This window comes from Aquila chrysaetos, chromosome 15 (assembly GCF_900496995.4).
Source record: "Aquila chrysaetos chrysaetos chromosome 15, bAquChr1.4, whole genome shotgun sequence".
In the NCBI taxonomy this organism is placed as follows: Eukaryota; Metazoa; Chordata; class Aves; order Accipitriformes; family Accipitridae; genus Aquila; species Aquila chrysaetos.
The window spans coordinates 4,110,783-4,642,500 of record NC_044018.1 but is presented as its reverse complement, the minus strand read 5'-3'; the positions used below and the strand labels follow the sequence as shown (position 1 = coordinate 4,642,500).

At 41.9% G+C, this 531,718-nt stretch overlaps 3 protein-coding genes across 3 annotated transcripts; 1 reads left to right on the top strand and 2 right to left on the bottom strand.

Annotated features, from left to right (window-relative positions):
• Positions 1-200,925: 200,925 nt before the first annotated feature.
• On the bottom strand, positions 200,926-467,965 carry PKHD1 (PKHD1 ciliary IPT domain containing fibrocystin/polyductin). The gene is made up of 67 exons (XM_030037971.2): positions 467,907-467,965; positions 466,930-467,069; positions 463,342-463,512; positions 462,168-462,245; positions 460,079-460,223; positions 459,010-459,109; positions 455,768-455,825; positions 454,322-454,400; positions 452,052-452,126; positions 450,732-450,796; positions 449,676-449,715; positions 449,036-449,106; positions 447,005-447,106; positions 446,602-446,697; positions 445,367-445,502; positions 444,402-444,516; positions 443,266-443,541; positions 442,405-442,494; positions 441,564-441,657; positions 439,285-439,427; positions 438,230-438,360; positions 437,024-437,208; positions 436,510-436,648; positions 433,729-433,883; positions 432,036-432,220; positions 430,868-430,990; positions 429,150-429,255; positions 428,383-428,661; positions 425,138-425,268; positions 424,228-424,363; positions 421,060-421,255; positions 419,823-419,890; positions 415,607-417,220; positions 415,294-415,437; positions 407,338-407,551; positions 402,684-402,834; positions 377,504-377,654; positions 364,757-364,969; positions 346,232-346,439; positions 345,134-345,291; positions 343,336-343,530; positions 342,137-342,262; positions 339,305-339,438; positions 334,267-334,379; positions 332,806-332,905; positions 331,337-331,471; positions 327,993-328,128; positions 326,059-326,305; positions 313,961-314,138; positions 313,255-313,450; positions 305,098-305,163; positions 303,284-303,403; positions 294,582-294,719; positions 285,938-286,051; positions 283,917-284,004; positions 280,381-280,535; positions 278,295-278,447; positions 277,047-277,925; positions 275,714-275,876; positions 271,590-271,750; positions 229,798-230,803; positions 216,905-217,040; positions 215,049-215,136; positions 211,381-211,488; positions 207,385-207,540; positions 206,063-206,197; positions 200,926-202,020 (listed from the first exon to the last, which is right to left on the bottom strand). Exons 3-67 carry the CDS (start codon positions 463,391-463,393, stop codon positions 201,668-201,670), a joined length of 12,081 nt encoding a protein of 4,026 aa, XP_029893831.1. The 5' UTR covers positions 463,394-463,512; positions 466,930-467,069; positions 467,907-467,965; the 3' UTR covers positions 200,926-201,667.
• A 45,127-nt stretch (positions 467,966-513,092) lies between these two features.
• On the top strand, positions 513,093-514,935 carry IL17A (interleukin 17A). The gene is made up of 3 exons (XM_030037634.1): positions 513,093-513,120; positions 513,690-513,934; positions 514,675-514,935. Exons 1-3 carry the CDS (start codon positions 513,094-513,096, stop codon positions 514,910-514,912), a joined length of 510 nt encoding a protein of 169 aa, XP_029893494.1. The 5' UTR covers position 513,093; the 3' UTR covers positions 514,913-514,935.
• A 7,185-nt stretch (positions 514,936-522,120) lies between these two features.
• Positions 522,121-524,180, bottom strand: LOC115351206 (interleukin-17F-like). The gene is made up of 3 exons (XM_030037716.2): positions 524,154-524,180; positions 523,037-523,281; positions 522,121-522,426 (listed from the first exon to the last, which is right to left on the bottom strand). The coding sequence occupies exons 1-3, from the start codon at positions 524,178-524,180 to the stop codon at positions 522,189-522,191; spliced, it is 510 nt and encodes a 169-aa protein (XP_029893576.1). The 3' UTR covers positions 522,121-522,188.
• Between the last annotated feature and the right edge of the window lie 7,538 nt (positions 524,181-531,718).

Genomic DNA, 531,718 nt, shown 5'->3' with positions numbered 1-531,718 from the left:
GCAAGGACTTATCTCTGACAACGTACCTATGCAACACTTGCGTCGCCAAGTCAAAGGAAGCTACTGCAATTTTACCTCCCATCCCTGGCTCCCTGCCATCGGTTAACATGCCAGTCATCTTCAGAAGTAACTCAGGTTATGTTCAAATGACTAAATGAAATGGGGCAAGGAGCCTTCCCGGGCTCTGCGAGCAAAAGGTGTGTTGCAGATCACATTCATATGGCTCAACCGTCTTCCCTCCCAAATGATGAGTGTCTTCAACGTGCTTGTTAGAAAAGCCTTTCCTGAATATTGCATGTTACAATGCCAGCAGTCTGGAATTGTGCCATCCAAAGAATTAAGCAATAGGGATTATTGCTATGCACTATTCACGCTTGTTTTATTTACTGTCGTAACCTCAGTGAGTGCTCTGGAGCCCAGAAGCAATGAAAATGGAAGGAGGTATTTTAAAGTTTTCCAGACCCTTTTACTGTTCAGGAGCTGAATAGGTGACTAGAAGAGCAAACAAATGAACTGATTAGGAAACCAAGAAAATGCAGCAACCGCAAGCCTTCCTATCTGATATCACCACTGATAACTTTTGCAATACCTGTGATAAAATGAACGAGCAGGAGCCTGTCATTCAGTTGGCAAAGCTTTACCAGCTGATATAGAGTCAGAAATCATAGCTGTTTGCTATCCAGAGAGAGATTCAGGAGGAGTACTCACCACCAAACATTGAAAGGGATAACTACAGTAAAATGAAGTGAATTAAAGTGCTATAGTAACAGCATTGACACCTGGGAGCTGTTGGTTGAACTGCTTTCTTGAAATAGATCTAATCCAGTGAAATTTCGTAGGATCATAATATCCTCTCCATTGCCAAAAAGGCAAATGTTATACCTTTTCATCTGGTATAAATCTTGATGAACACCATGGAAATCAATGGAGATAATCCTGATTTAGGCCAATTGCTGAAAGCAGAAGGTGGCCCCATCTGTAGATACTAAAAGTAGCTTTGATTTTTTCCTCATGGCCAATGATGTCCAGCATCCCCTAGGGATTCTTAATCACAATGGCAGTGTGTTACCTTACAACTAATCAGTTCCCCATGAATCCTGGAAACATATTAATTTGACTCATCTTTCAAGCACCATGAGGCCAGAATAATGTCTTACACTGTTATGAAGGAAGTGAACATGTACAGCAGCAATGAATGAATGCTCAGTTAATGAACAGAAGGAATTGAAACGTGCAAATACAAATTGACAAAAAGAATAATGACACCTTTATGTATAGGTTATTGATTATACCAGGAGCTGTATGAAAATTGCAAAAGCAGCTTTAACTATCATTCATTCAAATTCCAAACAATTAATGAGTTAAAAAAATGTTTAATAAATGGTTTCATGAAAAGAAATTTTGGGGGAGCAATGGGTTTCACATTAGAAATTCTCAGGTAGACAAGTATAGTCACAGATGAACAATACTATACATAATTTTATATCTTATTTGGTTACCTCACCACACACCAGTTTAGAAGTTTAATATCAAGTCTGAAATTCAAACACTGGAAGAGAAGTGGAATAGTTTTGCTGTCCAAGTTCTGGCCTAATCATTGAGAAGGATGAGGTCTTTTTGGAGTAATCTAGAATAAAACCACAAATATTTTTAAATCAAAATGGACATGGGCACTTAAGGACTATTTACAAATGGATCTTACTGTCTCTGTGCAGCATTATGCCAGCATTTAACCCTATTCCCCCTTTTTAATATGTTTTAGCTGTCATCTTCTGAGATGGTGAGGTGATCGTGGGACTCATTTCACCTACAGTTAGGCTCCTAAAGGTGAGATATCTCATCCAAGCTGTTCTCAGGCTCCCTTTTTCTGCAAAAGCACATCTACAGACTGACTTCTTCCATTTAAGAGAGATGAGAAGTTTTCTGACAGAGCCTAGTTGGTGAAAAAAAGACAGACTAGGTAATATATTTCTAGAAGGTAATCATTAGGTGAGATCACTTCCATTTTTATATATTTAGCACCATGGAGTACTGGTGTCACCAGGGGCCTGTAAGTGCAATTTCAATGTAATAATAATAATAGTAATAATAACAACCAAAATATCAGGAATTTACTTCCCTGCATAAATGATGTTTTTGCTTTTTATTTGCAAAAAAGATAAATGTATTCTAAATAACGAAATAGTTTCTGATGTGAAAAAAAGTTTCTAAATTCCTTGTGTAATTTATAAGATATAATCCAGACAGTTATAAATAGATTCTGTTGCCTAGCAAGTTCTTTACTAGATCGTGTTGACATCAAACTTATAATTTTCCCTCCAGTGAAGCTGATTCAAACTGTAACAAAGATATGTAAGGCCAAACCACCAGCTGCGGCAAAGTGGCTTGATTGTTTAAAGTGAAGGAGCTAAGTTGATTTGCACCACCTAAGGTTTAGGCTCTTGTGATATAATGTTGTTTGATTTTTCTATTCTATGGTTCATAGGAAAAATCAAGCAATGTCAAAATGATTAACTGTAAATGGTCTTGCGTTTGATCATCTTTGTGCTTCAATTATAATTACAGAGTCAAGCCTAACAATAGTCTCTCTATAATTTCTTTATTGGCATGCAAAGTTTGCACAGTAAATATTTCTTCTCATCGCATTTTTTCCCTTTTCCAACAAGCTCTCAAAGCAACCATTCCAAACTAAATAGCAATTGAACTGGACTGTTATTATTCTGTACATACTAATTCTGCTCCCAGCTATTTTTTTTTAAAGCATGAAATTCACAGATTACAAAGCCTACTGAATCATGTGAACTCATCTTTGAAATAAGTCCGAACCATAGATTTCAAAGCCCAAACTGACTTGAAACTGCACTTCCTCATCAAAGATAAATGTTTAGGGCTAGTGTTCTTGTTTGATCCAAGAGATAAGTCCTAGGTCTCAGTCTTCTAGAGTGAAATCTTGATTTCATTCAAGCCAGTAGCAAAATTCCTATTGTTTGTTAACAAGGTCAGGACTCCAGCACCAGATTTCAGGTCCCTGAAGTTCGGGTGCAGAGGGAGTTCTGAATCCACCACTCTAATTCAGATGCCGTGTTTGTCGAAAGGAAAGAATAAAGTGAGTTCATAAAAAGCACTCTTCAAAGTAGGGCTTACACAACCTTTGGTGCCGATTTATATGTCTGAAACTTGTAGTTACTGGAAAGAGCCCTGCTGAATATAAGAGGCTTTGGATTACATCCTGTGACCACAGATCTACAAATTGCACAAGAAAATTAATCACACATAACGCATCCCATTACATAATTTAGAGTATCTTTTTGCAGCTTTGATTTCATAAAAGTATAGTGTCCTGTACATATCACTGACATCTTTTTCCAGTCCCATTGAAGAGACACACGTCCATGGAGAAGTACAAATCTGCCAGCTATTTTGAAATCAGTCAATGAACATGAGTTTGCATCGTTCTCTCCCCAGAGAGTTTAGAATCCTAAACCAAACTTCGGTTCTCAAGAGTATTGCAATTTTATTATTTCCTTTGTTAAAAAAAGGTAAAGGGGGGTGTGGTTCCTCCCCACCCCCAAAGTTTTCTGAAAATACCGATGTGACAACAGACTGATGCTATTTAACATAACACATCAGAACACATTGGTGACTGCATCAAGCAAACATGAAACTGTAGCTGCAACAAGAAATTTTAAAAGATACTAACTTGTTTCATCTCACATCTTGAAAGAGGAAAGGACTAAAAAATCCTGAAAGAAAACCATCACAGCTTGAGGTGGAGAGAGTTAGATTTTTTTTGTAGTGGTTGCTGGTTTTGTTGCTGTTGACGTTATTCTTGTAACTATTCTTATTTTACCCATACATTACTGTAATATTACAAACCTGTTAGGGATCAGATCAATAAAGGGAATGCAGGTATTTCATATGCCTTGTGTAGACACAAGAAAAGCTCATTAGCTATCCCCTTATTATGACTGTTTTGTGATGTATTGGTGGACATTTTATCATACATGAGCATCAACAATGTTCACACAATTTCTCATCTTCAGTGTAGAAATGAGATACATTTTCAGAAAACAAACAAACAAACAAAAAAAACCCTTATGCTAATTTAACTTTCTTTTGAGGTTTCAAAATTTTGGCCACCTATTTTCCCCTGCACTTACTAGAAACAGATTTTTAATATTTTGGGGTTTTATTTCTTTTTTCTTAAATCCATCTATACTATCACATAGAAGCTCTTAGGTATTGTAACAACAATGAGTTTGGGTATATTGCTAAAGTCAACAGAAGGAAATGGTAATGATAAAATGTTGTCAGTACAGTTTCACAGAACTTTCACCTATTTGGTAACATTTGAAAGGGCATGCAAAGAGAAATTCCTGATGATCAGCTTTAATTAATCACTTTTTGGTAATGCTAAAAAATTATACAGTAAAATTACCAAATGTACTAAGCCAAAAGGGAAAAAAATTGAATACAAATATTAAACTAACCACAGAACCTATGGTGTGACAGATGTGGAATTACCTGTCACAGTCTATAAATATTATGCATTCTTTATATTCAACTGAACGTTACAAAGCACTGTTCCAAATAAGTAATGGAAGAGCCATGATTTCAGTCCTGTTCTGCTCTACTGATTGATTCCCTGAGTCTCTCTCTCCAAATGTCAGTTGTTGCATCACTCAGATCAAGGCAACTATACTTGGAAAAAAAAAAAAAAAATTTAAAGTGTAAGTGTAGCTCTGGAACACATTCAAATTGGTGGACAAAGCACATCTAGTTTCATGTATCAAAGCAATTGCCTTCAATGAAATAGGAAAACTAGTCTGGCACTCCAAGGAAAACCATGTTAGCAACTCCAGCCGTTATATTGATTCCCCAGTAAAATCAGAATAAGAATGATACTCAAAGAGAAATGGTGTACTGCTAGGCGTGTTTCATTTTTCCTTTTTCAACTATCCAAACTGGATAATACAAAATACTAAGTCTGAGCTTCATTCTGGCTCAACTCCACCACCAAAATATTATACAATTATAGCAGGCTAGGTGCCTTATTTTCTTCTGTAGTCAATGAAAAGAAATAGGTAAGCCATCCCATTCTTTTAGCTATTTCTCACATGACAGTGTGCAGTGGAAAAGGGACTTGGGAACAGTGGTGCTTTTGATAATTATTTCCACTAAGAATTCTTCTTTCATTTTGTCTTGGGGACATAGAGTTCCTGCAGACACTGAAACAACAGTTAAGGTCAGGAAAAGATATTAAACTATTGCAGACCGGACAGGATCATAGGTCATCCTCTGGTAAGCTAGTTATAAAATATCACCTCCTATATCAAAGAAATCTCCAGTGAACAAAATAAAACTGCACAAAGTAATGGTTGGAGCTGGAGACCTATAGGTCCCAAGTGAAATTGCTTGTTCGGTTACTCAGCTGAATGGTGGACTTAATTTAAGGAGAGCTTAACAGTTGCAGGAGTTACCTGTAAAGAAAGTTACTGTCTGATTTTCAAGGTAGTTTCACTAACAAGGTGAGAACTGTGTGCCCCAACTCCAGCATCCGAGTGAATCGGCCCAGTATTGTCAGCAATGTCAAAACCCAGGAAGAGGAGAAGAAACACCTCCTCGGTCTAAAATGTAAACTCGCACTTATGCACGGGAAATGCCTCAGCATTTTGGGTCGAGGTAAAATAGTCCTCTGTGCAAGTTTTAATAGAATAGACATGTATAAGCCTTTATTGGTTTCATGGGTTTCTTTGTTTGTTTTGGTCTTATGCTGTGATTTTCTTCTATGTTAAAATAAAAAATACGTTTGTTCTAAGTGTTGCTTTTGAGCCACTGTCATCTTCCACTTCATCTTCTACTAAACTTGGTAGCTACAATTTCAATGGATAAAATCAGATGAGGTGATTCTTCCTCTTCCCATCTAAGTCAGATGGGATGAACCTCCTTTCAGATTCGTCTGTCTGTTTCTCCGTCTGTAGGCTGTAATAAAATGACTGTCTGACTTTCAGATACCTCAACCAAGGAAAGATAAATCCCACTCCAAAAATACTAGGGAGATGAGTCAGAGACACTGCTCATTTTCTAATATCACCCTTAACAAATGTGAAAGTATGTACTCATTCTCTGCACAGGGAAGCTTTGGATCGCATGTCAGACATGAATTACTGATAGAATTTGGGAGGAGGGAGGTTTAGAGTAACACAGGCATGAATGGGCAGCCCTTTGTGGATGAAGGCTATATCTTTTTTTTTTTGTGATAAATAACAACAGTTTTCTCTCAGATGTTCTTTAAAACTCAGTGTCTTTGTGACCATGTCCACCCATTTTCTCTTCTTTATGCTAGTGTGGATAAGGACCAGCTTGCATTTGTCTGTGTTATATTTGTACAGCCTCTATCCACATACAATCTTAGACCATTTCCTTAAAATCCTGTGTGACACCATGCTAAAAAGGCAAGGAATTCCATAGGTAAAGGAAAACTATGGGATTTCTGTGTCTGAGCTGAATTCTCTGCTACCTATGAGAACAAAACCACTGACCTACTGCTTTGCAAAGTTTGGCCAATATATGTATGGGTATTTATAGCATCCAACAAAAGAGAGTTACTTTCCATATAGACTTTGGCTGAGAGGACTCTGATACATGCACTTGGTAAACCAAGATGAGATGCATATGATTTAATGTAAATGTCTTTCAACGCAGATGTCTATGTTGCCCTTGGTTCCATAAGTAGTCAATGTAGATTGACAGGTATTTCTAGGTCCTACTCCATTCTAAGACAAATTACTAAAGTTAGATGAAACATGCTTAAAAGCAACTATTTATTTTAATTGACTAAAAAGGGAGTTCAGATGTAGGCATCAGATGTAGACAACCAGATATCTACATCTGACCAGAAAAATTCCACCTTTTTTTTTAAGAGGAACATTCCTAATCATCTAAAGCTTGAAGTTTTGGAAAGACCTCTTCCTAGGAAAAGTAAGGGTTAAACTCCTAGTTGTATTTAACAAGTGGATTGAAAACTGCATGAATAATATTATATCAAATAGATGTCATCCAGTAGAAGGCATATAAACTGAACGGTCTTTCATAAACATACATTAACCATCATCACCCAGGCTGTATAAGAATAACTTCACTAGGCATTCTGTCATTGATTTATTTTTCCTTTATGCTTCTTTTGAACAGTTTTAGCATAGCTGAAAATTGTGTCTCTTTCTTTTGGACCAGCTCTATTTAGAACATGCAAACAATGGTTCACGTTGCAGCTCTACATAATAGTTTGAGATAACCCTTTTTAAGCTGAGAATGCTGTTGGCAGTCCTGCATGAAACTCAGCTGTTCTGGGCTGGGAGTTATGAGACCATTTCCTTTGGCTTCAGGCTTTTTCAGCTTGTATGCTTGTGCAGAATGTGGAGTCCAAGGTCTGGACAAACCCGAAACTTCACAATGAACTTCAATCAAAAGCACAGTCCCACTAGGTTTCGAATCAAGATCACAGGAATCCAGGTGTTCTGGACAGCTTCCACAAACTATTAGGCCTTTAGCAATGATTTGTTTCAAAAATGGGTCCAGAATGGTTCAAAGCTCCTCTCCCTGCCCCCCAAAAACCAAACAAAAAATCTATTTCTTTTTTATCTGACTCAGAAGTGGTAGCAGTTATGAAATACTTGGGGAAAGACAGGTGAACTGCACTAAGGCCATAAAGTATAATTACATTCAAAAACTTGAAGCTGGAATTGTATATTTTGAGGGTCAGAGGACCATATTGATCATGGCTGAAGTAATGTGAAAACCTCCCCTTCCCTTTTCAGAATGAAGGCACATGGTCAGTTGGATACTGAAAGGGCTAAGGTTAGTACTCATTCCAGAAACACCTCATTAAACACCAACAATAATGGGTAACAATTCTGTCTCCTTATTTTCCCCAAATTGCATACGATACTGGTAATGTAGTCCATGACCCATAAAATATAGAGGGTGTATACAATATGATGTTGCTAGTAGTGCCTCTATGGTGAGAGTTTCCACTAAATACAGTAAGTCAATTTATAAAAGACGTGTAAACCGATAAAAGTTTATGTTAAATCTCAGCTCTACTTATGCAATCTATGCTAGATGTGGAAAAGAGCAGTGGGGTCTGAACTGATGTACCTCAAAGGCAGATGAGTGCTCAGCAACTAGGTCTGCAAAGTCCTGGTGCTGGCGCTTACATCCTACTCTTGGATCTACGTCAAAGCAAGACCTGACAGACCGAGTCATCTTTCGCGCTGGACTAAAGCACGCACATTTGCTGGAGTAAAACCTGAGTGTAGTTGGTACTCTTGCTCATGATCCAAGAACAGAGATGAAATACTTTTGCTGGAATTATTCCAGAAGAAAACATGCAGAATTAAAATATAAGGTTTAAAAATAAATAAATATTTTATTATTGCTATCTATCAGCATAATTAGAAAAAGGGCACAGGCACTGCAACAACTCAGAATAAAACTTGTGCTATCACTAAAATTGCTCCCACACAGACACAATTTTTATGAGCAGGAGCTGAAAACAAAAATGAGTAATTATGTCTTATTATGACAATGTCTATTTCTATATTTATACCATGCCAGATATTCCTTAACACATGTGCACATACAGCTGTAAATAGACGTGTGTGTGGGTGTGCGCATGTGTTTGTGACTACAGATGGAATAACTTAAAAAATGTCCAAGGTAATTTTATTTTTAAAAAATAGTAAAAAAAAAAAAATCACTAGCATTCCTAGTTCCAGCCTGAAGCACATTTTTACAGCTGAAAATAGGGGCTTATAATGAAAATGCTGACACAACCTTAACTATAGAGGTGCTAGCAGGCAATGTTATAATAAATAATGTGGGAAATATTTTACACTTCAAGGCAATTACATGTTCAGCCATCTTTAGGATTTCTGGGCCATGAAGGGTAGGGATTAGGTGTACTTGACAAGTGTAAAAGACCCATGACTCATGACTGCTAGAAGGCACAAATGAATTACAAAAGCTGAGAGAAAGCTTTGTAATCACGTAGCATAGGTAAAATATTTTTTATTTGGGAGTAGATAAAGATCAGGTAAATGTAAAGATACACACTCCAGATTCCATTTAGTTTGCTTTTTGAAGAATGGTGAAGGTTGAGTTAAATCTATTGTCCTAACTTGTCTGCCATCCATTTGTGTATTTCTTTATCCCATACAAATATGACTTTAATATACTTTGAAATGAAAGTTCATATTTGTAGGAGAACAGGACTGGGTAGGACCAACTAGGTCATTGAGTAGGCGCTTACTGTTGCAGAAATTTCTGCAGGAGATTTTAGGAGAGTTTAGGTTTACAAAGACCCCTAAGAGCAGCTTCTTCAACCTTCACCCACCAGAAACACCCCAGTGCCCACAACAGTCTTTTTGTTCTGTTAAGTGATGACTAAAGGCCTTGGGTTTGGATTGTGAATCATTAGATTCTTCTTTCTGCTTTGGGTTTCTTGATTAATTATCTTGGATTTGTGACTGTCTCTTACAGGGTTTGGGATTTGTTTTACTGTCCCTTGCGCAGTGCCTAGCAGAAATGGGTTCTCATCTGATGTGGCCAGACACTGCACCAGGAGCAGCCTTTAAAACCATGGATCCCCTCGCACTGGTATTATACACAAGTAGAAGATGATGTTCCAGGTCTGAAAAATAACTCAAGTGGAAAACGTTGCATTGTCTCCAGTCCTGAACTTTGAATAAATTGCTGAAGAGAGTTTTAACAGGCATACAGACTCGAAATAGTGGAACAGATAATTTTGAACACCTTAAAGGTGAACATCCAAGACAGAGCTAGCCATAATCACTTTCTGGTCACTGGGGAAAAATACACACCATAAGGAGAAAATACCTTTGCCCTTAGATGTTGTTTTCCAGTGAGACAAAATACCTTGTGGAGGTGCCTGTTTCTCGCTGCTTATTAGAAAGGAAGGTGGTGGTCACACTTTGAACCTGTAGATGCCTAAAATCCAATGGGTGAACCACTCACCCAGTCTCTTGGTTCTTCTGTGCTAGGCTCTAGCTGGTCAACTAATTGGGTGTTACAGTCATTTTCACGGCATTTGTCAAACAAGCTCCGGCTTTGCAGTCTAAATCCCACAGCAAACCGTACTTACCTGTGTAGTAATGATGTTGATAGTCTCCACAGGGAGACCAGAGGAAGGAGGAACTGTCCTGCTCTGTCATTTACAGCAGGTCCCTCCAGAACACCTTTCTAGAGAGAGGGATGAGGGAGATAACATGGTTATTTCTCGTGCCTGCTCCTGTCCAACCTCTCCCAGGTGTTTTAAAAAGCTTTTTATTATGGTGTCCAAGAATCTGTGCTGGTGTACAGGGTGTGTTTTTTCAGAGCTGTTTATCTCACATCTGCCTTTCAGAAAGAGACACAACAATTCCTCATCCTGAGCAAAACCCAAAACAAAACATCATCCTCCTACCCATTTTGTCTTAAACTGCTACCAAATCTTTAAAACTTGTCTAAGTCTTAGGCCAAGTGTTCCTAAGATGGTGCATGAGTTCACCTGGAGCTTTATTTCAAATATACACCACACTGAGTCTGGCAGGATATAAACTCCCCCACCCCCTTCTTATCTGTTTCGACTGTCTTATTTCTTACTTTCATCAGTCTTGGCTATAAGAAATGTGGTAGATCATGAGGAACAAACATCAAGCAAGCAAGGAGACTTCTAATAAACTAAGTTTGGTTGCCTTTTCCACAGAAAAGACATGAGAAGTTTCACAGCCTGTTGTTTAGGGAACTCCCACAATGAAGGAGACAATGAGGGAGTACTGAAGGTTTGACTAGAGTAAAACAGTCCTTGGTCTCTGAAAGTCAACAAGAACAGTATCATTGAATACAATGTGTCCAGAATTTTACTCAAGTGTTTTATTCTCTCCAATTTCTGTGATATTTGGGGAATCCTACTGCCATTCAAATTTTTTTAACCTTACTACTTTCAGTTCTAAATGATGTAAAGCTCCTTCACTCTCACAATAGAACAGCTACAGTGCAAAATGATGAATATTCAACTTCCATGTCAGAGGTCAGTATGAGTACTGAGATAGATACATACTTTTCAGTATATGTCAGGGTTAGGTATAATAGCACGATAGCTTAAGACAGTTAAAATAACGTGACACCAATTTATTACCATTAGAAATAAAGCCTTTGGAAAAGACCCTAAGCATTATGTTAGCATTGATATGTCAATCCTTTATTTGAAGGATGGCAAGTCTGAATCCCAGCACAGCCTTAATTAACAGAAAATAATTAGCATCATTTTCCCAGCTGTGAATTTGAGATTTTTTTTTCCAACAGAATCCATTGATTGATAATTAAGGAGGAGTTAGTTGTAATAAAACTCCCAGTATTGCAATTTCTAATTGGCCTTTAAGGACATTTTACAGTTACAGTTACTTTGTTCCAGGCATTTTCTGGCTTTTTTTTTTTTTTTTTTTTTTTACCAGCTTTAATAAGGAATCCTTTCTCAGTGAGGTGAAAAGGATGCAGATGAATAGAAAAAGCCACTGTAACGTTACATCTATGAATTTAAAACTTCACATATGATACAGTCCATTTGATTTGTTTGTGTAATAATTGGTGCTAAGTGAACGTAAAAAGCTTTGAAGTTTGCTTTGAATAACCTAAGATTTATCCAAGCACTTGAGTCTTCGATTAAACTACATTATCACAGAGATTTATGTAAATGCTTAACTTGATGAACAGTAAATGCTCCTGTTGGCTTCAGTGGGATGGAGCATCATATGTATAGTTAAGCAGATATATGTATATCCTTCAAGGAATGCTGCCCTAGGCTGGAAATCTTATAGGAATGGATTCAGTTCAGGACATGTCTGCTTGTTTCATATTTCCAGCCAGTCCTCAAATACTGCTAGTACAGTGTCCCCCAAGGCACTAAAATTTTCTTTTAGTAATTCTTCTAAATAGAATTTATTTAAAAGCATATATTTAATATTTTTGTAATATTTGTACATTGACATAATTTTGAGGTCTTTTCCTGAGCTATCTGAAAATTTCAAAAGTTGGATGAAATCTCTATGAAGCCTTTTAACATTTTCTCCATTTCTTTCCTTTTCCTCATTTCTGTTCATTCTCCTGCTTGCAAAGAAAGCTGGAACAAGTGACAAAAAAAAAAAAAAAAAAAAAAAAAGGAAAAAAAGATAATCTTACATATCTAAATAGAAAACAATTAGAAAAAATATTTTACATATATTTCCTTTCATACAAAGATGATTTTCCAGGAAAAATATTTGTGAATAAAAAGTGTCAAAGATTTTTATGTACCAGAAAATCAGTAAGTTCAATTGAACATGCAAACACAATACTCTTCCTAAAAAGAAAATTTCATATGTGACAACAAAGTGGAGATCAAAACTAGTCCCTAATGTTGTGAAAGATATGAATAATCAGACCTGGACCTGCATTGGTGTAATTAGTGGCCACTACACAATGATTTAAGCTTGCCCAGGCTCGGAGAAATAATTAATGGTTCGTTAAAGTTTGCTATTATTACTGGCAAGAAAGCCGCATGATAAGGACTTTTGCTGTTGTTTCCACTGGTTATTGCCTGTCTCTTTCTTGCCCTGCTAATGTGTGATTTTTCTGTACATCTGTGGCAGCGAAGAAATGTTTCTGTGTGATCAAAGTGTCCTGACTATCTTTAGAAAAAGAGATCAGCTCAGTTTCTCCATCTTGGGAATGCTATAAGGCTGCGTTTCTGCCTCTCTGAGGAGGATGTCAGATCGCTTAGCTGTGACTGCCTTACATCTTGGCTGGACTAATGTAGCTTTCTCTCTTTGGAGATCATCCAGCGAAGCTATAACGCTGCTTACAAATTTATTCAAAGTGCCTCCACCGCATTTTGTTAACATGAGTTGAAATGTCCCCTCTCATTTCAATCACACTGAGGTCACTGGACTGATTTTCAGTGCAAAACAACCTGGAGAGTTTGACCCTGTTACTACTTGTGTTCAAGACAACTCGGTTCTCCCTATCTCACTATACTTAAGCATCACTTCAGCCACCAAGAGCACAAGAGCTACCGAAAATCCATGGGCTACCTTCGCCAGCACTCAAGCTGCTATACTTGCTGACATCAGATAATTCAAAATGACAGCGTATATAGACGTGAAAACCACAACGTATGTTTACAGATCATCTGCATATCTATATTAGGGACATTTATCCCCAGCACTTTCATGATTCCCTAAAACTGGAAAGATTCTACCTCTTATGGGGTTTTGTTTCAGGACTGAGATGGTCTTCTTTATCTGTTATATACTTGAGTGCCTAGGCCGGCAGACCGCTGGGAACAGCAAAACCCCACGCTCCTCATCCTATTTTGGGCAGCGGCACCGTCCTGGAAAACCTGGCTGACTGCTGCCGCCGCAGAGGGAGGGATGAGGGAGCAGGAGGCTGTAGCTAGTGCTTACAGAGTGGGCTCACACCGAAACAGCAGTCACCACCTTCCTTCTCCCACTCCCTGGAGGCAACGCGGGCATCAGCTGAAGGCATATGTACATTTGCATTCACATGCATGCATTGTCTGGGCACACAGCTGGGATAAATCAGTGTATCGCTATGGATGGTAATAGAGCGTGGCTGTCTTTTGCTGCTAAAGAGATGGAGCTGTAAGTATCACAGAGGAATTCTGGTGGGTATTTTAGGAGAGAAGTCATCTCAGTTGAGCTCAGCCTTCTAAGAGAGAGCTGTCAGGTCTAAGCTAGCCTCCACTCCTCGAGTCAAAGTGGGAGCTGAGCATGCCAGAGAGCTATTTGTTTTACTTATTTTAAAGCTATAAATCAATACTGAATGCCTTAACAAATTGGATGACAAGTTTTCAAACTTTATCCCAATTTTCCAAGCTAATTTTTTTCCTCCACATTGGAAAATCATTTGAAAATAATTTCAGTGCTGTCTCAGAATTGCTTTCTTCAGTGGATTTAACATTCTATTAGAGAATTTACTGTTTCCTCAAAACATTTATCCTTTCTCTAACCTTAACCAAAACACCATTAGCCTCCCATCAAATCCATCTTCAAATAAGAGGCCATATTAAATCCTGTGGTGGGGGAAACTTAGACCTGCCTGCCAACAGCTCTAAGCATCGCTTTTATAAGTCTGACGATGATTTCTGTTCAGTGTAGAAATACTTTCTTCTTCAAATGTATATTTTCAGAGAAATCAAGGTAGGAGGAAATTTCAGCACATCGCTTAGCATTCCCTTGCCCCAGAATGGGATCAGCTACAGTTAAATGATTCCTGTTAGATGCTCATCTAGTTTGTTCTTAAAAACTTGTTAAGCTTCAGCAATCCCTCCAGACAATCTGTTTCAGGCCCTATTGATGCTGCAGTTAGCACATTTTACCTGAGACCTCTCCTGAATCTCCCTGGCTGTGTTTTAAGTCTCTTAGTTCTTCACTCCCCAGAAAATACAGAGAACAGTTCATTTCCCTCCTTTGCAGCAATCCTTTTACATCTTCAAAGACAGTTGCTATGTCTCTACATAAATTTTTAGTCCATTTTAGACTAAATAAATCCAATGAAAAACTTCCCATAAAAGAACAGCACTGCCTGCACTGGAGAGATTGATAAGGAATGAACAAGCAGAAGTGTGTACAAGGTGCTGCATACCAAAAGAGAAGAGCCGTTTAGGACCCAAAACACATACTAGCTGGGGTGACCTTATTGATTTTGAAAACACAACAACAGCTTTTACAGGGAGCTGCTCAGAAGAAGGAGTAAGATCTTGGATACTTTTGATACAGTGTTTGGAAAATGTCTGTATCAATATATTGCATTTTCACATTTTGTCCATTCCAGTGGATTTCATATTGAGGGGGGTAGGGGGCGAAAGTATAAAAATCTACTACAGGAAAACGGATGTATTAGAATAAGGTACAATTAAAATTCTGAAGCTTTAATCTAAATGACATTTCTCAAAATGTGGATCAAGATTTACAAGTATAGGTGCCAAAAATCAAGCGCCGTTGTTAATATTTAGACAATAAATACGAGGCCTGACTTCTGAAAGAGGGAATTTTTTGACAGTTCCATTTAAATGAGGTGAGCATCATTTCTAAAAGCAGTCCATAGGCTAGGGAACACAAATATGGACTGAAATGCTAGATCCTACTTTTAGGAATCTCGTCTTAGAGCAGAAGACCATGTGCTGCCTAAATGGAAGTATGTATGTGACCCTTGCCAGCAGCACCCTTCCAAGGGATTTAAGTACCAGGTTTTATTATGCATTTTTTTTCTTACTTAAACCACATTGAAAAAATGGAGTATAAGTAGGTATATTCAGGAATTTTTTCTTCTTTATATATAATTCTTTTTCATGTTGTTCAATGGAAATGGCTGAGTGAAATCAGATGAAATCTCACAGGTTTGAGCAGTGTCCCATTCCTCCACTGTGTTCTTTTATTTTCATGTGATGTTCTTCTATTCTTCTATGTTCTTCTATTTTCATGCCAGTGATGCTCTCTTAAACTGAAGTCACATACGCGAGCAGAGGGCTAGATGTCAGAGTGTTAGCTCAGAGACATTTCACCTGACCGTGTAGTGTTACGGCATGTACCATTCATCCAGCAGTTGCATGTGGTTCTGAGAAACTCCAGGAATTTGAAAATAAGGAGCTTCAGCTCTGTAGGATGAGGGAGTAATGAATCTGACCTGAGGTCACTGCTCTACTGGAACCCAGAGTAAGTTCAAACCACAATTGATCAGAATGAACCAAAGCACATCACAGAGCAAGGAAAGAGAAAGGTTCACAAGAGCAACAGGGTTTTGCAAGTGATGACTTTCTAACAGAATCAGTTGGAAACTCAAAGCCTGATAAAAATGGCACATTTGCTGATTCTGTGATTTTTGGCATGTGGAGGAAAATTTGCTAGCTGAACCACTAGCACTAAAATGAGGGATGGACTATAGCCCTCTTATCTCATTTACTTCCATGCCTGGATTTTACTAAGTAGCATTGTTTAAAATCCTTGGGAAAATCCTGATGTCAAAAGCAAATTTTCTGTTGACCTCAGGCTTCTTGGGATTTTTAAAACAGATTTTTTTTTTCCCCTTACAGAAATACTTACTGTTTGCTGGCCAGCTGTACAGGAGATCATGATTTCAAATCCTGCCTGATCACAGGATCCTGGGGGTAAGTCAAAGTACCTTTGTTTTTCGGATAATTTCTTCCCCACAAAGGGTTCCTCTGATATGGGGTTATGCAGTTTGTGAGCCCTTCAGTTGCTGCAGAGATGAGGTCCATGTAGAAAGATAAAGCTCCCTTGACCAAGGCAGATGTCGCTGGAGCAGAAAATATGATGATTCATTTAGGTTTATTGCTGCATGGTGGCTCAGATTTAGTAATGATGCTGTGAAATGCAAAGATAGGTAGCAAAGGATAATGGGTTGTTATATGACCTTACTGAGATGAGTGACACGAAAATCCATAAGAACCAAAGCCCCAAAATTTGTCTTCAGCAAATATGCTGTTTTATAGCCATCAAGGAATTGAACCTTTTTTTAAATATATTCATCACATGAACCCACACAAATAATTTGTATTAAAAAAGGGAGTGAACTTGCGTATGCTGGACCCTTAGACGCTGATTAATTGTAATGATTAGGTCTGAATCTGTTGCCAAAATAAAAAGGTTCAGGTGCAATTTTGGAGGAGCTTAAAAGATTTTTATTAATGGTTCCCTCACTGCTTACCCTTTAGGTTTCCAACAGCAATTTCTTTTAATCATTGGACTTAATATACTCCAAGGTGCTGAATTCTGTGTCAGCTGTAAACATGCAGCAAAACATTTACATGTAGGCTTCCTTCAGCTCCTCACATTCAATTCAAGGAGTGAACAATGAAGCAGCGCTGCTGTGCAAGATCCAAATTGTGCTGCTGGCAAGAAGATTCTCAAATAACCGTGGATCTCCTGGGAGAAGGAATATTATACTATGGAATAGAGAGTATTTGCCATAGAGCAAGCTGGTCTGTAGGCTTTTTTCGCTCTTCTTTCATTCTGTTTATTTATTTGTTTGTACTGTCACCGATGTCATCTGAAGCCAAGAAATGCAATAAGGTTAAATCTATTGCAGGAAATTATTTTGATCCGCCAATTAAATGAACAAGTTCACCTTGCCTATGATATGCCATCAAACATCGGTATGAGCATTTGGTGCAATCAATCTATTACACATCAATTTTATGGCTGTATAATGAGGTTTAATTGCTGCTTTATTAGTCTGACTAATATTAAGTGTCAGTAATTGCTTTGCATTCAACTTGGCTTTCTCATTTAAATTACACATCCAATATTTAACCATAAATGTAGACCTTCTTTTTATCTAATGAATTTTTGCTTTCATCCTTGTGGTACAAGAAAAGCCTATTTGGGGTGATTTTCCTCTTTTGTACAAGTTCTCTGGCCCTGAGGAACAGAGGCTGGAAAAGCTAAATGTTGTTCTTGGTAAATGCACAGGCTTTTGGCATTTAGAAAGTGAACTTCAAATTTCCTTTTGACAGAAATATAATATGGGTTTTGTGTACTAATGAGTGAATTGCTAAGGTGTGTAAACACATTTGTAGTCCCACTGAAGTCTACGGGACGACTCATACACTTTAAGTTATGCATATCCTTGGGTGTATGGTAGGGCTGATGCTTGCTACCCTGGAGCACACATGAAAAACAAGCCTGGCAGGATGCAGGATGCATTTTGACTGGCAAGCCACCGACCGAATGCTATTGCCAGTCGGGATTTTAGTGCACTGTTAAAGTCATAGGCTCAGATGCTCAGACACAGAGCTTTAGGAGGCAAGGACTGAGGTTCAATACATTACTTGGTACAAGCAATGAGGAAACCTTTTGCAGAGCCAGCCTGGTTCCATGGCTTCCTTACATTCACAAGGACTACATTCAGGTGATGAATTGCTGGATTGTTCAAGTCAGTAGCAGTTTTGCCATTTCCCTTGGCTTCTTCTGACTTCCTTTTTTTGTTTGAAATAGACTCCATCTGATTTTGCAGGGATGAGCTCAGCTCGCTGAATAGACATGCCAGTTGCCATTAATATCATCTCATCCTCCAGTGACAGCTGGCTAGTATGACCCTGCAAGCACCTCATGAGCTAAAATCAAGCTGTATTTTGGGAAAAGAGGCCTAGTGCTGGGGTGTGTCACGCGTCTGGTTTGTATGACATTGGACTACTGAAATTCTGATCAGGAAAAAGTAGTGATTGAATCAATAATATTTTATTGCACTTCATTGCAATTCTCCTCCTGGATCCATGAAAGAGTTAATATAGCTAGAGACCCTGTGAGAGTCAAATATCCATCACTGGATATCTACTGGACTGCAAACCAATTACGGAAAAAATGTAAGTGTCTTGCTGTTTATTCTTTGGTGGTGGTGGGAGTTCCTTCCCCCTCCACCCCCCCCTTTTTTCTTTTTTTTCTTTCTTCTCAAGAACAAACATTTTGGAGGTAATAAAAAAAACTTACCTAACACAACATAAGTTTTAGGAGAGATTGCTTTCTGGAAGATACTTCACTCATGTTGTCTATCCAGTTTTCCTTGGGTAATATATTCATTTTACAGTAGCAAGAGGTAAGAACATGTGGACCCAGAGCCTTCTGAAGCTCGGACTTGAATCTGCCAGCTACCTGGCAGAAATCCAGGCCACAGCCTTTCAACACCATTAATACTAGTGTCAACCTTCAGCTGAACACATGAGGTCAGAAGTGTTTATTCTGTGAAAAAAGAAGCCAACAAAACCTCTCAGACCTTGTCATCACCCAGGCCCTGAGCACCAACTAGCCTTTATATCAAAGAAGACACTTACTCCATAACGATGGGGCCACCCTCGTTTGCCATGGTAGCGTAATATTTTACAGTATGCACTGAAGAAGCAAGAGACCTGGGCTTCAGGACAGCTGTAGCCTGAATGGTTGGAAACCATCTATTTGCGCATCCCAAGAGGATATTGTAACCACCGTCTTACAGGGCATTCTGGGTGAGAGCACAGCCAGGAATGTAAGATCATGGGACCAGGTAGACGTCACGCAAGAGGCAACCTGCCTTGTCTAGAGCATTTGGTGAAGGGACAGGACACCTGGTGTTTTCATCCCCAGTCCCAAAACTGTTTCTGTTTCTCATCCAAGGATTGATCTAAGGTAAAACACATCCACATTCTAGAAAGCAGGTGGGACCTTGTGTGTGAGATCTGATAGGTGAAGAAACTGCAGGCTGAGAAGGGCCCAGGACTTTGGTCTTGTACCAAGGAGAATCCTCTAACCGCTAGGTCTTGGTGCTAAAAGTGATGGACACTGCCATCACAATATTTTTTTTTTTTTAATTTGTTTTAAATTGCAAGTTCTTTCTCATTAGACATGTTTCTGAGAAGGCAAGATCTTGAGCAGCCATTGGTACCTCCTCACTTCTACTGGCTTCCTATGCAGTCATCACAGACATGGTTATCTTAAGCCTTGAAGTTTTCCAGGGTTTCAGAGACTTTCCTCTCCTCAGCTGGCTTCATAAAAAGCATAGACACTTAGCCCTGCATTCCCTTCCTTTCCCTCTCCCTCCCATCCATGAGTGGAAATTGCAATTACTGTACCCTAGATTTGACATTGTGCTCCCCTACACCAGCAGCCTTGAGAGCAGTGTTTGAGAAACCAAGTGGGACTATTTGCACCATTTTGAGCTCTGCTACCTAACCCAGAAAGGCTTCACCACAACAATGAACTTCAGTGTACAGCTCAGTTGACGTGAAAGTTAAAGAATAGTGTTTCAACAGGGCTGACAGAAGTAAAATCTTCCTCCTGCATTTTTCATATTATTTTTGAGTGCTAGGGCAGTGGCTCAGGCCCAGGCAGCTGATCTGCTGAGTGAGAAAGTGCCATTTTTACACATCACTGTTCAGAGCAGAACTGCATTTTTAAGTGTAGCTGTCAGTCTTTTCACTGTCACGTTAAATCCTTACCCATGGTCATTCTTGCTCATCCGCACCGACTGTCAGCGCTGAGGTCAGGAGTGAGCTTCCCCACCCCGTGGCAAGTTGGCAGGGTGTTTATGTGCAAGGGACTAATCCACCTTCCTTGGAAGCAGTGAGCTGAGGTTCTCGGTTGGGAGCAAAAGGCCAGAACAAAGGTCTGAGATTACAGATGGACAAACATTTGCAGCCCTCTGTTGCTTCCTGTTGCTGTTTTAATTTTCTTTGACAGGCATTGCCAGACCATTGTAGTCCAGCCCAGGCCAGCTCTGTTTCTGAGAGGCAGAAGAGAAATGGTAAGGATCCCTTGGCAGGCAGGTAGGAACCTGCATCCGCCTTAGATCTCAGCTGCACCTTGGACTTCGGACCTCAGACCTCAACTATTTTCTTCAGGGTTAAACTCTGCTCATACATCCCTCTCAAATTAACCAGGATGATTTTTCTCTTTCACAAATGCAGATTATTATCTCTCCAGAAACCCCCAGCTATCAGTAAATAAACCCTTGACGAAGAAGAATCCCTCAACTATCTTCCAAAGATCCCCCCTTACAATCCCCTGCGATGTGCATCACACGAAGCCTAAGTCTGCAACAAAAGAGCTGTGGCAGGGCTGAAAGGCAGATTATGCTGGAGACCATGTCAAAACCTGCATTTGTCATAGACTAAGGAAAAGATCTTTGTATATAAAAGGGGGCTTATAAGAAAGATGGAGAAAGACTTTTTACCAAGGTCTGTAGCGAAAGGACAAGGGGCAATGGTTTTAAACTGAAAGAGGGTAGATTTACATTAGATGTAAGGAAGAAATTTTTTACAATGAGCGTGGTGAGACACTGGAACAGGTTGCCCAGAGAAGTTGTGAGTGCCCCATCCCTGGAAACATTCAAGGTCAGATTGGACAGGGCTTTGAGCAATCTGATCTAGTTGAAGATGTCCCTGCTCATGTCAGGGGAGTTGGACTAGATGACCTTTAAGGGTCCTTTCGAACCCAAACCATTCTATGTTTGTATGATTTAGGGGAGTTAAAGGTCCTGACATGCTTAAATTCAGACATGAAGGACCCATATTGTCAGTGTGTATATATATATATATATATTTCATCTTGTTCTAGATGTTTAAGCAATGCCTAAATTAGTGAATTACCCAGAGCCAGGGCACAGACCTTGGCTTTGGAGCTCATTCTTCCAAACTTCTCCGTTCCCAGCCAAGTCTTCAGCCCAGACCAATTAGCACTTTCCCAAACAGTTCCCAGGCATGGTCTGGGAGCTAACAAGGGCCAGGGACCATTCCCATAAATGAATTTGGATGTGAACAGCTTGTTTTGGAAGCTAACAGGACTATGGAAGTGGTCAAACCACGTCAGGTGGATTTAGTTCCAGACAACAGGCCCCTGCAGTGATTCTTTTAGCAACAAAGACGTGATTGTAGGAAAAAGGAAGTATTAACTATCTTTGAAATCCAGAGAGGAAAAGCTTCCCAGGGCCAGATTCTTAGATGGTGTAGATCAGTATCAGAGCTGTGTTGGTTTACAACAGCCGAGCAATTACCCTGCATCCTTAAAAACAAACAACTGGACAAATATGGAGCTGCTTATTGTTTTCTTCAAGAGTCATTTCACCCCTCCCTTTCTTCTTCCCCTTCCCTCCATGTCTGAAAGTCTTTACCACTGCACAGTGAAAGCAAATAAACAAGGAAGGTTAAAATCGAAAACCACTCATCCAAGTTAATTAAGTTCAGCCAGCCTCAACTACATCATCTGGTAAGATCTGGCAAGTCGTGTGCGTGTATATGTGTGTACATGCATGCCTGTGTATCTCTTCCTCTATCCAGGAAGAATCCTCCAAAAGTGCACCTACTTTATAATACGTTATTTCCATGCCTGGCTGTGAGTTTTTTTGATATTTTTTTTTCCCTTGTCTGTTTCTGTTGTTACAGCTGCTTTCATATTTTTCTCCAACTTCCCATTATTACATTTTCCTCCTTTTATTTATGATGCCTGATTCCCAGTGTACATTATTGCTGCTCTGTTGGTACTTTATTAAATACGATACAGATACTAGAGTGAGAGTGAGGTTTTATGTCCCACACATGGTGTGTCGTAATTGTGGCATTTTTACTTTCCATTAAGAAGTATCTCCAGGAGGGGAGGATGGGGGACTCAGTTCATTACTTCTATAAACCAAAGAAGAAACCCCAGACAAGCTTGATGAGTTGTTAAGTAGTCTTTAAAGAAGTCTTTAAATCAAGATTAGATGTCTTTCCTAAAGAGACTCCCTAGTTCAACCAGAAGTTACAGGCCTGATAAAGGGATCACTGGTTAAATCCCATGTCTTGCAGCATGGAAAAAGTCAAACTATATTAAAATAATGGTTCTTCTGGCCTTCAAATTTATGAGAGCATAACTAGAAGATAGTGGGTTTAGCTAGCCAGACAAAGAGAGTCTAAAACTATAAACATCTCCATGATGAAAAGATAAATTTATTTATTGAAACCTTGGTCTAAAAGAAAGGACAAAGGAGTCAGGACAAAGTGAGCACAGGCTAAGCATAAGAAATATTTTTCTAGACCTGTAGCCTTTCCTCCTAGAATCCGTCTGAGACCTTTCTAAGAACCCCTTCTTTTATGCCACCTTTGAGTACTTTGACATTTTAATGTATTTTATGTCCACAGTCCCCCTGCCAGGGAAAGATTGCTTGCATAGCCCACCCCTACTGTTCATTTATGGACATTGCTGTGCAGTGTCACTCTGCTCAGCCCCTCAGAGTCTAAGCACTGAGCAGGGCTCAGAGGCTTTCAGCTACATCAGTGTTGGTGTCCTGACATTACTAGAAAACAAGGAACGATAATAAAATGCGGCGATTCTTCCCTGGGTATTCATTTTCCCATGATGAGCACCAGACCTGGTCAAAGGCAGATGGGTGCCAGGAGAGCAGACTGCTTCAGGCCATGGAATGGCCATCACCCTGATTATTTCATGTATGCCAGAGCCCTGGCAAGGCAGAGCCTCTGCTGGGAAGCAGCTTCTCACTGAATTTTGTCCACTGCCTCTGCTTGCCTTCCCTCAGGACCAGTTTGCATCTGAGGATTTTTCCCTGGGTCTCTGCCCAGGTCTGTATTTTCCTCTGTCTCTCTCCCTTCTGCCACACAAAAGATCCAGCTTTGGCCTGAGCCCAGTTCTCCTTCCTGCCTAAAATTCTGAGAAGGCTTGAATGCTGATGGCATTCATGGCAGGAATCAATACCTATGTCTTCTTGCCATGGTGGGACAGGCCACTCTCTCCTGCAAACCCCCAAACCACAACTCCAGACAGATATGAAATATTAATATGGAGCTTGGGATACACACATAAAACCAAAGTGAAAGAGGCAATAAAAATACTGAGCAATCAGGATGACCTTTCTGGCTCCAGTGACACCAAATCGATCTGCAAGAAGAAGAGTGGTACCAGTTGAACAACTTGTTTAATTTATTTACATTTCTTTCACATTTATAGAGCCTTCCCTGTAAGTACTGTTGTCGGTGTGTGTGTGAACCAAGGAAAGAAGGCAGGAAAAGACAATAACAATCATATATTTATCTGCTGCCCCTTTTTGCTCACCCTTTGTTGTGTGACACCTCTTCATTTAGAGAGGGACAGATCCACATCTAGAGGAAAGTAATATTGGAGGGAAAACTGACAAGCACACATGCAAAAAAAGGATCAGAAATAAGGGCTCAAAACATTGATCTCTAGAGACCAGCTTAGTCTGTCATGGAGTATCAACACAATAGCTAAGGCAGGATGATGGACATTTGTGTTTGTGGGTATAGACTGGGTTTGCTTGAAACAACTGAGGTGCTTTGAAGTTCTTGAAGTCATTATAGTTTAACAATGTGACTTTCTATCCCTCATTTCACAGCTGGAACAACAAGATGACGTTTTCTACTTTCTTGTAGCAGATTATAATTTTGATTGGTTTACTGGTATCTCCAAATTTTACCCACCTGGCCTGAAGGAAAAAAGGAAGGAAACTTAACTTTGGTATTCCCAAAACAACTCAAAGAGAGAGACAGATCCTAACGTTGCACTGAGAAGGGTCAGAAGCCAATATGCAATTGCTAAGTCCAATCGATTTCAAGACCCAGATACCTCTGATGATCTCCACTGGCTCCCAGTTCTATGTGCCAGAATACAATTTCAACTATGCTGTATTTAGCCTATCAAACTCAGTCATTTCTTTTTGAATCATTTCAGTTATCCTTAGGTAACATTGTGCAACTGACTGTAGAATCTCTCTTCTTCCTTTCTTTTTTTTTTCTCCTTCGGTCTCCCCTCTCCCCATAGATACATTCCCTCCAAGTGGAATTCAGGCTTTAAACACTTTAAATACCTTAGAAGGTCTCTTTCTAAGCCCTGTATCCAAACAAAGGACTTCTGTGAATCAGCAGGGATAACTGGAGCAGGGAAGGCCACCGCCACCACCATTTCAGTGAAAAAACACCACTATTTGCCAACTCATACCTTCTTGCAACTTGTGTGCTTTTGATAGAGAAGCACCTGTGTTTGATGCATTCCCAAAGCTGCGGGTCTGATAACTGACTCCTTTTCTGAAAGCCGTGATCAGGCATTTGCTCAAATAGGACAAAATGAAGTTTTAGATGCAGGGTCAAGAGCTAAGGTTTGTGATTTAAGCAAAAATCTACCAAGGACCCCAAAGCAGACAGGAACGCAAGCTCCAGAGCCCACTGAAACGATGGAGAATGAATCCAATCCCAGTACAAGTCTGCAAACTACTTAGAGGTGGTGGTAATATTTGCTATATTGTTGTCAGCCCCTTCACCAGTTATCAGCAGCAGAACTGCAGCTGTCTGCTGAATAACACATTTGTTTATACAGTAGATTGAGAATACTTGTGTGCGCAGCAAACTCCTTGGGGGTATAAACAATGTGTTTCTGAAGAGGCCCAGTGTCATTAGAATAATCAAGACTTGTAGTATGATAAACAGAGTCACAAACAGAAAGTACTACATAGACTCTCGAGTGGGGTATCGCATTCGGTGTCAAGTCCCGAGGATGATCTATTCAAACAGCTTTTCCTGTGGCGCAGACACAGGTTGCTGCATGCTTTACAGAGGAACCAAGGGAGAGACATGGTCATGGTGCATTTTTGATGAGACCTCGTGAGTAGCATGCTGACACGTAGTAGAAATCTCCTTTTCATTTCAAAAGGCCCAAATCCTTTCATCTGTGCAAACCATGTGAAATCTATCAGAGTGGAAGAATGTCCACTTTCTTTACCAAGGAGACCAGACCAAGGCCAAATTCCTATTGTGGTATATTTATATTTTCCTCATAGTCAGTATCAAGGATACTGTCCTCTCTCATCTACTTTATATGACTTAATTGTGTCTACAGTGGTCAAGACTGTGACCATCTAATGTGGGCCAGCCACACACACTGCAGAGTGCTTGGCCTGGGTATGTGCAGCATCCCAAATGCTGTTTCTGTGGTCCTGTGATAGTTATTAGTTTTGTGAGTTTCCTTTTGAGTACAAAGGGTGCAAAATAGCGAGAGGGATGTGTTGCAGCTCTGTGCAGTGGTGCTCTTTCATACCGCAGTTTAGCACCACGAAAAGGCATTGCAGGATACTGAGCTTGTCCTGAGGGCATGTGGAAGTGTTTGAGAGTGAAAATCCTTGGGGTATGGTGTTGGGAAAACTCTCCTGGGTAGGAGTAAAAAAGCAATAGTTTCTGGAGTGGACCCTGGAAAGCACTGTCTTGTCATCTGTGGGCTTACTGTGGTTTGCTTAAGAAAGGGAGCCTAGGAGTGAACAGACATGAATGCAATGAAGACAGTCAGGTGTTGGCCCAATGTAACAGTGTAGGCAAACTCTTAAAGACTTTCCTTAGAAAATCAAGTTGTATAGACTTCCCTTGGAGTTGGAGTATGGATTATATGATGAAATTAGGCACATCTTCAGAAATGGCTAAATGGGATTTAGCCCCGATCTCCCTGTCTCATGAAAAGTCGAACATATATAGAAATTCCAACGAAAAAATGGTCTTCTTTCAAGAAAGTGCATGGAATCCTAAGTTGGCTCATGAGCAAATAGAGTGAAACAATGGGAAAAGGAGAGTTACAGTGATCAGAAGGTAGTAAAGTTCTGGTAGAAGAGCAGATTCTGTGCTTTGGTGACAGCCACAAATGTGAGTAGTGCACCAATTTCAGTCCTATTCTTTCAATACCACAGAGCAAATATTGCCTCCTGCTTCACCAACTATATCAAGTGACATTAATTGTTCACACACTGTCATGAAATAGTTGCTATGAGAACAGTGAACTGAAAAGGTTCATTATGACAGTCTAATTTTATTATTTTTCAAATAGTAAGACCCCAGGTGTGTAGCATAAACTAAATATCTGCATTTTACACATGCATTTCTTTGGTGCTGATAACTTGGTGAGCTGTTAAGATTAATGTAGCCACAATGAGTTGGTCAAGAAGGAAGAAAGGAAGAAAATCAGACACAAAATTAGTAAAAACATGCCTAGGGCTTTTGACTTCTTGACTTCAGTCTCCTTCTTACAGCACTGTGATGAGTGACAGAAGTCCTCTGAAGCCTGTTCATTTTGTTTTATTCCTTCTGTCCTGTTTTTCCACTTCACCGAACTCAGGTTCTTCCTCTGAAGGTTAAAGATCTCTCCTTAAGTGTATTGCATCTGTTCACTTGTAGAAACACCATGTTCTCAAAATTCACGAGCAGCTAATTAACTTTTCTCTGTCTCCTGCTCCTAGTCTCTTACTCTCTTCCTTTACCCCTCTCCCATTCTTCCCATTGCCCATCCAGAAAACAATCAAAAGGCAGCTATCAAAGACTGTAGAAATTCTGGCACGAAAGAGTTCAGATGAATGGGTGTGCTGGTGTCCTGATTTTGGCTGGGATAGAGTTAATTTTCTTTCTAGTAGCTTGTACAGTATTATGTTTTGGGTTCAGTATGAGAAGAATGTTGATAACACACTGATGTTTTCAGTTGTTGCTGAGTAGTGTTTCAACTAAGTCAAGGATTTTTCAGCTTCTCACGCCCAGCCAGCAAGAAGGCTGGAGGGGCACAAGGAGTTGGGAGGGGACACAGCCAGGACAACTGAGCCAAACTGGCCAAAGGGGTATTCCATACCATGTGAAGTCATGCCCAGTATATAAACTGGGGGAGTCGGACTAGGGGGGATGCATCACTGCTCGGGAACTACCTGGACATTGGTCGGTGAGTGGTGAGCAACTGCATTGTGCATCACTTGTTTTGTATATTCCAATTCTTTTATTACTATTATTGTCATTTTACTATTGTTATTATTATCATTACTAGTTTCTTCCTTTCTGTTCAATTAAACTGTTCTTTTTTCAACCCATGAGTTTCACTTTTTTTTCCTGATTCTCTCCCCCATCCCACTGGGTGGGGGGGAGTGAGTGAGCGGCTGGGTGGGCCTGAGTTGCTGGCTGGGGTTAAACCACAACAGTGGGGTAATTGGTCTGCTGTCTTCAGTAAGAGCTATATCCGTACAAAATAAAATTAAAATTTAATCTAATCCAAGGTTCCTTTTCCAACACCCTCCAAAAGCTGACACCCGGATAAAAGCATCTAATATTTGCAAATCCTACTATCCGCCTGCTTATATTGCCTAAATTACATTTGGTTTCTCCTTCACATTTCTAACACTTGACATACTTCAGACCTATTCTCCTTGCTCAGCATGATATCTTTTCAATCCTTAGATCTAAACCATCTAATCCTTATGATTCAACCTCCTCCCACAAGTTTCCTTCTCTGGGCCTACGAGCAGCTCTCCTAGCCCTGCTGTAGTGTCGGGTCCCTTCTCAAACGGCCCATCACATCACCTTTGTGGAGCTGATGCCTTTAACCACATGGAGGCAAGGTGGAGGGGTTACAGAAGAGACATCTACAATTTGTAGGTGTCCTCATTTTTTCTATTAAGTTGCTGTGCAAATTAGTCAAACTATTTCTGTAACAGCTCTGTTCACCATACAAGCTTATGAAATGGTAAGGACTGGTGTGTACCATGGCCAGCAAACATTGGTTCACAGTTCAGGAAAGTGCTGCTGCCTTTTCCTTGGTGGCTGAAATAATCTGAGTATATTGTCTCTCCCAATCTCTGTATCATGTGTGTCTGCAAGAGCAGAGGCATGCAGACAAAAATAACCTTGCAAATTTGAGATGTTATCCCACTGAACTGCTGCTTCACCTATTTCCAGTGGGGCATGTAGGCTTTGAACCTGCACCAACTGGATGTGGAATATGACCAGAAATGAGCCAGCTCCTGTCCACAACTTCAACAACAGATGGATTCCAGCATGACTCTTTAGGATGGTCTGGCTGCAGTTAAACTAAAATAACAGCTCCAGGGTACATTTCTGAGTTTTGACCCTCAATCATACACACAGGTAAATTGTTAACACAGTCTCTGCTATGATTTTAACTTCTACTAATTCAGACAAATGAAATTGTTTCTTATTCTTCAAATCTGCAGGTACATGAAATCAAAAATAACCACCTAATTTGACTTCCCAAAATAGGTAGCCTGGGGAATTTCACCCAGTATTTCCCAAAGGGAATTCATCTTGTCGGAAGATGTTTCATTTGAATCTTTGCTCTGCCTGAGTAACAGAGTTGCCCAAAATAATGGATAAAATAAGAGTTGATGTGAAGGCATGAGGGGTTGGGGAGTTTTTTCCTATCCTGTTTATCAACTAGCTTTGTTCTGGACAAAACATATCATCCTGTGCCTTAGATTCCACGTCTCTTAGAAGGATACAATACTCATCTGGTTTAAAGTACTCATATCCTCCCCAGATTGCTGTTATGTATGTACAGAGTAGGAAACACGTGTGAGCAAACTCTTATAAAAAGTAAACAATAAAACAGAGAAGGAATTTTGGAGTGGAGAATGGGGAAAAGGGGGAAAGTTTGGATCCCTCTTGTTCACATTGGCCAGTGGTAAAACAGCTGCACAGTCATTTCAATTAGACAGCTGCTGCATCAGCTCCTGTGTATAAAAGCTGTATAGCCAAATAAGTTTGTGCTGACCTAAATTCCCCTTGTGCTGTCACCAGCTCCCTGTATTATCAACACAAGATGGTTCTTCTGCTTTCCTCAACTTCTGTCTTTCCATCCTTCCATTACTGGTGGTATGTCATTTGCTGCACAGATGTTTCTCCCAAGCCATTGCAAGGTTATTTTTCAAGTGACTTCTTCCAGCAGATGTTCCCCAGATCCCAGGTGTATGTGTTGTCCTCTCCACTGAGCCGAAACTCAGCGATGCGCTTGACATATTGCAGTGCTGCTGTGGCTTTTGAGCTGGAGGGTCTGCACCATTGCGCATCACTGACATCTCTGCTCCTGCCAGGCTGCTTGGTGACGGTTTCCTTCAGCAACAGGCCTCCCTGCTCCTCTCCTTGCTGGTTCTTCAGGTTACAAACTCACTGTCTGGGCTGCACAAAGCAGCTTTCTGTGGTGCCTGAAATGAACTTACATAATTGCCGTGCAGTGTCTGCCCAAAAGAAGAATTAACTTCACCTATTATACAGGCAGCCGAGTCCTATTTCCCTGTAGAGTCAGAGGAAAGCCAGATGCCATAGCTAAACAACATCTATAAAGTAGTGTTTTCAGTACAAGATCTTTTTCTTCCCATTACCTGGGGAGTCAAGGTCATGTAACCAGCTACAGTAGGAAAGCTGTACAAACCACTGAGCTCTTCCCTCAGAGCCCATAATCTAAGTCCACCTTAGGTCCTGTGGTAGATGACTGAATACAAGTATTTGTCCTTGTCTGCCTCTGCAATCTCTGTTTTCCTGTACAGTTCAGATGCTTTCCTAGCTTTCATCTTTTGGCATTAATTTAACTTTTTTTTTTTTTTTTTAAACATCGCAGGGGTGCAGACTGGTTCGCAATGACAGCCCTGTTTGGTTCAGCTAATATCTGGGCTAGCTTTAGCCTCAGGCTATGGAACAAATCCTTGCAAGCCTTCTGTGAGACAAAATGATAAGTAGAATCTTTAATTATTATTATTTTTAAATGGATACCATATATTGAACTCGAAGAAACAGCAACCTGTATTCAATTAGAGAGAGAAGAAAACCTGAGAAGAAATTTCCTCTCTCCACCCCTTCCTCTCATTTCTCCCATCTGAATCCTTTCCCCAGAGTCTCTCATTCAGGTGGCCATGGACGGAAAAAAGATGGAGCCAAAACCTCAAAATGACTCTCTATAGATAGACAATCTTGGGCCATAATAGGAACAGGACTGTAGCTAATGGGTGCTGCCTATTAGCACTCAGCTGAAGTAGGTAACAATATTAACATAGTTTTGCTGCTAATTGTATTTATGTCAGGAAAGACAAACTGATTCCTGCAGACGCGTAACGGCAAAGAGCCTGTGTACTTGGAGTACCTCACCAAAAAGCAAAGGTTGCATCTCCTGTCCCCACCATCCTGCTGGCTTCAGCAGGGACAGCGAGCTCTTTCTTGCAGCTCTGTCTCAGATTGGCCCCTTCATTTCATTTCTTCCCTTCACGTTGAAGGCATAGCTCTCTGCTCATCCTTGGATTAACAAAATTCAGTATTTTAGCTCCTCACTGCTGAGCCACAGCAGAGAAGAAAGGAACTGGCGTGTTTACTGCCAGGCAAGCTTGCAGAAGTGGGACCAAGACAAATCTCCTGCCAGACATGTTGGCTACATCTCTGCTAGTAAGCTAAGCGGTGTCAGGACCAGTTCTCTGTTCCTGAGGCCAGCTGGCACAATCTGGCCATTTCCTTAGTATTAAACAACCTTACCTCCAAAACAAAATAGCCAATTCCAACTTGCCTACCAGGGACAGTGCCTGGCACATGTTGGCTCCTGAGCTGTGCCTGGGAATTGTCTGGGACAGTGCTAGCTAGCCTGGATCAACAACATGCCAGGGACCATCTGACCAGTCACAGAGACTGTCGAATTCCAATTGCTTCTGTGCAATGGTACTGGTTTGTTTACAGGGACAGACAAAGGCCGTGCAGATATGCACGATACACAGATACATATGTGCATGCATGTATGCATCAGTGGGTAGGCACATGGTATTTACTTAGCAAGTACCTCGATAGCCTCATCCCCTTCCCACCAGCTTGTTGAAGCCATGCTGCTTGAACGTGGGTGAGCAGTTGCTTTTATAAGCAGATTTTGCATATTGTTGATTAGTTGATTTCATTGTTGCTGATTTTTCCCTTGTAATTCACAATGTTGGTGCCTACTGTTTTACACAGGTCCATTTTACACCTTTAAGAACCGTTATGAGGGCTAGAAGAATGAACGAGTTTTGGAAGTTAAGCAACTTCCAAACCAAGAACTAGGATAGCCTGAAAGCCAGCACTCCACCATGAACTATGACTTGATCTCTCTCAAGCAAATGCAGGTGAGAAAAGATAATTAATGCCTGTGTAGATAGGTGCAGACAGATGCAAGCTTGCTTTTTAAACTGGTTAAACATAAACCAGCTGCTGCCTACAGCCTGATATCAGATCATGTTTGTGTCTGATGGACACCTACATAATCTGAGATTACATTTCCATGGCAGCCTAAGCCAGTCTGGCTATATCTATACTAAAAAAAGCCAAACTGAGTTGAGTACAAGCACATGTCTTTGTCCCTTATCATCTGTATTGGTACACTTAGCACAGCTGGCATGGTTTTGATCCAAGTCAACCAGCACACTCATTGCCTGGTCATGGTTCAAGGCTAGCATGAAAGAGGGATTTACACCAGTAAACTATTCTTTTTTGGTGTGGTAAGACACGGGTGCAAGCAGTGTCATGTCATCTGGCTTCAGAATAACTAAAGAATGGTTCTACCTATTCATTAGCGTAGACATTCCTTAAACACAGGTTTGTGTGGTTTTGTTTGGATCTCCCAGTCACATGTTCCCATCCATGTTGAGTCAACTAATCCAACTGTGTGGTTGGGTGGTCTGGCTGAAAACTAGTCCAAGGCAAGTAATGTATCAACTTCTATCAACTCATGACACTTGTTCACTTCCTTTTTTCAGTGGAAGAGGAGAGTAGGTCTGCACACACAGCACTAGGGGAGAGAAAAGCGTAGCATCACTCTGGACTTGGATTAGTTTAATCTTTCCTGGAGCTGGCACTTGGCTGGAAGAATGGAACAGCCACAAAGATGCCCTCAGAAGTTGTATTCACTGCATCAACCAGTGGTTTTATGAAGGATAAAACTTCCTTTGGACCTTCTCTATCAGGCCCAATAAAATCACATGCATTTGTATAGACAGATAAGCACAGTTCTAGGTTCTGGCTAAACTGCCTTGCCATTAAACAGGCTTCATTAACACAAGGGTTACATTGCTTCAAGGGTTCAAGATCTGGCTGTATATCTGTCTTCCAACTCTGCTGTGCATACAAACAGAGAGATATAAAAAATAGTAATTTTAGTAATGTATTCAATTTCTGCTATCACATACAAATACATCCAAACATGCACCAATTTTAACATCTTTTTGAAGTTATATTTATAAATGTAAATATATATCACATGCATTTAAAAAAACAGGACTGAAATCTTTCTTTAGGCAAACTGCCTCCCACTGAAAGGACACTAAGAGAATGATGGGGAAATGGGCATCATTTCAAAATGGAGGGTTTGAGTCCCTTGGTTTGTCATATTTGAATGGCAATAACATTAAAATCCAGCCAAATGAAAAGCTCCAGGTGTTCTAAGAAACCATTGTGCTCACAGGAAAAGAAGAAGGAGAAGGGAAATGAATAGAACAGATAACTGTGAGAAGCAAAAAATACTATTACTATTTTACTATTAATTACAAATCCTATTACTAATTAATAGCAAACATATACAAGTACAGAATTAAATCAGCCCAGTAAAAATATCAGAGCAGGAAAAACAGTGCTATTTTTAACCCATTACACAAATATATCTTTGGTGTCCCCACTTGTCCCCTTCCCCAGCCCTTTTAGAAATAAATAAATAAATAGATTCATATATTCATAGATTTTTAGGGCCAGAAGGGACCATTACAATCATCTTGGCTGAGCCTCTCCTGAAGACAGGCCTTATAATTTTATTCTTTATGTCTGGCCCATAACTTTTCTGAGCTACACTATACCTTTTCAAGTTGCATATAATTCTGATTTAAGCACTTCAAGCAACAGACAGTCCACTATATTCCTGGGTGTGTTGATTTGATAGTTAATTACTGTCACTGCTAAGTGTTTTAGTGTTGTTTCTAGTCTGAAATAATCTAAATCCAACTCCAGGACATGGGATTTTGGGTAGCCTTTTTCTGCCAAATCACAGAGCCCTCAGCCCTCTATAAATAAGTAATATTTGTCTCTAAAAGCTTTGGCTTTCTTTTCTAGTTCCTAAAATCACAATAATTTTGTCACCATGTTCAATCAGCCTCTTGATTTTACAACAGCAGCAGTCTTTAAGCAGTAAAGGAGTCAATATTCCAAAATATCTAGAAATCCACTACAACTCACCTGTACATTAGCCCCGAAAGCACGTGGCCTTCAACTTGTTCTCTGCCTACAAAGTTTGTTAAGCACTTTGAGAGCTTTGGATGAAAGCCATCTTATAAATGTACATTATTGCACTGTCATTATTATTGTGCTGTCATTCTGTCTTCGGCCTTTTAAAATTGTTTCAGCCTGCTGTAGCTCTTGCAGTTTAATTTCTTTTCTTTAAACTAACAGCCCCATTGAACAAAGGAAGTAAGTATGGGGACATTAAAAATAGACTGAGTTTTCTGTATTATTACTATTATTGCTGCAAGTTCACAGCTTACCCCATTATGACTCCAACTCATTACAATGAGTGCCGAGAATGTGCAGCAATAACAGCGGCATTTGTGTAAAACGGGACTTGCAATACCACTTGCTGAGCAAAAATATCCAAGAAAAAGCAGTTGTTAGGCAGTGGCTTGATCCTCCTGGGTGGTCTGTTGTACCTCACACTTTAACGGGCTTTGCTGCATGTGGGCTCGGGAAAGAGAAAGATCCCATCTTCAGCTCCTGTTGACCCCAGAGCTGTAAGGAATGGGGAGCAGAAGGTAGAGATATCCAAGGTGGATCCATAAGTGCTATCCTTGTAAGAACTGGATGCATGGAGGTTGGCACCACTGTGATTGCAAGGGCATGCCACAGGCCTGGGATCACGCTGGACAGGGTAAGCAGGGTCTAAAAGTTTTGGCTGGTGGCTCCAGCATGACTTCATGAGAAGCACCAAACTGTGCAAGCTCTAAGGCATGCCCTGCATTGCATGGTCTTTTCTTCTCTGGATGTTGTGAACTCAGATGTTGCATTGTATCTTGCTCTCACAGAAGGGGAAGGCAAGGCAGCAGTTTCCTACTCATGCATAGTCAGCTGAAGTGCAGACTCCCTGCCCCTGCTCCCCACCACACATTTCTGATACTTCTTTGGACCAGCAGTGTTGCTCATGATGCCAAGGTGAAAGATGGATGGAAGAACTGGTTTGGTTTCAAACCAGCCCTTCTCCAGGTTGACTCTGACCCAGTTGTCATATGTCAGAACAAGAGAAAAAAAATGGATGCGCATCCATGGCCATACAGTACAAGACAAACTATTTCATCACCAGTCCATAGTAAGGTCAGATCCATGAAAGCACAGGTCCAACATGAGAAGAAAAAGTACTTTTTTTCCAAAATGACCCGGAAAGCCAGTGACAGACATGAGAATAGCGCTTGCATTTTCTGAACCCTTGCTCAGCATACACAGACTACAGATAGAAAATGTTTAGATATTTTAAAAAAAGTTCTCTCTGAAGGCTTATATGGAGAGGGAAATTCCCTTTACCATCATTTCTTTCTCATCGTTCCCCTAAACTAAAAGGAAAGGAAAGGGTATGTAGCCAGTTTGAACCTAAGATTTGGGGATTTCATGGGAAAAATGGCTAGTTGTGTACTTTACTTTACTTGACACCCACTGAGAATAAATCAGCTTCGGAAGGACCATTCATACCACATGAATTAAAAAACATGTATACATTTTTGCAGAATGACAACTCTTGATACCAATTTCAACACATCTGTAAAATCCAGATACAAGTGCAATTAGTGATGAACAGATGCTTAGAGCTGCAACCTGGGCCTTATTTGGATGATCTGATTACATCTATACTAGTAAACATTTCCTAAGCATGCACCAAGACACTGAAATACACTATTTTACACCACTGAATCATAAATATGGCCCTTCCAGATCACCTAACTAATTCTCAAACAGTTCCCAAAGATTGTGAATTAATGTAGTTCAACAGCTTCATCTATTTCAAAGAACTTGTATCGTGGTCAGAGAACAGGATCTGACACGGTAACTGGTCAGTGTAGATGCTCCTTCTGGCCTTCATGTGTAAAAAATCCCCACCATTGCCACCACAGAGGGATTAATCTTCTCTAACTCCAGCAATTAAAATGTTCGATATTTCACTTAAGTCAGTCTTCTGGATATGAGGTGAACATCCTTACAGGATGTTTGCCCATCCTAAAATAAATTTCTGAAAGGGATAAGGTAAAACAGTCTCTGGAGAAAAATTTCTTTTACCTTTTCAGTAGTAGGAGCCTAATTAGAGAGTCTAATTTAGCCTAAATGGCTAAACTAGCAGAAATGAATCTCATATCCAACTGCATAGTCAATGGTGACTTAAATCTCCGTATTTGACCTCACCAAAGGCTGCAGATCAGGCTGAATTCATTCACTGGATGGGACCAGTAGTATTAATAATCATTAGTATTATTACATGTTATATAACAACAACAATAATAAGAACAATAGTTAATTATTAGGGAGACCATTGTTTGAAACTAGTGAAAAGAAGCATTAATAACAGAAAAAAATACAAGAGTTAAACTACAGAAGGAAAACCCAGCTGAAAAACAACTCAATGCAGCTGAACAAAGAATGCTTACAAGATTCAGGCTGGCCCCAGTGCAAATTATATGATAGCATCTTATGATTACTTTGTGTCTGACACAGTTTTAGCCTAGGATACAATCTGTCATGCTGGATTGCAACTGTGTGTTTTACACCAGGGAAAAATATATATCAGTAAAATTTACCATCTGTGTCATTATGTGACTACATAAATTTCAATCTCAGCATATTTGTTAGTTTTAATTCCCAGATATTTTTTTTTCTCACTAAAGCCGTTATTCATATTAGCTTTTATTGTTTAAACCTTACACTGTCTTTAGGGGTCTTCTTTGGATGTTGGAAAAAATCTGAAACCTATATTATTCATAAACTTCAGGTCAGGGAGTGCAATGCTTTTACCTTAATGCCTTTTTTTTAAGTCCATCCTTACAATTAAAATTGACACCTAAAGGTTAAGGATCACCAGCAGTTATGGTGGGTTAAAGCTTAGCTGCTAATCACTCACTCTCTCCCTCTCATTATGTCATGCTTTCTGTTGGGTTGCCACTCCATAAACATAATTTGATTAATCTTTACCCATGCTCTAACGCCTACCTGTGAAGAGATATAGGCTGCAACATGAGGAATGTGGAAAAGTCAGTGGAGGTTTAATTGGATTAATCTCTGTGTTCTACATATATACTGGCAACTTTCGTGACAGCTTAGCTAACACGATAATATGCAACAAAGGGATCTGGTATTCAGCAGGGTCCCACACCTTAGCTAGGGGGGATACACCTGGGGAAGCTTCAGTATGCAACAGAATAACAGGCAGCTGACAACAACCCTGCTCTGATATTGTCACAAGTTGCTGTATCTGAAGAGCATTTTTCGATGAAGCTCCTACCCCATTTTTAGCGGTTCAAAGGGATGGCTTTCAGCTACAAGCTCCTGCGAGACACCAGCTCTGCACAGCACCTCGTTTCTTTCCCTGGGAAAAGCAAAATCACACTAAGAGATGGTCTGAAGTTGTTGGTACAGTGTCTGTGAGAGGAAGAGGTGACAGAGGTAAGGAGCAATTCCGAGCAATGCCAGCATCGTTCAGGGAAAAACACCTGCCCCGCTGGTTCCCAGGGAGCAACACAGATGTGGCCACACTGGATGGAGGAGGGAATCCCACCATGGACTCAAGCTGGCCTTTGTCCCACACCCTCAGGCAGGATGAAGAGACCCTGGCACCTATAAATGATACAGACCAGTATTACTATAGACATGAGCTAGGTGGATGGGAAGCCTTTGTCACAAGAGCAGCCCTGTCCCATGGTGTGATGAGGAATGCACCTTACCCTGCTATGGACCTCTTAATCCTAGCTATATCCCTCCTTAAAACCAGCCCCTAATGAAGACATATCTATGCTGGTCATCTTGACCTTTGCAAAATCTCATGACAGCATACCTACACAGTACAGATTTTCTAAAGTCCTCTCCTTTCCTAAAGGCATGGGACTCAATTCCAGAGTAAGTCTGCCACTTGACTGACTTTACTTTTCTGCCCCTGATCCACCTAAATGGATTGGCTCATTTTACTTCAAAAAGCACTCACTCCATCTAAACATAGTGTCCAGTTTTATTGCAGTCCATTGCAGACCTACCTGAAGAGATTGGTAAAAGCTAAGCTGCCTAATATAAATGACCTGATCTCCTTGTCCCAGATGCATTATAGATTTCAGTTTCCCAGATTCTGCTGAAGTGCATATTTCTCTGTCTTGAAAAGATTCCCTAAATGATTTTGTCTTCTACTGGCACCAATGAATGGTTATAATGTACCCCACTCATCGAAGCCAGAGAGGGTGAGATTCATCTCACTTTTGGAAAGGGAAATGTTACATATATAAAGAGTAATTATGGTCTTTCTATATGGTCAACAACTGTTTGGATTAGAACATCTAATCCTTAGAACATCTGCTGGCAGCTATAGGATGGGACTATGGGAGACTTTATGCTTCTGGACCAGGAGCTGGAGGCCAGAAGTGGTATCACTTTCTAGAGGTACCTGTCCTCCTCCCTTGGTTATAGTCTAAGATGAATAGCTTGGACCAGGTGCCTAACTTTCTTTCCTTTCCTTTACCTTTTCTACCTGAATGAGGCAATTATCCCTTGATAATAGTTCCCACAACCTAGAAACATTGCCACCGGTAACAGTGGTTGCTACAGTGAAAGTAAAGCCTCCTATTTTAACTTCCAGTTCCATCAGTTCTGGTCGCCAGTGATCCAGGTAGTACCTATAAAAGGAGTTAAAATATGATTCATATCTAAGCACAGCCGTGTCTTTATGCAATTGTGCAAGCACTTGCTAAAAGATGAAAGAGGAAAAAACAAGACATTGAAATCAGATCTCTCTCCATTCCTGGATCTCGGTCCATGTTCCTCTCTGAGGGTCAATGAAACTGTTTGGGTACTTTAATGGCAAGTTAACTAATAAGTTAACCAGTGCCAGGACCAGTTTTTTGGCCCTGAATACATCTGCTAGCTCTTAGCCACATATACTGTTAGTTTCTCTTAAACTCCGAAAGAAGATGATCACAAAGATGAAAAGAGTCCCTTCCTTGTGTTAATTCCTAAATAGTGCCCAGGAATGGTTTAGAAGAAGGTCAATAGCATGGGCCAAAGCCAGAACAGGCACCATACTACCAGTTTAACAACAAGAATGATCAAGATACTTTTCCCATGTTTCTATATTAGCATCTTTTTACTTCCTAGTGTAGATGTGGCTGTATATTCACTATCACATCAAGACCCATTCATGACTACACAGCATGACTGCCTATAATTGCCAGCTCATGTAGGTCCCAACCTCATCAGAGCAGCTATGCCCATCATTATAACACTACTTATGAACAGGCTGTTGTGTTCTATAAGACAACTAAAATCCTCTAGCCTAGAAAAGACATCAAGCTTCTTTCAACTCTGGGGCCCTGCTACTTTCTTAGCTTTACTGAACCTCTCATGGTCTCTGGTCTCATGTCCTTTGGGACTTTCTTAATCTTTTCTCTAGCAGTTCTCCAGTTCCTGCCTCAGAGGTTTCTGTAATAACTTCTTACATGAAAGTGCTTGTTTTGTTGTTGTTGCTGTTGAACACAAAACAATATAGATTAAAACAGAAAGTTGTGCTATTAACTTAAAGCAGCCCGGGCAGAATATCAATCACAAATCCATAAGATAATTTAGATTAGAAGTAACTTCTGGATATCATATGGCCCAACCAACCATCAAAGCAAGTCCAACTAGTTTAGGCTGTTCCGGGTCATGTCCAGTCCTTGTGTCTCAGCTAGTTCTTTACCCAGACTAATTCTGATGGGTATCTTCTCTCCGCGTTCGAACACAAAGGCATGTGAGGCATTTGCCCCATGACAGGAATTTGTTGAAGAAGTTACTGAATTAGTAACACTGATCAACTTTGAAACAGAAGACAGCACTTGTTGACCAGGGAATGACAATTAGTTTGAGACTGCCTATTAGTCTTACATATGAATTTGAATACATGTGAATTCGAAGACTGCTTTACTGCACAGTGATTGGAGGCTGGACCCTCAATGGAAAAAGTGAAGGTGGTGTGTAAAAGATGGCTGGTAGCAGGTTTCAGTACGTGCGAGACAACCAGCTTCAGCACCTGCATTCCCAGGCTTGGATCTCTAATAACCCAAGGGTTTTGATCTTCAGAGCATGACAGGAGGTGTCCATTTTCACTCCTCCCCAGAAGAAAAGTGACTCAAGAGCACAGGTTTTATAGGGTTGAACGGGGTTTGTATTCTGCTGGTTTATTTGTTTGATTGACCTTTTAACCTGTACACTAATTGCAGGGGCAGGGCGGGGGGGAGAGAGAGATTTCATAGAAACATGAGTTTGAATAGAAATTCTGAACTAAACTATAGCAGTAGTAAGAAGTCTGAGTTTACAGACATCCAGAAATTATGAGCACATTGCACTTTTGGAAAATATATTACGTGTGGGATAGCTTGTGTCCCTAGGGTAAGTGTTCTGCTTCTTTCGTGACCCATAACTCAAGAGTGTGGCAGGCATTAGCACTTTACAAAACATCTTCATTCTTCATGGCTGAGACAGAACCCGTAGCATGCAGAGTATCTTACTTATTCAGCAGTGATTTGAGTCATTTTATTTTAAACACTAACTTTATGTGGTCAGTATCGCAGATAGATGAAGGGAAAAAAAAAAGAGAGGTAGTGGAAGTGTATCTAATTTTTTATTAAATATATCACTGTTGCAATCTGACTTGTTGTACTGTAATGGGAAATTACACACCATAAAACAGTAAGAAGAATGGATCTGATGCATAATACAGGAGCCTGTCTGGAGAGGAATGCATATCACATAGAACTGTAAATACATACATACAAATTCATACACGTACGCACATTGGGAAAACAGATAGATTTTTGTATCGTGTCTCTTGAATAAAAAAAAGGGAAATGCATTGATATGGCTTTCTATTTGCCCTAATCTCTCCTTTGCCAATATCAGAGGGCATCCCTTAGTCTTTTTTATCACAGTCACTAAAACATTAGAAAAGAAGAGAAGTGGCTTCTGCTGATACACAGGAACTGCCTGAAACTTCTCCCATTCCAGGGAAACAAGTAGGTTGGTTCTTAGCACCTAATGCTACTTCCCTGACCTTTCTGTTTTAGGCCAAGATGCCAGAAAAACAACAGCACTTCAAAGGAACCCCAGTATTAGTTTAAGTTCTGAGGGAAGGTAAGTCATTTTAGGTTCAAACATCAAACAGTCTTAGGATGATCTCTCTCTCTAAAACATACAACATACCTTTCCTCAGGATTTTCAGAATTGGATCCGGAGGAAAGTTTTTCATCAAAACTTCTTAGAAAAACATTAAGACTCTCAGTGAATAATGAAATCTTTCATACTTTTGTTTGTTTGTTTGTTTTGTGCACGTTGGTAAAGCAGAAACTATAAACTGAAAATATATGACCTTTTTTTTTTTAGAAGTCCCTTCAATTTAAAATGATAAAGAATTTATTTTTTCAAGTTTAAAATGAATGCAATTGGTCAGAAGTGAAATTAAAGTTTGCTTATTTGAGTTGAACAGTTCAGTTTGTTCAACTCTATGTAAAGAGCACCTTGTCTTTTTACTTTGCCAGTATATTATTTTCCTCAGACAATAACCTTTATACATATATCACCAAACTGCAAAAATCTACTGTCCAGCCCTAACTAACCTATTTGCCACTTTAGACTTTATATATGTGCTCTCCCACTTTTCAATACTTTTCAATTATTGAATTATTTATTGAATTATTTCAATTATTAACTTGAATTATTTTCAATTCTTTTCAATTATTGAATTGAAACCTGAACACTTGAAGATCCTGTGATTTCCCTGGCAGGACTAGGAATTGTAAAGTATTCAGTGTTTTGGTACTTAAAATGTCCTTTTGCATAGTTTACCTAGCAGATCAAGGTGTCACAGCTTGGTGTCAGCAATTAACACTGAGGTGTCAGCAATTAACAAAAAGCTGCCATTTTTTCCTTGTAAAATTTTTTTAAAAGGATTTTTACCTCTAAATGTACTCTCAAGTGTTGTCTGTTTTTAGATAGAAAACAAAACAAAACAAAGCAAAAACAACAAAACATAAACAACAAAACAAGCTTGTTTTGACAGTGGAGAAAACCACTTTTTTTTTATTCAATGAGATGAGTATTTTCCATAAACATTCTCACTTTGAACAGAGCCAATTTCCATTCAAAGCTCTTTAAAGGGAAAATGTTCAGAGCAGTTTAAGCAGCCTTAGGTGACTGCATTTCACTGATGGGTGAAGCGAATACTTAAGAGATGTCACATTCATAAAGCTTTACAGGATCCTTGGGAAAGGCAGCTGCTTGCTAAATATTAGGTGCTAATGTTTAATATTATTTTATCTTTGCCTTTTTCCTTTCCTTGAAATAAATCAGAGCCATATATAAGTAATGTACACATAAATTTGAAAACTGCTGGGTTTAATTCATGTTGGGACTGTGCAGAAATAGAATATCCCAATTTAGCTATTAAGAGATATCCATGAGCTGAATATATCAGTCATGACACTCTCATATCAACAACAATTGAGGGGCAGCAGGAGATAAAGGATCTTTAATTTTAAGTGATTAATTTTAATAGCATGCAGGGTCCCATTAATCTTCCTTATACTGCCTGTCTTCCCTGGCCTTAATCCCACAAGTACTAAAGTTCATACCTAGCTTTACTCACACAGGCGGAATAGCTGGGACTAGCTGCAGAGAGCACAGTCTCCTGCTCAGCAAAGTTTAGCAAAAGCTCAAATGCTCTGCTGAAAAAAAGCCAAACAGCCTTAGCCCTTTCAAGAAAATCAGCAATTTTTTTTCTGACACAGTCAGGATCAAACGTTACTGTTTTTTGTGATCCACACAGCAGTGATTTTCTGTCCTGGTAGAATAAAATTTGCTGGGCTATAGATTTTTAGAATCATTTCCTGGTCACAATGTCAACCTCCTGGACTCTACATTGATATCAATAGTAATAAATATGATTTTATTGCAGTGAAATTAACTGTATGGCATTGCAAAAGAGCAAGCTACAACAAGCTGTATGTAAGATGTAAATATAAAGTAAGAAATATGTTATCACACATTCTTCCCACTAATAGCTCTGGCTGGATGCATTATGCTGAACCTTATTAAAAGTCCAGTTTTCAAAACCTGAACTGAGAGAGTAAACCCACATTTTTTGCTCCTGTACTCTTCTTTAGCACCAGTTTCTGGACTGGCTTGTTTTACCAATGAACCATTTTGTCTGTCAGCTTAGATTAGGTCAAATTAGTTCTCATTTCAATAACTGACAAAGATCATCTTTGACAACATCAGTGACCTCACATGTCCTGACAAGGGCACATATTCAAAGTCTATAGAAGAGGAAGAAAAGTTTTATAAATTGTGTGCAAGAGGAATGTAAGTATTAAGCTAACACTTAGGTTCTTCTTTGGATATACAAACCCCTGAATGAGAGCTATGTGTTTTCAGCTGTACTTCATAACTGGTTTTGAAGATTAATAGATAGATAAATGGATAGACAGACAGACAGAAAAAGCAGGTAGGCAGGCAAGCCATGAAGTAAACAAGAAAACAAGTAATAAATTCATTAAGTGTTGTCTCAAATGTCCTATATGCCAAGGATTGTAACTACTTTAAAATTTGCTCTCACCACTACTAACAAAAAATTCAAGTGTATTATTTTCATGTGAAAATCTGTATAAAACCAGTTTAGGCACCTCCAATCTAAATCCCATCATATGATGGGACAAGACACAGTCTGGAAGTTATATATGCATATAGGTATTTTCCTCACTTGGCGGATTGATTATTTATATAATACACACCCTTTCGGTTGAGCACCTGAGTTTCTTTATTGAACCAGAACTGTGGGAAGTTTTTGCAAGGTGAAACCCACCCTCGTGTACAGAGGTGCCCTGCTGGGGAGTTCCAAAGAAGTTTGTGTCATGTCTGTGGTACAGGACCCCTTCACGAGGGGTAAATGTCATTTCCAATACAGTAAGTTGTTCAAGGAGGCAGGGGAATGCCTATCATTTCTGCTTCTCCTGACTAGACCTGACGTTCATCTGGTGGTGTCAGGGATGGTTTAAGGATAGTGAAATGCATCTTCTGTCCTCCCATCATTCAGACAAACAAAATGCCTGATAATCCTTTAACCGAGAAGATGCTTCATAGCAGACATGCTAGAAGCCTTTAAATAGGAAGATTTTAGACAAATGTATTCCTTATCTCTCTAATATAAATTCACGTTTGTTTGTTTTCACTACTGGAAGAACTTCTGTGATTCTATGATAACTTGTGTCTCCAAAATTTTTGACACCTGTTAACTGAATTCTTTATCTTTTTTTGCCGCTCTCCCCACTTATCCCATCTCATTGTTTAAGGATATATAAAGGCATTGCTACTTCCACCACCAAGACATGGCTATCTTGGGGTGTAATATGCCAGTTGTGTTCAATAGAGGACCAAATTCTTTAACATTACAAATCTGCCTGAGAAAGATGATATTATATCTAACAGAAGCTTCAGGATCAGTTATATATCAGTAAATTGTTTAGGAGTTATCTTCTCTTGCTTTTCTCTGAAATATGGAAACTGAACAATTAAAGATTTCTAATGTAGCTCAGAAATGTTGTTACATTTACTAAAGGTTAATTATTTTTAAAGGAGAATTAAAGATATGGATCTACTTGCACAAATGTATGCAAGCTTTATGGTAGTTTTGTATTATGCAGTGCATAATACAAAATGCAATGAAAATCCAGCATGGCTGCGGAGAGATTAGTCCACTTTGTGCAGAAGATCAGGTCTGCATGGGTTGATTTAGTAGTGCTTTTCTAATTTAATCATGTCACTTATTCCTGACACCCCAGACTACTAATCTTCTGTGTCTGATTTCTAGTTCACATATAATTGTCATATATCCAAGAATGCAGCTTGACAATTCTCTGCTCATGAGCTTGGATCTTTAATATTCCAGAACTGAATGTAGAAATATGTATTCTGCTCAGTATTTAGCATAGCTCAGACTGGTGGAGATCCAATTCCTCATAACTTTTGAACAGGCATGCAAGAAGAGGGTACAAGACGCTTCTACCACCTTACATGTGCCATTGCTTATTACAAGAATAATTCTGTAAAATCCCTGGGGAAGAAGTTGCAATGTACTGGGCTCCATGTTCTTTTTTTGTCTCTGCTCACTCCTCACTTCCACGGCACATGAGCACTGTCTTGCATCTGGAACACCAAATTGTGACTGTACACCCAGCCTAACTCGTAGTGAACACGTGAGAAGGACTGAGGAAGGGGTTAATAGAAAACCTATCATTGATTTCAGCTACATCGCAGCCATGATAGTGGTGCATGGGGTGGAAAATTTCACCCTGTATGCTTTCTGTCTATAGGTCAGCTATATGTCTAGTCTAGATTAGTTACATACTCTTCACCTAGAGCTGATGGAGAAAGATGGGTAACTCCTGGAGTGGTTAGTCCCACCTGTCTTAGATATTTATCAAAGAATGAGATGACTTACCCTCTGAAAGTGCAGATATTGATAGTAGAAGGATGATCAATCAACAACAGACACGTAAATGCTGAATGAGTACTGTAACGTCAGGTGAATCCTTTCTTCAAAATCATACTCCACGTCCCCAGCCCCAATATGGGTAGGACGGCACCACCCATTATGAATGTTCACAAGACAGCATTAGCAATTGCTTTAACAACAAACTCAGTATAATCTTCATGTGGAAAATGAAGCTAAGGTGTCGTGGTTTAACCCCAACCAGCAACTAAGCACCAGGCAGCCGCTCACTCACTCCCCCCACCCAGTGAAATGGGGGAGAGAATCGGGAAAAAAGAAAGTAAAACTCGTGGGTTGAGATAAGAACAGTTTAATAGAACAGAAAGGAAGAAACTAATAATGATAATAATCACCATAATAAAATTACAATAATAAAAGAATTGGAATATACAAAACAAGTGATGCACAATGCAATTGCTCACCACTCACCGACCAATGCCCAGGTAGTTCCTGAGCAGCGATCCCTATGCCCTGGCCAACTCCCCCAGTTTATATACTGGACATGACATCACATGGTATGGAATACCCCTTTGGCCAGTTTGGGTCAGCTGTCCTGGCTGTGTCCTCTCTCAACTCCTTGTGCCCCTCCAGCCTTCTTGCTGGCTGGGCGTGAGAAGCTGAAAAATCCTTGACTTAGTCTAAACACTACTGAGCAACAACTGAAAACATCAGTGTGTTATCAACATTCTTCTCCTACTGAATCCAAAACATAACACTGTACCAGCTACTAGGAAGACAATTAACTCTATCCCAGCTGAAACCAGGACATAAGGATAAACAAGCTATATTATGCTCTTCCAATTGCATTATTAGAAGTCACCATGTGAGGCTTAGCAGATGACAGTGGAAAACTGGAAGGAATGAATAACATTTGAGTTCAGTGTAAGTACCGAAAAAGGGTATTACACAGTTTGATTTCTGGTGTCACAGCTGTTCATTGGGTTTCTCAAATTCATATCTAAAATAAAACAAAACAGTCTTGATGAAAAACTTTCCAGTGATAAAGAATCCATCACAATGCCTGCTATGTTATTGCAGTGATTAATTACCTCATCTCTTAGCAGTGTAAGCTTTATGTTTACTGTGAATTTACCCAAGTTTGGCTTTTTATTATTTATACCTTTATCTTCCAAAAGTGCACGTGGCAAGTAGAAAAATGTTGTCTTGACATGTAAATTATTAATTAGGCTAAATCACTTATCAGGTTTTGATACATTTGAAGATTCATTTCCTTTCCCCAATTAACCCATTAACCCCTCAACTACCATTTCATTAAGTAAACGGGAGGGCTGTGTAAACCAGTTAATATTTATTAACAGTGTTATGCCAATTAGTAAGGAATATATTTTTCTTAGGCAAGGGCCAAACAGCCCTCCAGTCTTTTTTGTATACACTTGTTTTCTTTTAATTTGGCTAGTGAAAGTAGCAGGTGTTGAAGGCTAAATGTTGTATGCAATTTGAGGTTGTTCAAGTCTACTGATTAGGTGATCACTTTAAATGGAAATTCTCACTGGAAGGCAGGATTCCTTCATTTTGGTCAGTCTATAAAATGTCTCTTTGCTAGTAATATACTTGCTGAACTTTGCTGCAGAAATGCACATCAACAACATCTATTTATCCCACACTGGCACATTTTGAAACGATGATCTTCACAATAAAGGCATGTACACAAAATATTGCATAAAAGGGCTCGCTGCCTCTGACAAAGATCAAATAAAACTTGGTTGGTTGATCCGTCCATGCCTATAGGGTATTAGTGATTATAATATTGTGCTTTAATGGACTATGGACCCAATTTACATAACATTTACATGTCATCTACATACTCTTTATGGAATAAAAAAACAGTGATTCAGACACAAAAAATATCTAAGACATACAGATGCACTCTTCAAACTGATTTCTTTTTTGCTCTTCAGCTTGAAGCTTAAAGTTTTGACTTTCCCTGTTCCCACTGGACCCCAAAAGCAGAGCAGAGTGATCACTGCTGCACCACTGCCAGTACTAGCAGTGGAACAATGGCCATTTAATGCCCATTGAGCCAAATGAACATTTCATTTTCAAGGAAATTACTCTTTAAATAAAAATGTAAATGCATTAAAATGTTCCCTTTTTTTGAGGAATTTCTACTTTTCCATGTTTCCTACCTGGAGAATCCCTGGCACGGCCAGAAACAAAGGTTTTTAAACCTCTTCACGGTACTCCTGCACTTTTGCTCTGCATTTAGGGAAAATGGAGTGGGGAGGACGGAACTGTGGCTCAACCACAGTGCAAAATGGCAGGCTTTCTGCATGGTAGCTGCCAATCAAAGATAGTATTTAAGAATTTCTGTTCAAGAGAGTAATGTGAGGAAACCCTTTATTAAGTTCCTGGCATGTCTTTGTCGTTTAAAGCTTTGGGAAGAAATGGCCAGATCTTCTAAAATGCTGAGATGCTCAGTAATGTCCCAGTGATGGTCGAGGCGGCTGCCCTGGTCCCTGGAGGCCTGAGCCATGGGAGGAATCCACAGAAGCCACACAGAAGCTATGCAAGGCTATTGTGTCTCCTTTGAGCTAAAAATAAAATGGGTACCTCAGGGCAGTGACTGCTGTTTATGTTTTAATCAACTTGTGCATCCGTAATAGCTCTGATAATAACCAGAAAGTAAAATTGTCAAGGCCAAAGGGATACCATACTAACCAGGACACATCCTATGCCCAGGATGAAGGTTCATTTATTACACAATAAGCACAAAATCAAAATAATTTTAGAATTCAGACAGAAACTGAGAGATTTGGATTCTAGGCCTTCCTGGTCAGTGTTTGGGACTAGTACATTTTATAAACTACCTGAAGCACAGCATCCCTTCTGTTGAAAAAGGAACAAGAAAGAAGAAGGAAGGAGAAAGAAAAAAAAAAAAAAAAAAAAAGAAGAAAAAGGAAAAAAAAAGGAAAAAAAGAAAGAGGAAAAGAGGAAAAAAAGGGAAAAAAAAGAAAAAAGAAAAAATATGTTAGGACCAGTGGTTTGGACCTTCTGCTAGCCACGAACAGGAAGTTAAGGAAGACACTCAAAAGCACAACATATAAAGACTTCTTGCAAAAAAACCCTGAGGCACTTAAGTACAAGACAGCAGTTTCAGGCTCCAGCACAGATGTGCAACCCTGAAATTTGGCTCAGATGCATTTGGCTGGCTTAAACCTGAATGTCAGAAGTCACTCTAAGGTCTTTTTTTTTTCCATAATAATTAACTTCTTGCCCAACTCCGCTTTGTGACTTTCTATCCCAAGTCTGGGATAGCAGTAGTTTAATGCAAGCTGAAATCTGATTTTGTGCAATACACATTAGCAGAATCAAGACTAGGAAGGGATTGGGGCAAGCATGTTATGGGCCCTGAGAATGTAGCGGAGGTAGTACTCACTGGTCACCCTGTTCTTCTACTGTCCCTCACAGAAAAAAAAAAGAAAAAGGGCTAGATGGGCTTTTGGTGTGACCGTGTACAGCAGGTTTTTGTTCTGGTACTCTTATGACAAAATAAAGGAAGGAAGTCAAGCCAACACCTTGGATGTGAAGCCAAAGTCAACATTTGCGTGAGAGCTTTGGCCAGACATACTCTTCCCGTATTTTACAGCATTAGTTGGCACAGGATGTCTGTCCAATTCTACCCCCAAAGATGTGGTTTGTATGTTTAGTTTTTCTAGCTCTCACACTGAAAACTAAAGACAAACCTGGCATATTCTGCTGACTCAAGGTCACTAAAAGAGACTACTCCAATCCATCTGAAACTTCTGTGAAACTGCAGCAAACCTGCCTGCAAGTCAAGGCTCCCTTGTGAGCTGTCATGAAACCCAGGTTTCTATTGAAAAGTACTTTCACAAAGGAGGATGATATATGAAAAGTAATCCCAGTGATGTATTATACAGGTAAGAGTGCACTGCTATAGTCCATCCATCTACTATGGAACAAACCCTTTCTCCTCCACATATCTTTCCTGGTGGTGCCTGTAACAGTGTATGTCAGGGCAATAAAACACGGGGCCAAGCCTGAGAGCATGCAGCAGAGAGAAAGACCTGTTTCCCAAACCAAGCACGCAGGAATGTCTTTGAGGAGGCCCTTATGAGAGGAGCGGGAATATCTGAGGAGGTGGTACTACAAGTGGCACAGCTTCTTGGAAAAATGACAGCAGTGGCTTGGGAACGTGCTGGGATAGGGTTGGAACAAGGGGTCAGAAACTAGCTGTGGCTCTAGGAGCCAGGATCAGCCAAAGCAGCCTGGAACACCTCCAGCACAGCTATAGAAAAGAGGTGAAAATGGAGCAGGACAAAGATCAGCACCTCTTGTGTAAGCAAACAGGGGGACTGATTTCATTCCTTGTTATCAAGGCTTCATCTTGCAGTCTTCCAGAAGTGAAATGGGAGCATTTTATCTGTGTGATGGGACCAGCAGAGCAAAGGAGCCTGCAAGTCCACTACCAGGATAGCACCCAACATTTACACCTTGTGCAGCTGCCATGGGCATGATTCATGGTGGGACAAGAGTGGGTAGATCCCTGAGGCTTCTGAGAGTTTGGAGCTGGTATTTTATCTGGGAAGCCATGCTGTCAAGGAGAAGAATATACACAATGCTCTCTGCAAGTAAAAGCTTGGAAATGTAGGTACTTTGTCTGTAAAAAGATGACAAAAAGGTTGGATTTGGGCGAATCAACCTGGAAGACCCATATGACCTGCTTCTCTATGATGTGTGTCCTTGTATTGCAGGGATGTGTTTGTATCTCCTGCTCAGCTGAACACATTCATTAGGCTGTCCAATGACATGGATAGATAATCAGCATCACATCTACACCTTCCACAAACACATGGGTAGCAGAATAGGGCATCTATACAGGGTTGGTGTTGTAAGTATCAGTAGGACCTACAGATCTGTGCATTGACATAGCACGCAGATCTCTGCATGAATACAAATCCTTTCAAGTCAAGCCCGCTGCAAGGGTCTGCATTATTTGTATTCTGTGTTATATGTGGTGGAAGTTTATCTGCAGGCATAATGACAAAAAAAAAAAAAAAAAAAAAAAAGAAAATTCTGATCAAAGAAATAACCAGTCTTAAACGCTGGAAGTTAGTGCATTAGAATTATGACATTGCATACTAAACAGCCTGTGGGAGGGTCAAACAAGCTGCAAGCTGCCATGTGGTAGAATCTGTCTGAGCACAGCTAAAAGACATTCCTAACAGAGGAACGGGCTGACTTGGACCAAAGATAGAAAGAGTGAGCAGCTTTTGACTAGAGGAGTTCATAACCTGGGGATCATCACAAGGGGCATAAGGAGAGTGTCACTGAAAACTAAGAAATTTGAGGAAAATGGTCATACTTCACACTTTACAGTCAGGACAAAGAAGATGAATTGGTGACAGCTAGTGATACAACCTTGACCCAAACTAACACACAAAGTGTCAGTGACGAGAGAGATCTAGAAGCAGAAGCTGTAGGATATGTTGTCTTCCTTTAAGCATATTGACAAAAGGGTAGGGAGTCTTTTGCCCATAGACTTCATAGCTGAGAAGATCTGGGAATAAAGGTGCTACTGGATACAAAGATGAGGTGGGACAGGGCATGGTGGAAGACACAAAAAGATATGTGGGTAATTCAGGATGTTTTGATAACTACTAAACAAGAAGACTGCAAGAGCCTGTGTAGATGCTTGTAAAACTATGAAAAGAAGGGAAAAGAAGAGTCTCTTTGTTGGAAGAGTGAGTTGAAAATCAAGTTTTCCGAACAAAAGAACCATGGAAAGAAATGGCAGAAAAACAGGTGGAAAATAAAAAAAAAGAGAGAACAATTCTGTCTTACAAAGAGATTAAGAGACACTGGAGAAAATCCTAAAAAGAAATTAAGCCAGCGTGCAGCTGGTTGTGAGAGAACAGAACATGGAAAGTTCTGTGGACAGAAGGAGGAACAGAAGAGGCAAATTGTGGTTCACAGAGTTCATGGCAGCTCCATGAAGATGTGTGTTGCTGTGGACTTCTGTTGAGGACAACTGTAAGACCCATCACAAGAATGGGTAGACAGAACAAAAGACTGTGTCTTCTGCTAGGAGAATGCACACAAGGGACAAAAAATAAACTGTATGAGAAGAATACACCAGTTATCTCTTCCCAGTAAGTTCCTGGGCACTCTGCTTTTCCCAGCTGGGGAAAATGAGGCAAATAATAGATTAATTCATGTGTGGCTGGTCTTGCAGTAAATTAGAGACAGAAGTATGAGTAAAACAACGTCTGTCTAACTTTGGGCTAATAACTCTATTCGATGACCATTGAATAGACCATGCTTTCTCCAATGACAAAAGTTTGAGTTCTGTCATATTGTGAACACCGTTGCCAATACTCTGTTATTGCTATTAAGGTACGGTGGTGTTACTTTGACAACACAGTCACAGGTTGTTGACTCTGAAAGTCTGATTAACATATTAAGTTAAATCATTTGCACACTAATAAACCTTTGTACTTTTTTTGGAAGGAGAACATAAATTGTCCCCTGTATTGTGAGCAGCAGATCTGCAACAATGTTCACTGTCACCAACACACTTGCTTCCCTTTGCAAACCAGACCCCTTGAAGTAGATTTCAAAGAGCTTTTGTGTAAAATCCTGCTTGACCTTGTTGCATTGTCAACAGCAAACAACTTTTATGTACAATCTCTGGTGACTTTCTTTTCATTTTATTTTTTTTAAAACATCAACATGTAATGATACAAAAGGATTTCTGATAACATAATTTTTTGACTGGCAGCGAAATAGCTGCCACTTCACTCCACTGCCTATATTATTATGGGTTTATTTTCTTGTCATATTTTTCTTTTTTTTCCTCTTTACAGAAGGGGTTGTTTTTAATCTCCTTTTAACTGGAAAACATACTCAAGCCCTTTTTGCATTTGCTTAGCCTCCACTTATTAATTCTTCTGTTAGTAGGCAAGGAAGAGAGGAATAAAAAGGCTGCTATGGTTGTTCCTATAAAGAAAGAATGTGTGTTTTGTAGTCAGAGCAGGAATTGAAAAGAGTGGGCTCTTGGGCTCCAATCCATTCCACTGTGAGTTAGGGGACTTCTTTTCTTTCACTTTGGTTATGATTAAGGCTGTGCATTTGTATTTCTGTGATGACTGCAACAACACCAGCCCATTCAGGCTGCTGTCTTTCAAGTGAAATGAAATGCAATGCATAAATCAAATCCCTTGCTCCATCAGCGCTTAACGTATGGGTCTGTCGGGTACAGCAGTGACGTGCAGAGTATTTGAGCTGAACTAAGATCAGTGAAATTGCGAAAGTCTGGGACTCTGCCCTGGTGATTTACCCCACCACGTCTGATGCACATCTGTTCCTCTACCTTGTGCTACCATTGCAATTACCTGACTAAACCATCTGTCTCCTCTTTCCCCCTTCAAAGTGGGACAGATTCTCCTCTGTTCATTTCGTTACTGTGCTGCCTAGCCATAGCACACCTGCTTATTTACCTTCACCCAGCACTTCACTTTGGTGGTGCAAGTTTGGTAAATAACCCCACTGCATCTGAAGATGTCTGCTACCTCCTCACAAGAGACACAAAGAAGTCAGACAAAGAGGTGTTAAGTGCATCAAATTCCTCATATGGTGATTGTTCTTTATAACCAAATGGCCGTGTTAGTTCAGACTGAAGGTCCAGCCAACCCATTATCCTGCCTCTGAGAATAGCCAAAAATAAATGCCTGTGGAAGAATAATAAGAATGAGCATATCTGAGAATTCCTTCTCATATTTCCCTAGTTTCCAGCATGTCCAAGTCAGGCACTTCAAGAGTCAGCTGTAGTTTCCATATATTTAGCAATCTTCAATGCATTTGTTCTCCATAGGCATTTCTGATCTCCCCTTGTAGTTCCAGTGAGTTCAGATAAGCCCTGTCACCTGCTCCTCAAATGAGAAATTCTGGTGCAGTTCAGGTCCCAGGGGTCTGTGAAGAGCTCTTCTAGGAAATTTGCAGTTTTGGTTTGACCTGCCATCCTTCTCTAGAGGGTGCTGCACCCAGGAGTGGAAAAAATAGATGCAGAATCAATACTTCCAGCATTTCTCTCTCATGAATTTGTTGATTTCCCTTCCCTTCTTCACTGTCTTCTTGCCCAAGCCCTTTTTTCCAGTCAAGTGGCTTAACTTGTAGGGTAACTTATTACCCTTTTTTGGCCGTGATGGTTTGTTTCCTATAGTGCAGAGCAGTACTAAGACTCAATTTTCAAGCCTGTCCGTACCAGTGGCTTCTGTATTCCCCTGAAGAAGTGGAGAAAGATGGTTCAAAATTCCTCAGGCTATAAATGGCCAAAGGATTGAACCTAGATCTTGGTGTATCAGTTCCAAGGATTAAATTTCTCTGGTCATCCATTGAACAGAAGAACTAGACCCTCAACTGTAGCCCTTGCAGGGATGTGGAGAGCAGACAGTGATTTTGACCAAAAAGTCATGATTTGGCCTAGTGCAGAATGTCAGTGCGACTGCTTTCATCCTTTTCTTGTTTTTTCCCCAGATGAACAAATACTGCCCAGACAGAGATCCACCACTATAAGAATCTGCTGAAGGTCTGCAGCCTTTTCTTTTGTGCCATAAATGCTATTAAACATTTCCTTTTACATATTCCACACCTTCTAAAGCAACCCACCATTAAAACAATAAAATTTGGAGGGGAGGGGACAACTGACCCCAAATGATGAATCATTCTGTGTAGAAAGGGCCACAGTCCCGTTAATTCAACTGACATTTTGACAGTAGCATGCTGTCAGCCCAATGGTTTGACCTATACAACAACCTCTAATTATTACTAATTAAAGAATTAATTATTCATGGCAGCACGCGCTATTAGCATAGCAGAGATGTGTTGGAATATGAGTTATGCGCGGTTTATGAATCTTCAGAAAATAGATTCTTTAATAAATTAATAAAGGGGCTCTGGGGTTTCATTAAAAGGTGGCTGGAGGGGTTGCAAGCCAGTTTCCAAGGAGACCACAGGTGGTTTGCTTGGATTTTTTTTTTAGTTAAACTTGTTTGGGCCAGATGATTTCCCTTCCCCCCTCCCCCTCTCACCCTGTCCTCACTGCTCTTTCCTCAGGCAGAGAGGAGAACATTTTAATGAAACCCCTGTTGTCCTCATATCGCTTTGATCCCCGTGTGGTCTCCAACCTCCACGTTGGCCAGTTGGAGGATGGTGCAGTTGGTTTTTTTCTGTTCTTTTTTTTTTTTTTTTTCCCCTTCTTTTTTGATTGAAAGCTGCAACCGGCTCTGCCATGAATAAACAACAGAAATGATAAAAGCACACGGGTAAAGGAAAATAGAACAAACAAAGGAGAAAATAAAGGAAATTGCATAAATTCAAATGAGACCATCAGGATGGGAGCAGAGTTAATTACCCTGTTTTCTGTCTTAAGAGCAGATTTGGTGGTTGTTCTTATTACTATTTTTATATCCATGTTTTTTTCTAACATGATATTTCTTATTCTTTGGACTTTTTTATAGATTTTATTGTTATTAAAAAAAATAAGAGGGAGAAAATTCTTCCCTTTTTTATTCTTTTTTCATTTTGTCGTGACCAATGTTTCCCAACATTTATTTCACTCTAATAATGCAGAGGGTGATATTAATACCTTCCAGTACTGCTAACTAAACAGTGATATAAATAGCAATAACAACGTTTCCAAGCTTTTGCTCTAACTTCCAGATCACATTAAAATTCCATCCTTAGTTAAGGAAAACCTCAACAAAATAGGAGCTGCATTAAAAAAATAAAATTAAATGTCCCTGCCTCATTTTCGGAGGGCTTGTCTTCCAGCCAGTCTCACCAGTGAAGGGCAGAACCATGAAGTGGAGTGATCCTTGCTACTACACAAATCCCACCAAAATTAATGGTACTGCTGTCAGGGGCCGAGCACGTCCATGGTCTTGAAGGAATCAGGGCTCCTTAAGGATGATCGTGAGGGAGGATTCGTTTCCTCTGTTGCTGCTCACACCACTGTTAGGAGGAGGATATGCTGCTGGGGGTGATCCATCCCACCTATCCAAGATGTTAGGACAAGAGGAGTTACCTCCACAGGCTGCGGGGGGAGCTTGGTCTCAGGTACACAACTTTTCAACAAGATGCAAGACAAGTCTCCCACCTTGCACCTTCAGGTTCTTGCAGGAAGCCCATCACTTCTCATTCAGTTACAACACTACTTTCAGAAAGACACAGATATATTTGACTTTCAGATCTCACTTGACGACGAGTTTATTCAAATTCTTGGCGGGTTGTTTCAATGACTAGCTACTGTGGGTGTTATGTGTTCATGTATTAATTTCTGTTGATATATCTTTTGGGGCAGTGACCACATATTACTACATCTATATATTCAGTGCCTAAAGCAATAAAGTTTCAATCTCAGGTGAAGTTGTGGCTGCTCTGATCATACCAGTTATACATCTCTGTTGTCTTTATGATCATTTTTACGAATTTTATCACAACACTTAGAGGCTCTAATAAGGAATTGAGGCTCTGCTTTGCTATGTGTGGTATGTACATATAAATGGGATCACATTACAACGTTGCAGCAGTTGTATAAACTTGATCTCCTTGTGTCTGTTTTGCAAATCGACAAGCAGAGCCCATTCCTGTTGAAGACAGATCTTTCAAAGAGTGTGGGTGATCCCAAGCAGTTAACCTAGTAGGTCAGAAAAATGCCAGCTTCAAGAGCCTAAAAGCCTGGATAAAATGTTGTGCTTGGAAAAGGCCAGCTATCAAAGCTAAATTTCCCACAGAAATATATTATGTGTCATGCTACATATTTTGAGACAACTCCTCAAGTCTAGCAATGAGTTCTGTAGTCAAATTAAACAGTGAAAATGTATTCAAGTTATACCAGTACCCCAGTAATAATACCAGTATCAATAATACCAATATCTCAGTAATAATACCAATAACCCAAGTCAGCTGGGACATCCTGGTTTACTTGAATAAAAGCAAAAACATGCATCTGGCTCCCACTTCCCAGATGAGCATATGAAGCATTAGAGAAAGGAAGTGCCGCTTATTTTCTCCTGAGAAAAAGTAAAATACTTCTGGTTTCAAATGAAAACACATGCTGAAATTTCCATTTTAAAATATGTAGGATAATTCTTGTTTTCCTATATGGATTAAGTCCCTGTCCTGAACAAGATATCTGTCTGGGATGCTTTATAATAATTTTGCTCTTGGCAAGTTTAGAAATAAGCTCAGGACATAATTCAGAATTGAGTTCCTAATCCAAATTAGGATTTAAAATGTAAAACCAAAAAGTCTCACTTTAACCCAGACATGGAAGATGTCACTACACTGATCACCTAAAGTTTTAATGAAGTCTAAAGAACATTGACTCAGAAGATCCTCAGCTTCTCAGAAAACCTAGCAAATTTTATTTAAATACCTGAAAAATAATTTATATGCTTAACTTCAGGCACAAAGGTTTGAAAACCTAATTGGCTTAGCCAATATTGCATAGAAAATTAACATTACCCTTTTCTGTCTATAGCAGTTAACTAGAGCCAGAGCGCGGGCTGAGATATTTTTCCAAAATCTGCTATAGATTTTAATTGTTGGCTTGCTCTCTGCCAAGGTTTTGGACAGATCTGCCTAGCAATCACCAAAATAATGACGAGGCACAGTCTGAGAGCTCGCACAAGCCATGGCATTCCCAGCAGACGGCAAGGAACGCCCTGGGGAAGAAGCCAGTTGTGGCCCTTCAGGGCAGAGCGCCAGCCCTGGACTCCTTTGGTTCATTGACTTACCTCTCAACACAAAGACTTGGATGCTGCACGCTGATAAGAGAGTCCTACAACACCCTTACCCAATGTCAGTTTTCATCTTTATGTAAAGTGAAACAAATTAATTGAAACAAAAATTTTTGACTGTAGAAGATGGTTTGAAAATATTTCCTGCTTTTTTTGGGGGGAGGGGGGAGTGTTTCAAATGGTTCCAACTTTTTTTACGTTAATGAGGTATATAAAAAATTTCACAATTTTGCAAATATTTTTCCATAATAAATTATTTATAGGAAATATTTCTTTTATACCAAGCCTGAGAAGAAGTGGGGTTTAATTACATTAAAGTAATACACACACAGTTCTGCACTTCTGAGTAAATATACACACCAACAAATCTATAGACAGTTAGGGGATATAGGCATATGCATATGTGGATGTATACTCATATTTTGGCGCTTTAAGGAACAATATCAACATTTTTATTTTTGTCCTGAGTCACAGTGAAGCCTTTCAGTTGTTTCTGAACCACTGAATAATATTCCTTTCCTTCATTCAATTCTTCACCTGTCTTTGAGATACCTTTACCATCTGCCAAGGAAACTCTTACAAACTCTCGGGGATTAATTCCATGTTGCATGATGTTTGTTCTACTTCAGATGTTTCCTAACCTTTTCAACCTCTGTGCTGAAAAAGATTTCTGGGATTTTTCAGGGCAATATTTGGAAATTTCAGTGGTCCTTACTCCCTCAATATATTTTCCTCTTTCCTCCAGATTTGTGCCCTAGGAGTATTTCTTTCTGGTTTCATCAGATATTTTCAATCAAGCTTCTTTAATGGAGGAAGGTATTTCACTTGCTTCCTCATGCCTGTTATGCTTTGCTGATCAGTTTGTGGCTGGAGGTTTGTATATTGGGAACTTTTTTCCCTGTATTTTGAGCACCTTTCCCCTGAACTGGTGCTTTTTTTTTTTTTTTTATAAATGCTATTACAGCCTGATGAAAACTCTATTTTCATTTCCTGGAGAGATTTGATATTCTGAAATCTGGGTTCACTAGCCTCAAAATCTCAAATTTTTTTATGGAATTTTTCTCTGGCCAGTTCATCTGCCCCAAAAGCAAAGGTCTTGAGTGATCTGCAAGCTCAGCTGTGGGGCAGATAGAGATGAGCTATGTCTCAGCTTTAACTGAAAAACAATTGTCCAAACAGTTCTGTCAACACTATTATGGTGTTGCTCATTTAACAATGATCTGGACCGGAACATGAAATCAGGAGAAATAAATGGATAACCAAACACTCAAGTTAATTACTAACACAAATGGATGTTTACTAATATATATTGTAGGAGCAGTTTTCACTCTAGGAAAATATTATCAGACCCTATGGGCATCCATTCCCCACTTTTTTTTTTTAATGAGCTCAGGAAAGATTAAAGCCCTAATTAAACACATATTTTATTTCTGTATTTAGGGTTTTGTTTTGTTTTTTAAACTGCATCCTTTTAATGTAAAACCGACATTCTGGCATTGCTCATATGCCCAGAAGAATTAGATAATCAACAACAGTTTATAATAAGAGTGTGCCAGAACAGAGTATGAAGTTCAGTAAAGAGGGTGTGTTTTCCTTCACGTGGTTAGGAGAGATCAGATTTTCTTCTGAGTTTGAAGTTTATTCTGCAAGTCAGGCTCAGGACTGCAAATGTGCTACAGTTGGAATCCATTTATTTGAACTGCAGTCAAGTTGGGAGCTGTTGTGCCAGGAGGTGACAGACACAAATTAAAAAAAAAAAAAAAAAAAAAAAAATTAAAAAAAATTAAATGTCTCTAATCTGGATAGGATAGTGACACCATGCATAGACATCTATATTCAAACTTATCACTGAGATGGGACTCAACCCTCCTAACTCCAGACATCTATGCTGTTGGTGCCCACATGTGGGTATTTTAGAACCCAGTTTCAGTCTAAGAGTGAATTAATTCAGCCAATAGGGTGTGAAGAGTGACGCGATGAAACCTGAAGGAAGAATATACATTTGAACAGCTGAACTGCTCTCCAAAATCTCCACTGACAGGAGTAGGGCACCCAGTATGCATGGAAACACCTGTAGGTGATTAAAATTATGATGCTAGAAACCAACACCCACAGTGCAGAATTGCTGCTTGAAATAAGTTAAAAGGAGACTGCAGTAAACAGCTGAGACATAAAAGTCTATTTCTGTGGCTGATAGAGTTAGCTAAAGTTCATCCCACTCTTCCTGTCCCAAATACCAGCACATCCTATTTGCATGTGGGTGGAATAGACAACATCAGAAATTCATGGCATACTTATATCAGTAAAATTATGGATAAAAGTATTTGGACTATGTATAAGGAATAGAAAAGTTGCCTGCAGTGGCGAGGGAAGAACTTCTTAAGTGAAATAATCATGTTGTCACCAAAACAATACTGTTTACCCTGGTGATGTATAAGGAAAGTTTCTAAGCTTTGGTGGGGTGAGATCCTGGAGCAGCCTGACCTTCCACAGAAAACCAGTGGACCACGCTCATGGCAGTGCTGCCCACAGTAGCAGTGGATGAAACGTGATGAGCAGCATGGTCTCTTCTGATTGTGTGAGCCTAAATAAGAGCTATTTTATAGTGCTAATAATGTGCCCTGGGGTGAACTACTACTGTTTATTATGCATATTATTCCTAGTGTTGTGGTGACTAATCAAGAAGGGTTCCTTTTTGCTCCTTGCTACGTATAAAAGCAACAAAATAACCATAACTTCCCCATAGACTTTACAGCCTACGAAGTTTTTACTCTCATTATCCTATTTCACAGTGGATGACCTGTGTTCATTTTAAAAATCCCCAACAAGCTCTTTCTAAAAGTGCAGGCAGAGCACAGTAAATATTTTAAACATCAATGCATGGAAATTATTCACCTTGCAATTCAAATGTGGTAGCTGCTAGGAAGGTCTCAGAATTTCTGTAAGGAATTTCCAGATAGGTGGTAAGACCACACCTTTTCACAACCACAAAATTATTATGAAAGAATGTAAAACTTTTCCCCGCATAAAAATATACAGGAGAGATCCATGATGTTATCAAATAATTCTTCACTGGATTCCTTACTAGTACATTATGCATTTAATATCACAGGCAAGAGATCTAAAATATGAAAAGTACTTTTACTAAAATCCAAAGTTTTACTGAAGGATCCAAATATTAAAAGTCATCAGAAACATTTTCCCTATCTCTGCAAATAACTTAAACTGCTGTTAGTGGAAGCACCTCTGTCACTGAATCATGAGACCAGCTATATCACACAGCAACAATCCAGGCACAAAACTTGCATGTAAAGCACTAATACCACTGGGGATGCAGATCACCAGGCATAAATTAGGATTTCTCAGCTGACCCCAGTGCTGTGCATAGGTGACTCACACCAGGTGAGCATCCAGAGCCTTATACCTGATAATAAGGATCCGAGTCTGCTCTTGCTGACTTGACTGCAAATCCAGTCTAATTCAGCAAGGTTAAATCTAGATTAGCTCTGTGTAAAATGAGATCCAAATTGGCTACAGACGAGGGATTTACCTCATGTTCCAGTTGAGTTTGATTCTCCCACAATGCCTCTGTTTCTTAAGATATTAATGGAAATGAAAAGAACAGATTCTTGCTGTTCTTAACTGCAACCGCCAATGGTAACTGCTGTGTAGAGATGTGCCAGGACTGAGGGATAAAGCTTCTGTCATGTAACATGACAGTTATTTTTAATCTACTTAATATTTGTGGTTTATTCCTGTTGCTACAGGCCAGGGTCTAGGATGCATTTCCTTAGCACATCTGTACTGCATTTCCTTAGTGATAACCTCCTTCTCCAGGATACAAGTTAATTAATTCACTTGGATCACACTTACTGTCCTCAACAGACACAACACTGAATGGAAACTCACCTGAAAGTGGACATTGTGACTATCATTGCGCTGAGGGTACTATTTATACAAGAGGATTATCTGTCCATACATTTGTGTTTCCATCTGTATATTGTTTTTTTCCTAGCCAGAGAAATTTTCCTCAGGGCAACCCAAGCATGTGCTGCTCAGTGATGGTCAAAACTCCAAAAGGTCTTGACTTTCCGTAGTAAGGTTGAAAGGTATTGGTGATGCTCAGTCAAAAAAGGAATTTTAAGTCAAATTCTTTGCTTTTGTTTTTTTCCTTAAAGTAGAACCTGTAATCTGTTAGCTATCAGTTTCCCTATTAGATCCTACAAAGGAGATTCAGAGAGCTTGAAACAACAAAGGGTTTTTTTAATTTGTCTCTCTATGCCTACCTTTCACCTGACCCTAGCGAACTCTGCGGACAGACTCAGCACAGGAGCATGAGTGCTTGGCTGGGCATATGTGAAAGAAGTGTAAAAGGCAGAAAGACAAGGCCGAAGAGAAGAACAACATAGTGAGAAGGACAGAGGAATGTATACACAAAAGCAAACAGGTGGAATTTGCTTTGGTGGTGCCCACAAATCAACAAAAGATCTGACTGGAAAGACTAGACTGCTGTTGCCTTTGCTGTTAGCTGTGTGAAGGACCCTATGCAAATTGTGCCTCCGTTTCCTCATCTGGTAACTGAAGGTAATAATTACTTTTTTTTTATTTATTGTTTTTTAAATAAAGTGACTTTTAAGGCTACAGGTGTAAATCATTATTATTATTATTATTCCCATTAGTCAACTATGAGAAGACTCTGTTTAAGCCCCAGTCCCGGAGAATGTCCCTAGACACAAAGTGAGGCGACAGAGAGACACTTGCCCTGGTTCTTAGAGACCTTCCTTAGGTCTTGGAAATGGATGAGCTGCATTCTGACCAAGCTATTTATTTCAGCTGAAGAGCAGGAATATTTTTCTAGGCAGAGTAAAATGCTAACAGTGTGATGCTATTGGTAGTACCCGAATATGCTCCAGCAGATTCACAGGCTTTGTACTGTATGCACAGACTCCCATGGGAGTCAGATCAGAATTAATCTGAGTGTGGCACTTTTCTCTATTCCCTTCTTTGCCTTCACTCACTCTGCAGCTCTCTTCTGTTTAGGCTTAAAGGTCTTGACAGTAAATGTTTCTCACTTGAGCTAGTGAAATCATAGAATCATTTAAGCTGGAAAAGACCCTTAAGATCATTGAGTCCACATACTTAGATTTGTCTCGGAATTTTAGTTGCAAATACTGGTTACTCATAGTAATAATTATTATGATTTTCATTTACCCATCTCTGTTATTGTTATCACTAAGTTTTAGTTGATTTCTTTTATCTCCTGAGAAGCTTTTTCATGACCACCATTCATTTAACCAAGCAAGAAAAGGAAGGTGTGGTTAAGTGAAGAGATATTTTATAAGTAGAGTTGTTACAATTCTTTAGTAATTTAATGGGAAACTTCCCATTCCCTCCGAGGGAGTTCGATCAGATTCTCAAACCTGACCTGTCCCTGCATTTAATTTTACCTTCCTTCCATTGCCCCCGCACTAATCCTGGTGGCTGACCCCTCCTTTTGTCATGCTGCCATAGGTTTATGGAATCATCAGACATGCCCCAAATACTTCTCTCTCCCACCTTCCAACAATCTTAAACATTGATAGGATTTCACACAAGCTTTTCCAAGAGAAGTCTTCCAATGGTGCTGGATTTCAGACATGCTGTGAAGGCTTTTTCCTGCCTTTCAGGGTGGAACACACTCAATCCATCCTATTTTTTATGATGCTCTGTTGTCCTTTTCAAATCCTGCTGAAGGATCTCAATGCATGGCACAGCTCCCCTGAATGAGCCTGTTGTCTGAGGGGGAGAGACAATGGGTCTTATTTAATGAGATTAGTTACAATAGGAAAAACAGCTAAAAGAAAAAAAAAAAAAAAGAGGCAGTTATAGCAATTGGACTGACTGTTAAACCATTCTTTTATGCAAGTTTGGCACCAACCATACCTTTTCCTGGACCTTTGCCAACATCCTTCACAGTTTAGACTCAGTCGTTGATTTTTTTGTTACAATTTCCGCTCGACTTTACAGTTGCATGGCCTATGGTGTAATTCATTTCCGCTGTGAAAATGCTCCAGTATATTAACACTTCTGTCTGCTTGTAACTTGATCAAAGACAACGTATCTGCTTTAATTTACTCTTAAGGGTGATTTTTTTTTTAAAGTAATATAGATTTATTTCAAGCTGTGTCCCCATTGAAAATGGGAACCTTGTTTCAGCAGAAAACCAACAGCAATTTCACTTACAGAATATGTTCAGATATGGGAGAACAACCCCAAATGCAGCTGTCGCACATCACAAAAATATCGTGGTGCTCTCTTCAAGGACGCAAGCACCTTTTGGAAGGTGACTACTACATCTAAGCAGCTGTCTGTTACTGCTTGGATGGGTAAAGCAATATTTATACGTAGCATGGTCTGGGGATTGACATTGGGAGTGGTTGCAGCTAACTTTTTTCCTTTTCTTCAGTTTTCTTGGAGAAAACAGGCTACAGCTTTTAGGGCACTATGAGAAGCCCAGTAGTCAAGTGCTGCCTCCTCTTTGAAACTGGACATGGACACACTCAGAACCACGAGCAATAATTGCTGGGTTCACTTGGCACCTGAGGGTAGCAGATATTAAATTCAGCTAAAAAAAATAAACCAAACAAAGAATCTTCAAAGAATGCTAGATATGAAAATTCTGAATTTTAACAGTTCCAGGATGAAGGTTGTTTGCATATGTTTACTCCTTAAGATAGAGGTTTTAATGATATGGTAGCATGTTGGTTTCCACAGGACACAAGCCGAATTGTTTCTCAGGTCAGGTAATCACCTAAGGATTAAAACCTAGAAACAGGAACAAAATCTGACTCATATTGCTCCACCATATCATTCGTTAATGGACTTTGCAGTTTCTTTTTCCTTCCTCCTATCTATACTCTGCCAGTGTAAATCTATGAACAGGATTCAAACCTCAGCTCACATTGACAGAGGTAGCTAATAGCAAGAGTTGGCGGTTATTCTCTCCTACCACATCAAAAGCACCCCACTACGCTGCTCCTGAGGTTTTCCCCTGTCTCCATGCCCTTTGCAGACTGCCAGGCCCAGGCTGCCCAGCTCTGAGACCAAGAAGCTATGAAAGGTAGACAAGGATCCACAGTCTTCTAGGAGACGTGAGGGGCGGAATCATGCCGAGTTCAGACTAAACCGCTGGATAATTGCACTGTCTTATTACTGAGCAGTTTCCAAAAACTCATAGATTGGCCAAATCTGGGAAGGTTTTCGCATGAACTTTGTTTTAGGTGATTCCTCAAGCAGGACTAATGGTGTCTTGATGATTCTCTTGTTTTGTTCTTTGAAAAAGTAAGATCTTTTAGTAGAAACATTTCAAAGGACCAAAAAAAAATAGAATTAAAAAACCACTACCCCTAAAAAAAGACCCACCACAAAAAAACCCCACCAAAACAAACAAAAAACCCAAATGGCTGGATGTAAACTCTGGACAAAGAATTTTTCTAGCCAAATGGCTCAGCTTTGGCACAATTATAAAGAAGTAATAGTAGATTTTTATACTAGGAGGCAATCTGGTATGATTCCCACCTATGCCTATCCTAAAAAGTAAAAACTAATTCTCTGATTCTTATTCACACACATTAAGCTGTACCTCACTTTCAAGTATCGGTACAATTTGAGTGGAGGGGACAGTCAGAATTAGGTCTTACTCTAAACAAATCTGCCCCTAAACAAACAGGTTATCTTAAGCTAAGTCCTTTGGTCAATTAAGTTTTGTTACAGACCTTGGTATGTTGCTTTGTTCTTGCTTTTATGGGTGGCATCAAATTGTATGATCACTCTATAACTTGATAACAGCACAGTTTAAACTCATGAATAAAGACAAAATTCAGACATGTTATAACTGTGAGAATTAATTCAGAAAATAAAGAAAATGGTAATGTGAAGAATAATTCCCAAAACAGAAAGCCCTGAACGTGTCTGTAATCCAGCTATGATAACTACTGTCTGTGTTAAATAGGCTGCAGCTGATCCTCCAAGCCATATTGCTTTTACAATGTGTGATAGTAACTTAACAGATATATTAAAACATGGTATTTTCATTGGCATTAAACAGTATTATAGTAGCTAAGTTCAAGAGAGGGGCAAACAGTCAAGACTACTAGCTTGATACTAAACAAGTAGTAAGAGTCACAGTGCCTATTAGGCACCCACAGTATACATCACAACTACCTCTCTTCATTGACTCTATACAAATTGATTTCTGGCAGTCCCTGGTGGTTCATGAGCCAAATTCTTAACCTTCTTTCAAATGCAGGCACAGTAATAATGCCTGAATACTTGTCAGGTGCCCTGGTAGGCAGTCTAAATACAATATTATGTTCCTAACTCGCTGAGACTGTTCTAAAACCTCCAAATTCTAAAACATACTCATGGCCAATACCATTGGCAGATCTCCTCACTTCAGCAGTGGAGTGAAATTCACCTATAATGTAGACATAGAAGTTAACCAGAAGCCTGAGATAGCAGCAAATTTCTGCATTGAACTTAAATCACAGTAAGCCGTATTTGCACACTGCAAACTATGGGTTGAAATGTGCTGCAGCGGATAAAAGCATCGTGTTAACACAACTAGATCTGGTCTGATGCTGGGTAGTAATAGTATGTAGTGACTGAGGGGAAAAGGTAGGATGAGTGGGATCTAAATATTAAAGAAGGAATTGAGACTTAGGTCAAGGACACAAAACCTACATTGCTTAAGATTTGTGTTAAGGGCTGAAATGACTTCAAGAAATAATCAAGGGGACTTCTGAGGAGAAACAACTCACAAGAGTTGGTTGTGGAGTATATATAATCAAACTCAGGGCTGAAAAGGACAAATGTTTCACTTACATTGTGTGTGAAATACTGTAATATATTTTGGCAGGTTTGGATATAAGGCTTCTAAAACCAAAAATCTCAAAATTCTTTGTTCAAAAAGCACGCTTCTGAAATGACCTTCAGGATCAGACTCCCCAGGCTTTTGCATTAAAGATCAGTCACAGTGGCATCAACAGTTAAGATGCCTCTTAATGCAGTTTGGCTAGTGTATATGAATAAACAGACCATATTATTGTTATTCATCTAAGCAGAGATGATGAATCCAGATTTCTTATTGGAAATGGTTCTGGGCCTTGTTAAGCCAAAAAGCACATGGAAATCTTTGGAAGAGTGCTAGGTGATCGATCCATGACCCAAACCAGACATGGCTTCGTCCTATAGACAGTTGAATTCCATAGCATAGGACTTACTCTGCTGCTGCCTAGTGTATTAGTAAAGTTGTAGTCTTGGGGAACTAGTAGGTGTCATCCACAAACTGCTCATCTGCAAGACAACCGTATGGCTGCAAAGCAGGTGGGGCACTGGGTGTAAATAAAACCTACCTGTATTTCTCTGCAGTCACCGTGTAAATATGATAAAGGGGCGTTAATGTGATAGTGCCATAAGGACATTAATTCTGCATAGTAAAATTGTTCCATGGCATTGTTATTTTTATTTTATATCTCCCTTTATTGTTTCATTGCATTTTTTGTTGGCAGCTTTAGAAAGCACCCATCAAAGAGAAGTTCTCATTACAGAAAGAGCCACTCTTGTCTTTGATGCAAATAAAGAACTTGCACACACAAAAAGGAAGGTTTAATCAGTGCATCATCATAAGAAATGTACATTTCTCAGCTTGCCCCTGAATCTCACTTAGCTCCAGGGGGCAGCAATTTTGGTTTGCTTCAGGGAGATGGGGAGACAATTGTTTTTCCCACTGCTGTTAAGCATCTGCCTGCGGTCAGGCAAAAGGGAAGAGCATGAATTTACGCTTCCGGTTCATTTCAACAGAAATAATCAAACTGTCAACAAGTAATGAAAATGGAGGAATTCTGAGCAGGGCTATTTGTTCTCATCAAACCTTGCCTCTTTATTCAGTCAGTAAAGGAAGAACTGATAGAAAAAGAAGAATATACTTTGAGAGTATATAAAGGTATATGAGTGAATACCAATATATAGTGCATTTAGAAATCAAACCTGTGACTACATCAAAAACGTACACAAAGTTTGACTTGCAGTGCCTGTTTTCCTCTGTTGTATATTTGGCAATTACCCTAATATATTTTCACTTACTTTCTGTTAATAATTATAACATAAATAATCCTTTCCATAATTTTATTGAGGGCCTAGCATAGTTCTCCTGATCTTCCATTTATCATTTTTATATATTAACACAGCAAGCTTTTTCTTCAGTCATTTGCCTATTGTGTCTAAAATTAACTGTGAGCCTCTATAAATTTTTTGCTGACCTCTTTTTTTTCATTTCTTTCATACTTTTGGGTACAAGGTAACCCAGCTTTCAATTTGGTTATTGGGCCCTATCTTTCATTCCTAGTATATTAAACCTGGATTTTCGCTGTCCTTAACTTTACTCAGTTCCTTAAGTAATTTACTGTCTTTTTCTAATTGCCAGTCTGTAGTTATTTTCCATTTTCCATTTATTAAATTCTTATTTTAACACCTCAGCACATATTTTACTGCATACCCATTTGCTGACCCTGGTTTTAGGAAAAGTAATGAAAGACCCAAAAGCTATGCACCTGCATAAACGTACACAAGATTGCTCTCTACACAAGATTTTTTGAAACTCAATAATTATCTGAATTAGATGATGAGTTTTCCATCTGTGATTTTTTTCACTGGATCTTGTTAGCATGTTTTTAATGAGTTCTGAACACATTCCTTCTCATTTCATATCTAGGTTTTAAGAGAAATCTGAGAGGTTGTTTTGTTGTAATGCTGAGTCACTGGAGGGAAAACTGAGAACTACTGGAAAAGTATGCACCTTTCTGAACAACACCCAATTTTGATATAAAGACTTTCAGGGACTCAAGTCAATAACAATAAGAGTCTTTTCAATGGGATCTGAGTGAAGCCCTGAGTGTTTCCTTTTTTCCCCAGGGCTAAAACCTCACATTTTAATTCCAAAGCCCTACTTACTCCTTGGCTTTACTTATGCCATTAATCACTTCTCAGATTCTTTTCCTTTAGAAGGTCTCATGTTTTCTGGGTTCCTTGAAAAAGAACATGTTTTCAAATTTATTTGTTCAGAGGCTGCAAAACAAAACAAGAGAAGACACTCTAAAAAAAGAAACCCGAACCAAACCAGAATCTTTACATTGTGGAGTTAGACATTGCAATGCTGTGCGCTTTTTTCCAGTATAACTGTCTGAGTTTTAAAGAGCTAAAATGCTGAATCTTCCATTTTTGCCAAGAATGAAGAACATTTTGAAGCTAAGGCAGGACAGTGGCAGTCATGTTTGCTGCCAGTGCCATGAGTCTGTGCCTGAAAACCCATTATGGAAATCAGTCCAATAAATTATTTGCTTTGACTTTTCCCATCTCATAAAAAGTAACTGTTCATTGTCCAACTAATAAAAGAGAGAGAGATTTAGAAAGCCCTTAATAACCAGTAATTAGCTTTCTATTTCCTGTTATAAAAATTGAACACACTAAAGAACTGAGTCATTTGTATCATTTTCAAGGAAGGAATTGTCATTTCTGTCATAGATCCTCCCACAAAGTTGTGCTTAATTTTAGCATCCAGATTCTAACTGATGGCCAGGATTGTCATCATCATGGAAATGAAGAGGATGTAGGAAATGGGACAAGGAAATAAAAATGCTTCCAGTTTTGTTTGGAATGATGAGTTTCACGCAGACAAAAAAAAAAAAAAAAAAAAGAGAAAAAGAAAAAAAAAAGAAAAAAAAAGAAAAGTCTAAGTAAAACATGGAAACAAGATAGTTCCTCCAAGAGGCAGCTATCCACCTTCAACATCGGCAGGCAAGGAAATCATTAATAACAACAACAAGGGAGCATTCATTGTTGTACAGCAATGTAGCTTAGTGGCTCTGTGCTGTGTGGAAAGAGAGACTAATGTTGAAAAAAGCACAAAACACTTCTAATATTTCCCTCCTCCATAGTGGAAAACATCTGAAATTAATGAGTCTTATTAATGTAAATTGCACCACACTGTCAGACATAAATATCCCAATACCAAAGGGGCCCATTACCATTAACATCAGAAATGATCAACAAATAAAACTGTTAATGCCACAATATTTACTGGACAAATTGACTACACTCCAAGATAGGCTTATGATCGTGTCTTGCTGTTCGATTTCATTTCCCTGCAAGATGCACTAATGTGTGTTGTTATGTGCAGCTGTGGCTGCTTTCCATAAAAAATATCTATTTTCTATTGGGAGGTGCAGAGCTCAACTTAATCACTATTATTTTCTCCCCCTTGTGAAAAGTAAGCATTTTGGTCTCTTTGAAACTGATACAGAAAATCTTAGATTTTTATTAGAAAGGATAGAAACAAGCTTGAAAATTGGTTCTCAAGAGAAAAAACAAAAACAAAACAAAACACCAGACTAATGATTTAAGTCAATCACAAACAGATGTTCTCCTAGAGAGCTAATAAATTTTTTTTCTGATTTTTTTTTCCATCAGAAATGCAAAACACAGCAGCCTTTGAGTAAAATATCAGATTTTTCAGCTGACATTTTCTCAAACTTTGAATTTTTAAAAGACACTAGATTTGCAACAAGAAAGCTCCAGTTTATCATCAGTAAAAAACACAGAAATATTTTTTTCAAATACAGCATGAATGAATGAAGATTAAAAAGCTTATACAAATACGTTCTGATTTCTATGAAAATAATAAAGGCACCAACTTTAAATTTTAAAAGTTTTGCACAACTTTTTCTCTGCTTTTCAAGCAGCTGAATTTGACTATTTAGAATTTATTTCAGAAGTCGAGGATATAGTTCTAACAAGAATTTTGTGTAAGAGTAGGGCCTGTTTCTCTCTTCAATGTGTGTACAGCACTTAGTTATGTGGAGTCCTGATTTATGTCTGAAGACTTTAAACTCTCCTACTGTTAATATGTTAAGGGAGTTCTCAGAAGTAACACTGTAATCTGTGTGAGCTATTATAGAGGTGATATGGTAGAAATTAAGGAATGAAGAGGAAAAAAAAAAAAATTTGTGTGTTCTAGTTAATTCTAAAAAACCCCTAAGATCCACTCCTGTACAGCAGCCAAGCAGAAAGCCCGTGATTTTCTGATCTTCGTGTCAGTACATCCTTTTTGTGTTCATTCTACATTCAAGACCCTTAATTTTCAGCAAGACTTGTCTGCGTAAAGGGTAAATAGATACCATAGAGGTACACTGGACTTTCCTCAGCCTCACAGACTACATATTTAAACTGAGCCAGGGACAAATCTGGGACTCACACTACCTGGCACAGCAGTGTTTATATCCATACAGCCATTCCCCATCACCCTCAAATCCAAACTGCCAGTTGGGGAGTGTTCCAATGCTGTTGCCCAAATCAGTCGTGTGAGTTTTCTGTGAAAATATAGCTAGGCACAATCCAGTGGCTATACTAACAATTTAATGGTAGGAACTACATTGTGCCACTGACCTGCTGTTCCAGGTTTACTAGTTCAAAGACAGCCGCAGAGTCTAAAGCAACATCAAACGACTCATCTGTAGCAGCAGAATCAAGGAAGCCTTGACACAGTTATTAACACAGTGATCCACAGCCAGAGGTGAAAGGATTGCTTGACAGAGCCTTGCCAGCACAACAGAGTGTTCCTAGGCATCATCCTATCCATGTTTGATTGCACACTACAAATATTGCCTTTTCCAGCCTATGGGCCTTACTGAAATTCATACTACTACTAATAATTGTATTTTTCTGGTGTTTTATCCACCTCATTTTAAACAACTTAGTCACTCCACTTGTGTGCCTGCTGTACGGTGCAATTACTGAAGGTCACAGCAAAAGCCTGAAGCAGAAGAAACAGCTAACTCAACTGGTGGGGCCCCCAATTGACATCAGTTGACCTACTTTTCTTGAAGTCAATGAAGCCAGCAACAGTTGAGGGTTTAGCTCATTTTTCCTAATTATTTCTGCTTTAATCACAACTCTATCCTCCTTTAAGGACCACCACAGCTGGAAGCTGCACAAGAAATAACAATAACCTCTCCAAATAAAGGTTGCAGCAAAATAGTTCGTACCTGCTCTGCTGATTTATAAGAAGATTTTATACTGACACTGCATTGACTCGGTCTGGCAGGGCTGGGTAGCAGGCAGGCATGAAATGCTACACGCTGTCCTGAATTTAGCCAGCAGAGTAGAAGTACTGGCTTTGCCCAGATCATTCATCCAATCAATGTTGATTGCACGAAAGAGGATCAGTACACAAGGCAGATAATTATGTATGGAAGTTCACGACAACATGGCCATTGAGGCCAAAAACATAAACGCTTTCAAAAAACAACTGGAAAAACTGATGAAAGAGCAGTTAATTCAGGCTTATGAAAAATAAAGACACAGGTTGAACTTCTGTCTTGTAAAGTCTTTAAGACTTACGTTCCTGGAAGATGGGAAGATATACTCAGAAAATACATAGAATTTGAGCTTTTTCCTGTTTTGTAATCTTCACCTGAGGATCCATTGCAGGTCACTCCCGAAATGAGTGTGCTGTCAGTGGACATTTAGCTCTAACTCAGTTATTATCATTCTTAGTAAAGCACTCTTTACCCTTAACAGTGAGAGCACTGTCTGTGCTTTCTGGCTGGCTCGCATATCTCCAGTTGAACAAGCTCTTTTTGGGGGGATTTTGGTTTTGGTTTTTTTTGTTTGGTTGGTTGGGGTTTTTTTTTGGGGGGTGGGTGCTTTTTTCCCCCAGAAATACCCATATTCCCCTCATCTTTACTTTTGTTAGATCCTGTTTTCTAGTAAGAAACTAGATATGGAATGCCATGTATATGCACATATATATGTGTGTGTGCATACTTATATACATATATATACTGTGCTTAATTATTTGCAATTAAGCTTGGTGATAATTGTTTTTGTGCATTAGTCATAATCACTTTTTAAGCAGCAAAGCCTATTATTGCTGTAGTGTGTGTTTCAGATGCCCTGCAGATTTGAGTAATTTTGGGTAATGCAGCTGTGTGTGGTAAAAAGATTTTACAATGCCTATAAAATTTTGCCTCATGACATGTTCAGCAAGTGAATCTGTGGCACCGTGTAGCAGTTTCAGTACCTTTATTAAATACTGGGTACCATCACATTATGCAGTTTTTAAACAAGACCCATCCTTAGAGACAGAGGTTAAAAGGTTAGAGTCTGGGGTGAGAGCTCATGAGGAGCATATGGGTTCTGCCCAGCTAATCTAGCCTGTTCGCTTTACCATTTTCCTAGGTTTTAGATGTGTGAAGTTGGCTCATCTCCCCTTAAATGCCTTGTGTGTGGCTGAATACAAAATATTAATGTTGCACAAGTACCATAGCATTGCACAATGAAGCACTAGAAAGGATATTTGCAAAAATGGTTCGTTTATCATACAAATATACGTCACTGCAAAATTAAAGGAGAGAGATCTGTTCCACTGGAGCCTAGGACTCATCTTCTGTCATGAGACAGGGTTAAAGCATTCAAATGTCTTTCTTCTTATCTTATTTAGGTGTCTAAATATTATTTGCCTGAGTCTCAGCTAGGCGACCAAGGGTATTTCACAGTCAGTAAAAAGAAATCCTTTGAGGCAGTGACTTGTCTCTTCCTAACATAGGTCTCTACAGTGAGACGGGTAAAGAGCTCTCAGGAAGTACTGTTTTCTATCTACTGGTACAAAATCATCAAACCTGAAAACGCTAGATCTAGGCATCCAATAGTTAGCTGTCTAACATGAAAAGGAGACGAATTCCACCATTTTCAATCCTAATCTGAGTCAGCTGGACCAAGCAATAAAGACAGTTATATCACAGCTGTTCTTATCTGTCACACTCCTATTTCCCCCAAAGAGGTCTTTTAAGTAGGTTGGAAAACTGGCCAATATTCAGTTTCTTCACATGTTATTCCTGCAGAAGCCTAGGGGGCTAAAGGGCACCAGCAACTGCTTTTGTAGCCGTATTCAGAACCGTCGTTTAATACACTTTTAACATGTGAGGTTGGGTTTGGTTTTTTTTTTTTCAGTTTTCATGCAGGGCTTCAGTAACAGGGTTATACAGTTCCTAGATCAATGCTGAGTAACATCACACCAACGCAAGGACTGAACTTAGAGATTTTGCTTTTGTCTGCAAAAAAGTGACATAAGCCTGCCCTCATTCAGCTAATCACAACAAAAACACTATTCACATCCTGATCTTTTGTGCAAAAACCCTAGAGGCAAAGGCAGTTGTTTCTTTTGCTAAAATACCTGTTGCCTAAACAACAAATGAAAATCATGATCTACCCACACAATGTCTCTAAGGAAAAGGGGAAGCTAAACTACCTGGATGCATTTTTTGGCATGATTTTCTCCGTCACTTTGAATTGCCGTGGTGCAAAACACCACGTTGCAGCTGTGAGCGTGCATCACTTTTATAGAATCAAAATAACTTTCCTTCTGTTCCCTCCCTATTTGCAACTCATAGCCAAGACAAGTGTATGATATAAAGGCAGGTTGTGCAATAGCAAGAGTTTCAAGTGATTTACAATTGATTAAGATGGGAAGAGTGCATGGTTCTTATTAAATCTCTTATCCCTTGGTGAAGGCGAGAGATGGCTAACACAAGCACGCTGTGATCATATCAGATGTCACGAGGACTGTGCCTTTAGACATCATTCAACTTTAGGTCCTAAATAAACCCACGGGCACAATTACTGGAAAGAAATGTGTTGCAATCACACTTAATTAGTTTCAGTTAAACTGGGCTAGAAACATCTTCTGCAACGAACTTTAACCTTCACAAGCCACTTCTACTTTCTTCTTCAGATCACATTCCCTTTGAATATCCTTCTCCACCCCTCACCCCCAACCAGAAGGACCCTTTCTTCTGAAAAGCCACTCTTCCATTGTATCTCTGCAAGCACTTGGGAGGACATAGCTCAGAGATCAGAAAAACTCTTCATTTCCTTCTTTCCTGAGAGTTTATAATGCCTTGCTACCTTCTGCAAAAGAGTGAAAACTGACCCAACACCTCCCCCTCCTAAATTCAGACCAATTTTCCCTAAAAGAAATAACCAATTTTCAAAAGAGACACATTTTGACATTAGTTTTCATGAAACATTTGATAAAAAGCAGGCAAGTTTCCACTGGAAAACTCCTTGGTTTCTTGCCAGTTGACCTGGCTATCCTTGGTCTTTTTCTCCTGTAATAACATACATGGCAGGTGTAGAGGAATCTACCTAAAGAGTCTAACTCCATGTGCAGCATCCTGCATGGAACCTTAATAAGCCCAAGGAGAAGAAATCCTGGGAACAAGTCCTTCTTGTTTTTTTTCCCCAAAATATCTCTCATTTTTTCTTTCCTTTCTGTCTTCCTAAAGATTTAATTTTTTTAATTGACTTGCTTTCAGAACAGATAAACTAATTTCCAGCCAGCTCCACTAACTGTTATTTCAAGAGCGAGCATGTCAAAATTAATCTCATTTCTAGTTTTTAAGTATTTTATTTTAACATCTTCAAAATTATTCATTTTCATTTCGACTATTTCAGAATTGTGTTGGATAGATGGATGGAGGGATGGATGGATAGATAGATAGATAGATAGATAGTACATGCACACACTATGGTTCTCAAGTTGATTTAAATCAGGACACTAGACTTTTTCATCCTGGGAAACAACAAGACCACATTCTTGAATAATTTAAAAACATTGTTCAGAATTTTCATAGGTGAGAAAAATGTTAAAAATAATCTTTTCTTTGTGACAGTTTAAGCTTTGATGAATCTATACTCTGCAATGAAACAGATCACATTAAAAAATTCCCATTCACCACCCATTTCTGCTTTACCCTAATTTAGATCCCCTGGAGTTTTATGAAAGTATAAAAAACACTGACTACAAGCTCTGATTCTTCTTGCTCTCAACATATCCTTTCCCTTTTCTGGCTCAGTGCTGTTCCTGATGCTAAGATCTCTGAAAAAGAAACAGGATTAATTGTAAGTCTAATATCCAGGTCTCATAGACCCATCCTCTCTCCATCCCATTGAATGACCCCACGGCTCCCTCCTGCCACCCTCGAGGATGGGTGACACGAAATGAGGAAAATTCTCATTCCTGACCTCACTGCTAAGACACCGAGGCTTGTTTTAAGGCTCCACCAGTAGCCAACCAGCAGTGCTGTTCAGCAAAGTTTGCAGACCACTGCTTTGCTGGTGAATTAAAAGAAACAACACCATGTGCAGTGCTGTCAACACCTTGGCAATATCAGCCTTTCCTCAATTACTTTTGCTTACAAATTACTCCTAATTTTGTTCTTTAAAGCTAGTTAAGAACAAGTGCTGGTAGGATTGATGGGGAACTAACTGCATGATTAAGTAATTACATTTTCAAAGCTTGCCTTACACTACGACTAATGATTTGTCACACAGTAGCAGAAACCCAAGATAATGAATGAGAAATGTTTACATGTAGTTAGTTTCTTCCAAGTCTTTTATCATACCATGGCTGGTGCCATATATGCATATGATTCTTAAAGAAAGAAAATCTATCATATAATCTCAACATTTCTGAGCAATTTGTTAGACTCTTGATTACATGTACCATTTATTATGTGATTTGTCCTATGACCAAAATTCATTTGTGTTAGAAAAGACTGAATTGGTTTTGAATAAAATAGTTTTCTGTCAGAAAATGGTGGTCTCACTAATTTCTACCATGCTGTTTACACAGGACTCAACAAAACTCAGCACACCAAGAATAAATTGAAACATTCTCTTTCAACAGTTTCAAACTTCATAATTTTCTTTGTTTTACTTCAATATGTCATTCACCTGAAAGAAGGCTTTTCAGGCTGTGTATATCTGAAGTTTCAATACGGTTGTTTTAATTTTTCTGAAAGGAAATGGTTCAGTAATTCCACTTTCTAAGACATTTCTGAAATTTTGGCTTTTTTCCACCTCAACTGAAACAAATGAAGATAAAGAAACAGTGTTTAGAAACCAATATTCCAGGTTTTGATCAGCTCTAATCATGATCTGATTTGATAGCCAGCTGAATTAATTTGATGAGATGTTAACTATTATTTACAATGTGGGAGCATTTGGAGGCTTCAAATGCAATTGTGCCACAACTGAACAAGGGCTGCACAATTGCTGATGGGCTGATTGAGAGCCCTGAGAAATCGAGGGAAATATTCCTTGAAATACTTTGAATCTGACTCACAAGGAGAGTGGATCTCTGCCTCAAGCATTTGGTATACAGTGAAAGCAGGTGGAGGAAGAAAAAGGGACTTGCCCAAGGTCAGAGAAAACAACTTCTGGTTACTATTCCAATTCTGTCCTCATTCAAAAATATGAATTCTAATAGTATCTGCTCTTTTATTATATGAACCAGACCTAATTCAAGTTGTTTGATTTTTTTGTTTTGTTTTGTTTTGTTTTTGTTTGTTTTCTAAACCACATCAAATCAGATACTGTAACTAAGCCAACGGAATAACTGATTTACCATTTAGGGCTCTCTCCAGTCTATACTTTCACTCATCAACTGCAGAATTTGTCCTAGGGGTTGTCTGCTTGCTCAGAAAAGCAACAATAAATAGTTATTCTTGAACTGAAAGAAGAATATGGGATTGGATCTACTTCAGGGCGCTCCGGTCACAGAGAAAGGAAAGATTTCAGAATCCACTTTGCTTTAGAGCTTAAAGAAATGTATTTGGTGCTCTAGTTAAAACCTGAAGCATGGGAGAAGTGGGAGCCCTGTTTTCTGCCTCAAGGACTGCCCGTCATGCCCCTCACATCTCACTACCTTCACGTCAATCCTGTCATCCAACCTGGCACGGGCAGAGGCAGTAGTAAGATCGTGATTCGTCTGCTCTGTCCAACATCACCACTCCTGGTCATGCTCGCTGCTGAATAATTCATGACAATGTGAAGAGTTTTATATATTTATTGTAACCTCAACGTGGTAAACCCATTTCTACTCTACACTTAGGCTATTTTCATAAAACACAGACTGAAGATGCCTTTTTTAGATGGGATTTGATTGCACTTAGAGTAGTGCAAGGAAGAGATTGCTACGGACCCAGGGAGTTGATGAGCTACACAAAAGCATGTCAGGAGGGGTAATGGATACGAAGTGATGGTGCAATGCAGAAAGTCTGTAACACGATGCGACACAAATCTCAGATGTCTTAGTACATAGTTTTATTTTTTATCCTCAGACAATTATGCCTTGAAAATATTCACTCCTTGCTGTGAAAAGGTAACTGACTGTTCATCCTTGTAGAAGTAGGATTAATTAACTGATAGCAGCGGTCATAACCGGTCTTCTTTGGTGTTGTCAGTAGACTAAATAAGATCTCAGTCTTAAAATAGTTTATGCAAACCTACCATTCTAGCCAGAAGAAAGCATGCCAAACCCCCAAGAAATAGAATTGCCTACATTAATAATACTGCAAGAACACATAAAAACTGCTTTGGATATTAAGCTGAAATGGATGTACATGTGGGGTTTTTGTTGTTTTTTTTTTCTCCTGTGTGCTTTTAAAATTTTCCCCTTCCTAGCAGTTACTCTTCCAAACACAAAGGACAACTAAACTGACATCAAGTAAAGTTAGTATTCTCCTGTCATTTCTCTGGACATCATCTGTGACAGTTGCGCTTGCGGTGATTCAGTCCCTCACACGTCACTGTTTTCATGTCAGCTCTCCGTTTCACGTTGCAGAAATCCCTTCTGTCAGCTCCCATTCAGTTTGATAGGTCATGCTTACACCTGCAAGCTGGGACAGTGCCTCTCTGACAGGATCTGTCACAGCACAGCAGTCAGCACGCTCAGCCAAACAGCAACTTCACTCAGCAGCAAGTTTGTTATGATGACTTTTGGGATTTGAGGTTTTCTCTTTTTTTAATTTTTTTTTTTTTTCCCCTTTCGCTCTGCCTCCTCTCTGCCAGTGACACACACTGGGAACTACAGGAGAAATGACAACTTTCATCAATGGGGAGAAACCAGAGACTTTTCTGGCAAAGTCAGGCCAAGCTGATGGCTTGTTTTTCCTGCCTTGGTCTGCGCCAAGCCTATTACAGGATGTCATGACAGCTAAAGCATTCCTTTGGTGTGCGAAGCTCATGAATCATTTAAATACTTGTCCCTGTATTTCTAAACTATGCAGCTCAAGGAATCATTAAAATTAAAGATGGCAAAAGCCTCTGAGGTCATCTGCTCCTTCCACTCCTCACAACTCAGGATTGCTCTCTCTAGGCACTGAATGGGTATGTCCTCCGGTCCTCTGTCCGCTCACATTTAACTGCATGTAGGATGCCACTGGGTTTTCAATTACTCCTACAGATCTCACCCTTGGAAAGTCTCTGTCATTATTCAACCTCTATTTTTTATTTTATCCCGCAACAGGTCTTGGTAAGTTCTTGGACCAGCGGAAGCTACACAAATTCAAGGAGATGGAAGAGGCCTGAGCTCCAGGACTTGTGTGCTCTTCTGTTGCGTGACTTTCCATAACCCACTTGGCCTTTTCACCTTTGTCTACATAGAGCCATTTTATTAAGGCAAAGAATTTGTCTCTTGGTATGTCGTGCATTGTGACTAGCACATAGTTATTAATTACTGACCCTTTATGGAGTTATATCTTGTTTATTTTACCACAAATAAATATACATTTCAGGTTTTCACTGTCAAATGACTAACTTCAGTGTGGTCATAGACAACCCAATAAACCTTGGTTGTTGGACATTGCTTGTGCAGGTTATGATCTTAGTTTACGGAGTGGAAGAGTCCCTGCTCTTTGCGCTCAATGTACTTGCAGGTATCTTCAGAAAACGGAATCCCTAGAAACAAAGGTGAAGAGTCTACAGCTTTATTCCCATCATACTAGAAAAAGTGGCTCAGTAGAAAGGAGTCGCATGAGATCATGAGGACAATATGACTGTGGTATCACAGTTTCATATACAGTGTGAAGGCAACCATGGAATATGTGGGTTCAGCTATTCAGAATGTATCTGCAAAGTACATCATTAAAATTAAGGGGCATAAAACTCCTTCTGTACCATGGACATCCAAGGTCAATATATGGTACAAAACCACACACCCCATGAATTTGCACAGCAATATAATATTTGCTGATTTTTGCTCTCAAGTAAGATACGGGACACAAAAAAAAGAAACTTATCTAGGACTGTTTTCTCTCTATGCCTAGCATTAATATTTAACATGTGCCCAACTTAAATGAAGGAACAGTGTTTCAACTCCAGAAATGAATTTGAAGCTTTGAGATGGGTTTTTGTGGAATAAAGTAGAGTTTCTTCTTGTCTTCTCTGGCAGGACAAATTCAGGTGATCTAAACTTGGGCAAAACAGGTGTTGAAACTAGAAAGCAGATGGAGACAGGTTGAAGATTTAGAGTTGCAGTTAGTGAGAAAGTTATGGGTTGTCTCTAGAAGCTTAAAGACAGCAGCACTTTTGTAGTAAAGGGTTGTGCTTTAAGGTCTCATACTGTATTAAATGTGGGAAATAGTTGATGACCAGATAAAAAAGTTTATCAAGGCACTATAGCCTATATGATGCAGAGAAAACTAGTTTTGTGCTGAGGATACTTGTCTGATAATTTGAGATGAACTTTCACTGGCAGTGCTGTAATAAACTCTTGCATTAAGGTCAAGCAAATCACTAGAAATACGATCACATCCCATGGGGTAGAACATTCAGATGAATACGAGAAGACACCAGAATAGTCTGCTTCTAGAATCAGTAACAGTATGGTCTTGATATCATAGAGCTGAACCTAGAATAATTGGCTATGGGGGACACACACTGGTGAGTGAATGTTGTATTTCTAGAGTCAAGGTTAATAATTCTGCATAACCATCACTGTGCTCTTATTCAAAGCAAGTGTCGCCCTGTCCTCATTCCATACATACCTGTATCACAGGACCTTGATCCAGTCAAGCATATTTAAATATAAAAGGATTTAAATGGTTTATGCCTTGGAATTATTATTTTTTTTAAATATCTGTCATAGACAGATATCTGTTCCTGCCCTGGCATGGGTCACCCTTGGGCTACAGTCCCCTCAGAGCTGCACCTCCTCTTCCATGAAGCAGCTTCTTCCAAGAGTGCCTCTCCAGTTGTGTCCCCAGTAATGTCTTCTTCCACATCTCCTCCATTTCACCCCATGTTTCTCCAAACACATTTCCTCATCTGTCTCCTCCCATCTCCTCTGCACCTCTCTGCATATTCATTTTGTTCCCTCTTCCTGTTTGTTTCTGGATTGTGAATTATTTGGGGCAAAGTTTTTCCCTTTCCTTATAACTTCACTGCAGAGATAACTGGAAGAGGTGGTGCGAAGTCTGAACACCCCTGTGCCCTGCGTGCTATGAGCAGCCATAACTTGTCATTGCATCCTCCTACCCCAATTGCAAAGACTTCTGGATCAAATCCCTGTTTTCTATGTATGTGTGCATTTGTAATTCTGCAGCTAACATATCTTTTTCCAGTGGCTTCCAGGGAATTTGTCTCTTTTGCAAACACTCTCCAGTCTACCACAGCATCCTCAGTGCAAAGATTAGCAATACCAACCTGAACGAAAGTATGTCTTAAATTTTATTCTAGTGTCCTTGCTTAAAACAGACAAAAAAAGTCAGGGAGAATCAATTACATGTGGGAGATAAGGTAACGTTAAAAACCTGAGCTGAGTTTAACCTCAGTTAACTCCGCACAATGAAGACATAGCTTTTCTGTACGTCTCGACATTGCTTGGCAGACTGTGAAGCCACACTTCATAGGGGAATCCTAGCATTGAAGTATTATAAAAATACGGACACACTTACCAGCTAAACACCTCAAGAAGCAATGCACAATGAGGGGGAAATAGCATTTGCCTTTCACTGGGAATGTTAGCTTCCAGAAAAGAAATAATTCTTTGGGCTTTTACCAAGTGAATTTTCCATTTCAGTGTATAATTTCTTTATTTAGCATTACACCGATTATCCATACTTAGACTAATGATCAAATAGCTCTCAAGTCCAAGATATTTGGCTAAGGCAGCCTGCAGGATTTTTCTTTTCCTTTTCAGTCCTTTTTTTCCCCTTTTATTCCAAATTTTTAGGGTGATTATAGGGTGTGTAAGATCGTTAAAGGATTGGCAGCATGCACAAAACTCAAATCCTTTATCCAGAGGCTAGAGGAAATGTGAGTTGCCAACATGCAATTCCTTCATTGTCCCACCAATGTCCTGAATTAATGGAGGAACCACACTTTCGCTCCACTGAGGGAAGGAAATAGGCTTCTCTGCTTCCCAAGGACCCGGCTGAACAAAATGCTTAAGCAGACATCTCCCACTCTTAGGATGAGAAAGATTAAGCATACATTGAACTCAAAACATTTGATTAATATATATCAAGCTTAAGGTTGGAAAAGCAGAAAGCTACAGTAAGAAGAGGCTTTGGTGGTTTTTTTGGAATAGGTGTAGTTATTCCTCATATCCAGGCTAATCTGGAAAGAAGGCTGCTACTTAATCATCTGAGAAGTTGCTGAGCTTCAAGTCAAAAGACCAAACAAGATCCTGTTTTCTAATAAGAGGTGATGCTGGGACAGAGCAGAAGAACCACCTAGAAATTTAGGATTTCTTATTCCTTTCCCCTTAAGACCATGTTCACATTCAAAGTTTATGAGCAAAAGGAGTCAGGATGACAGACTGGATTCACTAATGATGCTTAAATAAATATAGCTTGAACAGCTGAAAAACAACCTTCCTAGAGCCATCATGGGAGTGGATCCCACCATCCATTGTCTGGAGACCAGGGAGTGATTTAGTCTCCAGATCTCCTCAGTCTTTTGTCTGCTGGCCACCAAGACATCTGATTAACAATAGGTTTTATTTTTAACATATTTTTTAACTCTTACAAGGTTACAGGTCATTTTTTGTTTTGTTTTTTTACTTAAATTTAAATAGAAGTGAAAAGTAAGGAGAAAGCCCTAACTGAATAAAGACCACAGATATACCTTTGGTGTAACAGCAGAACTATTGCTTTGTACTCGCTACTTTTTGAGGTCTTCCTTCTTTCATTAATACAGCCATAAAAGACTCTAAAAGACTGAAAAAACCCCTTAAACCGGGGAACTCCTGGGTTTAGGTCTTTACTCTTCTGTGGATTTTCCATGGCACTTATAATCTCATTCCTGCTGCTCAGAAGACATTTACAGCCAGTTTAGCACTCCAGCCACCTAGACAGATCCTTAACTGCTCTCTTGAAACACTTTTAGTCATATCCCCAAAAAGGGAAGCCTGGATGGATCTGTAAGTAGCTCCAAATTGCTTCTCATAAAATGTAAAGTTTTGTATTTACGACTGAAGGGTCTGAAAATTCAAACTCATGAATACTAAAGGACAGAAAACAAAGCAGTATCTGTAGTATCAGTGGGAAACTATTTGTGCTGTTGCCAAAGCCAAAATATGAGCCATGGTGTCTCATAGGAAATGATCTACATTTGAGAGCTTACTGTGGCCCAGTTCTGCACCTTTTCCTGGCAAAGGTCCATGCAGGTGTCCAAGGAAATCCTACCTGTACAGAAAGCACAAGACATGCCTGTTATCCAGTTAGAGGAATCAGGCAAATGTTTCAAAACACATTTTTGTCCGCCTATCTTTTTTTTTTAATACAGGCAACTTCCTTCTCTCCCATCTTTGAGTTTTTCTGTTGTTTTGATCAAATAGGAGTACGACTCATTTTGTCTCAGTGGGTTTCCACTTTTTTTTTTCTTTCTTTTTCTTTTTTTCTTCTCTGTATACTTGTTTCCTGGGAGTATGAAGAAAGGGTCATACGGTGGGTATTTCTGGTTTATCCATTTTCTTTTCCTATCATGTTCTATGTTTTCCCCATTTTCAGTTTGAGTGATAACTGAAAGAGAAGCATAGACAAAAAAAGGCAAAAAATCAGACAAAAATGAAAATTTTTAGCTAACAGATAAAGAAAGGCATTGAACCTCTCTAGGGGAACCTAAAGATCATATCAGAATTAATGTTAAGAATTTCTACCAACAGCCAACTCTCCTGGGTCCTCTGCTGTGCTCTGACCCCATAAAGCAGTCTAAGCAGGTGGACTAAATTTTAAGTTGCTATTTATTGATGTTTTCAGACCCACACGCCTTTTCCAAAGTTCATCTGAACTTATACTCATGTAGATGCAAGGTACCACATGTTAGAATATGTCTCTTCTGGAGAGGAAAGAGATTTAAAAAGAAACGGAAGAAAAAAGAGGTTTGTTTTTAAATTAAAACCAAATACTCTAGAGTCATCATTACACTTCAGGCTCCTGCATCACCTAACTCAGCAGAGTTGTTGGTCTCTAGGTCTAAAGTGACTAAGGATGACTCATGGGCTACTTACTGTGAGCCGTCTGGAAACAGCACTTACTCCAATGCAACCCTAAGCAATTTGTCTCAGATGTCTATTCCAAAGCAGAGAAATTAGTTCCTCATACCTAAGCTAACGCCCTAAACTGTCTAGGAATTGGTGTCTCTTGCTCTGTCTCACAGGAGTGTTATTTTCCTTTTCAGTTATTAGATACATGTGTTTTTTTAAAGCATCCCATGTTCTTTTGAGGGCAAAGTTGCAACGCCAGCAGTTTCCCTGGCAGTCCCCGAACTCCGTGCCTTCCTCCCCTAACCTGCATTGGCCTTTGGTGCGATGGTGTCAACTGGTGTGTTGGTGTGGAAGGAGGCAGGTGGTGCCAGCGCTGATGCAGGGGAGCGCCTTCCTGTAGAGCTCCTGCTGCTCCGCTTAAAAACCCGTCATTGCCTGAAACCCACCCCCTCCAGCGAGGGTCTGATTCCACTTGCGAGCAGGAACCGTGCCATTCTAACAGATGGGCTCCAGCGCAAACAGCCAAGAAAACATGTATATTCATAAAAAAAAAAAAAAAAAAAAAAAGGGTACTGAGGGCATGAATACTAGCCAAAAACATCAACATCTCTCCGTGTCTTCTCTTGAGCGTACAAATCCATGGTTAAGGGGATGTGTGGGCGCTGAACTGAATTCATTAAAAAAATTAAAACAAAGTGCCTGGCCACGTAGAAAGAGATTTCAGGGCATCAGGAAATGGGCAAGGTGCCCTGAGAGAGAGGAAAAGTGAAAGAGAAAAGTAATATTCTGGAATAGCTGAGCCAGAAAAACGCATGGGGTCTGTCTGGTAATTCCCACAGCCTGTGACTTGTCTGGGTGCTCAGTTCATGCATGAGGTTTGGGGGCTGGGAAGAGGGGTAGGTACAATGCTCTGTCTCCTGGACTTTTTTTTTCAATTCAAGCTATTTCTCTTTCAGTAAGCCGAAATTAAAACAAAAAAACCCAAAACATCCAAAACCAAGAATTTTAGGCTGATCTAACATTTAGGAGTCACTGAGGTATGTCATGTACACAGCACAGTTGTGTCCTTCAGGTCCTAGGGACATGAGCCCTGGTGGGGTTTAGGCAGAGAACTGTGAGAGGTCACAAGGCAGAAGATGAACAGATGGGGTTGAACTGAGAACATTAGAAAAGGGCTTGTGAACGCAGGTAGGGAATCCATCTCGTCTGGAAGACCTGATTGGAAGCCTTTCCTAGCACCAAGTGGCCACAGCAGACCAGCCAAGGCCAGGTCCAGGCATGAGAAAAACCAGAAGGTCCTGAGGCTACTGGCACGGAAGGCAACCAGAGGAATATTTTGCTTAAGGCACAATCCTTGAAAACCAGGTTGATTGCTGAGATGGAGGAAGGGTCTGCTTAAGTGAAAACTCATTAATTTCTCTTGTACATCCCGTCCTTACTGGCAGCAGAAGTAGAATGAGCCTACTCCTCTCCTTCCCCTGCCAGTAACACATCAAGAGTAGGAAACTCTAAACTGGGTTTTAGTCAGCCCTTTATCCCCCCGAGGGGGTAAAACCTCTCAGAGGAGTGATACACCCCTCATAACCAGCAGACAGAGGTCTCACCTCTGCCTGTTTTGGAGCTTGGAACTGCACCCAGATTTTCTGCTTCCTTGAAGACTTCCCTGTTCCTGGAACAACGAGGTAGTGCGAGACGGGCCTCTGCTTTTGAAGCTGTTCCAGTTCATAAAAAACAGTTAACAAAGGAAGGTCTGCAAGCCAGATCTCTCATAGGACCGTGCTAACGTAAGAGCTATGGACTTATATTCCTTAGATTAATTCATATTTCATTGCTTTATGAAAAGCTGAACAGCCTCACCCTGAAATAGGAGGGAAGTCTTAATTACAAGACACCATGGGCCAATTTAGAAAGCGGTAGGATCTAAACGTTCATCCTTTACCTTTATCACCATGTGGTTTTCAAAGGAAACTGGGAGTCAACAAGAAAGTTAGAGGAACATGAGGTAGTGCATTGAGCTCATAAGGGTACTAAAAATACAAATATTTTCTCAGTAAGATTTTCAAGTTCCTATGAGCTTAAATCAAACAGCGCTAGAACCTATGTTCTCTTGAAAATACTACAAGATACTAACACATATCTACAAACATACTAATACCTCTAAAAAATCTCATTCTAAGTAACTTGCATAAGGCCATATTTGAAATCTTCATGAAATTACAATAGAGTATTATGAGTGTAGGCTAATGTTCTAGCCACTTTGGTTTTAAAATCCACTCATAGAATACTTATAGCATTTAGTATAACATACCTTTTCTGTAGTGCTCTGAAACCATTATAAAAATTAATATGGAAGGCTATGTAAGGCCACAGTACCCCACCATTTAGCACTGATGATTATTTGTCACAACCAAGTGACAGTACTGATACTGCTTTGTGTACCTGTCAAAGCATCAGAAAACCTCATCCAAAGTATATTAAGGTGATAGTCTGTCAAGACGAATTTGATCAGGCATTAAGCGTTCAGTGGTAATGAATATCAACCAAACCCATGTGGATATCAACCAAAAATGCCAGCCTACTGTAAAACCTCTAACTTTTTTGTAGCCACAATCTCTTCCCATGATGTTATATGTTATGTTAAATCTATCCAGCAATTTTGGCACCTGTCCAGCTGTTAGGTAAATCACACTTCCAAAACTTGGTGAGAACCTGTGCATCCACACCTAATCAGCCAGGAGATGCTTTGATGCAGAGAGCAGTAACAGATGAGGCAGGTGGTGGAAAAGAGGTAGAAAAGGGACTATTGGTACTGAAATCTTCTCAGTGCTCTGTGGAGGTTCTGAGCTGTCAAAGCTCCTGTGTGTTCAGCAAAAATCTGTTAACTTCTTCAAGTATTTGATCTTTAACCTGTGTACAGCCACATCAGTGCAAATCTTTGGTTTTGTTCTTTCAATGAGCCCAAAATTTACTATCATTCATGGTGCCAGAAGTTAATGTTCTCTCCCTGCTGTGCAACAGCTATTATTATTTATTATTATTATTATTATTATTATTATTAATCCTCCTCACACCTTTTCCCACCCTACCCTCTCACTTCTTAATAATAATAATAATAATAATAATAATAATAATAATAATAATAATAATAATAATAATTCAAAATTTGGATTCTGCCCCTTCTAATTACAAATCACCACCTGTGGTAAAATTATTGAAAAACAGATGAGCATTTCATTCCAGCAATAGCCTTAAAACAAGCAGCAGTTCCAACTGCCAGTGTGATGTATAGACACAGCGCAGGGCAGATGAGGGATTAATTAGGTCTGTCCCTGCACATTGCCAGGGGAGCACTTCTGTTGAGGTGATTGAAAACTAGAAAGAGTGGCATTAGTCTTCATTGTTGGTTAAAGGCAACAAAAATAAAGATGCAATTGAGTTGACAAAGCTTCCAGGTATGTGGCTGAGTCATTTGGAGGTGTCAAAATGATCAAACCATAATTAATTAGCTAAAGTGCTATATTTAATTCCTCAACTTTAATGAAGATTTCTGCAGCCGAAAACAAACGGCGACACCATTTGTTTCTGAAGGGGAGGGGTGGAGTGCACTAAGGGGATGACGCCAAAGTTTAATGGCGCCTTTATAATCAAGCCCATGTTCTTAATCTTATTGTCATTTTCTGTACAGACATAGAAATCCAGTGCTGTTGTATGCATTCATATTAGGACTGCAATTATGAGCCCAGAAGTGACTGGGAAACCAAATGCTTATTATTTTCAAGGAATAAAACAGAATACAGTCAAGAAACCTTTAAAATTTCCTAATATAGGTCTCCAGGGTTGACACTGTAAAGACACAGAAGACCTCAGCAGCAAGTACTCTAAATCTGTATCTCAGGAATTTAATACAGCTTGCTCCAAAGGAAAGAAATTTGAGATTTATGAGTAAAGAATTGAAAGAGTAAAATGTGAGTTTTGCTCCCAGTTCTGCCACAGTCTGTGAGACTGGACAATCCCCATCTTGGGATTTAGACTGAGGGAAGCTCTGCCTGAAACACCCAGGCAGCTCTTCCTGAGTACCTGCCTGTCCTGGACTGCGAGACTTTTCTTTCTCTTTAGCTTTATCATCTTCCACCACCATCTATAACACACCCCAGTCCTACCATGTACTTGGACCTGCAGAGACTCCCCCCAAAATGTTCCATGACATACGTCCCACGCCACCACATCAGAGTGGACACCAAGAGCTCTGGAATAGGCATTCTCCCATCCCATGCACATTCAAACACATCCACACAAACATGTTGATGCACCTATGCCTTTCTCAAACTGAAAGACACTTTTTCGAAGTGTCGTGGTTTAAGCCCAGCTGGCAAGAAAGCACCACGCAGCCGCTCACTCAATCCTCCCCCGCGGCCCCGGTGGGATGGGGAGAAAAATATAAAGAAAAGCTTGTGGATTGAGACAAGGACACGGAGGGATCACTCCCCACTTGTGGTCATGGGCCAAAAACATTCTCAACTTGGGGAAAAAACAAAATCAGTTAAATTTACTACAAATCAAATCAAAACAAGAATAATGAGAAGTAAACCCAAATCTTAAAACACCTTCCCCTGCCTCCTCCTTCCTGGCTCAACTCCACTCCTGATTTTCTCCACCTCCTCCTGCCTCCTGCTACCAAAACCCCACCACACAAACCCAAACCACTAAGATACTGTATGCTTCACACGCAGGTTTTATGCAGGAATGGCTATTCTCCAATGAGTTTACATTGAAACACGCCTTCTGTTTGCCCCTTTTGTAAACCAGGGATATGTCTTGGGTAATCTCGTGTATGTAGGTGGCAAGTCTTTCAAAATGGTGCCTGCCTATGTAATAGGCATCCACACAGCACCGCACTTTGCATGAACGGTTACCAGCAGCTTCTGTAACAACATTGATAGAATCAGAAATAAGAGCTGAAGAAGCCTTGTGCTCGGTGCGTATATGATAATAGTACAAATGGCTTTAATCAGTAACAAGCATCACCTAAAGATGAATATTATGCACAAGGGCAAAATATGTGTGAATATGTGCATGCATGCTGATGTGTGCATGTAAAATCTCTGCTTTCTGCAAACAAACGGTCGAGTTTAGCAATGTTTTACACTCCATTCACAGTGGTGTTGATAGCTACACAAGGAGCGTGGCACATGGGGAGCAGGACCAAGGTACTCCCATCACTGCGTTAGGCATTACAGGGTATTTTAAAATGTCTCCTCTCCAACAGTCTGTGCCTGGGATAAACTGTATTACACAATCTGCACAACATCACGATTTTCAACAACTCATTTCTGCTGCTGGCATCCCCAACCTTGTATAAACCAGACGGGTGAGAAGATGCTTTCTCCCACAGAGGAATTTACTGGATTAGCTGATAGTCGAGGTCTTAGCAGGAAGGCCGGCTAATGCATTGTTTCAGCTACAATGTAAAATGTAAGCAATGTTTTGCTCTTACTCGACAGCTGTTACCTCTACCATAAGCTGTTAAAACTCCCTCGTTATTCCATGCAGCTAGGCCAGGCCTATTTCCTGCACAGTTGTCATCTCCTTAATATATTACGACATTACAAACTTTATTAGTATGTTTGCAGTGCCTTTTTGTTTTTTATTAGCTAATGGGCTGCTTTCGTGCACCGTATTTTCTTAGTCTTTCAGAGCTCAGCCTATAAAATGGCCAAACGTGATCCCATCTGGAAGCCATTAAAGATCAATAGAGACGGAATCTGAAGAAGAAAGAATTAAAAAAAAAAAGGAAAAATCTACTATCAAAACAATTGTGAACAAAAACCTGTCAGCTTCTGTTTTCAAATCCGGGTATGCTAAAGCATATCACACTTCCAACGTGACAAAAAGCACCATGGTCTTGTTAACAACAGGAACAACTAATCTAGTTTAAAAGAATCATAAATATGATTAAAGCCCACAGTTTCCTTGGTTCTTTGGGAAAATGGAAATCCTTCTAGCACACATTGTATTCTTCTGAAGTGCTGGACTCTTTGTGGGGAAGCAGCTCAGAGGACAACTGCTTCTGTCCCAGAAATATGAGTTATCGTGATGTGCCCCACTGCAGCTTTCATGGCTATGTTAAAACATTTGCAGAGGTTAACATGGCAGGATTGTGCCCATAATCAGGAACCTTCGTTGTGAAATGCAGATTATGGCAGCCAGACTTGTAAAGCCCTATATGAGCTCAAAGAACATTAACTCCGTATCTTCAGTACTTAAATATTTTGGCAAACATAAAGGTCTGCAAAGATTTTGAAGTGCTCCTGCACCAGACAAGGTGCTTGGCTCCGCCGGCACCGCCGAGGCACTCGCCATACAGAAAGGGAGAGAGGATTTGAGGTTTTGCAGGAGCAAAAGGGATTGTGAACGCGAGTCGTCCGTGTGCTCATCCCTGCCCCAGTGCAAATATCGGCTCTGAGCGTGGCACCCAGCTGGGGAGATGTGCTCAAGGCTGGCACTTGCCTGTGGCATGGGCACCGAGCGTTTCACCCATCGCGACGAAGGCTACATTTGTTCTGGGTATGCCTCAATAGCTGGTGCCTGGGCACTTTAAACAGTGAAAACGGAGGCAACCGCACTTACCTGGGCTGTGCTCGTTCAGATGCCTACAGCGTAGACAGCTATGTCTGCTTTAATCACTTTACAGTCACAGAGAGAAGCAGACATATCCAGGGCTTGACCCATCTGACCTGCTTTAGAAACGCACCTCAGGATGAGAGGAACTGCATCCCAGAAGGACCTTTTTCCCTCCTGCGTCTCTGAAGGCAATTCAGATGGTTAGGTCAGATATAAATGCCTGCTCTGGTGACAGGTGACACCCACCCAGGACCCGTGTGGTCAGTGGTTACAGCTGTACTAGGAACCCAAACGCTGCTAGATCCTGAGCCAACGGTCACCATCTCGCTCTGATTACATGATTAAATTCTCTTAACCTCCAAAGGAGTGTGGCTTCTTCCAAACTACCTGCTAGGAGTGGTCTTTGGGCAAGAGCACATGCCTAAATCTGTCCCTAGCTAGTAGATTTTTGAGTCTGTGTTGGAGTTAAGAAGCTTGCCCAGAGTTTAGCACTCACCCTCTTGCAGGAATGCTTGTTCTAGAGAGTTTTCTCTTGGTGAGGACTGCAGGGAGACTGAGTAATTCATTTCAGCCTTGAGAAGAGGATGCTCTGGAGGATCTTATCTGTATATACACAATATGGGGGAATAAATCAGACAGAGCCAGACTCTTCTCAGAGGCATCCAGTGAAAGGACATGAGGCAATGGACACAAACTGTAATACAGAAAATTCTGCTTAAACATTAGAAAACCGCTTTTTACTGTCAGGGTGACCGAGCCCTGGAACAGGTTGCCCAGAGGGGTTGTGGAGCCTCCATCCTTGGAGATATTCAAAACCCAGTTGGACGTGGTCCCGGGCAACCTGGTTCTAGCTGATCCTGCTCTGAGCAGGGCAGTTGTCCTAGGTGATCTCCAGAGGCTCCTTCCCACTTCAAACTCTAATTTTGTGATTTTCTTCTGGAGTGACAGAAGGGATCCGACCCGCCAATGCTGTGCTTGAGGTATTGTGCTGTCTGAGGCAGCTTTCCCTCTGCTGTCACAGCTGGAGCACTTCAACTTCACAGGAGATATTGTTTTGGCCAAGCAGAGTGTGCAAATAACTCTATAGCTCAGTGTTTGAGGGATGCCCCTGAAAGACAGCTCCAGTCCCAGCACCCAGGAGTACTTAAGTACTTTTTACGAAACAAAGTAGACTTGGTGAAAGCTGTGGTCCCAGCATCTCCATGGTATATTCACTAGGGCATCTTGTTAAAGCTGAGAGATTTTGTTTACATCTCTGTTCTGACTTCATGAGAGGAGAAATCTGGATCTTGGACCGCAGCATCCTAAATGTATGTTGTAGCAAACAGAACAACAAGCAGATGATCTCTGATTTTTTAGTAGAAGCTCTCACGTTTCACTGGAAAATATTTAAAAAGAAATGCAAACAATTTTTTTAATTAGATCTGTGGAGGAAAAAAAGAAAAAAGAAAATTTAGCTTTAGATTGACTTGATACAAGTCTTTTTCTTTTTTTTTTCTCTTGGTTAGATGGCAAAGCTGAAAAATCAGATTTAAGAGAGCCCTACTCCTGAGTCCTAACCTTGTGCCTTGTCTATTGTGATATAATATGGAGGAATTTTGTGCTATTGCTGCTGCTATTCATATTGTTCCTCTTTTGATTGACAGCTCTGGGGACAGCTTTCAGCGGTGTTAGATCTACTTTGGGGAAAAAAAAATAAAACTAATAGAATGCAGCTCATCTTTTCCTCAGGCTTTTGATGCACCCACAAGTTTTAAAGAAAATTTCACTCTCACTAACTGAAGATCTGTGCTCTAAACATTATGCAAAATAATAATAACAATAATAACAACAACATTAATAATAATAGAAACCTAAAATGCTATACCTACAATTTAGTATTTACAAGAAAAGGATGTTTTCTGTTAGGCTATTGCTAGTTAAAAAAAGGAAAGAGAGGTCTAAATAACCACCCTGAACAACTCTTCGAGATTTGAGCTACAGCTAAAGAAAACCCTTCTCTGCACTATACACAGAAGCTAACTTAGAGTTAAGACATTTTGAAATGAATAGAAGAGACAGAATGTAGTCTGCATCAAAAATCATAATATCTGCCCAGTAAGACCAGGAATTCAAAGGAGCATGATGAGGCAGAATTTTATTCAGTAATGGGAAAGAAAAGCAGGAGAGTCATACGATAGTGCTTTGGTACCAAAGCAATGGACACTTTAGGCAGAAAAAGCAGATAACCATTAGATTTTGCAGCAGAGTGCTTGATAGCTGAGGTCACCCAACTGTCCAAGTAAAAGGAAGCATTTGAGAGCATTTGGGATTTGCCAGCACCAGGAGAAGCAATGCACAGTTTAAAAATACTGCCCCTCGATGGGAGAAAATGTATTTCTATTAAGGGACCAGAATTGCGCTACGCCTGTTGGAATTTTTGCTTGTGCACAGGAATTTAGCTCCAGGTTCATGTCTGTCACTAAAATTGACAACTGCCTATGGCTCTCTACAATTGAAACGTAGATCTTAAATTTCACATCATTATCCAAATAAAATATATCTGCCAAGGGGGACTGGTATTACACAGTTAGAGAACTGTGATACCAGTTGTCTGATTAACATATTGAGAGGAATATAAGAATTTCTCACCTATTTTCCAGAGGGAGACTAACTGGGGAGCTTGTGGTAAAGAGACTAATTGAACATCCTCCCTCTGCTAACTACATAGATGCCCAGAAATATGTCTGCTCTATGCAAGCAGGTTTTCCCTCTGCATATTACATTTGCTTTTTAGGACAGTCAGGAGGATAATCATTAAATCTTTTTTTTTGCGCTTCCTGTACTAAAAAAAGTTAGCCAAATTTTCAAGTTGAAAAGTGTATGAATTTCCATAGAAAGCTTTCTTATGGCTGCATAAAGTAACACATGCAAAATGACTGTGTCTTAAACAGAGAAGCTGCTTTTGGAGGCAAGAAGCTCTTTTTCAGTAGATATCAGTGAAGTAGAGATCAGAGAAAATCTGGCCCAGCTTCATTCAGACCCTGAAATATTAATAGCTGAGACAGATGTGAATTTACACATTACAGGCAGAGTCCAGTTCAGAACTGGATCCACATTTCATATGTGACTGAGGTCAGGATTTTGGATCAGTTCATCAAAGCAGCTGGCCACCGAGGATACTCAGAACCAAATCTGCATCTGACGTTCTTTCAGGGTTTGTGTCTGAAGTGTTCGTGACATATCAGAGAGATCCTCTTTCATCTCTTTTGTTTTGCCAGGGCTTAAGAAATACAAAACTGGGACTGAGGACTCAGACACAGAACAGAGTGTTGCTGTAAGTCAGCTGAGCCACAGTAGGAGTTTCTGTGCACATTCTTAGCCCATGACATATGTGAGCTAATGAGAATCATGTTACCTTCCAGTGAAATAAGTTTAAGCTGGCACAAATTACCTGCACAATTGCCACAGATGAAGAACATGCCCACAGACAGTTGACACCAATAAGTTGATGTGCCATCCCCTGTATCTCACCCTGCAGCCGAATGGACCCATTCCAAGTTTATTCTATCTATGACAGTAAATAGAATTTGACCCATACCCAGGTCTGTGCAGGTACAGCTCATCTACTTGCAGCCATCTAAAAAGAAGAGGCTGCCACAAAAACACTGCAGCTGGTAGGTCAAAAGAAGGGGTTATTTCCCACTGCTTGGCTCTCACAAGCTGCATCTGAATAGTCTGCCCAATTTGGGGCTTCTTTGTAGAAGAGAGAGACTGAAAACTGGAGAAAGTCCAAGAAAGGCTGCTAACGCTGTTGCAATCTCCCTGGTCTTCCTTTTGCTGCTTATGTGCTTGTAGAAGTTTTTCTTGTTGCACTTCACCTGTGAAATTGAACTCCAGGTGGGTTTTTGCTCTACTAGCCCTGTCCCTGCACTTGGACTGTGTCCCTTTACTTCTCCTGGGCCACCTGACCTTGCTTCCATCTCTTACATGCTTTCTTCTTGTGTGTGAGTCTTCTTAGGAGCTCCTTGTTCATCCAAGCAGGTCTCCTGCCACCTTTAGAGTAGAATGGATTATTTCAGTTGGGAGGGACCTACAATGTTCATCTAGTCCAACTGCCTGACCAATTCAGGGCTGACCAAAAGTTAAAGCACGTTAACGGCATCATCCAAATGCCTCTTAAACACTGACAGGCTTGGGGCATCCACCACCTCTCTAGAAAGCCTGTTCCAGCGTTTGACCACCCTCTTGGTGAAAAAGCGTTTCCTAATGTCCAGTCTGAACCTCCCCTGATTCAGCTTTGAACCATTCCCACAGGTCTCCTGTCACAGGGAGAAGAGCTCAGCACCTCCTTCTCCACAACCCCTCCTCAGGAAGCTGTAGAGAGCCATGAGGTCACCCCTCAGCCTCCTCTTCTCCAAACTAGACAAGCCCAAAGTCCTTAGCTGCTCCTCAGAGGACATTCCTTCCAGCCCTTTCACCAGCTTTGTGACACTTCCAAGGACGTTCATGTCATTCTTAAATTGTGGGGCCCAGAACTGCACGCAGTATTCAAGGCAAGGCTGCACCAATGCTGAATACAGCTGGGTAATCCCCTCTTTTGACCGGCTGGTCATGCTGTGTTTGATGCCCCCCAGGATGTGGTTTGCCCTCTTGGCTGCCAGGACACGCTGCTGACTCCTGCTGTGGACCAGCACCCCCAGATGCCTTTCTGCAGGGCTGCTCTCCAGCCACTCCTCTCCCAGTTTATATCTGTGCTCAGCATTGCTCCGTCCTAGGTGCAGAATCCAACATTTGGACTTGTTAAATTTCATCCCATTAATCATAGCTCTATGCTCCAATCTATCTAGATCCCTCTGCAAGGCCTCCTGTCCCTCAAGAGAGTCAACAGCACCTCCAAGTTTGGTATTATCAGCAAACTTGCTAAGTGTGCATTCAACTCCTGCATCCAGATCATTAATAAATATATTGAACAGAACTGTCTCTCTCTTTTTCAGGATCCTGAACTCCACCATTGCATGGCTGCTGCAGCCAAGGCTGCCTCCATCCTTCCCATCGCCTCACTTGCTAGTAAGTATGAGGTCCAGTATGAGGAGAGTGCCTCTCCTCATCAGCTCTTCAACCACCGGCGTCAGGAAATTATCCTCAATGCCCTCCAGAAACCTCCTGCACTGCTTATGCCCTGCAGTGTTGCGCTTCCAGCAGATATTTGAGTGGTTAAAGTCCCCTATTCATCCGACCCTAAGGCAGGTGTCAAGGAAAACAAAGATGCCTGACACTTTTTGAGGTATTTGCTTCTTCGCAGACCATAAAGAACACCTAAATGACTGATTTTTACTGATCAGTTAACATGTAGGCAATTAAAACTGGGTGAAGTAATACCACTCTGAAAGTCTATGTACCAGTGTACATGCACCTTCCAAGTCCCTACACTTACACATTACTAGGAAACCCTCATTTCAGCTTGTTTTGATAAAGACAAACTAAGTAAACATGGCATGAGGAGGGACAGACACTATATGTCAAAGATTCCCTGACTTGTTTGAACGATACTATTCAAAACAGAAAGGCTAAAAAAATAGTTAGGGATCACAAAAGAAAAAGCAGCTTGACGATAATGTTGACATTGTGCTATGTCAGGTAGGTTGAGTAACCTTTGGACAAGAAATCACAGGAACAGAGTGGACAATCAAGAACTAGTCTTGCCTTTGTGTACTGAATTGGTAAGACTAATACCAGTCCACCATGGTCCGCTTACGCTGTCTGCCTCTTAGAGGGATGTTACAAATTGGACATGGTTCAGAGAAAAGTCTTACACTGGGATAATTAAGAGGCTTATTTTGGCTAATTGTCCGCAAGGAAGATTGCAAGGATTTTGATGTAGAATCTGTGTTTCTTAAATACAATATCACGTATTAAGTAAACCTTTTATTTAACAGAGAAAAATACTAGAGGGGTCTGGTAGTAAGATGCTGAAGTCAGGCAAGGGAAAAACAAAAAGAGCACCAATGCTTAGCACAGCCAAGACATGACAGCAAACTTCAAAAAGGTGGCATGTATGCCTCCATTTTTGATATTTTCATATAAAGAAAGAATGGCTTACCAAGGGATATGGTTTAGCCAGAAACGGAAAATTAGCTAAAACAGATGTTAATAGGTAAAACTTTATCACCTGTTTTACACAGAAAATTAGATTCAACAATCAAATGGTTTTTTTCTGGCTATAAAAATATGTGATTACTTCCAGAGTCAGAGCATTGTTTATATAAGAGGGATTTCATGTTGTTTGCAAAGTAAAGATATTGGAAAATGAGCAGCCACAGGAAAACCTGCCATTAGAGAATCTCCAATAAAGAGTTACTCATGTCCTGCAGGAGGCTGTAAGTTAACTGGGAAAGGGAACGTCTCAATATATACCTAAGCAGGGCCTATCACCATGATTCCTGAGACCTTGCAAAGCTTGAAAATAAACACAATTCCTAATTTCTAGTGGTGCCAGAAGCCCTAGACAGGCCCTCGTGTTGTTCTAACTTGGTTACCTTCCACAGAAAGACTGGATTTCAGGCACACCATCCACACTCACGAGAAGATGAGAACACTGTGCAGAACTGCAGAAAGAGTTTAATACTGTGGTGCATTCTGCACATTAATATTAGAAAATACTGCTTTGCGATTTCTATTGGTAATTTGGGTCTCACTTTTTTAAACCCTTATTAGAAAAACAAAAGGACAAATGGGAGAAGAAAAAAAAAAAAAAGGGCAAAGAGAAGATGTTCTGTTATGCTGAGTCCCTTTTCATGATAATTTAGTCTCAGAAAGAGTAATTTCCAGTCACAGCAAATACTGAGTCACTATCAGATCTTGATTCACTGTCATTTATCTTCTGCACCAGAAGGAGACGGCTTTGGTTGGACATGCACAGTGTCAAAATGCTTAGCAAATTATTCTGATCTTCTTTATCTCTTCAACAGCTTTTTGGTCTTTCAACAGCTCATTCAGTAGAGAAGAATCAGGAATTTTTCCCATCTGTTGTAAAAGTGAAATGATTTTCAACCTGCAAATTATTTCAGACTTGGTAGAGACACAGAGACTGTGATGTGCTGTTAATGTGCCAATATTTGACATTCTCCCCCCATTCTTAGGGTACTTTACAGCAGACTTTTTTTTTTAAATACAGAATGGAGTCATTGAATATGGGCTTGCAAATATCAATAAATTTATAAAGTTTATAAAGCAGAGATCCATAGTGTATAGCATGTAACAAAAATGTGTAGTAGCATACAAACATCCATATCTTATAAAGGAGAAAAATGACATCCTGAAAAATGTGAATTCTGTGCTGCAGCACAGGCCAACAGCATGCCAAGACCAGAAAGTAAAAGGTCAGACATCTATTTTTAGGTATTTTCAGGTATCTCCAACGTAGATCGGCATCTTCTGCATATGAGTGAACCACCCAGATTCCCACTGTATTTAAAGGAGAAAACCAGATTGCAACAATACCTCACATGAAAGTAAATATCTAAAATAGGTATTTTTTTCATCCACTATCTTGCAGTCTTGTATGATCGTAGCTTCTTGAGCATGTGCAGAAATGCAGCATAGCAGGACATGAAGACTACAAATTGTATCTCCTAATGAATAAGCGAGCCTCACCAATATTCTGATCTGTGGCAAAAATGGAAACTCAGAAATGCCAGAATCAACACTTACATTTACCAGTATCAAAAAAAGAAGCCCCGATATGCTGCTATTCTGGCCCATTCCCCTCCACATCTGCCCTGTCTGAGGCATTGCTATGACATTTCAGCACAGAGCAGTGCATTGCGGGCATTGAACTTGCCCAGGAAAATAGGCAGCACCTCATTGCCCTTCATGGGCTCCCGTTAGGGGTTACTTGCAAAATATATGGCATTATGGCATGTACAGGTGAAAATTATTCCATACTTTAAAGTCCCACCGTTTATAGCCCCAGTGATTATTTTTCTGAGGGTTTTTAGCTCTGGCCTTGGAAAGATCAGTCAGCCAGGGTGGAGAAAAACTCCTGATGAATGACATGAGCGCTCATGCCAGTCAGAGCAAGCAGGCTCCAAATGATTCACAGGAAGAAAAGCATTTATTCCTTCTGGTTGGCAAATATTGAATGTTTTATTTTTATCTTTTTTGAGAAACCAGGATCAGTGTGTGAATGATGTGTGAGCAGCAATAAACCCACAGTGTTTTTCGCTTTGTCCTATTTCCCCTGTGTAATCCAGTCTTCTGGAAGTTGGCTCCCATTGAAATGCCAGGGGAAAAGTATCCTGCAACTCAGGATGCTGCACTATATTACCTTCACTTTAAAAAGAAAATTAATTTGCTGTTATGGGCCAAACTGCTTATCCCAGCTAGAGGACACTTTTTCTTAGAAGTTTTTCCTCTAAGCCAGGTCCTCAGCTGGTATAAATCTGAGCAGCTCTGTTTAAATTAATAGAGTTACACAGATTTACATGATCCAGCTGCTTGATTTCAGCTAAACGGCTCCTGTCAGAAGGCAATTTTTGGTATAGGGTATAAATCCTTGACCCACACTGTGTCAAGTAGAGAAAAATCAATAATGATCATTTTTCTTTTTTTTTTTTTTTTCATTTCATGTACCAGGAAGGGCAAAAAAAGACTCAAATGAGATCTGCAATTAAATATATATAGTCCACGAGGAGGTTTACAAAAAGAAATGAGTAAGATGGATAGGAAGAGAAACAGAGCACATATTGAAACAGTGTGCCCTATTTGCTGAATGCAGCCTTTGTGAAGACTGATGGATCAGAAAAAAACTGGAAGCTGCAGTGCTCTGTTTATCCAAAAATAAAATATTGCATAGGTCAAGCAAGCACAATACAATCCTCCCTCCCTTTCACTGTATCTCAGCCTTGACCTGAAAAGACAACTCTCTAATGTGCTGAAAGCCTTTCAGGTTCCCATTCCAGGCAGGGACTGACAGCTTTCCTGAGCTATGCCAGAAATAAGATAGATTTACAAAAATTAATCAAGATCCAATTTAGCAAGAGCTTGGCACACGTGTAACTCTTTTTACCCTTAAAGCTAGGCACTCACTTATATAGCTTACTAAATTAGTATGAATTAAAAAAAAAAAGAAAAAAAAATATCCCAAACTGAGAGAAATCCTGTGGGAGAAACTTGCTAGTTATGTTATGCAGAAATGTACCCAAAATTAATTTGAATCAGTTTTATCCTCTCACGTCCCTTTTATTCTATAAAAATTGATAAAGTTGCTCCTTCAGTAGTGGGAAAAAAAAATCAAACTGAAGTTTAAAGCCACTGACAATCAGCAGAATCCTCACTTTCATTAAGAAGGATGTATGTGTACATGTGTATTTAGTGAAAGATAGCAAATGTTGGAGCCAAACCAGGCCATTTTTAACTCATAACAAATTTCTGAGTAAATTATAACCTTCTGATGGCAAAAATCACATTGCTCAGGAAAGCTTGCTGAGACCATCATACTCATTTCTCTTAGATAAGTTTACAGTTATCTTGCCAGAACATATGGTTATTCATTCATTCTTGTCTGATCAAACTCAGTTTCAATCTGACCTTCGAAATAACAGGCTAATATCCCTTTCATTCAGAACCTTAAACCCCCTGATCTTTCTGAAAACTGGCAAGCAGAGAGAATACTACCAACAGGTGAATCTCAAAAGTTTCAGAACTTCTTTTGGGTAAGTGTTCAAAAATACATGATTCATATAAAATTAGGTACAAACCCACCGGTGAGTTCAACAGTGCCAATAGATCTACCAGTGTAGGGACTAACTGTGGGAAGAGGGACATCACTGAAATTATCCCAGCTATCCAAGCTGTTGTCTTGGATTTGAAAATTGGTCTATTGGGTCATAAAAGAGCCCGAGGTCTCACTAGTTTGTTGTACTCATGTATTTTCTGTTCTGATTTTGACAAGAAACAAGCATGAAAACATAAAGTACATGAAAATAACAAAAATAAATTAGTTTTATTTGCCTTGCACCGTATTTTATTTAAGAATATCGGCAAAAAGGCAGTGCTGTTGAAGCAATTCCTGTAATTTATTTAGTTTTCTTTGGACCAACTTTAAAAAGACCATACGTTTGTCTCAGTTCTGCCACTAAGCAAAGCTTAAACATCCTCACACAGACTGGAAAAAAAAACCTAAAACTAAAACTTTGACAAAGAAAAAAAGCCCAACTACTTGGTATTTTGGGTTTAATTGCATGGGATTACCCTTTTCTCTTTGGTAATGTGGGTGCCTCATCCAATGCATGCTATGGCTCTGGGGCACATTTGCACGTTCTTAATCTGTCAGTGTTTTACAACAGACTATTGCGATATGGTCAACGCTGCGGCTGGAGTAAAACTGGAGAGAAGCTAAGACACAGCACAACAACTAGGAGAGTGTGTGTTATGCCTCATTATTTCCCCACGCTGATGTTATGGGGCATGACTAGGAGGGTTAGGACCCGTTCATAGTGGTCCTCCACCCTTCTCTCCCCTCCGTTTCTTACCTGTTGTTTGATCTCTAACGGGACATGGTGACAGCAGCACTGGTCAATAAGAGACTTGTGGAAGCTGTAAACCATTGAGGAAACTGAGGAATATCAGTTTCAAAATCCAGTGCTAGTGTTTTGTTGGGAAAATTTATACCGCCTTGATTTTTCCTGTTGTTCTATTACAGCCAAGGTAATCTGTTGGGAAAAAAAAAAAAAAAAGGCAAAGAAAATAGAAAAATAGCATTAAAAGCAAATCATTACCAGGCATAAGTCCTTATGCTGTCACCGAAATCATACCAGTATTCATACTATTAAAGACTGATACCTTGATCCGGAGGCAATCATTGACACACAAAACTCTTCCGCTGAAAAGCAAATCGGGACAGAGAATTAACAGAGGGTGATGGATGCAATGTCAGAGGGGGCAGGTATTTTCCAAGCCTGCCACTGCTTTTTCCTGAGAAAGCTCCAGGTTTGGGGCTGTAGTTGAAAAACCTGCCCAGTGATCGGAAAGAGTGAAAGACTTGGGGGATATTGGTGCCAGGCATGGGAAAAGCTGGGCTCCGACTGCACAAACTGCCTTGCTCTATAGATTTCCAAAATCTGTATTCAGTAGTGAACCCCCAAACACATACCAGTGTTCAAACACCTTCCTAAGACGCACTTCTGTAATAACTGCAAGGAGAAAAACAAAGAAAAAAAGAGAGAAAGCTAAAAACCTGAGGAACATATAACCCTCATTTTATTTTCTCTCCAGAGCGTCCCAGCTTCTAGGCATGTCCAAATTTTCTGTTCCTTTGGACAGACGCTGCCTTTTTCTGCTGCCTCATGCCCTGCATCGATGGCTTTTAAAACCAGTAAAAAAATCCAGCGGCCAAACCACTTATTTAAATGCTCAAATTAATTACCATAAAATAGCAGATTAACATCTCTATGGGTGCCTGATCTTCAACAGAAAGGGTTTTTCCTCCTTGAGCTTGTGAATATGAAACTTGCATCCTGCAGCCGTGGAGAGTAGCCCGGAGACAGCTCTGCAGCAGGGCGAACGCACCACCCTTTGTTCCACAAACATTTAAAATGGGAATGATGTATCTACTTTTTTTTTCTTTTTCCTAGGATATGTAAGCAGAAATTACCAAGCAAACGAACCTCAGTACAGGGATAAAAAGAACATTTATGTAATAAAAAAACCCAAAAAAGGTTAAAACTTCATGGGCACAAAATGATGAATTCTAAGATCTCTCTAACACCTCCAACCGCCCCAGAAAGCAAAACGCAGAGCTGTGCACCCATGCACAAAGGCTGGAAACTCTTTGGATCTGGTCCCGCTCCTAATGACAGGAGTTTCTCTCCTCTGACCGCCCAGGATGGGGCCCCTTCATTATCTTTCGACCAGCCGATAATTAGCAACTTTCGTAACAATCATGTCAGATGAGCAGCCTGGGGAAGGGAAAGGAATCTATTATGCGGCCGGGGCCTTCTGTCTGCCCGATCTTTTAAGCAGATTGAAGTGGGGCGGCCGTCGCGCACAACCGCCCCAGGTAAGCCGGCGCGGGGCTCCTGGGGGTTATCAAACCGGCCAGGGCTTTCAGGCAGAGCAAAGCCTTCCGCCGGGGAAGGTCCTCCCAAGTGCTGGCACCGCATCTCCAGGATTATCCCCGCTGCACTAACATATCATCTGGCTTTAAACTTCACCCCCTCTGGCAAAGCATATACTCAAAATGCCGCTCCCCCCGCCGCCTCCTCCCCAGCCCTCCTTATCCTTTAGTCCCGTCTTCCCCCTGTTCCCCAGCAGCCACGGGCTGCGGCCGGCACCGCTGCCAAGCACCGGGCTGGATTAGCTGCGAGGCAATAGCTGGGGGTCAGGATTAAGAGGCCAGCATGCACTTTAATACAAGCTGCCTATAATTAATGGCATTATTAATAGCTTGACTGAAAAATTCATTAAAAAATCCATTAAAAATAAATACCCTTTTACAAAAGGCATTGCCTTGGGTAAGAAAAACAGAAAAAAAGATAAAGGAAAATTGATTGGTGGTTTTCAGTTCACAGAAAGACAGACCATAGTTCAAGCTGATTAAAATTGAACATTTTAGATTAAGCACCCTTGCCAAAATATTCTCTGTAGTTACCCAATATGAAAATATTATGAGATGTCACGTTTTACATTTTTTATATGTGAAGGTTTCGGCATAAGACACATCCACCACGCGCGCACGCACTCAGATGCGCATACGTATACCTGCCCATCCTCATACTTGTAGGTAACTTCTTTCCTGAGATATTTTTTCTCCCTCCGGAGCAGCAGGACTCCTCCTGCATCAGAGGTTAACTGTAAGCGATAAACTCTGAGACTCTACTGCAGAGAGTGTTGTCAAATGCTGCAGAGCTCCCTGCCAGCACGTATCTTCACCTCTCCCTTTCCAGGCCTAATTGTTGCATCTGAAAAAAAAAAAAAGGAAAAATAAAACCCAACATAAACTGGGTGTCCTTGCAGTGCAGATGTGGGCTTGTCTTCAGATTTCGCTTCCCAGTGCTCATCAGCATTTTGTGTACACAGACCAGGGAAGAAAAAAAGCAGATAAAACTGATTCTCATTTATACTGAGGCTTCTTGACACCTCTCTGGTAGTGCAAAAAGCCATTAGAGTGAGCAAAAGTATAATTTATCCCATTTTAAACTTGCCTTTACACTGCCTGAGTGGTGTAGATGCTAAATGAGGGATGGACCCAGAAGGGGCCTTGAACTTTGCTTCCAAATCCTCCTTCTCCAAAATTAATCTCATGAAGTTATGGGAGAGACTACAAAATAGCAGTAATCCTGCATTATTTTTCTTACCGCCAGCACTGAAACCTGAAATCTTGTACATAGTCTCAAGGCAGACACTAATTTAGAACTCAGTAAGTGAAGACCATGCTTGGACACGAACTTGGGCCATTTCTAACCGCCAGCTTCTCTGCCTTTTTATAACCTCCGTATCATTTACTCTGTTTAAACCAGCAGGATAACGTGAGAAGGATTATACCAGATTTAGGGTCCAAATAGTGATTGACAGTCACCAAAACCAGATGCTGGAGTGGAAGAGAAGCTCTGACAGAATGACTTCCTAAACCCCAAGAACTGCAGCTTTGTTTAAAATGGCCACATCATCACATGGTACAGCAGGATCCCCTTTTCTTCTCCCTAAACAGGAGCTGGGTAAGGATGTAAAACTCAATTATTCCTTCTTCTGCCAACCTTGCTGATTCTCCCAGCATCACCGCTCCGCAGTCAGCATTACCTCTGCCAGCTGATAACGCAAAAAGTTCACTTTCCATCACTGTTACGCTGAAGACACAGAGGGTGACTCATGTGTTAGTGTCTCGGTTGCTGTTGCTATCTGTTGGCCATCCAGTGTGGAGTATCAGTGAACTCTCTCACACTTCATCCCAGGAAGGCAGAAATATTACTCCTTGGCTCCACATTCCTTCTTGGCTCCTTGTGTTGCCAGCTGTTACGTTTAATGGCCATCAAACTGTTTGTGCCTCTGAATTAAAAGTCTCCTGGAGGCTATGTTAGATCCCGCCTTTTCTCTTGAGAAACAGTGATTCTGTGCTTAGATCGCCCTTGTGCTGTCTAATGAATATGGCTAAGTTGTTTTCGAGGCTGCAGCAGTGTTTTTTGCCCTTAACTACATGTAACAAGCAGTAAAAATTTCACTCCAGGACTAAACTTTCCCAGAAGATATTGTAACAGATAAATGTTGTAAGATCCCATAACTGGTCTACTGTTTGTTGTTGAGTCACTCTGGTTCTTTGATCAATGCTGTTATTTTACACTATTAGAGATGTGTGAGAACAGCATGGAGTGGGGACTGGCAAAACCCATGCCTTCCCCCCCTCCCACCCCAATTATATTTTAAAGATTATTAGGTGCGTTAGGTGGAACATTAGGTGGAACCTCTCAGAACTGGGTGCTCAGGACCTACGGACACAGTCCTCTCCCCTAAGCAAAAAAAGTCACAAAGCAGAATACTTTTCATGTTTGTGGATCTGCATGTTTTGCATGCAACTTTGCAGATTTGCAATCACAAGACTGTTTCATAAACTATTCATTAAAAAAAAGTTGAGGAAACCTACTGAAATCTAAATTTTTGATAAGAATGAATCTATTTATTTGAGAAGTTTGTTTTTTCAAAATAAAAAAAAATTCAAGTCAACTTTAAAATGATAAACATTAAAGCTTTTCACTTTCAATTTTCAATTTTCACTTCATAATTTCCAGTGAACTGAAATAGATGGTTTATTGGGATTTTTTCATCTAAATATTGGAAACTAAGCTATAATTTAGAATTTTCATCCCTTCTTTTTAAACACAAAGTGTTTCAACAACATGCCTATCCGTCATCTGCTATCATATTTGGTTTCCTTTAACACATTGGTCTCTCAGGTCACCTAGAAAGTAAATTTAACCTGACGATGAAATCTTCCTCCCTGCAATAGACCAGCATAAATCCTGTTCATTCCCAGTAGAAGGTGAGCAAGCTGATTTTGGTTTGGTAGTACAATCTAAACAAATCACTTCTGTTCTCAGTGAGGTAGTGGTAGAAATCCGCCACCTGCTAAAAGGCCATGACCACACCACACAGTTTTAGGGAAGAAAGAGAATACGGCACTTGGCAAAAGGACAGTCCTAATTTAAAGCTAGTTCTGTATACTGACATCAGTTAAAATCTGGCAGTGATTCTTCTATCCTAAAAAGGGATACTGGACATTTTCTAAACCACAAGGTTGCAGAGGTGACAGTCTGCCTAAAACCTACCCTTCAGAAATCATAAGCTCCTCATTCATTACCAGCGTATGAAGAAGAGTGTTTCCAGTGAGACGTGCTACACTGATGTATTCTCCTCTGTCATCCCAGTACCTCTGTGCTTCCAGGATCCAACCACATTTAAAACTAGCTCTGGTACACCTGCATGATGTTCAGATCTTCTGGATTTTCCCCCATAATATTTCATTCATTCTGGCAACCTTATTTTATCAGACATTAGAAGTTAGATTCATTTGACTGAAGGTAGATCTTTGCAATTTAAAATTCTGTACCAAGATTAGTCACAGAAAGCCCTCTCCACAGTTAAAAGGGGAAAAAAATACTCCAGGATTGTGAATTTTCTCATCCTGAAGTAGACATCTAAAATTACAAGGTGAATTACCTTTTGAAGGTGGCTATTCCTATCCATTAAATATAGCAAGATTTCAGAGTGATTAGCTTTGATCAGCTATATGCAATGCTGTGTCTCAAAGTTAAGTGAAATTAATCCAACATTACCTAAAAAAAAAATATCTGTGTTATGAAAATTAATCTGCAGTGTGATTTATGGTAGATTGTGTGGAGGAAAATATATAGTTACATATATACCTTTAGAAGGATATTTTTATAAACTATAACAAATCACTGATAGAAAACAAATGTCATTGGAAGGTTTGCCTTATAATTGCATTGAGCTTTGTGTTGTGTGATTCGAGATTAGGGGGGTAACACAGGTGCCAAGTCTAGGCCACTAGTTCTGTTAGCGGTCCAGTGCAGTATCTGCAACATCCACACAAGAACAGCAGATGTGATGTAGGATGTGCTAGAGACCTGAGTCTAGAAACGAGGTGGAACAGCCAAAGTGCCGAAACATCTCCGTACAGGCCTAAATATTATAATTCAGTTAGGAGTTGCATTAAAAAATGACTTTAACTCTCTCAAGGAAGTGAGATTCAGACAATGAAAACAAGTGGGCAGAATTCCAAGTTTGGGTAACTATCATATCCAGCACACCCCAGGCTGTGGGTGTCTGAAGAGTGATCACCTCACAGAAGGCACCACTAAAATTAGCCTCATTGGCAAAGGGATACATCATATACGCAACCTAAGGTGAAGCATTTGCTTCATTGCTGTTGGGGCCTGAGGGCACAATACAATAAAAAGTGTGTAACCGTGAAAAGCGTTAGGTACCGGAAGAGATTACTACTGATAGTATGGAAAGGAAATGAAAATCTAAGGTTTAAGACAGGATTTGAAAAGTTTTCAGGAAAGGTCATCTGACATGGCTAATCTCTACTGCAGCAGTCCAAACATGATGGCCAGGAAACTCTTCTCAGGTCTGTGTCCGTAATCTGAGGTCTTGAAATTATGTCTTGAAGTAGGAGGGATGAAGTTGATCTCCTTTGTTTATTATAAAGAAATTATTTGATAGAGATCTGTGAGCTCATACAAAGGGAAACGGGCCATGTTTCATCTGCAACCAGGGAGAAGAGCAAAATAAAAATTATACCTAAGGGAGATTGTTACCTACAAAGACTACATAAAGTGGAATTTAGCAAAATTATGCCAATGGGTGGAGCACCTGCTAGAGTGAGTTTCGGCTAAAGTTTCACACCTTTACATTTCTTTAGCAGTCTGTTTCTGGCTAAGCTGCCCTCTGATGTAGATATGAGAAAGGTCCCTCCAAACAAACTGGTGCTCATTTCTCTCTCTGGTGCTCCAGAGGGGAAGTACAACTGGCAGAAAGAAGCTGGAGAAAAGGGACCTGTTACAGATGAGGTCCGTGTCAGAGGAGGGAGTCAGGCTGTGGAGCTCAGCTACTCTTTCTAGCCCTATAGTACCTCTTGACTGCTTCCCAAGGTAGCTTCATCCCATGCTGTTACAGAGAGCATGACCCAGACAAAAGGATGTTCTTGGTCCTTTATCCAGCAGAAATCACTGGAAGAAATTCTGCAGCCTGTATAATGGACAGGCTGGTTAAGAACTTGGCATGATGTCTTGTCTCTTCTGACTTTAACATTTCATAAAATCTGTTATTTCAGTTCTTGTTCTCTGTGATCAAGGTCTGCTGTACATAAACTAAACCACCCTCATCCACAAAATGTCAGAAGAGATTCCAGTTTGGCTGCTTTTCAGGTGATTTTTCTCAAGACTCAGTATTATCCCCCAAATTAAATTTTTCATTTTTTTAGAAGAAAAGAGAAACATATTGACTGTTGTTAATACTTATTTTGACCCAGACAGGAACATTTCATTCCAGTCTTCTTTTTCTGCTTCGTTAATGTTTGTGAACTAAAAATCTTTTTTTTTTTCCCCTTTTCTTTTTAAATCTAGACATCAAATTGCTTCTCCAAATCTACATTTTTTGTTGCTTTGAATATATCAAAATCAAGTATACCTCCACTAAAATAATTACTCATTTACATGTGTATTCACAAATTGCTTCACTTAACACCAAACTGAACTTTTTCAGATTCTTGATCACCACAGAAAGTTCTAGCCATTATGAGCTGTCAATGTTCTTTACTGGATGCTATATGATGAGGAGTTAAAAAACCTCCTTTTAAGCAATGTTGCTGATATGTACCAATTTATATAGATATAATGTCCCATGCTTTCCACTTAAGCCAACTGTGATATGCATGTCCCTTCCCTCATCACCAAAGACCACTCTCAGACTGAGGCATCAAATTATTTTTTTAGTACTGGAAGCCAACTTATACTTTGTTCCCACTTCCTCCTCCTCCAACAAGCACATTTTGTGTCCTGCCCTTACAGGACACACCTAAGTGTTTGAGAAACATCACACTGAGCACAAGCCCAAGTGCACATCAACTCCTTCTCCTGGAGGACTTCAAGCCTAGAGATTTAATGAGTAGGGTGGGGACTCTCACAATGTTACCCACTGGCTAAATAATCCACTTTCAGTTTGCGCACACAAGTTTGACACTTTTCCAGAGTCAGATAGGATCTCAAAAAGATTTCTTTTATCTTTAACCTTGTTAAAACAAGATGTCTGGGTGGTAGCATTTCCGTTCTCTCTCAGCCCACAGACTCTGAACAATAATACACTTCACATGGGTTAATCGAACTGAGATAATCATGTCATAACTGAGCCAAAATTCTGGAAATCCCATGAATCAGCAAGAAGAACATCAGTTCATTGAAACTTTTCCTTTGCCAATGCAACAAGTACAACTTCAGTACATAACCATGCAGAGACTACGGGCAGGGTATTCTTTCAGGGAAGTGGTTCTCAGTTATTTTTATGATAACCAGCTTTTTTTTCTCCAAACAAGATACTATTCCCATGTACTGACATAACATGGACAACTTCATTAACCTGAACTTGAAAATTCCTGAGGTTTAAAATTCCCATTAACTGCAGCATTTACCGCTTCTGACTGGGAATTATTGCACAGCTGTATAGTTCTCCAATTAAATGCTATTTCAGCTCTTCAGCCTCACTTGTTATCCTACTGCATCTGAAGAAAGCTTCTTGTCAGTTCCTAAATACTCACTGTTCAAGCCTTGACATTTACACTCCTCAAATATTTGCATACAGTTATTATGCTTCTGTTAACCATCTATGAGCAAAGCTATATTTATTCTACCCTTGTACTCATTCCTAATAATTCAAACCTTCCCAGCTTTGATCTTTTTGTTCTTCTTCTTGGAATAATTCTTGCATATTGTCAGCATCTTTTTATTTTCATGATGTCAAGAATAAAAACTTATCCCAGGTGAAGTTACCAGAACTGATTTAGCGGTACTACCTTCCTGAACCGTGATATAACATGGTCCCGAATGCAAACTTGAGGACTGTATCAGATTCCCTGATCTTTCTCGGTCTTCCAGCCCGGTACAACTCTGGTTTGCAAAACAGAGAGCTTCTGCACAGGGCAGCTGAAGTAAGAGAAGGTTGCTCAGAGCTGGGACTAAATGCACGAATCCTGAGCCCATCACTCAGCTGGTTTTCCCATAAAATAGCAGGTCTGTGAATTCTGAAAATGTGAAGTTTCTTTACTAAACAAAAAGGAATGCAAGAAAAAAAAAGTGTAAGGCTGCTTATGGAGAAAACGATTCATTTAATCTGGTGGTGTTAGCAGAAATGCCTTTCGTGTTAAGACATTAGCTAAAACTAGGAAACTAAAGTCATGTCAATGCCTTATTATTCTACTACACAATATCCCTTGGACATTAAGAGGACACCTTACCACTTTACAGCTAGGTCTATGACATTTGAGGATTCCTATATGGCTATGCTACATTCATGACATTTCTAATTAGAACAACAGAAATTTAACTAAATGCAACATTATTCTACAAGTAACAAAATTTTTATTTTAAGATGAATATTCCTCTCAGCTATCTGCCCAACCACTCTGTAGTCTGCTCTATTCAGGCCTACATCAATATCTAAGACACATTAGTGTAACTGCATGTGTGCTATTCTGTATGCAAAAGATATCTATGAGTATTAACTAAATTTGCAAGAGGAATTAGGATCAGTAATAAATGCTTTAGCAAAGAGGCTTTTGGGAATAAAAAATATATCTTCAGGCAAAATTCTCATAAACTAGACATCATCTTTGATTTACAGTGTATAGTATTTTCTTCCCTGCGTCCAATATTCCCAGCTTCAGGGCTCCTGTTCTGTTTGTTGTGATTGACTGTGTAGGGTAGGAGGGCAGTTCTGTAGGCTAAAGTTAAGTCAATGCAATCATGAACTTAGGAAAATAAAGAACATGTTCAACTTCAGTTTATACAAGCCGGGTCACTCAGGCTGAAATCCCTTGGATTCACTCGCTGGTAAGGAGCTTCCTGTTCTTAATACACAAATATTGTGCTAACTATAACTGATTCAGTGGCAGAATCTAGTCATTTGGTTGAAAGAGCAAAATGTGGCCATGTGTACACAGAGTGAGGAGGAAAAGATGAATGTTTCTGGGATGCTCCCTTCTCGTTCCACATAAAAATAGCAGTCTGTCTCAGGCTCGATGGGAGTTTCACCTTAGTAACAATTTTGAGACCTCTCCTGAAGTTCTTGTCCATCTTTACTTTCATAGATCCATAGTGTATGAGGCCAGAAGGGACCATTATAATTCTCTTGTCTGACCTCCTGCATAATAAGTTGATTATTATAATCTCCTCTGTCCTTAAAGTCTTTAGATCACATTGTCCCATACCTTGGCTTTTGAAGAATTATCCCCAACAGGATTTTTTCCCTTTTTTTTTTCAATTTTAAATGACCCTATTAAGAGAGCTTCCACCAGTGACAGGCTTTTTAAAAGTTACTTTAGGACTCTTTTTTCCCTTCTGATAGTCAGCCTATATGTTCCTTTAGTTAATTTAATTCCATTGCTCATGGCAATGTCCACACCCTAAATAATTCTTCATCCTCCTTGGCATTTAAACCCTTCAAATGACTGTAGGCAATTTTCCTGTTTCTTTTTAGTCATTTCTTAGCCAAGCTACATGGATATTAGTTTTTCACATCTGTCCTTATAAGTCAGTCCTCCCCAGCCTCTTAATTATGTCTTAGCCTTGCTCTTCACTACTCCACTGGAAGAGCTTCAGTTCTCTTCCCACATTAACCCATCCAGACCAAACAGAGTGGAGGCAAAATCCCAAACTTGCCAAGTCCATAAAAACTGCCACTGACTTCACTAGATGTTGGATCAGGACTTCTAATATGTGTGGTTCCTTTTCATGAATGATACAGGGAAATGAGTTAGCAGCTCTGTAGCTGTGATGTTATCTCTGCAAAAAGATTTTATTTTCTATATGTCCTGACATAAGCACCTCATGATTATTTTGCAGACCACTTTTGTCTCAAGTAATTTTGCCTTCTGAGTCTCACTTTCCACACAATCTTTATGCATGAACTGATTTTTTTCTGGGTACTTTACCTTGAGATTTTCAGGTTGAATTTTATTTCACATTTCTTGCCAGTGCATTCTCTGTGTGTCCCTCTGTATTATTTCTCTTTCCCCTAAGGTGACTTCTCCTTTCCTGGTATGGTCTCACTAAGATGGGTTTTTATTGTGCTCCTCAGTTTTTAATGAAGTGTCTTCATTTCAAAGAGATATCAATTGAATATATTTTGCAAATGCAATTATAGCATGCTTTTTACAATAGCCTTCTGCCAGAGCATTAATGAGAACTTCCAACTTTTATTTTGCTACATGGTATAAGCAAGCAGATCTCACTGGGATAGCTATACAGTCCTCCACATTATTCAAAGAAGCTCTAGTTTTCATTAACTTCTTGCTGTGGTTTTTCATTACATTTTCAGTCCATGCAATAGTGTTATTAGTCAAGCCAGTGTAAATTAATGTGTTGAACTAGATTTTGAGTCTAACACTTTGCAATTATATATACTACACTGATACATAAAATACGTGTTATAGTCACATCAATATCTTTCTGTACCTTACCATCCATATAAGGCATACATATACCTGCATATAAAAATATATTATTCCCATCTTAGGAAATATACATATGTGTGTGTGCGTGTATGTGTGTGTAATGTTAAGCAGCTCTCTGTGTTTGGGTACATACACACAGAGTGGGACAGTAAGTACACCTGTAGAACAGTCAGTTGCCCAGAGAAAGTGTATAAAGAACTTCAACTTTAGTCATTCAATGCAAAAAGAAGATTAAAAATCAAGTTGGCAAATTCAAAACCAGTGAAAAGGTATATAATTAGATCACGGAGTTTATCTCCAAAAGAATTCTTAAAGCTAAAAACTTAACTACTTTAGAAAGGTAGTGACTGGATACAACATTGAGTATTCAAAGGTAAAATACTGATTGTGAACAGACTTTTGCAAGAGTAGAAAATTACGTCGGTCAGGGCTTAAACACTATCTCTGTAAAAATTAAGATATAGGAGAGACACGTGACTGTCACAGCCAGCTCATTATGAAGGACTTAATTTAGTAGCCTAAAAGTTTATAGATACTGTAATCTGAAATTCCCTGGGGTATCCAAGGCATTCTTGTGGGACTGGTAAATACAGAATCAAGGGAAACCCTATGTTCCTCTACAGTAACATAGCTCCTGCAATTGTAAGAATATATTTGATGTACTGGAATATGCGTCCCCAACATAACCTTTGTTATTACACCATCATAAGGCAAGATATTACCACCTCAGTTCCTTTATATTGGTTTCTTCAGATTGGTTTCCTTAGGAAACAAAGCACCTGTGAAACCTCTACCAATGTGTATTAAAATTCAAACTTTATCTAGGTACCTACCTGTCTGTCTGTGCCTTTCCTAATTACCCTAGCAAGATAGAAATCCTTAAAAGCAGACTTGACTGCCGTTGCTCACCACTTGTTTTTTGTAGATAAGGAGGCACTGTTGTACAGGATTAGCTAATTTGTCCAAAATCAGAGAGGAAGCCTGTGCTGGAGCTTGAAACATCTTGCAGGTCAAAAATGATTTTCTCTCCCTGCGTGGACAGAGCAAAATTAAGTTAGAGAGAAGAAAAACTATAGCAGTGCAGTAAAAGTAAGTTGAAATCAAACTTTAAACTTTGCTGCTTTTGGCTACTGATCACTAGACCAAGGCTAGGCATAGCTGCATTTCTTTGTGTTTTAATGAACATATGCAGAGAGTTGAGAGAATTGCGGGATGAACACTGTAATACATGCAAGAAGGATATTGCCAATTATGACTGCACATAAAGCTTCCTAAATAATCTTTGGTACTACCTATACTTTGACACACTCCAGACAGTTGTCTGGCACTGAGGCCAGCTGGTGTGGAAAACCTTACACCGAAAATATTTAATCCTCTGAAACAGGGTGACCACAACCAGAATTCCCACGGGAAGGGTCCATGACCAGTTCCACCTCCTGAGCCAGGGCCATTAATTTTAGGGCCAGTTCTAGATGTCCAGGAGCCACTCTAAACATTTAACAGTAGAGAATACTGAATTCTAGTGCCTGACAATGTTATTAAGTGTTTAATTTACCAGTGTAGCTCTAGTCTTCTGGGTCTGGTCAGACATTTGCTTGGTTGTTTTTTCCTAAACAGCAATCTTATTCACAACAGAAATTTTGATTATGTATTTTTTAAGGGAGTTATAATGGCTATAACTTACAATGTTGAAAGTGTCAAAACATGCTATTTTAATATTACTGAATCAAAATGTGTGTTTCACTGTTCTAAGCAAGTTTTCATGTTAAAGTGGACTTTATTTCATATAAAATACCAGACATTAATTTAAATATGAAATTGTTTGCATTTGCGAAAAACTGATTGTTCGGATTTGCTTTGATTTGATTGACTGCTGGTCTGATTTTTCTGCTGCGTTTTGTGAAAAACTAGGGGGAAACTGTCCTATAACATAAGTTAGTCCCCCCACCCCCCATCCTTTCTCCAAAATGCTTTTAGAACTCCATCATACGTAAAAAAATACCCCTGTAAGGAAACCAAATATTAGTTTAAATGATTGGGGAAATCAAGAACAAAGATGTGAAGGTGGGATTTGCAGAAGCACCTATGAGACTTGGGAGCAGAAGTCTCATAAAATCATGTGGTTTTATCTATCAAAGTGACTTTCCAAAAGTTACTCAACAGACTGGTGAAATATTAGGAGGACCCTTGTGTACATGTAGTTTCATATTTTCTTTAATCTGTCATTTGTCTGACCTCCTAATGTTCCTGTATAGGAGCTTTGTTCTTATTCAGGGAAATTCCAGTTTATTTAATGTTTCTGCATAATCTGATTGCCATCCACTGCAAACACATCACAGGCCACAGACTCCACACACCTGACCTGGCATTTACTCCAGCCCACAGATTCTTAGTGCAACCCATAAAGGACATTTGGCATTGCTCTGCCTTGCCAAATCCACCTCAGGGTTAAGCTTCATATGTTCTCTTTTGCATCAGTTCCTTTAAAGATGGTACTTTCTTTAATGAGCTGTCAGAGCTAAGCATTTCTCTGCAGTTAAATGGTACTACAGTTTCCTTGAATTTATTCGTGCTAATCATTACGGAACAGCTAGGCACACCACAACACTGTCCCCATCTGCAAGCTGTGAGTTAATGAAAGGTAAGGTGCATGGGAAGCGCAGAATATCAGAGCCATCAGGTCATCTTTAACGTGATCATTTAATGCAGAACACATAAAAGTGAGGATTTGTCATACCAGATTGAACCGATGACCCCTCGAGTACCGCTGGCAACATTTTGTTTCTGATCTTTAGGTAAAAGGCAAGGAAAGCCATAAAGATGTCCTACATGTTGACTACCCATATTAAGTTAGCATTGCTTTCATCCTTGCCCAAGGATATGGGAAAGGATACAGAGTTTTCCTTATATTCTTCTGTTGTTACTTTTATTATCTCAGTGAGGGTGAGACACAATTTTCAGAGCTTCCAAGAAAATTGGGATGCCTGTTGATGACCCAAGGTTCCTGCTTCAGTGGCCTTATTTCAGCTAGGCAAAATCCTATGCATCCAGTTGATTTTGAAACAAGTCAGGTTTTTTTTCAAGTGTGTACCACATAGAGTTTTGGGATTCCTTCAAACCAGAAATCCAGACCAGAAAGCAGGCTCTTAAGAAGGTGTCACTTCATTGTCCTGAATACTTCGCTTACCTAAAGGATTTGGTCTGAAAAGTGCAAAGACGTGTGACAGAAATAAGAATTGAAAAGAAGTTACAGAAAGAAACCCACACACTTTAAGCTGGTCTGGTGCTATGCTACTCTGTTCTGCAAAATTTCTGACTCCTCTGCTAAATTATAAAAAAAATAAAGTTTCTATTTTGTTTTTGTTCTTTTATCAGCCTTACAATTCAATTGTCACTGTGTTCTCTTACAGTTTTCTGGAAATATCAGTCCTCAAACACAAGCCAGATCTACCCTGCACAACTGGAAGTCTCTGGTTTGCTCTCAACAAAGGTAAAAGCAGAACTCAGAGATACCAATATCATTAGACAAAAAAACCCCAAACAAACCCAAATTATGCAATGGAGCTAACGGATTGATTTCTTTGGAAGCTCATTGTGCTTGTTTTTCTCTTAACGAAGGCGCTAACATCTCTTCTCTACCCTGCTGCTGGTTCTGATGAACCTTGTATAAACCTAGCTACCTTCAACTAGGTCTTTGCTCTTGAATAAAACCACCTGGGACTTGTTCTCTGTTGCACTGGCACCACATAGCGCATGTTGATACAGCGAAATTATCTTACCCTCACACAAAATGGATCGCCACATGCAAACTCCTCATTGGAAATGCTCCTTAGCGCTCCCTAACCCTCTAAGCTGTGCCCAGTAATTCTGTGACTTGTGATGGGTATCCCAGCTCTACACAAAGGGGAAATACTGGTCAAGGCCATGTCCTTGTCAGGGGGTCAAAAGGTTTAGAGTAGAAGAGGAGGGACTTACAGACAGAGGGATGAAGAGATAGTGCAATTACTTTAGCTTTGTTTCCTTAGGAAGCCAGAGCAGTAATTAACTTTTCCAAGTTAATGGAAGGAAGAAAATACACTTATAAAAAAGTCTAGACTCATATTCTTTTACCAGTGGCAGAAGGAATGGACACCAGATTATTCACAACTTTCTTTAACTGATAGCAGATATCCCTCAAGTTTTACCAAAGCATAAGATTTCTGAAAGTTTGAATTTAGTGAAAAGTTTGGAAATGTAGTAGGAGAGAAGGATGGCTTTGCAGTTAGCTCAGGCAATTCACAGCTTAGAGCTTAGGTTTGAAACATATCCCTATTATTGGCTTTTTCAAGTTCCCAAAGTGCTCACCATCAGGTAGGATCTTATTTGAGTAGGGTCTGGTGAGGCCAGAATCATAGGGAGCACACAGGAAAGCTGTAAGACCTGCTAGAACAAAAAAAACCAAAACCAAAACACCTTTTCTAAGATTTTATCCCAACTTCTCTTAACCCTGCTGCATTTTTTTTGGCTTCTAAATCAGGTTTCTGCCACTTAACTGCCTTCTTAAGACTGTCTCCAAGCACCTTTGTGGTTTTCCTTCCAGTGTGGGATCTCAAGGCTCCACAACAGGGATTTTGTACAAGTCACTTCATGTTTCTCTGTGCTCCAGTTACCTGTTATCCAAATACAAGCTTTTAATTGCTCATTGTAACTTTTTCTCTTCCCAAAAGGTACAGAAAAAAAGAACCCCTTAAAGTTGCTTTTCAATACGCAACACATTTCATAAAATATTCTGATAATACCTTCCATGAGGGTTTCAATAAGATTGCTATTACAAGTCAGCATTTTAAGAAGAAGGTAGCTTTTGATATCAAGGTTTGTTTATATTTCAGGAAAAAAAGAGAACCATCTCTAATCACACTTTATCTGCTTTTCCTTTTTAAGCTGCTGTCTTTTGGGTAGAGAGATCATTTTTACAAAGAGTTTTTACAGTGGACCCACTAGGCATTATTAGAATCAAACTGATGATATTCCTCCTTAGGGCTAAAGAAATGGAGATAAGAGAAGTAAATACAATATTCAAGGTAATTTTTAATAAAACTGAAAGTGAAAAAAAAAAAAGTCTGCTTTCTTCTAATTTAGATGATTCCCTTGATCCTGAGAATAAATGCAACAATTTGTCAACCACACTAATTTTCCAAAGAAGAGTGGGTAGAACCAGTAATTTTATAATATGATATGATTGCGAGTTTAACCACAAAGAAATAGCCATTTCCTTTTCATGCAGAAGTTGATATGAAAAGACGGTAGATAGTATGAATAATTATGGTTGGTTGAAGAATTTATTTTGAAAGTGCTTCAGAGTGAAGACTAGCTTTTTGACTAGGTGAACATTTTCCCAAAAAGTTTTTACTTTTTTCAGGGAAGCAGATGAATGTTGCAAAGTATCCTTATTTTATTTCATGTAATAATACAGTTATTTTCTTTTGCCCAAGTTGGGACTATATACATATACAAGTATGCACATGTATCTATTAAGATCTCAAAAATATTGACTAACACAAAAGTTGTAATAATTCAGTCCGCCTAATTGCTTTAATCCATAGATATAGTCCAGTTCCTGACTTGTCTGGTTATGGACCAAGACGTAGGCCAAATCTTTGCTTACATGTTCAGACAGCTAAATAAAATCATGAGTCTTCTAAACTAAAAACTCTAAAACTAACTGGGAAAAATAAAAATTCTAATGGAATTAGAATCCAGGAATGGGTGTGGATCAGTTAGTTGAACTTTTTCATTTTAATAACTTCATATTATTTCTTCTTTTCAGTCTTTCCTTTTACGTAAATTACTTCAAAAGCCAAAACTGAAAATCTCTGCTGACCAAAAAAAATTTTTTTTTTTTTTAAATAATGCCCAAGAGGGTTATTTTTGTACTTCCTGACATCTCTGATTTCTTTTCCTTTTTCTTTACTATTAAACTAGCTAAAATAAATTATTTCCTGAGAAAACCTGTAGGTTCAACAAACTGGCATTTTCTGGCCAACCCTTTCCAAATATTTTGTTGAAAAATTTCAAAACCCTTCTGTTTTTTCATTACGCTGCTATGCTAATGCCTTACTCCCCTGTAATCATGACACAGGGTCAGAGCTCAGTTTTTCTCAGTTTGGACACAAAGCCCATGGGAATGTGCACATGTTCGAGTTCTTGCAGCCTTTTAAGCTGCAAGTGGCACCATTAACCCCAATAAGACCATTCACAGGCATGTGCCACAGTGCCCGCTGCTTCTGGCCTCGGTTCCCAGCTGACATAAAAGGAAAATTTTGCTAATAACTTGACTTAAATGGGAGCCAATATCAGGTGTGACTTCTCCCCTAAAGTTTGTAATGTACATGCCAGGTGAATAGCCTGAGCTCACTGCTTCCCTTACCTTAAAAATCAACTGTGAGTGTGAGAGCTACCTCCCGAGGGCCATTCAGTCTGCTCCCTTATATACCTGTCTCTTCTGTGACTATGGAGAACAACTAGCTTGCTTTGGATGCTTAACTTCTGGCTAGCTAACACTGAAAGGATTAATCCCACGTTACTTCTTTAGCCTGGTTTTAGTCTGGACTCAAGCTTGGAGATGCCAACAGAGCTCTTCCACTGACACCCGCTGGCTTTACCTTGCATCTTTCCACCACAGTCACCATTAAAACAAAAGATCAATACTTAAAACCCTTCTTTATTTGCCACTGTCAGTTTAGATGCAGCTTTCCCCGTATAAGAAGAGGAAATGCCAAAAGTGTCACAGTAAATGTAATTACCAGGGTCTGGTAAATGTTTAGGGCTTGGGCTTTTTTGTTTGTTTGTTTTCTTCTTTGATGAGCAGCGCGCAGCTTTCACATCTATTTCTCCAGTGAAAGGTTTACGTATTAAAAAAATCATGAGTGAGAAGATCCCATAAAAAGGGATGATCTGACAATAAAGCAGAAGTTAAGTGACACCAAACTCTCCTTGTCTCGCACGCACATGCACACACGGAGTCCCATCTGCTCGGTCCCGATAACTCATTTGCACGGGGCACGACGAATGGCTCATTTTTGAGCAGTCAGAATCAGCTGCAGCACACGTGCCTCTTGCTCTCTAATTCTTTATTGTTATTCCATGAACTCCGGTGGCCCCAAGCAGCAGGAGACGGGGACACATGTAACAGCTCTCACCCTCTGGCCCAGATACCAACCCCCTTTTTTTTTTTTTTTTGCTAGGCTACAGACACTTCCCAGGACTCTCATTCACCACCACAGAGCTGTTCCGAGCATTCGACTGACGCTCGCGTGGAGCTCGTTTGCTGTCCCTTTTAGCTATGCCCCTGCTCAGGAGGATAAAACATTCACAGGGCATCCAGGCTTTCAATGAATAAACCTTTAGCAAAGCTCCACCAGAAAAAAAAAAAGTCTAGGAAATCTGTCTTTGTATCAGAGATGCAGAACAGGGAGCCAAGCAGGCATTTTTTCCCAAGTAACAAGGAGGTACTGCCCACACTTGGCTTATCTGTGCAGTGATTTGCATATATAACTCTCCGTGAAGAAGAGGTATCCGCTCTCTTTGACCTTAGTAAATCAAAAGCAGACAGGTCACAACTTTAACTTATTTCTTTGGATACCAATCCACCAACATACAGAATTGTATAAAACACATGCATAATACATAATACAGATCTAGTGCAAACCATCTGACTTGTTTTAACCCCCCCGGTTCTGTATTTTAATGGTACTGAATTTAGACCTGTCATTTCAGTTTCTTTTCGTGTCTGTTGAATATATTTGGCCAGAGTTTGTTCTCTGCATTTCCAATGAGGTCAGTAAGTAACTCAGTGTTTACACAGATGTTTTACAGAGTAGAATCTGTCGTTAATATTTAAATTGCATATGTGTGTCTGCTGCAGCGTGTATATATGTATAGCTGGGTAGGTATAGGTATATAGAGGTATATAGTTGTGTATGTATCTATATATACATAAAGACACACACAGGTACACAGATATACATGTAAGATTTGAGATAGGCAGGAAGGCATCCTTCTCCTTATCACGTATGGTTACTATTATGGAAGAGAGCAGGTTTTGGGTGTCAGCATTAGGAATCTGCTTTCTTGTCTGCCTGAAGTCAAGTGCAGCCTTGCACCAAGCAAATTTCATCTTTTTTTTTTTTTCTCTACATTATTTTTGCCCTGTTTGCCAAATCTCCAAACAGATCCACCTGGAGCACAGCTTAATCCAGCACTGATCAGCAGTCAGACTGCTCTTCAGAACAGGCTTTCTGCAACAGGGGTGCCTTGAAGATGGAGGAGCAATGGTGTGACTGAGTACGTCGCACCTTGCCTTTGCAATATGACGGCTTTGGAAAACCTGAAAGAAAAAAACTACATTTCTTTAACACAAATTGTTCAGGTTTTACCACTTTATTTTGGGATGACCCTGGAATCTCCAGTCCCCAGATATTTCAGAAGAAATGTGTCTAAAATATGAGAGAGGTAGAGTCACCCCACACCCCTGTGAAATGTAATTACCCTAAATTTACCAGAATAAAAGGTTAAAATGAAATATTTTAGCTTGAGATTTTCACACAGAAATCATGTTCTGAAGAGTTACACACCAGGGCTATGTCTATGCTAGTATATAAGCTAAGATAAGCGAGGATCTCATTTTGCCTGCCATGCCTGGATTGCATTCATGCAAAATGCTCTTACCCCCCTTTCCCCCTCACTCTGCCTCATTCCTCCCCTGAAAAAGTCCCCACAGGAGGGCATTATACATCTTGGCTATATAGCCCCTGGCCCATGCAATCCCACAATGACCTGTATCAAGAAAGTCCTTAGAGGTGAATCACACCTCATGCTTCAAAGGGAGGTACACTGCGAACAAACCACTTGCAGTTGCCAATTAAATCAGTAGCCAATACCTCAACTGTACTTATTTTTTTTTTCAAAGTTGTGCTACAGTAAGTGCTTCCTCCTTCAAACAGCAAGGAAAAGGTCTGTTCTCACTTTTATCTTGCTAACTCAGGAGTGCAGAGGGAAGACAAGGTTTAACCCCGGGGTTAGAACATTTTCAGCACGAAGGTCTTAGCTCCAGCCCTTGCTTCCAGCGTTGTTTCTCTGTTACATGAAATAACAGTTTAATGCAAAATAAAAAGTCCTTTGAACAGGGACTGGGGCCCACACCCACCTCATGCGAACGCTAACTGCTAAACTCATGAGTCACGTTGCTTCTTGCTCTTGCTCCTGCCTTCTCAGGGAACAGTTCATACTTCTCCGCGCGGAAGCCTGCAGTTTGTTATTTCTACCCTTCAGTACTACCATGAAGCTTTAACAAACCTAGTACGGGTGGATGATGCTGAATTGATTGCTGAACTAAAACTGATGGTTGCCTAGGTGCACATGGCCTCATGACCTAATTCTGCTTGTGATTTGCAAGCAGGAGGTACTCCTAGCTACTAATACATATACTGTCTGCTTGGAGAAAGACTAATTTCCCTAAGCTGAAACCAACCAGGAAAAAAACTGAGTGGGAGGGAGAAATGTAACCTCTTCCAGAAAGGAGTGATCTTCTGGCATCTCTTCGTGTTGTTTATTAAACACGCCACAAAATTAAGCATTCTCAAAGTCACAAAATAAAGGTTGTTCAGGTGAAAATAATAAATGAACTCTGGTTTAAATGCAAGAGAAGAATGGTTATCTTTAATATTTAAAGACAAGACACAAGGTAGAGTAAATGGAGATCTGGGAAAACCGTTAGCAGGGAGGGCAAACAAGCAGATGGGAAATTGCTTGTATCAGTACAGTAGCTATGGCCAATGGGACTAAAGACAATCACAATTATTTAAATTTATCAAGGACAAAATAAATAACCCAATCAATGAAAACCTTTGCTAATGAAGAAGTTGCTAAAATACGACTACTACCTACATAAAGACAGGGAGAGAGCGTAACCCTGCAAATTTGACCTGGCTACAAGAGTCCACAGCACTCCTTCATTTTCAGCTGAATGTTCAGGTTTGATCCTTGTCTCAGGGAAATTAGAGCAGAACAGAAAGGGTATGAACAGAGCAAACAAGCATGACTGCAAATAAAAAAAGGATAAAATTTAGTGTATAAGGGAAGTAAATTAGATGCCTATATTTACCTTTTACTTTTGAAGAAAAAAGTTGAGCTGAGACATTCTAATGGATTTTAAAGGCAAAACTGTTTTATTAACCAAAGAAGGCATTTTATATGTAATTAATCCATGGTATTTGATGTTGCATTCTATTACTACAGCAAAATACCTAGCAATACCTTAACATATGTAGGGATAATTTGAGGCTATTCGATATTAAATAGAAGCTCAAAAACTATTGAGATGCAGCCTAACTTCACTCACATGAACACTGCTTATGTCAAGTTTGTATTTATAACAATCCCAACAGCTGTAATCAGTTTTATTCACCAACAATTAGATTATTAGGATGTGTTCTTAATATTTACCTGGATATCACAATCCTATTTTTCTTTTTTTTCCCTTTGGGCCTGCCATATTAAAATTGTACACATCTCCTTGGTTTTGACTTGCAGGTTTTATTTTAAAGAAGTCACTTGCATGTTGTTCAGTGTGAAATAATCTCTGCAAAGTGCTCTGTGATGGTGTTCAAGCTAGACCTTCTGTGGCATCTCCTTCATTAAAGGCCCTTACAAACAGGTTAGAAGATCATCTCTGAGAAACAACATAGGTAGAGCTGATCCTGCCCTAGGGCTGGGCCATGGAAGAGGTGACCTTTTGAGGTCCCTTCCAGCCTTACGAGTCTATGTTTCATTATTCTGATGCAGCAAATTGCCGTGCCCCATTAAAATGAATACACCGATATAACACACTTTTATGGAGGTCCCAGAAGAGCTCATTAGAGTGAGGTGAGACTGTGTTTTAACCCTCTTTTTTTCAATGTAGAAACCAACCAAAAAGTAACATGCAACCAAGAGACAGAAACGCACAGATAAACAAATATCCCATACTTATTGGCATTAAATCACCTTAAAATCATCCACTTTGGGATCTCCTTCTGAAACTTTTTACTCTGGCTCCAGTTAGAGTCTGGCCATTAGAGAAGATGAACCTGATGTGGTTAAGCAATATATAAGTTTCTAACTGAGACTAGAGTTTTACTTCTACAACGTACAGTTCATTCTCTATTTCTGTAGGATCCAATTCCAAAAACCTAAGGTGTGTTCATAGTCTAAACTACCTGTTAAACTGCAAGTGAGCCAAGCCAGGCTATCATATTCTGAGTAGTTACTATACCTAGAAGGACTCGTGCAAAGTAATAGTAGAGCTGATCTTTGAGCATCCACAGAGAAGCTGGGGTTGAGCATGAGGGTAGGAAGGTAAGTAGAGAGAGGGTATGAGTCTACCACAGACTATGCAGACTGGGGAAATTAAAATTAGTGAAGTTCTACTATAATTTCACAGTTAGAGGCAAAAATAGAAATGCTTTATTATATTCGCTGTGTGGTTTTAGTCTCGGCAGGAGGCTGAAATGAGCCTTTCACTGTAAGAGCTGAGTTCAGTTACAAGCGCCCTTTGGAGTTTAAAGCCCATCATATTTTATAAACCGGTTTTTTTCCCCCAAGACACTGATAAAGACTATAGAGACCACATCTCCAGCACTGCTAGCTGTATAGCTAGTAGCTAGATACACACATAGATTAGGGAATGTGGGTCAAAAATCGAGAAAACAGTCCAGACTGACTGGACATGCACTGAGGAAGGCTCACTGCTGCAGGCAGTCACTGGTAAGAGGTTACAAGGGGAAGAAATATGAATTGATCATTTCCAGATTTTTCAGTTTGCAGCCAAATTCGTAGGGAAAGAACAGTATCTCTTCATGACTGGAAAAGAAAAAACTATATGTGAATATTTTGGGTAGGTAATGAAAAAATATTTAAAAGTTGCTGTCTAATTTAGAACTTCATACATATGTATGCATACGTGTACATATTTGTTTTATTTCTCAGGCCAAGCTCAGATCGACTAGCTTTTACCAGGTATAGGTGATGCTAATTTGATTCAATCTATTGCAGCTAATGGGACTGTTCATGTTACTAAGCTTCTCATCAACAGGTAAGGTCATATCTTCCAGCAGCCTCAGGCATGGCTAACCAGTAATAAGATACCTACTTTTCCCCAGTATTTTTATACATTCAAATGAATAAATGTTTAAATTACAAAATCCAGAATGACTTTTCCCTCACCTGCTAACAGTTATTTTCCCAGCCGTCAGTCTTCCTTTTTTTTTCCCCATGTTTGATTTTTTCCCACCGCACTAAAATTTAAATGGGATATTATAAGCGGACTTGCTTCTCTTCTGTTAGTGGTATCTAGCAGGTGATCTTTAAACCTTTGGGAATGAAGGACTGATTCTGGAAGATTCTGAAGGTAACATAGAAGATTTCACCTTCTGCTAATAGGTTCACTTTCACTGTGCAGGGATTGCATGTCCACCATAGAAATTTTAGGAGCCCACAAAGTTAAACAGAAATGCTGAAATCCTTCTCTTCACATCCACATTTAGCCATGGATGTTGCAGAGTTCACTTCTCCTCATGGAAATGCAACTTGTAAAGTAGCTTGCTCTTTATTATGGTCCCCAGATCTGCTATGATATACGAACATGCTTATCTTCCCACCTGGGTAGTTATTGTTTCTCATGACTTTGAAGTGAAAAAGGAAACATCTTCTTAAGTCATTGGATGATTATAGTTAAGAGGCAGAAAAGCAGGTGAAAGTATGAAGAAATGACATTCTCTTTTTTTGAAAGGGAAACTGAGGCACAAAGCGCTCATGGCACTTGCTTTATTCAGTGGCTTGAAAGCAAACAGAGAAAAGAGTACAGGCTTCTTAAGCCAATTATACTTTTTCTCCAGAATATCACTGACCTGCTCCTGCAGGTGCTATCTTGGGTTTTACACCTGAACTGCAGGATTACTGAAGTTGCTTGGGTGAAATCCCTACCAAACCATTAGTTACTCCATGAGAGAGCGTGTTCATCCACCCTGAGGCCACCTGGCATAATTTGACCACCTAATATTTTCTTTAATATTAGCCTTAGACTCCAAAAGAAGCCATGTGCAAGCTGCTTTTTGGGAATGGTTCCTGGCCTGGGATAGCTCTCAAATCACTACTGGGAATTTCCGAAAAGAGTATCAGCTCACCTGGGCCAAAATGGTACCAGGACCTAAATATATGACCTGGTACTGGTTAATTTAATGCTATAACCATAGCCACAGTTGCCTGGCAGCATTGCTCGCCGTATGTGCTGCCCTTTTCTCAGGGCAGGTTGCACAGATTAAAATTGGTCTGAACTATAATCAGTCTCAAAAATTAATACAAATGAAAGTTACAGTCTAGCCGTGGAATATTCTCCCATATTACCCCTGTCTTGGTGAATTCTTATACACTCATGGGTCACTGTATTTAAACACCAAATGAGCATTGCCAATGGCAGCTCTAAAATATTCTTTCAACCGTGCTTTACCCCTCCTGTCCCAGACCCCGCAGCTTCTCCACCCCATCCCCGGAGACCATCTGCTACCAGAAGCTGCCAACCCTTCAATCCCAGAGCTCTTCTTCACCCAGCCCTTTGACATCACAGGATCGTTCTCGGGTACCAAGGCTCAGCATTCACTGGCATCCCACCTCTTCCCAGACTTTGTGTTCCCTGCTCCGGAGAATCTGACACTTCTTTGTTCAGCAACAGTTGGGACACCGTACCCGCATAGTTACAAAGTATGTAGGATATTAGATGGCACATGGAGACTAAAGTTGGAAAATGATCAGGCTAAAGAGGCTAAAATTTGATATTTCTAGCTAAAGATAAGGGCCCAAACAACAAGACCCCAGAAGAACTATGATCTCTTAGGCAAGGTAGAGATCTTGGCTCTGCAACGGCTGGACCCAAGCACCAGTATCGTTTGTTTTCCTGGGACAGAGGAGTCTCAGCAACTGAGCAAACCTTAAAATTGTTCCTGACCTGAACACCAGCTCATTTTTACTGTGCCTTCATTCCTTGTCCCACTGCCTGAGACCTGGATACAAACCCAGCTCTCGGCTGCCAGAGCCCTCTGAGCAGCTTTGACTTCACCCTTTGATTAAAATATTGCTTCCCCAGTGGCAAAGTCCTTGTGAATGATGCACCCAGTACTTGGTGGGAAGGAAAGGAGAATGTGTTGGGGAAAATCTGGATAAAAGGGGTCTGATCAATTATGAATTTCTCGGTCACAAGAATCTCCTACTAATTATCTGCTACCCATTTTAATACACTAGAGAGGACAACGGTACTTTTGGGAAGCAATCCTAGCTGCTTACACAGATAGTGACCTGAAATCCTCAGCTACGTTACTGATCCTTCATGAGGATCATTTCTTCTGGTACTGACTACAAGGTCAGGCCCAAAATTAAGGAAATTGCAAAGCTAAAACTAGAAATGGAAGGTCAGAGTTGAAGAGCATAAGACAAAAGAGAATTACATTTAGATGATATGTGAAGCGAAACAAGAGAGTATTTGAGAAGAAAGAAGGACAAAGTGCTATCACAAGTAGAGACACTAAAGGAAAAAAAAATTCAAAGTGAGGATGGGGAGAAACTGGAGATGGAAAAATCAGAAAAATTTTCTCTGTTTTCAAATCCACTTCTTTTATTTGACAGAAGGACTTCTGATTTCCATTGGTGTAAAGGTATGCAAGAACAAAGCCTGGGATATTAATTCCATCTCATTACAAGCACAATTAGAAACCTCTCTCATATTACCACATATTTTCTATCCTCATGGACCGTTCCAGGCAGAGTTTATGCCATTCATACAGTACAATTAGAAATATGTCATTTGAATAATGGAGAGTCAAACTTACCTTTTAAGCATCTCCCATCATTTTGGAATAAGAATTCATAAGCATTGTAATTTCTCTTGGTAATATTATTCAGAACCTATTTTTGTTTTCTTATCAAAGCTATTTAAAATCATGAACTTCACTGTGTGATAATTTACTTCATAACACTTTTATTTCTCCTTTAAGGTTTTTATTATTAATGAGAATGCATTTTTTATAGCACAGAATGCTGATACCTTTACTTATAAAGACAGTAGGAAAGTGTCATTTGATCATCTAATGACCTCTGGTGGATGAATCTAATTGACTCACAAACACATAATGTTTCACACTGGTTTTAACTTGTATTGATTGCGTTACTACCGGGCTGTGCACAGACAGCTTCTCCATGCTGCAGAAATATTCAGACTTTTAAAATAATCCTATCCCAAACCAGGAAGAAAAGTCACATGTCTCAAAGTGTCTCAGGAGCTGAAACCAATAAAACCCTCTAATAATAAATACTCATCAGGTCCAACTTTGTCCAATTTTCTTCTTGTGATCCCAAAGGCTCTTTCTCTTGTGCATTTGGTACAACGCACACAAAAGACAGATACCTGCCCTATGCGGTTGGTCCTCTTTTCCTCCCATGCACGCCTCTCTAGCTGTATTTTTACACTACACACTAAGAATCTGATTACCTATCCACCCTCCTCTGCTAGAAACATTTTAAATACCTCGTTTCAAAATACAGTGAGCTGAATTTCACTCAAATGAAATGACGCTTTTCCTGCAAACTCTGGTTGCTCTCTGGTTCCCCTGGAAGGCAAAAACTTACGAAGCCAAGGGAAGGGTAGCTCAGCGATGTTAAAACTTCACGTGAAATGTTTTTAGAAGGCGAGATACATGGATGAGCAGTGAAGTAGTTAAAGGAACAAGTCTTAGCCTGCAGATCAGCATGCAGAATAAGGCCCTGTTTATGAGACATGCACTGGGACTGAGGTTTTAGAAACTAAACATTAGTGAGCATTAATGTTCTGCTGAGGGCATGTCTTCAGATCCTTTCACAGGCCTTTTCTATCTCTAATTTGGAGGGGACACATGATGTGATCGCCATTAAACCAGTGTAAATCTAGAGGAAAAACAGTGTGGATTTACACCAGTGTAGTGGGGATCACAGTCTGGCCCATGGTTCTGTGGTTGCTTACGTGCGAGCACAAGAGGGAGAGCAGGTTACTGGTGTGTATTGGTTACACCATGGGATAATAAGGAAACCCATGGAAAATATCCTTGCAAATCTACACTACAGAACATGTGAGCACCTATCACTACTCAACAGAAAGCAAATTAATGAAAAAAATAGTAAAGGAAGAAGAAATCCTTTCCAGTTACACTTTGTTTGCTAAGTATTTGAGGAGGCTGTAGAAGCTTTTTGATCCTCTCAGGTATTCCTAAAAAGTATTGCTATAAAGACTAAACAATAATAAAAAAAAAAAAAGCAAAACTGTGGTCCTGGTTTGTATTTATAGCAAGATTCCTTTATTTCATTCAGTCTGTATGAGTTCCTTGAAAAGGCTATAGAAATACATCACCAACTTTAATGCGTTTTTATTTTTACCTGTGAAAGCATGTAAAGTGAGACTGTACCCAGCTCTTCCAGTAGTCATGTTTTATTAATCTTTCTTCCCTTCTGTGTTTCTACCAAATACGTTTTGTTACCTGAATGTGGGTTATGCTTACAAGGGGTGTTGTTAAGGTGCAAATGCTGATAGATGCTGTGTACGTCTGCCGCTGGTGGTGTAACCTAGAGGGTAACAGCACAGATGGGCCTGAACAGCTTCTGTATCTTCTAGAGAGGTTCTTCACTTAATGCAGAGACCTTTTTGTCAAGGACTCCACGCAGGGCAATATCCCAACCCCCTGTAGAACAATCTGAAGGGTGGTTGCTTGTTCTTCTAGCTCTGCTGTTAAAGATCTCAGACGCAATTTCCACCTCCCTTTAATCCCCAGCATAAACCTTGAGTTATCAGACTGAACTGCAAAGGCAACGGAGGTTTTTATCCTGCCTGTGCTGCACTCTCCCCCTGTACTCTGTATTAGTTATAGCCATTCGACAAACTGAGATTCATGCTAGCTATATCTGTCTCAAAATAGACGGACATCCTGCACGGAGCAAATCTTTCCCTCATCTAAATTACTTGTCTCTGTTCCTTGTTTTTATTCCCACACGCAACCCTGGCACCAGCATAAGACTCTCTTGGACAGAAAACAAAATCCTTTAACAATTCCACCAACCTAGAAGCCTCGCTGGGGAGGAAATGGGAAACCTCTTCCCCTTCACTCTTGCTACCAGCAGCTGAATCAATGGAGGTCATTATGTTCCTTGCCCAAGAAGTCAAGGGGTCAGGAAAGAGCAGCTTTGTTGAGGAGTTGCTCCAGCCTGATATTATGGATTTGAACAATGAAAACAGAGCCGAATTGTGAGAACCCATGTGAGATTATTTAAGGCAAGATAAAGTCATTTTAATCATTGCTATTGCAAGTGGGCTTTGGATCATGAAGGGCACCCCTCTAGTTAGATCCCTGGATAGGATTAGTGTGCTGAGCAGGGCAGGAGGAGGGAGCAGAAGCCACGCTAAGACAGAGCTGCCAGAGCTCTGGGCGATGAAAATGCACCTCCAGGGTTGTAGATGGATCACCAGGTGACACCGTTCGGGTTCCCCCAAAAAACCCCTCATATCAAAGGGCAAGATTGATGAGAAAGAGGGACTTAACGATGATTTTTTTGCTGACTCCAGGAAACTTCTAACTTGTCCTGGGGAAATGGTGATCCCTCAGGCCAGGGCAGTCTCTTTTGGGGCATTAGGAGAGGAAGTAGCGGTTCCTTTTGTTCCTTTAATTACCTGCCTTGCTTTCCCAGGCTGAGGCACCAGCTACTCCAGCAAGCACAGACCTGCCTCTCTCAGAGATCCACCTCTGTCCTGGCACCGCTCCTGGACAACTGAATCACTTGAAAAGATTTTCTGCCTTTCTTTCCTTCTTTCTTTCTCTTTCCTTCTTTCCTTCTTTCCTTCTTTCCTTCCTTCCTTCCTTCCTTCCTTCCTTCCTTTCCTCCTTTCCTGCCTTCTTGCCTTCTTTTGTTAATTCTGTCTTCTGTTAAAATTAGAATCAACTTACATTCCAAGCCAGAACAATCACTTCAAGTAAAAGGGACATTTTTTCCCCCCCTTTTTAGAAGCCTCAGAACTGGAAATTTAGAACATTTTTGGGGTTTCGCAGATTGCAGCGGGAGAGGTGAGCATGTTGGAAGCAGTCTTCCCAGAAATAGCTCCAGTTTGAGTCACTGGCATTTTACAATAATAATAAAAATGAAAAACATTTCCTCAGTAATTCCCAGCTTCCTCTCATTGGGATTACTTTAACTTGCTTCCAAAGTTGGTGGGAAGTTTCGTGACCTTATGACAAAATATTTGAGCTTGGTGGTGCTTGGGTTTGTCTCTTCATCTGGCAAACAAGTGGATTTGCTCTCATAATTCTCTTTTGAAGTTTGTTGTGGAGGATGCAGAGGAAGACACGCCTGGATTCATCCCATATTTCTTTCAGTATCGAACAAAAGCAGCCTTCACCATGGAGCCCACGTTGGTGCCTCATCTCTCTCCATTTACTATCCTTTGAGTTGTTAAGTTTCCCTTTAATGTGTCCCACTAAGACGCCCAAAATTAGGTTATACATCCAAACCCAGGGCAGCAGGAAGGGTGCTCTTTCCTCCTTAGACACAGAGCAGCGGTTTGTGAGGTACGTGTATCCCAGCCGAACTTCGGTGTGTGACCACAACCTGGGGCGGATTTCGGTTTTCGGTTCCTGCCATTTAGCTGAAAAATGGGAATTTATTCGGCCACGGCAGGCCTGGTCATATGTCAAAGCCCTGTGTCAGCACGAAGCCAAATATTTTTGAGATCTAAGACATTTTCTACATGACTTAGAGGAAGTTGCCCTGATTTTGTTAAAATGGTTGCTAAACTCATGGGGTAAAGAACAAATTATGAAGGTGTTTGCCTGATGGTATCTTTCCACTATTCAGTTTTCTAAAGAGAGATTGTCCAGTACTTACACATCGTTAAAATTATTTGGAAGCTCTGGACAGATTTTTTTTCCAAGATATTCAGGCACCCAAAATCTGAAGTTAGGCACTGAGGTAGTTTTGAAAAATCCCACTAGATCTCTGATTTGTATCTTTAGGCATCTCATTACCTTTAAAAATGTTGTCCCTGATGCCAGTGAGAATTGGATCTTTTGCATATTAGGCTCTGTTCCACAAAATTTGCAAAAGTTACACGCATTTTGTTGTACTGAAGGGATAAAAAACGTAAAAGTTGAAAGATATCAGCTGTCAATTTAATCTCAATCACAAAAACACCACAATCACTGTTCTTTTGTTTCTTTGTTTCACTTTCTAAAATTCCTGTAATTATATGCAATTACCTATTATGCTGGAAATTGGTTCTCCTAGACAAAGAATCTGATTTTTTTCTTAACTGTACAAAATATGCAATTTAAAAAAGTGAACAGTTTGAGTGTGGAGAAAAATGAGGCTACAGCTGTAGGATTTTGTTATGCTTTTAGTATCAAATCACAAAACCCATTACATTATTTATCCTACAGGCAGGCCTTGTGCTGCAAACATTGAATACAATTGCATACCCTAGGAAAAGAAATGTGTGCTTTTTAATTGCCCCTGATTTAAACAACCCTTAATTTCATTAGTCTCTTTTTTTTTTTTTTTTAATATGGAAAATCAAAACAGTTCCTTTTAAAGCATGGATATGAACCACTGATTTTTTATAAAACCTAAAGACTGTGCATTACACTATATGTAAAAATTTACATATGCCTATGCATATGCATATACACAGATACACATAAAACAAAAGTGTGTAATTTATATTAGACACGTGCACATGCGCAGGCACACGTGCAAGTACACATGTGCACACGCAACCAGAAAAATACTTTTTTTCTTTTCTATTGCTGTAGAACCCAAAACTCAAAAAATAGGAGTCAGTATAGTTCAAGGGCTTTCAAAAAATAAATCCCAGTAAAATCATACTTCTGTCCTGTGTTTGAAATATCTTAGTTTTGTCATAGGCTATAATTCAAACTACTGAGTCGTAAAATTAATCTTTTTTTTGCAGTGATTTTTTTTTTAAATGCTGCTTTACTTCAGCTATTGGAAAACTCTGAACAAGCTGTAGGTGGGAGGATAAGTTTCAGTGTGCATCTGTTGGATGTAAGGGTGAGACTGTTTTTAAGAAGAGCACACATTTAATTCCCATTAACTCCAGGTTTATCACAAGAAAAAATCTTTTTATAATGGTATTATACCACGTTGCATATTCAGAACCCTTAAACCTGAACTGTATTTAGGAACAAACAGTCAAGCCAGGAAATAAATTCTTTAATTTGTGTATGGCTGTGTGTATACTACCGGTGTGTGGTTAGTGTGCCTTGCCTATAGTACGTGCGTAAGGATGCGTATAGGGTACCGTCGTCACTGTGCTTTTACACTCTGGTTGCACCTCCTTCGTGTTATCTACGAGTAAGCTTTAACCTGTATATCTTTGGGAAAGAGTACATGTTTTCACAGGCACGGACACTGAAACAGACAAAATCCCGAGGAAGAAAAGTCACTGATGATGGCTGTGAATGATTGATGACAACGGAATTATTGAGTTGATCTAAGCCACTTCAAGGTTTGATCCTGCACAAAGCAGCTTTGGCCCTTGCTTTCGGCTGAGCCTAAGTTAAGTGTCATATCAAAATCTGCTTATTTAAGCAGAGCTTTTCCCATAGCGTTGGGCCACTTCAGAATTTCCCTCCTTTGCAGACGATTCTCCTAATTTGAGGTCCCCTGTAGTCAAAACGTTAAATACCAGCGGCGCTTGTCAGAGCTGTACAATTCCTGTCGGTTTTGCAGCAAGCAAAAAAGCCAGGTGCTTAGATAACCGGGGAGTATTTTGTATGTTTTACCCTGATTTCATCTCTCTCAGATAATCCGACTCTCTCAGGATGTTTATTTTGTTTTCACACAACAGTGCATTTGTCCAGGATTCTAGGTAACACGGAAGCTATTGGCGGGGTAAAAATAGGTTTGCAACAGAGATGTGAGCTTTGTCCTTTGTCCTTTCAGAGGGTTAAAACTGGGGGGGGGGGGGGGGAAGAGAGAGGAAGAGAAAAAATAAAAGGTTAGTGTTTTCTGTCCATTAAAAGGAGTATTCTGCTCTGAAACCGAATTGGTCATGCATTCTTCCTGCGTTTCCTGGCAGAGAGGAGACTGACTGCAGCACCTGCCTTCCCCGAGCGCCCGTCCCGCTCCCTCGCTGCCCTCACCCCGCTGGATCTGTCACTTATTACCCCACTCACTTACGGGACCAAAGGAGCTTTGAGACGCCGATTTTCCTTAGTTAGCTCCATATGAAATTCCTCCTGGAGCATAGCTGGAAGTCGTTGGTCTTTTTTTTTTTCTTTTTTTTTCCCCCCATGTCTTTTTTTTTTTTTTTCCTTTTTTTTTTTTCTTTGCAGGACAAAACTGTGCTTGGTCTGAGCGAAGGGTCTGGATACCATACAATTTTTATGGGGGGGATGGACAATGCTCTGTTTTATTCTTCTCCTTCACGTTTTCCCTCTGGCAAATGCCATCAAAATTTGCAAAAAGAATTTTTTTCTTTTGCTGAAAAGGTACTTTCAAACTTTTTTTTTTTTAAATGCCATTAAAAAAATTTTCCTCACCAGTTCCTGTTTAACACTTTGGATTACCTGGTTTTCATGCTTCTTTCTCAGGTTTACTTCCAGTTTTAATCTCTTAGCTCAGCCATTGCATCTGGGCAGTGAAATGTTGACAAAACAATCCAATTGCTCACGTCAGGAGAAGACGCTTCCACTAAATATGATATTTCTCCACTTTGGTTTCAAATTTAGGGAGAAAAAAAAGATGGTTAACACCAAAAAATTCTGCCTGGTATATTAACTAAATGTCAGGAATATCTTTAAAAAGCCAATTATTTTCTCCAAAATAAAAGTACAAAAATCTTCCACTTGGAAATGGAAGTGTTTCCTTTTCTGTGAATTTCCTTACTGAATTGTGACCATCTGAGGAAGATTAAAAAAATGGACATTTCTAAAATAATTTCTAGAAAAGATCAGTTTATTTATGAACCCTTAAGTTTGTTTTATTCCCTTTCATGTGTCATACAGAAGCACTTCTTGAGACCGAGTCCATCTCCCAAGCATCTCTCCAGTGAAAGGTCCATATTCCATAGCCTGAACTCTCCCTCGCCCAGCAGAAGAAAGCCGAAAGGGCTCAGCCAGCAGTAAGTGTCCCATTCTTCCCATTCCACTACTCACTCTAGGACAGGTTTTTTGGGGGAAGCAGGCTGTAAGATCTGCAGGTGATATGGATTAGGTGATATAAGGTTTTCAAGACTAGAAAACCCAATCTGAGCCATCCTGGTGTGCTTGTGCCGTGCAGGTAGCCCTGTATGCTGGGCAGACCAAGAAGTGGGAATGGCTCTGAGCGATGATGCCAGCTCGGACAGAGAAAAATGATTACCAACAAACGCAGGTTGGGCTGACCTTGTCTCGTTTCCTACTCCTGCTGAAGAAACTCTCATCCCTTCTTTGCCCCAGTCTATGCCCATTGCAATAGGACAAGACTAATCTATCTCCTAGCAGAGGCAAGTGAGGTTATGCATGTTTACGGCCAACTTGTGGAAAAGAAAAATATCTGCCATTCCCTCTGAAGGATGAAAACTGTTTTGATTTCAATGGTCATGTAAAATTGAAAGGAAAGAAACCAGGAAAAGGCTCTGACCACATCAGTATTGATGGTACATTTTCATTTTGCTTTTTCTTTTTTAAAGTAGAAATAAAGGACATTTTGAAGTGTAGAAAACACAACTGTTTCACTTAAGCATGTCAGAAATTGTTTGCTTTTTCTTTATGACTGAAAGAAGTGGCTATGGAAAGCGTAGTAAATAAGACAATTTGGAGGGTGATGAATCCATATTTCTAATAAAAGATATGTGAGAAGACAAATTTATCCCATTCTTATGATATGTGTGACCTATTAGGGCTAGCAAAATGCTTTCAACACTGTTGGCTGAAAAGGACTGGAGGAGCATTGCTTGGTGTCTCCCTGGAAGAGGGCTGAAGGCTTTCAACTGTTTGTTTGCCAGGAGAAACAGGGGAACGGAAAGCTGGCTGCAGGTGGATCTTATTAACCATGTAATAACACATGTCAACAAGCAGCGATTCTGAGAAATTTGAAAAGATTTACCCAGTGTCTCAGCTGCATTTTTCCATTTTGCACTGAATACATGTGCTGTGGCTGTATCTCCTGGACAATGTAAGCAGCTTAGGAGAGGCGTTCTCTCTATATCCAGGTGCCACATCCTCTTCTACCACAAAATTGCCAGGTCTCTGGCAGGTTCATACTGGAGTGAAACAAAATAAAGAAGTTAAATCATTAATTAAAATTTTTCTCTTAAAAGGTGACTTAAGAGGAAAACATGCTTGCATTGTCCTCTGGAATAGACAGCTTCAGGGATCACCTATGGCCTTTCATCTGCATGTATTTTCTTGGCTCGTTTTTTCCAACAAAGTAGCGAGTGCACACACACCACCAACCCCACCAATGTTATTTAATTTTTGTACCCTTGAGGGGCACTTTCTCTGATGAGATCCAGTTGTGTCCATTTTGGTGCTGCCAAGCCTTTGGCAATCTGTTTAGATTAATGAAAGGTGCTCCTTGTAACCAAATCCTCTTTCCTGGGGGTAACCCATTCTCCACCTCCAGAACCATCCCCAGGAACACACTAGGCTGAAAGATAGATGGTTCTTAAATAATTTCATCCTTGCTGCTCAGATTGATATCTATGAACAGATGTTAATTATAAGGAAAGCAATAGTTGAAATGCAGATGGTATAGAAAATGTCTGTGCAGATTCAATCTGTGTTGCTTTTTATAATACTTAACACTGTTTTCATTGAAATGCTGGGTCTGTAGGAATATGTTGCAAGGTTTTAAACAGAACACCCCTACCCCCTTGTGGCATAATGGCATTTCTGGAATGGAAATAAACCTGTATGAAAATTGTTTTCTCTGGTTATCAAAAGCACCTTAAGCAGGTGATGAAGCAGCCCTGGCCAGCTGTCCCTTTCCCTGCTTGCACCGAGTTCTCTAGGGCACAGCCCAACTAATCATGCCGTGTCCCACAGTGAGAACTCAGACCTTTGCTAAAGAAATCAAACCAACAAAAACAATAGACCAGAGCTGAAGAGCTGGTATTTTTTTGGCTTACATCCACTTGTTTGTTTTCCTTTCTGTTGTGTTTTAAATGCCAATCTTTGCCACTGAACCAGCTCAGCTTTTGCCCATGTATTATGCAGAGGGTTATGGTGCATCATGTTTCCAGGGCATGGCATGTGATGGAAGGTTGGTTCAGGATGAATTCAGATGGGTGATATTTTCACACACAGCAAGGTCACAGTGAGCAATAAAAGTCATCTCAAACAGATTTCAGCACAGATGCCAAACTGGCCAGATTAGAGTATTCCTCCCTTTATGCAATGGCAGAGTTACTTTATCTGGTTGTAAGTGAAGCAGCACTATTACTCCAGTAATAGTTACATTGATAATCTAAATGCTGTGGAGTAAAGATACTATTGAACATGAACAGGTATCTCAACATCTGATCACAATTTTTAATTCTTAGCTGTTCCTTGACTACGTATATTGAATAAAGAAATTCACAGAGGAAATATTTTTTAAAGTTTAAAGCTAGTTAGAGTTATTTTTCTTGTAGCCACACAAAGAGTTGGGTATGTCCATTGCCAAGACTGAACTTTCAACAGTGACAACTAATTTAGGACACCTTTATGCCTTGTTTCTGATTTTACAGAGATCAGTTTTAACCTTCAGAGCAGTATAAATCCATATTTCGTCAGCTACAGGGGAAGCTGTGAACGGGTCCTCTGAACTTTTGGAAAAGATCACCCAAAACTCTCTAACTCTGAGCATTCAGATGCCCTTCTACAATATTTCCTTATCACAGAATTTAAGGCTTGTGTTTAATTTCTTTATTAGTTTTTTTGCTTTTTTAATTTTTATTTAAGCATCATCTATTATGTATCTGGTACTAAGGAAAACCTGGGAATAATCTCAAATGGTAATTAGATACTAGTCTTAGCAGCTCCGGTTCCTTTCCAGATTTCGTGCTATATGTGTCTTCTGAAATCTTCCTGTCCAAAGCATCATGGAAGCTCAGTTGTATTTTATAAGACTAAATTGTTTGGCTTTTTCATGTGCAGATAAAAGATTGAGGACATAATTTTTATATGGGCTACCCTAAAGGCTCAGAAACCAGAAGGCAAATAAAATGAACCTGGAATGTACTCCTTTATTAAGGATCATGTTTGCTAAAATAATCTCATGCTTTTTGAGGCCTGACTCATAAGAATGGTTGAACTTCAAGATATTCCAGTCTACCTGCCATCCTCAAGACCTTCTTTCAAGAAGGATGATCTTTGATTTTGCGTTGCATCTGTTTATACAAGTAACAGCAGCTGCGTATGTGGTCCTTTGCTTTAGTGCACATGGCTCAGAGGAATTGATATGAACAGCAACTCTAACTTCTTCATCTTTCTTTTTTTAATGTCCAGGAGTTAAGAATAAATGTAGGTCTCACTGGGAACAGTAATGTCCTTCTAGTCTCAGAGAATAAAGTATGTATCAAAACATTAGCTGAGACATTTTTCTTTCCTATCTTATTAACTAACCCATGACTGTCATTTTTGGACACTCGGTCACGCAATTAAAGCATTAGCTAGATATTCTTTACAAATTACCCAAAGAACACCCCATTCTTCCTTCTAAGAAACACTACCTGAAAATTGAATTAAAGAAAAAACAAATTTTCTGCTTAGGCAGGTCATGTTGAGATTGAAGTTCAGACAGGTAAATGCTGTTTTTTCCCCAAATATGGATAAAAAAATGACCACAGGTGGTGATCAGAGCAGTCTGATGGAATTTGCTGACACTGTTGCCAGTGCCATGTACTGCACACAGCTCTACGTGCAGTTGCAGCACACAAAGACTATTCTCCTGGGGGAAAAAAAAAAAACAATTGCACAGTTTTGGAGCCTGCACACCATGGAAGACAGAAATGGTGGTTTCCACATAAGGCAGAACTGGAATATCCTTTTCACCAGTCATTCATTCCTGATTTCTGGATGGCTGAAGTAGTTTTCCGGACTCTGGGTTAAGTCCCATCAGACACATTGCACTGGAAGAGTACTGTCAGCACCATCATATCCCAAACTTGGAGAACAAGTCTCTCTTAGTTTCGGATTAAACAGGACAGCATGAAAGAGAGAAGATGAAGCAGTGCAAGTTCTTGTAACATTCCTTCTTTTCGTATGCACATAGATAAAAATAACACACGGCAAGAGGCAGATGCATTCTCCTGAATGGGACATTAACAGTTGATAGCCTTTCAAAGACACTTCAAAGCACAAATTGTCCTATTTATGGGTCAAAAGTTATCTTTTAAATTGTGTCAGTCAGTGTGTTAAACCATGGGTTTGCTTTCTTGCCTAGACCTATAGCTTGGCTGGAGAGATAGAGGTATGAAGAGGCTTACTGTAATGACTTACAAAAATGCCTAAGCATATTTGTGGTGTCCTTCAGAGGGGAATTACTGAAAAATAAGCAAACTGTGTATGTGGTCGCCTCTCCGAGCTGGCTTTCCCACATCATCTTACCCGCTCTGTGCTGCTCTGTAACGCAGCTCATTGCCCTTCAACAGTGGAATCACTCTGACTTCTGCTGTGCCTGTGGCTGGACTTACCTGGTGGCTTTCAGATACATAAGTCACTATAAAAAATCCCTTCAAAGAGCAAATATTAACCCACAAGCCCTGTTTGTTAAGATCCCTAGCCTTGCCCATCTGATCCCTGAGATTTTCAGCATGTCACTCTTCTCAAAAACTGTTTCATCCCATTCAGGTAACTTCATTTGTCTGGTGTTCACTGCTCAGCATCTGAGCAGCCAAAATAGGTACCAAAGCCATGTGCTTGCAGCTTAGATGGACAATCTTATTTCCTAAATGCTCAATGAATGGTTAAAGGGAATAGCCTGAAGTTTGGCTATGCTACTCTTTAAATCCTCATGAAGCAGAAGCATGCAAGAGAAACCCAACTTTGTTATTCATTTTCAAAAAGAGAAAAGGGTTACTTTTATGCAATAATTTATTTGGATCTAGTTAACATGTCCCTGTTTGAAGCATTGCACTGCACTATTAAACAGCTGCTTCAGAGGTGACTGAATTGCACTGATGGATGACTTGATATTTTAATATATTGGGTAAAAAAGCTTTCCATTTCTTTTAGCATGAAAGATGGGATGGTAAAGTGGTATATTCTTCTCTGCTCCTTTACTCGGGAAACTGGTTCAGTGATAAGGATGCAGGTAAATCAAATATTTCTAACATTGTTTGAGAATATGTCTCCCATTGATTTAAAAAATGTCTCTAGGGGTAGTTTCTTAAATTAAACTTAATGATAGCATGCATCAGTTAAGATCTATTAGATCCAGAAGACACGCTAACATTTATTAAAATGATGGGTTTCATGCTCTCACTGTTTATAAAGTTTAAACATAATTTTTCCAATTAACCTGCCCCCCTTCTTAGCAACACAGAAGCATTTAATAACAAAGATAATGAGAAGTTCCTTTGAAGTAGTCACAGGAATGTTCACATCAGTTATTTTGACACGTAAATAGCACCTCCTGTTCCTCTTCACTCCCCGTGTGACCCATAGCCATGCTGTCTGGGGCTGTGGAGTTGTCATATCCACTGTTTTAACCCTGATGGGTGGAAAAGCCATGAGAAGAGACGTGAAAAGATTTCAGACAGCGCTCCTGCCTCCTCGTTTGCCGGGAAGGCTCTACCACTCCTTCATATAAGCAGCATTATGCTGGCAAGGGATGAACGTGTTAAATGAGTGTAAGCTGCTCATGGCAGGGCCTCACTTTCACCGTAGGTTGCTCAAACAGTGTTTGCTGTAAAGGAACCCAACCTTAGTCTGGGCTTCAGACTCTGTCAAAGAACAAAAACCAGCATGAGCCGAGATCCTTGGCACTTCTGACGAGCGGCGTGAGAAGCCAAACACCAGAACCCTGACCAAATTACAGCTGCTCATATAAACATCCTTCCACCCTCTGTGAGGTGGGAGAGTTGCCATTTTTATCACTGTCTTGGGCTCTGCATTTCCTAGCCAAGCCTTTAAGAGAAATCCCCTGGGCTCTCATGTCAGCGGTTCAGTAGCAAACAAGAGCTAGTTTGAAAAAACAAAACAAAACAAAACAAAACAAAACCCTGGAAAGCTTGAAAACCTTTTTGGGGCATAAATCAACTTCTAGTTCACTAGTTTTCAACCACTGAGGCACAGCAGTGAGAAAGGATACATATGGAAAGCATTGTTCACATAGCACTATGTATTTGTATATTTATATGCAATATATAGAATCAGAATAAATGCTAACATGGGCTCTAAACCATTAAGCTGGTGGTAGACGAAGGGATAGGTTTGAGGAGAGATGCAGGAGAAAGCAAAACATGGATGTTGAACGGGGAAGCAAAGATGCAGAAAGAAAGCTTGAAAAAGCAGAAAGCAAGCTGCAAGGTCTGGAGTAATGGGCAAACAAGAAGCTGACAACTGGGGAGCTGAGGATGAGGAGAAAACAGCAGTCGTTCAAGGAAGGAAAGTGTACTAGGCAGGAAAGGCAGCAGCAGTGATAAGGTATTGAGGCAGGGACATTGGGGTAGGAGATGGGGAAAAAGGTAGGGGCAGGTGGGGTTAGGGAATGCAAAGGGAGAGATGCAGGTGTGGAGAAAGCAGCAAGATCTGAGGAAGAGGAATAGTTCATGAAAGATAAGGAAGAAGGAAGGAGAAGCTGTAGAGATAGCAGCAGTGAGGATCCTTTTGGGAAAGATGGGACTCCTCATGCTGGCGGATCACAGTTTCATCTCTCTCCTTCTCTAAAAGGTCCAGTTTAGGCCCCAGCTGGGTAACAGAGAAGGCAGACTTTAGGATTATCCAGTATATCATAATTATAATCTTTGCAGAATCATAGCTGTATCTTCAAGCAAAACAATATCCAAGGAGTTTCTCATGTAATTCAAACATGGTGGTAAGGATGGCAATGAACAAAGAAGAATCTCAGGGGGAACCAAGACTGCAGTACCTAAAGCCAAGTCCAACTGCAGTTGGACTAGATGATCGTTGTAGGTTCCCTTCCAACTGAACTAAACTAAATTATTCTATTCTAAGTAAAATATGTGATTACATTATTAAGCATATTGTGTTTTTCTTTAAAAAGAAATAAATAGGTGCTTTCTTTTGTTTATTATAGATCAGCAAAGGAAAAAAATAGGCAGGATGAGCGTGCCCAGAGAAGGCAAAGAAGGAGGGCTGTGCAAAGCATGAGATATCAGAAAAGTGCTGATCAGAGGAAGGCAAAGGGGTAGCAATTGCACCAAGTTGGCAATAGAAAAAAAGTGTTTTAAAGGGTTTAAGAAGGGGTGCATTGCTCAGCAAGACTTTTAACATGTTTTAAGAAGGACAAGGCTTCATCATTCGTCTGCACACAGCAATGTGCCTTACACAGGTCACTCACACTCACCCAAGTCAAAAAATTTCAGATTCAAAGAAATGGAAAGGAGGTCACTGTAGCTAACAAGTAGAAAGGAAACTCTGACACATGTGAAGAGAAAGAAGAGCAGGACTGTAATAGTTTTACGTAAAAGCCTTTGAAGGAATAAGTTTACAGAGGACAGAAGAGAATAAGAAGGCAGAAGGGAGAAAAGCTTTTTAAACAAACGGACAAAGCTGGCAAAGGAACAACTGCTTACAAACAAGCGAACAATAATTTTAGGCTGGAAATTAGGTTTCCAACCACCAAAGAAATGAAACTCTGGAACAGCATTTCAGTAAGACCACTAGGACACAACAAATCTAGCTAGTTTAAAGATGGGACTTGATAAAGTTATAAAAGGCACCATATGATATGCTTGTCTGTGTTTAAAGGGTGACCTAGACTCAGTGATCCAAGCAATCCATTCCAACCCTATGTTCTTTTTATTTACACTTTTTCTGTCCTGACAGACAAAATAGCAGCTTGTGAATACATAGAATTTTATCAAAAGGAACTGAATGCTTAAGTCAAAGGAAACAAATGCATAAGTCAAAGTTGCCCTGAGGCAGTTTTAACTTGAGCAACTAACTTTTGAAGGGCCCAGCTCTTCTCTTGTGGTTGTGGAATTCTTGCTGACATCCTTAGGAGGCCCATGTGTGGACAGATTGCTGAATATGAAGTGGAAATTGGCAGAACGGATCAGAGAGGAGAATATAGCCCTCAGCAAATCTCTTTGCATCTTGCTGACCTTGGCAAATGTACAGCTATTTTTCCCAAGTAAGATAAGATGCTTTTTAACCATCTTCTCCAGTAAATAAGGCACGAAGATGGGAACATGTCTTCAGAGACTTCTCCTCATTGCTTGCACATATTTATAGAACATTTTCATTTAAGACAGCACAGAAAACAAAAAAAAATAGATTCTATTCTTGGCTCTGGGTGGCCTTGGGTAAGATATTTTGTGATGTAAATACTAGAAAGGACAACTAGGGTCAGTGCTCTGCTAGCCCTGCTGCTCATCAACAGGGAAGAACTGGTGGTGAATATGGCCATAGATGGTAGTTTGGACAGCAGTGACGCAGCCGAGCTGCAGGATCTGGAGGACGGCTTGGGAAGGTGGTTGCAGAGTCAGACCAGTGGACTTCTGGAGAGCAGACTAGGTCAGTGGAAACTGTTATGCAGAATCCCCTGAAAGCAGCCAGAAAAGGGAGAGCTGACATACTTTTAAAGAAAACTTACCAAAGAGCTCTGGAATAAATGCTCTGTTTGTGCAGAAAGAGCAAGAACTTCACCAGTCTGCTTGGCTAATCAAGAAACTTCTTGATGAACTAAAATGCTGAAAGGGAGCATCCAGGAAGTGAAAATAAGGAAAAGAAACAGAGGAGGAGCTTGGGCTTGGGCTTTTAGGGATGAAAGAAAAAGACCAAAGCCCAGCTAACACTGAGACAGAGAAGAATAATAGCAGGAAGAAGGGAATCCACAGGTGTGCCAGTAGCAGAAGGAAGGTCAGGGAAAATGCAGGTCCACTGCTGGATGGAGGAGACAACCTACTCATCAGCAATTTGGAAAAGGCTGAAGTGCACAATGCCTTCTCTGTATCAGTTTTCACAAGCAAAGACTGCTCCAGACCTCTGTGAGTATTGACATAGCTTGGTAGGGAGAGGGGCAGCCAAGAGTGAGGAAGGAACAGACAAGGCACCACTTAGAGGACCTCAATGCTATCAAATCCGCTGGACCAGATACGATACACTTGAGAATACTAAAAGTGTTAGCTAATGTGGCTGGGTGAGCCTCTGTCTATCATTTATGAAGAATTGTGGCTGTCAAGAGGAGATGTTGGTGACTGAAAAAGGCTAATGTTTTCCCCATCCTCAAGAAAGGCATGAAGAATGAGCTGAAGAACTGTGAGCCAGTCAGGCCGGTAGTTTCTGGAAAGGTCATGTAGCATTTCCAAATAATTTCCAAATACATAAAGGACAAGAAGGTATTCAGAATATTCAACATGGATTTACCAGAGGAAAATATTTGAACACTTCAATTACCTTCTTTAATGAAATGACAGGTTATACACAGTAAGAAAGAACAGAGCATATAACTTGTTCTAGTAAGTCTTTTGTCACATTCTCCCACAGCATCCTCATTTGGAAGTTGAGGAAATGCAGGCTGAAAAAACAGACTGTTGAATGAGTTGAAATATGAGTGAAACAGCAGGTTCAAAAGATTAGTAATCAGTATCTTAAGACACGGCTGTAGGCTGATAGGAAGCAGAATAACCTGAAGGTCAATACTAGGACTTATATTGCTCTCTACAACTTCCTAAGGAGGAGAAGTAGAGAGGGAGGTGCTGAGCTCTTCTCCCTGGGATCCAGTGATAGGATGCATGGGAAAGGTTCAAAGCTGTGCCAGGGGAGGTTTAGACTGGACAGTAGGAAGCATTTCTTTACCAAGAGGGTGGTCAAACACTGGAACAGGCTTCCTAGAGAGGTGGTGGATGCCCCCAAGCCTGTCAGTGTTTAAGAGGCATTTGGACAAGGCCCTTAACAATATGCTTTAACTTTTGGTCAGCCCTGAAGTGATCAAGCAGTTGGACTAGATGATCAGTGTAAGTCCCTTCCAATTGAAATATTCTATTCTATTCTATTCTATTCTATTCTATTCTATTCTATTCTATTCTATTCTATTCTCCATCAATGACTTGGCCCTCCACCTTAAACAAAGTGCACCCTTGACAAATTTGCAGATGTTATTAAGCTAAAAAGAGTGCTTGACACAGCTAATGACAGTGCTTCAATCCAGTGGAAACATGAGAAATTTAAGGACTGGGACAAAAGAAACTTTGTGAAGTTCAATAAGGAGAAGTGTAAAGTGATGCACCTGGGGTAGAATAACCCCATGGGAACTGACTGGCTGGGTTGTGCCTCCAATTAAAATGATGTGAAGATCACAGTAGTCATTAGGTTACATATGAGCTGGCAGTGTCCTGTCATCATGAATATAGCAAACCATACACTGGTCTCTACACTGTAGAGGAGTGTATCCAGCACAGGAGTGTATCCAGCACAGGAGTGTATCCAGCAGACTGAGGGAATTTATCACCTTCTGCTTAGAGCTGCTGAAGCCACACCTGGAATAATGTGTCCAGTTTGAGGCCCCAGTTCAAGAAGGACACAAAGAAACTGGAGAAGGTCCAGCAGGCAGCTACTAAATCATAAGGAGTTTAGAGCAAGTGACCTACAAGGAGAATTTGCAGGGGCAGGTCTTGTGTAGAACAGTAAAAAAGAGCCTAAGGGGCAATCTAATAACAACCCATAGGGACTTGGCATGTAGCTACAAACACAACAGACCAAAACATTTCTCAATTGTCTCTAGATACAACAGTCAAGGCCATGGCTTGCAGCTTGGAAGGTTCAGACTGGCTGTCAGCAAAACGTTTTCACTAGGAGGTTGTGCAGCACCAGAATTGGGGCCCATAGAGGCCATAAAACCTCCATCCTTGGAGGAATTCAAGACTTAGTTAGACAAAACCCTAGCTAAAGCTGGCCTAGTGTTTGCTATAGTCTGCTTCAGGTGAGAGGCTGCACCTTCAGACATCCCCTCCAGTCATGTTCTCTGTGATGCTGGGATCCCTCTGTGCCACAATTACCATGTCTCTAAAATGATGATGAAGATGCTGTTCTTCTTTGGAAAATAGTTCAATAGCTAATAATGAGAAAAGGCAAGTAGGTGGAAGATATTAATATTAAAATATCCAGCTGCATGTATCAATATAGCTAAACTCAATCCACCTTTTAATTCAATATATACTCATATGTTTTTTTACCATAAACCATATTTTTAATGAGAATGTTTCAGGCTGAAACTTGGAAATTTAAACTTTAAGGCTGGGAAACAGGATATTTTGGCAATTTTGACAATTTCAAGCCCAGCAAATTTTAAATAGGAAATTTGTCCAAAACTCCAAAATAAGAGCAATTTAAAGGGTTCAATCCTAAATTTCCTTTACAGTCAGTAAAGAAAGAGATTCTGCCAGGTTGTGATTCATCTAACCTATTTTAGGCATCTACTCTAAGATGAATCACTTCCACTAGTGCCAATTGCTTTACAATGACTATAAAAGGAGCCAAGGGTGACCAGCTTCTGTAGAAAAGTCTGCATTTAGCAGCTGCATACGTCTTACCCAAACAGAAACATTCTAACTCATTAATAACATGTATTTTCATTTAGGCTATTATATACAGCAAAGCATTGTTGAATTTTATGGGATATGATTCCTGACATTTGCTTTGTGACCCTCTGAAAACTGGACATTGTGCTGCTGCGAAAGCATTAAAGCATGCAACCACTGAGATTTAGGGATGCCTCAAGTAATCACCATCCACCATGCACACCACATGCTGAAGGAAAACAGGAATATTGGGACTGCCACGCTGATCTTACTTTGAGCAAAGTATTGGATCAGATGACTTCCAGAGGTCCTTTCCAATCTAGATTATTCATTATTCCATGACTCTGTGATTATCCTTCATGAATTTGGTTCGGGTTTTTTGTGGGGTTTTTTAAGTTATTTATACTTTAAGCTTCCAGAATATCTCAATGCAATCGCCTATGCAACGTGATTAGGTTTTATGAAAAGCAAACAAAAAACACAAAACAAACAAACAAACAAAAGAAGTGCAACCTTCTGTTTATTTTAAATCTGCTGTCTGAACATTTCATTGGACTCCTGCTCTCTGAGCTCTCTACTCCACCATGTCAAAAAACGAGGTAGGTTATACTGTACACATTAATGTTGCTGGCATTGACTGTGACGAGGAAAGTTAATTGGGAATAGTTTTCTTAACCAAGAAAAATATTTAGCTTTCTGAACTTTTCTTGCACTGCATTCACAGAAAAGGACAAAATCTCAACAGCAAGAACAATGACAACAAAATAAGAAAAAATAATTCCCCCAAACTGATTTGGATCAACCAGAGTATTTACTTCAATTTCACATTTTCTACAGTATACACCACTGTTTTAATGGATTTTTCCAAATGAAACCTGGAACACTGCTTTAAGGGACTTTGAAACAAGAGGAACTGGCAATCAGAAAAGTAGTATCAACAATTTTTGGAAATGGAAACTTTGTCAAAAGCAAAATGTTCTTATATTAAGGAATTTGTATTACATAATTGGAAAAAAACTGCCCAGAAATTGCCACTCAGCTCTAGTTGTTAGGTATAAAAAATCCAGCACACTTCATTAACAGATTGCTCCCTACTAAAGTCTTCATGCAGTTTAGATTCATTTTGAAGTGCAGAAAATCCATTTTTAAAAATACCTAAAAAAAAAAAAAAAAATCGCCTTATACAATAAAAAATGGAGGAAACAAAACCCTAATGAAGCTCTTATTACATTGAGAAAAGTCTTCTGGAGAAGCAGAGAGTGTCTGAGCAGGGAGCTGTGCAGCAGCCAGCTACCGAGAAACCAAATTAGCGCTAATTATATTACGGCTTGCTGTTGTGCGATCAGTGTGACTTCACCAAAGGAACTAGGCAGCGGTGTCACTAGGTGGCACAGTTCTGACACATTTACAGATCATTACCCAGCGCTAATGCCACTTCGCAGGGCGCGGGGTTGGGGGAACAAGGGGGTCTCTGAACATCACTCAGCTGTGTGTGATCTGTGAGTGGAAACTGCTTATCGGCTCCCGACGGGTACGAGATCCAAGCTGAGCTCTGTCAGCCGGGCTTGAAATTAACAGCAAGAAGTTGAGTGTTTCGCAGAAATGGTGTTTAAATCTAAACGCAGCTGGGAGATAAAGGGGGGAAAGGGGAGTAGGATTCAGCAAGCGCTTGCTGACTTTGTAAGTCCTCAATGGTCCTTCATGATCAGCTTGGGGGAGGTGGTCTGTCGGACCATTACAGCTCAGAAACGTCAATTTCTTTAGGTAGCAATAACCAGCAAAAGGATCCACCTCTTCCACCCATCTTGTAAATCCATTTGCCAAAGTCAACTTTTACACCTCAACCATCTTGTAACAACCAGTGAAGTGTGAGCTGCCCGACTCCATCACATACCCACCTCGTTAGTGCTACCACATCACCCAAACCCTCTCGCCAGATATGAAACAGAAGGATCGGAGATGGCCACTTCTGAAGGCTCCACCGCGGCTTCAAATTTCCTGACAGCCCTGCTTGAAAAACAGACTGAATACAGTTTCATTAGCTCGTAATTATTTACATCCATTCACGTCGAGCTTGCAATAACAAAACACTTCTTGCCCTCCTCCCCACATTTTCTTTGTTTGCTTGCTGGCCTTCCATACAGAATCAAGTCTCAAGAGCCTTAATTTTTTCACTTTTACAGCTTGAGCACAGCATATTCATTACCAGAATGAAGTCATAATAAATATGGTTTTTAAAGTTTGAAAAGGGATGGATAAAAATAACAGAACACTAACTTGGCTTTCCAGTCACCACACCTGATTTGTCAATCTGTTGGTCACTCTTTATGTAAAGGGATTGGATTCTCAAGATTTTATCAAAGGCTGATGAATGATTAATAGCAAGAATAAGTGTGCTATGGATGTAAGACTTCTGAATTATAAATGGCTATAAGCGCACTAATAGAGGATATTAGAAAGGATGGTATGCCCATTATTTACCCACTGGGCATGGCAAAAATGGGTTCATCTTTAATAGAGGTGATCTATTAATTAGCAGTGACCCTTTACAAAGGATGTGTCTTTGACATGAAGGTATTTTGACGGAAAACTGTGCAGTTACCTTCTAGAACCCTCTCACAAAACAAGGGGATATTTCTCCCAAGTACTGACACAGTTGTGGATAGCAATTTTTATTTCCAGCAGCAAGAAAACCATTGTAGTGCTTTGGCTCTCAGCCAAGACTGCCAGCAACAACAGGAACATTTTTTTTTTTTTCTTAAAGCTATATTTTTGTTGAACAACTTTCTGGGAGATGATTGGTAGATTTTAAGGGGCTGATGGCTCCAAGCTGCCAACTTACTTTTAAAGTTCCTTAATAACTAGTGCTTTGCCCAAGGCTGTTATCCAACTAACAGGAATTTATACTGAAGGTTTGCTATGTAATGACTATGCTCGCGGCCATTACATGGTATCAAAACAATGACCTCTAGACCTAAGGGCATAAGTGGATAAAACTTCAGGTTTTGATTCCAAAGGGATGACCAGGAGTGCCCAGTTTAGGGTTGTATATTCCCCGTACATTCAGTGGAGATGGGCAAATGCCTCCAAATGGCAAGCCAGAAAGCACATAAGCTTAGTGTGGGAGATGCTAACAGCAGGTGAAGGCAGGTTCTCTAGAGATGAGAGGCCAGTTCAGGCATGCATGTTAGATATCATCAACCTTTCTGGTCCAGGAACTTTGTACTCAAGGCAGAGACATTAATGAGCAAAGCTTGGGTTTGTCTTTTGGTAAGGAGACTACTCTGGTCAACTTCAGATTGGTATTATTCAAACCACATCTCCTGTGACTGTGCTGCAATCTGCAGGCTCTTGAATAATCTTTCTAGAGAATTCAAAACATCCCACTTATTGAAACTGGACCATAGCCAAAACACAGTGCACCATGGATGAAGTTAATCTGTCTACAGTTGAGCTCATTGCAGACAGATCTCTACATATCATCTGTGGAGAGGTGTGATACTTCTGGGGTACAGTCATCTGAAGAAGAAAGGGTCATCTGAAGAAGAAAGAACTGCACCTGAGAGCTAGCGGCTCATTTACAAAGGCAGTCCAGACAACTAGCTCAAATGCAGATGTCTTCTCTAAAGTTAGATATGATGACATTTATACAGAAACACAGTCAAATGTGATGATGCTCATACATGTTGTGTTAGTCCTAAGACTGCAAATAATTTGTGGGGCAGAACTAAAGGATTGTCCCTACAAGCTGAACGCTCTAACTATGGCCTGATAGTCTGGTGTTGATTGTGGGTGCCAGCCATAAATCACTCACGTGGCCTTAAGCTACTACACAGGTTCATTTCTCTAGTGCTGCTAATTCAGGGTTTGACAGTGAATGGGGAATATCTGGGTATTTTTTTAGCTCTGGGAGATCCATAACTAGATGAGAAAATCATGGCTCAGGAACGAAGCTTGGAAACAGTAATCTCAAAATTAACCCCCATCCCAAATCTCAGAAAGATTTTTTAATGAGATTTCATTATTACTTGTTAAATGTGTGCTTTATATACGTAACACATGCCACTTACTATGTGTGTGTATGCTTGCTCACACATATGCAGGTACGCACCTGTATACATTAAATACATAAAATTAATTTATATAAATACATATATAAATTTGAGGTCAGAACCATCTTTTTCATTAATGTCGATACAGCTCCAAGCACAACAGGGTTTCAGGCAGTTAGCACCTATATGCAATCACAGTACAAATATTAAATACCAGTAATGACTGAGTCTTTCAGAGACCTGAACAGTGCTAATATCAGAACCTGCTTTTATTTAAACATTCAAAGAAATTTTTGTTTTCATCCTTTATACACGCACAAGGATTTGTTTTAATTCAGCTTTCTCTTGTATCTGGCTGCCTCTTCACATTCTTCCCTACCTGTCTTTGAGTTGGGTTTTTTTTTTCCTCTCCTCTCTTAATCAAAATTAGAAAGAGATTGTGTGTGTCTGTTAAAAAAAGAGGAGTTTGGCTAAAAATAGTTCCCCAAGCCAGGATATATTACAGCAAACTGCTTTTGCCTCTGGATGTTAGTGGAGTTTCCTTTGTTGTCTTCTTTGATTGTTTCATTTATATGGCAGGTTAGACAACAGCAGACTCCTGTTATTGCCTTTTCTCAGCGGTGAATTTTTTTTTTTTTTTTTTTTTTTTTTTTTAAAAGGCTTGGAGCCCCTGAGGACAGTCACTCCCTAACCACAGCTGGTGACAGGAGGAGGGTTTTTGTGCGTTCGATACTTAGAGCTGAGAGCTGACTGGTGAGAAGATTAACAGCAACGCTATTAAGTGGGATACACTGTCTCCATTTTTAAATTGCCTAGGCCTTTAATAAAAGAAGGAGAGAGAGGGAAAGGGAGACAGAGAACTCTTAACAGTATAACATCTTCTGTATGTTCACAATCCATTTCACCAGATGCTAAATTACTTTCTTTCCCTTCCCCCCTCCATGCACCCACCCCACTTTCTCTGCGTCTGGTGTCTAATGCTGCGTCTCGTTGCTCGGAAAGGAGTCCTTGAATCAAATTGCAGAGGTACTCCGTTAAAAGGGAAGATTAGTGACCCAGGCTTCTGCTGTAGAGCTTGCCTACGTGAATCCAAATTTCTCAGTCCTTGGGCTGTTTTAGAAAGTCTTTTTTCCAGGAAACTTTGCATCATTAGCTGCTTTCTGGCCTCCAATTAGTCTTCTGGCTAATACTGTCAGAGCAGGAAATGAGGATGAGCAGATCTCTGAGATGGAAAGGAAGAATTTGAGAGACTAAAACTTTTTCAGGGCAGTCAAATAGATTACTCAGGAATATATATGGGAAGCTGGCTCCCAGGACTGAAGATAGAATATGGAAAGGATTGGAAAAGGTGACAGAGTAGTGATCCGTGCCCCTGAACACTGGACTTTCCTAAATCCAACATTTGCCTTTATGCATATGCTGGGTTGCATATTGCCTTTATGCATTCTGACAGGGTTATGCACTGTTTCTGAGCTGCTCAGATGCTTAGAAATCAGAAATGCTGGTGTTAAGGAAATTTGGGAAAGGAGGAGCTGGTTCCCTGCTCTGCCACAGGCTGTGTGAGTGACCTTAGAGGTTGAATAGCATGAGATACCCAACTCCTACCTTCTTACAGGGCATTTCTGGTTTTTAAACACTGAAAAACCATGGAGAATCTTCTGGCTACATTCATACTAAATGGTTCCTCAGCATGCTCCTGTACACTAGACCTTGGTCAGTTATATTGCTAAATTGTTATGCTTCCTCCAGCTAGCCGTGACCCCCAAAATGCTCAAGCACAGCTTAGGGATTATCACAAACCTGGGACTACTCCCAGAAGGCAGTCTGATGGTGGTCATCTTCCACCACTTCAGGCTCTCTAAATCTATGTCACTGCCTAAGAAATTAAGCTTTTACAATGTGGATCCTTACTGACTGCACAGGTGAAGCTAGTAGTGACGCTCAGATATCTGCAGCAAGACCCTAGGAATGACAATTTGCCTGGCACAGACTGTCAAGCACATCCAGAAATCAGCTTTTAGGTGAGAGGAAAAACCCAAGTCACATCTAACACCCATGGCTCCTTCTCTGTGTGGCAGTGTTGCATTAGAAGCAAGAACCAAGCTGTTGATTAGACTTAATAATGACAACAGCAATCCATAAAGCAATTTTGCCTATATTTTCCATCCTCTAATACTGTCCGGATTTGGATGTCTTGCTTTATTCTCCACCACTACAATGGAATTTTTCAAGCCCTACATAAGCCCTCTTAAGAAAAAAATAATTGATTGCATTTCAGATGCTCAGATCTGCAATTGCTGCCTCTCTGCATATCATCACTTAACATTTATTATTGATTAATGATAGAATCATAGAATAACAGGTTGGAAGGGATAGCAAGGATCACCTGGTCCAACCTTTCTTGGCAAAAACACGGTCTAGACAAGACGGCCCAGCACCCTGTCCAGCTGAATCTTAAAAGTGTCCAATGTTGGGTAATCCACCACTTCCCTGGGGAGATTATTGCAAAGGCTGATTGTTCTCATTGTGAAAATTTCCTCCTGTGTCCGGGCGGAATCTCCCCAGCAGTAAATTGTACCCATTAGCCCTCATCTTCTCCATGCGACTCCTTGTAAAAAGGCAGTATCCATCTTCTTCGTAGTTACCCTGTAAATAGTGGAATATGGTGGTAAGGTCTCCCCTAAGCCTTCTTTTCTCAAGGCTGAACAAACCCAGTTCTCTCAGCCTTTCTTCATATGGCAGGCTTCCCAGTCCTTTGATCATCTTTGTGGCCCTTCTCTGGACCGTCTCCACATCTTTTTTGTACAGCAGGGACCAAAACCAAACAGTGTTCCAGGTGTGGCCTGACAAGCACTGAGTACAGTGTGATAATGACTTCTTTATCTCTGGTGGTGATGCTCTTGTTGATGTGACCCAGCATCCTGTTGGCTTTCCTTGCCGCAGCAGCACATTGTTCACTCATACTGACCTTATTGTCCACCAGGACCCCCAGGTCTCTTTCCACAGAGCTGCTCCCCAGCCAGGTGGATCCCAGCCTGTGCTGCACTCCTGGATTATGTTTTCCCAGGTGCAAGACCTTACACTTGTCCTTGTTGAACTTCATAAGGTTCTTGTTCACCCACTCTTCCAGCCTATCCAGGTCTTCCTGCAGGGTGGCTCTCCCTTCTGAAGTGTCCTCTTCCCCGCTCAGTTTGGTGTCCTCAGCAAACTTCATCGGGGTACACTTGATCCCATTATCCAGACCACTTATGAAGATATTGAGCAGCGTTGGGCCCAATATCGATCCCTGGGGGACCCCATTTGTGACACGTTGCCAGTTTGAAAAGGAGCTACCTCTGGGTGCAGACTGTCAGCCAGTTCCCCATCCACCGCACGGACCACTCGTCTGGACCGTAACACAACAGTTTCTCTAGGAAGAGGCTGTGGGAAACCATATCAAAAGCCTTGGAGAAATCCAGGAAGACAATGTCCACTGCTCGCCCCACATCAACCGAGCAGGTTACTTTGTCGCAGAAGGCGATCAGGTTTGTCAAGCACAATTTGCCCTTGGTGAATCTGTGCTGGCTTTTCCCAATCACATGCTTCATTTCACTTGTGATTAGCCCCCAGGAGGATTCATTCCACAACTTTCCCAGGGACTGAAGTAAGACTGATGGGCCTATAATTTCCTGGATCCTTCTTTAAGCCCTTCCTGTAGATGGCGGTGACATTAGCCTTCTTCCAGTCTTCTAGGACGTGCCCTGATCTCCACGACTTCTCAGAGATTATGGAGAGCAGCCTCACAACAACATCAGCCAGCTCTCCTAACACCCCCGGGCAGATATTGTCAGGGCCCATCGATTTGTAGGGGTCAAGCTCCTCTAATAAGTCTTGACATAGTTACTGGCAACAATCCTGAGCATCTATTTAACCATCTACAGAACACAGTCATCAAAAAAAGGTTTGGAAAAGACTCCAAAATGGCAACTAGGCTTTCCCCTGACACAAGAAAGGTGTCCCCCCTCTCTCTCTCTCTCTCCAATTTCTTACTGTTCTGTAAGAAAGATTTTCAGTGATGGATATTCCACGGCTTCCCCGGGCACTCCTTTACAGTGTTTCATAGTTCTTACATTCAGAAAGACTTTGAGTTAATTTAGGGGGGATAAAAGGGGGGCACTGCTTAACCTAGATCTCCTTGCAAAAGTTTTAGTGCACAATTTCTTTCCCATGGGATAAACCAAACTACTCTTTAAAAATTACAGAGCTGGTAAAAAATATTTTCTACAGAAAATCTGTATTTTTGAAGGAAGCACATGGATTTTTCTTGGTGTTACTCCATTTCAGAATGTTTCCACCCTGGAAATTTGAATGAAAAGTACATTTATTTTGCTTTCCTCATCTTTGTTGTTTTAATGACAGTTGGAAAACGGAAAAAGAGACTCCTATACTTATTTATATACTGACATTTGCCCACAGGAAAAAAAAACAAACAACCCAGGATTTCTGAAGTTGAAATTTCAAAGGGGGGTATTCCAACAGAAACCCATTCCTCTTTTCTGCTGGCTTTACTACAAACCAATGTGCAGTCACACCCCAGCCCTGCAAGTACTGACACATATACCTGGTTTCAAAAAGGATGGAGATCTCGTGTCTTGAAAGGGGTGACTCTCAGGCACGCAATAAAGCACATTCAAAAGTCTGAGCAGGATCAAAAACCTGAGCAGTTACATCCTGGCATCCCTTTAGGACCAAATTTCATCATCCCCACTTCCATTTACTAAGTGCTTTGCTCAGCAAGAAATATTACAGGTATTCTAGTCAAGTCTAGTCTCATCACGGTGTATTTGAAATCTTTCCAGTACTCCTTAGTGCAATATGAATAACATCAATCAATTTTTGTTCTCTCAACACTCCTTTACTGGAAGAAGCATGAGTGTGGGGTGTGTTTTGTTTTGTAATTTTTCAAAAATACTACACACACGTGCATGTGCACATACCTGCAGGTTTGTGTTACAGAACATAAAGCAGAGACCTGTGCTGCTGATTTGAATGGAAGAAAGTGAAGTTTAGGGTGACCTTGGGTAACTTTGGGAGTTTAGTCCAGAGTTTGAGGGCTGCACCCTTAAAGCTCAGCTTCCACTAGATTAAATATAAAATTTAAAGAAAGAACAAAGGAAAGTTTTTATGGTTTAGTGGCTGATGTGATAGTAGAAGTAATTCAGCCGTTAGGTTCAAACTGCAACCCACGACTGTGCTGCTCCGTTTTTATGCTGCTGGACCATCACTTTGCTCAAAGGAGGGAACAGCAAGGAGCCTCACAAAAGATTTTGTAAAACACCACCACAGTATCAAGGAATGCCCTGTGAAGTATTATCAAAAATGGGCTGATTTAGATATACTATGGTGACCTTAATTTCAGTATTTCCTAGTTTGGGTGCCTCATTCTGCAGCCTGTAATGGTGATGTCTTATGTCTTTTTGTGTTCTCTTACGTGAGGAGGGGTTTGTATTCAGTACTGATGTGATTGTGTGTCTGTGCCTATTTAGAAGAGAAAGGAAGAGAGCAAAACAGTATCTAATTTTAAAAAGAAGCCTGTTTTCTCCTGAATCTGATCCTACATTTTCTGCAGGAAGAATTAAAAATGTCTCTACTCAGCTGCTCCTACTGGCAATAATGGCCAACACAAAGTATATTGCTGCTCAGGTCTTGGTCCAGGAGATGGATAATTGCCAAATTCTGTCCTGGATCAAGCAGCAGCCCAAGGTCTAATCAGATTCTACATACTGGGGAGCCAGCCTTGTCTGAAGACTAAGTTCAGAGAAAGGTTTCAACACATGGGGGAAATTAAAAGGGACCACCTAAGTCACTGAGTTCACTCCTTTGAAGCTACAGACAGCTACAAAGGGAGGATGGGAAGCCAAATGATCCACAAATTGTTCTTCCCACTTGACAGACAGAAAACACTTTACAGAAAGCCTGTAAGAATCTATAACTTTCTAAAGAAAAAAAGCAGAAGGCAAGTCATGGCTGATAGCCTGCAGTAGCAGCTCATTCCTTAGCTGAGATTTGAAGTGGCAGTGAGCTTGAGGGGAAGTTCTCCCAGGAGCAGGGACATATAAACACACGTATTCTCTCACAGAGATGGCCACATCCAATAGCCATGAGAAGACCTGGAGCCAAACTTCCCTTCAACATCATCATCATCCCATGAAGTTTTAAGACATGCAGGTGTACAGTCCGACTGCAGTTTGCTGGAATTTGGTGCTTGAGGATAAAATTCACACAGACTGCTGTGGAGGGCACTGCTAACATTGTGAAAACAGATGGAAAATTTGGAGCCTTCTCGGAATTATCTGGGTGACCTTTTGCATCCCTCAAAGAAATATCTAGGCATGGGTCCTGCTACTCTATGGTCAGTCTGCGATAGGGAGAAGAGCTCAAATCCCTGTGTGTCAGGAGCTGTAATAGAAAATATCATAGACTCATAGAATGGTTTGGGTTGGAAGGGACCTTAAAGGTCATCTAGTTCCAGCATGGACACAAGCAGGCCACTCCAGCCTAGGACAGTCCTGGTAGAGTGACCTAATGAAGGAGTGTTGGCTTGGCATCTGTATCCCAATATGAAAGGGGCAGCAGACCCCTTTTCCCACCATAGATGCAAAGATTGTCTGACAGAGAGAGGAAGACCTGCTCAGGTCTCCGAGGTAATTTCTAGGATATGTCGCTTCCTACGGTAGATGCTGGGATATCGCCCCTCAGCACCATCTTTTAGTCTATGCCTAAAGTTACAATCCGGACCATAACAGCACCACAACAAGTTTACATCTTTAAAGCATCGTGTATTGTTAGTGAAAAGAAGATCAACAGCATAGCTTTAAAAAACAAAGGAGAGAGGGAAAGGAGTCTCCTGACAGTCACTTCTCAGAGGACTCAGCAGAACCTGAGGAAGCCCAGCCTGCTTTAAATGACAAAAGTTGGGGGAGCTATCAGCCAGAAACACACTCCTCACACTGGCAGCCAGGTTCAAGCCTCTTTCCCCTCCCTCATTGCGGAGCCTTTGTCCTCTTGCCAGAAGCCTGCCTGCAGGCAACATCCAGCTTTCTAATAAAGCAGCTCCTTTGTCAATGACAGTAATGATTATCTCCTACAGCTGCCCGTGGTGTTGCATTTTGTAACACAATTTGGCCGCCTTTGGCCCCGGTTAGTTCTATTTAACGTACTGCAGGGGGTTCACTGTTTGATCTCTAATTGATATAATTGACTGGGAATAATCAGGGCAGCTTTATAGATTTTTATTGATAGCTAATTTTCCTTCATCCATTGTTTAATTTGATAAGACTATAACCTAATTTATTGCCACTCTGATAGGGATCCATTACCCTTTTGACAAATGCTTCTGGGGCCCACTTGTCAGCAACTGATTTGAAAGAGCTGTTAAGCCTACAGAGCCCATCATTAGTTAATGGCAGTTTAGAAAGCTAATGGCATTATAAATTAAGATCAATAAGTACATGGAAATTACAGTTGTTCAGCAAGACACCACTATATTATTAAACAAACATAATCCTGTACCTTTGGTTAATGCACACACAGGGAGCTTCCGAGTGAGTTTCAGAGCCGAATAAAGCCAGGTGATTAGCAAAGGAAGAGCCCTTCTCTGGTGCTGGAATTGCCAGACTAATTCCTAAAGGATCTTTGCAAGAAAAGAAAGAAGCCAGCACTGCTTTATTTTGCTGTATAAGCAACCCGAGGCCTCAAAACACCCTTGTGCAAAACAATACCCCTCTCGCTTCCTCGGGTTTTGATCTGCTCCAACAACACTTTCAAATGCATAATACAAAATCAGCAAAGGAGAGGCTCCTGGATTTATCCCAGGGATAAAGAAAAGCAAACATAATATCTCTCGATACTTTTACATAGCTTCCTCTTAATTCCTCAGAAGGCTTGATTGGCATTGAGTGATGTTTGATCACTTTGGGCCAAAGCAGGCTGATGTGCATGTTGAGATTTTTCCCAGCAAGGCACTGTGATCTAATGAATACAGCAAAGAACAGCATGTCAGAAAGCCCGGAGTCGGCTTTGGCTTCACCACTGACTAGGTATGGGACATGGAACAAGTGACTTTAATCTCCTATACCTCTTTGCAAGCTCACTCTCTCTCAGCTACCTAGATTGAGGGTTAGGCATTTGGGAGCAAGGCTGTCTTGTTCTGGCTTTAGTACAGATAAACTTCAACCTCAGCCATGTCTCTAGGCCTTGATGTAATATAACTAACTAGGGCTGAAGCAAGCGTGGAGCAGAAGAGATAAGATAGGTGGAATAAGAGTAAGAATCATAGATTCAAGTCCAGCAATAACCTAAGATCTGGGTGACTTGCAAAAGATACCTTCCCACGGACCATCTAGGATGTCTATGCCAAATGCATTGCCTGCTTACGTGAGTCACTGAAGTGAGCCGCTTAGGTGAGTCAGATACCTAAGGTTAGGTGGGATGAATGTGGTCATGTTTTTAGCATGGCCATCAGCTTAGCTGTAACAGTCTCCACGGGGCGAACCAGGGGTGCGCCAGCAGATAACCTAGCATTTAAGTCAGCTGGAGCTGAAGTTTTGCAAGAGAAGGGGAAAGCGTGTCAGTGCTGCTCAACCAAATCCAAGACCCTTGCTTGGATTTCATTTTGAACGCAAGACTAGTCTGAAGACAGGTCTGATGATAATTTAGGGGTCGCCGATACCTACCAGTCTTTGAAACATGACAGCAATGTGCCACAGTCACCCTGGCTATGATGACTGCAGAGGAGCTCCACCAGCAGTGGATTGGTCCGGTGACCTGCTGCTTGACTTTATGTCCTACTTTGGATGCGGTGGGCTTTTGTAAGCCTGAAATCTCTTTTTACCCTAGTTCAATTCTGATGAAAGTCTAAAGGCCTGGTTGGAACAACCCTCTAATTTACTTCAGAGTAGGTGAGGACAGAAACAGGATCTCTTGCTTCAGCACAGCCCTTGCCTTGATCACTGCCTCCCCTTCTGTCATCCCAGCTTCATTCAGACATGACTGGCAGGTAAATCTTAGAGATCCAGATACTAACTCCTGACATATTGAGGTCCTTCTGACTGTATAATTTCATTTTTAAGACAATCAAGATAAGACAAACTACTAAATTTGTCAACAGCTCATCCATATTGACAGCAAGTTTGGCTGATTTACACATAATCAGCTTATTGGGTAGAAAGACTATTGGGAATTTTAGTTGTTTCCTTAATGAAATAACGGCTCTTCAGTCAGAAGTTATTTACAGTGACCATACTCCTAGCAATAGGGATGTAATATTACAATTCTGTCTGTCCTACGATTGCCTTGCACAAGTTAACTTTGTGTTATGTCAAAGTTTTGACCCAGAAATAAAATTTATTTCCTAAATTGAGGTTCAGCTTACATTACTCAGGTATCTCAAAATTAAGAGTAAGCTCTAGGCAACTTTTTGAGGCAGAAGGAAAACATAGGCAGTATCTATGTTAGTATATAGTCTGGACAAATAGGATTGGATTTGTAGATTGAAGCAATCCATGCTGCAGTCCTAACATCCAAGCTGTAGTCATTTCAGAGGGATTTCACTTTGGTTGAATTTGTTCCCATTCCCATTCATAGTTAGAAAATATCAGGTTCAATTCTAGAGTTTATCTTCTGGTTTAACTTCATTTGAAAGTAATCCTGTTTGTGCACTCTGAGACCAAATGAACCAATGAATTGTGATGAACTGAAGTGCATTAAGTGGAGATGATCAAGAGAATCACAGCAAAAGGGCACTCCAAATTGCCAGAAAAAAAAAAAATACTGATAAATATTTTTATTTTAGGCACTGCCAGTTAGTCATCTGCTTCAAAATTAGCCTCTTAGAAAGGTCTATTTCTTCCCATTGACTATAGGAAGAGCTTAGATAACTAGATCAGGCTTAGGCATGTAATTCTTTGACACCTGTATTATAGCAGATAAACGTCCTTATTTATCTGGTAGCAATGATGGACCCAAATCCTCTCCAGAGTCTTATTGGCCAAAGCACCATAAAACACAGATAGTGAGATAAAGATGTGCCCTTGATGCTAAACATGCAAGGCAGAGCTGGAATAGGTGAGGAAAGGGGAAAATGAAATAACTCACTCACTGAATATACATGACAACACAGCAAATAAGCAGTGAGACTTCAGAACTGACAGCTGCTTTTGAAACACACTTCCCCCCTCCTCATGTTATAAACTGATACAGCTCCAGCGAATCTAAGAGATTTAAACACAACGAGGATCTCGCCACTGCTCCGGAAAGTTGCTTGGTGTAAAACTGGAACTTTGATATGTGAATTTGTTCCAGGTGGATCTCATAGGTACCAGCAGGTGAGTTTTCACTGCTGACTCTTGCTACCAGTGCAAAGCCATGGGAGCAGGGAAAGCAGACCTGATGGTCTGGAATTGGTTTGGCCCACCAGTGACAGAAGGAGCACCAGCCAAATTTACTCTCTAACAGCTGAGGAGCAAAAAGGACCAGATTCAGCATTAAGTGACTTGTATCTTGCAGCTGGCTTCAAGAGGAGCAATGGATGTAGACTGAGAAAAGTATTTATATTGCTGCTGAGTTAGACTGAAAAGCCATCTATATGTCTGGAAGAATAAAGCACAGTTCCTTCTGCAGATTGCTCAGATCCCCTCACTGAGGATTTATAAGAAGTAAATTGAACTCGGCAAAAAATGGGAAATTAATCCTAACCTCATTCTCCTCTTGCGCATTTGCAAATCAGGAGCAACTCTACCAAAGTCTTTGAGTTTGTTACAACTCTCTGCATAAATCTGAAGCTCATTGAAGTTGGTAGACCAGATTCTTCATGATGTGCAAATAGATGTATGGTCACTGACCTCAAGTCATTTACATCGCCTGCACGTCAGTGAAGTGCACCTTGAAAGCTGGTGCTTTGACCTAAAGGAGATATACAGTGCAAAATTATTTTGAAAGATATAAAAATGGAGTTGTCTCATTACTTCTTTATATAAATTTTTTCTTTGTCCGATGCTACTCACTGTAGCCCTGTGACTCTGCAATCAGCTTAGGAACTGGGTGTTCCTGTCCCACTAGTTTTGGTGTAAAAAATAAATTTAGGCTCCTAAAACTCATCTTGCACAGACTTTGCAGCTCAGAAAACTTTGACCAAGGTCTGGATACTTGCTTCTCCCAATCAGTGCCACAGCAGTAAAATACAAAGCCAAGGAACCTCCATCCTCTTACGCTTCCCCTGCACCCAAGGCAACAAAACTGGCCCTAAGACAGTAAAAATATGACTATTTATCCCCTAATGAAACAGAGCCAAGGCAAGAGCCACAGGGAGAAGCAGGGGATGGTGGTGGAGGGAAGAACTAAACTGCCTGTTCGCTTGAAATAAAGCAGGCAAGATTACGAGACTCACGTACAATTCTCCACGGTCCCTAAAGTCTCTTGCGAAAAGGTAGAAATGAACTAATTTATTAGTAAAATCACATCAGGGGCAGTAATTTCATGTTAGTGAATTTACATGTAATAACATTAGATTTCCAGCCCTCCATATCAGCACACTGTGGCCCTCTTGGATGATGAATGAGCTGCCTAAAGAAAGATGATGGTTTGATTGTTTTCACAGTGAACGGATCAGCATTTTAATTTCTTGCCTCTGTGTTTATTGCTTATTTGGCCCCTTGCTCAGCTTGTAAAAACTTGGCTAAATGGAAATGAATAAATGTAATTACTGTGGGTGACAGTGGTAATCTGTGTGGGTTTTTCATATTGCCTTTGCCAACGTTAATCTAATCACTAGAGAATATGTGTCACTGCACAAATACACTGACAGAAAGCAGAGTCCTCTGTCAGTGCCAAAGATATGGAGGCTGGAAGGAGTTCCTGCTGGTGGGCGTCTATTGCTGGGACAAGGCTTTAGTGCACTGGCCTATAGATGATGCATATCATCACCTTTATATACTATAAAACCTGCCCAGGAGAAACAGCAGTGATACAAACCAGTGCTGGAACTGAATGTAGGTTTTTCCCAAGCATTGTTGCCTTTCAGATCTCTCCAAGAGGCTTGACTGACAGTGGCTATGTGTGTTATGGTCACCCCTCAGATGATATCTGCTCCCTACTTCTCTGCCCCTAAGCTCTGTTCAGTATAAGCCTGTCTTATCCTATGTATGGGTGGCACAGGCTTTGATGGAGCCGTGGCTCTAGGACTGGGCCACTAGGGTTTTTTTTCACAATAACATGTAGAAAAATGTACATCAAAATAACAGACATGTTGCTTAAGGCTTTGCTCGGCAGTGCTCTGAGGAAACAGATCTGGTGCCTGACAAAGTGTGTAGATGTGAATTTGTGGAGATATAATCTCCATGTTATTAATGGGCAACAGAAATTCAGAAGGATTAATTGATTTTCCAAATATCACACAAGAAGTCGGATTCAGCTCTAGGTCCAAACACCTGCATTTAAATACATATGTTCTTGCATAGCTGTATAGATATTAACTATGTATTGAAGCTCCCATTCTAGTCAATGGAAATCACAGGGGGATTCAGCTGCCTACGTAGTTACTTATATAGGTACTTAGTGCCATTTAAAATGTCCAAGAGATATCTTCATGAGCCTGGCAGACATAACACAGGACTTAAGGAACACTTACACCCTTCTGATGAGACAGCTGGAAGCCTGGAAGGACAATCTCCACCTACACTTAGACAACAGACAACTGAGGGTTATTCAACTTCCCCAAAGTAGATGTCCGTTTTGGGATAAGCTTCATAGTTTGGTTCCCCATTGACTATAACGAGCGCATAGACACGTCAGTTGTCCCTTTATTAGGCCATTTGAGACACCTCAGGGTACTCCAGCTGGCCTCGAGCTGACAGTCCCAAAGAGTTGCAGGCTTTTAAAATTTCATTCCCATGTGGATATTCTGAGTATGCTGGGCAGTCTCAAATGGCACCAGATGTCTAGATTTGGGCAACTGTGTCCATCAGTGCTCCTATCAATGCTTTCATTTCAGGTACCTTCACTTAAGTTTGCATACCTGGATCTGAATCATGCCTAATAAATCTGGATTGGAACTGAGACACAAAACAAGATGTCCTGATTCCCAGAAATTAACTCTAACTGAATTAGGGTTAAACTTTATTGTCTTAGGAAGCTGGTTGCCAATATTCTTTATTCCTGAGCCTCCTGAGTTGATTGTACTTATTTTAGGTGGGGGCATAAACATAATAAACAGGAAACCTTTATTTAAGCTAAACCTAATAAGTCTGAAGATTTTGTTCATACGCTGCTGAAACTGCATCTGGAGACAATTCATATATGTAAAAAGTCACATTCAGGAGCACATGAGGACCCATGTACCTGAACATGCACAGGTTAACCTACAAATACACGCCAAGATCTGTGTGTTTCAATGGTTATTAAAGAGATCTCTAATTCCACAACTTAATAATTTTGCTGAAACTTTAGTACTAGCCCCCCCCCAAAAGGCAGTTGGGGGAGGCATTTGGATGGTAATTGGCACGTCTTTTAGGCATAATTTTCATCAGCTGACTGTAGCTGTTAGTTATTACTGGATGTTCAAGGCTACTCAGGGGAGTTATTACTGAGGGAGAAGACAAGCAAGAAGAGGAGAACACTAGGCCCATGGACCCTCCATAAATTGTTATTTTAGCTGTTCATATATTTTATTTATGTTGCAGAGGGGAAGTAAGGGAGACTGAAGACGATTCCACAGCAACTCATACCTCAATGGTAAAGGCTTAGCGAAGCCTTCATTGCCTGAAGGTTGAACTAGGATCCAGCATGGCTAAGAGGAGGAGTTGAACAGCTTGAGTTAATGTTTTGGTTTAACCTTGGTAGGCAGCTAAGCCCCACACAGCTGCTCACTCCCTCCCTCTCAGTGGGATGGGTAAAAGTGAGAAAAACTTGTGGGTTCAGATAAAGACAGTTAAAAGCAAGGCTGTGCTTGTAAGCAAAGCAAAATAAGGAATTCATTCACGACTTCCCATCTGCAGGCAGCTGTTTATCCATTTCCAGGAAAGGAGGGCTCCATCATACATAACCATTGCTTGGAAAGACAAACACCATAACTCTGAACATCCCCCTACCTTCCTCCTTCTTCCACCAGTTTTTATTGCTGAGCATGACATCACATGGTCTGGAATAAAATCTTGGTCAGTTGGGGTCAGCTGTCCCAGCTGTGTCCCCTCCCAACTTCTTTTGCACCCCCAGCCTGCTCGTGGTGGGGCAGTCTGAGAAGCAGAAAAGTCCTTGATGCTGTGTAAATGCTGCTTAGCATTAACGAAAACATCCCTGGGTTAGCAACACTGTTTTGGTCATAAATCCAAACCATAGCACCATACCAGCTACTATGAAGACAATTAACTCTAACCCAGCCAAAAACAGTAGAGCTAAGAAGCTATCCTCTCTGAGTACTAACAAACTCGTGTCAGTTCTATCTGTTATAGATCCATACGTGTCCTCAGTCACTTCGTTATCTGAGCATCTCTCACATGCATGATAAGCCATCTGAGAAGCTTTGGTTACCTGCCAGCTGTAGGAAGCAGCTGAATGTCCAAACAGTGAGTGCTTTCATCCGTGGTCATTTTTGAATGGACTTAGCACTGTGTGTGTCCAGTACAGAAGTAGATGGAAGGAAAATGACTTGCACGGGAAGCAGAAAGACCCAAATTATGTTCATGAGCATTTGCAATGTGCCGGCCAGAGGATTTATGGGGGTTGAACAGAAAAGAAACAGTATTTGTCATGTGAATGCAATCTCAAAACATCAAGAAGCATCAGGAAGTTTCATGCTGTGCATAATTCCTCTCTTTCCCATCATCACAAACACTGAGAATGTCTTCAGTGTTGTCCAAAAATTGTATAAAAACCGGGCATGTGCCCAGGGACATTATAATTAGAAAAGTCATGAAAAGAAAGAGAGAATGCTGGCACTTATTGCAAGTGTAATACCAATTCAAAACACAAGGGTGGTTTGGTGAAGCAGCTCTGGAAATTAATGATACATGATGCTGTTAATAACTTCTTCATCTTTTGCTTAACTCAAGCGAGATTAATAACACCCTACGAAAACTCATTCACAGGAACATGAAATGTGACTGGTTCTTCCTTTGGAGCAAGAGAGGACAGGGAGCCAAAATTAATGTAAAAGGTCGTTGACATCCCTAATATCTACAATCCAGTATCCCATCTCCTATTCCCTGAACTGTACACATGTACACAACACACATACAAAATAATACTCTATATTAGAGTTGGAGAACTGAGGCACAAAAGCCATAACTGTACTAGTAAATTAAACATTTCCAGGACACACTTTGCCCCAAAGCCATCCTGCATTCTCTGGATGTGGCTCTGCAATTAAACTCTCTTAGCCTCCAGAATAAGATAATCACGCCCTAACTGCCCACTGGGAATGGTCCATAGCTCATGCGAACTCCTAAAATACATTCAGGAATTGGCTAGGAAGGGGCTCAGTTCACTTGTCTAAGCTACACTGACAGAAGTTCCTGTACAACCATGCTGATGGCCACTGAAGATGCCCTGAGATAGGTGCATGGGATGATTTCTTCACTGCCAGATAAGAAGAATCAACAGCAGTTCTAGGATCTTGTCAAGGTTTAAGCCCAGCTGGCAACAAAGCACCATGAAGCTGCTCGCTCACTCCTCCTCCCCGGTGGGATGGGGAGGAGAAAGTATAAAGAAAAGCTCGTGGGTTGAGACAAGGACAGGGAGGGATCACTCACCACTTATGGTCACAGGCAAAAAACAGACTCAACTTGGGGAAAAACCAAAATCAAGTAAATTTACTATAAATCAAATCAAAACAAGGATAATAAGAAGTAAACCTAAATCTTAAAACACCTTCCCCCACCCCCTCCTTCTCGGCTCAAGTCCACTCCCGATTTTCTCCACCTCCTCCCCCCGGTGGTGTGGGAGGATGGGGGACGGGGAATGGGGTTTGGGGTCAGTTCATCACACGTTGTCTCTGCCAATCCTTCCTCCTCAGGGGGAGGACTCCTCACTCGTCCCCGGCTGCAGCACTGCGTCCCTTCCACAGGAGACAGTCCTTCATGAACTGCTCCAGTGTGGGTCCCTTCCACGGGCTGCAGTTCTTCATGAAATTCTCCAGCGTGGGTCCCTTCAATGGGCTGCAGTCCTTCAGGCACAGCCTGCTCCAGCGCGGGCTTTCCCACGGAGTCACGGCCATCTTGGGGGGCCTCCGCTCCCCCGCTCCCCTCCATGGGCTGGGGGGGACAGCCTGCCGCCTCACCACGGGCTGTGGGGGCATCAACCTCCTCCCCTCCTTCACTAACCTCAGTGTCTGCGTAGGGGTTCCTCTCACATCCCAATCCCCCTACTCACTGCAGGTTCCCCTTCCGAAATCCGCTCTCCCAGAGGTGTTACCGCCGTCGCTGAGGGGCTCGGCCTGGGCCAGCGGCGGGTCCAGCTTGGAGCCTGGGAAGCTTCGAGCAGCTTCTCACAGGAGCCGGCCCTGCGGCCCCTCTGCCGCTACCAAAACCCTGCCACACGAACCCAAACCGGATCTGAACTTTGACTGTTTAGGAATAGTTTCAGCTGTGAGGCTACCTCCTTGTACCAAAGTTCAGCCCTTCATAGCTCTTGTCTTTACCTCCTCTCTGTTGCACCTGATACCTGCAACTATGCATCTCTTAACCACCCTTCCTAAACAGCCTTTTATACACTTCTGCCACTCCATTAGTTTTCTGTAGGTCAGCACTGGCTGGATGAAGCACCAAGTACAGCAGCCAGCTTCCGTGCCACCACTTTGGACCTTTCTGAACATGCTTCTCAGATTTCCAGGCTCAGTCCCGCACCTCTCAGGGCTTTGAGGCCAACAGTCAGTGTGGGAAGAGACAGACGTTCACATCTTTGTCAGATCTACAGCTGTGCTCGGAATCACTCCACATAACCCCTAAATGTTTTGCTGCCTCTTAATCTCTTCCCCAACTCTTTCACTGTGCCTCTTATACTCAGTTGGATTTGTTTGACTTACTTAGACTCTTTTGTACTTACTTCTGGCTGTTCCACACACAGTTTATGCACCAATTTAACTAAATCAGTTTAGAAACCAATTTAGTTAAATCAGTACAAACCCCTTGGGTAGAACCAGATGGAGAATACCTTTAATTGATTTAATGTGAGTCAGGGTTTTTTTAGTTGATATGCCCTAGTTTCTTGTTGATGTGTATCAGGAATACCCCACCATCAACAGGAACATGGTGTCTCACATCTACGAAAGGGGGAATTTGCCCATGAGAAAATAGGTCCATTTATGTTCCCAAGGTATTTGAATAAGGCTTTTGTTTTTTCTTTTGCTCCTCCCACTCCTGGTGAGTAGCTGCCTTCTATGCTTAAAATAGTCCGCTTTTTTTTTTTAATATAATGATTCATTTGAAGAGGTGAGAGGAGCAGAAGGCTCTGGAGAATTGTAAGGGGGTGGAAAGGCAACTCTACAAATACAGTGCATGTCACTAGTGACTTGGAAGTTGTAACTATCCTTTGAATAACAAAGGCTTGAAAAATGAGTGCATTTAACACTTTCACATTTTATAAACCCTTACATTAGCCAGGCTGAGAAGAGACCGAATGTACAACAGGGCTGAGATGTCCTTCCTGCGGGTTCCTCCTGAGCAGAGGCTGAGAGAAACTGGAGTGGGAAAGGAATCCACCACACTGCCCGTGCCCCATCTACGGACAGAGATCTTTGTATCCCATGTTCTGTCCTTCACGGACATTACATTATTGTTTATGCAGGGACAGTCAGCAAAATAACTCCAAATTAATTGAAGGTGGGAATTTAAATTGCATTCAGCTGGACATAATTCTAAAGGAGCCTAAACTCTGTCTTGTTTCATCCAATGTTAAACTGAATGAAGCAAAACTGAATTAAAGCCACTTTAATTCTGAATGAGAGAGTCCACACGGTGTTTTAATTTAGTTGAACTAATCCACTTCAAAAATTAATTCAGATTAATTTTCCTCAGTATCCCTGAGCAGATCTGCAAAGCTGCCTGAGGGAGCTGGGAGCAATTTCCCTGTATATGGAAATTGAACGAAATCGGCCCCAGTCCAATGGCAACTCCACAATAGTGCCTTGTGTGAGCACTGTTGTTCCAGAATTAAATAAAGAATCATTTCAGATTATCTGTTGTGCTCTATGCCCTCATCCTGCCTGCCTTCACAATAATTTCCTTAATCCCAAAGACATGAGAATTGAACCATGAGGTATCCAAATCCCATACCTAATTCTCATCCACAAAATTAAATGACAACATGGAATAGCAATTTAGGTTCTAGTTATTTTTATGGGAAGCTTTCCTTCCAAAATGAAAATAAACATGCCTTCACTGCATTCTGAAGGGCTTTGAATTTCAATATATCTGGGGCTAATTGGAACCCTGCAAACCAGACAGAGTCAAACTGAAACTCTTCAGTTTAGCTTACATTTAACTAAATGTAGTGAGACAAGTATGTGTAAAAAAAAAAAAAAAAGAAATCAAACTGACTTTTAAAAGCTGCAATACTATGTGTTATATTAGTGCAAGAGAGAGATTGGATATATTCTCCAAAGAAGTAGTACATTGACGGTATGCATTTAAAGTCGCAATTGAGGCCAAGTTTTTATTTCAATTACATTTCTTCCTGATTTCTTAAACTTTTCTTTTTTCTTTTTTTTTTAGAGATAATGAATAGGAACTTCGGAAACTTCTGTGCCTTTTTTGCATCTCATTTTTATAGTGGAAAAAGGTTTTGGCTTTATTTTTCTCAGGATATAAAGAAATGGATTCTTTCTGAGAAAACTAAGCTATTTAAACTTTTTGAGATACAGTTAGACAATGGCCTATAAAAATACTAAAACATGGGAAAAACAATGTTCAGCATTTTGTACTAACACTGTACTGCAACTTGTGAACTCATGATAGCATTCTCACTTTGAGGCAGCCAGTTTCAGAAAATCAATAATCATGCAGTAGCTCTTGCAGAAGGACTTGCAGGCACAAAACAGACTTTTTTTTGCCACTGGGAAACAGATTTTACTGCTGAGCTTCTTCACTAAAAATAGTGACTTTAGGTCATAGTCATCAGTGAATCAGGTGAAAGTATTTCTTGCATTTTCTTCATTACTCCTTCCTCTTAGCATCTTTATTTTCCTTTGTGCATTGTATAAAATGGTCATATTTAAAATATACATGTTTCAGATCTCTCTTGCAATCTGGATGAGAAGAAACAGCATGTTCTGCTTAGCTCATCTGGAGGGATGGTTATGAGAGAGATTGTACAGAAGGGAGCTTGTTACAGCAAATAAACTGATATTAGAATGTAAATTCCTCTAATCTATTCATTATCTCTTTTTGAGACCTAGCTGTTAGAGCAGTGGGTGGAAAAAATGTCTTATTTTTGTTGAACGTCCTGTTGGTGGCAGCAGTTACAGTACATTCAATACGTAAGCGAAAGTAAGAGCCTGTTCTGGCCAGGTAGCTCCAACATGCTGTTTACAGGCAGAGAGGTGATCTCAGGTGATGCTCTTCCAAAAGCTGATGACTTTGCTGTGGCTTCAGCAGTTCAACTTACACAGAAAAAAACAAGGAAAGGAAGGGAAGAAAAAAAAAAAAACAAACCAAGAACTGGGTCCCAGGAGAACTGCAAGACAAAATTGTGTATGAGAGCAAGAGGTGGCAAAGCTGTGCAAATAAAAGACGAAGTTGAGAGCTCGGTCTGGTCTGCGTGGCAGGGGAAAGTGATGGGCAGTGAAAATGCGGAGGGAGAAAAGGAGGGTGGCAGGGATGGGGACAGGGATCACTGAGTTTAGTGATTAAGAAGGAGAGTTGAAAGCTTGGTATTGTCTAAGTCATTTGCTTGTATGCCTCATGAAGAGGAAGAGGAAGAGGACAGAGAAAACAGATTGGAGGAGGACAGGAACATCGGAGGAAGAGCGGCACAGTTTGCCAATCAGAACCAAATCATTAAATCCTCTTCTTTTCTCTCTCTTTCAAGCAGAAAAAAAGAACTCACAGAGTATAAGTAAAACCTCCTTTCCTCCACCCCTTTTTTCTTGAGAGATCAGATTTTATTGTGGGGGTAGTCTAGAAGCAGAATTTTTCATATTTTGCTGTTGATTTCAGGTGTTTCTGGTTTAGCTGCCCAACTGGGGTCACTCTCAAGAGTGGCTGCCTTGTTAAGGATTTGTTGTGGACACCCACTCTGGAAATGCAGCATCTTTAAGTTAGATGGGCATACAGTTATTGAAGCTGAGGAGGTTCCTGAAAATGATGGAGAGATGGAGAGAAACATTTTACCAGGGCCTGTAGTAATAGGACAAGGGGTAACGGTTTTAAACTGAAAGAGGGTAGGTTTAGATTGGACATAAAGAAGAAATTCTTCACTGTGAGGGTGGTGAGGCACTGGAACGGGTTGCCCAGAGAATTTGTGGCTGCCCCATCCCTGGAAGTGTCCAAGGCCAGGTTGGATGGGGCTTTGAGCAACCTGGTCTGGTGGAAGGTGTCCCTGCCCGTGGCGGGGGGGTTGGAACTAGTGATCTTTGAAGGTCCTTTCCAACCCAAACCATTCTGAGATTCTGTGATTCTATGATCTATAATACAGACATAATACAATTTGACTTAGAGGAAGCAATTAGTCACTGCATGTCTTTCCCACTAATTTAGACTCAGATATTTCACCATTTGCCTTTGATTTATTGGCCTCACTCATTTTAAAAGGAGACCAGTAGTCCAGTTACAAATTTTTCTAGCATAAAGGGTCTTTCATCAGCATGTCCTCTCTAAGGTCTGGTACTTTCCTGTCCAATGGAGAGACTGGAGGGATTATGGATAAAGAGGGAGTTTGGAGGAGCAGACAGAGAATCTTGTACTGCAGGTATAATTATGAGATAGTCTACACCTTTTTATGGATTAGGAGTGGATCCTGATGCTTTATTGCACTGCTGAGAAAACTTCCTGTAGATCTTTAAAAGTATTTCTAATGCCAGTTTCTGCCTTGTAGGCGTAAGACTTTGTACACTAAAGACAGTACTGGAGCTCTGGAAGAGAGGATGGGAAGGTATTTTGTACCTGTGAGTTGCAAATCCTTTTGTGGAGCAAGCACTCAGCACAAGCTGTGTAAACTCACTTTTCTCAAACAAACATTCCGGAAAGCAAAGCATTTTCAGCATTTTCAGGGAGCCCCCAAGCTCCCATTGCCAGCTAGCAAAGCTGGATTGTCTTCCTTACAGGCAGCCGTAAAGTTCCTTGGAAGAAAATGAGAAGAGAAGAAAACAAAACAGACAAACCTCAAAGTCCCCAAGGGAATGAGTAGAAATAAACACAGTCAATGTGGAAATCAGTGTTGATTCCTGCCATCAGATTCTCACTCAGCTTGACCTCAGGAACAGCACTGACACGTACCGGAGGGCAGGGAGTAGGAAAAAAAGGTAGGACACATGACTTGTGCAGCGGGCAAAACTGATGTGTTTTTAAGAAGCACTATGCCTTGAAGTTGTTAATATAAATGACCTCCTAGTAGTTATACTTAGCTACTATTTAGATAAGCAGTAGTAGCGGAATTTCTTCCAGTGCGTAAAGCCTTTGTTAAACCAAGAGCTTAAGGGACCATCCATGATTTTTCACTCAGTAACTTTAACTACACCCTGTTAAATTATTAGACATCTATGTCCCCAGGTTGCAGATCATTTCCCAACTTTGGTAAAACTAGCAAAGTAATGTAGTCAAACTTTGCCTGTCTTAAACTCAGGCATCTGTTCCAGGCTAGCTCCCAAAGAGTACAGAGATATCTCCAGTAGGCAATTTATGTCACCTGTGATTGACATTTGTCTCAGGAGAGGAAACTCGATACCAGAAGCAACTGTGGTTGCCATTATCGGGTTGTTACCTGGTTGCAGGGTGCTATTCTTGCCCGCCCCCCCCCCCCCCCAGCTATTTCTCTTTGTATAACCTCATTAATACATTAATATCCCTCACAGAATTCAGATTGCTCTCTCCTCCCCCTCTATCTCCATGCTGCATCTCCCACAACATTTGCTGATGATGAACTGTCATTTGCCACTTCTTTGCTTTTCCAGGAGAGGAGCTTGCAGTGCGTTCAGAGACGCAGCTAGCCCTGTAATAGCCAGAGAAAGAGAGGAAGAGAGAGCTAACTTAATTTTGAAAGGTAGCATGTGTGTATTTGCAAAGCGAAATACTTCAGTTTTCAAGCTTTGCTGAAAAATTGGTCTTTTCCAAAGGACAGGAAAAATACCTGTCCAGCTTTACCAAGAACACATATGAAAGTTTCAAATGCCAAAGTGTGGGTCAAGGCATATAAGCATTCTTGTGTCTTAAACAAGCAGCTAAATGGATGAACTGAGAAGAGGAGCATCATCTGTCCCATTAGCCATCAGCTGCTTATTGCCCAAGGCAAAGACAACATATTGGGGGACTTTGTTATATTTTCTTTTTCACTTGGCTAGTTCTGTTTGAGTCAGTGGTTCAGACTAATTACTGGAAAATAAATAATAAAATATGTAAGAGCCTCAGCAGGAGTGAATCTCTTTGCATACAGAAAGAACCAGTTCAGATCTCAGCAAACTCACCACAGAGCCAGGAAATTTAGCAATAAAATTAACACCAAGAACAACAAAAGTGTACTTAACTTTGTTCCATTTTTATTCACTTGATCAATGTCTGGACATCCTGACAGTTACCACCTTCAATTTCAAAGCACACAAGGTAGTGGTTGGTGTGCTGCCTTGGGCTTCCTTTCTTGTTTTTCCACAAGTGGTAGAACATTGCTGGTAGAAGAAGAACTAAAGATATTCAGACCTAAAGTATCCCCACTGAAGTGAGTGATGATATTAAACTTGGCTAGTTTTAGTTTGTGTTTAAAATTAGGATGTCAGACCAAATTTCTCCTCCAGCACCCCTTTGTGGTCAATGGAAAGGGACAGGCACTTTCTGAGAGCAATTTGTCTAACCTACCTTTGATACATATTTTAAAAGGGGATCAGTCACCCTCTCCAAGTACCTTTACTTCTCATTATTGATTTTAGAAGAAACCCCGGAGATTAAAATTTTAATTTAAACACCCCAATTACCCGGTTTTAAATTAGGTAAAGAAATCTGTGTGTCCAGAATTTAAGGAGGACAATGTTTTGAAGTAAGATTTTAATGCTTGAGGCATTGGCTCAAGCCTGAAACCCATTAGCATCTGAAACAACGGTGGGATTCACCTCCTGTCACTCTGTACTGTGGGCAGCTACGGCTGAGTGGGGCAGCCAAGGCTCTCCTCACACTCAGTGCAGAAAAATAAGTGTTTGTTCATCTGATGTATTTTAGAAGTACTTTAGTACAGAAGGAATTGCAAGCTCTTCCTTCTCTCCATTGACTCTCAAGGCAGTTGGGATACAGCTACAGACAGGCACAGATGTCCAATCTACAGAAACATACCTGTGGGCAGATGAATCCCACCTGATGGTACTGTTTATGACTTAACTGTTTCTTTCTACCTTAAAGCTCTTTGTGGAACTCCAGGAGTGTGAATTCAGGTTGAATTCAGGTTCATTCTTCTGTTCCCCACAAGAGGTTGGAAGGAATCTTGATTGCTGACTATGATGCACCCATAAAAGTATGATTCAAGCAGAAAAAACAGCTTCAGGAATCAAGAGTTTCTCTCTGTTGTTCCAACTACCTCCAGTTAAAACGTTATTTGAACTGCCTTTTTTTTCTTTTTTAATAGTTACCCTACTTGACCTGTATTGGAAATGTCATTAAATAAGATCCTCTTGGCACTATTACAGCAGCTTCAAAGATGCTGTCGTAAGAGCTCCTGAGGTTGTAAATCTCATAGGACAATGTCTCTCCATTTTTATCCCTGTTCCAACGTTTCTAGAAGTCTGTAATGAATAGGCAATGGAATAAATTCAGGCAAATGCTGGTTATTGAAGTTTCTGGAGAGGTTAGCAATGATGTTACAGAAAGTGTCAGAAATGAGAACTTTGGGAAATTTGCACTGAGACATACTTATCATTTGATGTGTGTGGAAAAGGAGCTTAATCTATATATTTATTGGACAGAATGGGACATATTTGGGACAAACTACAATTAAACAAATGTTCAGTAAATAATGGAGAAACTAATGTTACTTTTCTTTCACTTTATGTTGTTGGACTACATTCAGTTCCTGTCGGTTTTGTTGATGTCCTTGTTTTGGTGGACATTCAACATTGCCTAAGTAATGCAAGTAACTCTTTTCTTTGTGTCTGTGTTGCGGCTCTCAGCAGAATCTTATGCCTCTCCCCACTTACACTTGATTTCTAAACATGGAAGAGGTAGCTTATATTGCCATAGACTTCGGCTCTAGAGACTAAATTAAAAATTGAATGGTTGTGATGGCTCCTGACTCATTACCTACCTGATACAAGCCATAAATCCAATAAGAGTAGGCAGTATGCCAGTATGTAAAAATCATCATCATAAAAGCAGCAGGACTAAGAATAATAAGGAGGGTGTTGATTTGGGCATCTTGGCCAAGTGCCACCTGATTACAAGCCTCTGTTTTACTAAATGAGTTAGTACCAAGCTGCTTACCAACAACTGACTGATGTTGTTTTCAGCAGGAAAAATTATATGAAAGAAGATTAGCAGACATTTGAGGGAATTAACCAGATCATTGGAAATTAGGCATTAAATGAAACTGAGACATAGTAATGAAAGTTTGCTTTCCAGAACTTGCTTGTGAGGATGTCAACATTTTTCGGTTTTGTTAATGACTGTATTTAGCATCCCAGCATTCCTGTGAACTAGGACAATATTTTTATTTTCTTCAGTCATACCCAGGACAATATTCAGAAGACTGACAGGCTAATTTATTTCTTTTTTGCACAGTATTCATCCAATTACAAGTAGTTTGTTTGTTTGTTTTCAGAAATATAATTTAAGTGAAAAGTTTTTAAACACTCCTGCAAATCTCAATTATTCGTTTCGACACCCAGAAACACGGGGATTAAAAAAACCTGCAAACTGAGTTTCTAGCCTTGGAAAAAATTTGCATATGGCCTTAATGCCATGAACAGTATATAACTTGGGTCAAAAGAGCTGAAAAGACATGCAAACAAGTCTCTCTAGGACTGACACCTTAGTGTATGAATTAATCATCCAAAACTAAGACTGATTAGTCAGTCTTATCTGAATCAGAATTGTTTTCTTACTCAAATCTAATGGATTTCAGGTAGTGATGTTAACAGCTTCTAAAAATGTTTATGGAAGTCTCATGATACTTCAGTAAATGTATATTCTCAGTGATTTTTAAAGTCAATTTCATCTTGTTTCTTAACCTTATTTGTATGGTCCCAAATCAAAATTAGATCATATTTAGAGGATTAGAGACTAGCAAGTGTTGCCTTTACTAGAAGCTGCTTGGTAACAGACAACTGAAGTTTATTATATGTTATTTCCTTTAAAATATATCTTTCAGTGAAAAATGAAAATCTCCTTTAAGGTGTGTATTTATTTTCTTTAAGAATAAGGAAAGATTACTTGCAAAAATGACCAACACAGGTGAGAGACGGGGAGAAGGAAGCACAGAGAAGCGAACTTCCATGTTTAGATCATTCATTTTTTAAAATGGGTGATTCCACTTTTAACATCTTTTTAATCATCTCACTTGTGGTCTAATTTTCAGCCAAATCATTCAAATCTGGATTTATACATGAGAAGTCAATGCAATGAAGATGAGGATGATCGTAAAACTTGCAGGCCTTTGTATTTCTATTATGTGAAGCCATGAGTCATTAAAAAAAAAAAAAAAGTCTGATTTGCAAAGCTTTTGATCCATGTTTGGTACAAGGCAGTATCAAGTGGAGACAGGGAAGTAGCAAGAGACAATGAGACAGTTTGGGCCATTAAGGCTGCATTGCTACTAGTAAAGGAAACTTTAGGGGCTTGCCTGGTATCCCACATGGTCATCCTAGACCCAGTTACAATCACTGAGAAAAGTGCTGTCAGATAGCAATTTAGCCCGGGCTAGATGCGCACCACTCTCCGGAGAAGCCAATCTCTTTCCATGGATTACGGAGGGAGCCTAGGGCAACTATGCATCTAACACAGGAGCCGCAGTTAAGCTAAATGAATGAGGACCATGATAGCCTGCATGCCAGTAAGCTACAGTCTTTGAGGGCTTAGTCCTGCCACCGTCATCAGAATCAATTATATTCCTGAATAAATCAATTAAATGCTGGTTAACCCCAATAGAGAGAGAGAAAAAGGTCCTTTGTGAGAAGGAGACTGGAATTAAGTTTTTTCCGTAGGAAAATCATGGCTGGACTCCAAGACGTTTTATAAGTCTGATTTGTTTTTCCTTGCATATTCTTCTGGTACATTCATCTGCTTATTTGTTTAACGAATGTGGTGCTGGTGAGAGATGCTGGATTGATGCCTTGGGGAGAAAAATGTCTTTTACTTGTCCCCAGGCATGCTATACCCATGCTCTACAACCACGTGCCTTCCTTCTGACCTGAAAAGACCACCCTTAAGGGTGAAAAAGTAGTTTAGTTTCCTGGGCCTTTTTAAACTTGCCCTTTCCTTTAGATCTACCAGCAGGGGACAGAGGGTCATTAGCGCTTATTTTTATAGACAAGGGCACACTGTCAAGAGTTTCATTTCACATCCAAAGCTTGCTCATAAATTTTGTTGGCCTTGAAATCTGACAATATCAGGCTTTTTTTTTTTTCTAAGGCAACTGCTGGCTAGGCTAGCAGTACTGTTTCTCTCAGAGTCTTTTCTGACCCTATTTCAATTCGGGAAATTATAAAGGTCATGAAAATAATAATAATAAAAAAGATAAAATATTAATGGCAAGAACATTAAAACTCACTCCACAGCTCGCTTTAGATCTCATTTCCTCATACAACTGACTGCAGACCTCAGTTAAAAAATAATAGTATGCCATGCTTTGCTCTATCCAAACTTTCTTCTCTTTTATTTTTCTACACAGTTAACTCTCTTGAAGGTGGTTAGCTAAAGTTCCCCACTTCTGGGTGTTTCCCTTCATCCTCTCTATCAGTTGTGACAGTGGAAACCTCATGTAACATTCCTGGCCTTCAACAGATCATTTTTCAGGCAAAGATTAATATTTGATGACACCCCATCTTTCCCTACCAAGGCCTTGAAGAAGCTTCTGCATGAGAGAGTGAGAGAGCAAGGGTGGAGAAAGCAAAAGAAAGAAGGAGAAAGAGAGGAAGGAAGATAAACAATCTCCCCAAACCATCTTTGATGAATTTTAGGAAAAAAAATATTTTTTTAAATTTTCTTCATCATTGGCTAAAGATGGTTGAAACATGGAATATTGTATTAATCTGAAGTACCTACGGGTTAAAGCCCTTTTCTGAAAGTAGGTCCCAGGCTCTGCTTTGTAAGTTGGCTTGATAAATGGCTTTGATCCTGAGACTTTGAGTCCCCATTTCATGTGAAGGACAAAGTCCCAACAGTGGGAAGCAGGAGCAGAGTCATAAACGTTTTCTGTCTTGAATGAAAACAACCTATGCTCCACCGATGTGGATTACCCTCCTCTGGCATCTCTTCTTCAAAGGAGGGGAGGCTGCTTTGAAAACAATATCCTAAATCTCATGCTGGTTATGAGATAAACACGCTCGCTATGGGTCTTTTTCAGTAGTTTGGGTTTCTGAGGAACTTCTGATTTTAAACATGTGCTAGTTTCAGCTTTCTCAGTATGAACAGGTCTGAGGGTTTAGATATCCAGAGCTCCACGGGTAAATCTGTTGCAAGCAGTTTCTGCAATATCTCATTAATAAAACTGCAAATTCAGAGCTGCTGTGCTTTCCCCTTTTCACATACTTCTCTATTGAATGTGTCAGTAAGCATCTCCCATTTTAATATTTGATAAATATAAAAAGATAGGAGTGCTGCAAGATACTCACTACCACTCATTAAGAAATCTAGGGCATCCTCCTCAAATTATCACAGCGCACCCTTCTTCCACCTTTTCTCCCCCCCCCCCCCCAAAAAAAAAAACAAACCAGGAAATTTGTTAAAGGAAATTGCTGTTATTGCTGTTGTTATTATTATTGTTATTTCTTCCCCTCCCTCCACCCAATCAGGAGTCAAAAGCCAAAGGATGGTGAAGAGTAATTTTCCTGGAAAGACAACATTTAGGGTGTTCTGACACCGGCGCTGCATTTTTAATATACACCCCTCTGAAAGTGTTATCATTAAAACTTCATGGCTATCATTTTATTTATTTCTTTATTTCTTAGCAGCAACGCCACCTCTCCGCTCGGCAGCGCTTCCTGCCTTTCCGATTTCAGCAGCGCCTGACCCCATTTCAGTCAATTTTCCATATCCTGCCTGTCTCGTATCCGCCGAGGGAACACACTGATGCTGTGTTTATGCTAATTTTATGCTCTCTGAGTTGTGTCTGTTATTCAAAGCAGTTGAAGCAGTTATTGCCAGTAATCTTATTTCTGCGAGAGCCCCCGGGGCAGAGCAAGCCTCGGAGCCGGTCCTGCAGACCGCGTCAGAGCCATCACAGCCTGCTGGTAAATGGCAGCTCTTTCCTGCAGAATCTGATATCAGTTACTTCGCAAACACAGTAATAAAATGAAACAAATCAGATTTCCAAGTAAATAAACCAGACTTCAATGGCAACAACAATGGTCAGGACAACAGGATTTTAATAAGTGATGCTATACAGGGGAAAATATCGGAGTGCTGCGTCCCTTCTTCTTCTTGCTCTCCCCCTGCTCCAACCCAAAATTAGCTGCCTGAACCCCTTACAGACTGAAAGCAAAACAACAACAAAAAATACTGCCAGAATCGGGTCTGCTCTCCCGCTTGGTAAAAAGGGCTTTCACTGATGGCACGTATGGAAATTCCCCTGCAAAGGTGCTCTGAGCTATTGCGTTGGGCAACTGAAGAACATGAATAGTTATTCCTGTTTTTCTACATAATATCTGTCAGAAATTGCCTAGAACTTCTGCGTTAAGGGACAGGCAGATGGTACCTACCACGAAAAAGGTGTGGACCTTCTGTTCGGAAGAGCAGAGTCACGGTTTTACCACCATTTTCTTGGGCACCTTGGGCATGTAACTTAACGATAGGTCTTGAAGCGCCCATCACCTTGTCATTAAGGCTTTAAAGCAAACACTTCCTTGATGCTTTCCTAAAAGCCAAATATCCAGAAGACAGAAAAGGTGTTTTATTCTAAAATACTATTTAGAGAAAAACTAGAAATTCTGCATTTTCAGATAGCCAAGCCTCAGAAAGTATTTAAAATTTGGTCAGAAAGCCAATAGTTGGAAAAAAAAAAAATGAATTCTGGCCAATTTTCGGTTGCCAAAAATGCAAACCATTTTTCTCATAAGAAACATTTCCTATAGAAAACTCCAATTTAAGAAACATTTTTCAACAAGAAGACATTTCAAATGGAACATTTTCATGCTTTTCTACTGCCATCAACAGCACTCAGCTTTTATTGTGATGCTTAAGGCCATGTTTTCAGCATACTGTGCTCTTTAGAAACTTGCCCAGTTACATTGAGTCCTCTACAGCAGCAGGAGCTCCCATATATAAATTTATATATGTATATATATATATCTGTATACATAAATAAAATATAAAATCTTGGATTTAGTCTCTCTGTACTGTAGTTTCTCATCTGTCGAAACTGATTAATAATGTTTCTATTTCATTACTCAAATGATTTTTAAACTTTTCTGAAAGTCTCTGTCTTCTGTTCTGTATGCTAAATTTTCTGAACAGCAGAAATTGTACCGTGATATCACTTTCCTCATATTTTGTAAATCTGATATAAGGATCTGGCACTTTATTTTCTTCTTTGTAATCATACAAGACCAATGGAAACACCCAGATCACCCACGCCCTGCTCCTGGAGCAATCTTGGTGATACATCTAACGGTAAATTAAATATGCCCTGACCATTCACTGTCCCTGAAGCCAATTCATGATGTTTGGCCATATCCATTATAAGAGTTCTTGATACTTAAAACACTGTGTGACCCCACGCAAAATGCATGATGGAAATGATTCCTGGTCCAGAAATTGTTGCTATCTCTCCTGAGCCACAACCACTCTAACAATTTACTATTATCAGCAGTGGAGTTTCAAGGCTTGGGAATGTTTTCTGGAACTATTTCATTTTAGAGCACACACATAGCCTATGCTTTTTGGTCTTCTCTGACCCAAAGATGAGCAGTATTTGTGAGGGTATTTTTTTTCTGGTTTCAACTATATTTGGGTCAAATTCTTATGGAGGTAGTAGGCTTTAACAGCCTTCAATTGTGGCAGTGCAAACCAAAGTAAAAATCAAAAGAGTTACTCAAATCAGTGACACCGAGGGCAGATTTTGACTCATCTTCTGTAAAGTTTGAAACCTTGGCTTTTTTATCCAGTCCTTGAAGTGTACTTTTTAAATTTGTCTATGTTGCAGATTTAGCACTGCTCTAAATAGACCAGAAGAACACAAAAGACCTGGGTGTCGTGATTTAACCCCAGCCGGCAACTCAGCCCCATGCAGCGGCTCGCTCACTCCCCCCTCAGTGGGATGGGGGAGAGAATCAGAAGAGCAAAAGTGAGAAGACTCGTGGGCTGAGATAAAGACAGTTTAATAGGTAAAGCAAAAGCCACGCATGCAGGCAAAGCAAACCAAGGAATTCATCCACCACTTCCCATGGGCAGGCAGGTGTTCAGCCATCCCCAGGAGAGCAGGGCTCCAGCACGGGTAATGGTGACTTTTGGAAGACAAACGCTGTCACTCCAAAACGTCCCCCTTTCCTTCTTCTTCCTCCGGTTTTGTATGCTGAGCATGATGTCCTATGGTCTGGGATATCCCTTGGGCCAGTTGGGGTCAGCTGTACCAGCCGTGTCCCCTCCCAACTCCTTGTGCCCCCCCAGCCTGCTTGTGGTGGGGTGAGAAGCAGAACAGCCCTTGGCTCTGGGTAAGCACTGCTCAGCAGGAACGAAAACATCCCTGTGTTATCAGCACTGTTTTCAGCTCAAATCCAAACCAGAGACCCATACTAGCTACTATGGAGAAAATTAACTCTATCCCAGCCCAAACCAGCACACCAGGCTAGATGTCTAAAACAGGTGAGGTCCAGGAGAGCTTTTCCTTGACCTCCCAGGCCAGGATTTCACCACCACCCTCCTAATTTGGCTGTTCAGCTGCCTCTTGAGTCTGCCACCATTACCAATGCAGTACAGTCGCCTGGGCTAGAGACCCTGACAGATCCAATTCCTAATTAGGATCCTAATCCTAAATAGTTTCCTCCATCTAGGGGCAAGCCTAGTTTGTACAACGTGCCACAAAGAAGAGACGCCAAAACTAACACTGGAATTAAACACGGTGTAGCTGTTCACATCCTAAGGCAGATTGCAGGACCAAATGCATCCTACTAATGGAGCTGGACTATCTGCTAAAAAGCTGTAGTCTCTGCTAACTTGCACAACACTGATGCATTCAGGAGACAAAATATTTTTATCACTAACTGTTCCTAAACTACTGTAAATGGCAAATAAGTAACAGTAGCAATAAGAACATTTTTTACAGGGACTGAAATAAGTGGTGTTTTTTTTCCCCACTGATTTTTTTTCTCCACAGGCTTTCTATTTTTCTTCCACACACATTTTAGATATCTTCCAGTGGAAACCTGGGCACTCCAAAAAGAACAACATTCTATAGTGTGTTCAATTTTTTTTTTAAAACATGGCCATCATTTGAGTTTTATTCCTTAAGAACAAAAATGTTTAGAAAAATGGTCTTTTGAAAACATTTCCAAATGAAAACAATATAGATCCTTTAAGGTGAAAAGAGATGCAGACAGTATTCTGCCTACTTCTGGACAGATGTTCCTTGCAATAATTGCATTTGACATGGAGGTATTTCTGCATTCATGAAACAACTGTCAGTGGATTGGATTGTTCTATAGACTTCTTAGTTCAGAAAAATATTCAGAATCTATGTATGTGTATATAAATGTAGATTAAAACTAATTTGAGGGACTCCACCAATGCTATTCCTTCTGAAGTAAATAAAAAAGTTATCCTGACTTTGATAAGAGCAGAATCAGGCTACTTAAACTTAATGAAACTCTTTTTGTTTTTTTTTTTTTTTTTACATCAGTCTCCTTTACATCATTCTAGAAGGAAGTGATGTCTGAGAAGCATATATGTCTAAGGTCCTTCATCCAATATTACTTTTATATTTTGGTAATTCATACTATTCATAATGGAATGAAGAAAAAAAAAGCCTTCTGAATTTTCTGTTTTTTTTTCTTTAATAACATCTACATATGCAAATAAAAATATAAATACAAATACAGTCTAGGCATGTAAAGCTTTGACAGCATTTTCAAGTATCCTTTGGCAGGAAACAACTTTTTAATATTAATGGCAAATCGCTAGATTTATGATATCCAAAGAAACACAATTTTCTGTTTCTTTACATATTTGTTTTACATGTTTGGAAGCATTTTAGGCTAGGAAGATGAGTATGTATTGCATATTTGATCCATCAGGCAGCAGTTTCCAGGAGTGTGCGTCTTTCTCCTAACAATTCAAGCTAAGGGGTCCTGTTGGGCAGTGTTGAGGAAGATGGTCACCGGCCACCTGACAGGCAATACCAGTGCAAGTATTGGTTTTGGACACTTGGCACCTAAGCTAAGGGACATATCTCCAAACATCCAGCTAACTATATATGATATATGCTATATCACAAAGCTGCAGAATGGCACTGATTTTATTTTTTTTTTTTCTGCTAACAAAATGAACATAGTAGAGCTGGGCTTCGTTGAATTTTATTTGCTAGAAAGTGCAAATCCAAGACTGTGGAAAGTATCTGAGGATATGCGTTAAATCTACCAATTTTTTACAAACACTTAAAAAGGGGAAACCAGTATTCCACAGTGAAGTTTTTTGAAATTATTTTTTATTCTTATTTTTTTCCAGAATACATTTAGAGATTTAGGCATCATAAACAAAAGCAAAAGAAGGAAGTGATTTTTTTTTTTTTTTTTTACATGCCACTAATAGTCCATTCACCCAGAATTCGGTAGGACAAAACTGCAGTTGTGACACAAAGCTGGAAAAAGATCCACCTAACCTGGAAAAGTGCTCCAACCAGTGGGATAGAAGATCTCAGTGAACCTGGGTTAATTGAGCTGGAGCCAACAGCTGTCAGGATAGTCTCTGAACCATCAGGTTTATTCAGGATGTCTCTTTTCTTGTTCCAGACAATACTTAGCTTTTCTAACTAACTGAAGCAGCACCAGGAACAGAAAAGAAAGGATGAAGTCCTATTTAGAAGTTTCACATCCCTAAATTGCCTCTATAGCTGTTGGACAGAAGTAGGTGTCACTTGAGCTCCAGTGTAAAATGTGTGCCTAAGCTTGGTGGGGTAAGTAATCTTTTGCAGGCCTCCGGTATAGCATCTTCATGCTTCAACCCCAACTTGAGATGTAGAAGAATGTAATCTCTCCTCTGCCTGATGCTAACCCAAATCTCCCTTTTCCTTTCAAGACAAAAAATTAGCTTTGTCATTTCAAAGAAAAATAGGCTAATTTTCCTATTACTGCTCAGTTCCTTGTTGCATCAAAGATATTACCTTATTTTAAACAGAGGATTTAAATTACATATATTTTCCTTTTTTCATTTAGCTCCTTTTATTGTATTATTTATTTCCATGGCAGAAAGGAGGTTTTTGAATGTATCAGTTATTTCTCATTAGAGAGAATGATATGCTACATAACACAGTGACAGGCCAGCCAGCTTCACTACTTTCAAAAATTAGTCTCTTTAGAGTTCCTTGGGTTCCTTGTCCCAAAGATATTTAGGCCAATTTTCTTTAAAGAACTTTTTCTTCCATCCATTGCTCATGTGCCATCATAACCTAAGCTTTCACAATGGGAATACATACGTTGAATTGTGCCTCCAATACAGCCATTATTACAGTGAAACAAAGGAAAAAAATAATGCCCAGGTCTGGAATTTTATCTCATCTTTTCACATGGAATCTGGACAAATGTTCCTGGATTATTCCCAAGGACCTCAGTTCTTTCCATTGCACAGACATCAGCAGAAGTATTGCTTATTTCTTTATGAATGAACATGAGAGTCTTAAAAATCAACTCTTCACCTGATCTTTAGATCCAAATAGCTGCAGACCCTCATTCAGCAACAAGAAGAAAATAAAAAATGCAAAAGATGGGCAACCCACTCCTATAGTGGACTTTTGCTAATGTTAAGATATGCTAATAACTTAGGGAGAGTCAGAGATTTTCTTTTTATTGAACCTAATAAAGATACATCATTTCTCTCACTCTCTTCCTCTCCAAAGTGTTCGTTACTTGCCCTAGACTGAATGCTACTAGTTAGATGATTTTCAAATATTGTTTCCTTCCTGTTTCTCTTAATTTGGCTGGAGGTGCAATGATCCGAGTGAATTAGAGCACTGAATTCCTAAAAAGAAAGTACATCACTTCTTTCTCTCTGATGAGGCAGAGTACACACACGCACACACACATACACACATGCACACATGCACACAGACACACCATTTTAAGTCCCAAATATTGTGTTGAAGCATTTCTTCCTCACATATAGGCTTGGGAAGAATTTAGTGCTAAATAAATGCTGCCTCAAACCAGGCAAGATAAAACATAAATCATTGCATTAAAAACCTCTAACAAGTCTATCTGCTTTTTGAAATGACTGGGAGATGAAAGAGAGGAGTCTCATTTAAGAAGGCCCAGCGGAACAGTTCTGCATTTATATAGCTGTTATCAAAAGCAATTCATTTGGAGATCAAATAGACTGACAGATAGGACAAGCAGGGGATCACTACTGCCTTCAGGCAGCCAAAAGCAAGGATGGTTTCCCAGTACCATCACTAATATTGGGTCTAGTCAATGCTCATGTCTATTATGGCTCGCAGTAACAGCCAGCTGAATGTTAATATACACGTCTTAGACTTCAATTCAATGCCGATTTGTAGCTGAGGGAGTAAATAGTGCACATCCCTTTCTCTGACTTTTCTTCCTTTTCTTTTTCTTGTAGGAATTTATCCTTTTGTAATCATTGCGCGTCTAATTAGTATTTTCTTCTTAAAAAGGCAATGCCACTGAAGACAAAAGCAAGAGAAGAGACTGGACTTTCCAGGGTCCCATTAGCAATGTGCTGTGGCGTGTGCATCGACAGCACTTCTCTTCCTTGCGTGCTGGAGACATGCTGCTGCTTATTTACAGAAAAAGTTCAATCCTGTTTACTCCTTTCAAAATAAAAAGAAAAGCAATGCATCAGCCCAAGGCTGGCTGCAATTCCTCCAGTGCAATGATTCAGCACGCCCATAAGGAAAACTTATTTTTTCCTCTCCAGAAACATTATCTGCTACCACTGGGGTAAGCATAAAGACTTATTCTGATCTTAGCTGTCTAAAATATGTTTACAGTGCTAAGTAAGAAAGGGTGAAGGAGTGATCCCGGGTTTTGAGAGCAGGTAGCCCAGAAATGGCTTGTATTTACACAGTTTAGGACAAACCTCCTCAAAATGAAACTATCTAATCCACACTACATCACAGTTACAGCTTCTCAGGATCCCATGAGATGCCTCCATGGCCCTAAAACATACATATTATTTTCTGTGAGGTTTTTTGGGGGGGTGGTGTTTGTTTTTTTTTTTCCTAATGTGAGGTCTGCCTTATGGCCACAGTGATATTTTTATTGCATCACACTGAGAATATATGTTGCATGCCTTGGGGTGTAGTGTGAAAGGAATTTAGGATGCTGCAGAGTATAAATTCTGCTAAGGATACTGTTAGCAGAATCCTCCCAACCAAAAGTGACCATAATTATACCCCAACCATCTTATGGTATATCTGAACAAGGGATTTGGAAACCACATGGACTGGACTTCTTATTGCTTACAGAAATCAGTGCTCTACGAGATGCAATGACCTTGAAAAAGTGGGATTTCAACTTTCTGACTCAATAAAATAACAAGCCAGAATCAGCAGAAATGCAAAAATTTGCAAGATGATGTGTGAGTGAATAGAGCATATGGGGGGTGATGCTTGCAATCAACTTTGCTATATCTTATTATTATTTTTAAAAATTCTTTTCTTTTCTTTTCTTTTCTTTTCTTTTCTTTTCTTTTCTTTTCTTTTCTTTTCTTTTCTTTTCTTTTCTTTTCATTTTACATTGTCAGATACAGCCATCACTGTATGGAGAGAACTGGAGACTTGTTCAAGTGGTAATTCAATGGGTGCTGTAGGAGCAAAGCAAGAAACAGGTAAGCTAGATCATTTTTCCAGGACAAAAGGGTACTGGGAGTTGTGCAAGGAGAAGGAGACCAAGGAATCAAAAGTAAGAGAAAAAAGTGGGGTGGAAAATATGTGAAATAGAGTGCAACAGGTAAAAGTAGAAGATAATATACCAATTCAGGATTTAGAGTTTGATATTAAATATATACACATTCCTTATAGGCACTGAACCATCATTAAAAATTTGGCTCTTAAGTCCTACAGAATGTCCTGCTTCTAGTGCATAGTCCCCTTTTCTTCAGTGCAGAACTACGAATTGAGTAGATCAACTTAGACTGGAAAGGGATGTGCAGAGGGCAAAGAGGGAACAAGGTAGACAGGGAATGACCATTCACTCCTCCAGTAAAAGGACTAGGAAGTATAAAATAAATAGCTCAAGAGGCAGGTTTGAAACATTCAAAAGGACTATTTCTTCAGAGAATACATCAGTAAACTGATGCATTTATTGCTGTATGACGACAAGGTGATACTTAAAACTTACACGGGTTAAAAAAACAGTAGGACAAATAAACGGCAAGAAATCAACAAGGAATGTTAAATAGAAATGGGCTTCCTCTGAGCTGCAAGTCACAGGAGAGTAGGGGAATACGCCAGGGAAATATCAATCTTTGCTGTCCTGCTGCTTCTGTTACTCCTTTGGCACTCTGGTCACTATTACTCACTAGGCTAAATGGATCTTTGATGTGGACCAGCCAACTTATTCTTATGTCCCCATCACAAGACGTCTCTTTCTGGTTCTTTGCTGGCTCTTACTCTTTGCTCCACAGCCCAACTGCCCTGCAGATAGTTTTCCTGCAGAGTTCTTGATCTGCTGACCTGAGAAGCTATTCATGGGCTAGAAAAAAACCTCACTGTTGACAAAACAAAGCCATAGTCCTTCCAGTGCAGCCAGCTCCATCGTAAGGAAATACAGCGCAACACTTGGATGTCAAACAAGATGGGATGAAATACTAATTATGGTAAGACTTTACAAAAAAGGCTATCTGCCCCCGTGAGAGTCCAAGCCTCCAAGCTAGTCTCTCATGGAACAAAAGTAAGTTGTCAGATTTGAATAATTTCCCTGCATGTAGATAAATCCTCACATTTCTACATCTCCCCCCCTCCTCTTCTCCTCCCCCCTCTCTTCAGTTTTGCAAACAAGAAAAGAAACACTAGGAGCTATTTCACTGGATAACCATGCAAATGAAACAGGAGATTTAAATGTCTTAGCAAGGAGATCAGAGACACAGTTGGAAACAGCTGTAAGGGGCATTGGAATGATTATAAGGGAATAGGATGGGTGCATTATTTGGCTTGGTGACTTCATTAGTGATATTTGGCATCAGATGCTCAGCTGGTGTAAATCAGAAGAGCTCCTCTGTGCCTGCTTACCCCCTCTGAGGATTCACTTATTTGTCCTGAATATGGATTTCTACATTATTCTATTTTATTTTTCTCCACTGCACTGGTCTCCAGGCAGCATTTTGAGAATAGGAATTTAAGCCATGAGAAGATATTTTGTTAGACGGAACAAAACTCAGGGTATATCTGTTGCCTTGAAGATTTCTGAGGTCTTATTAGAGACAAAATCTTACGTTTTGATTCAGCTTGCCCAACAGTAAATGAAATGTAGGGATACGGGATCCTTACACAGCCTAAACCCCCAAATTCTCTCTCTTGTCATTCAAAATAACTGTTGAAAATGGATCAACTGTGGCTTTTTGTCCATACAGGAATATCAAATACCTGTGTAAAATTCATTAGAAATTGTCACTTATGAATTTCATGGTTTCTCTTAAATATTTCCTGAAATAAAATAAAAATGAGATAGGAGGTTTTCCTTCATTTTTATCTTTTTAGTTATTTTTACAACAGATATGGAAGTATTGCTCTGCCTCAGAAGTTCAAGACCTGTCTGTACTTTTACTGTTTTTAAAGTGGAAGAATCTTTAGCAAAAAGTAGAAATATTGTTCCTCTTGAAAGAAATTCTCCTTTGATACATTCTTTGTACAATTCACAATGTGCGCCTTGTTTTTAAATCTGTACCCTTCAGTCTTTCTTTTTTTTTTTCCATTTGAGGAAGATGGGGAGAAATAAGCAATGATTTGAGACATTCTGCCTGACAATGTATGTCCAAAAATTCAGCCATTTCTGTTGATGGAGGTGTATCTACAGATGGAATGGGTAAGGAAGAAAGACAAACCACTTTTTTTCATGTACCCAGTGGACACACAAACTTCAGACTAAGTAATGAAAGCAACTGCACCTGCATTCAGCAGACAAGGTGTCAGTGCAAAGACTCCTATCCATAACAGCGAACTTTTAACTACTTTGTAAAAGGAGATGTCCCCCCCCTTTCCCAGTCAAGCCAAGAGTGCATGTCCCAGACAATGCATAATCCATGGCTTCCCCTGCCTACCCATTTTGGTGGAAAGCTATCTAACACAGGCGAAGAATTTTTGCCTGTAAAGTGCTGGAAAACAGACAACTTTGGTCAATGTCCTCAAAAGATATCAGTATTCAGAGGATCATTGGAAGCTTGGGTTATTTGGTTTTCCAAAGAAAATTTTAAAACAAAGATGTTTGAGGAAGACAGACAGTCCCCGTGAAACTGTTAAAATTTAGCTAAATAATTAATTTTCCATCAAAAAAAAAGAAAGTTAAAAATTTGGGTCATCCTCATTTAGGGATGTAGCATGGAATATCAGTATCTTCCATAATAATTCTGGTTACCAGGGCAAAGTCAGAAAGGAAAGATCATAGAATCATAGAATCATTTAGGTTGGAACAGACTTTTAAGATCATTGAGTCCAACCGTTAACACTGCCAAGTCCACCACTAAACCATGTCCCTGAGCACCACATCTACACGTCTTTTAAATACCTCCAGGGATGGTGATTCCACCACTTCCCTGGGCAGCCTCTTCCAGTGCTTGACAACCCTTTCCGTGAAGAAATTTTTCCTAATATCCAATCTAAAGCTCCCCTGGCACAACTTGAGGCCATTTCCTCTTGTCCTACCGTGTGTTACTGTGGAAAAGAGACCGATACCCATCTCACTACAACCTCCTTTCTCAACCCCAGTTCCCTCAGCCACTCCTCATAAGACTTGGTCCGTAGACCCTTCACCATCTATATAGATAGATATATGACACTGCAAACCTTTCTCCCACAGGGAGATTTAAATAATGTGGATGCTAAGCAGGAAGACTGAAATTCTGGTTAATGCTCCAAAACCCGTAACTGCTGGTTTTTTGTGCCCTTCTTCCTTGTGCCTATGAGCAAACTGATGCACTTCATCTCTACTGGCATTGCTCACACCAAACCGTGGGACTGACTTCATTTGTATCTGTGAGATAATGTGGATATTCTTGCTGGAAAGCATATTAGAAAAGCAGAGTTGCACTGTCAGTGCTGAGAGACTGAACAGGGCAGCAATAAAGTTGCTCTTGACCAGCCGAGCTTGGTAGAGGCAGCAGAGGTTTTGGCTGTATGGGGTGAATGGGGCTTGTTCCTGATGAACTTTCAAAGTCGTTGGTTCATGGAGGTGCAAGTTCAAAAAGCATCATTGCAGAGGTTGATATAATTATACACCGAATGGCATAAATCCCTGATCAGAAGGTATAAGCAGAGGGTATCTAAAGCATGCAGTCCTCCGGATGATGGTGCTGTTAGAAGGTCCTTCATGGGTAAGGTCTAGGGACTCTTGTTAGTGCAAACTGAATCTGCATTCACCTCTGCAAAGTGCACAGGAACCTTTCATGCGGTGCCAGAAAGGCAAAATTTTATCTCTGTGAATACCTTGATAGGTCACCTTATGAGCAGGCACCGGCAAGTCCTTTTAATGTACCATGGCCCATTCTGTGTAAAGAAAATCTCAATGTTTTACACCCTCACTGCTTTTGTTTCACAAAACACTGTTCACAAGATAACTGCAGGCTGGAGCCATGAATCCATTTTGCCTTATTTACATGAATTTTCCACAGAGTCCTTCAGGAGGTATCATACTCAGCACTTCCCAAAGGAAATTATATGTATAAAATTCATGAGAAATCCTCCTTTCTCTAGAGTATTAGTAGACATCTCTCTATTATGCAACCCAGGAATATTATAAGCCAATAAATAAACCTTGAGATGAAGGATATTTGCCTCACTGAACCAAACATCCTGAGAGGTGAGGGTAGTATATGTGTAATGTTTTTAAAGGATAGTCTTGGGGTTTTTTTATTTCTGAAATATCCATGGTGATTAAGATCAGAGCAGTACTGTCTTAGCCTCTGCAGCAATCTCAATACAAGAATATGATTCTAATCTGTAATCATCCTTGTAATACGCCTATTTTATTAAGCAATATTAATGAACCTTATATATGTCATATCTTGGTAGAGCAGAGGAGGAATGTGATGGCTTAATGCAAGTGAGTCTTTCCAACTTTTCTACATTTGAACAGAGTAGGGCCAGAGCTCATCTGAAAAGCAATATTTTGTCTGAGCTTAGGCTTTCCAGTCTGCCCATTATAATGCTCAATGCAGAATACATAGTTTACAAAAGTGGAAAAACTTTACAAAAGTGGAAGGTTAGTTGAAGTAGCATTTTTGGAGTTACTAAACTGGGTTTGGCATCATAGTTTGTATTTCACAACTGTTTGTACTCCATGGATTTGGGAAGGAGCTAATCTAAAGGACGGCTTTGAAAGAGGGCTTGTATAAAAATAAGCAGTAAATTAACCACATTTACATTTTAGACCTTACCTAAGAATGGACCTCATGGACTTGGATGGGCTTTGGAGTCAGCCAAAAAGAAATACAGGTGGCTGCTGCTGCACCCATTACTTATCATTTCTTCAGAGACAGCATCTAGTACTTAACTCTAAACACCTCTCACACTGAGGGGAACCTTGTGAGGAGCAAGTCCTGAGATTCATAAGAAAAACACGCCTTAGCTTCCTGATAATGCAGTCAGAGCGTTCAAAGATTGCTTACCAAAGCTTTGCAGGATGACATAATCAGGCAGGAAAGACTTAATTGTATGGGATTTTTCCTAATACGAGAGGGTTGAAACAGCTCTGGATGAGTAAAGAGGGCTGCAAAGTGGTGTCAGAGGTGTTCCTTGCTGCCCTGCTTCCTTCCCTGGGCTCTCTCCTGCCTTCCCCGTCCTGCCGTGGGATGTGGCATTGCCACCCTCAGCGCGCTTCTCCCAGGAGGTCGCACGCAGCCTCTCTTCCCTCTTTCCTCTTCTTAGGTCCCCTACCACCCGTGTTGCAAAAGTGTCTTCCTTTTGTCCAGCAACACCTCCTGCTCTCCTGGGCTTTCCAGGGCTTTGGGAAAAGGAAGAGGAATGGGAAAAGGAGGCAGGGAGGGCCATCTTCCGAAAGAAAAAAGGAGATTGATGGGCCCGTCCAGGAGCCAGAGGAAATCCTCGGGGATCATGTTGTTCTCTTCTGTCCGCCGTCAAGGGTGATGGTGGGTGCAAAGGTGACTGCAGAGACCTTTGGCGAGTGTGCCCAAAGTGGGGAAGGAAGCATTCCAACAAAAACATTTAGTCATCTAGCCAAAACTGTGGCAAGGATCTCCCACAATCGACCCCTCCCTTACAAAACTATTTACTGATATCCTCACTCTTAACACCGTAGCAGTTCCACTCTGAATTTGCCTGGCTTATAGTGTTTTGTCTAGGCAATAAAAAAGCTCTTTATTTTCAAATTCTGTTTCACCTATGGGTATTTTTAGACTGTGACCATGTCATGAGATCAGCACTTTCAGAGGTGTTTTATTCCACTGTAAAGCTAAGATAAGAGATGCAAGGTGAGGCATCTTCTGCAGGTACCCGTTGCTGATTACAGAGAAAGCCTAAATGACCAATTTACACTGGGCGCTTAATTTTCAGCTGGTTTAAAATCCCTGCTTTTTTTGCTATGGAAAGTATTTTTCCCACCTACGTTTCATCTGTGAACCCTCCACAAAATTATAAACAACTTCTTGAACTGCAGACATCAAAACCAGAAGCAGTATCAGTCCTGGAATAAAAGCATCCTCTTCTTATTTAAAAGCTTTGTGTCTATGCAGCAAAATAACATTAGCTCCTTTGTAAGACCTTTATCCTGACAAAAATCATCTTTAGTTATTATCTATCATGATGACAAGCTGTTTTCAGTCACCAGCCATCAGAAACTCTGCCTGGTAAATACAGCCATATCCTTACGTATAATTTTTCTACCGTTATAGTGAAATGTACCTCATTTTATCTGAACATGGTTGATCCACTGACCACACAACATAAGGGATCTGTCCTCTTATTTTGTTCATTATCCCCTGTATCTCCACCTCAGTAGCCAATTGGCTGAATACCAACTTTTAGATTACTTTTATGTTTATAGATAAAACATTGCTAAAATAGCATCAGGACAAAACCTGATCCTTCTGTGACTAGACTAAAAACAGACCCCTTCAGCAGTAACTTCTATAAACACATTTTGAAGTTTTCAGCCTATTTTTAATCAATTTAAGGTGCACCATGTTAATTTCGTGTATTCTTTTCCTAGTTTTGCAATCAAAATGTCACGGTGTACCAATTCAAATACCTCACAGATGCCTATTGCTTGAGTACTGCTATCTTTATCGACCGAATTTGTAATCTCATCAGAAAAAGACCTATCAATTTAGTTTGACAGGACCTATTTTCCGTAAGCCCGTGTTGACTGGCATTCACTAGATGTCCCTTCTTTATTTCTGAGGATGGGGGACTCTAGGGTACTAGGGAAGAGGGTTTGCCACAGCATATACATCTGCAGCTTCAAATTCAAGCACCAATTGTCGGCTTGTCTCCTGGAGACTGCTGCAGTCTGAAATGGCCCTGAAGATATTTTATGCTTTGCTCTCTCCAAATCAAGACTGTCCTGTCTAGAAATCCAAGGAGGCCTTTCTCAGTCTCTATATAAATAATTCTTTCATACAGCCAACATTATTAGTCATAGTGTGCAATCGGTTCTGTATTAGAATAGTAAAGAAGCCCACTGGCAGTGTGAAATGACTGATCTCCGGTGTGGATGTATCTAGAGCGCCGAGTCCCAACAGCCGTCTACCTTGAGGCATGGGAGAATTTAAGTTGGTGAGGCGGAGGAGGGATTGGTGATATTAGGGAAGCTGACAATTTGTGTGACATGACAGCTCTTCTGCACGGACTGCACTTTTCTTTTCCTTTTTTTCTTTAACCCTCAGCACCTTGCAAGTGAAACCAGTTTAGGTGCACTTATTATTTCTATTTCTATTTCTATTTCTATTTCTACTTCTATTTCTATTTCTATTTCTATTTTCTATTTCTAATTCTCTGTATTTCTATTACTATCACTATTATTATTGTTATCACTATTACTCTTTTGTTTTAAGGGTGGTTTCAATGGCAGCTGGGATGCCAGGATTGAACTGCACTTGGAAAATAATTAATTAGAAACAGCCTCAGTGCTGAGGACCCTGAAGCCTGAGTGGGCAAAGTGGACTGAGGTATGGAGAAAAGCTGTATTAGCATTCTCATTTTGCACGTGAGGAGCTGAGGGGCAGAGACATTAAATGAGTGGCCTAAGGTCACAGAGGGGAATTGGTGGCAGGATGCAGACTTCAGCTGAGGACAGTCGATATCCAACCTAATGCACAAGCTGCAAGTCTTGCCCTGCATTACTTTTTCAGTGTTGCCTGTCTCCATTTTCCTCTCTGAAACGGGCTTAGATAACAAAAATGGTGTAGTGAATTTGTCTAAGGACAGATAGCCAAGGGAAACAGGTGCTTTTGCTGATTTCTTTTCCACTTGTTCCTAGTGCAAGCTTTAGTGAGTTGCTTAAGTCTTCCCTGCTTCATGTCATCTATCCCTGATTCATGGACAATGGCATAGCTTTTCCTCCAAAAGGGGTTAGGAAAAGCAGTGATTAGGGCTGGCAGGAGTCTACTATTTCTCTTTGAAGGGAAAACCTGAATTTAAAAAAGAATACCAGAGACATCACATTTTTTTTTTTAGGTTACAAAAACACTTTCTTTAGAATTATTACAAATTTTTTCCAGAGGTTTTGGGGACTGCATAGACCCTTAGCCTCCTTGAAGTGCTGTAGGCAACTCTTGCGGGACCTGCACGATGGGAACCTTGACTGACCCAGCAGTTAAATCCCTGGACCACGAGATGGCCAAAGCCCTGAATCCCCGTCACCTCTTAGGGGTGCCTCAGGTGGGGGAACTAGGCAATCCCAGGACCTCCACCTCCAAGGTAAGCTGGTACTGGATGAGTTACTGCTAAGAGGGTCATTTACAGAGCAGGGAACTATTTTCAGAGGAAAATAATTGCCACAAGTCATCTACTTGTGCAGTATTTGTGCACCCCACTGACTTTTCCCATCAGAAAATAACACCCGATGAGTTGGGAACTGATCAGTGCAAGACCCCACTGGAAGTAGGAAGTGCATATCCAAATTAAGGTGAAATGCCTGCTTGACAAGGCTAGAAGTCAGCCATCTCATCTAAGCTCTTCAGGTAAGAGCTGCAGAGACAGGCACTTCCACTGTCCCACACTAGCTGTGTGTGAAAAGCAAAGTGAAGGACCCTCCTGAGTGCATACCTGTCTATATTAACCACACACAAGGGAGAATTAGATTAGACTAGACACTTAACTTTTAATAATTAGGGGTAATGAGTGTAGATGAAAGGTGTGTGGTCTTGGTTTTGCTTGTCCCGTGAGCGTCTCAGAGAGCAATGGTCCAGTGCTTCCAGCATCACACACTAAGATGGAGGGTTGGTTAACCAGTGACTTGGATAAGAATATTCTCCAGTGCCACCTCTTGGGAGCAAAGGAAAATTTGTCTCATGTTCAGGGTTTCTTTCATACATGTATTGTCTCCATCCTAATTTTGACCTCTACACAGCCTGGATAAACAGATATAAATGTCTTCACACTGTTACCAAAAGAAACAAATTATTATATGCTCTGCCTGTGAATATCAAAGAATTCAAATCAACTACAGTTTTGCTCAGCAACAAGAAGCCTTGAATTAAAAGCTTCCTTTTGTGACAATTTAACCTCTCACAGTGGACCAAGACTCTCATCCTCAGAGAAATAAAGGTATTAGGACCCACAGCAAAGAACTTCTGATGCCGTTGACTTGGGAATAGTGTTTCAGACTTCAGTACATCATATAATTCACCATGCAATTTTAGATTAAACAAGCGGATACTGAATCATCTTTGGACTAGTAAGCTACTAAGCCCAGTGGTGGACATGAAGATAAAAAGTCCCGATGGGCAAGTCTTAAAAGGGAGTCGCAATTTATGCTTCAGCTAATCATCGTTGCTGTGTGTGAAAACAAGAAGAAAGCATGAGGCATAACAGAATGAAATGTAGCATCCTTCTCCCTGCAATGCACATCTTTTCTCTGGGATTAAAATAGGGTTTGCATTTTAAATTTTCATTTACTAAACAGAAAAATATTTTACTAGGAGGGAATGGTATTAAGGAGAAATGATTCTTTGTGTGCCCTCAGGCCTGGTGAAGACAGGATTTGATTTGCTGTGTTAGGCTGGAATCTGGATTGATACACAGAGATGAGAAGGTGTTTAATAAAATTTACATTTCATTTTCTCACTTGACACCAGTCTCCTGTCACTCACCGAATGAAGGGAATACGACAAATAACTTTTGTCAGCACCTAGACATGGAGAGACAGTGGCGGGGGGGAGGGAGAGCAAGGGTGGGATATTTTTAGCATCGTTCCCTTTGACGGCTGCGAGACTTGGCGTGTCTTGGGCACCGGCTTCATCTTTAATGTACTTCGGAACAGAGAGGTGTATCAGGAGCGAAAGCGCAAATTAATCCAACCCCACCTAACCCGTCCCTGGGGATGGACAAATGATCTACTGGAAAATGAATGAGATGACCTACACGCAAAGCAGCAGAGCATTTCTGCGCACACTCCATGCTCAGCTTGTGCGTAGCTCCTACCTCTGACCAACACAGTCCGATCCGGCTTGAGTCCATCTTCCACAGTGTTGCAGCACAGATCCTTTTCTGTGCCATTGCCTTGGCCGTGTCACCTGTTTCTGTTCTTCTTTTTTCCCTAGTGATACCAAATTAAAGTGGCTGGGTTTAGTATTAAACCCTTTCATCCCTGATTTTTTACGCCTGAATTTAGGTTTCTAATCGAGGACCAAAGATCAGGGTCCTAGTCAGCATGTACGTGCATTAAGTTACAACTGCACAAATCCAGAAGGAGGGAGGTCTTTTGCAGGAGGACTGAGTATATATTCTCCTTCTTTTCTTTTCCTGTGGGGTATTACCCTTTATCTGTTCAGCTGAATTTTAAGTCAGATCCCTGCATCCCACAGGACTCCCACAGAACTTCGAAAGCAATGAAGAATGTGCAGGACATCTGGAAAAGCAAGGTGAATAAGCATTGCTCCTTATTCGTCATGCAACAAGACCTGGAAACTATCAGGCACAACACTTAAAATAAAAGCAGAAATACTTTTTTTGCACGGGATGTAGATAATTTAGTGTAACATGATTCTAATGCTACACTTTCAGAAAATATTCAGGGACAATAAGTCCATCATCCAATGGCCATTAGGAGCAACCACCATTCCCAGAAGTCTCTTCTTGCTTAAAATAAAAGCCAGGGAAGGCTCATTTCATATTTGCCTTTTTCTTACATTCTTCCCCAAGTATCCAACACCAGCAGCCCTCAGTATGAGGGTCTGGTCTAATACAATATGGAAGCTCTTCAGAGGTTTACCTAGCTGGTGTGCAATCTTCTGCCATGGCCTTTGTTCATAACTGCAGATTGAGCCAGGTTCATCAGTAGTAGGGACAATTTTTCATTTAGCTTATAATGTGAGGAAAAAGCTTTGAATTGAAACATCTGAAGCAAAGTTGACAGCATGCTGGGAGTATTTTAAGAGAAAATCATTCACTGAGCTGGAGACCAAGAGAGATGAACAGAAGCTCAGATAGAGTCAGGTTTTTCTTTCACATTTTCTTCTGGTTTTGTTGTTTGCTTGGGTTTTTTTTTTCCAAAATGTTCACCTTGAGCAAAAAGCTAAGGACAAACTGAGCAATTTATAATATTTTGTTTTGCAATCAATTTGGGAGTATTGTGTCTTTTTTTTTTTTTCTTTCCTTCTTCCCTACTCTTTTTCTCCTCTCTGTTGGTCACAATGTGAAAGAAAAGAGGAAAGGAAAAAAAAAAAGAAAGCAAAAGGAGAGCATAAATACCTCCCCAAACGATCCTCCCTCAAAAGACATTTCAATATCCAATTTAAAAAATAAAACATTCTCTATGTCCTTCTATTCTCCTTTTTTGAAAACTCACTAATGGAATGATTACTCTAGTTACTTTTTGTTCTTTGAGAATTGAAAATTTTGAAATGCCTTGGTAAGAAAGTAGCAGATTGTTAGTAGCTTCTTGGCAGATCCAGACCTGCACACACACACACATACGCACAGAGGTTTGAGCCAGTGAAAAGCAACTATGGTATCTACCAAAGGTGCTTCCTAGGTTGACCTCATGCTCCCAGGAGCTTCACTATCCCTCCCTGCAACCTGTCATGTCACCTAGTATGTGAAATCTTGTATCTCAGGTAGCACCTACCTCCTGTCCCCATCCCTCAAAAGCACACTGCTTTTATGTACCATAGAAATCCCTGTGCAAAACTGCCTTTGCTGGTGTGTTCTGGAATCTTGGAATGATCCTATGGTGTATCTGGCTTTTGCTCTTGCAATCATCTTTATAATGTTGATCAACAAATCATCACCCAACATTTCCCACGTTTCAGTAAGTACAAAGCTGGAATAATTTCAAGTCCTGGCAAATGCATAGTGATTACAAAAAAGTAAATCTGAAAAACCTGTGAATCTGCATATTCAGTAAGCACCCATAATCACCCTTGGAGTGTTGCATCATGCAGCTTTCCTGATCCAATGAAGGTTTTCTCTCACAGTTCCTAGTCCACTGAAGATTTTTTTTTAACATAATTTCACTCTTAACAAGGCTATTCATTGCAGAATCAGAAGCTCAGAGAAAAGCCTTCTGACTGGACACTTGCCTCCTTTATTTGCCATTTATACCTCTGATCCTATAGAAATAAGTGCCATAATAAATGTCATAATAAATAGGGATTGGGAGTTATACCACATAGAGATGATGAAAGGGTTTATAATCTTATTGCTGTTATTTGGTTTTTCTTTCTTTTTTTTTTTTTAATTTTGTCTTAGGCACACAATTCCTTCAACCCAGACTGTAATTAATTTTACTACATCACCAGTTATCTCTGCTCCCTAACCAGGCTTGTCATTTTAATTTTTCACAGGCTTTCTTTTTTTCTATCCATGTGCCTGTTCCTGTATCTTCGTGAAGTCTCATCAACTCTGGCCCAAAGCCTTAGGCAAATTTGTCTGTAATGCACTCTTCTACTTCAGACATAAGAGGAAAAAATACCACTTCCACAAAATGGGAAAAAAAAAAAAAAGGAAGAAGAATAATTTTGACCATACATTGTCTAGGAATTCAGACAAGCCTGTAGAGCTTGGTTAAAAATAAGGCATCCTTTCAGCTACACTTTTATATGAATAAAGGAACTCAAGTGCTATTGGAGATGGGACTACAGAGAAAGGTTAGCAGGTGGAAACCCTAAACCCAGCAAACTTAATGAAATTTTTACCATTGGCTGCAGTGGAGCTGAACTTGTCAAATTTCACTGACATTTAATGTGACTGTCAAGAAAGACTTTGGGTCTGGGAGGATGGATCTGCACAGGGAGATGCAGAGACTTTTACATTCGTTTTGCCTGCACTTTGAAGGCTTCCTTGGTGTTCAGTGTGGGGAAGTTAGCACTTTGCTAAGCCTAAGTAGATTTGCTGAAAGGGCTTAGTGTCCCTTGCAGAGCTCTCCTGAATGTGGGCTGTGGTAGAGCATGAGTCTTTGACACAACATGCCTATAGGCTTCTTTGAAAAGCTGAGCTGAAATCCTGCTCCTGGTTTTTTTACGTGTCCTCCCAGAAGCTGGATTTTGACAGTATAAAAAAGTGAATCTTTTCAGCTGAATGTCCTGCAGCTGGGCCAGAAGTCTTTAATAACCTCAAGTCTATCAAGGCACCCCATCCCTCATGGGTAACCCACGTGTCACACTGTGGGTTCTTCCTCTGGCTCCTTCCACTCCATCCCTACCCTGCCCTGCCCTCACCCTGGCTTTTGGAATGTACAATGTCTTCCTATAGCGGAGTAGTTCAACACACAAATTTACCCATAAAACAACCATGCAAAGTTGGAAACCACCGTGGTCTTAATTATAGTGTAAGGATTAAGGAGAACTCAACAATACAAAGACTAAGGGTCCTGAGCAGCATCAGCAAAGGTCCTGATGGTAAGACACTACTGACATGCAGATGCCCCACAGGCCAAGCTCGTATTCAAACTATTGTAAAATAAAGCCTTTGGCCTGGGACACGAGATGTGTGTTCTCTTTCTTTGCCTTGCCCAGGACATTCTGGAGCAGCTTGGGTACGTCTGTTCATCTAACCATATGTTCCCTGTAGAGGGAGAGGCTGTTTTTTCCTTTGCATGTCTAGATGGAAAAAATTTCAAAATAAATCTGGATCTCCATCAGCCACAAAGCAGTAGGATCCCATTTCATCCAAGTACTGTTGCAGTCAGTCTAAAACCAATTATTTTTAGAAAAGATACCATCTCATGTGTAACCATGTTCTTCAACCACTAAGTCTCAGTCACATCTTCTTTCTCTCTGATCACTAGAATGATTTTTTTTCTGGTACACAACACAAGATCCCCTAAATTTCTTACTTGTTCAGGATTCACTTCATGTTTGCACTAATTTTTCATCATGTTTTGTTTCAATTCCTCCCCACTTCTTTCCCATGCTCTACCACAAACTCTGTTAATGCACAGCACTGTGGGAAATTAAGATCGATAATGGTGCAGTTAAAGACTTTTTAGCCCTGCTTATTCCATTAGAGGTCTAGACATGCAAGACATTACTTATTCTGTAAACAAAGTATGGATAAATGCAAGGATTATGAATTAAAGGATTAATTAAAGCCCTTAACTGTTTCCAATGTGTCTGATTTTTTTCCCAAAAAGAAGGCTCCATTGTATAATGTTTGCATATAATTTACATTCAATATTATTTGCACATTATTTGCATACATTCTGATATTTGCAATTATATATTATTTGCTTTCACAGTGCTTGGATGTGATAGAGTCACTTACTAGGAGTAGAACTACTGAAGGGGAGTGGAGTTCAGGGGATGGAGGAATTGTATTTCTGCAGAGGGGAAAGGATTTTCTACTACATGAAAGCATCTTAAATTAAGTATCAGCTGTGGAGGAAAGGGAGGGTCTCCAAATCATTTCACCAAACCTGGATGTCTCTGCAAGATATATGTTTTTATTTGGACCCTGAATCACAAGCCTTAGGGATTTACCATGTTGATTCACATAAAAGAATATTTTGGCCTCTGCAGAAAATACCTAAGAAATTGCTTTTCCATAGCATGGAAGAGGCCAGAAAAGCTGATCTATGGCACTTAATAAGGCCCTCATGTTCAACTGTCTTAAGCCAGAAAACCTCCTGTGCAGTCAGCCAGAAGCCTAGTTCAGCGTGGAATCAGTCTGATTTCACCTGAAAATGATGCTTATAAACACAATATAGCGCAGGAACCAATGCTGGTGAATCTATTTTTGTGCCTAGAGAACTGTGTAGCTTACTGACCAGCATCTGCACCTTACCTCCTTCAGCTTCTACTGAACCTATTTGTGGTTGGGTTTTGGGTTTTTTTTTTTTTTCAAATCAAGTTTTCTTACCTTCTCTTCCACTGCTGATCTGGCCAGAAACCTTATTTTCATGCTAAAGTATTTCATCTGCAGAGGAGTATAAATTTTATCTTGTGCCACCAGGACACCTTGCAACCAAGAATTTTATGGTACAGAGAGGGCATAATAAAGTTCCTCATCTTCCAGCTCAGTAAAGCAAAGCACAGAGGAATTCTCTGAGCAACCGAAGAACATCAGCATTATTATTATCAATCGTAAAGACTAGTGTTCATAACAAGCCAGTGATTTAAGGGTGTTAGAAAACAATGCCATGGTGAAGATTTAACTCCACAAAATAATTAAAAAAAAAAAACAAAACAAAACACACACTTAACTAGGGAGGAATGGGAGTACTTACTCAAGTGACAATGAAATGGAAGTTGAATACATGTTTGGTTTTTCTCAGAAAAAGGAAAAGATTTATGCACATACTGAGGTTCTTTAAATGAAACTAAAGGCATGATTGGAAGAAATGGGAAAATTCCTATATATTTGTATATATGCACACATACCAATCAGCATTGCTCTAGACACTAAGACTACATCAGTGCTAGTATATTAAAGTGTCAGAAAACCGATCATCTGCACTGTTGAATTGTTCTGCTAATCCCTGAATACTTTTGAATGTAATCTCAAAGGTGACCTAGCCAGCCATCTAGCACTCCCCCAGACAACTCTTGGAGAGAGTTTTAGAGGTGTCAGAAGGACTATTCTCAACAGGCAGTTTGGATGCACCCACCCTGTTTTGGAAGCTAAGAAAGGTCAAAGCCATAGACATGGCCAGAGTCTCCCAGCTGGCTGCAGATCCAGATAACAGATAATTTGGACACGTGCCGTGCGGCAGGCTGGTTCCCCATGCTAACGTGTGTGTGTTTTTCTCTGACCACGGAGACAAACACTCAGCTTCGCATTGACTGCAAGCCAGGCAAAGCTTGCTTTGTCGGTGGTCCACCACCTCACATCACTTCTCTTACACCTCTGCTGCTACCACAGCGACATGCTCTCTGACATCATTCTGATGTTTGGGCATCCTTTGGGACTTCTCTCTTTCCTTGTTGTAACCAGGCGAAGGCTGCGTGACATCCTTCTGGCTGGAGCATCCCGGGACAGGTAGCTGCTGAAGTTCCAGAGAGTCACCAGGAGATGTTCCTCCACGTAGCGGTTGGTGACTGTCACTTTTCCCAGCTGAAGAAAAGGTGTCTCTGTCACCTGTCTTACACTGGTCAGTGCTCATCTTTCTCCCTGACTTGGCTTCACAGGGCTGCGGGTTCAGCTCCTCCAGTTGTCCTGTAGCATGTGCCACTGCTCCAATTGCTTCCATATCTGTGAAAGCGTGACTTGTTAGTTCTTTACAATAATTGTAAGACCCTATCTTGATGTTCTTTACCCTTCTATGCCTTTACTACATCTTAAAGACATTGAAGAAAAAGGAGTTATTGTTGGGAAAATAATTTTAACTGGCCACAAAATTTAGTTTGGCAGAAATAAGTTGTTAAAACCAAATAAACATAACCTGTTTCCACAAATAAATATACAGCAGCTAAAACATCTGTTTTGTTCCTATTGATATACTAATACCTCCTAGAGCATCTTCCAATGGTTATCAAATTCTTCAATAAATGCTTAATAATAACGTATATAGAATACAGCTGGTTAATAAGCTAGGTATTGGTAAGACTGATAATCGTTTTAATACTACACATCTATAAAATACATCAACTTTCTATGAATCAGGCTGTAATATAAGGTAGAACTTTCCATTGCTGACATTTGAATCCCAGTCAAGGCAAAGCCTGTAACCTGCAATGCTGTTTAAAAAATGCCTTTGAAAAAAGCAGAAAAACCAAAATATATACTATACATTTTTCATGTGGAAATGAAAAATGTTTACATCTTAATAAAACAAACGGTTATCAACCACAGAGGCAGAATCACTTGTGGTGTTACAGCAGATGGCTTCTGAGTTGACAGGGTGTGCTGTCACTTCAGCGTGAGATTGGCAGCCTGCTTCATTTGGATGCTAAAAACATTTGTAAAATTCTTGCAATCCTCTCCCTTCCCCCCAAAAATAAAATTAAACCAGCCCAGACCCAAACCTTTTGTACTTGTTCCAAATCCAGAACTAGTCCTAGTCCACATATCTGACGTGTTAGTGGACAACACTGGCTTTTGCAGTCCGTTCATGGTCACATATTATATGTCCTTACCACAAATGATCCCAGAAAATGTATTGTTACCACTCCTTATTTTTCAGGTTTGTCCTTGAAGTTTAACCCTTAGCAGCCTGTGCCATTCAGCCCCATGGTTTCTCAGACCTGCTGTTCAGATTCTTTCTCTTCTCCCTTTTCTATAATTCATTAATTGGAACTCTATTTGCTGGAATAATTCTCCCCTCTCTTCATGTATTTTCTACAATTTCCCTATTTCTTCATGCTTATATTCACTTTTCCTGTTAAGGAGTGTTGGGTTTTTTTCAACTTGTACACTCATAGCTTTCAATTTCAGGATTGCACCTCTTGGAAATCCACAGGAAAGTTGTCAGTAAATTTTCAGTAGTCACACACGTTTCTGCATGTAACAGGTTTCCTTCTCAAGATTGCTTTATCATTAGGTAGTTGGCTGTTTTAAAGCACAAATTGCATACATCACTAGGTTCGGTTTTCTTCTTTATACACATAAACATGATGATCAGGTTATGATCCCCTATTCCAAAGCTTCATGTTATTTCTTGATAAGTATTGATGCCCTCTTCAATTTCAAAGGTGCAATTTTCAACTGTGAAAATAGATCTTTTCAAACGAGTTTGAATTAATGGAGGAGGCTAAAAGTTTTCCGGATACGAGCAGTTTCAGGTATGAAATACTGCCCTGAGATTTATATGACATAGTAATCTAAAATATCCTGATTTTTTTTTTTAATTAAATACAAACTATTCAATACCAATAAAGCACACGATTAACTGGATTAAGTACCAGCTAACAGACAGAGCTCAGGCAGTAATTATATATGGGAAATAATTCTCAGAGGTGGGGATGTGTGGCAGTACCAGACACTACCACTGAAATGGAAGATATTCAGTGTTTCCACCAGTGATTTGGAATTAAAATTAAAATTGATTCCTGTGAAATTTTGTAAAAGGTGGAAAAAATGGCAAACTGGTAGAAAAGAAAAAGGAGTTGATCTGAACAACCTAGGAGCAAGGGATGCAGACCCTATTTGCAGAGTGGGAGAACCTCTTCAGGAATACAACAGTGATTTCTGAGAGCTGGTGGCCAAATAGTTCAGGATAAGGGTCAAGAGGTACAATACCTGAAAGGACTGGAAATTGAAGCTAGGGAACGTAAGCTGTTATCGGATACAACCTTACAATGGTGAAGGTGATGAACCACCAGAATAACTGTAAAATTTGCAAAAAGAAACAATATGTTCCTCCACCTCCAGATGCTGCTCTGTTAAGAATGCATCAGTCGATCAAAAGTTATTTAATTCAAGAGAGAGATAATTATGTGAAGCTGAGGAGATTTTTTTGTTACGCCAAGGTCAGACAAGGTAGTATCTTGATCCCTTCTCCCCTGCACTACTACATATCTATGCATACAGTTTTCTTCCTCATTTCCATCCTCAGATCCTTCTTCTGGGACAACAACCAGGGCCCCTACCTCCAGCAGACTTTACACTGTATAACCACTTACCAAACAGAAAAACTCGGTCTTGCAAGACTTACCGTGGTGATTAATAATAAAGGCTCCAAACACTTAATTGTATTAGAAAGGTGGGATTTCTTATGGGGGGAACAGCTATAAAGCAGAAACTAAACAAAAAGACTGCAGCTTTGATTTCCTCCTCTCTCTCTCCAAAACCAACAGCACTTTAAATAAGGGGAAATCAAACATTAGACACTTCCAAGTCATATGTATTAAATTCACTTAAGATATTGTTATCCTTGTTTAGATTTGAACATATCGGGGAATCTTTTTGTCTTGCAACTATTCCTAAAAGACTTTAAGTGGCTGGATTGCCTTTTTCTGACAAAAAAATCTTTCCATGAATTATTTACACGATGGCTCCAATCAACGCTATACCTGTCAGCCTCCCCAGCCAAAATGAAAGTTCACTATGTAAAGGTGCCAAGGGAGAATGGCAGCCTCCCACTGCGAGTTTATAGACAGAACTAAGTCAGCACGCATTATGTGTCAGAGCCGACATCAGACAGAATCAGATCCTTTGATCTCAGACCTCCACAGGAAGCTTAGATCTCAGACAAATTAGATAAAAAATGAATTTATAGCAGATATGTATCCTAAGGCACACAGCTGAACGCTGTGTTTTGGAGGAGTACAGCAAATATCAAAACACATAAACTGCAGAATTTCCTCTCTCCTCTCTCTCCCTCTGCTTTTGTGATAGATGCTAATTAAAAGGAGATAAAACTCCAGCTCGGCTCTTCCTGCCTCTTATGTAATCCACAGGCTTCGGTACAGAGGAGGAAAAAGAAATTCCCAAAACAGAGTAAATGGGTGGTTCAGCAGGGTTATCCGAATGCCCTTAGATCTGCGCTGTTGGCAGGTGAGACAAAAAAAAAAAAAAAAAAAAAATTACTATAAGAAGATTTCACACTTGCAGAGAGGGAAGCCAGCGCTTTATGCTGCCAGCCACATGCCCCCGAGGCTGTCTGCTTTCCCGTGACCTCAGAAGAAGTCGTGTTTGATCAGCAGATGATGAAAAGACAAGTCTCGAGGAGGTGTGTGGAAGAGGGGTGTTTGTGGCAGGGACCCTGGGGAGTAAAGGGGGGGACGCACAGAGGAGTGGGTGGGAATGGAGCAGCTTTGGGGTGCTGGCTCGGACTCACTGCTCAGAAACCATGGCATGAAGGTCCTGTGAGTGGTGGAGGAAACAGAGACCGTGCAAATGAGCCCCGAGTGGGTTTTTCCTACCTCCAGTGTACCTCGCTGCAGTCCTCCACAGCCTGCAAACTTGTCCAGAGCTTTTTGAGCACTGTGCTGTTATTGCCACAGCGCTTGGAGACAGGGAGAAGCCCTGCTGTTCCAGGCATACTGGGGACACTGTGGGAATGTTGGTACCTACCCTACTCCAAAAACACTGGGTGAAATCATGGACTCGTTGAGCGTAAGGGTGGTTATGCTGCTGGCTTCAGTGGAGCTAGGATTTCACACAATATATAAAAAAGGAGATAAAATGACAAATAGAAAAATACTAGGGAGGAGAAGGAGGAGGTAATAAAGTGATAGACCTTCTGAGAAGAGGTGTGCCATTGATCATATACAAAACTATAGTTTGTTAAGAGACCCAAACCAACTCTTTTGATGTTCGACTGTTTATAATTATTGTCAAACTGCAGTCTCACCTCCTGCTACAGGCACACTACTTTTATCTTCTCCTTGACTGTAGCAAGGCTGGATGTGAGTTGCATGAGGCTGTGCTTGTTTACGGGGTCCCTTGGTACTGGCCTGTGGTACATCAGCCTGTTCAGTCCTCATTTCTGCAATGAAACATATAGTTACATCACTCTCAATCTATCCTCAGCTCAGCAGCAGTTATTAATTCAAGCAATGATATATTGCTGGTGAATTAACAGATAATCTAGAAGTGTTCTTTCTGCCCAAAAGTGGAGAGAGTTGTTTGATGCTCATACCATCTTATGTTTTGCCATTAGGGTTCCCACCTGTTCTCTTCAGTGGAACCCTTCCTTATGTTGTCACCACGTTCAATAATACTAGAAATTCAGACCTTATTGCAGCTAGTGCTAATGGTGCAGTTTAGGAGAAAGACTCTTTAGAAGTTACTTGAAAGCAAAAGTTTGGAGAAACTGTAAGAAGGTCTTGAAACTAGTGGGAGATGTCTTAATAACCGGGATGTGCATTTACTCCTCCGCTACGGGTTACCTGTACCTTTGGCAAGGTCACAACTTCAATTAGCGTATCTGAAAGGCCAAGTTATTGGTAACTTTCAACATATCCAGCAGTTTGAGGTGGCTGTTTAGCAATCAAGCCACCAAGAGTTACAGTCACATCCTTTTATTTTCAGCTCTTCTCTTACACAAATAGCCTTATGCCTTCTGCAGTGGGAAAGCCTCCTTGAGGTAGCTATATTTGTTTTAAGATCAATGCTAAAAAGAAAGCAACCTTAAGGTAAATTAGTAGAGGTGTGGATTTGCTTGGGGGAGAACTCCAGAGGAGCTGTAGCCCTCCCATTACCACCCTGACTCATATGATGCTGACAGCGTGATGTGAGCATGACTGTGCTGCTCCCTCTGTGGCATTCACACTGCAGCTGTGTCTGGTCCTTGGTCAGCATCAAGGCTTTACATATCCTCACCACAGCGTTATTTTGCTATGTCATCCTTCATCAGGAAAATGCGGTGGCTGAATGGATCATTGAAATCACAGCAAATATTTCTTCTGTTTCTCAATTCCTTGTCTACGCTATAGAAACTTCATTTTCATCATGTTTCACATACAGTTAAAACTTTTTCCAGCCAATACCCAGGCATCTGTTATAGGCACAAAACTGTATAACCTTGAACTACAAACTATACTGCTAATTACTAAACTTCTCAGAGCTTTCTCTGAGTGCCATTGTCTGAACCCTGCTGTGGCCACTCTGGGGATTTGTTAAACAAAATAGGGAGTCTGCAAGTATAAATTTTAGTGGGTATTTCCAACTTACTGTTGCTTTTGCTCTTCTTGAACCAGCAGAATGCAAGAGTGAGGATGAATGCAGATGCTGCTGAACTCAGTATGACAACAAGGATCATGCTGGCCTTCACTCCCATGGGGACAGGGAAGACGGTAAATGGCTGAGACAGCACAGTAAACTTGGCCCCTGAGAATTTAAAGCAGTCAGAGTTTATTACAAAAGTAAGAACACTGGTTTCACAGCTAAAGCACCAGGTTAGAGCCTTTCAACAGTGCTGCTGCTGTTAAAAATGCATGCAGGAACAAGCCAGAAGTCCGTCTATCTCCAGATACAACATTAGCCAACAATATCTATTTAGGTCTGAGTACCAGGACAAACCAAATATGTAACAATACTTCTTCAATGTAAGTGTCAAGCTTTCAGGGCTGCCTGAAGCAGAGGCAGCCTCTTTGTATTTAACAGTCCTTAACATTTCTTCCATGAATTTGTCTAGCTGACTCCCAAACCCAGAAAATATATTCCCAAAGTATCTATTTCTGAAGCCAAACAGATCAGGCCCAGAGAGAAAACATGCATATTCTGCCTAGCAAGACAAAGAAACTGGCTGCAATAAGAAAGCTGCCAAGTCATACTCAGTTTTTACAGGCTATATATGATTCATATCAATGTAACTTATGGGGAACCTGGAAACGTTCACTAGCATTAAGCTTAAGTCCATGATGCAGAAAACTCCCAGTGAACTTGTTAATATTTTCCACCATGTCAATAATGAGCATTATAAATAAAAAATGTCAGTGTCCTTGCTGTTAGCATGGTAAATATTTAGTCTCTTGAGGCACACAAGCTTTGGGTAATGCTCTTCACCCAGAGATCCTGAAGTTTTCTGTAAATGAAGTCAGAATCAAGCCAGCCACTACTCATACTTTCTGTGGTCAAGAGTTCATTGCATGTCAGCATCTGAGCTTCAAGGACTGGAAGATGCCTCATACTGCCCTTTTAAAAATCAGAAATATAGAAAATTTTTGGTTCCCTGAATCACCTCCAAAACACATTTTGAATGGAGATGTGCCTTGGAAGGACAGGAGTTTAACAAAACTGGCCCTGGCCCTCTCTATAGACTGATTTGAAGGATGTGGATTAGCACATCAACTCATTACCTGTCTTACTACCTGACTCATTATCGCTCCTAACCCCACAATTCTAATAATTTTGATGGATGGAAATTTCTTTTACTTGTTTGAGTTCCACTTTTAATAAAAACCTAAAAGCCTTTTTTTCATCAATTCATTAAAAAAAAAATCAGAAACACTGTCAGACGGAAGCTTGGAGACTAGGGTAAGTAGCTGTAAGTACTTTTATCTGAAACTAATTAGATTTGTGTCAATATTGTCCACTTGAACAAAGCAGAGCTTCATCAGAACAATGTGGGAAGCATGTTCCAATTGGGAAAAATTTGCCTGCAGGTACAAACACATATGAACTTCAGTTGAGAGGAGAGAAGTAATCTCACAGGTATCAAGGACTCTACACAGACAGGTGCTTAAAGGTGCTTTGCACTACTCTAATAGTTTGTGAGTAGACTGCTGTTGGTTTAAATGGAAAGCGGATGGATCAAGCCCATTGGGATCCATATCAGTTAAGTGAATATTACTGTAAAACAAGGAGCAAGACTATGCAGCAGTGCTATGAATAGTCTACTCTCCCCAGGAACTACCACTAAAACATTTGGAATTATTGCATTCAACATCAGCTGCATCTTCTGAGCTGTCTGCAAATAGCAAACTATGCCAGGGTACCCAAAGAAACCTGGTCAAGAAAATGTATCCCAAACATCTACTAATTGATTGTTTAATTTTTATTTGCTTATCTATCTCAAACAATAAGCAAATATCTTCAGTAAGAGTCTGGCAGTATAAAAGCCTTTATACTGTCTCCAGCATGGTTCCCAATTACAAAAAAGCAAAGGGGATTGCTGCTTTGGTGTGTACTTTTGCAATGCATATTAAAAGTGTACAATACTCTGATTTACACAGGTGACACCTACATAGATGTCTCAGCGGTTCACGTTGCTAGCTGTAAACATCTCTTTGCAATACTCTGATGGGCTAAATGTTTGATAAAAGGGATCTCCATTCGACCTTTGTTCAGAGGAAAGATTTTGTGACTTCCCTGAAATAGCTTTCAAAACACACTTCATTAAGCTGTTCTTCCCACTAAAGAGTCGGATCCTGTGAGGTGCTGACTTTCCATCTGCTCTCACTGAAGTGAAGGCAATGGGAGCTGCGGGTGTTTGGCAGCATACACCCTCAAAATAGACACGTGTCCCCCCATTAAAGGCCCACCTCCAGGTAATCCCTGCACCCCACTTCTCCCTTTGCAAAGCCATGGGCAACACTTGATGTTGATTAGTCACTTGTGACTAGGAGGAGCAAAGGTTTCTCATTTAAAAAAAATTCTGGACGTTCATTGAATCCCTGGATAAGAAGGGATTTCTTGGGTTACAAATCCTATCCCATGCTATTGTGTGTACCATGTTGTATAATATCATCCTTAAGTGTATTGACCTCCATCCAACAGCAGTTTGATCTGCTCTCACTATTCATACCTATTAAGATAGGCTGTTCAGAAAAATACAGTCTAAATGTTAATAACCTTCTTCTAATTTTTTAGCTCAGATTTTTTCATTAGCCACTTCCACTTGGCCACTTCACCGTTCTGTTGTATTTGCCCTCTCTGGTTTTTTTTTGGCTGAAAGAAGCCATGTTATCTTGGACTTTTCTCATTAAAAATGTTCAGTCTGTCCCTACTCCATTTTGAGATCATCTCTGAACATGCGTAAACAAAATTATGTTCAGTACTTCAAAGGAGCACTCATCGGGGCTTTATGCAGTGGCACACACACTGCCTTACCTCTCCTGGAAATATTTCTGCCTGTCCTTCCTAGGCTTCTTTCTGCCTGATGGGTCTTAGTTTATATATATATATGGAGATACATCTATATCTATATCTATATCTATCTATGTCTATATCTGTATCTATATCTGTATCTATCTATATCTATATCTATCTAGAGATATAGCCATACATATGATTATGTACGTTTGCAATATCAGAATAGACACTTCACACATGGTCTTACAACACCTGTATCTTTGGACTACACGCCACACAGCATGTTCCTGCTTCTCCATTGACTTGCCTCAGCAGCCATTCTGAGAGAAGAAACCAGCACTTTGACCCCTATATACCTTCAGAGCCAGATTTGTAGATAAATTCAGGCCCCCAAGCAGTTGGACCGATCTTGTGCAGATGCCCTGAGGCTTTTACAAGCCAGAGTTCGCGTGGTGCCTTATCCCCGAGGTGCCGATATTCCCCTCAGCTGGTATTTCTAAGGAGGCATTAAGCACACCTGCCTTTTCACCATTGCTGGGTTGCTCAGAGGCCTCGTGCAAACTGCACAATCCTGGAGGTCCCAACATCATCTCAGTAAACTCTCGGGATACCCTTAGCAGAGCCCAGTCCTGGAGGCATGCTCTGAATGTGCATAACCTGTTGCACCCATAAAGATGACCAGGTGCGGACAAACGGTTGGTGAAAAGCACTATGAAAATAATTGGGAGCACAGATGGAAAATTTCTGAACACAAAGAGGAAAAAAAGAAGGAATAAGAGGACTCAATTTATAGGAAAAAGCTCGCTCTGACAGCTTACCTGACCTTAAGTACCTGATTCCTACATGGGATACCTAGCTAGGGAATCCAGGGAGAAAGAGGCACCTCTTTTTGGCAATACTTCTCTATACTAACTCATCTGGATTTTGTGGATCTTGCGTGAATAGCACAGGAATCACTCAGCGCTCTTGCTGCCTGGGTAATGCCCCCTTGGACTTGTAACAGAAGTCAGGCTATTTAGAGGTTTGGCATTGCTCCACTGTGAATGAGCTTAACTCTCTTTTTACAAATCCAGACCACCTGTAGGTTTTTAGTTCAGTTACCAAAGCAAAAAACATGCAGAAAACGGAGCTTACCTGGAGGTGATGTGACAGTGAACACAAGTTTCCAGTTTGTGCCTGAACTGGAGACAGCCAGGCTGGAAAAGCTTGCACATCCATCTATGACCTGCACTTGGGTGAGCCCTGCAGAGTAAAAAAAAAAAAGCATTGCAATTAACAGCATCCAGATAAGTATCACCTAAGCCCCTCAAAGAGTCCTCGTGACTTTAAGGGGACTTCAGAAAGCTTAAATTCAGTGTCCTTCCTAATTATAAACTTTTTGTCTGATCCCAGAAATTTCACATAGGGTCAGGTCTTCAGACTTACTTGGACACTAAATTCCTGATGGACTGGAGAACCTTAGCTTCTGAATCTTGGTTGCTTGAGCTCATTGTGAAATGGCATTTACTGTACATATCTATATTGTGGGGGTGTAACAAGAATACAGATGTTAAGGGGATCAAGCAAAGGTAATGGGAGCTATATAGATGCACTGAAAAGTTCCAGATGCTCATCTTTTTGATTTAACTCATGTCTTGTGTGACCAAGTACGTCACCAAGGTTAGGAGAGTTTTAGTGAGAGACTGAGTATTTTCTGTCCTAAAGGGATGGTCTCAAGGAGCCAGCCACTGCAGCTAAGGGAAAAGAGCTGACTGTTTTAACCCTTTTCTGATTTGTAGGTGTTTCACCCCATCATTTGGGCATATTAGCTCCTGTCCTACTGTTAAATCATTTTGAATACTTCTCCAACCCTCTCAGACACTTTGAAAGTGATTTGGCCATGAAAAATGTCTGTGGTGACTGCCCTGTGATCGTACAGGAGCCACTTTCAGCTAGAAACCTGGCAGAGGAAAGCTCCATGGAGAGCATTAAAATGAAACCGGGGAGAGCCTGTTTCTCCATCACTTTACCTCTTGTTCTAAGCTATCAGGGAATGCATTCTGACCCAACATTTACACTTGCCATGGTTTTTATTTTTGTAGGCTCTTTTTAAAATTTATAATTTACTTTGTAACTGGATCTCCATTTTATTGTGTGTATCTTTGAGCAGCAGCCAAGTCCTGGCCTTTGAGCAATGCTGACCAGGTCTGGGCTTCATTCAGGCTCTTAGGGTGAGAGGGGTAAAATCCTAAAGACTGACAAATTTCAGAATGTTGGTTCAGGTGGGGGTGAGAAGTCAGAACTTCTTAGGATGCTGGACTTGCTCCAGTGATCACAAATACAGGCTTTTGCTTGCTCAAAGACAACATGTAATAACTATTTGCTTTATGAAGCAGGTGGTTTGACATTTTATTGCCGTTAAGCAGCACAGGTGAAGGTACGTAAAGCCTGAAAGTGAGAAGAACATTTATACTCTGCCATCTCTGTGTCCAGGGTATAAAAAAAAGTGGTGAAGTAGCAAACCTCTTTGTGAGACATCTTGCTATCACAGATGATAGGAAGTTTTCAGCAGGTGGAGACAAGGCTTTTGATGGTAGGCCAGACTGCAGGACAATTTCTCCGTGTTTTTATCCCATTTTTTGTGCCTACACCTCTAGGATACAAACAGTGCCAGGTTCTGTTCTTTGGCACTGAAGAACTGGTATGCCCTGGCCAAACCTCTCAAACTCTTACAGCCTCCAAACAGAGATGCTGCAGTGCAAACTGCCTACTGAGATTACTTCCTTGCTGCGTTGACTTCGGAACCATGGCCAGAAATTGCCTGAGACAAGGTTCTGGACAAAAGCATGCCACATTTTAATGATCTAGCAACAGAAGTGATAAAGTTTCCCCTCTCCGTGATCTGGTACTATTTAATTTACTAATATCCCAGTCAGTTTTGGCTACCTATATGTTTTTCTACTTTTGTATAGCATCTAGCACACCAAATACCCAATTTCATTGTGAGTCTCCAGGACCAGCTGTGATAAATAGGCAGTAATTTATACTGTGAATAGACTTGGTGGAGAGCCGGGAATCTAGATTTCTCTAATTGCTCCAGCCTGATCCTGGCTCATCTATTTATCCACTACACATATGATCCTCCTTAGGACAGTATCTGCCCAGACTACCAACACTTTTCTTGGCTCTGATACTCACTGTAACACTGCTTTTATGGAGGGTCTTGTCAGCTGCGTTCAAATACTTTATAATTGCCGTTTCTAGTCTATGATGAAGCCTGGAGTACTGTACTGTACTTCTCAACAGAGACTATCTCAGCTTTTGGGCACATATGCTTCAAAGCTCAGAATATTACAGATATATATGGGAGTCTTCACAAAGATCTCTCAGGCAAGCTGGTATTTAACATAGAAGCAAGCTAATTTGGAGCTAAACTACTTTCCATGAGGCAGTTTGGCTGCTGTCAGATGAAGCAGCCTCAGTGTGCTAGACGGGACCCATTTCGATTAAATGCTGCTTTCATATGCTTCAAAAGACGAGTGCAATAAGGACGTTTGTCAAAGGAAAAACTGCAGCAAACTATTACATGCAGAACATCTGTACTACGCAGTTCGTTCTTTGCTGGAGTTTATTGACTATTAATTTGATGCATGTATCTTTTAAAGAATGTGAAGTGCATTTCTCTTTGGTGACTTCCTTTCTTTTTTCCCCTTTTTTTCCTCCTTCTCCCTCTCTTTCTTTCCATCTTTCTTTCTTCTCTTTATTTTTGTCTTTCTTTTCTGTCTTTTTGTCTTCTTCTCTTTCTTTTCCCTTCCTTGACTCCTTCCTCCCCTCCTCCCTTTCTCCCTTCCTTTCTCCTGCTGTTAGCCAGTAGCTGATCCAATAACCTGTGGTTCATCTAGACCCATGTTTCTAAACCTGTCAGGTGTACCGCCCTGAAAAGGCATGAAAAACAGCAGAAAAGACTAAAGGATTTTTCTAACCTGTAAACCTGGAACTATGATGAGGTAGGAAGAATGTCTAATTAACAGAAACACGGACTGAAAGGGTGAGAAGCTCTGATCTACAGCACGAGTGCCACTTATCTTCTCCAAATGTGAACTTTTCAAGTCAAAGCTAACACACAAATGGCTTTACTGCAAATAAAATACTGTACCTGTAATAGGAAACCTCACCTTTCAATGTGTGCGCTGTTTGCTTACATTTAAAGATTTTAGCAATGAAATTAGGATGCTTTATAATCAGTATAATTTCCACTTTCTAGTGGACTCTATACCTAAGCATGTTCATAGCCTCAATAACCTCAAGGAAATACTCACATGCTTAGAGTTAGTCATGAGTTCAGGTCTTTCAATAAATGAGGATCAGAAGGGAAATATTTAGATCCCTCGTGAAAAACGTTTCCATATTAAAGTATGCTAATTACAAACAATAGGCAGTTGTTTCTGTCTCTACTTTGCCAGATCCTTTGTTGGGACAAACGGGTTGTCATTGACTCTAAGGAAATGTCCCATTTAACACTAGCTGAAAATCAAGTATTAGGATTTCTAATACTTCATTCTTTTCTTTTTTGATCTAAGATATCTCTTTTCAAGATAAACTACTGGATATACTCCCTCTAAGCTGCCACATCACAAAAATACTTTGTATAAACTTCTCTTTCTCTAGCACATGACTAGGCAGTTCACCAAACTCCTACTGCAACCTTCTTTTTTCAGCCCAAAGACTATCCAGTATTTCTCAGGGACAGCTCCTAAATTTATCACCATCATTCTGCACAGCTGCTTTGCCATAACCCTCGCTATAAGAAAACATATCCAAACCTTTTAGCACAGCCTCGGAGGAGCCCTTGAGATGAGCTGATACAACCCAGGGTTCTGAGGGAGGCCCCACTTTGTCAACTCTTTGACCCTGGGAGGAAGAACGAAAGAGAAGAATTAAAGTCTCATCTCCTCAACAAGAGGAAAGAAAGTTTTCATGGTTTTAACAATTGTAATAATTTTTTAATCTCCAGTGGGAGGGCAGTTTGCATCTACATGTCATATGTTACAAATGTCACAAAGCTCACCATAACCCTTTAAGATGAGCTTAGGGTCAGAGGAACCAGTTCTGGCAACTTCAGGTCTGTTTCAATAAAGTCTGGCAAGGTTTGCTGCTTCTCTTGAAGTATCTAGGTTCACATTCACATCGCCTATCAGAAGTAGGTAATTTTGACATTGTGGCTTCGATGGTGTCTAAGTTCATAGAATCAAGGTATGGTTGAGGTTGGAAGGGATCTCTGGAGGTCATTTGGTCCAACCCCTCTCCTGAAGCAGGGCCACATAGAAAGGGTTGCCCAGGACTGTGTTCAGGTGCCTTTTGAATATCTCCAAGGATGGTGACTCCACAAGTTCAAGGAAACTGTAGATTCAATCTGTCAATTTAGTCAGGCAGAAGATTTAAGTTCCCCATATGCTCGGTGAAAGAAACTCATTTTGATACCTAAATTACCCAGCCATAACAGGTGTGCAGGATCTAGATCCTATAGTCTATGTGTATATAAATATATTATCTTTCAGGTTTTTTATTTTTTTAGAGAGCTACTGCTTCTCAAGCCTAATAGAAAACCCAAAACACATCTGAAGAAGGGTATGAATCTCAAGGGAAGATTCAATTGCCTAGATGTAAGTTTTGTGTGTCATTTCAGGTAGCCAACAATGTTTACATCTAGCAGGGTTAGCTTGTGGAAAGGTCTTACTTTTCTACGGGAGCTGGAGGCCAAACAGCTTATTCCACAGCCTACAACACAACAAGATGCCTACATGTAGGAAACTGAAGTCAAACAGAAAGAAGCTGAAAGGTTTGTGTCTCACAGTTGTAAAATCAGTCTCATGACTAATGGATATACAGAGCTGGCTTTATTATAAAGTGACTTTGCATCCAGAAATAACGTCCACAAAGCTGTCCAAGCTTAGATTTGATACCAAGCTCCAGGGACAACACTAAAAATGTCATACCTGAGGCTAGTTATTCTGTGGCTATACTTTTGGGCTGTCCAGTAAAATGGGAATGATTCCATAATAGAAAATAGTTGGAAAACAGGAAAGAAGACATGAAAATACAAAGGAAATAGAAACATAACACAAAGCCATGTTATGCAGATTTCACATGTCTCTGGGACTGAACCTAGCGCATCCACATCTAATAACTCAGTGGACCTAGTCTGCTGCTTCCAGGACTTGTGTTAGCACCTCTGGCAGAGCTAAATCACATCACATAGACGTCCAAGCTTGTTTTAAACATGGTTATCTCTACTTACCACTGCTCTGCGTGGTGAGGACTTGCTTGGGCAGCTCAGGATACCCCATTATACCTGACATTGCCAGCCTTCATGATTGTGGTGGTGTTCCCACGTTCCTCAAAACTTGAGGAGCAGAAATCAGAAAACTGCACACAGTGAATTCTACAACATGAATCTAACCCTTGAGGAAAAAGCTGAAAAACGTGAACAAAGTCCATCCTGGAAGAAGTTCCCAGAATACCAATGACTGCTTATTTATAGAGCTATCCTTTGTCATATTTATTTATAGAACTGTCCTATACCATATTTAGGTCTGTCTCATAGCTTTTGGATTGCTTGGAAATGTCAAAATTGTATAGAATTAATAGAGGCATCCATCTACAAAGGATAAAATCCTACCTTCATGTCCAGGAAAATGATTTTTGGCTGCACAGGAAGTTGCTTCTCAATTTCTCCATCTGAGGGCTGCACTTGAACAGAGATGTTATAGGGCCTCACATACAGGGACGGTCCTGGGTGTTGTCTGCTTCCATTTCTTTCACATGCAAAGGAATGTTAAAAAAATAATTTTAAAAAAATTTCAAAAATTAATGCTATGAACACTCCCAATGCTAGTGCAGGAGTTAATTCACATCTTTCCTTGGAATGATATGTTACTTTGTGTTCATGGGATTTTCTGCCTTAGTAATGCAGGTGGAAATATTTAGTGTCTGTTATGAATAAGAAGGAGCACTATACCAAACAACTACTAATTTACCTTATCATGGCACTTTCATTCCTTGGATGAGAGCAACATGTATAGAAATATGGAACAGACATCACTTCCAAGGAGACAGCAGCACCAAAGTAATAAAAGACCCTTTTGTTTCAATCCCCAGTTTACAGATGGAAAACTGAGAAATTAACAAAATAAATTATTTCCCTGGTATCCCATTGGAAGTATGTGGCAGAGACAGGGATTTTTATGGATTCAGAAACCCAATGCTTTAGTCCCAAGTCTTCATTGCAGTGCACTGATAGCAGTGGAGGCTGCAAATGCTTCCTGTCCAGCAGAAAGATTTCCAGTGAACACCTTCAAACTCCTCTAAGAACAAAGTTTCAGTTCCTCTACACAAGCACAGCACTTACAGGGCTTTACTGCATTTCTTTATCCTGCCACACCTGTGTTCTCACCCTTCATTATCTGTGAAGTCTGCATACTGAAATATAGCAGTATACAGACACCCCATTGAAAGACATGGGTTTTTTCCAAGACTGAAATTTAAATCAGAGCATCCCAGGAGAGGGTTTTTGCATTTGAATAAAGAATCAACACTTTATTCTGAGCCTGTATCATTTCATTCCCTCTTCCAGTGCTTTGTGTCATTTAGTATCTCATATATATATATAATTTATATATATAAAAAAACCTCTAATCTGCAATTGCAGTGAAGCGGCTGGGGGTTTGGTATTGTCTTGAAATGAAAATAGAAAAGCTATTCATTCATCTCTAGTGTTTGCTTAAAGGTGTTTACAAACAGAAGATATATGAAGCATAAGTTTCCTTTGGTTTAACTCAGTTTTTTGGTTTGGGTTTTGGTTTGTGGGTTGTTTGTTTTGTTTTGTTTTGTTTTGTTTTGTTTTCAGAGTATTACTATGCATTACAAACTAGAAACTGTTTATATTGCAGCTGATGGGAAATACTAGAAGAGCTAGCTCAAGGATTTAAGTTTCAGTTCTACCTTGGTCCTTTTTCTTTTTTGTGAGTGGGAAAGTCTGAAAGGCAGCATTGTGTTTGAAATTCATATCAAAGGCACAAATGTGTTCATCATTGCTCTTAGCCACTTCCTTCCGTAAGCGTGCATGCAGCACTGTGACTGAAACTCACTGCAGGACCAATACACCAAGTCACTCCTGTTTTCAGGGCAGACAGCTGCAATTTCTGTGAGCTCCCTGACTCCAGCAGAGTCCAGGTGAGTCTTGGCATGGCTTCTGTAAGCCAAAAATTTTTTTTTTTTTCTCTCTCCAGCTTCTTTAAAACTTCCAACAAACAGAAAAAAATGTTGGCATGAAATGCCCTGCCTCCACACCCCAAGCCCTACACGGTAAAACTGTGCTCATCTCACACTTAAAGGAAGACTGCTGCAAAACGTGGTTGTAGGAAGTAGTTCCCACTCCCTAGGGTGAGTAATGGCAAAGAAAACAAAACAAAACAGAAATACACATGTATGCTTAAAAATTAAAGTCTTTTTTTTTTTTTTCCTCCTGAATCCAGCAAACACAGCACGGACCATGGTGTGTATATCCCACATGGTCCAACCTGACTCTTGCTGTGAGGGAGCCCCAGCCTTAGGGTGCAACTCTGCACGCAGTAAGTTACTTTCCTGCAAGTGAGCGTCAGTGTGGAGCAGGAGGAGAGAAGATCAGCCTGCTGCTGCCCTGATGATTTGGGCTGGAAGGAAAATAGGCTTTCCCGGCATAGCTTTGCCACTGGGAAGTGGGGACGGAGAAGCGTGCCTGTAGCCTGGCAAGGACCAGGGCCAGGAGACCTGCCTTCCTCCTGGTGGGCATGAGGAGCATGCTGTTCTGTCACTACCCTGAAGTCTCACGCTGGGAAGGAGCAGGCTGGTTTGCAATTCCCTGCTGACAGTGCTCAACGGGGAGCAGCTCCGTTGCTCGGTGCCTTGCAGCTCTTCTAAACGTGGGCACAGCAGGCGAGCAGGCGCTGCTTGTGATACCTTAGTCAGCAGGGACACCAGAGATCCCAGAACCTTTCACCGTCAGTGCCAAGACGTGTCTGCTGAACATGCTGAGGCTCCGCGGGAGAGCAAGTGTCTGCTCTTTAGTAGCAAAGAAGTTAGAGGTCTTAGAAAGTAGAGGGTCTACTGCAGGTATTGAGGTGTGATTGAGAAACTAGGTGGAGAGATTTGGGGCAGAGGGAAGGAAGTCTCCCTGAAATCAAGAAGAGCTTGTCATTTTAATTAGAATTACAATAATAACTATAATAATGACAACAGCAACAATAATAGCAGCTATTATTATCAGTTGACTTCAAGGGGAAAGAGATCAGACTGAGAACCTGGGTCAAGTGTCTATTAAAGTTGATGGATACCTCTATGCTAGAAAACTAAATAATGCCAAAGAACAAGCCTTGGCGCTGACACTTGATCACCTCTACTGTTAACCTGTCCGTCCATCACAAGCTGTGCTCCAGGCCCAATAGCAAAGTCCAGGACAACTCCCAAATGGTCTGGGAGCTAATACAGTCAGAAAATATTCTCACTTGGCAGTTTGGATGAGGCCACCCTGACACAGTGGGTGACAGAATTTAATTTTATGGACACAGGCTGATCCATATCAGCTGACCTTGGTGCCAGAGAACAGACCCTGGCATATTTAATTTCCTAATAAACATCAGACAATGAAACAAATTGAACAGTTACCTGGGTATGTCTGCCATGCTAGTGTTGTGGCATCAGTATATCCTTGGAAGGGGAAGGAGATTGGGAAGAATTTGCGCGATAAATAATATGTCAAAATGCATCATGGTCAAGCCAAAGAGATATTTTTTTTTTGTTCTTCAAAAGATGGTGATTGCTGGTGAAGAGAAGACAGGCTACAAGAAAGAAGATGTTGTAGTGAAGACAGGAGATAGGCAAGCTGAGGACTTGTGTAAGGCAAAGTAGGTACAGATTCACTGGAAGGGCTGTGAGGAATTTGGCATCTTTGGGTGAGAAGTGCGTTCTCACGTCATGGGGTGATGAAGTTAGCCAGACACCGGGTACCTGTGCCCTCTCAGCTGCACCGTTAGAACTTTGTCTCCGCCTGCAGATCTTATCATTAAGTAAAAGAAACAGGGAAAGAGAGACATGAGCATCCAGAAGACAGTGAGGAGTCTGAGGTCATTCCTACTTTAAGCAAAAAAGCTATCCGAAGGATGACTTTTATTTCCACTGATGCCCATGCTTTCCCATATTATAGAAAGAAATCAAAGCTAGAGGAGATAAACTCCAGTGGAAAGCAGGCTGCAGCTTCCCTTGACAACAGAGAAACAAAAAATACTTAATATTGATCATATCTCCTTATGAGGACTAAAATAATGGACTGAATGGGACCCATGGTGTCAGACATTACTGATATTGCCCTTCTTTCATGTAGGTTGAGTCAATAAGACCAAAATTAAAAAAACCTAGGCACCTAAATGCATATTCTAGCTCGCATCAGCAGGGAGCTTTGAACGAAGCCACGTGTCCACTGCCCTGGAGGTCAGATGCTGTGATGGCAGAAAGCTAACGAGAGAAGATCTAGTAGTGTGGAGAATTAGCAAGGGGGCCTACGTTGATGGTGAACTGGGATAAGAAACAAGTAAGTGAACTGCCTCTGTGGGCAAGGCTGGGCAAGAGGAGTATGCTTCTTATCTAATTATTGTGAGGGTTTCCTTTCATAAAGCAAAGATGCTTTAGTTAGAAGCTAGATATTTTGTGGCTGTTGAAAGCATCAGGTAAGTTGGTTAGACTGAAAAAGTTCTGAAAAAGAGGTCCAATGCATACTTTCTTGGAGTATATATTAATTAAAATACCCAGTCTTTTTGACCAGCTTTTTCTGATGTTAACTTTTTGGGGCACTACTACCATCAGATCTCCATTTCTCCATTTGCTACAGACTGTCCAAACTCCAAATGGCTCCTGATCTAGCATTCAGGAATTTTTTTCCCCCATTTTACAAATCAGTAAATATAGTCACAGAGCATGGACACAGTTGTCCAGGAACACAGAGACATGTCTCCCCCACAACTGCAGTCTTCTCCCCTTGCTCAGAAAACCTTCATTTAGCACTTTTCAATCCCAGTGGCACCAAGAGGTGAAGGCAAGCAGCTGCCTGGTGGATGCAGCTGGTGGAGTCCAGATTCCTGCAGTCTGGAGTGATAACACACCTTAAAAAAAGAAAAACAGAGAGTCTGGAAGGACTTAATGGATCCATTTAAGGGCAAGGTGGGATCACCAGGAGCCTTTAGAAGGAGAGGGACAGACCAGATGCATCAGATAGAGAGAAACATCCTCCAAATTCATTACTGACTTCCATTAATTGCTGTAGCTGAGTGGAAATACCCCTACCTACAAAGCCGCCTGCTAGTGGTGAGGAGCTAAGCCAGGCCTCCTCCATAACACACTCCCGAAGTTTACTGTCAGAGAAACGTCTTTTATTAAATGTAAACAGCATCCCGCCGGAGGTCAGAGCCTTGCCGCTGCTGTGTATCCCAAGGTAATACCACTTTAAGCTCCACATAAACTCTTAAACAGTTTCTATCCTAAAACCAGACCGTAGGTGGTACAGTTTTTTACGATATGTTATAATAGTGCAATAAATCTGTTAGCTTAAAATCGAATCTCCGTGGCCTTTTAGAGAAATCATCATTAAATGCAAGGCCCTGTTAATGATGCCATCCCAGTGAAATTGTTTAATCTGCTAGGGGGGTGAAAGGTCACCAAATGAATTTTTTATAATACATCAACTTGACACGCAATAGGGAAAACTGTAATAGATAAAAGCAAAGGAAAAGGGCACTGTCTTCTTCTGATAGGTCAATAGCAGCCAAGAGAGTCACTCATCCACTTTTCCTTCACTACCGTGCTCCTTTTCCATTTAATATGGACACCCAATTAATACCTCAGCACCATAGACAACCTCATTTTAGGTGAATTATAGCAATTTCTTCCCCCTTCTCCGAAATGAAAGTGATCACAATACATCATAGCATTGTGCGAATTAACGTTAATTGATTCGAGTTACCAAGCATTGATGGGCCACTTCTATAATCTGGTCCTTATTGGGAGCTGGAAGGGATGGAGGGAAGATTAGATTGCATCCTCCGTTGCTTTGACGACGGCGGTCACCTGATGGCTTGTTAGACAGTTGTACGCTTCTATTGCTGGCCCCAGTGGGGTCGTCAGTAAACTGGAGTGATGTCCAAACATCATTACACGCTGCTCCGATATTAAAGCAAAGGGATTAGCACCTTATTGCAAGCAACCTGGATTTGTCATTGTGCTGTCGTTATCCAATTTCCAGATGATAATGTGACTGTGGCCTGCGGGCGCGAGGTCCTACAGCCAAACCAAGGTGTGTGTGTGTGTATATATATATACACACACACGTATACATATATATACGTGCACACATCCCCACAAAGACCCAGCACCCCGAGCCATTTAACCCTTTGCTCGCCAGATTCCTGCTAACAAAGCATGTGGAAGAATTTTCCTCCCTTTCCCATCCGACGCACAGCAGCAGTCAAAAGCGCGATGCGACAGCGAAGCGGGCTGACCTGGGAGCCGACGCAGCCGTCACTCACTCAAATGTCACGCCAGACAAGCTCTGCTGATAGAGGTGACAGCGCTGACGTTTTAAATACGGCGGAGCGGGGAAAGGATCGGTCCCTCGGAGACACGGCTGGCAGCTCGTCTCTGCCGTGCGCACGTGTCATGTAAATCATCTCTTTCACTGCGGGTCCCGTTAATTGTTAAGGGGGAAACGGATCCATACGTGACATGAGCAAGGCAGGTTTTGTCTGACAGCACTGGGGTGCTGCTGGGACCAGATCTCTTTCCAGTCCCTGAGGAGGACAATGGGGACACTCCTGGCTCTCCTGCATGTGTCCAAACGTCCGTAACTTCTGGGAGTACACTGGGGCATTGGGAAAAGCTTCTCTTGAGCTGGTCCCCTTTATTTTTAATGGACATTTAATAACACAAACCCCTCCATTTCAAAGACCCACACTGGTGTGGGGAATATATGGTAATATATCCCTCCTTCCTCCCATAGCGACCCACAAAGTCTGCTAGCACTCCCCTTCCTGAGTCCCTTCTACCCTTCATCTTCCTCCTCCTCTGCTCTCTCCTGCACTCCTTTTACCTCTCCTACCTCCTCCTCCCTTCTTCCTGCAGAGGAACCACTTGGTTTTGGAAGCCTGTTGATGGAGCAAGCTGTGGTTTCCACCATGGTTACCATGGAGGTAATTGCCTGAACCTTGTAATTCACAAGTGTCACCTTCGAGTGGGATTGGCAAAATTTAGATAGGTTTATTATGTACAGTGGATACTAACAGAAAAGTAGCTTAAAAACAAGGCTCTGTATAAGAGGGGGAAGGTAGCTTGGGAGATTGGTAGTCACTGATAGACCCTTTAACACTTACACTGCCAGAGGGGTCCAGTCCAGGAGAGCAGTGGTGAAAAACTACTGTTTTCTGATTTGCGGTGGCAACATGAAGCTCCATGGCTGTTGTCTAGAAGGGTGTTTTGGAGATTTGTTTGAAAACTTGCAAGGGAAATACTGGCTTCACACAAGGATTGTATACAAAGAAGCAGACTACTTTGACTGTTTGGGGTTTTTTTCCCCCAAAGACAGACACTCAGGCTTGGGGAAGACATCACTGTAATTAACAGTAATCTATATTGTGGCACTACCTTCAACCTGCATGAACAATTCACGTACCTACTCTGCAAGGTATACTTTGTGCTTATTTAGGACAGTCCCTAAATGAAAAGAGTTTCAGTCTAAGCCGTAATTTAATTCCTCTACTAGCCATGGACAGGGGCCACCATATATCTCCTCAGTTTCCCCACTCTGATTTCAATTTGAAGAAAAATGCTAAAATAGCAGCCTTGGAGTCTACCATCTACATAGCCAAAGACCTCGCATGGCATCGTCATCCCTGGTACGACTGTGCCTTCCTGACACCACCAATATACTGACAGTTCAGTTTTGATGCCCATTCAGTTCCTGGATTTTCTGCTAAACGTGGCCCCAGAAGCAAAAAAATAGCAAAAGGCTTTGTGATAAAAAAACTTCACCTCTGGGATGCAGAATGACTTCCCTCAAACTCTTTTCACACACAAGCCTCCGTTGCTACCATCTTCCATGCAGAAGATCTGTCTGAGTCTCTGAGTTCTTGATGACCATCTACATCTTGTTGACAGATCCCACAACTACTCAATTTCCCAGTTTGAAAAGAATTATTAATTGAGAACAAAATAGTGCAAGTCATCCTGACTCCTTAAGTGCAATATGATCACACAGTTTTATATGACATAAACTGTTTATACATGTATTAGTCTCCACTTTATTCTCATGAAGTTTCTTATCCCATTGCTCCTATAAATAACCCATTACAGAATCCCACTCCTCTGATTAGAAACCTTCTAGGTTATTCATGTGTACTTTTCCACAGTTTTACTAGACTACTAAATGAGATGTTGGCCAAAAACGGGCCTCAGCTATTCCCAAACTATTAAAAAAAAGTCAGAATATACCTTTGGTCACGTGGGAAAAAAAGTTAGGAAAATAGAGTGGTGTTGAATGGGAAGCGGTCTTCTTCCAGTTCTATTGCAAGGTTCTTCCAGTTTATTCTCTGAGGAGGAACCTTCTTCCATTTTTAAATGTAAATTTACCTCTTGATACTTTACACCCATTTGTTCCTGTGCTGTCCTTATCCATTAGTGTCTAGAGCTTCCTCTCTGTCTTCCAACGTATTTTCACAAATAGGCTGGTATCTTCCCGCAGCCTTGCTTTGCCAAGTTAAACAAACCAAACTCTTTACTAAATGATTCTATGATTCTATTCCTTACATCTTAAAATAAACTCCATTTCTATGATCATCCTAAATGTCCTTCCCTGTATCTACTTGAACTTAGTTTGTCTTTTTTGTACATCAACAAGCAGAGTGACACATGCTAGTCAAGAATATGCCCTCTACAGTGTCCCTATGAATATCTGACTTAAAATTATGTAAGCTTAATTTTAAGGACATTTTAAGCTTACAATTTAAGCTCCTGAGTATCACCTTTTCCGCATCTTCACTTCAGGGGTATGTGGCAGATAAAACCTCGATAGAACCTCAAGTGCTGCAATAGCTGCAGCTCTGAGGTCACGATTTTTAGCATCCTGCCTTTGCCTAGCCACTGGCAGAAAAGTTGGATCCCTAGGCAGGAAAAAATTTGTCATCTCCCTTTTTTAAAACCCTGTGCAATTCCATACAGCAGCCTGCCTGAAACCTGCACAAAGGTTACCAAACCTGAGCACTTTGGGGTTAGGATGTGTCAGAATTAATCTAGTTTGGACCTCTAACCCTGCCTGCCTGGGTATATGCCGTGTGGCATCATAGGGAATTAGTAGTAATTTCTCATTTAGTCTTCTGCATGGGTATTGCTGTCTAAATGAGCAGTTCTTTGATGATTTGCTTCACTTTTATTGCTTGCTGTGAGTCTCAAACACTGTTATCTCCTGCACACACACTGTTTTTCACATGCTACCCCAAACCTAACTCTTAATAAAGAAAGATTAATTTCTGCAAATTTCAGTTTGCAGCAGGTTAAAGGTCCATCAAGAAGGAGCAAAAAGTATCTTGCTGTAGTGTGGGAATATGTACTAAATGGCTTCCGGACGACTGTCCAGCTTTATATTTTTGATTTCCTATAAAGGTACCAGCACAAACACACCCAATACATTCTCTGTTGTGCTCTCTCGTTCTTTCACTTTTATATTTATACTGATATTAGGCAAAATTTGCAAAACAGAGATTTCTATCTGTAAATACATTGCAATATGCATTAATACACAGGCATTCACAGAAAGATAAAACTATGTGATAATCATCTCTCTGATTCTCCAGCTGTGCAAGACTATAGCAGTCAATAGCAATCACCTCTGTCTTTCCTTGACAAACCAATGAGCCGTGCTTGAAATGACCCTAACAAAGGAGTTAAATTAAAATCACGTAAAAAAGCATTTCAAATCATAACGGACAAGTAATTTTTTTAAGGGCAATGTGATATACAGACTTACTGCCTATCTACCCGACCACAGCAAGGTTTCCAAGGCTCCCTTCAGCCTCACTGTCCTGGGCTGCAAAGACGAACACCCAGTCTCTGCTGATCAAAGATCTTTTTGTTGTTGTCTTGAAGCAAAAGGTTTCTCCCTGAAACCGCAGGGAGACTGGCCCGGCAGGAGTGCAGGTTCTGTGTATATCTGACAGCCTGATTGGATTTTGCACGTCTCAGGGGTGAAAATATTTCTCTTTTCCTTCCACAGAAAAATACACTGGAATACTTAGCCTGACTTGTAATCCCAGCCCCATTATCCTTGCCTGTGCTAGCATGTACTGCCTAAAGAGAGACAGATAGACAGTGGGGATACTACATGTCCCAACAGGAAAACCCTGATTTCATTTCACAAGTTATCTGTGGCCTTATTGCATCAGAAATGTCAGCCATGAGTAATTCCAGAAAAGCTATGACTGATGGGGAGCAATAAATAACATTGCGGAGGAGCCCAAGCAGCTAAGGGTGGATGAGCTCTGAGCTGGTCCTATGATCTGGTGATGTTAGTATTCTCTTCGGTATACATCCCCAGGCCTTCCCCTACTGAGATGCTGCATCTGTGCCTTTCAGCTAGCACTGCTCTTGTCCCTGTAATAAAACAGCCTCTCCTCATCCTTGCCGCTCGGACAGGTTTCACAGAGCACGCACAGATGTGGAGACAAAGCCCAGCTGGGAGAGCAGTCCCCAGTGTGGAGAAGACGTCATTTCTGCTTGAAAAAAGGCAGCCACAAGGTTTCTCCCCCAGCACACAGAAAAGGGTGGTCCTCTCTTTTAGGTGATCCCTGCTTCCCCCGCTTCGTGGTGTTACACTAACGCATTCAGGAACCTACAGGCATGTAATAGGGTTCTGGTGAACTTCTTTAAAAAATCTGTACCTTGTTTCTTTCCCACAGCGTAGCTATTGTTGCTCCTCTTGTTCTGATCACCAGTAATGGACACACCGAATGAGGGGTCTCGTACCTGTCACACTCTGCAGGTTATGGCATGCCTTGGGACGGCAGAAAGACAGAATAACATTTCCTATCACAGGCTGTAAAACTTCCTACAACATTTCTTTGCTGTCACATTTTGTAGTATCCTACATTGTAACACAAATACCCCCACTGACAATAGTGATGTTAGTTCTGCTAATAAAAAATATTGTATATCTTTGGAGTTTGGCCCTGATTTAAGATTTGATCTTGCAAATAATAATTTCCCACCGTGCTTAACGTAATACGACTTGAAAAAAAAAAAACCACCTCAAAACCAACAAAACAAAACCAAACATAAAACCAAACCAAACCAAAGATTCCTGTGGTCACAGACCAGTGTCCTTACTGTGGGTGCTTCACTACCGTAAGCCACACAGTGCCTAGTAGAAAAGTTAAGTGTGTGAATAGTAGTTTGTATCACTAGCAGCCAACAGACATCAGGATGGTACAGAGGTCAGTGGTAAATGTTAGAGGATATGGTATTAATTAGAGAAAGTAAGTCTTAGACAAATCCAATTTCTTTCTTGCATAGATGGAATATGCTTATACTTGGGTAAGACTCAGTAGCGCACAACATAAAAACTAATATTATGCAATATCAAGAGAATACACAATAAGGTTGCCAAACATCAAATCCCATGTCCCCTATTAAAAACAGATGGGATATTACCTTTTTCATATTTCCCATATGCTTTTATACAGATTCAGGATCTGAGGCTGAAATACACTGCTGTCTGCTCCCTTCCCAGCCCTGTATCTCACAGCCTTCTCTGCAGATAAGGGCTGCCATCTGGGACATGCAAATAGTGGCTTCAAGGGGCTGAAAAGAGCAAGATGGGGACACAGAAAGGAGGGACAGAAAGGGCTGTTTGTTGCTGTGGAGAAGAGGAAAAAAAATGACCTTCGAAAACTGAGTCTTGGTACAGAATATAAATAAAAAATTAGTATGTACAAAACTAACCATGAACTAGGTAACTGAGAGAGCTCAAAAGGTAGCTCCCATTAGGAAATTATTATAAAGTGAAGCAGTGTCCTGTGTTGTTCTGTCAAAATCAGCCACAGGCCTGATGCTATATCTGCATCGAGAAACAAACATAAAGCCGCTCCTGATAAAATGCACGGAAGGATGGGTGGACTGATAAATTACAGAGAGAGAAGCCAAACATGGGCACCTAGATCATGTGGTCTGTAGGATCCGGGCAAACAGAGTGGATTGGGTCCTGGAAAGCTAGAACTGAAAAGGAATTAGAGAATACAGTGAGCAAACAGATGACCATGAGCTATCCTATTTCCGAAGGAAAAATGGGCTAATGAGCTCATTGAGTTCTGCCAGTAGAAAATGGGATTTAATACCACTTTTGCACTTGGCACTGATATCATAGAATACCAGGTTAGAAGAGACCTCAAGGCTCACCTGATCCAACCTTTCTTTGCAAAAGCACAGCCTAGACAAGATGGCCCAGCAACCTGTCCAGCTGAATCTTAAAAGTGTCCAATGTTGGGGAATCTACCATAAAGGAAAACTGTTGGCTTTTCAGACATGTACACTTCAAAAAGGATTCAGAAAACAGAGACAGAGAAGGAAAGAAACACTCACAGGAACTCAAACCTTTCAATTTATTAAAAAGCAGACAGCTAAGTGATTTGATTACTCTGGAGGTATCTGGAGGAGGAGGAAGAGTCAATGCCCAGAAACTCGCTGATGTAACCGTGAAGGAAAGAACAAGAAACTCTCGTGGGAAGCTGGAGAGAAAGGCTGACAAGAGAAAGTGGGCAAGTACTTGTGACAAAAAAAACAGGGATAGCATCCAACATCTAGGCACACATTCAGGTAGTATTGGATGTGTCCAGCTCTTGTATCTTCAAGACCAGGTGGTTTTCTAGAATTTTAGCCAAAAAGAAAGGTCAATGCTGAGGTATCAAAGTGAACAGCAGTGGCCTGTATCATGCAGGAGATTGAAGTATAAGATTAAACAGTCTTTTCTGGCCTTAAATTTTAAAAGTACAGGAATCAAGGTTTAGATCTGCAAGCAGTTAAGGCAGCAACTCATCTTTAATAACGCATTTCTGGTGTTACATCAATTTATAAATATTCATAGATTAAATTGTTTAAAAGTTAAGAGCTATTATAGTCTGAACTTCTTTAGAAACATTGACTTTACCCAATACTTTATAGTTTCAAGGCAGACTTCCAGGAACTCTGTTCCTGGTTTAAAGCGTGATGGTCATATCTGCACTACAGAGATTCATGAGCACCAAGAGCATAACATGGTAAGTCACACTTGGGAGTCCAGCTAGTACTCGGGCATAGCTCTGTCATGGAAACTTTATAACATGTTTCAGCATGGTTAGTCATATTTCAATCAATGGAGAACTTACTCCCTATCTTAATAAGCAGATCAAGTGGTTAAATTGCCTCACTACACTTAAATCAGTATCTGCTGATACTGCCTCTGATACTTACCTGTTGTTAGCTTCTGCTGGAACCAGTAAGGCAGACTGAGTCACCATTAAGGTTTCAATCGGCAAGCCAAGGCCTCTCTGAAGGTCTCCAGTCTGATGAGTGTTGATAATTGTTCTGGCCAAACTCGTTAAGCCGTCACTTGTCAGCTCATTTCTTGGCTGGCCTGGTGGATCACTAAGTTCAATGATGAGCACTCTGGATGGACCAGCCATGTCAGATGGCTGCAGAGCTCTGGTGCTCACTGGTCTTCTCCCCACTTTCTGTGAGCCATACCTGCTGTGAAAGGCTGTGCAAAATGTCATGTTAGGGCAGTGATATTTCTTTTTGCTAGCATTGGCTGAGATTACTTTCAACATGCTTTCACCTCCCAGCACATGATGGACTACTCTGACTTGGTCGTGACCTACCTTCAAGAAATCAGCTAATCGACGTATTATACTTGCCTCACCCTCTTTCCCAACAGCCTCAGTTACAGTGAAAGCCACAAGAAGGGAAAGGCCAGCGACTATTTCTACAGGTTCCTTCTCATGGAGGAGAACATAGAGAAGATTGTCCTCAAAGCTAAAGTAATTGGCTCCTGCCCCTTCATTCAGTGAAAAAGACAATGGGGTGGGAGAGACATATTTCCCTTGAATGAAAACGCGAAGGCTGAGTGGTTCGTTGTAGAATATAGCTAGGGGCAGTCTGGTTGCGTTATGGCCACTGAGGAGGTAGAGTCTGAAAGACAGAGGTGCTAGGTCTGGGAAGCAAACCGTAGTGAGTTTGGTGGATGGCAACACAGAAAAGAAAGTAGAACGGTGCTCTGCAGGATAACACGATGTGTGCGAAGTCACATCGCTGAAGGTATCCATGAAGCTGCCAGTCATTGCTACCACTGGAAACAGTCTCTGGCTGACCATACTGGGGTCCAAGTTTTCTAGGATGACAAGTGCATGATCTGTCTGTTTGCAGAAGTAGCCTTGTACTGAGGGCTTGAAGGTGCACTTGCTGTCATCTCTGTAAATTCCTGGAAGAGAATAGAGGGAGATGAGCAAATAAAAAAAAAAAAAAAATAATTGTTTCAGACAACATCTCAACATTTGGTGGTATAGCTGCTTATTTTACCATTCAGTACTCAAGTCACTTTTGTTGGTGGTAAAATTTTACACAGTTTTAAGAGAAGCCTGGACATTAATGGATATTAAATAGGTAGAAACTGCACCTACCTCAAGATGTCCTTGAGCTGAAAATGGTTGAAGACTGTTAACAAATGACAGAGAAGCATCACATACACTTACCTTGTTCTTTCTAGATATCAAATTATGGCTACTGTTGAAAGAGCAAGCACGCGAGATGGACCTTTGGTCTGACCCAGCACTATGTCCCTATGTCCTTGTGTCTTTTACATTCTCCTGGTTCTAAGCCTGTATAAGGGTAACAAATCAGGGCGGGACTGCAATTCTTTGGAAATGTAATTGAACTCTACAGGAAGCTGTCTCATCCCACTCACAGGAATTGTATGTCAAACAAAAACCTAGAAAGGCCCAGAACGTCATTAAAGTACTCCAGCGGTGAACCACCTCACTGAGTCTTAGAGCTAAAAGAAAGCACCAGATTCAGAAACCTACAAATAGCAGAGACCCTTACATGTTCTCTGAGTGCCTAAACTCCTATTGCAGTCAGTGGAGAGCTGGAGTTTAAATCATTTGCCCACAGGCAGGCATCTAGTATCACGTGGGATGCCCTGAGGTTTCTAAGACATGTGACACAGGGTCACCCTAAAATACCTCTGTTTTGTCAGCTGGATCACCCTTTACTATCCTCTAACTTTACTGACCAGAGGTAGGATCCTGTCACTTAAACACAAATACATAATGTCGCCTGGACTTCTTTGGGTAGCTAAAACACCTATAGATATAACACACGATCCATGGGAGTGCAAAAGCCACTTTAGATAACACTTTAGGTATTCTTTCACTGAATATAACAGGAGCTGAGACGCTTCCATGTATGTCAGAATTTGCCACCAAATCCCATCCCAAGTGTCTGTGGAGACAAGTCATGAGGATCCTTTTATGGAAGGCTCTATACAGTCTTCTGAGTTAGGGTATGCTGCATCTGACCAAATATAGGTCTCTGCTTTAAGATGAGAGAAATTGTGCCTCAGGCTGTAATGATGAGATCATCACTGATTATAAAGAGAGAATAAAAGTAAATGAGTTCAGATATGGGCACCAAAACCATAAACATTTCTGCCTGGAGCATCTTAGGAAAAGATGTGTGTTTCTGTTTTTCCTTCCTCTCTTCAAAATAAAATCAAAGGAGGAATTTGCTGCTGTAGCCAGCTATAATCCCCCTTCCCTCACCAAGCCTGCTCCTTCCCTAGTTAGCTGTGCTCACGAGCGAATGTGTTTTAGGCAAACCATGGCCAATGTCTAAATTAACTCTGCACTCCTTGTTCAGCAGCTTTGGGGATGTGCATGCAGATCAGCAGTGCCTGGCGCTAATGATGAAAAGAAAGGGACAGCAATATCCTTGAGAGTCACAAACTTTTGGATTAATAAAAGGGCATTCCCCTTATCAAGGAAACATTATGTGAAACTCACTGCTAGAAGAAAATAAAAGACTCCTGGGAAAGAAACGAACTGTGAGAAGTCATTCTAGGCTCTGCTTATAGTTAGATCTCTATGCCTGGATCCTGTGGACACTTACCTATTATTTATTTCAAGGGGATTCCTCATGTGCAGACCGTGGTCTGTGAGTGTTTCCCAGAATGAGCTCTCGCTCTGCACGTCACCGAGGAAAGCAATGAAATTACATAAATATCAAGCTCTGTTCAGGGACAACGTCCAAGTGAGATAGGATCTGTGCAAAAGCCCCTATTTTTAGACACCAGCTTACCATTTTCTTTCCCTTTTTTCTCGCCTTTCCCTTTTTTTTTTGCTTTATCAGTGCAAGTATTTTGCTGTCGGCGTGTGCTGGGGGCAAAGGGGGAGAGAGAGACACAACTCCATTCAGAAGCAGAAGTGGAAATGCTGCACTCGGAGATATTCGGTATTGTCCTGGAGTGCTGGGAGGATGCACCCTGCAGCAGGCAGCCAGCCCACAAAGGCTGACAGATCTCATCGTCTGCTCTCCCGGAAACCTCCCATCTTCCCCCGGTGACATTTCTCTTGTCTACAAATGGGATTTGCTGATATTTTGTGATTTCCCAGGACTTTCCTATGCCCTGCCTGCCTTGCAAAGTGGGTTTGCTTCGTTTCCTGCACACACACACCCCCACACACGCACACACATCGTTTCTTGTCTCCTTCCAAATGGCCTTATCTGCCAGTCACAATTTCTGCAGCCTGCAATTTCGATCACTTTTAAATGAAACCCATGCTGGCCTTAGTAATCATAATGTCATTTACAATTTACCACAAAACACGTTTATTCAGTTAGTAGCACATTGGAGAAAGAGAACTCCATATGAACTCGCCGCTGAAGCCCTAATCTGATTATTTCCTCATGAAAATCCAAGCAGGGGTGCTTGTAAGAGGGGTCTGAGAGGAGAAGGAAAAAGTGAGTCCTGGCCACAGCTGACTCTCATAATCAATGCGAATAGATAAGTGACGCGGCGTGTCAGGGCCAGCAGCTAATCTGCCCCGGGGCTTTCCTCTAAAAAAGGCCAGAGTGGACAGGACTTAATAAATACTGAGTGACCACTGAATATTGAGCTGACATGTGCTATTTACATTGGCGATGAACAATAACAGTGATAAATTCCAGAAGCATCCCCCCACGATGGGTAAAATTCGATTAAACAGGTTATATTTGTATACGCGTGTGTGTTTGCGCACACACGTGTGTGAGAGGGAGAAAAAAAGTGGGGGAAAAAAAGAAAGAGAAACCTGGCGTGTGTGAGTCAACCGGAGACCTTACAAATGGAAGATGGAAAAGATGTTCATATCTGCAGCAATGCGTGCACGGGTGAGGCTGAACGTCACACCAGGAGCTGCACGCACCCAAGCAGAAGAAGAGGACGTGTGCGCGTTGGGTGCATGCGCGGGCAGGTGTGCCGTGTGTGTGTCCTGCTCGGTGCAAGAAAGAGGGAGAAATAATATGTGGAGCGTGCGTGCGTTCACCCTCTGCAGCTATTTCCTCAGCTTCCGAGAGCAGACTTTGCTTTCTGCAGATTCCCCTATCGTCAAGTCGAGTTTATTATTTAATTATATACATGCACGCACACACATAGACACACAAACATATATATCTATATGAGATTTTAGCACTCAGGTTGCTTCTAGGGCTCCTGACAAATATTAACTTTGTGTCAATATTTGTCCTTCCTGTCGTGAAATGAGGATTTTCCACCTCATTTCACATTTGAAAAGAAAAATGCGCCGAGGGGGTCCTCTTTGCTTAGGAAAAAAAACACCACCACCACCAACATATATCCTTTATTTAGAAAAATGGAGCAGGAGGTAAGGAGGGAAGAGTATTTTTAAAATAGATGTTTTGACTTAAAGGCACATAGAGTCCTGTGCAAGTCTCCTGCCTTCACCCTAGTTCACCAACGCCAAATAAATAAAATAAAATAAAATAAATTCTACATTTAAAATTGAATGAAATACATCAGCATTAATGATTTTCCCCTTCAGGTTAACACCACCATTTCCTTCAATAATTTTTACCCATTTCATGATAGATTTCACAATTCAGGTTACAAGGAAAAATATAGTCTTTTTTTTGACAAAAACAAAAGGCAATGTCAGTTTTTTATCAAAATAAAATAAATCTCACACAATTTTCTTTCCATCTGACTGGATTTGGCCGTCAGTTATTTCTAATTTAACTACAATTATAGTTACAAAAATATAAAAGCGAGTAGGGGAGGAAGGGGGAGGGGAGAGATAAATGGGATACTGTTTAGAAATTGCGATTCATTGGCCTTGGGCTGGCCAGCACATATCTTTGCTGAGGGGGAAATATTCATCAGCATTAACTGTTCCTTTTGACCTGCTGACATTCAAATGTGAAATAAAGAAAAAGGGCCCAGCAGTAGGACCTTAGAAATCTAGCAAAGGTAAATTATTCTGAGGTCAGTCGTTTTTTCTATACAAAAGGTTTTCTATGTTTCTCGAGTTCAGATGTTCCCTGTAAATAATTTTGACCCTGATTCTCCTGTCTAATCCCTGGCACAGGGTCCTTATGCCTACGCACTCGTCCTTTGAAAGCAATGGCTCTGCAGCTGCTGATCTTGTAAATCTTCATGTAGGTAAGTGAAAACAAGCCCATCAACTTCAGCGGATGCTGAAACAAGGCATCCCCCGTCGTTTTTAGAAATCCCACTGACTGTATGCATATTAGGGATATCACTCAATTGAGTTTAGCAGCATTCCCATGAGGGATAAACACACAGATATGCAATGTCAAGTAACTTATTTGGGGTGGGTTTCTCGCAAGGTGTGTGTTGGGAATACATGCGTAGGAATGCATGGTGGCATGTGTGCTTGCTTGTGTATTTGTGTACGTACATGCATGAGATACATAAATATATACTCAAAGCAGAAACCATGTAAATAAAAATGGAGTGATTGCTTTAGGCTGTTAATTCTTTCTTTTAAAGAAAATTATTTTAGAAGGAAATGAATCTCATAATATCACACTGTGGGGGTTTTATGCTTTCCTGTTTATCGTTCCTCCATAAAAAACTTTGAACCCCCTGGCCAATTTCAGTCACATTTGTGGACTCAGAGATACTATGTTCCTACAAGATTTGTAAAAGTAGGTGCCCAAGTAGAGAAAAGACAGTTATTAGAGCTTCCACTGAAAGAAAGTCCGTAGTATCAGCTCATTCTTATTATGCATCACAAGATCTGCATTGACGCTTCCCTTTCACATACAAATCCATTGAAAAAAAGGTGTAGTACGTGAAATATTTGTTCTTGCATTCATTGTTTGCATGCGTTGATATGGCCACACACGTTGCTAGCATTTATTCACTGTGAAATCAAGCATTATTTGCATCTTTCATATGGTTATATATTTTTATGCTAGCACCAACCCTTCAGAGCTCCCCCATGCTTAAGAGGTAAGGCACATATGTTATAAATGATAGTATATCTTTCCAAGTTATGAACAAAAAATTGCAGTTTTCCAGTTCCCAGAGACTATAGTAATAACTCCTTCCTGACCTTAAAGCATAAGTGCACAAGTAAAGTCTTAACAAGAGAGACCAGAAGCCCACTGAGGCGAGGATGCTCTCCAACAGCGATCAAAAAGAGTCATCTAGAAAGAGTATGGGAACAAAGCATGCATATAGCAATGTTCACCCAAAATGCTCCTCAAGCTTTCAATGTTTTACAGGTCAGGAACCTCTTGAGTCAGAGAGATCATCTTTGGTCTTTGTATTTGAGAGAAAATATCAAATCTGTCTCGCAAAACTGCAAAGAGCTGGGGAGGAGAATAACATAGCCAGGAGAATGTATCTTGAGCCCTCTCAAAGGAGGGCTTAGACAGCAAAGGGGTGGAAATAATGGCTTTTTGTACAGCAGCTAGCAAAATAGGACCCAGGGCCCTAACTGGAGCTTTTAGATGCTCTCATGAAGCAGATAATACAAACAAACTATTCCCACAAAGCTCTTGAAGTCATTAAGCATCATTCAAAGAGCCAATAGCTGGGTGTGACAGGGATCTTCTCTCCCACGAAAGATGGTTAAAAGAGACAAATGCAAAGAGAAACAGCTTTTGGTCCAAATTATTTCACCTTTGAAAAAACATGCTCTTCTGCAAGTATCAATTTGTTTCTCACGTCACTACCAAAGCTTTTCCCATTATGTTTCCCCTTAAGATAATCCTGGTTTCCTTTAGGCGTATTTAAAGCCCAGGAAGATTTTTCTCTCCTCCTGACCAGCAACCCCACCGACCGAAGCTTTAATGACACTGATACCCGGGGCTCAACAAAAAGGCGAAGGGCAGCAAATGGCAGAGCCTTTGCCGACGCGCTTCCAGTCACCGTCTCTCTGGCCAAGGAATGATAAAACTACCACCACCACCCGAAAGCAGAACAGCAATTTCATCGGATGCCAGACCTAAAAATGAATGTGGCCGTGCCATGCACTGCTCTGAGCCGTGGATATAATGAGTTTTGAATGGGAAGTCCCGGACACAATAAATCTGTGCCATATGTGACCATTTCCTGTGTCAGTTCCTTTCTCATAACCAGTGGAGGCTTCACCCTCCCCCTCACTTTCCCTTTCATGACCCCACACCAGGGCTCTGAAATCTTTCAGGGTTGCTTATGGGCCCCAGGCCTTTCCACAGCGGTTGCATAAATAAATGAGTTTGACAGCAAACATCATAACGGTTAGCGGTAATGTGTGCTCCACACAAGTGCTTGTGCTACTCACTGGAGAAATGGGGGAGGAAAGAGCTTGTTTTGTTACCGCAAACAAAAGTATGTTCTCTGACAAGTGGTGAAAGAATTAGTCAAATAAACTTGAACTCTATTAAGACCATCGCTGCCAGGTTTTGTTACGGACGGGAAGGTTCTCAGCTTCTCTTTCCCTCCTTGGCCTGCAGTCACTGCAAAGACAAATCATCCTTTTCTTCTGCAAAAATAAAGTTAGGGGATAAAATGAACTGCCTCAAAATAAAATTTACAGGGAACTCCACTTTACTATTATTATTATCATTTCTTCCCAATGAGAACAGTTCTTTGGTCCTGGGAACAGACTCACAAAGAGACAGAATGATTTTCCATTAGAAGTGGGACAGAAGGAAAACGCCAAATACCTGCAGATTTTGGAAGTATTCGCATTAGAATAAAGCTTAAAAATGGCAATTATTTTTGTAAGACATAGGTGAAGGAGAGGACAGAACAGAGCTCAGCATTTGCCCTAAAATTGTTTTCCCTTTTTTTGTTCATTAACAAATCAAACGTTTTGACTAAATAAGCAAAATTTTACTAAGTTTTCAGCTTTACCTGAGAAATTTTAAATTTTTTGGATGAGGTAAAATTTTTCTGTAAAACTATTTTACTGAAAAGCCTTTTTTGTCCCAGATATACCATTTAAACAAACATGTTACAAATATCCCAAGTTCAGCCCAGAAAGACTGCAGACATTTCATTAGTATATTAAAGAGTATAATTAGTTTATAGAAGCTTCATAGGAAGCTTCCGTCATAGCAAGGAAGGTAAATTGGCTTCTCATGTTCAGTGCAGAGAGAACAAAAAAAAAGTATTAATATTTTAACCAGGGAGATTTAGGTTAGAAATTAGAAAAACATCTTTCTAGTTTAAAAAAAAACCAAAACAGCAAAGCCTTGAAACCAAACGATTAGGAACCTGGTGGAACTAACACAACTGAAGAGGTTTTTTAGCATGTTATATTAATTTCTTTTTGGAGCACTGTAATTATAGATATCACTTCAGAGTAAATGGAAGGGTGAGGTGACTTCGTGAGCTCTCTGCCCATCCTGCCCAATGCCTCTGATACCTGTTTATCAGCAGCCTTGTCTTCATTTTCATTCTTTCTTTCTTTGCCCAGGTAAGTTATAAAAAATGTTAAAATCTTACTTGTACCTGCCTTGGCTGAAGGCGCAGTCCTAGAGCCTGTGCTCATGACAGAAAGGTTCGCAAGCCCAAGAGTCCCTGTGACATTATTAGGGTGATTTTCAGCAATATTAGTCCTGTATGGGCTATGGAGCTGAATCTTAAAGCAGAAGGATTTCATTATAGGTACAGACAGCTATATTATGCCATGGCATATTTATGACAATGAACAGTAATGGGAGGCAAGTATTTTAAGCCTTAGAAGATGAAATTAATCTGAAAGCATAGCGCAGAATCTGAACACCTATGAAAACATATTGAAGAGCTAAAATTTGAGATACAAAGGCTAGAGTCATTATCTGAGCACATAGAATGGGATTCATCACATTAATTTTAGCTGCCTAAATGTTAAGCATCTAGTCTAAGCTAATTGTCTAGTCTAAGCTTTTCATCTAGACAATAATCATTAGAGAGAGAGAGGAGAGAGACTTACGAGGGTCATTCATTCCTGCTTTCCCTTGGATGGATTGTATCACTTCTGGAGATATCTGTCTCTACTGGCTATATGGGAAACCTAGACAGCTAGTTTGGACTGAAGGCCTGCATTTGGACAGCTGAAGTTAGGTGAAATGAGCCCAACTCCTAATGATGTAGATAACGAGACTTGCAGAACAGCTAGGGTAATAGATGTTCCTATTCTGAAATAAGTGGGAAACGATAGCTCTGTACACACGTCTAAAGTAATCGTCTTCTCCAGTTATGAACAAGGGGAAAGACAGAAGGAAGGGAGATGAAGGCACTACCATGTTAATCTAGAAAATAAGAAAGTCCCCCAATGCCTAACAGAGATCTAAACAAGCTGCAAACAAATTTTTCAGAAAGATCCTGAAAAAGATCAAACTCTGCATTTGGCTTTTGTAGCTACGATGGATCCAGATACTCCCACCTGTGCCTGGTGCAGTCACCCTGCAGACCACGGCTTGCTCTGCTCCTGAGCAGTACAGCTCACATCATAGAAAACAGAGGTGGCACTGAGCAAAATGCCTTGGAAACCACAGAAATAGAGAATTTATTGCAAAAAAGACATCTGTGCAAACACAGCGAGAACCTAAAAAACTAATTTCTCACCTCTGGAACCAACATGGGTGCAGGGATGGAAGGAGACTGGTTTCAAACACCACTTACAAGAAAATCAAATGTGTCTGTAGGCATAGTCCTAAAATACCATGCCTACATCGAATCTTAGGAGAAAATAGGTCAGAAGAGATTTCTGGATGTCATTTATTTCAACCTCTTGCTCAGAGCAAGGCTAACTACACAGTTAGATCAGCCTTCTGAGGGCTTTATCACAAATCATAGTATATCTAAGTTTTAGGCTTCTATATGTTTACTAGGACAAGGTTCCCAGTTTATAGTATGTCCAGAGAAGCTGCCGGGCTTGAAAAGGACTTGAAGAAGATCTGTGATCCTAATGACATTTTCAAACATAACTACACACGCTTGCGAGATGGTTTGAAGAAGCTTTGAGGCTTACTTTTACAAATAGTTTTTATACTCGAGTGTGCTTGTTTTAGGTAGTCCAAGGCCTGTTCCTTGTCCCATTAAAATCTTCTGGACAGCTCCAACAGGGAAGGAGTAGGTTTGGAGCTGGAGCATCTCTTGTGCTTTACCAGATAGCGTTCTTCGTCTTCATCTAAACGTGAATGAGTCACACTGATCCTGGTTGTGTGGTATGGTGCCCATGGAGAAAAAGAATGACTACATTGGTGAAGCACTGCAAACATTTACCCGGTCCTGACTGTCCTGCTCTAACTAGTAGGCATCACTCCCTTTGCATTTTATTCCAGCCTTACCAGTAAGCCATTTGAAATTTCAGACAGCCCTTGGAGTTATTTTGGCCAGGGAGTATATTTAAAACTCATTGTGCCTAATGTTGTCTTTCTACAATTGAGAAGTAATCAGGAAAGACGTGAAAATAAATAGACAAGTGAGAGGCAAAATGAAATATGAAGTGGCTAGAAAGGAGTCTGCTCTCTAATGTATTTTTTCAGCTTATTATTGTAAAAGCCCAGAGCAAAAGAATAGCTTTGAAGAGTCTTTTGTTAATAGTGGAAAGGTTGCCTTTTTATTTTTCTTAACTTTTTATTTATTAACCATGCTGCACAGGGTACTTCCATAAATGATGGCCAGGGTTCAGGTTACAGGGACTTGTTTAGTCTGAAAACATCCCAGCCTGCAATGGGAAACAGAAAAGAGAAGTAACGGCCCATCATACGGTGCTTGAAGGGACTAAAACTGAAGCCCATTTGTTCTCTGCTTTTCCCTGTAATTTCTAGTGGTTGAGCTTGCAAAGGTTTGGATGTTTCTGTTTGGATGGTTAAAATGTATTCCCAGCAGGCCACTTCCTCAGGTGGTCTATTTGATGACAGCTTGATGCTTAGGCCAATATAAAACAGCTGATGTTTTGACCCTATCTGACAATAAAATTATAAAGCTGCATTCCTACATGGTGCAAAGATCTTATCCTCCAGATTGTTGTGAGAAAAAAAAAAAAAAATTTTTGAGGGTGCTTACCTTATGCTCAAGCCCTGAAACGTGACAGTCAATAACATTTTTGAGATTCTTAGCATTGGGGTACTATGTATTTATTTATCATTGCCCTGAGTATGTGGTTAAGCATACAAATATTCAATTGCTACAAAATTTCATTCAAAGCTATCATGTGGGAATACACTAGCTGTGCACAGGAAACCAGACAGGTGCATTAAGCAGTTTTCTTTCTTAGAGACTTTTTAGTGCTTCAGCACCGGTGGAAAAAAAGAGCACCGAAACAGAGTTAAGATAGGCAGAGCAATATAGGATTCCCAAAGGCCACTTAGCTCAGGCATCCTGCCGGTATTTAAAGGATGCCCTTTACACTTAATAGTCTATATTATTTAACTTTTATGAAAAGAATTGCCAGTGTGGACAATTTGGGGTCTGGTTTTTTGGTATAACACCGCATTGCCAGACGGGTACATGAGATGATCATAAGTGTGATTTTCACTTGTTTATTCCTTGGCATCAACAATATCAGAATATATTTCATTTTCCAGGCGTACCAACTGCAAAGTTTAGCTGGCAGACTCTCAGCAGGAACCCACATGGGCTTTTCTGCTGGTTTGGGCCATCAGAAAGCATCTCTCAGCTCCTGAAGTGCCATGAAGAGCCAAGCCAGTTTGAAGAGCCTACAAAGAGCCTGTCTGGCAGGGTTTGCTCAGTTTGCACATCGTCACCTGGCAATCATAAGGGACACCAGGCTGAAGCCTTGTAGGTCGTGTTTGTATCCCACTAGCATGGAAAGGCTCGTTCCAGAGTCAGAGTACACCAAGTACTGAGTACTGAGTGCTAAGCACTAAGTACTAAGACTTATCCAGCAGGTAGAAAATTGGTCCAACCCAGTTCTAAATTTGTGTTGCCTTATCAAGACATCTGGGCTATAACCACTCTCCATGAAAGCCACAGGAATTCTGTTTATGTATAATTTCCCTGGGGAAAAGCTATCAGCAGAAATCTCACTTTCCAATCCAAATCCTGCCCAAAAGGGTGGTACATTATGTCAAGCACATGTTGTCGGTTGTCAAAAACGAATTTACATTTTCTTGCACATTACGTTTCCCTGAGGTCCAAATAGGCAGTCTGTAACCTGAATACCCAACCAGAAGGATGTGCTGTGGAAAGGATCCCTGTGCTGCCAAGGACACTGAGGGGAGGAGGAACATAAGGGAATCTTGACTTTTTTTTCTTTTGCTCTCGGTGGCTTACATGGAACGGGAGCTCAGACATAGAGATCTCAGAAGTAGAGATCTGAATTTAATAAAGCTGTCCGGAGGGGAAGTGAGACAGCGAAAAGAAGATCATGGAGATAAGAGAGGCAGAGACAGGAAGAGAGGAAAAGAAAGGACATTATAGCTGACTGGTGATGGCTGTGCCCTTTCAGACTCAAGTGGGCAGAAGTGAAGTATTTGTTTAAGAGGTGGGACACCATTTCATTATGAAAAGAATAAGAAAGAAAAAAGAATATTTTATGGTTAGAACACATACTTCCATGTCACTGTAATGAGGATAGGCAAAAGGCAAGGAAAGGCGAGGATAATGGCAAGGCGTTGCAAGGCAATTAATATAGCTGCTTGATTTCATTGCAATTTTGGGGGGCATTGAAGTGACCCTTTAAATTCAGTACAGCTACACCTACAGTATGCAAGCAGAATTAGGCCCCTGCTTAGGAAAATAACTTCTTTCAAGGTAACAATAAATTCCACAGATTAGCAAAAGGAGAGGGTCTTTTTGCTTCACCACTTCTGCAAACTTTCTCCCATTTCTGCTTGGAGAGTAAAAGTTAATTGAGGGGCAGTAGGGAGGAGGAGGAGGTTCATCTAATCCCCACTGACATGGACAGCCCTCTCCGCCAAGGTACCGAGTTGACTTCTTTATAAAGAGCAAATGCACTGCCCAAGCTCCCATCTAGGGAAGTGTTTTTCTTTTCTTTTCTGTAAGACTCTGTTTGTTAGAAAAACCAAAAAGACACCAGAGGGAAAATAAATGCAGATACATTTTTAATGCGTACATTTCATTTTCAGAACATGGTGGGCACTTCAGTGCGGGTGCTGGAACTGCGAGGGGGAATTTATCTAATCAGTCCTCCGTGTCCCTGCTTCATTGACATAATGTGGTCCTGCCGATTAGAGCACTGGAATCATAGCTCTGCATTTTCCTTCTCTTTCACACTAAAATTATTGATGTGCTTTGTACAATGTGTAATTGCCATTATTGTATATGTGCCTAGAGCATGTGCAGAGCTGAAATTGAAATAAATAAGCAAACAAAAATCATACGATAGGAAGTCTCTGATGGTACGGTGGGGGTTGGTGCCATGGCATCACGAGCTGAAAATAGGATTTGATACTGCTGTGACTGGTTTTGATAGAGTGAGATTTGATAAGACTACAAGAAAGGCTGCTGCGATCCTCTAGTCTGAACTCCTCTTTTTATATAGCACAGACCCTCAGCAAACACCCAAATCAAAGACGTCTTTTAGCATCCCGGGTCCGAGCCTCGCCATCCAGGGACTTCACCAAAGCAGTCCCGATTTACATCACCTGAGGATCTTTCCCAGTATCATACATTCACTTTTGCTCTCTCTCTTTCTCTCTCTCTCATACACACGCAGTAGATTTGTTCTTTACATTTAATTTATGCAAGTGAGGCACAGAATACATTTCAGTAACGCCAATTAGATACGCACTAATTTCTTCTCTGTGAAATAGCAGTAAGTAATTAATCAGAATTTTGATCACAACTCAGTTGGCAATTCTAATTGCACTTACCATTTCCACAGCAAATACGGAATCATTATCTTTTTCTACTAGTCCTCTCTTCCTAATCATCCGGGGTGCTAGAAGCAAAACATTTCCAAGAACTAGATACTGTCTCTATCAACCAGCAGCCTTAATACCTTTGGACTGAGGGTTAGTGGGTTCAGTCCATGGCTGTGTTTTATTTCAAGCTTCATCATAATTTTAAAGCGAATAGCTAGTGGCAGGCTGGCTGCTTGCCTGGGGGAGGGGGGATTCTGCCTCATAAAATTATGAGAAAGGATAAAAGCTAGCAGCTCACTCCATTAAAAACCTTCTGGGAGAGCACTAAAGACGCCTGACCTTTGCACAAGCATCCAGCAGGCATCTAAGGGGCATATGGACGTTGATCAGATCTGTATCATCAAAGCCTGCACCACATCTCTGAGGCACCATAACCACGTTTTAAATCCAGGTGTTACCAGCCAGCTTGGTACCGAATAGGACGATCAGGGGAGATCAGTAACCCGTGTTTAACAGAAACAGTGTTTACACGACCATTTAGTGATCATTCTGCTGGTCTGCGCAAACTGACAGTGCTAGTCTGGAGCAAGAATGGCTTAAGATTATCTGCCTGGAAAGTGTTACGGCCAGGGGTCTATGGAGATAGGACTCTCCTTTGCTATGCTCCAAAAAAGCTGACAGTGAGATACTCCTTAGATGTCTTAGGGTAGAAAGAGAGCAGGAAGAAAAAGGAAGATTTACCATTTAGGAACTGAGCCCTACGGGGAGCTGAGGGTGTATGTACACCAGGTCCAGCCTTCAAATCCAGCATGGCACTTCACCTTCTCCCACTGCTGGAAGAAAGGTTTCCAAGGACCTGACAGCTACAATCTAGTTTAATAACCAGATTCTTCATATAATTCAAGCACAGATGGTTAATATTTTCCCAGATAATCCCAAACCATAGACAGTAATTTGGGGAATAAACACTAAAACTGAGATATCAATTCTGCCCACTTAATAACTAGTGAAAAAAGGTTTACAAGAAGTGTAAAGACACTCCACTCCACTTTATGCAGGAGGTCTCTGCACAGAATACATTGTGAGCCAGTATAGTTCTGGTACTACACTTACATACAATTTGAGAAAGTAACATCAATGAAAACCACTATTTTGAAGACTGTCCAAACATCACTAGAACTGCCCAAATCTGTCTCCTCCCTGCCCTAACCAACAGAAATGACTGTAAGAACAGGAAGGCATCACTCAGCCCTCTCCTTTGCTTCCTCAGTGGGGTTTTTTGTTGTTGTTAATGCTTTTGCTTTTATTCCATATCTGAGACATCAATAGGAAGGATTTGAGGGGAACTGGAACCTTTCAGAGTCCTTCTGCTCCCAGACACCAAACCTCTCCCATAGGAAAGGCTCTCAACATTAGTGATGCCAATGGGGAATGAAGAGGGACAAAACATCTCAGAACCTAGCTATGAACATTGCAGCCAGGAACAACAATGTCTGAGATTTTGGTGGGCTGGATTTCTTTCTTTCACAGAGGACAGAAAAATACAAATAGAATAAATGTCTGACCTGCCAGAGAGACATTTCTTCATCTGGGGTTGGGGTAGGGGTGGCATGTTAAACATGCTGCCCATGCTGAAAACTCTCAAAACTTTAATCACATATTTTCCTGGCTCAACTCTACCTTCTGGGACACAGTAGGACACAGACGTTTTCCATCAGCCTTAAAAAGAGGTACACTGAGGCTGTGTCTACACTTGTGAAGGCTTATGCCTTAGCCTTGGTATTCAGTCACACATATTTTACATTCCTAGAACAATGCTTGGCATGTTTTTTTGTCTAGGTCAACTAACACTGACCGAAACAGTGTCTAGGAGCTGTCTGAGGGCTAGCGTGATTAGTGACCATCCCAGTTTGGATGCAACTAATCTGGTCTGGAGGATAAGGGATTTTAATAATTATGTATGTGGCCACACTAAGAGTTGGCCCCAGGTCCATAAAACTGGCTCTGGTGCTTTGTAGTTTCCCAGCACAAAGGTCTGAGATCTTTGCAGCCACGTTGTGCAGAGCAGTACCTCCATGCTCCCCACTGTTCTTTAGGAGACACATCCCACTTCAAGCAGCTCAGGAGTATGGGAGGCACTGGTAGAGTTAAAAACGAGGTAGCCACCGGCAGGTTTTTCCTAACCAACTATCCATACTCTTATGGAGCCTGCGATGACTGTGCTGACTATCTAAACATATAAGAAAGAACCTAAAAAGACAGAAAAGAACAAAAAACTGTTCAAAAAATGTAACACATTTCTCTGCAAAAGAGAAAGGATGCCTTTTAATTGACTATAGTCAGGGTTGCTTAATCACCTCAGAATGGAAAAAAAAAAAACCAGCAGCTCTTGGAATCTGAGCATCTTTGAGGACCGAGTAAACCGACACAGTGCAGATTTATGAAGACAGCAGATCACGTCCCAGATCAGCTACAGCAGCCAAAAGAAAAAATAAGAGCTTTAAAACCAGAGGCAGTGGAATACAATCAGACTAGTGCAAAAAACATTGACTTCAACACAGATATATAAGTAATGGATAGTCCTGAAGAGACATTCTGGCTACATCTTCACTAGTAAATTAAATGTGCCCAGGAGTATTCCCAGACACCGAGGCCAGCTGACATGGTCTGGCGCATTCATCTATTAAACTATCTCAGCTTTCAAAACAGGATGGAATCATCCAACAGACCAACTGGGACTGCTCCTTGGCATACGTTAACTCCCAAACTGCACCCAAGAATTGTTTGGGAGAGCGTTAATTGGCCCAGGACAAAAGCATGCCAGGGGCTGTTGTAACCATTTTTGCAGAGCAGAGGATTGTGTTTATATGTCTGTGGCCTGGCACCACTTTATTTATTTTAGCATGGGCATAGCCCCTATCCACGTTAACATCTGCCCCTGGAGAGTGCTGCTGTGACCACAAATTTACCTGCAAAATTTAACAGAGGGCACAGGCCACATCAGTTAGAGAGGCATCTTGAACCTAAGGAAATGAACGGGGAAACCTGCAGCCAGTATTAATTCTGGGCCCCTTCGAGAGGAAAGTTCACACCCAGAGGCAAAGATCAAGCAGACATTGTTTGAAATATTTGGCCTTCTCCTGGCATTGTTGGAGGTTGGTGAATTTTTCACACTTAGATCATATTCATTTGTTGCATACTTGTTACAAACAAACTATTACTGTTCACTTAGCAGTTTACAAGGCTGGAGCTGACGTTTTCTTGCACTAGAAAAATATTTTAAGTGGAGAAAAACAATTTGAGGTGATTATTAAAACCGTTATTAGTGAGGCAGGAAACAAAGTTGTTGCTGTGTGCCTTCTGTTTGTCGCAAGAGCAGGCTTCAAACTTGAATGAAAGAGAAGGAAGGGACAATCTAGTCACCTCCTAGCTGTTGTCTCCCTGCTGGAAATGAGCAATAGATTGACAGCAGCTGAAGAGAGACATGCCTACCCACTGCACCTTAATTAATACAGGGACGATGGGTTTGGGAGGATTGGAGTCACCACAGGAGCAAACCTGGGAATAATTTCCTGTGTCTACTCAGCTAGTGTCTTTCTGGGTTGATGCAGCTGGACCCAACACTGGTCTTCAATAGTCAGTCATAATCTTTGAGTTCAGTGAGGTTATGGCCTCATGTAGTTGTGGGAAATAGTCTGATGCATGATGCCATCAAGCAAGCCCCCTCCTCAACACATCATGCATGGGCATCCCTCTAATCAAGATGCTCTGAGAAACAGTTGGTGAAACGTGTGTGCATAAAGCCTCACAAAACCAAACTAGCTGTGGAAATCTTTCTTATAGACACGTTGAGCAAATACAGGAGCAAGAGTTGGGTGAGATGAGGGGCAGCTACACCACCAGGACTCTGCCACCAGTGGGTTTTGGAGAGAACAATCTGTTGACTGCCCTTGCCTTGGATGAGAACTGTGAACCTCAGCAAAACTTCTTGCTGTTTCTTTTAACCTTATGGCATCGTGTGCACAGAAACATTTTTCCAAGCACAGGCTCAGAGACAGACAGGGTTGATCCACAGCAGACATCAATGCCAGGAGGAGTCAGAAGCACGGGCTGGGACTGTGTGTAAATGCACCCACAGAGACCAAGAACAACAGGAGCATAAGGTCAACCCCAAGCAGGTCCAGTGTCATGAACACCACCTCAGCCAACATACATCTGTGCAAAAGCACACAAGGAACAAGGCAGGAAGGTATCTCCCAGCCAAGGTGGAGGCAGAGCTGATGAAAGAGGCAGACACTGCTGCCCAGCCTGAGACCTGCCCTCAAAAGGACCAGGGACACATCTTGGCCCTGTGTGTCAACCTCCCTCCCTCTTTAGATGCTCCACCAGTGGCTCTTTTGCTGCTGTGGACAGGAGTCCATTGCACAACCACAACAGAGAAGACTTAAATTATTATGGCCTCTCATTTGCGACTTTCTTTGCATCTCTTGTCTGCTCTGCTCCATGGTACTGAAGTTAGCGTTTGGATTTTTGATGGAAAGTCACCTAGATCAGGCTCATTATCACCCTTTGCCAGGTGACTTGGGAGCAATACGCATACCTGAAGAGTGGAGGGCTGAGCTGATGCCTCTTGGCCTGAAGACATAGGGATATGCAGGGGCATAGCCAGTGTCAGGCTGGGTGACTCCAGAATACGGTGCTGTTACAAATAGCACTTTGCCTGGAGGCCCATCCAGTTGAATTAGAAAAAAAAAGAACCATTAATTAACTTGACTTAAGAGAGGGCTGATGCAGGGCAATGTGACCTTTTCTCTATGTCACATGCCACACGGATTTTAGCCTCCCTCTGATGCTTTGTCACCGCCAGTCCTTGTTTTTTTAGATCACTGGATTGCAGGGGGTGATGGTGGCCAAAGGGATTGGGGAAGCAGGAGAAAAGAAAGAGATGGCTTCACTATTTCAATGGTCTGTACACCAAAGACAGCAGAATAATCCCATTATACATCTACCATCTATTACCTTGCAATGTAAAAATATATCTATATGAACACATAATTTATTTCAGGTACACGTCATGTTTACGTTCAGTTAATATATACAGTTAAGGTAGTTTTGGAAATATTTTACAGAAAAACTATGAATGGTATCAGTTTACAAAATGGAGACTTTAATTATTTAATGCTGCTCAACTTTTGCATAAATGTGATGGCAACAGAAGGAGTTTTCTACAGTTTCCGCCAATAAACTCAGTGCATCACTGCAATAGCCCTATCTACTTAAAATTTGCCATTGAATTAGCCTAACTCAGTGTTGGTAGGGAAAGTGTAGTTAACAGCCTCCATACAGGCTGTTGAGAGTAAAAAGAGATTGGATGAATAAAATAAAGGCCTGCAGCAAGGAACCTCCACTCCCTTTGGCTGCAGTACGTATAGACACCCCCTGATACAGATGATTTCTGTTTCGGAGTCCTGCAGATTGAGGAAGACATAAGTGAACCTGCATGCCTCTAACCCACTGCGAGGTTTCCCTGGGATATCCCTGGGGTCAAGGCAGACATATGGCTAGGTCTGCTAGCCTCTCTGTGGCTGGGAACAGGCTGAAAACCAGGTCTTCTGAGGCTTCTTCAGATGAAAAGTCACCTCATTTGGGGGTGTAGTTATGTAGTCATATGTTTGCGTTACAGCCTAGCCATGGTGATACTGCTCAATTTAGGATTAAACATGATACACTGTCCTTTAAGGAGGACCATTACTAGATAGCTTCACTATGCAAGCCTGATTACTTTGTATAAACTATGCATGCTTTGCTAACAACTATGTCATTGAAGAGGGAACTAAAGCCTGATAAAAGGAGACATCCTGCCCCAGAAGGCACCGAAGACCTGATGATTGCCAAAGCAGCATGACCTAAGGGAAAGGGAAAGGTGGCAGGGAGGGATCACCACCACCAACTCCATTCAAGGCTGGAAGAACTTGCCCCACACACACCTGCAAGGAGCACGCACGCTAGTTTACACAGCAAGCGAGGGTAATTTAAATGTAACTGGCCAACAGTAGATGAGAGGGTGACTACTGTCCTAACCAATGAATATAAAATTAGGCAGGTTTTTACTAATCATGTTAACAGAATAAATACGTTGTAGTTCTTTGGTGTGGTGTGCCAGCTTTGTGGAGTTACCACCTGGCAGCCATCTCTGCGCAGACATGAAATAAATAAATATCTCAGCTCTGTGCGTAAGATCGGCTCATTGCACACCGGGTACCGAACCTGCCTGTGGGACAACAGTCACACCTGGGTTCTAACACAACATGTTATTTTAGCTTTGTGAAATAGGAGGAAGGACAGTTCTGGGGTCAGGAGCACATGTAGTTCAGGGATGACGTGTCAGTCCTTCAAAAACACGGACTTTCTTATTTTAGGATATGATGAGCTCTGTTATTTTAAAATGGGTAACTTCAAGCTTAGGGTATTTTCAATAGATTTTTTTTTTTATCTTTTTAGTTGAAAATTGGGCTTTTTACTGGGTTTCCTGTGGAAGCAAGACTTCTGCAGTTGCACCATGGATGTGTTCCTCTACCCCTGGCTTCATGTATCCTAGAATTTTTTAGTTCACTCACCATCTTCACTTAAAGGGGTTAGAGGACATGTCTTAGAAATGTCTTTTGATAGCAAAACCCCTTCCTCTCTCAAGTCCTTAAGCTGAAGGAAAAGCTTCTTTCAGAGGACAGCTTTCAATTTCATCAACATTGATCAGTCACAAAAGATAAAGCCATAGGAAATGACAGTTACCAATTATTCATGCTCATAAGACCATCTCCTAGTTTAGAAAATTGAAAAAATTTCACTTCAATATTCAATTTTCTGATTTTTTTAACAGAATATGTATTTTTAAATCATCAGTGGTATCTAATTTCAAATAATATTTGTGGGACTGCTATCTTTCTATTCCTTTTTTTATTACTTTCAATGAAAAAAAGAATGACAAAGGAAACAAAGAAAGTTGAAAAAGTTCCTTTAAACACAGAAATGAAAATTCAAGTTTGTATATGAAATCAAAATAGATGTTTTTTTCTAGATAAAACCAGAAAAATTTAAATTTTATCTCAAAGACTTGAGAAAGATTAAACCCCCACCCAAACCTAAAATTAAACAACTCTAGATACTGACATAATACACAAAACGTAGAGGCCACATAGTGACCGAGGCAAAGAATCAGAACCACTCTATATGGACCATGTATTTTTTCTTTCACATCATCTGCTAGATCAGAGATCTAACAGTAAGTCTGGCAAGGTTTCAATGATAACTACCTGCTGTCAGGAAACTTCAGTCAAAGAGGGGTGAATCTCTCTTCTAGATCTCACTGGAAAACCCAACCTTGATGCCTAATGCCATCCTCGGTAGGCCACGGTTTTGCATTACTAGATGTTCATCACCCAAATTACGATGGAGTCTTACAAAACCAGTTCAGAGAACATCTCCACTGACTACATGGGAAATAGTCTCCATGCAAGTCTTTCTTTCTGAACGTCCCCCAGGTCTGGCTTCTCATCTAGCTTACATGTTTATATGTTTAGACATGAGCATCTAAGTCTGAGCTTGGCTCCTTCAGCTGAGAGAAATCAACACCTTAGAAGGGAAGTTTATGCGTCTTGCACACCGATTTTAGGGTGAGGTAAATTATTTCAGTTATACAAGATTAATCTTTTGAGTATAACCTGAATTTCTCTTTGAAAAAGCAAGCTAATCTAACACTAACCATGACATTCGGGATACATCTAAGCCTTCTCCTTAGCGCACCACAAGGTCTCCCTCAAGACCTGACCCACAGCCCACAGCAACAATAAGCCGGCAATTACAGGTCCCAGGAACAAGGGAAAACCAACTTTCAGAGCACGTGTGATGCAGTGAGCCTCAGCGTGCCTGAAAGCTTCGCAGACGGCGAGGCACACCTGGACTGGCTGTCCCTGGGTGACTGCAGGTATTTCTACACTGTCATCATCTGCCTGTGTGGTCTTTGTGGGGGTGAAAGGTGGATGGATCTGGGAGCTCACCGAGCCCTGGGTTTCTCCCACAGATCCTTCTTTGAGAGTTGTGTCAACACAGACATCGAGTTCAGAGGTGCAGGGTTTCATCCTCTGAATTGAAGGGTTTTTTTGACCGCACTGTTGAAAAAGAAAATACAAGGAAAAAACACTTCTCAAATTCTGTTGGATAACATTGGCAAAGAAAGACATGTCAATGCTATACCCACAAATAGCTTAGGTAGAGCAAAAAACCTCAGAATGGCTTAAAAAAGACTTGTCCGTGTCCCATTAAACCACTGTAGCTTAAAGTATTGGAGGTTGTTTTTGAAACTTCTTTCAATGAAATCTATGCTTTTATCTCAGTGAAAACACTTCCATCGTACTAAACAAACACGATGTGATCAGCAGTGGACCTCAGAAAATCCTCTCACATCTCATTATCCCACAGTTTAGATTAGGGCTTTTATAGCTTGACTTCATAATTCAACCACAGGATCAGCTCTGTTCCCCTCCGCCTGAGCCTTTGCAGTGCTAATATATTATTTCTGTAACATGAAGAGCAAAGAAAAGGAATATAACATGTTCTTGCGGCAACAAGTTAATTTTGATTTAACCTTCCAGTGCTTGACATTGCGGGCACTAACACTTCCGTTGTTTAAACAGAAACACCAAGTAAGCAAGCAATAAACCCTTACTCAAGCAAAAAGCCTCCCGAAGGTGCTGGCTGCTTTGTTTCTTGCAACACAAAGCGTTTCCTTGTCAGTCCTGTTGGCAAGATAGGGTTATGCCCTTTCCATGCCAAGATGGACCCTATTGGACCTCTTAACCATGAAACAGCTAACCTGTGAAAAGGGGTCTGAAGCTGAATTATGAGGACTTTCACTCTGAGGACACTGGAGGACGGAGAGGAAAGCCCTGTGTCCAAGACCAGATCAGCTATGGTAAGGCTTCTGGCTCTGCCATGGGCTTGCTCAAAACCCACAGACCCGGCTGTGCCTCAGCTTCCCCTCCTACCCTCTGTTTTATCCATTTAGGGCTGTAAATTTCTCGCAACAGGATAAGCTCTGGCTGTATGATGGTGCCTAGGGTCTCCAGTCCCATTTGGTACAGTATGAGAGCTCTTAAACAACTGCAAATACATGGAGACTAAGGCACTGCTGGGGGTAGTAGAATAAAGAGGAGTTGCATGCTAGATTTTTGCTCTTGCAGTTCAAGCAATCCAGCATTAACATTGCTGAGCTAGTGGTACAATCCACTTTTATTTCTCATTTCAAAACTTTTTCTCCTAGGCCCTTCATCACACCCCTGCTAATATGTCCAAGCTCTTGGACACCTCTAACTGGTGGGAGGAGGTTTCTTTACAGAGAAAGCACTCAGACAGGACCATGACTGCAGAAACCTCAAGGACTAAACCAGAAGTATTTATTGCCCTTTGATCTTAAGCCTCATCTTTTTCCTTTGCAGATCCCAGACACCTTCCCCATATACTCCAAGTCAGAGACTGAGATTTCCACAGTGACACAAGGAATTGGGTGCCTGGTATCCAACTCCTAACAAAGTTATTTAAGATTTAGACATAGCCTTTCCCCAGGAACATTCATAGAGTCTTTCACCAACAGACCCAAGGTCAGCCTGACTTCACCTGTAGATGATCACAACTGAAGGAGCTGAGGTCAGCCTGGCACTGAATCCTAGCGATTAGGTCACATTGAGGTAAAGACATGTGACAGCCGAGGAGACATGGCCTCACGCTCACAGCACACTGGGAGCACAGCCAAAGCCACCATGCGCTCCTTGCAAACGGTCACACAAAGAACTTTGAGGAAGGATCTGGGTTGCCTTTGGATTAGGTCTGTTGGGTTGTTTTGGATTTTTTATTTTTTTTTTAATCCCCTCCAAACTCTAGCCTAACCCTCTCAAAGAAAGGCACCTGAAAAAAGAGACTTTGCTTTTCGAAAGACCTTCAGCACATCTGCCTCCCACTGGAGCTAAGCGAAAGACAATATTATTTACCTAAGAAGCCCCCAAACTGTGAATATAAAAGTATACAAATTCAACACCCACAAAAAAGAGGAATAAGATAATAACCCTAGACAATGAGAAAATTACACAAGTTCACTTTCCATGTCAGTATGCATTTCCCTTTAAGAATTTCCATTTCCCTTTAAGCAATTCTATTATTCACACATAGCATTTCTAATCATTCTTTCAAGTGTTTCTATGTAACTTATCAGGGTTTAATGAATGCCAGAATAAGCACTAGAGGGAAAATCCACATAACTGGACAGTAACCCAAAGGTTTTAACAAGACCTCTACATTTTTCCTCTTTAATATAATCTTTATTCAAGCATTTTCTGCTTTGATCAGAAAGATGGCTTTTTTATTGGTATTATTATTGACTTTTTCCCACCCACCCTCTTCCATAATCCACCATCCCATAACTTGTGAGCCCTCCAGGGTTGCAGTGGAGAGTTATTAGTTACAAAGGGCTTCTTTGGAAACATAATCTACAAGTAAAATCAGTCAAAGTAAACAAGTTCGCTTCTATACTGCCTTCTACCGAATCAGGCCCCACACTCACTTTGCAGAGAACAGTAAAAAAACTTGCAAACATCCACCATTGATACAAGAATATGTTAGAGAGCAAGAGTGACTTGTTTAGTTTGCCATACGTGGAGGTATTGTTCACTATTAATAATGATTCCTAAGGATGATCTTGTGCCCAGAAGTTGTCAGTCACACAAATTCTGGGACACCTTGTCTCTGGGGGTTAGAATGGCTAAAAGAGTGGAGGAGACAAGATACATCAACAAATAGCACAGGAATTGGATCTACTTTCAGGTCAAACTGTCCTTGAATGGCTGCTTTGGAAGACGTGGGTATGAGAAAAAAAGTCACCACCTCCTTCAACAAGACACTAGAAACATGCTAAACCTTGACCCTGATTTTTAAGCCAATCTCAGAGTTCTGTAGGACTCCTGTCTGCACGACAGTGTTGTGGGCAGCGCTGCACTTGTACTTGAGCTCTAGCCAGTTTGGGGTTCTTTTCTCTGGAGTGCTATACAGGCATAGATAGAGTCAGATCTTTTCTCCAGAGAGCCTCAGGCTTTCCAAGAGCAAGGGATGTTTTTAGTTTTGTGTGGTCACTGACTTCCATTGGACTTCCTTCAGACACAAATGTGAGTGACTGAGGAAGTTTGTCTCCTTGGGCCCCAGAGAGGCAAAGGTGAAAGCAGGTTTCCCTCACTGCACAATGATCCAAACCAGCCACCTGAAGCAAACTTTGTCCAGCATGGGGAGCTGGACAAAATAGTTTCTCTAAAGCTGACTTAGATGTCTTACAGTGTGGTCTCAAACAGTGAGGGAGACATCATATAATTTTCCTGCAATGAAAAGATTACTTTTATTGGTTCTACTTACACCTCTAATAATTTATAATAATAACATGCAGCATTTAGAATCAGAGGGCTGGAAAAGTCCTCAACAAGTGACACATCCTATTTCTCTGCCACACAGCAAGCTATGCTCTACCGGGTTTCATTCCTGACAGGTCCTGCTATTGCTTTATTTCTTAGCTCCCTCTCCAGAGTTGGAAAGAAGGCAGTTGTGCCCATCTCCGAAGGCACAGAGACCAGAGACATGACGGCCCAGCCCTGCTCCAATGTGAGCTTTTACTGTGGTCACTCCTCAGAGTGAGATGTAGACAGAAAGTTCAAGTAATTTGTCACAAGGTGCACCAAATCAGTAGCAGAGGTCCAAGAAGAGCCAAGGACTCTCATCAGCTATTAGGGAAATTATTTTTACCAAGTATCTTCTTCTGCTGAGTATTTATCCAATAGAGCTGTACCCCCTACTTCTTTCATATTTATTTTTGGTACAACCTTGAACCCAGTTGGCAACTTTGATCAGCTAGTGCTATAATCTCCTATCAATCCCCCAGCAGGGGAAAAATAGTGGTTTTGCAATATGGACCTCATAGGGATGAAACTTCATTTTCAGTCCAGCAACTGTTGCATCCTAGTGAGCATGGGAAGAAAACAATGAGGCAGACTTACTCTAGTTTTGCAATGTGATTGTTAATTTCAGAAAAAACACTGCAGGAACAAAGTTTATTAGTGAGTAGGAGGATATTTCAGGAACAGAGCCCGACTGAAAATAATCAGCTCCCTTTAATTAATTGCATACAGTTTTATTGCATAACTGATGGTTTTAAACCTTGGCAAATTAGCTTGTCAAACACAGAAGTTAAATTCTCAGTTGGTTTCTCAAGTAAGGTCTATGCCAAAGTTTTAATTCAACTTGCCTTATCCAAGCAACCGGAAAATAGGGCCTCTTGAAACTGAAATTAGTGGGCAGTTACCCAGAACTGTAAAAAAGAATAGAAAAGACAAAGGAAAAAAACAAGAACGCAGGAGTCCCAAGCAGGGCCAGTATCTGACTCAGGTCCATGACCCCCATTCTGGGGTAGATTACAGTTGCAAGGTTACCTCGTCTTGACAACCTGTTTTCTAAGACAGGATGAGGTACTGTTGCAGATTTAATGTGCCTACAACAAGGAAGAAAAAAGAAAAAACCACACCTTTTCTTTGAAAAGAAAAGTTGTTCCAGAACAGCTTATGATGCTTCAGTGTGATAGCTGCCTCACTAGCTGTGTGTGTCTTTTCCCAGCAACTGGAGAATGCAGGATGATTTTATAATCATATGTATTTATATATTCGTATATTAAAATGAATATAAAGTTAAGTTAATAACTATGTTCTTGGCATGATCTTAGACTGAATATTCAATGTAACTACCCCTGCAAATATTTATTTTCCAGTTTCTTAAATGAAATGCCAGTGAATTGACTTTTTTCCAAAGCACTGATCTGTTTCTCCAAAAATGCATTAAGAGATTAATATGTTCTTTTCAACTAATTATTTTAACTATTAATTATATTAATACTCATGCTACATATCCTGAGAACCCCAAGGTGCTCACTGCGTCAACCACATGATTGACAGAGTGATGACATCCATATCAAAGATATGGTTTACAAATGAAGATCTTGCATGTTTTGGCTCAGTAATTATCTTGTGAAAAGTTGCTTTTGGGTGTACCAACCTTTTGGTCCGAGCTTAGTCAACATTTGCAGTTTCATTAGCTAAAATGCCCTATGAAGTCCCTGTCCTAAGTGCACTATAGCTGGAACTGAAATGGATGGTTTCTGCACTTACTGCTTTTTTTTGGTGTGCGTATGACCCAGACCACATCTACACCAGTAAACCAAATAGTGTTAGCATGTGATCTCTCGCCTTGGCTCACGATCACCCATACACTTTAACCACTAGAACATTTCCCAGAGAAGTTTTGGTCCCTGCAACTAGCGCTCTCCAGCACCATGCTCAGGCATGGCTGGATCCGAACAAGAGGGGAAATACTATGGGGACATGAACAAGGTCACGGGCAAGTGGTTTGGTTTAAAAGACTTGTTTAGAGGTGCTCCATTACTCAGATGGGTTTCAGGAACCACCTGTGGCGCGAGATCTTCCTTTCTTCTCCTCCAGTCCTTATTCATCCCATATGTTTCAGTTTCTCTGGGAGATAACGCAGAGCTCTTTTATACAAACATGTGGTACTACACAGCCCTGAGCCATCCCAGAACAATCACATTTTGGACCGAATGAGTCAAAACTGCTTGCTTGTTACTGTGATCATGTAATGCAAGATGGTCAAAACCTAAAAGCACACATAGGCGAGAAAGGCAAACTAAGGTCATACAGGCAGACATCTAAGCACTTGCCTGCTTTAGTAATGCCACATGGACACTGTTAATTACTGGTATGTAACTTTTCCCAGTGTTTCATAGGACCCTCAAACTAGTTTGGGATCACATCATACCAGATGCTACATAGACACTTCTTTAATCCCAACACTGAAATGTCAAGAGCCATCACAAACCAATGAGTAGAGAAAAAAAAAATTAACCTCATTTCACAGGATAATCAAGTGACTTCTTCAAAGTCACAAGAGAATGTTTTAGCAGAGTTCTGCAATGAACTCAGACCTGCTGAGTGATTCTGCAGCAGCAGCCTGTGTTTCCCTCTCATTCTCCCAGTAAATCACTCCTCACATGCTGATGGTTGAACCTGCTGGCTCCTGTGATGCAAGTCTCCCAGCAGTAAAACCTCTAGCACGGCATGCTGTAAACCAGGAGGACACTTAAATTGCCCTATACAGATAGACCTGAGATTGCTCTGCCCACAGTTCAAACTCAAAGGACCATGCCCAGTTTGAAGTGTAACCACTTTAGTATGGAAATATGCCCAGCCTAACCAGTCCTACCCTTCTGTGGCTCTGTGAGACAGCTTCTGGTTCAAAGCTGGCTCATGTCCTGCCAGCCCCGACCACAGACAGACGAGTGTGAGTTTGCTTGGAAGAGGTCATGTCAACACGGCCACGGTGCGATGGTCCCCACGTGAACTCCTCTTTCAGTTCTGCTTTCACATCGCTGTCTTCAAGCCACGAGGCGGTATTTTCCCTGCTTTTCTCATGGTTCTTTTACAGCACTGACCCAGTGTGGAAAAATTAAAGATGCTTTATCTGAAACATCCATGAAGGAAATCCTGTGTCTCTGATGAACCTGACTTCCTCAATTTCCTGTTTGCTGCACAGCTGTCTGCATTGGATGGGTCTCAGGGACATTTTTTTGGACATATTTGTCTACCTCAGTTGGAAGCCAGGCTCCTTGAGTTAGAACATAAGGGTCTATAATCTTTAAAAAAAAAGAAAAATCACAGTGAAAACAGAAAGAATGAAAAGAAAACAAACCAATAAAGAATCTATCCTGTCATAACATTTGAGGTTCTGGTATTTGCTGGCCTTGGAGTAGGTTCAAAATAAATGAAGGAAATGTGTATTTCATTAAATGCTAATATTTGGAAGATAAGAGGGAAAAAATGATGAAATGCTTCCAAGCACAGTTGTGAGGACAGTGCCTGCGTGTGTGTGTGTATAAACACACAGGCTTGCATACACACAAACATAGTCGTGATTCTCTCCGATTCAGAATACTGCTACGTAGGAAGAATTACAGAGGAAGGAAAAAAAGGAACAAGTTTCCCCAGGCCATTGCTCTTCATGTGCATGGTAAGGGCTTTTGCACTTCTCATTCTCCATCTCTTTTCAGAACTGCAACTGAATCCTTCCACAAGGATCCATTTTTTTGCAAATGAGACTTGATCTTATAAGTGAAGGGTCATGGAGACATATACAGGCATGTATAAAAACAATCTCAATCCCACACAAAATGAACTGTGCTAGGTGCCTTAATAATAAAGCTGGTTAATCAAAATTGAACCAGCATGTTCCCAGTTGATGGCATACTTGTTGATGGTTAAACTTTGAGATCTCTTCTCCGTCCCACCACAGATGACTCTGCGTAATCCCTTGGCTCCTAACCGACCTAGTCTGTAAAGTTAGGACATAACACATGTTTGCCTCCTAGGGACACAGTGCCTTGGGCAGCAACAAGGGTCATGAAGTGCCCAGAATTCTTTTGTTAATTAGCAGATGCAATGCAAGGGAACTAGAACATAGGATTTAAGGCTCCAAATACTCAGGTATTTTGAAGACAGCTGAAAAAAGAAGAGCATTTGATGTCTGTGCTTCAAACAACACAGCAGAGCAGGAACTGAAATTTTCAGAAGCGACAGCCAAAAGCTTAGATCTTTCACAGCATATCGGAAGATAAAGAATCTCTGCAGTTTATTTTCATAGATAGTTCTGGACACAGTTTTTTGCAGGGACTGTGGATAGAAAATATTTCACTGGCCTCAGAGTTTTTTCCCTGCTAACCTTCAATCCCTTACTGCAAGCCCATAGGTTCTAGAGTTTAGAGATTTGTTTTCGAACACACACCAAAAAAAAGCTTCATTTTGTTCTTTGCAGCTGAACCGTTTCTGAGCAAACTTGCAGACAAAATCTTACCCCAGGCATAAATCTAGCAGGGAAAAGAAAGGCATCAAGTGTAACAAATAACATAAAAGTATACATTATTAAAAAAATAAAATAAAATCAAAATAAAATATAAAAGTAGAAGCAACTGAAAAACAGGAATGATGATGGAATATGTTACAATACCAGCTGTCAAAGAGTGGCTTGCATGAAATTCACTGGTATTCTTGGATAAAAGCCATTGATCCATGGTAACCTCCTTGTAGGTGGACAACACCTGCCAAGGACTGATTAAATGCCATGGTCTAGGTTTTAGGCACGGCTATAAGGCAGCAAGGAGACAGTTTGGTTGCTGATTGGGAAGACTGTGGAGGTAAAAGGTTTGGCATTAGACCCCTGTTTTGTGGAGAATGTGGTAAATCATAGCAGAAAGGAAGAAAGAAGTGGCATGAAGTCAGAGTTTCGGTTTGGAGACAGGAGGATCTTGTGGGTCCTGGGAGACAGAAGAGGTAAGGGGTGCAGGCTTGTGGAGACAGAAATGTGTGTTGGGGCTGGGGATTTTGGACAGGTCAGGCAGAATGAAAAAGTAGAAAAGGAAGGAAGTTGAGGTTGGGGGTCCTGGGGGCCATTGGTGATGAGAAGACTATCTTAGCGTCAGGAGATTTTGACTTTCTTGTGCTAGACCTTGGGCTTCATCCAAACTGTCCCCACTTCTACCCCCTCCAGATCTCCCCTCCTTTCGTGCAGCATGTAACTCACCACGACGTGCAGATGTGTTGGATTCAAGGAGACTTTAGCAGCGTGTTGTGTAAAACAAGCGTTACCAAAGCAACAGACATCTCCAACACCACATCCCACCCAAGTGGCTCCTCTTTTCCTTATACTGGAGATTATAAATCAATTGATCCCTCACCTTCAGAAATACCGTCTGCCCAGTAACAACATTTCACACATGAATGGAAAATGTCATAATCCCAGTTTTATAACTTCAGATAGAATGGGGGACTACCAGATTTACGTCAGTCTAGCTGAGGGACAAATTGTCCTGAATATTTCTGAATTATTCACAGAGATCAAAGCTAACTGAAAAATTATTCTGGAAGTTGGGTTTCTATGTTGTTACTGAAAGAAAACTGGGTTCACACCCCCCCCCCCCCAAAAAAAGAAGGAAATAAAAAATTATTTTGGCTGAAATATTTTAAGCGTTAACCACTTCTTTTTTTCATGGAAAAAAAATATTCTCAGCAAACTCTAGTAGGAAAGCAGTTTCTGTCTACTTTTATTCACCAATTTTTTCCAGAAGAAAAGAAGCATTTATATCTCATCATTCAGATGGCTTGCCAGTTTTCTCCCTCATGTTAGAGCTCTGATAAAGAGAAAAAAAAAATCTTGGTTTTTTGGTTTTTGATCTGGTATCATTGGATAAAATCTGAACATCTTAAATGTTCCAGTTTTATATTTTCATGTTTTCATAGTTACTCAATAATATAGAATCATAGAATCACAGAATCATTTAGGTTGGAAAAGACCTTTAAGATTATTGAGTCCAACTGTAAACCTAACACTGCCAAGTCCCACTAAACCATGTCCCTAAATGCCACATCTGCATGTCTTTTAATGTTACAACAGAGGAAAATCAGGAGTTAAAGAAACCAGTTGCATGCAAAGTGGAACCAGTGCTTTACTACAGAGCTGTGGCTGGATTCCCTGATGCATACCAATGTGCAAAAGTTTTTCCTTTCGTAGGACACAAAACTGGAGTTTCTCTCCAGAGAACTTTTCTTGGTATCCAAGAAATGGATACCAAGGGATATCCCCCTTTGGGAGAACAGAGTGGTTCACTCATAGTGTTTTTCTTCCCAGATCCCATTTTTTTTTAATCTGTAGGAGTCTGTTACCTTTGAGAACTTATCCATCTAGTGCTTTTGATTGAAATTGAAAAACGGGTTAAAAATTACTGGGTGGGCAATGGCACATACATAAATATGCACATACACTGCATGATTACATAAATCTCACACTTAAAGAAAGCCAACCTAAAAAAGAGGGAGAAACATGATGTATTAACATCAATAAATTGACTATGTTTGCCAGGTTAACTGATACGCTTTTCTGCAAAACTCAGGAATGCGATCCACTGGGAGCCAATCCAGTAGGTCTCTGTAGTGCTCATTCAGAAATGTGGCCCCCACAGGCTGCCCAACACCCTCTAAAAGGATAAGAAAGCTGCTTTGCTATCCACAGGCCTTGATCAATCCCACAAAGAGAGGAAAAGAGGAAAAGAGAGAGATATCCCTTGGTGTTTGTGCCTGCTTCTCTTTCAAATGGAATTAATGGTGGTTTAATGGGGTATGAAAGGATGTTTTACTGGAAACAATGAGGAACAATTGTCTAGCTCACGTTTCATTTCACAGGTCATTATTGCATTAAGAAGTAAATCGACCAAGTCCGGTAAATAACAGTCTGTGTTTTGCCCAGAGCTTCAAACCAACAATCTTAGCAGTCACCAACTAATATCTTTGTCATTTTTAACCCTTGCAGGGATCTGCTGGGGGCTAAACAATTATAGTCTTCACCCACCCCTAGCAGGTAAGCATTATTCATTTTATTTCTCATCCCTTCTTCCTGCAAACCCCACGAGGCTGGGGTTTTGCATTGTTGTTTTGTTTATTAGCCAACCTAGCCAACTGTGTGTCTGGTGGCCTTGAAAAACAACACATATTTTAGTGACTGCTGCAGGCGTCTTTAAACAGGCTGCTTCCTCTGCAAAATTAATTGTTGCAAAATGCAGTGCTTCCCCTGTAAAGCTCTGCAAACTAACACTCAGCAGTTTGGTTGGATTATAGATATGCCTCTAAGATCTAAGGAAAATAATACAGTTATACTTGCAGGATGCAATTCACATTTCTTTTTTTAATTGCATAAACACAGCCATCTTGTCTCCTTAAAGGTAACAGCCATCAAGCCTAGAGAGGATGTACGATGTAGGCTGCTCACTTCTCCACTTTCCTCTTTCTCCTGAAGCCTTCTAGGTTGACTGTTAATATCTGCAGCTTCTTCCAGAAGCTACCAGAAAAGTTTCTGGATAGTATTTAGTAGTATTAAAACCCAGCTACTAACTCAGATCTGCGGGCATCACTGAAGTAGGAATGATAAATAAGAGTGAAACAGTGCCTTGGGAGAAAAGGCATGATGTCTGAGCTACTGAGCTTTGAGGGGATGTCCCAGATAAGGAACCTGCCTCAGTTTTGGTTCCCTGGTGCTGTAAACTCCGCTCAGGCCCTGTACACCATTTTCCATGGGACTAACCTCTACACTTACATATTGCACAACCTTTCAAGCACATTAGCATTCCGCAAGAAGGCAGACTGGCTGAGAGGGATCAAGCACACGGGTTGGGAGAGAATCTCTCTGCACTAATTACCTCCCCAGTAGTCACTCTTTGTCTTCATCAGCAGTATTTAGAAAGTCCTAATTACTAGACCTTCCTACTACAACACTGTGGCCTTTGGACCCATAAATCACTGTCAGACCTCAAAAGTTCCTACAGACCACTGAGCATCCTTACAGAATTTTGAAAATAGGTCCAGAAAGGGCCTTCTGAAGTTATTTGATCCATCCTCCCCCTCCCCCAGGAAAAGATCAGCTCTATCTGGATCATCTAAGGATATTTGCATACGTTCCACTGATAGGGACTCCACAACCCCCTCAGGCAAGATATTCCAGTGTTTTGCTGTGTTTATTCTAGCATTTCCTCCTCCACATCTAAAATTATCTTGATGAAATTTTAGCCCATTATTATTGATTCTATAGACTTGGGGAGCAATTTATTTCTTTCTACTCCACAGCAGTCTTCCACATTTTTGAAGGCAGCTCTTAAATCTCCCACCCACCTCTTCTCCTCAAGCCTGAGCCACCCAACTTCGCCAGCCATTCTTCATAGCTTCTGTTTTCCGGATGCTTAATGATTCTTTTCACGTTTAACTGTCAGGCTCCAAAATTAACGCATGAGTGATATGTGCATCAGTTACTCAGGTTTCATGGACCACCAACACTTTATAAACCACAACTTAAGAACCACTACCCTGAAACAATAGCATCATCATGTCAATGATAAAAAAACTGATGCTCACGTCACAGACAACATTTATATACAGAAAGGTAGAGATATGGATATCAAATCCATAACTAGACTCCTAAATGAAGGTGACATGGTGTTTTGGGGGCACTGAGCTATTTTTTAGCTCACAGGGAAAAAATGGGCTCTCTGAGATTTCAAAAACTCTGAAAATGGTGTCATTTTTCTAAATAGCTTCTTAAATACAGGAGTTCAGTTTTGAAAATGACAAACCTGTTGTTTTAACCTCAGGAATTAAGGCTAAAAGGAGAAGGCAAGAATTTCTGACAGCAATTGTAGGCGTAAACTATTTGCTGGCACGTCTTCAAAAAGGATTGCTATCCTAAGGGCCAAGGTTATCTCCCACAGTCAGGGACCTAAGTTTGCAAACACTTTTTCCAAATTTCATTATTCCTAACAGATACGTACACATATTTTCCATTTTATGCAGCTGAACACCGGTGCATGCCTGTTTAAAAGTACCTGAGGAATTTAGAAAAGAAATAGAAAGGGTGGTACAAAAAGCTAAACTCCATTTACAGAAATGAACATGCAAAATGGATGGGTTTGCCCAAGGTTTTTTGGCTTCATCATGAGAAAAGCATTTGATGCTTTCCACAGGAACAAGAATATAAAGCTTGATGAGCTTATATATTTGTACATGTATATATATATGTCTATATACGCATTCTTCTATACTGATCACATGGACAATGAACAAGGCCACTCATCTTATATCCTAGCTTCAGAATTAAGGAAATAACATCCCTGAAAAAGGAAAATAACTCTTTATTAGAGGATGAGATACAGATGAGTTTGAGGGAAAGTAATTTATAGTATTTCAAAATGGAAATGTCATATGGCCACATCAGCCCCAATGGGACCTAGTTTGCTAGATCTCCAAGTCAGGTCTATTCCTCCATGATTTACCAAAACAAATTATGCAGAAGAGTGTTTTGCCTTGGCAGAGCTGTGCCCTTAGGCACAGTCTCATAGTGGCATCCAGATGAACTGTGGGCCTTCTTTCCCAGCTGGTGGATTCACCGCCCACAGATGTCCCTCACTGCCATGCTGCCCTCAGTTAGCAGAGCTGATTCTTTAGTTCAGAGGTTCAGCCATCACACACCTGATGAGCCACCACATAGGTATCAAAGATGATACAAAATTAACTGATTTTCCCCTTGGCTTACTTTAAACCTTGTTCTCCCATGAGCATCAAAAAAATCCTCCCAACTTTGGTCTCAACTTTGGTCTCAACTTAATTAAGGTCTGCTGAAATCTTTACCAGGGATGTGTTTTCAGGAAAATTAAGTAAAAGTTACAGGCATTTTCTGATCATATTAGGTTTGGTTTTTATAAAACAGTAATTTGGTAACAGCTCTTTTAATGTCCTCCATTGCCACTTTCAACCCATTTTGCATGGGCCATTTATTGCAGAAAAAGCAAATTTCTATCTGTGAACAACAACAACAAAAAGCTTCAGAGGAAAACAATAAATGTTTCAGGCCAATATTGCATCTGTTTCATTCCTTGCAAATCTACCAAACCTGCGTTCTCTTCTCAAACATCTTTAATTACTACACATGATTATGCATAGCAGGTGTGGCTAATCATAGTCCTTGGAATATTAAATATATATGGTGCAACATTTTCACACAGCTTTAGTCCTAAATTATACTGGCAGCCTGCGTGTCAAAATTATACACTTCCTCAACTATTACTTCAGAATTTTATTCAATGATAAAAATTACCAGAAGAAAGAAGATTGTTCAAAAATCCTTGATCCATATCCCTGGGAATTTTGGACTGTTTACACCTAGATCTGACATTTTATCTTATTTCTGATGAAACCAGCAAACCTCTGCATATACATTTATGACATTTAACTTCTAGTGCTACACGATCTTTGAAAGAGTTTTTTACAATAGCTGTTGACAAAATTGAGTGTTTAAATGTCTGTGCAGGTTGCTTCAGACAAGCATTTACATATGAAATACCTACCCTTTGATGATCTAGAAAATGTACTGATTACAGAGGAAGCAAGACTACTGTAGGAATTTCACAGCTTTAGATTTGTCTAGATTGAAAACAACATAGGAAAATGTGGTCACAGTTATCTGTTGGTCAGATAAAAAGATCAATTGTCCACAACACACTAATCCTCTCACCAATAGATTCTCATTAAAGCTGACTCATTTTTTTAAAATAAAATTTCTTCAGCTTTTTAAATAATAATAATAAAAAAGAAGTTTGGGATTTTTTTTTGTTTAAAACCACAGTCAGAATTTAAATGTTCAGTAAAGTTCCCAAAAATGCTCCAGGCATGTTTTTTAATAAAAAAGTAGTATGTAAAATACACTTTTAGCTGATCCTAGTTAATGCAACCATAGTGTTCAACCTGCCTAAGCAGGGTGGGGTGCTTTTAGATTAAGAGTCTGGCTGTCAGGGTTTTGGAAGGATATGCATTAATTCAATGACTGACCTTGGGCAAGTCACAAATTCTGTCCTCTGCCTGGGAAACTAGTCAAAATATATGCCTATCCCACAGGGGTATTACAGACCTAAATTTCACTGATGCTTCTACTATATCGAAAGAACTTACAAGGAGGTGCCAGGTTTTACTAGTGTAAAGTAGAAAATAAATGCAATTATTCACAGGAAGTGCAAGGAGCACAAATTAACAACAGAAGAAAAAGTTGCATGATACCTAAATCCTATAGCCCAGAACTTCATAATACTTCAGTACATCAGAATTACTCTGACGAGTAAAAGTAAGTAGAACAGGGCCTCCATCCATTAACCTATCAAATTACTCTCATATAAACCTAAGGATCTTTCTGCATCTCTTTAGAAACCATGGAAGTCATATTGGGAACTCTGCATTATAACTAACAATTTCATGAGACACAGAAAGGTTATTCTTCTGGCCAAAATTGAAGCCATGTTAATGGGGAAGAATAAGAATGGGAAGGACTCGCTTTTGGATTTGCACAAGATCACTGGGGGCTGGACCCCTGCCTGCATGAATATGAACACTCAAAGGCACCTATCCTGAAGAATCCAATACTGTTTGGGATGCCAACCTGCTTTCATGCTGTAATACGCTGGCATCTGGAATCCTCATAGTCTAATGTTTAACGATAAATATCAGCTGAGATTAAAGACCCATACAGCAAGTTACAATCTTTTAGGTTCACTTGGAAAGTGAGAGTTGTATTGTCCCCTCTAAAAAGGGGGAAAAACACTTCTGCAAGTATCGATACTGGCAAACAGATTTTCCGATGACCATCTCCTTTCTTTGCTCCTCTCCCCACATTCCCATTTCTCGACCTATAGCCCCATCGTAATGTCTCTCCTACAAGGCAGGATAAAAGAAGACAAACAGGTTGTTAAGTTACTGATGCTCAGTATCTGGTTGCACAGAGCCAAACAAACATCTACTCCTTTCTGCTTTTCTTAATCTCTTTATCACTAAAAGGGGTCACTGACACTGGCAACAATTTAATATTCAGGTTAGCTTATTTGTCCTCCAAGGATTGATAATGCGTCCCATGCTGTTCACCATCTTCACAAATGATCTGGATGATGGGATTGAAAGCACCCTCACCAAATTTACTGATGACACTACACTGGGTGGTGAGGTGCACACATCAGAAGGGAGAGCCATCTTACAGGGACGCTTGGAAAGGTTGGAAGAGTGGGCTAGCAAGAACTGTGTGAAGTTTAACAAAGACAAGTGTGAAGTCCTGCACCTCTAACTAAAGAGCCCAGTACAGGCTAGAATCTGTGTGGCTGGGGAACAGCCTTGCTGAAAGGGACCTGGGGGTCCTGGTGGACAACAAGCTGAATGTGAGTTAGCAGCGCAGTGCTGAAGCAACAGAGGCAAATCAGATCCTGGGCTGCATCCAGAGGCATTGCTAGCAGACATAGGGACATCATCATCTCACTCTACTCAGTGCTTATCAGACCACACTTGGAGTAGGGTGTCCAATTCGGGTCCTCACAATTCAAGAAAGATGTGGACAGACTGGAGAGGATCCAAAGGAGGGCCACAAAGATGATCAAAGAGCTCGAGAACCTGTCCTATGAGGAAAGACTGAAGGAGTTTGGTCTTTTCTCCCTGGAGAAGGCTTAGGGGCAACCCCATCAAAGTATTCCAGTACTTAAAGGAAAGCTACGAAAAGGATGAAAGCTCTCCCTTCACAAGGAGCCACAGGGAGAAAACAAGGGGTAACAGGTACTATTTGCACCAGGACAGGTCTCTTCTCAACAAGAAATACATTTTTTACAATGAGAACAATCATTCACTGGAACAACCTCCCCAGGGACGTGGTAGAGTCTCCATCACTGGAGGTTTTCAAGATGCAATTGGACAGGGTGCTACATAATCTCATCTAGGCTCCCTTTCCCACAAAAGGTTGGACCAAATGATCTTTCAAGGTGCCTTCCAACATGGGCTGTTCTATGATTCTATGATTGTTCAGCACAAATTGCTTTAAAAAATGCCTAGAATGTATCTGCCAGCAGAAAGAAAACATGTGTGTCTGCAGGCTTTAGAACTTGAAAGGCTTGGTTTCATCTCTCAGACATCTGTGTATCAGCCCACTTAACTTCTACCCTTAACACGTCAATCTCTCTTTTTTCACTGGAGAGGACACTGGAGGCAATGGAAGTGGGGTCAGATGAATCTTCTACCAGCCTTTGGTCCTCAGCTACATTTCCACCAAGGGAAGACAATGAACTTCAATGTCTCTGGGAGCTGGCTGTCAGATTACAGACATGAGGCAGTATGATAACAGAGTCCTATAAATATTGCAGATAGCCAGCAAATGGTTGAAACTTTAACTACAGAATCATGGTTGTATCAGCTCTCCTTCATGAAGTAGGGGTTTTAACCTGGGCACAGAAATCAGTTGAGTACACGAATTGTTCATTTATCCTTCATTCCTCAGCTAGACACACTCATGCTTATAGCTAATTCTGCTGTACTGCTTGTGATTCTGGTATTTCCTGTATCATGGTACCATTTAGTGCTCCAGGCCTGGCCCCAAGCTCTTTTGTAAGAGGTCTGGTATAGAGATGAGTTTGGGGAGAAAAACATTTTGTCATCCAAAAATGGCAGCTCAAAGAGATTAAAATAATTACAAATTCATGTTAAACTCATTAAATTGTTTTGGATAATTTGAAAAATGATACTGTGAAAGTTCTTCATAAATGATTTAGGGGGGGGTGTTGAAAAACATTTCAGTCTAAACTTTCGCAGTATTAGTTAAAAGAAAAAAGAAAAGCAAAATGTACCCTTAGATTAAAAAATAATTATGCTTTTTTTGACTCAAACCCTCTTTTGTTGTTGCTCCTTTTCTTTTAGTAGAAGTAATAATAACAAAAATCTTGGATCTCTTCCCTCCTGGTTTTTTTTCTGAATTCCGTGGTTTATGCAGAAAACTAAAACTTCAGTTTTACATGAACAACTCTGCTTCTGCAGAAAGCCACAATAAAAAGACCTGGTCTATGACCCGAAGAGGTAAGACAGCAGGTAAAACATCAGGCACACAGGAACACAAAAGAAAAAAAAAATGGGTACATGATTAAATATACATTGCATGGCTTGCTACTGCCCATCTGCAGTGGCAGAACTCAGGAAGCCAAGTCATCCTTCCTTGCCTTTTGCATATACGCACATATATATACAAATAATAGATTACATATATACTATATTGATTGCATCTTCAATAAAAGACATCATGTGAATTCAGGAGCATTAATATCATACTGCATGATACCCTGTGCCCCAGTTATGGCTCTCACAGGCTCTTCCCTATGGTATTCTTCTGAGAAAACATCTCCCTGGCGTTTGTGTCCCTGAAGTATATTGAGTATTTTGGTTTGCTCCCCCGGAGCAATCAGAATATCTAGAAATGGCTGAGGGCCAATAATTTCAAGCGGATTGTCCAAACTGGAAGCTTAAAGGGAATATATACATGCATCTGGATAAAGGTGTAATTAAAAGGATATGGAAAGCCAGACCTTTTGAGTCTCAAAGAAACTTGTGTCCCTGAACTGTGGAAGTGGCAAGGATGTTGTGTAGCTACCTGAAAAGACTCTCTCTTGTTTCTGTAGTTAGTCAGGCTAGCAGAGCGCTAACCACTGCATTGCAGTGCTCTGATGAAGCGGCTGGAGGCGGTCAGAATTACTCAGGTTTAACAGGGTACCAGGTGGATACATGGACAAGGTGGGTCTTGACCACCCAGATAACATAAATACTGAATGCTCATCTGGATTTAGGAAAGGCGGAAGTCCAAGGGCCAAATTCTGCTCAACAGCGTCGTAACACCACCATCCTCACTGGCCTTGAAGCACTGTCATGCCAAGCGGGAATCTGGCCCCACAGAAGATCTGTGGGAGCAGGAAAGGCGAGCATTTTCTCCTGTTTGTCTAACGTGGGAGCCTGCATTGCACTGTGCAAAATACTCAGTGCTACAACTTTCAAGAAGGAGAAGGAGAGAGTAGAGAAGGGAAGAAGACGACCATGAATTCACCTTAGCATCAAGCTGTGCCTTTCCAAATGTTAACCTCGAGAGGAAAGGAACCGCAGGTCAGAATAAGAAATACAGAGGAATTTAACACACAGTTGTGAAGGGAGGGTGGAAAAAAAATTCCCCATTCATATTTGGGCAGCAAGAAGAAAACACAGCAATTTTGTTACAGCCTCAGAGGCAGGCAGCATTTACCATATGCTGTTGCCTCCATTACACAAGCAGATAAACCCTGTGGAGTGCAGGTTGCACTGTTAGTGCACTTTAGATGGTGGGGATTCCCGGCATGCCTATGACTGCGTGCCAGGGTGTGCTAAAAATCTAAATAAAATCCAGGTTCTGTATGCAAAAGTATGTATGCATTAATATGCAGGTACTAAGTGGTAATACTGCTAGGGTATTAGCACTTGCATGTGATTCATAATCAGGGCAGAAAAGGTAGAGTAAAAAACAGTGTGTTTGCATCTAGACAACACATTAATCAGCCCTGTAAGCAGCCAGTTAGAGCAGGATCCTTAGAGGAAAAGCCTTTACTGGGTACACATTAGACATTTTGTTTAAAGATTAAAGTTCTCGCGTTTAATCAGTTTTAGAGTGGGATGGAAAACGGGATTAATTACAGTCCCTTCCATCAGTCTCCCATACCGCTGGAGTCACAAATGATGCGCCTTTTCAGCAAAATGGCCGCCATCAGCAGCAGGCGCAGGAAACGCTAATTGTAATTAAAGAGTTTATTTGGAATCAGAGAGCAGAGTTTTAATCAGGATGAGAACGGAGCCTTGCTGTGTGAACCTTCAGAAAGTGGTTACCGAGCAGAATGGGCCTTTTTAAACCAGAGAGAGGGGTCTTTAAACTTCTGGAGTGGGTTTTCAGCTTGATTATCTCCTCAGTGGGATATGGATGAAAATCCTCGCTGGGCCAATTGTTATTATTTTGCACTTATGTAGCATTTACATGGCCTGTCTCTCTTAATGCTCTCAGAGGACCTTGCAAAGGGCAGGTAAGTTCTGTTCTGGTCTTAAAATGAGTGAATTAAACCCTAAAGGGGCTAAGGATGCCAGATGACATGATTCTGCAAGAAGGCAAAGAGACACTGGTGGACACAGGACTGTGCAACGAGGCCTCCCAGACTTCTACACTGTAATTCACTACATCCATCCTGGAAAGGCATCACACAATCTGGGACCACCAGCATCTCGACCTCAGTTGTAGGTCTCGGTGAAAGCCTGGGGTAAAATCACATCTCGTGGGTCAAAGGTATGCACGACTTTGCAGGCACTCCAGCCAGCACAGGCACTTACCAGCTTGCAAGTAGAACTGCGTCCATTCAAATTCTGACTTTGGGAAAACAGAAACAGGCGGTTCTAGGTCCAGGACACCTCCATCCAAATCCTTGAAAAGGGCCTTCCTCGAGCTTTTGCATCTCTTTTCAGGGAACATGGTGTCTTCAGAGGTCTGTATACTGACAGGTAGGAGAGGTAATGTTATTATGAAGAAGACAGCAAAGGAAAAATACTGTGCTGCTGTTTGTAATTTATTTACACTGGTAACAAACACTTCTGCACATACATGCAACATCTTGATGTTTTACTAGGTGAACTCACATGCCCAAGAAAAGAAAAAAATGGAAAGTAAGTCAAAACGAATGAAACCTAAGCATATCAGTTAAGGTATACTCTGCAAAGAAATTCCGTACCAATATTTGTATTTTGGCATGTTTGTATCGAAACTGACAAAAAAACCAAATCAACACCCTCTCTCTTCAAAAGTTGGCTGGATTTGGACAGAGAAAATCATCTTATTTCCAGTATAACTTCTGTTCCCAAATCTCCTCTTCCCTGGGGTTGATGGTGTGGACCATCATGGTCCTTAGAGCCAGCTATACAGCGGCAGTTTGAGTACCTCTGGTTCCCTCTTGTCTTTCCTGATTTGAGGAACTGCAGTGATGCAACCATCAATATCCATATGCCATTAATTTTGGGGATTAATTTGCAGATTAATTTCATCTGCAATCTATGGCAGATGAAACCTGTAGTTGCTGAGTGAAGGGGAAATGTGTATTGGCTGCTATCACACTAAGTGACCAGGAATATCTCTGCTGCAGTATGCAGTGCTGATACGGCACAGGCGTTGCTCTTCACATCCACCAGCTGATGGATTGTTTATTTTTTGCTTACAGATTGGTGTGTGTTGTACACAGTATTTCGTTAAAAAGCATTGGCTGCCCAGCAGTACCTGTTTGCCTTGTTCTCACCTCTGCACTCAGGAATGGGGGAGCCCTCTGAAGGGTCAGAAAATTGCACCTTCCCATGAGCAACTAAGCTTATGCAGAAGAAAGCATGAAGCAAGCTGCAATGGCAGCAAGTGTGAGAGAGGGAGCCAGCAGGGAACACACATCTTAAATAAAGGCTTAGAGAGTCCTGGAACAAGCAAGGAGAAGATTTTACAGTAGGGCCACAGAGGGTCCGTCTATCCAAGTTAACCAGTTTCAGAACCTATCCTTTTCCCAGATCCACTGGTACAGTCTGTCCCTGTCTGTAGAGTTAAATTGCCATAGCATTCAAAACAGGATGGTCACATCCAAACTATCAGTTTGGAAAAGTCCTTGACCAGCTCCCAAACTATGGCATTGATTGGGTCAATGCTAGCTGGCTCATGCCAAAGCCAAGCCAATGACCATGCTCAGAGTCGAACAGTGCTAAAACTCAAATCCTGATGGCCAGTTCCTTGGTTCTACTTAATTTACTAGTATGAACATAACCATAAGAAGCAAAATAAAGAGACTTCTGCTAGGAATTCAGAGAAGTTTGTTGTGGGAGCCACTTAACGTTTCCAGAGCAGAAGCAAACTTGAAAGAGAAAACTCATTCTAATAGGACACAGTGCGTAAGGATTAATGTGTTTATAAACCTGTTTTATTTGCTGCTGTTTTTCTTTCATGCCCAGGTGTTTTGAATTGTGTCTGAAAAGATTATTGTCCTAGTTTATGTTCTAATAAAAAAATGTGTTTGGATATTCAATGTCATTTTGGTGTTTTGATGGGCTTAAAGAGAAATGTACATGGATCTCACCTCAAAGCTATGCCTGAGCCAGGGTTTCATCACCCAATCACACATATTTAGTAGTAAGCGATTACTCAACCAGTACTGTCTCCCAGACAATGAATAGCTATTTCTGTCTTTCTAATGACAGGTTCAGATCCTAAGAACATAATTAAACCATACTTTGAAAATAAGACTCATAAGGTAAGAGAGTTTCAGAGTGTTAGTCCAGACTAGAACAAATCTCTTTTTGGATGGCATGATAATGTATCTTGGCAAACTACATCTAATTTTCAAATAAGTTTATCCAATTTTCTAATCAGTATACTCTCAGGAGGAAATTGTAAATTTAGTGGCTTGAAGCAGCCAGAAAAGCTTATAAATTTCTATGTAGTTCATTAAAGTCTGGCTTCCACGAGGGAGGTACCTGCAACAGGACAGGTTTGTTGGAGGGGAACTCACCTCACCTGAGACATATATAGGACAGTTGAGATGAATCATTTCTGAGAGAAGGGTCTCTATTAACTACAGAATGAGTTTAGTGTCTTCTTTAGATTACATGCTTAATTTTTGGATCACTAAAGTGTAGTGAGCTGAATCACATGTTGAGGATCTTAAATGCTTTTAACTGCATTTTGACTAAAGGTTTAACACAGCTTAAAGGAACGAGCCAACTGGCCATATCACTCCTGTTACAAAATACAATGAGATACAATGACTTATAATCCAGCAAAGTTCATGGAAACATCTTCAGATTGCTACAGGGATACACATTAAGTCTTGAAGAAAACTTAGAATTTCTTGGGCTCAGGTTAGGAAAACACAATTATTAACATATGCAGAGATTTACAGTAAAGGCAGAGAAACAAATGGGCCAATGCCCCCAATCAACACAGCTCAAAAGACGTGGAGAACAAAGATAGCTCCTCTGATCCTGACAGCTAGTACAATTCTTGAACATGTCTCAAAAGATCCAGCATTTCAGATGGTTAGGTCTACCAGTGGGACAAGCAAAGTACTTCATGGTCTTGCTATATTCCCTGATGTTTCTATTTTCTCATCTTGCTCTAAGGCAATGCTCACCTTCTCTTTGACAGGACATATCCATCAAGATACCCCTTCAGGATGCTGAAGCGGAACAATGCAGCCACAGCTTGGATCAAGCTCAGCAGTTGCAAAGGTGGATTAAATATATGCATGCAGATAATGCATGAGGAGCACTGAGAGATGAAATCACCCTCAGAGGTTTACCAGACTACTAAGAAAGCATTCGGTAATCCATGTGCATTCATCATGTTTGAAAATCACCAGCTCTTGCAGTGGACTGCGTATTCAGCAGCTTACTAATAGCATAATATTGTGGGATGGATACAAGAATGAAATGTAATGGGAGCTGACAAGCTGGACAGGTGTCAGAAATCTACACACAAACTAATGCCCAGAGCAAAAAGCAAAAATATAGAATAAAATAAAAACTCTGGCAGAAGGCTGGAGGGGCTCTAAACATAGCAGTGTGGGACACCTCCAATTATTTTTGACTGGCAAGTGGAGTCCATGCTGGATTTTTTTGCTACTTCAAGGCTTTCCTGACATACCCTCTGTATTGTGTTCGCTGGTTGTAATAAATAAATAGGCACGTGGTCTCCACTGGATGTGGTATGTTTAAAACGCTGCAACCAGCAGTGACTTAAGGTTATAGATAAAGCTCTCCCCTCCCTCCTCCATGTACCTCCACACGCAGATGATATTCTCCCTGGGCAGGAGCAGTTCTGGCAATCATTTGACATCTCACAGCCTGCCTGGTACTGATCAACATTTCTGATGTGATCTCGCAGGCAAAAATCAAGCTCCACTTCCCTGACCAAAAGGACATTCCCTGTCTCAGGGTTTTTTTGCTGGAGGTCCTGACATTTTCGGAAGCCTGAGGCTGAGAAATCAGAGATGCTCAGGATGGAGTTTTAAGAAATGGGATATGTGAGGCTTCTTTTGCTATACAAATGTCAGTAAAAAGGGAAATCCAAGAGGATTGGTCTGGAGATGCACCTTGATAGAATCTGAACCTCAAATTAAAAAAAATTGCCCTAAACTAAGCTTGGGGAGGGGGGGGTTCTCTTCTTTTTTTTCTGGATTCGAGTTTTCCTGTGTGTGTTTGATGTCTGAGCTTGTTTATTTTTGCCAGACAGAAGCAGTACAAGAGCAGAGATAGAGACAAAGAATGGGAGTGCTCTGCAGCTAGACATCCAGTCTAAACTAATTGCTTAAACTCTTTGTAAGACAATACAATAAGACAGCTGATACAAACAGAGGTGAGGAGAGTCCTAGAACCGTAGGTGCTTTTTTTTGCACAAACCATTGAAAAAGATAGTTCAAAATGAAGCATATTACCTTGTTGGATGAAAGTAGAACTTGTCATTCTCATTGACATGTAACATCCTTGATGTCTCTGCTGTGATAAGAGGCATGATGCCTAAATGGTCAGCATTTGACATGATGCAGACATCTCTGTCTTCACTGTAGCAGCTCTTTGTAAAACCAGTAAAGGTGACTTCTGCCAGGGATTAAGAGAAGATCAAGCGAGGAAAAGTGGTTAGAGGAATGCCAGAATCAGAAAGAGACAGACTCTGTTCTATGACATTTTCCATGTTAAGTTGCTCCCATATGTGTGTATATATATATATATATATGTACAAATAATTTTTAAATCAGACTAATTACCTTGATCATAGATATTCAGTTGGCTTTACAATATTCCATAGCCAAGTTATATCTTAAGTTGACACAAACCAAGTCATGCCCACAGGAAATTAAATCAAAGGAAATACTAAGTGAGAAAGAAACAAAAGCAAGGGTGATTAATAAATTTTCATCTGAATCAGTAAGAACCAGTTCGGTGACAACCTGCCTTGGACGGTTTATCCACTTGCTAGATGGTAGTATAAGATGAGCTGGGTCTGGTGACACGTGCTTGGCTCTGGCACTGAACTCCTGTGCAGCTACAAAACCCATGTTTTGCCACAAGTTTTCTGTGACACCCTGTGCAAGTCTATTTGTTTTTCTCTGTCTCCATTATTCTTCAGTAAAAAGAGGATAAAGTCTTTTCTTACAAAAGTAGGTAACAGTGAGGGATAAAGACATGAAAAACTGTGAGGTATTTAGATCCCACCATGGCAACCAGCTATCTAGGTTCTGCTATATGCAAATATTACTCTGGGGACTGTAAAATTCATTTGAACCAAAGATGCAGGATATATAACTGACTTTTATCCCTCTTGTGCAATCCCTTATAACAATAAAAGCCGTAGCTGTTTCTGTGCAGCTGTAGTCATTATGTTCTACGCAAATTCTATACCAAGTGTGCTATTCACTTCTCCAACTTGGTATCTTTATTTAGCTAGATGTAACTGTAGATCAGAGAGATGAATTGAGTGGAAAAATAGATAGCACAGAAGGCAGGCGTATTTGAGGTAAAATATATACATTAGCACATGACATAATTATACTGCAGTAGATTCAGGAAGTGAAAAATGCCAAATAATATTTTTTTTCTATTGAACTGTATCGAACTGAAGAAGAATTATGTTATTAATTCCACTGAGGCTTGGATTTCCCTACCATGTCCATTTGTGGGTGTGAAAGGCTGCAACTTCAATTGGAAAAATTTAATTAGTTGAGAAAAACAGTGACAGAACAGTCTGACCAGTGGACGTGGAAGACCAACCTTTCAGCTTCATGAGTCCCAGGACTTTTGGACAATGCCCAGTTTTGTGCCATGGGTTATCTGGCCTTTGGCTGGGAACTGTGGTAAATGTAGGCCATAAAATCCCAACACGGCCTCTTAGGGGGTAGTATGGTGGTCGATCCTTGGCTGTTAGATCAGCTGAGTGAGGCTTGATCCTGTCTCTGATGCAGTCAAAAGTTGAGCTTGTTCCAACAATGATGGAGTTTCTAAGTTCTATGAATCTTTTCCCCATGTGGCATTGCTTGGCATAAAGACAGTACACTACTGGCATCAGGCCCACAGTGTTGTCTACCAACACCACATTGTCCATGATGACGCTGCTTCCAAGGTGGAACATGACACCATAGTCGTAATTTTTATAGGACAGAAAACCTGTGATTCTAGTGCAGGTCTGAAATCCATCTCCCCGGTAGAGGTGAATACCATGGAGACTTGAATGGGCCACGTTTTCACTGCAATAATCTCCATCTAGCAAACACTCTTGGCCCCTGATATGGAAGCCAATTCGCTCAGATCCTGCCACAGCATTGCCACAGAGGGAGACACCAATGGCAAGGTTCACCTTGATGCCAGCAACCCAGTTTAATAAGCCTTCTGGTTGCCTGCTCAGAATAACAAGGTTCCCAATGAGAGAATGATTTTGCCCTTCCAAATCAATGCCAGGTCCAACCGTGTTGTACACTGTGTTATCATGCAACAAGATCCAGTTGCTCATGACTGCTTTAATGCCAACTCCGCAGCTACCATTAATGCTGGATGACACCACCGAGGACCCTTGGGATATATTCCTGAATTCAATGGCAGAAAGCTGAGGAGGCCCAAAGTTCAAAAATTCAATATTTAAGAGTTGAAGGACACCTGCAATGAGATAATTATAGAGAAATAAAAGCTTACAAAATTACCTAAGAACTGGTGAGAATGACAACCATTTAAACAGCACTCAGACATATAATAGCAGGCAATCTTTGTCAGTGTAATGCCAGTAATGGGTATTTGCTCATAAACATATATAAAGTTATAGTAAAACTCAACTAATCACAGAACAGCCCCTCCTAAAACATATTCCACTATTTATGAAATATTATTAGTACTCAGGTTTCATACGTGTCACACAGTCACAGTTTGCTCAGAACTGCATAGCACGTGCAAATGGATACGTCTGTTTTTAGACTGTACTTTCTTGGGCAGAACTGGTGTGGTCGATGAGGACAGGTGAATCTCAACTACCTTCAAACTCTGTCCCACTGGAGTCTGTAAAACGTCCCACCAGCATCCTCCCAGTGCAAGCCACATCAGACTTGATCTGTACGTTCCGTGTTAGGAGTCCAACCTCTGCAGCCAAAGGGATGCGTCTACCATCTTCTGTGTCATGGGAATGCCCTGGGGAGTTTCAAGAAAGAAAATGTGATAAGTGTCTATCATACCTATAAACCAGCGTTTTGAGGGACATAAAGCCTGACAGCTTATGCACAGCTGCTCTGCAGAATCTGCACTGACATTCAGGTGTGTTTTTCCTCCAGCACAATCTACATGCATCAACACAAAAACAGAAAGGCCACCTGCCCATCAAATATTCACCATGCGCTTATATTTTACCAGCATTTTTCATTTTTAGAAAAAGAAGGTGCTAAACCTTTTCCCTGCGGTGTGCAGATGCCAAATCAATGAACAGATTAACACTTCATTTTTTTCTAAGCTGTATGTGCTGGAGTTATTCTTCAGTACACTGCAGAGTTGATCTCCATGAATTCTCATTAGGATCACACCAATGACAATGCTAAAAAACAATTTGCTATAGTGTCTTGGTTGTATGTGTTTTCTAAACAAAGTCTTTCTAAACAAGACTTATGAGAGAGTTTATGCAGATGTCTAGCTTGGAATTAATCTCAGGTGACTTTAGATATCTACATATATGATTTAGTTATCCAAACCATTTTTATGTACAAGGAGAGCAAAAGCACTCAGTTCTTAAGTGCAATTTGTTATCTATTTTATACACCTGCTTTAGGGGGAGATGAAATACAAGTGAGCAGTATGTGGTTTTCTGCTCTGATTATCAAGGGAGCTGAGAGTGACTAGCTCATGTGTGAACATTTAGTGTAGATACCTACATTGGCCCAGGTGAATCCCAGTATTTACATAGCTCTTAATTCTCCCATCAGTTCATTTTTTTTCAGCTATATCTAACAGCTGCTGCAGTACTCGATGTGTATGCGATCATTTCATCTCAGGATACACCTGTTATATCTACTTTAGCTAAGAAAATAGGTTAAGAACCATTCTCTGGCCCCAAGACTGATGGGCAGGTTTCTTCTTTCCCTTGAAAAAAAAGAAAGGCCATGCATAAACTACTGGAAATGGGGTCTAGATGTGCTATCCTTTGAACTGTTTTGTTTTTTTTTAAAAATACAATTGCCGTACAGAACTGTGCCATGGAGGCTACTATCAATTAACACTACAGATAATTGCAGAACAGGCCTTAGTTCCAAGTAAAGCTTTGTTTACTAGCACATGTATAGCCATTTAAAACACACAAGATTTCCGAATCTTTTTATCCATCATACTAACTTCTGTGCGTACTAGCTTGAATAAAGACTAAATTAAAAAGATATTTCTATGCACAGGAAAAATACTGGTTTTGGATCTTCAGAATTTCACCTGCTAATCAAATTCTTTTATTTTTGTTAAATAGATGATAATAAATTTACTTTATAGGCTGAAATAAAATTAAATAAATTATCAACAGTGCATGTCTTTTTCCACTTAGATACAGATACTATGTAATCTACACAGGAAATAGAGCTCTATACAGATTTTATGTTTATTTACATATTAGATTACAAATATGTTAGTTTCATGCCATGGAATTGATAAATTTTTGTACTTGAAACTCCATGAATCTAATGATTTTGAAATTTGGGAAAAAAAAAAGGGTATTTTTTAGTTTTTCAGTTTTTGACACACCACAGAAATTGTGCAAATGGCCTAAAAAAATCTGCTTTTTTTTTTTTCCTTTAAAACTTCAGTTACTTTCTCTCTCTGTTAACCAGTTGTATTTAAAACATGGAACACCAGGAAGTTTTCCAAAAGCATTCAGCACTGAATTAATTCTACTCCCAGAAATTCGTGTTAGAATCAACTATTCTGTACAGTTTTTAACATCACATTCTCAGTATCAAAACAGCAAGAAAAAAGCATACAGAGAAAGAAATGAAGATACCTCAATAAAGTAGAATTGATCTTGGTGAGATATGAAATGGAAAGTCAATGCTTCAGAAGAAAACTCTCTCAAATGGAAACACAAATTCCTTACCAATATGCCTATGCAGAAGGCGTTCATGAATTCTTATGCTATGACCATTGACTTCTTTAAGTGTAACTACTTCAGCTTCGTGGGCTTCATAGGAGGAAGAGCTGATCACAATATCTCCACCATGATTCCAGTCTACTTCGTCCTCCACAAAAATCCTGTAATGCAAGATATTAAGTTAATGTCATTACATTTATGAAAGTTATGCTCACAGATTTCCTAAAAAAATGAACAACAGTTTTTCCTAGGCAGATCTCAGAAAGAATCCACAGGCTATGCTCTAGGAAAAGCCCCTTTAGGGCTTTCTGCAAAAACAGATGTCTAAAATATGTGGGAGGAAATTAATCCTGAAATGTCTATTTCACACTATTGATTAACAAGGTATACAGTTCCAGTACAGGGTTGCAGGGCTCAAGTAAGTTACCAAAGACATGTCAGACCATTTTTGGTGCCAGGAATATCCTACAGAGCTGAAAGTCAGCTTTGGACTTAAGACAACAAAATGTAGGTGTCCATGTGTAGGGTTGTGTGTGTGTGTGCACTTGGCATTTAAGCTTCCTCTATAGTTGATCGGTACAGCCGGTAGTGAGTGGAAGGCAATACAGCTCTCTGAATTGGGCACATAGAGCAGGATTTGATTCCCTAAACAAGAGCACCTCTTGCTATCTGAGATGTTCCAGGATATCTAAGACATCAGCTGGTAGATATGATAGAACTTGGTCACGGAGCGTTCCTGGAGACACAGGTGGAAGCCATGGAAGGGACTCAAAGGCATTTCCTCTGAGCCCCAAGGCACCTCAGATCAGCCCAAAACCTATGTTTAGGTTCCTGAGTCCTGCCCTTGGTAGTTGAAGTGCCCTCTAGGCTCCAGCACCTAGAACTCTGCTGACTCTAATGGGAGCTTAGGTATCTTTTTATACATTACACAGACACTGTTTTAATCTTGAACTGAAGATCCTACTTTATTATATTTATTAGTTATATTTGTAGCTCAGGGTTTTTTTAGCTTCACATGGAGAAAATAAAAGCATTTAGTGAAAGCAAAATGGATAATGACCAGTGTTTATATATATCTGATAAACACCTTGTCCTATTACAGGGTGACTGGTGCTGGCCAGGTGATGTCCTGTACTCCTCAGGTAATTGTTGAGAAAACAGACCACTGAATGAATTCAGAGTATGCCTCATCATGCAGTCAAGAGTGACAGAGGTGCAGAGAGAAAGGAAAGTCCTAAAGCGATATAACTAGTGAGCTATGTTGCCAAATTTTCCTAGTGTCTCTTCTCACAGTTTTTTTCAAAGACGAGTAGGCTCAAGATGTGTACTTCCAGTTTTCAGCACCTGTGAACATTCAGTAGAGATGTCTACCAAAACTTTGATTTCTTTTTTTGCTTAGAGGAAGCACTGTATATCGTCTGAAATGTCAGGAAAGTGTTAGTGCGACTGAGAACTATGTATTGTTCAAGGATAAACACATTGGAAAAGAGGAAGCAAAACCACACAGAGTAAGAATAATTGTGACGTGTATTTGGAATTTTTGACAGTTCACATGCAACCCATACTAGAAGTTGAATCTTAAGTCCAGTCCCAGGCATACACTCCAATAATAATTTACATCTTGTAGACCCAATCGTAACTCTTTTGACTCTTGCATTTCAAAGAAGTCTAATAAGAGGAATCAGTAAACAAAAGAAAACATGGTAAGAGACACCATCTAAAATACTAATCTATTGAAATACTAATTTAGGTTTTCACTGTAAGTACTTTCCTTTTTTTCCCTTCTTTTTGAAAGCCTAAGTCCTTCCCTAACTCATGTGCTGATTCATGTTGAAAAATATATAGAGCAGCTTCTCTCAGCCAGTAAAAAAGGCACTTGCTTCAGCTTTCATATTCTAGCACTGACTTGCCTATTTCCTGTATCTAACCACATTAACTCTTGGCTGGCTATTAGTAGACTTTTCATGATAAATAGCTTTTTTTTTTTTTCTTTTCTTTTTCTTTCTTTTAACAATGGAAACAACTCTTTGTGCCATATTTAGGGTGCATGAATGAATTCCAAAAACTTGTATCTTAGCACCTCATGATATTTCATCTAAAACATCTGGGCAGCAGACCAATACTAGCCTGAATCCATTTCATCCAAATATTCAACTGGCATGCTTCAGTCAAGAATCTGCTTACTCTGAACTCCCATCCTAATCAGGGAAAGAGAAGAATTTCCAGAGGGTGATTCTAATATTGCATGGTCTGAATCAGCATCTGGAAGTATCTGGTCTCTGCACTGACTACACAGCAATCCTAAACTATTAATCTACACTAGAGACTCAACTGTGTGAGAGCTAACAACAGACAAATCCTACTTGTGAGGTCTTTGTGCTTCCATTGCCCACCTTTGCAATGAGTTTCCAAATAATTCCTTCCCTCTACCCAGATGGCAACTCTACAATGAGTTGTTGTTAGGCTTGACTGATAGAATTTTTTTTTTTTTCGAATACACATATTTCAGTTTAAAATGAAGCACTTGGAAGAATTACAGCAAAGGCAATAAAAATTTTGTGTAACAGAAGCAAGAATGAGAGCTCCAGAGAGAGCTAGGTAGGTGCCCACCCCACCCCAACTAAGGTCAGTGCACATAAATGGGAGATCCTTATATGCAGACATGTTCTCTGGTTCAGAGGAAAGATTTGAACTTCAGGCCGTAGACACCTATTCATTTAACAGGCATCTGTGGCAACTCCACTTAACATGCCTTAGGTTTTGACTAAGCCTTCAGGCTGAATTCACAAGTAAGCGATGATGAAGATGAGTCTGCTGCAGGGGCTGTAAAAGCTTATGGATGGGTGGTATCGGGGAAAGAGAAGATAGCATTTCAAAGCTATTTTTGCCAAGGTTAAGTGAAAATGTGTCTATACCTTGGAAGGTTCACATCCCAGACAGACACCTTACTCTTCAGGCTATACAGGTAGCTTTATACCCTTTGAGCCAATTGACATTAATTACATATACAAAAAAGATTGACTCTAATAGGAGAAATTAAGATGTTCACTCCAGAAGCCACTTGGTAAAGGACTGATCTAAGATGTTGAAGAACATGGTTCATATCCCAGTTTTGCTTAATTCAGAGATGAGATTTTAAAGTAGGTCTCTTAAACCAAAATGAACATCCTAATCACCAAGATATCAGCCACTTTCAAGTACATCTCTTCCTTCTATAAAGAAAGAGAAAGGCAGAGGGAGAGATAGAGGAAGGAAAGGAAGGAAGGAAGGAAGAAGGACGGAAGGGCAGAAGCAAGCAAAGAAGGAAGGACAGAAGGAAAGAAGCAAATCTCAGCTTCATTCCTCTTTAGAATTAAAATTAATCTAAAAATAGTATAATTTTCTTGCAAGATGTAACACAGTTGTTCTTTTCGTACCTAGACAGTTTAAACAGAGCCTATCACAAAGGAAAAGAATAATACAACTCATAGGAACATTAATACAAGTCATTGGAATGGAAGCCAAAACTCAGTATTTGGAAGCATATTTGGGCAAAACACCACCTTTCATTGCCAGGAGCAATGTTAGTTCCCAGATGTGTCCAAGATGTCTTAGGATAAGCGCTATAAATTTGCACCTGTCCATAAACCCCTGGAAAAAAACAGAAGCAGGATTTCGAAGGTTAGGGGAAAGAGAGACTTGAGAACTGAATCAATAATTAATACGTGGAAATCTTTACATTTATTAAAACATGTTTTTATATTTTATGAAAAGTGTAAGAACAACACATAGCCTCCACTTGAAATACAAAGGGAACTAGAAATAAATCATAATAAAGTAAAATGACCATCACATGCAAAGGCAAGAAAGGGGATTGTACCACAGAAGTCTCATTAACTCAAACTGGAATTGCAGACAAATGTATCTACCTTAAAAAAAAAAATCTACTTAAGTAAACAAATTAAGTAAAAACTACAGGAATGAAAGATACAGAAAATTACTCAGCTATTATTTATATTTCTGATCTGTAAAAAATTCGCTATTTTTTTCTGAAAAAGGATCCAAAACCAGGGCAAAAAGCCAAAATATAGAAACTTTTCATATAGATGACACGTTCCAAGATTATATTTGAAGCATGAAAAAATTTCCGATTTCCTGCACTGAAATGTTTTGTTTCAATTTGCTGACCTGATCTGAAATCTGAGTCGGTTCGACATTTGTTCTGCATCTCTAATAGTGACACATTGCTTCAGAGGACTTATGCTTCAGGTATTTAGTAAACCCATTTTACTGCTTGGGCTAATCTCCTCCATGGACAACTTTTTCTATGACATACTGTGTCACCATAGTCCAAAAGAAGCCTCCTGCAAGCATTAGTAATGCAACCCTGATTATCCCACCAAGGCAGACATTCAAAATAACTTCCATGATCTTGCATTTGCTGTGGTTTAAGAGGATAGCATGAACAGTTGTGAAGTCTCATCTGATCCGTGATAGCGTGCTAAATGACTGCAACGCATCTATCTTTGTTTCTAGCCCTTAAAATTACAGGAAGTCAAATTGCTAGCTCTTGTTATACTTCAACTCCTAAGTAATTTAGGCATAAAAACCCCTCAGAATCCATTTCCTCTGTCAATTAGCTTTCTGTCTTGCCTTCCAAACATTCCACTTAGCTATTTGCTAGAAATTTGTCGTTGCTTGATCAATGTGTGCAATAGTTTCTCAATGTCACTATCAGAAACAAATTGGGGCTTTTGTTAGTTTGTTCATTTGTTTTTTCTCTGAATTTCTTTAATATTCTACAAGTCTTGATCCAGGCAATTTTTCATAATAGCAGTTCGAATTTCTACTGTCTTTACAAAAGTTCAGCAATGAACAAAGTCTTGCAATACTCAAGTATTGTTTAAAACATATTTTAAAATATGGAAAACAAAAAAGTTAATTTATTTCTTTAACCATAATTATATGAGGACATGTAAAAATTAACATAAACCTTCTTTTGTCAATCTTTCTATGGGTCCAAATGCTTGGAAATATTTAAATGCGTGTATCCATCCAGTAGCTCTTGGATGTAATTCATCTCACTTAAGTCAGGCATTTAAAAATAGTGATATGAGTTTAAGCTCATCATCCTAGCCTGGAAACTTGAGGGCAATTTGTTTCATCCTAAGAGAGACCAAAGATAACTGACATCAAATACCCTCTGGCAATGTGCATTTCTCTCCACTCAACAAGGTCATCTTAGTTTTAATATCTTCAGCTTTGACAACTACCTTTTACAAATCTCAAATCTAAAACCAACACAAACCTTGTACATATGTGTAAGTACTCTTAAGTCCTCTCCAGTTTCCCACATAAAGACCTCAGGATTTGGCACCTAGTTGCTTGCTTCTGCCAAATTTTGTCTAAACAAAATCTCCACAGAAAATCCAGGACCTGGTCAGCATTAAAAGTTTTAACTCAAAAAATGTGTGTACCTTTGTCACATTATTTTCTTATATGACATAGTAACAGGCTCAACAGGGTAGATTTGGCTATTGCTTAAGATTGGTTTCCTATGAAAAGGTGAACTCATGTTTCATACCAATACTCCCTGGGGGGGCATTTATTCCCTCCAGACGATCACAGTAAATCCCTTCAGATGCCCGAAGAAGGACCAGCAGCTTTAAATCCCTTTCTAGGGGATGTTGAAAAGAACCTGCAATAAAGACAAAACAGCAACAACCCATCACAGAGGTATCAATGGCTTCTGTAATGCTGAAACTGGGGGGGAACTGGGGTGCGTGAATCCAAATTTTAAGGTCTCAATGGCTGAACTACCATTTCCCTCCTCAGCCCATTTTTGCTTTTCTGCTCCTTTAGAATTTCATCAGTTCCCAGGTAATCATGAGTTTTGCAGCCAGGTTGGGTAAAGTGGTCTTTCAGACCAATGGAAAGACTGAGGGAAAAAAGTAGGGGAAAAAAAATGCCCAAGAAGTTTTGGTGTGTGCGATGGTGCTCTTATCTTGTGGTGATATGTCTGTACAGTAAACTGTATTCCAACTGTGACTTCATTTATTTCACCAAGGGTAGTTTACAGTTTCAGAAGAAAATGGCCCAGCACTAAACAGACTAAGGAGGAAAAAGTAGGACAGTTTTTGCCCTGGAGAAATGTATGCGGAGTCCAGTAAAAGAGTTCAGCGTTCCTTTAAAATTAGAGATTAAATCAATTATGCAACAGAAAACTGCAGCAGATGTAGAACTAAAAAATATATACATATCTGTACAAAATTAGTTGGCCTGTCATGTTCTTTTAATATTTAAAAATTACTAGTTTGGAAAAGAGAGCCGATCTCATATCCTAAAGAAACATTCCTCTTTAAGAGCATTTTTTAATTAAGTGAAATCAATAAATAAATTCATTGTTCCCTACCAGTGTCTGACAGACATCTGTGGATATTTAAATTCTCTGTACAGCTTTTAAATGGGTAAAAGACAAACAGTACAAGACTTGCATGCTCCCCATCTAATATATCTCACACCAGCGAGCTCGTATCTTCTCTGGGGACATGGAGGGAATTCAATCTCACAGTGTCCATCGTCCATCCAAACCATCTTTGACTTTCTTGTTTAAACTTCCACAGCTGCGGTTTGAACAGAAGTAAACCAGGAATCGGGCTGTAATCAAATACTACTTTCACAAAGAACTAGTGATAAGGGCTTTCACCACTGATGCACTAGGTTAAACAAATATCCACCTAGGGCAGCAGAAGAGTTACGTAGGCATTTGTGTCTCTTTTTGTATGCAGAGTGATTGTTTTCCTGCTTCACCCTCACAGCAAGTTGTGGTTTAAAATACTCAGCCTGAACATGCCTTTCCCTATCCTCAGGTCAACCTTACCCCCTGGGATAAAGTTATTAGCTACACTGAAGACCAAAGAAAGACTCAACAAAAATGTTTGGAGACCTTTATATTGATCTCACAATGTTATTCACAATTACCATTTCCTCATCATGATCACTTAAAGGGGGGGATTATTATTAATTATCATTATTACTGTTGGTGTTATTATTGGCATTACTATTTTACTTCTGGTTACAAAGCATTTACTATTTCTTCTAGTTAAGTCATTTAAAAGAGATATGTGATATATCCAATTCTCAGCTCAATTTTAAAGCCATTTTTAAGTAGGCTTCCAGCTTAACAATCACAGACAAATGCTTGGAAATGTGAATTCTAAAGGCTTGAACTGGAAGTTATCGCTCCTTTAAAAGAATTACATCTACATTTAGCTAAAATTTGTGATTTTTAATCCTGAAAAGCATGACAATAGGTTAGAGAATGTTACCCTTATTAAAGAACAAACAAACACACAAACCAAAAATCTAATCAGAATGAGAAACAAAGAATTTATAATAAAACTATTTGTAATAGCTCCTCACCATATTAAATCCTTAGAAAAGAAATAAAAAATGGGAAGATAATATTCACAGAAATGCTTCAGTGGCTGGAAACTGTAAATGGTATATGTCACAAAAGAGCACAGGAGATACCTATGAGTAGAAAAATTAGACTTGTTTTAAGTATATTTGGAACAAAAATAATCTTAATACTTGCTTATTTCCATTAATAGTTCCATGGTTTAAATCAATGGATTTCGGTAACTTGAACGCAAGTGCTACAGAAGAGTTGGCCCAGAAACTCGTTGGACTATTAAGGTGGACTTTTCAGTAAGTTTGGGATCACTCACGATGTCTCAGAGCACTTGAAGAAAGCTAATATTGTGCCAATATTTCAAACAAAGATAAAAGTAAGAGCCCCAGGTAATTACAGGCCTGTCAACTTGACATTGATTCTAGGGGAAAAGTAAATAAAAATGGAATGTCCAACTCTGAACACAATTAATAAATCATTAAAGGTGGATGATATAATTAATGCCAATCAACCTGGTTTTATAGAAAAAAGGTCCTGTGAAACTTCCTTGTTATCATCTTCTAATGAGACTACAGGTTTAGTTGATAAAGATAATAGCTTTGATATAATATAATTGGCTTCTCCAAGGCACTTGACTTAGTATCACAAAACTTTCTGATTAACAAACTACACTGGTACAACACGAACATGGCACACATTAATTTACAGGCTGACTGACTGGAATGGGGGCATTGACTCAGACAGGTCTGGTCTTGCAAGCCCTGTGGTATGAAACATTTTATCAACGACCCAAAGTAGTGTGAAGATACTGAAAGCCAGCAGATAAGCTGACACAAATGGGAAAAAAAAATTAAAGAGATGGGCCAGCAAAGTCAGCAAGAATTTGGAAGTGAAGAATTAGGAAAGAAAGTGAAGAATGTTCAAAATGAAAATGTAGTGCTGTCTCTGTGAATCGATGGGGAACAAAGGAAAACAAAGGGAAAAGCTGAGTAAGGTCTGAGATATGCAATTTGGCTTAGTCTAAATACAGCCCTACAGAATGGCTCATGAAAATGAAGGTATGGAAACGGCAGCTACCTCCACTTACTCATAGGAAAATTCAAAATAGTTAATGCACACAAGTCACCAGGGCTGGATAAGTTTCATCACCTTACGAAGCAACTGGCATATGAAATCACAGCTCTTATAATATGTAGTTTTGTAAACTACCAAGTTGCCATAAACATTGCAATCATAATCTCTGCAACACATATATGAAGGATCTGGGCTTTAAGTGCCTGTCTCTGAACTTTGGATGTGTAAACTTCAGGCTACTTGCCCCACTTTATTGTGGTGAACAAATCCTGCACGAGACGTGCAGAAATGGATCCCACTTCATACTCCTACTACAACTGAAGGCTTACCAATTTGATGAGCAACCTGGTTGATCATAAAGTAAGATAATAAGGTACTGCTAGCAGAGAACCAGAAAAACGGTAATTAAGGACCAGAAGCTGGCAGAAGTGTCTGGTGAGATGTGCAGAAAAGGTCAAGAGGGACTAAAGAGAGTGTACACAGAAAATAGGCAGGGCTTCCTCAAACCTATGTTTTTCCAACTGGAAAGTTTATCTGGAACTCGAAGGGTTTGCTCATCTGTCCAGATACGACACATATCTGCCAGCCTGAGCAGTGCTCCCAAGCAGTGTTTTGTCCGCTCTGGATATCTCAGGTATTTCTTCAGTGCAGACACATGTCAATCTGCTGGTGTGTACGCAGCAACCATGCAACTTCCTACAAGCTGGGCTTTCTGCACAGTCACTGCACAGTCAGTTTGTGCCTTCGCTGTCTGTCTGATGATAGATGTCACATCAAATGGCCTCACTGCAGGTGTGTGACCTTCTGCAAGAGGTTTCTAAAGCTGATGTTCTTCCAGGGAGTGCTGGCACCACAATGCATACACTACACAGTGCAAAAAAAAAAAAAACCATATATGATAATCCTATGTATAAGAAACAACTTATGCTGCTAATAAAGTCACCACTGATTACATACTTTCTTGAAGAAGTGTGAGGTCCAGCTGCCTGGATTACAACACGGATCTGTTAGCACAATGGTTGCAGCTGATTCATAATCTTTCTTCAGGTCTAACCTCTGGAGAGGATAAAACCCTACTATGCGAAAACAGGAAAAAAAATTAAAAGGGAGAACAGAGAGAGAGGTGCGTTTTTTCTACCCAGATTTTCACTTATTCTGGACTGCAGCCTGGATCTAGTTTGCTGTTAGGTTTCAAAAGCATTTTCCATTGTTTTCATGTTTCTGTTTTATTCCAGATGTTCTTCCTGACAGTATTTTGTTGTGTTTTTTTCTTTTTCCATAGCAAAACCCATTCAATTCTTTCCTAGAATAGTGGGTGTTTCCTCCCTTCTAGCCTTTCCTTTCTTTACAGCGCAACACACTGCAACAGCTGTTGTATATAAGAGCAAGGAAATCTCTGAGATAAGATCCCCTCCCTTCCGTTGGCAAATACACTTTGCTAAGGATCTTGCTGTTACCATCTCCAACATCAACTCTGTTTCCTGAATCGAAACTTCTTGGACTCTAGCTACCTAGCTATTTTGAGAACTGTGGTATATTGTCACCAGAAAGGCTGAAGAGTCTTTATTCGTGGTCAAGACACAGCTGGATAGTCACCTAGTGTTGGTTTTCCTTTCCTATGTGTTCCTTCAGGTGTTCAGACTGCACTCTGCAAAGAAGCCTTGAAAAGCAGCCTGTGAACAAGGAGACATCACATGGATTGCCTCTTACAGGTGGTGCTGCCAAATAAACAGAAGAGATGAGACACAAACAGCTGTGGAGTAGGAACCAGCAGCCAGAAGTGAGATGAATGTCCAAGGAATAAGAAGTGAGACGCGTAGGATGGGATTCAGCTGCCTAAATATAGATGCCTAATGCCATCTGAGAGTCCTAGTGCCCTCCAAGTCCGCTATGTGAGGTTGGCAGATACAAGACAGTGATCAATGACAGAACAGTGGCTTTTTCAGCAGAAGCGGGAGGCCAGGTGGGACACCTGAGGGTGCCCAAAGTGATACAAAATCCTCATAGTTAGGCAACTGAACCATGTTTCCAGGGAGATTCATATACCTACATTTAGGTTTCATAATGCAGATGTTTCCATGTTCTCTGGCTGTCTGAGCTAACAAAGATCAGACAATACAGTGTAGACTGTAATTTGCTCTAGGTACCTGTATTGGCCAGCCCTACTGACTGCAGTGGCTCCGCTGACTGTATTGGCTATATCTCTACTGAAACAGCCAGCTCACATGCTGATGTCCACATGTTACACCTGAATTCGGATGTATTAAACATGTGAACCGAATCTCTTCCCTAGATGGTACGATCAGTTAAAAGAAACCAAGTGGCTTGGAAAGGGTAAAAACCAAACAGACAGAGGCTGAGACATTAATTGAAGGGACTGCAGATGGTGCAATGAACTTTTCAAGCCACTTTTTCTGTGATCAGGGATGAAAAATTGCTCTCAATACATCAAGAGTACTCCATCTTCATAGAAGTTGAATAGCTGTGCAGGGATGCAATATGACTGCAAGATGGAACTCATCTTACAGCTAAAGAAGATGGGAGCCACACCATCAAGGTACTGGTGAAGCTGGAAAAGACAGTCAATTGGTGAAACTCACTTGTGCCCTAATTGTCGTTATAAGGCTGAGGATTAATCATCACTAACACATGGCTATATCATGAAGTACAGTGATTTACCCTTTGGGAAGTCAATATGGGGGTTCTTAATAGTAGTGAGAAGAAGGAGAGTGAATGTATTATAGCTCTTACCACAAGCAAGATAAGAGACATAAGAAATGTCCAGGGTTTCATCTCCAGACAATCAAGCCATGAGCTAATGATGACCTTAGGCTTCTTTCCTCAAATGAGTGACATGACTGACAAGCAGCCATCACGAGACATGCAAAAAAAGAATGTAACAAGTTGAGACTAAAAAGAGAAATCCTATCTGGATAATTACTTGGTGAATTCTACTATAAAAAGCAAAAATAACCTACCAGCAAAGAGCAGCTGAGTACAGTGGAGTTCAGGATGAGTCCAACGGATCAATTTGTGCAAAACGAACTTCAGCATTTTTTGCAGCCTTATCAGAAGCTGAGGGCTTTGTGCAGCAGTGGAACAGGGCATTTTCTGCACATATCATCTGTGTTTTAATGCTGACTTATGGGTTAAAATAAATGGAACCATCCTAGCCAAGAACCAAAAAAAACCTCTGAGATATTGAGCTCAACATTCCTTTTCTTATTCTGACACAGGTGTGCTAATGACATTTAGCAAATTGCTTAATCTCTCTGAACCTCAAGCTCTCTTTCTATAAACCGGGAAAATAGCTTTTTTTTTTTACAGCGTGGCAACAAAAGGAGGTAGAAATAAATGGTGTTTCTAAAATGTTATTGCAAATATCACCATCAAAGAAGAGACTTTGAAAGTTTAAGTGAAACCAAGAAGCTTCTTATCCAGGAGCTAGGACTACTAGAGAAGAAGTAATCAGAAAGTCTCCCTGGGTCCAACAACACTGAAGAGCCAGGAGCACTCAAAGAAATTATTGTGGGGATAGACCCACACATTTTACTTCTGGGTTGTCCAAGGGCTCTGAGAGAGTTCCTGCAACCCTTCACGGATCTTTAGTCATCTCATGTCTCCCAGTGATTCTGTTGATTATTTCACAGTGGAGTGTGATCATACATTGAAGAGGAAAGTAATGACAGACCCTGCAGGATCAAAGGTGTCCAAAGAATTCTGATCTCCCAACTATCACTGTATTTTCTGATCCCAGTTTCCCTGAAAATTATTGTTTCAATAAGATTAATTAGGTTCTTGTTTATGTTTCATAAACTCCAATTTTACACTGATTTCTTTCCCTTTGTTATATATTCCTCACCATCACTTGGTTCCTATAGACTTATAGTCTTGTTTTAACCATCTTTGGGTTTTCCCTGCCAATAAGATGCCAAGTGCACCGAAAGACACCAAAGTCCAAGTAAGCCTTGTTTCTAGAACTTATCATTGTTCTCTAGCAGTTTAAGTGAACAAAATACTTAGGCTCTATCAGAAAGTCTCTGGCCCAGGCTGCTGAATTAGAAGCAACGGTATGTGACCAAAGATTGCTATGCTGAAAACAGGGCATGGAGAAGTTACACAACAGGGAGGACCTGGGGATTTGGCTCACGTGATGTCAACCTCAGCTCCTGCTCAGGCAATGCTGAATGCTGATGTCCACATCTATTAAATCTGTTTACTAAACTGTCTCATTATCTATTTTGTGTCAGGATTTCTTTAGGGTGTGGTAGAATTGGACAGATGGGCTTCAAAACCTTCCTTCGGGCATGGAAGAGTCAGGATTAGACAGATGGGCTCCAAGAAGCTACCTTTAGGCCTCGAACACATGGGAAGAGAAAGAGGAAGGGAAAAGAAGCGTGCACTCCCAGTTTTACAAGCAAGCATAGAAGCCAGTGTAAGATGTGGGAAACTTGCAAAGTCTTTACCCACCTATCACCTCACAGCTGAAACAAGAGCAAGGATAGCTCTCCAGAAGATGCTGGACTATGATTCAACAGCTGCAAATACCTGTTTGGCTTTTAATATCATTACTACTCACAGATGTGCTGGAGGGGAGTTTGTGCAGCAAAGAAATGCGTCAATGTTTTTTTAATAAGTGTTTTTAGCAATGAACACATGCTTTTTCTTAAAACCAATATGAAACCATATTTAAAGTACAAAAGAGTGTAAGTAAGAAACAACGGAGCCTCTTTTAAGTATACGTATATATTAACCTCCCAGATTAGGCTTTCAAACCTCTTTTTCAAAAGAAAAACACAAGACAGGGAAATAACTCTTTTGGCCGGTACCGTATTAACTAAACAGTCCCTTGAGATTAACAACAAACAAATATTGGAGCAGACTTCCTCAGGAGGTGATTACACAAACAAATTCTCTTTTTAAAGTTCATGAAACCAATCTTGAGAAAGGTCAAGCAGTGATCAACAATGTGATCCCAGAGTCCTAAGGATTCCTGTAAGTAAATACAATGCCTGGCTTTAGGAACCTTGATATTTAAAGGGAATTATGTGAGTAATTACTTCTGTGGGGAAAAAACATCAATCCTGTCTGTTGCAAATAATGTGGAACAGCCCCAGTGACACTGGGGACTCTGAAACCACTAGAAGTAGGGGCAAGGTGGTACCTCCCTGAAGTCCTGGTGCTCATCTGTACAGAGGGATGAGAGGAACAAATGTGCTGAATCCAGCTGTGCCAGTTTCATGCCACAGCAGGATTTCCAGGCACTCTGGGGATTCTCCGTGACTCTGTTTATATTGGCTTTAAATACTTCTGTGTCATCTACAAAGTGTCTTACTAATGCCCACAGACACCAGGCACTGCCTGAACACTAAGGTAGATCCTGCCCTGAGGAATTACTGTCTCATAAAGCAACCCCACATAAAGTAGGGAGGACTTTTACACATATCAGATAAAATCTCAGCCATGATGGGATGGAGTATTGCCATTAGCTTCACTGGGGTGAAGATAGTAGTATTTGTAATATGTTGCTATTAAATGAACAGGTAATTAGCTCGAGTGGATAATCATTGTGCTTAACGTGGACTCTGGGTGTCCACATTGCAGATATCCAGATAGCTATGGGGCATTAGGATGGCCAGCATGTTTATAGTAACACTATGCAGTCTTTCTTCACCCTTCCTCTATCTATCAATAGCAGAAAAAAAACCCCAGGCATCCAGAAGACAGGCTGCTCACTTACCCACTTTCAGCGTACCCCCCAGCACCACGATACAGGCTGCGCTCAGGACATTGCTGGAATTGCTGGGGAACTCGAGGGTCCCCAGGACGTAGAGACCTCTCAGAGGGGGAAGAGCCGTATCCACCAGGATGGTCCGGTCTGAGAAACAAAGCAGAGGGTTGTTTAGAACAATGGCAGCCTACCAACACTACTCACCAAAAAAGTGTGGCGTGGAGGTGAATAATGTTAGCTTTGCTTGAGTTTTGCTTTATTTAGATTGTTTTTGCTTAGAACTACTGGAGCAGGGCTTGTGTGTTTGTGCAGCATCCACAACCAGAGAGCTTCATCTACAGCTGAGGCTCCATGGTGTGGCTGTAATCTGATAAATTAATAATAACATCATATTTACAATGATATTGTTGCATGCTTAAGCCTCATCAAGTGTTGCTTGAACCTTTAAAAATGCATGTGATGGGCAGCAAGTTAGAGGTGTGTTAGTCTCGCTAGGTGAATCTGGCTCTGTTTATGAAAATAAATGTTAAACCACCCAATGCAATGAACCAGGACTAAGTTAAGCTGTGTCCAGGCAGCATTTTTCTCTCATGGCATTGAAGAGAACAAGATTGATTGAAGTGAAAACATCCAATGGTGTCAAATAGGTGCTTCATGGCACAAAGAGCCTGCAGGTCCCCACCTTGTTACGAGCAGTGATCAGCGTGACAAGCGGAAGCCACACACCACAACATACCTCCAGTGCCACCCTGTCACTGCTTTTCCCTCTCTGCAGTTTGGCTTTGCTCTCAGGTTTTGTGTATAAAAGCCCACCTCTTCCTCACCAACCAAGAGGAAAGCTTTGCTTAAGTGAACACAATCTGCAGGAAGCCAGACTTCTTCAATTCTATATTTATAGGACTACTCATTCCCTACTAATAAATTAGTTAACAGTCACCAGGAGAAGCACCATTCCCTCAGATCCTTAAGGACAAAACAAGGAGCATATTTTTATCTTGCAGAACGGAGTGGGAACTGTTGTTGATTGAGCACAATGGCAGCGTCATTGCTGCCTCCTAAAGCTGCAAGTCTGCAGCCTGTGAACCTTTTAAATGCCACTTAAGTTTTCCAAGTAGGACATGAGGAAGGATGTAAATGGTGTATCGTTTAGAGGTAGCCCACCACACAGAGGTGAATTCCACCCTCAGGGCTCATCTAATGCTTTTTGATGTCACTAGGAGCTTTTCAGTTGATTGCACTGGAAAACAGCTCAGGCCCTTAAATCGTGGTTTCCATCTGCTTTCATTATTGACAAGAGTAACAGTTTCCAGGTATGGTGCATCTCTGAGTCAGTGGATGTCCCTGGAAGAAGGAAAAGCAAGGTATTTCCTTAGCAAAGGGTTCAGTGAGATGATCTAATTGTGACTTTCATTGAAATAGCTGGCAGAAAATGAGAATCTTCAACATAATGACAGCTGCCAAATTCTACCCAGAGATTTGCTGTGACTTTCATTGATCTCATATTCATTTGTTGTGAGGAACAGGTATACAAAACAGGAGAGATTAAGGAACACACATATTTTCCAATGGATTTTCACAGACTGGTGAGAATGGGCCACTTGAAACAGTTTTGGTGTGGAACATAGGAGGAGCCATGAAGTGTCGTGGGAAGTGGACCAGTTACTTCACAGTTTTGCTTCTGCCTATAGCCATTAGCAACTGCTTTGGATGAAGACATAAATGACCATGCAATAGGTAGCACAGGGAAAGTCCTTTCCCCCAAAAATGTAATTAGGGGCTGACTCAAACCATTTAGCACAAAGGTTTAAGAATTTTTCCAAGCCCTGTTTGTAGGAAACATAATCAAATCCTACACAAAGTGCACTCAGAACTGGACTGAAAAAAATATGAGTAGACTATCTTTAATAATAGCATTTCCTAGTTTTTGATTCTCTGGTTTTGCAGCCCTGAATTTTGACAGCTTCAAGGGAGAGAAAACTTCTGCATGGTCCAAGCTCTGCTTGCAGATTTGTTTGTCTCTTCTACATACAAGTTCCTACTTTATCCCTGTAACTCAATCATCCCACCTCTTCCTTTCCCATTTTTATTTTTTTTCTTCTTTCTCTCTGGACATCAGCAAGGGGCACCCTGAAAGCCCAGGACCTCTGTTCTCAAGGACTATGCCAAGTACTGCAGCAACCATGGTTACTCTGAACACCTCATCTCAAAAGAAATTCCCTGCATTCTTGGGCTGAAACATCTTTCAAGCATGCAAAATTTTCACAGCATTCAGATGTAGTAAGTCTCTACAGAGCAAGCGTAATCTTTTTTTTTTTTCCCCTAAATCCCATACTGTTAGCACTTGATACATTTTTACAGGCATGAAGAAACTCCTGTCTATAATCTCTTTACAGGACAGGTATAGTCCTATGCCCTGCAGAGCTGGGAAGTGAAGGCACAGTATGTGAGGATATGAAACAGAGAAGAGAATAAGGGGGAAGATGTTGTTAAAATGATATCTCTCAGACAGAAGGGGAATCTAGTTTGTGAAATCACAGCTCAAGAATGTGGCAAAAAGCTGCAGTTGACAAAGGCCATAAGTATATTCATCAAACACAGACTGAAACATTTTTACAAGGAAAAGAAGAAGTGCTCCTAGGCATACCATTTATATGTCAAGTTTCAGTCTAGAACAGATATTTTTGCTGAGTTGCACATCTTTCTAAAAAAGGTTTTATAAAGGAAATGCTGAGTGCTCTGTAACTGTAGCATCATGTATGTGAGCCCTGAAACACAGGACTGAGAAATTCCCCCATTCAGAGATATGTCTGCAAACCTATAGTTTCCTCAGTTTAAAAGAACAACACTCTGGGATGTGATGCTTGGGGTGTGAAGTCCTTGGAGGGTGAAACATTGCTCTGTAGAAATAACAGAATGTTCCTTTGAGGAAAAAAAGTCCTTCCACAGTTGAGGAGAAAAGCAAACAGATTCAAAGAAGACTTCCTTACATGGTCCTTACAGAATACACTCATTTATGTAGTAGAGGGAGACGATGACTAAGTGGTTAAAATCATAAACTTTAGGTCACTGAGCTCAAGGGAGTTACCTTCAGAGAAAGACAAACCAAAGTTGTTTTTCTCCCATGAAGACATTCACGTAATGGCAGCAACCACTTTCAGGAAACCATAGTTTGAGCCTGAAAACAGGGCTACGTTTCATTATATATATACTTTCTTCAGACAAAAGCTCACAGGTATGCCACAGTCTTAATGTTCAGACGTACAACACTGAGAAGTCGCTAATGACTCCAGCAATGACACAAAATGCCTTTGATCAACCGCATCACTATATAAAACACCATAGCATGCCATTGAATGGAAATCAGGCACAACAGAAGAGCTATTATATGAGATACAGTACTCCAGCATTCATCTCTTCAAACAGAAAAAGTTCAAAGAAAATCAAAATCAGAAAATGAATAACAGAGTGAATTCCACCACTGGAAAAAAAAAAAAAAAAAAAAGAAAAAAAAAAGAAGAGAGAAATTGCCAGAGGCTACATGATATCATATCAATACCCTTCAAAACAGCATTCCATTGCCTGGAATTATAACACGTTCTCCTTCCACCCAGAGCGCGCTGCTTCAGGAGTGTGTCACACTGAAAACCATAAACCAAAGCCCTGAAAATCCAAGGGCTTGAAAAGCTAATGCCACTGCTGGCCGCCAGAATGGCATGACTAAACTATCCAGCTTGTCTTTGAAGGTGGTGTGACTGCTGAAGCCTGATGCGTGTGAGAGGTCCTTGTGGGATGGCTGTGGCTCTGCAGGATGAACCTCCAGAGATAAAAGAACAAGTTGTTGCAGCCTGAGCTAAAGATTTCCAGCTGGGGCTGGAAGAGACTGTTATCCACTACGGAGCCGGACACTGAGGGAACTTGTAACACACCAACACTAGAAGTCACTTTAACATGAGGGACCCACCTCTGTTGCGGGTGAAACTCATCCTTGTACAAAGACGTCTATGAACTCCTGACGTCCCACCAATGCTTTCAAAACAGGGCAAAATAGAATAACATAGTGCATGACCCCTATTCCCAAGCCCTCCAAAAAGCACCCTCTAGATGTCAAGCAGACACCAAGCAGTGACACAAAAACTTGGGGTTTAATAGGAACATTTTGCTAATAGAGGTGTTTTCTAGCTTTTCAAACTTTCCTGAGTCCAGCCCATGAGGCAGCCCTAGTGATGCAATTTTGCTTATTTTGTTAAATAAGCAAATTGAAGCCTTCATTAGCCAAGTTTAGGCAGTGCCCGAGCTCTTTAGTGAACTCTGGGAATCCACATTCGTTCAGAGATTTCAGCACTGTCAGGCCCAGACCAAAGTCTTCCCCTGCACTTCTTCACACTAGAAATGAGCACTAAACTTCTATTATTTGTTTTTATAAGACTCTAAAACTGGTTTTTGGGGGCTGAAAGGACTTACCCAGTAATGCACAGCATACCAGAAGTAGGTCCATGGCTTGGCTTTCAACCTGAAAATCATTATGGATGGCTCCCAGAGGAAAATTTTAAGTAACTTGAAAGACAGTGAAGAGTGAGACACAGCTGCACCTTGCCAGGAGTGTATCGCAAAAACTTATTTTGGTGTGTACAGCAGAACAAAGTTTGTTCTCATGGGGACAAACTCTCACTTTTCCGTAGCCATCTGGAGTCATTCTGAGTTTAGCAGGTTATGCATAAACCAGTGGAAATGGGAAGGGAAACATCCATAAAATGCTACAATTAAAGATAAATTTTAAAAATTGTCGATTTCATTTAAGATTTTGGATCCAAGCAAGGGGTTGACTTTCTTGTAACTGGAAACTCATATACACACTCCTGGCACCAAAGCAAAGTATGACAAATGGACAGAAAATTCATCTTGCCTAACTACATTTTAGGTGCCTTCATTTCAGCAACAAATCCAGTGCCCTTATCACACCACCGATGACTATGACTCCAATTTAAGACCCTGCACTCTGTTGACTCCCACTGTGAAAAAGTGTTTCAACACCTCTAAGCCAGCAAGAATGAAAAGGGGGCGTAAAAAGAAAGTAGAGGGAGAATGATCAGAAAAGGCAGACATGCAACAGAGCAGTTCTCTCTCAAAATAGATTGGGTGATAGACAGCTTGTGTTCATGTTTATGTTCATGTTCTTGGGCTAAAATTGAAGGATAATTCCGGAAAAGCACTGGAGAGGAGAATAGTCTCTGCACACCAATTAAACACACATATCTACTCTAGTGATGGGAGCTTAGAGATTTTTATCACTGATAGGAAGAAGACAGTCACAGAGTATGGCTCTCCACCAGTCCTAGCAGGCAGTACATTTTCACTTATCATTTGCCTCTTTCCTTTTCATCCATTAAGTATTTTGTTGTGGTTTTTCTGTTCAGTAAAGCTCCTCTGAAGAGCAGAGACAGTTTTATTGTACACTGTGGAGCACCCTGCTCTAAGCAGCAGAACACAGCGATTCAGAACTGGGAACTCCCAGGGTCTCATCCTGCTGCTCAGGCACGAATTTGCATTCTGGCTTTGGGCAAACTTTATTGTCCTGGCCCCTCAATTCCTCATAGGCAGAGGACATTCCTGTCCATGGTAAAACACAGAACCTGTCTAATAGTCCAACCCTTACCCTGCTGCCTCCCAACCAGCAGGCACCAGTATACTAAAGAGAATCCCTATACCACACCCTGCAGCACAGTGCAGACATTCCCCAGCTAAACTGACCAAACCAGAACTGCTCTAAATTTGTGAGACATTAGTTCTGACCCCAAAGGCTGTGCGGTCATGCTGCACAGCGCCAGGCCTGAGCTAATGAGCTTTGCCTCTCAGGAGAGCTAATTAGTTCTGGTATACCAGCATGCTGATGCAGCGGTATTGTTTCCAGTCCCAGAACTAGATCAGTTGGGCTGGGCTGTGGGCAGCAATGTGCAATGCTTCAGGCACAGCTTAGTCATGAAGGGCCTTGTGGTATGTGACAAAGGCCACGGTCAATATCTCATGTGCCAGCTAAAATGAGTTATTTTATCGAGAGGATTACACTCACCTTTGCAGGAAGCACAGAACAGTTTTATTTATAGGTGAGTTTGCAATGTACCAAAGGACCATCACAAACGCAGCATCCAGCTTCCACTCTCTTAATCTAATCTAAACAACAGAACTCCAAATCCTTAACCAAACCTTTTTATTTATTTATTTATTTTCTACTTTCTGTTTCTGTGTAAATTGTGATTTACCTCCTGTGACCTCCTGTCCACACTCCACATAATTAACTCACTGCGAGCGCAGAGGTCTTAGCTATCAGCAGCACTTTTGTGCCTTTTCATATCTGCATCTGACACGTGATTTTGAAGACTGAAATGATCTGGTCTTTTGCCAATCATGGGCTGATATTGGTGAACTGGTTATAACGTGATACACAGGAAGTTGAAACGGATGATCTCATGTTATCTCTGACCTTGTTCTTAAGGACAAAATACGCAACGGCATGCAAAATCCAACCATGGCAAGAGGATCCAAAAGAGAGCAAAGCACATGGGAAATGCCCCACTGTTTAATGCCTCCATAAGGGGTCAGATATAACGGAGGTGAGACAGAAGTAAGAACCAGGGAGCACAGGACAGAAAGGACACTTTCTGTGTTTCTGAATGGCAAGGAGGCAAATGTTCAACATTAAGTACTGGAGTAATGTTGTTGGAGGAGGAAAGCGACTCCAGCATTTTGGGTGCTGCATTTGGACTTTGGAGATTGGGGGTCAATCCCCTGTTCTGGTACAGCTTCTCACTGGCAAGACCTTTATATGAATGCTAGTGTTACTTATACTGTCAAGGGAAACAGATGTAGACCTTCACATCATGGTTCATAGGACATACATTAACTGCAAGCTAGGTTCACACCTCAGGTGCTGCTGAACATGCTCTGGAGAAATGAGGTTCAGGCCTCAATTTATGGCACCTGAACTGAGCTGTCTGATGGGATCTAGGTGTCTAAGGTCCCACCACAGAAAATTCATTTATGCATTTAGTACTCTCTGAAATGCTCTTGGATATTTGAGACCTCACACAGGACTGGCAAATATGACATAGGGGACACCCTATGACCATCTAGGGTTTCACCTAGATGGCTAGGCAGGATGCTCCTGGAGTGCTTCAGACAACATTAGATATCTTCATATAAGCAAGTGACTTGAGCTCTGGAGCTCTACATAATACCATCAGTGAAGAACAACTCAATTCACATTAGATACCCACATTTGGTCAGCTCAGTAACTCTTCCAGCTCTACTAATTGTGATGACAAGGAACAGGTTAAGATGCCTAAACATATGTGGTTACCGTTACCTTAGATGCACATAGGATGCAGGACCTACAGGAGATAAGCAAACCCTGGAGGGACATTTCTTTGCCTTCTCTGGCCTCTGAACTTACACTTAACCACATTTATGCATTATAGCTAGTGAGATGGCAGAACTGAAAAAAAAAAAAAAAAAGGGCACCAAAACACATTGTGCTTGTTTAACAGGAAAGAGAGATATAATCAGAAAATTGAAATTATCTACTCTTCAGTTCAATGTAAGTTCCCCCCAAAAAGTGAAGAAAAGCATTATTTCAAATAATATAGGGGTTTTTCACATTTATCAGAAAACTGAAGATTAAGCTAAATATTCATTGAAAGTTGAACATAATCTTAATTTAACCTAAAATTATATATATTACTTTTGATGACACAGGACAGCAAAGCCCTGACCATGACTGAGGCTCCATGCCCAAATGCCAACACAAAGCAACAGAAACTTCCTTCCAGAAAGACTTCATAAGCCAAAAACAGGTGGAAGAGGAAGACACAGGGAGCAGTGTCATCCCTATTTCCAGAAGTGGAGCTGTGGTACATAGAGAGACTTACCTGGTTTCAAACAAATGAGGAGGAGCCAGCACCAGGTACTAGAGTATGTCAGGCACATATCACACAGTATTCATAGGATCATACAATAATTATGTCTGCAAGGGACCTCGGGACCTCACGTAGTCCAACTTCCTCATCAGAGCAGGGTCAGCTATTATGTAAAATGGTTATCAGAAGTTTTTTCCTCCAGATATCATTGCAAGTTGCCTAATATATTTGCTAGAGTTCAGAAGGTTGCTCATGCAATAAGGTTGTAAGCTGAGGTGGGATTTAAATGTAACTCAAGTCTGAGGTTGAAATACAAGCACAGGCTAAAATGTCTAGGAGGCATCCACAGCAAATGGTGTGAGAGATTATCATTGATAGTGGGAATTGCAACAGGAAAATAAAACGGAAGGTAGTACAATTGTGGAAAGGTAAAATATGCTCCCTGAACAAAACACAGAGAGGTGGGTCAAGAGATGAGCTCTTTGTGAGGTGTGATTCTGGGTCTTGCAAATTCTCTGCTCCTGAAATAAAGTCCCTGCATACACTTAAGCTCGTATACCAGTATGAGTAACTGTGTGTGTCCGTGTATGTATGTAAACGGAAAAGAATGATTATTCTCTCCCAAAAATCACACTTTTGTACTGTAACTGAGATTTCAATGTGACGAGGAACAATTGTGGTGTCCTGCACACACTAGAATGGACACTAGTGCCAGGGAGCCTCTGTTGCAACACAAATACATATCTTAATGTCGACAGACCCCAGCACCCCTACAGAAATTAAACACCTTTCCTTCCTTACTGGGTAAGATGATGACGTCTTCCCCAGGGCCTGGGACGCTGCAGTTGGATCCACCCCAGCCTTTTTCCACATCATTCCATGTCTCTGGGTGTGACCATTTCAAGACAGCATCAGAAGGAACTACAAAACAGGACATACAAAGACAGAATTATCATTTTCAGTAGCTGGAAGAATTACCATTTCTTTGATAGTCAAGCATCTGTGGCATTAACATCCTCCTTTTGTCACTGATGAAGCAACACTAACTGCTCTTTCTTATCTTCCATGCTTAAAGGAAGCTGCCTGATGGGAAAAAAAGATCTCTCCCAGGACCATGTTTTCAGAGTTACAGGGCAGGGAGATAGCTGAAAAAAACAGATTCAAATTCTTTGGGACCCATCAAAAGCAAAGCACATCTTGAGGTTTGTCAGACTTAGCTTGTGTCTTGTGAATACACTTCACAAACAACTGTTTATATTATTTTTATTTATGCCATCCAAAGCTCTGAGCACTTTGAATACAAAATTAAGATGAACAAATGAAAATAAAAGCCAGTCACCTGCACTTGGTGGTAAAACCAGATGATCAAAATGGTAACTAACCTTACCAGAAAGCGCCAACTCTTCTCATGCATTTTTTCCCCCAGTGCTCTAGAAAGGAGATTGAATTCCCAGGGTATGGGAATTTCTATTCTTTCCCAAAGTATGAAAGATTTTAAAAAACGAGTGATCAACTCTCAAAAGCTTGTTAGCCCTCAGAAAAGAAGGTGTCTTCCCATTGCAAGCAGTAATTAAGACCTGCCTTGGAAAAGCAGCTTGACTGAGACACGTGGCAACTCCTGCTCGTTCCCCAAAGATTTATTTTTCAGCTCAGTCCAAAAGGAAACTTCTGAGCCTTAGCACCAGGAAAATATTGGGACAAATAAAGTTCACAAAATGTAGGTGCTTAACTTGCACTTGTATTTTAGACAGCTAATGAGCCAGTCTTCATAAATTAATTGCCTAAGTTTGTTCTGCCACCAAGAGAGGAAGAAAAGCCTTCAAGGGGAAATCCTGTACACTGAGTTTAGTAAGCCCTAAACTAACGCAGGCAGGGCCTCCCTCTGGAGGCCTCTACAAGCACCTACCTCTATCCGACCACTGTAAAGGAAATTCCAGCATTTTTTTTCTTGAGGGTTTCATTAGGTACTGAAAACACAGGAGCAAGTTCATGCCTAAGTTGGGGGGGGCTAGACTTAGCTCAGTAACGTTGTGAACTAGAAAACCCCTCTGTTGCCAGCACAGGGAAACACAGAGAAATTAAACCCCGGTGGAGCTCCTTAAGGCTGGGTCTGTCTTTACAGTACCTGTTTGTTCAGGGGGAAACTCTCCCCAAAAAGGTCTCTAAACCCTATTGCCACATAAATTATTATTGTTGTTAGTATGCAGCAAGGCAGCTATGCAACTAAGACCAAACTTTGGCGGTCTCCCTTGTCTCTGGTGCATTTTTCTGTCTGATTCGACATGTAACTGTGCAGTAATGTCACAGTATTACACTAAGATCACTATGGAGCACTAAAATACACTGTAGTCTTACATTCTCCATGACCTTTCTGATCTGCTATGGTAATTCTTAGCAAAAGTTTATAGTCTTTTATACTGTGGAATCACACATTTATCTTGAGCAATGGTAGATATGGCTCAATGAAATGCTTAAATGAATGCCAAGAACCCCTGTTGGGTTGATAAATGTACAAAATATTGAAGTGAAAAATAGCAATCTATTTCTGAAAAAGTAGTAAAAAAGAAATGGTGTGACTCCCAGACCAAGCCTTTCAGACAAAGATTGTCACTCACCTGGGGTAGGTAAAGGTACTCTTCCCTTCTCTTTCAGTGTGACCTGAATTAAGTCAGCTCCTGTGACTGAACACAGAGAATTGTAGGGAGTTACAGCAAGGCCTTACAAATTAAAAACAACAATAAAAAAATCATAGTAAATCAAATGTTACATGTGATTTTCTGACAACATTTTACATTTCTAACAATAACAAAAAAATTAAGAACACCTATATGTGTTTTCTAAGTATTTTTGTCTTTTTTGTACTTTGTGAAAGGATTAAACAAACACATTTTAATTTACAGATATGGAGGGTCTCAAGACAACTCATTAGAAATAGCTAAAAGAAAACATTCAACAATCAGAAATTCTAGGCTGGAACATGAATCTCATTTATCCCACTATAAATCCACAGCAGTTCCACTAACACAAGCGATATTACACCATTGAATGCATAATGTATTAACTGGCTCAAACAGCGAATTACAGCTTTTGTTTTGTAGTTTGGTTTTGATTTTTTTTTTTTCCCCAAATCTGTTATCTGAAAGAGATGCTTTAATTAGTCAGACTTTATAGACTGAAGACAGGGACCCTGTGTTCTCTACTGTGAAAAGAGGTCAGAAGCAATTACCACAGTTGTAACCTTTGTGCCAATATATTGTCAGCAGGAGAAGGGCCAGGATAATGCAAATCAAACTAAGAGGAGCAGGAGAAAACTGCTTCAGACCCAGCTAAAAGGCTACCTCCTCTTCATCTCCAGTGGGATATAAAGACACTTCCTTTCAGTCACCAGACTGGAACAACCGTAGGTTAAAATAGAAACACTCTGACAAACATAAATCTCCTCTCCACTGTTCAACCCCTTATGGTGACCCTAAAATGTCATCGGAAGATTTTTGGGGGGTAGAAGAATTGTATAAATGAAGCCATTGTCAGAACTTTCCTCAGTTGCAGAACATGCCAGGAACTTTCCTACATGTGTATCAATCCACCGATGGGATTTCATGCCGTATTGTAATTTACTTATTTTATCTTTAAACAAGTCTCTGTACTTTTAAATTGTGAGAACCATCCTTCCCTACCTCCCTCTTTTTCTCCCAGTGCAACCGAGCAAATTTAAAATAACTGAGGTTCATTAATTTTAAGTGTTCAATAAATTAGTATGAATAATCAAAAAACTTGATTCTTTCTGATAATTACTATTTGATGTCAGTTAAAAGCACTCGATTGAGTTAGCAGCATATGCTCCTATGCCAAATGAGGCTTCCATAATTAAATAGAAACTGATTCCATGAGGTTTTTCTCATGTCTGATTAATTAGTAATCAGGTGGCTCAGCCCTGTTCTTCCGTGACACCTTCTCTCCCGACGGTAGCTGTGATCTGATCCATACATCAGTAAAGCCAATCTGCCCCAAATCATCACGTAGAGCTCAAACTGAACAGCATCAGGGCTTTGGGTGGCCACGAGATGAACCTTTGAGGAGAAAGAATGATGTGAAGATGCTAATTTAAAGCCTTTGACACAGAGTTCATGTGACTTTTAGGCAATACTCTTCTATGGGTACTTCTATGGTTATGGTGGCCTTCCTTCTCTTTTCACTTATAGCAGGGCAAATCAGGAGCCAAAGGTATTACATCAGTCTTAGGAAAAGTGAGAGAACCAAGCCCTGATACTATCCTTTTTTGATAAATATATTTTGCCAGGTTTGTTGGGGGTTTTTTTGCTTAATTTTGCAGACACTACAGTGCAATTGTCTAATTAAGGATGTTTGTATTGTTCAGAGAAAAGCTGTTCTAATTAAATCCTGAGAGGACATAAAACTTGATCAATATGCTATATAGACCTCATAAAGGGGTTCAGTCCCCTTACACAGTGAAGAAAGGAACTGTTAAGACTTAACTATGCACAGTCACATCCAAAGCCAGGGCAAGTTTCTCATATTTGAAGTGCCATCCAACCAGAGAGCATGACAATTCAAACCATCGTAAGTCATTTACACCCTCCACGAGTGCAGGAATCCGAGGCTGAATTCTCCACAGCCCTGCGACTTGCACAATTATTTTTATCGATGGGGTGTAAAGTGCAATGGTTGTGAATCAGCAGCATTTTGTTGCCATTTCCCACAAATACTCCTAAAAACTGATCAAAACAGGAGAGATACAGGCCTTGGGAATAATCAAGACTACAGTGACACAGTTCTTCTGGCTGTTTTGTTTTGCTGCCGAGTATGTCATCATTGTTTCTGTACAGGACAGGAAGAGATATAGGCAATACAGACGAAGGACGTCATTAGTAAACATTGAATTAAGGTGACTCTTCACAAAATGTAGTTATAAGGCTCCAGGGGTTTAGTTGTATAAAACCTTTATAAGGCTCATCAATTTTCTGTCTTATTACAGCTCTTCCTGGATGTTTGGGCTGTGAATCATAAATACAGGCCGTCTCGACTATAGTCCTAGTAACTTTCTTCTGGTTCAGGGCTCCTTGAGTGAGCATGAAGGAGGAGCAACTTGGTCTTTTATCAGCTTTGCAGTGACGGGGAATTTTGCCTGTGGATAGTAGGAAGGGCTGAAACTAGGATAAATGGCTCCAATAGCCTGACTTACAAATAACAAGCAACTCCATGCTATTTAACATCAATTGGGCTAACATATATCACATGGAAATCAAAACTTTTAGACAGCAAAATCAACAACACAGTGAGACACAGCTCTAGAAACTGAAGAACCTGGGATAGGATACTATGTCATCCTCTACCAGGATCTGTTGCAGGAGATACCCAGAAATATGGTATTATGGGGACACTGCAGTGAGGGGAAGAGATTAAAAAAAAAAAAAAAAAAAAATTGGGCTAATGGACACAGATTCTTGCTTATAGCAGATTAATATGTGCAGAGGCAGAGGTGAAGGCATGAAATTCCTCTTTCAGAGATCGCATAGTCAAAAGACCATCCCTGACAGGATTATAAGGTCACTTCATCATCTTATTTCTGTAACTGGTACATACTTGGTCTCTCTGCTGCCATGCCAGAAGGACAGGAGCTCATCTGCCAGGAGAAGGTTGATTTTTCTCTTTGTGTCCGTTACAAAGGGCACCTTTTTGCTAAGAACTGACATTTCATTTCATGGAGGCCACTGAGCAGCCCACATCTGGTCAACTGACCTTCTGCAACAACTGATACAGGGTGAGTTTTATCTAGCTGAAAGAAAAGACTCCTGTCTGTACAGCCAGTCCTCTGTAACAAATTAACTCCATTCTTTAGGTCTTTCACCTAGGATTCTCCTTTACCCCTGAGCAATAAGGCTGCAGAAAATATCTTTGTTTATTTATTTTCTGTATTTTAGTATTAGAAACAAACATTCTTAAGGGCCTGTTTTTTCTCCAATACAAAGCAATTATAGAAACCCACAGAGTGTAATGGAAGTGAGATCATTCTTTAGGAATTTAGAAAAGACAATAAGGGTAGTCAAATTATTTTTTTGAAGAACTATGGAAACTGTAAACCTGCTTCTGACACAGCAGTAATACGAGGTTGAGCCTCAGGCCCTCTTAACAACTTACACATGAGTAGCCTGAGCAAAGTCAGCAGGATGACCCGTCTCCATAAAAGTTGTGTCTACTGAAAAATGTATTTGGGGTAAATAAAAAGTTTGATAATCCTTTCAGTGATGTTTTCAATAACGTTTGTGTCCAGCACTTCAATTTTAGAAAAAAGCCGAGAAAAATCTGGAGATTAAGCAAGCCAACACTTTGTTTCATTCCAAAAGAAAATGGTTTAAACATTTCAAAAGTGAGCAAAAAGGAAACAACATCTCTCTGTTTTTTAGCCAATTCCAGTATTGCCCAGAGACCTTAACCAAGGAGCAGTACCACGCTGTGGCACCATATGCTCGTATTTGTAACAGACTTAAAAAGCTCATAATGTTATTATGGTAATTTACACACGATATTTCTCCTAAAAATATCACAGATGTCCCAGTGTGACGTTTCATTCCACCTCCCTTGTTACAACAAGGGTTTTTTGATTCAGCATGGTCACATCATGTTAGGACCACTCTTCTGAAACATGGTTGAGCCACAACCCATCAGTGTTTCAGAGAGCCACACAGCAATTTCAGGGCCCATCAGTGACCTTTGAGGAACGCTTCTCTCAAGACACAGGGTGCCCCAGAGAAAATCAGGATGATGCTACGAAGACTGAATAATGTCAAAGCAAAGCTGATGATGTCGAAATGACTGGCATGGGATGCCTCAAGCTTCCTCATCTCCCCTTCACCCAGCATCCAGGAGGGACGTGGGGTTATCTGTCCTTTAATGCCAATTCCTTTAAAATGGTCTGAAAAGATTATTTTGAAAGGGACTTATGAGTTGGTTAAACAGGGTTTCATGTATGTAGGTAGCAGTGAGTACCTTTGTTAACAGGATCATTGCATAGGTAGCCCACATAGCAGAAACATTCTCATTACAATTATTTCTTTCCATTCAGCATCCCCTGCATTGTCCCATGCCCAAGCCTAATTTACAAAACTGCACGCATGCAAAGCATCAGGGCAACTTAACTCCTTTAATCCCCTCCATACGGTATATTTTCTTGCCTTTTGTGTTAGACAGACCTTTTTTTCTCCTTCAAAGATAAACAAACAATTGCATGACACCAGGCAATTTTGGATGGAAGGGGGCATGGAGAAAGCCTGAGCCCAACGCAAACTGCTGGCCAAGGTGGCTTCATTCAGCTGCCCGCTTCGTTTGAATAACAATATCTTCTCAGTCATGGGGTTTTCCCTCCCCTTCTCCCCCATTTTCTCCCCCATGCAGGCCTGAGCAAAAGGCTGTGTGAATTCAGGAGCCTGCTTGTGAATGAGCTGGCATCTGATACGTATTTACTGACGTTAATTTTGGATGTAATGCACCCCTGCCACTTCCCCACAGTTTGCCCTAAAAGGCTTTCTGATGGGCACAAAAGCAGAGGGTCAAAAGTAAGTTGACCCCTGCCAGAATGTACAATTATTGGAAAGAGGCGGTACACCAGCAGCTGTCGAAACCCCACCGGCGCGGCGAAGTGCTTCCAAAAGTCGGAGGATGACTAATACGCTCGAGCTCTCCCCTACGCCCTGCGAGAGCCAACTACTTTCTGCAGGAAGAATTATGGCCCTCCCGAGCAGCTGCAATAATTGTCTTCCCATTGTCCCCCAGCCCTCCCTCCACCACCCCCTACAAGTGCCCATTGTCGGCACGGAGTCAAGTGATTATATGCTTGGGCTGATGCTGTTTGTGCCCAGCTGCCTGACTGCTGACACACGAGCACCGAGAGGGGGGACCCGCGTCTGCGAGACGGGACTCCGACATACCAGACCTTTTACATAAGTCAAACAGGAACAAATGACTCTTTATCAGCCCCTTCTGCCTTTGAAGTGGCGGCTGCTTATAGGCCCTTACAGCTTTTCCTCCTTAGCCCGAGCAAACATCCTCCTTTTGATATGCTACATGCTCATTATCTCTGCCCCATTTAATGATTTTTGATTGAAGGGTGGCAGCGCAGTTGCCAAGAGGGTAGTTAAAGAGGCTCCACGCAGTCAGGACAACAAGAAAGGCTTTCCTTGTGCAGCAGCCTAAATTTGGAGTTTCTTAACAGTGTGTTCTTGTTCTTAGCAGCAGATAAGGGCTGAGCGTGAAATTCTTAATTAAGCAGTAAATAGAGAGTGGGGTGTCAGCAGATGCAGCCTGTAGCCATGGAGACCAAGTCAGATGAAGGAGGGAGCTGAGACTCAACACCGGCCCCGGGCTCGGGCATGACTGACAGCTGAAGAATCCGACAAAGCTTGTAAACGGGATTAATTAGTTGGCTAATTATTTCATATAGTTAAATGTAAATAAAAAATAAAAAAACAGCTTGCGGAGTTAGGCAGGAACATGTTCTGAAGGCCAGACCTTCAAGCGTTGTCCTCTCCAGGTCGGTGGGTGGACTGGTGGGGTTTTAAGGCCAGAAGGGACTATTGTGACAGCCTTCTCTGACCTCCTACGGAGCGTGAATCTCGCCTCATGAGGTTTCTAATAGCTTCTTGTAGAGCTGGAGCATATTTCTCTGAAAAGACGGCCAAGCATCATCTAAGGACCCTGAGTGATGGAAAGTCCACCACATGCCATGAGTCTGCTCTGATGGCTAATTATCCTCACCCTCTCAGCCTGCACAGCGGAGATTAGGGAAGAAAGTAAATGGCACACCAGAGCTAGGAATCCGCTCGCTTTGTTTCAGACTTTTACCCTACCAACAGCAACAGATATTAGGTACCCGATACGGAATTATTGATTTCACTGCTATAAAAGTCCTTGCTGAAAATGTTCACAGTACAAATTATGCATGTTAGGCGTTTTCATAGATTTCCCCTCATGTACTTTGGATGATTGTTTCTCTCTGTATTAAAATGAGAAACAACAATGAGCTCTTCACATAATAAAAATCAAGATGAAAGGGAGGCAAGAGAAGGGCAAGAAAGTATCTATGATGCAAGAGAAGGGCAAGAAAGTATCTATGATGCAAGAGTGACATATGCCAACCAGATCACTCTGTCCCAGTCTGCCCAAGACTGTCATCTCCTCTATTTTCAACAGTAGTAAGAGGCCAAGATAATAGGTGTCATCCTTTGAGCTTTCCCGTCCTCCCCTATTTAAGAAAGTGCAATTCAGGATATGCAAGCTGAAAAACAGTTGACTTTTATATTTGAAAGAACAAATTTACACTGTTAGTAAACTGAAATAATAAAAACATATTTATTCTTTTAGTAGATACCTGGCATGATCTTGGGCGAGGCTTAGACTCAACAGCTAGATTTATACTAGCCAATCTGCATCTATATAATATCTAAACAGGGCCAGGACATGGAACTAAGAGCTGGACCCCAATAATCTACCTGGCTGTATCGCTGGTGAAGTTCCTGGCACAGCTTTGGCCCAGACCAATGCACTCTCCTAGATGGTGACCATTACGCTTTGGGAGTTGGCACAGGACAGGGATCTTTCCTAATTTGAAGCCTGGGTGCATCCAGCCTCTTTTGAGAGAAAAAATGTTAAGCTGTATGGATACAAGCTGTGCAACACCAGCTGGCCGTAGGACCAGAGATGTATGCAACAAGTGTGACCCTCAGACTGAAGTTAAGGTATGGGCTTTCCCATTTCTCCTCAAATGTACACTGGATGATTTTCATGGCTGTCAGACTAAGCTCAGTGGATTGCCTGCCCTCATTCCAGCCATGTTTTCCTCTCCACCATCCCACTGATTTTTCTAGTTGCTCATTCCTAAACAGATCCTACATGAGAAAGCCATTTGCATGTCATCTCATCAGTGCAAATCAAGAGAAATTCATTAAAGCTATCAGATTAGATCAGTGACAAAATTTTCTGTTACTGTGAAAATCAGCATCTTTATCTTCCCTGTATGACAGTCATGAAGGATAAGCTATGCTTCTCAAAGGCACTGAAATGTTTTTGTAATTCCTGGTTCTACTATTATTAATAATGACAACAATCATTATCTTGCCTTTTACATGTAGAACTTAGACCCTTATATCATCATTTGCTTGAGAATGAGAATTGTGGAAAATGTCCCAAATTTAAAAGAATAAAGGAAACTTGAATAAATATCAGTAAATGTCTGAATTTCTTAAAAAAATGACCACCACACTTCATGATCTAGTGTACAAAGCCAACATACTCAAATGTAAAGGTCTATGACATCTTTGGAAGTTTATAGTCATAGGAAAAATTCTCACCCAGTAATCCTATTGCCTTCAGTGGGCTCAGCCTAGATAGATTGCACATGATTTATTGATGATACATGTGATATGGGACCAACTGACAACAGAGATCATTAGTGGAATTTAATGCCTTTTCCTCTCCAAAACCAATTCAAATTCTACTGATGTCACATCACCCACTATTCAGGATACATTCCTTTTGTTGATAGATCAGTCATCAGATCAGATAGAGATGGACCTGATGTGCATGCATTTGCCTATTTGATTGATCTTTTTGAAGGACTTCTCAATTATTGAAACGCCATTGAAAGATGGCCTTGTGTCTAAGGCCTTACATAGTTTGGGGGTTTAAATTAAAAAGATATCAGCTCTGTCACCATTCTTGAACAAAAAGGTACCTTGCGTCCCTCGTATTGCACTTACCCAAATAGGTTAGCTTCCCCAGTCTGCTGTCAAGATACCAGTCACAGCTCCTATGATGTCCGTATGAAGGCAGCGATTGGAGTGGCTGTCCGGTCCTTGTCCCACAGGACACCACAACTTCAGGATGTGCAGGAAGATCCTTGTGTTCCACCAGCAAGTAATTCCCAGGCATGAAGTTGCTAAATGTCACTGAATACTAGAGAAGAGGGAACCAAAATAAACATGCCTGTGTCTGTGATTAGAGCTCCATGGAGTGCAGTATAAAGGGATAAAGAGGATGGTGCTCCTCACAGGCAACATAGTCTTCTACAAAATATGTATTGGAAACATGGAAGAGAGATGTAAAATTAAGCAGAAGTTGATGGTAAATGCGGGTAAAATCCGCTCTGCTCATCACCTTTAAAAGGCACAGAGCAGCAATGTCTTCTAAAAACCATGCTTCAGTATGTCTTAAGGTAGTAAAAATTTTGTTGATTCCTAAGAACCACAGTGAACTTTCATCTAAGACATCCAGAATCATCTTCCTGCTCCAAGTTACTACTGAGAGCTTCAGGGACTAGGTTTTCATATCTAAGCCCTGTCTATATATATGTAGAGATTTTCTCAGTGCACTTAACACTTTTTTCCCTCTGCTCACCCAGAAAGATGAAAGCATGATTATCTCTTCCAACTATAATTTTGAAATTATAAAAAATTCCCATGTTACCTGGAGCTGTTTGCTGGCCAAAGGGTTGTCAAATGTCAACACGTAAGTCTCTTTATCCAAGAGGAGAACCATCCAGCCATACAGGTTTGATAAAGTATCAGGGACATAATTGACTGTGGTTGTCTTATTCCTACTGTCAGTCACAGTTAAATTATAGGGAACGTCTGGAGCCTCTTTTCTGGAGGAAAAAGATATAATCACGTTTTTTCACTGAACTCTCTCATTTTGCAACCTATACAGTTCTGTTTTTATTTGAATTACAGTAGTATATGCTGGCGCTCTCTCAGAATGTGACTTCATTTGTGTAGTTCTTTACAAGTACGGTAAGAAACGATCTCTGCCTGAAGTGCCATAAAGAGAAAGAGAGAAAGAGACACAAAGGGTGGAGGAATAAAGGCACAGAGGAGCGAAGCTTGTGCCAAAGTAGAGCGGTGGCAACAGCCAGGGTACCAAATACTGCACCACCAGACTCAGGAGCCTCAGCTTCAACTTTTACGATCTTTGTCTTCGTGAAATTTGAGTTTTCTGCCTACTCACTCTCATTTGAGCCATCAAAATTGTCATCGAGGCTGAAGGTGCAAAAATCGTCCGTAATTCAGAAAGCTGCTCTGCACCCAGGTCAGAAAGCAGTATGAAGCTGGGGCTGCTGCAGACTGATGAAAGCCTTCACAAAATGGGTGGACTTTTAGTACAGCAGTTCTTCTGAGCATCCAAATGAGAACTCAAACCCCTTTTCACTAGAGCTTTGCACTCCTAATTTCTGTCCAATCTAGGCAGAGAAAAACAACTCACTGAACAGATCAACAGCAGTAATGATATCATGAGTGGGCATAAACTCTTTAGACTTAAGGCCTCTGGAGACCTTTCTCTACTAAAAATAGGAAATAGCACAGTGAAGCTGGGATGGGTATAACCACCCACCTTGACTTCCTCTTCAGGCGCAGGCTCTGTCTTTTTCCTGCACGAAGACTGTTTTCAAATTATGCTAAACTGAGCTTGATTATTTGGGTGTCTGGGCAGAATAACCTCTTACTGCTGTGATTACCAGTTTCCCCAAGATAGAAGGCTGTGTAAGGTAAAGTCCAGAGATACAGAATACTCTGCATTCAGGAACCGCTTTGCTGAAGTCAGCAAACTACATGAAGGAGAGATGAAGCTGAAATGAAACTAACCCTTCCGAACATCCATTGTGTCTTCATGTCTGATTGATCAGGGACACCTGATCATAAGCCGCTTCTTCAAAACAAAGATCTTACTTCCAGTCCTCAGCATCTTTCATTCCTACAACAGCTCTTGAAACTGATGGACACCGTGATTGAAACTATGCTTTGGTTAGCTACACTGTGTTACCGCTTCACATCTGGAACAAGACTGGGAAGGTCTCCTCTCCTTCTAGAGGCAACAAGGAGCATCAAGCTCCTCCAGAGGATGTCAGATGTGAGGTGGGCTAAAATGTTGTCTGGAGCTGATGTTTCTCCATGACCTGAATGAATTTGGGTGACAAAACTTCCACATTAGAAATTGCATTTTGATATCAAAAATCAGGAAGAATAAATCCTAGCCTAAGAACCTTGTCCCTGTCCTCTTAGTGCACAGACTGCCTAAGCTTGTCTGAGAATTTGATGCATCTCATTCTGGCGCTCTTCTCAGTAGCAACTGGCAAAGATTATTCCTCACTCTGAGCATGATCCCAGCTGGCTTGCAAAGGGATTGGTGCAGGGTTGTCTATGCCACTTAAGTTACAGGAGGAGCTCTGATGGAAGTATCCAAAATTCTAGCAAGGGTCTTACCCCATCGTCACCAGCATCTCCTATCCCTGGCCCTGCCACCACTAGACATGCTTATAAGAAAATGGGGGTTGCAGCTGCACACAATTGCAACTCACAAGTTTTTTCCTGCTTCTTGCATTCTTCACATTATACAAGGGTAATTGCTAGGGATACACGTCCCAGGACTGCGGATCTAACTGTCAGCTGAGGAGAAGCCTTGCTGGCTTGCCAATGTACCCTTGGGCCATGATTCTGCCATAAAGATGAATGCAGCAGATTTATACATGAATCAAGTGCTGCTGCAAGATCAAGGCAAGTTGGCAGTTTCACCTTTAGTCCACTTTTAGTCAGTTTTGGCATTTAAGCTGACACTAAGCTTAAAAAAACACCTCTTCTAAGCATATCTAAAATGGTATTTCTAAATATTGGGATATTACCCTACAACTAGATATCTCAGCATATTACCCAACCCTCCATACTGGATATGGCTTGCTTACTCAAGATAGACAGTAATAAAACTCATGTCATCCTGCAATTTGCCTGTTGTATTTGCAGGTTTTGGTTGTTTTTCCCCTTGCTGCTTTGTAGACAATACATAATTACAATAGCACTCATCTTGGAGGAGGGTTGCCTGCAGATTTTTTTCTCTTCTAAAATCAGTTCTGGGTTTTTTTTGTTATTCTGGTGGCTGTCACTTTGGCAAAGGACTTTCTGGTTATCCAGAAACATTCAGCTGAGAAACAGCAATGGGAAACAGAAGCGTGAATCAGCAAAGAATCACTCAACTGGAACATATTGGCAGACCAATGAAACTGACTGGAAGGAGTTTATAAGGCTTAAACAGCTTTCGTACTACTAATAAACCTCCTCTTATAGGCATTAACTGGACCAGGATATTAGGCTGCTAATTAAGCAAGTAAATGACAACAAGCACATTATTGCCACAGTTATCAGCACCTGCACAGGTACACAGGAAAACATTTCTAGCAGCAGAAGCACGCCACACATAATGTGGTGCAACATTAAACTCTCCTGCACGTCAGAAATTGCCTTATGGAGTTACAAAGGCGCACAGCACCACAGAAAGCGATAGAGACTCAGTGCAACGTAAATCCACGTGGTTTTGCTCTTTACTCATTTTACCCTTCATCACTGCAAAAGTCTGATGAGACAGTTTGACTTCTCAGAGACTTCTCCCTGGAACCTTCAAGAAGTTTTAAACACAGAGAAGAAAGCTTGGAATGGGCAATCCTGCTGGGATACAGGGAGCGATACACATCATCTGATTGATTTGTCAGAAAGTTAGGTGGCAATTTCACACTAGCCATGTAGATTCACTGGCTAGTGAATGTGAATGTGAATTCACTAGCTAGTGAATTAAGTGTGAATGCAACTCTGTTGGTCATCAATCTTGACAAGAGGTTATAAAGGCACCCCAAATAAATATCTTAAACTAGACAGCTAAGTTCCAGGTGGCTACAGTTAAGTGAAATATGTCTTTCCCAGTATTCCTACTTATAACAGATAAGTCCTCTCTCCCTGGACTTCAAAGCTAGGATAGACTTTTGCCTGCTTCAGACACTACCAACTTTCTTTTTCAGTTAATTTTTCTGTCTTTGGGATAGAGAGACAGGCAGCTTTCACTGAAGAATCTTTGTTTTGAAAATGCCATTTTTTTATACTGGAAACCTTTCTGAGGAAGAAGGCTTTGCATGCTTTCATACCGTGATAGTCTGGATTCCCTAACCTTCAACTGGAAGTTTGTTCATGACCCAGGAAGGAAAGGGAGCAGGAGAGATCTTATGGCCTGAAGTCTCTGGGGTTTTCTTGACCTTGAATGCTGTGTCCTTGCCTTTTACATACCTTGCTCGACGTGTTGCCACCCACAAACATGTACCCTACTCCTGGTAGAGTGCCAGCACGCCAAAACAAAAATTTGGGGAACCTGAAAAACTGTGCAGCTCTGCATAGAAGTTAACTGCTACAAGACAACAATGAGCCTGAGTCTACATTCCCCTTGAAAGGATGTCAGTGTGCTTTTTTTTTCACCTATATGCCAAATAGACACCAAAATGGAAGTACCCTACTAATGGAATTGCCAGCCACAATTAGCACCATTTCCATTTGCCCTAAATAGCCAGCAATTTCACTGTGCCCTAAATAGCCACCAATCTACCTCTCCTTAATGTTAATGAAGCAGAGTAGCTCGCACACACAAGTATTTCTAATTCAGAGGATCCAAGGGAGCCTGCACGCATCATTAACATGGAGAGCTTCATTATCAGAGGAAAGAGCCTTCCCCTGAACTTCCCCTGGCTTTATTTGAAAGAAACTAGGAGGCAATGGTCTTAATGCAAAATTAACCCTCACTTTAAACTGCTGGAAGCCTTTACAAAGTGTAAGGGGAAAAAAAAGGATGACTCATTGAAAAGGCTGTATTTTTATATTGAAGCAGGTTTCAATTAAGGAGCAATTTGCTTTAGAAATATGGCAGGATTACTGGATAGGACTTTACAGCCTGAGCCACAATTTACCAATTGTGATTGTATAAACTGTTATGTAATTTAGCTCAAGTGCATTGTGCAGAACTGCTCAACATAGATGGGCCACAAAGGATTTGTTAAACCAATCAACAACATCAAGTAGAACAAATATTAACTCTCCTGTTTATGTTTACCATTAACTTACTTATCCTAAGGGTCCATATCTTCGTGTATGAAGGCAGACACTGTGTTTAGCTCTAAATGCTTTCTGTTTGATACATTTGTGTAATAATCCATCATGATTATCCCTCTCCAAAACAGGAAACAATATAGCATTGAACTTCAAATGGGACACCAAATGTTTATATCCACAGTCCAATTTATTGCTGGCCAAATGGAGGCTAATTCCAAATTATGGCCATACCGAACATTTTACAGGTTTGATGCTGGGCCCAAAACCAGTTCATTTTATTTTAATTGCCAAGAATTAAGAATTTGCAGCTGTTTTAAGTAAATGTGTGTATCTTTGTTAAGAGACCAAGGGCATGATTCAAATCTGCCTTATATTATGAACCCCTACCATTAGTAAGTTTTTGCATGTATGGGTCTTTTCAAAAATAACTAGATCTTTGTCCCTAATCCTGAGTGACCACTATGAGATAGGCCTTCTGAATTTGAAGTAAAAGAAGAATTGAGATGATCTCCCAGGAGCAGAGAGGGTTGTGACTGACGAGCTAAGATGGCTTCATTTAAAGTAGATTTTGAGTTTGCTACCCCTGGCTTCTCTTCCTAAATCAGTTCCCCAGCTCCTATAGTTTACAGGCTGATATTTTAAGGAAAACAAAAATCAGATACAAATTCTGAGCTGGAAAGTGGCTGGTAAGCAAGCAGTCCAAACATCTCCGCAGTGTATGCATAGCAAAGATCTGCAGAAGACCACTTTGTCACTCCATTTATCCCATGTCAGGCAGAGCTCTAGAGCATCCAAAGTGGATCTGAAAATCTGGACGCAGGTACTCTAGGCAAGGTTTTACTGCACCTCCATTGCCCACTTGCAGTCCTCTACAAATTAACACAATTTTAGGGCTAATAATACATTGGTTATGACAGTGAGTCCCAGCTGGCATATCTGGCTTGCATCTCTCCAGCCCTCAAGAAGCATCCAACTGGATTGTCAGGTTTTTCCTTGCAAGGAAAGGAAGTGTAGGGATAGAAAATGCTGCCTCAATGCTAAACATATCTCCCTGCATCCAGAAAAATCCCAGACAACGGTCGAGCTGAGGCGGTAGGCCTGGGGAAACATCTTCTCTTGCATACTCATAAGCCTGTTCAGGATCTGGCTTTGCTGCCAATACTCCAGGCTGCAGGGTAAATGGAAAGGGGTCCTACACTGGGAACCAAATTTCTCTTGGCTGCTTTGGTGAGATGTCTCAGATGCCAGAAATACAGAGCAGTAAGAGCTGAACCTCTGAAGTTTAGCTGATGTCTTGGTTAACTGAACAGTCATCAGCCAATGATTTAATATTTGCCTTCCACGTTATGCCACGGGAGCCCCGAGAGGGCTGGGTTATGAGGCCAAGTGAGTGTGTAAGCTGCCCCGTGTGTGAATACAGTTATGTACACAGGGGGGGATACAGGACCAGAGAGCAACTGAGCATGTCCACATTGAGAGAAGTGTGACTGTAAGGGTGTTTCACAGCAGGTGGGTGTTCATCTGAAGGCACCACAGTAAGTAAATACCAAAGGAAAAGCAAAACTAGAGTAACCATTTGAACTCTCTTCAAGACTCAAAGACACGGAGGTAGGGGGTATGCTATTCTTTTCACACTAACCCATCAGCAGCGGCTGGGTTTGCAGCAACTGAATGTGTGCACTACAGGAGAGGATATTAGACCAGATTTAAGAATTAAGGCTATAAAGAAGAAAGTTAATCTTTTCCTCTGCAGCAGACTAGAGAAGAGGGAAGCAATAAAAGGCTTGAAACTACAAGACTGGTGCTGAGCAAGTCCAAGGTTTCCTCAGTGAGAAGGGGAAAGCAAATGAAAGGAACAAGAAGCAAACTTCCTTCTGGTGTGCGCAGCCACGAAGTGTTTGGAGTCCCCTTTGCCGCAAGGTGCTGCCTGGCTGCCGATTATTCTAATGCTCTCCTCTTGTAAAAATTATGCATAATGTGAAGAAACTTTTAAAGTCACTTAATCATGTTATGACAATTTTTTAATGAAAATTTGTTTTAATATTAATAGAGACTCATATTTTCATGATAATATGGGTAGTGGTGGCATTTGGAGCAGCCGTATCTAGCCTGCAGCCATGCTGTGCTGTGCCATGGCATAAGCTGTTCTTCAGACTACTCAATAACTTTCTCACATATAAATTTATAAAGACTTTTATAAGCTTCAATTACATTTTTAAAAGACATAAAAACCCTCTTTAAAGGGTGCTTAAGTGACACATTAGTTTAACTTTCAACTGGACTTTGTGAAGAAGGCTTTTGTGACAGCAATGCAAGCTTCGAAATGGATCCCCATTGCCCTGGAAGTTGTTGGATGAAGCAGTTCAGGACAGAGAGTCAAGAAATGCTCAAGATACTTGTTTTCTTTTTAAAAAAAGGCTTCTAGGGTTTGTCTGTAACAAAAACTTTTTTTTTTTTTTTCAAACATATGGTTTAGGGAAAAAAAGTGCCAATACACTACGTGCATTCTTGTAAATTAAACAGCACAAAGATAAAGAGTCAGTTGCCCACATAGTAATTTAAATAATTAAAGTGGTCCCAGACGTGCTTTTAGTTTGCACCAACCAGCCCTATCCCAGACAGCTCCCAGGAAGGGGATCTCTCCTAAAAGGCAGCACTGGTGCAACTTCCCTGCTGGTTTGGAGGCTAAGAAGGTTAATAACATGGCCACAGCCAAGCCTTCCCAGTTGCCCAAAGGGTCAGGGAATGAGCTTGAGGTTGCTGGGACAGAGGTTGCCGTACTAGGACTGCCCTCTCAAAATCCATTACTTGCCTCAGCCTTTAAGATTATTGGAGCTGGAGTCCATCCCTGAAACTCAAGGGAAGCAAAAAACCCACTATCTCAAGCCCCTCACGCTTTTTATTGAGGAGCACAGAGAATGCACCACTCTAGACTAAGAGGACACACAAGAGATGAGACTGTTTTACTGCTATTACCTGAAACCTTCTCCTTGTACAGTGTGACTTCATACCAAAATAAGGATGCTCTCGTGTTATCGCTTTGGCCTGATGATCAGCAAATGTGGGTCCAGTGCTTAATGCTTGGGCTCAGAGGCTTGTAATCTGGTTTTCACTCTGGTTTTGATAGCACCCCTGCTTTACTGGCTACAGACCTTACCACGAGTGGCAACCACAACTAGCAAGTTGCAGATCTGACAGGTCGCATACTCCAGGGCCTGGTAGAGCACAACAGAAAAGATTTCTTCCAGAGTGATTTTTAATTCTTTGCTCATCAGAAACTAAAGAAAGCCAAGCAACAGTACTTTCATCTTTTTACTGAGATTAGATGAATCCAAAAGACTGCACTGTTAGGAAATCTTTCCTGTCACCCACCTATCTTTATTCTCTCTGCTCAACCTCTGCCAATTGCTCCTAGTCATGTTTTGTTGTATTAATCCTAAACTATGCCCTTTTTATTGCAAACACTCTTCAAATACATCTGGACAAAATTCACCCTTTCTTCTTCCTCCACCCCCTCATCCTCTGGTCATGCTGTGGATATTTTATTAACTGACTTTCATTCTTCATCCCCTCCAGCTCCTTTAATTCCTCACCCTGTTCCTCTACGAGGTCCGTTTTGGAGTGCTGTCAGTGTGACTGAAGCCTCCCTGACTCACCGCATTTACTTGGCTGCATCCTGACACTCTTTCAACTTAACATGATGGTGATTTGGCTGGTAGAAGCTAGTCAGGAGAGAGGATCTGGAAGCAGCGAGGATGCTCCCAGTCTCTCGGGTTACTCTGTTAAGTACATAGTCCTCAAGAGGACAGGCTAACAGCTGGCTTCTGCTACTCGGACTGCCAAGTGTCTTTGATGTATGTTGACTCCCAGCTCATGCAGATGAATAATTAAGAAAGGAAAAAAAGGGGACTTGCTTGAAATAAAAGGTCGATTGAGAAGTGCCCAATCATTGATATGACTAATCTAAAAATCTTAATTAATTTACTGGGAAGACAAAGTTTAGGTCAAGGTTCAAACATTTCCAGAGTTCAACAGCAATGCTGCAGATGAGCTCCCATTTGTACTTGCTCCTTAACCACCTTCTGATGCAAAGAGGAACAAGGTGTATTGCATACATTAGCTGTCACGAATTATTAACATTTATGTTGTGAAAGTATCCAAAAGGACTCATCACACTACAAGCAATGCTGTGAGATGCTCTATCCACCCACACAGCATCGATCCAAAGAGCTCTAGTCCATAGAATCAAAGTAAACACAGGCTAGAAAGGGAAGTGATGTACCCAAGACCTCATGGTTAACTGGTCCAGAAAGACATCTAGCACAGTTGTATTTTGTCTTCTACCCAGTTCCCTTTTTGTTAACTCAGAATGATTCCCAACTCTTAATTTATTGCAGACTTTTGTTTTCATTATGAGAAACAGTAATCACATGCAAAGCCTGCAGGTAGCTGAAAAGTCTTACAGTTTTCCCCTTCAATGGAACATGTGGTTATTTTTTCCTCCTATTTGGGAAGGGTTTTTTTTTTCCTCTTTCTTCTAAAACATGAATTATAAGACAGATGTGAATTATTAATAGCTCTCTGACAGACCACTTCAGGATTTCTGCCTGTGTACTACTAACCTGAAACAGCAAAAAATGGATAATGGTTCAGGCTTGTACTTCAAAAAGAAAGTGAAATGTTGAGCAGGGTACTGGGAAGGGAGGATGAGCATGGGAAGAAAAGCAGGACTGTTGTTTAGATCACTAAAAGCCTTTTCCACCCCCTTTCTTTTTATGCCAGGAATTTGCAAGTGTCCTCCCTGGGTAGTAGAAGTGGTGGCAGTACTTTGTGGAACAGTATTTCTCCATTGGATCTCTTTAGCTGCCAGCTGCTCAAAGGCAGGAACAAGTCCAGACTGTGGAGGCACATGTAGCAGCAGAAGTGAGCTGGGACAGCACTTGGGAGCTGTATGACCATTACAGCTGATGGGAAAGACCTGGCTGTATACCAGGACTGGGTTATTACAAAGGTGGGCTATGAGGCAGTGACAGTAGGAGGCTGAACTTTCCAAACTCATTTTCTATCCCTCTAGAAATTAAAAAAAAAAAAAAAAAAAAAAAAAAAAATCAAAAGTGGCAGTCTGTTGCAAACTTACAATAGACATGATTTACTGGGATTGTGAAGAGCTACCAGCAAGGAGGACATGTACCCTATATCATACGACATGGTTATACCCACACAGATAGACAGATCTTCTCCAACAAGACCGTGTCTCATCCACTCATAAAGTGTGTAAGCACTTAGACACAGACCAGTGGCTACACCTCTTCTGATAAGCTAACTGGTGCTGTGGCCAGCCCTCTGGCCTTGAGGCTAGCTGGCATGGCCTGGCCATATCCATACAATCAAGCTCCTTTAACCTCCAAAACAGCATGGGGACACCTAAACTGCCCTACTGGAAATGGTTCCTTGGGTCATGTTGACCTCTAAATTGTACTCACAAATTGCCTGGACGTGGGATAGCTGTCCTGGGCCAAAACCATGCCAAAAACCCATGCCACAAGCAGCTGAAACTGGAATGGGTTCAAAACTAAGTCAAAAAGCGAGACAGACTGCACTTACGTATATATGTTCATGTACAGATGCGCAAACACTCCCTGTGCTTGCATAAGTCACTAGCATCATAGTACGTACAGTCAGTGAAGCCGAAAGGGCAGTTCAGCTGACCAGCCCCTAAGAGAAAGACCAAAGGAACAGAGGCATCTAGTGCTGCTTAAAATGTCCCAAGCAATCAAAAACTTTGTTGTGAGATGCCAGATCTGACAGAGTGTCTCCAGCAGATCCTTACCCTTCTGCCACAGAGTGACAAGCCAAGGGAAATATCGTAGGGCATTTTAAGTAGCACTAGATATCTCTCCACGAGCAATCAAATCAAGGACACAGGTTTCCATCAGCTGTAATGGGACACATTGCCAGTGTCTACATGGTGAACACACATGTTCTTCTAAGTTTATATGTCTTCAACCCGATTTGAATTCACTCATATTGAATTTCTGGCTCACCCGCCAAATCTTTCCAGTAATTTTTGATTGCTGAATAAGCTCCAAGAGCTACATCACAGATTTACTGTAGTACCTTTCACCCAAAAAGTAATTTGTTCATTTATGTTTTGGGTTCCTCTATGATGATTAAGACAACAAACAAATGGGTTTTCATTTCCATCTATAAACAGTGGTATTATCACAAGGGCCCATTGAAATCAAGTGAAAACTAGCATCTTAATGCTGGAAAAGCAATTATCTAGTTGCCAAAAAAGTTCTGTCACTCACAATAACAAAAGTTTATTCTTGAGTTCCATATCTCCCTTGTACCACTGTCTGATCCCATAATGTTGATGGGAAACCATAACTATATAGAGTGAAACAGGTTGCTTAGGTTGTGAGCCTGGGTCAGTCTTAACAAGGTTTGATGATCTGAATTGACTCAATTCACCTCACAGCAAGCAAAGAACAGCAAAATGAAAGACCAGAAAGTCCTGATGAGGTGGGTAAGAAAGGCATGGCTCCAACAGAATGGCAGAAACGTATCTACTGGAAAGTTTTCTTTTAATTAAATACAGAATGAACTTATATCTTCTGTAGAACATGGCTATTCATTGCATGAGAGGTGGGCCTATGAAATCATAAAATGTTAAATCCAGTTTTAGTAGGAAACATAATACATGGATCTGATAGTTTATGACATTAACAGCAGTGAAATCAGAAGGCAAAGATTTTCTGCTTAAGACATGAAAATCTACCTTATTCATGACCACTTATTCTTTGCGAGCATTTGGGGAAATCTCTCATAATGAGAATAAATGGAAACCCTCTCAGAACTCGACTTATAATTAAAATCAAACTTTTTTTTTTTTTTTAAGACAGCATCTTATTATTGGCTGAGGTGTTTCCCTCATGATCTGGAAGTATTTTATAGGTCAGCACTCAGAAAATCTTGGCAAAGTTTGCAATTTGCCCACTGAATCTCTGTTTCTGGGGCTTGGCCATCAATCACGCTTTGAAGATTTGAGTGTCAGTGTCCGCCTTGAGTTGGATTCTCATTTCTACAAAGGCCCATTTATATACCCCTGGTATTTTAAGAGTGACAAAATAGCAGTACACCACAACCTGCACTAAAAAGGCTCACTTAACACTGCCAGAATTGTCTCAGGACAGGAATCAAGACTATAGGTAGGAAACCAAGGTAAGAAAGACAAGCAGCTTGCTGAGAACCTCAGAAAAAAATTGAACTTGGGCAGGTCCAAGTAAATAAAATAAACCAAAGACTGTCCTGTGGCCTGGATAATTCTTGCAGCTGTCCATACAGCTAAGTTCTCCTCCCCAAAAGCATGATGACTACATCCAAATTGCCAGATGGGAATGGTCCCTGTGCTATCTCTCAAACCATGCCTGAGAACTATCTGGGTGAGAAGTAGCCAGAAAAAACAGTGCCAGAGACCATGTGGACAACAACATGGACTAATGTATGCCAGTGCTCGGGCTTTTGACCTAGTTTAGGACCCAGCAGAGAGGCCGGAGTCTTGGGACTGTGTTCAGACGCGGCACCTCTCTTAATATAAAACATAGCAAGCGACATCCATGCCAGTTTTTCAAACGTGGAATGGTTACTTACAAATGAAGAGACATACGGTGGAAAACAAGGTCCCTGCCACAAACACTGCCACCAGAAGCTTGACTGAAGTTGGCACTGGCTGTGCAAGATACCACAAGGATATCTGTGGAAGGGAGAAGATAGCTTCCTTTCTGCCCTGTGACAGAGCCGTCGAGATCCTCAAGGATGGCAGAGTGAGGAAAGGGGAAGGACACTTGGAAAGGTGAGTTGACGAAGGTCAGACGTTCAGCTCTCACTGTAAACCCACCTGAAGGAAACAAGCAGCATTTCAGAAACAAAGACTGATACCTCTTCAAGTAATAGGCCTGAAGATGTCTCTGGAGAAAAAGAGATTAGCTTCACTTCACCTTTGCTTTGGAAAAATGTCTGCTGAGTCAACAAGAAGGGGATATTAATCAAAATGAATAAATAGAGATGGTTGTAGGAATTGCCACCTGTCCAGCACCCTTTTGTGATGGGACTTGTGGTTAGACACTCCTCTGATCGAGGTGTTGCACCTGGTCCTTGTCAGTGAGCCCAAATGCTTCTTTGCAAGTCCCACTGCCAAAAGTTATAGTCTCCAAAACAGTGATTTGTACAGATCCTTTCTGCCTTGTGTATAAGATAAATTCTTTAGAGATAAGGACTGTTTACGTGTGTGTGTAAATATACTTGTATGCATATGTACAGCACCTGGCACAATAAAGCCCTGGCTGAAAAGTGTGGCTGGAGGATCTCTTCATTACTGTAATGAAGATAGCTACAAAAAGGAGGAATATTCATGCAGGTTAAAGCACAGGGGGGTTCTGAACACATTAATATTTCCAGAAGTGTCAGAAAATCATTGCCCCATGGACCATAACAAGTCAGCTTTGGCATAAATGTTCATGCACTGCATTTGGTTACTATGTGACTATCATATTGTCTGTTGCAGCCTCTCTGAGTCAGATTTTACTATTCCTTCTGTCCTTTGATCTCACCTCCTGAAGTCTTTTTCTCTGTTATGTTATTGTAGGGCAGTATACGTTTATATATAAATATATTTAAGAGGTAATTGCAGTTGGAACATTCTTCAAAGAGCCTTTGAGTACCTTTTCAAAGCTCAAAAGGATACTTAGTTTACACATGTTATCTTAGGCAAATTCACCTAAGGTTTAGGCTGGCCTGAGGTAGAAGCTTGGCGAAATTCTGTGAGGATGTGTCATAGCTATTAAAGAAATCATTGCTCTTGAAATTTTACCTCCCAAAATGAAGAAGCAGTTAACAAGTCAGTGTATAAAAACCCCTTCCACTGAGAAAATGAAATCAGTGCAAAAGTAAGGCTACCTTTGTCTCAAAATACATGTGCAGCATGTGGCTTCAGCTAAATGACGAAGCTATTTCTTAGGGAGATTGTCTGGAGAGAACCTGCAGCCTCAGCCCTCGCAGAGCAGAGCAGCTAAAGGCTCTGATTCAGCCTGCCAGCAGTGTCAGCAAAATGCACACACTAAAGAGGGTGAGTATTGTTGAGGACTGGTTGTTACGTGTATCACTACAATCCCAGCTCAGCGATTTTCTCAGTTCATCTGAGCTGCACACCATGCACTGTATTTATCTTGCATCTACATATCATCATCTCATGCCCCACCTCCCTGCTATTATCCTTCTGTCCCAGCTGGGGAAGTGAAACAGACAGAGTGGCACTTCTGGAAACCATTTAGTGCCGTGAAACCTAAGCAAAGCAGGTATGCAAATACCTCAAAACCTAGCTCTTGATGCAAACATAGTGACAAGATTACAGAAGCAAAGCTGGGGCCAGTACTCCTCATCCCTATACAGTGCTTTTTACGGGATTCAACGGAAACATCTTTCAATGGTTGTCTGTGGAAACTATGAACTTCTGACCATCTGAATCTGAAATGGGAGGAAGCCAAAGACTGTGGAAACCCTGCTAAATCAGAGTAAATCAGACTCACCCTGCCCTTGGTAACAGCCAGAACAAGTCCTGATTGCTGTGCAAGTGATCGCATCAAAGTTCCTGAAAGTTGTGTTAGACATGAATAGTTGGTATCTTTTGGGAGTTTTTAGTCCTGCTGACATACAGGTCCCATCCTGCAATGAAGAAATGAAGAGTGCTGGGAAACATATCACCGCCTCAGTCTCCAAGTCTAATGAGTCCAGGATGCAGCAACTGGCACACGGAGACGTGATTGCACTCACACCCATGGTTGTGGGGCAATGTATGCTGTTTGAAGGACAGATCTAAGCTATTGCTCTGCAAATTCTGACAAGTAACATCTGTTTAACTCAGCATTTGCAGTATGTGATAGTATTACATTCAGAGCAGCGATTGCCTTGTTTGCTTTGTCCGGATTGTTGCATACTAGTTAAGGTTGGACATTTGAAGGGAAAGGAAATTGCACATTCCCTGGGAAGAAAGAATCCACCTGGAAGGCACAGTGAGCAGATTTGTTTAGGGCCCCTCTTATTTTACCTTGTCTTGACCAGCAGGCAGGAAATTTCCCTACTCCACAAAGATGATCATCCTAATTTACGTTCTAAGAAAAACCTGACTGCCGAGATCCAAAGCCCTTTTGTGTGATTGGGGATGGGGGGAAGCATTTAAGCTAGGCTCTTTTCAAATCTCTGGTTGACTTCAGGGTCCATCAGAATAACAAGAAGACAAGTGTATCAGTGAGACACAGAAAAAACATAAGATGTGAAAAAGAAGAGCAAAACCCACAGGTGATGGGAAACACAACGGACAAACCAGATTTTGTGGGGATTGTAGGCCATGGCACAGGGGAGGTGTACATCTCTCTGCCAATTTATCTTGGAGACAGGCCGGGAAGAAGGATGTACTCAGAGCTAGTAGGTAGCCTGGAGGGGAAAAGGCTGGCAGGAATACGTGATGCTATTTCTGAGGCCAATAAACACTTTTGTAGGACAACTCTCAAAAGCCATAGTAGGGAATCAATCAAGAAATCCACCCCCTGTGAAAACATCCTCTTTAATTGAAAATGTAGAAGGAAATGGACTTTTATAGTTTATCACTTCAAAGAGATGGTACTATCTTCAGTCTCATTAAGAGACAACAGCTCCATGACCTTTTTTACTCCAAGGCCAAAACACCCGGGGTGATGGTCCTGGTCTTTGTACGTCTTCTTCCAAGTCACTGCTAAGCAGAAATCCCTGGCTTCTGGTAACATCTCAGTCAGAAAGGCTCTATTGGTTTTTTGCTTACACTTGCCTGTTCTTCCACACCACTCTTATTTCTATAATTTTTTTTTTAGTTAATTTATTTTATTTAAACAAATAGTAAATAGAAGAAGGGTGTGAGGTGATAATTCCTACCTAGTGTGTTTCATCTGTCTTGGACCTCCTGCTTTTTCAGGAAGAAATGCTTTTCCTCAACTGGCTCCACAAAGGCAATGAGTTGCTTTATGAAAGTATGGAAGAGGCTTGCTGAATGTTTAGGAAACTAATGAAAGTCTTTCCCTTGGCTTTTACAGGCCCTGGATCTAGCCTTGCCACTAATGTTTTAATTGATCAAAGCCCAAATTTTTAAATGCCCTGATAGTTCCAGAAAACAATCTTGTTTTAAAGCACCTCTTTCAAAAACTGGAAGGGCTAGCAGAGAGGAATATCCAAGGTTCCCATTAAATTAATGTCATAAAGTTTTAATTGATATTAAAGAGACATCATTATTAAAGGGAGAATTACATAAATTAAGATGTAAATTATGACAAGGAGGCTCTTATCATGAGATAATCAAAGATAATCACCCCCCTGGGGTACTGCAAGAAACAAGGCACAGCTGAGCGCCTCTAAATCTCTTAACAAGTACAACATCAGAGTCCTTCCATGGATCCTGCAAAGCAAAAACAAAGACATCCACCCTTTGGTGCCCAAGAGAAATTCATTGTGTCTTTGGGATGGTGCAAGGTTGGACTGGTGAGGCCAGGATTATACCTGAGCTACATACTTCCAATAGATCCACTACAGAGGCTTCTTTCTGTGAGCTTCTAGAGAAAACTCATTTAAAACTCTTTTTCTGCCAGTCAGAGAGAAAATTAATTTCATAAACAACAATAGAAAACTGAGCAGGGCAAAAAAGCCCTCAAAATCATGAACAAGCAGCTGTGGCCAGATGTAACTAAAATTTCATTATTACCCATGTTATTAATCTGTTAACAACCTGGTAGCCCCCAGAGGACTTTGACCAGCTGCCTAAAGAAATAATGGAAGAAGACCATATTTACTGCATAAATAAAAATATTACATTTTGACAGCATTTTTCATTCTCAAGTAAGTAAGTAGCACTCTGTGTTCAAGGTGGACCAATGATGCTATGAGAGAGCAGAGGAAACCAAAATGTTAACTAGGATAGAAATCAAATCTGTTGTACCCCCTTATTATTCTCAACTCAGTAAACTAAACCCAGTTGTGTACGGTTAACTGGTGTCTGTTTATTACAGACAGCAAAAGGTATATGGGAATTTATGTTAGAAAAGCTTATTTAAACAAAAATTATGATTTCTCTCAAAAATTCAGGTTCTGTGAAATTCCAAGGGTTTTCTGAGACCATGTCAATCTTGGAAAAAAAACATGAGTAGGGAAAAAATTAACACTTATCTTACTAAAATCCTTCAGCTCATAAGTTGAACAGAAATTTGTGATTTTGTTTTTACTTTTGACTATTGTTTTATAAAGAATATACATGAATATGCATTATAATATAACATCTTCTAATAGTTCCAAATTAAAATAGAAAAATCAGAGTCCTTGTTTCAAATTTGTTCAAAAAAAATCTTCAAAACTTCTATACTGAAACAAAAAGACACTTGGGAAAAATGCTGAATTTTCCTGCAGAATGTAATCTCCACTTTCTCATCAGCTAGTATGAATGGAGCACCTGAAAAATGATGCAGGATCTAGCTGATCAAATGCTATTTCTCTTCTGCTGCTGCAAGCAGAAGCAACAAAATTCTCCATTCCAGCAGGCTGGGAGAGCAGTACTGATGTTCCAAATTTTTCTGCTTTATCACCAAATCAATGTCCCTTGCAGGTGCTGCTGCTAAAGGCACCATCTTTCCAAGGCATGGAAGACAGCTAGAGGACTAAGCAAACAGATCAGTGCCCAAACCTCACCCTGAAGCTGTATTTATCTTTACATACAATCTATTCAAAATCTAAGTTTTAGCAAGGCTGCCATGGTGCAGGAGCTGTTCTTCAGGTTGCTTTCTTATTTCTCCAAATTCCTGTTTGAAGGGTTGCTATGTAACTCAAGAGACATTAAAATAATTTCTGCAGTACTTACCTTTTGCCCAATGTGTCCAATTAAAACGCTATCAGCTACAGAAGTGTTTCCCAGGCTTTCTATGATGTCAATGCCAAAGTCTTTGCAAGCATAAATCCGGAAATGTTTGAGTTCAAGATTGCTGCTTCTAAAAATCTATATAAAAGCATAATAAAGGAATGATGATAAATGAAAAAAAGATTATAGCACTGCTTTCTTTCTTTACAATACAAAGGGGAAGTGCAAAAACATACAAGTGTTGAATGTATATTTAGTATCTGAGAGTCTCCCCTTAATGTCTGGTTTGTGCTTTCAATTAATAATACAAAAATCTTTACATTCTGTTAACTTATTTTCATGTTAAAAAAAAAAAAAAGAATAGTATGAAACAAAATCAATAATAGACAGGGTAAAAGTGCTCTAAATTTTGGGGGGTTTATTACTGGAAAAAATATTAGGGTAAAGAAGTTAATGTTTGTGGCAGAAAGATGCCTTGAAAATAACCAGAGGTATTTCTTACAATTACCTAACAACAAGAAGATTGTTCCTAGAGGAAGCCCATGGAAAGAAGCAGAATACACTTAGTTATTAATGTATGCTGGGTCAGTAACATACAAAGAAATTACGAATTAGGCAGAGAAAACCACAAAAAACAAAACTGCAAAACATCCTTTTGTTTTCTTTCTTTTCATACAAATAAGCTTTTCCAGAAAGAGAATGCACTAGTCTGAAAAAACACAGTGAAAAATTGGACACCTTCAAAGGAAGAGCCATAGGATGGGTTAGACTAGAAAACATGCCTTACAGAGAAACACATACAATCTGTTCAGGTCATCAGACTGGGGTTTAAGAAGATCATAGCCTGTAAGCACTGGTATGGGAAGAAAGCGTCAGATAATAAAGGGTGGTGTGGGTTTTTTAATCAGATTAAGTAATAATGTGCTACAATAGCTGGAAAGTGAAGCTAGACAAATTCAAACAAAAAAAGTGCACATTTTTAACAAGGATGAAAAAATTCCCAAGGAAACCACTAACCCTATGAAGGTAACAGACCCTCTACCAACTGCAATCTTTACGAATAGCTCAGATGCACTAGGAGGAATTTTTTGGCTGCATGATCTAGTGGAAGGTGTCCCTGCCCATGGCAGAGGGGTTGGAACTAGATGTTCTTTAAAGTCCCTTCCCACCCAAACCGTTCTATGATTCTACAATTATAGTGGCAGACGTATGCTAGGTGATTACAGAGGACATTAGCTATTGATGGAAGTAGCACTGATTCTGCATTGAAGCAGTAAGAAGAGCTCACACAAATTGTGTTTCTGGGTTTCTCACCAAAATAGGAGCCTCCATCTGAGAGACATGGACATACAGGTACAAGAGCTTTTACCGTAACTCTGGCCTATTTGCAGACTTAAGAGATGAAGTCAGTGTAGAGGTGATGTACTTGTAAAGATCCTTAGCACCACAGAGGTCAGTCAGGACGAACGTACCTGTGCTCCACCTTGGCTGCTCCAAGCTGTAAAGTTGTTGAACTGCACAGGTCTGTTTGGGCTGTCTGGCAAATATTCTGGGTACACCAGCAACCCATACCTGTTTAAGAAAGAAAGCAAAGGAGACTGTTTCTTTACAGTGCATGTATTCATGAGCATGTTTTCCTACTCAACATTTTGATATTTAAAATTTTAAATCTATAACAGTTCTCTGCATCATACCTTATCATTTAATCCAAAATCAAAAACTTGTGGTTAGCAATATTTACTTTAAGCATCTGATCACGCTGGAGAGCATCCTTAAAATTTCTTTTCAAGTATTTTCAGAATTATCCATGCCAGGGCTAACAACCAGCGTGCAGTACCACTGACAGGTGCTCTTTGCAAAACACCCCCACCATGCTCATGAGCTTTCAACCAGTGTTGGCTTCAGATGAACCCGACATGAATCTGGGCAGATAAGGCTTTTCTAGCTCTTGGATTCAGCCAACTTGGAGTACGCTCCAAGTGTAAGTGCTCCTGAATGCAGTCCTTGGATTGACCTTCTCAGAGATTTTAAATCCAGATTAATATGCAGATTTCCTCAAAACTCAGGTGACTCCATCCACTGACTTTTAGCACAATATCATTTTTTTACTATCATTTCTGGTTTAGGGAAGTACAGGCAAAAATTCTTGTGAATAGCCATTCCTGGATGCTACAGGAATAACTGTTATATGTAATGTCTGACACACAGCACCTTTTATCCCATTGGACTGCAAAGTGCTTAGTCTCCATTTCAACCTACTTAATCAGAGGCCAGACTCTAAGGGTTGAGCATTCATGCTGCTATGACATAAGGCATCTGGACGTAAGAAATGCCACTCCAGGTTGTCTAAGCCAGCATCATGTCTCTAATGGTGGCCTGCAGGAGGTGTTAAAGGAGGAGTGTAAGAAAGAAATTGCCTATCTGTTCTCCTGCATGCCACTCTCTTCTTCTCAAAATGCCTAGTATACTTAAAAATGAGCTTTCAATTCAACACAAGTGCATGCTTCAGTGCTTTGCTGTTAAATGGTTGATGAGGAAATGTGTTAAATGTGGCACCTTAAACTATATCAGGATCATTTAAACAAGGGGGTAAAGTGGAGGAGCTTGTTACCAGCACAGGGAAATGATGCAAGTTAACAAATTGGGCTTGTGAATGAAGAGAAAGGACCATATTGAAGCTACTAAGGAAACCATTTGCAATCAGGCATTGAAAATCAGCCCCAACCACATCACTGTCAAACACTGATTCTGCTCTGCGGTGGAGAACTCTGCTTACAAGAGAGGAAGCCCTTAAAAGGGTGCAAAATTTAAAAAAAAAAAAAAAAAAAAAAGTCTGAAGGGCGGGGCAAAGCCTTTTCTGCTCATCACTGCAATTAGAGTTAGCATTAACATGCACAGAATGAAAATCTCCTCAACCAAAAATCCCCAAGTACCTTGTGCAGGAGTGAGCTATGTTCTCACTGAAGGACAGGAGAGGCATTTTGGATGGTCCCTCAGGGGAGAGATGAAAGAAATAGCCGTACCCAGCAGCACACACTGTGTTACCCTGCAGAGAAGCATATGTGACTGTGAAAAAAGACTACCACAGGTTTCTGGAAGTTAAAATAAACTTAAGAAAACCCCAAATTAAAATCCCAGCTGAGGTCCATTCAAATTCTGGTAAGTCTGGCTGGCAGAAGCTGGTACCTTGTTTCTGTGTCCTCAATCTCGTCCTGTTTTCACTCCGTCCTTGGGTCGGTCTTAAAAAAAGCTGTTCTCAAGCCAGGCAACAAGGGTTGGCCAAGCAATAGAAACAAATGACAGAAAAATGGTATTGCTGTAATTCTTCAAAACATAGGTAAGAGAAAAGGCGTGTGAAAAACTCCTTACCCCTATAAAATCCTTTCTAAGCAGGAAGACAGTGTCACAAAAGAAAAGTAAATTGCAAACTGCTCAGTTTATCGATTTACTTCTCAATCTGTACCTTTCTGATATCTCCCAAAGCAAATACAGGAAAAGGAAACAACATTGGTGCAAAAAAGAGAGACCCACTAAAAGTCAAGAGAAAACACAGAATTGCATCTTCAAGATATGTCAGTGGCTGAACAGCTAAACTTACTCAGACCTGTGGTAAATTACTTGCTTTGAGTTGTTTTTAACAGGGTAAGTGAATAACCATGGGAAGACGCACTGTAAGTTATTGTCACTTAATATCTCTTAATGAAGAAATTATGGAGTTGCATTCTTTGTATTATTGCACGAAGTGAAAAATAAGTGAACATAAAGTCTGCCTGGCCTTAAATCAGGAGTTTAGTACTTCCAGAATCTGTAGCAAGTGGGTTATGTGGGTTATATACAGTGGGTTAGGAGCCTTTCTACTCTAGGGAAAAAAACCTGCTCGTAACTGCTCCATTTAGACAGCAGCCAAACCTAGTTGGTGTTGGATGGTGTCCATATAGCAGCTAACGTGTGCATCTGGGCATGATCCCTCTCACCTACCTTAGATGCATAAAAATTTGATGCTGAAGTCCAGGCTGGTAAAGCTAGGCTCCTTTTCCAGGAAAAAAATAAGGCATAGGCATGTCCAGAGGGCAATTCTTCTGGTCTATTCTTAGATAAGATTAATTGCTCTCCGGAGGTATCTAGTTCTCTAAGGGGAGTCTAAGATGAGCTTTATTGCAGCTATAAGAAGAGCTTGTTCTCCAAGATCAGGACTGACACCCACCACTACCGTTCATTGGTCACCAGATAGTGTTAAAACACTAATGACTTTTTGGTCCCTGATGGTCCAAATCAAAGCCAAGCCTGATGACCTAGAGGTGAAAGCCTCCATAGGGCAATTACTTTCTTCTGACCCATCCAAGTGTGTTCCCTGCAGTTGTAATCTCTGACATCTGTCAAGCAACAAAGAAGTATCAATACCCAAAGCACTGCTTTCTCTATCCCCTGGTAAAACTGCTGCTTTTTCCAAAAGTGCAGCCACAGACCCTTTTCCTTTAACAAAATACTTCTGCAGTCCGGTCACATTATTTCCAGGATCTTTTACTTGCGACTCCAATCATGCGTTCTACAGATGATTCATAAGGAAAAAAACTGCATATTTATTCAGCCAGCTAGTGGCTGGAGGGCAGGGGTTTTAGGCAAGCAGGGAATTTTGTGTGGAAATCAATTCTTTGTGGAAGTCAGTATATTACGAATGTCCGTGCAACCAAAATTCCAGAGAGAAATTACCTCCCTGAGCATGCCAAATACCTGGAGGTATGCATTGCAAGTCAGTAAAATAAAGTGGCTGACGTTTTAAGTGTCTCTTAAGCGTACAACACTGCTAATGTAAATATTTCATGAATTTCTTTTAGATAACCAGAGCTCAAACTGTTGACCTTAAAGATGACATTAAAGCTCTGGAGAGTGTACCCAGCACAGCTCCCCCAGTTTCAGAACCTGGCAGGATGCAAGGAGTACCCCCAATGGGTCCACTTCAACGTGCACTCACCTTGCAGAAGGTTTTAGAAAAGATCTCAGTAGGGATGAAATTATGAGAAACAATCAATGCCAAACAGATGCAGCCTCACCTCTTTGGTACTGTGGAGAATGGCTGGGTTGGGTGATACTGGGAAACAAATTCATTTATCAACAGCATGACCATCAGTCACTCCTCTGACATGGAAACACTGGCTGATCTCCACCCCATTCATTCATTTAAGCTGTTTACCAGTCCTCAACACCATGGCAAGAAAGGAAAGGGAGGATGCTTGTTGAATTTCTTAAACCCAGTCTGGACGTTATGCATAAGCACTGCATGCTGGCTCTGGGATTTAAGGGCATTGAATCTTTATGAATAGGAAGTTACTACAAAAGGTCAAAGACCCACTGGGCCAAGAGAACCAAGAGAAGAAGATAAGAAACTACTCTTTTTTTTTTTTTTTTTTTTTTTCCCTGCACACAAAAATAAAACCAAGGATGTAGGGCATGCACTTCAGTGACAAAAGAGCCAAGATCAAAGAGGGGCATCTTCAGTTCCTCATGCTGATAGCATTTAAAAGGCACAAAACCAGCCTGCTAGTGAAATTGTCTTATGACACTAAGAAGTGATAACCAGGACTTCCATATTTTATTAAAAAAAAAAAATACTAACCTTGCAATAATCATTTTGCCCTTATACTGTATGAGTATAAAATTTTATCTAACACCCTGATTCACAAATGCACTTAAGAGCTTAAGTCAAATGGAAGCCAGTGGGAATTGGGTCTCCGAATGTCTTTGTAGTCTCAGGTTTGAGTGACTGCTGTGTCCCAATTTCAACACCGTTTAGGAGACCACTGATTTTCAAGGAAATTTAAGCTCTTCAGTCACCGATGCAAATTTAGGGCTCCCAAGTAAATTGAGTAGTTATGAAAATATTATTGCAGGGCTCACTGTGGAAAGCTTAACCCATCACGCACAGAAGATGTAACACAGTCTGGACCTAGAGCTGCAATCCTTGCCTTAAAGATTGCAGCCTGTAAGTTTAAAACCAGTAATTGAAAGATAGCAATCTGAAAACAAAAAAAAAAACAAACAGAAAACTCAACAATGACCTAACATTAAAATCTAGAGGGGGAAATTTCTATTCTTTTTCATGGCTTAGAAACCAGGCAGTAGGAAGATGAGCCTTTCCCATTATACTCTTCAAACCTTCCTACTACATTAAGATTATAAATACCAAAAAAGCAATTCCTGAACAATTTGATCAAATTAAAGGTACTGAAACCCTGTAACATCGTCATTTTGGTGCTGGACCAGCACCCCTTGTATTTACTGATTATTATCATACTAAGAAAAAGTCCACAAGAAACAGGTGTTTTGCTTGGAAGAAGTGTGACTTTTTCTCTTAATATCCATGTCCTTTCATGTCTTCTGCTGAGCACTGCTTGGTACTGTAGAACAGTAAGTGCAGCTAATAACAGTTTTAAGCTACACAACTTCTTCATATTTTCCTTTTGCTGCTGCAACGCCTCAAACAGCTCACTCCAAGAGACTGCCAGCAACGAGGTTTATCAGCAACCCTTCAAGGGCCATCTGCTATTCTGCCTTGAGTAGCACACCTCTGGAGAGCAGACTTAACCCTGATGTTTGGGTACACAGCCAGAGACACAGCTTTGGGCATATCTATGAGGACACGTGAACCGAGAGAGCTAAACAAATGTGCTGAAAATCTACCACAGTCAGTTCACACGTACCCGTAGAGATAATTGCAGCAAACCTTTTCAAAAGCTGAGCCACTGGCGATTGAGTAGACAGCTCCAGGGTAAGTCAGTGCATGATAGTACAAAACTCTGTGTTTAGTGGAGCTGAAATTCATGTGATTCTGCCTAGTTGTTGTATTTTTTAACCATATTTGATGGTCTTAAAAATGATAAATATGCCCTTGAGGGAATTGCAGAAAAGTCCTCTCCTTCTTCCTAAGTACTATTGTCTTCATACTAACATAGGAAATGTGTTGGTCTCTTTTTCACCTTCAAATTTAGGTGCAATTCTTTCCTCTTGGAACAGAAGCCCAGGGGGCGATTAGGTCTTCACATACAGTTAATAATTGGTTTGGTTTCCGTGCGTTAGCAATAGAATAGGTTAGGATTTTTTTTTTTTTTGAGGAAAATGTGCATTTGCCACAACTGAAACGGTGGTAAGAAAGTTCAGTTTCAATGAAATTTCAGACTGAAAATAGTTGAGAAGGAAAAATGATTTGAAATCACAGAAAATCATATTTTTTCCCCATGAAACATGTAAGAGTGATTCTTTATTCTGAAATGTAAGTGACTTGAATAAGACAAAAAAAGTAAGAACTAAAAGAAAGCATCAGAGAATTAGTGAACAAAAAGATTTTTACAGAGCTCAACTTTTTGATGTGAGGGTTGTTATTCTGTTAGCTTTTTAAGAGTTCAATGTTTCATCATTATTTAGAATACAGAAGCTTCTTTTTTTTTTTTAAATCAACGTCATTTTCATAGGACTGGGAAAACATTCTCTTTCTCACCCTGGAATGCAAATCTTAGACTGTACATAACTTGTCATTTTAAATCCAGACAGAGGTGCATTTGATATTGCTGAATTTTAGTGTGTCATCAGTCCATTAAAATTGAGATTATTTTTTTTATAATGACAGAAGTAGGAAAAAATTCTAGAGAAGCTGAGCCTAAACTTTTTTCCAGTTTTTATGAATCCATGAGTATTAGAAAATAAAACAACTTTTTCAAGTATCCCAGGATGAAGGATCTCACTGCAATATTTCATTCCACTCAAGTGCAGTAAAATTTTCAGTTATAAATTTGCCCATGAATATAATTTATTTTGTAATATGCACTTGTTTTAATATCCCATCACAAGCACAGTTTCTGACAGCTCAGCCAAGAAGCAAATGCTGTGTATATGATCTCCCAGATAAATGAAGCTCCATACCTTTCTGATATCATTGATTAGAAAGGAAATGTTATGTTTTATACCTGAACTTCTCACCTTGATGTGATTGTCAGGAGCCGTGACGTAGATCCCTGCTGGTGACAGTGTTTCAATGTTGGATAAACCGTCTGTTCCAGAAAGGCCAGTCACTATGTTGTTACTGACTCTGTTCCCCTCTTCCAGTCCCTCTCCTTTAAAAAAAAAAAAAAAAAAAAAAAAAAAAGCATAAGAAAAAAAAAGAGAGAAAAAAGATAGAAAGAAAGAAAAAAATGAAAAAAGAAACAGAAATGTAAATATAGCTGGAAACCCTCCATTATGCAAGTCACAGAACTTGCTGGGTTTTGCCCTGCCTGCTTTGCTGGCATGGCCCACCTGGGAATTATCTTTCCCTGCTAACTGTCCCTGGGTAAATCACTGTTTGAAAAGCACTTAGAAAGCTGTGTTTAACACACAGAAGGCAGCTGTGAGGTGGTCAAACACTGATATGACTACTCAACACAGTGGTGCACAGCATGGAGAGGGAAAGGCTGTGTTCTTCAGAAATATCAAAAGACCACAAGCAAGATCTGATCAACATTGTAAATATGATAAAAAGCAGTTTCAGCCACAAAGAGCTTACACTCTAATGAGATAAAAACAATCAGGGAAAGGAATACTACGATACATACTCTACAAAGAGGCAATAGAGACCATGATTCTGCAATTCAATATGAACAAGGCCCAGTATCAGGTGTTATATGTTAATATAACACCAGTCATACTGTACTCCAGGTTTATGGAGCAAATGAATAAAGGAAATATTGTAAAGAACATATACAGTTGGAAAAAGAGAGACTCAGAGTGGGGAAGCGGCTCACCCATGCACATATAGCCATGCTTCTGGCAGTACTAGAATTCAAAGTTGTATCTATTTCCTCTGTCTCCATCCACTGCCCTACTTACATGTAAGAAAATTTCTAAATAGACTTAAAAACACCTGGTGCAGCTCTGCACAAAAGTGGAGAGTTTGCCTCCATAAGCAATGAAGTATGAGAAGTAAAAGTCAATCAAAAAATTGATCACACAACTCAGAGTCATGGGGTGCCCCATATCTAGGAACAGGATTGAAATAGGAATTAAAAAAAAAGAAATATCCTTTTGAACTACACCATAAAGAAATGTGCCATCCAACGGCAAAAAGTGGACAGCTGCATACAGGTCAAGCCTGAATAAGGACACATCATATGTCCTACCGCTCTGGCGTTTTGGAAGCAGAATACAAAGTGGATCATCTCTGTTTGGCCCACATCAGGACCAAATTAAATCTATTTAGTTTTGTTTATCAAACATAAACGATTATCTTCAACTATACCTGCTCAAGTTCTATTCCAAATACAGATCCTTTCCACAATCATCATTACCCCAAATATAAGCCACTTGCCAGGAAAACCTATGTATTTTTGTTTGGGGGATGGCAGCAATTATTTTTAGCCTTCCTCTCAGTCTTTTGAGCCTTTCTCCATTTTTGGAACAAGACTTGTTTAGGAAATATTTCCTTTCCAGGCTGTATTTACTACAAACAATGCCACTACCAGAGCACGAACAGGATCCTAAAGCAGCCCTTTTGACAGCCATTTAGGTTTTCGAGGTGGCATAAGAGGTTTTGGCTTCCAAGCTGAGACCTGGTGTGTCAATTAATTTTAAGCCCAGAGCGACTTTTTATGACTGTCTTGCAAACCCCCTGAAAATAAGGGGTTTAGATGAAATCACTGAGGGAGTCCAATTCTAGAGCTGCAAATAGCCAGCTATAATAAATATTCCTTCACAGGCAACAAAATGATATATAAATTCATCCATCAGACCCTCTGGAGCTGCTGACAGTGAAGCCATTAAAGACATCTTGGGGATAAGGTGTATTCAGGCTGAAACTTCAGTGGAAACATTCAGCCTCAGCACAGAGCCCTTTAACTCAGACACATGTCTTAGCACGAGTGAGCCGAAGCATGCCAGCAGGTTGGAGATCTTGTTCTGCTTCCCCACGGCCTCAAGGCCTCTGTGCATCACCTTGGGCAAGCCGCTGCATCTCTCTGAGCCACCTCTCTTCCTCTGTAAGATGTGTACAATCACTCTCATTTTATAGTCTCTGTTTCAATCGTAATCTATCACTTCTCATTATGTTTATATACAGGACCTAGCATAGGGACTCGCTGTGTGTGTGGAACTGCAGGATCAGGACTGATGGCGCTTTTTTTCCCCCTCTGTTTATCTTAAAATTGGTCATTTTTATCCCATCTCTGATGGAAAACAAAAATCAAGCTCTATCTTTAGGTATTCAGGCAACATGAGATCCCAGCAGAAGATGCTGCAAGTCAGTCTCCTGATGGTTAGTTAGGAGAAATATTTTGTTGTTTAACATTTTTGTTGCTCCAAGCTCCAATTTATTTAAGTGCTAAATCCTCTGCTTAACTTTTAACATATGTTCTCACTCCATTATCTTTGATGTCAAATGACTGAAGTTAAAGGTAAGTATGCTCCTAAATGCCTCACTGAACTGGGGTCTTAAATATTGCATAATGGTCCTCTTCCAAAGACAGATAAATCAATGCCCTAAAAAAAAAAAATCTCCTTCCACTTGTACACTGCAAAAAAAAGTATCCAAATCAAGTGAAGACTGACCTGAACAAACAGAGAGTGTATGGTCAAATGGAAATAGCTGCTAGGAGTTGCATGTGGAATTGTGGGAGCTTTATTCCAGATTCACCGATACCAGAAAACGCCGAAGATGTGATTAACGTTCTCAGGGTACAGTTAAGGATCTGCCATTCTTTCCTCCAAAGACATTTTCATGCAGATGATAATCAGCATATGTTGCTGTTACATGTAGGATAAGTATTTTCCTACTTCACTTACCAAGTAGAAGCCCATGGCCTGAAATGTTGTAGAAAATATTACTGTCCACACTAAGGTTTGAGATCCCGGTCAGATGGAGTCCTTGGCCAAAGGAGTCCAAAACACAACAGCCATGTATGTAAGAGTCTGGAAAGAAATGAGCGCTGTCAGCAAAAAGCACACTGCAGCCTGAAGGTTGGGAGAGTTTTATATTAGCTCCTCATCATTTGATGTTGTGCAATTAATCCTTTTGTCTCTCGTGAGACTGCTCAGTTGCAGCTGCCCACCCTTGCTCACCTGGCAGATCTTTGCCAACAGGAGGGCATTGCTGAGACGGGCACAACAGAGAAGAGGGGTCCTGAGCACAGAAATGGGTTAATGGAGGTGGTCCGCTATTGTGAGGAAGGAGGAGGAGAAGCAGTGAAAGGATAGGGTGGGATCCCAAGAGTGAAGTATGTTATCAGCTCAGGCAATTGGATGATTGAAGTGGGACTGAAGGAGAGGAGGAACATTTCAGAAGGGCAGCGAGGACAGGGTAGGTATCTTGTACACCTTGTCTAGCCAGGCATGGTGACCTGCCCACTGTACTCCAGCATCATGGCTAGTGCTGCCTTCTCTCACCAGGAAGCCTAGATCATCACTCAGTGATGAAGATGGCATTGGGAAGGCAGTAGTGTGAGTTAGCTGGAGGGGAAAGTCCCATCCAGTACCCTTAAAACATTATTCGAGCCCACCTAATTTGCTCCCATCACCACCAGTCTTCAGAGATCTGATTGCCGCTTCCACAGAGACAAATTTTGCACTTACCAGTGACAAAGCCAAAAGAACTTACTATTTTCTTTAATTTTCAGGTGATAGAATTAAATTTTGACCTATGCTACCAAACAGCCTTGAGCCACCTCTGGGATCCCTCACAGTATATTAGTGCTTTCATTTCCAGAGCTAGAAGTAGCATGCCAACTCAGAGGTGTGGCATAAAAATGAAACACTATTTTAGGAAGAAGCTGCCCAGAGATGCAAAGGAACTAAAGCAGCTTAAAGCACTCCATCACGTTTCACTTGGGATTAGACTGCAGGTGAGGTTTTCTGACATTTACGAATCCAATTTGTCAACCGACTCGAGGGCTTAGAAGGCTTTTGAGGATATCTGCCCCAGCTTTGGGTAGAAAAAAGTGGACATTTGAGATCATTCCATCCCACCTCCAGTGCAGCCATCTCACCTGCCATCCGTGCGTCGCCAGCAACAGTCAGGGCACTGCAGCGCTGCCGAAATGCTTGGCCCATGTGGCGGAACTGGACCCCCTCCATCCAGAGCTGACTCGCTTCTCCCTGGAAGGCTTCCACAATCACGACAGCCCCCAGGTCCCGAGACCCCAGCTGCCTCTCACTTCGCTTGTACAGACACCTGGAGCTACCTAGAATACAACCCGACGAGAGCTGTCAGCGTTACTTCTCCATGGTGACCATGGGATGTGCTGAGTGCCCCAAGCAACATCGTGAGACCCACCACATTGACTCAGTGAGACTCCATCTCCAGCAGTGATCTTAAATATGGGCCCAAAGACAAATAGCCACAGCATATTTAATACTCCCTCTAAATACTCTCATGTTTCCTTCCCTAAGAGTCTGGACATTTTTAGAGGAACGTATATTAAAACCAGCAGGAATCTCTGGTAGTTTTATGCCTTGGAAAGTTTCTTGTATTCAATTTTAAATAGTCCTATGCATGGGGAAGATGGATTTGACATTGATTTACCTTGGGTGAGGTTCTTGAAAAGGAGATTGGGCATGGATGTACTGAACTAAACTGAAGTGAGAACATTTTGAAATTTCTTTAAAACTCTTGCTCTCCCCACTGTCCCTGCAGATGGGCGAGGAACTCTTACTACCCACAGTCTGAAGACAAGGGAAGTAAATTGTAGGGCTGGAGAAGGAATCGAGATTCCTGAAAGGCATCCTTCCATGGGTGTCTGCTTAGGTTACTTTGGTGCAAGGGGATTCAGGCTACGAATGTGCAACTTGGGCTTGTTCAGTGGAGGTGCAGAGGGGATTTCAAATTCTGGCACTGCCTGCTTATGCTCAGTAATGCTCATTTTTCTTTTAAAGAAGGTAAATTAACCACAGAAAACACTGCCCACTCATCTTCTGGTGACTCCTCTGAGAAATCCTCCTATCCTTTAACTCAAATAAAAACCTCAAACGGTTAGCACATTTCAGAGACTATATTTATGAGTTCCACAGAAAATGGACCATAAATCTATGAGTAATATAAGCAGTTGGCTGCTGGATTTCAAATGAAGTCTTATGTCACAGTCTGAAAGCCCAAGGCATTTTATTTTTAAAGGAAACCTTACAACTGGGTTGCCAGATAACCTAACTCTCCTCAAATTATAATAACTGTGACTGATTCTGCTTCCTCATCAGCTGGTGTAAATCAGGAAGCCACATGTAAAGCTTCATGGTGTTTCATACAGATAAAACTAAAGGAGAACTGAGATACCTAGCATTGTTTCACCAGTGTTACTATATGCTACAAGAAACCATCACCTGTTTTTTCCCCTTGATATCCCTAAACACTGAACAACATCTCAATATTTTACACTAAAGAGTACAAACAGCATTGGGCTGTTTTGTTTTCACTTCTTCTTAAAGTGACTAAATAGTAAACACAATTAAAAATTTAATATATTATGTACACTGAAACATGTTTTCAGAAGATACTTTCTTTTCTACACCCTTAGGCTTAGGCAAAACTAAAGGGTCTTTCCCAAGATGACTTGAAACAACAATGTGAAAATAATACATCGGAGATATTACAATGAAATGCAGTTCAGCTCCCAAGACTTCACACTTCAATGTCAAACAATGTTTGGAAAGATAAATTAACTTTCCTTGTGCTGGTATGTCTCAAAGTTACCCTATTAAGAAAGATTTCTAATACACAGTGATACCACAATGTGATTTTAATGGAGCAATTTTCCTCCTCAGCACATTTCTGTGAAAAAAAGACCTCCTCACCTCGTGTAACACGTGCTTTGGCACACTGTCTGAGGTGTGACATCCTCTCCACTGTGATATTTCCTTGAACAACAACCCTTCTGCTAATCAGTGCCACCACAGCACTCAGAGGCAGACTTTGGCCATTCACCCATCCCTCTCCAACGCTGTGGGAGTACCTAGGGAAAGACAAAAAAGGCACAAAAGCATCTGCACCTGCCAGATGGCAAGAATGATGTTTACCCTCAGCTTATGACTCCAACTGCCCAAATCCAGAGCTGGGTTCACTCCTCACCACAGACAGTGGTATATCCAGTGTACCTATGTATATTGGCTAGATATATTGTTCCTTGGCTGATGCTTATTTTCATCCTTCTGCCTCTCAAGCTCAAAAATTTTCCTTAGATTATGTATGTTTACACCAAAATATTTCGGTCTTTGAATTTCCTTCATCTTCCCAAAACATATTTTGGTGAAAAACATCAGTACTTTCTTCCTCAAGCCCCAAATATTTCTGAAAATGATACCATTAATCTTCCTGGGCACTGGAGTTGGGTTGCCTCCCAAATAGCTAACATGTTTCAACACTGGGGCTCCAGGTGGTGATGATAAGGAGTACAGTTTGTCCAAGATCTACATGTACAGAAGACAAAGAGCATAAGGCTCACTGAAAACACAAAAGCAGCATTTCCAAACTGAAGTAATTCAATTTGAGTGTGTTGTTAATCATCTTAAGTAAATCAGTCAAGAATTTTTTTTTTTTAACAGAAGTCAGACATTTTTTGTGAAACAACTGCAGCTTCTGAAGAAATTAACTATGCTGGAAAATCTTTGTCAACCCTATGCCACTGGACTGTACTGGCCATCGGTGTTTTCTGCTTCAAAGGTTTTCTGAGTTCATGGTTATGATACAAAATTTAAACATAGTCAGAAACATTCAGGACTGAACGTCCACTAGCTTTAGGGAGAGTGAGGAACCAAAATATCTCTGACCACTTTTCTTAAGGGGATTTATATAGTTATTATGTCCCACAGGAAACTGCAAATCCTCACCTTGACGAAATTTTCCCCTGGTTTAGCTCTCTGCTATAGAAATCCCCTTGGCCCTTGAAAGTGTACCTGAGCGGTGATCTAAGGTACAGCTCTGTGTTGTTCACAGACTCAATAACAGCCATTTCTTCTTGCTGCTGTGCATCTCCAAGGCCTGTCCTTCCCACCATGATTTCATCACCGGGTTGCCAGTCAACAGGTTCCTGAAGCACTAGTAGTCTATCATTAGCATGAGCTGATGATTTCAAGTGTGTGAAAGCTACTTTGGGCATCCAGCCTGGGGGTGGAAAAAAAAAAAAAAAAAGGCAAGTCAATCAACATAAAAAAAACAGAGGCTGCATGCTTAGAAAACATTGCCTCACTGGGATGATCCCACAGTCATTCATTTCTTTTTGATGCTGTGTAGGAGAGACAGGATTAACGCTACAAAATAGGATTTGTGCACATCTGCTTGGATCAGAAATGCAGCGCTTTCCAAACAACATCTTCATTTCATATCTTTTGTCTTTATTGGTCCCAAAAATCTGAAAAAACATGCTGGAAAGAAGTTTACTCAACAGGCAGTGGGAGCTGAGGTTCAGTTTCTTCCTCCAAAGCGGCTTCTCTAAATGAGAAACTCTCTTTTTAAGCACCCTTTATAACCAAGGGAGACAAGCAGTCTCTGCAGGGACCATTCTCCTTCTCTGAATGCAAAGAGCACTTTGATTTATCAGACACACCAGCCAAGCAACCACAACAACATGCAGTGAATCTAGGCTCACAAGCAACTTGTGTTCACAAAAACACATGCTTCTATCAGTAACATTTCAGTGACATATGGAAAGACAAATATCGCCAGTTTCAAAAACTTTTAAGAGTGATTACAGATTGCTCAGGTAGCAACACAAGGACATCTCAAAACTGTCTCAAATGGAGGATCCAAAACGAGGGGTCATTTTTTGAAATCTTGGGTTAAGTGGCTTAAACATTTCTTATGAGAAGAATTTGCTTCAGCCTTTTTCATCCAAAAGCAGAAATAACATCACATGCTATTTTAAATCTTGTAACTTTGATTTTTTACAGAAAACTCAAATCTCAGAAAATACTGCTGAAACATATTCTTGGTGAGGCCTTAGTCTGGCTAGACCCGAAAACATATTTTCAACTTTAAGGTGAAGGTGAGGTGAAGGTCACGTAACATCCCTTGGGATGGGGATGGGACACAGGTTTGGCAAGCAGCGTGAATACACAGGTCAGCACGACTGCAAGATGAAGAAGAACCCCTTGCATCAGCAGCCTTAGGCCACCACTGGAAGGCAATAGCAAGGTTGCAACCGCAGTTTCCCAAATTCCCTCCTCTTCATGTCTCAAGCCTTCAAAAGACTGATTAACAAATAAGAAGGCAGTGACAGCTTAAAGAAAAAAAAAACTAAAACATGAGAAGTGTGATATGCTTGCTATTCAAGGACTGTTTAGATTATGTGTATTCAAGGTAAAGCTTATCTAGTTTAAGATTCGGATTACAATAGAGGATGCTTAAGGAATGTTTGGATAATAGTCAAAGCATCAGATAATGGACATTTCAGAGTGACAGATTTGTTAATGAAGGACATACATCCTCCTTCTGCATTAAGAAACGAGGGGTTGCCAAGAGAAACAAAGACCCTAGTGTCCTCAGATGAGGCATGCCCATAGGAGGACAAAATGAGGAGGGGGATTCTTCCCCAAACGACCCCCGAAGACCACCAGAGAGCCCTGTGCAGGCGTAGAAGACTCTGGGATGATTGCTCAAGAGAACACCACATCACGCTTGCTCAACATAATGAATATGCCATAGTTAGGTGGAACGTACGTATTAGATAGGCGTGGTGTTTTAACTAGAGTGTGTAAATATGGACTGAAAACCTCAGTAGGGGTGCTCCATTTGTGGAAATCTTCTACCTTGCACCTTGTGCAGAATAAAGCAAAGTCTCCTCTCTAAACATACTTTGTGTGTTTTGGGAGTTACTTTCTGATCAGGTAGCAATACTACCAAGTCTGTGTACAACAAGCCCCAGCAATGAAACATCTTGCCATTTCACCCTCCCATCTTCACTTCATGAAGTTTGCTTTAAGTCTTGACGTGTCTTTTTGCCTAGGTCCAACACACTGAACACCATCCGGGGACAGTACGTGCCTCACACACCCACCTTTAGTACATTTTTCCTTCCCTCCTTTGCAATAGATCATAATTTACCTTTAGCCCTGCCATGGTTTCAGCCCAGCCGGTAACAAAGCACCACGCAGCTGCTCGCTCACCTCCTCCCAGCCATGGTGGGATGAGGAGAAAATATAACGGCAGACTTGTGGGTCGAGACAAGGACAGGGAGGGATCACTCACCACTTATGGGCACAGGCAAAAGGCAGGCTCAGCTTGGGGAAGAAACAAAATCAACTTAATTTACTAACAATCAAATCAGAACAAGGATATTAGGAAGTAAAGCCCAACCTGAGAGCAGCTTCCCCCCCGCCCCCCCGCCTCAGCCCCACTCCCGGTTCTCTCCCCCCAGGGGAGCAGGGGACGGGGGCCGGGGTCGGTTCCTCACCCCTTGTCTCTGTCGCTCCTTCCTCCTCGGGGGGAGGAGGACTCCGCGCTCGGCCCCCGCTCCGCCGTGGGCTCCTCTCTCCCCGGGCTGCAGGTGGGCCTCCGCTCCCCCGCTCCCCTCCATGGGCTGGGGGGGACAGCCTGCCGCCTCACCGCGGGCTGTGGGGGCATCAACCTCCTCCCCTCCTTCCTCACTCACCTCGGTGTCTGCACGGGGGTTTCTCTCACATCCCGATCCCCCTACTCACTGCAGGTTCCCCTTCCGAAATCCGCTCTCCCAGAGGTGTTACCGCCGTCGCTGAGGGGCTCGGCCTGGGCCAGCGGTGGGTCCAGCTTGGAGCCTGTGAGAAGCTTCTGGCGGCTTCTCACAGGAGCCGGCCCTGCAGCCCCTCTGCCGCTACCAAAACCCCGCCACACGAACCCAAAACAAGCCCACAGCACGTTACTGTCCTCCCTGGTTGGACTATAGAAAAGTAGTAACACCAGAAATCACTGAAGGTAGAAGCTGCATCCAATAAATCATTGTGAAATTATTTTAAGCAAGCTTCTCTCTCTCCATATCCTGTTTCACTTTCTCGTTGTTTATAATCTAGCGTCCCAATTCTTACCTTAATGACGATGGAAATAAGGAGCAGCACCTCCAAGTCAATAAATTCACAGCAGAATGAAAAAAGGAAGAATTAAGTCTTTATACTCTGCCATCTTGAAGTACATTTGAGCACCTGCTCTGTGTGCCAGTGATGGTCATCTAAACGTAGCTGAGATACTTCTGGCTTATTATCTTTTCTTTTTTTTTCTGAAATCAGACTTGAAATTTCTCAACTTACAGCTAAGCAGATCTCCCAGACATCCTTCACTTAATGTGCTTCAGTTCATATCACGGAACTGTTTTGGATTGCATCAAATGGATTTCCTTCAGGTGAAACGAATGCAGAAACTCTGGTTGCAGAAACTTTGCAGCCCAGAAAGCCAACCATATCCTGGGCTGCATCAGAAGAAGCGTGACCAGCAGGTCGAGGGAGGTGATTCTTCCCCTCTACTCCACTCTCGTGAGACCCCACCTGGAGTTCTGTGTTCAGCTCTGGGGCCCCCAACATGAGAAGGACATGGACCTGTTGGAGCAAGTCCAGAGGAGGGACATGAAGATCATCCAAGGGCTGGAGCACCTCTCCTATGAGGACAGGCTGAGAGAGTTGGGGTTGTTCAGCCTGGAGAAGAGAAGGCTCCAGGGACACCTTGTTACAGCCTATCAGTACCTAAAGGGGGCCTACAGGAAAGCCGGAGAGGGATTTTTTACAAGGGCATGTAGTGATAGGACAAGGGGTAATGGCTTTAAACTGAAAGAGGGTAGATTTAGATGAGATGTAAGGAAGAAGCTTTTCACTGTGAGGGTGGTGAGGCGCTGGAACAGGTTGCCCAGACAATTTGTGGGTGCCCCATCCTTGGCAGTGTTCAAGGCCAGGTTGGATGGGGCTTTGAGCAACCTGATCTAGTGGAAGGTGTCCCTGCCCATGGCAGGGGGGTTAGAACTAGGTGACCTTTAAGGTCTCTCCCAACCCAAACCATTCTATGATTCTATGATAAGCTGTAATGCAGTAGGACGCTAATGGAACCAGGCTAGAATGACCCTACAGTAACCCCCAAAACACATACAGTGTGGAGCCTGCATCCTCAGCACCTACATCATTCACTCTACAGATCTGCTTCTATCGGGCCACACTGTTTTCTGAAGTAGACATAGGCAAAGCACACCTTGCACCATTCACAAGAACAGACTTCAAAGATTTTCCCTGTGAGACCTCATCCTCAACACAGCTTTAGCCAGCTCAAAAAAAACCCTCTTGATATCAGCCTATGTGCATTCTTTTACTAGCAGCAGTCTCATCATCTTTATTCATTTACCTTCTTTCATTGAGAGATCCTCGTGAATTTTTAGGACTCACATAAAAGCGAACGACTGACAGCAGCCATCTGCATGTTGAGCAGCAGACAATTTTTCTCCAGCTCTGGACATTTTGTTTATAGTACTGATTTGTGTGCATGTGTTAATGTGTGCTTGCATGCATCTGTGGCCAGACACACAACTGACTCCCATTGTGTACATCTGTCACGCTCATACTACAGCAGCACTGCTGGGCAACAACTCTCATCATTAAGAAGTGCAAACCACCACTCTGCATTCAAAATATGCTCTAATGGAAAAGGCTTGTTTCAAGCTTTTTTCCTCTTCCAAGCTCTGAAAAAAATTTTTTTAAGGAAAATCCTCTCAAGATTTTTTTTCTTCTAAAAGAAGAGTGTTCAAGGTATCCAAATATCCCCCCCTTTTTTTCCTTTTCCTTTTTTGACTTCCTACTGTGCTCTCACAGCCTCCCTCTCTGTCTCCCATTCCACAGTCTGTTTTACCTTTTTCCTGATGATTTAGGTGAGGTGGGGTATTTCTTTGTATGTGTAAGATCTACTTCCAATTTCCAATACTTTTAGTATATATAGGGGAAAAAAAAAAAGTAGCAGATTCTTCTTTCCTTGCTTTGCATTTATATTCCCACATACAACACCACCTGCAGATAAACTCTCCTCTACTCTAAGCAGCATGAGTGACACACAGGATTTGGTCAGTGATACTTTTCTGCTCAATTCACCAAGTAGGGACCATAACTGAGGCTTCTTTGCCTTAACTATAACATATTCCTAGTGCTATGGTTTTGGTGAGAGCCCGTCATACACTGTGGGTTGATTTTAAGTGCCTAAACATGTCATTTTGGATGTACGATTGGCCTCTATCTGTTGTTCCAGAAAGACATTGGTCTGACGCAAGTCCCTTGTCCTATCTGCCAGACCCACAGAGATACCTTGGATATAATTCAGCGTGCCTGAAATGGTCCTTTATATTAACACTCAGGTAACTGAACAGCCAAACAGCTAGCAGACAGCCAAATCAAATTGTTCCTTCTTGAAGAAGTTTCCAGTCCTCTGCTCACCTGCCAGGGGTGGGCTGCTGGATAGGGTACACCGCTTTTCAGAGGCACTTCTACGCCCAGCTTTTAAATGGGGAGGTGAAATGTGCTGATGAACATGTCAGGAGGGAATGATCTCCAGCTGGGAGACAACCTGCATTTCCCAGAGGTCTTATTCAGCTTCTCTGTTTCAAAGAACCAATGGACTCTCTACAAAGATCATGAATAGCTCAAGGGCATTCCCTGGAACAAAGATCCCTGTCTCTGCAGTCTGTAGGACTACCCTTTGGAGGCCCAGAGCCCTCTTTCTTGTTTCCCCTTGAAAACAAACTCTATTTCAGATAAAACATGCAAGGTTCATAAAATAACCTTCGGTGATTGGGACTGGGCTGTGCAACAGGTAAATAAATGGCTTGTTTGAGAGTAGAAGGTTTAAAAGACCAACAGCTGTGGTATATTTAAATTATTTCTTCCCCCAAAAAGTACTGCAAGCAGAAACACTCAAAAGTGCTGAAAAATAGATGAATCTGTATAACTCCTTAATTATTGAACTCATATTTAATAATTAACTATGCCTAGATTGGAAAAAAAACATATCTTGAGATCTAAAGCAGAAGTGCCTTCATGTTAAAGGGACAGGACAGAGCCTTTAGACTTGAAATGCTATTGCAGGCAAAGCAAGAATTGAACATTTTACTAAATTACTTGACAGGAACACCCTTAAACGCTGAGCAGAGCAGAACTGTGTTATCAAATGGCAACGTAGAAATGCAAGGGACCTGAAAGCAAATTCCATAGTGAATTAATCACAAATTGTAGCATAAGGAACATCTTGGCACCAGGACACTGGTTTATGCTTCCTATTGGAAGCATGATGTGAAGAGGCAGTCTTGTATAGACCTGGCAAAATTATTATGAACAAGGCAATTCTGATGGGTACAATGCCACTCTCTTTTCTAAGTTGAGAAGAAGAAAAAAAGTACAAATTTAATTTCTTACACCCCCTACCACAAAACAATTTATAAATCTATGTAGGATGCTGTATGACCTCACTAACTGATTTCACCTAGTCCTAAGTAGTTCAACTGGAGATGAGAATTTGACCTTTACAGAAATGTCTTAGAATCTCCAGGGTTACAAGAAAGTCTGTCTACAGTAGGCAAAGTGTGGATTGTACCGAGTGTTGTAGGTTTAGATAAATTAGGTCATTATTTATGATCCTCTGATCACAAAAGACATGAATATAATTTCCTCTTCCGGGTGTACACTGGGTGCCTCAATGGGTGTTGAATATTTAAACTGGGTGTTGGAGAGCTATTTCTGGTCATTCAGCTTTGAAAGCAGAAGCTGCTGCAATTGGAAACACTGAAATAGAGGGTTCTGAAAAAAAAAGACTACAGGCTAGGGAGAGGCAGTTGTAAGCTAATTAGGAGACACACGTCCTATAGTCAGTGGGAAAAATAGGCTCCTGGGGAGCCTATACACTCTGAATCACCTTCTGGAGGAGTTTCTCTGTCCCACTACAGGCTCAGGAGAGTTGTCTCCTAATTCAGGCAGGGGATTGCCCTGAAGTGACTCAGAAGCACTTCAGTGGCCAAGGAGCCTTGGAAATTCCAGCTGCCCTGACTAGTGGCTGCCCCTACAAAGCTACGAGTTTCCTCGGGTCTGAACGGATGCACAGACCTGTGCTCCCCTGATCACTCATTCCCTCCTCTCGTTTATAACCCCTGAGCACATTTCCAGTCTTTCTGTCAGCATTCCAGAGCAGAAAGGGAGAGAGGGAGAGACAAAAAAGCAGTGGTATTGATCTCCGCTGAGAAAGACCACTCCAGATCCCACTCCTCATTCCAGTGGGAAATTTTGTTTCAGAAAAAACAACTCCTTTAAAGTCTCTGTTTGTCAGACCGGACAGTTATGAAGTGTTGAAGTGTTCATTTTACCCATTCCTTGTAAATTTATGAAAAAAATCACCTCTTGCCCACTGCCTTAGAATGTCTTCCAGCTTCCACCAGAAGAGAAACTTGGATTGACACTCGTCACCAAAGGAGGTGCATAGTTTGTAATCTATTATTTGTACTAAAGTTAAGGCCCACCATGCTAGATACTCTGCACGTGCAGATAGCTAGGGCCAGACTTAATGGGAGTCTCTCCACTGGATATAGACAAGTCCTACCACAGCACTCATTGACTGAGGAGCCTATGGGTGCTTCCCTCCATGCAAACATGGGTGAGGTCTCCACAAGAGAAGGTTATTAATCTCATTGTACACAAAGGAAGGTGCGGAGGAGATGAAGAAGGGTTAAGTGGCTTGTTTGGGGTTACACAAGTATCTGGGATAAATCTGGGAAGTGAGTTTCCTCTGAGCCAGCCCAGTTTCTCAAAAATGAAGCCTCCTATTCTGGCTAGGAATAATCTAACACATCTAAAAAAAACAACACTTAGACTCTTGTTAGCATTTTCAGATACTGCTAGCTGTTCAGATATTAGCTCCAGAGGCAGGTGGCTCAATTGCATCTACTCAAATGCCTTGTACCATTTTACAAGAAAGGGAAACTGAGTCAGTTCAAACAGATAAACTGAAAAGCAGCTAGTTTGCCCTGGTCTGAGAAGCAGATCAAAAAAAAAGAGGAGGTCAGAGCCCCCTGAGTCACTTCCAGCTCTCTGCCAGGACACCATGAGGTGTTGATACCACAGTTACCAATCTCCCATCCTCCAGGGAATAACTTTCCAGACAACACCTCTCCTTTGAACTGAGAGTGATCCGTTAAATTCCAGCCTTTTTTCAGTCTCCAAAAGCCACTGCCAGCACACTTCTCTTCGTGTTGATCCACCGCTTCTTTCTTTTCAGCTTCTTATAGCTCCTGTCCTTCACCTCTCCCAATCTCTCCCAGAGGGCAATTCCAGTCAACCCATAAATCGCACAGCCTTGCCCTTTCTTCTGTCATTCCTTCAAACCTGTTCCCTTCCTCCTTTCTGTGTCTCAGTCTGATGCCACATCTCCCAGACTACTACTTCTCTTCCTCACATAGCTTCAGGAATGTATGGGGCATGGGCAGAGAAAACTGACTGTTAACCAGTTCTCCAGCTGATTTGTGAAAGCATGTGGCTTGAGCAGCCAACCTTAGGCAGAGTGATTTTTTCAGCCTGCTTTGCCCAAGCTCTCATTTCTTCCATCCACAGATTCAGCCTCCATGTCTCTTTATGCTTCCAGGTCTTCCTGTCAGGTTCTGCTGCATAGGTCCCACTTCGTGGTCTGCCTTCTTCCAAGTCTTCCCTCAATCTGTACTTTTTCTGTCTACTGTTTTCCTTCTGGAGAATGTTCCTTTGGACTCCTGACTTCTCCTCTTTCACTTCAGCCAATGCTGCTGATACCACTTCTTTCTTCTAGCCATGCTGTCCTTTGGGTGCTGTGTTCCAAGACTGACGTTCAGTCATCTAGTTATATACACCTTCATATTTCTCCCCGTGAGTTCCTCAATTTCCACCTCTGCTTCTCCTCTTTGTCTCCAACTCTCTTCCCAACCCACAGGCTGTCTTGGGATCAGTCTGTATTTGAACAAAATGTGTGCTCATCTCTGCTAAGCATTTGTGGTCACCAGCTTCTCACACATGTACAACATATCAATCCAATGGCGACGCATATAGAAAGAGTCTTTAGGTCTTCTCATTCTTCAGCTCAGCTTCTTCCATAAGGCTGTCCTGTGGTGCTGTTGTTTTTTCCAGCATTTTCAGAGTTACTGGCCATAATCTTTCAACTTTGTTAGTTTGTTTCCAGAACACGCTGCTTTAAGTTACAACAGTCCTTCCCTGCAGTATATTCAGCACAGGCACTCTTCTGTGTCCAAGTTATCCTCTTGCAATCTGCATCCACAGATGCGTTCCTGTTCTTACTCCGGTGGCAACCAGAAGGTGTTTGAAACCTCAGATATCACTGCCTAATGATTTCCCTAACCACCAGTTTGCTCTGAAAGGAGCTTTTGCCTTTCACACATTTCTATTTAGTTAGATGAATTCCACCTTACATCTATGGGATGGTCCAGGTCTAAGAATTTACGTGACTAGATGACATGCTGCTTAGGTGAAAACCAGATGCCCCTGACCTGAAAACAAGACTTTTTGGAGTATATGTTGTCACCTAACTTTAGATACCCAAGTAACCTCCTAACCAAGCCTGACCGCAAACAGTATGAGGCACATCCAGAGTTAGGAAAAGCTGGAGAGTCTGGCTTATGCATGGGAGTGTTGGTAGAAACTAGACTCCTTAAATGGGTTTTCAGAGGACTGGTTCCAGCCCTAAGCCTGCCATGGGACTGTTGGTCTTTCTCCCAAAAGTTGTTTAAATGTTCTAAACAATCTTCCTTTTCTGGCATGGGACAGCAGGCTTTGAACCCTTCTCCTCTGTCTACACAGGGCCAGGATCCTGCTGCATCTCGTCTTTGCTCCTATTTACTACAAATTAATTAACTTGGGTTATGAACACACAGTTTGTTTGTAGTGTTGACAAACTGTAAAGCTCTTTTACACCTTTTGACAGTTTATTGGCGCTTTAAAGTTGAGGTAATGAGATCCCTTTATACCACAAAAGGAATTTACAAGAACTGCGGGGCTCAGACACACAATCTACTTACCGTGACTATACAAGTTATACTGCAGATAATCTGTCAATCTGTTGCAGCTACATTGTAAATCTTTAGTGTAAATGAGAATAAGATATTTCAATTGCCATGAACAAAGTGAAAAGAAACAAGCAGTTTACATTCCCCAAAACGAAAATAATTTTGCAAGAGACAGAGTTAAAAATGTAATTCAATGGATTATAGCTATGATAAAAAAAAAAAAAAAAGAAAAAAAAACAGTAATACAACACAACACAATTTACTGCAACATTTCAGGTGTCAGACTGCCTAAGAAATCCAGCCTACTCTCCACTGTCTAGTCCCTTATTATTCCCTTTTCCCTATCCAAATTGCACTGCCTACTCAAACTTAGCTTGGCCATTCCTAAAATTTTCAAATGTCAAAGTGATAAATGGCAATACAGCCATTGGAAATGGGTGCTTCAGAAAATAATTTTTTTTTTTTAAATATATTGTTGGATTAAGGACAGAGACTTTTTCCTGCTGCTGCTTCAGTTAATAAAACAAACCATAAAAATAATAAGGTACAAAATTCCTTAAGTTAAAAGGAATAGAAAATCATTTCCAGAAAGCCTCCATAGTCAGGATAGCACACAGCTGTGCCTCTATAGATCTCTATGGTCAAATGGACCTTAAAGTCCCAGATCTTTAATGAAGGACCTGGCAAAATTCTTTCATCAACTTGGATTTGATGAAGACTTTTTTAGAAAAAATGCCACAGCTACCTCAACTCTTGCAGTGACTAGTCTAGTCACTGACCATGAAGTGTAGGGAATCAGAAAAGGAAGAATGAGAGCTGCTTCCCTCTGTTTTCATATGTGTTTAAAAACAATTCCCCTGAACGTGAGCCCTCAGCCCTCTGGACTTGAAGGTTTCCAGCTTACTTTTGTTCTCTGTTAATTCCACTCCTAGGTATATTCCTTAAGCATTTGCGCAACCTTTCTAGCTTGTTTTGCAATGAGAGGAGATTGGTTTTTTTTTTTTTCCTGCTATGCAGCTTAGAAAGACAGGGATCTCTCTGCCTGAAACTGGGAGATGTCTTTCCACCCCCGTACAGTCCTGCAGGACAAACTGCTGTGTGTGGGCAGCTCCTGGGGAGATGCAGACAGCTTTCCTGCTACCTCCTGCCACAGCCAGTGCAGAAAGCTTTTCATTCATGCCCTGAAGTAAAATAGGAGGTCCTTTCTAATTTATAACTGCTCTTTAACCCTTAGGACACCCAAGAGTTTATCAGCTTTTTGAGTGCTGCACAGGCAAGCTGCAGCAGCCTCGGTGCTGGGCGCTCAGGGTCACGCTGGCTATTTTAGATTGGATTTGAGCATGGGCTCGAACCGTAGCTTGTCTGATGTCCCCGTCGCGTGGGACAAAACCCAGCATCAGGCACAAGCTTTACACAAGCAATGGGCAGACCGAGACAAGAAATTTGGACCTGCCCGATCCCCTCACGTAGGTCCTTATGCACAAAGCCACCACGTGCCATCTCACTTGCGGCACTTTCGTGTGCTTGGCCCTGGGCAGAGGTCTTCGTGGAGAGGCTCCGATGCTGCGCACCACCGAGGCAGGGGATTGGGGTGCTGCTCTAGGCTCAGGTTGCCACTGCAACGTGAGGACGTGCGATATTTTCTAGCAGTTATTTTCTGTTCGAGCACTAAGAATGCACAGAGATGAGTCATGGCTCAGCTTTTTAACATCAGCTTTTAACCTGTTTGATGGCCCACTCATCCAAGGCCCAAGGTAGACACAACTTCAGTGTCTCTCTGACTTCTTCCACTTCTCATGAAAATAGGGGTGGTGCTTCCCCATTATACATGGGTTCTGGAGGATGAAATCCAAGTCTACAACTAGCCAGATGTGATTTCACTTCAAATTCAAATGAGGCCAAACCTTCAACATCTTCCACAGTGTAAAAATTCCACAAAAAAATTACTTTTGGAACCATTACACTTTTTTGACTAACGTCACTTTGGGGGTTTAGGGGGGTTGATTTTTATTCTGTACAACAATGCATTTCAATAGTGTAGAAATGTTGACATGAAACAGATATAATATTAAAAATAATATTACGAAAGTCTAGATGAAAGCAAAATAATAGAATTAAATACCTTTTCCTTCTCCCAGTGGGTAAAAAAATCTGATCTCTTCCAAAGAAGAGGACAAAGTGAATAATTTTTATTTTCTCCAGTAGGAAATATCCTTGAAAGTGACCTAGTCCTGCTGAATGTTTCCCTTTCGTGAAACTACAGTTTTCACCTAAAGCATTTCCACCTAAATATTTTTGAACAGCACCCTCAAGAAAGCAAGGAGTATCTTACTGAGGATGGGAAGGGCTATGTGATTAAACAGGTCTATGGAAACTCTTATTGTTGCTCTTTTCTGACACATTACATCGCAGAAGAAGTACTTTCCCTGTGTGCTGTCCCATAAATGCAAACATTTCCAAACATTTCCTTTAATCGGAGGTTACCCAGTCACTTTTTAAAGCCACACCAGTCCAGAAAGGAAAGGGGAAGATTTTCCCAGTTCCTGCAATGCCTTTGCATAAACCAGCAAGCCTGACACAAAAACCACGCTCCGCCCCTGAAAATAGCTCACTACCAAAGGTGCAACGCAGGAAAACCTCTTTAAACTGACACCAGGAACAAACTGCTTCAAATGCAGCAGCCAACTACCGCGCGATCCCATCGCGAGCTGCACACAGCTGTTAACATTTTGCATTATTGCCAGTTAATCTCCCGCGCTGCTGCCGAACGAGACGGGGAATGTCTGCCCGCAGGAGCGGGTACGCAGGGCGGCACGACCATTTAAATGCTAAGATCAGTTCGCTACATCCCCGGCATGCGATGAAAGAGAATTAGACACGCGGGAAAAGTGAAGATGAGCCCAAACAGAGGGTCCCTGCCTGGCTCAGCCTGCAGCCCTGAGAAAACCCAGATCTGGGTCCAGGCTTCTCAGTTTGCCAAACTTCGCAGGCTTTCTCCCATCTGGGGTGGAAATTCACCCTGGTTTTGTTGTTGGTTGCTTCTCTTCCTCCAGCCAATCTCCCGGTTGTAGTTGGGGCCAGAATTGGGAGGGGTATCTCAATGTTATATTCAAAGGTTTAAAAAGGGTGACTATTTCATCCCACAAAAAGCCTCCATATTTGTAGTAACCCATAGACCTCCCCCTGTCAAGAAACACATGCTAATATATTAGCTATATTCTATTTATATCATATATCATATTATATTTATTATATATAAGCACCCATCTCTCAGTCCCCTTTATATCACATGTTTTCCTCATTAAGTTCTGCACCAAAATACGGAGCAACTGATTTAAGTTTAAATCAAAGATGATAGATGCATTTCTGTTAGAAAGAAGGGCAAGCTAGGAAAGACACAGCAGCTTTTCCTGAACCCAGCTCTCTGGTTTTTTTCCTCCCATCTGCTAGGTCTTTAAATCTAATGGTCATCTTATATTTGTGAATAAGAAAGTGAAGGAACAAGTCATTGTACATTAGTTACTCCATGGGAAGTGCCTAAGTGCAGTTTCTTACCCCCAGTGAATGCAAGGGGATTCAAGGCAGCTTAGCCTTCTGTTCAAGAGCCATCTGCTTTAATGCATCATGTTAGAGTCAAGGTCTTGAAAGGAAAAATGCTGTCACAGAAGGCAAAAAAACTCCTACAACCACCACACAGAATAATGAACATCTAAGGAAAAACAACCTATGGAAGTGACCCCAGAAAGGCAAAAAGGATCTGAACTCATGGTGTAACAGGGGTGTGCAAATCAATGGTTTCAGTTAGTGGAAAATAACATGTATTGAATGGACTAACATTTAAGTAAGGTAAAAAAAGCACATCTTATCTCTAGCAGATCTCTGCACCCTATCTTGAATTCCCCTGCTACGGATTTTTTTTTCCTCTTTTTTTTCCCCTGGGAAGCTTTTCTTTTTAATATGTGAGTAAAGCAGAACAAATTCTCTCATGTTGTCTATGATCGCTTAATCTCAAACTCAGCACAGATACATAACACTGCTTAATGGAGGAAAAGCAAAGAAGCATTTGATTAAATGTTTGATCTCTTGAGGAATGCATAGGCTCTATAGAGTACAGTGCACAGCTCACAAATATTTTGTGTTTTATTATTGATTAAAAGTGATTAAAATTAATAATTGGTTCAACTGATAAAAAATACTTTTTTCCTGAGCTAACCCTGAAAATGTGTAAGATTGTTTTGATTGCAGAGAAGTCTGGGATAGAAAAAGTGCAGAATTGCCTCTATAATGTCATCTTCCACAATCAGCATCCATTGCAAGTGCAGTGACATTCTTTGCAGCAGGACTATCCGTGACTTTAGACAACTGAAATGACCTCTGACACCTCTGTTTTATTTATGCCGATTATAAATAGGTATGGTATTAAACCAAAACTCTCTGGACATTGTTTTTTCTTTACCACACAGCTTTCACAGTCTGGACAAAGTGAATGTAGCATGTTATTAAATCTGAAGCTTAACATCTTCCTCTAGTTGGAGAGGTATGGGTTATTAGTCGAAATGCAGGGAACAGGCTCATATGTTCATGCCCCATATCATCACAGTGTTGGCACTGACAAAGTTTCAGCTAAATACACAGCAAAAGCGCTGGTTTTCTTTTGGGAAGAAGCACAGTCTGTTTCAAGGGGACACAATGGAATAATGAGCTCACCTACACAGGACTGCTAAAAATGGAAGAGCATGGAAAAGGCCTTTAAAATTTTTCCATCCGTGGTAATAACAGCATTGGAGCCACGAAATCAGGCTGTCACAAAGAAAGGGTAGGTGTCCTCGGCTACTGATGCAGCATCTCCCCTTACGCTGCTTCTTGCACCCGGTCCCTGCCCTCCGCTCAGCATCTGCTCGTGTCTCCGGTCCACTTTCCCTGGGAAGGACAAAGGTGCAAGAACAGCCAAGGCCACCATGTTAACTTCTCTCCTGAAGCTTGTCAGGAGAGTTTCTCAGGGAATAAATTACGAATGGAGCTGGAGACAGTGATAAATTTCCCTTCTGAACAATCAATAAAATTCTCTCAGCCCCGCTCAGGCCCCTACTGCGGATGCAAGGGCCATAATTACATTGTCAAAAAGTCGAGTTGCCCTGGCTGACTGAAACCCCCTTTAAAACTGACGTGTGATTGACAGGCAGTTTATGGGTGGCACGCTTTGACTGGCAGGGGAGTTGGCTAAAGCCAAAGGCAACAGTGAAATTTCCCAGTCTGCTACAACTACCGGAGCAAAGGACTGCCACTCACGAGAGAATTGTGGGAAACCCTTAGTCATATTAACATATCAAAGTGAGGAGCTGACAGCGCTTACTAAACAATCTGAACTCAACCATGGCTGCAGAGCATCCCCCAGACTTCCCAGTCTGAAACAGAAAAGGAATTAAAATGCACTCAGTCCTGTCTTCACCAAGACAGCTAAGAATTTGGAAGCCTGCTTATTTAATGATTTTGATCTGAGATAACATATACATGCATGTATATATATGTACCTCACAAATGTATATTGCTGAGCATGTCAGCCTCTTTCATATATATTTATGAAAGAGGCTGTCATGCTCAACAATTTGTTCTATACCACAGGCCAGACTGGTACTAAATTGGAGACAGAACAGCATATTTCTGTTTCATGCAAGAAATATGAACCCAGCAAAAGAACACACTCCTTTTGGTCTTGTTTTCTAGCAGCCTTCTACTGCTTCAGTGCTAAATTGCAGATTACATGGTTTGAATGAGCCTTAATTGCAGCCATGCACTGGGACTGTATGTAGTGCAGAGCTTAGAAGTGACTTCATAGCTAGTCTGGATTTCTTGAATAAGAAATTTATAAGAATTCTTGAATAAGAATTGATAAGAAATTGAAACCAAGAGATGTTTCCACTAACGGTCCAAGGCACCTTTGGCTCCATGTATCTCCATCCAGGTAATGCTTGGGTTGCAGACCTCAGCTTCTTGGTTTCCTTGGGAGTGAAGAATCGCTGGGAATTATGGCACTAAGTAAAACATATGAGATATCAGTGAGAAATGCCTTGAGGGTACTGACATGGACACCTAGGTTTACTTCCCTCCCTCATATTGCCAAGGTAACACTGTAAAACGTACTTCTGCCCTGTTTGGCTGTATAATTTCATAATTGTCCATGAGGATAGAGTCAAAAAGCCAGTGATGATACGGGCTCAGAATGAAAAGGAGAAGCAGCACAGGCGGCGCAGCTACAAGGAGATGCTACTGGCTTTGCTAGAAAACAAAATAGCATGAAGAAGACAAGGCTCTTGTTATAAAGGGCTGACAATTTAAGGACAAAATCCTGACTTACAGGGCTCAAACCAAGAATGGAAGGATACTTTAGAGTAGCAGGAGAAGACATGGAAAGCGAAGCAGCAAAAGCTGTTATCAGGCAAATTTAAATCAGACATTTTAATACTTTACTTAAAAAAGAAAAAAAAATAAAAACATGGATGATTAACCAAATTAATCCCCTGGAACAAGCTTCTGCAGAAAATGCTGGCTTCCGTTTCCCTTGATGTCCCCAAAGACCAAGCCTTTCTGGAAGGCATGCTTTAATCTAATGCGAGTTACTGAACTCAAGGCTGGGATAACTGTGTGAAATTCAATGGCCAGTAACGGACAGTCAATTCAGCCTAGATGATCTAATAGCACTTCTTCACAGAGCCCCCCTAGGAAATGGGATAGAAATGCCCTGCCCTTTTGCAAAGCCAGTTTACTGAAATTATTAACGCCATTTGCAAACACTATATAATTTAGCCTCACCGTGTCTCGACAAAGCGCTCGAGAGCACCTGACGTGGCGTTGGGGAGTAGTGCAGCCCACCTCCCTTGCCACTGCCAGGAGCACCTTCCCCAGCCTCCGCTGATCTCCCCTGATTCAGAAAAGCATCTGCTCAGCGACTTCCCTCCAACAACCGACCTCTCCCGACCTTGCTCGGCTCCTGTGAACTGGCAGGATTACCGCACAGCAGTACAGCTCGCTCCCTGCCTGTGCTCAGATTGTACCCCTCGGTGTCTGACATCATTTTTGACTGAGCGCCATACGTGTCAGCGATGCTCAGCTAGCAACCTTTCTGCCTGTAGGCCAGGAGGGTGGAAGTTCAAGCCCTGCTGGAGCATACGAAAGCCTACCAGTACGAGGGTTGACACACAAGAACATAAAGGAGGGAAATGAGGCATTCAGATATGTTGCCTTTTTTTTTTTTTTCTTCTCCTCTATAACACATACTGCCTTTAAAAACAGCCCATTAGTTAAGAGCTTGACAGGCGTGCATTGCACAAATATTCTGATTCATGCTGAGTTTGGACCTGAATTCCATAGCCAATCTACTGCACCAAGAAACGGCCATTTTATACCTGTATTTCGTAGCCCTCCAAAAAAGCTCTGTATCTAAAGTTCTCTGTGCCACAACATCTGCAAACCTACAGCCACTTTCTGTCCTTTAAGTCCCTTGTCTCTTCCCCTTGGCAGGAACTTACAGCTCTGACCCTGCAGGGCTTCCTTTGAGAGAAAGGTCCAGCGGTTACAGCAGAGGACAGGGCATCTGGGACTGAAATTCTTGGCAGTGCCACAGTTTTTCTGCATAGCCCTGGATTCGTCATTTATGACAACAACCTGTGCTGAGCAGGTGCAGCTGTGAGGACCACCAGAGAGTTACCAGCTGTGCTCCTAACACTACAGACAGACCGCTGGCATTGGGATGCCAGCACAGCACGGGGGGATGGAGGAGGAGGGGAAAACACACTGCCAGGAGCACTTTGCTGGTGCTTTGAGAAGTGTCATCCCCACTCCAGCTGGCACGGGCTACTAACTGCAGCATGCTTGGCATTGCCCTCACCATAGGACCTACCTGGCAGACTACCCTCTGTGGGAAACCCAAACAGCCAGAACTTCTTTGGGGAGGAAACTTCCCAGTCGTTATGGAGAGAGATGAGGGGAGAAGTGTACCCCATTCCAGTGGCAGAGCAAACCTACACGATCCACAATGGACAGCTGAGGTCCAGTTTCCAAGGGATGGAGACTTCTATTTGTGGACAGACATGCACAAATCCAAACATCTTCTAGGCACCTAAATGACTGCCAGAGTTTCATAACTGCTTGATACCATCTATCTTCTTGGGGTCCAGATTTTCAAAATGACTCGGCTCCCAGTATGGGAGCTTTTATGGAGGTACAGCACCGAGCTTTCGTGCATAAGATACTGCAGAAGTAGGAGTCTGATGGTGAATGCAAAGACATGAAGTTCTGGCCCAAAAACCTGATTTCAACAAATACTTAACTGTAATTAGAAGTCCAAGTTCACGACTGAAGTTGTTCGGTTTGGTTTTTTTCCTCCAAAACCTTTTTTTCCTTTGTTTTGTTTTCTTTTATTCATTTGTGCTTTGCTTTTGGAGAGAAGAAAAAATGTACTCACCGCGAATGGAAAGGGTCCCATTCCTCACTGCCAGGAACTTGACCCCATATGGATGTAACGGTGGAGAATGGAGGCTTCCGTAGAGATAGATGTGTGCTTTATGACGGAAAGGGGCCTCAGGGGATCCCACCTGGAGCTCTCCTCCATCAGATATCAGAATGTAATGAGCATGCAGTTCTACAGGTCCTGGACCAGTGAACAACAGTTTGCCACCTGAAGACAACAGAATAGCAAAATGCAACCATAGATCTAACAGCCAGTCATTATCTCACAGTCAAAGGAACTGTAAGAGTTGGGTAAACAAATGGTTTTGCAATAAAATTACAAGATTAAAGGTAAAATGTTATTGCATCCTGCAAAATTTCCACCTTGTCCTATACTTCTCCCTATGGATTTATCAGCTCTTTCCAGGCCTGATTAATTCAGTCCATTTTCCAATTCTACCACAGGCTGCCTTTCTAGACTTGAGCAAGGGCATTCAGCCCGGGCAGACATCTAAATCTCTCCAATCCCAGTGCAAGGGAGCTGTGTTTGGAAAATCCCAGTTTTAACTTACTCACTCTCTAAATGTTAAAAAGGGATATTGCTACTTAATTTGTATGTTACTTTTCAGACTACAAACTACTTGTGACAGGGAGAGGGGAGAGGAAAATCACTTTGGAACATAAGGACTGGGAACTTGTTTAGATCAGTGGTTGATTTAATCCTGCATACTCTTCCGGCTGCTGTTCAAAACCAGATGCTTCCAAACACAGTATAAGAAACTTCTCCCTGTTAGCTAGATGTGAGATGATCTCCCCATCTCATGAAAGCCTCATTTTAATCCCTAATTAGAGGTTAGCTTCGCCTCAAAGCATAAGGTTTCATGTCCTTGCCAACATTTTCCTTTTACCATCTATTAGTATAACTGTATAAGATTTGTCAGTAATATAGATCTGATCCTTCGATTCTTTCTAATATTTAGTCTCAATGACTTCTTGAAGCAATGAATTCTGTGGTCTAAGTACACAGTGCCTGAAGAGGCATTTCCATCTCTTGGGTTTGACTCAGTCTCTTCAGTTCTGTCAAATGCCTCCTTTGTTCTTGCCTTGTGTGAGCTGGCGATCCCAGTCTGTCATCTCAGGATGGTTTACTCTTTTATCTCCTTTCATATTTCCGCTCCTATGAAGCATGCTGTCACTATCTTTACAATGTATTTGGACAGAGTGGACTCTCAGAAATCTAATCGTTCTGCACATGGAATATGGTCTTCCTAGGTCAGCCCATGTTTCCCAGGACCTAGTAGGGGATACCTCAAAGCCTGGCAACCTCAGACCTCTTTACAAGGGGCCTATCACTCTCCCAACATTTTCCTTTAGGTGAAGTAGCTAATAACTGTGCCATCTCATACCATGGCCAGCTTTCTACCAGTGTTAGCAGTTTTTAATGGTGACCTCTATACCTACCAAATAGTTGGCTTTCTTTCCCCACAAGATACTACCAATTGTTAGCAAGAAGGATAAGGGAGATCAGACCTCTGCTTTCATTTCAGTATTGAGATGAAAAAGGAGGGAAGAAGTTTTAATATAAAAATCAGATTAAAAGCTACCTTGATCATTGTTCGTCTTTGATCAGGTCCTGCTGCTCTCAGTGATAAGGGAGATGATACATAGCACTCGTGTGTCTTTGCCACCTAGTTGTATCCACTCCTGCTGAGCACATTCTGCTTATCCTGCTCTCCTTACTTATTCTTGCATTGAGGGGCTTTCATTGTTTCATTGATTTCTCAGCCTTGTAACAAAGTCTTATAACTTAGTCTTAGTTCTAATTTCTTAGGCTTATAACAAAGCTAGTATTTGAATAAGGACTACCCATTAAATATTTTCTTTCCAGATTTCAGTAGGTTCCACATAAGTTTTTACAGAATATGCTTAAAGGATGAAAGAGAAATCTCATTTTCTTGCTTGTAACCACTGGGAACCATGGGATTGCTCCCACAAACACCAACTCCCCTATGTGTAAACTGCCTCTTTCCCTAGACATACTTTTCTATATACAAATGTATTTCTGTTAAGCTTGCTATGTAGTGTTTTTACAAATTATACTGAACACACTGTGATAAACCAGCACACATTTCAGCTTATTTCATGCAAAACAACAGAAGATATCTGACTGTTATTCTGAGATACATCTGAGACTTCTAGAAAAATGAAATGTTCCTAATACAAAATGTGCTATGCTGAAATTAGGATAATACTTGAAACAGTATTCATTTGCAGACTGAAGGGACCATTAGATGATATCGCCTAATGGTCTGTGCACATCATGCTACTGAAAAACTGGAGGAAGTCAAGTCGTCTGTGTTTGACTGCTGCATACCCTCCGGAAAGGCAGGCAATCAATTAAGTGACTTGGGGACATCATTCTACCATTTTCTATGATCATCTTTTCCAACAGCTAATTTCTGTTACTGTTCACAATTTCTGCTTTATTTCCAATCACAACTTGTCAAGGATGAGCTTTCAGACAGTGGGTCACTTTGTATCCTCCTGCATTGCACTGCAGAGAGCTGTAGAAAACAGCATTTTCTGTGAAAGTACTTACAGGTAAAATCAAATCTCAGCCCTCATTCAGACTGGTTGATGAGATTTTTAAGACTTTCCCTGCAAGGAATTGTCTCTAATTCATAAAGCAGTGCTCCTACAGCCCTCTGTAATTTCCCATGTACTCTGAAATTAATATTTGTGGGCCATAGAATGCCTGTACCAGTAGTTTTAAAGCTCTTGAATCAGACTGGACCTGTTTAAGATTTAAGATTTAAGAATGTGTATTCCTTATTCAACATCTTCATTATATTAATGTTCTTCAGTAATAAATGGACTGCTGGTCCATCTTCCTCTTGTGATATAATTTGCCATCCTGTTCATTCCCATACTGAGAACAGAAATATTTATTAAATACATTTGCCTTATAGCACCGGTATTAATAATTTTATCACCGCAATCTAGAAATGGAACTATAAATCACTGCGATTTATTTTATTCCTAACATAAAAAAAAGACACCTTCCCCAAGGTCTTTATTGACTTCCTATGCTCTGTTCCCACTGAAATATAGTCATTTCTGTTTCCACTTCTCTTCACACAATTTTTAATGAGTATTCTAATTGCTGCCATGCTGTACCACTGAACCAGGAAGGCTGGTAGCGAGTTGTCCTGTCTTTTGATTGCAAAATCATAGTTCTGCCTCAATGTCTCAGAAAGTTTTCCCAAGTTTCAGCCCCATTTTGTCCATCCAAATTTTTCAAGCTGTCTACAAGACAGGTTAAAAATATTAAATTCCTTGCACAAACCCTTCTATCCCCTCCCATGGATGACAGGGATGGGGGAATGTAAGATTCCTGAGTGCTTTTCTTTTTGCAGCCATGCCAATGCACCTCGAGGCAGCCGTGGGAAGACGCCTGTTTCCCATAAGGGTCTGGGATTTGTCTCTTTCTGCCCTGCTCCCAGAGGGTCTGCTGTAAAACAGTAGCGCATGTTCATTCCTCCTCCATTCATGAGCAGGGCTGAGACACAACAGAGCACATAACGGAGCCGTGCTTTGCTACCAGTACTACAGAAACCTGCCTCTCTGGAAAACTAGGAGGGATTGAGAAGAAGACAGCTTGCACTTTACATGGAGTCCCTCTTCCTGCAAAAACAGGAGCAGCTTGACCAGCAAGAGTTAATGCTTTTGGGATGGGTGTTAACGCCGGTTCTGCACTGTCTCCTGTGCGCTTTTCTGAACAAGGTGGCTTTGGCAAGTCAGGAGTAGCTCACCCTCATACAGCTCCTAAAAATCACTGTCTGCCTCCTTACCTATGACCGGTCCTCTATCTCCCTTTTGTTTCCTTTCTTCTTTTTAAAATCTCCTATTCTTCAGTAATAGGCTAACTGCATGTCAGTTGTCTTGAATGATTTTTACCTTTGTTGATTCAAAGATTTTTCCTTAGCTTTTGTGGATTTCTGGGTGTCTGATAAGCTTGGATGCTGGTAACTGCTCTGCACTGCGTGCAAATGCAAGCAATAGTCCCAACAAGTTTCAGTAGCAGCAGGCATGCACGCACTAACTGTGCAACACCTGGCCTGCAGGTTTGACCCTTTTTGGGGGAAATCCTACATAGAAGCAAGGTTTCCCTGCCCTGGATGAAAATTTGCTTGTGAAGGGATAATAATAATTGGACTTCAAGGTGAGGATTGTTGCCTGACTATTGGGTTTCTCTGTCCCTAGGTGCAATGGCAACCCAAGCACACTTGGCAATGGTGCAAAGATTTGCAAGATCAAGTTCATCAGAAAGCATTTTCTGTACGTGACTCTTTGGCTTTCCCTTAGAAGCAGCAGTCAGAGCCAACGTGTGATCATAGGAAACAGATATATCAGCTACATTCATGGTCACACCATAATGCCGTTGTCCCCTGGTTATTTGCAAAGCTTCTGAACTCCTCCCAGAACAAAGCCAAAAGGCACTCAGTCTTCGGGAGAAAAGAATGTGTAAAAAGAAAAGTTCTACTGCTAAAGATAAAAGAAGAGCAGCATCACAGAAAAGAAAAGAAAAGAAAGCATTACCAGGGATTCATTTAACTATTTACCAAACCTGAGTGTAAAACAAACTCTAGCCAAACTTACAAATACTTATGCCAAAAAAATTGCATATTGTCCTTCTAACCATCAGCTCTCTGTATCTCTATGTTTTTCATTGAGACAGAATAAATATACAGCTGCTGCTTTACAAGATTGTCTTCCCCTTTTTTTGAAAGAAAATAAAAGTTATGCTTCCTTCTTTTATTGCACTTGACCTCTTCTCTGAAAGCAGAAAGCAAGAATATTGCTCAACAGAACCTTTGACTGTGACCCTCAAATTGTTTGTTATGGCTGCACAGGAAAGCAAAGTCCTACATATGACCTTGAGGGTGATTTTTATAAAAATCAATCAACTACTGTTATGTTGGCCTCCCCACCAAGCAAAATAAATACAATTAAACCCATAATCACTTCTGTACAGTACTGTGCAAATTCAATGGGTCTCTTTAGGTGGAGTGAGGGAGAGGGGGAAGAAATATGTTGAGGCTATTTGATACTTTGTGAGAACATCAGAAGCACCATTCTTCTCAATTAACCCAGCAATTAGCCTCCACCTCTCTGCCCAGAAAAGAAATCTTTCTTTATCTGTCTTTACCAAAAAAAAAAAAAAAAAAAAAAACCAAAAAAACAAAACAAACAAACAAACAAAAAAAAAACCCAAAAAAACCCACAAAAAAAAACCAGAGGAAAAGAAAGAGAGAAAAATCTCCATCTGTCCCACAGGAGGGGAGAAACAGCCAGACCAAATAATGAAAAAAAAAAAAGGAATATTAAGGAAAAAAAACTTGATAATAAGGTGGGGGTTGTAATCTGCTGTGTGAATAACTACAGCACCATCATGCCATTGGCAGAATTGCTTTTGTGGAAATTTATCTTCTGAAGATTTATCTTCTGAAATCCTTGGGAAATGGTGGAGGGCACACTCAAAGGAAAGGAATTGGAAAAATAATGTATTAACACTTCACTTTGTCAGGTGTCCTGGGCTGACTCATGCAATGCCACAGCCCAGGTATCCAGAACATTTATTATGGAAAGAAGCTGCATGAGGCACTTCTGAAAAAAAGAACAAATAACGATAGAGTAGAGGATTGTGAGAACTGCTGTGGGAAGTTTCTCCTTGCCTCTGTCATGAATATTCACGCTTTCAGACATAGCAGCTTATATCCCTTCTCAAAAGCCTCATTTTTTAAAAAAATCCTTCTAACATAGATGTTCTCATAATGCATAAAAGAGATACTGATATTTCTCATTTAGGTTGTGATTTAGAGCGCTCTAGAGATTTCCTGAACGCAGTGGGAAACAAAGTCCCTATTCCAAAGTGCACCTTTTAAATGGAGGGCTTTTTTATTACCATCTTTTGAGGCCACACTTTGCATTCACTGTCGATATAAGATTTTTTTTCTAATGAACAGCTCATTAGGGAGCTAGGATAAAAGTGACTATCGCCAGATATAATTTTGCTTCTTTATGTAAAGCTGAATGAAGCGTTAAAACAAGCAAACTCCAAGAAAGGTGCTGATAGTCTCAAGAGATTCTTTTTTTTATAATCAATAATAGAAGGTGTTAGGAAAGTGCCAACAGAATTGTCTTGTATATCACTACTGTGTCGTGCCCCTCAACTAACAGAAAACCTCCTCTGCATGGAAGAGGATTTGCAGCTTGAAAGGTCATCTCCTCAGCTGGACTACTCCTTCCCATCACCGTGCAGGGAAGATCTGCTCTGGTTGTGCTGCGGGCACACCATGGCTGTGTGTAACTAATATTCCCACAGCCTTCAGCTTGCTCTTACCGGTTCCTCTCACTTGGTGTTTCACATGACAAAGCCACAGAATCCCCCATGAGACAGGCTTAAGCTCAGAAGTTATATTCCTGGCAAGCATCCCTGAGTGGCAAACAGCAGGAGGCAACTGCCGGAGCTGGATTATCTTTGCTGAAACAACTGATCCTGTACAACAAGGCTGCAGTGTGCTGGCAGCCCACTTATTGCTCATTCTCCGGTTCCAAGGGTGTGCCTGGTGGGGCCTCCAAGCAGGAAAAAAAACCCCAAACCACAAAGATCCTCCTGTGTACAGGAAGAATACAGAGTTTATGAGCCTTAAAAAAGAAAAATCGATTATTTCATGGACCTGTCACCTGCAGTCTGTTGACGTGCTCACAAGACATTCGGATGAGCCATGAAAGTTGATTGCAGGCTGGACCACTGCCGAGCAACGCGCAAAGGAAAGAAGTTTGTTATTTTGGCTCCATCCCAAAGGCTGCCTGAACCAAGAGTCCAAAACTCATTCTCCACCTCCCTGACTATGTTCCTCCACGTTCATAATACACAGGTACAGATCCCAAACTAGCTGTGAATTCAAATGCCTGTGTACTTCCACCAGATCACTAACACGCTAAAAAGTTAAGCTTGTATTCCAACGTTTTGTTGGACGGAGGCCTTAATCTGTCCCTGGGCGAGGAGCCGGCAGCTGCTTGAGTACTCTCAGACAGAAATCGTCTCCCAAGCCTGACAAGCCTGTGTTTTCTGGCTTGCTGCGCTCACAGCCATCTGTTCAGATGGCACGTGCTCCCTTGTAAGCCATTTGGGCTCTTCCCTTAGAGTGCAGGAGACAGGCAAAGGCAGTTCAGATCGGCAGCCCAGAAGATGCTGCCATAGGTATATCTCCCTCAGAGAAGTCTTTCTACTTCTTCAGCTCTTAGGTAGCCTCCAAGATACTTGGCAACACCTTTGATGCATTTGCAAGAGTAGAGCTAACCTGGTGGGGAAGAGGTGTGGACGCTCCTAGATGGCTTCCAGCACGTATCACTTCATCTCGGATCTAATGAAGGAACCTTCCAGGTGAGCCTTGTGAAGGCATCAGGGTAAATACCACACACGGAGGTGTGATGAAAAAATAAGTCCTTGGGCTATTATTTCAAGTCCCCACATGACAGACATGCACTATGTGCTTCAGCCTCAGCATGGGAGAGGTGCACAGGGGAAGGCACAGGAGCATTGTTTTAGGGAGCAGGATTATGTTTCTGCTCACCTAAAGCCTGCCTGGGTGACCATGAGACCAGAGTGTTTCCATTTGCTATGCCCCTCCAGCAAGGTATCTCATTTCAAGCCGATTTCTGCCATTTGAATTTAAAGATGTTACAGATAGGGTTTATCTCCTTGTGTCTAGCACCTAGGACCTTGGTCTTCACAACAGCCTGTTCCTACAGCAAAACTATTGTAATGCACGGTCTGTCAAGCCATCAGAGGAAGAGGGGATACTTCAAAAATTAAGAAACCTATGTGCAATCCTGTTACACAGTATGCTTCCTCTGTAGCTCTGGGCTCATGATACAGAATTATGCCTTTGAAGGTATTTATTTGCATTTAAAAACCTTAAGAAGACCTGGACCTCAGTTCCCAGCCTGCACAGGTCGCAACAACTGTATTTCTGTACCACATAAAAGTGTGTGAGGCTAGATCTACTGAGGGTATGAAGCTGCTGTAATGAGGGCCTGATTAGTGCCCAGGACAGGTGGAGGACTCAGCAGATCTTTCCATCCCATGGTTAGAGGCAGCATCTGCTTCCCTGGAAGGGGCACGTTCCCTCCTTCCATGCCAGCGAGTGGAAGAAGGGGACGGTGATGCCTCGGGTTTCAGCCCAGTCTCTGCCGGAGGCGTGTGCAGTTCCTCGGCCGGGATTAGCTTCCACCGATCTGCTTATCCTGCGATGCCCCAGAGAAGTCTCAAGAGCTACTGAAGTTGCGGAAAATCAATGTCATTGGCAAGCAAGAGCCCTGGGAGTCTAACGTACATGCTGTCAGCCCATCCAAAACATGATGAGAAAGAGAAACCTGCAGCCCCTACCCAAACATGAACTAGGGTTTATGGCTGGGGGAAGAACTGAAAAAAAACCATCAAATTGCTACAGATTCGGGGCCTTAAAACCCTTCCTTTAGGAATGTCCAGCTCTGCGAGTTGCACTCTACTGAATAACACTGAATTCCTGCAAAAAAATATACTAACAAATTAAAGAACTGATGCCTTTCATATTTTTCCATGAAAACAGCCAGGACTTTAAGGCTCTGAGACTGTAATTATTGCAGACTTGGTACACCTCACTGTAACAATGTAGGAAAATATCACACAGCGACAGGGAGAAATAGGGCTGACTTTTCTTCCTTTTAAATCTCAATTAAAAAATACATTGGATGAAATTTCCCATTAGCTGGTACTATTTGTACATCCCATGTTCTTTCTTTAATTAAAAAACATGCTTATTGCAATACTGCCAGAATCGCTTTTACGGTATTTTAATTGTAATGTCTCTGCCTGATTAAAAAAAGAAAATATGAACTAGAAACTGCCTGCAAAAAGTATCACAATGCACATCCCAAATGGGTTGAGCAAAACGGCACAGAAAACACCGCAACACAAGCAGTTTCCAACCGTGCCTACTGACAAGGGATTTTAAAATGGGTTTAAGGACTAGTTGATGCCATAGACAGGAAAACAGAAGGAAAAGCTTTTTCCTTCTTTCAGCTAATTCAAACCCAGTCTTTATCAGCAGTGACTGAAGCACTAGTTATTTGACAACTACTTATGCAGGTGTATCAGTTAATATTTGATGCTCTTTGCTAATAGCATCAAAGCCTAGAAAAAAGTCAAGCAAAATACAATATCTGGATACTGTCCTCCCCAGATCTACTCACAGGACCCATTCTAGGCACAGTCTGATCAGAGCGTGGATTACAAGAAATTCAGAATATTGGTGGATAACCATTGCTTTTGTGACGTGCATTCAAGATCAGACAATAATTGACAATGTCATGAGTATCTTTGGGGCTTGTCAATTCTCTATTTTTTTCCTGGGATCTCATGGTTTGGGAAAAAAAAAAAAAAAAAGAAAAAAGCCCAGATCAGCTGTGGTATTTTGGAAACTGAATGCACTGTTTTTAGAGGCAGAAACCACAGCTGAGGTGGGTCAGACCTTTCTGAAAACCTCAGCCTGGAGTCTGACCCTGGAAGAGGGAATTGGCATGCTGGTTTCAGCAGGGCTGCTAAGATGCAGCAATGACACAAACGACAGGGGACAGGAAGAGCTGTGGCAAGTGATACTGAGGCTTTTCTAGAATAGAGGCCAAAGCAATCTTCTCCCTTATGCCTGCAAGGATGGCCATCTCAAAATTGCCATTGCAAAGGCAACTGGAGAGTAGGGGATCTTCAGCCCCACCAGAGTATACTGGCAGCATCACCCCAGAATTCATCCCCAAGGTACTCCTGAAAGACCAGGGAGCTTGTTTGGTCTCCAGACCTCCCTAGAGCACTATAAATTCAGACAAAGACAATAGCACATGTCTGATGTATCAACCCATCAAACACAAAGGAGTTACTCCAGTGTAAGCTCTGCGCAAAGGAAATTTCCATCTGTCCTGGGTTATCATAAATATTTCCATACTTGTGATGTTGGGATTACAAAAATAACTGCAATCTGCTGAATATACAAAGTTATCTAAAATCTGTCTATCTTGTATCTCTTCCCCAATCAGTACTGTCTGAGCAGTTTCACAGTCTGGCTATTAAACTTTCCACTGCCGTTAACCACGTGTTCATGCTCCTCTTGTTGAGGAGGAGGTAGAAACTGCTGAGCCCCCATGGCAGTGAGTGCGACCCAGCTGCCTAATCCTATTTCTCTATTGCTTTGGCCTCCAGATCTTTGGCCCAGACAGTCAGGTCGCTACCAGAACCACCATGTATTTGGCTATATGTTAATACAGCCAAAGCAGGGTCACTTGAAGGCTGCACACGAAGCTGACATCCTTGTTATAATACTCTTTAAACAATTTATACAGTGTTGAAATCATAATGAGACAACGCAGGGACAGTGTTCAAAATCCTCATGATGTCCTGAAAAAGAGGAATTTCAGGAAATAGGCCTGTAAACATGTGCTGGGTTTGCTGGATACAGCACCAGAAAATGGGCAGTGTCTTTGCATAGGAGTGGACTCAGTAGCATTACAGCTTTTTTTCATCTGTAAAGTCTGTTAGATTTTCAGCTTGTGAGTGTACAGACAGCCTGATGCTGAGTCATGAAAGCCAAAGGGAGCAGAACTACAATTTAATCCCATTCTGCAGCTCCGACTAAGAAAAACTCTCCAGCTAGAATAGGAATGGGTTGCCTCGATCGAAGCACATATCTACACCCACCTACAGGTTAGGGGCTTATTGTCATGCCCATCTTGCAGCTGGGGAAAGTTGTCAATTATTTGACATTCTCCCAGACTCAGTAGTTGCTACTCTAGGGGGATCACCCAACTGTGATTCATCTTAAGATAGGTATCTATAATACCTAAGATGAACAAGTTTTTGGTGGTGTGCGTTTCTCTCTATCAATACGGGAGCCTAAACAATCCCCCTGAGCTGAACAACTTAAAGAAAGGTAAGGTTAGAAAAGATAAATCTCAGTCTCATATCAGAGTAGGTCTCAGCATGTCTTGACTCCAAATCTAACCAAGGCTAAACAATTAGCAAGAGTGGGGGTGGATGCAACAAGGAGACTTCAGCAAAGATGAAGCTCAGATAATCAATTACTGTGTAGGTTCCTGCTTCTAAAATGTTTGGTCCTTATGTTTGGCATGTAGCAATGCAGAAAATAATAGCATCTAGAAGATTTTAATGCTGCTTTCCTAACTGAATCTACATTACAAACCAAGCTTCTTGGAAAATATGATAAAGGGGAGAAATGATTTGAATGTCAGATGAGCCAAAGCCATAAAGATACTGCTCCAGACTTCATTAAATTCAATCAGACCTCCGTTTGCTTCATGAGTGCTGACTCATAGATCAAATGTGCCTTTGAGTAGGCCCAAAGTTCAAAGGGTTTCTGCTGCAGTGTTGTGCCCCAATTCTTCACAAAGTCAGAGACTGAGCCCCAAAATCCTCATCGAGATTTGCAGCCAAAAGTCTCAGAAATCTGGGGCTCTGACCTTTCTCCTCTACTGTATGTCATAATCACAGTGAGGTTAAGAAGAATCTTGCATCACATAGATTTAGTATTTTCACTGGGGAAGAAAATTGTACTAAAACGTTTCACATTTTTTAAATCTCAAATTCTTACTTGATTTTTTTTTTTTAAAACAAGAATGATGCCTGGTGTAACAATTCTTGAAAATCTCTGAACCTAGGCTAAGCAAGTTCGATCTTTCTTGGAAATGTTCTCACAATAGGGATAAACTTGCAAAGTTTTTTCTTTATAGAAAGATCGTGCAAAGTTAGATTGAAGTATAATTGTCAAATACATGTTTTTCATCATCATCTCAATCAAAAATTAGTACCTTTAACATCCTTTTAATATAAAATAATTTTTACCAGCAAAGAAGGTCCAGGTCCTTAAACATATAAAAACTCCTCCTTCCATTTTTTGAGCTCCATTTCAGCAGAGGCTTACACATAAGCTTAACTTTGAGCAAGCAATTTCACCAGAACAACTCATCCACTTAATACCAAGCATATGCACAACAGTTTTCACAACCAGGACCTAATTTCCAGGGAGGAATATTTCTGGCACTGAATTACAAGTAATTTTAATTCTTACTTTGACACCCACAGAGATACACCTCCAGACACTTGTGCTGAATCCACCCCAGGGTACGTGAACCCTGCAAACCCAGTGTTTCCCCCCATAATTGTGCTCGGTTATTTATTCTCCACCAGCCGTGCTCTAGGATCTTGGATTATTTATTACATTTGGTAGCTGTGGCCCGTAATTCTGTAACATCATTAATTTTGTAAAGGCTTTTGCAACACGCTTGCCTCAAAGATGCCAAACAAAACAGAGTTGATTATTGTTATCAGCGCTGCCATTATCACTGAACGCCACTCAGGACAGTAGCGCTTTCAGTAGCTGGGGGAAAGAAAAACAAAACAAAAAAAAAGCCTTCCTACTCATATTGTCATTATGCCTCAAACAGCATAAACGATGCCTTCTGCATACATAATAATTAAATGCTTCCCCCGTCCCCCATCACCGCCCTGTTGTATCTACCGAGAGCAGACTCAGCCTGCCTGACCAGGTGTCTCCTTCGATGCAGGAGCTGGCCAAGGGAAGGGGAGATCACGGCCATGAAAAACCCCAGCCCTGGAGGACCAAGAGCACCGAACCCCCCTTCTGCAGACCTTTGAGATGCAGCAGGTTGAGGTTGGTGGTGGTGGTCCCCAGCAGCAGGGTCCGGCCTTCTTCTATCGTGACGTTATCGCCATCTCGCGGCTGGTGGCCAGCAGGCCAGCTGGAGTCCTCGTCCCACCGGCCACAAAACTGGAGGGCAAGCTGGAAAGAAAAAGACCCAAAGAAGTTCAAAGCTCACCCCTTCCCACCCTTGAGGAAGCCAGCTTGCCAAGAGCACGGCGGAGGAGATGCCAATGCCATGCCAGCTACCTTCCCGGCGGGACCCCGCGTAGAGCGAAGGGATGGAGGGACGTTGGGGTTGGAGACGTTCTCGGCCTGCGGAAACGCCTGTCGCAATTTGGGGGTTGCCCCTTGTCTCGTTCTGGTTTGGGTAACGAGGGGCTTGCTGCAGGTCTGGCTGCGGAAAGTCTGCAGGTTTCCTGGTGTGTGTCTCTCTCTGCCTCCCGACAAGCAGAACTGCACGTTAATTCCTGGCAATGTCATTAAAATAGCCTGAAGAGTTTGGAATTAAAACATCACACTAGATGGGCAATATTTTGCTTTACAGGCTTTTTCAAAAGCTCTCCTGCCACCCATCTGCATTGAGAGCACCATTCCTCCTTTCAAATACCTTTTTAGCTTTCTCAGCTTATCCAGTATTCTTATTGCCTCTCCTTTGATGGCTTGCACATCAGTTCCAAATAAAGCACCGATTAACTTGAAAACAGCAAACAGACTGACTCATGATGAGCAATGGCAAAATGATGCCTGCCTGTTTCGAGTCGTGGTTCCTCCTCACCTCTAAACTTTAAGCACGCATTTTGCAGTGAAGGTTTGACCTATTCCTTGAGGAATGTGTGCAGATTTTTGCGTGGACATGTGTGCACAAGTGTGGACATAGGCATTCGTAACATATTCTTTTGGACTCACATGTGAACTAGCAAGAACAGCCCCAACTGATCTGAGGTGGGGGGCGGGGGCAGAACCAGACATGGAAATATTTGTGGTCCTTACTGGGTTGTGCTAATCAGAAACAGCAGTGGAAACAATAACCTCAGTACAAAAGCAAAATACAGTTACTCCATTTTCAATCAGAGCACACCATGTGCATTAAAGGTTTTGCTCTGGAGCTGCAGTTTAGGTGAATCAATACTGGTGGTGTTATGATAGTTATTCTTTCGACTGTGCTATTGTCAGTTTTAGCTTTATGTGCCTGATGTTTTATACAACATTTCCCATAGCACCTAGAGCAGTCAGATAACTATTATATGGTGACTACTGTCCTAATTATTACCACCAGGGAATGGGTGTTGGTTCCCAGGCTAAATGATACAACTGGTTTATGTCCATCCTGTCTGTAGGGTATGGATGCTGATATTTTCTACCCTCTGACCCATTCTACGATTTCCCTATGAAGGGAATTACTTAGTTCAATTTAGACTGAAGCCTGGGACTGCATTAACACACACACAGTGAAAACATCTGGGGAGCTAAATCTCTGGCGTCAGAGGGAGTGAACAACTTCATCATTACAGAAGTACAGATAAGCCTTCACATCTGTACACAACTGTTACAGAGAGTACAATTTCTCCATGGTTGCTAAATGTAATAGGACAAGTTTCATCTTCATTACTTGCAAACATATATTTATATATTTCAGAGATTTAGGACAAAATTCCAGCTGAAAGGATAGATGTCTTTATCTACTGTCTTTCCAGAGAGGTTGTAAATTACTCTTCACTGATAGTGCTTTGAAGCAGATTATATACAATATACAATATATAAGGGTATACAATAGATCCACCGAAAAAGGAGCTAATTAAACTTGTTTTTATCTCAGAGCAGGGGACAGAGGAAGGTACAGCTCATGGAAAGGCACACATTTCACAGACACATGGCTTTTCAAGCCAACTGTAGCACAAAATTACAAATTCCATAAATTCCTGTCTGGCACAAACTCAACCAATGCTGCCAGCAAAAAACTGCATGATGCAGTTGTGAAATTGTGGGATCCATCAGAACATTTTGTTGAGAAGGTTTGTTAAATGGCTTAAAGTCACTCTGACGTCACTCTAACCCTCTGAAGCCACTTAGAAGTCTCCAGTTAACTCTAATGGCAAAGCAAGGGTGTAAGGAATATACCAGGTTGTTGTTCTTGCTAGCACCAAAAACTTAGTAAGCTGTTGATAGAAGTCTTGCAAGAATTAAGAAGACGTACTGGTTTTGGCTGGAATAAAGTTAATTTTCTTCTTAGTAGCTGGTATAGTGCTGTGTTTTGGATTTAGGATGAGAAGAATGTTATAACACACTGATGATTTAGTTGTTGCTAGGCAGTGTTTATACTAAGTCAAGGATTTTTCAGCTTCTCATACTGCCCTGCCAGCAGAGGCTGGGAGTGCACAAGAAACTGGGAGAGGACACAGCCAGGACAGCTGACCCAAACTGGCCAAAGGGGTATTCCATACCGTGTGACATCATGCCCAGTATATAAACTGGGGCGAGTTGGCTGAGGGGCACTGTGGCTTGGGGATTGGCTAGGCATCGCGCAGTGTCTGGTAAGCAATTGTACTGTTGTACTGCATCACTCGTTTTGTATATTCTATTTGTAGTAGTACTATTTTACCTTCCTTTTCTGACCTGTTAAACTGTCTTTATCTCAACCCATGAGTTTTACTTTTTTTTCCCCCGACTCTCTCCCCCATCCCACTGGGGGTGGGGGAGTGAGCAAGCGGCTGCGTGGTGCTTAGTTACCGGCTGGGGTTAAACCATGACAGAAGAGTAAACTCCGCTTCTGAATTTGACTTCTCTTTTATTTAAGATCGTTCCCCTTTCTAACTAGAAAACACCCTAGTTCTTCATTTAAGGTTCTTTTTGTATAACATCAGTGTTTAAGCTACTCTTGCTAGGTTTCTGCTGCCACCTCTTAGAAGTCTCCATACCCATTAAGACTCCATACCCATTCAGTTCTACCAATACCCTCTGGCATAAAAGCTAGTAGCTCATACATGCCCGTGTAATAAGGCACAAGAAATGGTTGAAACCATCTGGGAAACCATCCAAAGAATGTAATTCAGAAAAGATACAAATATGCTGAAAACAAGCACTCTGTTATTTAGATGATACATGCATCCACAGTAAGAGGCAGTTCCTGCACCATCAACTTAAACACAGATGGGCAGATTTTATTGCTCAGAAGAAAGTTCACTACCCAAGAATGATTACACAGAGGCAGAAAATGAGTTGGCCAAGGTCATAAAAATCGCTATTGTTCCACCCAGTCCGTACCTAAAGGTTTCCAGTGAGAAGATGCCTGGCTTAGTCTGCTGCCATGTGCACCACCTGCATGCATGTCTTTCAAGTGATTTCTGATTTGTATTCTTTTTTCTTTTTATTTTTTTTTAATAAGAGAGATGAACATCAGCTAATAACACGGGACCAAGAGCTGCTTATAATCACTTGCACCATCCTTGCATTATCATGGAGAGAAGAAATTCAAAGAATCTGTCTGAAGAGAGAAAAGGTGGTTTGCTCAAGGAAAGTACTTTAAATTACCACAGCACGGAAGAATGTACGGGTGGGTTAGAGGGAAGGCAGTTCTGTAGGAATTGAGGAAAGACATTGAACTGATGGGGGGGAAATGAGATAGCAGAAGATTTTATTTGGTGATCCTTCTCTTGCAGTCCTACGCACTTCCCTAACGTGAAAGAGCACCTCCTTAAGATCTTTGAAAGAAGAAGGTGTGGTCTAGTGCAAGGCTAGTGAAATGGTCCACTGCCCTGAATCACAAGTACAGTTTGCCTGGACCTTGTGAATCCTATAGGATTATGCTTTCCTTGTTTTCCAGAAGAAAAGCACAGTGCAATCTCCAGCTGTAATGGACTTAAGTTCCTTTGCTGAATGGTGGTGGCTATGCCCAGTTCCTATTAAGCAGCCCATGGTAAAATAACACGGACTAACACACACATAACCTAACTGCACATCCCTCGTCAAGCAGGGTGGGTGGTAAACTCACAGCTCTAGAAATCCATGCTCTCATCTGGCCCTGCTAGTTTCCCTCCATATGATCTTCGGGAACCTCCTCTGTTATCATGCCTGTCTTGTCTAGCTGCCCCGTTATCAAAAGGGGACGGGTTGTAGCCCGCGCTGACCCTACAGACACCAAATACCACTGTCTCTGCATGCTAAGGCTGGCATGGGGGACTTTGCTGCCTTGCAGGCTGAGCATGCTCTTACGACCACTGGGCTGGACCAACTCTCTTGAGACCCCGAAGAAAAAACAGTGAGACAGCTGTCTTATCTCTCAAAGGGCTGTATAGCTGTGTCCTAAACATCTGCATCATGCAAAGACTCCAGCTCCTTTCCCACTGCCTGCAGCTGAGCAGGATAAGAACATCCCCCTCACTGTTTTTTCATAGAAGCAAAACTTTCCTTTTCCGTTTTTTCCCCTGCTTGGCACCAAGCATTTGACCTATGGTGTTTAATTTAAACCCTTCTCAGTAAGACTGAAGAGCAGCAGCAGCTGCAAGAGCCAGGGTCATGGCTGAGCGCCCATCCCGTGCGTGCTTGTTGAATGAACCGGGAGGAACCCGCAGAGCCAAGGAAAACCGCGCATCAGCGGCTGGCAGTGGCTATTTTCCTCCGGTGCTTTTTCCAGCTTCAGCACAGGGCACGACAAATGTCAGGGAGCTTGAAAGTGAGGATGGGGGAAAGAGGAGTTGGCATAAACCAAGCCCTGAATGGTGAAGCTGGAGGTGGCTGGCTGCAGCTGCTGCAGTGAGGTGGTAGTTCCACACTCTGGCTTCAGCGTCTACCAGATAGTTGGAGAGATGATTCGGGGGAAACGGAGCTTGTGAGACCATAACATCTCTGCATCCATCTGTGTCACTGTCAGTGCTGACACTTGAACATGGCCAACTTTTCAACTAAGCTTAACAGGAGGATTGAGGCCACAAAGATGCTGTATTCCTGCAAGGTTCCCGAAAATCAATAGCCAGATTGAGGCAAGAGACTCTTCTGGTGTTTTCCCCGAGGATGCAGGTACAGCATGAACTGAACACTTAAAATGGTCACCCAAACTTCTGCAGAGTGTGCCCTCACATCAGACATCCATAGGAAACCCACCCTGGCAACATTTCACATTTTGAATCCAGTACAGCAGATGACACTAACTCAGTAGGGAACCAAACCTGCAAAGTACAGGCAGAAACCCCAGGTGGGTGTCTGGGAATCCCTAAGGAGCCAGTCGTTCCTCCTGGGGTACCAAAGAGCATGAGGACCAGGGAGGGGACCTGACATGAAAATTCCATGAGCGGAGTCCTACAATATCGTCCCACCTCTGACTCCCACTTGGTGTGGGTCATGCACAACTGATTCCGAGCCCACACCTTATGTACCAAACCCATAGCTTATGTGTAACACGGGTTAATTTTGAGGGATATCAACTCCTTCCCCCATTAGCGCTCCAAAACGATGAAAGAATGATGTAAAGATAAAATGATGTTTTAATAGCACACAATAAATGATGCACAAGCTCCTTGTAATTCAGCACATTATCCCCTTCCTCCCTGCTGCACCTCCTTTGTCCATTTTCAGGCAGATTTCTTTCCATTTTATGGTTCTAGCTGCTGCTGTTGTCAGCCAGCCCAGGCTTGCCTTTATGTCAGCCTTTGGGGACACGATCTCTTGGTACCAGTTTCTCAGCTTGTGCCTGTGACTACCAGGGCTCAGAAACAGCAGCAGCAACTGCAACGAATTAATAAATAACAGTGATATACTTGCATTCCCACACAGGCTGACAAACAAGTCACAATGGGAAAGGATTGTAAGTGACCACTCCTTCAATGTTTGGTCTAAATTTTTGTAAATAATAATCATTCTGCCAACACAGCACAAGTTTATCTGGTGATTTTTAACTCCCTCTTCCCCAAAAATGCAAGGTTTGGGCTTAAGAGGGTTGAGAAACTCCTGTTTAGACACACTATAAATTGTTTGATCTCACTTTGTGGTAACCTTACAATTTGTTTGGTTAGGTGGGACTTTTTAGAGTGCCGAAAAAGAGGATTGCCAACAACCGTTACAGACACAAAGACAAGAGCCCTCATCCTCTGATCAGAAAAAGACAAAAAGTTTAAAACCAAACCAAGAACCAGCAGTGTAATTAACCACAGGCGCTGCTGCTTGCTGCTGTGTTCAACACTCTCTCTTCTTCGGGCTGTGGGTTTCAGCTGAGGGTTACCTGCGACACGGCCACGGAGAGAAATCTGAACTCAGGCGGGTTTTCCCACCAGCTCCACCTCCAGCAGCCAGCTTTATCCTTTCCCCCAGACACATCCAGTACAACACGGGGCACAGTGCTGCTCCTGCACAACAGCAACCTGCTTGCACATGCAAGAAACCCTCCCAGTTGCTTCTGACGGTCTCTAGCAGGAGGAAGGTGCACCCTTCCCGGCGCGCCCAGCCGCGGACAAGCAAAGGTTTCGAATGCTGCAGACGCGGCAAAGATTGACACCCACGAGGTAGCCTTTTCCTCGGTGCTGACAGATTGCCATTTAAACAGCAAGTACGGAGAGCAAGTGTTCCTGTCCTCAGTCACCACGGAGAGACAAGGTTAACATTTTAAGTGATGGAGTACAGCGTATATTTCCTCATGCTGTAGACCCAGGACTCCATGCCACATTTGAAAACACTTTAATTTCAGTGATGGATACAGGGAGCTCACTTTCCAGGCTGTGAACCCTTGACAGCTCCTCAGTTTAATACATCAGGAAAAGATTTACACCCCTCACCCAACCCCCATCCACCTGAAGGAAAGAAAAACGTATATTTGGGGGAGACAAAAGAGGAGGAGAGGTATTTTATTACTAGATGTCTTTTACAAGGGAAGTATTTTCAGCCATCTGCTCTAATTATTCCTCCTGTATTGGCCACCATCTTCATGCAACAATAGAAATAATTATCTCCTCAAGGGCAAAAAAAAAAATATTTACAGAAACAAACAAAAGTTGATTATTTTTAGCTCCTAGGGAAAAAAGAAACAACAAGCTACTTCTTAATGAAGGAGCAATTAGGAAGGTGGGTAGAACATCTATAATTAAAACAGACAAATTGGTGCAGGCTCCTCCCTCCTACACATACTTGAAAGGGATGCAAATGCATGTTATTTGCTAAAGTCAGTGGAGTTAGCATGCAAAATGCTGCCCGGTGCCCACAGAAGCTGAACCTGCCTCCTGGCATCGTTCCCTGCCTCTCCTGCTTATAGGACCTCTAACCCTTTACCAAATTAACTGAAAAACACTCACTACAACTGTAAAGTCATAGAATTTTAGTTGGCATGGATAGGTCTTCCTCTGTATAACCAGCATCCCTGAGACAAGCATGATAGGACACACTTTCATCCTGCTGTTATAAGAACAGTCTCCTGTGTGCGCTTCATCACTCAGTGTAAAAAATGTCCTTTTTTTCTATATAAACCAAAACCAAAAGAGGACTTTTGCAATCGTCTTTTCATTCCCGGTAGCATATAAGGATTTTGCTAATAGAGAGAATGAAGGCATACATACAGCTTCATGAGAAAGGTGAAATAGGGTTGTCCCAAAAAGGACAGAAAATACCTGTGCAAAAAAATACATTGTGCAAAACCAAGTATAAGCAGCAAGAAAAAATATTCTCTCTACCAACAGCACAGCGCAACACCTTATTTTGTAGAGAAATATATGAATTTAGGCTTCCACACAGAAATGAGTAGAATTTAGTTGGCTGTGCTATGAAATCAAAGAATGGCCAAGACTGAAGCTGGTCAAGTCTAATAACGAATGCAGAAGTTCCCAAGGCTTCTCCAAGCAGTCTCAGGACAGAGGGTACCACCTAATGCTCATTACAGGAGTGCAGCGAACAAACACCAACTGCCAGGGAAAAGCTGCAAACCAGCACGCTCTACTCTAGGCAATTTCCCTCCCACTCCAAAAAGGCCAGTTTTCACTACAGAAAAGCAAACAAGACAGAGATTAAGAGTTAGCAGTTTTTGCAGGGTTTCTCTTGCCCATGCAGCAATTTCAGAGAAGCTGCCTTCAAACATTAAAGTAACCTATACTGAGTTTCTTCGGAAATCAGAGTGCCAAAGCAGTCTAGTGGATCTTACAATGTGATCAGCAACCCCTTAAAGGACTTTCATTCACGTGCACTTCATTACAGTCCTTCAACTTTGCCATTGATTGAGCCATTTCCAAGGAGCTTTCTAAGCTGGATGCGAGGGAGTAGAAAGTAATGAAAAGAGAACCTCTGGAGAAGTTTGCAATGGACAGTCTATTCCATCCTCTTAGTGAAAGCACCACATTCACCTCTGTTATTTCTATTTAATCTGGTTCCATTTGGAAAGTCCTTTGAAAAAGAACATGGCAAAACGGGGAGCGTATTTCAACTTCTCGAATTTCTCCCAGCCTTCCCTCAAAGAAAAGACAGCCTCTTGGCTCCGTCAGCTTCAGACCTTGAGAAATTTCTCACCCAGTTCAATTCCATGTGATGAAGATACTGAAAATAACATGATCTGACCACTGAGATCCTTCTTCTCTGAGTGCCAATATTAAGAGAGTCCCTGATGCCAGTTTAGCAATGAGTAATAGGGTGGTAGTTTTTAGATGTTGGTACAAACTTCCTTGGCAAAACAATGAAGAATCTTACTAATGATCCAGAGGCATGAAAGGAAGTTGCCCGCAAATTCATGTCACAGCAGAGACCACCCATGGTTAACCCAACTGAGCAGACTACTGGTAACCAAACTGGGCAACAAAGGTAGATAGATAATGGGACCATCTTCTTCCAGTTTATGAAAGAAATTATACAAAAAATGGCAGGAATAGTTGTGCATTGAGAGTCTGTAGCAGGTTTCCAGAGGGAATAGGAGACCAAACTGGGTTTTCCCTTATGAATTAGCACGCTTGGCATGATTGCCTGTGATAGAGCAGGCCTGGAATGTAACACAACAAAACCTTTCCAGGGCCACAAGGTGATATTTTTATGACTATCTGCATCATCTGGTGCTATGTAACTTCTCTTTACCCTTTACTCTAGCTTTAAAATGTAGGTGGTGGTATCCTATGTGAGAGCCACATAGCAGTTCTTTCATTAATGACTCCCATAAGCACTGATACAACAAGGACCAGGACTGGGCATGTGGCTGGACATGCAGTGCACTATCCAATATCTTTATTTCTAATTGAAACTGCCTCTACCTTGAGTTAAAAAGAAAGGATTACTTTTCCTTTTTTCTTTTTTCTTTTTTTTTTTTTTTAATTTTAGTTGTCCTGCAGGAATCTTTTCCGACTTCTGCTGAGGTGCACAGGCACAAGAAGGGAAGAATCTTGCTGGGCATGTTCTCCACGGGACTGATGAATGACCCTAGTCTCTCGCCAACTATTACAGGATAAATCTGTTTACACACAAAAAATTGACCTGGGCTGGTGAGGTGGGACTAGAACCAGGAAACTGGCACGTCCCAGAGGTAAAAATGCATTTGCAGCCAACAGCATTAGTAACTCAAGACCATAAACAAGCCACACTGTCATTAATTACTCAGACAGGGGCAGCCGCAAAAGCAGTGAGAAGACCCAAAAGCCAACTGTAAATAGTTCATCTAGCTGATTAGTTCAGAAAAAAAATGAGTGGGCAGTTTCAGAGGTCAGAGCCCATGGCACAAGTCAGTCTCAGGCCAATTTGCAACTGGACAATGGCATGAGAAACAGCTTAATTTCTGTTAAAAGAAAAAAAAAAAATCCCCCAAAAATAAACCAGCGAAAACACTCAAAAAACAACCACCAAAAAAAAGGCTTTTCCAGCAGGGGAGTAATCACTGCAATTTCCAAGCACAGAAGGTAAGGCTCTTTGCACCAGAGGTATTTAATTAAGGACATAGAGTATTAGTTAGATCTAATGGTGCTTTCATAGGGAGGGCACTGAAAAGACATCGCTCTTGTCAGGGGCTGCATGTCCCAGATACAGCATGTGTCAGCTTCCTATACACAGGCAACAAAATTCACCCAAATACAAGGTAAAATACCAAGTAACGGGGGGATATGAGCAGTATTAAGCCACTCCATAATTAAGCAAACCATGAGACCCATGGGAAGGTCCAGGTCTATTTACCACACTCATGTGAGTCCCAAAGTGTTGTTCTTGGGTCTCCCAGCATCTTTTGAGGGTTATGGTGGGAGATCGATTCTATAATCAAAAATCTCAACTTCAAATATTAAGGAAAACACCCTCGAAGCAGAGGAAATGTCTTGGAGCACATGAAGAGAGAGCCCTGTTTCACAAAATGTAATTTTTCTCTAGAGTAACTCTGCTAATTCACAAGAAGCTTCCTAATGTTCATTTATGGCCTGATATTCAGAGATAGTTTATTTCAGGGGAAACTATCCCAGTGCAGAGTTTTAATCGCAAGCCCAACTTGCATGAAAGTCCTGTGCATGTAAACACATCGGGGAACTCAGTGCAATCTTCCAATTTAGATACAACACGACTGGCTTTTTCCTCTCCAGAGCACAGTTAAAGGGCACACATAATTTACACATCTCTCTAAACCAATGATTTCTCAAAGGATGAAGGCTTCTGAGACAAATTAAAAATGGCAATTTAATGGTAATGAGAAAATTGCAACATCAAGTTGTTTACACAAGCAGAATAACCAAGCCTGGTGTCTGTGTTGGCCTTTGCAATATACACTGTGCAAATATTGTCTCACAATTGAATGATCTTGACTTACTTTAACTAATCTGAGAGCAAATATTGCAAATGCAAAGATTAGCTTAACAATTTTCCAACCACCTGCAGGAAAAGAAATCAAATTACATGCCTATGTGTCAGCAAGAAGGATTTCTGAATGAGCACTACAGTAAATGGGGCGGGAGGAATGAGGCTGGTCCATCCCAACAGTGTCAGTGGGGATCTGATGATGATGATGGGGATTTTGGATCAGGCAGGAGAAAAAAAAAAAACCTTGTGAGTGTCCCAAATCAGCTGCAAGGGCGGGCTGGAGGTCAGAGCAGTGGTGTGAGATCCAGCCCCTGGCGTTCACACAGCTCCTGTGGGGACGTGGGGAGTACAAGTGAACTGATACACAAACCGTCGCCACTGCAAACCGGGTTTGCAAGAGGTTTGCAGTGATTTACCAGGCAAAGACTGAAAAGTGCTCTGAAGAGGGAAAGTGCTGCATGTAGGCAACAACTTGGTGTTTCCTGCGCCTAAAATAAATCATACAGACAGCAAAACCACACAAGCCAAGGACAAACACTGATACTGCTGTCGATGCATCCACACCTCCTCAGCCAAAGCTCAGGGCCATTTAAGTGACTGTAACTGGACGCATTTCTTCTATTCTTCTGCTACAATTTTTTTTTCACTATTTCATTAAGAGGTTCAGCAATGTCTTAAACAATACTTCATTGTCATCACAATATTGCTCCAGTGAGAACATTTTAAGCAGCACCCAACTGAAAGGTAAGAGGCTGTGTAAGTGCTACTGTTGTCTTACCACCTGTATATCCTCTCTCTCAAACAAACAGGGTGACACTCGCCCAGGCATAGCTCCTTCCATCCAGAGACCCCCAGAACATGATGGAAGGAGGGACCTGCTAGGAAAACTACAGGTTGTGATCCCTGTTTTGTTGAAGGGAAAACTGATGTGTTGCTGATACCTTGTGTAGCAGGAGGGCATTGCTTCATCATGCCGCAAGGAAAACTCATGGTTGACTGCACCGTGTTTGCTTTCTGCTGAATCACTGCAGCAGCTTCATCAAAACATTTTGCCTGATCATTTTCACCTGTTTAAAATGTATTTTTAAAGTAAATTCCACCTTTGAGAGGGAGGACCTGAACGGACACAAAGACATTTCTTCAGGCTATACAGCTTTTCTGTCTCCCAGGGTAGGATCTGATGCAGTCCGGCAGTGTTGAAAGTTACGACTCTCTGAAATCTGCACCCTTGCTCCGGTGCAGTGCCCTGCATGGAGGTCGGGACGTTACCAAAGTCTTCGCTTTATCTGTCAGAAGCGAAGTCCTAAAGGAGGTTAGAGATGAACTGCCTCGGCACGCTTTAGTAGTAACCATCGCCCTCAGCACTTGGAGCCAGGGTCTGCCATCCAGCTGCTGAGCACCACCTAAACCAACCCAGCTAACTTGCCCGGAACGGTGCAGTAGCGTGTGTTCAGAACAGCACGGTGGTGCAAACCAGCTGGTCCGAATCTGTCCCCTGCATTGCAGGGCTAAGAGCAGGTGTAGCGCAGGTGTAAGGGGCTTGGCCAGCAGCGGAGGCACGGTCAGTTCTCTACGGTGCATCCTTCCCCCTCGCTTACGTTGTGCTATGGGGGGGGGGGACAGGATTTGGGACTCGCAGAAGCTGCTGAGACCGTCCGGCTCCTGCAGAAGTGGGTGGCAGCAACCAGCAGTGCCGGTGGCAGACTTCTGCGATGGAGACTGAAAGGCGGTGCTGGGGAAGCCTGCACTGCCCTTTCAATCCTGTACCTGCCCAGCAGGGAGGGGGTTTCACCCTGCACGGCCGTTATTTCAGTAATGCAAGCTTTTTAAACGGCTCAGCCTAATCTGCGAGCTTTCAGAGTCCGCTTTCAAAGGCAATGTCCTGTTTAGTTTTAGCACATCAACAACATGCTTTCTTAGCCTATCTGTATGCATTATCTACTGCTGTAATGTATCATGTACTGAACTACAGCATCATTACAGGTAAGTGCTCAGGTTTAAATGCAAACATAATTGCATAATGTGGTACAGCCAGGAAGAATAATGCAGGAAATAGAGCCAGCTCCATCTGATAGTGCAATCTGACTGGAACGCCGGCCGTTCGGATCAAACGCACAGCCCAGATGGGGCAACCAAGAATAAAAGTGCTTTGCAGTATCTTTATTGTCATCATCAAAAACACTTATCTGCCAGAAAGGTAAAAAGGTGAAGATGGGACTCTTACAGAAAAGGTCACATAAGCAATAGGGTAACACTGGGTTATGATGGCTAGGAAGACGTCACGCCATAGCAAAGGCTACCTTTGCACTGTCACTTTGAGCTGAATTTGCCAAGTCCTAATGGGAATCTGAGCATTAAGTGGCATTTAGAAGTCTGGGAACACCCATGCTATTTCCCTGCAGTCAAGGGTGTCTATTTAACTGCAATAAATCCAGATAAAGCCTCAGATCCTACTATGCAAGGAGCTGCACAAACATAGGAGAACATTCCTGATGCAAGACGCCTTCCAAATGAGGACATGTCTACAGAAGATATGTACACTTTAATACATTTATTTTATATAGCTAAAATTAGAACTGATTCTCAATGGAACATCTATTTAATTTTCTTTTTTTTTTTTTTTCCAGTAGTTTGAGCTCACAGTGGCACACGATAGGCAATTTCAGCAGGGGTGCAGACAGCACCGCAACATAAGCCAGAAGGCAGCTGAAGTTAATTTAGTGCACTTTGTACCGAACCACTATGCCATGAACGACTACGCCTCTGCTGAAGAGCAGCATCACACACGTTATGGGACAGTAACCACTCTTGTCATTTCAAGAGATTTTAGCCCAAACTTCATTTAAATCAGACAACGAGATGAGAGAGTAGCGTGAGAGAGAACCTCTCGACTAACACGCTGCCCTCTGAACTGAGAGGCCTTTGAGTTGAAAGCACAAACTGCTGCTGTTTGAACTATAAAGCCATCCCTCTGTCTTGCAGGGCTGTAACAGCTCATCTTTGTCGGGAATGCAGATCCCCTGGAATCATGTACACTCCGTGGCTTTCACTATTTGCCCTCCCACACACACATTTGTCTGCCTGTTAATCGTTTGGCAGGACATAAAATCCAGGGTCCCTTTCCCAAGGACCTTTTCTGGCACATCCTTAACCCAACATCTGAATGCGTTCAAGCACTTAAGGGTGCAGATGGGTGCCTAGTAGCATTTTCCAAAGGCACATTTGAATCTGGGGACAGATGGGCACTGTACTAGGGTAGATACCCAAATGAAGATGTACATACAGGAGATGGAAGTGTCTCGGTCCAAACCCAAAAAGACCTGTCCACTGCTAGCTATTACCACCTGAAGAAACTTATCCAAAATTGTTACCCCATGGTACCTGCCTTCAAGTCCCTCAAGTGCCTGGCAATCCAGCAACTGCCTCTCCCAGAGCTGAAAATGAACGTTGGCTTGGGGCCATGCCGGTGACCAGCGACTGCAGTCCTTCCTGCATGGGAAATCTCAATTTCTGCAGCATTGCCTGGGCCACATCAGCTTTGAAACCACTTTTTTACCTCCAGTGGCTCCATTCCCTGACTCACCCCTGTGCTGACCCCAGTAAGGCTCCCAAAAAGGCACTGCAGAGCAACACCGACTGCCCAATGACGACTTCTGCACCAATTCATTTGGCACAGGGAAGTTCAAGACCAAAAAGAGCTAAGTCCCAGGAAGAGGTAAACATAGACAGACAGACCTTGGGTGAGTCATCCCTACGATTAATCCAGAATTGTTTCGTACCTCTCTACCCAGCTTTGCCTAGGTCAGTCTGAACACCTAAAGCCGTGCTGCCTTGCTGGGCATGCCCTTGTGGGCTTGCTGCAGAGCTCAGGGAAAAGTTCTCCTCAACACTGAAAGCAAAAACTGCGTCTTCCACTCACCAAACACGGGTTAAGGCAGGAGGAAAAAAGACAAACACATGAGAATTAGAGAGTGAAAGAGCAAGAGAGAGTGTGTGTGTGAAAGAGGGACAACCATAATCCCTAAGTGGGTGAAACTGAGCCTGACCCTTGATCAGAATCACAGACCCAAAGAAGATGTGTGAAAGCAGGAAAATAAATCAATAAGCAAAAGGGCAATCTCTTTCTTCAATTTTATTTGAGGAAGTCAAATTTACCGAGCTCCTCACAAAGTGTCTTTGGCTAAAATCACCGCTAATGAGCTCTGACATTTGAAATTTAACTGAATATGAGTTAACAGCTCCCAGCCCTGCACCACCCATGAAGTTAACTGGGAATATTTTGTTAAAGCCGTAGACGGGCTAAACTGATGCTTTATTGAGAAGATGCAGCGTTCACGGGAAAGTGTTTATAACATCCACTTCACCTGATGCTTCCCTGCCCTGGGATGTCTGCTTTTCTTCACGGGGACCACAGAGCGCTCGGTCCCCTCCGCTCCTTCCCATCGCTGTCGTAATTATTTGCTAGTTTTTATGAGGTAGCCTTACGATCCCTTAATGAAGTCCTTTGCTCTGCAGCTATTCACAAGGACAGATTGGACACGAGGGGCTTCCACTTACGGAGCTGCCAATCAGGGGAATGTACCCAGCATTTAGCAAGCAGTTGTTAAGTCAGTCTATCACCCGGCTATTACAGACGCATCATGAAAACAGCTTGTTTTTACTGGCAATCACATAAAATTAACCCTTTCCTTAAAGACACAAGGAAGGCTCTAGTAGATTGTGTCACAGTGCTTGAACACACTGGTTTTTCCTCCTGCTACAGCAACCATATTTTTAGTTTTTTAATAAATACTCTCTGAACTGAAATAGTACAGCAATTCAATTGTCCTCTAACTGTACACCTGGTTCACATTGTTTAGTCTGTGAAAAAACTTTCAATAGCAACAACAGTAATAAAACCGGAAAAAAAAATCAAACTTTAAAAAAAAACCAACACAACATATACTACTCATCCTTACTCTACTCCTTACTCTAAACTCCATACACAGAAGAAATCATGATACAAGACGATTGTCTTTCTGTCACTACCAGTAGCTTACTACAAGACCAAACTTTTCAGGTTTTTGTTATACTCAGATTTTACCCACTTTTTTTCTAAATGAAGCAAAACCCAATTGTCCCCCACACACACTCTATCCAAGGCTTCTTCTCACTTCTTGTGGATTGGATGGGAAGCCTGATCCTGCACTCGTGGCTAGAGGCCAGGCCAGGTACCAAACTCAGCTCTTTAGAGCTACATCCCTACAGAAATGGTGTAATCCAGCACCCACCTCGCACCAAATGCCATAAATGACAGAGGCGTTACACCGGGTTCAGGTATAGTCTACAACCTAGCAGAAACTTTGTAGAGACAGAAAGAGAAGGAGATCCTACTCCTCTGCAACCCATGGCTAATGCTAGCCAGCCCACCTGAGTCACTGGCCCATATCCTGCCAGTGCTTACCCAAATAAGTAAATGTCCCTGAGAACTCAGTGGCCTTGTATACAGGCAGCAAGTTTTTCTCATGAATAAAAGTCTGTGAATAAACTGCCAGTAATTAGGAGTGACTCGCAGGAACATGGAGCCACCACGGCACCTGACACATACCAACACAGGTGTCGGCTCAGCATTTTGGAAGACTAAATCCAAGTAATTTTGATGTGGATGAGGAAACAAGGTCATTGAGGGGAAGGTTTAAAATTTCTTCGGAACTGGGCATTCAAGTGTCAATGAGGGCCTTAGTGTGGATTTATGTGCCTAAAATGAAACACCAAAATAAAATAAAAGTCTCTGATTATTGCTTAACTCTAAAGGGAAACCCACTCCACCTCCAGATCTGGCATTTCAGTGCTTCAGACCAGGAGCTGTCTCCAATGCCCTGGTCAAACCCAGTTCTCAGTCTTGGCCACATGTTTTTGGTGGTGCTTGAAGAGCATGAAGACAACATCTCCATCCATGGTCTAACCACATCAAGGGCCCTTCCAATGGTCCCACTCTGGCCAAGTCCATGCTACTAAAACCTCCCAGCTTTCAAAACAGGGTGACCACATGCCCAGCCCTTGCAGGGTGACAAACCAGGCCCTAAAACATTTGGGAAGTGGTTGTAGGTCAGCCAATGCCTCTGCTACACAGAAAACTCCTGTGTGGAGCACAAAGTCCGCAGTAGCGTTCTGTTTGGCGATGGGGAGAGGACACAAAGTCAAATGGTGATGCAAGCGTCTGAAAGCATCTTCAGCCCACATCACACCTAAGGAGGGGCCTTCACATACGTTAAGCCGTGTTCCAACGCAGAACAAGAAGTCTGGGCTATGTGTGTCCCCAGGGATCTCAGCCCTTTCCCAACTGAATTCAAGATGGGGAGATGGAGAAGGCTTCCCTCTGACTTCACCCAGAGCTCAAGGCCGTGCACCCCCCCCCCAGCACGGACGCAGGTATCGAACGCTCCCAGCCCTTTCCCCCAAATCAAGAACGAGTCCCACACATGAAAAACCAGAGCCATGCTTTCAACCGCAGACAGTCCTTCCCCCTCCAAAACTGCCTAAGCGCCAAAGGAGTCAATTAAAGTCTCTGTCATAATTAAACAGGAAAGTGGCAGCAAGACTCTGTGCAAGAGCCTGGGAGCAAGCAGAGAGAAAATGTGCCCGCAGTCCCTCAGGAAGGCTTCCCCGCACCCTCCTGACCTTAATTCGAGCCTTCCCTTTGTGCGGGGAGGGGAAGATTTGCTTTCTGTTCCCCGGAGGAGCGCCTCCGAAATGACACTTTTCACTCTGAATCTGTGTTTCTCATAAGGGTGGGGAGCAGGAATAAACGGAGGGGGGAGAAGGAAAATGGTTCTCATTAAACTGAGCCATGCTCAGTTCTGATTTCACACGGGTGCGTTTAAATGCGAGTGGAAAGGCTTTGATGTGCTGTGGGTTGCAGGGGACTGGCATCCCATCCTGGGGGTAACTTCCAACGCACCTCTACCGCAGCAGTATGAGTGATGGGGAGAAGAGAGCTCGCTGAAAAAGCACGTACAATTTAGGAAGCAATTTCCTCAGAGAGAGGAAAGATGGTGGGATTGAAAAACAAAACAAGAGGCTGTTCAAAATGGGGGGGGGCGGGAAGAGAGAAAGATACAGTTCAGTCCTTCATTTTTGATCTGACAGCAGGAGAGGAAAGAGTTAAACCTCAAATCAGGAAGCAAAAAGTTAAAGTAGAAGGAAACAAAACCACACTACAAGCACATCTCCTAAATTTCCCATTGCAGCCCAAGGCTGATCCCATTAAAAAAAAAAAAAAAAAAAAAAAAAAAGAAAGGAAAAAAAAGAAAAACAGAGAAAGAAAGAGAAGCAATTCTGCTTATCCTTTTCTCACACACCTAGCAGCCACTTTTTATTATTATTTATTTATTTACCTCCCCCTTTCAGAGCAAGGCCCTTATTTTCTCATTTAGTCCAACAGAGATTGTCCTCCTGGAATGACCTTTTTTTCTCTCCCTCTTCTCCTCCTCTCCTTCTTCCTCCCCCCTCCTCCTCGCTGCCTCCAGGCCATTGCCCTCGTGCCAGTAACTAGATAACACACTCTATCAGAGATTTTTTAAAAAATCATTGCAAAGGCACTAGGGCTGATAGTGGCATCAATCCTAGCCTGACACGGGCTCGGGTCAACCATTTATCTCTTCGCATTGCCTGTGGTTACTGTGGAGGCCATCTTGGTTCTCTACATCTTAACAACCTTGCAGATGGTACCTCTCCCTGCTCTGATAGCATCCGCACCCCAAGACTGGCCTTGTGCTTTTATTTTTATTAGATTATTATGGACTCCTCCACTTCCTTTCTGCGAGGCTTGCAAATCTTGGTCGGTTTTGTTGCGTTCCCCACCCCCTTCTGAAAATAACACTGTGACCAAGCCAGAAGGTTAAGAAATAGGGAACGTGGAGATGCAAGGGTGGGCTTGCTGGGCTGTTAAAAGTGCATATTTATGAAAAATACGCACACAATATTTTAGGAGAGTTTCATCTAGTCCTACTCCTGGCATCCCGTCCTGTGTGACACGTTTATTTTTGGCTACTTGCACTGCCAAAACACCCAGGAGCCCTACGCAAAGCCCAGGACACCAGAATGTCCAGTTCTATCAGGATGCTCCCTAATAAGCTGTAGTCAAAGGAAACTATTCCCCAGCCTCTGCGAAATGTGATCACGATGGCCAAATAAAGGGATCTGGGCTTTTACAGTATCTAAAGTGAGACACAGGAATGAAATATCGTATTTTATTATAATTCTCCCTCAAGTTGAGAAGAGGGGAGCTGTTTTATTAACCCCTACAAACAAACTACATATCTAGCTGGAATCTGCTCTGTTGCTTCCCCCGTACACTTTTCTGCCCCGAGGTAAGGAGGGTGAAGAAGAAACGCTGCTCTGAAGCACCCTTTAGCATCCATCTCCACGATTACGTGTCGCAGGGCGGGTGGCACTGCTTCCCTGGCACCAAGGGGGGGAAGCACAAACCTGATGGCCCCATCTCCACTAGTACACGGTGCCAGGGCTCAGCCGCTGGCTCCCGCTCGGATTGGGATGCATCCATCCTTGCAGGCAGCGCATTTCACTCATACCCTGCTTAACCACTCTCAAATTATTGTACTGGTCGTCCTCGCGGGCATTACGGCAAAGGGGAGCGCTGGAGAAGGCAGAGCGAGGATTGTTTGCCCTTTCTGGAACTGTTTGGTGCTCGAGGAAAGAAAGGACAGTATAGGAGAAGGAGGGCAGGTGGAGGCGGACAGCCAAAGAACACTAAAGGGACAGAGCATCGGAGTGAGAGCATGCCAGGGCTCTGAAGGCAAAGAAGCTTGAACGACTTTTCCCCACCGTCACCCTTAGGCACTGGTATCCTACTGAAATTACTGGATTTTTGTTTTTTTTTTTTTTTTAAACAGAAAATACTTATAAACATATCTGACCATAAACTGGAAGCCTGCACACGTCTGCAAGCAGGGGCAACCAACTATGAGCCCTTCACCCTCAAAAATGCACCCATCGAACATCCATGCAATGTGATGGCACTAAAATGAGAGTGAAAGAGCATCGCGCGTGTACCACGCAGAGCACCAAGAGACTGCTGGTCCTGCAAAGCAGGGTCACCTCCCGTCACTTGTAACCCCCACAGACAGACAACACGGACGAGAGATTCGACATCAGTCCTGCTGTGAAAAATAAAGTAACAGCCTTTTATGTCCAGAGTGCCCTCTGCTTCCAGAGAGCCTTTTATGCTCCGCAGAAAGCTGTCTAGGATTTGCCACTTATAAAGTACCAAGTATCTCCAACAGGCAAAATTATCTCATCTTCCTCACCTCCAAATACTGTGGCATCCGGAGAGACGGTAAGTGGAGAAAAGGGGAAAAAAAAGAAGGAAAGGAGCAATTCTAAGATCTGCAGAGGAATCCAAGGGATTTGGAGAGCTAGTCCTGATTACATTAAGTCGAAGTTGAACAGCAAGGGTCTCTTAGGTGACTGTGCATACCTCAGACACAGCCTTCATGGGTTTTTTCCCTCTTTTTTTTTTTTCTGAGAAGTGAACAAAGCAGTTATCCTGGTATCAATCACCAAGCTAAGCATTCACAGATCCTCAATACTCTAAGCTACTTCTTAAATCTCAAGACCTTCCCTTAATGCCCTATTTAAAAACAAACTAAAGGCAGCACAGCATACCCAGGCAGAGCCATAATCCAGGATGGCATTTTTATCTAGCAAGTTATTTTTTATTAGCCTTCTATTTCTTAATAGGGACCCCTCGAGGGTTGGGTTGTAGAGAATTCACTAGTATACCAGTTCAGCTTCCCTACGACTGACTTAATATACGTGGCATCTGCCCTCCGACGAACATTATATCACCCATCTGGGCCAGAGGAGCGGGGGGAGTCGGAGCAGGGAAACACTGCTCAAACAGCATGCTTGCATGATGATTAGGTCTGGTCCAGTGATCCGGAATAATAATCTGAAGGCTCACTAAGCATAATGGGTTCGGAAACATCCGAGCCTGGTCAAACCTTCCCATGAGCATCCTTTACGTGTGTTATCAGTGTGTTTTGCATGTCTCATCAGTGTCACGGTAGCTGACATCTCATTATGCAGCTAAGGTGGAAATGGACAGGTACTGAGTGAGCATTAGAACTTTTCTTTTCCCTTTTATTATTTAATTCATATCTTCCCATTATCCAGTGTATCGTGAAACCGTGAACTAATTAAGTCCTGTGGGATATACAATCAGTGCTGGATTTTTTTTTTCTTTTTTTTTCCCCCCCTCTCCTTTCAGGAGGCTAAATTGCATTATATACCGATATAAAAATAATTCTGCAACTCTTCCTTGGATAATAATGGAGCAAGTTACAAACACTAATGATGCCAATTGCAACAGTGGGACAGAGGCCTGCTGCTTACTCTATGTGACCTAATTAAGTCATACAGGGGCAAGTACTTCAAATACAAAGTGAGGCAAGGGCCTAAATCAGTTTCTAAAGAAATCCATAAAAGCTATTTTCTGAAGCATGACCAGGCACAGACCAGACCCCAGGAAAAGGCCAAGCTGGTGAACTCAATTTTCACGAAGTCTGCCATGCAAGTCACAGATCTCCAGCCAGCAACGTGAAACTCCTAGAAATTTTGGGGGTCCTCTAGATTCAGAGCTAAGCTCAGCTCAGACTGTCACCATGCAAGCAACAGCTCAGAGATTGGAAGGGACAAAACTTGAGACAGATATTGTGTCACCTTCCAGAAAATACAGCTGTTTTCCCCAGCTGAGGATCCTGCCCAAAAAGGGCTCAACCTGAACAGCAAATTCAAGCGACTGACTCAAGGGAGCAGCATGCACAACATGAACAGGACAGCCAGCATTTTCAAAAAATAACCTTCTAATTTTTGATGGTAGCTACAGCCCAATTTTCAAGCAGTTATGTTGAAATCAGAGGTGGAAGAGCTCTCTTTCCTGCAGAATTAAGCTTAGCCATCACATGCAGATCATCCAAAAATTAAGGTATCTGGAGTTAAGCTCTTAATTTTCATTAAAATAGATCTTTATATATATTTATCAGGGGAAAAAAAAGGAGTTAAAGAAATGGGGGGAAAAAAGCACCTGTGAGGAGTTTTTATCTAGGCACCATGATCTTCTAGCACTTGGAGTTTCTGTATATCTAAGACAATAAAAAAAGTTCAAAGGACAGCTACCTCATTAACTCATTGAGAAAGAGCGTTTGTGGTGTTTGCTAATCTCTTCAGATAATTTCGGTGTCCTTGGCTTACACATGCACTCGCAATTCAAACAGACGGCAAGGGAAAACCATGGTAATGTATATAATATATTCTGGATGTCACCAGAAAAATGGAGGATTGGGTCTGGCAACATGTTATTTAAAACCCAACTAGCATAGCTAAGATCTGATTCCTGGATAAGTTACAATAGCCATTTAATGCAGTTTTTAGTAAAGCTGACACACAGATCCAGGGTGAATTCACTGTCTGGATACTGTTCTGCAAAGTCAGGCAAGAGAAAAATGGACTATTGCCAGCGCAAGGCTCCTGCTGGTCAAAGGCGGCAAATCAAGCTGCTGGACATGCTTCTGCCACTCGCTGTACACAAGGATCCTTATGCATGGATTTCTCTTCAATGTTGCGAGGTTGTGTCTGTGAGCTGTCAGTAACAGGGCTGCTAAAAGCATTATAGAAACACAGACCTGGAAGAGATCACCATCTCACCGGAGTTCGGTTCCTTGCTACTGGGAACACCATGTCACCCAGCCTCTCTCATACACCCACCACGCTCCTTCCCAGGCATCTCTGGAGCCTTCTGCCTGGCACTCTCCCACCAGGAGACTGCCGCAAAACCTTGTCACATTCACAGTCCATGCCTTATTTCCAGCCTACCAAATCCCAACTAATCACGTTAATATTTTCCTCATTATTTTAAGAATTATGGACAGGTCCTATTAGGTGTCTTATAAAGACTGAAGAAAAGATGACTTTACCCTAAAGCTTGTATCCCTTAGACTCAAGTTCCTAGAACTATCCTTTTAAGTTTTGGGGTTTTTTTTATTTTCTGCTCTTGAACCAAGGTTGTTCCCGCTTCTTGCCAATGCCCTCTCCATGCTCTTGATAATACAAGCCTCTGTCAGCCTTTCTGCAATGCCTCTTTTTACTTCCAATGCCATCCTGGAGCTAATCCTGCTCCATCATCACCTAATCATTCCCGCCCCAACCCTCCCACAAAGCCCAGCTGTGCTGAGACCCTGCTGAGTTATCAGCCTGCCCGGGCATCGTTCAGCCGGCAGAAGAATAAGCAGAAAACAAAACACTGAACGGTGTGGCTATGCTGAGAACAGCTACGGATCGGGCCCCTTTTTTATGAAGCGCTTTGAGATCCTTGCATGAGAGTGCAATAGAAGTGCCAGATGTTATTATAAAGAGATGCAGCCCCATTACTTGTACACAGAGTTGTGCTGCCTGCTAATAGCACCATTATCCTAAGGCACGTGGTGCTATTAATGCATTTCACTGCTTGGTGCTGAACCTGGGGACCATTATTTCCACTGGAAAGGTAAGGCCAGTTCACATGACATGATTTAAACCTCTACAGTGAAGCATGCATATGCTGCACCAGGTCGTAAATCTTAACGGGATGCTGTCAGCTAGAAAGGGACCAAAATTGAAACCATTTATCTGAACTCCCCACCCATCCACCTCTGCTCACCCAGGACAGTTTTGGGAAGAGGGATAAAATGATTCCAAGTGCCTGCTGGGTTCATTAAGCAGCAGCAAATCCTGGATCTAAAAGTGCTGCTGGTTTCGTCCTGCTCTCCCTGAATGAATTAGTTGATTCAGGACACTTAGGACTTCCTTGATTTTCCCCACCCTGAGCAGAAAAACCATAGCGGGGACAAACCTTACTACTTCTTCCTATTCTTGCTCCCACCTGAGTCAAAAGACAACCTGTCATCATCCCATTACTGAGACTACAGGACCCGTGACAGCCGAGCTGTTCAGATCACAGCCAACCGTAGGTAATAATAGCTCCTCTACGCTGCAGCCCAGGCTTTAGGGCAGTAGAGATGCCCTTATCACATTCGGGAAGGAAAATATGAATGAAAGGAGTAGTTACCATTTGATCTGATACCTGCCTGAGCACTTCCCTTTGCTGCCCTCCTGCATTTGCCAGCTAGCAATTTTTTTTTGGCTTGGTTTTCTCCTTACCTGGGCATGTTTCTGGTAGCATAACTAGCAAGGCTGACTAGCAAACGAACACTAACAGGTAAAAGACTACATGTGACATTCCTTCACACACCAAGGACAGACCTAACAGAGTGAAGGAAAGGAATTGTATTTTAGGATACTCAGCTGCAATAGTAACATACATCTAAAGTAGATTTGCAGGGCAAATATTCAGAGACTCTTAGTAAAAGATCCAGAAGGTGATGCCAGAAACACACCGGATTTATTCTGCGAGGACTCTGCAGCTACTTCTGGGGTGGGGTTGTGGAGTAAAGGAAATGTCATTACAGACAGCAGACTTAAAAATTACCATGGTAGCTTTAACATCAATGCTGAGCAAACAAACTTCAGTTTCCTAGGTTTCAACCATACTGAGAAGACTGCACGATAATTTGATTTAATAGATAAAAAACAGTGTTTGTTTTTTATCATAAGTCAGGTGTGTAACTCTTCCCACTTGCACTGCCCTGTATGTCATAGGTCTCCACCACTTCTCAGGAGCTGCTCATTTTGGAAAGGATGGTGACAAAGAGATATTTGATGTTCACCAAATACCCAGCCCCTCTAAATTTCTTCTCACAGGTGGCACCACCCAGTATTCAGCTTAACACCCCCGAAAACTCTGCAACACCACGAGGACTCCTTCTAGGACATTTTAGTTTTGCAATGAACATTTTTAGATATAAAGCCTTACAATTATATTAGTTCAGTGTCATACTTTTTTGTCATGAACTCTTTGCATATGTCTGTCTTCTTGCTATACACACACAAAGCACTGGGAAGCCTGTCCCATTTTACTTCAGATACTGAAGAGGAGCAAAAATCAAATATAACCAGAGCTGCACAAATGCTGAACGCTAAGTCTTTGCCAGAGAGCTGAAACTCCGTATCTCATGGCTAAGATTTCTGTTCAAGTAACAGAAAATAACACTTTTAGAACAGACTTTGAATTTATATAAAAAAGGATAGCGTTAAAAAGGATATACATTGCCCAGAAAATAAGGTAAAGCTCATTTATGTCTCATAAAATACTTGATTAACCATAGTTAAGCATTAATTCAGCTGCACTGCATTAGAACTGCTATTCAAAGTTGGAAAGCATTTAATATTATATATTGCTGCTGCTCAGCCTAAATTGTTTTTTTTTTTTTGCCCCCTTTAAATGTACACAATATTACAAATTTAATTTTAAGCTGTTTGAATCAGTCTGTAAAAAAGATTTGATTATACCTGAGTGTTCTGGCCCCAGTTTTTCCATATCTCAGTAATCTTGGCGGTAATTGGCTGATTAGCTCCCTCACACTCCATCTCTGCCTCAGTTTCCATGGTAATGTTACAGGAGCTATTATAGATGAGAACTTCATCTCTTTCCACTTTAGGGCTGAAACGAGAAGGGAGGTTAAATGGGGTGTCATCAATCTTAATGAAATGCAATTATTTTTACTCTTATTAATCATTGCAAGCCATTAGCTTGTGGCAACTCCTGGCCACCATTTGTCAAACTTTGCAAATTTCTGTAATTTTGTTTCCATTCTTTTATTGTTTATTTGTTTTTCCCCCCTTTATCTGCACACACTCAGGATGAAAATACATGCAGTAAATATCTCTCAGTGATGCCTTTCTGCTTCCCCAAACTATTACAAATAGTAGCAAATGCCATTCTAGGACCAAGGCAGGAAGATAAGTGCAGACAACAGCTAGGGAATCAGCAGTGTTAGGATCAAAGATGGACTCCTACATGGAGTGAGGTTTGTTCGTGTCTCCCCCCTCCCCATCTTGCTCACACTTAGCAATAGGGAATGAATAACTTGCAACTCCCCTAGGGCAAGTGGAGAAATTGGAAAAACCACACAACTGGCTAACTGGTCCCTAATTCCAACTGTGAAAAAATGAGCTCATTTAGGGGTTCCAATTCCTGCTACCCAGCTGATTGCAATGATGCTTTGTTGCTAGCATTGGAACATTAACTTAGTAAATTAATTAAACTTACTTAACAGCCCAGACTAAGCAGATTCGATATATGTGCCAGTTATACTAACAGACATTTGCTCTAAAGCCTCCCCTTGCATAGGGGGAAGAAGTAATAGAAAAGGTGGTGGCGAAGAAACATTTTTTTCCTTGGTCTTGCTGCTGACTTTGGTAACATCTCATTATGAGGAGCTACAGGATACAACATCCCTCAAAATGAGGGGAAAACTTCCAAATTTGCTTCTACAGGCTTTGGATCAGGACAGGATAATCCAATGTCACTTTTCATTCCTTCCTCGGCCATTGCTCCTCCTTCCTCCTCTCCCCACCCCACCATCAGATACACACCTGCAACTTGTGGGAAGGAGAGCAGAAAGGAGAGGAGTTATAGCAACACCGACATAGCTCAGAAATTACACCACTTTTCTGAATAGCTAAGGAAGGACAGAGTTCATAATGTGATTTACTCAACAAAACAGAGGATCAGATAGGTAGGACCAGGATTTTCAGAGCTTCCTGAAAGCCCTATCTAACAGGATTTTCTAAAGTGCCAAAGTTAGGAACCTAAGTTTTACCAAAATCAAACCAATCCGAAAGCCAACAGTCAGAGCTTTGTTGGAAGGCTGATGGTCAGGATGGTTTGATGAACCTGAAGTTTTCAAACCATGCTGCATGTGGCAGCTCACTGTACAAAGAAAGAGCTGCTCTGACAGTGCATTTAGGGGGTATTTGTTCAGTTGCCCTTTTTCAGGGTTAAAGTGTTAAAAGAAGCAGCCACATTAGAAACTACCAGGAAAAAAAAAAAAAAAAAAAAAAAAAGCAGCAGCCTTCTGCAAGTAGCTGAACCTTTTTAACAGTGAATTTTTATTTCTATATTTAAATGAACGTTTCCCTCTGCTGTATCAATAATCAAAAGCCAGCCATAGCGAACTACACTTACTTTTGATAGCAGCACTTTGAGAACTGCTCATCCTGTACAGCAATTCAGTGGACTGGGCTATCTTTCAAGACCGCATAGTACTTCTGTTTAATGTTACAAGAAAAAGCTGCATCTTTTAAATAACCAACTGTTTTAAAGGCAGAAGGGGGTGATTGTTGGCTAGATGCAGGGCACAAGCCCAATTTGCCAGGCGCTGAAGTCAATACAAGGACCTCTGAGTGGTTGTTCACATCTTTTTACGAAAAGTTAACAAGCTTTGCGTGTAGGCAAAGAGCCATTTCCTCCCTGTCCACTAGTAACTGCATCCCAAAACCTTGATGCTGGAAAACTGTTAACAAATTGAAGTGTTTAAAGGAAATGCAAGAAAAGAAAGGGTGACTTATTAAAGGGAATTCAGGGATGTCTCTTGGTGCCAGTGTTGTTAATGGCAAGACTTGCACCTCTTCTAAGGAATATGCATTTGCCATCACGTGCTCATAAAGCATAGGCTATAGTACAGTCTAGATTAGGGGAAGCTTTATTCAAACCACTGTAAAACTAGTAAGAAAGGAGAGATTTAATGCGCAGCTAAGCCAGGAATGATTTCAGTAGTCTTGTCCCCATCCTGGGATGAATGTCTTAATTCCTGAACATTTCCGCAGAATTCAAATCCATATGTTTTTTATTATTGTTATTATTAGTTATGATTACTAATTACAGAAATCAATGTGTATTATTTCAGGAATTCCCAAAATAGTTCTTTTCTGGTTTGAACATTTTCATTTTCTAACACTTTCTGAAATTAAACATTTTTCTGAACTGAAATTTGAAAAAAACGTTTTCAAAAGTTCTGAAATAAGTAATTTGGATGACTTTAAACTCTCTCTTCCTCTACTTCTCCCCAGATTTTTCAGAGCAGGAAACTCACTTGAAATCAACAATCTTGTTTGCGCTCACTCCCCTTCAGCAAGAACTAGTTTAGAAATAGATTCACAAGAAAAAACTTCAGTACTCTGGAAAATTCCTAGGCAGCCCAAGTTTTAATTTCTAACTACTGACAAGCATGAGCACAATAGGAGGAAAAGTTAAGGACAATAACGAAGAGGTTGAAGAAGTTGGAAGAATGGGAAAATAGTAGGTAAGAAAAAGTTGACTGATTTGATTCAGAAATATCTCCCTGATAGGATTCCCTGAAGGAATAATAAACCCTGTCTTTAGGACATTCACAATTAAATTGGACAAAAACACGGTGAAAAACAATAAGGAAGCAGTCAGCAAATGGACTGCATGACTTTTTCCTCCGTGGTAGCAGCCTAAACCAAGAAAAGGAGCAAGAAGAAAAATAATCATAGGAAGAGACTCATTGCAGGTGCATTTTTTATCAGTAAAGAGCTGAGCACAATTTTGATACCCAGGGAACAGGAAGCAAAAAAACAGAGAGACAGATGTTGGGTTGCCCTGTTGCTCTCAAGTTTGTAGGTTACCTGGTTTGGGGTTACACTGATGTGTGTAACCCCAGGAAAAGGAAAGCAAAATACAGCTAGACAAGGCAAGGCTCCGGGAGTTTCTTGTTTTGAAACAAGTCATTCTAGGAGCAATAGAACTGATGAAATTAGTTTAATTTCAGGATGGTTTTTTTTCCCCCCTCTAAATCTCCCTACTCTTATCTGCCCCAGCAGAACTGTCCTCCCCATCTCCTAGGATGTTACAGGACATTACTGATGCACAATGTGATTTTGGACATGTCAGTTTTCCAGCAGTACATATCTGCTGTCTGGCCTGCAGTTTGCTGGCAAACAACAGATCAGGGCAGAATTCTGCCTTCCTCTCCCTCAACAGGAAAGTAATTTCTGCTTCACACAGATTTTCTCAAAACTGACAAGAATTTCGTCATTCTTAAGACTTCCATCCCTTATGAAACCCAGGTCAAATTAAAAAAGCTGGTGGGGAGGAAACGACAGACAGACAGGCAGATGCTGTAACAGTGTAAACATTTTTTAAAAATATTTTTTTTTAATTTTTGAAACAATTTTTAAAAATTGTGCAACTTGTGCCTTGCTGTCTTTGTTCAGTAAATGCCAGCTGGCTTTCTTCCCTCAACACAGGGCATCCAGAACTCCCTCTGGTGACTCACAACACCAGCTGTGACACAAGGAGCAGATAAAGGTGAGGACCAAATCTCTGCAACTCCACTGAAATACCTGGGCTGCAGCATCATGCACCAGCCAGGAATGGGTTCACCGTGTACAGCAAATCCTGGGCAATGCATCGCAGTGATATTCTAACTCTCTATTTGTTTAATGTCTTTTGGGAAGTTTTGTTCATCTGTTTATTCCTTCATTCAGACCTCCCTCTTACTCCTAGAAGTAAATGCTCTGCAGGTATAAATCCCCACTGCTTCATTAAAGGCAACTTTACCAATTTAAACTCCTGGGCAACTTGGCCTTGGATTTGCAAAGCCTGAGCCTTGAGTAAGTGCCTGAGCACCCTTGCTGAGTAAATATTGCACAGCCTGCTGAATTTTCTCTGTGACTTTTTACTCAAGAAACTGCTTGGAGAGAGGAAAGGGGAAAAAAAAAAAAAAGAAGAAAAAAAAAAAAAAGACTTCTGCTTTTCATAATGCCTAATCTTTTTCCCCATTGGCATCCACCAGATGTTGCTTTGGATCAGAAGATAAATATTAAAACCTAAGAAGGAACAAAGCAGGCTGTTTACGAGATGGATTTTCTGATGTCTCTCAAACACTTTAAAAAGATGGGAGGGAAGGAGGGGGGAATAGAGATGCTTTGATAGACACCAGGAATGAATTTCACAACCCAGCGGAGCTCTCTAGTGGTCTCAAGGCTAAACTGCTCTATTGGCATCAACCTAAGAATTAAGAATTTTCTCCTTCAGTCCATCATTTGGCAGGGGCCAATTCTGCAAAAGGTAGAATACCTTCTGGGGGATGTTACTATGGGTGGGCACACTCAGCAGTTGGAGAGACACAGCACTAACCTGACAAAGAGTCCAGCAAAATGCCTCTGGGGTGGGTTGATGTCCCTCTGGTGCCACTGAGGTGGGCTGTCCTCGCAGACATACAGGTAAGACACAGATCGTCTCTGGTGATGGGAACCCACCGTGACTTGGACATCACATTCAACGAAGGTGGCTCTGTCTTCGCGGCAGTCGGCAGAAGAACGCGTCAGGCCACAGAGAACGGCCAAAGAAGCTGTAAAGACAGGAGAGGAAAAAAATAACCCAAAGCAGCCTACACGCCGCTGATACTAAGCGGATTTTAGCAACTGACAGTTGTCACTGTGGATTCCTGATGCGCGTGTCCCAACCTCCCTTTTGGTGCATCCTTTTTGAGGATGAGTAGGTCTCCACGCAACTCCTTCAGCCCCTTTTGCTTTGTGTGAGCAAGCATAGAACCTCGTTTGTGCGTTGAGCATCAGGATGGTCTTTGGGATCAGATTGCTCTGTCCAGGAGGAGGTGATATACGTGATTAAATACGAGCATGAACATTTCTTCTGGGGAAGACAGACCATGGTTTACACATCAGGCATAAGGCACAAATCTTTTACCAGGGAGATGTGACAACCTAACATCTATCACAACTTTGAAATCCAGAAACGGGTTTCGTGAGAGCATTGCCACAGCTTGGAGGGCTTCTGGAGAACTTGTGTGATCTGGGATCTCCCACCTTGCTTTGTACCTGAGTGTGACTAGAGGCTTGGTCCAAGTTTGACTCCATGGATGCGGTAGGAAGTATAATGGGAGCAGCCGCTTTGCTCTGAGGTGTGTTTAAGGAACAAGTGGTGTGAAAAGAAATTAGGATTTCTTGTTCTAAACCCAGACAAAAATGCTGAAAAAAAATATGAACTGTCACTGAAGTTCAGATCAGTTGAAATGTTTGGTTTTAATAATTTAAAAAAGGAATCCTTTAAGTATTAAACCATGCCAGGGATCAAAACTGTTTCTCTCAAAACCCTGAACATGTAAAGACTTTTGGAAAACTTTCATTAATCCTAAACTAATCAAACAGTTGTAACAAACTCCTGAAAAGGTCTGTGGACAGTATTACAGTCTGCACTGTAGTATCCAAGAGTGTTCCTCAAGTATCAGAAATGAAATTGATGCAAATTTATCAAGAAAGGATTTATTTGTTTGCTTTTTTCAGTTCCAGTTTGTTCAAAAGGTGGTTTGTTTGCTGGGAAAGCATCATTGTCAATGAACGTCTTAGCTCCTAAGCAATTCTGAAAACGAGTTTTGAAATGGTAAAAATATGAAAATGCTGTATTTCCTATGTTGAAAGATTTAGTGCTTTTTGCTAACAATAATTATTTCATATGGGGTATTTTTGAAAAGTTTATAACTGTTTAATGTTTAAGGTGTTCTTTGAAATATTAAAACCTGGCATTTCATATGCTCTGAACTTCAGAGAAAGAGTTCACATTTTTCTGTATTTTTCTTCTCTGGATTTAGAGTATGAAAAAAGTTACCCACATCATTACTTCACACATTTTGCAATATGCTTAATCTCTTTCCTTCCTCAAATCCAGTGACAATCCTTTTGCTCGGCATCCATTCAAACACAGCCAAACACAATCCCTGCCTCGAAGACCTACATATAAACATGAGAGCGACAAGTAATAGACAGAGAAGCCTAAAGGAATGATGGCACCATGCCTATATTTTGCCTTTATTGTCCAGAAATTATGTCTAGAGCCACCTCAGGTGTTCTGTAGTTCCCACAGAAGCCTCGTGTCTTCCTTGAGGCCAGGCTGCCATTCCAAGGGCATTTTAAGTGGCACTAGATACCTGTGTTTTGGCAAGCGAATACCATCCAAGAGGACTAAATACTACAAAGAAATTGCCTTTGCAACAACCTGCAGCAGAACCAATTCATTACAGGAATTTACTCCAAAAGAGATAACATGTATGCTTTTTTTCAGCCAGTGAGAGGCTGAAAACTTCTCAAAACTAGCAAACATGAAGGACATCCAAGCAGAGGTGGCGCTGCCCTTTCCTTCCTCCACAAACCCACAACTTTCCTGTGGATAAAAGAATTTGTTCCCCTTTTGTAATAGAGTATAACAGCTCCTTCTGCTTTACTATTCTATTCTCCCTGTGACACGAAAGGCTGTGATAAGCTCAGGTGAGGTAATGGAGAATGTACAGCTACCTTAGATGAATAACCGAATAGAACAGAATAGAATAGAATATTTTCAGCTGGAAGGGCCCTACCATGATCACCTAGTCCAACTGCCTGACCAATTCAGGGCTGACCAAAAGTTAAACCATATTATTAAGGGCATCGTCCAAATGCCTCTTAAACAGTGACAGGCTTGGGGCATCGACCACCTCTGTAGGAAGCCTGTTCCAGTGTTTGACCACCCACTGAAGGTGGGTGGTCAAAGGAAGATTAAATTCACATTCCACAGTTTAAGAAAAAACAACAGGTTGCTGAGCTAATCAAAAGAGGCTTTGGTTTTCTTTTGTGGTCTTGAAAAGAACATGGCAGAGTTTTCCTGGGTAGAAAAACAGCTGAACCCTATTTTAGGATGAATGTTAGAAATGACCCACAGAATCTCAGGGTCTGAATATTTTCCTAGATACCTTGCTGCTGTCCAAGAACTTTCCTGGCTGATGTAGGCCACCAGAAGATATTTCCTGCACAGCCCTTAGAGCTCAGCAGAAAAACAGCCTGTCAACCTCTGGATACTCCCAAAATGTTACGTGGAAATTGGGCATCTCTGATGTGCTTCAGTGCCCTCACCTCAATTTTATCATACCTGTAGGAACATAAGGCCTTGCATCCTGCCAACTGCTGAAATAATTTTTACATCAAACTGGACAAACGAAGGTATTAATTTATAAAATCTAAGCTAAAGAGCATGGTTACAAAGGGTTGTAAAGAGATCGGTAGAAGAAAAACCCAAGAAAATCCTGCTTCATCTATACACCCCAGAATCAAACCTAGGACCACTTTCTCCTTCTCCGGCAGAAGGAGGGAGGGATTTCTTCTCCACACCCTACAGCTCCTGTCCGTCTGATGGAGATGCCACTCTTTGAGGACATGTCCATTTCGGGATCTCTGAGGTACTCCTATTCCCCTGCTCCCGGAGGATTTAATATCTTTTCTCAGTTAGGAGGGAGTCTTGGCCTTTCATCCCCCTTCGTCTGACCATTAAACACAAATATCCCTTGGTATTATTGGTGCCATTGTCTCCTGCCACAACAGTAACAAAAAATATCAACTAAAGATTGCAAAGCTCTTAGTATGTCCTAAAAGGATAGTCTGCCCATTCTGGGACACAATTCTTCTCCCTGCTTAATTGGTTAGTGTTCAAATCCCAGAACGAAGCTTCTTTATGCTTTATATTCCCTATAAAGATAAAACCTGCTAATCACATGTAATACAATCCCATCACTGAGATGAATGCATTCACCCCATTACGGCTTCTCTTTTGAGATCAGACACAACGGCAGCCAAATCTCTGCATGTAGGTAATGGGTTAGGGACTGACTGCCCCCAACCCAGTCTTTGAGGGATACTTTGGCTTAAACCAGGATCCTGGGATGCTCAGCACAAGGGCTTTGTTCTGGGTCACTGTTTAATAACAACTGCCGGACATGTGATGAGGCTAAAACCTACAGGAGTTCCAAGGGCAGCTGCAGATTGATTGAACAATTGCCTGAGGAGTCCCGGTGCCAAACCGCACATCCCCAGTTATCCACTGCTCACAAAATGGACTGCAGAGCATAACATTAACATGTGCTTAGCTGAGAAGACAAAGGTTAAAAAAAAAAAAAAAAAAAAAAAGCAAAGGGAGAGAAAAAAAAAGAGACCCGTTAAGGTCATCAAGTCCAATCTCTGCCTATGAAGAATTGCTCCCTAGGAGACATTCATTTTGCACAGCCGAGTTTCAGAAGTCCCAGGAGGTGACTTTGCAAGCATCTATTCCACCGCCTGATAGATCTCACTGTCAGAACGTTCCTGCCGTGTAATCAATATGCACTTTTTTCCCCTCTTTCTTAATTTCATTTCCAGATTTCAAAGACAGAAGGGACCATTTGGATCCTTTGGTTTGATCTCCACAATAAACATCAGAGGCCCTGGCTTCTGCTGAGGTCTCAATTGCCACAACACGTCCTTTTCATATCTTCTGCATTTACTCATACAAATCACCCCATTTCCCTGGCTATAGTCCCCCTTGGCCCTAGCTCACTGCATCTCCTTGGTACACCTGCACTGCTGCAACCAAAACTCATTCCTCTCCTCTCACCCCATACAAAGAGCTCCACCAAGCCATGTCTCGCTACCTTTTAAACCAGCCTCATTCCACTTCTAGCCTTTAATCTAAATCCTCCTCCCTAAACATCCACGTTTGCCAATGTAATCTGGCTAACAGCAGGTCCAGGACTTGCTAACCAAGATCCCAAGAGCTGTTACATCAAAGCCCTCAAGCCAGACCTGTTATTCCAAGCATGCTGATGCAACCAGTTATACCAGATTAAGCTTTTTCCCTGATGGATCTTCTTATCAGTTCATCTCCTTTTAAAGGTGCCTTCTTTACCCTCACCCCAATGTCAAACATACAATCTCACGTACCAACTTACTGCAAAATTTACATATAGTATCTACCCTAATATCACCTAATAGGAATATTCAGTTATTTTCTCACCTGCCTCAAGCTTCCTGCCAGTCTTCCCATCTTTCAGAGGAGCACAATTCAATCCCACAGACATTAACCATGTGTTCTGTAAATTTAACCTGAGCTGAGCAGAATCTACAGCTGTATTTGCACTCATCAACAGCGCTGTGACACAAGTAACACAGCAAGAACAAGAGAAGGGGAGAGCTCTTGGGATCAAACCAGTTATCTCTTTACTAGGCCTTTATTGACTCGTGGGTTGGTTTGGGTTTTTTGGGTTGGTTTTGTTTTTCCTTGAAGGGAGTGTGGTTTTGTTAATTTTCTTAAGCTTTAAGGGTGAAACCAGAATTTTAGCTCCCTTCTGATTTGATTTTTCTGCAGCTTGCAAAAGATGACAGTTTACATAAAAGAGTCTAGGCTTGCATTCCTATTCCCTGTGCTCTGGACTGATCCTGTTTCAGTATTTAGTGTGCCCAGCTCTTGCCAGCAATCAAACCGAAACCTTGCTGCAACCCCGCTCGACAAGGGAAGACCCCGTGGGGCAGGCTTACGGATGGATCCTGCTGAGACCGGTGGTTCCTCGCGTTTTAGAAAACTGCCTGTTAAATGGGAAACAAGTCACATTTCCTACCTGCAGAGCCTTGCCCTGTGGATTTGATCACATGAGTAAGCTAGATGGACCGGTTGGGGATTCCCACGTGAACACCTCTAATCTTAAGCAGGCCAGACACAACATGACCTAGCGCTGAAACCCAAGGGCAGCGAGCTGCCACCTGACGTCCCGCAGTGCCGGAGGGAAGGCGTTTCTGCTTCACAGCGTGCCGTAACAGAAGAAACGCAGCTTGAACTCTTCACTTCTCATCACCCCGGTCCGCGAGCAGCGTCGGGAAATGTCAGACAAGCGTCCAACCTGGCCGCACCAGCCTCTGCACTGAAGGGGCCCTGGGGCATCACAGATTTATCCCTCTCATCTCCTTCACGGCTCGTGGTCCCGCATCCCCGAAGTCGCCTCGCCACCTCTTCCACGTGGACGAGGCCGTGAAAGAAAGGTCTGAGCACTGGATGTGCGAGTGCCAAGTGGTAAACTTCCCCAGGCAAACAGCAGCACATAAACCACGAGGTGAGACTGGACTAACTGCACTTAATAAATCCGCTCATGCCCTAAATGGTGGGAGCGTGCAATCCCCTAAATATTAGGGGAAAGCCATCTGGAAAGCATCTTGCTCTATGTACAGATTCACCAGTGCCACATGGAGATGTGCACCGGCTGAATGTGCCTGTCTCAGGGAGTACAAAGAGCCCAGCAAATTCTCACAGATTTAAGCAGCCTGCGAAGGAGATTTTTTTTTTTTTTTTAATAAAAAAAAAAGAAACCCAAACATTTTCTTGTAAATACTTCATCGACAGAGAAACATTTTTGCAACTCAACTGGTGAGATTCGCAAGGCTGCACACTACAAAATCCACGGCAGGAAAGAGAAGGGTTGTCTTTTAACTGGCCTCAAAGCAATAGTGCCTGTGTCCCTTTGGTTAGTGAGGCAACACATCCTTTGTATCTTCTCTCCAGAAATGCAACCAGCAAGCGGGCAGCAATCAGCATTCACTTGCTGACATCTAGTGTCAGTAATAAGCATTGTGGTCCTGCCTGTAAGATGGTTTTTTCCCCAGGCTCCCTCTGCCGCCTACCACTCAGTGAATTTTGAACACAGTTATTAATGTTTTCACAGTTTGGATCAATTTGATTACCTTTTATTCTGCTATTCTTCCTGCAATAACCAGACTTCCCTGTTTTGTGCTCTGATTTTTTTTTTTTAGCACTCCAGCACCGTGTCCTTTTTCTTGTTTAAAAAAAAAAAAAGCAGTTTTGTGGACTGTGCCTAGAACTTGTTTAAAACAAAGAAAATTGAGCCCTTATGATCTCTTGGTGTCTCCTTTTGAGTGCCTGTTGTTGGGTTTTAAAGCCCTTTCCCCACTCCACCCCCTCCATTTTTCTTAGTATTCCTCATGGATGAGGAAAGGAACTGTCCAAAATGACAAGAACAAATTTAGAATTTTGGAATAAGTGAGGCTGAAGAGGACCCCTGGATGCCTCTTGTCCCAACCCTTCCTCAAAAGAATGTTAAATTTCATGTTGGACTCATTTCTTAGAAACTAATTTAGTCAACTTGTGACTATTTTGAAGGCTGGAGATGCCACACACCAGAGCAAAACCCTGGCAATTTACCCTGATGGACACTCTCAATGCCACCTTTCTTCCAGGTCCACCAAGGATAAGAGGCCATGGACCTTTGGTCACATGGATGATGGATCTCTGGATGGCCACAGGACAGCAAATATTTCTGTAGATCTCAGGATGTTCTCCTAGCATCAGAGCTATGAAGGGTCTGAAGTGTTATGCTACCAAGTGTTGCAATGTTGCATCACCAGGAGAGGTGCTCTGTGCTCAGCATTTGAGGAACGGCATATGTCTCAGGGTGAGATTTAAAAGTCTTAAATCCTGCCTTTTGCAGATCCTAGGAGCCTGATATGCACTGCCAGTAGAAGAGGGAGGAAATACATCCTGTCCCAGAAAATGCCCATTTCGAAGACTTTCCTCCAAAATTGAGGCAGGGTTATTTCTCTCTTAAAGAGAGCTGGAGATCATGGCACCATTCCCTGCTGCCTCTCTCCACTTAAGGAGGATGCTCTGGCCGTGGGATGATCCCATCTTCCTCCCAAGGAATTAAAATCCTCATCTTCCAGCTTCCCAAAGGTATGAACTAGCCACAGTACATCATTTGTTCACCCTCCCAGTTATTCACCCTTTTCCTCCCACTCCCTTACACCCCTGAAGCCGTCCCACCACACAGCCAAAACACAAAATGTATGGAGCCACAGAAGAAAAGGCATTTAAGGGAGCCTAACTCACTAAGACGGTCATGATGGCCAAGAAGTGCTTGGGTACCCAACCCTACAGCCCTCATGCACATTTTATGCGAGAGTTTTCCCAAGGAATAGCTGCCACAAAGAACTGCTGACATTGTGCACATCTCACACTCACCCACAAAACCTGTGTGACCACAGGCGCGTGGTGAATCTAGCCCAAAGCCCACGGCCAATGACACAAAAAACTCCCCCTGACAGCAATTGTCTTTGGACTGAGCTTAAAACCCAGAATTCAATGCTATTTATGTTGGCGCTTCTCTTTTCTTCAGGGCTGCTGCTGCTCTCTGTTCCCCTGGGATGGAATACACTGGGACCCCCCACTTTTGGATCAAAATAGGTTTTTAGGGGATATTTTTAACACAATGCCATGTTTTGTGTCTTAGCTGACCGTGTAAGCGTGGGGCAAGGCAGCTCAGGTCAGTCACCGTCGTGTTGCCCAACAGTCCACAGCTGGCACCACAGACTGTGACCAAAGTCTTCCCTGGGGAAAACCCAGTTCCATGCAGGCCAACTGCTCCTCCATTCAAGCCACCTTGGAAAAGGACAGAAAATGGGATTTAAGACAGAGCTCGACAGCCAGCTGTCTACAAGGGTACTTTTTTTAATTCATAATTTTTGCTTTCACGCCAAAAAAAAACCAGTCACCGTAGTCCCTCACACTGCACCCCATGGAGGACCTGCAACAAGCCTTCATGACTCACCCCAGTTGAGACGTACAGCTGTCACCATCAGCCGAGAGGTGAACGTCAGGTTGGTGGAAGCCCAGCCCCTGGGGACATCCAGGCCCAGCACGCGGTACTCGCCAGCAGGGAGCCGAGGAGCCAAGCACTGCAAAGTAGAGCGAGTGATGGTGACATTACCACACGCAAAGTCTCCAACAAATACGTGGATGGTGCCCATCTCTGTGACCCGTGACACTGTCATCGTTAAAAGGAGACCAGTTGCAATAAGCGAAAGGAAAGCTGGAGTAGACTCCTCGTTGTAACTTATTCTTCCAAGGTAATAGGAGATGCCATCTACTTTTAGACTCAAAGCCCTAGTCCCATTACCCGGAGGCACCGTGCACTGGATAGCTACACAGGTGACACTGAGGATGAGGCAAGGGTGATAATCGATGAGAACAGAAGTCATTCTCCTTCCTTTCAGTGCCGAGCCTGCTAAGGTGAGCAGGCCTCCACCATTGGTACTGAAGTTTCGTGGGTGAAACCGATACACCTGAGGCAGGATGGCGAGAACACTGGACGCCTTTCTGAAGCAAGCTTGACCACTTTTCCTGTTGGATATGGAAATGTTGTGCTCCCCTGGGGCAATGCAGTCTGTTTGGCACTCGATGCTGGTCTCGTTCCAGAAAGTTACCTTGCAGACAGCCTGGTTATTCACGTGTACCATGGGGCTATCACTTGGCCATGACAACCTCTGTCCTTTGATCGTGACATCGGTGAATGTCCCATTGGTGTCCCAGGTCACCCAATCTACAAGGGGGGTCCACTGCTCATGAAGGTGGAGTGTACAGTCTCCAAGGCAGACACTGCTGATCCCATTGACAGTCGCTGTGACATTAAGAGCCCAAGATGCCTCAGCCAACCACTGATCATGCAAAGGATGGGCCCCTGGAAGGACAATACAACTAATGGCATCGTTATCAGAGTTCTGGATCTCACAGGAATAATTACTCTCCAGGCTGACCTGCACCAAATTCTTCCTGGATTTTAAAGCAACACCAGATATAGTGAGTAACATCCCACCACAGATTGATCCTTGCGATGGGAATATGGATGTTATCCGTGGAGTTATTGTAAGGGCCTGCAGCCTTGCTGTCACACGAGCATATCCTAGCTGCCTCTGGATAACCTGGATGGGGAATGTCCCAGGTTCCAGGCTGTTCAGTGGCAAAGAGCACTGATAAAACATTGCGGACTTGTTGGCACGTTGGAACTCAAGTTCACATTCACTGTGTCCAAGCTTAGCCACAGATCCAGTGATGTTTATCCCTTGGATGCTCAAGAGCAGGCTGCTGTCTGTGATTTCCATTTCAACAACAGTAATCAGAGGAGTCAAAGCTCTTTGGTAATTAAAGGTGGTGGTCCTTTTTGCAAAGAGAGCATGTTGAAGTGACCTGCTGCTGATGACTACATTTACTCTGACAGAGATGTCTTGTGAATCTTCAGTAGACAAATTAGCAGCTGGTGGCGTCAGGCACCAAACTGTCTCTTCTGCCAAGTGAGTAACCGTACAGGTTTGCCTGTTCATTGAAACAGAAACCAGGGCAGGATTTTGGCTAAAGCCCACCCCAGAGATTGTGAGCAGTGTTCCACCTAGGAGTAAAACAAAATAAGGAAGAAGGACATTATATGCAGGAAAGGAATCAATGACTGTGAACAATCACAAACCATGATAAAGCTGATAAGCAAGGAAGAAAAAATTAAGTCCTTTTTTTGGAACAAGACAGCTAGAGATAATAGCAGTCGTGTATCAGGATAATCTTACGTGGGCAAGAGGCTAAGGTATCAGATAGCCAGGCACCTTTGTGGCAGTAAATGACAGTAGAAAGCCACCACAGAACTGGAGGAAGCTGCTGTGAGAGGACCCCTGAGAGTAAAGAGAGACTGAACTCTTCAGGGAATGGGACTGTCTGTACAGGCAGCTGGGGAGATGGTAGAGATGGTTTGGTCCTGTTGCACACAGGGAAGCAGAATGTGGTATGTCTACTTTCAAACAAAAAGCCACAACCACAGACCTTCCTTCAGTCTTCAGTTCTGTCTGGCCACTCAGGCAGGGTGCCAGATTTGCCATGCACCGATGGTCACTTGCCTTTGAGGAGTTCACTGACCAGAAAAGCTGATACAGTGATGAATGCTTCCAGCCCTCCCCTCCTTATATGCTCCCAGTCTGCACCATTTAAGATGGGTGGAAGAGGAAGAGAAGAGCAGTGCCCCCTCCACTGCCAAAGGCAACTCTGACCAGGGTTTCCCATGCATGGGCTGGAGGAAGGCAGGCCGTTTGCTTTCCCCTGTGGTTGCCTGGATGGTTTTATTCCCTGGGCATCTACTTAAGACCACAGAAGAAGAGACCAAATAGGTAAACAGACTCTTGGTGTGAACCAACAGGGTCATTCATATGGAAAAGCAATTCAGGAGGAGTTAGACACAAAGTTATGACCTCCAGCTGGAGCTGTCCGTGTGTCTCGTGTTGGAAGCTGGAAGATTATTGTAGAGAAGAATCCTCACACACTCCTCCACTCATATAATCTTCCTAAGGCATCCTGGGTTTGGGTCGCTCTGGGAGACGGGCTGTCTTTGGTCTGACCCACACAGTTGTTCTAGGACCTGGCACTGGAGCCTCCCTCTCCACATTGACAGGAGAAGCAGCCTTGGGAGTCTCTGCTACTACCCTGGCCACTAAGAGTAGGTGCTGATTATCGGGAATAAGCGTGAATCCTGATGTCTGGATTTACATAAAGTTGCAAAGCAGCGGTATCTGCCCTGCTTCCCAGGGTGCTAAGACCAGCACTGAAGAAGCAGCAGTCTGGATTTTAGGGAAGTGATAACCATAAAAATGCAAACCCTCCAGCATTCCCAGCCTAATCCCATGCTTCCAAGCCCAGAGCCCAGCTGAAGCCTCTCTCCATCTTCCTTTAGTTCGCAATACTGGTACTCCCACTGCTCTGCCTTGCTTTAACCTCTTTATCCATTAATCCTATGCCCTTCCTTTTCCCATGATCTGGCTGAAAAATAAAGTTGTTTTATAATGGTGTTCCTTTTGATTGAGCTCAAATCCTTAATCCAGATGGCCACACAAGTGTTAACAAAAGACTAGAGATAAGGGGGGGAAAGGACTGGTGCTTTTTGCAGCGATGAGTTTCTAAATCAGCTTAAGCCATTCATAAAACTACAGCTAAAGAGTTAATCAGCTCTTATTTACATTTCAATTTACCCTTAAATATGAGAAGAAGGGTGCAATATTTTTTTTTTTTTTTTTTTTTTTTTTTAGTATAGCTTAATCTTCAAAACTGAGAGCTTTTGCTATCCGGGCTCTATCCACACTCTCACCTTTTAAGGCTTGGGCACTTCACAAACTATTGAACTAATCATGTACCATAAAGCCTCTGAATTTTTCTATCTTTAAATGTGTTATGAGGCAAGGAGAGCAATCTGTGGAGGACCTGAAGTTGCATCAAAGAATTTCTCTGTCTTCTATAAAAGCATTTCTAAAGGCTCATGTAAAATTCACTACAGGGATTCAACTCTCCCCCACCCCCAGCCAAATGACAAAATAAATCAACCACCCCAAATCTGCTTTTTAAGATTTAAAGTAAAACTTTTCTTTCTACTTCAGCGATGTTTTGCTCTGAAACACACTTAAATTATTTCCAGTGTTTAAAAGCTTGGAATGGAATTAATAAATATTTCACTTTTGATTAAAATTAACATTGAAAAGGGGGTTTTTTTTGCCTTTTCAACTCAACGAAAATGAACATCCCCTTTGGGATCACTTGAAATTATTGTTTGCTCCAAACCACAGTTGTACGCTGCCTTCCACCTAACTTTCACACAGAAAGCCTTGAAAGATGGAGGCGTAAGGACTGAAAGAAACAGCACAGATGAGTCAGGTGTGGGCGTGCGTTGTTTTCCCAATGGGAACATGCAAGGATACATGAGCAAACACTTGGGGAAATCAAATTCAAAGCACAGGGAGCCTTGAGCCAGCCAACCAGATTGAGGGATGCTCACTACAATCCCACATTTCCAGCCTGCTGCTGTCTGCCAGTTGATGTCTACATAATAAAGGGTCACAGATTTAAAACACCCTCATTTAAACTGATGTGAAATGGGATGCCCTTTCCATTCCTGCAGGAAAACTGTGCCCTTGATCCCTTTAACCTCCATAAGTGGCTGCAGATGTACCGACGCTGTTTACCCAGAAAGGAGCCACAACACGGCTCTATGCTGAAGATCTCCGAGAGGTACTGGATTAACGGCTCAACCCTGCAAAACACAAGCAACATAGAAAGGGGTTTGGGGTTTTTTTATATTTTTCTCTCCTGCTGTAGAGCTATTCTTTCTTACAACTCCTTTTAGGTTGGGAGGCCAAACACCCACCTGGCACATCCCCTTTGTTCAATGCCGCAGTGACAAGACCACCCTGCACCCCAAATTTTTCTGTGTGATTTGAGCTACATCTATTATGAACACTGTTTTATCAAGTGGCAACCTGTGGGCCAAATTTAGTCCATGAGGTGCAAATGAATTGCCCATCAAAAGAAGCAAGAACGAGGGGATTTTTTGCCAAACAGATCCCACTGTAGCTATACCCACAGACAAGAGATGCAAGTGAATTGAAGAGACATCCCAGCTGCCTGCCTTCTTTACATCTTTCCACCAGACCGCTAACAGACTCCAGTATCAGATGGGATGAACCCCCGCGTGTCATCCCACTGACCACAGGCTTTCTCCTTCTGAAGTTCATTAATGCAACAAGAAGCTTAGGGTGGTCCGTGAGCAATAAAAGCAGCTCCTCTCCCCAATACCACGGTTTCAGGATCATTCCTAGCAGCTGCCACGGATGAGAACTGCGTGGCTGAGGGGAAAAACTGTGCTGCTTATGAATACATTGTTGCGTCCCATTTTCAGGTTCATTTTCCCCCACATTTTAATTCATTTATACTACATTTATCTAGGCATGAACTTGAAGTGTCACCTTAAAAGATGGAAATAGCATCATTTAAAAATTCTCCAAACAAAGCATTTTTTTATTTTTCAAACTAGCTTTTGTTTTTCTCATGAAAAGTGTTTCTTTTCTTCTGCTGTTTTCCTACAGCAGGATTTATCTGCATTTGACCTGAATCTGTGAATACCTTTGATTGCCTGAATATGCATTTTTCATCAAATCAACTGTTTTTTCTAAAATGTTTCTCTCCTGCCTCCTACTGATCCAAGGGGAGTTAATTGACTAGCATTAGCAGTTTGCTGACTTGGGTTCCACAGATCAATAAATGCCTTGATAATTATTCATAATTTTATACCACACTGCAGATTTCACCGTTAGGTACAGAATTTGCGAAAACTCTTACCTTCCTTTTCAGATTAACCCTAAAATACCAACTAGGACAGAGAATGAAATTTACATCTTAAGGAAAGTACACACGTTCACACACCTGTTTGAAGCGACAGCAATGCCATTGATGATTACAGAAACGTTGTACCATCCCGCAGCCAAGGCTGGAAGCGTCACGTTAACACCACGGTCCGTCTGCACCTGGATCTGTGCCCATGAGCCCCCAATTTGGACCTTGATATCTGACCCTCGGTAGCTGGCAAACTGGGATATTCCAATCTGAAGCTCCTGACCCCCTGCAGAGAGGAGAATGGATGAAACTATTTCAGTGTTTCTGGCAACAGTTATTTTAGCACACGTAACTATTGCCTGAGGAAGAGCATGGAGTCCCGTCGTGCCAGAACAGGTCTAGCCATGTCCATCAGCCCAAAACAAAAAGTTGAAGACCACAGTGGTTCTGTATCCTACTCAATCCTTTGGCCTCCTTGATAAGTCACAAGCCATGAGGGTTGTCCTGAGATGTTAGCATTGTGCACTTGGCTATGACCATCTACGGCCACTTGCAGCCTGCTGGTACACACTCCAGATAGGATCCATGCCCCCTTACCATAAATGTCTATCCTATAAATATCTGCATCTGATAAAACCCAAATCCAGTCTTTCTGAAGCTCACGCAAACTGGAGCTGAGGAGTTCTGGGGTTTTCCTTAATCCCTGACAATGATCCAGACCACACATTTCAGCACTATGAAGCCATCTAACTTTAAGAGGAGCCTCCCACAGCTAAATGATCTACCTAAAGTCAGATGCCCATCCACGCATGCTCCAAAGCACCTTGTTTTCAGGAAACATTGTTCTATCTCCCATTTAAGCTCTGTTGTGAGCTAAATTATATTCAGATGATAGAGGATACTTTATTTGTGCATACTGTAGTAATAGAAAAGGACAAGGGCAGTGGAGAAGGGAATTTCATAACCTAAATTCCTCCTGAAATAGCTTAAAAAATTAGGGTGGTATGCATCAGTCCAAATAAAGGCAGTTTCACTGAGATAGCTATATCTCTAGTCAAGGAAGAGAAACAGAGCTTTTATGGCATGATTCACCTTATTCTAAGGAAGACATCCAAAAAAGCTGTGATGAATCCCACCATAGAACCACCTATTTCTCTTCACTGGCTATGGAAGACACCTAAGCAACAAGCAGAGAGATGTGTTTAGGAGGTGAATCTCATCCTCCCATCTCCTCCGAATGGTGTGGGTTCAGTTGCACAGAAGCTGGGATAAACAGGATGAGGAGGGGTCTTCAAGTCCAACTCCCTGCTGTCATAGACCACTATGTTACATAAATCCCCCTCCTAAATACTCAAGCCAAAAATGTTAATGTCTCTTTACCATCCCTCTGAGCCAGCCAGCCCAAAACACTTGTCCACCCACAGAGTTGCTCCAGAACAGCTGGTGAAGATCAGCTGTCACAGAACAGCTTCATTTTTGCCCATTCCTCTCCTTCCTTGAGCACATGGCACTGTTATCCCAGCCACACAAGGAGGTAGTCAGGAGCAGCTCATCTGCTTTACTGTCTCACCTTGTGTTAATCAAAAGTAACTTTTATAGGTTGATACATCCATACTAGAGATTCAGATCTAAGTAGAAATTTTGTCTCCCAAGCAGAGGCCAGGGTCACTTGGGTTTAGTATCGCCTCCACAGCGGGCACAGTCACCGTTACCATTCAGCTCTGTAGCCTCAGCTTTGGAGAAGTCTCTGCCTTCCATGAAGTAGGAGAGTCTGTACAAAGCTCCCCTCATCTACCAGCTCCTCTAAGGAGGTCTTGAAACCAGTACGTTTCAATTCTGCATGCGCAAAGAGTCCAATAAAGTTTGAAAGCCTGCGCAGTTGAATATATTAATAGCGTGAACTCTTTGGACTCTTGGTCAATTGTCAGCTTAATCCTAGATGCCTGGAAGGCATCGGTGTAATTTATTTATTCTTTTTATTATATAGGAGGAAAATTATATTGAAAGACGAAGCTGTGAAGGTTCTGAATAGGAGATTGAACCCAGCCACACCACCGTTCATGAGACGCTATAACATTAAGGAATTCCTTGCACCTGGGCTGCCCGCGGCTAGAAAAATCTCCCCTTGGTGCTATGGTATCTGAATAATATTCAGATGATAAAGGACGTTTTCTCTTATTTATGCATTCTGGAGTAATAGAAAATGACAAGGACATTTGGGGAAAGGAATAGAAATGCCGGGTGTGCAGCAAGAAGTGCGTTTCGTCACTGGCAATCACCTAACTCCTTGCATCCCCACCAAGTCCAGCCAAACTGCCTAGCTGGGGGGAGCTTTATTAAGGTGTACACTGGGGAGGTTGCAAAAAGAGAGAGAGAAAAAAAATCAGATGATTGCATCCTTGGAGGAATGGGAGTGGGGTGCATAGGAAAGCAGGAATGTTTCTGTTTTCCTTCTATCTTCCTTCCTCTCTCTCTCTCTCTCTCTCTCAGATACTAGGAATCTGGTGTCTCATTGCCACACAGAAATGTAGTAAACCTTCTTCTAAAAGACTTGTCTGTAAGTGGACACCATTCACCATTAATGCTTTTATTCTCAATGCCCAGCCAAAACCTTGGGGGGAAAAAAAGAAGGGAAATGAGCAAAAAAACCCAACCCCAATCAGAAGTTTTCAAAAGACAGGAATGCTAAACTCTCCATGAGATCTTCTTAGGATTTTGCCCCCACAAAGTCCATGAAGTCTGCACTCATACAGTAAAGTAACGGATCACAAGGTCAAACTGGAAGAAACAGTTTGGCTTGGAAATGGGAACTAGCAAGACAAGCGTTGCCTCTCTTCTGCTTTCAGCAACTCAAAATGCACATGATGCGCTTTATGATCAACCCCTTGGGATCCTGGAGAAGGACACTCTCTAGAGTTCATTTCTCTTTCCATGGCTGAACCTGTTACCCAGAATGAATGGGTGGGATAATTTCAGAGCAGAGTTAGAGAAACATGACACAAAAGGAGCACTATACCACACCTAACATCCTATGGACATCATCCATACTGGCTGAAGGCAAGCAACTCTATCTCATGTGTGCTAGACTAAAACCAACATAAAACAACCAGGACTGATCAGGACTAGCAGGAAACACAGGCACTATAAGTTAAAAGAAAATAACAGAAAAACAGTGTCGGATCACCAAGCTCCCCACCACCATCAGCAATAATAACACTTCTACAGACGATGCCCAATACATGTCTGCAGCCTCTTCACCTGCTATGCCACTTCTATTTCTGCTCAGTGATACAACAGCAGGGTTTAAGGAAGGATCGTACTGGAACAAGTTGGTTACTGTTGTTGACTGGCACCCAGAAATTAGTGTCACATGGACAGCAGTATCTTCTGTCCCCTAGAAACAGAAATGAAGATGATGTCAGGGCTAAGAATGCACCAATAAAAAAAGTTATTCCCCATACTCCTGCATCTCCCATACTTAATAAATCCAGCATATGACACTGACAAAATTTGTATATACACCAGACTCTACTTAAATGTGTACAGTTACGTTGACTTTAAAGGGACATCTATGGAGAGTTAGAAACCTTATAACAATCTCAGACTATGCAGATTTTCATTTGCTATCTCCATACTAGTAAAATAAACAGTAGTAAGTCATAGGCATAGACTGTTATCCCTATACTTAAACTATTAGCATCGTCCTGGGTATAATTTTGCCATGCAGCAAAGAGCACTGTTTTTGCATGACACACAGATAATGTCCAAAGGAGGTCTGGATGTAAAGTAGAAGATTTGGAGCTGAAGAGGGTTTAACAATGTGAGCAAGAACAATTGTCCCAGGCATGTTTAATCTACTACAAAACAACTAAAAGTAGAGACGGGCAATTTTGCTGGAGTTGAAAGCCCCAGTTTTGTTTATGTGAGGCTTAGCTAATGATGTTGCAATCTGGACTTTTTACTGTTTCACTGGTTTTCATAAATCACCTATCAATCTATTGTTAATTAAGCTGGTCTAAACTCTAGGTGGAGTCCATGGTTAATTGTCCCACAGCCAAGACTTGGCTGACGGGCTACCATTTGCCCTTCCCCTAGTGCGGCTCAGGCCAGGAAAATATAGAAAGGCCTGTAGGCTGCTGACTGTTCCCAAGAAAATGTGGTTTCTTACCCGAGAGGGAACTTTACATTCAATTCTTGTTGAATTTCTGTCATCCTCCATAACTGGGCAAGGCTGAGATCCAAACAACACCAAGTTTACCCCTTCCAGATTGGTCCCCCTGAGAGCCACTCTCAGTCCTCCTACAAAACCAATTATTCTGTTACATTCAAGATGTAGAATGATATTGTTATATGCAAAGGATTCTTTGTTAATAGGTGACTGCAAAAGGCGGTTCTGTCTCTCAGTTGATCTGATGATCTGCTTCCACCTTGCCATGCCTAGCATCCTCTTTCACCAGAGATGCTTCTTGCCTATTATTTGAATTCTTGTCCGTGATACAGGAGGACTGGGTTTGTTTCTTGGTTTGTTTTTTAATGACATACTTGTTTAAGCCGGCAAGGTCTAGCCTGTGATCTCAACCTTAGAAAGATCCCTAGTCCAAGAATGAAATAAGGAAGGAAGGAAGAAACACTAAGAATGGAAAATGAGCTTAACACAGCAGGTGCTTTCACAGTTCAAATAGCTGCCAAGCACCCTGCTGTCAAAAAAGCCTGTAGCATGTGTCTAGGAAACTTAGGTTAGAAAGAGGACTTGGCAGGGCTTGAGACTTAGCAGAGTTGTGAGGAAAGTCACGGAGAGCTTAATTCTGTGAAGCACTAAGCAACCTCAACTCTCCTTTGTGCCAGCCAGAGCTGAGCCTCTTCAATCACATGCAGGATCATACCCAACACAAGTCAGACTTGCACTTGACCTTTCTGCAGCACCCAATTCCAGTGCAAAGAGTCAAGGTGCCCCTCTGCTTCTTCAAGTGACTAGAAGATTCAGGGACATTTCAAAGAGAAACAGGAAAGAGAACAGGAATGGACATTAATGGCAATTTTAACCTGAACTTTGTTCTTTGATGCGGTTCAAAGACAAATTTAAAAAAAAAAAAAAAAGAAAGAAATTTTGCTTGAAACTTACAGCTGTTTGCTGTAGTTATCAGTACTGCAGAGTTTTAGGACTATGGCTGGACAGACAGACTGCTCAGATGGGTACTTCATTAATGCAGCATTTATCGGTATGCGTTAGGATGGCTATATTACAAACCAACTGAGCTTTCATGATGCTTTTCATGTGTGATGTAAGTAAACTTCATGGTAAAGTCATTGATGGCAGAGTCCCTTGTACCTTTTCCTCAAAGCATTGTTTCCTGCTAATTCTTTAAAGCAACAGAGAAGTTTAGAAGTTTAATCTTCTAAATTTTCTCTGGCTGGCAGCAAAACCAGGCAAACAACAGCAATCAGATATGTTAACAGCAAGCTCCTTCCATCCGCTGGAGCACCATGGGATCTTCAGAAAGGCATCCCATGCTTATAGAGTTAGGTCACAGGGAACTCCCAGTACAGCACCACTGAGACCAGTGATATATTGACAAGAGGGACCTGGTGCAGCAAAGTACATGACGCTTCCTGGCTTCCTGTCCTGTAACGTTACGTTTGTAGAGTCAGAAACAGCAAGAAGTCAAAACTGAAGCCACTTGTCTAATGTGATAGTTATCAGATAAGGAGCCTCCGATTTAGAGTACAAAATCCATGTGTTGTGTAAAGACTGATGCTCTTAAGTTTTGATATCTACACTTATATCCATATGCAGTGAAATACTGCATATGTGCACTTTACGATAAGATTGAAGAGAGGTATTTTAAATGGAAGAAATTAAAAACACAGATGGAAGCTGTAATTCTTTCCAATTATAAATGTTCAAGGCATATGTAATGTAAGATAGCATTATACTTGCATTCTTTTTAATGAGTGACAGATCACTGTAATTGGGAGAACAACTGGATTGTCAGCAAAGGAAATGAGAAGCAAGGCCCAAGCACTAAAACTTACCATTACTGGCTTTTTTCTTTTAGGGTTTTTGGGGTTGGGCTGTTTGGGGTTTTTTGGGTGGGTTTGGGTTTTCTATGAATCAGAAGTGAGTCTTAACCTTAATGTACTCTATGACCCTCCCATTAGGGGGTGAAAAACAAAGGAAAGAAAAGGGTTAGAATTGCTTTCTTCCCGTGCACTCCAATAAAACGTAAAGAAAAGAGGTGTCCATAACTTCTCATTTTTCAGCTTAGGAACCCTACATTGTTCCAAGTCCATCCCATGGCTGATCCACAGAGAGGTTCACAGTCCATGATTCCCTTCCTCTGCCCACTCCAAGGTGGCCAAGCATGACACAATCAGTTCTCCAAGCAACATGGCTGAGCTAGCTTCATACTGCACCTAGGCCAGTACTCCTGCTCTCAGTGATGTTTGTTACCATGGACTCAAAGCACCTCAATAATGAAACTAGGAGGTTTCCAGAAAAAAGCTGGGTAACTTTTACTCTCAGTAGACCTGGGTCATGTTGTCTCTAGGTGCATTCCTGGCCGCTTGAAAAGAAGTCATATGCTGAGACTGTTGGTTTGTTGGCACAACCCAGGTGTGTCAAGAGTGTTCTCCACATTTATTATTGGGTTGGGGAGACTCTTCCCTCTCCCAAAAAAAGAAAAGGTGGCTTTTTACAGCATTTGGTTTGGCTTAGCTACAGTTGTCTAGGCACCTTGCTGGAACTTCCAGGTGAAGTCCTCTCATCTGTGTCACATACAGGGCAGATGAGAGTCGTAACAGTCCTTTGGCCCCAGAGTCCGGTGGAAAATATTCCAAGGTCTCATCTTCAGTGATGGAATATATCACCTTTTATTTCCTCTTCTGTTTCAAGGAGAGGGGGGGTAATGGGAATGAAGGAGCTTCAGTTTAGTTTGCATTTCTCTGTGTTTCTCAGTTTTGTATCTAAACACATGAGTTTTCCATTTTATCACTCAGAATATGAATTCACTTCAATGGGCCTGGGATGAACCAAAGTTTAGCCATTTCACAATTAGGCCAGATTAATTCAAATACTACAAAGCTGTGTGTCAAATGGATACAGGAAGATGAGCTATGAAACATTAATACCCATCTGATTTGCTGAAATGAATATACCTGCACTTGAACTTACTATTCCCAAATAAAACTAGTTAGGAAACTGGTTGCCTCCACAAAGAACCAAAGAAAGTCTGTCACTCTTTAAGAAACTTACCCCAGGGCTTTGGGGTACACCCAATGTGTCCAGCCACATTATGTCTTTTTCATCAGGTGAAGACCTTGGTAGTGTCAGCACAGAAGAACCAAAACATGCCATGAAAAGCAAGAAACAGAAAGCAGATGACCCCTTAGAGTCGGTCTAGCATTCAGACCTACCTATCTCTGAAGCTGTCGGAGGTTCGATAGCTACCAGCTTTGGCTCAACTCTTAGGAAGATGCCTTCTCCTGTGCTGCCATTGAGTGCGAAGCCATAAGGTCTCACCAGTAGTGTCAACTGGTAGACTCCGACTGGCAGCCTCTCCATCTGGCAAACCACTTCGGTTTGATTCGATCTTATGATGTGGCAGGTCGTGTTGTTCACCTCCACCTGCAGGGCTGGCTTCTCTTCAGTGAAGCCAGCTCCCCTGATAACTACTGTGGCCTGGGACCCACCATCTGAAAGAATATAATCAACAAGATGACTCATGAATTTGGGTGTAGCAATGCCCAGGATTTACTTTCAACCAATAGTTAAAAGTTTTTACCATCCTCATCAGGACATCCTAAAAACTACACCACTGATGATCTCTCGTTGTCCCCCATAATGCCTATTCCTGTCTGTCTCTGTCCAGCTATTATGGTTTTCTTTAAATTTTTATTAAAAATAACTTGAGCCAAGAACGACCTTTCACTTTAAGCAACAAGCCTACCACTGTTTCTGTCCCCTTTATGCCTCTACCATCTTCATGTTGCTGCAAAACCACGTCTGTGCTACATACTGTAAGACTGGAACTGATTAGAAGTGCCCCACTAGAAAGCACAGTTTCCATAAAATCAGAAATTTCCCAAAAGAATACACATACACACAAAGTCTTCAGCATCTGGCAGATCTTTTTCACAGAACACTATTTTTGCCATTTTGTTCAAACACAAAACCCCGTTACCTGATGAATACTCCACATCACTGACTAAGGGTGTCAATTCCTGGCTGAACTGGAAAGAGCATGAATCGGAACAGTTTGCAAGGACTTCATTCACCACCACCACCACCTGGAGACAGAAAAGAAGGTTACCCTAAAGCTGGGAAGGGAACAGAGGTCTTTTCTAGAGCCTGGTAGACCTGCAGAGCAATGCCAGTAGCAACACTGAGCTACCGAGAGCGCTCTGACTGTGCCAGAACACAGCACAGTCAGACAGCTGTTTATCCTGCTGCAGCCTCATTACAAATTTAATTGCAAGGCTTGCTAGGGCTCATCTTAGGCAAAGCAGAGCACAGCTTTGGAAGCTGTATCGCCAGCCTTTCTTGGTGTCTGCAGGATCCTATCTCCCACCTTGCTGGGACCCACAGCTCCTCCCAAATCCTGTTCTTCTAGTCATCCATTGAAGACCCTGCTTGCCATACCCCAGTTCTTCCCACCCTGCCTTGGGAACAAGTTTATTATGTTTAAAGCACCCTCTAAGACTGATTAGAATGAATCCCAGAATGCGTCTTTTCAGCATGCAGTCCTCAATTTCTTTTTTTTTTTTTCCCCCTTGTTGTTCATGCTGAAACAAGAAAGCTGGGCCGTGACCTTGATTATCTAACAAGAGATATCAAGAGATAGCTCTTCTGAGATCCTGATATCTCAGAAAAGTCAACTGGCAAAGCATAGGGTATAGTAGAGCCCCTTTTCATCTCTCTCCCAGGTATGAAGGGTATGCCAGGAGAGGACACCAACACCTGCAAAAAGCAAAAGCAGACTGTCTCCGAGAAATGCAAGGAGCACAAAGTTGCAAAGCACTCTGCTTGAATAGAGACGGAATAATTAGAGGGACATTTTTATACTTGTTGTTAGCAGCAAGCCAGAATGAAGCTTCAAAAATGAAGAGGAAATCTGACTGCTGCTGCCATCTTTATTTCATTTGGTCTATTTGAGGGTGTGTCTGCACCACAGATGGCAAAGATATCGCAGGTGGTTGAGCCACTGGAAGAAGGACAGTCCTCATGTCTGGGGAACTGGCTCACCAAAACAGCAGGATGACTTAGCCCCAAATGCTGCACAGCTGGTCTTCGAGCACATCCAGCATCACCCTGTTATTGCTACAGTGCCCAGCAGTCTTTGCTGGAAGCAAAGTCAGCAACGTGCACTGCCCTGCAACACCCGAGAGCAGAAGTTGCAACACGTTTGTCCATCCAGCAGACTCCTTCAGCCAGGAAGCCCTCCTTGCTCCCTTTTCACACTTGAAGAATTGAGATCCACAGAGGCTGAGGGACTTGAATAAGACTAATACCACAGCCACCATCTCATTTATTTACAGCCCATCACTGTAACAACAGGAACACTGCAGATGAATAGCGTCATTCTCAAGTTTGGTGGTCAGCACTATAGGACCCAACAAGGGTGGGAGTCCAGAGACGACGTCAGCCCTTGGCCGCTGCCTCAAAAGAAATAAATTGTCTTCCACTACCCATGATGACCATTCTCCTCACCTGCAATACCTCTTGGAGGAAAGCCCTGCTCTGCAAACCAGGGAACAGAATCTGACCAATTTATGGCAAAGCACAGAACAGCAGATTTCTGAAAGGATTTAGTGGCAGAACTAAGTACCTGAATACCTGTGAGACTCCTGGATCTACACAACCAGGTGAATCAATAGGAAGTGTGACAGCACATTAACTCACCTGTGTTTTGTTATTGAAGGTAGCAAGCATGTCCCCAAATATTGGCCCAATAAACACACCGCCATCATAAACCACACGACTAGAAACAGTTGGCTTCAGACCAGTGAGGTTTTTGGCAGAGACCTGGCAAAGAACAAAGAATTTAAGTTTCTCATCCGTTTCTGTCCTGTGATTTTAAATTAAAACCATCCCCCCAGAGTTCATACAGAGTCTTTACAAGGTGGCAAAGAACTCCTGGAAACCTCTTCTCAAGCTTCTTCCATGAATCATATCTCCAGGTCTAAATCCTCGTTACCCAAGACTTCACAACATCTCCCTGTTCTCCTCCTCACCCTTGCAGGTGAAAAGACTGCAAACTGAGGCAAAGAGATTCAGGAGCCAGATTTGCAAATAAACTTCTAATACTCAATAATATCATTTGGAATTAGGCATGGAAATGGTTTTGAACATCTGCTTCTCAAAGACAAGACTTTGAGTGAAACGAGGGCCTGTGCTACAGCTGAAGATGCAGCTTAAGATTTTTTCACCATACAGGCCAATGTCTTGAGCATGGGAACTCATTGCTTTGTTGAAAATAATTTCACACTTTTAGAAGCTTGATATACAAAGAAATAGGTTTTCTTTTTGAGGGAGGAAGCAGGTCAGTCTGAGTCCTTATTCAAGAAAGAGCCTGCTACTTGAAGCAAAACCTCAACATGAAAAATCTTGGGATGGGACAGTGTGAACTGAACCTTCATCTGAGACTTAAGAGAACCAGATATGAACCCATACAGAATAGTTCTCAGAAAAAGACCTTCTTGGCCCATAAATGATGCCGCAAACCTATACTGAGCTTCAGTTACTGTACTGAAAAATTAATGTGCTTATAATTTAATTTCAGTATAACAGTCCCTTTATTGTGCAGAACTACAACAAAGCACAGAAATTACATTCTAGCCTCCTCATTTTGAAGCAGATTCTGAAGATGTAATTTCTCCTTCTGCAACTACAATTGGTTTTTAATCATCTAATCTGCAATTTGCTTAAGTTGCTGTTCCTAATAGGAAGATAAATTGCCTAAGGTCCCAAGGGTGTCTTCATAAAAACAAACATTGGGAGAATGAATCAGCCAAGGCCAAAGACATTGCATGGGGTTCAAAGTGGGTGTTAGTAAAAGAAATTACTGTACACTGATAACATTGGGCAGGTCCCCAGTTTTTGTTTTCCAAGTCAATGTCCAGATGCTTTCATAGCAAGAGTTTGAGTCTTTGGTCACGATGAAGTCACTGGTGTTGAAGTATGGGGCTGTGGAGTTATCTATGTTGTCTTGCAGAAGCTTGCGGAGATGGTGGGAGGAGATGTGCACTGAAACATCTGCAAAAGACATTAGAAAGCAGTGGATATCCTCATCCCTAGGAGAGCACATCTACCTGCTCCTAGAAAAGTGTTTCACTATTAGTGCAAGGCTGTTGTGATTCAAACCTCTGCAACTGCCAAAAAGCAACAGAGGGAAACATACTAGACCCCAAATGCCAAAAGATCATAGAATCATAGAATAGAATCATAGAATAGTTTGGGTTGGAAGGAACCTTTAAAGTTCATCTAGTCCAACCCCCTGCCATGAGCAGGGACATCTTCAACTAGATCAGGTTGCTCAGAGCCCCGTCCAGCCTGACCTTGAATATTTCCAGGGATGGGGCATCTACCACCTCCCTGCGCAACCCATTCCAGTGTTTCACCACCCTCATCATAAAAAATTTCTTCCTCATATCTAGTCTGAAGATCTTCTGCACTATTTAATAGCTAAGAAAACCTAGAAACTTCTCTCCACTTGGGACCATCAGAAATTTTAAGTAATACTTTTACATAATATGCACACATGAAATTTCAGTGTGCAAGTCATTTTCCTTCAAAATAGAAAGGTTGGAAACTTCCTAGATGAGACGGCTGTGGAGAGAGTCAGTTGATCAAGAAGAATTTGTAGAGTCCAATCCCAAATAAATGCAAATGGTGGTGTATTTCTTTTGACACAAATACCCATAGCCATTCAAAGCTGCAGATACAATAAATCTCTGTAAACCAATTCATAAGAAAGAGGGGAAAGCCCAACACCTGGGAAGAGGGCAAGAGGAATGAAGTACATTTTTAAAAGATGATGTCAAAGCAGGCTGCTGCGACAGCTTTCAGCTATGGTAGGAAAATCTTAAGTGACAACACAGAGGAAAGAGTTATTTCACAAATATTCTAAGGCTGCATTTTCCGATTTTGTTACTTGACTTTATGACTGAGTTACGAGTTCCTCAGTCAAGAACTTTATTTTTTGGCCTTGTTCAGATTAAGCTGCTCACTTCAATTCTAAGCCTCTTTGATTATTTAAATCAAATACAAGAAAACGTAGCACATCAAAAGGGTGACTAATTCAAGTTAAGCAATTCTATGCACAAAAACTTTTGTAGTATCTGCAAACCAATTACCAATCCTGGTAATCCTAGAAGATAATTAATTTCCTGGTAACCTGCACAGGCCTTGTCATACAAAAAGTGCAGAAGTACACATGCTGGAGAAACATCAGCATAATGAAACCCTGGGATGCAAAATCCCAGTTCAGGATCTGATGCAAAGTTCTTTATCATTAAGGCAAATATTTCACAGTGGCTGTATCCATTTTGGAACAACCCCATACCTAACATCTAGAAATACTTCCTTGCCTATAATCCTTAACTCCTGTCTTGAAGGACATCAAACGTAAAGATCTAGCAGCTATCACAATGGGTTTAACCTGCCAGCCCGTACCCTGAGCATCTCCAAGCTTCAAAATTGTCTCTTCTTCACCTGGGTTCCTGCAAAGGAAATCCAGGACCTGTACTTGCATCTTCTCTTACCTGATATCACTGTATTGGCCAAGTGGATGCAGAAGGTCCCTCCAATAGGTGGGGATGACTTCTGAAGTCTCTGAATGGTGAGGCTGACTGTCACATCCTCCGTGGAGACATAGAGGTGGCCATAGTCCTTAGAGCCCTCCCCAAGCAAAGCACCTCTGTGTGACAGAGAGGGTTCACATGAATGCGTTAGCAGTCAAAATCCCCCCTCCTGACACCCCCATGTCAACCAGCAGCAGAGGGGCACCTATGGGAACAACACTCTTGAAGGACCTAAGGAGAACACATTCAGAGCACAAATGGAATTGAATACTCCCAACTTATACCTGCATAACATAGGCAATGCACGCAACAGGAAACTATGGAAAAGCACTTTTTTTTGTGATAGAAGAAATAGTTCGTATAGCACCAAGTATAAGCAAGTCCTACCCCAGTACTGGTGTCTTTAAAGGACCAACTCAACGCAGCCTGGACAGCAGCTACATCAAAGCAAAAAGCTTTCCTACTTTATCCTGCAGTCTCCTCGAGTCTATTAAAATCTTAACTCCCCTGAATGACATCTGTATTTCATATTAGAGTTCATCCAAAGCCCAATTTCTAAAACTTAAAATATTTTCTCCCTTGCCACTAAAATTATCCTTTTTCCAAAGGAAAAAGAGACTCTCTACGGTACAATGATGCCACCGTGTGGTTATGTGCCTGGATAACAGCTGAAGACAGAGTCCAGCCGTGGCTTCTGCAGAGCAAATTTCGAGAATACAAAACCAAAAGGACCGCTGAGCCTTCTCGTCTGATGTACAGCCGGTACGTCAGAGTTTAGCTAATATTCCTGTCCCGACCGCGGCAAGCTGTATTAGAATAAAGCACAACACGTGCTCAGTGACGAGAAAGAACCAGGTTTGTTTTGAAGATATCCAAAGAGAGTGATCAACCTACCCATTTTTAAAGCATGCGCTGATTTTTGTCTGCAGTCTTCCTGGCTTCAGCATCACACAGTGGTTTCTCTTACATCTTCCTCTGTGAGATGGAGAAGCCCACCAGTGCCAAGCACTTTTATTTTTTTTCCTGGTGAGAGGTACTGTGATCAATCCATCTCTTAATCCTCTTTGTATAAGCTAAACTGGTTGAGCTTCTTAAATCTTTCTCTCCTAGGCATTTTCTTCAGGTCCATAATCATGCTCATGGCTTTTTTTCCCCCAGTTCTTCTAAATCCCTTTGAAAAATGTGGTCATGAGTGCTGTACGTGTCATTCCAATGTCAGTCTTAAGGCTACACACAGGAGTAAAAATTTCCCCTCTTTGTTAACTGCATCTCTGTTTATGCATACTAAACCTCACAAACATCCCCCTGTATCCTCATCCTTGCCTTTACCATTGGTGGTTCATGTCAAAATACTACATTTGACACTGGCAATTAAATGTGCTTTACAAGGAGAGACTTTCACACATCAAATCCTTCTATGCTGTGCTAGCTAAGTTGACTTCTACAAAACAGCTAGGAATGAACTGTGGTTTAACTGTTTTACCAAACAGTTTCTGGGACTTGGGCTTTGCAGGAAATAGCCTGAGCTGCTGCTGAGCAGCTATTATGTTGGGAAAACTGACATATAAACTGGATTGTGCCAGTCTTTTCCTTTGTGCTGACTTGGACTATGTCTCTGAACCCCAACAGGTGATCGACGAATTCACCAAAGCCTTGGATTCCACCGGGAAAGGCAAGGACTTGGCTGCTCTGGGAACCAGATCTAATTTTCTTCAGATCTTAGCCACCTCTTAAAGGAGAATCTAACTGTCTTTAGAGCACTCAAAACTAATGACATGTTGCTTTGCATTTGCTTGAAAGAAGGCAGACCACAAGGTAAGAAACTAAACTAAGTTACAGCAGGCTGAGGTTCACCTTCATCTGAAAGATTTCCTGTGGACGCCTGGGCAAGTCACTTTGAGTGAAGTAACTGAGCCAAACTAACGGCTGGCTGCTGCAGAGAACAGGCTGCATCGTTCCAGCTTCTCCCTTGCCTGGCTCTATTCCCATCAGATCTTTGTTGACTTGACTGGTTACAACCCAACTTTTACAGGACTTACTCTCTGCAAGTATAACTCTTTAATGTTGCACTCTCTGATCTGGTTAACCTATGGCTCTGCCTTCTCTTTCGTTGTTGAGACTTCCAGAATAGAAACCATCTCAGTAAACAGGGACACATAAGGTGGACTTCCATTGCCTAACATGGTAACTGGTGTCATTAAAGGTGTTTAGGAGCATCTCTGGCTGATCCCCATCCACTGTTCCAGAAGGGCTTAGATCTCCTTCTAGTCCTACATCATATCTTGGTGGCCCACACATACTTTACACCCCAGGTCAGCCAAAACATCTTAAGCACCTCTGGTTCAGCAACTAAATCCCACTCATACCATGGAACTTCAATACCAAAACCCGATACCTTGACCAAGATGTCTACAGTACATGTTCAAGACCCTGTTTGGTGAGCAAAGCTCAAAACGCTCATGTGCTGAGAGCGAAATTAAGTATTTTAATTTAGAACAGCAGCCTATCTACTGAGTACAGACATCTGTGCAGGATTCAGTACTCTAAACAGTCTGAACACGGCCCATTTGAAATGCTTAGAGGAGAAGATTCCAATGAAAACACAGGGATTGCTAAGCTCCAGTCGTCTTATCTTCCACTGCCTCTTTTGTCCTGTCTTAGATGACAACCAGCTCCAGACATGTCAGGGGGAACTACAAGAGGTATTACAGGGTATTGAGATAATCTACTCACTGTCCCTACCTTGGAGAGAGAAGGGGCAGACTTGCACCACAGCCAGACACCATCCAGGACACGTTGTAAGTGGGAGAAGACCCCACCACAGATACTGCTTCAACTATCCTCCCACCAAGCCAAGGTGGTTTGGGATCCCTCTGAGAAACTGAAAGAAAAATAACACAAGCATTCATTAGAGCAAGGAAAACAACTGTCACTGTGCCTAGGTTATTTTCATTTCATAGGTGGAAACATATCGGCTTGGGTTTTTTTGTTTGTTTTTTTTCTGGGCAAGACCATTCAAGAGTTACATTTGTAGAAGCACATCTTCAAATAAACCAAGTGCTATTCGACAATTCTTTCTTGATTGTTTTCACAACAGTATAAGTTCAAGAAAACAAAATTATTATTGTGCCTGTTGTGAAATACCCTTCCTCTTTGACAAAGTTTCAACCAGCCTCATCGTTAAAGATTTTAATGGAGTATCCTAGAAAGATGGTAACATTAACAGAATAGAAAAAAAAAAACCAGATTCCTTTACCAGTCACAGCTCTGTCTGCCATGATGACTTCATCAAGGTAAAATGACCCAGATGTTTCCTTTTGCAGCACAGGGCTCAGCAAGTCTATCTGATGCACAAACACAGGGGAATTGGCAGGGAGGTCCTGGAGAAGCGTGGAGAGATTCACACACCCCTTCCAGAGGTCAGTGCAGGTAAAGGTCCAGCTGGAAGACACCAAGGTTGTGAAAGCTCTCTTTTGCTGTGAGGTAGTGGCAATAACCCACTTTTGAGATGCTTTGTGTAGCCCCTGGGTAACATCAGATACTGCTGTTATCATCACTGTTATTTATTCATGCACAAGACGCTTGCTCAATGGCTTGTAATCATTCTCTACGTGTCTCTGTTGGGTTCCCCACAGTGAGAAATGAAGCTTTTGATCTCTGCTTAGGTGTCCTCCTCTGCATCGCAAGAGTGGAATTTTGGAATAACTACCGCTGCTCTATTTTTGGCAAAACACTACGGTAGCATCAGTGACCAAAACGGGGGTCATTCCAGAGTTCAGGCCCCTTAGGAATACCAGATGACTGTTCAAGGCTCCCAGCTCTCTCCACCATGTAGTAATTTAATCCCAATCCCTTCCTCCCCACCCAGGCATGCACACACACCCCCTCACACAATCTTACAGATACCCAAGCTGCCAACTTCACTTCCTGAAGTTTTTCAGACACTCCTGATTTTTTAAGTCTGCCTGTCCCAAGCTTTATATCTAACACTGAAGTTTTTATACCCATGGAATTCTAAGTGAATAAAGAAAATCAAAGACTACACCAATTTTCAAAACTTTGTGTACCAATGATCTCGTGAGGTTCCTGCAGGGAAAAAAATAAAAAAATCAATTCATCTCTCTGACTCACAGCAGAAAATCCACTGACTGTTGACAAAGAAATCGGGAAATTAATGTCCTCAGAAACCTTATGGTGTGTTTACCAGAGACAGAACAAACTCTCCCTCTGTGCATGACTAAGGTGAGATAGTGAATATAACAAGGATCATGCAAATTTCCTCAGTAAATCCTCAAAAAGAATGGAAGCACATTCCAGGAATGCCTCTGCAGGGACTGATCATGTGTCAGTTTACCCCAGCTGACAATGTGTTCCTATACAAATAAGAACTTTTCTCAGTTTTCCTGGTATGCCTTCTTACTCTGGAAAGTGTAATATCTGGAAACTCTAAGTGTCTGGATACCTCTTAGAGTCGGTTTCATTGAAATCCCATAGGCAGGTGAGGTTCTTCTTCACTGAACATAAAGAGACATTGGTGTAGGACACCAGGATATGAAGGATATTGCTCATATGGCCTTTATGTGCAAAACACACCTGCAAAAATGGGGGGAAAAAAAATTCACAAATCGAACAACAGGTAATTTATATGTGATGTCTGTAGAAGATATTATATCTTGTTTCAATCCCAGCTTAACATGCTGTTCAAGGTCAGCAATAAAGCCCACCACTAAAGGCCAATTTGCCTCGAATAGCACCTACAGAAGACAGTGCATGGCATCCAGGTGACCCGTGTGCCACCACATCGCGTGAAGCTGACCCCTTAGGCTTCAGTGAGGTTTGGGGGCAAAACATAGCTGGGAAGTACCAATAGGGATTTCAAGTATCTGGAAGGGAGGGAAGGAGACTGGAGGAGTTGATTTGATTTGCAGGGTACAAGGGCTGGGATGGGTGTCAGGTGGGGAAATAGGACTGGAAGAGGTCTGTGAAGAGGAACTGGAAGGAGTCTGGAAGGAGTGCAGGAGGCTTTGGGGACAAGTCTTTCCCTCCCACCTCCTTCCCTTCAGCCCCCAACTATTTGTCTTCCCCCAAGTGGCAAAGAAAGGGTGACAGAGTTGAAACCAAGACCTTATTCCTATCAAAAGTGATGTAGAAGTTGAGCAGAAAAGTGAGCAAGAGTGGACCCACAGATAACAAGGGGTTTTTTCCTTTTGTCAAGAAGTGGTCATCCCTGCATCTTCCATCTTCTCCCAACACCATCCCACCTTTTCTTTTCCCTCAGCAAGGGTTGCATCCCCAGGAGCAGATAGCAGCCAGATGTGTTAAACAAAATCTACATCTCTGGGATCTCAAACTATCCACCTAGTCAATAAAAGACACTCTGCTCTGTCCACAAGCATAGTCCAAAGACATGATACTTTTGTGGACTTGGGGGAAGTAAACCACATGATTTTATGTTGCTCATTGGGCTCTGAGTATTCAGTCCTGAGTGCAACCTACTCAGCAAAAGCAGCCACTTACATGTGTGTATTCAGTAAGATCATATCTTGGCAGAGTTGATGGAGAAGTTTTCACTAGCTGGCTTGGTCTGTGGACACTGAACCTCCCACAGAAAGGCTCCGTTCCACTGACAATGTCCCCCGTGGTAATGACACCCTTCATATCTGACAGAGATTAAAAAAAACAAGAGGGGATGAGAGGCTTGAAAATGATTCAGAAGATACCAGTACAGTCAAAAGGTTCATGAAAATACAGGAAGTGGGTATCCAAAATTTGTCAAACAGTCCTACACTTAAGTATTCTCCTGCCCAGATAAATGGTGAACATTTGCAGGGCAATTGTTCCCCAGCTTAAGGATGATGAAAGACAGGAGGGACCATTAGATTACTGTTCTGATCATAAAACCGCATGGCAAATAACACTCTCTTTAGCCGTAGAGAGTATGTTTGACCAAATCCACCCTTCCTTTCCAAAAAAAGCCTCTGGTAAAGCTGGAGATCGATGTATAAAGCAACAGTGAATCCACCTTCCCCTTTGGGATGTTTGTTCCATTGGTATATCAACCATGCTGCTGAAAAACTGCTAGGATTTCTTTTCTTCCTGGTACATAAAAGACTTTCTTCTGTCACTACGTATTGACAATTCACCATTTCTTCCACTAAGAGAAATAAAGCCTGCAAAATGAAGTTAGTAGCAGAGTTTAAAAAAAAAAAAAAAAGTCTAAAAGAGGTAGCTGTGGTTCTTTGCACATTGAGTGTTGGACCTGTTGAAATCTTCACTGGCAGAAATTATGAATGAAGGAGTTTAGCTGTGTTGAAGGGGAGATTATGTAAATACAGGGAAGGGAGAGACATCAAAGGTAATTAAATTTAAAAACATATTCCACTCAGGAAATTGAGCTGAAAATACTTCATATTTGGAGAGAATTAATGATGAATTATTATACATAATCATCCAGTTTTTACTCTTCCCTAGGCATCTATTTTGGTTTGTACTGAAGACAGGACAAGGGTGGATGGACCCTAGGTCTGAATGTAAGTGGCTGTTCTTATTTTCCTGGCATCCATTCACCACAATTTCACCATTGTTCTGCTGTCTTTTAATGTTATCTAAATTTTACAATCAACAATGAAAATTCAATTTCTCCTATGTTCTATTTGTTATGCATCATTTTTTATTCCCACCGTACTGTTGAACTATCATTGGCTTTGAGCTCAAGTTTTTATTTTTTCTTGGCAGAATCATAGATTTGGGTTCACGTTAAGAATGTCCAGTTGCTATTTTCATTTTTCCGCATAAAGCTTCCCTCCCTCCCCAATTAAGGTTAATTAATTGCTTTCCTCCACTTGGAGGAAACAATCACCAAATATATATATATTACTGGTTGGGACCTGTTCTCTCTCTCCATACCAAATACAAGCATATGAGACGAGGTCTCTAGGCAATCATCTACTTTTTGGCATAGGATAAGTATACTGTTATTGCTGTCAGATATAGAATCATAGAATAGTTTGGGTTGGGAGGGACCTTTAAAGGTCATCTAGTCCAACCCCCCTGCCATGAGCAGGGACATCTTCAACCAGATCAGGTTGCTCAGAGCCCCGTCCAGCCTGACCTTGGATGTTTCCAGGGATGGGGCATCCACCACCTCTCTGGGCAACCTGGGCCAGTGTTACTGGAGTTCCTTTCTACCAGAGTAGCTTTCTGATGTGCACGATACCTTCAATGTTAGAAAACTATTATCAGTAATTTTATTTTTTTTACAAGAGCAGTAGATGTTTTACACCTTGCCTGACTAGTCAAGTATACCACAGATATTTGCACTGTTTCACTTTTAGTCATCAAGAAACATGAAAGCAGAGACCTCCAGAGTCAGAATCAGCCGTTTCCACAGCCTGAGCTGTAGCTATGGGCTACACCAGATTTGCTTCCCAAGCAGACATACTGAAACATGAATAATTTCACATGCCCCAGAACTTGCTTTTTTTGTCCTACTCCTAACATTTCTAACAACAATAATGTCACCTGCTTTGATAAGTGTGTTGCAATATGACTAAGTCATACAATGTATTACAGAAAAAATCTCTCATTATATTAATCATGTTATATTTAATATCGGTATCATGAACTCCCCCATCAGAATACATACGAATAACGAATAGCTGAGAAACATAAATATATGTACTTAAACCCATTAAAAGTGTAAATTCACTATAATTAATAGTACATTTATTTCATAAAAGGAAGTCAATGCTCACAGTAAATACTACTTATTCTTATTTGTCACAGAAGATCACTACCTTCTTTCTCGAAGCCATTGTGGAAAAGGATTTCAGCAGAAGTTGGCTTGGTTTCACATCCTATTGAAAGGAGTTCCTCTATTGCCGTTTGCACCTTTAAAAAAAAAATTAAGAAAGTGAAAAGCAGTCACAGTACAATGGTGTCTGGATCGTTTCAGCAGAGAGCTTCAACACACACATCTTCACTACATTTTTCATCAGCCACGGACCGGTGGCAAGGCAGTTCTGAACAAGCAGGTAGCCAAATGGTAGAGAATAAAATTCAGCTCAACGCGGAGTGTAAGCTTCCACGTCTGTTATCCTTCAGGGTTGTGAGACATGCTTTACGTGTCCAGCAGCCTCCTCAGAAAGATGCAGATTTCTTACATGAGCTATACCACAGCCGGGGCATCTGCATGCCCCTCCAGTCTCCATCAGCTGGGTTGACTGGATGTCTAATGACTGTCATGGAGTTATCACCCAGGGCAGTTTTAACAGTGACCGACTACCACACCAAGAGACTGAGATTTTGCGGAAGCCAGTTCGGAGCTCCTATCCGAAGCAAGAGCCATACACCATGCATCTGGTCTTAGAGGAGAAGTCCAAGGGTCTGGTATCTGAAGATACCACAGACTTCCTTGCAGACAGGACAGGCCAAGATCAGATGCTGTGATAGGCTTAGAATATACCTGGGAGCCAGCCCCCCCAAAAATCCCACCGCAAGACAGTAACAAAAATCACCCCTACATCACGTAAAATTGATCTCAGCTTCTGGGCCAAACGCTTAACTGCTGTCAAGTACCAGAGCTCCATCAATTACACCCCAGCAGAGGACTGGGTGTCTGCGTTTCATGACGCCTACCTGGTGAGCCGTAGCATTTGTGGGGATCATTCTGCGGAATATGTTATTCCAGGAGATACTGAAACGCCCTGTACCAGACACAGTCAACATCTGGCAAGGAAAGAAGCAAATAAATAAATGAAAACAGATACAAACTGCATGAGACACACAGACTTCAAACCGGGTATCTTCTACTGAGGGGGATTTTACGGCCAGCATTTTGTCATTTAAGCCTCTGTAAATCAAGAGTCGCTTCAGCTACTCTTACACTGCTCTTGTCCTCCATGGTCTCTCCTGACACAAGCCTTGCAATCCTGTTCTTAGATTAACAGGAGCACGAGGGATCCAAGACCTGTGCAGAAATGCTGACAGCCACAAATGGTCCCTAAAGCTCCTGACCTGCAGTTCTGGGATTTAACCACCAGGAAAAACTTCCCTCATTGCTGAGCACTTCATCAAGCTGAAAGTTTCTATCATCTGATTGCAATATAGGGCTGACCAGGTAACACACACTGAGTGTGCTGTCACCAAGGAGGGGAAATAAAAACTATCCCAAGCTTGTATTAATTAGCATTAGCTAAGAAGGTGAGGCGTTAATGAGTGAGACAAAACCTGAGGGGAGTCAGCATTGCTTACACTTTAACACGTGAACAGATTATAACGCAACCGTAGGGTTTATATACACCCACCAATGTGTGTAAAAACCATGAACACCTTCAGCTCATGATGCTGTTCTCATCAACTCTCTCAGGAGGTCAAAAACAAGGTGGGAACACACTCACGTCTAGCACCGACAAGGCCTTTGCAGTTAGGAATTGTTGCCATTCATGTCAACTGAATAAGGGCTAGTCCAGCTCCCAGGGTCAAGCATACTGCACTGACCTGCACTTCTGGAAGATGCAAGGCACGAGCCCAAATTTCGTGTCTCTCAATGTAGTAGTTGTTCACCACGTGGGGATTCAGCCACGTGTTATGTATCTGGACTCCAACCCTCATCCCATTGCTGGGTGCCTTTCCATGATGCAGCGCTTCCAGGTAGTACCTCGAACCAGCAGTTAGCTCAAATTTCTGGGATTTTGGCTGCCAATGCTCACTCCAGTTCTTCACCCAGTTCTCAGACCATTCCGAATTGCCGGCTGGGAGAAATGCTATTCTCACCTGTGTCCAGACCAACCAAATCAATCAGTTACAGAGACATCTCATCATCCCCAAAAGATACTTTGTCCAATACCACAGCTTCAAAAAAACCAAACTTGTTCTTATAGCTGGTAGCAGAGGGTTGATGGTTGACACATTCCTTTCTATTAGACAGGAAAAAACCATCATCTCAAGGAGCTTTGGTTTAGGATTCAATGCCATAAGAAGATAATTCTCATGGCTGAGCCTAGCCTTAATAACAGTTCCCCCACGTGAATTTTCATGGATGACTTCAGTTCTACATCTCATGTCCTCCAAATACAAAAGAAAGAACTATGTCTACAGCCTTCTGAGATGTAGTATGTTACCATTAGTAAGACCAGTAATGCTACTTTCTTTTTTTTTGTAGATAAGTCCTTTTTATGTCTTCTAGCCCTGTTCAGTTACTAGGCTTAAGAATAGCCCAGAGAAATAGATCAGCTTCATTTATGGCATCCTCTCAGCTCTATGAAGAGAAGGACCAATGTTTTCAGAGGGCAAAATTTCAACAGGCAAAAAAGGAGGTAAACTGAGGAAGTCAGACAGGAAGCTTCCAGGTGTCCTTGCACAGATTGTTTAGCGATGGTGATGTGCTGAACTAACAAAAAAGTTTTCTGGAAAAGACTTTCAAAGGCTCTGGTTGCACGAGTGAGTTTTTCATGAGCTGAGCTGCTGATAGGGCAATGTAAAACATCAAATATAATGATACAGATTTCATTCTGCAACAGTTTCATAATAAGGGCCAATAAGCCAATTCACACTGGGGAAATTCCCACTTGTTATGACCTTAATTAAAACCATTTCCTATCCTGATCTCATTTTTATTCTGCCAAGAGTAATACCTTATGTTCTGGATCTTGGGACAAACTTAAGTAGAGAGATGCCTGACCATCTGCCTGAATCCAGAAGGTGTAATTGTTGGTCTGAGGAGCCACAAAAAATCCACGAAGCCTGGAGCTAAGCGAAAGTAGAACATCCATAATACACAAAAGAGTTACTTCAAAAAGCCCCCAGCCCCACACCCCACCTTCACATGTACACTGAGTAACAAGGAAAGACTATGAGACCAAGTTGTAACAAAAACTCAGAGATTCTAAAACTGAAAGAACCTCAAAATGACCCATTTTCACTGGGTCATTTATGCTTTACAGAAGTTTTCAAAACAAAAAAAAACAAACAAACAGCTCCATGAAAACAAGTGAGGTTTTGTTGTTGGTCACTTTTTTGTGCATTTCTTCTCAAGCAAAGTCTTAACCCTGAACAGGCAGGAAAAGGCTCAAAATCACACACAAGATCAACTGAGAAAAACAGAGAAGTGATAGAAAAATGAAAACATTCATGCATATCGCACAGCTTTTCAAGGGTGTTTCTGAAGAGGCAATGGGCACAAACACAGTTCAGGTATTTTTGCAGCTTGGGACAAATCAGTTTATTTCCATTAACTCCATCTGCTCTGCAACTGCCAACATCAGCTGAGGAGCTGGCCCTCCACATCTGGCTGGAGCTCCAGCCCAAGGCAGCTTCTAACTGGAGCTCCTTCTACCTCCGCAGCAATTTCTTTTGTGGTATCTCAGCACATCTAGGCCAGGTAGAGCAGAAATACTGAGCGAAAGCAAAAGGAGGAAAAATAGAACACTTCACGGCATATTTTGAGCTTCGAAAAGACCTCGGAGCAGAGGGTTTGCTTTAATTTATAGGAGCTATGCAGTAAGGCTCTGCTATAAAGAACTGTCAGGTGTTATTGCTACACCTTATACTGCTAAAGGTGATTGCCATGGCTTCATCTCTTTTTAAGATCATTGAGTACCTGAAGGACTTCTTTGCCCCAGACAGAAGTCTTACTGGGGAACTGGCATTAGGTACAAACTGCCATCTATATCCAGGACCTGCTTCTGTCAGATCAGAGGCGTCATCCCAGACTTCAAAGAGAAGCCCTCTGTTTCCTAGAAAGTTAAAATAAAAGCATTCTCAGTAGCAGCCAACAAAAATCCCAGAGCACATGCTAGAATCAGTTGTGTAAGGAGGCAGGCCAGAACAGAAAATTTTAATAATAAATTGGCTCTTTTTGTGGGTCTTTTTTGCAGTCTAAGGCAGAACACAGATCTCACTTTAGGGAATTTGTTCTACCTTGAAATCCTCCACCAGAAAGAACAAAAATCTGCAGAGAGCAAAACATCCAACCAAGCTCACATGTCTGCTCTTGCAGGAAAAGGTATCGAGATGACCCACAGTCAAAATGAGCTAAGCCTCATTTTATGTACAATAATTTCCTACTGCAATGCTCCACTCAAGCAGTGTCCCCAGAAGCCTCTGCAGCAGCTCCACTTCAGCTATCCTTCCTCTAAATATTACTCTTACTTTTTTCCCCTCATTTTCCACAGCCCTACACACCAGGCTGACCTTCCTCCCACCATCGCCCGTCTGCAAGTGGAGGGCTGAGCTCTGCACTTTGCCTTTCCTTGCTGTAGAATCACAGAACGGTTTGGGTGGGAAGGGACATTTAAAGGTCACCTAGTCCAACGCCCCTGCCATGAGCAGGGACATCTTCAACCAGATCAGGTTGCTCAGAGCCCCGTCCAACCTGACCCTGAATGTTTTTGGGGATGGGGCAGCGACCACCTCTCTGGGCAACCTGGGCCAGCGTCTCACCACCCTCAGTGTAAAAAATGTCTTCCTTATATCTAGTCTGATTCTACCCTCTTTTAGTTTAAAATTATTACCCCTTGTCCTATCACCACAGGCCCTACTAAAAAGTCTGTCCCCATCTTTCTTATAAGCCCCTTTAGGTACTGGCAGGCTGCAATAAGGTGTCCCCGGAGCCTTCTCTTCTCCAGGCTGAACAACCCCAACTCTCTCACCTTTTCCTCATAGGAGAGGTGTTCCAACCCTCTGATCATTTTTTCGGCCCTCCTCCCTATCAAACCTCGGAGAAACCGGCTTGATGTTGAAGCAGACAGCATTTTGGAAGGCCCTGTTTCTTGATTTCCCTCTATTTCCATGTGTGTTTTCTTGTTTGGACCTTCAGTTATTTGAATACCGTACCTGGCTGGGGGGCACCGAGCCTCCTGCCCGTGCCGACAGGCTCAGTGGTGCATCTGATTTTCTGGGGAGAGACGTGCTTGACTTTACAGGGGACACCTGGCAGCAGGAAAAGGAGACAAATGTGCTGTGTGAGACTTGGAAACACAGGTGAGCTGCAGCATGAACCCATCTAGTTTCCAAAAAGGGTCAACGTTTCGGTAAAAGCCTGGGCTTGTACTATCAATCAAGCAAAACTGTTCACGCCCGCGGTCAGAATAACCGGACCTTCCTGATGGTGAGTCCTACAACTCCTGCACTGGTATCCATCAACATCAGTTGGGTTTTGTGGTCAGGGCCATGACCGCTGTATTGAAAAAAAACCAACAACCAAACTCCCAAACATTTAACACATTTCTCCTCTCACCCGCAGCAGTGACCTGCACTGGCTCCTCAAAGAAATCCCCGGTGACAGTGACATCGGTGCCTCCTCCGAGACTCCCACCGGCTGGGAACACAGAGGCTATCTCTGCAGAGGAAGGAGAAGAGGAATCTGAAAGCAAGCGTTGGAAAGGTTAATCCCAGCCCTATTCCTGCCAGAGCCAGCAGAGCACTTGCACTGTTTCCAGCCAGAGCAGGCTCCTGTGAACGAAATGAGCGTCTCACTGATCCTTCGCGGGGTTTTTGGCAGCCGCTGGGATTACACCGGGAATGAACAACATGGATAACTTGGCCGCATGACAGGCCGCATGTAATGCTTGAACTGTTACGTAGCAGTGTCTGCATCTCTCATGTTCAGATTGCAAACTGGTATATTCTGTGCTGTTGAGGAGCTATGCAAAAAAAAAAAAAGGTGGAATTAAAACTGTTTTAATCCTTTTGACCTTCTCTGACTTGTTTCTCGATTTAGCTTATAGGTTTAGACGCTACCACACTTTCCAATCATCGCTTAGGCTTCAGGGACAGATGGAGCTGAACATCTGACGTATGAGTGTCCACATCATGACCATGAGAATCTTTCAGGATTGTATCTCTGTTATAGTCATACCATTCAACACTGGAAACCTATTTTTCTCTTTGATTTACTCACTTCGCACTTAAATGTCCCAGTTTAACCACGCAATTGTATTTGTATAGTTCTGAAAAAAGACTAATAAAAAAGATGAGGTACTTTGGTCTATATCTGCTTTTTTTTTGTTAATTCATCTGGTATTTAAACTTTACTTTTATAGTACTGACTACTGGCTAGCACAGTACAGCCTACTGGATAGATCTGGCAGATCTTGTTTCTGCTGGTGCTCTGCCAATAGCCAACTTCATGCAGGGTTATTTCATTTTACCGTGCCTCAATTTGTGAATAAGGACATAAAATTATCCTCCTTTACAAAGTGCTTGAATTTATAGGTGAAACAATCTGTATGCTATAAACAATATTAAAAATGCAGACATGTATTGGCTACATTTTTTCTTTTTTTTTTTTTTTTTTTTAAAAAAAAAAAAAGCTTTTGTTATCTCTCAAACAAGCTTCTCAGATACAGTCCACAAGGAACTAGTGCATTCATTACATTAATTTCAGCCAGCTTAATGGCAAAAAAAATGATGGGACCTTGCTGGGGACCTGCGCAGGTGAACCAAGTGGTCTTTCAGCTTTATGCAACCTCTCACTAAGGTCAAAGGCTGCCCAGTGCTCTGCAGTCCCTCATCCCCTACTTCTGCTTTGGCTGCCAGGCACACGGCCTTGCTGAATTGTGGACACTATTTGCCCATGACCATAATCTTGAGAGGGTGCTCAGGATTTCAGTGCCTGCTGTCTACAACATCACTGGAAACATCATAGGGAGGTTATTATTGTTAATGTACCTTAATTATATATATTTTTCTTAAAACAAATGGTGGAGTAACCTACCATTCACCATTTATCCAGAACTCAATTCTTGGAGTTGCTGAACATCATCTCCTCCTTGTAGCTGATGTGGGATCTATCTAATCCTAAGGTCTGCATTTCTAAAATCTCAACCGTACCAAATACAGTCTGATTTAAGGGGGAAAGGTTTCTCTAAATGCAACAACTCAAGTCTACAACTGATCTGACAGGGAAAGGAACAACGATAAAGCAACATCATCCCACACCCTGCCATACTGCTGTTCTCTGACTGTCTCGGGTTAGGCTGTCCAAAACAGAGTTCAAATATGAACTGTCTGAGAGGAACACTAACTCACTGAGGATGTAGGCTATGGCCCATGGCAGCATACCCAGCCTCAGCACATAAATCTGGTCGTCTTGATTTTGATTTGCAGGTTTTTGTGTAGTCAAGCCCATACCAGGGGAGTCACACACCCAAAATGAGGACATAAGAGGATTATGTCCTTGGGAAGAATGACAGTGAGAGGTCTTGTCTTAGACCACGCTGGGACTGCCAAAAGACAGTGTAGTCAGTGAGCTGGATCAGTGAAATACCTGAATGCGTTTGATACAAGAAAAGCTCCTGTTTGGCACTGATGAGCCAAGCACCTTTGTGTACTGCTGACCTGCAAAAGAGAAAATGCTTGAGATCCTTGGCCATTTAAGTTAAATTAGAGCTTCTTTTGGTAGAGCTGAACACTCGCTCTCCAGAGGAACAGTGGAACATTTCTACAAGGACTAACAACACCTTTCACCAGCAGATTGAGGCATTGATTCAAGAGACTCCATTACATGGCTGCAACTCTTTATTAGAAATACTGTCCCATTGTAAAGTATGGTTTTGACACTGTCAAAACCCATTTTCACCTCCTTTTATGGCTAAATTCTTTCCCATTTGGATGAAGAGTTAAAAGCGAGATGAAAGGATTTTATTCTGCTACGCTTAACAGATGACTTGTGCATTGGGCACTGAAGCTAAAGTATTAAGACCCCAAAGGAGACATGCTTTGGGGGAGGAACATTCTCCCTTTTCATTCCCAATCTGAAGATTGTCTTCTCAAGATAGCAAAACCTCATTTCTAAGCAATGAAACACAAGATTCGGTAAAAACATCATACACTTATCCTGGACTCAAATGCAGCTGTGTCCCCATGCAAAACCACAGAAAAAGACAAAAGAAGATTCTCTTACTCACTTTCCTTTGTTAAAGACCGAGAAGCTAACATTGTGGGACCCTGGAGGAGAGAAAAGTAATATCTTTATGGCAGAAGCGTGGAGGGCTCCATGAAGAGTGCATCCTACCAAACCTTGTCCAAGTGTCCTGGGCCTGATTCTCCTCTTCCTTACACTTTCCTTACAACTGTATAACTGTGTTGATTTCAGCAGTGTGTGTGTACAGGAACTGAACCAAATATCAGCTTAGGGAGCTTAGAGCCTTAGATCGTAGGTAGACACTATACTGTAGATATGTACAGTTACATATCTGAACCTGCAAGCTGAACCTCAGGAGCGGGATTTGGTTGCCTAAGCATAAGTTCTTCATGTCATCTTAGACCCTGTGGATCCTATCTGACCTCACTTGCCATGCTAGGAAGGTGCAGACCTCCCTCAAGACCTCCATTATCTCTGACACCCCACTGAAGAGCTCCTAGATACCCCAAGATATCCCAAAAGCTCAGGCTATTGTATTGCACCATCAGTGTCTACATGAGAGGTAGATACCAATTTCTATTTTATATATTTAACTCAGATCATCTTTCCCAAGCAGGCAGCTTGCTGCTCAAAGCCTCCAAAAGAAATTAGAAGTTTCTTCAGAGTGCTTGGAAGCAAGGAAAAATGAAAGGGATCCAACCTGTTACCTGAGAGACCTTGAATAGAAGGGAGCACCCAATTTATTCCTCTAATAAAGTAGTAAAGGGAATGTCCATCACATACAAAAAGGATTAAAGTAAAAGTAGCAAACTGAGCAACAACCCCAAATCACATTGTTGCTGTCAACAATGTCCACATCATGTCATGGTTTCACTTGAGCACTGCACTTCCATTTCTCCAGGGCTGTGCAGAGTGTGCAAGTCAGGGCAGTGACGATGTTGAAGACTGGTAAGCCTTGATCTGAAGCAGGTTTTGTGGACTCAGCCCTGAGGCACGTTCCTAACTTTGGAGAGCAGGAACTCATAATTGACACCCTCCCTCTACCCTCTGGAATTGCAGAAACAATGGAAACCATGATTTTTTCCCCCTTTTCACCAACCTATGTGGTTCCCTTCCACCCGGCACTGCAGGGTCCCCAGTCCATCGTCTACCTGAATAGGGTAGCTGTGGAGAGACAAAGGACTTTGTTGAGCCTTGGGAGCAAAAAGTGCAAAATACAATGAGAATCATCTAACCAAGAAAAGATGTGGGTTTATACATCTAAGCTAGTCACGCTTGGCTCCCTTTAGAAACAAGGGAGAGAAACAGGTGAGATGGGAGAAGAACAACCCATGTCCCCACTGATGATCAAGAGTTCAGCAGCTTAGGAGGATGCCTCTCAGCAACACACAGTGCTCCAGCTTGGCCCCTTTACCTTTGTTTCCAGAAGCTGAACCTGTTGGCGACCTTCCGAACCCCTATTTGAAATAAAATCTGAGCAGAGACAAGTCTGGGAACAGGGTGAGGGTGAATAGGAGGACAAAAGTGTTTCTCCTCTACTTGCTCCTCTGCGTGTCCCTAATCTGTAAGGAGCAGGTAGCAATTAAACCAGATATGCTGGCATTACATCAGCCTTCTGGAGCCATGGAATGACACAAGTCCCATCATCAACTCACATTTACATTTAAGTCCCCCTCCTGGGAGCCAGGAGGAATTTTACAGTGCAATAAGAGTGCCCACTGAGGACCCCAGGAGCCTTAGCACTGAATTCTGCAGGAGCAAGTTTTTCCCCTGGTTCCCTGCAAAAGCAGCCTCCCTCTTTTCCAGGGCTCACAGGCACTGTGAGAAGTACATCAGTCATAAAAGAAATGCTGCTACAGAGCCCATGGCTTTTTCTGTAATTCAGCAGGGTGCAAAAGCCAGCAGCCTAAAGCATCTTCTACAACTTACAGAAGACAGGGATACATTACTACCCATAAATGAACAGTGCCGGGGCCCAGGCACCAGAGCTTATCTGCCTATGCTGTTAAATTTTTAGAGCTCTACTTGCTCAGTTTGGGCTCAGGTCAGCTAATCTACCTTTCAAATCAGTGTCTATGTATGACTGAAGACAATGCATGGCCCAGGGTCAATAGGCAGCTTGGAAATGGCTACCTTGTTTTGGAGTCTAAAGAGTTGAATAAAATAGATGTGGCCAGGGCATAGCATATCATCCCTGGGCCAGAGAACAGTCCCCGGCCCTGCCTGGTTATGGCTAGAGCCACAGAGAGCCAGCAACCCTCATCCACCCCTGTCATGGACCATATGGTCAACTCCCCATGGGCTCTCTCCATCTTAAGCTGAAGCAGAAGAGCTTCTCCAAAAGCCAAGAAAATCTTTTGTGCACAAGTTGTGCTGAGCCCTTGTACCAACACAAACCAAAAGTAAGCCAAGAACTGACATGTTTCCAGCTCGCCTGTCAGCAAAAGAGCAGAGACTGGTCCATCCGTCTCCTTCTGCCGTAAGGATAGCTGGTCTAGGCAAAAAAACCAAGAAAGATGCATTATGATACAACAAAGTTTCAGGAATGAAATCCTGATCTTGTTAAAATCGGCAGCCAATATTTTCAAATGGGACAGGAATTTCCCCACACTTGTATCTAGCATGCATTGACCTCCTAGAAAACTGGACAAACCCTAACCTCTCATATCTTAGCCTGCAAAGTACGCTCCCCAAATGCTGCAGGAACTGGACCTCTGTAAAGATTGTGGCAGGACCACCTTTGAGACAGCTAGCTCTGAACAACCTGATGCCTCCTCCCTGTAGTGAAGAGTTGGTAGTCCCAGGCCCAGGAGGACCATACTCACCTTCACCTCCCAGAAGAAGCAGGCAGCTCATACAGCCATACTGCTTCAAGGTGCAGCTCAGGCTTTTCATTATTTCACTGAGGAAAGACACTACAAACAACCTCTGCTGGGAATCATCCAAGCTCCTAATAGCAAATCCAAGTATTTCCACCTTAAAGAACCAATATGGCAAGAGACAACTTCCACAGGAGAGGAGAAATCAGGTGGGAGCAATGAATTCACAGTAATTAGCATAATAAGCAAAAGGTGGCAATGATTCTCTGAGAATTCAGAGGCAATTAAGGAAAATATGTAATTAAAACCTGTAATGCAAACACTGTGACCCATGCTTCAGAGTGTAGTTTTATGAGGTTTTAAGAAAAGAGTTTGCTTTTATTAATAGAGCTTGCTGATATTGAGATGCCTTTCCTTTTAAGGATGAATAAAAAAACTCAGTGCTGTAAAATGTTTGGTTCAGCATCACTGGACCATTGCATCCCATACAATGCACAGAAAGCATGCAGAACTCACGGGAAAGTATAAAAACCATTCTCTTTTTTTCTCCAAATCCTGAACCAGTGTGACTGAGTGACAGACTGCTCAAGTCCAAGTCCCCACCTGGTACATATTTACGAACACACCAAAAATGGGCAAAGTATTCATGTGAAGCCACAATGTGAACCTGTCTGGTATGCTAAGATTTTGAGGCCATTTCCTTTTTAGTGATAGTGAGGTTAAGCTGTAAATGAGTAATCTAGCAATCGAGCATGCAGGCACATCCAACCTGCAGTCAGACAGACCAGCCTTTCTTCCCACTGATCAAAGGTTTCATAGTTCCACTAGAGGCAGGTAAAACAATAATTAATATCAAACAAAGCACACTAATATGCATCCAGTGAAAAAAAATGTAGGGCTGATAAACGGGCGCAGCTGGTATGGCAGGAATCTGCACTGGACTTTCATTCATGCTAGCAGACAATTAGTTCCTTAGCAAGGGACATTTCCATTCAGCCCAATAAGCAGTTAAAAAGCATCTAGTGGTCAAATATCTGCTGCTACAATTAAAAGTTCTCACTACTGAGAACACACACCTTCCCTACCTGCTGAAATGATCCTTAAAATGCCAGCACAGTAACTATAGATTAATAGTTTACCTTTAAAATAGTCACCCGGGCTTATTCCTTCACTGCCATTGACACAAGTGTGAGGTAAATAACTCAGTAGTATCTGAGAACACTTCCATATATATGGAAATAAATATGACAGATGACAGGTCAACATTCATGCTCATTTTGGATTCACTGTGCTTAAAGTGCTGCTGGCCTGAAGTAAATTTCTAAAATCTACCTGCTTTGTTCTGTTGCATGTAACCATAGAAGCAGCAGAAAATAAAAATCAAACCTTTCTTGAGAACAAGGAAGTGACCAGAGAGGGTTTAAAGCAGTGAACAACAAAGCCTTTTGTCTCAAAATACTGCTTTGTCTTCTGCCTCACCAGAGCATCTGTTTCAAATTAATAGTTTTTCTAAAAATGCAAATGGAAGGGAAAATTTATTTAACTTTTAGACTCTGACATTATTTTAATTAGTTAAATTTTAATTTACTAGCCAAAATAAAATCTACAGCAACCAGACGCAATTACAGTACAATTCACACTGAGCTGTGATTGACTGTGCTGCCAGTAAACAAACCAACTAGCTTAATGGACCAGTTGCAATTAGATTAACAAAGTTTGCTGGAGCCCAACTCATGAGCTGCAATAAACCACAAAGGAAGTAAATGGCAATTCCGGGCCAACTGGTTGCAATTTATTGCTGTCAAGGAGGCTGATGGAAGAAATGCCAATTTACAGGGACTGGGTCAGATAGCAGCCTATATATAATTACCCATCAATATAATCCACGTTGAAGTCCAGGGTCTCATATCTTCCAGTAATTGTCTTCCCATAAATCTCTATTAAATTTCCTGTTTAAAAGGAAATGGAAATTGAAGGGAGTCTTTTAAAAGCAGAGAATTTATTTGCAGATTTTGTGAGCCGAACAAAAGAAGTTCTTGGTGTTTGCAAATTTTGCAGAGAGGTGCCTAACTGGTTGCATTAATGGCTACTCTCAGCTTCTGCCACAGTTGAAGGTGACTTTGCACTTAATTCACTTTTCCCAAAACACATGTCTTTTGTTTCACACACAAAAGTCGATTCCTGATTTTTTAGCAGATCTCTAGTATTTGTACTGAGAAGACATTTTCCTCAACTCTTTTGTTAACTAAACCCCACATTCTAACCAAATTCCACTGTAGAACCTCATGAGGCAATGAAAATGACATCATTTGTACACTAGACGGGGTCAAGGTCTAAAGAAGGACACTCCCAACTCTCCCTTGACCACACGGGGTGACAGCCTGGTTCAGTCGCCTGCACGGAGGTGTCTTAAATTGTTTGAGGCACCGTATCCTCCCACTGCAGCTCCAGAAGGGAAGGAATCTTCCTGGTTCTGTGTCATATCTACCTGCTCCATGCAGGTCTTTCATGCTCCAGGACATCTCAAATAGCACTAAACACTTAGTGTTGCTCTCATGTTCTTCACTGACTACACCGGGAGGTCAAACATCCAGCTAACACATCGAAACCTCCATACAGGCACCCTAAAGTAAGGCACGAGAATCTGGAGCTGAACTGCAACCTAAAAATAATTGGAAATGAGGGATGGACTTAGATTTAGGAGCATCTATGTGATCTAATCATCCAGGTATCTCTCTGCACTCTTGAGAGACCTAAATGCTTTGATTAATCTTGACTTTGGAAAGCAGCATTTCAATTTTCTCTAAAGAAGCCTACAAATACAAACAGAATAGAAACAGGGGGGGAAAAGACTTCCATACACCAGTCTGTTCAAACCAAAACCAGTGACTGTCTTCTCATGTAACTTTAAAGCCCCATTAACCAAGAGGTCTGTATGGCATTACAATATCATCACCTAATAGCTAATTCTTCTTAAAACTATTACTAAATATATAGGTCAGATGACTCAAGAGTTGAGACTGGTTAGACCTATCCATCTGCTGAACAACATCTCTCTACTCGGGCAGAGTCGGGCAGCGGAAAACAAGTACCAAATAACCTGGTCACTGTGCTTTACACACTTCTCTTGTACCCAGTGCTGTAGACTCTCTCCCCTCGTGCAAACCCATTTTCCTGTTCAGCATGAGCTTGGACATTAAGTTCTGGAGGTGCCCATTTTAATCCCCAGCAAGACAGATCCCTCATAAGGAGAAAGACAGTATGGAACATGAAATAATAATTAAAGTGGGCTCCAGCTTAAAGAAAGGTCCCGTACCTGGGATGCCAGATGGTGGACTAATTTGATAAACCACAGGTGTCTGCGCAGCAGAGAACTGCAAAGAGAAATTTGTAGTTAAACGGCAGTCATTTTCGCAGCAGTCCAACAAGATCTGATTATGCATTGCTCACAACACAGTTGGCAACCGCATTTCAGAGACTCACACTTGAGATTTGATCTTGGAAGCAGAGTCCTGCTCTGAGAAGGAAGTACAAATATCCCCTTCTTGCCCCCTCTGCATTCAGAGTATGGCTTACTACTATTTTTACATCCCCTTTTGTGCCCAAATTGTCTGTCCTGGCTTGAGTTAATTCCAGAAGATATGGGTTAATACACTATAAAATTTCTAAGCCATGCTTTATCTGAAATTGAGACCTCCATTTTATCTTGCATTATGGCACCATTTTTCTTCCCAACAGTATACTCTTAAAAACTATTTCTACATCACAGAAGTGAAATACTTCAGCTAGCCTTTAGCAAGCTTGTTGGGTACCCTAAAGCAGTGTAGCAAAGAAAATGCTTGTATTGGCCCATCTTAATTCAGTATAATACATCAGTCTTTGGGAAAGTGCTACCTTGGCCTCTGAGGGAACAGCAAGGAAATACTGGAAATCTGCTACAGGGTACTATTTTTTACTTAAATATAGCCCAAGAAGGAACACAGGGATTGTGCTTTGAAGCAAGCCTCTCGGAAGATGGGGAACACACAGGGACCCTTTCCAAGTGGAGGAAGGTCATCATCAGCCTCCCGAAGTAGCTGAGACACACAGATACCTGATGCGGCACATGCTTTGGCTGCATTTTCAACAAGTAGAGCAGCCCTTTTGCCCCTTTTCTGCAGCTGACTCTAAAATCTGTGAGACTTTTTAACCAAAATTACTTTAGAATTTTTTTGCCTAGGCTGATACCAGTCCTATTCAAATGGCATTGTGCGAGGGAGCACTACTCATCTGTCAAGTGACCAGAGGCACACATGGTCCTCCACGTGCTGTTAACTCACACGGAACCAGTATTTTCTGTAAATGTCCCTGTCCCTCCCTGGAAGATGGTAAACCAAACAGAACAAATAAACGGACAGCTTCAGCAGATAAAAAGTGCCTTATGTCCAAATCGAGCATCCGGATCCCAGGACTAAAGGAAATAAAAAGGCAGTGGAAACCCTTTGGAAGTGTTTAAAAAATTCCTGCTATGGATAAGGAGTTGTCTCCAGCACACTAGGTATTATCCAGTGCTGGGTTAGCTGCATATCATCTTGTAACAAGCTGATGTAGCTGAGACAGTGTGGTCTGGTGTCAGTGGGAATGTACCTGAACAGGCAATAAAAAAAAGAGCTGGATATCTTGGGAAAGCCACAAGGAGAATTATGGAAGGGGAAGGTGGGCTCTTGGACTATGGCTATATGAGTAAATAAAATAACTTGGAACCTGCTATTTAGAATAGTAGAATTCTTTAGGTTGGAAAAGACCTTTAAGATCATTGAGCCCAACCGTAAACCTAACACTGCCAAGTCCACCACTAAACCATGTCCCTAAGCACCACATCTACATGTCTTTTAAATACCTCCAGGTATGGTGACTCCACCACTTCCTTGGGCAGCCTGTTCCAGTGCTTGACAACCCTTTTGGTGAAAAAATTTTTCCTAATATCCAAACTAAACCTCACCTGGTGCAACTTGAGGCTGTTTCTTCTCGTCCTGTCACTTGTTACTTGGAAGAAGGCACCAACCCCCACCTCACTACAACCTCCTTTCAGGTAGTTGTAGAGAGTGACCAGATCTCTCCTCAGCCTCCTTTTCTTCAGGCTAAACAACCCCAGTTCCTTCAGTCGCTCCTCCTTGTGCTCTAGACCCTTCACCAGCTTCGCTGCCCTTCTTTGGACACGCTCATCTTCCCCACCTTCTCTTTGAGCTCTGTCCTGTCCTCACTTGCACTTATGGAGGCTGCTGTCAGCCCCGTAAATAGCATAAAAAGCTCATCTGCTGAATCAAATCAAAGACACCATTGCATAAGTTGGGTTTTTTTCCGAGCTTTCCTTGAACCCCATTCCTTTTCAAAGCTCAGTCTTTGCCTTCCCTCCTCCTCATGGTCATGTTAAAAACAAATGAGTAGCCACGAACTCCTTCCAGTGATGGTTGCTTCTAAGAAGCAAAGGCAACATCATGCCATACTCTGGGCTGAAGCTGATGCGGAGAAAGAAGCCAAAAACAGGATGAAAGCTAGGGCCACTAGCTGACACAAGTCTTCTGAGCTGTTCAGACTTGTTGCTGCCTGCAGCGGGCTTTTTCAATCTAATGTGAAGGCAAAATTAATTTTTAATACGCATAGCTCCCAGGTCCCAGTCCCAAAACAAAGAGACACATTGTGTTTTATTTAGCTCGGAATGTGCCTCATTAACAGCATCCCCTGGTGATTTTTCATCAACTCTCTAAGCTAGCTGAACCACCCAACGACTCTTCGGCTTTAATGTGCAATTTACTGAAAACGCTGGGCTTTCTTGCTCGATACTCAAAGTTAGCACAGAGGTGGGACGTGCCTTCTGAACACACCAGGCGTCATTCCGAAGCACACAGCCATGGTTGAGGATTCTGCTCTGCAAGAGATCCTGACACCATCATCATTAACCGGTCTAATACCGCCATACCCAACGACCTCCTGAGACAATGTGCTTTGACATTGAGAGCCAAAGGGAAAATACTGGTCTGGGCGGGAGTAACAAGCTCTCAAAATAACTGAGCAACGGATATGAAATCACAGCGGAGGTCTGAGCTTTTCAAATCTTGCTCATCTTAGGTGTGGAGAGCTGTCCTAGACCTGAAGAGATGTCCTTTCCTGGAACCAGCTGTGTCCATGGGAAGTATGCTTGTCCACGGTTACCTGTCAGTGCAGACTGTCAGCTGCCACCCTGCAGCTTGGACAGTAACACCAGAAGAAGCCAGCATAGGGTCTTCTGACACAATAGGGTCTTCTGACTGTGTGGCTTAAGTGCAGAGACAGATTAACCTGGATCCAGACTTTTGGTTCAGGAAAAACTTAGGTCACCTAATCTATCCAGTGTCAGACTGATGAGTACCTCGATGCACCTGGTTTTAAGAAGGAGCATCCTAACTTCTTGTCCTGACATGCAATCAGACACACAGTATATGAGAGATAATATTTCAACATATTCCGTGTGATACTATGAAGTTTGACTCCCTCTGAGACCTTGAATTCTTTATCATCACTTCTATACTTGGTGGTTACCTTGAAAGTATAGTTTTCTTTCTCCACCTCAGTCAGGTTGTTAATCACACGTCCTTTAAAGATTACCTCCACATAGTACAAACCCTCCTGGGGTGAAGACCTAGGAGGAAGAAAATGTGTTATATTATTTTTATACTGATTGGGTTTATTTTTTAGAAAATGCCAGGTCCTTCACAGGGTCTCTATTCTTAGCAGATCCACCGAGGCTTAAATAGAGCAAAGCAACTTTACACTGTGAACCCAAACTTTGCACATATGAACCCAAACTCTAAAACTACAATTTAAAAGAAATGTGGAGGCACAGCAAGAAATTACAGTTAAGTGCAGAAGGTGATAGGACTACATCAAAACTCTATCCAAATTGTACGTTAATGCAAAACAGAGACATGCTCATTAGACATGCTCAGATAATAATTGTTGTTCATTAGTATTAAAATAACCCAGGGCTGCCTGGATCTACAGGGCATCTTGATCCTGGTTTATAAATTAACGCTGCATCCTTAATGCACACGGTTTCTCAGCACAGCATTCAGCAGATTTAACTCCCAGCCAAATCATAGCAGCAAGAGACGGAAGAGCCCCATTAGGGTCACGCTTACAGCCTCTTGAGACATCCCTAGTCTTCCAGTCAAACAATCTTCTTTAAAGTTATGACAGGATGGAAAGGAGGGACCTTAGATTGCCCAGATGGTGCTTGAAACCATATTTGTTTCCCTCTCTACTCATAACCTCTATGATCTTGGGCAGGACACCAAAGGCTGGTAAAATCCACCCCCCAAGGTTTTCTTGGGAGTTCTGCATCTAAGAATTAGATATCTACAAGCCTTTGAGGATCCAAGTCCAGCCTCTACAAGATGCCTCACTGAGACTCATGCTAGCTAGCCTAGTGCTTCATTAAGTTGAAGCAAGGACAAATGAAACACAGCTTAGGAGGTGCTCAGGTGTAGCCACAGTAGCAGCCATAGGAATTCCTTAAACTCACAAACTGCCTGTACAGACACTGAAAGAAAAGGAGAATCCTGCCAGACAAATGGAAAGGTCTCACCCACACTATAGTCATGGATCATACCTTGTTCTGCATCTTACAGAGGGTAAGTCAAAATACAGAGGAGAGACATCACATGGCAACCTGGGCAGGTCTGGATTCACCAGGAACACCTCCAGGTGGGACACGCTGGCTGAAGACACATGTTCTAGCTGGTGGGATGTTGAGCCTAAGTAATCAAAGTCAACCAGAAGAGCTCCGTGAGGACAGGATGACTCGCATTCAGTCACACATGTCAAACATGTTTCAATGTGCAATCCAGCTTCTCTTCAGCAGCAATGCTTAGAGCCCTTAATCAGGCTTTTTTAAATCATGTGTGTGTAATTCCATATTGTTGTGGTTTAACCCCAGCTGGCAACTAAGCACCACGCAGCTGCTCACTTACTCCCCCTCCAGTGGTATGGGCGAAAGAATCGGAAGGGTAAAAATGAGTAAACTTGTGGGTTGAGATAAAAACAGTTTAATAATTAAAAAGAAATAATAATAATTGTAAAAGAGATAAAAAAATAATGAAGACAGTGGAAAATAGAGCCCAAGAAAGACAAGAGATGCAAATGAAAACAATTGCTCACCACCAACCAACCAAAGTCCAGCCAGTCCCAAGCAGCGGCCTCCCTGCCAACCTCCCCCCTAGTTTTATTGCTGAGCATGACGTCCTATGGTCTGGGATATCCCTTGGGTCAGTTGGGGTCAGCTGCCCCAGCTGTGTCCTCTCCCAACTTCTCGTGCACCTCCAACTTACTTGCTGGCAGGGCAGTGTGAGGAGCAGAAAAGACCTCGATGTTGTGTAAGCACTGCTCAGCAATAACTAAAACATCCCTGTGTTATCAACACTGTTTTCAGCACAAATCCAAAACACAGCCCCATACCAGCTATTATGAAGAAAATTAACTCTATCCCAGCCAAAACCACTACACATTTTAAGACCAAGTTCATCCCAGCATGCAGCTGCATGGATTTTTTTGCCTCTAATAAAGTATTTGGTCTCTCCTACATGTATTCTACTGTAAAGAATGAGTTATTGGGAGTCTGAATTGCCTGATGTCTTGCATAGTTTTGGTGACAGGACATCAGGTTGGCCTGTGCTGTAAGATGAATCTGCTTAGCCCATTTCTTCAGAGTAAGCTGCCCAAAGGACCAAAGACTTTTAATCTTCAGAAAGTCAAGCTTTATCTGAACATAAACTAGCATGCTTAACTTTTGTAACATAATCAAATACAACTAGAAATGAAGGTGGCTACAAACAACTCTCCCTTTGCTCACAGCCTTCAATGGTGGTTCCCAGCCCACAGACTCACTTTAAATGACATCAGTGGTTTCTCAATTTGCAGCAAACTGTACATTTCCTCCCGGTCCCAGGAAGGTTTTTCCCCTTGCCCAAAGGCCTGGCTGTCTGTTCCCCCCTCCAAAAAAAGAGACTGTGCTTGAAATGTGAATTCCCAGCTGTGACAGTCTCTGCCTGCCACACAGTGCTCTTGGGGAAACATCTCCCTTGAAGACCTGAGCTTCCTTTCTTCCCTCCATTTCATCATCTCTATGGGAATGCACAAAATTCAGACAAATAAGACTAATACCATTCATCATAGTTACAAATGACACCGTGTCAGAACTTGAGCAGCCAAACCAAACATACAGCTGGCTCAGAAACCAACTCGCTTCCCAATGAATCAATATTCAGCACTGTGGAAAATCAGGCCTAGCTTCGTACAGCTGTTTGGGGGCCCAAATGAGCATGGCATATCAATTTCTGTGTTTTTTACTCAGGTCTTGCGTTTATCATTAGTGTTTTTAAAGCTTCAGCACCACAGAACCTATGAAGAGAGGAGATTTTCAGTTTTTCTTAAAAAAAAAGGTGGCAGAGAAGAAATTTCCAGCCCTATGTCTGCAAAAATGAGGTAAAAATCTGATTTTTTTTTTTTTTTTGCTTAGGAGGAACTTAAGCAACCATCCTCAATAGCTTATGAAGTAATAATTTCAAGCAGATTTCATGCTGTGGGTCCCACAGCCCATGGCTCTGTTGCTTAGGGTTTGTCACTCCAACCAAAAATCTCAGAATGGAGCTGATTCTCTGTGATTCACTTTGTTGTGTGCTTCATAAAAGTTTAAAACTCACCGTCCAGAGTAATAGTAATCCACGTTCCTCCAGCGACACTGCCCTCTCGGGGCTTAATGAGCAATCCCGTGGCTGTCACTGCAAAAACAACCCAGCTACATCAGGTTGAAATGTAATGCAAACATCTAAAAGATCTCATTCGGGACGAGACATAGTAGTCTGACAGCTGTCCTCCTGTGATCCCACTCTTCACCTCATTTCTCCTTCTCAGGCATCCACATTAGTGGTATTGCTCATCCTTTTTTCCCCAACTGTCTTCCCTATGTAATAGTCCTGCTTCCCCTCAGAGGGGTTTGATACCTTCAGGACTTGATGAACCAAGCTATAATCCGAGCCTCCTGTCCTCCTCAAACATTAAAATAAAGGTGATAAACCTCATGTTTATTCCTCCAGCTCTGAAGGAAATGTGCTTACTGACTTCTGTACATTCTCCCAGACTTAGGGCTGCCCACAAAATATATCCTTTTCTGGCTCCAAGACAGCCTGTTCAGCTTTTTCTTGCCAAAGTCCTTAGGAAAGAAACACGGGCCTGGAAATGAACTCCTGCTTCGTGAAATTGTCACCTGTAACTTGCTATGCAATGCCTTTCAGAAAGGCACCAAATTCTTAAGGTAATTTAAGATTTATTTTGGGGACTCTCATCCTCTGAAGCTAATAGATATAAACCAGTGGCTGGCTTCTTTTTTTTGTAGCCAATGATCAGAATTTTCCAGAAGTCCTTTTACAGTGATATCCAGTTTCCCGTTTAACATTTTGAGAGATTTCCAACTTCTTAGCTGCGCATGAATGCAATCTCACCAAACAGCAGTATTGATCACTGAAGCCAAATATTGCACACACTGGTATCATGATCTTTTAATATAAACATGCAAACAGTGATATGACTATCATCAAACGAATGAAAACAAGCATGAGATGAACCGAGCTAGAACAGGGAAAATTAACAATGAATCCAGAAATCTCCACTGGCTATGGAAATGATGCCATGAAAAGCCACTGATAAGGGTAGACAATGTCCAGTATGCTATAGGCAATATCCCATAATATTCAACACCTTTTAGAGATGCTTCTCCATGTCTCACTCGCAGTCAGTCTGTATCCACCCCAGTGGCACTGGATTTTACTGGTGGTGTATGACCAGTGTGGTTGGAGACAACACCTCTCTATCACCCACCTGCAAAGAGTATCAGCTCAGCACTCAGAAAGGATGATGTCCAAGGGTTCATCTTGAACTTTGGATGGGGATTTCACAAGAGTCTGGCTCCAGGATCATGGCCTGGGGCCTTAGGACCTTCCCTGGAGCCTAAAACAAACTCCATCTGTACTCTGTCTCCACACTGCAAACCTGTGGGAGCAATGGTCTGTGTTAGAGCAGACAAGATGGACTGCAACATGGAATCACAGAGAAAACACTGATTCACCTCTCGCACAGTATAAAGGATCACTATATTGCAAACCATACTCTTTTTCCTCCCACCCAACAGACCTTTACAGATCATATGCTCCTCTGAGCAGACCACTCTCCAGCCAAGCTCAGGATGAGCTTTCCCCCACTGGGGCCATGTTTCAAGAGACTGACTCTGATTAAGCATTAGGCACAGGTGAATTAGTGAAAGCAGTTACGGGATTTAGAGCCGATGGTGTTAAACTCTCCTAGCTCTGTGCTGCTTCATGCAAAATTGTTGCATTTATTACATTCAACTAAATCGTGCCGCGGTCATTCTCCAGCTCCAAAGCCAAATGGCAGGACCTGGCTATACTATTATGCTCTCTAGCCTTACACAGCTAGCCCCAAACTGGGAATGGCCCATGCTAGCTCCTCAGGTGTGCCTAGGAACTGTTTGGAAGAGCACTGGTAGACTTGACCACAACAGCTGTGAACTGTTCTAATAATTTAGGCAAATAAACATTTGAGTCCTTGTAGACTAGGAGGTTCCTTGGTCTTACTTGCTATCATAGCCAGACATATCACACATTCCCTTTATAAAGTCCATGTCAGGAACTGTTCTAACATTTAAAAATATAGACCATCAACTTCTACTGCCTTCACTCTGGGTTTTGTACTAGTATGGAAATAACCATGGGTCAATTCATTTAGCCACATTTTTAAACAAGCAAGAACCTTAAATTCTCACCAGCAAGCACAGAGACTGGGACACCTGCTTTTCATGGGGGACTGTTCCCCCTACAGAGAACATCTCTAGGTTGTTAAAACTCAGCTCAGACCACAAAAGCCCCAAACAAATATAAAATCATAAGGTAAGAAGCTAATTTAAGATTTTAGATTGTTGTCATGGTAGGACCTTGCCCTGATTTCAGCTGGGATAGAGTTAATTGTCTTCCTAGTAGCTGGTACAGTGCTGTGTTTTTTAGTTCAGTATGAGAAGAATGTTGATAACACACTGATGTTTTCAGTTGTTGCTAAGTAATGTTTAGCCTAAAGTCAAGGATTTTTCAGCTTCTCATGTCCAGCCAGCAACAAGGCTGGAGGGGACACAGCCAGGACAGCTGACCCAAACTAGCCAATGGAGTATTACATACCACATGACATCACACCCAGTATATAAACTGGGGGGAGTCGGGCTGGGGGGATCACCGCTCGGGAGCTAACTAGACATCAATCAGCGGGTGGTGAGCAATTGCATTGTGCATCACTTGTATATTCCAATCCTTTTATTATTATTGTCATTTTATTGTTATCATTATTAATTTCTTCTTTTCTGTTCTATTAAACTGTTCTTATGTCAACCCACAAGTTTTACTTTTTTTTCCCCAATTGTTTCCTGGGTGGGGGGGGTGGAATGAGTGAGCAGCTGCGTGGTGCTTAGTTGCTGGCTGGGCTTAAACCATGACAGACTTAAAGGACAAAATTCACAATCGCTGTATAAGGCACTTTATAATCAGTAATTCTCAAAGGGATAATCCATGTCCCCCACGCAGAAGAACAAAATGATGCAAAGGCAGACAGCCTTTCACATTCCTGCTCCACCAGTCAGTTATTGAGAAAAGGACAAAAAAAAGACCTCAATTCTCTTAAGGCCCAGTTCATCCGCAGGACAATGGTACAAAGAGCTCATGTGTTCTTCCATGTAGTAGTCTCGCTTCATTCAATATATACACTGCACTGATTCAAGCCTTCTTGTACATCGGTGAGTGCCTGTCAGGTCACCTGAGAAAGCCTAAACAACTGTCCATAGCGCTGTCTGCTTTGCTGGCTTCTATAAATGTCTGTAAGACCCATCACAATGAAGCCAATAGAGTTGATTGCCAGCTACATTAAAGAAAACAACATTATTCAAAGAAAAAAAAAAAAAAGGCGGGGGGGGGGGGGCTGGTTCTTTGCTACTGCTACAGACATTCAGAATACCTGATGCTTTAAGTCATTTTTAAAAGGACTGACACATGCAGAGAAATGATCTGTGGTCTATAGGCACAAGGTGCTCTTGAACACTGATTAGAAGATGTGGTCAACTTGCGTCCAAGGGTGCTGGATTTTGTTGGGGCATTGCACATTCTTTACTTAAGAGAAAAGTGGAGGGAAGGGAACTTGCTTCTCTGCTCTTATTTCCTTCTGTCTGGCCTTTGCCAGATAATGCAGTAAAGAGTTTCAAGGCAGTTGGTGAAAGGTCAGAGAAGCAGCATTCTCCAAGCACTTAGGGACCCCCAATACTGATCTGGTAATTAGGATATTTTTGATAGCAATATACTGACCTCATGGGAAAGGGAGGGAATGAATGGAGAACAGAAATAACTCCTCAGGACTGGGCAGCAAAGCTTTTGCTGATAATGGCAGAAGAGGACAAAATCCAGAATATAGCCACATCCACATTTGTTGCACAACCCAACAGAAGCACATCTGTAGAGCAAAACAACCGGTGCTGAGGACCCAACGCCCACACTGCAAGCATTTAGGGGTGTTACGCACAGCACTAGCTCTAGCCTGGTCCCAAGGACTGAACATCCATTAATGGCTGGAGTGTTGTCTGGTGCATATCTTTCTTTGAATTAATCCAGAAGGATTGACATCTGTTCACTGAGAGAGTTCTGTGGTCTGAAACAAATCACCTTATCCAGAGATGAGAAGACTTACTTCAAAAGTGCACTCCTGGTCTAAAATGGACACTGAAGGAGATACTGTGCAGCCTCTAAAGCACTTCTCCCTCCCTTAGAGTGGGGGCTTTTTTGCAAGATTGGAGTGGGATGGAACGCATCCACAGTGGGTGTTCAACAAACCAAGTCTGCTGGTTGGTCCTCTAGGAAAGGCAAACCTTATAAGCAAAGCTGATACCATTTTCCACATGCTTCCTCCCCTGTTCTTATTACCATAAACATGGTTTTAAGATCATCCAAATCCTATACATCATGGTCGTGACATCTCAGACAAAAACTCTCCTCAGAACTTCTGGGTAAGAGCAGGGCTGCACACTGGAAGAAGTGTGCATTAGCACCCTAGAAAAGATGCAACTGGAGAGCAACACTCTCAGAGGTGAGAGCTGGGCAGAAGCTTTAGTTACCCCATAACTATAGCAAACACACTGTTCCCATAAAGCCAACTTTTAAGCTTCTATTGCTTATTGTATCAGAAGACCTACTGTACCTACTCTCCCTATATTTCTTGCACATTTTAACATAACTGCAGTTTGTAGGGGTCAGAGTCCAGAACCCTGATGCATGTGAACCTTGCATTTCAAAGAAGGTGCATAGAAGATCATTTAGGTTTACTTTTATCATTCTCATTAGGACTTCTTCTGGTATTACTTACCTTATTCAATTTGTTCTTCTTCCATTCCTACAATGAGCAAAGTGCAGAGGCTTCGATACCAGCATAACTGCTCCATCCCTTTGACACCAGCTCTACCACAATTTTCAGTCTGAGGTGGTGTTAGGCACTCCGTTCAGTCCCTGCATGGGTAACTGAGTCACAGTGTGCCGAAACCCACCAGACTAGTTTCTGAAAAGGCTCAATGCCTGTCACAGACAGCTCAGAGCCGTCCATCGGGCTTGCTTAATTATTAACCTAAGCTACTTGCTGCTATTAACTGTTTTGTTCCAAGTCTTTAATGACCATAATGGGAGTAACCTGGAATTGTTCTTCCATTGGTATATGACTAGATCCTCCAACAGGAGGACAACGAGTCCATTTTACCCTCTTTTTTCCCCTACAACATGACAGATAAACTGATGGAATTGCTTCTTGATATGCCAATATCCAATCTGGGAGTGACTTTCACAGCAAGTGGACTGCAAGGTTTCCACATATACTCTTAATTCAATTTTTCCATGGCATTCTGCATGTGTGTCTGCATTGGCAGGAATTCTGCCCAAAGGGCTTTCCAACCCCTTACTACATCTCAAGTATCTACACCCCTGCAGATCCTTATACAGCCAGTGGTGGAAAAGAGTGCAGTAGACTTACACAACGTTATCATTCACCCCACGGAGAACCATGTGCCTCCACTGGCTGCAGGGAAGACCCAGCTCAGCCTACATCAGGTACCGAATAGCCGTGTGGGTATCATCCCTACTCCCACCTCTGCACCCATCTCTTTGAAGCCCAGCTGGTTTTCAGTGGAGCCACCAGAAACATGATGGGTGGCTGAGCCCCTGCACTGGTATGGATGCCTTCATGGAAGTTTCCACTGAAATTCAGAGGAAGCTCTCAGACACCACAGCATAACTACGGTTTAATGAGTTACCGTGCAGCAGTCAAACAACAGCAGTATGTATGCATGCTCTTACCTCATCCCCAAAGGGAGGTGAAACAGGTTTCCTTGTTCTTCCTCGGCCTCAATTCAGAGACACAGTGGCACAAAGTCACGGGCAATCAGCCTTCAGGGAAGTTCTGGAGCTCTGCCCAGCAGTGGAACCAGTTGTGTTTGGTCTATTCTTAGGCCAAGCCCCAGAGTCTCAGCTGCGTAGAGCCAATGATTACAGGAACCCAATGAAAGTTAACCCTACCCCGCTCAGTAGCCTACACTCAGTTTACTTATTAGCTGGAATTACACTGGAAACATGTTCTGAAGAAAGAGAAGACCCGAGGGAATTCTCAAACAAAAAAGTATTGCCAAAGAAGAGACAGTTCAAAGATGATAACTCGAACACAGCAAAGCCAGATGCTGGTAACAGGGTCCACTGACAGCCCCAAATGAGGGGACGGACCAGGTCCAGGATCCCTCCAGGGACCTCCCTCAGGAGCAAGAGGAGACAGGGCCAGAGGCTCAGCTACAACACAGGCCCATGATCCAGCTAGAAAGCAGGACGAGCCATGGGACCAAAGACTAGTGCTCCTACAACACAGCTTAGAGCAAGACTGCAGGCCCAAAGCTGAGGTTAAATAGGGCTCCTGACCCATGGACAGGGTGTGGATGGGGGTCCCAGGTGAGGTTGATCAGGGTCGTTAAGGCTTATTGTCCAAGCAGCCAGCAATCAGGTTAGGAAAACTAATGCCCTGATAGAATTCAATCTGGCCAGGGACATCAAGGGCAACAAGAAAAGCTTCTATAGATATGTCAGTGATAAAAGGAAGACTAGGAAAAATGTGAGCCCTCTCCAGAAGGAAATAGGAGACCTGGTTACCTGGGACATGGAGAATTCTGAGGTACTTAAAGACTTTTTTGCCTTAGTCTTCACTGGACATGGACCTTTTGGAGCAGGTCCAGAGGAGGGCCATGAAGGTGATCCGAGAGCTGGAGCACCTCTCCTATGAGGACAGGCTGAGAGAGTTGGGGTTGTTCAGCCTGGAGAAGAGAAGGCTCCAGGGACACCTTGTTGCAGCCTATCAGTACCTAAAGGGGGCCTACAGGAAAGCCAGAGAGGGATTTTTTACAAGGGCATGTAGTGATAGGACAAGGGGTAATGGCTTTAAACTGAAAGAGGGTAGATTTAGATGAGATGTAAGGAAGAAGCTTTTCACTGTGAGGGTGGTGAGGCGCTGGAACAGATTGCCCAGAGAATTTGTGGATGTCCCATCCCTGGAAGTGTCCAAGGCCAGGTTGGATGGGGCTTTGAGCAACCTGGTCTAGTGGAAGGTGTCCCTGCCCGTGGCAGGGGGGTTGGAACTAGATGATCTTTAAGGTCTCTTCCAACCCAAACCATCCTATGATTGCTACCCTCAGGACTCTCACTTTTCTGCTCCCAACATATTCAGTTACTCAAAGTCTTTAGATCATAGTGAGCAAAAAAAATGAGTTATCACCTGTCATTCTGTACAGCATTTTGTGATCCAATCCTAAGGAAAGGCTTTATATAGGAAAAACTCAACAAAATGTCCAAGGTTTACAGACCCAAAGGATTTGACTGGATAAGAAGTTTATTCTTTGCAGAAAGTTGCAGATTAGTTAAGACATTGCATAGGGAACCACCCCCCTGAAGGAGCTGAAACATGAAAAGAAAGAGGGAACATTGTCCTTAATAACCAGAATCACAGGCCTATAATTCAGATCAGGAGAGGAATTGTTGAGTCACACAGGATTCTTGTTATATGAATTGTAAATACTCTCCCACTACAAGCTGATGACCACGTTTAGGTATGATTACCCACCAAAGAGGAAAGCAGTACAATTTGATGAATACGTGCATGTTTGTCTTTGTGTGCAAGCAATTTTTTTTCCTGCTGAAGGAAAGTTCTGCAGAAAAACGTCACCCCAGGCCATCTGGTTTTGTTTATTTGCAGTTATTCATTTGGAGGCTGAAGATTTTAGGCGTATGAGTAGAAATAGCCTTACGGGCAGGCTCAGCATCCGGAATCTGAGAAACATTCCTGCATTGCAACCAGAAAGGACAGAGAGAAAAGCAGGAGGTGTGAGCAGTAGCTCTTCGTCACTAGGTGGAAGTATGGAGCCATTGAAGACCTGTTTACCACTCGAAACACAACTCAAGGCTGGCCAAGCTGTCCCTGCCTTGACACAGGTCCAGGACCGGTGTCTGTTCACCCCCTGCGTTTGAGCGAAAGGCCACAATCAAGCAGGCAGAGCACAGGAAAAAGAGATGTAGGACCTATTCCCAGCTCTTCCACTTATTAACCCATGATTTTTGGCCAAACAGCTTCACCTTCAGGTCATCTGCGTGTAAAATGGGGGACGGCAGCGTGGTGCCCGTGGGGCCTTTTGCAAGGCAGGTGCTCTCAAAGGGTAGCAGCGTGGGAGACGGTACGTTTCCCCAGGACTTGCAGCATTTCTGGGATGGAAGAAGAGCTTTGCAGGAGCCAAGCGAGGGCTCCCCTCGTGCTCCCCCCAGCCGTCACACGGCAGCCACCTCGCGAGGGGAATGCAGCAGTTGTTGAACACCACGTGGCATCTCCCAGCTGAACAGCTGAGGGGAGGATAATGTGGGATAAAGCGAAGTTTAGCAACTTTGTCTGCAGCAGCTTGGGAATTCCCCTCTTCCCTCCCAGTCCTGCTGGTGCATGCACCACCCCACGCCAAGGGCACCAGATTTTCCTGCCTGCTCCTCACCAAAAAGTCAGGCATTGTCAGGAGGGAGCGATGTGGGAATGCTGCCTGCACTCACAATTCCTGCACCCACACCTGTAAATAGAACATAAAACACCCTAGGGAACAGCAAGCCTAATGGAGTTCATGCTTGGACCAGCAGCATCGTGTTCTTCTTGGACACGGCTGTGAATAAGCAGCCTCCTGTCCAACGCGAGGTGTGCCATACTGGACACACAGTGGGTGGGAACAACATGAAAGTGCTTGAACTTAGGGACTCAGGCCAGACACAGGTCTTGGAGAAAGGTCTGTGTCTTCCAGCTTGGTATTGTCAGTAGTTAGTGTCCTCTTCCAGCCCTTACCTATTGCATTTGTCATCCTCCCAAGCAACTTTCAAACCGTGTATGCCCAAGAGGAGATGGTTTATCCACTCACACCATCAACCTCCTGCTGAAAGCAAATCAGGACTTCTGCAAATACTGAGGATCTGGAGCAAAGCTCCCAGGCTTGGAAAGTCTCTGAAGAGGATTTCAGCACTGCCTACAGGCCAACCTGTGCCTCAGACTTTGTGGATAAATCTGTGAGTGAAATAAAAGGATCAAGGGCTTGGGCATTGCATCTCCATGGATCACAAATTGCAAACATGATCCCCTGTGTTGTTTTGACTCAGACCAGCTCATATTAGCCCAAACAATTCCCAGGCATGGGTCAGGAGTCAGCATGGCTGGTGCCTGCTCCCAATGAGCAGTATGGAAGCAGTGACCAAGTTTTTGAGGTTGGTTTTGAGTTTAATAGCATGGGCATGGCTGCAGAAGCAGGAAAAGGGCCCTGCAAGGTTGGTTCGTTAGTAGACATGCAGCCTGGAAGACTTCACAGGCTGGCATGTCCTGCAAGGGCAGCCCCTGCACTGGCCATGCTGTTCCGTGCAGAGCTCTTACAGCTGCTCTTTCTTTCTATTAATACTTCACTTTTTGTGTATTGACACAAACTTCCTAGCAACCAAGGTCACAGGAGAAGGTGTTAAGAAGCTGGACTGATTAATAATAAATCCTGGGGTTTGATATCTTTTTCCTTGAGAGGCTTGTTAGACACCAGCAGGCAGGGTGCTGAGCTGAGATTTCCAAGGGAACCTAGGGGATTTGGAAACCCCGCTCTGATTGAATTTCCCTCTCTGATTCCCAGCCTTCTTCCTCCTGGCCTCAGCATCCAGCCGGGTGAAGCTACCCATGGGAAGGTGAGTTGAGACGGTGCATTAATGCTAAGCAGGAACCTGGCATCTATCAGCCGTGCTCAAATTTGTCCCCTGGGGGTCCATAGGGGTTGGGTTTCTTTAACTGTAATCAGGATCCAATGGCCTCCGTAGACCAGGTAAATACTTCTCACTGCTATCAAGTCCCACTATGGAGGGTGGACAGTACCTGTTGCCGCCTTGGTTTCTACAGCCCTGAGCATCCTTCAAGTGGGACCAGCACCACAGCCTTAAATGTCTGCCCTCACCAAGCCACTGTGTTTGGTCCTGGATTTGCTGAAACAGGCTGAGCTGCCCACCGTGGTGAGAACCGTGCCCTTTCCATCACAGTCCTAGCCACAGGAGTAGGGCTCAGCTAAGCTGGCTTGAGATTTTAGGTGCATTTTGTGTTGTAAAATAACACAAAGTCCCATCTTTCCTTCTGAGTTTCAATGTAGTTAAGTCACGAATCACTTATGTCTGGATGCTCACAGGTAGAGCAAGAAGAATAGTCAGCCAGGAATGAGCAGAGGGATTTCAGAAACGGTGTCTGGTTTTGCCACATTCAGTTCCTCATTAAACACCTTAGCACAGAAATCTGAGCATGAGAAAACCAATACAGCTAGTTCATGAACATTTCCCAAATCAGGAGAAGAAAGAGCCCCCGGTAGGTCAGGAATGGCACTCAGATCTCTTACCTTTACTCCGGTGTTTTAGGCATCAGGCCATAATGTCCCCAGATGAGCTGCCCTCTTGCCTGCCATGATTTACACAAGGTGGGGTGGTGAAGGCAGAGAATACTGACATGAATACTGCATGAGCTGGTCTAGGGAAGATACTAAGAATTTTATGAAAGGGGATTGAAAGTCAACTAAGAAGTTGAAAAGCAAAAAGTATCCATTGTATTTATCGAGCAGTACCAATACCTTCAAATTTTCCTTTATTCTTGCTCCTTTGCAATAAAAAAAAATCTGTTTCCTGAAAATCTTAGCATTCATATTATTAACTTTTTCAGATGTTAAAACCTTTTATTGCCACTACTTCTACTTACATTTGCAGCCCGTAACTGAGCTGTCTGACTTGCCTCATTCATTTTTCTAGCCAATTTGCAACAGGCTTAACTCCTTCCTTTGAGAGGAAAAATGTTGGTGCTTCCAGGAGCCTTTCTACATGTCTTTACAGGGTCATTTTTCGGCATGATAAAACTCTGTTGAAGTTGTTCCCATAGCTACTCTCGCTGCATTTTAAACAGGCGATGAACTTCTTCAAATACTAAATTTATTGCCAGTGCAGCTGCTTTAATGACAGGTTTGAGGCTTCTTTGGTTTCAAGGTTGAGTGTGTTTCGGCTTGCGTCCCCTGCGGTCGTACGGGTCGCGGAGGGGATGCTAGTCACCCAGCCGCCTGCCCGTGGCAGATGCTGGAGCCTGGGGATGCACAGGGCAACTGAGTAGGGAGAAACCAGCACCTTGCAGGGGATTTGTCTGCTGCAGCTTCGCTCTTCTCGCTGGCATGTAGAGGATGCTCCCCTGCTCCTGTAGGATCTGTGAAGTACACGGGACGGCCAGGGAAAACAAAGGTCAAGGCTGGCTGCCAGACCCATCATGGCATAGAAATCCTCCTAAATAAAAAATACAGCCACAAAGGAATAAATGCAACTTCAAATAAAGCACTGGCTGCATCTGTACTGTGAAAAAAACATTCTGGTATTGAGGTCTTCACAGAGATTTTCCTCTGCTGGGCTGCTCATAGACACCATCTCATTCACACTTTCCATTAAGCAGGGCTCTGTTTCAGTGTGACGGACCACCACTCCTTCAGTCTCTGTGTTACAGGGCTTTTTATCATGCTAACAGTAGGATCCAAGAAAGGCTACAGCTCCATTGTGTGGGGTGCTCTGCGACCACACAATACCAGACAGCTCTAGCCTGGAAAAGCTTTCAATTTAAATAGGGGCAAAGAAATACAGTCCCACATGACTGTGGGAAAAAAGATGCATGTTACAGACTGCAAACTCGGTGATAAGGTCCCCACAAGAGAACTGCAGAGGTTGGACTGCACACCCCAGAGGCAGCATTCCCCCTTAAAATCAAGAGGGGTCGCTTTGATGGAAGAAATCTCCCAGGGAAGTCTAGACAGGCACTACTGCAGAGTGAAGCCATGGCATTTGCTTAAATAAACAGCTGGTAGCGGATTGGGTTTCTGAATCAAACTGCAACCCTGCACCTACTGAGCTTCATCCATCATTAGTCTTTCATTAGGAAACTTGTTCTTGGCCTGGTCCCCAGTTCTCAGAGGAGTGATTCAGGCAAATACCGTCCCCGCTGCTGTGTCCAGCAGTCTCTATTCTTCTGCCCGTCCCTATCCTTGTGGCAAGGCGAATGCCCACTTGTTTCTCATTTTAATACGAAATTCCTTCTGTTCGATGAGTTTTCATTTTAAAGGCTGCCACTGCCCCATCCCCTCCATCCCTGCTACCCATGTCTAAGCGGGCGGAACAGGTGGGACAGCTGACCCTGGTGAATGAAAGGAGAGCACAGTTTTGCTCCCTTCACCCCTTTCTCACAGCCTGCCACTGCTGTCAGTGATCCCCGAGCCCCTGGGGACTGGGGATTTGTGTGTATTAGTCACATGAAAGAAAAGAGCCTGCAGCAGGCTGCTCCCGGGCTTTGCTTCACCTCCAGGCAAGGGGATGGCTTGCCACTGTATTCCTCAGGGCTGGAATCAAGTGTCAATTTTTTTTGTTATTATTTGCACAGATTGGCTTCTATGTAAGACATGCCACAGCCGTGATTAAAAAAAAAAAAAAAAAAAAAAAGAACAACTTACAATGATCCCAGTTGTGCAGGGAAATGTGTAAAGCCAGCCACTTGATAGAAAATGAGATCTTTTTCTGTCGTCAAATCTTTGGGGTGGGATTTGGTCTCATTCACTTACCTCGCGTGAAGCTCCACAGCCTGTCATCACATGGCGGGTTCAAGCAGAGCATTAATGGTCTCTCTCAGTCCTAACTCTATTAATCCGATGTCACACACAACAAACTCTACAGACCCCCACTAAGGAGGACTCACGTTTACATACCCATCAGTGAGCTGTGTCTTGGGGATATTGTCCTTCTCACAAACTCATGGAAATTGCACGGATGATCCCAAACCTATTACACCATGAGAGAGCAATGCAGGTACCTAAATAACCTTAAGTCTGCTCTGTATAGCCAAGGTCAAAGAAGAGGTTTCACCGTAGGCTTGATTAACCTTGGTTTTTACGGACACACTGATTGCCTGCCCCAATTCCAGCAGGCAGGAGCAGTATTTCCACCGGTCTCAGCCATCTCTGGTTGCTGGAAGCCACAGAGCCCTCACATTAGCTCAACAACAGCAGTTATACTGTGAGCAAACGGTTTTACACTCCATCCAGAAAGAGCAAAGCCTTTTTCTCAGGTATTTAAGGTGCTTGCACACACAAAGAGCTCTTCTTATGTATCAGCTTGGCCATTCCCTTAACCATCTTCAGGCAGAAATACAGGCCCCTGAAAGAAGAGGGAAAGATTCAATCCCACAAGACTGGGACAATAACGCGCCTATGTGGATGAGACGCTAAAGAAAAAAATGACTTGACCGTTGGCAAAAGTATCTTGACCATTGGTACAAATATGGGACAGATGTGGTAACTGCATATTGCTTTTCTCTTAAATGAAGGTGTCAGTGATGTTTCAGGGTTCAGTTCTGACCCCCTGATGGGTGGGTCGTTGCCCAGCACGCCTGCTATTATTAGTGCTATGAATCTTAATTTGTTTTCACACTCAAAACAACTTCTTTCACATTTCCTTCTGGTTTTTCCCGTATGTTCATAGAGTTTTCATAAGCTGCCTGAATCTAGCAAGAAACCATTTCCTACCCAGTCTTAAAAAAAAATACTTCTGTTAAACCACAGTGAGACTTTTTCTCCCAGCTTTTCAGTACTGCCAGAGATCTGAACAACTGGTAGTTCACACAGCTCTAATCAAGACATCCTCGTGCCTGCTGTTGCACAGACCCATTGACCCAACAACGAAGCAAAAAATAGAAAAAGAGAGGACAAAAGCACACAGGTGGGATGAGGAAGGAAGCCTTGATCACAGCCTGCTCGCTTTGCATGCGTTAATGCTTTAATTTAGATTTTTTGCCTGGGTTAAAATGCAAATTGAATGAATATTCAGCCCCCAAAAGCAAGACGACCCCCTTCTTTTTAAGGAGGGGAGCTAGTTCAGTCCAGTCAGTTGCTTTTCAACCAGCCACGTCTCGCCTTTTCCAGCGCCGTATGTGTGCGTACAGGGGGGAGGGCCATCAAAAAATAAAAGTGCCAGTGTTCCCGCTGTCAGCCCTTTACCCACCTGTTCCTCTTTTAGCCCAAACGTGTCCACCTCTGACCCCGCTGTGGGACCAAGGCGCTTGCGAGGCTAAAACCCCCCCCACCCTTCACTCCCCCGCTCCCCGCGGCAGCTGGGTAAACCTCAAGGGCAGCAGCTGGGGGCCAGGGACGATGCCTCCAGTTCCCGGCTGGAGGTACAGCAAAGGGCATCTGCAAGGCTTCCAAATCGTTGGCCTGATGGTGAGGACTCTTATTTATTTCAGTCGCACAAAGTTTGGCGCTACCCCCATTTGAACCCCGTGCCCATAAATCCAGCTCAATTAGCTCTCAAGACGCTCGTTGTTGCCACGAGGTGCTCATTTGGTAAGTGCCTGCCCTGAGGGGCTCCGGGTTGGGGTTTGGGGTTCGGGGTCTGTTCAGCCATGCTGCGAGCCCGAGGGGCTCCCAAGGAACCCTGGCCACTTGTTCTTCGTAGATGCAAAGACGGGGAGGGGAGAAAAGGATGAGATAATCTCTTGAGTGCTGGATGAAGCCCTGAAATTACCTGGAACTTGCAGGGAGGATTTTTGCATCCTCTGGCAGTCAGGGGCAGTAAATTTCACACCCTGACTTCAGAAAGACAGAGATGTATAGGTTGATGTAACCCGTGTCTGTGCCTGCCTGTCTGCGGGCTGTTTTCCAAAAGCCTGACACCGAATTGGGCCTTAATGAGATCCTCCTTAATCTGCTTAACTGTAAAAACACCAGTGGGATGAGATCAAAACACTACCCTAAGGCATCACTTTTTTTATCCCATCTAAACACGTGCCAAAACTCAACAATTGCTCCTCTAGGATCCTTTTCCCTGCTTTGAAGACAGACGGAGCTCTCCTGCATGGAAAGACATCCCTGTACAGAGGAGAAGTCAGGAATCCACGGTTCCTATTCTAACACCAATAAATTAAAATAATCACAAGCTGTCCAACTCAGCAGGTCAGTGGGACAGTGGCTTTCTGGCTTGGGCAATGGCTAGAAAGAGCAGTCCTGCTGCTGCAATGAGTTCATGGCCATGCATCAGGGCAGCCTCCCTGGTGCTCCTGACCTTCATCAGGTAAGAGGAGCAAAGAAATGAAGACCATTGCCTTCCCAGCAGTCTTACCTGACCTTACTATTGGACGGCCTCAGAAATCTCTCTCCTCTCTCCCTTGCTTTCAGAAAGTATCTGGAGACGTAAAGTGACAACCGCACTAATTCAGACTGAGTGTCCTAAAAGGTGGATCTACCTGGAGCCCAGATAGATCTGTCCCAGATTTACAGGGGACCCTGGGTAATTCACTTAAGGTCTTCAGGGCTTATCTAGCAATAAGAATAACAGCAGGAATAATATAAGATTAACTGGATTCTCAGACAGTGAGTCTGTGAAGGCAATAAATGTCTCATTAGCTGTTTTCCTCTCATTAGTCCAACAACAAAAGCAGATAAACATCCTTGTTATGTTCTACATTATTATGAATTTTGTCATGTGCCTTTACCACATCTGTGCCCACAGCTGGACAGCACTATGCTGTTTGCATAGCTCATTGTAGTTTTTGTACGGCTGAACCTTGATTTCACAAGAACTAAGTGGTCTAAAATGCATCATGATGGAATATCAACCTGACGAAGCAAAAACAAAACTTACATGGCTGAATACAATTCCTCTTTACCTCACTCTAACAGGGACTTTACACCAATGATGAAAATGAGAAAAGTCCAGGGCTCTTGGTGCACTGCAGCACGCAGTTACAGAGGGGTATCTGAAGAAGCAGGGAATAATACTCCGGATCCCTTAGACTGGGGAACCTCTAATACAGGAAACAGGGAGCACTTGCCACAAGAGTTACTGGCATTGCTGGGAGGAGTTGGGGGCCTCTGCAGCCTTTGGTCTCTTCAAAGCCACTCAGTGGAGCCCTATTCACATGACTCCAAACCTAACATGTTCAGGAGACTTTGTTAGGAGATTCATTGGATATTGGGTGCAAACCAGGCCACTGCTTGGCCTTTTTCTGGAGTTTACTGTCTCCTCCCATGCTTGCTCTCTCTTAGTAATTGTGCAAGGGACTATTGGAGTTGAAGCTCTGACTGCTGGGGTTGGACTGATGATACAGACCTGTTGGCAACCACTGTATCAGGCCAAGTCCGAAGAAGTCAGCAACCTGATCTACTAACCCAGAAAGTCCACTCAAAATCAAGCAGAGAATCTGAGTGTCTCCCAAGGGGATAGGACTTAATTTCTCTATCCAGGCCATAAGCGTTCCAGGTTCAAACAGCCTTTTTCATTCTGGAGTCCACGCCAACTTTCCACCTCCCTTCCCCATCACCTACTGTCCCAGGCAGCGCACAGGCACGCTCCCCCACCCAAACCCTCTGCAGCTCAATCAGCTGTCACAGGCCCCGCATTCCTGCAGGACTCCCAGAATTGGCAGCTCTGGACATCTGCTCTTTTCCACCCCCGCAAATATGCAAGCAGGTGTGAGGCACCACAACTTTCCTTGTTCCTAGTCACTTTTACCCAGGCAGTGTGAATGAAGGCACAGCCAGAAGGGCAGATGATCTGTTCCCCTCCATCCTCTTCGCATCCCTCCAGGGAACACACAGAAACAAAAAATCAATCTCTTCGCTGCCATTGAAGCACCCAGAAAAGATGAATTTTATGTGTCTGAATATAATTCCTCTCTACGTCACTCTAACAGGGACTTTACACCAATGATAAAAATGAGAAAAATCCATGGATCTCGGTGCACTGCAGCACACGGCTACAAAGTGGTATCCCGAGCATGTGCTACTTAGGACAGTAAAGCTACAGAATACTATCCAATATAAATGGCATCTGTATTAACCTCACACTCAAAGGACCTTCAATGAAGGGATTCTGAAGAATAGTAGTGGCTAGTGAAGACCAGGATGGAAAACCCCCAAATTTTTCACTGCTCATGAAAAAAAACAGCCACTGCTGGTTGCTTTCCGCCAACCAGCCTAGCTATAAGGTGATGGCAGGTATTACAGGGTTACGGTGGCAAAGAAAACAAAGTGGCAAAGCAAAATTACCCTATTCGCATCAGCCAGGAATACCAGAAATACAAAATTGCCAGGAGATCCAGGTTTTAGATGTCCGTCGTCAGTACAGAGGGGATCAGGCTGAGCCCTCTCCCCAGGAGAAAGCCCCGTGCATCTCTGCTCGGTTTATCAGATCAAACACAGCCACATCGCAGAACATTTTCACTCTGGATCTCAGGATCCGTTCATTTACCTGCCTCAGCAGAAGTTGACATCACTACTCCTTTTCACCTCACATAGTCTGTACTTGCTTTCCCACCCCAATTCCTCCACCTGAATATTTAGAAACCCTTTCACTGATCAGACTTGCACTGTCAACCATCTGTTATTGAATAGATGTCCTACACTGGAAGGATATATGAGACAACGACCCACTGAGAACTCTAGAGAAGAGGTGTTTGGCCATTAAAGAAACAACTAGGTGTTTGGCCATTAAAGAAACAACTAGTTGCAATACCCATAGAGAAGGTTTTGGTAGCTTTTTTGCATTAATTATACAAAACACCTTTCTATAGTGATGGTTATGCTTTTCTCGTTCCAGTTGAGGCCAGTCAACTTACACAGAAGTTAGTCTCTTCTTGGTTAATGTTATTCAAATGCTACAAGAGAAATGGCTGCCTGGCAAGTTTATAGTTATACATCATATGAATTATTTTATGAATGGTGATCAACATGGAGGACTGTGGAGGACTGGTTTTACCCAGGCTCCAATGAATCTTTAAGTGTTGAATAAAAATAAAATAAAAATGAAGTAAATGTAGTTTGGGCAGTTTATGCCCTATAGGTTATTACCTAGGACTCCAAGAAAAAAAAAAAAATTAAATTCAGTGCATTCAACTTGTTTCTTTCAAACAAGTGGGATTTTAGAGGAAAAAAAAAAAAAAAAAAAGAGCATACATTTTGCTCTGAAAGTTTCCACTGGCAAGTGTGTGTAATGCACCAATTGGTGGGTTTAGACGAACAACAACCTTTCTTTCCATAAGGAAGGGGCTGATACCTTATAGGAAATTCAGGCCAGCCAGGGTTAGTCTCATGACCGCATGGGACCATGTGGGGTCCCTGAGTTAAACTGCTGCTCCCGATATCGCTACAAGGTGTATCAGTAGCTCTAAATAGAAAATGTCCACTTTTTACAGCTTCCACATGGCCACAGAAGTCACATGCTGAGCTTGCACCCAGCTGCCGTCCCCGCATCCTTGTGAAGCCGGCACTGCCTGCGAGCACCAGCACGCTCCAGCAACGCCAAACCCCCTCCCAGTCTCAGCTTGCCGTTTCCAAAATCTGCTAGGCATCTACCCAGGCTGTTCCAGGAGAGCATCAGCCCCCAGCCACCCGAACGTAATCTTTCCATGGCAAGATTAATGCAGAACCTGGATAAACTACAAGCAGACAATGGAAAGTCAACAGTATTGTTCTCCCTCTTTTGCAGGTGGGTAAACTGAGGCACGAGGGTCTCCTCTCCCTGTCATGTCCTCCTCCCTGCAACCTTGTATTGCTGCCATGCACAAGATGTGGTGTTGTCCCTTTTCCTTCCTTTCCATGGTGGCCTTGCACCTGTGCTCCCATCAACCTGATTCAGCTACGGCTTTTGGGGACAGGGAGGGCAGAGCGGCGTTGTCTCCAGCAGCCTGGTAAGACCATCACACCTTTCCAGCTGTGCTTCCCGGGAGCAAGTTGTCTGTGTCATGGCACTAACACCACTACAGCTACGTTTCAAACAGTTGAACGGAAAGATCACAGAATCGCAGAATCATAGACTAGTTTGGGTCGGAAGGGACCTTTAAAGGTCATCTAGTCCAACCCCCCTGCCATGAGCAGGGACATCTTCAACCAGATCAGGTTGCTCAGAGCCCCGTCCAACCTGACCCTGAATGTTTTTGGGGATGGGGCAGCTTCCACCTCTCTAGGCAACCTGGGCCAGCGTTTCACCACTCGCATCATAAAAAATTTCTTCCTTATATCTAGTCTGATTCTACCTCCTTTTAGTTTAAAACCATTACCCCTTATCCTATTTTTCTTATAAGCCCCCTTTAGGTATTGAAAGGCTGCAATAAGGTCTCCCCAGAGCCTCCTCACAGCAGAGGTGTTCCATCCCTCTGATCATCTTTGTGTCCCTCCTCTGGACCCGCTCCAACAGGTCCATGTCTCTCCTGTGCTGAGGACCCCAGAGCTGGACGCAGGACTCCAGGTGGGGTCTCACCCGATGGGAGCAGAGGGGCAGAATCCCCTCCCGCGACCTGCTGGTCACTTTTCTTTTTATACAGCCCAGGCTGCTGAGTCCACGTGAAAGCCAACGCCGGGGACTCAGCTACACTGCGAAGACGAGGTGCTCGGATTTGTTCTCCCATTTCTTTTCATCCCACTCCTGTCCCCTTTGACCACAGACGGCTTTTGCAGAGGCTCCAAGCCGGAGGGTGACACCGGTCTGCGCAGCACCCTCGTCGCTCTGGCTCACGCCGCGGGGGGCACCCACCTGTTCTGCAAAGCATGCCAGCTATGAAGGCTGTTCTGGGGGGGGGTTCTACAGCCCCAGTCTGTGTGCTGCACCCTCCCAGGCTTAAACTCTGCTTCGGAGGAGCAAACGCCCATAGGGAAGCACTCCGAGCACCATCCATGGAGTATCACAGACAAGCAATACCAGGAACGCATTGCATCGAATGGCAGGAACTTTGGGGTTTTAGGTAATTTATTCATATTGCTTGGGACGGGGGGGGAATGGTCCTTCCCAAACTGTTATCTTTCACAAGCTGATCAAATAAGCATTTCTTCCCTACTATCTGAAGAATTCTGAGGATTAGAAAAATGGTTAAAGAAAAAATTGGTTTTTTCAAGTTGCATAGTTATATGTGATTGTGAATTCAGTCCAAAAAAAACCAGGTTATAACCTTTTTTAAAATTAATATTATTGTTGTTTACCATGGAGCAAGGGCCAGGGTTGCACTAGATATCACAGGACCAGTACAATGCATCTCCCTAAGTGACTTATCTTAGTTTCCCACTTTTTTCCCCTCTTTCTTTTTTTTTTTTTTTTTTTTGCCTTATGTTGGAATTTGGAAACATCCTCAATTTTCTCGGAGTTAAAGAAGCAAACAGAAAAGTAAGCCTGCCGTTCTGCTCCTTACCAGAGTCCTACAAGACCTAAACCAAACTACCCTTTAAAAGTATATATCATTTTTTCCCCATTTTCTGTCAAAACGTCAATGTTTAGTGTCATTTTTCTTCTGTGGGGAAAAATACTTTTGAAATGTACTCAGCTTTTTTAGCAGGGAAACTTTTTCATGTTAAAAGCAGAGGGACCGTATAACCCTGCAGTCACTTCCAGTGGCTTGAACACTCACCTAGGATAAAAGTAGTAGGATGGGGACAAAAACCAGAGAGCAGGCTCTGTGGTGAAAGACAGCCTTAATAATACTGTTTGAGAGACCAATGCCTTCAAGTGAAGGAAACATTACAAGGCAACACCGCTGGGTGCAGGAACTCGATCGTCCTCACTGTAGGAACATCGTCATCACGGTTTTGGCTGAGACAGCTACTCTCTCCCATCATTTTCCAGGCACAGTTCAGGAGTTTCCATGGGATAAGACACATCCTGATAGGCAGCCGGATGCAGTAACCCTGTTTTGGAGGTTAAAAGGCTTTAATAATAGTAATGTGGGTTATTTGGCATCGGGGCCAGGGAAACTGTGCCAATCATATTTAATTTACTACCTTAGACACAGAGTAAAGGGTGTGATATTTTAAGTACTTGCTGTGCCATAAACTCCTTCCAAGAACTTGGGCATGTCATCCCGTGCCTCAGTTTCCCAACCATAAAAAACATTTTGGTAGCACTTCCCTCTCCCAGGGTGGGATGAGGACCCATGAGGCACTCTGAGGCACTCAGACACCCCATTAATATTACCTGCCAGACAAGACATTGGTCAAAACCTCTCTGCAAACACCCGCCCGTATAAATGGCTTCATTTCCAGTCTCCCAGGGATGCCAATTTTTAAAGAGCTCTGATGGAGGAGAAAAGGAAAGGTAATTATAGTTAATGGTGTACTTCTAAAGACACCGAGGTGGGGAGGACCCAGGGCATGGTTCGTATTCCCGGCTGTGACCTGCGGAGCTGGTTGGGTTCAGCCTCTCTTGTCTGACCCCAACGCTTCCGAAAGCCCAGCTCCTCCTGTCCTGCCCGACCACCTCTGCAAACCGAAGAGCTCCATCAGGATTTCAGACCAGCTCCAGCTCCCTGCTCCTCCTCCTCTTGCAACAGCCCTCTGGCCATTAAACTGACGTACCTGCAATAAACGCCTCTGTTCTCAGAAATCTTTGGTGCTTATTTTTGACGGGACCGAGCTGCAGCATCGGAAAAAGGGATAAAAACGAAGAAACGCCCTCCTGGCACGGGACAGCTGAAGCGGTGTCGCTCAACGCGCCGCTGTCAGCGGGGTGATTGAGGTGGACAGGAGGGATGGGGACGGCCACGGGCTGTAAAGGACACGGGCAGGTGGGAGGACGGGGCGATGGGGCGGGCTGGCAACGGGGGGGGAGGCGATACAAAAGGGACCGTGACAGCCCTGCCGGGGCAGGGACCACGCGGGGATGGCAGGCGAGCATCTTAGGGCTAGGGCAAGGCAGGGAGGGGAAGGTACGTGTGAGGAGAACAACGGGCAACCCGAGGCGCGGGTCGCAGAGGGCTGGTTCGCCCTCAGCGGGGAGAGACAGAAATACTGGTGGGAAGCCTTTGGCCGTAGACCTAGCAAGGGGGTTAAGGGGATGCTAATGTGAGGTGGGGGAAATGAGCTTAGACGGTGGAAAAACTGAGTGAGGGGAGGGGATTTGACGTGGTTGTCACTAGGGAGAAGGAAAAAATGGAGGCAGCGGTATAGAGGAGAGTGAGAGAGGGGGAAATGCCCACTTCCACACACACACCGGCATGCGCACAGAGGGGCCAGTAGAATGAGCTGCTTCAAGTGCTTTTTTAGCCTCAGCCTTTGCTAAGAGACTCTTCGGCACCCCCAGGCACAGGCTGCTTGCTGGACAGCATTTCTGACCACACCAGCTCCTGCTTCCTTGGAGAAACCTTGAGGAGGAGGAAAACCCCCCTCGCTGAAGATGCCAGCCCAGATGACACCCCTGGGGTGCTACGAAGCCACAAAGGACCCAGGAGAGGAGGATGAAGTGACCAGCTGCTTCTTTGCTGAAGGTAACGTCTGAGATTTACTTTTTTTTAATGCAATATCTCCTGCGGCGTGAGAATTGCTGATATTGAGGGCCAAGCCTAGAGAACACAGGCAAAAGCCAGTGTCAGGCATCCGGGGTTGTGCGAAGCGTCGTAAGGGAACGTAAGGAACTCTGGGCAGGGCAAGACATGTTGAGAACAGCAAAGGGAAGGGTGGTGAGGTGGTGCCCTCATGGTCCAGACAGGACCCCAGACTCACTACCAAGTTCCCAGGGACCAGACCACACTGCCTGGATGTGGCCCAAGGTTGTGGCTTTGAAGCATCCCTTCAAAGTGCGTGTGTTCAGGCTCATAGCTATGGACAGACAAAACCAAGGGATGTGTTTGATTTTCAGGAACATCTTCAAAAGAAGGGGTTGGTTCACAAGAGTGGAAGAGTTGGTGTTTGGTGCCCTCTTGGCCAGATCTCTCAGCTCACAAGGCAAATTTTCAGTGGCCCAGGGGGTACAGGGACTGTTGAGGAGGATCTCAGCGGGTCAGCATAGGCTGGAGGGCCAGTGTCATCTCCTGGGAAGCTCTGCAACCTCAGATGGCTCCCGAGGAGGCTCCTTTGACTGCAAAGGGTGCCTAGGTGTGACTAACACCTTCCAGGAGAAGTGACCTTCTGATTTTACTTCTCACCTTGAAATAAGGGGTCACCAGCAAGTTTCCACTAATGCTTCCCTCTCCACCAAAGCCAGCTGTTAGACTATGTTGTCTACACCCTGGTTTTGATATATTTATCACTCCAGAATCCTTATTAGACAATAAAGTGCTTTGTCCATTTCACAGATGGAAAGCAGGGGTACACGCATAGGTCCAAATTCATCCCCATTACTCTTAGACCCTTAAGTAAGGAGTCTAGGTGAAGAGCACAGTCAAACCCAGCTCCTTCTGGAGACAACGGAGAGAGAAGACCCCCCTCTTGACACACTCCTGTGCCCTCTCTGGGTGTCCTTGCCCTCCATGGGTGGCTGTTTCTGTTAGCAGTAATGGTTATTTTAATTGGGAATGCATGACTGAAGCTGTCAAGAGCCCAGCGTGGGTTTCTGCTCCTCCTGGCTCAGCGCATCCCCCCAGCTCCCTATGCTTAGACCACATGGGGAGGAACTAACCAAAAAAGAACCGAGAGGAAAAGGGTACTGTCCTATTCCCCAGGGCTGTACCCTTCACACCCGCTCTCAGAGCATACCATTAGGCTTCCTGGCCTCCAGGAGAAAGCTCCAAGCTGGGGAAGGGTTCATGGATATGAGGTGGTCCAAAAATCCCCAACTAAACAGTCTTAGATGCAGAAAGAAGACAAAGGAGATTGCCCACCTTTTCAAGCCAGTGGCAAAAATCCTACCAGTTTCTTGAGGGACAGTTACACTAAACTGCACTATTCTCTAACTTCATTTGCATTCCAGATATGGGAAAAAAGGGAAAGCTAAGGGGCGAGGGAGGACACGCTGAACCTGTATGGACATTGCTACAGGCTCTCCAGTTTGTCCTAGGCAAACAATTTCACCTCCGTGCCTCAGTTTCCCCACCCATAATCTGGAAATACTGGTGAGCAGGCTTTGCTCAAGGGCAGTTATTCTGCTCTGGTGCAAAGGATCAGACTGGCTAAATAAAATATGATGGGGCTAAACCAGAGCCAAGATGCCAGTTTAAAAGCACCATATATTAGACCAGATAAAGCAGAAAATATAACTTAAGGAGCCATGATGTGAATATCTTTTTATATTGAGTTAAAAGTGGTAGAAAATCAGAGAAGGAGTCTAGTAGGATGGACAGGCGTATTACCAGGACTGCTGGTGACTCTGACACAGCCTTTCCAAATAACCTTGGGCAACTCATTTTCTCCAGCTTTGTACTCTGCTTAGTGTCTGCCTTTTTCAAGTCATTAAATATCGGCACACTAGGACTGGATGTTTCAGAGCTGCTCATTGAGGCCTTATTCCCACTGACTTCAGGCAGAGAGCTCATTATTATAGCTTATGGAGCAAACTTGATAAGCTCTCAGACAACCTCATGAAACCCCACCAGAGTTTGAAAAACCCAGGCGTATGAAACACCTCCAAAACCCAAGTGCCTAAATATAGTCTCTGGCTAGACATAGGCGATATTTTGCGGACAGATGCGAACTTGCTTTGCTGAGTTTTAACCTTCCTGGAAGCTGTGGTTAAGACAGCGTTTAGATGAAACTAATTAGCCCTGCTGCACAAACATACCCTCAAACAACTAATTTGGCTCCCAAGGCTAAAATGTTAACCTAACTGATTTGCCCACAGTCATACAGAAAATTTGCAAGAGGCAAGAAAAGGCTCTACATGAGTTTTTGCCTCACGCAAGGTGCCTTTTGAAGTAGGTAAGGGAACAATGCGGTGGTAAATCCAACCATGCAAAGGTTTGGGCTCAAATCCTTACTGCAGAGAGGGGCAGAGTATTCAGAAGGATTGGGGAGAGAAACCACAACACCTTTTAGCTCCCAGGCTGGGGTTTTTTCCTCCCCTTTTAAGTTAATGGGATGACTCTTATTTACCCATTCCCTTCTTTGCACTGCTCTCACATCAATGCACCTCGCTGTGCATGTGCGTGTAGAGCGGCAAATGAAAGGCTAAGCAGCCTCCATCCTCCCAGTAACAACTGCTCCTAGGAGAGCGTTCATCTTGCAATCCAGGGTGGAAAAAGAAACTTGACAAAGAGCCCAGATGAGTGAGTGCCTGAATGCCAGGCGTATTAGAAAGCCCGTTTCGGGAATATCACCTCCCATCTCGTCCTCAGTGGCAAACCATCCCAATCACAGCGACCCTTGGAGGACAGCTGCCCCATTCTTTCTTCCTTCTCTTCCTCATGCCAGGCAGGGACAGATGTGGCTCTGGATATGCCTCAGATGATTGGGTTACTCTCAGTGGCTCAAAAAGGCATGATCTGTTGGCTCTTAGTTTGCATATCTGCTGTTCGCAATGAATATAATATTCTTGGGTCATCAAAAAGGAAGATACTGGCTCTAAATGGATGCATTTATACCCTATTGGCTTCCTTCATTGCAGGCTTTTATTGCCATGCTTGTCAATCTTTTACACTCCAGTATGTGTCCCATTCGGCTCCTTAACTTTTAGTAATTTAGCTATAATTTCCCAATCCATGTTTCTTCATTCTACCTGTCTTGAGTTTTCTAATCTCAAAACAGAGTGGTCTGGGAAGCCAACCTAGTGAGCCTTTACTGCAACCAGTCCCAGTTCATTCAAGTCATTGAATTTAATACAAATCTTGCTCAAGTTAGGTTTTAGCGTCATCGATAAATTCCCATTTATACCTATGTAAGATTTTAAAATCCCAGTCCACAAATTGTACCAGAATAATGTACATAACTAAGGAATATTTACCTACAAACGTGCTTGGGATCAAGGATCTTCCAAGTGACTAAGTCTGTTTCATCACTAATCACTCTGAAGCCACTATCTGGTCCCAGAATTTGTATAATACTTTGATACAGGCCTATGAGAAATTTAAGAACGTGCTGCCAGCAAGCGGCTATAAACACCCTGTACAATTTGTTGAAGGACAATACATTTTCCATATATATTAAATGAGTCTAGAAAATGCATCTATGCAAAACTTCTTTGCTCTAGAACTCTTCAGCTTATTTCAGAAAAAAGCAACAAGGAAAACCTTCAGACAGTAGTAATCTTGGATAAGGACTGTTAGTCTTTCCTGTAAGGACACAGGAGCTTAGACAGCTTAACAAAAGTCAGGAACCAAAATGAAAGGTTTGTTAAAGAGGACTGCTGCTCATGTCTGAATGAGAATTTTCCTCCCTTATCTTTAATTTTTTTTTTTAAATCCTTTTTTTTTCTTTCTTTTTTTAGTACCCCCACCTTTAGGCAGAATTTTTTATTAAACCAATGAATTTTGTTGTTGCTGTTATTTCCTTCCCTATTTTCTAGATAGCAAATTTCCATTTTTCCTATTGGAAGAATGGGACTCCTCTCTCCTGCCCTCAGTCTCCTCTAGGTTAAGCTCCTGGCATCCCACTGCCAGTCTGTCATAGTACGTGTCCCTGTCAAAGCTGCCAACAGCCCAGCCCGTAGCGAGGTTGGACATACAACTTCTCTGCGTCCAACACCAAATGAGGTGAATCTCACCTCCTTGCTCTCCTCTGTCATGCTTACTAGCCATGTGTATGAAGGTACAGTAATGTCCTTGATAGCAAATAGGGTGGGGATTCTGGAGACGTGATGCTTGTCCCATCTGTCCACTTCCCTCTGCTGTGCCTCAGTTTCCCTACCTGACACCTACAGGTTTGCACTCAAAAACTTCTGTGCGACTGGAATGAGAAGCAAGAAATCTGGGGTAAAAGACCGGGGCGGGGGGGGGGGGGGGGGGGCAGGGGGTGTCATTCTGCAACCCTAAACTGAATTTCATTGGCAAAGAAGTTTTCCTTAATACAGAGAATCTCTTACAAGACATGGCTGTTGCAGTAGCCCCTATTCCAGTCTTGTTCCTGGCCCCAAATGTAGCACAGAGATGAAACAGGGCTGGTCCTATCTACGTGATTAAGTGCTTATAATCATGAATAATAAAAATCATGCAGGTCCACATGAGGGCTAAGTGGGTTAAGAAGAAACATATATTCACTCATTATTGTTGATAACTCATGTAAACAGATTTCTGCACCCAAAAGAGTGGGAACCCACAGACTGAGTCATGGCTCTACTGAAACCTCTGGGAGTTTTATCCTGATGTCAGCAAGACTCAGCTTCCTCACCTCTTCTGAGTCAAAAGCCTTCATTAACTGGGAAGTAAATATTACATTGAGTTCTTAATCTCAAATCAAAATGTAATAAATGTTCCTATAATATTGGTCTGTCTTACATTTTAAAAAAATTAAGAACAGTAATGTTTTGCTGGGGGGTGTAAAAATCTCTATATAATGCAAATGCAAACACCACTCCTGATCCTGTGGACTTTTAAGGAATATCATTTACTGGGTCACTCCATGACTCATCTTTCTCTGAAATTCACATTCATTTGCTTTATCAGTTATTGACGTTAATGAAGTAATGACTGAGTATGTGAAATTCCCTGCCATGAATTGTTCTGGAAATCACAAAGCAAAGTCTTTATCTTGCTTTAAAACAAACAAGCGACTCCCTCCAAAAGCCACTCATCTCTTCACTGCAGTCAGTAAGTCTTTTTATATGAGCAAAATTACTTAGAGCAGCATGTATAATATCAGAATCACAAAGTTTTTAATTGAAAATGAATTTGAGCCATTCCTAGACTCAGCAGCATCTAAATCCACAGAAAAGAAAAGCTACTGATGTTGTACAAACTATGAGTTGATATTTGTAATTACCACAAGTTTTCCTAGTTCTGCTTGCAGAAATCTTAAGGGATGCAGCTCTTACTTGTCCCAGGACGTTCCCTGTCAAATGTAGTGATAACCGAGGCTTGAAATACTGCAAAGTGCCAGTGAAATAATTTCTATTACAAATATCTGTAGCTACTCTGATTGCTTCTCCACTGTTGGCAGACACAGAAGGAGGGTCTAAGCTGAGGCTCAGAAGTATGACTCTTTCTTCTGCTGTGAGCTTCCCATGTATCACGGGCCAGCCATGTTTGTCTCAACACCACTTTTTCTACTGACACACACAGAGCATATGCATCCCCTTCCACGCCTTGTCATAGCCACAAAATATTTAGTCCTTTGGCTGTAAGTAAAAACACAGGTTACTGACCTCTTCAGCCTCAGCTGAACGCTACAATGAGCAATGGCATGGGCTGGATTTCCATCCTAAACCCTTTTACAGACATAAATCACATAATGATACAGATTTACAGAGTAGCTGACAGGGAGAAAAAGTAGGGGCAGAAAAAGCAAGGTGCTTGTGTGTGAGGTGTGAAAATCAGTAATGTCTGATACCGGGGGAAGATGCAAAAGAAGTATTTTCTGAAGTAGCATCATGCAAGGGAACACCTCTGCCCCACGGAAGGATGGAGAACCCCGTAGGCATGGAGAGCAACTCTGACCCAACTTCTTGAACACGCAATAAAATGCCTGGAGAGTGACAGCAAAGCTGCACTGCAGCCTCTGAGGAGCTCACGTAGTGCTGCTCTGCAGTCTGTGCCTGGCCAGCAACCTCTCACTAGGGTCTGCCTTCAAGGAGGTTCTGTGTTTCCTTCAAAGCTTGGGGTTATTCCCACTTTGATTTTAGTGCTTTTCATCAATGGAGATCGTACTTTAGTCTTTTGACTCTTTTGGACAAGAAGACATGGGAGAAAAGCTTATTTTCTTTCCCTGCCCTACGTATTTTCTGTGGACTAGTTGTGTATCACTAGCCTGGTTACTTCCCTCCCCTTTCCCATCCTCAGAGATGCTTCCACTTAGAAATAAATAATCTTTGTGAATCTGGTAAATGAACAAACTCATTCCAACCAGCTGCTTCCCAAACACATCCATAACTCCCTTTGAGCATGTCCAGCATCCCTGAGCATGTCTGCCCCACCAAGGACGAGAACGTGCAATAGCCCCAAATCGAGTACTTAGCAAGGGAGTGGACACCAGGGTACCCTGTGTTTCGCTTCTGCTGGTCATTTCTATCATCAAATACAGAAATCCGTCCATACGTCCTGACCTCTGGGTCATGACAGACTCCTCTCAAAGGTGCACCAGGACATGACACAAGTTGGAACGCAGGAAATTCCAATTAGGTATCGGCAAACAGGTTTTTCGCCATGAGGATGGTCAAACTCTGGGGCAGAGACCCAAAGAGGCCTTGGAGAAATTCAAACTCAGCTAGACATGGTGCTGAGCAACCTGACCTAAGCTGGCCCTGCTTTGAGCCAGGAGATGCACAAGAGACCTCCAGACGTTCCTTCTGACCTAAATAACTCTTTGACTCTACAACTTAAAAGCTTGTTTCTGAACGACCAGGCCAGGCTGGTTTTGAATGCGCTGCCTACTTGGCCAGGCAGGTCTCCAGGGCAGGGACTATCTATCCCCCCGTGTGTGTACGAGCCGTTACTCTTCTCAGCCAGGTCCTCAAGGCCCTGCCTCGATACCAATAATAATAATAAAGTGAAAGGAAAGAACACTATCTATCACCTCTCACTCATGTGACTTGTTTTTTACAGCAAACTCTAGTTTTTCAGGATTTCAGGGCTATCGAAACAAGCCCAAGACATGCCCCAACATGCACTTCCACGCACACACGTGAGATTCCAGCCTTCAGCACTGCGCAATGGCACACATGGGAGTGATTGCAAATGACGGGCACCGGAAAACCTGAACCCCCTCAAAATAAACCTCCAAAACATCCCAAACTGACCCAGAGCACCAGCGAAATTACAGGGGTTTGTGCTACCACTGCTTTTCCGAGGAGGAAGCAGACCACCAGCTCTGAAACACATCTAAGGAGCAACGCTGCCTCTTCAAGAGCGGAGGATGGACAGCTGTCCTGCTGCCCAGAGGTCACGATCCAGAATTCTCTTATGAGATGACATGCTTCTTTATATCCCCATATGGATTACGCTGCTATGGAATGTAAGGAAGTGTGTGGTTTCAGGGAGACATCGCGAGTGTCCTCTGCTTCCAGCTACTGCAAGGAGTCAAATGCTTTTCTGTAACTGCATTTTATTTGAATTTGTCTTTGTCAAATATAGTCAGGTAGCTTATATTCACTTTACAGTGCCCTCAGTGCCTGTGGAAAGCACATAGGGATCTGCAAATCTAAAAAGGTTGCAAACTCCTGAATCCATGTGAATTTGATAACGAAGATGTATTCTGTACATCTTTCTCCACAAAAATCGCCCATCTGACTATAGGCTCCACCTAAACAAAATAATATTTACACTGTCCTGAAAGTGCTTTTCAAGGGCATTCTGAAAATCGCTACATCCCAGATAACCTCAATAATTGTCATCCATTCTCAGCTGGTGGAAAATGCTTTGGATTTAGTGACATGGAGAAAGAATTAAACAGCACTGGGTAGGAATGACTTGCAAGGAGAGAGACTGAATATGATCTAGATCTCACACTGGTTACAAAAGTCTCCTTTTTACTCCCAGTAATATACAACATGATCTTCTTTAATGGGATTAAAATGAATGCTACAGATATAGGAATTGCTGTAGCAGATTGATCAAGATGAATTCAATACACTGTCTCGGTACAGTAATAGATAGAACAGGCTGCAGAAAGTTGCCTCCTATTTAATGTGACACTATGGACCAAAGCAGGCACAAAGCCTTTTCAAAAATGATGGGCTTCTTTTCCTAAATCTGTATTATCATAACTCAGGAAAATCTTGCCATGTACACAAATGTCTCTTACTCTTCTGAGCACTGCTTAATTCTTTGCTCTAATAACACTGTGTAGCAATGAGTTCAGTATATATTTTTGCAAACTGCAGGAGAGTGGACCAGTTGCCTTTCACCCATCTAGGACAGCCTGGAGATATCGTGAATATCCTGTTTCACAGAGCTGAAGAGCTCAAACCATTTCTCATATACTACCTTCTTCCACGTCAAATATTCAAAACTTTAGGCAGTTTTCAATCACTCTTAATTTATTTTAAGAAAACATTTAGGAAACCTTTTGATGCTCTGCAGAGATGGTGACTGTTGTTAGCATTATGGCCTAGGTTTTGAAAGGTTTTCAGACCATCACTTCCCATGGGAAATTGTAGGAATTCCGACCCGAAATACCCTCAGCAAACCTGACCTAGTTAGAAGATTAAGGACATGTCTGTGCTGCAGTGATTAATGTTCACAGCTTAATTTTAACCTGGCTATGAGAGGTACTGCTAGCAGGTAGACCTTGTAATTCAGCAAATTTATATCCATGTATTTGTCCAACCTCCAGGCCAGTTGTGTAGTTGAGGCTGGCCATGCTCTGCTATAGGCAGTGCTGGAGCCAGCTGGCTTTTATCACTGTAGCTTATATTCCTTGGCCTTATATTCCAAAGGAGCTTTGGCATCTAGGAGTCCAAGTTTCACTGTCTACACCACTATTAGTTCACTAAATAGTGCCAGGACCTGTCTTCTTGCCTTCAAATCAGTGGGCAAAAAATGACTATTCAGCTTTCTCACCTTCTTAAATAGATGGTCATCTTCAAACTCCAAACTGGGAATGGTCCTTGGCCTGCCTTAATTCCCAAGTTGAGCTTGGGAACTGTTAGGGTCAGTGCTAGTTGACACAGGTCAAAACTGTGCCAGCGACTGTGCTAAACACAGCAGAAACCACTAAGTTCCTGTGCTTGTACCTCAGCACTATTTGATATACCAATATAGACCTTGAAACCAATGACATTTATGTTCCTCGGTCACCAAGATGCTTTGCAAAATTTCGTTCTGAATCAAAAACAAGGCTTCTGCATCTGACCCAAGCCCTGTGGTCTCCTAGATGTAATTCAGGAAGGTGCTTGTCAAACATTATTTCATCCTGTCCTTCTTCTACAGATCTAACTCTTAGGTTATGAAGACTAATTCAGAAGAGAAACAGAGTAGAGGAAAATGATCCCTTTTTTCTTTAATTGTAACAACTACACAAGATAAAAGGGCCCCCAAGGGGTGTGAATCCTGACCTCTGTTCTCTCCCTGGCTTTGCTGATCAACCCGCTGCCCATGTCTCAAACACAACACTTCCTTTCTGCAGCTGGTGGTCTCTACATCTCTGACGTGTTGAAGACATGTTGTAGTCTGCGGAGATCTGAACTTTATTTAGTTGCCTCAAACGATGCTCCTGGTAACTTTGGAGACACCCTAAGAATAGTCCACTGGCTTCTAGCTCTTCTTCAGGTATGTCCTATGCCATACCTGCATGTCACACCTGGGTGTCTCAGACACCCTGTGGCTCCTCAGACGGTGCCAGATGCTTATGTTTTGGCAAATGAAGGCAACTCTTCTGGCTGGTCAGCTGAACCTGTCCCTAGTCTTGACTGACTGTATAAATTTGGGTTTTAAATCTGGAGTGGAATCCCATCCCTCATTTACTTTCTGCAGCTGTCTCCAGCCTGCGTACGCCTGTTCCACCGGAGCCTGCAATCAGCATTAACTCTTGCTGCACAGCATGGGCCAGGATTAAGTTACGGGCACACACTTGCAAGGACACATGAGAAGAAATAATGCAGACTGGTCGTGCAGACGTGGGGCTAAGGTTTAGGAAAACTTATAGCCTGGCTGGGGGTCAAGGCCACTGTTTTAACTCTGTTCCTCCCTCCATCCTCTGGTTGGGTATCTGCACCCAGGCCCTGACTGACAGTAGAATTATCAAACAGCTTCAGGACAGGTCTAATTCTTCCTTACTTCCATCAAGTTTGCAACAGCCTAGTGCTGATGGGAGAGTGCACGAAGTGAATGTTGTAGCTGAAGGCTTGCCTGAGCTGTTCTTTTGGCAGCAAGGTAGACGTCTCCATAGGGAATATGGAGTTTATGCTGCTGATGCTTTCCTTACTAATGAATAGCCTTGATGAAGCAAAGAGAAAGTACGAAGCAAGCAGAGGAGTCCTGAGGTTACTCGTGTTGATATTCCTCCCAACACTGAGCACTGAGAGGGCAAAGTGAGAAAAAAACAAAGATGAAAAACCCCCATCCTAATTAAAATGTTTTTCAGAGGAAAATGTATCAGGTGCCTGAAAAACCACATGCACATGGAAAGGGGCTTATGCACGGGGTTGGAAAAATGCTGCTTTTGTCCTGTTTGGAAGCTGCCCCGTGCCCCGCTGCTCATGGTCTCCGGCAGCTGTCTCCTCGCTGAGGCTCCCAGGTACAGCTGGAGGGCTCGGGGCGGCTCTCTGAAAAGTGATGCCTGACTGACAACTGGCAGGTGACTTCCCTTCAATTGACAAAGGAGGCGTCTTTCCTCCCTTCCTCCCTCCCGCTTTTCCTTTTTCTTTTCATTATTTAAAAATTTAAAAAAAAGAAAAATGGAAAGAGGAAAAATGGGAAGAGAGAAAGCAGCAGCAAGAAGAGACCTGTATGAAGAGAAATCTTCAGACACATGCTGCTGTGGCTCAGGATGGGCAAATGCCAATCCTCCAAGCTTCAGAAGACTTTCCTCATTACCCATGTCCAGGCTGGTGAGCTGGGACCAGATTCCAAAACAATCCCAAACTCTATGAAACATCTAGATAGGGACCCAGAATTTGGCTCCTGAGGCTTATCCCCATCCTTAAATACTGTTGACTTTTGCATCAGTGAGAAATTCACCCTAGTCCAGACAACCACCCAGGAACTGGGGCATCACATGGACCCTGTGCCTGAACCAGTCCTCAGCCAAAATGGATGTACCAGAAGTCATGTAAGCTGGGAAGTGGTGAATTCTCCTAAGCTGGTGTCCTAAGTGCTGCACCATCCTCCTCTCCCTTTAAGCAGTGGCTGGCACCAGTGTTCCCGTCTAATCTATCTAATTCTCCTTGCAGGTAAGGCGCAGCGAAGCCAAGGGAGTGACGGGGTCAGGAGCTATGCTCTGCTCTGGCTGGTCAAACGGAACCAAGCCCGTCTTCCTCGGAGGTTTGGTCCCCTTCAACCAGCTATAGCAGTGTTGAAAACATCAAACTGGGAAGATGTGCCTCCCTCCACCTCAGCTCGACCCCACGAGCCCTTCCTCCTGGATGGATCTGCTACCCCTCTGAACATCTCCAGGGGTGCATCTGGGGATAAGCCACCTGGAAAGGTTTGGGATAGGTTTTTGGTTTTAATAAGCATCACTGCAAGGGTGCTTGCCCCTGCAAGGGCACATGTGCATGCCAGCTCCAGCGTTACCACAGGCCCAAAATACCACATACAGGGCTTGCTGGCTCTGCAACATTCAGCAGGTTTCTAAGTCAATGTGGATCAGCAGGGCCCTAACATACAACCCTCTTTATTTCCCTTCCCCTACCAAACATGCATCCACACACCCCTTTTTGCTGAGCACTGCCAGTCCAAGTAATTTTTTTAAAAATTCATAAAGAACAAGGGTAAAGAATATATCCTTGGAAGCACACTGTGTCCACATGTCTTTTCTTATTTATTTAACGTAAAAAGGAGCTATAAATAACCATAATCTACAGGGTAAAGGTTTGTGACCCACAGGAAACAACCCATCAGTTATCCCATAGCCACTTAGCCCACAACACACACATCACATCTTTGTGCACGGTGTCTTCTGAATATTCCCATTCACACCATACTGCAACAAACGAAGAAAACAGCCAAATAACTTGAAAATGGCTTTGCTGACAGGGCCTGACCTGTTCTCTGAGCCAGGCAATGAATTTAGATGTCTAACTTTAGACATCCAACCCAGCAAGTGGTTCCCCATCTTCACCCCACGAAAAAAAAATGCAAAGCTACCAATAAATAAATGAACAAACGCATATCAACATAAGTTCATTATGTTCATCATCCATGATGCCCTTATTTTTTGCTGGATGGATGGGGAGGAGGGAGCATGGATGCAACCTATACAGAATAAGGACTGGCATCTGTCTGTCCCAAGCAGCTAGTGTCTCTGCTACAGGACAGCGATGATCCATGGAGTACCGCATCTTCCCAGTCCCTGCGTATTCCCCATGGGGATGCAGTGGGGCACAACTTCATTTCTGCCAGGTCTCCATGGCCAACATCCTTTGGAAGACCCACACACACAGGGGTGACAGTGCACGGGGGGGACAGTCTGGCCAGGACCACATGTGTGTGACAGACAGAGCAAAGGACACCAGCTTTTAAGTCCCCATCACATGTCGGGGGGGCGGTTCTGAGAGGCAAGAAGGAGTATGTACATTGTATGGGTTTGCTGGCACTACTGAATCTAAAAGGTTTAATAAATTCAAATCAAAAGACAAATTGTTCCGAGACACCCAGGTTTCCCTCTCATGCCAGGTACACAATTCATCATGAACAAGGGCTGTGTCATCACTGACAGCTCTTAACTACTGCACAGGCAAACATGCCACATTTCACAATCCTAAATCCCTTGAAAAATTTGCAACCTGGGTTTGCTCAGCCTCAGCACTGCCCTGCAGTATCACCACATCTATGCAAGGTCTACCTGCAGGGTACGGCATCGGGTTATGCAGTAGATACCCAGAGCCTCCTAACACAGTGGGCAAAGCAAGCATTAGGACATGCAGTCCTCAACTTCTCAGGCTATATTTTTCATGGCAGGAAATGTTGTCTGGAAATGCGGTCCCATCCAAAATAAAACCCAGCCCTAACAGAAGATCCAACAGTTCCAGCACAGTATGTAGAAGATGTATTTCTGCTAGAGAACTAACTTGTGTCACAGTCCATTCTCTGTCCCTAAGACCTGCTGGACCTATCTGGCCATGTCCACACTCAGCCACCACCACCACATCACTGCATCAAACTGCTTCCCAGGAGGAGGCCAGGTTACTAACCCGTCTCCCAGATAGCTGATGAAGAGGAGGTGATGGGTCTCTCCCAGGCTCTTGCTGAGCCAGCCATGCTGTGGCAGCGGTGGTGGGCAGGCAGCTGTGATGGTTAGCTTTTCTCTGCTCTGACACTTCCAGCAGACACCAGTCATGGACCAAGTCCTTCATGGAAGACCCAGGGCATCCCTTAGGCACCAACGAGGAGCAAGTCCTACAGCACCGGCAGCGACTGCAAAGCAGGGACATGGTAGGGACACAACAGCTTATGTTCAGCCAGCACCCGTTGCACCCTAAAACCCTCTTTCCAAGCAAGGAGCTGGCTTTTGGGGTTATCCAGGAGCACGTCCCTATCTGTAAACCCTTCCCTGGTGTTCAGCTCTCCAGGACCAGCACCAGTCTGTGGAGGCTGCAGACCCATCTTTGGGGCAGAGCTGTGTTGGATGGGTGGGGAAGGGGACACAACAGGCTGGGGCCGAGTGCTCAGCAGCAACTCAGGCTTCAACAGAGAAAACACCAGCGGGCGACAAAATCCTTAAGGAAAGAAACAAGGGCAGGATGCTTCGGGGCTCCCCATGGCCACCCTGTCCCCTCTTGCCCAGGGCCTGTTGGGCCAGCAAGGCTTCTACAGACATCTGACTGGGGTAACCAAGGTAATGTGTAGGAGCTTGGTCAATCCATCTTGACCCAGAGGCACTCTGTGGCAGAGTAGGTACCTCTGCGGGACTGCACCCATGGGTGACCCACGCTGGGGCAGGGTCCCCTGAAGGACTCACCAAAGGGACTTGGAGGACTGAGCACAGCGTGTGGTGACAACAAGGGGGCTGGAGTTGAGGAAGGGGGAGGAGAGCTGTTGGGCTGAAGCTGAGCCTGCAGGAAGGGGAGGAAGGTTTTTCCCTAAGTGTCTGCTTAATAGTTTTCCTTTTTTATTTCTTAACACCCAAGTCAGTAATTAAAAGTTTGTTGCGGGGTGGGGGGGTATTTTTTGGTAATAAATTAACTAAATTTCCCTTGGCTGAGACTCTTTTGTGTGCCATAGCATGGGTTTGAACACATCCCCCCATAATGCCATCGCCAGCCCAGTGCTACCTCAGGGTATGGCATGGCGTGTCCCAGCACATCCCTACGCTGCATCTGCCCGTGCTTGACCTCCCTTACACCAAAAAGAGTTGGGTTGGGGTTAACCTGGCAGGGGGGGCAGGATTTTTTGCCAGTCCTGGGGCTGCCCTTCCTTGCAGGTACAGCCTGATCCTTGCCCAGAGGCACTGCGAGGTCAGTGCTACGGTGAGCCCAGTCCCTTAGGGTGCTGGGGTGAAGTGTGCTGCCCGGAGCCCTGGACGCTCACCCACTCACACCCCTGCGGGAGCCGTTCCTCTAGGGGCACCCACTGCAGCCTGCTGGGTGCTGGGTGCTGGAAACCTCCTCGCGTTCGGGGATGAGGCATCTTCAGGCTGAGCCCATCTCTGCTCAGCCTCTTCCTCCCAAAATCTGCTGCGCGCCTCTGAAGTTCCTGCAGAAGGGCTTTCGGCCGGAGCTTCCTTCAGCGTTGAAACGATGACCTCCTCTCATCCGACCTCCTTTCCTGGAGCTGAGCAGTTCCTGCAAGGCTACAGAAGACACAGGGGTCGGAGATGGGCTCCCACTGCTCGGTGACTCCCTTACCTGCGGATGGAGGGGGAAGCGTAATCTTGTACCTTTGCAGCTCCTTTCTCATGGTTCTTCTTGTGAGACCTCTGTACTGAACTGTTCCCAAGCAAGGAGAGCATTTTCGCTCCCCTACACCTTCACTCAGGTTTCCCAGGCATGTGAAAAGCAGCAATAATCCATTTTTACGGAACATCCTCTGAACCCTTTTTCATGTTGATTTTGCTGACAAGCAAAACGTGCAGCAGAAAGCAAGGCTGGAAAAGTCATCCCAGCAGGTCTTGCTCGTCTCTGGAGTGAGTGCAACACATGCTTAAATCCAATCCTGTTTTACAAAGAGATTTGTGCTGAAGTCCCATTTAGACAGATGCCTGAAACAAGATAAGTGCTTGCAGGCTTCCCAAGCGACCAAAAATTGAGATAGTAACAACCGGTGACTCCTGTCATACACAGTTCACCCAAAACAAACAGTGTTTCCAGGCATCTCACATCCCTCCTCTGAAACACACAGTATCACCAAAGTACAGTATTGCCAGCCAGTGCTGCCCTTCCCCTCAAATATTGTAATTTTATTTCTTTTTTTTTTTTTTTTTTTTGTGTGTGGATGCCTTTTTGTTTTCCAGTTTACCCTTTCAGAGTTGTTAAGACTTTTTTGCTTGTTTGTTTTCTCTTTAATCATTTAATTGGTTGTGGTATGTACATAATGGGATTCTCCCAACACCTTGAAGATTATGGATTTTGAATGTAAAAAATTTAAGAAGTAGTTTTGGTTTTCTTGAGATTTACATGAAAGCAAAAAAATGGGTTATTACTTTTAAGGATTTTTTTCTGAAGGGGAAAAGCATCCATATTAGAAACAAAAAACAAACCAAACAAACACACAAACAAACAAAACAGCCAAACAAAAAAAAACAACCCCCAAACCAACAAAAAAAAAAAAGCCCAGGAGACCAGCACATAAGTGGAAATAGTCTCACAACTTTAAAAGGAAAAGAGATTTTAGTCAACTGTCCTGCCAAGTACCTCAGAAAAATCCTGTCAAAAATATGAGCAGGGAACGAGTATATATGTCTGCTTGCTCAACAACATGAGGAAAAATAAAATGTGTAAACCAAGAACAAAATTAATATTTAGCTTCTTGATGTGATGTTCCCCCTTGGTAAGCATCCCTTGCATTAGAGTAACTGGGCAAAGGATATCCTTCCCATACTTGTGTTCCTCCCGCATTTCAGCAGTTAATAAACCCAAAGCTTCCACCAAGAGATTTCTTACCACTGCCATAAATCAAAACTAATTAAAAGTACCAACAACTATTAAAAGGAAAGGTCTTTCTGAATACTCAAAGCTATTAATTTTATTTTATTTTATGATGATCTGGAACAAAATATCTTGCTTCACTAAGGATCAAAAATCCAGTTTCTTTCCATGTTAAATTATCTTGTAAAAAGAAAGAAAGATGGTTTGCTTTGTTTTGCTTTCCAGTGAATTTGGGAGTCATTTTGGTCCCCCAAGAAAGGTTTTGGAAAGCAAGAAATAGCAGTGAACATTGAACTGAATGCGGTTCGGCTTTCTCCGCCATGGAGTAAACATGGCAAGACAATAACTCATTCCTTTCTCTGCTGAGCTCTGTAAGACAAGAGCATCCATTGTACTTAGTCCTGGCACAGCAGGAATGAAGGGAACTGTAGACAGCAGAATTTTCACACATATGTCATACGTATGATTTGACTGTCACCACGTCTCATTTCGCTTCATCACTGCTAACGTGATTTTTTTCCACTGATTTAAGTGAAAAGACATACTCTTCGTTTGCATTTTATTAGCCAAACAATTATGAGATAACAAGGAGCAACGATGAGTAAATTCAGGAAAGAAATAATTCTTAGAAATTACCAAGTTCCTTTGTCTTCAGAAAGTACAAAATTGACCCAATTTTTGTTTACTGCTGACACTTTAAAGTCCAAACCGCTTTAGAAACAGCCTTCAGCAATTCTGCATTAAGCAAACTACCTGTTCACAATAAATGAAAACACGGTGCAAATCCACCTTGAGAATATTCTGCAAATTATTTATGGATGTAAAATATAAAATGCAATTTTATTGGTCATTAATTGTCACAACTGTCAGTTTTCAGGAAGTGTGGCATCATCCCAAAAGGCTATTTTTTCAGAGGAAATATATATATATATATATATATGTATATGTGTGTCTATATATTCACACTGAAAAATTCAAAATAGAAGACTTCTGTAAGCCTGATGTAATCTACTTCATTATCTCAGTCTTTCAAAACCTGGCACTTATCACACAAAAGCTTTTGAGCATCATTTCCAAGGAGGACCACTGTTGGTGCTTGCTTTCCAAGGGGAAGAGCATCACCATTCTCCCCTTTCTCCTCATAATTCTCTCATGAGGAGAAGGACCACCACCCATCTCTTGACCAACCACCATTTATCTGCTCCTCCACCAGCCATGTCCAGGTTCTGCCAGGACATGAGACCATTTAATCCAGTTTAAACCATCCTTATCTCTCCCCAGAGGGAAAAAAATGTCACGTGTACATGCAGAAAGCCTCTGCCAATCCCTCCTTCGCTAAAAAGAATGAAAGAACATAAGACAGACAAGCAATCACACCACCATCTGATTAACATTTTACTTTGCCTGATGCAACTTTATATGGTAAAACCCTGCTTGAATCCTTTGCAAACAAACTTCAGACTGGGATGATGAGACATTTGGGTACTTTGCCTGCTTGTCTCCTTCCGCTTGTCTTGAGTAAGTTGCTTATCACTCATCAACTCTTGTGCACCACAGAAGTCTTGTGATATCTGGCACCTCCCGCACTGCTGCTCGAAGAGCTAAATCCCATCTCTGAGCCAGCCCAGAGGAACCCCTTGAGCACCAGGGGAGGCAGCAGAAGTGAAGGCGGTGGGGATGTGTCTCTCCAGGGATGTGCCGAAGGTTTTTCATAGGCTTTGCAAGCTGGTAGAAAGCAGCCAGAGGGTTTCTCTCCTTGGCTAGAAGTGTAGGCACATTTCATTTTAATATTTCAATCTTCACAGTAGCAAAAACAAAAGGAGAGATGAAACGAAGGAGAGTAAATTCAGCTTCTAGTTTGGAAGAGCTTTTAGCAAATCCTTAACTGATTACTTCAGGGAAATCAGAGTTTTCTTGCAGTCATGCATGCAAATCCTGTACATTTATACAACCTTCCCACTGCTCAGCACAGTGTGGCTTACACAGGTAATGTGAAGAGCCATCAGAAAATCAACCTCTAATCATCCATAACTTTTATTCTCTCTCCTCCAGAAGCTCATTGCTCCTACCTCATTTGACTTGTTCCCTCTAATGCAATGGCTTCCTCTGTTCCTGAGTGTGTGTGTCTTATTTCAAAGTTTGGTGTATCTAGAGAGACTTAATTTCAAGTATTGGTACTTTTAAAAGGGCGCAGATCTTCTGAAGTGAAGATTGAACGTGAAGATGATGGTTTCTGGACTGTTACCATGATAATCATGTGGTCATAATTATGTGAATAACCTCTTTAGTCCACGGATGATAATTTCCTTATTTTTTTCTACTTGTGGTATAGTTACAGGTGGATAAACCTGATATTTTAATTCTTTGCCAAGTAACAGTGTCCAAATAAATACACAACCAGCCTGTGCAACCAAACCTGCTATTGCGGCTTATAAATGGAAAGTAAAAATGATACACAGATTCATCTTATGATGTTTATGAACTGAAAAGTGTGTTTAGATTCTAGTTTGGTATTAGTTATTCAAACTTTTTATATATCAGCTTCTTTAGTTCAGTTTGTGGTCCTGATTACTTATTTGTCTCCATAGACTAAATCCACAATTCTCACTTGGTTGATTGCAGATGTATTTTATTAAATATTGAATCCGATTTCTCCTAAGCTCTTAAGCACTTTTAACAAAGAGAACTCAATCCATCTTTAAAAGAACAGCAGTTCAAAACTGAAAATGATGCAATTCTCTTGAAAACTGGTTTCAAACCAGAATGCTTCTGTTGCTTTTGAGATGGAGAGCAGACTCTGTATAAATGTCTAGGTTCTGGGCACATACGGGAAAAAGCGGTTGGAAACACTGGAATGAAAATGCAAAGAAACGCCTTTCTATTTTGGGTACCCCTATCTGGAATCACAAGGGAGCAGCTACTCCACTGTGACTTCACGGTGTCCCATGAAAGGTCCTCATGTGCCACCCTGCCCAAACATTTCCACCATTGCCTGTAATCCACCATCGCTTCCCAAAGCTTCTGTGGTGGAGAAAACTGACATTTCTTAATTCCCAGAGGAGCAACAGGGAAGGAAAGACCAATAAATGGTTACTGTAATCCCTCCTTGATCCATGTGGGACCTCTGTACACTGCTTCATAACCTCTTCTACCAAATTAGACTGGCCCATTGGCAACGAGGAGGGTTTATAAACAACATTCGTGAGAACTGTGGCCACACAGCTTCTTGGCTGGCAGGCTTATGAGTTGCAGCTACAAATAAAACTCCACTCTGGCAGAGCTACTTGAATTATCATTTGCAAAGAAATTATCTATCTGATGAAACAAGTAAGTTATCTGATCAAGTCTTTCGCAAGCAAATAATTCACATCCTAATTTGCTCTTTGTGACTATCTGCCATGGTTATGTCTTGGATGAACTAGAGTCAGTTAAGATTTTGCCCGTATCTTCTCATGTTGATGTGGTATAGATAATGTTTTCTTAAAGCCCACTGCTTCCTTACTGGATGTGAGAGAGTTTGACCACAGAAATATTAAAAGAATCACAAGCGTCAAAGACCTGACTCTTTCACATGATGTGTGCTACAGTCACTATGGGATCCTGCGACATGTACATGTCCTGCAGCGGGTGGGAGCACGAGACACAGATGATCAGTGGATTTGGGGCTGTGGGTCGTGTCCTCTAAGGGACTGGACTGTACTGACAAGGTTGATCGTGTAATCTCATGCTCCCTAAGTCAGAGAGTAAACTGTAGTGCTCCTATCTTCACAAAAACGTCCTCACTCTTACCCAGGTTGTGGTGACCTGGCCATTGGTTATATCCTGGGAACCACAGAGTCTTCATTCCTACAGACCTTTGCTTCTTTCTCCTGGTCTGGGACGATGAAAGTTCTTGTGGTCCCATCTACTTTGGGCTCAAGGGGACTGAAGAAAGACTTACAGTTTGCTGAGCTTTGATACTGGCCCTTCTCATCCCTGTATCCATTCAGGGGCTAACTTGTTGGCTATCATTCCTTGCCCACTCTTTGCAGTGGAAAATTAAGAGTAAGGTCTGCAAACGAGCACCAGAGAATGGATGATGGCCTCCAGAGTTGATGGAGAAGCTGTTAGAGAAGGAATAAATGATCATGCAGGATTGCACATTGGTTGAAATACAGGCAGGACCACAATTCCTTTTTCTAGCCCTAGCTGGGTTCAGCACAGTCAGTTCACCCAGAGAGAAAGAGCTGTTAAAAGCAGCAGGGATGGTCCATTTTGACAGAGAAATTACTCAAGAGCTCTGCCTGGCATACACCTATTCGTTTTGTCCTTGTAGCCATGGCATCAGCACAGAAAGGACCGGGTCTGGTTAAGAGGCATCATTAGGTTAATATAGGACAGCGGGCTTCTGTTGTCCACCCATTGCCCCCACCCCACCGCTGCGAGACCACACGTCTCAGAGGAGGAGACCTTCAGCAGTGGTTATTCTCTAAAATCTCTGCCTGGGATAGTTCTGGAAACTGCATTTCACCGCAGTAAGAATTTGCATATGTTTGGAAAAATGATGAATTTCCTTTTCTTATTTAAAAAAAAAAAAAAAGTCAACTCAAACCCCAGCTAGGTGAAAGGGCTTGAAAGTTAAAATGCCCATTGCGCATTTGCAACTCTCATCAAAACCACTCTGAGTCACTTATTCTCAAATACTTTTGAATCTGACACTTTCTTTCACAGAAAATGTTGTGGCCAGGAGTCATTTCTCTGTGAGAAAAAAAAAAAAAAAGGAGCTTGACTTTTTAAAAAGAGAGGATGAATGACCGAGTTTTTCAGATTTTACCCGGCAGTGGGCAAATGGCCACAGTGGAAATGACTTTATTTCTGCAGCCTGCCTTATGAAACCTGCCTGGCACCCCTGAGTATAAGCCATGGGAGATAGGTACAGTGAGAGCATCAGTGGCAAAACTGATTTTCTGAACCTACTTTGGTTTGAAAGCAGTGGAGCACAAGCTGGTGGCCGAACAGCTGCCCGCTAAGGGCTGGCATTTCATCACTTAGCACTGACATTTGAATGCTCCACGTGAGTCCCTTTCCTACAACGTCACCTCGCACCGCTGCCGAAACCACGAGCCGGTTTTACGGGCGCTGCGTGCTACCCTGCACGGGGAGGACTGCTTCCCCTCTGCCCAGCAGCTCCAGGAGGCAGATCCCAAATCTCGCGGGCATCACCCCAGCCCAGGGCTGCAGGGAGTGCCTCTTGCAGATGAGAGCTGAGATTGCAGGGAAACTGCTCCTATTTAATGATGCTGCCTCATCTTCCCTCCGCTTTGGTTCCCGTCCAGACACGGTTGAAGATTTCGGGGTCAGATTCTCCTTTGTACTGTGGTTTCTGTAAGCCTTCCCAAAGAAGTAAGCTTCATCACACTGGGGACGAAGCTACAGGGATAAATTTCATCCTCATGAGGCATTTGAGAGCATCAAGTGAGGAATTTCAGCATCCAGTATTTCGGTATCTCTCCTTTCTTGCATCAGCCAGGAGAGTATACACAACTGTACAGATAACCTTGTGCACTGCTGCATTTCTCGTTTTGTTGTCCTGTTGAAGTCAGGGGTGATAACACAAATATAAAATCACAAGCTGTGCCTGTGTAAGAGAGACTTGTATTTGCAAGTTTTAACAGCTGGAACTGATAAAACTACACAAGGAGAATTTATCTTTTTTTTTTTTCTTTCCCCCAATGGGTAGTGCAAAGAACTGACTCTCAGATGTTCTCCAGACAAGTCTGTGACATGTTTTTCTCCCTGTTTGCCACAGATTTTCAGTTTTGGAAATTCTGAGCACTCCTAGATTACTGCAGGAAAAGTATGTGTAACTGGACATGAAAGAGGCTGACAAATCTGCATCTGGCAACTGGTTTTGAGATGAGGACAAATACACCAAGGACTTCCTGGCAACCTTCAGAATTTACTTCATTTCAGATAAATTTTAATTGCAAAGGTCCCAAAAAGGAAGAATAAATATTTTCCAAAAGGCAGGACACAGACTGCCTGGAAAACTGACACCAGGTTTGTGCAAACAGGAGAGTTTCTCGGTGATTGTGAAGAGGTGCCATGTTCCAGTTCCCTGCCTTTCAGAGGGTCTGTGAGCATCGGGACATTGAAGCACTACGCAGATGATTTGTCTTGAGCTTGGAGCATCACTCTGTAAGGGATGGATGTGTCGAGTGGAGATCCTCCCAAGCAGAGCAAGGGAAAAAAAAAAAAAAGAAAATGTGCAAAGGTCTTGAAAGCATGACCCAAGAGGGAAGGGGGACAGGAACAACTTGTCCCTGTACCCACTGCGGATGGGGAATAAAGGTCTCAACCTGCAGCAAGTGAAATTTCAGGTGGAAATTTCATTTGGAAAGTGCTGCGGGTGTGGGGCAGCAGGAGGGACCCCAGGTCCTTCTCCCCCTGCTTCCTGCACTCGCTGGGGCCAAGGTGTGGGCGAGACACAGGATGCGAGCAGATAGCACAGCAAACAGACAATTTCGGAATGAGTTAAATGTTTGTATAAACCATCCTACCAGCTTGAATATGAGCCAATTTCATCCATAAAGGGTTTCTTCTTGTACAGTTTATAAGTGGTTGTGAAATGTATTGCCACAGGATGTCTTTGAAGCCGTGAAAATAAAGCATTGGCAGAGAGATCTTTAATTGATAACAAAACTATTTGGTCATTAACATCATTCATAACCGCAAAAACAAATAAATGAGGAGATACATTAATTACTGGTGCTCAAGGGAGATCTTTACCACCTCTGCTCATCTGGTTTCAGCCTAGATCCCCTCTCATCAGCCAGTCGTTGCATTTCTCAAAATTTCCTTTCCACGCAGACAAGTACCTTGTGTTAGCCAGGAGATATTGTCCCTTCCATTAGGTGTTCGGTGCTAACCCTTGGGCACTACAATAACACAAGTAGTAACACTGCTGCTGATCAGGGTCCAGCTGTAGTCTGAGCTGACATATCCTGCATCCACCTCCGGGCAGCATAAAGCAACTCTCCGCTTACCCGGACTACATTATGGTTACCTATTAATCGTCTATTAACTACCCCAGAGCAGGCATAAAATTCCTGCATCTCATCAAGTCCAACTCCCATATCTGGAAGCCCTCTCTTTCCCACGTCCCTTCAAACAGCAATCAAAAAAAAATGAATTGAGTGGTCTACCTCCTTTCTGCTGACTCCCCAGTTACTGAGTATCTATTAGATATTAGTCATGCAACAGACGTGTCAACCACTGACAGCAACCACAGCTGATGGATAGCTATGATATTGATTTAGCTGTTTTTGGAAAATTTAGGCATGCAGTAGGACATGGTAATTTCTACTGCAGCTGCTGGGGAGGAGAAGTAGAGGTGTTTAATAAAGAAAAAAGTTACTTTACCTTTTCTGTCCTATCTCCTGTACAAAGATCTAGGAGTAGGAGATTGGTGCAGTGATTTAAATGATTTTGGAGGGAATCTCTGGATGTCTGTGATCCACCCATCCACTCAGAGCAGGATTAAATTAAACTAAACTAAAATTAAACTTCAATGTTTAATCAGGGTGCTCAGACCCTTGCCCTGTCAAGTTCTGAGTTTCTCTGAGATAACCACCGGCCTCAGGCTCAGTCTGATCATTGATCTCCTGGAGATTACGTCCACAATGCACAGTGGGTCATGCGATGCTTGTATGTAGAAGGAAAAGTGTTGCTTTACTTATAGGAATTTGTAAGAATATGTACTCAAGAGGAAGAAAATGCATTCTCTCGAACAAGGAAAAATAGGTAAATATCTTCCTTTATGTAAACAGAAAAGCTCCTTATTTTCCTGAAGTAGCATAAACTTAACTGATAGTGAATGAAAAAAAAAAGTATTTGGAAATCTCTGCCATTTCTTTTTTAATTTACAGCAGGCTCAGTCAGGACGCCAGAGCTCTGGCACTGACTAACACTGTGACTTTGAAGGGAGAAAGTGTCATTAAGGCTGACACACTCAGATTTGGGCGCCTGAAGGATCTCAGCTAGGTAAAGTACTTAAGTAGCAACTTAATCTCAAGAAAGCTTTCACCAGAGCCAAGAGAAAGGCTAGGTTTGACTTCAAAAGGCTTTAGATAATCTTTAATTTTTTTTGTTTCAGTAAGCTTTTGTTAGTGTCCCAGTTTTCAGATCTCTAGCTAAGAGAGAGCTAAGTGTCAGAATAAAACAAATCCCATGGGGTAAATTCTAATCTCATGGGAAAAGTCATGTTCAATTTTTGTTTTCACTTCAGACCAGGAAGAATTGGAAAATAATTATTTGGAACTTGGAAAAATCTTGGAACCAGAAATGTGAGAGTTTCATTTGCATTTCAAGAGGTGTATTTTCTCCTGAGACCCTCTCATTTTGCCTATGACAATTGCAAGCAAATGCGTTCATGGCTCAAAATAAACCATGGAAAGTTTTTTTTCACCATTGCAATGTTGCGCTACATTAGCCGTGTTTGAATGCTTAACTATTCACCTTTCAAGTACTGAGGCAACACAAACCACTGACACATTTATAGTAGACAAGCCTGGATTTAGGGTCAGGCTGGTTGAATCTGACCTTCTGCTACCTTGTAGGTTTTTGAAATCTTTTTTGCTTCTAAAATTGGAAATTTAACTGACCCACTTTGAATGGATATTTCAGTAAATGGCATTAGAGAAAACCCCTTCTGAGGGAACCATTTCCTTTAACCTATGCATCTCTAACTTGAAGAGGGAAACTGAATTATATATTTAACTTTTCAAGAATCAGCATCTTTTAAACAAGCTGATATAGGTCATAGCTATCCCAGAAACTGCAAACTAAATTCTACCCTTATTTACATCCTCCTTTGGATGACACAAGGTGAGTAAAATTTAGGTTTACAAGTAAATATTAAGCAAATGTAAAAAACACACCTTATTTGCATCATTTTCATCTGAAAACATCACCAGAATTAGACCTGAGAAGAGGTATGCATCAGCAGATCAAGGCTGTTACACCGAGCATTACTTCGTGGTGCACGTCCTAGCTACTTGTAATGCAGTCAGAGAAAAGTGACGAGACTCATTTCCTAAGAAAGAAATGTTAGAGAAGGAGAGACTCAATGTTCACCTCCTCCTTTCTAAAAGGTAGGACTCTTTGTCAAGAATCTCTCTGAAATTCAGCCTATGAGCAGCATCAACACCCTTGTGCCTGTCCATCCTTGTGTACTCTCCAGGGACCTCATCAGAGAAGCTGGCCGTAACTGGTTTATTATATCTCACAGCTCATTACGATCAGCATCATTACCTGGGAAGCTGCAGCCTGAGAGACAAGCTGACCCATCTCTCTGTGTGCCAGGTTTTGTAGCACTCTGGTTGCAGAGTCTTTCCTTGGGAGATGTTGAGTTGTCCTAATTAGCTATGCCATGAACTATTTGCCAGGGGGAAGAAGACGCTGTAGGCTAGTGGTTGGGATTTTTGCCCGGGAGAGGCACCAAGTTTCTAGTTCCTGGCCCATATCTGCTTTATTCAAAATTTTCACTGCTGTGATGGGTTGACCCTGGCTGGTTGCCAGGTGCCCACCAAAGCCGTTCTATCACTCCCCCTCCTCAGCTGGACAGGGGAGAGAAAATATAACAAAGAGCTTGTGGGTCGAGATAAGGACAGGAGAGAGATCACTCAACCAATTACTGTCACGGGCAAAACAGACTCAACTTGGGGAAAATTAACTCACTTTATTACAAATCAACCAGAGCAGAGTAATGAGAAATAAAACCAAATCTCAGAACACCTTCCCTCCACCCCTCCCTTCTTCCCGGGCACAATTTCACTCCCGGATTCTCTACCAACCCCCCCAGCGGCACAGGGGGACGGGGAATGGGGTTTACGGTCAGTTCATCACACGTTGTTTTGTGCCGCTTCATCCTCCTCAGGGGGAGGACTCATCACACTCTTCCCTGCTCCAGCGTGGGGTCCCTCCCACAGGAGACAGTCCTCCACGAACTTCTCCAACGTGGGTCCTTCCCACAGGCTGCAGTTCTTCACGAACTGCTCCAGTGTGGGTCCTTTCCACCGTGTGCAGTCCTTCAGGAGCACACTGCTCCGGCGTGGGTCCCCCACGGGGTCACAAGTCCTGCCAGAAAACCTGCTCCGTGGGCTCCTCTCTCCACAGATCCGCAGGTCCTGCCAGGAGCCTGCTCCAGCGCGGGGTTCCCACGGGGTCACAGTCTCCTTCGGGCATCCCCCTGCTCCGGCGTGGGGTCCTCCCCGGGCTGCAGGTGGAGATCTGCTCCCCTGTGGACCTCCATGGACTGCAGGGGGACAGCCTGCCTCACCATGGTCTTCCCCACGGGCTGCAGGGGAATCTCTGCTCCGGCGCCTGGAGCATCTCCTCCCCTCCTTCTGCACTGACCTTGGTGTCCGCAGGGTTGTTTCTCTCACATGTTCTCACTCCTCTCTCTGGCTGCCATATACAGCCTGTCCCAACTTTTTCCTTCTTAAAAATGTTATCACAGAGGCGTTACCACTATCACAGATTGGCTCGGCCTTGGCCAGCGGCGGGTCCGTCTCAGAGCTGGTATTGGCTCTCTCTCGAACACAGGGGAAGCTTCCAGCAACTTCTTACAGAAGCCACCCCTGTAACCCCCCCCGCTACCAAAACCTTGCCACACAAACCCAATACAACTGCCTACTTTGCTGCTGGCTGGCGTAACTGTAGAGCTCTGAGCTCTCAGCAAAGGATGTTGAATTATGCCACAGAAGCACCCAGAGCATACCATAAATCCCAGTGACTTACTAGAGAGCTAGTCATTTAAATCCCTGAAAGCAGATGAGGGGAGTGAACGCAGACATCCCTCCTTGCAGGCAAGGTCTCTTTCAGGGTCAAGCCCACAGCTTTTAATGACCATTCGGGACTCATCGTGACATCTGCCTAAGAAAAATCAAAAAACAAGGCAGTCGCTATCAGCTAGAGCAACAACAATGACCCAAAGTCACAAGGGGGCACAGCCTTGAAGTAGCCCAACCTCTCCAGGTCTGCAACCCCCTTACAATATCTTAGTGAAAATCTAGAAAAATATCCCCGAATGGAAGAAAGGCATCCTGACTGTCACCATGTCAAATGGAGTGGGTCCCCTTGAACCTGTGGATTTAAATATTTCATGTTTAAATACTAACATGGCAGGGTACGTCACAGCTGCAGTATATTGGTCTTACAAGGATGGAGACAGAGCAAGGTGGGATTAGGAGCTACACGGGATCACTGATCACTGTCACCCAGGACACAGGGCTGGGACACAGGGAGTCGTAATGCCTTGGGGCTACACAATGCAAGGTATTTTAGCTCCCAATATTTTCAAGTGCAGCATGCTACCGCCTATACACCATGGAGGAGGTGCCTGCAGTTCCTTCCAGTTTTCCTGCCTACAAGAGGAGTCATTTTGCATCTCACAGCCTTCGCAAGGTTCCTCTTGAACCCCTCTGTCCTCTCCCTAATTTAGGAGCTGAAGGTTTAACTACATCCATCACACTTCCCAGACCCCTTTTCTAAGGATTAAAGCCCTGTCTCATAGCACAACAGCCGAGGTGAAATGAAAAGTTGGCAAGCTCAAAATCAATGTTCACTGGGTTTTTTTCCCAGATGGAGAATGGCTGGATTTGGGAACTCACGATCACAAAGCATTCTGATCAAAACTGACATATCACACCTGAGGTGTAAACATGAATAAAAATAGCCTGATCTGGACTAGGAAATCTGAGAAAAAAATAGGAGCTTAAGAAGGAACCTAGCTCCTGAGACATCAAGACAAGTGACAGCACAGGGCAAGTATTGGAGAGCAATTAGATGGGGACCAGCTGTCCAACATCTGCCCAGTTCAGGATGAAAAGACATCAGACTGACCTAGGAAAAACGGCTCAAATCTGGCAGTGCCAGTGACATTAGTGATTTTCATACCTACAGCATCCCAAGTCAAGACCGCGAAGCACATCAACTCACGTTTGACTAGATGATGATTCTAGTCACAATTTAAAAATCAGATATTTTGCACCTGCTTACTGCAGTCCGTGTCAATTTTTTGGTGGTTTTCTAATATCATCATTGAGTTTTGTTACTACTTGAGTGACATGGCTAAAGTATGACATCACCTACAGATCTAAGAAAGGGTGAGCCCATATCCTGTCTTCCACCTGCGTTAATGGAATATATATACACATACACTTTTTAATTTAAGTTATGGTCAGAAACCACAGTTAAGGTTGGGAAAAAAACACCTACCCAAAATTAACTAGGACAGCACAGAAGCCCTTATAAAAAGTCCAGCAGCAAATGTGCCCAAACACCTTCAGTTCAACAGAGCCCAGCTCAAGCAGCAGCTGCAGCAAGAGAAGGAAGGAAGATGTCTCCGATCCTTTGTGCTTCTCTGGTAAGAACTTGCTTTCTGGGTTTTCTTTCTTCCAATTTGACAGAGACTTATTTAAATTCTAATAGATGACTGTCAGGAGTAGGGATCTGCACCCGCCTTTAAAATGCTTGTTTAAACCATTAGTAATTGAAAATAACTGAAATGGGAGACTGCTGAATAACACCAGCATGGGGCAGCAACGAGACCGGACGGGGTATGTTAGTGAACAGGGCTACTGCAACATACTCTGAGTCAAGAAATACATTGAAAACTCAACCTTAGAGTGTCTTTTTGTTGTTATATCCTTTCTGCTATCTCCTGTATTATATTATTTTCTAGAATTTAAACTTTTTTATCACCAAATTACAACTGAGTGTATACCATACCTGTCAGCACTGTAAGAATTAGTTAATGAAAGCAAGAGTGGATGTGATATAGGGAACATTTTTCCATAATTACTCCAACCTGCAGTATAGGCCTTAACCACCTGATTGTGGATGAATTTCCCAGCCGCACAGAAGAGTTGTTAGGCATGTTGTGTTAGAGCAGCTGTACCTGCGTTGTGCCTTAAATGCCCCAATTGTCTTCAGTTCAGATCACTGCTCTTAATGCTGCTGGCCGTGCTGTCAGCCAGCAGTTCTGCCTACGGGAAGGTGATACAGCCTGGACTCAAGCTGGAGAGCTTCTTGAAGCAAGCATATGCTGGATGCCTGACCCCAAAAGACTCAAAATTCCCTCAAACTGTGAGAGTCAATATAAGCATCAGCAACACGAACCAGGACATCAAAGCGACTCCTGATGTCAGCAGACGCTCTCTGGCTCCGTGGGATTACAGGTATGATCTCTGTTCCTATGGTCTAGAAATACACTGGCTGCTGTAGTCAAGAATAACGCTGAGACTACGCCCACATCTTTATTTTCAGTGCTTCACTGTTGAGAGATTTTTGGAAATATGAGGGTATCCACAGTCCATATAATCCTCTTTGAAAGATAACAAATACAGACAGGAGTACAGAGCAAAAACATGGTCTAGGCCAGCATACAGAAGGCAAAGCAAATTACTTTTGTAGTTTAATTAATTTGTATATTGGGGCAAGCTTTACCTTCAAAAACATTCTTTACCTAAGACATCATACAAAATACCTCAGAGGGCTGACATTGCACCAGCTTCAATAGTAGTTTAGTAACATATCAGGCTCTGAGAACGTTTCATGTTTTGGGGGGGGAGCTGAAGGTCTTTGTGTCCGTTAGTCAGTCTGACATATTGGGAAGCTCGAGTAGTTTCTAATCAGTCTTTCAAAGTCAGTACCTATTTGAAGCAAGTTCTTTGCAAACGCAGATGCATGCAGTCCTGGCATGCTTGTCTTTCTTACACTTACAAACCTGCAGTATTTACTTACTTACACGTTATTTCGTAAAAACCTACAGTAGCGGAGGGTCTACCGACCCTTCATAGGCAATATCCCAGGAGGTACAGGTTCCCGAGCTGGGAGCCCATAGTGATCCAGACTATCACACCTCCGGAGGTACGGCAGCATTTCCATTTCAAATACTTCCTTTCATGTCAACTTACAGGATCGATGAGGACCACAACCGTTTCCCCCAAGTGATCTCTGACGCCAAGTGCCGCCACTCCAGGTGCGTGAATTTGGATGGGCAGCTGGACCACAGCGTCAACTCCGTCCCTATCAAACAGGAGATCCTTGTTCTCCGGAGGGAGCAGAAGGGCTGCCAGCAATCATATCGGTTGGAGAAGAAAATAATCACTGTGGGCTGCACGTGTGTCACCCCCTTGATCCGACACCAGGCTTAGAGGGAGCCAATAGTGTAAGAGCAGGGAGCCATGGCGGAGAACTTCCTTGCCTAACAGCGTTGAAATGAAGGGCCCTGATTCAGTCTCCACAAAACTGAATCAAGCCATAATGATTATCTAGAATTTATCAGGATATATTAAAAATTAAAAGAGTCTCAGTTAAAAAAAAATATGTTTTCCCCAAAAAACTTGAACTCTGTGAATTCAGAATCCAGATGAAAAAGTAATGGGACCTCTTTACACATCTTTAGTTTACACTTTGAAATCTCTATTTATGTAATCCTATTTATGCTGGTATAAAAGTTAGTAATAATGTATCTCTTTATTTATCTTTGTGCAATAAAAAAATAATAAACTCCTCTGTGCTATTCTCCTTTCTTTCCAAACAAGCCTTTTTGATAAGGCAAGAAATCACTTACTTCAGTTATGAGAGATTTGCATGATGCTAAAACCTAAAATTCTCTTGAAAAAGATCTAGTTCTGCTGCAGCAGAACATAAAGCCCATGAAAAAGTTAGGGCTTGTGTCATTAACACCATTTTACCAATAGAGAAACTAAGATACATGGAGGAAAATGATTTACCAGGTGACATCCAATAGATTCACATTAAAGACAGACTAGCAAAAAAAGCAGCGACTAGCCAGTTATCCAGCTAACTATCTGATTGGAAAGGAATTTGTAAAGATAGGTCTAACGCAACACTTCGAATGCTTCTTTGGGGAGAATGAAACTCCGTCCTCTAAAATGGCGAGTGCGCTTCCACTGCTGAGTTTTAACTTTGGTCCGACGCTATCTAGAATTTCACTCCAACCCATTTCAACACATTTTCTGTGGTGCAGAGTCCCCAACCGGGTACACGAGGAGAAGCGTGTGAGTCGGGTGGGTAACTGAAGCAATTAACCACATATTGCTAACTGCAGTCGTAATTTTCTCCGTGCTCGTGTCCTTCCAATACGTTCGCTGCCAGCAGTTAGTGCTTCAAATGTAGAGCACGCTGACACAGCACTTCTACCACAGATGCGATGGGACTTGCGTAGGTGGACATCTAGCCCTGCAGGTGGGTTTGTTTAAAGCATGCTCGGGTTAAAAGTGCTCAGATGAAAATGTTCCGCGTTTCAAAAGGCAGGCTGCTTTGCGAAGACGTGGATGTTTTGTTTGCTGCTGTCTCAGGGAGGTGTGACCCTTCTCAGGCACTGGCAAAATGCCATCGGCAAATGCAATAGCAAATACAGAATTTCTAGAGGCACAGAGGTCAGAGATGCAAGTCCCTAATGAAAGGCAAGGTCCTCTCAGATGCAAGCATCTTCTCCAGATCCAGCTGTGCTAACTGGAGATGTGATCATCCCAACTTTTGCTGCTGGGGGTTATTTCCTCCAGCTGTGCCAGTGAGCCTAAACCCTCCCTAATTTACTCCAGGCAAAATCATGTGGGTCAGCTTGTGACCTAAACTCACAGCGTGGCCACAGGTTTCATACCGTCCCTTGACCTAGCAGATATGCACTGGTCCAAGGAAACATTAATTAACTCTGAGTGATCACAGTATCTGCAATCACAGCAATGAACTCCTGTCCACACCTTCAGTTACCTTCAACCGCTGATATAACTTTGCCCATATGTAGGTATCTAGCAGTATATGTGATCCTAACTTAGCTTGTTTCCTACCTTATCTCCAGCTATTCTTCCTTAAGGTCTCCTGCAGGTCCTGAAGTTCACCCTAGATGACTGTCCCAAGAATATTAAGCATGGGAACAGACTGCCAAAAAAAACCATCGAGGAACACTCATCCTTTGAGGTCTTCAAGTAGTTATATAAATATCAGTCCAGGAAGATTGAAATAGAGCTGACTGCCTTGCCCATTAGATAATCTCTCAGCATCCTACCACTTGCTATAGAAGGAGCTTTGGCAAATTGTCTGCAGTAGCAGCCCAAATAACTTCTAACAGTTAAAGTTACAGTAAGTCCCACCCTTTGTTACCTGGTAGTGATGTGCCGTTAGCTGGAGTTGGCACATGAGTAATGGAGACTAGTTAGCAATGTTGAGAGAGAGCTACTATGTGGAAAAAGTGAGAACCAGCTCAGCAAGAGATGACGCAGCTGGAGTACCAATACGCTGACTGTTTCTGTTGACGGGCTGCAAAGATACTCCGGTTTCCCTTCCAGCAGCATCATTTTCCCTTGGACCATTTACCAACGCAATTAAATCTGTGCCTTAGGACACAATCCTTTCTTATTTACTTGGCCTCGTGCCAACTTCATGCTCACCTCTGCAAGCTGCTTGGGTGTTGTACATGTTCCTGTAGAAGCGTTTAATAGTATGACCGCCTGGAATCTTTTGGCCTGAGGACCACTTTCTTTCCTACTGCAAGTTCTCTTGCAACTCCTGGCACAGCGAGCTAAGAGGTCTTCCTTCGCATTGCTGTGTTCAGTTGGAAAGGTGCAGAATAATTCCAAATCGATGCACTCTGTCATGAGGTCACCTAATCAGTGCCTTTGTTTCTCTGGGAAAACATTCATGACTACAGTCAATAATGATCATGATAGGAGACCGAGGAGAGTAGGACCCCTCTTTCACCCTTGCACAGCTCTTACCAGTTTGAGGTTCAACAGGTAAAACTTGCTTTTGCTTGTTTTGGGGCATTTCAGTGCAAATTCCTGTTTATTTGATGTCCTTTAATGATATCATCAGGGTAGGAGGTGGGGGTGATGATTGCTGCAAAACCCTCTTCAACGCAAAGGTTTCCAGTCCAGCACTGCTCCCCGTCTCAGTTTCATGTCAGTTTGCAAAATCTGAGCAGCAGTGGTTTAGCAGCCAGATTGCTTGGCAACCTGTGAGTAAAACCCAGCAGAAAGGGAAATTTGAGATGGGATTTGTGTAGCAAATGATCAGATAACCACGCTCATCATTGCCAGTTATCAATGCAAGCTGGACAGATACCAGATGCTTGTAAAAGCTGATAAAGATTCAACTGTCTGACAAGCCTTACAATGTGAAGGAGGCCAGGAGTACACATTTCAGAAGTCTGAAATAAAAAGCAAACCCAAAAAATCATAGGGGCAAGTTAGAGAGAAGACAAACCACCTCTATTCATTTACTGGAACAGGGAATCTTGATCCTGATACAAACATACTGTATGTATTACGAATGCAGATAAAACAGAAACATGACACTTTGTACTGGTAAAAACACTAAAACTCACTCACAGAAAGCTAAACAGTACAGTAACTGTAGAAAGTAAAACAGTATTTTGAGTAGAGCCTACTCAGTCCGCAACACCCAAAGAGCATCAAACATGTTTTTAATCTTTTGTTGAACTTACAGAAAAAAGGTGGAAAAATTGAGCTAGTTTCCTGAAGGAAAAATAAATAAATAAAATGAAAAGGAAAGTTACACAAAAAGCAGGAATGCATTTACCTGAAGAGCTGAGGACTTGAAGCTGCTAGCGCTCTCCAGCCCTGCAAGTACAGAGAACAATTAGCAAAGACGGAAAATGTTTTTGTGAGTAGCAAAGACAAAAAGCGTGGTTTGTTTCTGGTGCTGAGCCTGGCTGGCATCTTCCCAGCTCCTGAAAGCCAGCACCAGCACATAGTCCCATCCCACCAATAGCTCTGAGTCTGCCAAGCAGTATCAGGTAATCACAGACATTTTAAGCAGGTTTTTTTTTGGTCACCACCTTGTAACAGTGCTGTAGAAGATGCAGACTTGGCCCACTCACCTAAATACTTCTTAAGCACGAGGTTAAAAATAGTATCAGCGAGCAAAGAAGTAAGAGGAAGAAGTGGAAGGAGATCAAGGCAAGTCTCACATTTTACCCTGCGATGGTGACATGGGAGCAGGTTTCTGGTCTGATCTGTCAGGCCATCTCCCAGGACAGCCAGAACTCACAGCTGATATGGAAACTCACCCCATCATCTGTACCCATCATGTTGGCACCAAACCGCAGATCCCCACAGGACCGACCAGTAAATCGCTCATCCCCTTAAAATTTTGTCTGTTAGGTCTAACTCTCAACAAGGCATGTTGACTTCTGGATTTTCAAGCCATTGCTCCTCTGGCTTACCAAACACAGACACAAACAGTTCTTGGGTTGTTTCAACCTTTTAGGTTGCATTCTTTATATTTTTAATTTCTGTGCGCTTTTAAGAGCAATGATTTTGTGGAACAGGCTGACCTGGTCTGTAGTCCCTTTGAACACCCCCAGGAGCATCTGCCTGTTGCCAAGGGTCCAAAGAAGCCTGACTCACGCCTGCAGGCCAACACATCCACAGGTCAAAGCACAGGTCTGGGAGGAGGCATCTACCCAGGCTTACCTCACCGCTGTACCTCCCAGCCCATGCTAATGCAGGGCTCTCTTCAGCCTGCTCCCTCCAACATCCCGCGAGGGCTGCTACACCACAGGTCCTTGAGCTGCCAGAACCGGCAGAGCCAAGGGGAGGAGCGAGCAAGGGGACAGGGAAAGAAGGTTGGTGAGAGGCGAGCAGAAGAGGAAAGGAATAGGAAAGGCCACGAGGCTCGGATACCAACCTGTGATTGTAGGTTGCTTAGCCCAGCAGGTTACCAGAAGACACTGCAGGACTGCTACTATACCTACAGTTGTGTCTTCTCCTCCTGGGAAAACAACTGAGTCCCTGAAGGCTGCTCTAAGCTACATTTCAGAGCCAGAGATGCCCAGCTGGGCATCCAGGGGCTGGGTCCATTGCTGCAAGTGGAACAAAAACGAGCAAAGCCTTTAGCAAAGGCTGGTCCTCAGCTGTGAACTGATATGACTGGTGATATGACTGGGCTGTTTATAAGAAGCATAAACTCGTTTGCTGCGTTATTAGATTGCTGGGAATGAAAACCAACCACCCAACTCATTGCAAAAGCCAGCACCTAAAAAATAACCAGACTCGTATTTACAACCAACTGCACTCTAAGAATTATGCCATTTGAAGGAAATAACCCTTGTTGCTCGTTTTATTTAGAAACAATCCCAACGTACAAGATCATGCCTTACTGAGAGGTGTGTGGTTTGCAGTTGGTAGCGCTGGCTGCAAAACCTCATGACCCATGGGTGAGACTTCCTTAATTAGCTACCTTTGCATTTTCTTAATTAGCTACTTCATAATTCACCCAGTTAGAACAACTCCTAAGCTAAGCCGATGGGTATTTAAGAGAATCAGCACAGGAGCCTACACCCATTTAGCTGCCACGAACCCAATGCCAAAATAATTATGTCCAGAGAGAGAAATGTAGGCTAGTTTTCTCCCCGCAAAACAAGTGAGGACAACCCCACGACCTAGGTTTATCGAGAGGGAGAGAAATAGGTCAGGAGTAAGAACCAGGGTGTGCAGCGTGCGATTTCCTGGTCAGCGGTTACTGTAAGAGGAGAGCTGGTATTACACAAGAGCGCGCAGAAGACGTCTCCGTGGGTTTGTGCTCCACCACATGAAGAGCTTGGTGGTCATAATGAAACAGCTGCTGCCACAAATGAGTACAAATGCTTGTAACCGAATGAGACGGTTTCCCCACATGGTTGCCCATGGCTTGTTGAACTGGTTCCCAGTGACCCACGGGGCAGGGAATACACCCAACTCAACAAACAAGCACCAAAGGAGTCATTTAGACCCAATGACTTACTCAGGGGAGGAAACCTAGGGTCTACCTGCACCAGGTGGATCTAATTTAAAGTGGCTTCTGTGCAGCCGAAATGAAATACAAGAATGCTTGCACGCAGGTTTACCCTGGTTTAGATGCAGGTGAACAAGGACATACAGGCTTAAAACCTCCACCAGCAGAAAGCAAAGTCAGAGGTCCAAGAATCTGGCTCAGCCCTTGATGAAAGATGAGTAGTGTCAAAAAAAGCAACACTGCACCAATCTGATAAAATAATAAATAGTGAGTCTTGCTAGGCTGTGCTCCTTGTGTAACTAAGGGAGAGAAAGGGCAGTTCCTCCTTTCCTAAGCTAGGACACCTCAGCTCAACAGACGACTCTGCCCCAGAGGTATTTATTCCTTGTTCCCTTGACGTGGAGGGGTCCTCATCCACCACTTCAAGCCCAGCACCTAATATTTGGCTGGCTATAGAATGGTGAGATGAAGTCATCTTTGCACATTTCCCTGCATTCCTGCTCAGCCAACCATCCAGCTGGTGGAGGAGAAGGTTGCTTATGAGGATGACATGTCTGGAAGAGGATAGGACAGGCCTTTCCCAGCTCACGTCAACCAGGTCAGACCCCCATCTCAAATCTCGGCTGCAGCCCTGCAATGCCATGTCTCCCACCTCTTTTCCCACCATCCCTACAGACCAACCCCAAGGTCTAGAGAACCTGGCTCCATTGCCAACTCCCCCAGCGCTGCCTGTATAACCTCACTTCGCTATTTTCAGACCTTTTTTGCATCTTTTCATCTACTTAGGCTGCAAGTTATCTCACGCTCCCTCTTACTCATATCACTGCACCGGAAAAAGCCTGATCTTTGCTGAAATCTCTCTGTGCTACTGCAGCACAAACCCATTCCTTGTGTCTGCTTTCATTTTGAGCTACCATAAAACAACATTCTTTCAAATAAAATACAATTTTTATTCAGAAGATAAGTTATTGAATAAATACAGAGAAACATTTGCCATATTTTTGATACTCTGAGCACACACAAAGCCATAAATATAGTCATAAATAGAAGATATAAATAGAAATATAAATACTCATCAGTTCTTTAACACTCAATGCAAGTGGACTAATTCTCTCCCAAAATGCTCTGAAATGTCAGCCGCTGCTCCCCACAGAGCAGCAGCGACACAAACTCAGAGTGCGATGAGAATCAGCCTTAGTGGCACTTCTGTCAGATTTACACTAGTAATACCCTGGAAAGCAGGGATGGCCAGAGGAGGAGAAGGGGCTAGGGGATGAGGAAGGGAGGGAGAATTTTTTGTGCAGGAGGAGGAATTTTTTGTGGCAGTGCTCATTGGCATTTTGAAACAATAATTCATTTGATTCACCAAACAGATATAAGCTGCAATGAAAAAAAAAAAAAACCCCACACTGCTTTAGCCCCTCCCTGATTGGAGTCACAAACAAAACTTTTCCTCCATCCCCCTCTCTCCCCTCCATCACCAGCTACCAGTGACTTCCATTCAGAAATGAACAACTGCAAGAATCAGTACTGTCAGGAGATAATTTGCTCAGATTTGCAAGGGAAAAGGCATGTTGAATTCCTGGGATGCAAGGTGGGCACCTCCCCTAAGAGACGTTCATAGGAGGCATTTCTTCTTCCCGATGTTGCCTCTCTTACTAATCCCTCCTAGGACTGGTGGTAGATGACTGGAACGGCGCACGTGCAGCCCACAGTGATGACTTTCTTCTCCAGGCGGTAGGTGGGCAGGCAGCCCCGCCGCTCCCGCCGGAGGACGAGGATCTCCTGTTGGATGGGGACGGAGTTGAGGCTGTGGTCCAGCTGCCCCAGTGCGTTCACGCAGCCGGAGAGGCGGCACTTGGCGTCAGCGATCACTTGCGGGAAGCGGTTGGGGTCCTCGTCGAGCCTGGGGATGGGGACACAAAAGCGGTTTATGCACTTGCACAAGACAGTTTGGCAGGATCTTCTTGTTTAGCTCCATGAAAGCACCATACTATTTACCTGTGTCTCCTCACTATGAGACATGGCCAAAGAATTTCCCTATCCTCAACATTTTTAGAATGATTTCCTAGAAATGGAATCAATTTGGGGAGGGTAATACTGCCATATCATTCTTTAGGAGTTGATGAACGGAGTGGAGTTGGGCGAAATACAGAACTAATCGCAAGTGGGCCATTTATTTTTGATTGGTTTTGCTTTTATTGCAGCATTCAAAAATTTCTTTCAGCTATAAAAATGTAAAATTACAATGTACTGACATTTTTCTTTTCCTAGAGTAACAATTCTTCGACAAACATTGATAAGATGATTAGAAATCATGCCAGTGATGTCCCCTTGCACTGCAAGCAGTTTCTCTTGGACAAATGTCACCCAACATCAAAAGGTAAGTGTGTGTCAAGAAGCATTTGCAATATTCACAGGACTCCAGGCATACCCTGAGAACCAGCCATCGTTCACCACAAAAAAAAATCTATGTAGCACAGCCACTGCAATATAGATAACAACTAAGCAGTTACCTGTAATCCCAAGGAGCGAGAGACCTGTTCCTGACATCATGGACCATCCGAAAGGCATGATCTGAATTGCTGATATGAATGTCAACTTTCACCGTTGTAGGGAATTTGAGATCCTTTTGGCTCAGGCAATCTTCACTAAGCCTCACAGACCCACCGTCCTTGCTGGATCGAGGATGAACTACCCTCCCATGGGGTGAGCTCCTCACGGCGAGTGCTAGAACCAGCACCAAGAGCAGTGATCTGAACTGGGAGAGAGAAAGGTATCATTACCTCCTTTCAGTCAAGAAAGAGAGAGCACAAAGAGCCAGGTCTTAACTAGACTGGACCATCAATGGACCATCTTCATACTTATATTTGGGTGAGACAGGCCAGCACGAGCAAATAGCACAACGATGCTAATAATACTCATCACAATGGATTCTAAACTCTGATTCAAATTCTGATTCATAGTTGGTTCTGCACCAAGAAGAGCATCTCTGCAATAAGCTATGAAAGGTCTTCCTCCATAGTCAAACAGCAATGTCTTATGATCTACAAGGTGGGGTAAGGACTCAGTTGACCCCATGCCTAAGCTTAGAAACCTAGTAAGCCACATGCTTTCTCAGGACAGGAAAGGTTGGCCACCTAGCAGCCATCTGCTGGAAATAACCCTTTTCTCAAAGAAATCTGAGATTCTGGGGCCATTTCCAGGAGCTAGGGTTTTAGGAAAAAAAGACAGATAAATGCAAAGCTTTTAAGAAAATCACAGGTGTTGACAGTGCTGCACATACTACCCAAGTTGAAATTTAAATGCACAGACATTCTTTTCACAGTGAAATTTCAGCAATTTTGATAGCATGTTGTCTGAGAAAAGGACCATCTCTCCCAATCCCACATCAGCAGTGCTGCCCTTGCAGATAAATAGTGAAAAGTCCATTGCCTCCTTGTCACTCAAGCACCAAACCTGTCTGCAAAAGCTCAGAACAGAAAGCTGTATCAGACAGACTTAGCATCCCGTTCAGCTCCCACTGAGTTACCAAAAGGGTTGCTTGTAGATAACAGCATCGTGGGATCTGCAGTCTGCTTTTTCTCTTGCAGCAAACCTATCTTAACACTTACACCAAATATAAGGACTTACCACTGCAGTGTAGCTGGCAAAAGCCATGGCAACCTCTCTGCTGCTTTAGGCAGATGCACACAGAGACAGAGCACAAGAGGTCTCCTTCTCTGAGACCTCTTCCAGTCTGCGCGTCTCTCAAAGCCAGTTATGGTCTCCTTTTTATAGTGAAGTTCAACCACTACCATCCTTTCCATTGCAGCATATAGCCGGCTTACCTGACCCGAGGTTAGGAGCTGATATTTCATTTTCTAGCCCACTTCCTTCCGTCTACCTTCAGAAAGGGGAGGGCAGATACTATGTCATCAGAATCCCAAATCAGCCAATACACTTTATTCAGGCAGATAAAGAGATAAGGGAAGAAAAGGAAAAAAAAAAATGTTCAGGCAGCTTTTTTTTTTTTCCCCTTCCACCCCCTCTTTCTAATATTAATGTTCTCTCACCATGAACACACTTGTGGATGCACTTCCACGTGCCTCACACAAACCAAACGGCAGAGATCAGCAAGCTGCAAAGTCAGGTACCCAACAAGGGTTTCAAAATGAGGCCAGGACATGGAACTTCAGGGTTTAACCTCCCTTTGCTTCAATATCACAGTCCGCCCCCAACCTTATCTCGGGGATCTCTGTGTCCTGCGGTGAGCAGGCAGGGGAAGAGTAGATGCCCAGGACAAGTCCTCCTGGAGACCTTAGGGCACCAGGAGCTGGGTTGCCTTCCCCACTCATTGCTGAGATCCCATGTTGACGTGTTCTGGAGAGCTCTTTGAAAAACTCATGCATGCCCTGTAAGGGCCCTGAGGGCACTAATCGGCCTTACTGGCCTTGACCAGCATCACCATGGGTTTCCCTCCACAGCCCATCACCAGGAGCCCCATTTCAGTTCAGCTTTGGGCCCCCATCCCTGCCTGAGCTCTGCTGTAGGAGTGCTGGGATTTCCTTCCCCTTCTCTGGCCCTGTCTACTGGATGGACCTTGGACTGGCTTTTCTCCTGGATGCACTCCTTGGACATACGTTGTAGACCATCTCCATGGCCATATGTCGTAGTCCATCTCCATGGCCATACTGTACTGCATTTTGCCTAGGTCTCCTTTGAGTGCCAGGGGGCTGAAGAAAATATAAAGTATTTTTAAACAATTTTCTTCTCGTTTTAAAAAGTGCCTGGAAGGGCTGCATCACCACCACCAGCGCAGTGTCTGTAGATGGTGATGGTGCAGCAAGGTGTTATGATGTGGGGTGAGGTGTGAGCCAACTCACATGGAGTTAGTATCCTGGCAAGCAACTGGGAGTGTCTTTTGATGATCCTGTGAAAATCCCACCAAACTTGATGAAATCACAAACATTTATAAAACTTCAGCATGCACAATGTAAGGGCTTGGCAAAATTTAGCAGCCAAAGTCTAGGTGGGATTAATTGCTCCTTAAGGATTTTCCCAATGTGCTTTTTCCTTTGCTGTGTCAGTGTATCATCACACCTGTTCAGTAAAATACACACTTAAGCCCTTAGAGCGATGAGAAGGTAATGATGTCCTTGTCCGGAGCTACCAAATCCAGTAGCCCCAAATTCAAGCCCAGTAGAGGAGGGGCTGCTACAGCTCTATGCCCCCATGTCCCTCCAGTACTGAGGCTGATCACAGATTCCCAACAGGCACATACACACACACGTATGCCACACATGTATAATATATACACATATGCAGATGTCCAGCCACATGGATCAAGACAGGCAAAAAGCATCACTCAAGCAAACACAAACATCACCGATGGCCTCATCTTGTTCCTCTCTCTGGCTGATCACGATGAAAGCCTGTTAGTGGAAAATAGGTACGGACATATATGTATACATGTACAAAATGGATCTCTCCAGTTATTGGCCTTAGACCATCTCTCCAGTAGCTGCCCCTGGATCCCCCGGTCTCCCCATTGCTTCATGCACAGACACAAAAACCAGTGGGTCTCCCTGGCAGCTGCTCCAGACTTACAACCTTACCAGTAGCCAACCCCCAGATCCCACAATCTCTCCAGTAGCTGGTCTAGACCTCCCAGTATCCCCAGCAGCCAATTTGCAGACCCTCTGGTCTCTCCAGAGCCCGGCCCAGACTTACGGCTGCTCCAACACCTGCAGCTAGTCCGGCTTGATGTCTTTAACGTTTCCACACTGACATACGTAGTCACACAATATACACGCAGACCAGACCCTCAGTTTCTGGCCCATAGATCTTGCAGCACTTGCATGTAGAAAAAAGCTAAGAAAAGGATTTAATAAGAAGACGGGGCACACTGGGGTGATCAGGCACAGAACTCAGCCAGACAAGCATACTGACCACCATCCCACTTACGTGTCATCAGCCCTTATCATCCCTCCTCTCATTTTCCATTTGTTCCTCACTGATCCACCTTGATCCTTTCCTTTCCCCAACTTTGCCCCCCCCCCCAATCCCATAATAAGTCTTGCACAATCCCAAAATGCTCTTCCCAGTGCACCATAATGAGTCCCATATCCCTGTAGCCAGCAAAGTGTTGTGGGGAAAGCCTTCCCCATTGACTTGTCTGGTGGGTCTCACATATGGATTTGGGTTGACCAACCTCCTTGGGTTGGCCATCCTCCTTGGACAGCTCTGAAGGAGCCGGGTCAGGGGCTCTGTTGGCACTACGTTTATTTGGGTTCCTCCACATGGTAATGCTCCTCTGCTACTTTGTGTTCATGGAAAATAATGGCTTTTAATCACACAAGCTAACAATCCCCATTTTATAATTAGGGGACAGAGGCATGAAAATAAAAGGGGAAGCAGGAGCAAGGATCCAGCAAGGATCAGCCACAAACTGGAGAAGAAAGACCAGTGCATGTGCTCTTTCCCCAGAAACACCTTTTACTTTGGGAGTAAAAGCTCTTTTTATTGCAGAAAAAGACCATGTAACCAGTTTGATCAGCTCCTCTGTGGAGAAAAGCCCCAAGAGAAGCCTCTCCCAAAGCCATATAGCCAAGCTGGAAGAGGAGGACTGAAGCGCAGGACTCTTCACACAAATCACCTCAGTCCTCCAGAAAAAAACAACAGATTCATGGCATTTTCAGTCCTCCAGAAAATCAGCAGCCTCTTACAGATTCATGGCATTTTCAAACAAGGGACTAATCCGGTCCCTGCTCTATCACCTCTCTTGAATAATGAGGTAATATCAATTTTCTGACCCAGTGTCCTGGTTTCAGCTGGGATAGAGTTAACTGTCTTCCTAGTAGCTGGTACAGTGCTGTGGTTTTGAGTTTGGTATGAGAAGAATGCTGATAACACACTGATGTTTTCAGTTGTTGCTCAGTAGTGTTTAGACTAAGTCCAGGATTTTTCAGCTTCTCACGCCCAGCCAGCAAGAAGGCTGGAGGGGCACAAGGAGTTGGGAGGGGACACAGCCAGGACAGCTGACCCAAACTGGCCAACGGGGTATTCCATACCATGTGACGTCACATCTAGTATAAAAATTGCAGGGATTTGGGGTGGGGGGATCACCGCTTGGGAACTAACTAGATGTCAATCAGCGGGTGGTAAGCAATTGCATTATGCATCACTTGTGTATTCCAATCCTTTTATTATTACTATTGTCATTTTATTGGTGTTATCATTACCATTATCAGTTTCTTCTTTTCTGTTCTATTAAACTGTTCTTATCTCAACCCATGAGGTGTTTTTTTTTCCCCAGTTCTCTCCCCCATCCCACTGGGTGGGGGGGAAGTGAGTGAGCAGCTGCGTGGTGCTGAGTTGCTGGTTGGGGTTAACCACGACACACATGTTCCTATATTGACTGTTCACATCTATACATTCACAAATGCATCTACAGAGGCATGGAGGGTCAAAGACCAAGAGAGGGTAGAATTACCAGAAATCCACTTTTATAGCCCAGAAACTGACCTCCTTTTTTCCCCTGAGTAGTCGTAGTGAAAGGAAAAGGGCATTGCCATGAAAATGGGTTGGATTTTGCAGGTACAAGGTTAAGCGGAAATTGTTACATGTGATGAAGCAATGATGTCATCATGAAAAATACTGGGTTATTAGCCCTGACCACCACTTTCCACTCACATCTGCTGTCTTCAGCAACTTATAACTTCAGCAAGGATTCCCTGTTTGACCTGAAATTTCCTACGACTGAACTTGTCCCGAGCTGAAGTTCTCTGAAAACTTAATCTAAAAGAGGTCATCTAATATGAATCATTATAAAGGAGGAAAAAAATACTCATTATCTCAAAAAGCTTTCATTCCCATGTTGCAAGGGCTTCGAGCAGGGATGGGGACTTGGAAATCAAAGAGAAGTTTTAATTTCACCAAGAACTCTTCTACACTTGAGTTACTCTAAAGAAAACCACTGTTTGCACTGCAGGATTCATTACACGCTTAGGTTAAGGTTTTCGTAACGCTGCAGGGGCTTCAGGCATAAGACGTGCCTGATTTCAGATTGGGCTTGGATGCCACATCCTTCTAATCTCCTCTGAACTTTTCAGCTTTCACACCTCACAGGAGGCACCTGTACCACCTCCAAGGAAACATGGAATTAAAACTGCAGAGCAGACAGAAACCAAAACTACTCAAATGCCTTTGAACCTAGAGGAACAGATACCAGACACTGAACCATGACCTGCATTTCACTGACTTCGCTACTGGGCAAAGCAAGCGCTGTTTCTCACATGCATCTCTGCAAATATTCATAGCTGGGAGTCACGCTTCAATGACACGATAATTTTCTGGTCTGGAAGCAGATACCCTGCCGTGAGGAAGGGACTAGAGATACTAGATATGGTTGGAATCCTAATAAATTAAGACGACTTCTCTGGAAGTAATGTTTCTTTAGCATCCTCTGCCCCACCACCACGCTGTCCCATGGATGGGGTCCACTGGACCCAGTGTTGGTGTCTGCATCCCAGGAAGCCACCACGATTTCTGCTATGAGAATAGGCTCTATTTTGGGGGCAGGTGTCCCAGCCAGCTCAGCTGAAGCACATCAGAGGACCTTCTATAGCCTGCAGCAGAAAAGGAGATAACGGGGCTGAAATCGCAACCCTGGATGCCAGGGGCAATTAAATATTTCAGAGCTGAGCTCAGCAGCTCAGCTGAAGCACAGGCACAGGGCAGGGCCCGTACCTCCAGCAGCTTATTCCTGCCTCGCTGGGCACCCCAGGTTTTTCCCTTCATGACGTGTGACACCATAAAATCACCTACCTTCTGATTTAGAGAGTTGACTGTACACACTCACGCTTACTCCCGGCGGGGTTCGCTGACAGCACGTTATCGCGCCGGCAAGACTCATGACCCATTTGCAGACCACAGCCGAGAGACGCGAACTGGAAAGACCGAATTTTGAGGGGAAACGTGGCTGGCCAAGCATGCCACAGATACCGGCAGCAGAAACCTCACCGCTGGTGGCCCTCGGGGGCAACCGGCAACACCTCTGGGCTCTCTCCACGGGTCATGGGCAAACCTCATTTTTGGCTGCCACCCCTGGCTCGGCTTCACACTTTGGCCAGAGCTGCGGGTTGAGCGGAAGGCAGGGATTAGTTGATGCTGATGGTGCTGGCATGGGGATTTCACCCCTAGTCCCACAACCTGGGCGCTCACCCGTCCCACAGCAGGCAGATAAATAGGGTGTTTAATTTCCAGCATCAATAGCCCTGCCGCGAGTGGGGGGGTCTACGGGCTTAAATATAATACTAAGGTGCAGTGTGTTAAATAAGGCACCAGGGAAACGCCTGGGTGCATGACCCGACGCTGCGGTCACACGTCTGGTGCAGGACCCAGCCCCGGGGGCAGGACAGATGAGCTGGGTGATGGATGGGTGGACAGACTCTCTGAATTGGGTCACCCAACCCAAAACAAGGGTCAGGGCCAGAACTGGGGCTCCCGTTCTCACTCCCATGCAGCAGGGATGAGACCGGGTAAATTATTAGGGACATAACTTGAGAGGCGGCAACAGGGAACGTACGAGACCAAACATTTTGGTTGCCCAAGTTGGGTTCCCTGAATCATCATTTTTATTACCTGCGATCCTTAATCTCAAAAAGAGCACGATGTCCCTCAAGAGAGGTTGCACACCCCCCATTTCCCAGTGGGAGCTGAAGTTTATGCTCTCACCTGCTTTGCAGGATTCATCTAAAAAGTCAGGTGCTGGTCTTGGTCACGCTGACACGATCAGCTTTGTTACCTGATTCTTTCCCACCAAGATAAGTTTTAGTCTGCACATTTTCAGGGCAATTCTGGGGGAAGCCCAGCTACCTCTCACTCACGTACAGGCTCTTCCGTAGACAACGTAGGTTGCGTTTGCATTCGCACGCTGTGCGCTGCTGCCTGGTAGCTCTTCCATAGGTCAGGCCACAAAGACATGGAGGTAACTGGCCTCCTTTCCTTTCAGATCCTTTGGAGAGCCTGGGTCCAAGCCCTTCTTACCTTATGGTGCCTCGGAATGGCATCACGTAGCCAAACCAAAGGGTTGTGGAAACTTCACATACTTTTGTACCTTGTGCGCTATTTCCCCCATGAATTACAGGAAATTGGGCTGGAGGGGATCTCAGAAAGGAGCTTAGTGCATCTGTGGCCTCTTGCTCAGCCCTAGTGGAGCAGCACCTCGACTTGAATCGTTCCTGATTGGCAATCGTCTAACCTATTCCTGAAGAGCTGCATGTTACAATTAAGCTCATTATTCTCTTCTGTGGCCAACAAAAAAAAAAAAAGCTTATTTCTTTCTTCTTTGAAACTACCATGTCTTTTAGATTCTATAACATTTTATACATCCCAACATATCGGGGCCTTGACACCAACATGGCACTTATTGGCTCGTGTTTATCTTGTGATCCACTTGCTCAATGACAAGTCTCTTCCTAAAGGACTATTCCCTCCCCATCAGTCTCCAGTCTCTGACAAAGGCAGATGATTTCTCCTACTTCGGTTCAAAGGTTTATACGCATCTTGATTGAACTGGACACTATATATTTCATATTATTTCCTCAATTCTAGCTTTGTTTTTTTGAACATTCAAGGCCCTTCCCAACTGGCCATCACCTGCCGATATTAGCAGGAAGATATTCTGTTCCCTTACCCCGCCTGCTAATCAAAGGGGTGACCAGTGCTGGACTGAGGACAAACCCCTGTGGGAATCCTGCTCTGTTCATCCTCCCTGTATCACAACTACTCTCTGAGTAGGGTTTTTCCAAGCAAGTATTCACCCACCACCTTATAATTTCATTTCCAGACCACTTTTTTAGCACACTTACGAGAGAGTTATGTGCAACTGTATCAAAAAGCTTAATAACATCAAGATAAAACACACCTACAGTTCATCTCCTAACCACAAAGAGCAGCATTAGTTTGGCTTGGCATGATTCGTCTAGTAGTCTTGCTATTGCTTTCTTGTGATACAACTTTTGCTTGATTATCTGTCCCTGCAGCTTTCTGGGAGCTATGGCTTTCCCTGGTTTCTCCTTTTCTTTCTCCCACTTTTTTTTTTTTTCTCTTTCCAGTTTTCTTCACCCATTCTTCAAGATTTCCCAGAAGGAATCCAACATACTGGCTCAGTTCAACTGACCTCAGTTATCTAAAACCAAGACACCTGGAGCTGA

Excerpts from the sequence above, each read along its gene's own strand:
- LOC115351206 (XM_030037716.2), bottom strand. The coding sequence starts at position 524,180 with ATGGCTTTTGCCAGCTACACTGCAGTG. Across the intron at positions 523,282-524,153 it reads TTGCCAGCTACACTGCAGTG|TTCAGATCACTGCTCTTGGT; the intron begins GTAAGTCCTTAT and ends TCTCTCTCCCAG. Across the intron at positions 522,427-523,036 it reads CTCGCTCCTTGGGATTACAG|GCTCGACGAGGACCCCAACC; the intron begins GTAACTGCTTAG and ends CCCCATCCCCAG.
- IL17A (XM_030037634.1), top strand. The coding sequence starts at position 513,094 with ATGTCTCCGATCCTTTGTGCTTCTCTG. Across the intron at positions 513,121-513,689 it reads CGATCCTTTGTGCTTCTCTG|TTCAGATCACTGCTCTTAAT; the intron begins GTAAGAACTTGC and ends AATTGTCTTCAG. Across the intron at positions 513,935-514,674 it reads CTGGCTCCGTGGGATTACAG|GATCGATGAGGACCACAACC; the intron begins GTATGATCTCTG and ends GTCAACTTACAG.
- PKHD1 (XM_030037971.2), bottom strand. The coding sequence starts at position 463,393 with ATGAACCCTTGGACATCATCCTTTCTGAGTGCTGAGCTGATACTCTTT. Across the intron at positions 439,428-441,563 it reads CAATGGCTTCGAGAAAGAAG|ATATGAAGGGTGTCATTACC; the intron begins GTAGTGATCTTC and ends AATCTCTGTCAG. Across the intron at positions 407,552-415,293 it reads CCTTGCCCCACGCTTACACG|CTTCTTTGGCCGTTCTCTGT; the intron begins GTCAGCTAAGAC and ends CTGTCTTTACAG.